We start from the raw sequence: 530,728 nt of genomic DNA, 5'->3' as shown, positions 1-530,728 counted from the left end.
AGAATTTGATAAAAACAAAGTTAAAGCATATATTCAAATTACAGTACACCAGGAAGTACATTCTTTGCAATGATTTCAAGTTAAGATATTATAAAACATTTTTAGATATCAATGTAAAATGTTCAAGGGGCCATATGTTTTTCAGACTTCATTCAGGATTACATATGCAAAGAGTTTTGAAGATCTGCACTTTAACCAACAACCACCTCAAGCAATTTAAACTCTTCATTAGGAAACACTGCTGTACATTAACTACAGCTATAATTAACTATGAAAAACATCCCCATTTAAAAGAAGGATATAAAAGAAGGTAACATCTTAGTAAGAATTCATACTTAACTAAGCTGACATTGTTCTTCTGTTGATTTAATTTTTTTACTCTTGAGTCTAATCAACTGTGGGTTTCTCCCAGTTATATATAGAATTTGGCCTGAGGGCATACTAAATCTTTCCATCTCGCCATCTTTCAGCCTTTTTATGCTGTAGGTGGGAAGTGGTTGGTGTTTAAACTCCATTTTCCCCATGTTTAAGCCTATGAAGTCTATATCTGTGCCCCCACAAGACCGAAACTTTCTGATCACAGTTCTCCTGATGGTGGTTTTCCCTCCTCCACTAAATATCAGTGAAGAAAAAGAGCCATTTTTCCAGACTCCAGTGGATCCCATGACTGTTTGGACCCCATGAAAAACAAAATTATAAAAGCACTACTAACTCTGACCTTTCTTCTACCGCATAGGAACTTTTACCACAATATGATGCAGAATTCATTACTGTGGTTTGATTCTATTAAATTGCCAGGCAGACTTACTGACCCAGAGCCAAAATGGTTTTTCTACTACCAAATTTTTCCTTCCTGTTTCTAATAATTGAAAAAGGTTGAAACATATAAAGAAGCTGTAAATCCTTAGCAGCACACTTTTCTGCACAAATATACCCTCTTACCCATTAATTAGCAGCAAGCTGGGAGCAACATCTAGCCAGGACAGAGAGACCCCTGACAGCAAGAGTGAAAAAGAAGAGGTGGCCACCAAGGGTAAAGGGAGCTGTTTGGAGAGTATGCCAGGGACAAACTTCCTGTTGTGCAAGCTTACCTCTGGCCAGCCCAGTCCCTGAGGACAAGGCCCTCTTTAAGCGCCACATTTAGCCTGGCATAACCTTGGTTTGGGGAGAAATAGTAAATTCTTGATATGCATTTGGAGTAGAGGGTTAATTTTAATTTCATTTTTATTTGTTTAATATTTATTTTGGATCTGGATTGTGGGCACAGCCCTTAAAATAACAAAGTGGCCCAACTCTATCTTTGGGTAAAGAAGAAAAAAAAAAAAGAAATCTAGCTTTCAAAAAAATACTATAGCTATAGATTCTGAAGGATTTCTCTTATTTTCACAGTATTTTCAATGTTATGGTTGTTGCATCCATATTTTGCATTTATATCCTGTAAAGATTTTTTCTATCCAATGTTTGGGGAGTAACAACTCCACCTTTTTTTTCTTTTTTAAAGAAAATAATCCCCAAAAGGTAACTATGTGTTCCCTATTGTGACAGGAACATTTTCTAGTCTCATCACCTGATACTGCAGAGCAAGATAAATAATTGTTAATGATGAAAAGTGAAAGTGTTAGTTGCTCAGTTGTGTTTGACTCTTTACAACCCTATAGATTGTAACCTGCTAGGCTCCTCTGTCTATGGAATTTTCCAGGCAAGAATACCAGAGTGGGTTGCCATTTCCTTCTCCAGGGCATCTTCTCGACCCAGGGACTGAACCCAGGTCTCCTGCACTGCAGGCAGATTCTTTACCATCTGAACCACCAGGGAAGTTGTGTTAATAATGAGAAGGTAATAAATAAGCAAAATCAAGATGTGAATTCATTATCCATAGATGATTGCAATGATAAGCTTGTTACCAAGAAGAAAAGACCTAATTATGTATGTAATATATTTTTAAGTGATAAACTAACCATTGATTTATAGAGTAACTCTTGGCCAGCTCAGATTAAATATAGATTTAACTGCAGGTAAGCACATGAACTAGAGAAGGCGATGGCACCCCACTCCAGTACTCTTGCCTAGAAAATCCCATGGATGGAGCAGCCTGGTAGGCTGCAGTCCATGGGGTTGTGAAGAGTTGGACACAACTGAGCGACTTCACTTTCACTGTTCACTTTCATGCGTTGGAGAAGGAAATGGCAACCCACTCCAGTGTTCTTGCCTGGAAAATCCCAGGGACAGGGAAGCCTGGTGGGCTGCCATCTATGGGGTCACACAGAGTCGGACACGACTGAAGCGACTTAGCAGCAGCAGCAGCAGCAAGCACATGCACAAGCTTCTCAGGTGGCGCTAGTGGTAAAGAACCTGCTGCCCAACGCAGGAGACATAAGAGACATGGGTTCCATCCCTGGGTCGGGACGATCCCCTGGAGGAGGGCATGGCAACCCATTCCAGTGTTCTTGCCTGGAGAATCCCATGGACAGAGGAGTCTGGCAGGCTATGGTCCATAGAGTCGCAAAGAGTGGTACACGACTGAAGTGGCTCAGCATGTATGCAAGCAAGCACATGCACATCCACGTGAGAAAAGAATCTTCTTTGAACCATCTCTTACTAATAACAACATTAAGATCACTGAGAATTCACGAAGACTTTGTCTACCCAAAGTCTCAAATTGGTCAGTTTTGAGACAATCCCTTACAAGTCTCTTTGCAGGAATAAACTTACATTTCAGTATCAACATGGACTATTGATAATTCTTTTGCAGCCTCCCTTCCCACCTCAAATTCCCTCAATTCCTCACTGAGTACTGCTGGATTGAAAACTTCTGGTTTCCCTAATCTTCTAAAGTTAAACTAAAGAATATTAAACTATATATGGTCTTTTTCAAAGCACAAAATCTAGGTTCTCTCTAAAGAGTAAGAGGATGCATCAGAAAACAAACTGCAAACCAGGGGACTGACAGAACGTTATTGTAGGATACAAGATGAATTATGGCCTGAGAAAGTAGAGGCAAGGAGATAACACACAAATGGGGAAGGTATTTATTTTGTTTGGAAACACAAATTTATTTGATGAACTTCTGATCAAGATCAGTGGAGGGAGTTCACTCAAAAGCAAAATCCTGCCCACCTAAACCACCTCCTGCCTCTGCAGCATAATAGACAGAATGTTTAAGAAATTACATTTAGAAGACACCTCCATGCTCCAAAATGAAATGGGTAATTTGGGAGATAAAATGATATATTTCTATGTGTGCATGGAGAAATAAGAAAAATTATAAAGTTAAATTTATATTTTTTGACTTGTAGAGAAGTTCATATAAGTCGTAATGTTTTGTAATAGGATTCAGTTTCATAGAAAACAAGCAAACTCAAAAATCACTCTCCTCTCTTTTCCCGCCTATGTGTGTGTGTCTGTGTGCTGAACAAATCACATAGGCTTGGTCCCACTACTGTATAATTTGTGAAAGATACATATCAATTTTATTTATTAAAAAAAATTTTTTTTGGCTGTGCCACTTGTGAGATCTTGGTTCCAAGACCAGGGGTTGAACCCCAGCCCTCAGCAGTGAGGACTCAGAGTCCTAACCACTGGACCTCCAGGGAATTCCCCATGTTAATCTTTTAACATGTTTACTTAGACAGATGGCAAGGATAGAATGGAGAGATCAAATTAGTTTTTCTTTATATAACTTTGTTTTGTTTCAGTTGTTAAACCAGCCTGGATAAATGCTGTAATTTGAAACGTCCCAAATTAAGGAAACTGCAAAAACCTACATGAGGCTGAGTTTCACATAGTTTCTAGATTGAATGGTAAATTTTATACTGGTTCATTTGTAAATTTTCTAAATTTTATCTACTTATAAAAGTAATCAATATTTATTTTAGGAAGATTGAAAAATGCAGAAAAACCATGCACACGATAAGAGAATAAATATAATCAATAATCCCAATTCCTAAAAAGAAACACTATGAATATTTCAGGATAATTATTTTTGGTCTTTTATTTCTATGTGTATTTTATGTGTTTGTGCATTTTTTAAGTTGCATATTGCACATATTCTACTTTAAAAAACCTATCAAAAGCACATTTTCCCATTAATCAAATATTCTTCCCTAGCAGTGATTTAGTGGCTACCCCATATAAGTGTCATTTAGAATTAGATTTGGCTCTAAAAAACTAATAGTGACTTAAACACAAAAGTAGGCAGATCACAGATGGTGAACTGGCTCCAAGAAGTCAAGGCTGGCTACACAATTGTGGGGCCCAGTTCAAATTGAGAATGTGGGTTCTCCTGTTTAAAAAGAAGAGAATTCTGAAATCATGCCCCATTCTGAAATCAGTTACCAGAAACTGGTGACTAACAGAAATTCTTGAGCTTGTCTTATAGAACAGCAGGTAAGGGAACAGCTTGTTAAAAATCCCTCTGCTTGTAACCTGCTTTACTGAACTGTTTTAATTAATTTTGACTCCTTAACCACTCTATAGATAACTCAGTGCTATTGTAACAGGGGATCAAGAAACTTAAGTTTTTCAGAAACTCGGAATCAACTCTTGTCCCATTTAAGCCAATGAGACTGGTTAACACCATCAACCCTAAAACTGGGCCTGCTGAAGTATCTGATAAATGACCATTGGATGTCAAAGGGCCCAAAACTCCACCCTGAAATCATGCTGAATATCCCATTTTCAAACATGTATCTCATGAAGAAGCATATAACTCGGATGTGGCTGCCCAAAATGCTGATTATCTCATCTTGTCCCTACATCCGGTCACCTTTCCCCACACATAAGACCACCCTGCTTCTTTACCCCTTAAATATCCCAAGCCCCTCGCTTTCAGGGAGGCAGATTTAAGATTCAGATTTGAGATTTGTTCTCTTGTCTCCTGACTTGGTTGCGTTATGAATAAGCCCTTTCTCTGCTACAAACCTCAAAGTCTCAGCATAAACTTGCTGCTCATTGGGCAAACATTAAAAGTACTAAAACACAGGGGGGACTTCCTGGCGGTCCAGTGGTTAAGACTCCTCTTTCCTCCCCATGAGGTATGGGTCTGATCCCTGGTTGGGAAACTAAGATCCTGCAAGCTTGGGATAAAGCCTCCTCCCATCCCCCAACAAAGATTGTTTCCTTATGAGATCTCTGTCTTGATTTCTTATGGAGTTTTTTATTTTCTATTTAAAGTCATCCTAAGTAACAAAAAGATTTTTAAAAATTAAGCTATTATTTGAACTGTGGTGTTGGAGAAGACTCTTGAGAGTCCCTTATACTGCAAGGAGATCCAACCAGTCCATTCTAAAGGAGATCAATCCTGGATCTTCATTGGAGGGACTGATGCTAAAGCTGAAACTGCAATACTTTGGCCACCTCATGCGACGAGTTGACTCACTGGAAAAGACTCTGATGCTGGGAAAGGTTGGAGGCGGGAGGAGAAGGGGACGACAGAGAATGAGATGGCTGGATGGCATCACCGACTCTGTGGACATGAGTTTGAGTGTACTCCGGGAGTTGGTGATGGACAGGGAGGCCTGGCGTGCTGTGGTTCATGGGGTCGCGGAGAGTCGGACACGACTGAGTGACTGAACTGAACTGATTCATTTTACCCTTCATCTTTATATTGCATAATGCCAACTTTAATGCAAATATAAGGGACTTCCCTGGTGGTCCACTGGTTAGGGCCCAGGTCCTCTGCCCTAGGCCCAGATTCCATCCCTGGTCTGGGAACTAAGACCCTGCAAGTTTCTTGCATGGTCAAAAGAAATATAAATATAAGAACATTTAAATTATTGCTCAAAGTGAAATCAATTGTTTTCATTACATTTCTTTTTTATATAATTTAATTTATTTATTTATTGTTGGTTGTGCTGGGTCTTCTTTGCTGTGTGGGTTTTTCTCCAGTTGCAGAGAGCAGGGGCTACTCTCTAGTTGTGGTATGGGGGCTTCTCATTGTGGGGGCTTCTCTTGTTTTAGAGCACAGGCTCAATAGTTGTGGCACACAGGCTTAGTTTCTCCACAGCATATGGGATCTTCCCAGATCAGGGATCAAATCCATGTGTGTTGGCAGGCAGATTCTTTACCACTGAGCCACCAGGGAAGTCCTTTATTACATTTCTTGATACACACACCTTCTACTAACACTCTACCTTCAGCTTACTGATGAGTACAAACTACTGAAAGGAAAAGGAACTTTGGGTTATCTTCCCTTTTTCTTCAGTGTCATTTTCAGGATAAGTTCTTGACTATCCACAACTTCAACATAACATGATTAAGGAATAATACAATAGGGACCCTTGGTTTTCTTGTTTCTAGGAAGCCAACACCTTCTTTTGAAGTAGCAAGTTCTGGTTCAAATCAAAAGTATAACCTCTAAGGGCTGTCAGGGCCCCGGCTTTATCTGTTGTAGATGTAACACGCTTTCTTTGGACTCACTGTGAGTCTTGCTGAATTCTAGCTCATTGTGAAACCACAGGATTTCTGAGTTCATGGGGCTCATGTAAATGGGGCAACAAGGACTAGCAACCAAGCATACTGCATGTAACCTTCTTCTCACACACATGCTCTGTCACTCTATCAGACCTTATTTACAAAGCACAAGTTCAAAAACACAATTATTAAGAATTTCAGGATAGCAACAATAGGAAATTAGCCAATGTAGAGTCCTTCTGAGCAAGGTCCTTTGTAACATCACAGCTTCCATGCCCATGAAGCCGGCGTGTGTGCATTCCAGTTTGCTTCAGTTGTGTCCGACTCTTTGCAATGCTATGGACTGTAGCTCGCCAGACTCCTCTGTCCACGGGATTCTCCAGGCAAGAATACTGGAGGGGGTTGCCATTTCCTTTTCCACATGAAGCTAGCATACTCCACCAAGTCTGCAAGATGTGGATTTCTTTTCTCTTTTTGCTCCTTCATCCTCTGTGTGGGGCCTACATACTCAATGTCACTTCATGATCCAAGTGAGCTGCTGGAGTCCAACACCAGAAGAAAGGAGAAAGGGAGAAGTGCAAAAGGATCAACTCTTCCTGAATCAGTGCTTTGAAGGAGTCTTTCAGAAGCCCAGCTCTGCTTCTACCTCGCTAATCAGGACTTAGTCACAAGGCTACATTTAACTCATAGGTCAGCTAGAAATAGAGATTTTTTTTTCCTGGGTGCATTACCACCCTGAATACCTGGAATGAAATCAGGTTGTTACTAAAAAAATAAATAAATAAAGGTTAAAGGACATGGGTGGACAACTAATTGCTCCTGCCATGGCAATTTAAAGATAATTTATTTAATCTAACCTTAATTTTTATTTATGTGGGTTGTTTCTGAATTTTCACTACTATCAACATTATTTTAAAACTTTTAAATTGCAATTTAAGTTTAAATTTTAAACTTACTCTAATTTTTAAAAAATACATTCCTCAACAACTAACAGGAGGGCCTTCCTTGATGGCTCAGTGGTGAAGAATCTGACTGCCAATGCAGGAGGTGTGGGTTCGATCCCTGGGCTGGAAGATCCTGTGGAGGAGGGCATGGCAACCCACTCTAGTATTCTTGCCTAGAGAATCCCATGGACAGAGGAGCCTGGCCGGGTACAGTCCATAGGACTGTGAAGAGTTGGACACGACTGAAGCGATGCAGTGCACACTCATGCAGATGACAAAAAGTAAAAACGATATAAGCAACTTCTGAAGACTGTTGACTTTATGAAGATCATTTCTACCTGAATCAATCTACTGTCATTATCTGGATACTTTGCATCATTTTGTGTTAATATTGTCTGTTTCTAATACTAACTCTCAGGATGCCTTCTATAATCTTGTCGCAATGTTATTGACTTTCTGGTATTGAGTATCTGGATGCATTGTGTCATCTTGAATTACTATAATCTATTTGAAGCTTGCCAGAATACAAAACCTAAGTGAGAGCTAGCTCTTGTTCATTTTCCCACTAGCATGTGCATAGCATGTAATCAAGCTGCTCTTTTGTTGGTGAAAGCTAGTTCTCTGTTCAGTGCTAGTAAGTCAAGACTAAAATAACTTGAATAGTCTTAGCTCATTTGTTTGTTACATCCTTGCCAAGTTTATCAAATTATTTCCATATGAAATTTAAAAAAAAAAGAAAGGTTTTACTAGCCTCCAAAACACTTATTTGGAGTAAATAATTGTGAAAAAAATTTATCGGCCAATTCTGAAATGACAGCTTGTAATTTATTAAAAAGAACAATGTATGTATATCCAGATTCTAATGTGAAGTTTTTCTGAATGAATTTGGGTGTAATTAAATTTCAGAATTGGAACCATTAAAATCTGAGTAATATGAGCAAACCAATATTTATAGAGTATAGTTCTACACTCTAACATTTTGTCCTCCCCGTATAAATATCTTGGTACATGCACCATCTGAGTGTATAAAATTAAACTACCTGAACACCTTTAAAAAATTAGAGTAAAATGTAAAAATGTCTATAAAAAGAAATTCATTAGAGATTTCAAAATATCCGTAAGTGCTAAATAAGGTTTCCAGAAATCAGTGATTATGCTGAAACGCGTCACAAGGGGAACTGTTAACAAGTGTTACTTTGCCAATGGTAGGAAGATTGCCAACCTTTAATTGGCTTTAAAGTTGGTGTTCTATCAATGGTGTATTGTAAAAAGCAATAATGCCCACATTTATGATTTAAGCTTGAAATGGGAACTCTAGATTTGACTAAATGTGGCAGTATGCACTAGTCCTTCTAATTAAATATATTCAAATGCTTGCCTTTTAAATTTGATTAGGATGTTTATTATCATGTTTCTATTAACAGCAACAACAAAAGATGTTTGTCTGCAATTTACAATGTACAATGACCAGTCAATCCCCCTCTTGCTGGGCTATGAATTAACTGTTCTGTTTTAATGGAAATACCGAGAATGGCTCCACTGAAGCTGCTGGGCAGATGGAATTCTACTGAGTTTTACAAAAATCTGGCGTGGCATCATTCTCTGGATTCTATAAGGGAAGGTGTCCACATTAATAAATGCCAATGAGATATCATATTATTATCTTTAATAACAGAGTATATTACGCTCTGTCCCTTGGCTTCTGGATTTCTAACTGAATTCCTAACTTACCTATGAAACTGATCCTCCAGCAGGGCACAAGAACTTGTGAATAAAAATATGTGAACAAACAAATAGAGAGTAAACTTCCAGACCAACCATTAAGAGGGGAAAATTCCAACAGAAAAGTCACTTTCAATATTCGTGAGGCTTCATAGAGTGGCAAAAAGATCCAGTAAGGATTTCCCAGGGAACACTCGGTATAGTATTTAGTATTCAATTTTCAGCCGATTGTGTGTGTGTGTGTGTGTGTGTGTGTGCGCACACGTGCGCACAGGCGCGCACACTTAATCATGTCTGACTCTGTGATCCAATGGATTGTAGCCCCCCAGGCTTCTCTGTCCTTGGACTTTTCTAGGCAAGAATATTGAAACAGGTTGCCATTTCCTACTCCAGGAGATCTTCCCAACCCAGGGATCGAACACTCGTCTCTTACATCTCCTGCATTGGCAGGTGGGCTCTTTACCACTGCCACCTGGAACTCCCATTCAGCTGATTACTCTGACTGATTTGTTCTACTGACTTGAGTGGGTTTGTGGATTAGGGAGAGTTTACAACTTTTCTGACTCTTGCAGTCTACCAATTCATCAGACGGCCTTTCTATGCCAGTGGTGTATTTTCCACTCTCCTCTTCCTCCTATTCCCTGTGACATCGCACACTCTGTATTTTAGCTCATTGGCCGTTAGAAACGAGCAAGACACATGCAGTGACCACAGCTATAAGCCCTCATAGCAGACGCTGTTGGCTGCCTTCCCAAAGTCAACTTCCTTTCCTTTGTCTTCCTGCCTGGCAGAACTGTCTCCCACAGCAGAGCAGAAAATACCAAGTACTTGCATTCTCAGCCTCTCTTACAACCTCAGTTCTGGCCTGTGATGTAAGGGAAAGTCTCCTGGGAATTTCTGGGAAAGAAGAAAAGAGAGAAAAGTTTCTCCCTGCTTCTCATCCCCAGTTTTTTTGTTTTTTAATGTGATTATGTAATGCTTGGTGCTCAGGAGACCAACTTGTGACAAGGAGGATAAAGATCAAGAAACTGCAGGAAAGTCAGCTTAGAGCTTTCTGGACTTCTGTTGTGTGATAAAAATAAGTTATTTTTAAAGACACTTTTAACTTTACTTCCACTTGGAAGCATCTTAACTAATATTTACTCAAAATCATATATAGTTTGCCAACACAAAGAGACTGGCTCTGAGATGATTCAAGTCGCCTTTCAGACAGTTTATAGTATCTACTTGGTTATTTCTCAGCCCAGTTTCTTTGATGCAACAGAAAAGCAGTCTTCAACCAAAAGTGGACATAAAAATATGTATATCAGAAAAGATACGTGTTTATTTTATCATTGTGGATAAAATAGCTTGTGGAATGCAAAATATGAAAAGATGAGATTCACAGCTATTAAGAACACCAAAAGTAATGATAAGAAATTTAAAAGAAAATAAGATTGACTTCCACATTTTGTTTATACAATTCACTCTCATATAATCACAAAAAACAAGAAATTAAATATAAATATTTAAACTTGGGGTTTTGAGTTGATCTCAGGAACGTTAGCAAATGGAATCTTTTGCATCTATTCTCAGCTAGAAAGAAAAACTGGCAAAAAACCACTACTGTTTCTCACAAGCATCACAATTATTTGTTTAGGCAGAAGAACAAAATATAGAAAGGATATTAAATGTTTTGGGGGGTTGACTTCAGAGATAGTTCCATCTATCCTGAGGCTGTTATTGAATTAATTTGGAGGGTAAATATAACACCTTGATTAAATCACCTTGTCTTATATTCTCTCTCTTCATAGCCTGTTCTTTAATATGGAAAATATCATTGGGAGTACTGAATCTCCCTTGTGAGCTTGGAAAATCTGAGTTAACCCCAAGCAATCTATATCAGTTATGCTTAGGCTCAGCTGTGGTTAACAGCTTCAGTTCAGTTCAGTTCAGTCGCTCAGTCGTGTCCGACTCTCCGCGACCCCATGAATCACAGCACGCCAGGCCTCCCTGTCCATCACCAAATCCCGGAGTTCACTCAAACTCATGTCCACAGAGTCGGTGATGCCATCCAGCCATCTCACTCTTGGTCGTCCCCTTCTTCTCCTGCCCCCAACCCTTCCCAGCATCAGAGTCTTTTCCAGTGAGTCAACTCATCGCATGAGGTGGCCAAAGTATTGCAGCTTCAGCTTTAGCATCAGTCCTTCCAATGAACACCCAGGATTGATCTCCCTTAGAATGGACTGGTTGGATCTCCTGGCTTAATAGGGGCTTAAACATATTCACTGTTCATCATCTCTCATAAAATAAGGTACAAAATAAGGTACTAAGTGAACACACTTGCAACTAGAAGATGAGTAAAGAGTCCACCATGACTGGCTGACTGAACAACAACAAGTTCTGGAGACCGAATGCATAGCATAGTGATTATAGTTAACAATACTATATTACGTACTTCAAAATTGCTAAGAGCCTATGTCTTAAATGTTCTCACCACAAAAAACAAATGATAATTATGTAACGAGATAGAGGTGTTGGCTCAAGGTATGGTAGTAATCATATTGCAATATATAAATTATCAAATTAATGCCCTTAAACACATTAAACTTACACAATGCTATGTTGTTGTATGTTAATTATTTTTAAAAGTCTAGACATGTCGATTTAGGGCTGGTGTAATGACTTAAAGTCATCAGGGATTCAAACACTGCCATCTGCTGAAAAGTCATTTTACAAGAGGAGATTGGGAGCTGGTGTCTACTTAGAAGGGCTTCTCAGAACCAGCAGATTTCATGTTGAAGGCAAAAGCTAATTGGTTCTTATGGATATCAGAATGATCTCCAGTGGCCTGCTCAGTCACCAGAATGATTAAGTAGGGAAAGAATGAACTCTTAGCTGTATATAAATGTGCCTTGCCTATTCCAGCCATGTTTAGGGCAGATGATGCCTTCACACATAAGGTCAGGTTATATAAATAAAGTGTTACTTGGCTATGTATTTTATTCATACTATTTTTCAATGTTGTGCAGGTGAGTTCCTAGAATACTTATTCATGGGCATATTAATTGCATTTCTAAAAACTTTGCAGATTTAAAACACAATTTATTAGTAAATACAGTCTACAACAACAAGCAATATCTTCCAACTGTGAACATATCAATTCATCATTCCTTGACACTTTCTCATCATACATTTCAGAAGTGCATTCTCAGTGTTTGGCTGGAAAAGCTTCAAGATACTGCTAAAATAAAATTATTGAGCATGAATGTGAGCTTCCTATTATAAAATATAAAATTCCACACGTAATGATAGCCCATTTACAGAGACAAACTAAAGTTTTATGTAGATAACTGAGAAATAAGTGATATCTCCACATATTATTTCTCTAGTGTTGAATACGTACTTTGTGACTGTATGCAGGCCTTCTGCTTATTAAGTAATAATCAATTTTCCACTAAAGACAATATATGGCTTTTATGCATCTAGGTGTTTTTTTGGTCATTTAAAGCTTATGTTTTACTTTTAGCTTTTGCATTCTGAACCACTGAAATGGTTTTATGAATTATGTCATAAATCTTTACAGCACTCCCTGGAGCTATACTGGAAATCATTCATAATCTTTGGGGAACATAAGGTTAATGTAATGTATTTATATTTATTAATGTAAATATTCGTGTGTTATGTGTAAAATATACACATACCCTGAGCATACTAAATTCTTAACATTTTTACATAGATATAGGTTAAGTAACAAAGCCAAATAAATGAGGATAATTTACGCAATTTTTGCCATTAGAGTCTCATGTTTAAAACTTCTTGTTTACGAAGGTCTAAAGACACTGATGATTAAATTTATATTAGACACGTGCACAAAACACCACTATATCTTTCTATGCATATAAATGAATAGAAATAATCTTGAAGAATGCATGCTTAATTAATAACAATGAATACTTCGTAGGACTGGGAGGGGAATGCAGATGGTTTTTTGAGAGGACCTGAACTTTATCTACAATGTATATATCATTTATAATTTTAATAATTAAAATAGTTTTTTACAATGAAAATGTTTAATGGAATTGATTTTCCTGTTTGCCAAACAAAACTGTTAACAGTTATTTGCCAGGAGCATCACCTGAGTCCCTGTAATCTTACATCAGTGCTTGTGACCCTAGTCAACCCAGTACATGATTTATGTAGACTTTTCCCACCACAAAGGAAAGGGTATTATAGAGATTTGTTCTACATTGGCTTGCCTACACATAGATAATGGCCAAGAAATAATAACTAACACATGCATCCCTTAAGGCTTTGTTTGCAGTTTTGTTATGAATAATAATCTGGGTTTAAGGGTTATGTATTTTATGACTGCTTCCTTTCCCTTATATTCATATTCTCTCCCTGGCCCTTTTCTATGTTTGTTCTTTTGGTACCTTAGGTTTCAGATTGGGAAAAGACTCCGGGGACCATCTAGTTCTTATCTGGTGTGTAAATTTTGAATGAACTTCTCAGCCTCTGGTATTACATGCAAATTCATCACAAAGACTCCCAATTGTTCTGCTTAAACCTTATTCTTTGTTCTTTCTTACCCTAGTTTCCAGTGTTAAATGCTGCTGCTGCTGCTGCTGCTAAGTCACAAGTGAAGTCACTCAGTCGTGTCCGACTCTTCACGACCCCATGGACTGCAGCCTACCAGGCTCCTCCGTCCATGGGATTTTCCAGGCAAGAGTACTGGAGTGGGGTGCCATTGCGCCAGTGTTACATAGAGCTAACTAAACCTCAAAGCCAGGTGAGTCAGATTCAGAAGTTCAATGCACTGCATCCCACTGGTATATTTTAAAGAGCCTTGGCCACACCTGCTATCCATGAACGATTCATTGTTCAGACAAGATGGCAACCTGAGGGGCATTTAGCCATCCTCTGCCTGTGGATTCACTTATTTAACAAATATTTCAGTTCCTACTATGCAGCAGAAATGGCTTTATTTTGCAGAAGGGACTTTGGCTGGAAACAAAGGGGGCTCCAGCTCTAATCCATGAATGTAAAATGTAAATCTATTAATAGTTGTTCAAATTATTTGCCCTTAACTGACAGGTTTCCAAGAATAATAAATGCAGGGAAACTCTGCTTAGTCATGTGACTGGAAATGGTAATAAAAATGGACCATAATTAGGAAACCAGGTCCATAAATGTGCCATTTGGACTGCTATCTAAAGTGAGTAGGAGGTTTATCAGGGTTCAGAGTAAACAGGTAGACCGATGAATCACAAGTTTGACAGCTACTGGTTTACAGAGTAGGTTCTACGTGGGTGAAATACTATGTAAAAGAAAGTCCCTTTTGATCTTTTGATATAAATTGTCCACTTAACTGATCATGTAAGGTAATTGTGATGATGCTGTCGGCCATTACTTATTGTGTCTGTGGTACTGTGGGTCAGTGAGTGTTTAACATTCATTTTCTTATTTAATCTTCAAAGACTGCTAGGGAGATTTCCTAATTATCATTCCATAAATAATGAACCAAAGCTTGGAAAGATTAAGCACTTGCTGTTAGTCATTTAGTACTGAAGTTTGAGCGTGGATCTTTCTGACACCTGGCTGGAGATGAGAAGGGTGTGGTTTACCTGCTCAAACATGAGCCATATGATCTGGGGGAAAGTGTGATGAGTGGCTGACTTTGATCAAGTCCACTACCTGGATTTTGGAAATGAAGATTTCCTTCAGAGAAGAGATGGGTGGAAATAGCTAATCCTGGGATGTAGTAATGTGTCCTCATACTAAGGTCTCACAGTCTAGATGCCAAGGTAGAACTTTAAGAAGCCCAGCTTCACCTGTGAGAGGATTGATAAGTTTGACCTGGTTTGTTCAAATTAGTAAGGCAACCTGTTAGATGCATTCAGGTATGAGGAAATAAACTTGGTCTCTCTGCGAGGGTAGAAGGTATATGAGAAAGAATGGAGAGAGGAAACATAAATATAGAGAAGGAAGACAATGATGATTGGTTTTGAAACTGCCCAGCATTGTTATCCTACACTGAATAATGGTAAAAAAAAAGCAAATGCTTTCTGAGTACTTACCATATGCAAGCATTTATGTGAGCACATCACAACTGTACCAGATATGTGCAATATAGATAGAAAAAATAAGGCTCAGAGAGGAGAAGGAATTCTCATAAAGTCACTCAGGTCTGTCTGACTCAAAAGCTAAGGAAGTGTACTATTTCTTAATCTATGTATGCATCCCCCGTTGTTCAACCAGGATGTATTTCAAACCCTCCTTTGACAAGGCATGAGGATAAAGGTCTGCAGAGAATGTCTGTGGATGATCTGAAGCAAATTTCTCTGGGCAGGACTCTGAGAGAGGGGGTGAGCACAGTGGTTGAAAGCCTGACACTGTCTAGCTGTTGTGGGTTTGGAAACCTGTAGTTTGTTAGCCTGACTATCAAGCTTTGTGTTTTCTGTGCTTATGTCTCTTTGTCTTTGGTCAGGTTCCTTTGGAAAATTCCAGCCTGTTTTGCAAAGCTGAGAGAAACAATGTTCTTTTGTTCAGTCCTGAGTCACAGAGTAGGGAACACCACTTCTCTGTCAGGGTGGAGGAAAGGATGGAATGGGATGGAGGCAGCATGGGGAGAATGGTGAATATCAAAGTGAGAGAAGCCTGAGAGGGAGCCCCACATGCACACGTGGAGTTCTGGGTCCTTTGCTCTTCTGTGTGTAGTGGCAAGAGGGAGAGAAGGGAGAGAAGGCAAATGGCCTTTTACTTACTTAAACTATTGTCCTCCCTTGACTGTGGCTGTACTGTTTGGAATAGGCATCCAGTGGAGCATATACAGGGGTTCTTTGGGGGGTCTCCATCACTGACCTCTCCACTGTTTATTCCTCTGACTTGGGATAAACTAGCCTGATGTATGTTGAAGTCCATCAATTCCTTCTTCTCTCCCATATGACCCTAAACTAGTAGCTGGTGTCCTCTTGCCCCACAAGGAGGCTTCTCGAGTAGGATGCTCACAGGATAGCTCTAGCCTGCCTATATTTTTAAGAACTATTTATTTATTTGGCTCCACTAGGTCTTAGTTGCAGCATGCAAGATCTTCAGTCTTCATTGTTGCATGAGGAATTTTTAGTTGAGGCACGTGGGATCTAGTTCCCTGACCAGGGATGGAGCCTGGGCCCCCTGCATCAGGAGCATGGAGTGTTAGTCACTGAGTGTGGAGACTTCCTCACTTATCAGGAAAGTCCCAAGCCTGATAGTCTTTTTCACTGTACGCTTGGTCAAAGAAAAATCCTACATCCTTGCCATGCCTGTTGGGAATCTGACTAGTTTAAAGGAAAAACAAAACTGTAGTTTAATTGATGCTATACTGGCTAAGTCTAAAACCATGCCATCTCTGAGTACATCGGCTGTACTACTTTAGTAAAGGAGCAGTTTACTCCTCAACTATCCATTCTGTCCTCCTTGTCATCACACCCAATGTCTTTTCCTCTGGTCAAACAGATACAGAGGGCAGGTTACTAATTCCAGGGCATAATCATAACTTCAGCTGAAAATCATCTCCCTTCTTTTTGCAGGCATTTCCCAAATGTATGAGTCTCCCTGTGGTTTTTTAGTGTCCTCCTCCCTTGGGTTGGGTGGGCTTCCCAGGTGACTCAGTGGTAAAGAATCCACCTGCCAATGCAGAAGCCATAGGAGATGCAGGTTCAATCCCTGGGTCAGGAAGATCCCCTGGAGAAGGAAATGGCAATCCACTCCAGTATTCTTGCCAGAGTAATCCCTAGGACAGGGATTTGCCTGGGGTTGCAAAAAGTCAGACACAACTGAGCATGTAGGCAGCACGCACCACTTGAGTTGGGTAGGGGATGGGCAAAGAGGAAGCAGAAAGAAAGCATGGTAGAGAGAAGGAACTCACAACCCTGATATTTCTTTTAGACTCTTTGGTGACAGGGTGATAGCTGGAGAAGCAATCTAACCCTTTTTTAGCAAGTTCATGGGCCCACATCTGAAGATTTTTTCAGAACTGAAGGTGGAAAGTACAAGCACTTATCTTCCTCACTTTTAGCACTGTTGTCAGCTTTGGGGTTTTCTCAGTGATCAGAGGCAGCAGGAAAAGTCTTATTAAAGGTTCAATGTGTTTTAATGCTTCAACAAGGGTGCAGAACTGTGCTTCTTGCAATCATAGGTCAATATGGAACTAAAATGAAATAGGGCTAACAGTCCAGCCCACAGTGGCTATTAAATCAGTGGTAGCCATTATAGCTCAACAACCCCAAATTTTAAACCTGTAGGGCCAATTCCAGAATTCATAAGATTTGGGGGTTTAAAATGGTAATTCTATGTATTATATAGCACCCCCAGGGTCTCTGGAGCAAAACCCTCTAATCAAGTACATTAATACTTCTGCAGTAAAACATATAAATAGTCACAGTAACAGGTTTACGTAAAGACTTTAAATAACTAAAGACTTTAAGTAACTTAATGTCAATGAAGGTGATGATTTGCCACTAAATGAATTCAGATCACTATAAGGTTTTGGCATCAAATGATTTGTGAACAAATTGTCAACTTTTAGAGTTCCTTAGATTTCAGTTTCTGATAAAAGGTTGTGGACTTGAATTAATAATACAAGGTCTTTGTCCTGGGAACTGAAAACCAAGTCACTAGACTCACTGCCTACTCCCAACAATGCATCAATGATCCGACCCTTTACAGAATAAACTGTACTTCATTTCACCAATTCGTGTTTTACCTAGCTAGCTGAAAACAATGCCCTTTCTAAGTGCGTCAATTGTTCTACTTCTCCCTGGCAAAAGTACTTGGTGTGTAGCAGACAGGCCTCTTGGATGACTATAACAGTACAGAAATTTATTAAATGGTGCCCTGCTGCTTAACAAGCACTAATACAACTCTGAAACATGCCTAATTATAACCATGGAGTGTCAGGCACAAGGCTGAGTTCGCTGGAAATTCTATCCACTTTAAGGAGCATAGAGTACACCCTTAGTTATTAGTCCTTTTAAAGTATTACATTCTGGCTACTGTTGCTTGATTATACACACTGCGGACTTTGACCAAGCTCCTTCTACTATTGAATGGCTGATTTAAAAAAAAAGTTTAAATAAAGGTAGAATAAAAACTATAAATTTAATCTAGAGTCTTCAGATTTCTTACATTTATTGCTGAACTTGAGATATTTACTATCAATTAATTGACTTATTTAAAATAATACACTGTAGAAATCTTCAAGTTAGGCTAAAAATATTTTTAGTATAACTTATTAGAGCAATAAGAGGTATTTTTAGCGCAATGTCAAAAATGCCCTAGAGCTTTAGAATTAAAAGTGTATGTTCATAACTTCTGCATGTTTGGCATGAAATGTAATTTTTAAGAAATACATGGGATGTGAAACACTTAACGCAGAACAGTGTTTATTCCTGTAGGAAAGGGAATGCCGTCTTCAAAAATTACATAGGCGCTTACACAGGTATTGATAAATAAAATTTTATTCTTTGAGCTGGATTAAAGGTAAGTGGGTATTTATTATTATTTATATTTTTGAATGCCTGAAATATTTCATGATAAATATACATGTACAGTTTGCATTAATTTTTCTAAACTAGGGCAAGATAAGCACAAAATATGCTTCTGTGTCAAATATCTTGAGAATGATGAACTATTTACTATTTAGCCAAACTTTTATGGATTTGCTTCTTGATGTTTCTTCATGCTCAGCATTCTTTGTAGAAATTAGTCAGCAGATAAAAGGGAAGGGCTGCAAATAAAGTGTCTGTGGAAAATGATTCCATTTTGAATATGAAGTGTGACACTTTATTCTTAGAGGGAGGTTGAAAGTCACTGTGATCACACTCCTGCCCCTTCGGTCACCTCTGGCATTTCCCCTCTAGCCTTACCTTTGTATGTTGCAGAAGTTGGTCATTTGTCTTGCTATCTGCCTTTTTGGTTCTGTGCTTCTTTCCTCATGGAAACTATTGAAAACAAGGCATCATTATTTCACAAAAGAGGCCTTTCCGAGAAAGCCAGTCTTTCTCCCATAAAAGTTTATATGCAAAAAAATCCAGAGTCCACATTAGTCAGCCTTAACAAGATGTTGGAACCTAATCATGGTTCTGTTTGGTATGCAGAAAAATCTTCTTGGAAGCAAATGCTAAACAAACATATATGAAAGTGCTTATTTAGCACTATTTACACAAACTTTTTACATTTAACATTCTCATATTAAAATTTGGGGGGAGGAATTGCACTTCCGCCATCTTTCCAGCCCTCAGTCAGTCGGGCGTGGAGACACTTCTGGAAGTAACATCGTGATGGCTGCCCAAGGAGAACCCCAAGTTCAGTTCCAACTTGTTTTGGTTGGTGATGGTGGTACTGGAAAACTACATTCGTGACGCTTCATCTTACTGGTGAATTTGAGAAGAAGTATGTAGCTACCTTGGGTGTTGAAGTCCATCCTCTTGTGTTCCATACCAACAGAGGACCTATTAAGTTCAATGTATGGGATACAGCTGGTCAGGAGAAATTTGGTGGACTGAGAGATGGCTGTTATATACAAGCTCAGTGTTCCATTATAATGTTTGACGTACCATCAAGAGTTATTTACAAGAATGTGCCTAACTGGCATAGAGATCTGGTACCAGTATGTGAGAATATCCCAATTGTGTTGTATGGCAACAAAGTGGATATTAAGAACAGAAAGGTTAAGGCAAAGTCAATTGTCTTCCACCAAAAGAAGAATCTTCAGTACTATGGCATTTCTGCTGAAAGAAACTACAACTTTGAAAAGCCCTTCCTCTGGCTTGCTAGAAAACTGATTGGAGACCCTAACTTGGAGTTTGTTGCCATGCGGGCTCGTGCCCCGCCAGAGGTGGTCATGGACCCAGCCTTGGCAGCACAGTACGAGCACGATTTAGAGGTTGCTCAGACAACTGATCTCCCAGATGAAGATGATGACCTGAGAGAAAGTGAAGCTGGGTCCCAGTGTTAGGAGTCTAGTTTTATAGGCAACTGTCCTGTGATGTCAGTGGTGCAGTGTGTTTGCCACTTTATTATATAGCTAAGCACAACGCAAGGAGATCCAACCAGTGCATTCTAAGGGAGATCGATCCTGGGTGTTCACTGGAAGGACTGATGCTAAAGCTGAAACTGCAATACTTTGGCCACCTCATGCGACGAGTTGACTCACTGGAAAAGACTCTGATGCTGGGAAAGGTTGGGGGCGGGAGGAGAAGGGGACGACCGAGAATGAGATGGCTGGATGGCATCACCGACTCTGTGGACATGAGTTTGAGTGAACTCCGGGAGTTGGTGATGGATAGGGAGGCCTGGCATGCTGTGATTCATGGGGTCGCGGAGAGTCGGACACGACTGAGCGACTGAACTGAACTGAACTGAAGCAGAACGCCGGCTCCGGCGGGGCAGATGCGAGACGCCGGCGCAACCCACCACACGTAGAAGTGTGGCCGAAAAGAGCTACCCGACGCCAGAGGTCAGGGGCGGCGGCCGAGAGGAGCTGTCCACGTCCAAGAGGCGGTGGCTGCGTGGGGCGCAGGAGGGCCGAGAGGAGCTACTCCATGTTCAAGGTCAGGAGGGGCGGCCTTGAGGAGATACCCCTTGTCCAAGGTAAGGTGCAGCTGCTGCGCTTTGCTGGAGCAGCTGTGAAGAGATATCCCAAGACAAAGGTAAGAGAAACCCAAATAAGACGGTAGGTATTGCGAGGGGGAATCAGAGGGCAGACACACTGAAATCTTATCACAGAAAACTACTCGATCTGATCACATGGACCACAGCCCTGTCTAACTCAATGAAACTAAGCCATGCCATGTGGGGCCACCCAAGACGGGCGGGTCATGGTGGAGAGGTCTGACCAAATGTGGTCCACTGGAGAAGGCAATGGCAAACCACTTCAGTATACTTGCCTTGAGAACCCTATGAACAGTATCAAAAGGCAAAATGATAGGATACTGAATGAGGAATTCTCCAGGTCGGTAGGTGCCCAGTATGCTGCTGGAGATCAGTGGAGAAATAACTCCAGGAAGAATGAAGGGATGGAGACAAAGCAAAACCAGTGGAAAAGCAAAAACAGTGGAAGTGAGAAATAGATTTAAGGGACTAGATCTGATACAGTGCCTGATGAACTATGGACGGAGGTTCATGACGTTGTACAGGAGACAGGGACTAAGACCATCCCCATGGAAAAGAAATGCAAAAAAGCAAAATGGCTGTCTGAGGAGGCCTTACAAATAGCTGTGAAAAGAAGAGAAGCAAAAAGCAAAGGAGAAAAGGAAAGATATAAGCATCTGAATGCAGAGTTCCAAAGAATAGCAAGGAGAGATAAGAAAGCCTTCTTCAGTGATCAATGCAAAGAAATAGAGGAAAACAACAGAATAGGGAAAACAACAGAATAGGAAAAACAAGAGATCTCTTCAAGAAAATTAGAGATACCAAGGGAATATTTCATGCAAACATGGGCTCGATAAAGGACAGAAATGGTATGGACCTAACAGAAGCAGAAGATATTAAGAAGAGGTGGCAAGAATACACAGAAGAACTGTACAAAAGAGATCTTCACGACCAAGATAAGCACGATGGTATGATCACTGACCTAGAGCCAGACATCTTGGAATGTGAAGTCAAATGGGCCTTAGAAACAAACAAAGCTAGTGGAGGTGATGGAATTCCAGTTGAGCTATTTCAAATCCTGAAAGATGATGCTGTGAAAGTGCTGCACTCAATATGCCAGCACATTTGGAAAACTCAGCAGTGGCCACAGGACTGGAAGAGGTCAGTCTTCATTCCAATCCCAAAGAAAGGCAATGCCAAAGAATGCTCAAACTACCGCACAATTGCACTCATCTCACACACTAGTAAAGTCATGCTCAAAATTCTCCAAGCCAGGCTTCAGCAATATGTGAACCGTGAACTTCCAGATGTTCAACCAGGTTTTAGAAAAGGCAGAGGCACCAGAGATCAAATTGCCAACATCCGCTGGATCATGGAGAAAGCAAGAGAGTTCCAGAAAAGCATCTATTTCTGCTTCATTGACTATGCCAAAGCCTTTGACTGTGTGGATCATAATAAACTGTGGAACATTCTGAAAGAGATGGGAATCCCAGACCACCTGACCTGCCTCTTGAGAAACCTGTGTGCAGGTCAGGAAGCAACAGTTAGAACTGGACATGGAACAACACACTGGTTCCAAATAGGAAAAGGTGTACGTCAAGGCTGTATATTGTCACCCTGCTTATTTAACTTCTATGCAGAGTACATCATGAGGAACGCTGGGCTGGAAGAAGCACAAGCTGGAATCAAGATTGCTGGGAGAAATATCAATAAACTCAGATATGCAGATGACACCACCCTTATGGCAGAAAGTGAAGAGGAACTCAAAAGCCTCTTGATGAAAGTGAAAGAGGAGAGTGAAAAGGTTGGCTTGAAGCTCAACATTCAGAAAACAAAGATCATGGCATCTGGTCCCATCACTTCATGGGAAATAGATGGGGAAACAGTGTCAGACTTTATTTTTTGGGGCTCCAAAATCACTATGGATGCTGATTGCAGCCATGAAATTAAAAGATGCTTACTCCTTGGAAGGAAAGTTATGACCAACCTAGATAGTATATTAAAAAGCAGAGACATTACTTTGCCAACAAAGGTCCGTCTAGTCAAGGCTATGGTTTTTCCCGTGGTCATGTATGGATGTGAGATTTGGACTGTGAAGAAAGCTGATCGCCGAAGAATGGATGCTTTTGAACTGTGGTAGTGAAGAAGACTCTTGAGAGTCGCTTGGACTGCAAGGAGATCCAACCAGTCCATTCTAAAGGAGATCAATCCTGGGTGTTCATTGGAAGGACTGATGCTAAAGCTGAAACTCCAATACTTTGGCCACTTCATGCAACGAGTTGACTCACTGGAAAAGAGTCTGATGTTGGGAGGGATTTGGGGCAGGAGGAGAAGGGGACGACAGAGAATGAGATGGCTGGATGGCATCACTGACTCGATGGACATGAGTTTGAGTGAACTCCGGGAGTTGGTGATGGACAGGGAGGCCTGGCGTGCTGTGATGCATGCGGTCGCAAAGAGTCAGACACAAATGAGCGACTGAACTGAACTGAAGCAGAACATCTGCTTAATCTTTGGATGCTGAAGGAGATGGATGGGCTTTGGAGTGAATGTGGCAGTTTAAAACAAAAGAGACCTTCATTTTTTGGACCTGCATATTTAGGTGTTTTGGAACACAGTTATTTCCTCCTTGAGTTTCAAATATAAGACTACTATAGTCACATGACAATATTGAGAGGTGGAATCTTGTTTGTTACTCTCATTCCTATTCCTTTTCGTTTAGAATCAGAATAAAGTTGTACTTCAAATATCTAAATAAATAAATAAAATTTGGGGGGAGTGGGAGGGAAGTTCAAGAGGGAGGGAATATGTGTACTTAATGACTGATTCATGTTGTTGTATGGCAGAAATCAACACAACATTTAAGGCAACTATCTTCCAATTAAAAAAATAAAATTTTGTTTTCCTTTTAGATACTGTCCCAATAGCTATATAACATTGTGTTATGAGTGTAGCTCAGATAAGAAAAGACTTTAATATCACGTACATATGGGTTGGGCTTCCCTGGTAGCTCAGCAGTAAAGAATTTGCCTGCCAAGGCAGGAGATGTGGGTTTGATCCCTGGGTCGGGAAGATTCTCTGGAGAAGGAAATGGCAACCTATTCCAGTATTGAAAACTCCATGGACAGAGGATCCTGGCATGCCTACAGTCTATGGGGTCGCAAAGAGTCGAATACAGCTTAGTGACTTAACAAAACAACAGTTATGTTTGCAATAAGATTGTTCTTAGAATCTTGGAAAAGTATGTTTATTTTTCCAAAGAGAAATATGCTAAACTGGAAATCCTCAAACAAGCTCATGCTTTTCAAAATCTGTTGCTTTGTGAAAAGGACATCTAGGTTCTGTTGCTGGCATTTACCCTCTGCCTGTGGGCTGGTCTTTGTGGAATGAACAGCTTTAAGGCCTGCTGACTTAGTAGTTATTTCTCCTCTCAACCTTAAAAGAGATGTGGAGAATACCAGGAGGGGAGCCAAGGAAGAACAAGAAGTCAAAGACTGCCAAGAGTGCCCGGAAGACACTGTTGTCACATTAAACAGGGCAAAGGGAACTAGGAGCATGGATCCTGCAAGTTCTCTGTGGTTTGGGAAATGAAGCCAGGACTCTGGTTTTCTCAGTTCTATAGACTGTAGCTGGGTCAGTTTCATATGAGTGTGCATGCCTAGTCCTGAGAAGCATGGGTTTACAGTTATCAGGAGCCGAGAGTAAATTCTACTCTTTATACTATTCTGCTCTAAATTCTGCTCTAAATACTGCTACTATAAAAGCAATCCAAAATTATGCTCTTCAAAGCATGGGGTGGTTACATTATCTCCAGGAAAAAGAGGTTCCATGTTCCATAGGAGAAAGCCCTTCTGAGGAAATGACATTTGAGCAGAGACTGGCATAAATCAAGGAAGTTTGTTATGTGACTGTCTAGAAGAACAACATTCCTGGCAGAGGTAACAGCACGTGTAAAGTATATTCTGAGACAGAAGTACATTTACCTCTTTTGTTTACTTTTTATTATGGAAAAATTTAAGCATATGCAAAAGTAAATAGAATTGCATAATGAACCCCATGTATAGAACCCTGCTTCTATACTTCCAATCAATTTACTAGTCTCCCCCACATATGGGATTATTTGAAAGCAAATCCAAGACATCAGATAAATATTCGGTATGGATTTATAAAGGTGCAAACACTTTACTTTGACTTGATGCTATATCATTACTGCACAAAAATTATCAACAATTCCTTAATATCATCCAATATTCACTAGTGTTCAATTTCCCCATACTGGCTCATGTATATTTTTACTAATTGGTTTGTTAAAGTCAATTTTTAAATGAGGTGATCTGGAATGTCTAAACAATAGCAAGGAGGATAGTGTAGCTGGAAAGAATAGAACCCAATAAATAGCAAGTCTCAGCCAATTAAAGTAAGTGAAAGAAGGTGAGCAGAGGTTAGTTGCCAGGAGAAAATTAACAGGCTGATCCTGGCTGGCAGGGGTGCACAGGCTTCTGTTTGCTTATGGGGAGTATTGCCCTGTTTGCCCAGTTCCAGAAGAAGCCAACTAGAAGATGAGATGCCCCACCCCTGAGGTCCTTGAATTCTTTGTTCTCAGACACTCTTCAAAGTGGCCATACTGGAGACAGCACCAACTTTTGTGCTCAGCACTAAACTGGGAACCTTTCTAAACCAGCTCTTAATTCTCACAATAACCCTGCAAGATACAATTCTTACTTGTAAAACATGAAACTAAGGCTCAGAGAGGTCAAGTGTCTGGTATGGTGTAGAGAATAGAATTGAGCACTGGCCCTGTGGCCCCAAAGTTGGTCTTTGCTTTCTGATATTATGGATTATATATGGATTTGTTTATTGTCTGTTTCCTCCCCAACCAGCATATAAGCTCCATAAGGACAAGGATCTTGTCTGTTTCATTCACTGTGATCTTCCTTGGCCTAGAGAAAGTACCTTGAGTATAGGAAAAATACCTGGCATGTAGGAGAGATTAAAAATATTAATTCAATGAGTAAAGTACATGTTATATACCTTGAGTCTCACAGGAAATGCTTTTACAAGGATCAACTCTACAAATTTCAGGGTCTTCGTGGTGCAATATGAAACTTTCCACTTTTTCTCTACTTCCTTCAGTTCTTGCTGCATCCACAGCGCTGGAATGTCTTGGAACGTCATCACGGGTGGGCAAGGTGAAAAAAGCTCTGAACTGATCCCAAATGCGATATTATTTTATACCTACTAGACTGGTAAAAAAGAAGGTCTGAAAATATCAAATGTTAGTGAGGATGTGGATTAACAGGAATTCTTATATGCCCCTGGTGAGAATATGAATTGATACAATCACTTTGAAAAAGTTTGGTGCTAGCCTCTAAAATTGAACTTGCTCATACTCTGAGACTCAACAGTTCCAACTCCCACCCCGGCACTCCCAGACCTTATTTTTAGAGAACCCGTAACTATTACCAATTGACACATTTACAGCAGCCTGATTCACAATGGCAAAAAAATAAATAAAATTTAAAACCCATTAAAAGAGTTCCGAAGAATAGCAAGGAGAGATAAGAAAGCCTTTCTCAATGATCAGTGCAAAGAAATAGAGGAAAACAACAGACTAGGAAAAACAAGAGATCTCTTCCAGAAAATTAGAGTTTCCAAGGGAACATTTCATGCAAACATGGGCTCGATAAAGGACAGAAATGGTATGGACCTAACAGAAGCAGAAGATATTAAGAAGAGGTGGCAAGAATACACAGAAGAACTGTACAAAAGAGATCTTCACGACCAAGATAAGCATGATGGTATGATCACTGACCTAGAGCCAGACATCTTGGAATGTGAAGTCAAATGGGCCTTAGAAACAAACAAAGCTAGTGGAGGTGATGGAATTCCAGTTGAGCTATTTCAAATCCTGAAAGATGATGCTGTGAAAGTGCTGCACTCAATATGCCAGCACATTTGGAAAACTCAGCAGTGGCCACAGGACTGGAAGAGGTCAGTCTTCATTCCAATCCCAAAGAAAGGCAATGCCAAAGAATGCTCAAACTACCGCACAATTGTACTCATCTTACATGGTAGTAAAATCATGCTCAAAATTCTCCAAGCCAGGCTTCAGCAATATGTGAACCGTGAACTCCCAGATGTTCAACCAGGTTTTAGAAAAGGCAGAGGCACCACAGATCAAATTGCCAACATCCGCTGGATCATGGAGAAAGCAAGAGAGTTCCAGAAAAGCATCTATTTCTGCTTCATTGACTATGCCAAAGCCTTTGACTGTGTGGATCATAATAAACTGTGGAACATTCTGAAAGAGATGGGAATCCCAGACCACCTGACCTGCCTCTTGAGAAACCTGTGTGCAGGTCAGGAAGCAACAGTTAGAACTGGACATGGAACAACACACTGGTTCCAAATAGGAAAAGGAGTACGTCAAGGTTGTATATTGTCACCCTGCTTATTTAACTTCTATGCAGAGTACATCATGAGGAACGCTGGGCTGGAAGAAGCACAAGCTGGAATCAAAATTGCTGGGAGAAATATCAATAACCTCAGATATGCAGATGACACCACCCTTATGGCAGAAAGTGAAGAGGAACTCAAAAGCCTCTTGATGAAAGTGAAAGAGGAGAGTGAAAAGGTTGGCTTGAAGCTCAACATTCAGAAAACAAAGATCATGGCATCTGGTCCCATCACTTCATGGGAAATAGATGGGGAAACAGTGTCAGACTTTATTTTTTGGGGCTCCAAAATCACTGCGGATGCTGATTGCAGCCATGAAATTAAAAGATGCTTACTCCTTGGAAGGAAAGTTATGACCAACCTAGATAGTATATTAAAAAGCAGAGACATTACTTTGCCAACAAAGGTCCGTCTAGTCAAGGCTCTGGTTTTTCCCGTGGTCATGTATGGATGTGAGAATTGAACTGTGAAGAAGGCTGATCGCCGAAGAATGGATGCTTTTGAACTGTGGTAGTGAAGAAGACTCTTGAGAGTCGCTTGGACTGCAAGGAGATCCAACCAGTCCATTCTAAAGGAGATCAATCCTGGGTGTTCATTGGAAGGACTGATGCTAAAGCTGAAACTCCAATACTTTGGCCACCTCATGCGACGAGTTGACTCACTGGAAAAGACTCTGATGCTGGGAGGGATTGGGGGTGGGAGGAGAAGGGGACGACAGAGAATGAGATGGCTGGATGGCATCACCGACTCGATGGACATGAGTTTGAGTGAACTCTGGGAGTTGGTGATGGACAGGGAGGCCTGGCATGCTGTGATTCATGGGGTCGCAAAGAGTCGGACATGACTGAGCGACTGAACTGAACTGAAGGAACCCAAATGTCCAAGGACTTTAGAATGAATTCATAAGCTTTGCTATCATCAAGTAACAATACAGATGGATCTTTGAAACACATTCTTGGGTTTATAAAAAAAAAGAAACAAATGAAGTTATAGAAGACTAATTTAATATGATATTTTAATAAAACACAAAATGAGAAAAAATGATATACAGTTTAAAGATACATGCATATGTACCACAGCTACTTTGTTGTTGTTTTACTTTATTTAAAAATTTTTTATTTTATATTGGCTGCTGTTGCTGCTAGGTTGCTTCAGTTGTGTCCGATTCTGTGCAACCCCATAGATGGCATCCCACCAGGCTCCTCTGTCCCTGGGATTCTCCACGCAAGAATACTGTAGTGGGTTGCCATTTCCTTCTCCAATTTTATATTGGAGTATAGCCAATTAACAATGTTGTAATAGTTTCAGGTGTACAGCAAAGCAACTCAGCCATACCACAACTACTTTTTAAGCATAGAAAAAATAAAACACAAAAATTGAAGATGGTGGCTATCTCTGAAGAGGAGACAGAGGAAAGAGGTTGGAGAGGAACATATGAGTAGGTGCAAAAAAAACCCACCCAATAATGTTCTAGTTCTTAAGTTTGCGTGGTGTGTTCAAAATCTTAGATATAAACTATGTGACTTCTTTTATATGTATTGGCTATCAAATAATTGCAAAATCAAGCCAGTCAGTCCAGGATGGAGCTGTGTGTGAAGGCACTATGTCTGTCATCCTCACAGCTATCTGCTGGCTGCTGTCAGGGGCGTACTTGGGGCATCTGGAAGCTGTTGTTTACTGCATCATGGGTGCCAAGAGGTGAGTTGAATCTCATAACTGACAAAGAGAACATTCACTCAAAATTGGAACTCTCAAGTACACATCCAGTAATTACGCACTGGAGAGAAGACTTCATTCAGAGAAAGCATAATTTATTTGTATTTAAACATTCCTTTACTGTTTGACAACGTGGTGATCCCACTGAGAGGTACCAGGAATTCAAATGTGTTCTTTTATAAACACTTTTCTTCATGCCCATTGTGTTGTATAAAGCTGCCAAAGATCACGCCTTTAGATTCACTTAGGCTCTTCTCCACATACAAGGAGGTACAAAAATGCTCAACAGCACATGTGGAATTAATGTGTCTGATAACACTTGGCCTCGTATGAGGAAAGTCACTAATTTCATCACTCTTTCTAGCAGTTTCAGGAGTCCTGGCAGCTCTTGCAATATATAAATGGGGTAAGTTCATTTATTCTAATTAAGTGTCAGAAATGAAAATCAAAAACACACATTAAGACTTTTCTTTTAATAAAGAATGTTAACAACATGTGACCTTAGCTGTGTGACAAAGACAGTACTTGTACTGCAGTCTGCGGTGTCAGACTCATGCGGAGAGTATTAAAAGTGCTCTTAAAAGGAAATTTCTTCATTATTTTTAATGATAAGTTTTAGACAAGAAAAATCTATAACTAGGCTTACTTTCTTCCTAATGAAGAGTTATAAATCACTCAGAAGATATAATCAATGTAAATAAGCTGGTCATTTAGACACTTTCGTTTTTTGGTTTATATTTATAATGAAAATGTCTTTATCACATGAGCCAGATAATTGCTAAATGTCTACCTTACTTTCATCTGATAAGACACAGTGTTAGTCTTTGCTCTAGGCTACAAGGCAATTTTCTTACAAAATTAAAAATAGCTTTTGATAAACCAATTAAATAAGGCTGTGTGTGTTTGTTAGTCACTCAGTCGTGTCCAACTCTTTGCGACCCCATGGACTGTAGCCCACCAGGCTCCTCTGTCCATGGAATTCTCCAGGCAAGAATACTGGAGTGGGTAGCCATTCCCTTCTCCAGAAATAAGGCTGTGTGTATATGTAGATTATACACACCACATATATGGACTTCCCAGTTGGTGATAAATTGCTGGACTTGTACAACCAGCCCTGCTCAGCTCTCTAACTTTATAATGTAGCTCTGAGCATCAGTTAAGTTCAGTCGCTCAGTCGTGTCCGGCTCTCCGCGACCCCATGAACCACAGCACGCCAGGCCTCCCTGTCCATCACCAACTCCCGGAGTTCACTCAAACTCATGTCCACAGAGTCGGTGATGCCATCCTGCCATCTCATTCTCTGTCGTCCCCTTCTCCTCCCGCCCCCAACCTTTCCCAGCATCGGAGTCTTTTCCAGTGAGTCAACTTGTCGCATGAGGTGGCCAAAGTATTGCAGTTTCAGCTTTAGCATCAGTCCTTCCAATGAACATCCAGGATTGATAGGAAATGATAAACTCTGACATCCCCTGTCTCTATCTATTCCTTAAGCTGGTTAAAACTGAGACCAACTACTTGCGTGCATTTGGAGAAACCCAAAGGGCCTGCATCTTTGAAGTTGGGGACATATTCATCCTGGTATGTTTAGCACCTCAGAACTTGGCCTCAGATTAGTGCTTAATTAGCAATAGTTCCTATATGTAACACCTCAATTATTAGGTAGAAACAAATAAAAGAAGGACCAAATCCCAGGTATTCATGTGCATTTTTAAAATTACATTTGAAAAAGCTGGACAGACATAATCAAATAAAACATATTGTATTGGAACTTGGCTTGAAAAAAAACAAAAAGAGGTAAAAAAAGGCATTCTCGGGATATTTGGGGAAATCTGAATGTGGCCAGATATATGAGGATACTGTGGAATTATTATTTTCCTAGGTGCTTAAAACTAACTTTCAAATATTCAGCAAAAAAATACAAAGACACACACACACAAAGCAAATATAACAAAATATTACTAACTGGTGAATCTGGGTGAATGGTATGCAAGTATTCATTTTAGTATTCTTTTAACTTTACTATGTTTGAAATTGTTCATAATAAAAAGTTGGGAAGTTTTTTAAATTTCAGAGGAATATTCCACCAACACCTGAAATTAATGCTGTGTCAACTATATCTCAATTAAAAAAAAATCACGCACACAAATACATCATCCGTCAGTGTTCTTGTTGTTCAATTGCTAAGTTGTGTCTGACTCTTGGCGACCCCAAGGACTGCAGCATGCCAGGCTTCTTTGTCCTTTACTATATTCCTGAGTTTGCTCACACCCATAGCCATTGAGTTGGTGATGCCATCCAACCATCTCATCATTATCTGTCACCCCCTTCTCCTCCTGCCCTCAATCTTTCCCAGCATCAGGGTCTTTTCCAATGAGTCAGCGCAAAGGTGGCCAAAGTAGTGGCGTTTCAGCTTCAGCGTCAGTCCTCCCAATGAGTATTCAGGGTTGATTTCTTTAGGATTGACTGATTTGACCTCTTGTATTCCAAGAGACTCTCAAGAGTCTTCTCCAGCACCACAGTTCAAAAGCATCAATTCCTCAGAGCTCTGCCTCCTTTATGGTTCAACTCTCAGATCCATACGTGACTACTGGAAAAACCATAGCTTTGACTATACAGACCTTAGTTTCTGGTAAAGGAAGCAACTCTGGCTAATTTAGGGAAAAGGTCTTTATGAAAAAGATAGTGGGTGGCTCACAGATTTTGGGATGGCTTGAAAATCATAGTGTCGCAGATGTCCTGTGAACTCCTCATTCTGTCCCCTTGGATCTCACAGCTGGTTCTGCCACTGATGATGCAATGGCTGCCTTGTCTTCCTTTGGAGACAGAATGTAGCTGCCACTAAGCTGCTGCCTCTGCTGCACCAGAATGGATTCTGTAAGTATCTGATTGGAGTAACCCATGCCCTGAGTACAAGGGAGTCTGAAAAAGCACAAATCTTCCATCTTAGTGTCTGTAGTGGAATGCTTGGACTGCTCCATTAGGTGAGGATTCTCCAGAAATAGTGAGTTGGTTCAGATATTGGTTTGTGAAGAACAATAACAAAAATCAACTGCTTCTGTAGCTGAAATAGAAGTCTATGTTATTAAAGGTGAAAGCTACACTGCTTCCCGGTGTGTTAGTCAGTTATGTCCAGCTTTTAGCAACCCCATGGACTGTAGCCCACCAGGCTTCTTTGTCCTGGGATTTCCCAGCCAAGAATACTTGAGTGGGTTGTCATTTCTTCCTCCTGGGAATCTTCATGATTCAGGGATCGGACCTGAGTCTCCTGCATTGCAAGCAGATTCTTTACCATCTGAACCACCAGGGAGGCTCACATTCCTTCCCAGAGGAAGTCACAATTTAATATATATGTAATAAGATCCCACATGCCCTGTGGAACAGCCAAAATGATAATAATATCAACCTCTTGAGACATCCCTCATGGTCCAATGGTTAAGAATCCATCTGCCAATTCGGGGGACATGGGTTTGATCCCTGGTCCAGGAAGATCCCACATGCCATGGAGCAACTAAGCCCTCGTGCCGCAATGACTGAAGCCCACACACCTAGAGCTTGTGCTCCACAATAAGAGAAGTGACTGCAGTGAGAAGCCTGAGCACAGCAACTAGAGAGTAGCTCATGCTCTCTGCAACTAGAGAAAAAGATCGCGCACAGCAACGAAGACCCAGCACAGACAAATAAATGTGTGCTCAGTCATTCAGTTGTGTCCAAATCTATGTGATCCCCATGGACTAGGCTGCCAGGCTCCTCTGTTCATGGAATTTTCCAGGCAAGAATACTGGAGTGGTTTGCCATATTCTACTCTAGGGTATCTTCTCAACCTAGGGATCGAACCTGTATCTATCTTACGTCTCCAACATTGGCAGGTGGATTTGTTACTACTAGCTTCACCTTGGAAACCCTGCCAAATAGATCAATACTAAAAAACCAAAAAACCTCTTAATCGAAAATATCTGAGAATTGAAAACTAAGCTGGGAAATCTTAGGATTATGGTGATCTTATCATGGGATCTTTCAGTGGACTGTTGGGGTTTAAGCATACTCTATGGTGTGAGGAATGAATGGTCAGTGAAGAAGTGGAGATGCAAGGTTAATGAACACGTACAGTATGAATATTAGCTCAAAACTCAAGTCTGTAAAAAAGGTGTTGATACATTCTACCAATTCAATTTCTATTTTGAACCTATCAATGCCAGTTTAGTCAGGATTTTGGAAGATTACTCAGTACTAAAATAGGGCAGGGGATATTTGGAGACTCAGGAAGGTTAGATGGGCTGGTGGTTTCATCCACCTAGATATACCCTTCCACATTTCTCCAGCCCACAGAAATCTATGTCTAGATTGGTGGAGGAAGATGCCACCTGCTCTTCTGCTGTTTTATTCCTCTGCTCCTTTTCAAGCCATTTTCTCCATGGCTTAAATTGTCTTTCCATCTGGAGGCTTGAGATTTTGAAAACAAATAGAAAAATTTTCTTTCTATATCCCTCCGCAAGGCAATAAAACTATAGATTTGATAGGAGGCAAGATTTGGGAAATTGGCAAGTTATAGAAGGAGAAAAATGGGTTTGAAAAATGGGTTTAAAAAATGGGCTAGCATCTCAAATATATTATCGTGTCATATAGATTGGCCTTTAAAGAAGTTAAGTTGGGAAGGGAAGAGAGAAAATAGGGTGACAGTTGGGAGAAGATAGGGATGAAAGAAGGTTCACCCGGAATGATTGTAACTGTGATTTTAAAAGCACAGGCGGGTCCCTTATCTAAAGAATCTTCCCCATAGATGCATAAAAACCTACTATAACATGCTCATTTCTTCATGCTCGAAAGTTTTGTTTTGAGAATTTCATACTTGGATTAAGTTTCATAGTCACAGAGATTAATTTATTGACAATCAGTTTCTTCTTTTTTCCCTGACTAGACTGTTGCCTGAGGGGTGGGGGTTGTTGAGTCTGGGAAGGGTACCTGAAAAGGTGGGGAAAGTATGGAAAAAGAAGGATTTAGGAAGGTGAATTTTGTTGACTATCAGTTTGTTAGAACTTGCTACATCACACAAACCAATCACAAAAATCAATTTTCACAATTTACTAATAAAATATAAATCCCTTTCTAAAGATGCTCAGCATAAATACTTAACAATAACTTCATTTTTTCCTTTTGTCCTCATGGCAGGATCAGTATGGCCGTGGTCTCTTCTGGGAATAATTTCTTTTGTCTAGGAAACCCAATGATAAATAGCAATAAATCATCATTAATTGGATTCTACAATCTAAACTATATGTTACAGAAGAAATTCTAACCTTTATGCATCATAATTAACATCAAGTAGCAGTCCAAAATTGCAGTATAACAAAGAGCTACATGGCAATAGTTGGTCAGAACTAAATTAACTCACTGAGGAAGTACTTCAGTTCAGTTCAGTTCAGTCGCTCAGTCGTGTCTGACTCTCCACGACCCCATGAATCACAGCACGCCAGTCCTCCCTGTCCATCATCAACTCCAAGAGTTCACTCAAACTCATGTCCACAGAGTCGGTGATGCCATCCAGCCATCTCATTCTCTGTCGTCCCCTTATCCTCCCGCCCCCAACCTTTCCCAGCATCAGACTCTTTTCCAGTGAGTCAACTCATCGCATGAGGTGGCCAAGTACTGGAGTTTCAGCTTTAGCATCAGTCCTTCCAATGAACACCCAGGATTGATCTCCTTTAGAATGGACTGGTTGGATCTCCTTGCAGTCCAAGGGACTCTCAAGAGTCTTCTCCAATACCACAGTTCAAAAGCATCAATTCTTCAGCGATCAGCTTTCTTCACAGTCCAACTCTCACATCCATACATGACCACGGGAAAAACCAGAGCCTTGACTAGACGGACCTTGGTTGGCCAAGTAATGTCTCTGCTTTTTAATATACTATCAAGGTTGGTCATAACTTTCCTTCCAAGGAGTAAGCATCTTTTAATTTCCTGGCTGCAATCAGCATCTGCAGTGATTTTGGAGCCCCAAAAAATAAAGTCTGACACCGTTTCCACTGTTTTTCCATCTATTTCCCATGAAGTGATGGGACCAGATGCCATGATCTTTGTTTTCTGAATGTTGAGCTTCAAGCCAACCCTTTCACTCTCCTTAGGGAGAAGGAAAAATAATCTAGGTCTATGAAACAAAAGGAAACGTTATAATGGTTGTATCAACCTGTATCCAATCAGTAGAGAGAAACCAGAAAGTGATTTGAATAGAGAAAGTTTATTGTAAATAATTATTAACTGTAACAGGACATGGTAGTAACTAAGCTAGTGAGGAGTAAGGAGAACTCTGAAGATGCTAGGAATAGCAGATACAAGGAGCAGACACTGTGTATGAGATACATGTTCCAGTAGGAGGACTTTCAGGGCTGAAACCCAGAGCTTGGAGAGGGCATGGCTATGGGTCACTGAATGAAGTCCCACAGAGAATCTCACAGAGAAGTCCCTGTGTTACTGAGGAGGTAGAACTTGCTGGAGATTCACCCTCTGGAACTTGCCAGAGATTTACCTTCTGGACATCTATGTCAAACTTGCTGAAAACCTGCCTTCTTCATCTTGCTGGAAATACGCCTTTTGGAACTTGCCAAAATCTGCCCTCTAGGATCAGGAGAAAGTTATTCATGAAGTATTTCACTGCAGGCACTCTACCTCTGAAGTGCCCAGATGGGAACGCTGGGTGCTGGATGCTACCAGCTTCCATGCATTGGATGAGTCAACTGACAAAACCCCCTGCACCACAGGAGCTGGACACTGGCAAAGTTGAGTGGGCTGCAGAAGCAGGACACTAAAGTCATATGATCGGAAAGAGCCTGCTGAGAGAGTATATGGGAACAAGGAAGCAGACTCCTTCCCTCCTGTAATTCCCCTCTAGAACTTCCAACTGGAAAAGCTCAAGTCATTCCAGCTGGGAATGGAAAAATATTGACAGGGCCTAATAAAACAGGCTGAGAAATAGCTGAGAAAATAAGAGAAGCTAAAGGCAAATGAGAAAAAGAAAGATATACCCATTTGAATGCAGAGTTCCAAAGAATAGCAAGGAGAGATAAGAAAGACTTCCTCAGGGATCAATGCAAAGAAATAGAGGAAAACAATAGAATGGGAAAGACTAGAGATCTCTTCCAGAAAATTAGAGATACCAAGGGAACATTTCATGCAAGGATGGGCGCAAAAAAGGACAGAAATAGTATGGACCTAACGGAAGCAGAAGATATTAAGAAGAGGTGGTAAGAATACACAGAAGAACTATACAAAAAAGATCTTTATGACCCAGATAATCAAGATGCTGTGATCACTCACCTAGAGCCAGACATCTTGGAATGTGAAGTCAAGTGGGCCTTAGGAAGCATTACTACGAACAAAGCTAGTGGAGGTGATGGAATTCCAGTTGAGGTATTTCAAATCCTAAAATATGATGTTATGAAAGTGTTGCACTCAATATGCCAGTAAATTTGGAAAACTCAGCAGTGGCCACAGGACTGGAAAAGGTCAGTTTTCATTCCAATCCCAAAGAAAGGCGGTGCCAAAGAATGCTCAAACTACTGCACAATTGCACTCATCTCACACGCTAGTAAGTGAAAGTGAAAGTCACACAGTCGTGTCCGACTCTTTGTGACCCCAGGGACTGTCCATGGAATTCTCTAGGCCAGAATACTGGAGTAGGTAGCCTTTCCCTTCTCCAGGGGATCTTCCCAACCCAGGGATCGAACCCAGGTCTCCTGCATTGCAGACAGATTCTTTACCAGCTAAGCCACAAGGGAAGCCACACTAGTAAAGTAATGCTCAAAAATTCTCCAAGCCAGGCTTCAGCAATATGTGAACCATGAACTTCCAGATGTTCAAGCTGGATTTAGAAAAGGCAGAAGAACCAGAAATCAAATTGCCAACATTTGTTGGATCATCGAAAAAGCAGGAGAGCTCCAGAAAAACATCTATTTCTGCTTTATTGACTATGCCAAAGCCTTTGACTGTGTGGATCACAATAAACTGTGGAAAATTCTGAAAGAGATGGGAATCCCAAACCACCTGACCTGCCTCCTAAGAAATCTGTATGCAGGTCGAGAAGCAACAGTTAGAACTGAACATGGAAAAACAGACTGGTTCCAAATAGGGAAAGGAGTACATCAAGGCTGTATATTGTCACTCTATTTAACTTATTATGCAGAGTACATCATAAAAATGCCAGGCTGGATGAAGCATAAGCTGGAATTAAAATTGCTGAGAGAAATATCAGTAATGTCAGATAAGCAGATGACACCACTCTTATGGCAGAAAGTGAAGAAGAACTAAACAGTCTCTTGGAGAAAGTGAAAGAGGAGAGTGAAAACCTGGCTTGTAGCTCAACATTCAGAAAACTAAGATCATGGCATTTGGTCCCATCACTTCATGGCAAAAAGATGGGGAAACAATGGAAACACTGACAAACTGTATTTTGGGGTGCTCCAAAATCACTGCAGATGGTGACTACAGCCATGAAATTAAAAGACACTTATTCCCTGGAAGAAAAGCTATGAGGAACCTAGATAGCATATTAAAAAGCATAGGCATTAGTTTGCCAACAAAAGTCTATATAGTCAAAGCTATGGTTTTTCCAATAGTCATGTATGGATGTGAGAATTGGAGTATAAGGAAAGCTGAGTGCCAAAGAACTGATGCTTTTGAACTTTGGGTAGGAGAAGACTCTTAAGAGTTCCTTGGACTGCAATGAGATCAAACCAGTCAATCATAAAGGAAATCAGTCCTGAATATTCATTGGAAGGACTGATGTTGAAGCTGAAACTCCAATACTTTGGCCACCTGATGAGAAGAACTAACTCAATGGAAAATGTTCTACCCTGATGCTGAGAAAGATTGAGAGGCAGGAGGAGAGGGGGACAACAGAGGATGAGTTGGTTGGATGGCATCACCCACTCAATGGACATGAGTTTGAGTAAGCTCTGGAATTGGTGATGGACAGGGGTGCCTGGGATGCTGTAGTCCATGGGTGGGCAAAGAGTTGGACATAACTGAGCAACTGAACTGAACTGAACTGAGTGAAACAGGAGGGAAGGGGGCAGGATACAACCTGTATAGAATGACATAGCCATAGGACATGATGAAAACTGATTAAAAACAAATTGGTTCAAGATGGTGTGAGGTTTGATTTCCAGTAAGACCTTGAGCCTCATTACATACTCATTGTCATACATTCAGTCCAATTCAGTTCAGTCGCTCAGTTGTGTCTGACTCTTTGTAACCCCATAAACCACAGCATGCCAGGCCTCCCTGTCCATCACCAACTTCCGAAGTTTACTCAAACTCATGACCATTGAGTTGGTGATGCCATCCAACCATCTCATCCTCTGTCATCCCCTTCTCCTCCTGCCCCCAATCCTTCCCAGCATCAGGGTCTTTTCCAATGAGTCAACTCTTCGCATGAGGTGGCCAAATTACTGGAGTTTCAGCTTCAACATCAGTCCTTCCAGTGAACACCCAGGACTGGTCTCCTTTAGGATGGACTGGTTGGATCTCCTTGCAGTCCAAGGGACTCTCAAGAGTCTTCTCCAACAGCACAGTTCAAAAGCATCGATTCTTTGGTCCTCAGTTTTCTTTATAGTCCAACTCTCACATCCATACATGACTACCAGGAAAACCATAGCCTTGACTTGATGGACCTTTGTTGACAAAGTAATGTCTCTGCTTTTTAATATGCTGTCTATGTTGGTCATAACTTTCCTTCCGAGGGGTAAGCATTTTTTTAATTTCATGGCTGCATTCATCATCTGCAGTGATTTTGGAGACGAAAAAAATAAAGTCAGCCACTTTTCCCACTGTTTCCCCATCTGTGGGAACAGATGCCATGATCTTAGTTTTCTGAATGTTGAGCTTTGAGCCAACTTTTTCACTCTCCTCTTTCACTTTCATTAAGAGGCTGTTTAGGTCTTCTTCACTTTCTGCCATAAGGGTGGTGTCATCTGCATATCTGAGGTTATTGATATTTCTCCCGGCAATCTTGATTCCAGCTTGTGCTTCATCCAGCCCAACATTTGTCATGATGTGCTCTCCATATAAGTTAAATGAGCAGGGGTACAATATATAGCCTTGACGTACTCCTTTCCCTATTTGGAACCAATCTGTTGTTCAATGTCCAGGTCTAACTGTTGCTTCCTGACCTGCATATAGGTTTCTCAAGAGGCAGGTCAGGTGGTCTGGTATTCCCATCTCTTGAAGAATGTTCCACAGTCTATTGTGATCCACACAGTCAAAGGCTTTGGCATAGTCAATAAAACAGAAGTAGATGTTTTTCTGGAACAGTCTTGCTTTTTACATGATCCAACGGATGTTGGCAATTTGATCTCTGTTTCCTCTGCCTTTTCTGAAACCTGCTTGAACATCTGGAAGTTCATGGTTCACGTATTGCTGAAGCCTGGCTTGTGGAATTTTGAGCATGACTTTACTAGTGTGTGAGATGAGTGCAATTGTGCTGTAGTTTGAGCATTCTTTGGTATTGCCTTTCTTTGGGATTGGAATGAAGACTGACCTTTTCCAGTCCTGTGGCCACTGCTAAGTTTTCCAAATAAGATGGTATATTGAGTGCAGCACTTTCACTGCATCATCTTTCAGGATTTGAAATAGCTCAACTGGAATTGTATCACCTCCCCTAGCTTTGATCTTAATGCATGGGGTGTGAGCAAACTCCAGGTTAGAATCCGTGGAACATGCATAAATATTATGGTGGACTTGCCTATCTGGAGCACATTGTGCACATTATGATGTTAATGCAACATTTTTTGGTGTGATGAAGCAGCATTCAGAACAAGTGGCGTATAGGATAGGTGGAAAATGATGGAGTTGCGTATAAACAGTTCTTTTTCGTGAAATGTTTGGCTGTGGAGGTGGACAAAAAGGCTGTAGTTGGAAGGCAATGTGAAGCTGGGGAATTAAAAACAATTTTCGAGGTGGCGCTAGTGGTAAATAACCTGCTTGCCAATGCAGGAGAGGTAAGAGATGCAGGTTCAATCCCTGGGTCAGGAAGATCCTTTGAAGGAGGGCATGGCAACCCATTCCAGTATTCTTGCCTGGAAAATCCCGCAGACAGAGGAGCCTGAAGGGCTACAGTCCATAGAGTCACAAAGAGTCAGAAAGAACTGAAGCGACTTAGAACGCACACACGCAGGTAAATTATAGAGCCTTGAGCAAGTGGAAAAGACAAGGGAAAAGATCCAGTGGAGATAGAGGGCTAGGTTATGGGAGAGATAAAGTTGAGTTCCTGAGAAGGCGGGAGGGGACAGGATCTGTGGAACTGAACACATTTCAGCCTAAAACTTTGATTTAGATTTTGTTTAAATTAAAATTTTAGAAGATAGTCTTAGTAACATTTTATTAGTAAATAACTAATAATTATTAAAATAACTTTATTGATTTTAATTATCATTGCTATGTAAAGTGACTCAAAAAATAAAGGTATGTGATGAAAAACACAGAGAAATGGACCTTGTTGACATGCGTTCCTTAAGAATTCAAAGTATTGTGCTGACAATTCCTTTTCTCAGTAAGATAAGGAAGAAAGGTTAGAGATTATTTACATACCAGTGACCTCTCATTGCACAGGGAACAAAGAATACTGTTAGGAGCCAGATGGGGCAAAGGTCTTACTAAAGTATAAACCTCTGCAGGCTCTGTTCTTTAATATCATAAATTACATAGTTTCTCAACATCATAAATTACATAGTTTCTCTTTTTGATAGTGCAAGAAACTTCTCAAAACACTCAATTTTAACTTCAAAGGTTTTGCTTAGTATTCCCAGACAAAACTTTTAGTGGTAAAGCATATGATGACCACAGAGTCTGTAAATGTGTTTGTTTGGGGAAATTGCTTTTAAATCTGCAAGATGAAAAATCAAGGGCATTTAGAGTATTGGAAAAAATGTTAATGAAATGATAGTCCATGGACTCTGAGTTGAATTATGAGGAAAGTATTAAAAGGAGAAAGAATAAAGAGATCCCGAGGTCTTTGAAAAATAGTTACAGTGGCTATATTTGTATAAACAAGTTAGAGGAATAAGAAGTTGTCATCAGAGAGCAGGATGCTTGATCATGAAGGTGAAAGAATGGGTGGTGATAAGGCCCAAGGTATGAGCATGGAAATAGGTATCTGGACTAGAGTGGAGGAGATGATTGGAGATGAGGGATTCAAGAAATTTTAAGGTCAAGATGTTACCCTTTTAATTTTAATGTCATCCAAATAAACACTGAGGGGCTTGGAATAGAAAGGGAGGCTGTGCTCTTGGTAACAATCTTCAGTGAATGAGGTAGAGTGACTTGGAGATCAGCATGAAACCGTTTGCAATTCTGAAGTGGTTTGCCATTCTCTTCTCCAGCGGACCACATTTTTTCAGAACTCTCCATCCATCTGTCTTGGGTGGCCCTACATGGCATGGCTCAGAGTTTCATTGAGTTAGACAAGGCTGTGGTCCATGTGATCAGATTGGTTAGTTTTCTGTGATTGTGGTTTTCAGTCTGTCTGCCCTCTGATGGAGAAGGATAAGAGGCTTATGGAAGCTTGCTGATGGGAGAGACTGACTGAGGGGGAAACTGGGTCTTGTTCTGATGGTGGGCCATGCTCAGTAAATATTTAATCCAATTTTCTACTGATAGGTGGAGCTGTATTCCCTCCCTGCTATTTACTGGGGCCAAACTATGGTGGAGGTAATGAAGATAATGGCAACCTCTTTCAAAAGATGACAGCATGTACTGCTACACTCACTGCCCCCAACCCTGCAGCAGGCCACCACCGATCCACCCCTCTGCTTGCCCTCCCAGGGAAGTCTGGGTCAATCTCTTGTGGGGTCACTTCTCCTTTCTCCTGGGTCCTGGTGAACACAGGGTTCTGTTTGTGCTGACCAAGAGTCTATTTCCCAGTCCTGTGTAAGTTCTGGAAGCTCTGTGGTGAGGTTAATGGTGACCTCCTCTAAGAGGGCTGATGCCATACCTAAGTCTGCTACACCCAAAGCTCCTGTCCTTGTGGCAGTCCACTGCTGACCTGTACCTCACAGGAGACGCTCAAACACAGTTCTGTCTCAGTCTCTGTGGGGTCCCTAGGTCCTGGTGCGCACAAGGTTTGTTTGAATCCTCTGGCCTCTCTGGTGGGAATGGGGTTTAATTCTAAAGGAGAATTCTCCCCTCCTACTGTCTTGCTGGGGCTTCCCCATTGCTCTTGGGGATGGGGTATCTCCTCACAGCAGCTCCAGTGAAGTGCAGCCATCACCCTAGTGCCTACCATATTCCTGGGGTTTCTCTGACCTTGGACGTGGGTATCTCATCACGGCTGCTCTAGTGCCACACAGCCACTGCTCCAGCTGTGAAAAGGAAAGAAACGAAGAGCAAAGGAGGAAAGGAAAGATATACCCTGTTGGATGCAGAGTTCCAAAGAATAGCAAGGAGAGATAAGAAAGCCTTCCTCAGTGATCAGTGCAAAGAAATAGAGGAAAACAATAGAATGGGAAAGACTAGAGATGTCTTCAAGAAAATTAGAGATACCAAGGGAACATTTCATGCAAGGATGGGCACAATAAACGACAGAAATGGTATGGACCTAATAGAAGCAGAAGATATTAAGAAGAGGTGGCAAAAATACACAGAAGAACTATACAAAAAAGATCTTTATGACCCAGATAATCACGATGCTGTGATCGCTCTCCTAGATCCGGACATCCTGGAACGTGAAGTCAAGTGGGCCTTAGGAAGCATCACTATCAAACAAAGCTAGTGGAGGTGATGGAATTCCAGTTGAGGTATTTCAAATCCTAAAAGATGATGCTGTCAAAGTGCTGCACTCAATATGCCAGCAAATATGGAAAACTCAGCAGTGGCCACAGGACTGGAAAAGGTCAGTTTTTATCCCAATCCCAAAGAAAGGCAGTGCCAAAGAATGCTCAAACTACCGCACAATTGCACTCATCTCACATGCTAGTAAAGTAATGCTCAAAATTCTCCAAGCCAGGCTTCAACAGTACGTGAACTGTGAACTTCCAGATGTTCAACCAGGTTTTAGAAAAGGCAGAGGCACCAGAGATGAAATTGCCAACATCCGCTGGATCATGGAGAAAGCAAGAGAGTTCCAGAAAAACATCTATTTCTGCTTTATTGACTATGCCAAAGCCTTTGACTGTGTGGATCACAACAAACTGTGGAAAATTCTGAAAGAGATGGGGATGCCAGACCACCTGACCTGCCTCCTGAGAAATCCGTATGCAGGTCAGGAAACAACAGTTAGAACTGGAAATGGAACAACAGACTGGATCCAAATAGGGAAAGGAGTACGTCAAGGCTGTATATTTTCTGCCTGCTTATTTAACTTATATGCAGAGTATATCATGACAAACTGCAGGATGGATGAAGCACAGACTGGAATCAAGATTGCCAGGAGAAATATCAATAACCTCAGATATGCAGATGACACCACCCTTATGGCAGAAAGTGAAGAAGAACTAAAGAGCCTCTTGATGAAAGTGAATGAGGAGAGTGAAAAAGTTGGCTTAAAGCTCAGCATTCAGAAAACTAAGATCATGGTATCCAGTCCCATCACTTCACGGCAAATAGATGGGGAAACAATGGAAACACTGACAGACTTTATTTTGGGGGGCTCAAAAATCACTGCAGTTGGTGACTGTAGTCATGAAATTAAAAGACGCTTACTCCTTGGAAGGAAGGTTATGACCAACCTAGACAGCATATTGAAAAGCAGAGACATTACTTTACCAACAAAGTTCCATCTAGTCAAGGCTATGGTTTTTTCAGTAGTCATATATGGATGTGAGAGTTGGAGTGTAAAGAAAGCTGAGTGCCAAAGTATTGATGCTTTTGAACTGTGATGTTGCAGAAGACTCTTGAGAGTCCCTTGGACTGCAAGGAGATCCAACCAGTCCATCCTAAAGGAGATCAGTCCTGAATATTCCTTGGAAGGACTGATGTTGAAGCTGAAACTCCAGTACTTTGGCCAGCAAAGAGCTGACTCATTGGAAAAGACCCTGATGCTGGGAAAGATTGAGGGCAGGAGGAGAAGGGGACGACAGAGGATGAGTTGGTTGGATGGCATCACTGACTCAATGGACATGAGTTTGAGTAGGCTCTGGGAGTTGGTGACAGACAGGGAAGCCTGGCGTGCTTCAGTCCATGGGGTCACAAAAAGTCGGACACGATTGAGCAAGTGAACTGAACTGAACTGATGAAACCGTTTACCTCAGATTGGGACTTGAACTAATGTGATACAACTGTGTGATAGTCACTCAGTAGTGTCCAACTCTATGTGACCCCATGGACTGTAGCCCGCCAGGCTCCTCTGTTGGTGGAATTCTCCAGGCAAGAATATTAGAATGGGTTGCTATTCCCTTCTCCAGGGGATTTTCCCAACCCATGGATTGAACCTGGGTCTCCTGCATTGCAGGCGTCTTCTTTACCATCTGAATCACCAGGACTGGGACCCAGACAAAAACCCTGCTTGGAAGTTGAACTCATGTGGCTGGAAGTTGAACCCAGTCAAAACCGAGTTCTTCCAACTCAGGTCTTCCAACTAAGATGATAGACCTTGTTTTAGGATCTAATGAAGCTCATGTTCTTGATGTTTCATTGCAGAAAGAATTCAATGAGAGACAAAGTATTAGGTAAGATATGGGTTTACTCACAGAGACATACACTCCACAGAGCTGGGCCATTGCAGAAGGCCAGTGCAGCCTCTACATGTGGTAGGGATAGCTTTTATAGGCTGGGTAATTTCATAGGCTAATGAGTAGGAGGATTTTTCCAAACATTTTCAGGAAGATGGGGAGATTTCCAGGAATTGAGTTACAGCCGACTTTTCGATCTTTGATGGTCAGTCTTGGAACTGTCATGGCACCTCTGGGTGTATCATTTAGCTTGCTGATGTGTTACAGTGAGCATATACTGAGAATCAAGGTCAGGTCGAAGTTAGCTTGTCTGTCATCTTGGACCCATTTGATTCTAATCAGTTTATGTTGTGTCCTTGGGCTATGTCATGCTTTCAGAGATTGTGCCTTGCCCCCTTCCCTCCTGTTTCAAGCAGACAACAGCAACAAGGGGAGAAGGGTTTGACTGGTTGGCATGCAACTCAAAGGAGCAAAGTTTTATACAGACATTTGGGAGAGTAATGATAGGCAAACTCTAAGGAGTGAGAGATATCAACTGTCTCCTAGCATAGCGTGAGAGGAAGTACACCAGTCTACTTTACAGTGTTTGAATTTTCTGTTTTTCCAAAATCTTCCATTGTTCAAATCTTGTCTTTAAAAGCACTTTTTTAAACAAAGGTTTACATATCTATTAGTTTTTTAAGGAAAGGATAAGTTAGTGAGTGAAGTCGCTCAGTCGTGTCCGACTCTTTGTGACCCCATGGACTGTAGCCTACCAGGCTCCTCTGTCCATGGGATTTTCCAGGCAATAGTACTGGAGTGGATTGCCATTTCCTTCTCCAGGAGATGCTCCCCACCCAGGGATCGAACCCCAGTCTCCCACATTGTAGACACACGCTTTACCATCTGAGCCACCTAATTGTTCCATTTGTTCCCGTTTTTAGATTTTAGAAAAGATTTACTTATTTATTTATTTTTGTGTCTGTGCTGGGTCTTTGTGGCTGTGCATTGGCTTTCTCTAGTTTCCCAGAGCTGGGTCTACTCTCTGGCTGCAGTGCACAGACCTCACATTGCTCTGGTTTCTCTTGTTGTGGAGCATGGACTCTGGGGTGCTTGGGTTACAGTAGTTATGGCACGTGGGCATGTGGAATCTTCCCGGATCAAACCCATGTCCCCTGCATTGGCAGGCAGATTCTTAACCACTGGATCACCAGAGAAGCTCATTTGTGCCCTTAAAATTATTCTCTCTACATAAGCCCTTTCAGATCCTGTTACTCTTTCAGAGCTTAGAGTCCAGTTTTTTAGCCAAATAATAGCAATAATAATAAAAATTACCAATCTTTCTTTCCACTTCCATTTCCACTTTCCATTTCCTACATATCTAACACTTCACTGTCCCAGCTTATAATATCTTGACTAGATTTAAAACAGCTTTAGGGAAGAAACTGTGGATTATTTTTAGCTTTCCTCAGAGTATGTAGTATTAACATAGCCAAGAGCACATAGTAAACGACCAGAAAGCACTTATCAAGAAGCATCCTGGCGTGGTGGGAAATACAGAAACTTTGGGAGTGACACATGTGAATTCAGGGTAAAAAGGGTTTGCCCTTTTGGGGATTATGGGCAAGGTATTTAACTTTTCTGAAACCATATTCCCCTGAAAAATGAGGATAAAAATTTACAGGGTTGCTGTGAGGAATGGAGACAACCTAAGGACCTATGCAGGGACTGGAAAGCACTATGTACCCCATAGAGGAATTATTATGATTTGTGAACAGTCCTCTCCCTACCCGACTCCTCTACCCAGGCTCTTATATCCTGACTTGAAGTTTTCTTCCATGTCTTCAACAAAACCGTACTTAATAGTCTAGGCCTATCTCTACCAGGAGCAGTGTATTGTTTACACAAGCCTCTAATGAGTTCTACCAACTCTGAGTTTCTTATTTTATTCTTTTTTATACTATATTTTATACTTTTGTCATCTACATTTTCATGGATTTATTTTCTTCCCTTTGCTGTCATAAGTTCTAATAGAGGAACAGTGTCTAGACATTTCCCAATCAAAACACAGGTTAGGTGGTTAGTGCTAGGTTAGCACAACTGCTTTAAAAGAGCTTGAAATTGTAATTGCTCCAGAAACATCACAGGGTGCTGAGGGAGTTTCTTTCCAATAGTTCTTTGAATAGGTTTACAATCCCTCATTCACTATTTTGTAATCCTTTTGGAAAGCTCTTTGCTTGGAAAATCAAATGTTTTCTTAACATTTGGTGGCAAAACCTATCCTGACCTGAATTCATTTGTCAATAAAACTTGACTTGAACTCATGATGGCAAAGTGGCAAAACCTGATCTGAAGACTATACATTCTATTTTCTTAGTGTTGTCATATTCATAATTTGTTCTGAAAAAAAAATCCCTTGATTATAGAACACTGCCCCACGCCTTATGGGATATTATGTAAGATAGGTACACTTCTCTAAAATCTGACAAATTCTGAACTCTGAACTCCATCTGGCCCAGACCCTTTCATGAAGAGATTGTGGATCCATATATCCCTTATATCCTTGTACACTGTTATACATACAACAGGCTAAGTTTTAAAAATCCAATTAAATACTGAAGGGACATATATTTATCCTGCTGGGAGAAACACTGTCTTAAAATTCATGGGATCATTATTAAAGGGATTAAAGCAAGTTAAAGTTGCTGAACTAATACCTTCAAGGGGAAAATAAGGTTTAAAAATTCAAAAAGTTATTAAAAATAACAAATTAAAAATACACAAAAAGTACTTTCCAATATGGCTTTTATTAAAGGTGGGCATACTGTTTCTGACTTCATTAACTGAAAATTGGCAGTAGTACATGCAAATAAGTCATGTGATTAAAAATATGAAGAGTGATACTTCTGAAAAATTACATTTATAAAGTTCACTGCTGTATTTACATCTCTTTAAAATTATTTTTTACATTTCTTAAGAGACACAGACTACTACTAGAAGGTTGCTACCAGTAATGCCAGTGAATACTGAAATTATCACATCATTTTCATCTGCAAAATGATACTGGTACTCATCTGTAAAGATTCTTCTGGAATCTGTGATCAAGTGTGATATACAGAACCATACCAAGTTCAAAGATTTCAATATATAGGAAACAAATCAGTCGGCAGATAATCAGACATTATCTTAAGTATGTGGAAGAAAAGTATACTGAAGAGGATTTTGTATCTTCTCAATTTAGGAGATGCTTCAACATTTGACTTGATCTCATTTACTATCCCTTCTTCACTGGAGACGGAGAAGGCAACGGCAAGCCACTCCAGTACTCTTGCCTAGAAAATCCCATGGACGGAGGAGCCTGGTAGGCTGCAGTCCATGCGGCCGCTACGAGTCAGACATGACTGAGCGACTTCACTTTCCCTTTTCACTTTCACACACTGGAGAAGGAAATGGCAACCCACTCCAGTGTTCTTGCCTGGAGAATCCCAGGGACGGGGGAGCCTGATGGGCTGCCGTCTATGGGGTCACACAGAGTCGGACACGACTGAAGTGACTTAGCAGCAGCAGCAGCTTCACTGGTGATGTTGCAAATTTTATCAAGAGCTTTACAGCAATGCAGGAATATAAGGAATTAGAACAGAATGCACTTGCTTCGGTGGAGTTAGGATTTAAACTGAATACTCAGGCGGTAAGCTATATAACAAAGTGACTTTAGAAACTACAACTGAACAGAGAATACAGGGCAACCTACATTCACGCACACAGAATAACAGGTAACAAGAGCAGTTAACTCAGAACTAGGTCACTGCTGGAACAAGAGGAAATAGAATCACAGAGCACTAGAACTGAAAATCGCCTAGGAGAAACCGAGATTTCACAGAGAACAAAATCCCTTAGTTAAGTAAGCACAGGACTGGTCTACCACCAGGAGTTGGGAAAGTGCCCAGAAGTGAGGGGTTGCAGCAGCCCCAGGCGCGTGGTCCTCCTTTGTTTCTACGATTGTCTACTTTCTGAGCCACAGAATAACTGGGTTCGCTTAGATTTATAAACATCCAGGCAATGACACGGCACCAGTCTCTATATTTCTGGGCGCCCCTTTCCACTTCACTTTTCAATTAAAATAATAATTAAAACGTCAAAAATGCATTATCTAAACGTATCCTGTTTGGTTGCCACAGGTATCTGATAGAAAGCGGCGAAGCGGAAGAAAGTGGAGGAATAGCCGAGCCCAGGGAACACGCCGGTTCGGGTTTGTAGAGTCCAGGAGCCTACTGTACGCAGCTAGGGTGGTTAACCGCCAGGTGCTACCAGGTTGGTATTTCAGCGGTTAGGCCCGACTGACTCCTCGCGACGTCGGCGGCGGAAGGGGCGGGTCCATGCGAGGAAGTGACGTGTCACCGGCTTTTGGCCGTGTGGGGAGGTGTAGCCGGTCGGTAGAGGGAGGCTGTGGTGGCGGAAGAGGTTCGGCGGCTGATGGCGGCTGAAGCTCGGAAACCTCTTTAACACCCCCCTCTCCCCGAGAGCTCCTCACTCGGTAAGCGCCTCCCCCAGCCCGCCCCAGCGCCTTGCATGGGGTGGACGTCCCCTGGAGCTCTGTCGCGGCTCGTGATACGCCCCTCATTTCTGGAGTCTAGGGGCCTGACTAGTCTCGGGAGTGGTCTCCGTGGTGACGATGCTGCCGAATGACGATGCTTTCCTTCCCGAGGACAAACCTTTCCTCCCGGACTGTGATTGTGACGGGAGTGTGGACAACTTTGGTTAGCAAAGGAGTTGGAAAAAGCGACGGGTGGCCGTCCCACACCGCGGGGAGGCCCTGGGATAGGCCTTGGTGATTTAGGGGAGCCGTGTGGGATGTGGGTCCTTTGGTTGGGGACGAGTAGCCAGAGACCCCCGGAAAAGAAAGTGCTTTGCCGGAGGCCCTACTCTAGGGTGAGTGCTTCGTGGGTAGCCTTTGGGCTGCTGGGGTAGGTAAGCTTAGGAAAACATCTAGGTCGTGTCGAAACGGGACACTCAGGTTTGCCCGTGCGGAGTGAAACCCGTGTTTTGGTTTGAGTCGCCCGTAGATTAGGAGGCGGGGACTCCGTGCGCCTCGGGCCGTGGGCGGAGTTAGCTGTTTGTGCTAGATCTCCAACGTCACCTGGGCTGTAAAGTTAGAGTTAGTGAACGTTTTTCTTGTCTGCTTATAAATAAATGACTGTCACGCCTTGTGCTCGAAGGGATCTTAAATCTTCCGAGGAGAGTCACGTTTGTCTTTGCTTAGGCAACTTGTCCTGATTTCACAACACTCCCTCCCAACACCCCGGAGGTCCGCAGGTTGTGGACAAGTCCCGACAGGCGCTCGTCATTTTGGGGATTCTTTGCCAAGAGATTAGTATGCGTGTGTGTGTGTTCTGATAAACATATTACCTTATTGGTAATCATTTTGTTTGAGAACGCCGTGACTTTTGATTTTCTACATATATTTTAGGTTTTACAAAGTAGGTATGAATCGCTTTTGTGTCAGGGACAGGAAAACTTAGAATAGCTGCATGCAGAAATTACTAATGGTAGTTTTGGAGCCCAATTCCAAAAGCGTTTGAAGAGATTGAGTAACATGTAAATCTAAAAATAAAGTGGGCTAATTACCCTTGGAGTGCTATTCGGATGTGGGACCTTCGTTTTGTTCTTATCAAGGATAAAGTTGATTTCTTGAAAGTACTCGATTACGTTTTCTAGTCATTCCATTGTTAAATTGCACACCCCTGTTTATACAATTATGGCTGCAGCTATTTGCGTAGAATTAACTGGTAAATATCCTTTGCTGCTGCTGCTAAGTCACTTCAGTCGTGTCCGACTCTGTGTGACCCCACCAGGCTCCCCCGTCCCTGGGATTCTCCAGGCAAGAACACTGGAGTGGGTTGCCATTTCCTTCTCCAATTTACTTAGCAAAATAACAGATATTTTGGAATTCTAAGTTTCAACCGTTTTTAATGATGTTAAATATTTTTGAAAGGTCTTAACCGTGTTCCCTTTTCTGCTTTGGGGGCATTGCCTCACATGTGAACTTTATTGGATTGCATTCCTTTGGAATTTCGATATTACTGAGTAAAATTTTGGCTATATCCACCTCTGGCCTTTTAAAGTTTAGTTTGTCTCAGACTCTTGCAGGAAGGTATATTCCATCCCCTCTAATATAATAAAAACTCAGTTTCACAGCTTTTTAGAAACCACCATTAAAAAAAAATTAAGTGGTGTGCATGACACCTGGCAAAGTGTAATGAGTAGTGGTACTCAGCTGTAAGAGTTCTGGAGATTGGGAGGACTGTTAAGTGTGTAAACTGACAAATTGGTGGATTTGCTTCTGCCTTCCAGAAAGATCGCTGATAATTCTTTTCTGGTGTGTAAGCCAGCTGATAGTCTTTGAGCTGAAATGTGAGTAATTGGAAACAATTAGAATATTAGGTGTAGTTTTTCCCTTCAGATACTCAGTTTCTTCCAGAACTGTTTGGAGATAAGTTTGAAAGTTCATATATAATTAACTGAAAATTAAAAAAAATTTTTTACTAGGTATTTCAACCACTGTGTGTAATGTGTTTCTATTGCATGAGGTCATATGTGAGTTGTTATTACTAGTCTTTATCTACTTTGGTTTTACTTTTATTATGGAAATTTTCAAAATACCCAAAAAGAGAAGAGTTTAAGGACTCACTCTTTTGCTAATCTTGGTTTATCACCCCTGGAGGTTTTTAGGGCAAATCCTGGACATCAGGATATTTCACCTATAATTTATCATCTTTAACTGGTAAGGACTTTGAAAAAAATACAATCACCATAATAATAGTATCACCTAGAATAAAATTATCTTATTTCTTTTTGAATTCTAAGTGTTAGAATTAGCAAATTATATAAAATATCCAAATTAGAAAGTTTAATTTTCTGTACATTTAATGCACAGAAGTTCTTAGTATGGTCAACTTCCTACTTTATTTGATTAAAGTTTACGCATTTTGGGCTAGTTAAGTAAAATGAGTATCAGAAGTCACTGGAAAAATGCTACCAGAAAAGCCAGATCAGGCTTGGGCTTGAAAAAGTTCCAAGAGGAAGAAATGAAGGTAACACTGAAATTCCCCCGCCCTCAATTTATTTTAGCTACTTACCTGAGGGCCCACTGCATGTTGTCTATTATTCCACAGATATTGATGAGTCCTCAAAAATAACAAAAATTGGATTTTAGACCAAAGACTTAACTCTTTAACCAAAGAGTTAAGTTTACAGCATAAGACTTAAAAGGAACCCTAGAGATGTTAGGGAATAAAGTAGAAAACAGGGAAGAGGGCACTGCAGACGGCATGTAAAAGTATTTCAGATTTTGTTTCCCAGCCAGATGTGTCATTTTCTTTTTTTTGAACTGTTCTTATGTGTTTTTATTTTTTACTTATGTAACTTTGGTTTATTACATCAGTTTCATGTGTATAACATATTTCTAATTCTGTATATGCTACAGCATGTTTACCACCAAAAATATAGTTTCCATCTGCCAGCAATACAGTTGATCCCCTTTGCTCTTTCCGTCCCCCTTACCCTTGTTCTTGGTAAGTCCGGTTTGGTTTGTTTGTTTATTTTTTGTTTGCCATGTTTCTAGAGGTGTACTTTATAGAGAATGGGAAACAAAATTTGATATGGTAAAGCTACTCCTTTTGTATTTCCTCTCTCCAGCTAAGGCTGAGTTTGTTCTTTTTCTCATGATGTCAGTGAAGCTACACTTCCCAAACACTACCACAAGGTGATGCAGTGACTTTGCACATTACTTCCCCACTAGATGGTGTGTGGGTCTGTGTGTGTGCCTGTGAATCATTATGATATATTAACATTCTCGTTAATTATTCAATGATTTTAAAAGATTTACCATCTTTTCACTCCGTTTCTTATCTGTGTGAAGAATGAAACATAAACTATATGGGAATTAGATATTTTACTGTTTAAAATGGGTTGATTCATGTTGTAGTTAGATTACATTTATCCTTGTTAACTTTTTTATGAGTAGAAGTTATATTGGAATTAATTAAAAAAGTAAGGAGAATGGAATGACTTTTGTAAAAATATTTCTGTAGTTACAGTCAGATTGAAATGTTTAAAAAGGTTAGTGTTGGAGAGAGATTAATGAAGGTTATTAATGGGATAATTGTAAATTATCTTACTCTAAAGATTTATAAGCATCATGAATATATTTAATATCTGATAGAGTTTTGTATTAAAAACTTGAATTTTGGGGAGAGGGTTTAAAAATGAAATTTCTTGTTAATGTGTTTATTTAAAATAATGAAAATAGTACATTAAGCTGGTAAAAATTCAGTCAATTGAGTTAAAAGTTGAAGTTTTAAGTCCTCTTTTCACACATAGCTCTCATGAGTAAAGACTGTAGTGTGTGCTTTTTAGTCCCTTTTGATACATTTATAAGCATATATACACATGTATATACATAAATACGTATGTGTATTGTTGTTTTAGTTGCTAAGTTGAGTCTGACTCTTGTGGTCCCATGGAATTTTACAGGCAAGAATACTGGAGTGGGTTGCCATTTCCTTCTCCAGGGGATCTTCCTGACCCAGGGATTGAACCGTATCTCCTGCTTTGGCGGGTGGATTCTTTACCACTGAGCCACCTGGGATGCCCACATAACATACCTTTATGTTATTTTATATCTTAAAACTTTTCAGTAAAGTAAAAGTCTAATTATTGATTTCTAAGCTCTTATAATTGAGGTTAAACAAAAGTTTAATTTCCACTACTTTGTTGTATAACATTTACTGCTTTGTTGATTTAGTTTACTTTGCTGCTACTGCTGCTAAGTAGCTTCAGTCGTGTCCAACTCTGTGCGACCCCATAGACGGAAACCCACCAGGCTCCCCCGTCCCTGGGATTCTCCAGACAAGAACACTGGAGTGGGTTGCCATTTCCTTCTCCAATGTGTGAAAGTGAAGTCACTTAGTCGTGTCCGACTCTTAGCGACCCCATGGATTGCAGCCTACCAGGCTCCTCCATCCATGGGATTTTCCAGGCAAGAGTACTGGAGTGGGGTGCCATTGCCTTCTCCTAGTTTACTTTAGGAAACATATTTAAGTTTTATGAAAAAAGTTTCATTCTTAAATGACTTTTAACGTACAGCATGGGAAACTCATCCTAAGCTAACTTTGTTTTCTTCTTGCTGAGTATCTTCCTCAGAGAAAGTTAAATACTCACTTTCTTCATAGAAAAACATTATTGACTCACTTGCCTCAGTTTTGGTAGTTGTACCTAAAAGAGTTTGGTTCAGTTACTTTAGCTATAGTCTTTCTGATGGGTTTTTTTAATAACAAGTAATGAACATTTTTTCAAAACTGGAATCAGGTGTTTTTTGTTTTTTTTTTTTAAGGAAGCCACTGAACTTGAAAGATTATCATTAGTGGTTTCATTAACATCATGACATCCCTTTGGGCCCAGATTTGCTCAGACTATTCAAAGAAACAAAGTAATGAACCCTTACTTTAGAAAGTTTCTAGTGTTGTGCTACCTTTTCATTTTCCTGAAGACTTTAGGTTGTGTCAGCTGGAGACTATTGACTGTTAAGTCTTTCTGTGAAGTAGGGTTATTGGTAATAAAGCCTTTTTGTTAGTGCAGAGATACAGGAAATTTACTGCTGATTGCATTCTCTTTACCTTAGAATCCTGGCAAACCTCAGGTGGGAGAGGCTGATAGACATCCAGCCTGATATTCTGCCACAGTGGCTTTCAGGTTCACGAATGACAATCTCTTTGTGGGATGTCCAGTATATTGTATATCCTATAAGTACAAAGCAGTATCTTGACCATAACAGAAGCAGAGAAGAGACAAAAGGAAAATTGGACCTTTTCTGAAGTGTTATTTCAGAATTTTAAAGATTAGCTTTAGTATTTCAGATCAACAAAAGAAACGTGGAAAAGCATATTGTCTTAGATCTTCCTAGAAATAAAGACTTCTTAGTAATTTTTAAAATTTGAGAATTCGCTGGTAGTCTACTGGTAAGGACTCTAATGCTTTCACTGCCTTGGCCCAGATTCAGTCCCTGGTCTGGGAACTAAGATCCTGCAAGCCTTGCAGTGTGGCCAGAAAAAAGCCAAATGTGATTAGTGTTACTTCTGTAGAAACTTCATGGATTTGTGAAGTAAATTAGAATAATTTGGTTAGCAAATGTCTTAACCCGGTTTTTCCCATTGTTACAGAGATTCTTGTTTTGATGACTCAGAAGCAAGTGCCATTGTGTCAGTGGCATTGTTTTGTACGTGGTACTGTAGAAACGATGACTGAAATGAGTCTGTGACACACTGTAGAGGTAGATTTTTTGAGTAAATTGTATCATTTTTCTCAAAAGTAGAGCAAATAATATGGAAAACATTTAGGTTTTGAAGATTTTTATAGGCCACTTTCACCATTCATCTGCTAGCTAGTGCTGTCAGTGAGCACTCACTAAATCTTTAATAGATTCTCAACAGTATGTATTTCATGTAAAAATACATGTTTTTTAATCTAACTGTGTGGAAAGGGTACAATAATGCTGGAATCAAGATAGAATGAAAGGGTAGAATTGGTATAGGTAGAGATGAACAAATAGGCTGAACTATTTCAAGTAGACCAACTGAGATTTTACATCATTTGAGAGATTTGAACAAGTGTGTACCAGAAGCCAAAGAAGACAGCCCAGGTCTGGGAATCTGTGAGAGCTGCTTATGGAGACATAAGTTGATGGTTTGAGTCATAGTCTAAATAGTATTTCTCTGTGCTGGCTGTATGCAGGATTAAGATTACTTTGGGAGGCTTAAAAAAAAATGTGTATACACACACTTGCATGTCGTGCCCAGGTCCCAAAAAGTCATTGTCTTTTTCTAAGACCCCCTAATGATTCTGATATGTATCGGGGTTCAGAAAAGCTGGGGATCATGAATGTGGGTCAAGAATGCATGACAGAGAAGTTGATTAGGCTCTAGGTTATAGGAGCCTCGAACCTAGTGTGGAGGGATGTAATAGGTCGGATTAGGGAGGAAAGTGATGCAAGTTCAGGGGTTCAGCATAGAAACACTGCTTTTGGTTTGCAAGAGAAGCAGAGGGCTAGGCTTTGCAGGAGAGGTGAAAGTTTGGTTTTTATGTTTTTTTAATTTGTTGAACTTTCTGAATCATTTTGTAAATGAATTACTTCCCAGTTTGTGTTTTTATATTTAATCATATCGAAAGGAGATCCAATCAGTCCATTCTAAAGGAGATCAATCCTGGGTGTTCATTGGAAGGACTGATGCTAAAGCTGAAACTCCAATACTTTGGCCACCTCATGCGACGAGTTGACTCACTGGAAAAGAGTCTGATGCTGGGAGGGATTGGGGGTGGGAGGAGACCAGGATGACAGAGAATGAGATGGCTGGCTGGCATCACCGACTCGATGGACATGAGTTTGAGTGAACTCTGGGAGTTGGTGATGGACAGGGAGGCCTGGCATGCTGTGATTGATGGGGTCGCAAGGAGTCAGACACGACTGAGCGACTGAACTGAAAGGAGTTACAGTATTTAAGAAGTATGTCTTTTTGATAATTTTCTGAGAATATCCTTGTAATTTACTTTTAAAGCTATATATTTTCTCAAGGTATGAGTTTTTTCTTAGTTGGTATCATTAAATATGTATAATTTACTTGTTTCAGATTCACAATGACATCCTTTCAAGAAGTTCCATTGCAGACTTCCAACTTTGCCCATGTCATCTTTCAAAATGTGGCCAAGAGTTATCTTCCTAATGCACACTTAGAATGTCATTATACTTTAACTCCATATATCCATCCACATCCAAAAGATTGGGTTGGTATATTCAAGGTAAGAGAACTTTCTGCATATTTCTTCCATGTAGCACTCTATTTTCTTCTTAAGAGGTTCACGATTAGTTTATACTTGTCTTAGCTCTCCGTTAAGGATTATTTTTGTAAAAGTCAAATGTAAAACATTATGTAAACTTGAAATATTTAATAGTGCAGGGTAGTGTACAACAAATGTTAGGAACTTTAGTTCACCAGACTTTCCTCTCTGTGATCAAACGGTTTGACTTAAAATTCTTTTTAAATTTTTTTTCTCCCGTTTTCTCCATTCCTTACCTTAAAAAAAGGGATCTTTTCCTTTGCGTTGCTATATCAATCTTGTCATTTGTAATTAATTTTGTACAGCTCTACAACTATGTTATTTTCTGTTGTCCCCCATTGTTAAAATATTCCTCATATTGTCCCGTGCTTTAATAAGAGTGTTCTGTTTTACATGACTAGTAAATTCGTTGATGGCAAGAGTCCCAGTTCTAATATTTTGCCATTATATGTTACATTTAGTTGAAAATTACACTGAGATGATCATTACAGTGGTGGAAGTTTTTTTGGCAGTTTCAAGTCTTCAGAATGTAATGGAGAACCAGAAAATAAGAATGTCCTTTGAGCAAAGTAATGCTGTAAATGTACAGGTAGTAAAACTTACTTTTCTCTTGGGTTATTCTAGATTCTCCCTCAGAAGCAATTTTTATTTTAGATATGATTTGTTAAAACCAAGACCATCAGATATTGAAATTTTGATTGTGTGGTCTGTATAAGTTAAATAGTAAAGTAGAAATAAAAGTAGCTGCTAGAATTAGGTACATCGAGAGTATCAAGTAGTGAAAATCTGGCCTAATAGAGTGAGGAGGGCAGAAAAACTGTATGGGACAAAAGAAAGTTCTGGCATTTAATGATATTTCAGTACCTATTTGAATCTCTCATCCCTTGGCGTTGCTGGATTGGTGAGTTATTTACTCTATTTTCTTTAGGCTAGTCAAAATCCAATATGAAGATACCTTCATTGTAGGCTTGTTATGAAATCAGTATCATTTTTAATTTTACGTAAGAGATGGATAACAAGTTAAAGACACTAAGAATTGGTATTTTCTTGAAGAGTGAGACAGAGAGGAAGAATAGAGCAGGGAAATGAGATTGAGGGAAGAAAAGGGCATTCCTGGCAGGAAAATGGCATAAGCAAAGGCACAGGGGTGAGAATGTTTATGAGAATGAGTTAGTGAAGTGGAGGGAGATGAAGTGTCAGTCTTTCCACGGAAGACCTTCAGTGTTAAAGCTAAGTAGTTTGCTGACTTTTCATTATGTGCAGTGAGAAGTCTGCATATGTCAGCTGATGTGTGATAAATTGTATTTCAGGATAAATCTTTACTTTTTTTTTTTTTTTCAGACTACTTATTTTTGTCTTCTGGTCCCCCCTCTCATTTTTTGTTAATAACCTATTGTTTACGCCAAAAGTTTATGACTGTCTCATCAGATCCAGCCAAACACAATTGTGTCAGTTTTACTGCCTATTTCCACATTTTTAATATCACTGCTGTAGTTCATGCCCTCCTTATCTCCTTCTAAGATGATTGCAATAGGTTTCCTGTTTTCCCTGTTTCATTCTTAATGCCGCTTCTCCATTTTATCTGTTCTTCAAAATGCTCTGTATATAATAGAAAGTGAAAATCTGAACATACCTTCCTCTTGTTTAAGTGGCTTTTCATCCTCTGTGGGATAATGCCAAGACCAAATAACTTAGGGTGCCAGATAGGGCTCCTTTATAAGACCTGATTTATAGCTTCCTTTATTTGCATTGCCTGCTTATTTTTGGCTTTCATAATGCTAATGTATTGTCTCTTGTGCACTTCAAGGACTGTTAACTCTTCTTTAAGCAGTAGTACTTACATAAATAATAAATAAATTTGAGTAGAATACCCTTTCTATCTTTTTGCCTGGATGATACTTAAAACTCAGTGGGAAGTTTAAGCATGTAGTAAAACTTCAAACTGTACAGGAAAACTCAGGAAAAAACATGTTTTAATACTATTACCTAGCAATAAGCATTGTTAACATATTGTATATATCTGTAATAATTATACTTTGTCTATAAAACGTATACACATATGCTGTTGATGCACTGTGAAATTCATGGAAATGTTTCTAAATATTTACTATTCAGTTCAGTTCAGTCGCTCAGTCGTGTCCGACTCTTTGCGACCCCATGAATCACAGCACGCCAGGCCTCCCTGTCCATCACCAACTCCCGGAGTTCACTCAAACTCATGTCCATCAAGATGGTGATGCCATCCAGCCATCTCATTCTCTGTCGTCCCCGTCTCCTCCCACCCAATCCCTCCTAGCATCAGACTCTTTAACAGTGCTTAATACAGACTGTATTTTTTTTTTTAATTTTGTGTCCATTTATTTCATAGGATAAGCTCTTGGAAAAGGAATTATGATGTTTATGGCATTGAATGTTTTTAAATACTTGATATGTACTGCATATTGCTCTCTAGAATGATTTTGATGGATATATTGACAAGGCAGGCAGGGAGAAAGTGCCCAGATAGTAACTATAAGGGGAAGGAATGAAGGGAAAGTGTATTGTGTGCTTCAGAAAATGTTAAAGAATTTAATTTTCCTGGGACAGGTACCAGTTTTAGAAAATGAATGGGAAAAGTTTGTTTGGATCATGTTGTCGATTGTTTTAATATTTAGCTGAGGAGTAACTTTTAAGCAGAGAGTAATAGAGTTTAGAGTGAACTTTAATAAGAGTTCATTTAATAGAGTGAACTTTAATCTTACAGTGCTGAATAAGATAAATTGGAATTAGAATGGAGGCACAGAGAATGTTTAGACCATCTTAATTTCTAGGTGAGATAATGCTGGCCTTTGAGAAGGGGATCAGTTGTGGGTAATAATCCATAGGAAGCATCTATAAGGTCTGTCAGCAATTAATGCACTGGGACTGAAACTCATTCATTAAATATACTCAGGAGCAGGGTCATGTGCTGAGTTGGGATGAGGAGTGGGGCTGGGGGTGGGGATCTTAAGTATGGGGAAGATTTGGTCTTGCTACTGTGGGAGAATGGGGATTGGAGTAGGTTAACCAGGAGATTGTTGAGCGGCTGTTTTGTGAGTTTGTCTAGAGATTGAGCACCTAGAATTGAGTGAATTCTAAAAGTGGGTATTATTCACACTGCAAATTTGGAAAGAGAAGTCAAGAGGGCAAAGGATACTAGCATGGTTTTAGGCGCATTACTGAAATGGTTAACTGACTATGAAGTCTAGGTTGGGTAGGGGAATGAGTGAAGCCAGACTTGGGATGTAGACGGGGTTGGAGATTTTCATTTTTTCCTTTCAGTTTTTCTCCCTCTTCTCTAGTGTTGGTTAAATTATAACTAAAACATATAGCATGTTTGTTTATACTTTGCAAAGATCTTTCATGAGAGCATTACACTCACCATTTTGCAGATGAGGTAACTGAGGTCCAGAAAGAAGTGTCTTGGTCACTCCAAATTAAACTTTGGAGCTAACGTTTGAACCACATGTAAATCACATGTAAAACTTCGAGAATTGGTCTCGGCAGTTTGGTTAAGTGAGAGATCTAGTTTTTCAAAGTTAACAACAGAATTCCTAAAAAGTTCTGTGTGCATTTTATGAGTGATAGGATTGAAGTAAAAAAAAAAAATACAGGAAAAGATTGAGAACTATACATGATGTCATATCTATTATCAAACCCAGTGTTAATTGCGATAGAATATTTAATATGTCCCATTATATTTGTTTTGTTATCAATTTGATTCAGTCTTGATTGTATAAGTATTTTTAAGAATTTATTTAGGCTATGCTTGGTACAAATTAAATTAACTTATAATTAAAATAATTTAAACTAAAGGTCCATGAGACTTTTTTTTTTAACTGTAAAGGAGTTATAACAATTCTCTAGTTGTGGAAATTGGGAGTGCGAAGTGATTATCATGTTGTCCAGAGTCATATAGGTAAAACCAACCTTCGCAGTAAGGTACTATTCTCACTGAATCCTTAATGACAACCAGATTAAAAAACTTTAATTTCCTGATATGAAAAGTGAAACTAAGCAGTGATTTTGTACTTGAATATCTTGTTTAAAGTTTTTTTTTCCCTTTTCTCTTTTCCTTTTCATATTTTTCTTCATTCTGCTTCTTCTGTCTTCCTGCCCTGTCTCCATTCCAGTCCTTTCTTATTTTTTAAAAAATATTCTCCTGTTGTAAAAAATTATAAGTTTAGAAAACTTGGAACAAAACAGGGGATGCAAAAGATAAAAATTTAAGAGACCAGCAGTCCCATCGCCCAACTGTGTGCATGTGCGCTAAGTTGCCTTAGTCCACGTTTGACACTGTAGCCCACCAGGCTTCTCTGCCCATGGGATTCTCCAGGCAAGAATACTGGAGTCTGTTGCCATGCCCTCCAGGGGGTCTTCCCAACCAGGGATCAGACCCTAATCTCCCTACCTATTAAGAGTCGTTACCATTATTAATGTCTTAAAAGTGTTTCCTTTCAGTCCTTTTTTTTTTTTTTAACTAAAGGAAGTCTTTAGTCTTTTTTGAATGCGTATGTTTTGAAAATAGTTGAAATAGTAGTATATGAAGTTTTTTATGTCCTGAATTTTTCGTTTATGATTGTAGCCGCTTTCTTAATAAGTAGCTCTGTAACATATTATCTCATGGAGGGACATTTATGTTGTTTATGATATATTTCTTAGAATCAGCATTTTATCTCTGTGTGTATCTAGGCATTTTTGCAGTTCTTTCCTTTTAAAAAGGAAGGACCTTTACTCTTGTAATGATTTTTGAAAATTACAGTATATACAAAAGAAAGAAATTTCATACTCTGACAAAGTGTACCCTCACCTTCCCCAGAAAACCTGTTGCTAAGTTTGGTGTATGTTTTTCTAGAATTTAAAAATTCATAGACTCATTTTCAAACTGTTTTTTAGGTTTTGTATTCATTTGTACATAATCATCAAACTTATTTCAGTGCCTTACCTGCTAAATGTACTGTGTCTGTCTCCATTTATATCTCCCCCAAAACCAATCCCTATTGTCTCTCTCTTTGCAAGTAATCTCTGTGTGCTCTCATTCCTAATGTTTCTCTTGAGGTTTCTCCAGAATTTATTAGTACCTGTATTTTTACTTGTTAAACTTGTCCTTCTGATCTTCTTTACATTTGCTTTCAGATTAATACCAACATGTTTTTCTAAAATGTTAATCCTATTTAAAGGGAACACACTTGCCGTTTTTTTCTTTCGTGTTATTCTTGTTTAATTTCCTTTTTTGCTCTTACTTTGCCAGTTGCATTAGTAACAGAAGAATGATGTCCAGTACTATTGTTAATTCCCCAAACTGGACTAAATAGTGAAATATCTGCTGTTTTGGTTCTCTCCTAAGCATAGATAGGCCCTGTTAACTGGATACAAGCGTAGCTCCTAAAAGGAATATGTTTTGACAGTTGTAGGTAACTTTGACTGTCCCATTGTTCTAAGTATCATCATATTCTCTCTGCCATTTATCAATGTTTTAAAATTTGCTGTTATCAATTCTAAATGTAATAATTTTCTTTATGCTTGCTGCTAAGGGACTAAAAGGCAAATTCCCTTGCATTTCAAGGATTGGACTCTGCACTCAAGAAATCTGATCAAGTTTACGAGATAACCAAGAAAATAGAAATAGTGTGTGCCTTGGACACTGTGGTGTGATTTTTCTAATTTGTTTACTGTTCTTACCATGAATGCCTGCATAATCTAGATGTCCAAATTCTGTTTCTTCCACTGTTGGTCCTTCTATTGTGTGTGGGAGTTTAGATGTTAGACATAACTATCCTAAAGGGATCTGTACTCTGTCTTTCCAGATTGAGAGACTTTTACCTTATTTTTTTCAAGTATTTGCTTGACATGCACCTCATGTAACTGTTGTTCAGTTTTTCCTTCCTCAAAAGGAATTTAAAGTATAGTCCTATGTTGCTGATTTTTATATTCAGATTGGGTTGCATCTTGCCCCAATTTCTTGGTTGGCTTAGCGTGGGATACCTGTGATGTTTTAGAGTTTGGTCTGCCACTCCCTTGAGTTGCCCAGATTTATGCAATAAAGGAAAGCAAAGTATAAGTTAGCATTGTAGTCAAACAGTAAGGAACAGCCTGAATTAATGTGATTCAGTTAGAACACAGCAAGGACCAAACCACTTAACATATCTCTTAAACATTTTTCTTATGTGGTAGAAGATCTCATTTCCCCATTAATGTTTTTCTTACCATGAAAGACAGCTAGAAACAGCATTTTCCACCTTTCCTTACTGTTTCTGTCTTTTGTCAACTGCATTTTATTTAGGAATAGTATAGTCATTAACTCAGTGTTGGAAGGAAGGAGGTGGAATTTCAGAAAGTATGAGAGTATATCCTACTAGAAGAAGAGTCAGTAGAGTCCTAGTGGTAAAGAGCTTGAACTTTAGGTTCAGAGCCTGACTTTGCCGTTTACTAATTTCTTTTTTCTTTTTCCCCTGTAAGTTCATTTACTGCTTTAAAGTTTTAACTGTTCAGCAGTTAACAGGAATTTTTTTTTTTAATCTGAAAGAAAAATATTTACATCTCAGATACAAAAGAAAAATTTAAAATTATTCTTGATTGATCTCTAAAACCCAAACACTTACAAGCCTTTTTTTTTTTTTTTATCCAACCCATTATTTCTATTCAAAATGTGCATCCTGTGTACTTACTAAACATTTACTTGCACTTGCATTTTTTGTGTCAGGTCTACTTTGATGCAGAGGTTCTTAAAAAGGCACTAAATGAATCTGTCCAGTGAAGTCTCATGTTTTTTGGGAAACCAATGCTCCACAGTTTCCAGATTGGCCTCCAAAGCTGAATGTGGGTGTGGGCAGCTCTTCAAAAAGTTCAAATCCTTCACCGAATTCATCCAGCACTCTTCCTTGGTAAAATTACATGAGGTTATTAGAAAAAAGCCTTTCACTTTCGACACTCTGGAGAGAGATTTCAAATATTACTTCCTCTTCTCAATTGCATTGTCAGGATTAAGGCTTATGGCATGAAATGTCCGTCCCTTTGTCAACACAAATGTAGAAACCCAGACAACTTTGTGGAAGGGTTCAAAAAGTCTTCTACCTTCAACTTAATGTTAGATAAACCTTCTTTCTCTATAATACTTCTAGAAAGTTGCATTGCAGAAGGAGAGTAATCAATTCCAGTTACATCAGAGAAATCAAATTTTGCAAGTTCAACCAGGAAAACACCAGTTCCAATATCAAGCACTGAAGCATCCAATGGAATCTTGTGTTTGTGCATCCACCTTATTAGTCGAGTCCTACTCTCTTCTCCAAACCAGATTTCTCCTGTATCTCCGTATTCTTGGAAAGTTTGCAGTTCTCTCTTTTAGACAGCATCCCAGTGCTCTCGGGTTCCCAGAGCAGATGGGACAAAGCCATCCCCTCCAGGACTGCCCCCGGGGGACTGCACCACGGCTGCAGCGCTGCCGTGATCGTCCATGCCCTCTACTAGTTTCTTAATTTGTAAGATAAGGGTAGTATTTTTAAAAAAACAATAAATGTGTTTATTACTGCTGTTCCCTGTGCCACTTGAATCAGATATATATAATTGTGATATTAGCAGTTCTGTGTGTCTGCCATTACAAATAATGTGGCTCACTAAGCATGTCTTCTAACCACCTGGTCCAGGTAGAGCCTCTTCAGTTAGGGAGATGTTTTCCAAAAAAGATGTAGCTCTAGAATAGTATTTCTTTCCAGACTAGCACATGGACCGGCATGGGGACAAAGAATGCATAGTATAACTTGTACCAGGTTTATCTTTTGGGGAATACTTCAGATGGGCCCTTTTTCAGGAGATGTTAGAAGCATTGGGAGATAGGGAATGAGGGACAGAACATCTTAGTTAAGATCACTGTCCCTAATAGGTTATGTGTCCTTGGGTATTAATGAATGGTAACATTTCATGGACATTCATGTGCCAGCTTTGTGCTAAATGTCTTTACAGGGCTTATCTCATTTGATACACATACAAGCCTTTGAGATTGTTATCTTCATTTTCTTTCTTTATTTTATGGCTGTGCTGGGTCTTGGTTGCTGCAAGGTTTTTCTCTAGTTGTGGAGAGCAGGGGCTACTCTGTAGTTGCGGTGCATGGGCTTCTCATTGTTGTGACTTCTCTTGTGGAGCACATGCCTTACGGTGTCTAGGCTTCAGTAGTTGTGGCTCCCTGGCTCTAGAGCACAGGCTCAATAGTTGTGGCACATGAGCTTAGTTGCTCTAAGGCATGTGGGATCTTCCCTGAAGCTGTGTCTCATGCATTGGCAGGTGTATTCTTTACCATTGAGCCACCAGGGAAGCCCTATTATCTCCATTTTAAAGAGGAGGCAACAAAAATAACTTGTCTGAAATCTTGTAACTAGTAAGTGATCTTTTTCAGCAATCTGACCTTACTTTCTCTGCTGTTAATCACTACAGCTTACAGTGCTTGCAGAAACTACCTTTTATGGTGTGCCCATCGTGGGTCAGGCACTCTGCCAAGTGCTGCTTTTATGTTTATTATCTAATTTAATCCTTCTGACAATTCTGAGAGAAAACTGAGCCTTAGGTCAGGGAAATCACTTACATGATGGTTTCCTTAAGCTTCTTTCAAATGTTTTTGACCATGACACAGAAAGAAATAAAAATTCTGTGATTTGACCCAACAGAGTTGTGCGCAAATACATATTGAAACAAATTTTCATCAAGCAATACTTAGCCTTCATGCACTCTGATGCTTTCTAATTCTTTCTAATTAAAAAATAAATGTGGGTATGAATTACTAAATTGAATCACCACTTTATTGGATTGTGACCTACAGTTTGAAAACACTCCTTTAGAGACTCAAGATAGTAATACAAGGTTCTTCCATCTTCAGTAATCTGGAATATCTAATTCTAGGTCAATCAGAATTATAGAACATATGTATAATCAAACTCTATAGATGATGCATAATTTCTCGCATGTGTACAGTCACGTTGGACTCTTTGTGACCCTTTGAACTGTAGCCCACCAGGTTCTGCTGTCCATGGGATTTTTCAAGCAATATTGGAGTCAGTTGCCATTTTCTTCTCCAAGGGGATCTTCTCGACCCAGGGATTGAACCTGAGTCTCTTGTGTCTCCTACATTGAAGGTGGATTCCTTACCCACTGAGCCATCATGGAAACCATGATATACTGGCAAATGTATATCTAGTATCTGTTTAAAACATATCTGATATTATTACCACAGTTCATCTGGAAAATAACAGACTGAGATATGTAATGTATATGTTCATGTTGTTAGTTGGAAATATTTTAGAGATTGATGGGATATAGGTTGTTATTTTGTATGTGTGAACACTTTAGGAATAAAAGTAAAAATAAGTTTTACAAAATTTACCATGCCTAAAGGCAAGACTTACTAAAGATGAGAGACTAGTGAAATTTAATCAGTGGATTTAAGGAAAAAGGAGAAATCTAAATTAAAAAAACACACTTAAATTTGAGGCATAAAATAACTTTTAAAAACAATGTTTAGCGAAATCAAATTTTAAATGAAACATGTTTTTATATTTTATCATATGTGTGCTAAGATTTTCCATGGGAAATTGGATATCAGATTGCATTTTAATACATAGTTCTACTGTTACAGGTTTTTATAGCAGTAGGTTATAGCTTAATAAAGAATTATAATAAAAATTTGATGTGCTTGTTAAAATGCCCATGATTTGTAAACATATTAATGCATGCTTTAACTTCAGGATGCAGTAAACAATATGCTATAAGATAATCACTCATATTAAGTCACTTACTTTATAATATGTACTTTTTGTTGTTCTCCTTTAGGTTGGATGGAGTACTGCTCGTGATTATTACACATTTTTATGGTCCCCTATGCCTGAACATTATGTAGAAGGATCAGCCGTCAATTGTGTGTTAGCATTTCAAGGTAAGAACTGAAAACAGAACTCGATGAAATTAGATATTTTATTGCCATTAAAAATGTTGTACCCTGTTGTAATTATCTGCTTAAGTGTGTTCAGTGACTAAAGTTGAATTAGTGTCTGTCTTTATCAAAAGTCATATGATACTTTATGTAGACAGTTAAACATTGTTTTCCTTATTTCTTTGAAGTCTTTTGATCACTTTTTTCAAATGAGAAAATAATGCTGTTACTGATGCTAGATAGTAAGACAGATTAAAGGTGAGAAAAATATTGTGTATGAAAATCACAAAGATGATTAATGGGATTTATGAGTAGAAATTCTATAGGGAAAGTTTCTTATAAAAATGGATGTGAATAATACAAAATTCATTTTGTCTTAGCTTGGTGTCATATACAGAGTTTAAAAAATATATTTGAAGAAGATAGACCTAGTATTGTCCATCCCCCCCACACTCCACCTTCACAAAGGTGATGGCTAGAGCTCTAGCATCCCTCCTGTGGCCATCAGGTAGAAGGCCAAGACAAGCACATATATGTTTAACATGCCTGAGCTCCCAAATCAAGGTCAGCTGGCAACTGCCTTCAGATTTCTTGTTATGTAAAAAAAAAAAAAAAAAACAACCACACACCCTGTTGCTTTATTTTAAAAACAAAACACAATTTTATTTAGAAATCTGTAACAATTTGCTGCAGAGTGATTTTTGCATTAAAATTGAACTGACTTCAGATTGTATTAAAGCTCTTTCTTAGTCTTATTTATATTGTGGACTTTTTTTGGTTGGAGAAGCTAATGGACTGTCTCAGTATAATATTTTAATACACATATCAGCTTATTCATTTGTTCGTCTATTAATATCTTGGTTGCTTCCAAGTTTGGCAGTTGTGAATAAAGCTGGTATAAGCATCCATACACAGGTTTTTGTGTGGATGTGTAAATTTTCAACTTATTTTATCTTATCAGAGTAAGATTGCTGGTATGGTAAGAATATATTTTAAAATATATTCTTCCCATGTAGTACTAGTGGTAAAGAGCCCACCTGCCAATGCAGGGGATGTAGAGAGACGTGTGTTTGATCCTGCGTTGGCAGGCAGGCTCTTAACCACTAGTGCTACATGGGAAGAGAAGCTTCTCTTTGTGAATTTCCCCTAGAGTAGGACATGGCAACCCACTCCAGTATTCTTGCCTGGAGAATCCCATGGACAGAGGAGCCTGATTGGCTACAGTCCATAGGGTCGCAAAGATTTGGACACGACTGAAGTGACTTAGCATGCATTGGTAAGAAACCATCAAACTTTTTCCAAAGTGGCAATATTTGCATTCCCAGTAGCAATGAGAGAGAGTTGTTGTGGATTACATCTTTGCCAGCATTGGGTGGTGGTAGTGTTTTGGCTTTTGGTGGTTTATGTTTTTAAAAAACTTAATGAGGTTTATCAGTTGGCAATGTGATCACATATAGCTTACGTATATATTAATAGAAAAAGTTTACTTATGTACTGTGACAGGAAACACATATTCAGAGGATAAAATTTGTACTTGTAATAAAGACAAAGATTTAGGTCCTCATAGATGTTTTATAGATTAAGAAATTTACAAATTATATATGTAGTTTATCTTTTAATTCATGGCCTTTTTTTAGATGATCAAATTCAAGTGTGTGTATTGGAACTGATTGTTATGAGATATTTGTTATTCAAAGTTGTGGCTTCATTTCCAGTAATTAGTTTTCTTAGAATAAGAAACTTAACAGAATTTGTTATAGTGACTAATGAATTTGCTTATTTATGACAGTAAAACGTTTAAAAGCACTTAAAAAAAAAGAAATGCATCTAGTTTATTTCTGTTTATACTGTAAAAGCATTTTCTTGGGAGCTGATTTACATGTTTTTGAAAATTCATCATAATTTTTACTTTGAAATTCAGAAAGAGAAGCTTCTGCTTTCCTAGGACTTGTTTGTTATATAGTGAACTCAAGACAGAATCATGAAAAACTTGGTTATATAATATTAGAGGTAGAAGGAATTTTAAGCATAATCCAAATAATTTTGTTCATTTTGTGGCATAGTGATGAGAATCCTGAAATGCAAAACTCAGAACAACTAATAAAATATGCATAGGTATAATTGTTTTCCTAAATGAACCCTTATTTATTTACTATCATTTGATTGCTAATGTTACAGGCTATAAGATTTGACTTGGAATTTGTTTTTACTTTTTCCTGTTTTCAGTGTTATTGATCTGATGAGATCTATTTCTAGGTAGCTTTAAATCTCAACTCTGAATAACTATATTTTGTGTCTTAAATGGTATTGAACCATTTTAAAATTTTTTCTGTACCGGTCTTCATTGTTTTGCGTGGGCTCTCTCTAGTTAGGTGAGCAGGGAGGGGCTATTCTTTGTTGCACTGTGCAGGCTTCCCATTGCGGTGGCTTCCCTTGTTGTGGGAGCACAGACACTCTTAGAGTGGGCTTCAGTAGTTGCAGCACGTGGTTCAGTAGTTGTAGCTTGAGGGCTCTAGAGCACAGGTTCAGTAATTGTGGCACATGGGCTTAGTTGCTCTGTGGTATGTGGAATCTTCCCATACTAGGGACTGAACCTGTGTCCACTGCACCACCAGAGACGTCCTGAGCTATTTTTTCTAGTGAGTTATTTTTGTGATATTAAAAAAAGCAGACCTTGAATATCTAGTCTGTAGAATTTCTAATGCCATGATACCAGAGCTGCTTGCTGCTGCAAGGTGCTTCAGTCATGTCCAACTCTGTGCAACCCCATAGATGGCAACTCCTGTCCCTGGGATTCTCCAGGCAAGAATACTGGAGTGGGTTGCCATTTCCTTCTCCAGTGCATGCACGCATGCTAAGTCGCTTCAGTCATGTCCAAACCAGAACTGCTTAGTCAAAATGTATTTTTTTTTTTTGTTTAAGCTTTTAAAGTTAATGTAGTGGCTGTTTGCAAAGTTACTCAGCCACGGATTAATAAATTTAGTAGAAGTTATTAAGAGGATGGAGTTTCTAAAAACTTCAAAAATTTATTGCTAGATAAATTTATTGTGGCTTGCAGTATGTTAGTTTCCCAACCAAAGGTGGAACCTGTGCCCCTTGCACTGGAAGTGCACAGTCCTAACCCCTGGATCCAGTGGGAATTCTCTTTTATTTTTAAAAATAACTTTGTATTTTGAAGTAAGTTTAGATGTACAGTTGCAAAAATAGTATACAGAATTTTCATCTACCCTTCAGCCAGCTTCCCTTAGTGTTGACACGTTATATAACTGTTTATTTTTAAAAGAACAGATTTAACATTGGTACAACACTGTTGACTGCAGTAGTTAGAACAGACTTTATTGGATTTCACTCGTGTTTCCAGCGGTTTTCCCGTTTTCTGTCCTGGATCGAGTCCATGTTTCCAGCGGTTTTCCCGTTTTCCGTCCTGGATCTAGTCCATGTTCCAGCGGTTTTCCCGTTTTCCGTCCTGGATCGAGTCCATGTTTCCAGCGGTTTTGCCGTTTTCCGTCCTGGATCGAGTCCATGTTTCCAGCGGTTTTGCCGTTTTCCGTCCTGGATCGAGTCCATGTTTCCAGCAGTTTTCCCGTTTTCTGTCCTGGATCTAGTCCATGTTTCCAGCGGTTTTCCCATTCTCCGTCCTGGATCGAGTCCATGTTTCCAGCGGTTTTCCCGTTCTCCGTCCTGGATCGAGTCCATGTTTCCAGCGGCTTTCCCGTTCTCCGTCCTGGATCGAGTGCATGTTTCCAGCGGCTTTCCCGTTCTCCGTCCTGGATCGAGTCCATGTTTCCAGCGGCTTTCCTGTTCTCCGTCCTGGATCGAGTCCATAATCCCTCATCGTATTTCGCTGTCACGTCATCTTCCTCGTCTCCTGTTTGTGATAGTGCCTCATTCTGTCTTTGTTTTTCATGACCTTTCATTTTTGAAGAGTGGTTTTCAGTTTTGTTTTGGTAGAACGTTCCTCATTTTGAGTTTTCTGATCATTTCTTGTGATTAGATTGAGGAGAAGGAAATGGCAGCCCACTCCAGTGTTCTTGCCTGGAGAATCCCAGGGACGGGGGAGCCTGGTGGGCTGCCGTCTATGGGGTTGCACAGAGTCGGACACGACTGAAGTGACTTAGCAGCATATTTTCAGAAAGATTACCATGAAAGTGATGTATTCTTTTCAGTGCATTGTACTGGAGATTACTTGATGTCTGAATGTCTTAATTTCTAGTAATGTTTTGATCACTTGGTTAAAGTGATGTCTGCTGGGTTTCTCTACATTAAAGTTAGTATTTTTCTCTTTGTAATTTAATGAATATTATAGGGAGCAACTTTGAGATGAGCAAATGTTGTTTCGCCTCAGACTTTGACCCATTAATTTTAGTAACCATCAGTGGATCTTACCTACAATTACCTGTTGTTGTGTTTGTCTGATGATGCCTTTTTATTCTCATTTCTTGTACATTATTGGAATTGTTACGTTAGGAAGAGTTGTCCTCTTCTCCATGGATTCATGGAAATTTATTTTCTTCTGTGGGATAAAGTCTAATGTAACCAATTTTTTGTTGATCAAATTGTTTTAGCTTTCTTTGGCTACTGGAAGCTCTATCAGATGGGCTCCCATGGTTTTTGACATCCCCCTCACCCAGTTTTTTTGAAAACTTCTTTCTTACTTTCAAGAACCACCAGATATTTCAGGCTAATACTATATTTTCTCTGCCTCCCCGTCCCCATGGACAAAGATCAGCTATTTTTTAAAGAGGGAAGCCAAGTGAAACCGATATCATAATAATAAAGGCTAAATTTTTCAAGATATGAAGTAGTAATAGGCATAGTGAATACTGATTTCTGGGTCAAAATCAATATTGAAGATAAGGTGAATAGATTGATCTATGTATTTCATTTCACTATCATTGAATGCTTTCTCTTTTCAAGTCATTGTGGGAGATTTCAGAATTTTGATATTTATTAATAATCTGCTCTCAGTGTTTCTGAGGTTTATGTGTATGTGCTCAGTTGTGTCCCACCTCTTTGCAACCTCATGGACAGTAGCCCACTAGGCTTCTCTGTGGGTTGCCATTTTTTTCCTCCAGGGATGGATGTTGCCTGTAAAGCATATATGTAATGGTAATGCAAAGCATACTGTGGAGTATTTTTTTAAAAATTTAATTCAATTTTTATTTATTTGGCTGCACCAGATCTTAGTTGCAAAACACTTTGTGTTTAGTTGTGGCATGTGGGATCTAGTTTCCGGACTAGGGATCTAAGCAAAGTCCCCTACATTGAGAGCTTGGAGTTTTAGCCATTGGATCACCTGGGAAGTCCTGATTTTTTTTTTTTCTTTTTTATCCCTTTTTACATGTAAAAATTACCATGGGAGCTTTGGAGAGGAGGTAAAGATTAATTTTGAGCTGTAATCCAGCAGAATTTAAGAGGGTAGCAGTTGAGCTAAAGAAGAAAGGAACAAATATTGAAAACATTTGTCAGATACTGGGCTAGATGGTATACATAATCCATGATACTTTGAAGCTTTGAGATAGCTGTCTTCACATCTCTTTTACAGATAAGAAATAGGCTCAGGGAGGTTAAATATATAATAATTAGTGGTAGAGCTGGGATTCCAGAATAAATATTTGTGGTTTCAAAGCTTATTTTTGTTCTGCACAAGTAGACCTCATCCTCTTTTTGCCCTTACACAATTCACATGTGTGGTATATTCCTTCTGTTACTGTCTCTCCTTTGCATTTAATTAATGTCCTTTGAGAGAACATTTCTTTAATTGATATATTTCTATCCCTAGTCCTCCTAGGAGAAGGAAATGGCAACCCACTCCAGTGTTCTTGCCTAGAGAATCCCAGGGACGGGGGAGCCTGGTGGGCTTCTGTCTATGGGGTCACACAGAGTCGGACACGACTGAAGTGACTGAGCAGCAGCAGCAGCAGTCCTCCTAGGTTTTTATGCTTACTCCTTCATTGCTCCTCCTCCAGCCTCTTTCTCACTGAAAACTACATACTTGACTCTTCCAGATGAATTGGTTTTATCCGAGTTAAAATACAGGGAAAGAATATTCTGAAAGTATAATCTTAGACCTAAGATAAGAAAAATATGGGCATATTTAGGGAAGAAAGAAGAGTCTGGTTTTGATAGATGATTTATGAAGGAGGAAAGAAAGACATCTTGAGTGTCTAGAAACAAGGTCAGGAATAAGAGGAGATGGCAAAATTTGTTAAATACAAATAATTTTATAACAATAAATAATGATTTTTTTGTTTATACTCCTTTTAGGATATTACCTTCCAAATGATGATGGAGAGTTTTATCAGTTCTGTTATGTTACCCATAAGGGTGAAATTCGTGGAGCAAGTACACCTTTTCAGTTTCGAGCTGCTTCTCCAGTTGAAGAGTTGCTCACTATGGAAGATGAAGGAAATTCTGATATGTTGGTGGTGACCACAAAAGCTGGCCTTCTTGAGGTAGGTACCTACAGTGACTGGAATATTGATAAATTTACATTATAAACTATATTTTTTGTTATGAACTGTGGCTTTAAAATAGTGAATGTTTTAAAGACAAATCAGTCATTGCTCAGTTAGAAATAGAGTTGTTGTTGGTTGGCATTTTAAGAATTTTCAGGTTGTCCAAGAGTATAACCTGAGAATTAAATGCTTTAACTAATGAACTTAAAGTATATTTTTTGTCACAATTATGTTACTGATTTCACTGTGGCAGGGACTGTCCCTAGGCTTATTAATATTTTGTGAATAGTATATAGATTGGCAATAAGTAATTACTGAGAGACTTTACACCTAAAACTTCTAATGTTCCCTTTCCCTAACCTTTCTCATTTATGGATCGCCTAATCTGTTGATTGTAGAATAGTACAGATGTGGGGGTGAAGCTGATGGGAAAGCAGTATAAAGCAATAATGTGTGTGTTAGTCACTTAGTCGTGTTTGACTCTTTGCGATCCCATGGACTGTAGCCCACCGGGCTCCTCTGTCCATGGAATTCTCCAGGCAAGAATACTGGAGTGGGTAGCCATTCCCTTCTCCAGGGGATCTTCCTGACCAAGGGATCGAACTAGGGTCTCCTGTATTGCAGGCAGATTCTTAACTGTCTGAACCACTAGGGAAGCCCTTGTAAAGCAGTAAGTCTAACTGTAATTGGATGTGAACCTTATTTCACTATACTCCAAGCATGCTCTATCCCAAATGTGACAGTGAACTATCCCGGTCTCTTAATTTAGGTTGAGCATTTTTAAAAAGATTTCTTTTCCTGATCAAATGAATAAGCTGGATTAACCATAATTTTTTTAAAAAGTGAAAGATCATCTTACTGTTTTTTATTTATTATTTTGGAGTCATTTCACCAAAGGAAATTTACTGTGTAGAGGTGTAAAAAATGCCACGTCTTAATTTTTAGAACTTATTGAAAAGGAAAAACTAGGACCTCATTCATATTTCAAGATATTTCTCAATGTTTTTACCCTCAACCTAGCAAATTAGAATGTTATTTTTGAGTTTCTGTGAAAAAATAATTGGTTCAATATACATTTTGATTAATTTATATTCCTATTTAGTCTACAGAAGTCATTACTTATTCTTTATACGCACATGGATTTTTATATGTAAATCTCTTTTATGTCTTTGATTTTATTTACCTTCAAAAACAAACTGCAGAAAAAAGACGAGATTATAGATACTGTACAGTTGAACTAAGAAAGTTAGAAGGAACCTATAACTTTTATTGTGAATTTTTTCATATATTCCCTTTCTCCTCTCAGAAATTCCTCTCTTATCTTAAATAAAGAAATGTAACTTTTATAGGGTGACTAAAACATTTTGTGGTGATGACTGCCTGATGATCAAGGTTTTTAGCCTGGTATTTGAATGCTAGTCAAAGATGCTGAAATAGGCCTAGCTCTTAAAAAGAATGCAGTGTTTATATTGGAGTTTTTTGAATACTTATTAGACCACCCTGATTTCAGAAGACCTGCAACAGAAAAGCAACAGGCATTTTGGCCTCTACCTCTCTTTTGTGCTCCCAAGTAAATTGGGATATTGCACAGTTTAGTTCTCTTTTTCCTACTCTTAAAATGTAATTTGTACTTTATAGAGAAAATTTAAATTTTTGTCTCTTAGGTAAATGTTTTTGAGATAAAGTATTTATAGTCTGAACAGTTTTTTGACAAATCTTTTAAATTTCCACATTCATGAAAATCTTAATGAGTTTACTAAAAATGCACCAAATTAGTACAAGTGTGAGACATTATTTAGGGCACTGTTGGCAATACAAATGATTGAGTAACAGTTCTTTAGTTTGTGAACCTTGATGGGCTCTTAGGTATTTAAAAAATAGATATTTTGGGAGTAGAGTGGGTTATTTTAAGTTTGGGCTACCCATTGTGTGTGAGAAAATTATTGTTAAATTTCTTAGCTATAATAATTGTAGTGGCTAAGTACGAGATTGTACTTATTAGGTGATAGCTTGCCCTGTGCACTTAGGAGGAGTGAAGTGTCTGCATTTATGTTTCAGATGCTTTATCAAAAAAAAAAAATTACGTAAACTTACGTATCTATGTATTTATAAAATAAACAGGGCAAAATAATAATTATTGAATTTAGATGATGGGTGAATGGAGGAGGTTCATTGTAAAATATTAACCATTTTGTATGCTTGAAAGATATCAAAGCACAAAGTTGGGGACAGGAATTGGACTTCTATACAATTTTATCTGCTGCTGCTAAGTCACTTCAGTCGTGTCCGACTCTGTTTGACCCCATAGATGGAAGCCCACCAGGCTCCCCTGTCCCTGGGATTCTCCAGGCAAGAACACTGGAGTGGGTTGCCATTTCCTTCTCCAATGTGTGAAAGTGAAAAGTGAAAGTGAAGTCGCTCAGTCGTGTCCGACTCTTAGCGATCCCACGGACTGCAGCCTACCAGGCTCCTCCATCCATGGGATTTTCTAGGCACGAGTACTGGAGTGGCTTGCCATTGCCTTCTCCGACAGTTTTATCTAATTTTAGTTAAAAATTTCTGCTTAAGAGTCAGTGAATTCTTTAGAAAGTATATGTCAATTAAATGAATCACTGGGAAATAGTAGTTCTTTCATGATGTTTCTGTCATACTGGGTCAAGGTGAATCTTTAAGCTGCCAGAAAGTTTAGAGCCAAAAATAATTTTTTAAAAAAATAGAGGAAAAAGAAATTCAGTGAATACTTAAACTTTTCTCTTTTGAGGGCATTTACTCTAGTCATTTTCATTTAGTTTAATGGAGGAGATAGATGGGGCATTTAAAAATTTTCCAGCTGTTTAACTTTTGTAAGAGCCATTTTACTGTTTAAATAATTAGAGTTAGTTTCTATGACCCTGGGAAATTGACTTGGGGTGTACTGGGGGAAAAACATTTTTATTTAGCTAAATGTATAATGCCTCTGTTGTGAGTCTCCATTCTTCTTCCCCTGTTAGAATCAGACAACTTGCTGAAAGAAAAATATTGACCATATTATTTATTTTCTATTTTAGGTCCCTTAATTTGGTAATTTTTAGAATACTGGAGTTCCTGAACTGAGTTAACTATTAGGGTTCATGTAAGAGTCAGTTATGTTGTTAAAGTCTGCATTTTTTCCCTAAAATTTGCATTTACTTATAAAATTTGTTTTAATTTACCTACACAGAGACTGTTTTGTACATACAGAAACTTATTTCTTAGTATCTTATTTAAATTTATTATTAATTGGAGGATGATTGCTTTACAGTATTGTGTTGGCTTCCACATATATTAGCATGAATCAGTCATAGGTATACATTTGTTCCCATCTCCTACCCCTGAGACCTTATTTAAAGAACCCAAACTTCATAGTAATCCTACAGGTGAAGGCCTTATGTAACACACAAGGAAGTTCTTAATTCAAGAATTTCCATTCAAGAAGAGGTACATATTTTTCTCATTGATTATTACCCAAGATAAGAAAAGCCCAGAATTGCCACTTTTCATAGATTTCCATTCAAGAAGAGGTACATACTTTTCTCCTTGATTTTTACCCAAAATAAGAAAAGCCCAGAATTGTCATTCATGAAACTAAATATGCCTTATTTTTAGTACTGATTTGAAAAGTGATTAGCAGGCAACTTCATAATAAAATTCATTACTTCTGCACCTACCTTCTTGTAATGTTTTCTTCTTTGCCTAATCAAAAATGGTTTCCATTTATGATTCATGAATTTTTTTTCTTTTTTTTTTAAATTTTAATTGAAGGCTAATTACTTAAAAATATTGTAGTGGTTTTTGCCATAATTTAACAGATTAATGAATTTTTAACTGACGACAAAGGAGTTTGATTCATATGAAGAAGATAGTTTGTAAAAGTTCTTTCTGCAAATTTCACTATTTTTTTGAAATGGAAAACTGAATTTGTATTGTATTGTAGGATTACAAACAATTTGAGTTTTCTGTTTTATAGTTGAAAATTGAGAAAACCATGAAAGAAAAAGAAGAACTGTTAAAGTTAATTGCTGTTCTGGAAAAGGAAACAACACAACTTCGAGAACAAGTTGGAAGAATGGAAAGAGAACTTAACCATGAGAAGGAAAGAGGTGATCAGTTGCAAGCAGAGCAAAAGGTTCGTTGTGTCCTGTGTAATGGATTAGAGTTATATTGTCTGAAATCTACTTTTTTCAGGAACTGAACCATAAAATGAGTGAAGATCCCATGTTGAAAAATGTATTTGGATAGATACTTGTACACGTATAGGTCAGATCCTGTCAACCTTTTGCCACAGCCTCTCTTATGTTGTGAATGGTTAAAATACTTTTGAGATTTTTGGTATCAGGCTTGTAACATAGTCCCTGACGACTGTTTCTAGAGCTTTACATCTAATTGTAGAATATGTGATTGATCTTGGGGAGATGGCTTAGAAATACAATTAGGAATGATAAACACTGAATAAAGGAAAGAGTAGAATTAAAGTAGTTAAAATTACTTTTTAAAAATCAGAATTCAGTGAAATAAGATGTAATACTATAATTTTGAAATCATTGATGTGAGAAATGCAATAAATTATCCTAAAAACCACCTAATTAAAAAAAATTGGCAGTCTTAAGCTAAGAAAAAACGTTTAAGTGTAGAACAGTGTAATTTAGAGATATAAATTGATTTAAGACAGTAGTCAAAAACAATGGAAAAAGCAGTCTCCTAGTAATTGACTTGTTTATTTAATATTTTCATAAGAAAATTTATTGACAAACTTGCACAGATTATGGTTATATATATATCACAGTCTCACTTAACGTTGTTACTAGTTGGAAATGCTTATGCTCATTGACAGGATTGACCTGGTGTTCCCTAAGGATGAGTCTGTTCTTTTTTAATTTTTATTGTAGTGTAGTTGATTCACAATGTTGTGTTAGTTTCACGTGTACAGCAAAGTCAGTTGGTTACACATATATCTACTTTTTCTTTTTTAGATTGTTTTCCCATGTAGGCCATTACATGGATATAGTAATGTATATGTCAGTCTCAACCTCTCAATTTATCCCTCTCCCCCAATTATTCTTTTGTGCAGCAAGACCTAGAACAGTTGCTTAATAATTGTTAATTGAGCCATTTTATACTCTAGTGGAGTGATTGTATATTGTACACTTGAGCAGAGGTGATATACAGATAGGGCTCAAACAAAAAAGATTACTTTAACCTTATTATGTTTGAGAATTGCTTGAGTTAGAGGGTAAACATAATATCAAGCAATGTGTTCAGTTGTTTATTTCCTTATGGATTAGTAGCTTAGTTGTGTCTGACTCTTTGTGACCCCATGGACTATAACCCACCAGGTTCCTCTGCCCATGGGATTCTCCAGGCAAGAATATTGGAGTGGGTTGCCATGTCCTCCTCCATGTCTCCTTATAAACATCTGTCAAGTCTTTTGTCCTTATTACTATTAGCCTTTTTACACAGTTATTCCCCCAATTTTATTCCTGGGGAATACTTGCAGTCCTACAGTAGGAGTATCCTACAGTAGGGGTACATACTGTATTTGGTTAAAGAACCATTTTTTGGGGGGGATGGAGAGGAGGGTCGTGTAACATGTGGAATCTTAGTTCCCTGACCAGTGATTGAATCTGTGCTTCTTTCAGTGGAAGCTCGGAGTCTTTCAACCACTGGACCTCCAGGGAATTCTAAGGAACCACTTTTTAAATTTGAATTTTTTAAGCAGGTATACCCAAGTCCATCCTAAAGGAGATCAGTCCTGGGTGTTCATTGGAAGGACTGATGCTAAAGCTGAAACTCCAATACTTTGGCCACCTCATGCGAAGAGTTGACTCACTGGAAAAGACTCTGATGCTGGGAGGGATTGGGGGCTGGAGGAGAAGGGGGCAACAGAGGTTGAGATGGCTGGATGGCATCACTGACTCGATGCATATGAGTTTGGGTGAATCTGGGAGTTGGTGATGGACAGGGAGGCCTGGCGTGCTGCAATTCATGGGGTCGCAGAGAGTCGGACACGACTGAGTGACTGAACTGAATTGAACCCGAGTATTATAAATGTTATAATAAAATCTCATTATATGTGCCTAGCTAGACTATTAGAACATCCAGGTAAATTTTTAATCCAATTGTTGTAACTCTCTTGCTGTCCTTTGTACAGTTCTAACCCTTTTCTTTCTGTTCTTCACACATTGCTCTTGCTGTTACCTGAATTTGGCAGTTTTCCAAAATAGCCCATTACAACCTGTACTTAGCCCATGAGGTCAAGAATACCCTGAAGTATGGCCTTTGATGTTAGACTGTTCACCTTGAAATCCAAAGGGAAGAATGGATGATATAGAGAGTAGAAATGGCAGAAAGAGAGGCCTTCAATTGTGTGAAATTATTCATGTACACCAGACCATTTCTCTGGTTCAGTTGAGTATTACCTGAAATTTAAACAGTCTTAGGTTCTCTCTGCTGTCCAGGTGACGGGTTAAGCACTATGATAAGAATGAAGATTATGCTGAGAGACTTGGGTTGAGAAAGTGGTAGACTGAGGTCAGGGGATTAATGAAGCAAAATTTGTAGGAAATTGTGGCTAAGATACCCAGAAGAGATCTTTGGAAGTTTATGGCAACTCATAAATCTTGATGACAGTCACTCATCATGAAGGGGACTTCTTCCTTGCCGCTATTCTTCCGTTGGAATATACAATCTGGGAAGATAAGATATGTGGAAGTGATATTTTTTTTTAAGTTATTCTATAGAAAATGGTGACAAAAAGACTTAGAATGATATTTGTTGCATAATAGATTCTCACTAACTTCAGCTAGTATTGTATTAATTTTCATAATCAAGAAATAAAATATGAATAATGTCATCCAAGGAGGAGTAAGAATCGATGTTTCCCCCAGATTCTAAAAACAATGTTTGTATATACAAACAATTCTGAGTTATATTTTGGCAGTTGCTTATTTCTGGGGATAAAATAATATGCTTGCTAGGAGAGCTACTTCCTCTTTGCTGCTAGTCATGGGGCTAGTTCTTCGTGAATTTGCTTTTTACTTCCACAGTGATAGTCTCCATCTTAATCAGGCAGGCCTGCTGGGCAGTTAAAATAGCTCAGAAACTTTTAAACCTGGGTTAGTTGAGTGACTTATAAAATCTGTGACATTTCTTGGCACCTGTTTAAAATCTGGTGTGAAATCTGGTTTAAAATCTGTGGTATGAATTCTAAAAAGCAGTCTTCGTATAACAGTTTTAAAGGGCTTCTCTTTGAAGTATGAGTGTATAAACTGCTGAATATCTGAAGGACTATTAAGATAGATCATTTATGCAATATACAAAATATGCACATCCATAGCAGCAGCATAGATATTTAGATTAGTGGTTGCCTGGAACTGGTGGGAAACAGTGACCATAAATAGGTACAAGGTTTCTTTTGGGGGTGATGAAAATGTTCTAAAACTAGGTTATGGTAATGGTTGCACAAGTCTGTAAATATATTCAGTTCAGTTCAGTCGCTCAGTCGTGTCCGACTCTCCGCGACCCCATGAATCACAGCATGCCAGGCCTCCCTGTCCATCACCAACCCCGGAGTACACTCAAACTCATGTCCACAGAGTCGGTGATGCCATCCAGCCATCTCATTCTCCGTCGTCCCCTTCTCCTCCCGCCCCCAACCTTTCCCAGCATCAGAGTCTTTTCCAGTGAGTCAACTCGTCGCATGAGGTGGCCAAAGTATTGCAGTTTCAGCTTTAGCATCAGTCCCTCCAATGAAGATCCAGGATTGATCTCCTTTAGAATGGACTGGTTGGATCTCCTTGCAGTATAAGGGACTCTCAAGAGTCTTCTCCAACACCACAGTTCAAAAGCATCGATTCTTCGGCGATCAGCTTTCTTCATAGTCCAACTCTCACATCCATACATGACTATGGGAAAAACCATTGCCTTGACTAGACAGACCTTGGTTGGCAAAGTAATGTCTCTGCTTTTTAATATACTATCAAGGTTGGTCATAACTTTCCTTCCAAGGAGCAAGCGTCTTTTAATTTCATGGCTGCAATCAGCATCTGCAGTGATTTTGGAGCCCAAAAAAATAAAGTCTGACACTGTTTCCACTGTTTCCCCATCTATTTCCCATGAAGTGATGGGACCAGATGCCATGATCTTTGTTTTCTGAATGTTGAGCTTCAAGCCAACCTTTTCACTCTCCTCTTTCACTTTCATCAAGAGGCTTTTGAGTTCCTCTTCACTTTCTGCCATAAGGGTGGTGTCAGATGAGGTAGGGTAAAAATCTTCCTGAAATGCAGGAGATGTGGGTTTGATCCCTGGGTCAGGAAGATTCCCTGGAGAAGGAAATGGCAATTCGCTACAGTCTATAGAGTCACAAAGAGTTAAACATGACTTAGTGAGTAAATAGCAAGGTATAGGGTACCTTGAGACGTTACCAGGCATTTGGGAGTTACCATAAGTATACGAGTGAGAGAACATGAAAGATCTCTCATATAATGGCTCTGTCTAGTGTGGACCTCTTCAACCATCTTTATATATTTGGCTTTCTTTATCCTTGCATTAGATACCTAATTTTGGACAGACGTAGTTTAAGGCTTTTAAACTGTTTAATGTATAGATTGCCCCAGTAGCTTTTTCGTATGTTATTATCTCCTAATGTGTAGAATTGCTAAAAACCAATTTTGAAGTTAGGATATCATTGAATTTCTAATTTTCTTTTCCCGATTTTTTATGGAGAAGAAAAGACACAAAGTCTTTTACTTTTAATGCATAATTTAAGCAATATATTTCTTTAAAGCCATTTACTTTAACTTTGTTCCTTATTTGTTATGTAATAGTTTCAGAAATTCATAATGTTTTGTTTCTAAAATAAATACTTTGAATTATCTCATATTCTTGTATAGATTAATACAGAGGTGTTACTTGGTGCATGTTTAATAGTTTGTTTCATACGACTTGTGTCATTGAGTATTTTCATTTTCATGTGTAATTAACAAAATTGTAAGATATTTAAAGTATACATCATGATGATTTGAATATGTATACATTGTGAAATAATTCCTCCCATCTAGTTAATTAACACATCCTTCGACTACATATTTATCCCGTTTTTTTGTTTCCCTTTGGCTGCACTGTGTGCCTTGTAGGATCTCAGTTCCCAGACCAGGGATCAAACCCCTGTGCACTCTGCAGTGGAAGCACAGCCTTAACCATGGACCACTGGAGAATTCCCCTATTTGTTGTTTCATGTGTGTGTGAGAACATTTAAATTTTGCTCTGTTAGCAGATTTCAGTTATACAATACAGTGTTGTTAACTTATAGTCACAATAATAAAGATAAGATCCTCAGGTTTTATTTATCTTATAGCTAAAACTTTATACTCTTTTATCAACCTCTCCCTCCCTGTCGCCCACCCCTCAGTCCCTGGTACCCACGTTTCTCTTCTTTTTTTATGAGTTTGACTTTTTTTTTTTTTTAGATTCTGCATGTAAGAAGATACCATGTAGTGTTTGTTTAGTGTATTTCACTTAACATAATGCTGTTAGGGTCCATCCATGTTCTTGCAAGTGGCAGGATTTTCTTCCCTGTCATGACTAAATAGTATTCCATTGTATTTATGTACCATATTTTCTGTATCCATGTAACCCACTTAAGTTGTTTCTTTATCTTGACCGTTGTGAATATGCAGCAGAACATGAGTGCTGATAAATTATCTTCCTTGTCCTGTTTTCATTTCCTTTGGGTGCATACCCAGAAGTGGGATTGCTGAATAGTTTATCTATTGCTGAATCATTTATCACTAAAATGATAGTTTTAGTTCCATTTGGTTTTCCATGGTGTCTGCACCAGTTTACATTACAAAAGTACACAACAGTACCTTTTTCTTCACATCTCACCGGTGTTTTGTTATCTCTGGTCTTCTTTATGACAGCCATTCTGATAGGTGTGAGCTGATACTCTTTGTAGTTTTGATTTGCATTTCCCTGACAGTGATTTTTGATCACCTTTTCTTGTGCCTGTTGGCCATTCATATGCTTTCTTCTGAACAAAATGTTTTCTCAGTTCCTCCACCAATTTTTAAATTGTGTGGGTTTTTTAGGGGGTTGCTATTAAGTTGTGTGAATTCTTTATAATTTTGAATATTTACCAGATAATTGAGTTGCAGATATTTTCCTCCAATTTTGAAGGTTGCTTTTTCATTTTATTGATAGTTTTCTTTGCTGTGCAAAAGCAAAAGCTTTTAACTTTGTAGTTCTGCTTGCTTATTTTTGCTTTTGGTATCAAATCGAATAATTCATCGTCAAGACCAGTGTCAAGGAGATTATTACCATCTGTGTTCTTCCCTCGTGGCTCAGAGGTTAAAGCATCTGCCCCCAGTGCGGGAGACCCGGGTTTGATGCCTGGGTCGGGAAGATCCCCTGGAGAAGGAAATGGTAGCCCACTCCAGTATTCTTGCCTGGAGAATCCCATGGATGGAGAAGCCTGGTAGGCTACAGTCCACAGGGTCGCAAAGAGTCGGACACGACTGAGCGACTGAACGGAACGGAACGTGTTCTCTCTTAGGAGTTTTACAGTTTCAGGTCTCAAATTTAAGTCTTTTATTCATTTTGAGTTGATTTTTTTTTTTTTGCATGGATTAAGACAGTGGTATAGTTTCATTCTTTTGCATATGGCTGTATAGTTTTCCCAGCACCACTTGAAGAGAGTACCCTCTTCCTGTTGCATATTCTTGGTTCCTTTGTTGTAAATTGATTGAACATATATGCATGGGTATATTGTTGTGTTGTCTGTTCCATTCCATTGGTCCAGTGTAACACATGTCGCATATGCACGTGTAATATAAATTGTTAGAATATACATAAGTCATTTGATTTTAATTAAAAAAGCAACTTAAATATAAGTAAAACTATGCTATCCTAAATTTTTTCTTTTTACTCCATGTCTCTTTAAAAATGTATATGAAACCCACCTTTAAGATTTACTTGTCTGTGAAATGTATACATGTTCAGGAAATAATTTAGACATTTATAGATATATTTGTAGCCTTTCTTCCCCATACTTTTTCTACTTCAAAAAAATTTAATCCTTTGGATTTGGTATTTTCTTGTAAAGGTCGTTGTCGTTCAGTCGCTCAGTCGTGTCTGACTCTTTGTGACATGATGGACTGCAGCACGTCAGGCTTCCCTGTCCCTCACAGTCTCCTGGAGTTTGCTCAAACTTCTGTCCATTGATGCCATCCAGCCACCTTATCCTCTGTTGTCCCCTTCTCTTCCTGCCTTCAGTCTTTCCCAGCATCAGAATTTTTTCCAATAAGTCAGGTGGCCAAAGTATTGGAGCTTCAACATCAGTCCTTCCAGTGAATATTAAGGGTTGATTTCCTTTAGGACACACTGATTTGATCTCCTCACAGTCCGAGGGACTCTCAAGAGTCTTATCCAACATGACAGTTCGAAAGCATCAATTCTTTGGTGCGCAGCCTTTTTTATGGTCCAGCTCTCATGTCCATACATGACTACTGGGAAAGGCATAGCTTTGACACTGCAGACCTTTGTTGGCAAAATGATGGCTCTGCTTTTTAATACGCTGTCTAGGTTTGTCATAGCTTTTCTTCCAAGGAGCAAGCATCTTTTAATTTCATGGCTGCAGTCACTGCAGTGATTTTGGAGCCCATGAAAATAAAGACAGTTACTGATTCTGTTTTCTCCATCTATTTGCCATGAAGTGATGGGACCAGAAGTCATGATCTTAGTTTGTTGAATGTTGAGTTTTAAGCCAGCTTTTTCATTCTCCTCTTTCACCTTCATCAATAGGCTTTTGAGTTCCTCTTCACTTTCTGCCATAAGGGTGGTGTCATCTGCATATCTGAGGTTATTGATATTTCTCCTGGCAGTCTTGATTCTAGTTTGTGCTTCTTCCAGCCCAGCGTTCCTCATGATGTACTCTGCATAGAAGTTAAATAAGCAAGGTGACAATACACAACCTTGATATATTGTTTTCCCAATTTTGAACAAGTGAGTTGTTCCATGTCCTGTTCTGCTGTTGCTTCTTAACCTGCATACAGGTTTCTCAGGAGGCAGGTAAGGTGGTCTGGTATTCCCATATCTTTAAGAATTTTCCATAGTTGTTGTGATCCATTCGAAGGCTTTAGTGTAAATGAAGCAGATGTTTTTCTGGGATTCTCTTGCTTTTTCTATGATCCAGTGGATGTTGGCCATTTGGTCTCTAATTCATCTGCCTTTTCTGAAATCCAGCTTTGTACATCTTGTACAGATAGAATTTTTAAACTTTATTTATATTTAATCTTTTTATTGAAGTATAGTTGGTTTTCTGTGTTGTGTTAACTTCAGGTAGTATAGCAGAGTGATTCAATTACACATACACATATATCCATTCTTTTCAGATTCTTTTCCCATATAAGTTATTATAGAATATTGAGTAGAGTTCGCTCTGCTATATATTAGGTCCTTATTGATTATCTGTTTTATAAATAGTAGTATGTATATGTTAATCCCAAATTCCTAATTTATCCCTCCTCCCACCATTTACCCTTTGGTAACCTTGAATTTGTTTTTGAAGTCTGAATCTTTTTGTTTTTTATGTTAATTTGTGTCATTTTTTTTCATTCCACATATAAATTATATTTCCTCTGTCTACTTACTTAGGATGATAATCTCTAAGTCCATCTATGTTGCTGCAAATGGCATTATTTCATTTTTTTTTTATAGCTACTGTTCCACTATATGTATGTATATGTATGCCACATCTTCTTTATCCGTCCTCTGTTGATGGACATTTAGGTTGCTTATAGTTTTCTCTGGATATATGCCCAGGAATGTGATTGGTGGATCATATGTTAGTTCTATTTTTAGTTTTTTTAGGAACCCTCATACTGTTTCTTCAGTCGAATTTGGTATTCTAGTTGATTTCAGAAAAAGAGTGTTTGAGAAAAGCCAGATTATATCAAATGAGTCAGATTTATTTTAAATTTCTTCTAGCAATTTCCATAAATGACATGATCCTTTTGCCAGTGACTTGCCATTAGAGTAGTCAGGTACTAATTTACTCAGATTTACTGTTGTATATGTTTGAATCCAGAAAATGATACTTTTTTCTAGATAATTGTCAGTGATACTGTGAAGACACAGTATCTTCACATGTATTTATCTGTAGTCAGAGTTAATTTTGTCCTTTTTAAACATGGGAATAAATGTGTTGTTACTTAAGATGTTTTTAGTGGGTGTTTAGCCACAGAATCACGTAAGTGATTAATAGTTTCACAGTCTTTTCGTTTGGTTGTTCATAATTGAGAATTGAGGGGAATTGGTAACAGTGGGTCATGGTGATGTGATCCTTCAGTATAGAAGAAATCTGCTGCATAAATCTGATATGCTCAAATCTCTACTCTCCTTTTGCCTCCTTTGTAGTTACTGTTCTTATCTTGGTGCATGGTGTAGCTGAGTTACTCTTCTCTTTAAGTTTTCTCTGTTTAAATATTAGGCTTATTGTGCTCTTTTGACATAATTTGCAAATGCTGACCAAATATTTATTTCAAATTTCAAGTGTTTTTGAAGACTGCGTTACAGATTTTAATCTTTTAAAAATATTTTGTATATGCATTTCTGTATAGTTTTTTAAAAAAAAGCATGGTTCTTAGTAATTTGTATGTACACTAAGGGCTTTGATGTCATTTTCATGCTAAGGAAGACTTAGACATATTGAAAGTGCTTATCCTTCATTCAGATATGAATGCTACATGCCTGCAGAATAATCCCCGCTTTGGTATTTTATGCCTTTTATAGTGCCCTTGGAAGCTAAGAAGCTCTTAAGTATTTTTAAAGGTACCACAAAAAGGTTTTGAGACTCTCAAGTTATAATTCGAATTAATTTGTGATTCACTATAGAGTCGGACGTGACTGAGCGACTGAACTGAACTGATAGAGTTAACTTGGAGAAGGAAATGGCAACCCACTCCAGTATTCTTGCCTGGAGAATCCCATGGGCAGAGGAGCCTGGTAGGCTGCAGTCCATGGGGTCGCAAAGAGTTGGACACGACTGAGTGACTTCACTTTCACTTTTCACTTTAATGCACTGGAGAAGGAAATGGCAACCCACTCCAGTATTCTTGCCTGGAGAATCCCAGCAATGGGGGAGCCTGGTGGGCTGCCGTCTATGGGGTCACATAGAGTCGGACACGACTGAAGCGACTCAGCAGCAGCAGCAGCAGCATAGAGTTAACTAGGGCCTCCCTTGTGGCTCAGCTGGTAAAGAATCCACCTGCAATGCGGGAGACCTGAGTTCAGTCCCTGGGTTGGGAAGATCCCCTGGAGAAGGGAAAGGCTACCCACTCCAGTATTCTGGTTCAGAGAATTTCCACTATATGGTCTGTATAGTCCATGGGGTCGCAAAGAGCGACTTTCACTTTCTATAGAGTTAACTGACTCATATTTGGATAAAGCACTTTTTGTGTTTTGCATGTAGTTGCTTTTGAATCTTTTCTAGTTATTCTCTTATACATTTTTTTTTTAAGAATGTTATTTACCCACTATAGACCTTCATTAATTAGAGAATCAGAAACTAGTTTTTGCCTCTGGACAACCTAATTTTCTTCCTAGGAAGAAATAACCTGGAGAAATTAAATACTTAATCTGTAGCCTGTTAGAGAGAGCATTTGATAAAAATAAAATGTAAGAAGCTGTTTAGAAACCTCTCCTTACAACTCAGCAAGACAAATACTGAAAATGTCAAATTTTAAAGAATCATTGGATAGTGACAACTGTTACCGCTGAGGGAGTAAATATTACCTGTTTTCTCTGGGATTACAGCATTGAAATCAGAATATCATTTAGTTTTTCATAACAGTCTTTGGTTTATGTTGCAAATTCAGTAAGGCAGGCAGTTTTGAGCAAAATTAAAACCAATAGAATGTATCTGACCTTTGTTGTGATAAGCTTCTTAATGAATTATGTTGTTCTTAGATGCAATAATGTAATTTTTGTATTCTAATAAGATAATTAAAATGATATTCTACCTGTAAGTAAAAAATTTTGTTGTTACTTGATGAAAATCAGTTAATTCTCATTAGCATATAGATATTATAGATAGCATATTTTCATTGGCATATAGATACTTCATAACATTTGATATATTTAAATTGGCAGAATGGTGATTTTCTTTAGTTTCTATTGTTGGGTTGATGGGTAGTACTTTCATTAATAGGAAATTTTAAAATTTTAATAAGCATAATTTGTCTTAATTTATTAGTTCTTTGTATAGTTTCCCATAACTGTGTGGAAACCTCCAGTGCACTGTATATTTGATTCTCATAATTTTTTGAACTTGGCAGTAAAGGCCTTATTATCTCCTTTTTGCACATTATAAAACAAGCCTAGGGAGAGGTTTGATCAAATTCTTGTAAGTTAGTTAATTGTCTTAATTGATGTGATAAGATTTTTCAGTCATCTGTTTAAGATGGTAAAGAATCTGCCTGCAAGGTGGGAGACCTGAGTTCCAGTGCCTAAGTCAGGAAGATTCTCTGGAGAAGGGAGTGACTTCCCACTCCGGTATTCTTTGCTGGAGAATTCCATGAACAGAGGATCCTGGTGGGCTATAGTCAATGGGGTTGCAAAGATTCAGACATGATTAAGCAGTTAACACTTTCACAGTACCCCTTGTACTTTCATAATTATCAGTGGTGCTTAGTGACTTATGCTAGAAGAAGTGGGTGTTAACCTTGGTTAATACCATGAAAACTGTTTTGTCATTAGAGTAACATTGGAAAGCAAGATGTTAAAAAAGAAAAAAAAAACCAAAGTGACTAATTTTCAAGTTTTTTCCTCACTTTCGTTGCCTGCCCTCTGGTGGAGAAATTTCTGAAATCAGCCCACAGAGTGTATGAAAAGTCCAGGAGAAGAGTTCAGTTCAGTTCAGTTGCTCAGTCATGTCCGACTCTTTGCGACCCCATGAATCACAGCATGCCAGGGCTCTCTGTCCATCACCAACTCCCGGAATTCACTCAAACTCATGTCCATTGAGTCGGTGATGCCATCCAGCCATCTCATTCACTGTCGTCCCCTTCTCCTCCCGCCCCCAATCCTTCCCAGCATCAGAGTCTTTTCCAGTGAGTCAACTCGTCGCATGAGGTGGCCAAAGTATTGGAGTTTCAGCTTTAACATCAGTCCTTCCAATGAACACCCAGGACTGATCTCCTTTAGAATGGACTGGTTGAATCTCCTTGACGTCCAAGAGACTCTCAAGAGTCTTCTCCAGCACCACAGTTCAAAAGCATCAATTCTTCGGCCATCAGCTTTCTTCACAGTCCAACTCTCACATCCATACATGACCACTGGAAAAACCATAGATTTCTTAGAAATATACAAATTTGTATTTCTAATTATGTTTCTGTTTCTCAAAATATTTTATTATTGTTTCTAAGGCTCTTACTGAAGTCTCACAAAGTTTAAAAATGGAAAATGAAGAATTTAAGAAGAGATACAATGATGCTACGTCCAAAGCTGTCCAGCTTGAGGAAGATATTGTGTCAGTGACTCATAAAGCAATTGAAAAAGAAACAGAATTAGACAGGTATTTCTAATGTTTTAAAAACATCTTCATGTTTTAAAAATATTTTAAGAAAGTTGTTTTTGTTTATGTTAATGTTATTTGACTTTAACTCAGTTTAAAGGACAAACTCAAAAAGGCACAGTGTGAAAGAGAACAACTTGAATGTCAGTTGAAGACAGAAAAGGATGAGAAGGAACTTTATAAGGTAATTTATTCCTTACATTTTTATTAGTTATCTTTTGCTGTGTAGCATATTGTCCCAAAACTTAGTGTTCAGGAATTTGGGAGCAATTTAGCTGAGTGGTTCTGGCTCAGAGTCTCTTGTGTAGTTGCAATCAAGATGTTGGCAAGGGCTGAAGTCAGCTAAAGGCCCAGTTAGAACTGGGGGATGTGCTTCAGAGTGGCTCACTTACATGACTTTTGGCAGGAGGCCCTTCAGTTTCTTGGAATGTTTCCTCTTCAGTGGCTGCTTGAATGTCCCCACAATATGGCAGTCAACTTCCCTGAGAGTGAGCCATTAGAGGGAGAGTGAAATCAATGCATTTTATAACCTGCAAGTTGTGCACTGATGCTTCTTCTTTATCTTACTAATTAGAAGCAAGTCACTCCAGCTACTGGAGAGGGGAATTAGGCTTCACCTCTTTAAGAGAGGAGAATCAAAGGAGGATATAGGGATATATTTTAAAACTACCTCATTGTGTGTAGTCCCTAAAAGTTTTCAGGAAGTTTAAGTTACTGGTGTTTGAGATATTTAGCAGGTAATGTATAAGAAGTCAGAGATTTTTAATGGTAATAAGATACCTGTTGATCAGGATTTGTGTAACTAATTTTCCCCTTTTAAGAATATATAAATGTTAGTGAAAGGATTAATTTATTTCAGTGATGATCATATTTTAGAGTTTGCCTTTTGGAATTATTTAAGAGACTTTCACTTTAAAAAAGGATTCTGTAGACAAATCTTCACCTTCTAGAGTTTTTTCTCCTTTCCTGTTTAAAGAACTCTAAAATAGGATAGTGAGCGTTAGTTGTCAATATTGTGGATACATATTGGGACTTACTTGTTTTAAGGGTTCTTATGCAGTTCCTGAAGGCAGTTCCAAATTAGGAATTTCAAGAACATTCTGAGTTACGTATTACTTGGGTAGATTTAATCTCTTTATTAATTAGAAGAGAACAGCACTCATTTATATTATTATGGTATATGTTAAAAATAAAGCATAATTTCATATATTCAGTATTTGAGAGTCTCATCTCAATTTGCACTAAAAATGTAGAATATGAGTTATTTATTGACAGTAGGTTTTTCCCTCCTTCTTTTTGAAAAATAACTATTATTTATATCTGTTGATAAGCTCAGTGCCATCATTGGGTACCCAAGTATGAAATTCCAAATCTTTTCTGAGAATCTCCTCTTTTTTCCTTTCATTTTTATTGAGATACCATTAACATACAGTACTGAAGTTTATGGCATAAGCATAATGGTGTATGTCATGGAATGATTACCACAATAAGTTTAGTGAACATTCATCATCTCATATAAAAGAATTTTTTCCCCTTGTGATGGGAACTCTAGGGATTTACTCTTAATGACTTTCATATATAACTTACAGTGGTGTTAATTTTAGTTACCGTGTGATATGTTATATCCCTAGTACTTACTTTAACTGGAAGTTAAAAACTGGAAGTTTTTACCTTTTGATTACTTTTATCTAATGCCCCCTCCCTTCACCCTCTGTCTCAGGTAACCACAAATCTGACCTGTTTTTTTTCCATGAGTTTGTTTTTGAAGTTTAATTTGACCCATACAAAACAATATTTAGTTCTGGGTGCAAAGCATTGTGATTTGGTATTTTTATACATTTCAAAATGATCACCACAATAAGTCTAGCTACCACCTGTCACCATACAAAGGTATTGCATAATTATTGACTATATTCCACATGCTATATATTTCATACCTGTGACTGATTCTGTTTTTATAACTGTGTACCTGTTAATCTTCCTCACCTGTTTCTCTAATCCCCCAGCCAGTAACCACTTGTTTGTTCTTTTCATCTGTCATTCTTTTTTATGTTCATTTGGTCTGTTTTTTAGATAACACACATAAATGAAGTAGTATGGTATTTGATTTATTTCACTTAGGTCCTTCCATGTTGTTGCAGATGGCAAAGTTTTTCTTTTTTTAATGGCTGAGTGATATACCTGTCTGTGTGTGTGTTCACATAGACACAGCATCTTCTTTATCCTTTCATCTATTGATGAGCACTTAGGTTGCTTTCATATCTTGGCTATTGTAGATAATACTGCAGTCAACATAGGGGTACTTATATCTTCTCAAATTAGTGTTTTGTTTTCTTCAGATAAATATCCAGGAGTGGAATTGCTGGATCATATGGTTCTACTTTTTAACTTTTTGAGGAATCTCCCTACTGTTTCTCCATAGTGACTGCACCAATTTACATTCCTACCAGCAGTGCAGAGGGGTTCCCTTTTCTCCACATTCTTGCCAATACTTGTTATTTGTTGTCTTTTTGTTAGTAGCCATTCTCAAGACTGAGGTGATGTATCATTGAGGTGGGGTGTTTGATTTGTATTTCCATGATAAATCTTGAACACGTTATCATTTGCCTGTTGATCTGGTATGTCTTCTTTGGAGAAATGTCTGTTCAGGTTCTCTGCCTGTTTTTTAATCGGGCTTGTTTTTCTGATATTGAGTTGTATGGACTCTTTGTATATTTTACATATTAACTCCGTGTTTTTGGATATATCACTTCAGATATCTTTTCCCATTCAGTAGGTGTCCTTTTCATTTTCTTGATAGTTTCCTTTGCTGGGGAAAGGCTTTTTAGTTTGATGTAGTACCATTTGTTTTGTTTTTGCCTTTGGTTCTCTTGCCTAAGGAGGCATATCCAAAATTTTTTGCTAAGACTGATATCAAACAATCTACTGCCTTTGTTTTCTTCTAGAATTTTTATGGTTTCAGGTTTTACATTTAAGTCTTTAATCCATTTTGAGTTTATTTTTACATATATGGTGTGAGAAAGTAGTTTGATTCTTTTGCACATAGCTGTCTAGTTTCCCCAACACTGTTTGTTGAAGAAATTTTCTTTTCCCTATTGTAATATTCTTGCCTCCTTTGTCATAGACTAATTGCTTATATAAGTGGGGTTCTGGGCTCGCTGTTCTATTGATCAGTGTGTCTGGTTTTGTCCGCTGCCATACTGTTTTGATTACTCTAGCTTTGTAGTATACAAAGTATAGTTAATGTGATATACCGCATTAAAACAATAAAGATTATATGATCATCTCAGTAGATGCAGGAAAAGCTATTTTCAGAATTCAACATATGTTTGTGATAAAACTTCTCAACAAAGTGGTTAAGAAAGAACATACCTCAACATAATAAAAGTCATATACTACAAGGCCACAGCTAACATCATAATGTACTCAGTGGCGAAAAGCTTGAGAAGTACTTCCTCCAAGATCAGGAACAAGACAAAAATACCCACTCTCATCACTTTTACTGAACATAGTATTGGAAGTCATAGCCATCGTGATCAGACAAAGAAAAGGAATTCAAATTGCAAAGGAAGTAGTAAAACTATCACTATTTGCAGATGACATTATACAGAAAATCCTAAAGATGCCACTGAAAACCTGCTGTTCATCAGTGGGTTTGGTCAGGTTGCAAGATACAAAAATAATATACAGAATAATAATAATCATCTGCATTTCTGTATACTAACAGCAAACTCTTAGAGAAATTAATAAAACAATCCCATTTACAGTCAAAAAGGATTAAATGTCTAGGAATAAATCTAATGTGTAAAAGCCCTGTAGTGAGAAAACACACACTGATGAAAAAAAATGAAGGTAACACATATGGATAGATAAACTGTGCTCATGGGTTGGACGAATTAACATTGTTAAAATGACCATACTACCCAAGGCGATCTACAGATTCAGTGCATTCCTATCAAAATATCAATGATATTTTTCACAGAACTAGAACAAATAATTCTAAAATCTGTATGGAAAAACAAAAGACGCTGTATAGTCAAAACAGTCTGGAGAAAAACAGCTGGAGGTATCAAGCTCCCTTACTTCAAACTATACCACAAAACCCCCTCTTATTTTGGGGGTTGGTTAATTCTTTTTTAATCTTTTAAAATTTTTGCTTTGAAAATTAAAAAAAAAATCGAGTCTACTCTGCACCTCATTGCAGAGCATAGAAATGTTTTGCATGTTTATGGGTTATACCCATTTTATTTCTTGGAACAACCATCTTCAGAACATGAGAGAGAGAGTGTGTGTGTGAGAGAGAGAGAGGAGAGAATAGGAGATAAAATAGTAAAGACTCACTGGTGGATGATTTTATGGTTTCACTCTTTAAGGAGTAGTGCCCAAATAGAATATTTGGTTTTCGAACAGATTTTGTGAAAAAGGGAAATATTAATGATACTGATATCTAAGGAAAGTTGAAGTTGCATACTGCAGTTGAAAGTTGTAGTATGCAGTTGCATACAGTATTTTTTTAAAAACTACTTTCAACTGCAGTTTAAATTTTAAAGATACTTGTACTCTTTATAATTTCAGTTATAGAATTTGATTTGCATATGTTTTATGAATAGCAGCAGCAAGAGTTCCTGAGAAAAATCAATATAGTTGGGTTAATTGTCAATACATATATTTTTAGGCACATAGGAAATAAATGACATAGTACTTTTTCCATAAGCAAAAAATTTAATTGCTTAAGGTATTGTTCTTGAATGTACTTTGTTTTTCTTGAATCTGGTCATGCCTTTATATATGAATATGCCTGTAATACGTTTCCCCAAAAGAACAACCAAATTCATTTGTAATTTTAAAGAGAACTAATGTAAAATTAGTAAAAGGGAAGATTTTAGAGATCAGGTAATGTTAGACCTTAGAATTAATCTCTGTGGAAAACTAAAACAAGAATAGCAAAACTCAGAAAAGTTGTGTTCTGCTTCCATATACTTGGGTAATCATTTGGCAAAATTTGCTTTCCTGACTCTTTGCTTAGTGAGTCTTTCCTTTCCTTGATCATATTTGGGTTAGAGATAAATAGTGATACATTATTGAGTAACTTAGGCTGTGGAGTTAGAAAGAATATTCTTGGCATTTTCAATCACTGTTTCAGGTACATTTGAAGAATACAGAAATAGAAAATACCAAGCTTGTGTCAGAAGTCCAGACTTTAAAGAATTTAGATGGGAGCAAAGAAAACATGATTACTCATTTCAAAGAAGAGATTAGCAGACTACAGTTCTCTTTGGCTGAAAAGGAGAATCTGCAAAGGACCTTCTTGCTTACAACCTCAAGTAAGGTAAGTACTTTCGCAATATGCATTTGAAGATTGTAAAATATTATCTCTGTTAAATGTATACAGTGTGGTTTTTATTTTTACTCTTTACCCCTCAACTTCTGTTTTGGGAAAAGTTCAAACTTACAGAAGAGTTGAAAGAACAGAAAAATGAATACATGTATCTTTCAGTATTTATGCCACCTTTATCTCCCCCATTTATATGCCCACCACAAGCCATTTGAAAGTCAGTTGTAGGCATTGACATTTCATCCTAAATATTTTTGAAAGTCTCTCTTATCAACAGTTACATTCTTCTGTAGATCCATAATACCTAAGAAATTTTATATTGATATGATAATAGTCATACTTGTACATGGGGCTTCCCAGGTGGTGCTAGTGGTAAAGAATCCATCTGCTAATGCAGGAGAGGTGAGACGTGGGTTTGATCCCTGGGTTGGGAAGATCCCCTAGAGTAGAGGAAATGGCAACCCATTCCAGTGTTCTTGCCTGGAAAAATTCCAGGTCCAGAGGATCTTGGTGGTCCATGGGGTCACAAAAGAGTTGGACACGACTGAGCATGCGTGCGCACATGCAGGCACACACATACATAGTTTTAGTCCACACTGGAATTGGTCCACTTATATTTTTGTATAACCTTTAAAATTTCTTGATCCTGGGTAGTCAGAAATCATACATTAATGATTATTGTTATATTCTTGGTCTGCTTTAATACAGAACAGTGTCCTTATACCTTTTGTCTGTGATGACGTTGATAGTTTTGAAGAATTCAGACTTGTCTGAGAGAGTGTTCTATATTCTAGTTTTGTCTATTGTTTCCTCATGACTAGATTTCAGTTAGATTTTTTTGGCAAGAAAAATGTTTTGTGTATTCTGTTGCAGTTACATCAGAAGTCATATAATACCAGTTCCTTTCTTTCTGATGTTAGGTTTAATCTGTTGTTTAAAGTAACGTCTGCTTATCTCTCCGTTACGTTGGTGTCTTTCCTTCTTTGTGATTTATTGAATAATCTGAGATAATACTTCAAGATCATGTGGACATCCTACTCCGCAATACTCTTTGACCAGTGTTCGATGATCCTAACCTGTATCAGTTATTACACTAATGATTGCAAAGTGGTGATTTAAAAAATTGTCATTCCCTCTATGTATATTAGTAGGTATTCTTTTATAATGAGGTGGTGTGGTTCCCTTTTGTTCTGTTCTATTTTTTTTAATCACTATAGACTTCCTTGATTATTTTTTGTTCAGTATATTATACATTATACATCATCATTCTTTTTTATATTCAAGTTGTCCTATAGCTGGGGGGAGCCTTTTCAGACCACATTTGTATTTTTCTGATATATTCCCCCTAATGCTTTGAATACTTCCTTATTTTGTGGTTAGAACTTTGTGTTCAGTTTTAATTTTAGGTTCAGACCTAAATCTGGTATTACCGGTTTCTCCAAAGAGCCTGATTTTTTTTTACATTCAAGAAAGGTATTTTGAAACCAAGAACTGAATCCTTTTGCTACTTTGTACTTTAATTAGATATTTTAAGTCTTAAATTTATATTGATATCTCCAGTTCAAATCCTGTACTTTCTAGGGGTCTTCTTTATCTTCCTTCTTTCCATCCTTATGTATACCTTCTTCCAGCTTCCAAAAATGAAAGTGAGAGTCACTTAGTTGTGTCCGACTCTTTGCGACCTGAGTCCATGGAATTCTCCAGGTCAGAATACTGGAGTGGGTAGTCTTTCCTTTCTCCACGGGATCTTCCCAACCCAGGGATGGAACCCAGGTCTCTTGCTTTGCAGGCAAATTCTTTACCAGCTGGGCACAAGGGAAGCCCAGGAATACTGGAGTGGGTAGCCTATCCCTTCTCCAGTGGATCCTCCTTACCCAGGAATTGAACCTGTATCTCCTGCATTGCAGGCGGATTCTTTACCAACTGAGCTATCAGGGAAGCCCCCGCAGCTTTCAAACATTATATTTATTCATGTTGTTTAACCAGCTTCCCTGATGGCTTGGATGATAATCTTCTTGCAATGCAGGAGACCTGGGTTTTGATCTCTGGGTTAGGAAAATCCCCTGAAGAAAGAAATGGCCACTCAACTTCAGTATTCTTGCCTGGAGGATCCCATGGACAGAGGAGCCTGGAGGGCTATACAGTCCATGGACCTGCAAAGAGTCGGACACAGTTGAGTGACTAACACTTTAACTTTTTCAACTAGCTGCACACACCAGTAGTTTCAGAATTATTATCTCAACACCATTTCCATCAATATCTCTGCTAAATAAAAACTAAGATCTTTCCAGATTTTATCTTAAAATACATTTCACTAAGGACGTAGAGAGTTTAGTCACTCAGTCATATCTGACTCTTTGCGACCCCATGGACATCAGCACGCCAGGCTTCCCTGTCCATCACCAACTCCCGGAGCTTGCTCAAACTCATGTCCATTGAGCTGATGATGCTATCCAACCTCTGTTGTCCCCTTCTCCTGCCTTCAATCTTGCACAGCATCAGGGTCTTTTCCAATGAGTCAGTTCTTCGCATCAGGTGGCTAAAGTATTGGAGTTTCAGCTTCAGCATCGGTCCTTCCAATGAATTCAGGACTGATTTCCTTTAGGATTGACTGGTTTGATCTTCCTTCAGTCCAAGGGACTCCCAAGAGTCTTCACCAACACCACAGTTCAAAAGCCTCAATTCTTCGGCGCTCAGCTTTCTTTATAGTCCAATTCTATATTGGCAAGGGCTCTGGGTGCAGCAGACTTGGGTCACACAGTGTGTGGCGTAAGGATGTGTACAGAGTACCAGGTTCACAAGTTACTTGAATTAATTTTTTTAAACATTTATGTTATGCATTTGTAATACAGTTCAGTTTTTTGTTTTTATTCTTGTAATCTTTTAATTTCTTGAATATGTAAAATATCTGTATCATTCAGAAGTCAAAATGAAATTAAAAGTTTACTTTTCCTTAAAAACCCTTTCTTGGGGTAGGAGGAAGGTTCAGGAGGGAGGCAACATATGTATACCTGTGACTGATTCATGTTGATGTATGGCAGAAACCAACACAATATTGTAATTATCCTCCAATTAAAAATAAATTATAAAAACCCATTCTTACCTGTTTCCATAGGTAAAACATTTTCATTAGTTTCCAGTATATTCTTGTTTCTTTTTGCAAAAATAAACTTGGTGCATGTGTGTGCATGCACATATCCTTCTCTGTCTCCTTTCTTTAAGTGAAAGTTGCTCAGTTGTGTCTGACTCTTGTGACCCCGTACACTATACAGTCCATGGAATTCTGCAGGCCAGAATACTGGAGTGGGTAGCCTTTCCCTTCTTCAGGGCATCTTCCCAACCCAGGGATCAAACCCAGGTCTTGAACATTGCAGATGGATTCTTTACCATCTGAGCCACAAGGGAAGCCCCCTTTCTTTAAAGGGGGATATTGTTTATACTCTTTCACTTTGCTTTTCTTCATTGAGCTATATATAGATGGGAAATCATTCCCTATCAGTTCATAGAGGTCTTCCCATTTAAAAATAAATGGGTATATAATACTTTGTTGTATATAATTGGAATAGTTTTATGTGGTTGTCAGTAGTTTGCTGTTGAATACACTCAGATATAGTTAATGTAATACCTAAAACATCAGATACGCATGACATTTAGGATTAATGGTTAAGACCCGAGTTACTTTTCGTTATTGAGTGTAGCAGCTTGCAAATGGAAATGTGAGAAGTATGTTCGATGGTTTTTATTTAATATTTGCTAAGATGCCACTTCCCTGGTGGCTCAGAGGTTAAAGCGTCTGCCTCCAATGCGGGAGACCCGGGTTCGATCCCTGGGTCAGGAAGATCCCCTGGAGAAGGAAACGGTAACCCACTCCAGTATTCTTGCCTGGAGAATCCCATGGACGGAGAAGCCTGGTAGGCTACAGTCCACGGGGTCGCAAAGAGTCGGACACGACTGAGCGACGGAACGGAACGGAACGGAACGGAAGATGCCACTTAAGCAAGATTCTGTGAGGAAAACAAGAGTAAAAATATGTGGAGAAAGTGACTCCTAATTGTTACAACTTTTTAAAAAAAGTATAAAAGCAATACAAAATCATGGTTATAAAAGAAATTCAAGTAGTATGTGAGAGTACAAGATAAAAGTAACTCTTATTTCCCAGATATATCACTAGAGAATTTTCTAATTTTCCTAGAAATCTTAATGTTTGTATACTATTTATACTTTAACAAAAATGTGACTACATATAGTGTTACAAAAACTTTAAAAATTGATAGACTGTCTGGACATCTTGCAGTATGAGTATACATGCAGATCTTCCTCATTCATTAGAACAGCTTAGTAGGGAATCCCCTAGTGGTCCAGTGGTTAGGACTCAACACTTCTCCACTGGCGGGAGCCCAGGTTTAATCCCTGGAACTCAGATCCTACAAGTTGCACGGACAGAAAAAAAAAAAAAGCACAACAGCTTTGTAATCTCTCTTTTTATTAAATACCTGTATAGTGTGTAATGTTTTTTAGTTGTGTACAATCCTTAGGTATTATAAAAGCATGATGCAGTAAACATTCTTGTACAGGTATCTAGGCACATGTATAAATCTGTGGAATAAATTGCTCAAAGTACAGTTCCCAGTTTGAGGTTTTAAATTTTCATAATTAATTCAAATGCCTTTCCAAAAAATTAATATATCAACAGTGTATGACATATACTACTGCTAGTAATGGCTGCATAAGTTTTCATTTTATGAAGGGTATATCATAGTTTATAACAAAATTCTCATATTGTTAGAGATTTTTTATTTTTAATAAGTTTTCATAATCTTAATATTTTACTTGATCCCTGCAAAAGTAACCCTGCCAAAACTTAAAGCTGTATTTAGGAACTCATGAAAATAAAATTGATCAAAAGCCATGTGTTTTTAAAAGGTGTTGACGAATGTTTCAAAAATCTTGATAACGGCTATATCACTTGCAGATAATAATGAGCCCACATATTTGCAGATGTGCTAATTTTCCTAAACCATCCAAATATTAGAGTTAATGGGTTTTCAGTCTTAGTTTGAAAGAAGAGGAATGGTATTTGTTTTACCTTCTTGGACTGTTGATGAGTTGAACATTTTTTTCTATGCATAATAGCTATTTAAAGAAATTCATACCTTTCTCCAAATTTCTTTTTTCTTTTGTTTAAAATATTTGCATTTTTTATTAGAAAATATTTTCAGTGCTTTTTCTCCTTTCTGGCATATAGAAACTGATAACATTTATATATTATCTTTATTAATGTTATACTAGAAAGATTTTCTTTACCCTGCTGCTGCTAAGTCACTTCAGTCGTGTCCAACTCTGTGCGACCCCATAGACGGCAGCCCACCAGGTTCCCCCGTCCCTGGGATTCTCCAGGCAAGAGGACTGGAGTGGGTTGCCATTTCCTTCTCCAATGTGTGAAAGTGAAGTTGCTTAGTCATGTCTGACTTGTAGCGACCCCATGGACTGCAGCCTACCAGGCTCCTCCATACATGGGATTTTCTAGGCAAGAGTACTGGAGTGGCTTGCCATTGCGTTCTCCGATACATTTCCTTCTCAGGAGCTAACAATTTAAAAACAGAATGGTTGCACTTTTTCTGAGTTTATTTCTGAAATAAAGAGGAATGTTGGAATAAGCTAGATTTATTGAGTTCATATTGTCTTGTTCATATTACAGAAAGTGGCAATTTTAACTTTTCAAAGGTAACTTTTAGGTTTGGTGAAAGGTGCTATAATTACAGGTTAGATCATAGGAAACATTTTTTAACCAGAATTTTTGGAGTTACAATGAAGTTTTTATAATTACTGTTATTAGTTATTATAAAAAATGAGGGTCAGCATTTCTAGCTGGAGAGATTCTGAGAGACAGAAGCCTCCATTTGAGTCTCTGTTTAGCCAAGACTGTAAGCATTGGTTATGTTGCTTGACTTCCTGTACTTCAGTGTCCCGAATAACACATATAGTGATAGTACTAATACCCAGTGCATAGGGTTGCTATATGGGGGTCTCTAAAACAAAGTCACACCTCAGACTTTTTATAGGCTTATACATGGAGAAGAGGGAGGCAGAGGATAAGATGGTTAGATAGCATCACTGACTCAGTGGACATGAAAGTGAGCAAACTATGGGAGATAGTGAACAACAGGGAAGTCTGGTGTGCTACAGTCCATAGGCTACAAAGAGCTGGACCCTACTTACAGCAACTGAACGAACAACAATACTTCATTTCAGTCATGAATAGAAAAGCAATATTTAAAATTTTAGATCTGTTGAAATAGAAATAAACATTGTTTCTGCTTCTGTTTTTTACTTGAATGGTTTAATTACAAATACATTTATCTGCTTTTCTTCAGGAAGATACATTTATTTTAAAGGAACAACTTCGTAAAGCCGAAGAACAGATTCAGGCAACTCGGCAAGAAGCTGTCTTTCTGGCTAAAGAACTTAGTGATGCTGTAAATGTGCGGGATAAAACAATGGCAGATCTGCATACTGCACGCTTGGAAAATGAGAAAGTAAAAAAGCAGTTAGCTGATGCACTGGCAGAGCTTAAACTAAGTGCTGTGAGTAAAGATCAGGTAAAGCCAGTTAATTTTGAATTTCCATTTTGGTCATTTATAAGCTTATGAAAGAGAATGACTTAACGCTCAAGTAATTGAGGTCAGATTCCTGGTCACAGAATTTTAAATTTCCATTCATTTTGTTTAGTCATTGTAACTTCTTCGGTTGAAACTAATGCAAGTTTTTAGAAAATTTTCTGTAAACAAATTCCTAATGGTTAGTAAAAACCACTTTGATAACAGGTATATATTACTTTGTATAGAATTTCTTATTTACTTGTAGCATAAAATGGTACTATGGTTATTTAACAGAATAATGCTTACTTCTCAGGAGGTAGATGATTCTTTTCTAGTTTTTTTCTTTAATAAACCTTAGTCCTTGGAATATAAACCTGAAATTATTAGGAGAGCTAATGTGACTCTGTCGCCAAAACTCCAAAACAAATAACATTGTCAAGAGAGAAAAAAGTGAAAATGAAGTTGGATTTACTACCACATTACGAAATATGAGATTTTTATGTTTCTTTTAGAGAAGAAGTTTATTTGTTTTTTAGGAAAAGACTGATACACTGGAACATGAACTGAGAAGAGAAGTTGAGGATCTGAAACTTCGTCTTCAGATGGCAGCAGATCATTATAAAGAAAAATTCAAGGAATGCCAAAGGCTCCAAAAACAAATAAATAAACTTTCAGACCAATCGGTAGGTATAATTCATCATAGTAAAATAATTCCTTCATCAATATTTTTGTTTGAAAATCAGACTTATTATGCCTTTTGAATATAATTCCTCTGTGCTTGATGTCACATATTGGCCCAATATCGTTGTGATACGTTTTTTTTTAAATTTGTAATTTTTATTTGTTGGAGAAATAAAATGTTCTCTTGTAACATTTAGTCAGTAAAGGGTTGGGTGTAACTTTTAGTCTTTGACTTAAGAAAGCAATAGCTTTGTGGACTTCCAGGATTTATTTATAAGATACATAGTTACTGAAGGAAGGATAGATATGCAACTCATTTAACAGTTGATTGTTAACAATTTTGAATAGGCTAATAGCAATAGTGTCTTCACAAAGAAAATTGGGAGTCAGCAGAAAGTGAATGATGCCTCAATAAACACAGACCCAGCTACAACTGCCTCTACTCTAGATGTAAAGCCACCGCCTTCTACAGGTAGAAATCGTTTAGACTTTTTGTATAAAGTGTTCTGCCTTGAAAAATAGTTATGCTTGTTTATACTGCCTGTTTTTAGGGAGCTTGTAAAAAATTCTTATAAGTCAGGGATTGAGGCAAAGGGAAAGTAAAGGTATAAAAGTCATCCATGTGGTGAATGTGCAAAATATGAGTGTAAACTCATGTTTATCTTTGTGAGCGTGTTCTCAAGTGTTAATTAAATGAGCTGGTGTTTTTAAGTGCAAATACTTATAGTATTTGGTCTGTAAGAAAAGAGCTAAGAATTGAAATTTTAATTTTAGCTAGCAAAATAGCAAATTTTAAAAATAATTAATTAATATTTCCCTAAATCTGTGGAATTTTGAACCATTTATGGCACTTTAATTGTACAGTTCTGTGGAGGGAAACTTAAAAATCTCTTTAGTTCTGTTCACATTTCTTTCTTGCCTTTGTTTTGTTTTGGCTGCTTCCGGTCATTAGAGTACTTTCCTTGTTAGTACACCTGTTGGTGGATAAGTTAAAATTTTTATTAGCTTATTAACTTTTAGAACGGATTAGAGAGACATAGTGAGTACATGAACAACGTGAAAATTTAAATTAACTCTAGGTTTTCACTTGTCCTAGTGTCTTTTTTTCACCTTATGTTAAAGGTGACACAATAACAAAATAAATGCTAGAGTATATAAAAGTATATTTAATTGTGTAATGTTTGGGGCAGTTGATGTTTTAGACTTAATAAATGTAGTGTAAGTTTTGTATACTATTAAATGTTTAGATTCAACTGCTGTGGAAATAGGATCCTGCCTTTCATTTCTGTACGGTATTAATAGAAGTACCGAGAAGGGTGTTATGTTGACTTAAGACTTACTGAATAGCATGAAGGATTAGAAAAATGGCTTAAAATCTTTTCTCAAAGAATGTGGCTTTCCTATATATCTTATATAATAAGTATATAAAGAACAATTTTTGTGGCATTTTAGAATATGTTTACCTAGCTAAAATCATTTTTTTCCTTTATTGAATGTGAACTTGGTTCTAGCCAAACTACAGTGAAATTCTCATCTAATGTTTATATTGTCCCTTCTTTGTTTACTTAGTTTTTGAATAAATGTTTTAAAATAGATGTTTCTCTTCTTTAGGATTACATTTATTTCACAGTATACTGATCTTCAAGTCAGGAAGCTAATTATACAGAGCAAAGTAATTTTTAGTAATCTTATTCTCTGCCTTGTTACAGCTGAGACAGATTTTGACAATCTAACTAAGGGACAAGTCTCTGAAATGACCAAAGAAATTGCTGACAAAACAGAAAAATATAATAAATGTAAACAACTCTTGCAGGTAAGCAAATTCCCTTGTAAGGAAGAGATTTATCAAATGTAATGGCTTAGCTTATCTTTATTGTTTTGATTGGGTATCCCAGAGTTTTGTTTCTTTCTCTTGTTTTTTTTTTTAGGGGGGTTGCGGGAGGTGGCTCTAGGACACACGGTCTTCAATAGTTGCAGCACATAAGCTCTGTAGTTGCAGCGCACGGGCTTAGTTGTTTTGAGAGCTTCCTGCACCAGGGATCAAACTGGTGTCTCCTGCATATGCAGGTGGATTCTTTACTACTGAGCCACCAGGGAAGCCCCCAGAGTTTCTTTACACTTGTATCCTGATCTTTAGTTTCAGTTTTGAAGTAGGGGGTGTTCTGTGTACCTGTTCATGTAGGCATGTGTGTAAAATCATGATCTAGGGAATATCCTGGTGGTCCAGTGGATTAGGTCTTGTGCTTTCACTGCTGTGGGCATGGGTTCGATCTGTGGTTGAGGTACTAAGATCCTGCAAACGTTGCATTGTGGGGTGAAAAATCGTGATTGTTTTCTGTTCGCCTAATCCCCTTCTCTTGATAATGGGCAAGGGATTAATTGAAGTTGGATGTTGTCTGTCTTCTAAGGATACATGAAAAATCTCTGAACTGCATAAAAGGAAAGCACTCTTTTTTTCTTCATGTACTGTAATAATAGCAAAGACTTTCACCACATCCTAAAGTGAGTAGATTTGTAAAGTAGAAAAATGGAATGTTAACCAAATGAATGGTTGCCTTTACTATTATTTATTTTGATTCTATTAAACTGTAATAGTAAAACATTTAAACTTTGCAATTGTCCTAGTAGCATTCACATTGGAGTATTTAAAGGACAAAGGGAAAATACTTCTCATTTGTATCTGATTTGGGGAAGGGAGGAAAAGGTGTTTTGTGCAGTATGTGGTTTTTGTTTGTTCAGTTAAATATTTTTTTCTGTGTTTGTTTCTCTGTACATGTGGAGAGGCGAGGGGTAATTTTGAGAGCCATGGAATGAAGTTCGTATTTTAGTCCAACGTTACTATAGTAATTGGGCTTCCCAGGTAGTAGCAGTAAAGAATCCACCTACCAATGCAGGAGATATAAGAGACACAGTTCAGTCCATTGGTCAGGAAAATCTCCTGAAGGGGAGGACTCGGCAACCCACTCCAGTATTCTTGCCTGGAGAATCCCATGGACAGAGGAGCCTGGTGGGCTACAATCCATAGGGTCACAGAGAGTCAGATGGGACTGAAATAACTTAACACACTATAGTAATTAATGTAAAGTATTTTATGTTACAGTCTTAATAATAGTTTAATATAATTCTTTAATAAGACTTTAAGCTGAGCATTTTTGTTGCTTCAGAAGATCCTTTTGTAGAGGATTGATTACCCTTGAGGTCAAAATAATTGTTTATAAGGGACTAAACTATTTTTCAGTAAGTGAGACAATTTTGGATGAATATTTAAAAAAACCTCATTATATTATCAAAAGGAAGATAGAATGTTTTTTCCAGCTAAAAACTTCCGTGTTGTAGTACAATTGAAATTCTTTTGCTGTATTTATAGTTGTGGAGCTATCACAATGTCATGCTAATGAACATTTCCACTACCTTCAAATCTTTTTTGTATCCTTTTGCAACTCATCGCTCCCTCTCTCCCCTTTCCTGGGAACCATTGGCTTGCTTTCTGCCACTGTAGATTAGCCTACCTTGTTCAGTTTCTATAAATGGAATCAATCGTATGTACGCTCTTCTTTTCCTGCCCCCTTTCATCACAGTTATTTTGAGATTTATTTATGTAGTTGCCTATTATTGGTAGTTTATTCCTTTTTATTGTGAGAGTTCATTTTTTTGCCGTTTAAAAAGTTGTTTTCATCTTATTATTGAGTTGTGTTCTTTATTCCAGATACAAATCTGATATGTGTGATTTTATCCCAGTTTGTGGTTTGCCTTTTTATTTCCTTAATGGTGTTTCTGGAGAAGGAAATGGCAGCCCACTCCAGTACTCTTGCCTGGAAAATTCCATGGATGGAGGAGCCGGGTAGGCTGCAGTCCATGGGGTCGCAAAGGGTCGGAAACATCCGAGTGACTTCACTTTCTTTCTGTAGTTCCTTTTGGAGAAGGAAATGGCAACCCACTCCAGTGTTCTTGCCTGGAGAATCCCATGGACAGAGGGGCCTGGTGGGCTATAGTCTATGGGGTTGCAAAGAGTCGGACACGACTAAGCAACTAACACACATACAGTGGTGTTTTTAGAAAAAGTTTTAGTTTTGCTAAAGTATAGATTCTTAATTTATTCTTTATGTATTCTTATTTTCTAAGAAAAAATTTACTAACTGAACTTGTAATGATTTTTTTTCTTGTCTTCTGTTAAGTTTTGTAGTCTTAGAGTCTTTTAATCCTGTTATTTGTGATTGGTGAGTTGTGGTACATATAGTAAGGATATTCAGTTGATATAGCATTATTTGTTGAAAAGACTTTTTCTCTATTCAATTGCTCAAAGCATAAAGCATATTTCTTTCTTTTTTAATTAAAAAAATTTTTTTTAATTGACTGTGCTGTGAGGCTTGTGGAATCTTAGTTCTCTTAGTAGGGATTGAACCATGCCCCTTGCAGTGGAAGCATGGAGCCCTAACCACTGGACCACTATGGAATTTCTAGCATAAAGCATATTTAAACATTTTTTTCCTTACACTAAACACTCAAAATGAAATTGGCCAAGTTACCTTTTCATCATGTTTTAAAACTCCTTTCCTTTAACATTCTAAGTTGTAGAGAAGAGCAGTGTTTAAGAAATCTACCTAGAGATTGTCTTGGTCAGGAAACCCCAATTAATATCTGGAAACAATGGCATTATAAATATGTGATTTTTATTACCTCCTGGGCTTCCCAGGTTGCACTAGTGGTAAAGAGCCCACCTACCAGTACAGGAGACATAAGAAATGCAGGTTCAATCCCTGGGTTGGCAAGATCCCCTGGAGGAGGGCATGGTAACCCACTTCAGTATTCTTGCCTTGGGAATCCTGTGGACAGAGGACTCTGGCGTGCTACAGTCCAGAGGGTCACAAAGAGTCAGGCACAACTGAAGCGACTTAGCAGGCATACGTGCTTGCTTTACCTCCTTTGCAAAAGTAATCTATGTTTATTGTGAAATCTTAGGCATTATGGAAATAAAGAATAACGATGGTGAAAAAATACCATTATGATCCTGATCCCCCGAAATAAGAGCTATTGATAATTTGGTTTATTGAATTCCCTGGCAGTCTATAGGACTCTGACCTTTCACTACTGAGGCGGGCCATGTTTTAATCCCTGGTCGGAGAACTAAGATTGTTCCCACAAGCTGCATGATGCAACCAAAAAAAATTTTTTTTTGTATATCTTTTTCTACATAGATATCATATAAAACTGTGTTAAACAACTTTTGAAGCAAAAATGGAATTATATACTGTATATTCTGTTTCGGAACTTGATCTTTTCAATTAACATATCTTGACATTTTCCCTTGTAATTTGTAGATCCGTTTGTTCTTTTTCAGTAAATACATTCTGTTCCATTATATGAATATAAAATGATTTATCTAGTCTTCCACTGATAGACATTTTGGTTATTTCAATTTTTATACCTTTACTATAGTGTTATAGTAAACATTCAGCACAAGTATGTTTGTATGGATATTGGCTATATATGGATTTAAAATCTTTTGGTAATTATACTAATTTCGTTTAGGATGAGAAAACAAAATGCAATAAATATGCTGATGAACTTGCAAAAATGGAGCTGAAATGGAAAGAACAAGTGAAAATTGCTGAAAACATAAAACTGGAACTAGCTGAAGTAGTAGACAATTACAAAGTAAGTTTAATATTTATATAACTTGATACTTCTGATCCTTCTGAAAAGTGCTGTCTATAATTTAGTCAGTCTAAAGTTTTAACATGTGTAACTGAGATAGCATTTTCATAATATAGCTAAGTATGTACTATGTAGTTATGTTGAATATAGTTCATTAACTGAACTGAGAAAGTGGTTACACATGCTTTGCGCTTGTGGCTTTCATTGTATCTCTTCATATAGACATGACTGAAGCAATTTAATACTAGCAACATGGCTATTAAAATTATATCTCTAAATCATGCTTAGATTTTAAGATGAAAAGTGATCATTTCATAATCCTTGTTCACTTAAAATGGTTTGTGAAATTATTCTAGAGCTTTGGTGTTTTTCTGGGAGTATAATAAGATATGATCAGTAATTTTAAAAATTTATGTAAAGGTTTGAAAATTTTTAACCAAAATGTGTTACTTCTGATCATTAATAATTATGCAGGCAGATTCTTTCCTGTCCGAGCCATCAGGAAAGCCCAAGCAATACAGTCTTAATTAAGAAGACTATTTTTGCTGAGGTAACATTAGGCAACAAACAGGATTGATTGGTAAATGATGTTTGTAAAAATGTTGGGAAAAAAATCAGTAGGCTGTCTAATTAATTAAGTAGAAAAAATATTTTCCCTCTAAATAATACAGTATAATCTTACATATTTTAAGGCCTGTGCATATGTGTATACTTTGCATTTTGTGGGTGTGTGATTAAAGGCCTAGAAGTTCTAAATGATTTAAATTTGTTCTGTCATAGCTAATTGTACCTGTAATCTAATTTTTAAATACAGCACTCTTGAAGACCAAAAATTACTTTGTTTGAGGTGGTACATTATAGGCTAAGGTAATTTTAATGGTGGTCAGTTTCTGTTTTTTAAATTTATTTATTTTTAATTGAAGGGTAATTGCTCTATACAGTATTGTGTTGGTTTCTGCCGTCCATCAGCATGAATCAGCCATAGGTATACTGGTGGTACTTTTTTATCTTCATCTGCTATCAGAATGAAAATTTGAAACTTCTTTCATAAGGTTGTTACTGTATATGGGATCGCTGTGGGTACCGTTTTTATTGCCTGGCAACTTCCCTTATTGTTAAAAAGTGAATACTGAATTTATGTGGAACAAAATTTTTTTGAAGATTGAGAAAATGATTTAGTAAATATTTATCAAAACCTGTTATATATAAAGCACTGTGTTAGTTGTTATGTGTTTGGTCTTGTCGTTCAGTTGATCAGTCGTATCTGACTCTTTGTGACTCCATGGACTGCAGCACGCCAGGCTTCCCTATCCTTCACTATCTCCTGGAGTTTGCTCAAACTCATGTCCATTGAGTGATGCCATCCAACCATCTCATCCTCTGTTGTCCTCTTCTCCTGCCTTCAGTCTTTCCCAGCATCAGGGTCTTTTCTAATGAGTCAGCTCTTCACATCAGGTGGCCAAAGTATTGAAGTTTCAGCTTCAGCATCAGTCCTTCCAATGAATATTCAGGAGTGATTTCCTTTAGGATTGACTGGTTTGATCTCCTGCAGTCCAAGGGACCTTCAGGAGTCTTCTCCAACACCACAGTTCAAAAGCATCAATTCTTCATCACTCAGCTTTGTTTATGGTCCAACTCTTACATCCATACATGACTACTGGAAAAACCATAGCTTTGACTATATGGACCTTTGTTAGCTAAGTAATGTCTCTGCTTTTTCATATGCTGTTTAGGTTTGTCATAGCTTTTCTTCCAAAGAGCAAGTGTCTTTTTAATTTCATGGCTGCAGTCACCATCTGCAGTGATTTTGGAGCCTAAGAAAATAGTCAGTCACTATTTCCATTGTTTCCCCATCTATTTGCCATGAAGTAATGTGGCTGGATGCCATGATCTTAATATTGTGAATGTTGAATTTTAAGCCAGCTTTTTAAATCTTCTCTGTCACCTTCATCAAGAGGCTCTTTAGTTCCTCTTCACTTTCTGCCAATAGGTATCATCTGCCTATCTGATGTTACTGATATTTCTCCCAGCAATCTTAATTCCAGCTTGTGCTTCATCCAGCCTGGTATTTCACATGATATACTCTGCATTATGTGGGTGATCGTATAAAAATGACACAATATTATGCTTATATAGAGTTTATAATCTAGTAGGGGTTGCTAGACGTGAAATTTCCTTGGAGAAGGAAATGGCAACCCACTCCAGTGTTCTTGCCTGGAGAATCCCAGGGATGGGGGAGCCTGGTGGGTTGCTGTCTATGGGGTCGCACAGAGTTGGACACGACTGAAGCGACTTAGCAGCAGCAGCAGACATGAAATGGTGATATGATTCTTTCACATTCATGACCTAGGTAATCATCTTTCAAACCCATGGGAAGCTAAATAATATTTCTATTTTATGAATAATAAATTAATGATAAAAATCAATGTTCTGATTACACATCATATTTATGGCTGTACAGCTGGTAAAGGTGCTTGATTTTTTTTGTTTTTGTTTAGTGCCCTGCCTATTATTTTGTGCCATATAGACATGAACATCCATGAGACAGGGCAAAGTGTGATGAAGTTCTACATAAACTACAAGTCTAAGTATTCTAGGGCTGTTTCCAATGGAATATTTAGGAGTTAGACATTATGGAGAAACTAGACCTGTGAATACACAGATGAACTGCACAAAAAAGGTTTTAATGGCCCAGGTAACCATGATGGTGTGATCTCACCTAGAGCCAGACATCCTGGAGTGTGAAGTTAAGTGGACCTTAGGAAGCATTACTACGGACAAAACTAGTGGAGGTGATGGAATTTCAGCTGAGTTATTTCAAATCTTAAAGATGATGCTGTTAAAGTGCTGCACTCATTATGCCACCAAATTTGGAAAACTCAACAGTGGCCACAGGACTGGAAAATGTCAGTTTTCATTCCAGTCCCAAAGAAGGGCAATGCCAAAGAATGTTCAAACTGCTGTGCAAATGCACTCATTTCACATGCTATCAAGGTAATGCTCAAAGTCCTTTAAGGTAGGCTTCAACAGTATGTGAATGGAGAACTTCCAGATTTGCAGGCTAGATTTAGAAAAGACAGAAGAACCAGAGATCAGATTGCCAAAATTCGTTGGATCATGCAGAAAGCAAGAAAGTTCCAGGAAAACATCTGCTTCACTGACTACGCTAAATCCTTTGACTGTGTGGATTACAACAAACTGTGGGAAATTCTTTAAGAGATGGGAATACGAGACCATCGATATATCTGACTGCTGAGAAACCTATATGCAGATCAAGAAGCAACAGAACCAGACATGAAACAACAGATTGGTTCAAAATTGGGAAAGGAGTACTTCAAGGCTGTACATTGCCGCCCTGCTTATTTAACTTCTGTGCAGAGTACATCATGGGAAATGCCAGACTGGATGAAGCTCAAGCTGAAATCAAGATTTCCAGGAGAAATATCAGTAACCTCAGATATGCAGATGACACCTCCCTATTGGCAGAAAGTGAAGAGGAACTAAAGGCCTCTTAATGAAGGTTAAAAAAGAGAGTGAAAGCTGGCTTAAAACCCAGTATTCAAAAAACTAGGGTCATGACATCCAGTCCCATCCCTTCATGGCAAACACATGGGGAAACAAAGGAAACCATGACAGATTTTATTTTCTTGGACTCCAAAATCACTGTGGACAGTGACTGAAGCTATGAAAATAAAAGATCCTTCTCTTTGGAAGAAAAGCTATGACAAATTTAGACTGTATTAAAAAGTGGAGACATCATTTTGCTGACAAAGGTCCATCTAGTCAAAGCTGTGATTTTTCCAGTAGTCATGTAAGGATGTGAGAATTGGACCATAAAGAAAGCTGAGTGCTGAAGAATTGATGCTTCCAAACTGGTGTTGGAGAAGCCTCTTGAGAGTCCTTTGGACATCAAACAAATCAATCCTAAGGGAAATCAACCCTGAATATTCATTGGAAGAACTGATGCTGAAGCTCCAATACTTTGGTCACCTGATGCGAAGAGCCAACTCATTTGAAAAGACCCTGATGCTGGGAAGGATTGAAGGCAGGAGGAGAAGGAGTGACAGAGGATCAGATGGTTGGATGGCGTAACTGACTCAATGGACATGAGTTTGAGCGAACTCCAGGAGATGGTGAAGGACAGGGAAGCCTGGCGTGCTGCAGTCCTCGGGGTTGCAAAGATTTGGACACAACTGACTGAACTACAACAACAATGACCTGTCAAAGACCGTACAGGAAGGGAGGATGATAACAGACGGACAAGAATTAATATAGGTTTGGAGGTCAGAAGTAGCATAATCTGGGCGCTGTAACAGTCTTTAATATCTGTAATATCTGATGGAGCCGATCATTGTGAAAGACAGGTTGAATCCAGATTTTAACTGTTTGGAATGTGGGTGCTATTTGCTGTTAAATATTTTATAGGAGAAAAAGAGACCCAACCAGAGTGGGTCTTAATGAAAATAATTTGGTAGCATGGAGAGGATTTACAGGTGGGAAGGATTTTTGAAGGTAAGAAAATTAGGTACAGATATGCTTAGAATGAATTGATAAAGGACCACCTCTTTTGGGTACCTTCCCCAGTCATCATCCATTGAGTTTATCAAGGAAAGCTTTGAATCTTGGGAAAGAATGCGTGTGGCACATAAGTTAGTATTTGTGATTTATTCATATGAGCATGATAGTTGAAGGCATAGAAGAAAGGGAGTTTTCCGAGAATGCAGAGAGAAGTCAAAGAAGAAACTACAGAGTACTTGTAATTGTGAAGAAGTGTATTTTAAAAAAGAGCATTAGAGGATGACAGTGTTGGTACCATTTCATAAAAGCCAGGAGAGAAGTTTTAAGAGTGAGGCATGTTTATAAAAAATGACAAGTAATTCAGGGACTTCCCTGACAGTCCAGTGGCTAGGACTCTGCATTACCACTGCAGGACATGCAGGTTCAAGACCCTGATCAAGGATCTAGGTTCCTGCATGCTGCAGAGTGGCAAAATAAGAATAATAAAATAATCTTGAAACACATCAGAAAAACAATAGTGACAAGTTCAGAGATATCAAAGAATAAGATCCAGGGAAAATACATGGATATGGTAATAGGGTTTGTTTTAATAGAAAGATGTAAACTAGCTCTTGAAGGAAGAGAGGGTAGATGATGAAAAATAATAATTTATGATCATTTTTCTCTCCTCAGCTTCAGTTGGCAGAGAAAGAAAAAGAGATAAGTGGTCTAACTTCATATTGGGAAAACCTCTCCAGGGAGAAGGTACTGAATAATGTCCTTGAAAAATTTCATACGACACTGAATGATAATACAGCTTTTTGAAGGGACATAACATTTTACAGTTATATGAGGATAATTTTTTCTTTTTAAGTTAAATGAAGAAAAGACAAACAGGTAGAAAATGTTTTTTAGTTTTATAATATTTTAAAAATATTTTGATAGAAAAATGCTTAAGTCGAAACTTTGACTTTTGTTACATAGTTTGGATTTAACAAATTTTAGTGTTCAAATTTATAACAGTAAACAAATTTAAAATTATACTTAATGTATTTATTTGGTTTTCTTTGTAATAGGAAACATTTTAGGAGCTGTTTAATGCGACGAGTTGACTCACTGGAAAAGACTGATGCTGGGAGGGATTGGGGGCGGGAGGAGAAGGGGATGACAGAGAATGAGATGGCTGGATGGCATCACCGACTCGATGGACATGAGTTTGAGTGAACTCCGGGGGTTGGTGATGGACAGGGAGGCCTGGCGTGCTGTGATTCATGGGGTCACAAAGAGTCGGACACGACTGAGCGACTGAACTGAATGCGTTCTTGCATAACCTGACCTTCAGACAGAGCATACATTTATAATATAAAATGTACTGTAATGCAACATTTCTCACAGTAGGGTCTAAAGGGTCTTGTTATGAATAATAAAAGATACTCCTATCACTGAGAAAATTCCAGAAGTTTTAGGAGGTCAGTGCCAGGAACTGGGGACAAGACCAAAAATATTTTTTATGTTACAGTATGCATTTATGCATGCATGTATGTATGTAGTTATGTATGTACAGTCTTCCCTCTGTGTCTTTGGGGTTGGTTTCTGGAGCCCCCTCTGAGGATGCCAGAATCCAAGGATGCTGAAGTCTCTTATGTGAAATGGTGTAGTACCACTGGCCCTGAGTATCCATGCATTCTGCATTGGCCGATTCGGAGGGCCAACTGTATTTTAAGTTTATATTTGGGTATCTGTGTTCATCTGTGTGTTTATCTAATCTGATGTCAATAGGTATCATTTTCCTACTTGGTACTCATCAATATGAGCTCATTTTAGTAGTGTGTTAAGAATTTTTTGCTGTTCACGTTGTCCCAGATTTGATCAGTGGGAACACCTTCAAACTGGTCCCTGATATGCCCCAATATCAAAAGGATGGTGTTGGTTTTTTGAGCACTTAATTTTTTTCTAGTGTTGCAAGATATTCTCATATGTTCCATTTCACCACGAATCTTTGGAGTTGGCCATTTTTTATAAGAAAGATTCTGAAATTAACTTCTCCAAGGAGTTCTGGTTGCTTATTATTAGGAAATGCTGTTTAGAACCCAGAATTCAGGCCCTATGTATCTTCATTATTCCTGGTGCCCATTGCTTCTGGATCCTTTCAGTGCCAGAGCTGAGAAAGGTTTGTATTTTAGATATTGTGAATTCTAGTCCAACTCAACTAGTTCTTCCTTGCCTTTTTTTTAAAGGCATTTTTAATAGTTATTGCAGTAATTTCATCTAGCTACAGAGAGATTATCAGAATGAGGATGTTGGTTGTGTTCTTGTGCTTGTTGTTTTGCCGTGCCATCTGGCTTGCAGGATCTTAGTTTCCCAATCAAGGATCAAACCCAGGCCCTGGCAGTGGAATGGTAGAATCTTAACCACTAGATTGCCAGGGAAATCCTCCTTGTCCTCCTAATTCCTGTTTGTACACCTTTTCCTCAGTGAGAATCCTGTGCCCAACGGTGTCAGCACATTTAATCTATTTGGTAGTTCCAGTATCTCACATAAAACAGTTTCAAAACTGCTAGAGCTATATCCACTAAGACAAAGAAACCTGTTATGAGTAGAATTCAGTTCAAAATTGTTTGCAATTCTTCCCTCTCCACCCCATCCCTGGGTTGTCAGTATATTGTGTTTGAATGTTACTTGCATTTGTTCTCTCTCTCTCACCCTCTCATCCTCCTCCCTACCTTCAGTATATGTAACAGAAAATGACAGGTGGGTTAAAAAGATTTCTGCAAATGAACAATGGGTTGCGCTGTGTGTGCTTAGTTGCTCAGTCATGTCCAACTCTCTGCAGACCCTTGAACTGTAGCCTGCCAGGCTCCTCTATGTTTTCCAGGCAAGAATACTGGAGTTGGGTTTCCTACTCCAGGGGATCTTCCCTACCTAGGGAGTGAACCCATGTCTCTTGTGTCTCCTACATTGGCAGGTGGATTCTTTACCACTAGTGCCACCTGGGAAGCCCTAAACGGTGGATTGAAGCAAATTAAAACAATAGGAGCACAAATGAAGAGTAAGAAAACAATTTTTTATTTCTGGTATGAGTTTTGGTCAAGTGTATTTCAAAGTTAAAGCAATGATGACCTAATTAGATTTGACAGGAAGTTGACAAAATATGTATTTCAAATGCTTAAGACCTCTTTGTGAAATATGAATTTACTTAAGTAATTTTTGGTAAGAAACCCAGCTCCTAAGTGTATTTTGTGCTTGGAGTTACTAGCTAATGTTGTAGAGAAGCAATCAAGATACTTTATTTTTATACATTTTACATATATAAAATATGTTTCATATATAAAAATATAACAGTTATATATTTATAGAATATATTTTATAATTTTGTAGTTTCATATATGATAGTGAAAGTGCTGAATGGTTATAACCATGTGTACATTTTGCTGAGTTACAGATGGCTCAAATCACAGAAAATAATATATAGTGACTTATTAATTATGCTGCAGTTTAAATAATCTTGCAAGACTGTAATCAGCCTGTTAGATGGGGCTCAGACATCTCAGTTCAAGACCTACTTCTGAGCTCACTTTGTTGCTGGGATTCAGTTCCCTGGGGGTTGTTCAATAAGGGCCATACTTCGTACTCTGCCATCTTCCAGTCTTCCATGAGGTCACTCCTCTCCTCTCTCTCTTTTTATTCCTCTTCCCTCTGCTCTGTGTTTGACAGAAGATTATTCAAACCACAGGCGGGTAACCTTTAAAAATGTTGATACTTTCCTTGCTTGAAGACCCTTATGGGTCTCCCATGTACTTGCGCATTTAAGATAAATGCCAAAATTCTTTTTTGTGCTGTGTGGCTTGCAGGATCTTAGTTCCCTGACCGGGGATTGAACCTACACCCTTGACAGTGAAACCATGGAGTCCTAACCACTGGACTACCAGGGAATCCCTCCAAAATCCTTAGTATAGATTATAATCTTTCATATGATTAGCCTCTCTCTCTAGACCCATTTTAAGCCACAGTTTGTTTGATTCTCCTCTATTGTAGAATTCCTCTCAGTAGTAGTTCTGAGTCTTAAGCTTGCATCAGAATCATCTGTATGATTTGTTAAAGCACAGCTTTCTGGGTTCTGTTCCCAGAGTTTCTGATTTGTAGGTCAGGGATGGGGCTTGAGATTTGCATTTAAGTTGCTGCTGATGGTGCTGGTCTGGGGACTGCACTTTGAGAACTGTTAGAGTCACTCCAGCCTTAAAACTCATGAATTGCTTTCTTGTTTCACGGCCCTTGTTCGTGTAGTTTGCCAAGAATATTCTTGCCTACAATTCTTTGGGTTAACTTTAAACTAGGGAAGTCCCGGAAGAATTTAAACATATATAAGAAGAGAATAATGTAATGAACTCTGCTGTATTTCTCACCCAGCAATCATCAGATGTTACTTTATGATTATCTTACCTGTTCAACCATTTCCCTTCTGTCTTAACCCAGTGGTATTTTTTTCAAGTATATTCCCAAATTTTTAAATATTTTCTTCTAAATATTTAAGTACTCCTACTACTCTTGACTTACGCTTTTAAGTCTCAGGTTAAATGACTCTTCTTCAGAGAGGCCTTCTTTGACCTCTCATTCTAAATTAGGTACCTCTATTAAACTTACATGTGGGAACTGTACTTTTATTTTACAGCGCTTACCATAATTACCATAACTAATACTTATTTCTGTATGTATTTCTCTTAATTAAAACTTGCTTTGCTTAATTATAAGATCCATGAAGAGAGGAATCATGTCTATTTTGTTCACCATTGTATTTGTAGTCTCTACTCCAGTATCCTGGCCTGGAGAATTCCATGGACTGTATAGTCCATGGGGTTGCAAAGAGTTGGACATGACTGAGTGACTTTCACTCATAGTGTTTGATATTTGAAGTTAAATATTTGTTGAATGACTAAACAAATTAATGTTAATGGGTCAAATTAATTTATAGCATTTGCTTATAAAAACATTTGGTAAAAGAAATGTATTGGCATCAGCAGTTTTATTATCAGTTAATACCCTACCGTGTCAGGAATGCAATAGAAATAGGCCAGTTTGCTTTCTACTTCCTGTCTTCTTGAGTTACTCTTAATATTTTCCTGCTAGTGACGCTGTAGTTTTATATTACTTTTAAAGTGCATTTATAAGAATTTCTGTTCACTATTTCAGCAACTTGCTTAATGTTTGTTTTTTCCCAGTGTTTTTTTAGAACCCTTGATCCCCTGGAGAAGGAAATGGCAACCCACTCCAGTACTCTTGCTTGGAAAATCCCATGGACAGAGGAGCCTCGTAGGCTAGAGTCCACAGGGTCGCAGAGAGTCGGACATGACTGAGTGACTTCACTTTCACTCCTCTATAAGGTTGGGATTAAATCCTTTTCCTTCAGCACTAAAACCTAGATCCAAACAGTGCCTGGGATAAACCAAATGATCATTAAGCGTTAGTTGAGTGAGTAAATGAAAAAAAAAAGATGAATTGTCATCTAACAGAATGTGTATTTTACTTATTTTGTTTCCTGTCCATCTTCCCTGCTGTAGATACCAACTTCACATGAGCAGGAATTTTTGTATGTTTTGGTTGTACCTGAATCTCTAGTGCCTGGAGAGCAGTGCCTGCCACATATTAGATACTCAATAAATATTTATTGAACATTGTTGTTCAGTTGCCCAGTTGTGTCAGACTTTGAGACCCCATGGACTGCAGCACGCCAGACCTCTCTTTCCCTCACCATCTCCCAGAGTTTGCCCAAGTTCATAGCATTGGCAGTGCCATCCAGCCATCTTATCCTCTGATGCCCTCTTCTCCTTCTGCCCTCAGTGTTTCCCAGCATCAGGGACTTTTCCAGTGAGTCAGCTGTTCATATCAGATGACCAAAATACTAGGGCTTCAACTTCAGCATCAGTCCTTCCAGTGAGTATTCAGGGTTGATTTCCCTTAAGATTGACTGGTTTGATCTTACTGTCAAGGGGACTCTCCAGCACCATGGTTTGAAGGCATCAGTTCTTTGGCGCTCTGCCTTCTTTACGGTCCAGCTCTCACAACCATACATTACCACTGGGAAGACCATAGCCTTGACTATGTGGACCTTGCTGGCAGAGCAATGTCTCTGTTTTTCATCATATTGTCTAAGTTTGTCATAGTTTTCTTGCCAAGAAGCAAACGTCTTCTGATTTCATGGCTGCAGTCACCATCTGCAGTGATTTGAGAGCACAAGAGGAAATCTGTCACTGCTTTCCCCTTTTCCCCATCTATTTGCCATGAAGTAATGGGGCTGGATGCCATGATCTTGGAGAAGGCAATGGCAACCCAATCCAGTACTCTTGCCTAGAAAATCCCATGGACGGAGGAGCCTGGTAGGCTGCAGTCCATGGGGTCACGAAGAATCAGACACGACTGAGCAACTTCACTTTCACTTTTCACTTTCATGCATTGGAGAAGGAAATGGCAACCCACTCCAGTGTTCTTGCCTGGAGAATCCCAGGGACAGAGGAACATGGTGGGCTGCCTATGGGGTTGTACAGAGTCAGACACAACTGAAGCGACTTAGCAGCAGCAGCCACAGCCATGATCTTCGTTTTTTAGTATTTGGTTTTAAGCCGACTCTTTCACTCTTCTCCTTCACCCTCATCAAGAGGCTCTTCAGTTTCTCTTCACTTTCTGCCACTAGAGTGGTATCATCTGCGTATCTGAGGTTATTGATGTTTCTCCTGCCTATCTTGATTCCAGCTTGTAACTCATCCAGCCTGGCATTTCTCATCATGTTCTCAGTGTATGGATTAAACGAACAGGGTAACAGCAGACAGCCCTGTTGTACTCCTTTCTCAACCGTGAATGAATCAGTTGTTCCATACAGGGTTCTAACTGTTGCTTCTTAACATGCATACGGGTTTCTCAGGAGACAGATGTTTTGATAGTCCCATCTCTTTAAGAGCTTTCAGCGGTTTATTATCATCTACACGGTCAAGGGCTTTGGCGTAGTTGATGAAACAGAGGTAGATGTCTTTTTGGAATTCCATGGCTTTCTCTATGATCCAGCGAATGTTGGCGATTTGACGTCTGGTTCCTCTTTCTCAATAACATAGTTATTGAACATACGTGTGAATAAAAATTCGTTATTATTTTTTAGAGTAACTTGCTCTCTAGTATCATAAAAATATATGTTTTAAAAGTAACTTTTAATAGTATGAAGTAATTTAGTATATCTTATTTAGAAACTCTACCAATTTAAATTTATTTAGAAATTTAATGTATCTTTAAATATCTTGCTGCTGCTGCTAAGTCGCATCAGTCATGTCTGACTCTGTGCGACCCCACGGACAGCAGCCCACCAGACTCCTCCGTCCCTGGGATTCTGCAGGCAAGAACACTGGAGCGGGTTGCCATTGCCCTCTCCAATGCGTGAAAGTGAAAAGTGAAAGTGAAGTTGCTCAGTCGTGTCCGACTCTGTGCGACTCCATGGACTGCAGCCTACTAGGCTCCTCTGTCCATGGGATTTTTTAGGCAAGAGTACTGGAGTCGGTTGCCATTGCCTTCTCTGCTTAAAATATCTTCAGTTCAGTTCAGTTGCTCAGTCGTGTCCGACTCTTTGCGACCTCATGAATCACAGCACGCCAGGCCTCCCTGTCCATCACCAACTCCCGGAGTTCACTCAAACTCATGTCCATCGAGTCGGTGATGCCATCCAGCCATCTCATTCTTTGTCGTCCCTTTCTCCTCCCGCCCCCAATCCTTCCCAGCATCAGAGTCTTTTCCAGTGAGTCAACTCGTCGCATGAGGTGGCCAAAGTATTGGAGTTTCAGCTTTAGCATCAGTCCTTATGTCATTCCAAAAATCACTGCTTAGAATCATTTACCATTTTCATACTATTTCAGATATTCTATATAACCCCTTTACTAGAAATTTGAAACGGAAAGAGAAAAGAAAATAATAAAGCAGAAAGCACAGTGGCAAACAATGATAAAAATGATGGTGGGAAGTATTTTATTAACTATTACCAGAGAAAAAATTAAAAATAGTTTTAAAGTAAAATTGTTTCAAAATGTTCTTTAAAATCAGGTACCTTCTAGGAGTTTTTCTGAATTTCATTTCATATTACCAGATGATTTGCTTCCTTTTTGAGAATGGAAGAGTAATACTTGTATGTAGCTATAAATGATTAATGGAAGTTGTCTCGAGTGTATATGTGATTTTTGTGGGTGACAAAGGCAGTGCAACTGCTGCTGTGTTTTTTGCCTGCATCCATAATTGAAGAAAATGATAAATTTAAGTTAGAAGTTAGTGAAAAGATGCAGTTTTTTTTTCCATCTAAGTTCATGGTTATCCTGAATTCTAAACGTAGATCCTTTGGAGGAGGGTGGGTGCATTGTTTATATAAGTTTAAGACTCTTCTCTAAGTTAACAGTTCAGTCTTCTGATTTGCCAAACAACCCAATCAGAACAGTTTTGTCCATGTTCCTTTATTTTGTTTAGCCTGCCTCCATTTTCCCCCATGAGGAATCAAAGCTGCTTATTACTCCTGTTCTTACCCTTATATTATTTGCAGAGGATTTATTGCATCTTTGATCATAAAGGAGTGGAGTATGAGCCTAGAGTAAACTCTTTATTGGGTTGAAATTCTCTATGATGTTTCTTGATGGTATTAGTGCATGTATAAATCTTTTGATGAAACCCTGACTTCATTTAAGTAGTTGATTATTTGCTTATAGAGAAATAGTCTTTTAAATTGAGTACTTTTGTAGAAGTATTTTCTCATGTCTAACTCTTTTGCTGCTTTCATGCCTTCCCCTCCCTCTTTTCTTGAATCATCTTTGAAATATTTTTAAAATTTACTCTCTCCCTTTTTCTCTGTTCACATTGTCACTTTCACATCCTGAATCACTACAGCAGTGTGAATGGGGTTTTTGATTGGCAGGAGGTGAGGGAACATCCATTGAGGGCCTGCTATGTTTTTAAACAGTCCCGTCATTTCTCAGTAGTCCTCTGAGGCCTGCAGGAGGTAAGTTCCTCGGGGTTATTTGTACGGGAGCTAACAAGCAAATTCTGGTCTGACTCCAGTCCACCATGTCATGCTGCCTCCCTAATTGTTTATACTTTCAAGTGTGCTTGCTATATAGTTTGCTAGATTAACCTTACTCAGAACTATTTCATGGTGGTGTGTTGCTGTTCAGGATCTGTTAGGCCCATTATAGTAAACAGTATAGGTCTTAAACTGTATGACAGATCTGGCATATAGCCCTTGAGCTATGTTTTTAGGTATATTTCTTCTACTCTTGAAATGAATCCTGTGTTCTAGGTAAGTCATTCACTTACCAGTCCTGCATTATGTTATATTTCTTATGCCTTCTCTACTCTTCTCATGTGCTTAGGAAGAACTTTTAATTCCCATTTCTCTTCTCAAGCCTAAATTGACTTTCATTTTTCATGTTTACCAATTTTGCTCTCAGGTCTTCCCTAGTAGCTCAGATGGTCAAGTATCTGCCTGCATTGTGCAAGACCTGGGTTCGATCCCTGCTCCAGGAAGATCCCCGGGAGCAGGAAATGGCAGTCCACTCCAGTATTCTTAACTGGAGAATTTGGAGGAACTTGGCGGGCTATAGTCCAAGGGGCTCACAAAGAGTCGGACATGACTGAGCAACTAACACACAAACTAGTTTTGCTCTCAGTGATAATGACTTATTTCATTTTAAGGCCACTTACCCTATTTTAAGGTCACTTTATAGGTAAAAATTTAACATAGAGTCTCATCTTGAGTACTCCCAAGGGATGACAGTCAGCAAAACCTGCTAAATTTTACTTTACAAATGAAAATTTTCATCCTTACATCCTTTGTTAATATTTTTGGTTGATTTTATTTTTTTAAAACGAGCAATTTACATATGATAAAATTCACCCATTTTAAGTGTAATGCAATGAATTTTGGCAAATATGTAGTTCTGTAACTATCATTACATTCAAACTATAGAATGTTTTATTGCTGCACATATTTGTGCTCATATGTACTCAGTTCCTCCAACTACCCCCAGTCCCAGACAACCACTGATGCGCTTTCTATTATTCTACAGTTTTTACTTTTTCTAACATTTCATAAAAATATTATTATACAGAATTTATTCACTCGTTGATTATGGACATTAATCCTTTTGCTAGCTTATGGACATTAATCCTTTTGCTAGCTGATGGATGTTCAAATTATTTCTCATGTTTTGGTTATGATTAAGACTGCTATGAACATTGTCTTACAAGTTTTTCTGTGGATATGGCTTTCGTTTTTCTTTTTTTTGAGTATATACTTAGGAAGGGAATTGCTGGCTTGTATGGTATGTGTATGTTTTTAAGAAACAGCCAGATTGTTTTCCAAAGAGGCTGTACCACTTTGCATTCCCACTGCAGTATATGAGCATTCCAGTCACTAGCCCTTGGTATCATCAGTTTTTAATTAGTCATTCTGTTGGCTATGTAGGGTTGCCTTATTACAATAGTTTAATTTCTCTGGACTAGGTTTTTTTTTAAGTATTATTGTTTCTTAATGTTAGCCTTAAAATTTTTTTTTAAATTGAAGTATAGTTGATTTACATTATTGTGTTAGTTTTTGGTGTACAGCATAGGGATTCAGTATTTTTGCAGATTTTATTCCATTATAGGCTATCACAAGATAATGGATACCCTTATGCCCCACAGTAAATCCTTGTTGTTTATTTTATATGTAGTAACTTGCATCTGTAATCTTGTCCTTTTCCTTTGGTAACCACAAGTTTTCTATATCTGTGAGTTTGTTTCTTTTTTGTATGTACAGTTATGCGTAGTTTTTAGATTCATGTGTATATAAGTGATACCATATAGTATTTATCTTTGACTTATTTCATCAAGTGCATGCATACACACATACACCACATCTTAGTCCAGTCATCTGTTGATGAGCCTTAGGTTATTTTCATGCATATCTTGGCTATTTTAAATAGTGCTGCTATGAATATTGGGGTGTATATATCTTTTAAGATAAGTTTGTTCGTTTTTTTTCCTGGATAGTCCTTGATGATTAACTGGTGATGCTCAGTATCTTTTCTTGTGCCTGCAGGCCATTCATATATATTCTTTTGTGAAATGTCTGTTATATCTTTTACCTAATTTTTAAAATTGGGTTATCATTTTTGGTTTTTAGTTTGGAATTTTAAAAAATATATTCCAGATCCAATTTCTTTTGTTAGATATTTTGGAAATACTTTATCCCAATTTGTGGCTCAACTTTTCATTTTTAAAAGAAACTAGCTTTTGAGGAGCAGCTGCTGCTGCTAAGTCTCTTCAGTAGTGTCCGACTCTGTGTGACCCCATAGACGGAAGCCCACCAGGCTCCCCCGTCCCTGGGATTCTCCAGGCAAGAACACTGGAGTGGGTTGCCATTTCCTTCTCCAGTGTGTGAAAGTGAAAAGTGAAAGTGAAGTCGCTCAGTCGTGTCCGACCCTTAGTGACCCCACGGACTGCAGCCTACCAGGCTCCTCCATCCATGGGATTTTCTAGGCAGTAGTACTGGAGTGGCTTGCAATTGCCTTCTCCGTTTTGAAGAGCAGAAGCTGCTAATTCTGAAGTAGTACAGTTCAGCAATATTTTTCTTAATGGTTCAGGCTGTATTTGTCCTATATGGAATTTTTGCCTAACCCAGAGTTACAAAGATTTTTCTCCTGTTTCTTCATCTAGGATATTTTCAGCTCTTATATTTAGATTTATGATTTATTTAAAATTAAGTTCTGTGTATGGAATGACAGTAAAAAATTTTTTTATTTATATGCAGATAACCAGGTTTTTTTTTTTTTAGCATCAGATGTCTAAAAGAATGTGTTTTCCTCCATTGAATTATATCTTCATCTTTGAAAATTAATTGGCAATGAGTATGAATATGTTTTTGGAATCTCTTCTGTTTTATTTATATTAGGGTCAACATACTAAAGTCTACATCTGAATTTGGCTTGTGGTCTGTTTTTGTAAATGATGTTTTATTAAAGCACATTGCCATATCCATTCATTTCTAGGTAATTGTGACTACAGCAGAGATTTGTGTAGCTGTGACAGACTGTGTTCTACAAAGCTGAAGATATCTACCATTAGGCTTTCTATGGAAAAAGTTTGCCTATGCCTGATCTATGTATTTATCCTTATGCCAAAACTACTCAGTTGATTACTGTGGCTTTTATAATAAGTTTTGAAATCAGGTTGTGTAAGTCTTGAAGTTCTGCTTTTTAAAAATGAGCTGTTCCAGCACTTTTGTGTTTCCATGTACATTTTAGAATCAAGTTTGTCAATCTATACAAAAATCTGCTGGAATTTTGAATCTGTGAATCAATTTGAGAGGAAATTAATAGTATAAAAATAGGTTTTCCAGCCCGTGAATGTGATATATTTCTCCATTTGTTGGGCCTCTCTTCGGTATCTCTCAGTAATGTTTGTGGTCTTTTATAGACCTTGTACATCTTTTGCTAAATTTATTCCTAAGTATTTAATTTTTATCTATTAATGCTTTTTGAAATAAAAAGAACTTGAAATTTCATTTTTCAGTTGCTTGTTGCTGACAATACAGTTGGTTGGTATCTTTTTTATATTGACCTTATATACTGCAGCCTTGCTAAATTAACTCATTCTCCTAGTTCTAGTAGATTCCTTAGGATTTTCCCACTTCTATGATCATGTCATCTGTGAATAAAGATGGTTTTACTTCTTCCTTTCCAATCTGTCTGCCTTAATCTTAACACTGTTTAGTACCTCCAGTATAATGTTGCATAGAAGTGGTTAGTAGACCTTCTTGCCTTAATATTTGATCTTAGATAGAATCACTTAATTTTTTACCATTAAGATTCACTGTTGGTTTTTGTTAACATCCCTTTATTTTTTTTAAACCATGAATGCATGCTGGATTTTGTAAAATGTTTCTTTGTAAACTTACTGAAATGATTATACAGTTTTTCCTTTAGTCTGTGAACATGGTGAATTGCGTCAATTTTGTATGTTAAACTAATTTTGCTTTCTTGTGATAAAATCCACTTGGTCATGATATATTATTTTTTAATATTGAATCTGATTTCTTGAGGATTTTTACATTAGTATTCATGAGGGTCTGCAGTTGCAGTCTTCAGTTTTCCTGTGATGTCAATGGTTTGGGTATCAGGATAATACTGGCCTTATAAAGTAAGCTGAGAAAGTGTTTTGGTAAGAGTTTATACAGGATTAATATATTTTTTAAAATGTTTGATAGAATTTACTAGGGAAGTAGTCTGGGTTGTTTTTTGCCTTATGATTTTTACTAATAGCTAAATTGTAAGAGATTCATAATTTCCCCTCAGCTCAGTGAAAAGGGTACTTGGCACAATTTGAAAATATATATTGGGCTTTGTCTTGCTTTCTAGTTTTGTTAAATGTGGAAGGGACATTTATGAGAAGTTGAGAACCAGCATTTCCAGCTGTATCCTTTAAATAGGGAAATCATTGTAATATTTTGGCTAAATGTTTAAGCTTTTCTTGTTATAGTCAATTGCTTTGCTCTTTCACCTTCTTTTTTGTTAATTTTAGGAACATAAAAGGAGTGTAGAAAATCAAGCAGAAAGGAAATTGGAAGGTCAGAATTCCCAAAGTCCTCATCACATCTCACAGTGTCTCAAAACAAGCTCAGAGAAAAGTGGTGATGTTCCTGCAGTGTCAAATACACAACCAGTTCTGCAGTATGGTAATCCTTATGCAACACCAGAAATAAGAGGTTATTAAAACTTTTTTTGTTGGGGTTAGCCAAATACGGAGGTTTTGTTTGTATCTTTGTGGGATTAGAGAACTGTTCTGTTGGTATAATCAACTCTAATAGAAATCCTGTTTTATAACTAGCAGTTTTAATGTTTAACACTTAACTGGCTTCATCTAGAAGCGATACACCATGAATGAGGAGTCTATTTGCTAATTACACGTAGTTTAAAGGTCATTTGGGTTAAAAACAAAAACATTTTTTAGATACACTAAAATGGTTCTTTTTATATTCTGTTCATCCTTGCTATAGACAGGGATTCTAATTCTAGGACCAGGTTTTACCCTACCTTTCCAAAATTTTTATTTCAGATGGAGCAGATGGTGCTTTTTACCCAGATGAAATCCAAAGGCCACCTGTGAGAGTACCCTCTTGGGGACTGGAGGATAATGTTGTCTGCAGCCAGCCTGCTCGAAACCTAAGCCGCCCTGATGGTTTAGAAGACCCTGAGGACAGTAAAGTAAATTGAATTTCCATTTTCTGAGCTTGTCCCTTTTATTTTTGTCCTGTGTAGAGAGTTACGTGTGTGTGGGAAGAGAGAATATGTGTGCTTGTGTGTACCCATGATTGCTTGCTTCATCTTTTTGAATAAGTTTCAGAAGGATATTTTAGGATTTATTTGGAGAATGATCTCAGCATATTGTAGTTATAAGATAGTTTAATCTTTTTCTAAAAATGATGTTCATTATAAATTTTCATTCTCCCAAGAATCATTTTTTATAATTTTATTTTTGTGCTGGGTCTTCGTTGATGTGAAGGCTTTTCTCAAAAAGTGGCACGCAGGTGCTGCTTGTTGTGATGCCCAGGCTTCTCATTGTGGTGACTTCTGTTGTTGTAGAACACGGATTCTAAGGTACTTGGGCTTCAGTAGTTGCAGCACTTGGACTCAGTACTCATGCTTTCTGCCATCTAGAGTACAGGCTCAATAGTTGTGATGCATGGACATAGTTTGTCCTGCAACATGTGGGATCTTCCTGGATCAAGGATTGAACCTGTGTCTCTTTCATTGGCTGATGGGTTCTATACCACTGAGCCACCAGGAAGCCCCCAAAGTAATTTCATCTTAAAATTTTTTTAAAAAGTTGAGCCGCAGTTGACCTGTGACATACTAGTTTCAGGTGTGCAACATAATGGTATTTGTGTATACTACAAAAGAAGTGTAGTTAATGTCCGTCTACAGTTATAATTTTTTCTTTGTGATGAGAAGATTTAAAGTCTGCTCTCTTAGCAACTTTCAAATATATAATACAGTATTAACTGTAGTCATAGATGGTTTAATCTTAATTATCAGAGTAATTTACTATATTCTTTTGATTATAGATGTTCTAGGTTGGAAGAAGCAAAGTGTTAATGATAATATTATTCTCTCGTGTGCATCTTTTCAGTTTTGCACTTACTGATATATCCCATTTTAAGTTATAAGGTGAACTCTTTAGCTGAGAAAGAGGAAGAAGTGTGTGTATCATAGTTTTTTAGAGAAATACTCTTGTAGACGTCGTTTGTATTTAATCTCGGCAGTTTGTATTCAATACTGATGGTAATTGAATCAGTTTATGTAGCATGACATTCTTTTTTTCATTTAGGAGATTTCTTTACCATTTAATAGATAGACCTTTTTCTTATAGCAGCTCTTGTTGGCTTTTCTGTGCATTAAGAATTTAAAAGAAATGCCTTATCGTGCTCTTTGCAAGTACAGTGGTATCATGACCTGTTTCTCATTTAATCTAGTTTGCTGCATTTAATTGCTATTAACCTTTGCAGAAACTGATCAGTGTTCAGACAGGCATGATTTTAGCCCTAGAGCTCAACACCCATAATGGAGAAAAATGTATTTCTCTCTCCTGCCTTTTGGCCTCCTGTGTCCATTACTGGGAATAATTAGGAAAACTGTCAGAACTTTTGTAGCCTATTTGAAGTCTACAGTATTATCTTACTGCTTTTTCACACCTTCACTTCACATTTTGCATATTTAATCTGATCATTCTTGGCACAGATGTTACATGTGACAAGCCCTTCTCTACTGTAGTCATCTGCTTCAGTTTAATTAGCAGAATGTTCTTTCTGATCTGTGTGCTTTGCCCTCCTGCAAACCCATGAGAAACAGTGTTAGAATCTTGTGCTCGTTTGCTGACATGCTTAAATTTGATAATGAGATGGAAGGGCTCTTAATAGGCACATTTTGGTAATTTTGCTATCAGAAAATTTTTCACATTAGACAAACTAATTTTCATATATATTCAGACCTGTTTTTTTTTTAATTCTTATCATTACAACAACAAAAATCACTTGCAAATTAAATATTTTAGTAGTTTTAGTTAGAATAAAGAAAGCAGATTTGAGTTGACCTATTCCTTTTCTCTGATTCTTTGCCCTTGGAAGTATTTAACAGCCATGGGACCCAGCACTTTTGAGTTGGGGCTGAAGTAGCTACACTTACAGGCCCCTCTAGTCATATTGCACCACATCCCCCATACTGCCATAATCCCCTCCCTTCTGCACCAAAAACTTTGTTTCTGTCAGATCAAAAAAGCCTTTAATGACTCACTCCCCTTTACCTAATGGTTATAATAGCAGTAACTGTAACACCGTAATTATGATAATGGTGATAGCTACAGATGTTTCTGTAGTTTTGACAGCCAATGCTTTAATATATTAACTCTCCATAGCTGTCCTATGAGGTAGGAACTGCTACTATTTCTATTTTAAAATGGAGGAAACAGAGATACGAACTGGCTTGCTTCAGCTTATACAGCTGGTAAGTGTACAGCCTCATTAGTTGGACTGTGGAAGCTGTGGTTTTACCACCTATCAATCTATCTAAACCAGAGGTTCCCAAACTTTCTCAGTTCATGGCACCTTCAGCATCTCAGTAAATTTTTTTTTCATAGAACCTCATAGGCCAAAAGAACTAATGATTTCCTAACAAATGTGTAGTAATTAACCATTTGAAAAAAAATACACATGAAAGAAAGTCATATTTTTCTTAAATAACCTGTTCCAAATGGGATATATGTGGCTGTTGACCACCAGATGACTTCTCAAACCTTGAAATCAGATTGGACAAGCCATTTTCATTTTCTATTTCAAATTGGTTTTCACTAGGCACCTGCTTCATATCTTAGCAACTGCCAAAATCTTAAGGGTAAGATGTTATTGAAAGGAACATAGCACTGTCTAATGTTGAAACTGTGAGCTGTCTTGAACTAGTTGTTTACATGGTATCTGACAATTAAAAAATTAAAAATAATCCATAGTACCTCTGTGAATTTGCTGTGGTGCCCTAGCTTTCTGCACACTTTTTGGAATCATGGTATAAACCCTTACTACCCAAAAATATTATTGGATCAACACCATTGTCATCTCCTGGGAACTTGTTAGAAATGAGGAATCTTTGCCTCCACTCCAGATCTGCAGAGAATCAGACAAAATCTTTTAGTGATCATATGCTTAATAAAGTTTGAGTACAATAGGATGTTTAGACCAAAGTCCATCAGGCAAGGCTGAATTACTTTCTTTAACACACATCTCACTTTCCAGTTGTTTTTATGTCTTTGTATAATGTGTTTCCCTTCCACCTGTACTAGCTTTACTTCCTTCTCCTCTATCTCTGAAAAACTGAGGCTCACACATTGTATTAATGTGTAGTTTGTTGACAGCTTTTTATATGAATCCTTCACTGTGAATCTAGTATGCAGTTTTGTTGGCAGGTATCATGCATCCTTCACTGTGAAAAATTTTGGTATATACATTTTTTTCTTGACGAGCTTTTTAGTTTTTGTTCTCAGAAGGATCTGTGATTTTCAAAGGGGCTATGTGAAATGGTGTATCATCGTGATTTTGATTTCCTTTTCCCTGATGACTGATAATGTTGAGCATCTTTAATATGCTTGTTGGCTGTTTGTATATTTTCTTTGGGAAAATACATATGTCTCTTGGCCATTTTAAAATAGAATTATTTGTCCCTTGCCAGATAAATGACTTAAAAGATCTTTCCTCCCATCTGTGTGTTGTGTTTTCATTCTTTTTGGTGGTATCTTTTGCAGCACAAAGTTTTACATTTTGATGAAGGCAAATTTACCTATCCTTTTTTTTTGCTTGCACTTTTGGTGCTGTATCTCAGAAACCATTGATTTATCTAAGGTAGCTCTAGCTTATGATTTAGGTCTTTGGTCCATTTTGAGTTAATTTTTGGATATGGAGAAAAGTAACATTTTTGCGGGGATTCTTTTCCATTATGGTTTATTAAAGGATATTGAATATCCCTGTACTATACAATAGCACTTTGTTGTTTATCCATTCTATATGTAATAGTTTGCATCTGTTAGTCCCAAACTCCCAATCCAGCTCCCCTCTCCATGCTATGGCAACAAGTCTGTTCTCTAAGTCTGTGGGTCTGTTTCTGTTTCATAGATGAGTTTTATTTGTGTCATGTTTTAGTATTTGTCTCTTTCTGACTTACTTCACTTAGTATGATAATATCTAGGTCCATCCGTGTAGCTGTAAATGGCCACTCTTTTTATGACTGGAAATTGCAACCCACTCCAGTCTTCTTGTCTGAAAACTTCCATGGATACAGGAACCTGCGGTCGCAGAGTGTCAAACTTGACTGGGCAACTGAGCACTACTACATATTCTGTTTGTGTGTGTGTACATATATAGTGTGTATATATACACTAGAATATTATATATAATGCATGTTTATAATATTTATTGTGTATATATATACATCACCTTTATCCATTCATCTGTCAGTGGACATTTAGGTTGTTTCCATGTCTTGTCTATTGTAAATAGTGCTTCTATAGGGGTGCATGTATCTGAGAAAAGTGACAATTGAAAAGTAATAGAGATCTTATAAAATTATTTTCCTTTTTAAAAATATCTTTATAGTTATAAATTCAGTTGATATTCCTTCATTGATATATTACAGGAAACGGATGTTTGTTGTTGTTCAGTCGCTAAGTTGTGTTCAACCCTATGGACTGCAGCACACCAGGCTTCCCTGTCCTTCACTGTCTCCCAGAGTTTGCTCAAACTCATGGATGTTTGGAGGAGTTTGAATAGTAACATCTCATGAAAAGAGGATGTTGACCAATATTAATAATACAGAGTTAAGAAGGATAAATATTTATATTTTATGTAATAGTTACCCAGAGTTATTGGTACTGTTCTTATGTGTTGGTTTTGGCCTTAGCAGATGTTTCTTAAAGGATTTTCTTGAGCTAAAGTAATAATTATCAACTTAGTAAAAGTTCTGTTAGGTGGTAGATCTTTATTGCTAGTTCCTTAATGGCTCAAGTGGTAAAGAATCCGCCTGCCACTGTAGGAGATACGGGTTTGATTCCTGGGTCAGAAAGGTCCCCTGGGGAAGGAAATGGCAACCCATTCTAGTATTCTTGCCAGGGAAATTCCATGAACAGAGGAGCCTTGTGGGCTATAGTCAATGGGGGTGGGAGGGGTGGGTGTTGCAAAGAGTTGGACATGACTAAGCACCTAAGCAACAAAAAATGATATCTAAATTATTTCACGGAGAAGGCAATGGCAAGCCACTCCAGTACTCTTGCCTAGAAAATCCCATGGATGGAGGAGCCTGGTAGGCTGCAGTCCATGGGGTCGCTAAGGGTCGGACACGACTGAGCGACTTCACTTTCACTTTTCACTTTCACACATTGGAGAAGGAAATGGCAACCCACTCCAGTGTTCTTGCCTGGAGAATCCCAGGGACGGGGGAGCCTGGTGGGCTTCCGTCTATGGGGTCACACAGAGTCGGACACGACTGAAGTGACTCAGCAACAAATTATTTCAATTAATAATTCCTGGCAAAGGTTGAGAAATGCTGATTAACTGAATCCTAATGATTCAAATGGTGTAACTGGGTGCATATTGATGGTTTGATCACGATTGCATTTTTTATTGTGGTTGAATACATTGTAAAATTTGCCATCTTAACTATTTTGTAATACATGGTTCTATAGCAGTAAGTACTGCTGCTGCTGCTAAGTCACTTCAGTCGTGTCCGACTCTGTGTGACCCCATAGACGGAAGCCCACCAGGCTCCCCCATCCCTGGGATTCTCTAGGCAAGAACACTGGAGTGGGTTGCCATTTCCTTCTCCAGTAAGTACAGATGACCCTTAAACAACGTGGAGGTAAATCTAGTATAACTTATCGGTCCCCTGTATCTACACTTTCTCCTATATCCATGGCTCCTCATTCAAGGATCCAGCCAATTGCAGATCATGTAGTATTGCAGTATTTACTACTGAAAAAGCCCCACATATAGGTGGATCGGCGCAGTTCAAATCCTCATTGTTCGGTGGTCAACTGTATATTCATACTGTTGTGCAACCAGTCTTGAGAACTCTTTTTATCTTGACAAAACAGAAACTCTCTATCTGTTAAATGGCAATTCCATTCTTCCCCCCGCATCAACCTGTCGGCTGTCAAATTTGATTATTCTAGTACCTAGGGCTTCCCTTGTAGCTCAGCTGGTAAAGAATTCACCTACAATGCAGGAGATACAGGTTGGATTCCTGAGTCAGGAAGATTCCCTCAAGAAGGGATAGGTTACCCATTCCAGTATTCTTGGGTTTCCCAGGTTTCTCAGATGGTAAAGAATCTGCCTGCAATGTGGGAGACCTGTGTTTGATCCCTCCGTTGGGAAGATCCCGTGGAGGGCATGGCAACCACTCCAGTAGCCTGGAGAATCCCCATGGACAGAGGTGCCTGGTGGGCTACAGTCCATGGGGTTGCAAAGAGTCGGACATGACAGAGTGACTAAGCACAGCACAACAGCAGATACCTCATATAAGGAGAATCATATATAGTGTTGATCTTTTTGTGATGGGATTATTTCATTTAACATGTCTTCAAGATTCATTTATGTTATAACGTGTCAGAATTTCCTTCCTTTTTAAGGCTAAGTAATGTATGTGTATACCATACATTGTATGTGTATGCCACATATTGTTAATCTACACATCCACTGGTAGACATTTGAATTGTTTACACCGTTAGGCTATTGTGAAAAATGTGGATATGACCATAAGTGTACCAATATATCTATTTGAGTTCCTGTTTTCAGTTCTTTTGGACATATACCCAGAAGTGTAATTGTTGTATCATGTGGTAATTATATTTTTATGGTCATGATTGTGTTTTGAATTTAGTATGATTAAATATATCATATTGTCTTAAGAGATTAAACTCATGATATGCTTTGATAAGGCAATGGCACCCTACTCAAGTACTCTTGCCTGGAAAATCCCATGGTTGGAGGAGCCTGGTGGGCTACAGTCCATGGGGTCACTAAGAGTCGGATACAACTGAGCGACTTCACTTTCATGCATTGGAGAAGGAAATGGCCACCCACTCCAGTGTTCTTGCCTGGAGTATCCCAGGGACGGGGGAGCCTGGTGGGCTGCCGTCTATGGGGTTGCACAGAGTCGGACACGACTGAAGTGACTTAGCAGCAGCAGCATGCATTGATAAAAAACAATATTTTTATACACTAGATTTTTAATTGAGCATCCTGTGAGAAGTTTTGGGTTTCAAGTAGGGCTTCAGTTTACTGTAATATATTTCCTTTGCTTAAAAACCAGTTTGCACTAGAAAGAGCATTATGCTGATGGGTCTAAAGGTATATGAACAAGTAGATGGCTTAAGCCTTTGCAGATTAAAATGCTGTTGAAAATATTTTAAGAAAAATTATTTGCAGTTGTTCATAAATATATTTCAGTGTGGTATTAAGCAGTTTTGCGAAAATACCTAGGTACTTATATTTTAAAACCTGCTATTCAGAATCCTTTTAAGTTGACAACTTTCAGTGAAAGCTTTCTAAAATAGAATACTAATAAATTTGAAGTTTATTAATTAAAAAATCAGTATTGAATGATGTCCTCACATTCTTTTAATGTATATAGTAAAGCTGTATGCTGCAGTGTTGAAATCCTGTTGGATGTTTTTGGTTCTTGCCTACCTTTCTCTTTTTTACCAGTAGCAACTTTTTGTTGCTGGCAGTGAGCCTGCCTTAATAGCCTCATTTCCCTGTCTAATTTGTTGTATATAAGCTAGTATGGTTTGGAAATAGCCAAGCTCAGTGAGTAAAATGGAGCAACTGTGAGTGAAAACTTGGTCCTTTTGCGTGACAAGACTACCAGGGACTATATTATATTAATTGACGCCTCAGATTTTATTACATACTTAACCTATTTTCTGAGTAGGTGGTTTCTTATTTCATGAACATCTCATTATTCTATCTAGAATTCTACTCGAGTCTCTCTCCCCTTTTATTCTGGTAGAAAATAGAGTAAGAGAGTTATCCTTACCAAATTATATATGGCTTATAAAATATAAATTGCTTTTTTTTTTATCCCCTTGTCCACATTTTATCAGTTGGGTTAACAGGTCTGATAGGTTAGTCTGAATCTAGCACCTTTGCATCAGACTCTCTGAGGCAATAAATTGGTATAAGCTGTTGCTGCTGCTGCTGCTAAGTCACTTCAGTCGTGTCCGACTCTGTGTGACCCCATAGACGGAAGCCCACCAGGCTCCCCCGTCCCTGGGATTCTCCAGGCAAGAACACTGGAGTGGGTTGCCATTTCCTTCTCCAATGTGTGAAAGTGAAAAGTGAAAGTGAAGTCGCTCAGTCGTGTCCGACCCTTAGCGACCCCATGGACTGCAGCCTACCAGGCTCCTCCATCCATGGGATTTTCTAGGCAATAGTACTGGAGTGGCTTGCCATTGCCTTCTCCGGGTATAAGCTGTTAGCTGTTATTAAAAAACAAAAAAACAAAGGTAGTTATGAGATTTTTGGCTCCAGTAATATATTTGGCACCAGAAGGTTGTATTTTATTATAAATATCTCTCTCCAAGAATTTCTAAATGTAGAATATGAAGAGACCTTTCATTATGTTTTCATTTTCTTAAATAGCACTTCAAAATTTAAAAAATTAATATATTTTATATATATGAGAAAATTTTGTTCACTATTTTATATGTAGTTGTTTAAGCCAGTTCATGTTTCAGGTATTGTTACTGGAAGGCCTAAATCTGGCAGCCAGAGTAATGTGGCACAGAATCACAATTTACCTGTCATACATATTAAGCTTAGCAGATTCAACTATGTATCATCTTCCCTCTTTGTGTGTTTAGATTTTAAAACTGGATTTTAGTTAAAGACTTTAATTTTTGAAGTGTATCAAGTACTTGTCCAATATTCCTCAGTTTCTCAATCTATTAGATTACTGATCCTGTTTTTCTTTTGCTCAAGTATAGCCTAAGGGAATCATTTGCCAACAGAAGTGTTTTCTCAGGTGATGCACATTGGCGGAGGAGAGTGGGGAGCCTTGTGTTACCCCACCCCCCGACCCCTTTCAGGAGGGGATAATTGTCAGAGCAGTAGCCATGTTATGCCATCCTCTCCGTTGTTGATGGAGCAGCAATGTGCAAGTTTGTAAAGTGACCACTGGGATGCAGGCATGGAAATCCAAACTAGCATTTTGTTTTTGATCCAAACTCAGATTTAAGGGTTTTCAGCAGGCTACCTTGATAATCTGTTCATCAGGTAGTTAAATATTTTAAAAAATTAATAGATTATTTTACAGCAGAGTTTTTGAGACCTGTAGTTTGGTGCATTGCTTTGCTTTTAACACGGTTTTCCAGTTGTATTTTCTCATGTATTTGCCAACAAAATACACATGCATACCTCATATATATTGCTAGTTTTCCTTGAATTTCTACGTATTGTGCAGTGGATGTATATTGTCAAAGATCCTGCCTGTCTTACACACTTAGGAGGTATTTAATGAGAATAATAGGAAAAGTAATATAGTCTTAAGATTTGTATGAAAGTGGCCAGTGTATGGATGATAAAAATGCGGTAAAGTTACCTACATATAGGTCAGAAGTCTATTGATCTTCCTCTGTTCACACACTCAGGTGTAGTACACTCTCCATTCCACTGAATACTGGTTTTTATTTCAAGGTAAGACTTAGTCCACAGTGAAATACTCTGTAAAAACAAATTACTTTCAGACTTCTGTTTACAGGAAAATCTAATGACAATAGAAATAAAGTTTTTTCAAGTATAATCTTACTTCCTTTATACAGTGCTTGATTAAATTGAGGGACTTCTGTTTGGTTTCACTTTTCTCAAAAGTTGCAAAAATTGTTCTTTGCCTAGGAAGATGAGAAAGTGCCCACTGCTCCTGATCCTCCAAGTCAGCATTTACGTGGGCATGGAACAGGCTTTTGCTTTGATCCCAGGTAACTTCTCTCTTTTCTGTGTAGAATTGGGATTACCAGTGGTTCTCAATGTATGGTCCTTGAAAGTTTGTTAGAAATGCATATGATCCAGGGTTGTAACTCAGATCTCCTGAACCCAAAATTCTTGTCATGGGGCCCAGCAATATGTATTTTAGTGTGCCCGTCCAGATGGTGCTGATACATGCAGTTCTTTGAGAGCCAATGCTGTAAACAACTTTAGTTGTTAAACTGAGTGAGTGCTGTTGGGAAATTACAAGTTCAGTTAATCTTTATAGTTTTACAAAAGGCATATTCTGTTAGTTAACAACTGAAGAATTCTTGTCACTGAGCCTCATTTCACGTAATGTGATTGTATTTTTTTTTGTTTTTTGTTATTTATTATTTTTTAATTTTACAATATTGGTTGGTTTTGCCATACATTGACATGATTTTGTCAATCTAGTCGTGAAATAAATTTAGAGGCTTTATAAGTGGTTTACACAATTGTCAATAGCAAGCTTTTAGGACCAAGAAAAAGAGGTTCCTGGAGTAATTGAAGAGTTTAAAGGTAAGTTAAGCTGATACTGATATTAACTAGATAAATGCAGTCTTGCCATATCTGAAGATTACTGCTGTTACATCTTATCAGACATGTGATTCTTTCATTTTATTTCCTCAAGCTTTGATGTTCAGAAGAAATGTCCACTCTGTGAATTAATGTTCCCTCCCAACTATGATCAGAGCAAATTTGAAGAACATGTTGAAAGTCACTGGAAGGTGTGTCCAATGTGCAGTGAGCAGTTCCCTCCTGACTATGACCAGCAGGTGTTTGAAAGGCACGTACAGACCCATTTTGATCAGAATGTTTTAAATTTTGACTAGTTACTTTTTTATTAGAACTTATAATACAGTTTAACAGTTGAAAAAAAGTCACCTCAAATAGAGCACTAAGGAGACCACAGGTGTCACTTTCATGTACCCTCTAGCGCACTTTTTGACCAAGAGCTACTTTGAGTTTGGTGTTACTGGGGTCAGGGTCAGTGTTTGGCTTATCACTATCAATAAATGTAATTTTAACCTCTGTTAATCTTACTTGCTTAGGAAATTCTTGTGTGTTTGTATATTTATTCCCCATTTTGCAAAATTATATGAATGAAGGAAATAGGGATTATTTTAGTGTTACCACAAAAAAAAATGTATAGTGTTATTTAGCAGAATATTTACAAGATTCTGTTGACCTTGTTGCTTAAGCATGACTATTAAAAATTATGTAGTAAAAAGAATTTACCATAGGTCTTGCAAAGAAATCCTTTGAATACAGAAACTTCATAATGTAGCCCATGAAAAAAATTTCTAACCCTCTTTAGAAAGGGAGCTGCATGTAGAATGATATCACATGTTTGCAAGATAGCAGTGATAGCAACTATCCTTTTATATTTGAGATGTTTGCTTTAGGAATTAATAGAAAGCATATTTTGCTAATTTTATGACTGAAAAACTTTAGAATACCTGAATAATTATTTTAAAGCCATCCTAAAGTTGTATTTCTGTCTGATGGGGAAATGGAACAAGATATGTTGGTGTAATTGTTTTATATTAAATGATCTACTGAACAGTGGTGGTTGTGGCATAAAAATCACAGAAAATGTATTTTTTTTTTCTCATTTTTCTGATAATATAACTTAATGTTCTCAGTAAGTGATTAAACATGTAATGCATAAACGCAAATCAAACTAATGTATTTTTTATGTCTTTGATGTGTATAGTATTGACATTAAAGTGGACACATTTTTAGAGGTATGTAATTTCAGTCAAATCTGTTTGATCATCTTGAATGTTTTTTTTTTGGTCCTGGGTCTTAAATGTTCTGAAATATAGTACTCTTTTAGAATATAAATGTGAAGAATTTAAAATACAGACTTTTTGATTTTTCCTTTTGTAGTTATTAAAATACTTAAGTTGTCTTAAGCATACTAGTTATCTAAGATATGAACTTAGTACAGTCGCATTTTGAAGTGCTATATGTAAATTGCATATACACCATCTGACTTGTATTTGTTTCTAAGAGCAGAATTTGTGTATCATTGAACTCCTTTAAAAGGTTTGAGTCTAGGGCAAAACAGTATTAGGCAGTCAGGTGCCAGATGTTAGGACATGGCAGATCTGGGATGCTGTTGTGAGGAATCCACGTTTTAAGCTTCACGGATAGGTTATAGGCTAAGCAGAATATATTCAGGTAAAATATGTTCAACAGTAGGAGCAGTTAATAATTGTGGACCATGCTACCTAAAAGTATACTTTGAATAGTATAGACTACTTACTACCAGTGAAATGAAATTGTTCATACTAACCTATTTTTAAGTAGCTTCTAGCCCCAGGCTTACAAGTAGTTTATTATTGATAGAAAATTCAGTGTGATCCATGCAAAAACATTGATGACATCTACATGTGTCAGCTGAATCCAAAAAATGAGCAGCCTAAGAACAAGGTGTACTGAATGGATATTCGTTTCTGTGGCAAACTGGATACTGGCCTTGATAATGGATGCTAATGAAAATAAAGAGCCATGTTTATTTTGGGTCAGAGGCAGTTTATTTTAAATGTGATTTCATTTACAAGCAGCTTTTCTTGACAGGAATTTTATTTAGTTGCCTTCAGTTCTAAAACAAACCTCTGTTGCTTTCAAACTTAATGTGCTCTGTCCCGAACAAAACATACGAAAATATAATTTAAAGCACAGTTTTCACAGACACAGTACAATACATTCACTATACACGGTATAACAAAATATTCCCATCCTTACCTGTTTAGTAATACTGTCACAATGAATAAGTAAATAGAAACTGGAATTTGTTTTATAGCTGAAAGAAATCTAACATGCACAATGACTAATGACTGTTTAGCAGTTGAACTACTGACCCAGCCTACAAGTTTCTTGCACTAGAAGGAGCAAAGCTAGATGATAATTGGTGGCCTAAAAAAATTTTGGTCAATTGTAGGTAGATATGAAATAGCCAAGTAGGGCCTTCTTATGCACCAACTAGTTGCTTCTCATGTCTGGATCACCCTTTAACACAAGGATAACACTGTACTTTCAGGACCAAGACTACTCTTAAGAGATCTGAGGAAATTTTTAGAGGGCAGTGTCTTTATAAATATTTTTAATTCCCTCATTATGAGGGACTCAACAACTTAAGGATATAGAAGCTTACCCATCTGGCTAACAGAATTGTCTTCCTTTCAGAACATCTGAAAAATTGAGGAGGGACACCTGCTTCCTCCCATCTCTAAGACTTTCAACAAATGGAAACATGGGAAGAAAGTTATAAGCATTTCGAGTTTGATTTTCACCAGTTTTGTGGGCAGTTAGCCATCTCAGAGCAATTTTTATTGCATAATTAGGCAATTGGTAAACTCATGTTTAAGGAATAGCACTTGGGAGAAATGAACACTCAAGGCATGATGGTATTGTTGGTAAGAAAAACTTCAGGAATGGTCCAGACATAGTTACACTCTTAACGGGTCACGTATTAGTCACTCTCTGACCACCTGCTGCAATAAGCACTTAATTGTCAATAAGGCTCAATTTCATATTTCAGCAAAATGTCTTATAAAGCTAAACAGACATTTCCAATGAGAATACAGACATCTACAGTGTGATGGACAAAAGTGCCTTTAAAAAAATTCTAAAAACACAATGAGCATGAAGAGGTGATAGGGGTCTTAATAAAATGTTCCGCTTTGAAACGTGCTTGGAATTTTCTTATTTGCAACCCACAGGTTGGTTGGGCAGTGGTTGCAAGAATTGGCAACACATAAAACATTAATCTGTTGGCAATAGAGAACTACAAAGTGCTTTAAAACTTCACCTAAAGATGAAGATAGAACTAAATTTTACACACAAAAAATTTGCACTTAAGTATTTCAAAGAGTTTCCTAACATTTCAGGGAAAAGAATTTAACTAAACTAGTATCTTGGTCCACAGATATCAATAGGCATAAATTGAATCCCTTGCACCCAGCAGGCACTCAATGAATGTTAAACTAATGAATGAACTGAATAAACTTTTGTACAAAAATGCTATTTTATAACTCTAAAATGACAAGTCAGATGGCAAGATTTTCAGCCTTTTAAAGGGCAAAAGGATTTGCACAATAATATAAAACAAAGCACACCCTTTATGTATGTTATTTAAATATGAAAATATTTTTAGCATATTATGTTAAACATTCTTATTTATATTTCCATTACCTAAAGTCTTTCTACTCACAAGTACTAACTCCATTATGTAAGGCATGGTAACCAGTTGGATAATGAAGGTATTATTTTGGTTTTGAACACAATGAGTTGATGTGTTGAAAACTTCAATCACATTATAATCTTGGGGGAAAAAAACCTCAGTGCTAGCCCCTCCTCCCCCCTCCCCAGTTGATATCACTGCAATACAACTAAACAATATGCAACATGCCCTCAATTGTAATCTTGTTTGGGGGAAAATGTGCTGAAGAACCTAGAGCTTTTTGTTTTGTTTAGCACCTTATATCAAAGTAATGAAAATGGATATGATGATTACATGTGCAAATGTACAAAATCATTAACTCTACAAAGATACATCATTCCAAAATTACAGAAAAAATTTAAAGCATGCATTTAATTCTTTAAAGGGTTGCTGAATGCTTCCCCTGAAAAAAGGTGGCTGTTTTCAAAATCAGCAACTGCTGGTGAGGATTTCTTGGCACAGTTACGACCAGCATGTTATTGCTGCATCTTCCTGATAATCTCAGCCGACACCGGGGGATGGAAATTGATTGTGTGATGCCGCAGGCCCTGAGCTGTCTTGTAACTCTTACCACAACGACATTTGAATGGTTTACGGACACGAATCTGTGTTCTGTGACCATTCTTAGCATGGTACTTTATGCCATTCACATTCTGTGGAGAAGACAAAAATATCATCTGTTAAATGGTGTCACCCAATTGTCTGATGGGGAAAAACCTTAGTATGGGTCTGACTGCAACTGGACATCTCTCAGATGGCAACTGTATACAGAATAGGCTTTCGTGAACTCCAGTTGTGATCAAAGCAGTCCAGTGCATTCACCGTGGGCTGTGCAGACAGGGTTATGCACACAGCTACCCCAAGGCCATTTCAGGTAGGCCTCAGTTACTCTGAAAGTACTGAGTTTGAGTTTTACATAAAATACATAGTTAAGATTCACGGACTGTAGAGGCATAGTTCCCTTTGAAGAATGTTGCCAGTGAACAATTATATAAATCTATCCAAGATAGCCAAAACAAAAAATCTAAAGAAAACAAAGGTTAGGGTAATAAAAGTTCAAGACTTATAAATCCTTGACTGGAAACTCAGCATGTCTTGCTCCCAGCCAATCATGATAATTCCTACCTACCTTAGAGGATTTTTGTTCTTTTTCTACTCTGCATTAAGCCTATATCTCTGCCCATTTAAATCCTGCCCCAGTACAGTTGTGTTACTAAGGACCTGTGGGCAGACAGGACGCTGCTTTTATTTATGTATTACATTCCAAACATACATTGAACTTCGAAAATATCAGTTTATGAAATTCTTAGCAACAGAAGACTTCCAAACTTCAAATTGGCATACAAATCCTAAATGATACATGAAGTATCAAAATGCTATCTGGGTTTCTGTTTGTTGGTTTTGCTAACTCACATGCACATTCTATTTAAGACTTCATGCCTAGAATCCCTCTAGATTTAACCAAGTTACTTTTCCTTTATCCCAATTAAATGGCAAGTAAACAAGACTCAGGGCATTTAGTAAACTGATGGAAGATTTATGGAAGACAATGGCAGAGGTGGTACTGGAACATAGATCTTAACGTCCAGGTCAGCTACTGTCAGGTTGAGCAGTAGGGGGAAAGAAGAAAAGGCTTGAGAGAGGAAGTTGTTGAGCATCAATCACTGGAAGAGTGGGCTATTTTTCAAAGTACTACCTGAGTGTAGGCTCACGGAGCCCAGTCCTATGCCCAACTAAAGGATTCCAACATAACCATTTTCATAGGATGCCCTTGTCGAGCTCCTAAAGAACAGGAACAAACTGTTGTTTAATGAGCATCAAGCACAGTGCCTGCCTGGCACATAGTAGATGCTCCACAAGTATCTGAGTGAATTTGTTAGGACATGCTTCATTCTGGAAGAAATTGAGAGATTTGCCATGAAACAAAATATGTTCAGTGGTTATCACTATATTTCCTTTTTGGAGACTCACCGTGTACATTAATTCTTTTTAAAAGTCCTATGGAAGAGAATCATTTTGACACTGTTGAGCCCAGGGGTGACAGACAGCAACCAGTTGTCTATTCTTAAAAGAATCTTGTAGGCTGTCTGGTGAGTTGAAGCTCAAGGACAGACAAAACTTCTTTCCTGAAGACCCAGCTGTCAGCCTTCTGCCCCTTCAGCCCTGTGGTTCTTGCATTAATCCCTGCATGCAGGGTGAGGAAGCCTTTCACTGGTCTTTTAGAGGCATGCTTGCATCTAGGTGATTGCTGTGGTAGGGTGTGGAGAGAGCAGTGACCATGCAGAATCCGACTCATTAAGAGACCAATCCCTTGCTGCTCCAGCCATCCCACCAGGAGCCCAGGCTCGTGGGTAAAGAAGCCGACCTGTGTATCTAGCCCCCAGCTAGTACCCCACTGAAGTGGCATGAGAGACCCAGGTGAGAGCCATCTAGCTGGGGCCAACACTCAGAGATAAGCATTGGTTTTATAAGGTGAAATAATTATACTAGAGAACACCACTGCCCTGCAGCCAGTAACTTCCCAGGAGAAAGAGTGAGACTAAAGTGTTGGGTAATATGACTACCTTTACCTCAAGCACCTGGTTAGGAGAAGCAGTTCTGCATTTGTTCCTGTCCCATGCACCATTACCTGGTATTCTGGCCCAGGAAAGGAAACCTCACACTTCCCTCATGGAAATCACGACCACTAATTGCCACCCATGTCATTTGCCAGTCTGAAACAGGCAGCCTCCATAGCCCAAGTTTCATGCAATTTTCTTTGGGCCTTAGAAGGAGAAAGAACACCCCCCCAAAGCCCTCACTGACCTAGATGCAAACAAACTGCAGGAAGGCAGAAACTACTGGAAATTCAAGAAAAATGGAAGCAAAAGAGTAATGACAAGAAAATAGAAATGACCAGGGGAAAAGGATGTAAAAACGCAATGAAGCCAGAGGTGGAAAAGAGAAGGCTTTCATCCTCTTTGGCCAGAATACAGGGTGTAGCTTACCTTCCTCTACCTCATTTTTTGTTTTCCAGTCAGTCGCAGTCTGGGTTATTGCTTTGCTCCCTCTTTAACTTAGCTGCCGTGTAAGACACCCCTAAAAGGCAGCAAGACAGTGGAGCACGGTGCCAGCTCCCAAGAAGCATGGAAGGCAGGTGCATCCGGGGGCAGGCGGGATACAAGAACAGTGTACAGCTTTCTCCATTTTCACATAGAGAAGAGAAACACTCTTTTGTGCATGCAGAGCTGTCCTCTGGACAAACTAGCTTCTTGAACAATCCCTTGGGCTCCTGGCTTTCTGAGGGAACCATTTCATTCTTTTCCTACACGCACCCCACTACCATGATGCCTTCTGACCCACAGGAATGTACGTGTGCGCTGGGGACACGGCACAGTGCATCGGGACACTCATGGGACCTCACATCTCCATCCTGGGGTTTCATCTGGACTTTCCATGATAAACATTTAACCGTGTTCAGAGTTGGTGAAACCCTGAGCCACTTACCTGTGATACATTTGTGTTTTATGCTTTAATATCAAGAGTAGGTATAAAAGTACTGAAATAAACTTGTGTGTGTGTTCAGAGACATACTGAAGAGGGAATAATACAGGAAGTGCTTATGCTATCATATTTTTAAGAAATAGTCAATCTGCTGAGCTTTGGGGAAATTAGCATCTCATCACAGGCACAGAATCTGTTTTTGATTTTTATTTTTTTCACAGTTGGATTTAAAGAGCTGCTAATGCTTCATGGGAAAGTTTGCAGATTTGTTTTCTTGAAATGTCCTCTGGACCCACACTTGAATGTGTGGGTGTTTTTTTTGGAGTTTTTCTCAATAGAGAATTTAGTGCCTCTGGCTCCCCTGACACCCAGAGTCAGGCCTGCAGAGACACAGGTTTCGTGCCGTCTACAGACACTTTGCTGAAGCTACAGCTGATGGTTAGGTGTGAAAAAGAGCAAAGGCTCCCTTTTTCCTCATCTCTTTCATGCCATTGGGGGGAAGAGGGCAAGGGCTTCCTCAGCTGGAAGAAAATACCCTACAACATTTTCCAAAAGAGCTCTGTGAACTGTCTGTAGGCTTTTAAGACTTCAAAGTGGTCTTCTGTGAGCCCCCTGCAGAGTCAGCCACTGGGAAAGATGTTTGGCAAACAAATAGGTGACACATTTGATATTCTGCCTGATTTGACATGAATTTGAAGAATATCAAAGACATGAACCTCCTACAACAACAAAATCTCCTGACCTATAGTTCCCAAACAGATCAGCAAAGGGGAAAACCCACCCAGAGACCAGAGCTAGCCCTGACCTGAGGGCGGCCACACACCCAGTCGGCTCCGCAGAGGGAAGCACCTCTCCCCAGGCCCGACTGACACAGGACTTGCCATTTTCCATCCGGTTATGCCAAGTGAGAGGGTATTTCTTTTACCTTGTATCTCTTTTTACATCCAGGAACCGGGCAGGCAAAAGGTTTCTCCTCCCCTCCGTTCATGCACATGGAGCTGAGGATGGCTTCAGAGCTGATGGCACTCTCTGTGGTCCAAGACTCGTCGCTATCTGACTCCTCATAATCCACCTCCTCCTCGTCGTACTCGCTGCCTGCGGGGCCAGAGCAGAAATGCAAGGAGCGTCAGGAGTGTCCCTGCAGGACAGGAGGCATGGCAGTGAGGGGATAGGCAGCTCTGACTGCCCTGGAAGAGGACATGCAGGGCACCAAGGGACTGCAAGGGCATCTAGTCCTGAGGACAGCCCTGAGGGGGAGGGTATCTGCTTTCCCATCAGAGAGACCAGGGTTCACGTAAGGAGTTAGCTGTGCAAGAACCTGAATGCAATTCTTCAGCAAAGGTGATTGCAAAGATGCTGAAACCAAATATAACCGACCACGACAGACAGAACCCTGCCCCAAAACACACACATGCACATACACACAGGATACACATGACACTTCAATGAACAGAATTCTGTCCCCTTAGTTTTCATGCTTCATCACCATAGTAAATATAAAAATCTGTGGGAGGGGGTTACATTTTACACTTATTAGGTATTTACACTTCAGTGGGAATTCATTTCAGATCTTTTTCTTTATAAGCTGAGCTGGGAAGACCACGAAGAAATGTGGCACTAAAGGGGGGTTACCTCAAGGTTGGGAGCAGGGGGCTGAAACACCCAGAGCTTTGAGGGCACAATGTCATCATCAGAATGCAGGTCCAGCTAGAGGAAAACCCAACAATTCTCTACCACACCTGTCCCCAGTGAATAGTGCCTGCCTTTCAGTACACACCACCTTTCCTGGGAGGGGGAGCTCAGACGCATGCCGGGATCCCCTTGTGCGCTGAGGTTAAGAGCTCTGCTCAGAACCGAATTAAAAATCTGCCTTACCAACTTCTGCTCAGCATGGAGGGGATGGAGAACCACTTCAACAAGCAATCCCCCCCTGCTTTTTTTTTAACGAGGTCTACAGACATTTATGTGGAGTTTTTGCACAATACAACCCTGAAGGACATAATTCTACAGATCATAAACAGTGTAAAATAATATGTTGACAAGTTCTAATGCATTTACAAGCCTCGTGGAATAAATAGGAATTATAGCACAACATTAATAAGAATTATATGGTAGCAATTACAGTTGTGAAATTCATCCCCCAGGTGTGAAGCTAAATTGCAGCAGGGGCCTGACTGGGTGCTCACCGCGGGCTCCCTCTGCTACATCAATTATTTCAACACCAAATATTAGCACTTTTATTGGGCTTCATTTTAATAGGCATTAATAAGATTGTTTGAAGAGCCAGTCAAGCCAGGAACAAGGACGCCAGCATGAGGTGAACACTTAAAAGGATCCAGGAAGGGAGGAAGGGATTAAGGTGAACGAGGGTCTCGTATGTTTTAGGCATGTTAGACGCATCATCTCATTTAACCCTCTGGTGACCCTGTGAGGTGAGGATGACTGTCACTCTCACACACAAAGAAACAGCACCGTGTGGTTCAAGAGCTTACACGTTCTCAATTAGCAATTAAGGGAGTCAGTTTTCCCCAGGTGACATTTTCTTGGCCTCCAATGCCAGCAGCTCTCTGGGGTTGGGGGTGGGGGGAGGGGGGTGTTTTTCAACCTCCACGTTGCTGGCCCTCCACTGTCTACCACTCAGAATTCAAAGCAGCCTGTTTAGAAACTTGGGTGGTGCAGAAAAAACAACCAGGCAAAAATGAGGCGTTGGCATTCAATGTGGGTTTCAGTAAGCCCCACTGTGTTTGGCTGGAGACCCCAGGGATCAAGACAGCACAGGAGTGCCACTCTGCCAAGGCCCTGAGTCGGTCTGTGAGCAAATCTCAAAATCTGTTTTTCAGTAGGGCACCGTTTAGGACATTTTACTCTTAAACAAATGGCACATGCCGGTGTCCTTTAAATTGCTTGTTAGAAAACTATAAATGCTGTTTCGCAAAGCTCTTCCAGTAGAGCTTGAGAAAGTGAGAATGACTAATTTACCCATCTAATTGGGCTAACTTGTTAAGCTGAATACCAAAAATTGCACAACATTTACAACTGGGGGCACGGGGGGTGGGAATGAAAGCCTCAGACCAACCGAGGGCTTAATGAAGCCCAGCAGAAGATAAAACTTCAAAACTCCTCGGGATCAAAAGGGGCCAGGCCCGAGGGATTGATCCTGTGGACACAGCTGCCTGGAAACCACGCGGCATCCAGTCCCAAGTGTTGCAGGAAGGGGGACCACATGAGTCACCATCCACATCAGGATGCCTTCGCGAGTATAGGGTGCTCACATACCACAGGGTCCTCTGGGTGCTTTGTGAAACTGCCTGCCTGGGATGGGGATCGAGAAGGACCTGTTTCTACTGAGTTCTGTCCTGTAACACTAGCTGAGTGGTGCACGGCCCTGGGTTCATGCCTTGGCTGGACAGTCAGCTGAGTGACTACCTGGCCTCTTCTTTCTCTTCTGTGAAATGGGGGAAAGACTCTTCCCTTCAGTTTAATTCAAGGGTTAAAATTAATGTTGATAAAGCACCTGGCACAGGAAGCCATAGAGAGTGCTCAAAAAAGAAGACAGGACCTCCCTGGTGGTACAATGGATGGGAGTCTGCCTGCCAGTGCAGGGGACACGGGTTCAATCCCTAGTCCGTGAGGATTCCACGTGCCACAGGGCAACTGAGCCGGTGTGCCACAACTGCTGAGCCAGAGAGCCTGGAGCCTGTGCCCTGCAGTGAGAGAAGCCCCTGCAGTAAGAAGCTTGTGCACTGCAACAAAGAAGCCCCTGCTAGTCCCCAGAGAAAGCTCTCGTGCGGCCAAAAAAAAGGACAGTACAATATCGCTTTTGTAATAACACTACCCTATAATATTACATGTAAAATACTATTTTTTAGAAAAGCCTGTTGTGAAACCAAACAAAAAATAAGAAAATTCAGATGAATTTTCAGTAGAATCTCCAGTAGAAAAACTACAAGAAGGATTCCATGTCACAAGAGAGGCATGGTGCTCACTGAGGACTGTTCATGAAGACACATCTACAGGGGCCAGGCCGGGAGCCCATGTGATCCCTGGTGCTGCCACAGATGAGCTGTGTGACCCCAGGCAAGTGATGTAACCTCTCTGAGCTTTAGATTGCTCATCTGTAAAACGGACTGATACTACTACTACCTCTGAAGGTGGTTGTGAGGACCAATTAAGTTCCTGCTTTTAAAAGGATTTATAACTGGCATATCATAAGCATTAAAAATGTACTTGGCAAATAAATAGGCAAAAGTTCACATGAAAAGTTTCATCCACTGTTCCCTCATGCTTTCTTGAGGGTACTCACTTTTTCTTTTTTTTAAACAGGAGGTAGGGGTAGGGAATCTGCTGTTCCTTGTATTCCTCTACTCCAAGTGCTATTGTTAAGTTGCTCAGTCGTATCCAACTCTTTGCAACCCCATGGACTGTAGCCCGCCAGGCTCCTCGGTCCATGGGATGTTCCAGGCAAGAAAACTGGAATGGGTTGCCTTGCCATTTCCTCCTGCAGGGGATCTTTCCAACTGAGGGATCAAACCCAAGTCTCCTGTGCTTTTCTGCATTGGCAGGCAGGTTCTTTACCACCGAGCCACCAGGGAGGAAGCCCACTCCAAGTGCTACCCTGTCATCAAACAAGAGGCATGTCCCCAGCCATGAGATGAGTCCTGCAATGACAGGGCCGCCTGCAGGTCGAGGGGCTGCTGTTCTAAAAATCAGACATACTCAGATGCTGGCATCTGCTTGGTGGTCACATCTAGAAAACTTGCCAGCAGGGCCCACAGTGTCTGCAGAAAACATCTGAGGGCCCCAAACCTATTGCTCTTAAGCTCTTTTCACACATCTTTGAACCCTAGGAAATGCTAACCCTAAATGGAAGTTACAGCTTTAGTTGAGAAGTATCTGGGCCAACCCTCTCTGCTTTACTTTACTCATTTGCTGATGTCTTTCCAAGGAGAAAAGTTCACTCCAACCTGGTTAGGTTTCAATCTGCTGTCTCAAAACAAACATCTGAATGAAGGGATTCCCGGCACTTGTCACCCTTTGCTAGAGAATCCTGCCATTCCCCACACCATCCCTCATTTCAGGAAAGCAGGATGGAGCAAGGCTGGCTCTCCTAGCAGTGGTCAAACAGCTCTTGGATCCTATATCCCAGCCAATAAAAAACTGTGGTCACTGCCTCCTGAAGGGGAGTGTGAGTGAATATACTGATTATAAATGACATACAGACCCTGATGCTGGAAAGATTGAAGGCAAGAGGAGAAGGAGGCTGAGAGAGGATGAGATGGTTGGATGGCATCACCAATTTGATGGACGTGAGTTTGAGCAAACTCTGGGAGTTGGTGATGGACAGGGAACCCTGGTGTGCTGCAGCCCATGGGGTCGCAAAGAGTCGGACATGACTGAGCGACTGAACAACAACATTTACTAATATAATACCGTGTAAAACAGATAGCAAATAAAAGGATGAGGATGAAATAGTTAAATCAGTTCAGTTCAGTCGCAGAGTCATGTCCAGCTCTTTGTGACCCCGTGGGCTGCAGCACACCAGGCTTCTCTGTCCATCACCAACTCCCGGAGCTTGCTCAAACTCATGTCCATCAAATTGGTGATGCCATCCAACCATCTCATCCTCTCTGGGCCCCCTTCTCCTCCTGCCTTCAGTCTTTTCCAGCATCAGGGTCTTTTCCAGTGAGTCAGTTCTTTGTATCAGGTGGCCAAAGTACTGGAGTTTCAGCTTCAGCATCAGTCCTTCCAATGAATATTCAGGACTGATTTCCTTTAGGATTGACTAGTTGGATCTCCTTGCAGTCCAAGGGACTCTCAAGAGTCTTCTCCAACACCACAGTTCAAAAGCCTCAATTCTTCGGCGATCAGATTTCTTCACAGTCCAACTCTCACATCCATACATGTTCAGTTCAGTTGCTCAGTCGTGTCCAACACTTTGCAACCCCATGAACCACAGCATGCCAGGCCTCCCTGTCCATCACCAACTCCCGGAGTCCACCCAAACCCGTGTCCATACATGACCACTGGAAAAACCATAGCTTTGACTAGACGGACCTTTGTTGACAAAGTAATGTCTCTGCTTTTTAATATGCTGTCTAGGTTGGTCATAACTTTCCTTCCAAGGAGCAAGTGTCCTTTAATTTCATGGCTGCAGTCACCATCTGCAGTGATTTTGGAGCCCAAGAAAATAAAATCTGTCACTGTTTCCATTGTTTCCCCATCTGTTTGCCATGGGGCTGGATTCCATGATCTTAGTTTTTTTTTTTTACACACTTCCGGAAGGAACGGCCTCTTAAATCCACAGAGTGTTGAGGTGGGGAGCCCCCAACCACGTCAGATTCATTTCACATATGATAATATACATGTTTCAATCCATTCTCCCAAAAGCCAGCTTTTTCACTCTCCTCTTTTACTTTCATCAAGAGGCTCTTTAGTTCTTCTTCGCTTTCTGCCACGAGGGTGGTGCCATCTGCGTATCTGAGCTTATTGATATTTCTCCTGGCAATCTTGATAGTTTAATAAATATACATAATAACATGAGAAATATTTTACTTAGTAACTGTAAAGATTCCATATCTCCTTCCTCCACCTTATAGACTGTCTTGTGTGCCCACTCTGGAGCCCACTGCCCTCAGGCCAGCTGGAGGGGTCAAACAGGCCCATCACTGCCAGTTTCGAGGCCATCACACTGAAGTGAGCTTTTGGATTGTTCCAGGGAAGCGGGATAGGGTGTTAAGGAATGCATATGCTCATTCATTAACCCTGATCTTGACTGAGCATGTGGTCCCAGAGGCACCTGTGAGCCCTGCCCTGTCAGTCTAGCAGAGAGGTTGCTGGGCTCCAGCCAGCAGAGGGAGGACCCAGAATCAAGTCAGGCTCTTGGTTCTGAGCCCTCATCACCCAGAAACCATAAAATGTTCATTTCTGCAGCATTTTCTAAGGAAAAAAATTATAAAGCAAATCCTCTGTGTAAAAGAGGAAAAAGATCCCCAACACCCATTCTTGTGGTTGGGAGTCATTGGGGCAGGTAGGTGTGAGGAAAGCATGCGAGTCACAAGAATTCACCCCCTGGGCCCAGAGCAGGTGTCTGGGGATGGACTGGCAGGTGTCCTCCCAGAAGCAGGGTTGGGGAACAATGAGTTGGTGAGTCGGAATTTTGCAACAAGAAGGAATTTGACAAGTCCTTGACTCCACCCTCAAGTTAATGTCGCAGAAGTGAGAAGTGTTAGTGGTTTATCTCACAGGTCTCTCTCTCCAGGGCTGCTGGCTGCGGACTCCAGCAGGGTAAGTCTATGCAGTGGTGCAAGCACTGGTTCATCTTCATCTCTCCACCCTTGCCCTTTCCTTTCCACAAGTCAGCTCTAAGCCTTGGCAATGTGAACTGAAAAAGACAAGTGCTTAAGCACAAAACAGAAAACCTGCCACAGGCCAGCAGCTCTCCCCACGCTGACTCTCTTGAAGGGTCCAGAAGACAGTATTCTCATGACCAAAGGGAAAGCCTGAAGGCCTTCAGTAAGAAAAGCAGATAAAAAACCCACAGCTGTGGCTTCTTTAGAGCGATGGTGGCTGTTCTTATGGAAGTGCCAACCTTTCCTCTGGGCTATTGCATCTGAGAAGGCTGACAGCACAGGGACAAGAACTGCAAAAACACCACCCTTGTATTTTAAAATAAAAAGCGACTGTGTAAGATTTCTGATTTGGGTGAACTTGGAGAAGGCAATGGCAAGCCACTCGAGTACTATTGCCTAGAAAATCCCATGGATGGAGGAGCCTGGTAGGCTGCAGTCCATGGGGTCGCTAAGGGTCGGACACGACTGAGCTACTTCACTTTCACTTTTCACTTTCACACATTGGAGAAGGAAATGGCAACCCACTCCAGTGTTCTTGCCTGGAGAATCCCAGGAACAGGGGACCCTGGTGGGCTTCTGTCTATGGGGTCACAGAGTCAGACACGACTGAAGTGACTTAGCAGCAGCAGCAGCAGCTCTCTTAGAAGAGAGAACACCCACAAAGATCTACATCCCAAGGACACAAAGGTCAGAGGGCTGGGATGCTGGGGGAACGTGCCAGGCAGGATTTACAGTGGGGATTCAGCCAAGCAATTATTCTGTTAGGATGATTACTGTTTTCACTGATGCTCTGGTTACAAAGTCCCATGGCTTTGAGGCTCTGCCCAACCCTAGTTCTCTCTTAAGCACTTTCACTGCACTAATGGGCACAATATGAAGCTTTGAGGGATGCACAAAGGCATGATAGCCAAAATACCTGTGCTTTTTTTTTTTTTAATTTGGCCTACTTTTGCTTTAAATCATCGGTTCCTTAACTTCTAGCATATACTTCCACACCTAAACTTACCTGTGCCTACTGGATTTCTTTTAATAAAAATTGTAGTTACCTAAGAAAGTGAAGAGGAATTCAAAAGCCTCTTGAGGAAAGTGAAAGAGGAGAGTGAAAAGTTTGGCTTGAAGCTCAACATTCAGAAAACGAAGATCATGGCATCTGGTCCCATCACTTCATGGGAAATGGATGGGGAAACAGTGGAAACTGTGTCAGACTTTATTTTTTTGGGCTCCAAAATCACTGCAGATGCTGATTGCAGCCAGGAAATTAAAAGATGCTTACTCCTTGGAAGGAAAGTTATGACCAACCTAGATAGCATATTAAAAAGCAGAGACATTACTTTGCCAACCAAGGTCCGTCTAGTCAAGGCTATGGTTTTTCCCGTGGTCATGTATGGATGTGAGAGTTGGACTGTGAAGAAAGCTGATCGCCGAAGAATTGATGCTTTTGAACTGTGGTGCTGGAGAAGACTCTTGAGAGTCCCTTGGACTGAAAGGAGATCCAACCAGTCCATTCTAGAGGAGATCAATCCTGGGTGTTCATTGGAAGGACTGATGCTAAAACTGAAGCTCCAATACTTTGGCCACCTCATGAGAAGAGTTGATTCACTGGAAAAGAGTCTGATGCTAGGAGGGATTGGGGGTGGGAGGAGACGGGGACAACAGAGAATGAGATGGCTAGATGGCATCACCGACTCTGTGGACATGAGTTTGAGTGAACTCCGGGAGTTGGTGATGGACAGGGAGGCCTGGCGTGCTGTGATTCATGGGGTCGCAAAGGGTCAGACATGACTGAGCGACTGAACTGAACTGAAGAATGGGCAAATTTTGCTTGACACTTGCATTCTGGAACTGGAAGGTGTTGGGAGATGCCTTTATTATTCAGGTGGTGGTGGTGCTGGTGGGGTGGCTCCTGTAAGCCTGGAGTGTGGAGACGTATTTTTCATGGAACCAACCTTTGTTTCTCCAGTTTTGCAAAGGGGAGAGTTGGGGTTCAGGAGGTGAGGGACCTGTCTAAGGTCACCCAGTTAGAAACAGGCAGGCTGGACTGGTACTTGCATCTTTGGTTTCAAAGTCTGTGCTTTTTAAATTTGAATGGAATATCCCTGATTGAGAGAAAGATGTGACACACAGAGCCAAGCCCTGGAAGCACTGGAGGGGAGGGGGAGGGAGTCCAGCATGGGGTGTGGGAAGCACAGGGCTTGTCTCATACACCTGAGGGTGGGGCCTGCCCTCCTGGGTGTTAGCATTCCAGTGTTCCAAAGAAAAGCCCCATGAGTTGATTTTTTTTCAGGCTTTTCTTATTTAGGCATCATTAAACAATTTACAAATGACTTTCACCAACGTTTGAGAATTTCTACAGGAAAATTAATTTCACCTGGCACAGTCACAGGCGGGAGTTGGCAGCCACGGGAGCTGGTGATGGACAGGGAGGCATGGCGTTCTGTGATTCATGGGGTCACAAAGAGTCGGACACGACTGAGCGACTGAACTGAACTGAACTGAATCTTTCTCAGCCATGAAATTAAAAGATGCTTACTCCTTAGAAGGAAAGTTATGACCAACCTAGATAGCATAAAAGCAGAGACATTACTTTGCCAACAAAGGTCCGTCTAGTCAAGGCTATGGTTTTTCCAGTGGTCATGTATGGATGTGAGAGTTGGACGGTGAAGAAAGCTGACTGCTTTTGAACTGTGGTGCTGGAGAAGACTCTTGAGAGTCCCTTGGACTGCAAGGAGATCCAACCAGTCCATTCTATAGGAGATCAGTCCTAGGTGTTCATTGGAAGGACTGGTGCTGAGGCTGAAACTCCAATAGTTTGGCCACCTCATGTGGAGTTGACTCACTGGAAAAGACTCTGATGCTGGGAGGGAGTGGGGGCAGGAGGAGAAGGGGACGACAGAGAATGAGATGGCTGGATGGCATCACCGACTTGACGGACATGAGTTTGAGTGAACTCCGGGAGTTGGTGATGGACAGGGAGGCCTGACACAGAGTCGGACACGACTGAGCGACTGAACTGAACTGAAGCTTTCTCAGGTTGAGTTTTCCAGTCATCCTCCATGGCTGCAGAGTCCCCACTGTGGGGGCCGGAGGTGGGCAGGACAGTGATTGACAGAAGTACCTTTGCGGGGTGGCCCCAAGAGCTCATGCCAGCATTTCATTTGGGGAAATGAGCAAACCTAGTGGACAGGATTTCAGAGGGCAACTATATCCTACAGGACTGCGGGAAGAGTCTGTCTGGGTGTCAGCCAAGGAAGTAAAAAGTTGCTTTCATGAGTCACATGAAAAGACAAGGGGGTCCAGAGTGCCTGTGCACACTTACACCCATATCCACCCACCTGGACGAGTCCCCTTCATGGCCCAGGAGCCAGCTGAGTGCCTCATTCACCACAAGGACCACCTTACATCTGTCTAGCCCACTTCCCTCCAGGCTCTGCCCACCGCTCACCTCTTTACTCTGTGATGACGGCCCCAAACCCACTCTAGCACCTGTAGTGTTCTTCTTCTTTGTATTCATAAACAGAGTGACACACAGATAAAATACAAGTCAACCTTTTCCGGAAATCCAATATGCCACAATTTTCTTCTAACTCAGATCATTAATATTCACGCACAAGTGATAACTGCAGTGACAGCAAACCAAAACTCTCTTGGGATGTCAAATTCTGGCAAATATATAAGCAAAGCGTTGCCTTTCTGCCTTATAGAATTATAATTAGCTTTAATTGTTGCTTCTGAGCTGAAGCAACAACAGTCTAAATGAACTGACAAGTGATTACAATGGAAGACACTTAGTGGCTGAAGGGACCATCGCCAAGTCTCAAAAATTCTTGACCTCCTTGGTCCACCATCATTGTCCTAAGGACAGCTGACCCTTATTGGGGGCACACCCATTTAAACCTCACAACGGCCCTATGAGGCTGATACCCACTACAATATCTTCATTTTATATACAATAAAGGCTCAGAGAGGCAGAGTGCCTTGTCTGAGGTCACAAAGCTCTTCCGTGGCAGAGCAAGGGTTCTACCCTAGCCGTCTTACTCTAGAGCTTGTCTTCCTAACCTGCCTATGGTCCCACTAATAACTTGAATTCACCCGAATGGAAATGCACATCTCCCAGTTAGTTCAAACCCATGTCACTGAACTCACGGTGGCCTTGAGAGTACCTGGCACACCCAAGTCCCACAGTATGTATTTGTTAAACACACAAATGAAAGGCAAAGATGAAACAGGCCTCCTGACACCAGGTCACTGCTTTCTAACCACATAACAGGGTTATATGTGGACACTGCAAGTGGTGAAGGCACTTGTGGAGACGCACACGCAGCTGTGTATCTGACATCCAGGGTCTGCCGCTTCAAGACAGATGAGATGCAGAAGTCCAATCCCCCGTCACCTTCCACTGTGTGGATTTTTGACAAAGTGAGAACCACGAGTTGATGATGTGGTCGCAGACCGCACTCCTGCTGGTACACTCATAACGAGGGGAACACGGAGGCCGCCACCCCCAAACTGGCCAGGACCGTGCAGCCCTGACTGCCGCCCAGCCACAACGTGACTGCCCTCACTGAAGGGCTGAGCAGTGCTCGGAGGCTGTGACCCTGCTCCTGAATCCTTCCTTGTCACTCTCTCTCCACAGCCCAGGATTGAATTAAGGTTAAAATCTATGGAATCTTATGCTCTATGGAAGTCTTAAGGTTAGGGCGATGGAAATCAGCTGCTTCTAAAAACTGGGTGTTCAGATTTTTAAAACAATTCCACCAAGCGAGAGTAAGAAATCCTCTATTTGAATAGGCACATTTCCAGAAAAAGATGTAAAGGGAAATCCAGCGCTTTCTTATTTTGCCTCCGTCCTCTTCTTTCTACTTGAGACTTCAGAGGAGCCTCTGTTCTTCTCTCAGCCGCTCAGTTTGGAGTCAAGCCCCTGCAGTTTGTTCCTGACTGAGTTTTGGTACCTAATTCCTCAGCTCTCCATCTTGGTGAGAGGAGAAACAAACTGCCCCCAAAGCACAAGAAAACGCCTTGTCTCCTTTACTGTTCTCATATTCTGGCTATTTTTCAGGGAAAACAAAATGAACAATAAGAAACAGGGACGTCCCTTCGGTGCTGCAAGCATCTCGGTGACATTGCCGTCCCACCTCCCACACCAGCTCTGCTATTTTACTTTTGGGGGAGATTAAAATGGCTCTTTCCCCTGAGCCTTCCAGTTGCTGCTCGAGATTCACTGAGATTTAACATGAAGGTTTCCTGTGGCAACAGGCAACTCTCAAGACCTATTTCCGATGCAGAGTCCCAGTGTTTTCAAATTGCGACTCCTAAGTGGGTCGTGAAGTCATTTTTGTGGGGCATAATTAGATTTTTTTAAAAAATGGACAGAATGGAATAGAAAGTATCAGAGTATAAGATGTGTTTGTAAAACTTGTTTCAGGTGTGTGTCTCAGTGTAAAGATTCTTCCAACTTCATGTCACAGTAAGAAAAGCACGATTATTACCATTTTTAACCACCAGTATATGGAGAAGGAAATGGCAACCCACTCCAGTGTTCTTGCCTAGAGAATCCTGTAGACAGAGGAGCCTGGTGGGCTGCTGTCTATGGGGTCGCACAGAGTCGGACACGACTGAAGCGACTGAGCAGCAGCAGCAACCACTAGTATAGAGCTTCTTTCTACAAGAACCAACATTCATTTCTGGGGGGAAAAACAATTTTAAACTGACATTTAAATAGGGTATAGAACGGCTTCATTAGAAGAGAAAGGTCGTTTTTGGTGCCTGCCACTAAGGCACTGTGTCAGCCAGCAGGAAACGAACAGGGGAGGGGGACTGTTGGCAAGTCGACCTCAGGCCCTCCAGGGGGCCACAGACAAGGTCTGACCATGAAAGTGACAGAGGTGTACCACGGAGAGAAAGTATGGAGACAGCTCTTCACTGTTTCAGGGGTCCTTCTGGACCGTGCCACTTTTCATTCTTTTTGAATATTCTCTAGGGAAGCCAATCTTTGTTTGCAGGGTGGGTGAAATCTGGTTCTAACAAATGGTCCCAAGTCACCCACTGGGCTCTTTTAAAAAGGGTCCTACAGGGCACCCTGGACACTCTTACCAGCTGTCATCAGGTTGCCAAATAGAATAGGTTCTCTGAGTTTCGAACCTTGCAGCTGAGCTAAGAAGGGCTGGCCAGCAAGCAGGTGCCTGTTGAGGGGTGAGTGTCCAGACTCAGAGAATCAGACCTGCTCAGTCCTGTGAAGGAGGTGCAGGGGAGCCTGGAAGGGGGTGTGTGGGTCTGTCCAAGGGTGACTGGCTTGTCCTGCCCATCACCCTCATGTGTCTCCTGGGAGACTGCTGTCAGACGGTGGGTTCCTCAAGGCTGGGCTGCTCTAACTGTCCCGACCCCAGTGCCCAGCAGGGTGTGCACCCTGAGCAGGGCTCCGCCAGTCCTTGTGGGATGAAGGCATCTACGGCAGAGGCCGTGAGCACTGGAAGGATGGAACCACGTGACACAACGCACACAGGGATCTGTATGTAAATACAGAATGTGTGCTTCGTAATTACGCCTATGTAATACACACTACAACTTGTATATAACAAAATAAGAGGAACAGTGAGAATGCCATTAGGGATCACAATCTGTATGATGCACGTACACAACAGCTCTATCTCCCATTAAACCTGATGACTACAACTACAGAAACCAGCTGGATCCCAGTCAGAGGCTGCGCTGGGGCAGGTAGTTCAGGGACTTGGCAGCAGGCTGCCTGTAGTAGGATCTGGCTCTGCTATTACCATCTGGTGCCCTCTACCAGACTCCTCAGTACGTGGGATTTTCAAGGCAAGAATACTGGAGCAGGTTGCCATTTCCTCCTCCTGGGATCTTCCCCACCCAGGGATCAAACCCGCATTTCTTGACTTTCCTGCATTGGCAGGCAGATTCTTTACCACTGTGCCACCCTCAGACTCAATATTCCACCTTCAACTCCTCATCTGTAAAATGGGAAAACACTCGAACTAACTTCATAGGGCTGTGGTGAAGATGGAGAAGGAAATGGTGGTCCACTCCAATATTCTTGCCTAGGAATCCCCATGGACAGAGGAGCCTGGCCTGCTACGGTCCATGGGCTCACAGGAGTTGGACAGTAGACTTAGCGACTACACCATCACCACTAATATGTATAAAGTGGTTACGTTACTTTGTGGCATACAGTTCTGTACTATATTAGCTCCAGATGGTATTATGGTTTTGGTCAGTAATTTAGAACTGTCTAAATTTGAAAGAAATGACCAGGTATGGACAAAGCCAGCGAGAAATCATCTGGTTAGAGTCAGCTGTCTAAAATGCATGGACAAAAATGCCTAAGATATAGTTTGCCTTTTTAATACAATGGATGAGAATACTGCTTTCTAATCCTGTTGGAAATAAACAAATGGCTGATTCAGGGTTATATGGCTGAACTTATTTTTCATTAATTCACCCACAGCCTGGAGACCTGGGGGTGAAAGAGACACGCAATCTCTCTGCCTTCAAGGTGCGCAGTGAGATGAGGGCCCCCCAGTGGCTCATTTCTACACTGTGGGTTCCTGCAGTGAGGGCATGCCCTGCTCTCAATAATGTCAATTCTGGAAACAATGGGAGCAGAGGACTGTTTTTTCTGAAACAAGTGCAGCCTTCTCTGTGGTACAGAGGCACTTGTCAGGGCTGGTTACAGGAATGGTGTTTTCCTTTCTAACTACAGATTTAACGTGTTATATGTACAGGCAGGGTGGATATTTTTATGCCAAGAGAAAGCTCAGAGGGTAGGGTTGGGAAAAGGAGGATGATGGACATCAAGAAGAATGATGCAATAATCAAAATAAGAAATAATTAGGGTCCAGTGGCAAAAACCAGTTTCTGCTGCGTCAGAGTAATCTTCTCTTTCAGACCCAGCCGAAGACGTGAAAACGCGCCACAGCAGAAAATTTGATGTGCTTCTCTGGGGAAGAATGTCGTGAAAAGTCACTGAAAGTTCACAGGAATCTCGGAGATCTCCCATAAAAGCTTTGTTTCACACTTTGTCCCATGTGGAAACTACAGCCTGGGCCGCATGAAAAACGAGTTTTATGAGAGCACTTCTGATTTTTAAGAAGGCTATTTGGCTTCATAACAGGGCAGCTTCCTGAGAGTCCGGGATGTCATTTTTACATACTGCACATCGCAGGCTGCCTCCATAATCATCAGGGCCACACTTAAACCTGGTGAAACGTTGCTTGAGTGACAAACCTCGACAAAAGCGATTGGGAGAAACTGCAGGGACTAGAACTTCCCGGTCAAAGAGGTTGTTTTAAGTGTGCTATAAAAAGGAGTGTGATTTTTTGCATGAGGGTAAGGGGTCAAGTGAGACGAGGACAGAGTGGCTTCTCCTGCTTCTGGCATTTTCTATTCCCTACACGATCATTACCCAGCTTCTCCTGGGCCCCAGTGTTGCAGCAGGCCTTGAAGTCCAAGGCTGCAGCGTGAGCATCCAGTGACCTTGATGATGCTTTCTCCTCTGTTTCTATTTTTCTGGCAATATCTCACATGACCACAAGCACACACTTTGGAGCCCAACAGCCTGGATCCCAGTGCCACCTCCTTCACCGACTGTTCACTGACCTTGGGCCACTCGCTCACATTTTCTTTGCCTAAGAACCCCTATCAGACAATTCAATGAATCAACACAGATGTAAGTGCTTAAACCAGCACCTTCCACTCAGCACTCTGTTAGTATTTTCAGAATACTAACTATGAAGTTGCCTGGTTTCCCCTGCCCACTGTCACTCCTGCGCCCATGGCTGGTTCCTGCCCCGTGGGTTCGTGACCCTCAGGCTCAGTTCCCATGTTTCACACGGGGCTGGTTCCTGCCCTCCTGCCTCTCCCCCAGCCTGCTCGAGCCTGTGTGTTGGCCACCTGCTCACTCTCCTCTTGATGCACCTTCCCTGTGTGCTGCTGTGGGTCAATCCCCCTGTACGCTCTCACTTTGGACAAGAATGTGGCCTGCCATGGCCTGGCTACTCTGTCCTCGTCCACGCTTCCATGTTCTGTGACAAAGACACGATGCCACATCCTTGGAAGGCTGGCTTCCTTTCGGTTGGTCAGAGCTGACTTCAGAAGTGGTCTTGAGTTCTCCCTGTTGCTGTGATGTCGTATGCATTAACTCTGGCTGCGAAGGGTTGCTTGGACTCAGAAGCCAAAATTCAGATCCTCTTTGTGGGATCCTAGGGAATGTACCAGTCTCCTTTAAGCCCTGTTACCCTACTTGAACAAAGAGGCCTGCAGCAGGATCAGCCTGACAGTGTGGTGAGGAAAGAGCTCACAGAAAAGGCTTCTCACGGTACCCAGCAGAGGACGAGCTCAGCACAGACCTGGTCACACGACCTCTTCCCTCCTTGTCCAAAACAGAGGTGGTGGGCTCCTTCCTTTGCTCCATCCTTGCCCCTCCCCGGGTCACTTCAGGGTTCCCTGGACACAGGCATTGTTGCATAGAAATCCTACACATGCAGAGTGCTTCCTCTCAATGTGTTTACAGTAAGTATGTCATGCTTAACCGAACGATGCCATATAAGTGCCACGTGGTGATAAACAAGATGTTTTCCCATGGCTGAGTAACAAGACAAGGGTTTATTATTAGACATCTATTGATAGCTGAAAACAGGAACAGTTCTGGCTTAATAAACCACACCTACTGGTCCCTGGACAGGCTGCAACAGAAGTAACAAAAGATCTGTCTGCTTCGCCAAAACTCACATAGAAATGTGATGGATGATCTATTTACAGTTTGGATTCCAAAATCATCAGGCGTTTGAATTCTATTGTGCCTGTTACTGCCTGTGACTGGTCTGGATGGGAAGTTTTAATATAATGCATGAGGATGGACCAGAGATTTCTGAGCCCCTAGACAGCTATATTTTGAAGGCACCAAAGTGGACATGCAGAACTGTGGCATAAACAGACTCCTCCCCTTCCCCTCTAGAGTCTCCAAGACGGACTATCAAACTGCAGCAGAGGCTTCTGTTTGGGTCGCTTCCTTGTGGGCAAATCCCATGGAGGGGGTGGGTGCTGAGGAACTGCTTCTGGCCCATTTTCCAAAATGATTCAGGACAGAGCAGGTCAGGAAGACGCCCCACCTGCCATTTTCATGTGGGAGGAAGAAGGCTTTGTCCATAAAAAACAAAAAATAGAAACCCAGTGACATAAGATACCATCTCACTGTCCTTTTGCCATTTATTTCATGTTTACAGTTAGGAAATGGTATTTCTGTACCAAGATCTGATCCTCTACACAAACAAAAGGAAGACTTTATTGTGGATTTCTGTATCTTGTCTTCTGAGGCCCCCCACAAGCTGGCCCCAGCCCTCTAGCCTCATTAAAAGAGCCCCCGACCCCAACCCCTCGTCAGCTTCTCTCCTCGGGAATGGCAGGAGGTGTTTTCACAGCCCTAACTCAGCATCTCCCTCAGCTCCTGCCCTACACCCTTTGCTCTGGTCTCTACCTGCTCCCTTCGTGAATGCCTTCCAGCTCTGCTTTAAGTTCCCAAAGAGCCTGGACTGTTTTGAGCTTCTCTCCTACACCTCTAAGTCCTGAGTGTACCATCTATACTTACTTTCCGACTGACTTTAAAACACCCACGCTTGACCTTTATAAGCTGTCAATGCTAGGTCATAGAAGGATACCTTGCAAGGATACCTGGAAAAGACCTCAGGTCTTTTGTGCCCATCTCCCCTGTTACGGGGACAGCACTGAGGACAGATGCACTGAGGCTGGGGGAGGTGACCTGTCCTTGGTCACATACTTAGGTCCAGGCAGGGACAAAACTCCAACAGCCAAGTCCTGGACTCCTCCCCCCACCTCCCCAAGCTGATGTCCTGTCACTGGCTTGCTTGAGTAAATATATGGAAAACCCAGCATTTGCAAGCCAGACAACAGAAACTTCCCTCATTTCACAGGCACCATTCATGATACTGAAAGAGCAAGTTCTGGAAACTATAGGTTGTTATTGATGCTTCTGAGGTAGTTTTGACAAATCCACATGAACCCCAGCCATGATCTGTATACACAGATGCAGAATCACAAATATTCAAGGAGTAGGAGGTTGACACACTTCTCTCTAAATGTCAGTCTAATGTCAAGGGAAAGATGAAGGTAAGAATGTTCAATTCTAAGTTCTCACGCCACTGAACAGCTTTACTGACCCATCCTCCTACTCCTCCGTTATTGAGTCTGATTTGTTCAGTTCAGTTCAGTCGCTCAGTCGTGTCCGACTCTCCGCGACCCCATGAATCACAGCATGCCAGGCCTCCCTGTCTATCACCAACTCCCGGAGTACACTCAAACTCATGTCCACAGAGTCGGTGATGCCATCCAGCCATCTCATTCTCCGTCATCCCCTTCTCCTCCCGCCCCCAACCTTTCCGAGCATCAGAGTCTTTTCCAGTGAGTCAACTCGTCGCATGAGGTGGCCAAAGTATTGCAGTTTCAGCTTTAGCATCAGTCCCTCCAATGAACACCCAGGATTGATCTCCTTGTGGCCGGCACTAAATCCAGATGATCCATTTTCAAATCCATCCTGGCCCAGAGGCATACGCATCGACTTTGGAGAGGCAGCCAGTGCTGTGTGCCAAAGGAGGGTGATGTTTGTAAATGTGATTATTACAACCCTAGCCAACCTACCATTTTTCAACTCAGGTCTACTAACTACTTCTTCCCTTGAATTGGTTTTCCTCCATCAGGAGGACGTTCCTTTTTATCCAAAGACAAACCAATGACCCTTTGCAAGTCCATAAGCCATATGTCATCCACAGATTTCCTAATGGGATAATCCACTTGTCACAGACTATAAAGGAAGCATTTTCCAGTGGCCTAAATGAGGATTAATGAACTAATAATATTCAGTGGACCTTTGGGGAGACACAAGAAAACCTCTGGCGTGAGCAACGTCATCAGAACGCAAGCAACCTGCATACTCTGCATTTATGAGAGGCCCTTTCAGAAAACTTCAGAGGCATAACTTTCAAGTTTTAGCATCCAGGAGAAACACATGGCTATGTTTTCTAAAAGGTGAAAATGGGGAATTCCTTGGTGGTTCAGTGATTACAACTCCATGTTTGCACTGCAGGGGGCCTGGGTTTGACCCCTGGTTGGGGAACTAAGATCCTAAAAGCTGTGCGGTGCTCCCTACACCCACTGCCAGTAAATCAAATAAAATACTGCTGCTGCTAAGTCACTTCAGTCGTGTCCGACTCTGTGTGACCCCATAGACAGAAGCCCACCAGGCTTCCCCATCCCTGGGATTCTCCAGGCAAGAACACTGGAGTGGGTTGCCATTTCCTTCTCCAAAATAAAATACTGGGTTGGCCAAAAAGTTTGTTTTCTACAACATCTCATAGAAAAACCCTAACAAACTTTTGGGCCTACCCAATACAAGGTGAAAGTTTAGAAAGCGAAACGACAAATGTAAATGATATGACGGTGCCAATCTTTTGGGGTAGGTTTCAGAATGAACACATGCAGTTGTGGTTCTGCCTCAGATGATCAAATGGAAACTCATCACAGGCACGTGCTCTGTCAGCAGGATGCACTTCAGAAAATGCAGCCGAAATCGGTACCTCTAGGGTCTAAAGCAAAGTGCTGTCAGATCAGGGCACTGGGTACTGCTGAGGCCTTCGAGTCAGAGTGCCGCAGACTCTGGAAGCCATTCTGCATTCTCATATAAATGTTCCCCCCACAACCACTGAGAGTTGCAGAAAAAGGTCTTTCAATAATGAACAACCGTCTGTTCCACAGAGCACAGGAAAAACATGATAAACCGAGTCACACAACCTTGGCTGTAAACATATTCTTACACGAGATTTCCACAACTCCATATAAAGAAAACACAGGCTCTTAACCACCCACAGAACTACAACAACAAGAAAATGCACAAAGTTTCCTGCAATTAAGCTGCAGTGTTTTACAGTGTAATTTTATTTATACCTGAAAGAGAGTCAATAAATAAATATATAAAAGGTCGCACAGACCCCTCCCGCCCAAGGCTTATTCTGCAAATTAACTTTGCAGTCATAAAACCTGTGCCAGCTGGACTCTTTCCCCTGGTTCTCTGTGGCACAGGCAGCCAAAGCAGGTATACAGCCGAGAAAGAAACAAAGTCGGGCATTTTCCACCCTCAGCCAGGGATGTTAATTGAACTTTGGCTCATGTTTAAAGATTTCTCTCTTCATGTTCAAGAAAGAATTAAAAACAGTCGAGCTGGGGGAAAATGAACATCTGTTACTGACTTACACTCACAACCACAATGAAAAACATTCATAATTAAAGCGATTTTGCATCCCTCCTCGTTAGAGCTGTAATGTTGGGTTAAAAATATAAACATGGAGGCTCCTCATTGTCTTTGGGGCTTGCTTCTTACGGCTGCTTGTAAAAAAGGTAGTTTATGCTGGGTTGGATTTTTTTTTTTCCGCTAGAATAACAATCTCAGGAAACAGATTTGCGTAGAAAGATAGGGGATGACAACAGAGAGCACCTACACAATTGAGCCCCTTTTATGAAGCTATGAAACAGTAGTCAAGAAGTGTTTTATATTTGGGAGTTAAATACACTTTACGGCTGTGTAAAAAACCAGAGCCATTTTGGGCCGAACATAAACATTCCAATGTCTGCGAGGTTTACTTCTGTTGAGCGAGTGGGCAGGTTTCTATCAACCGGGAGGGATTCATGGGTGACGCAGAACAGTGCTGGAAAGTCTTCCACATCAAGTCATTTCCCATCCAACATGCAGAAACTTCATCAAGAAAACCAAATCTATTTCCATACCCTCACCCTGGCTATTGAAAAAAACCTCCTCCCTGATAGATCGGTCCCCAGCCTCTTTGCCCTCCAAGTCATCTTCCTTCTGCTGCTTAGTTAACATTCCCCCAAAGAGCCTCATAATATCACTCTTGTTTGATAGCAAGAGTTGCCTCTCTTATTAAAAATGCTTTCCCATTGCCAAGTCTATTAAACACAAATTCCTTAACCTAGCATTTAAGGTTCTTATACCCAGATGTATGCTCTGTGGGTCCAATACACCAATCAAATTGGTGTGGAAACCAACACTGGTCCCCAAACCATCAGCTAGGTCTGGGATCTTGGAATACACACCCCCCCACCCTCTAACCCTTATCTGCACTCATCCTTAAACTCCTCGCTCCAAAGCGACTTTCCCCAGGTAATGAAATGCTAACTGAATTGTTGCCAAGTGAAAGTGACTTCTTTGACTACTATGAACGTTAATTTAAGGCTCTCAGGTTCAGGGTCTGATAGGAACTTTATTTGCACACTCATCTTCCTTTGCAACTAGATTTTTATCTCCCTGAAGGCAATGCTCTTTTTTCACTCATCTCTGCATCCCCTGCAGACCTCAGCACTGGATCTTCCAGTCATAGATTTTAGACCCAGCTCCCTGCTCATCTACCTTCTAGAGAGTTGGTATAACATTTTTAAATTCTTGTCTGATATACTGCTAAGGTATATGCAGATACTTTGGGTCAAGTATTATATGGACTAAAAATCAGTCATACTTGCCTTCCATCAACATAACATGTAATTTGGTCAAACAGATTTGCCAGGCGTGGGAATATAATTGGAATGGCCATCTTAGTTTGTCCCTTTTCTTGGTCAGGGTGAGAGGAAATGAAATGACATTATTTTGGAATAATCTGAAAACACAGTGTCAATGAGCTTATCTAAAAGTTCAGCATCACTTTGCCTGCTAAAGTCTAAGGCCACTGCTCGAGGGGATTGGCCCCATCTTGCAGTGTGTCTGTGGGCTCAAGCCAGCTCCCTCACCACAGAATCCAGCCCAGGAGAGGAGATGAGGCCAGGGAAACCCCAAGGGAGAGGGGTGGAGAGGGCAGAACACTGTTATATACTTAACAAAACATGGATCTTTTTCTGAGGTTTTGGAAAATAAGTCTGGACAGTCTTCTCTCAAAGTGGTACTGATTCAGCTCACCTTTCCCTTCCCTTGCCACCCCCTTAGGGATGAAAACCAGAAGTGCTGAGGGAGCTGTGATGTTATTCCTGGCCCCGATGTGCGGGAAGGGTCATAAATCTCTCAAGAAAGCCCAGGCTTGTGGGATTTCCAGAACCAACCCACAGATTTATGAGGACCAGACTATTCAGACAGATATCAGAGTCTTGGGTTCTTAGGAAAAACATGAATATACAGGAACATTTCCGTCATTTCGGGAAATACTACCCTTGCAAGGGTTCCCCACTTATTAGGATATGCCTGACATTGTGGGAACATCATCAAGACAGCACAACCTGAGTCAGGCCAGTCAGCAAACCTGTAGTTTGAGAATGACCTATCAGGGGAAGTGGCTTGTGATTCACTGGGGAAGGAGAGATGGGAGAGATGGTGTGGGCAACACAGGTTTTACATCCGGGCAGCAATATTGCTCAAATGGCCTTCAGATCATCACGACTGGCCCTGGCAACTATGAAAGGTTGCAAACGGAGCAGCGGTTCGCAAACGATGTCCCTGAACTAGCAGTGGGCTGGCAGTGCTAAAGTTACCTGGAAGCTGCTGAAAACTGTCAATTTCTGGCTCTATTTCTGGAATCTGGCTCAAGAAATCCAGGGAAGATACCAGGAATCCATATCTTTAAGATGCTTCAAGGTCACTGAGAAAGTCAGGGAACTCCTGAAATACAGCGTACCATGACAAAGGCGGTTGGTGGGTGATTTAAGGTCATGTTTTGATTCTAAGGGCTTCCCTAGTAGCTCAGATAGTAAAGAATCTGCTGGGTCGGGAAGATCCCTTGGAGAAGGAAATGGCAACCCATTCCAGTATTCTTGCCTGGAGAATTCCATGGACAGAGAAGCCTGGTCCATGGGGTCAAAAAGAGTCAGACATGACCAAGACACTTCATTTTCTTTTTTCTGATTCTAAAGGAGAATTCTTGCTTGTGCACCACCCTAGAAAACCTGCTCCTGTGCTCCAACCCCCAACCCAGGAAACGGTTCCACCATCCACTCAGCTGTTCCAGCAAAGAACCCAGGAGTCACGCCTCTCTTTCCTCCTCCGGATCCTCATGCAAGTCCTCCAGGCTCTCTTCCAATGCATCCCGAGTCCACCCATTACTGCCATCTCTCCTACTGCTTCAGTAGATATCCCCACCCCACATCCATTCATCTGTCAGAATGATCTTTTAAAAATACCCAACACTCATTCATCTCTCAGAATAATCTTTTACAAATATAAAGCCAACCACACAGTCTCCTGCTTAAAACCCTCCAACAGCTTCACATTACACAACTGGGCAAACTCTTGTCTTCTGGGCATTTTTCTCTCTCCCCACCCATTTGAACCAGTCAGCTGAATATACCCTCTTCTTTTTCTTTTTTTTTTACCTTGTGTATTATCTGCTTTATTCTCCTCCTCTTTTTTTTTTTTTAGGTAATTAATTTATTTTTTATTGGAGGCAAATTATTTTACAATATTATATTGGTTGGTTTTGCCATATATTGATATGAATTTGCCCCGGGTTTACATAAGTTCCCCCTCCTGAACCCCCCTCCCACCTCCCTCCTCCCTTTATCTTCCCTCTGGGTCATCCCCGCATGCTAGCCCCAAGCATCCTATAACATGCATTGACCCTGAACTAGTGATTCGTTTCACATATGACAACATACGTGTTTCAATGCCATTCTCCCAAATCATCCCACCCTCACCCTCTCCCATAGAGTCCCAAAGACTGTTCTATACATCTGTGTCTCTTTTGCTGTCTCGTATACAGGGTTATCATTTGCATCTTTCTAAATTCCATATATATGCGTTAGTATACTGTATTGGTGTTTTTCTTTCTGGCTTACTTCACTCTGTATAATAGGCTCCAGTTTCATCCACCTCATTAGAACCGATTCAAATGTATTCTTTTTAATGGATGAATAATACTCCATTGTGTATATGTACCAAAGCTTTCTTATCCATTCGTCTGCAGATGGACATCTAGGTTGCTTCCATGTCCTGGCTATTATAAACAGTGCTGCAGTGAACATTGGGGTACACGTGTCTCTTTCAATTCTGGTTTCCTCGGTGTGTATGCCCAGGAGTGCGATTGCTGGATCATATGGCAGTTCTATTTCCAATTTTTTGAGGAATCTCCACACTGTTCTCCATAGTGGCTGTACTAGTTTGCATTCCCACCAACAGTGTAAGCACCCTCTTCTTTTTCATCTGACTAGGAGGTACTCATTCCTAACACTCACATTGGCTATTCCCTCCAAAAAGCCTCCTGTGACTCCCTACCCCAAGGCTGTGTACACACCAAACTTGACTCTAACGGGCAACCTGGCATTCTGTGTGGATTTCATCATCTGTCTCCAGAAAAATAATAGTCTAGGAGCAAAGGAGGTCCTTAGCACTGCTGAAGGGCATGTACATGGATTACAGTCCTGTATCACATTGTCAGGAGTCAGAGAGAGGACAGCCCACAGGAGAGGGCTTTGGAGAAAGGCAGACCTGGGTTAAAATTCAGATACCTAATTTTACCATGTGCCCTCGGGTAAGTCAGTTAACATCTCTGAACTTCTGGTTTCCATTCATATATAAAATGGGAACGTGAATAACATGCTTGGCAAAGCAGCCAGGAGTCAGGAAGATCCCCTGGAGGAGGAAATGACAACCCACTCCAGTATTCATGGCTGGATAATCCCATGGCCAGAGGAGCCTGGTGGGCTACAGTCTGTTGGGTTGCACAGAGCTGGACATGACAGAGAAACTGAGCACGCACACGAAGCACGAGCCCATTCTAGGCGTCCTGATGCAGTGACTGACATCACATTCTTACTCCTCCAGGCGGGCACACAGAGCTAACTCTAATCCTCACCTAACCCTCAGCTAACCCTCACCAGGCTGGCGGAGACACCTGAGGAGCTCTCTTCTATCTGCTTCCGTAACTGACTTTTCTTTCCATAAATCGTATCTTTGAATTTGCTTTCCTCCTTAGGTAATCTGTTTTAACCCTGTTTCTGAAAAACCAACTGCACAGGATTCGATAGAGTTCAGTTACACCTAGGCTTAGGAGAGATCTGAGGGGGCTCAGGACACCCCCTGTCCGTTCTGCACCACCCCCTCCAAAGCATGTGTTTCCATTTTCTAGTCTCATCAATGCTGTTGTCGTAAGAGCTATCAACACTTGGCGAAGTCCTGAAAATGGTAGAGCACTGGATTTGAAGTCTGAATTCTTTTCATTGCTCTCTGGGTAAGTGACAGCAGCCTAGTTTCTTCAAATGCCAAGTATTAAAGTGCTTTTATACTAATTAATAATTAGCTTTGGCAAGTAAGAAACTAAAAGGCACAGCTGGACTGTTCTCAAAAACCAACTGCACAAATAAAAGCCAGGAGAGTGTCCTGGGTTTAAAATGTAAGGTGCGAGTAGATTCCAACACAGCAGAGATGCGGAGCGGGTGTCTTCCTGGGGATGATGGAGGCGGGGGGTGACCTTCCATCCCCCTTCTCAGATAGAGGTCTGTGCACTTGTGTGAAGGGCAGGTTTCCACAATGAGCACTCTATACTGAAAAACCCTCCAAGGCTAGAGGCAGGCTTTTCTATTACTGCTCTGTAGCTTGGAAATCCCAGCTAGCTGATGACTTTATGGGTTTGTACGGTCTAGACAAGAGGGTTACTCTTTGGCAAAATTGCTCCGGGGGGAGGCCCCTGTGAAAATTCCCATCCAGCTAATTACCATTCAGAGGGTAGGCTACCGGGAGGGCGCCAGCCTCTGGCAGAGGCTGTGGTTGGAAAGCCACACTCCTGGCTTTATCACTGGCTACGTTTACTTTCCTCCCTGTCAAAACAAGGACAGGAAATGGGAACAAGAGTGCTAGTGAGAGAGATCAACTTGGGGTGCTGGGGGAGAACAAAGAATGAAGCCTGCCCAGAGCTATGACTGAGAGAGCAGTACCTTCACTAAGGACAGGGAAACACTGGCCATCTGTCTGCTTTTACAGCAATCATTTCAGCTTTCTCAGCAACTTTGAATCTCTGGAAGTGAATGAGTAAAGACACAATGGTCTGAACTGGGTATGGGGTAAAATGCTTCCAAAAATACCAGAGATTCACAGTGCTAAAACCCAGAGGAGCTCACAACTATTTTCACCTCAGCTTTAATGGGACCCAGAGAGGTAGGTGGTGGTACCTGCTCCTGCAATACTTGGAAGACATCATTTTCACCTACCGCAGGAAGGGGCCAAGGGAAAACACCTGTCTAGAAACCCCTGGGTTCTGATTTAGCTGAAAAATAGGGACAGGAGAAAAGCGGAGGGGAGGGGGAATGGCCTTCTGTGAAGGGAGATCAAGCCTGCACTTGGCGAGGTTCTCATCCAAATGCAAAAGCGTCTCTGCTGGGAGGTCACCTTCAGAAGCCGTTCCAGACCACACCCTCTCGACAAAAGAGCCTGCTTTCCTGTCCACATTCTTCCTCACTCATATCTTCATTGTGACACAGTTTCTTCTCTTTTCCCCTCAAGTCCCTCAGGGTGTAGACTACGTCTCTTTCCACCTTTACTTCACTCTGAGTTACCTCATGATGGTGTCGCAGGCTGGGTGCTCAGTTACTGCCTAAGATGGATAACTGATCAAAGAGAAATCTCTACCCCCCCAAAAGCACACAGAAACATGGTTTTCCCCCCCTCTTTATGACTAAGCTCTAGTGAAGGACTTTGTGTTCTTTCTGAGGATGGCAAGTCTGGGAACATTCCATGATCTGCAGGCCCAGAAGAACCATATGGCTATGGTTTGATGAAATCTCATGAACAAAGAACTACGATTACAACACAGCAGATGATCAGAACACACTCGGTATTTTGCTGTGGCTGGAATGTGAGGAATAAGCACTGGACTGGAAATCAGGCAGGTTGGGTCATGGTACTTTTTTGATCCATTTGGCCACGTGACCTTGGACTTTACACTTGTTTGAAGTGGTGAATCTGGATAACTGGATTTCAAATTTTCTGACCATGATTCAGTAAAAACAAAGAAAAAAAACCACAACTCAGAAAATAACATACACTCACATACACACAAAACTAAAAGTTTCCTCAGACAGTATTTATCCTTACTAACTGTGCAGCACCCTATTTTCTATTTCTTTCTTTCCTTATATTAAAAAATGCTGGTCATAACTTACAAATTGCAATAGCCAAGATGACCTTGACACATATTTCTGGTTCTAAAATTCCACAGTGTTAAGATCTCATGCTATTTTATGCCATGTTTTTTCTCCATTGCTTCCTTTCATCAGGAAGTTTGGGGCAGTAAGCATCTCCTAAATTCAGGGGTGTTAAGGAACGACAACTGCGCACCACCCACTACTCTCCCAGGAATCCTCTGCCCTGAGGTGGAGGAGGGGCGGGAGTTGCTCTCTGACCATCACTTTAAGGGAAGCAGGAAGTGAAAGAGATCCCCTTCCATCCAAGTTACAGAATCTCTATCCTTTCTTGGCAACAACTATTAGAGTGGTTTGAGGCTTCACCAGTCTTAAGACATTTACTTTTACCAGTTCCTTTGTCAGTCTTCTTTTGGCTATTCTGAGGGCATTCGTACTGAACACAAAAGACTATGGAGATGAACATGTTAAAGCAATACTGTTGCTCTGACACTGAATAAACTGAGGCCATTCAGAGTACTTCACAGGCATACACTGTGAGGTTTTATTTTTAACACTGAAGTATACTTGATTTACAGTGTAATTTCTGCAGTACAGGAAAGTGACTCAGTTACATATACATTCTTTTTCATATTCTTTCCCATTATGTTTTATCACAGAATATTGAATACAGTTTCCTGTGTTATACAGTAGGACCTTGTTTATCTGAGTTGGTTTTTCTCATAATTATATTTTTACACTGACCTTGATCCCCCTGGGCCAAGCCAGAGGGAAAGGCAAATCTTTGGGAACCTGATTTGTCCTACATGAGTCTACCAGATCTCCACCATCTCTTTCCTGAGAGATTCGAAGGGCCTACGTTCAACTAGCCTCAAGGGCACAATTCAGGGCTCAAGGATGGAGCCAAGTGAATTGGCTCACAGAGGAATCAAACCCAGGACCTCAGATTGAATCCCAGGCTGCGGTCCTCTGAGCCAGCTCTAAGTCCTGGAGCTCCCACGGGTGAGGGAAGATGACTTACTACCAGTCTGCCAAGAACCGGCATGCAGGACTTATTTTGTTCACTATCTTGGTCTGTCAGCAACAACTATTAACCAGGCACAGGCACCTAAGTAACAATATGGCTTATTAGGTTAATAAATTCAGGCCACTCAGAGCACTTTACAGACAAGAATCTGAAATATCACTCAGAAGGAGCCACAAATTGCCATCTTCTAGATGACGAAAGAGGCAAAATGTTCTGAAAAAATATCCATTCACTTTTCAGCCCTGTCATCTTTCCAAAATGTACTATTATATAATAGAAAATACAGACTAAGTGAACAGAAATTCTAGGAGGCTGTGAGATGTTATTTTTAAAGAGGGACAGCTACCATGAAAATGAAGCTACTTTCCAGTTTATAACATAATTCATTTTCCAGTCTGTCCTCCTTGCTTGACAGAAAATGACAATGTCCATTACTATGCCACATTTATAGCTTTAGCTAAAGGGCTTTTACATGGCAAAGGAGAAGCTTTCTAGTCTTGGCAAATCTTCCTTTTTTTTGATGATGCCAGGAAATAGGTCTTTATTGTGAGCCCTCCCCCCCAAAAAAAAGAGAGAAAAAAAATCCTTTTTGGAATATTTATTATTCATTTTAGGAAACAGCCCTATAGATTATTTACAAATGTGTTAACTGGATTCTACTAAACTTTTAATTTGCAATTTACTTGCCAAGTACTACGTATTAGTTACCAATGGTATATTTATGTTTCTGCAATGCATGCTTATTATATAGTTATTCCAGAAACTCTGATTTATTAAAAAAATTTTTAAATCCCAATTTTTATATTTGCAGTTACTTCATAATTTTAATTTTATGGTTTTAGTTTCCAAAAAGGGCTTATTCATCTCCTAGGGGGAAGAAAAAACCCTCCAGGCTAAGGTGTGTTGTCCACAGGTGGTGCTGGGAACCCACCTAGCCTGTCACAAACATCCCCAGGCAGGCGCCCTCTGGCAGTTCACTCACAACTGAGCTGTAACATTTTAATTATATGCTTTTAAAGTTAGTCATTTGTCAAGTTTTGTTAGTCTTACAAAAACAATTTAGGTATAACATAGCATATTCTAAATTATATGCATGTATATTACTGAAACCAAGTGGCTTTAATTAAACATTTTTCAAAGCCTGTTTCCTTTTAATGGCAGTGAAATACTGTTGGTAGCAACGGCATGCTCTGCCAAAATGAACTTCATCAAGGTGAATTTTAGGGAGACTGTCAACACAATAATGGCCTAGAAGTTTATGCAAAGTTCTTAAATTAGAAAGTGGCCATTCAAGGGTGTCATTTGCAGGGGCCTGTTCAAGATATAGGATCATGACTGTGCTTCAAAAGCGTTATCCTAAACTGAATGCCTGGCACTGGTCCTGGTAATTGTTAGAGCCTTGGAGTAACACAGTACACTTCTGCCTGTCAGACAGAAACTGGAAAAGGATGGCCAACAGAAAAGTGTGTCGAGGTCCTTTCCAACCCTGAGTTTAAGATTCTAAGCAACTGTTTTCTTTCTTCTTTCCCTTTTTAAAAAAGAATTTATTTATTTTTTGGCTTTGGTGGGTCTCTGTTGCTGTGTGCGGGCTTTCTCTAGTTGCAGGGAGCAGAGGCTACTCTCTAGTTATGGTGCCCAACCTTCTGACTGTGGAGGCTTACGCTGTTGCAGAGCACAGGCTCCCGGTGAGCATGAGCCTCAGTAGTTGCAGCTCGTGGGCTCGAGAGCACAGACTCAGTAGTTGTGGCCCATGGGCTTAGTTGTTCTGCGGTGCCTGGGATCTGCCAGGAACAGGGATCAAACTGGTGTCCTTGTACTGCAAGGTGGATTTTTAACCACTGGACCACTGGGGAAGTCCCCTGTCCTTTTTTTTTTTTTTTACATTTAAAAAATTTTATTTTAAAAAGTTTTTTTTGGCTGTGCCCTGAGGCTTGCAGGATCTTAGCTTTGTGACCAGGTATCAAACTTGGGCTACCTTCTGTGGAAGCACGGAGTTTAAACACTGTGATAAGGATTTTCACTAGGATCCAGTTACAGAGCATAGAAAGAGCTCAAAATATCTTACATGGAAAGTACCATTTCCACTATTTGCTATAAGAGAAACCTGCTTTATACTTATTTTATCTTGTTACTTGAAAATATTTTAATTTTGAAAAATATATTTATTTGAAAACTAAAAGTCCTCCCAGACCCAGGCTTCAAAAAGATATATCTTAGTTGGAAGGCTATTGACAGACGCCCTGTAGCTATTTTACTCAAAACTATTTTGACGAGAGGAAAAACAATTTCCCTGAGAGTGACCTGTTTTGGGGTCTGTAAGCATCTGGAACACCTTGCCTACCGCTTTTATTTTTCTGCCTGTAGAAAATAATAATGATTGGGTATCTAGGTAGAAAACACAGCAAGCACATCATGATTAGATCTCAAATTCCTATACAGTGGTCTCCCAACCAACTTTAGTTTCTTGGGGTGATTTGTTATGTTTTATTCTTCCATACCAAAGAGAGCCTGAGTTGGCTAGGTTAAAAAGAAAATTCAGTCCAGTGGAGTATGAAACACATCTTTGATCTGATAAGATCAAGCCAACTTGTTGCTGCTTTGATAACTATAAATTAACACCAGCATCCCGTTTTCCAAGGAGTAACTCTCTGAGTTTGGTGGCAAGGGGCTCAAGGTGCACAGCCAGCATCCTTTCCTTGCCAGGTATCAGGCAGGTCCCAGCAGCTTGTTTCTCCCTTCCTGTCAGATACCACTTTCCTTTTAGTGCCATTCCAAGGACTGTGAACAAAGCCCTGAGACAGACGCAGGGAGATTCTGGATAGTCTTTTTAGCAAGAACAAATTAGCTTAAAGCATTCTCATTTTTTTTTTTTTTTTTCAGATTCTGTCTCTAATGCTGTGCAGCTGGGTGCGCCTGGGGATCCCTTTATTGTTAAAAGTAGACCCACATGGAAAAGACATTAAAATCAGTTTGCTGCTGTGATACCTACAAAGATGAAAGGGCTTCTCTGATTTTAATATGCTGTGTGTTAGATGGGAAGGAAAATGAAAAGGCTTCTTTGGAAACACACACATTTGGCTGGGCTACGAATTCATCAGGTGTTAAATCCCCGTCAGCTTCGCAGCAGAGGTGTGTGGCAGCACTGGGTGCTGCTTGTTTGTGTTTTCAGTGGAATCCGTGCCGTTTTCCATGCTTACAATATGTGGCTCTCTTTTACACTCCTATTTCGGTTCTGGTACTTGCTTCCAGAGGAAAATTAGTCAAAGTGTGTACTGATGGGAGCTGGCATACGAATGAGCTCTGGACCCTAGCTTAAAGAGGCTGCATTCTTTTGGGGCGCAGGGGGTGTGCCCTTGAAAATAACTTTATCTTTTGATATTTCTTGACATTTTTGGGCCAGTGCAGAGACCCCTGCTGGGACATAGAAAGAGCAACAATGACTGAGGGCCAAAACCACGCCATGAACTACATTTCTAGCACCAGGTGAAACATGCCTAAAGATGACGTAAAGACTGTCAAGATTTCTTGTGGGAATTCTAAACAGTGGACATATTATTTTTGTTGAATTTGATTAAGCAATAACACAGTTACAGTAGAGATGAAATTCAGGTTTATAATTAAATGTGAATGGTTAAGCATGGTATTGCTAAAATGGCAGGCTTCAAAAATAATGTCACTAGAAGATAAGTTATTGATGGCCGTTATGGCAAATTCTAAGTCTGAAGATAAGGTGTTATTAACTGGCTGCCCATTACAGAAATGGAGTTCATTTAGAGTTTCAGAGGACGTCCAGGGGCTGAAACTGGGCAGTGTTCATTTTTAATTTTTAAAAACTAAATTTAAATTAAAAATCAAATTTTTCTTTCTTGTAAAATTCTGTCTCATGGAAAGTAAAGTATTTTGGATATGGAAGATCCATATGCTATAATTTTCTATTAGAAACATTTTTAATCATCAGCTAATTCTAATTGTGTCCCAGTGTCTGGCAACTAGTTAATAAGTATAGCAATTGTTTTTACTTGACCACACTATTGTTTCTGTAGAGTTTGAAAGCTGAGAATAAAGGATTTCACTGTCTTTCTTCAATGGAGAGGAAATTCCAGAAATTTTCTTCTTCCAACTACTGCATGTATTTACTTCCCTTTTTCTTAAATGGCTTGTTTACAGCAGAGGAAATTCTCTCTGCTCTTTCAGGGAATGAGTGGAAGTTGTGGGCTCCTTTTCCACATTTCTGCCTGGGCCAACAATTTTTTTTTAACTGAGGTAAATACAATGCATAGATTTTAAGTGCCTAATTCAATGAATTTGATAAATGTACACCTTTGTGTAACCAACATCTCAGTCAAGATATGGACTATATCCATCAGTCCAGAAAGTTCTCTGGAAGGGAGAGAACTTTTTCTTCCTGTTCCCAGAGTTGACTGCTGTTCAGATTTCCATCGTTACAGATCAGCTATCTCTACTTGAATTTCAAATGTACTCTTTAGTGTCTGGTTCCTTTCACTCAGTATAATGTTTCTGAGACTCATTCATGGTTTGTTTTGTTTTCAATCACTAAATAGTATTCCATTGTACAGATAGATCACAAGTTGTACTTGGAGACAGACTTTCTCATACTCGGGGCTACTGCAAATAACGCTGTCCTGTACATCCTTGCATCTGTCTTTTGTGGACAAGTACTTCCATTCCTCTTGGGTAACTATGCAGTGTGGAACTGCTCAGCCAACATCACTTGTTTCTGAGGCCCTGGAGAACCTTTCTGAACCAGAGGTTTATGGTATTATTAACATAAGTAGCTGTTTCCATCCCTAACTTTACCTCATTAATCCTCATGGGAAGGTAGGCATTGTCTCCAATGCATACATGAGGAGACCAAGGCTTGCAAAGGTTTAAGATCATCTATTTCTCAAACTGAAGAATAAAATTTGAATCCAGATCCCTCTGATGCCAAAAGCTCTCATCACTTTACCTCTATGTTCTCCGAGTTTCAGAAGATGCTCCAGAAAACTGCGGGTTTCCATAACAACCCCCTCATCAACATACCTGGGTCTGCTTATGAATCCCCCAACAGTCTATAATGATCATGCTCTAAAATTGTTTGCCGCCAATCACTTACCCCTGATCTCACCTGATTCCAACTCTTTAGTAATTTACATTGACTTACAATTTCGAAGACATTTTGTGGATGTGAATATATTGCTTATAACTGCCTTAAAACAGTATGGAAAGAAAGGCCCTATGAGTACCTCTATCTTATCTAACCAATAATCCATGCTAGTAATTTTGTCCATCTGTGTGTATGTCATGTTCATTAAGTATTTGCTCCGCATGTGTATAACCTGCTTCTACTAAGAGACGTAGGGCTATACCTTCTGCTTTTTTGTACTCCCAGTACCTGGAACAGTGATTATAACAAAATAGATGCTCAGTAAATTACATGAACTGAGAAGATGCTCAGTCTTGGTGCTGTGCAAAACAGTGGCCACTCAACTGGGGATGAATGAACTTGGGCAAGGTTTCATTTAAATGAGCCTCAATTTCTTTTGTCTTTAAAGTGGGGTAAACAAATGGTGATTAAGTTTCTGTGAACTCTAAAGATAAAATCTACTATCAAAGATTGGCACTGATTTGATTTGCTTTCTTCAAGTCAAAAAAATGTTTTGTTTGGGAAGGTCTCTTGCAGGTGGTGTAGTTGAGAAAAATACTTGAAATTACTATCTTGTTGCTGCTATCCTACACTTCGAGTTGTAACCGATTATAAATAAGTAGCTGCATAAGACGGTGGGAAGGAAGCAAAATTAGTGACAAGACTGGACCATAACTCTCAGGAAGCAGGATGAAGATTTTACAAGTCAATCAATAAAAAAGATGAAAGGGCAATGATTGGAACAAAGCAGTATATAAACAAACAAGAAAACAAGTCATAGGCCAGGAAAGGGTGTGTTGGTGACCCTGAATATATTGTAAGCCAGACAGTAGAGCAACATGAAGTCATTCTCCAGCTTAAGTAAACACATTTATGTGAAAAGGGAAATATAAATCAAGGCTACTTTCTCAATGGGAAGAGTTTAGGGAATGTTTTTTAGGCATTGTCCAGATCTTCATCTCTTTAGGGCAGAATCCATTAGAAATACCAAATCCTGGCCTTAGGAATTTATTGTAAGTAGGTCACAAAATTCAATCAGGCTAAAATATTTAGCTTTTCTCCTTCTCCACTGTTAAACAGGACAGGATTTATCTCTCTGAGATTTTTCCTTCTGTTTCATTCTTTTCTTTGGGGTGGGTATGGGGGAATTATGTGAGTTTTAGACCTTACATTAGTTATCTTTTATTCCTTGAGATTTTCTTCCTTTAGTAAGGTTGTTTAGGTTTATTTTCTAAAAATAAAGGGATTGGGGGAAAGTTCACCTCAGCTCCATTCAGATGGAGCTTCTAAATGTTGAGCTAAATTTTGGCAGTTCTATCAGTTGTATGGCAGTAATTTCCATCCTGAGGGTAAAATCAGTAACTTTACTTTTTAAAATGACTTTGCTGTTTATTAGCAATTCCTGAGAACTGCGAAGTTATAATTTGAGTAACCTATTGCCAAAGCCATAAAGGAATGTTAAAGGTCTACTATCACACCAAATAGCAGGAGACACAGGAATATGAAACGAAATAACATAATGTACAATAGGAACTTAAATTACAGATTAACAGATATAATTTGCTACTTCATAGTCATTATAGGCTGCCGAAACAAGAAAACAAAAAAATTGGTTTAATTTCTTGGAGTACCTTTCTCTGGTTTAATACTTGAATTTTCCCCCCCAAATGGGCCAAAATATATATGCAAATATTTTCCAGGAGAGACTATGCAGTGCTATTATAACCAGAAATTCAGCCAACTCTTTCCATGGCTTCTCCATTAAGACATAAGCAAGCATCTGTTCAGTCCCATTGGACTCACGTTTGGAGGCTAAGCAAGTAGATTACAGTAACCTTTCTCCAAGCAAACTGGAAATAGGTTAACCTAGGCAAGAAAACACACAACTCTGACAAGATGGGACCCAGCATTTAAAAACAGTGGCTTCCCACCTCTGGCTGTAGGTTAGAATTATCTAGCAAGAGCTTTAAGAAAACTGTCAATGCCCAATCCATCAACTGAATAAGAGTCTCGGAGTGGAGCCCAGGCAAAGGGAGGTTTAAGACTCCCACCATGGCCAATTTCAGGCTGAGCTTTAACAACTGGTCTGCAAGCCTGAATAGTTAACAACTGACTGACTGGAGTCAGCTCCAACTCACCCTTGAGAAAAACCTTGAGTAAACTAAATCGATTAAGTTCTTCACGTTCTGACCCGCTATCTGAATGGTGGAGTGGGTTACAAGTGAGGGTTACTATAAATAAAGGTAAACCACAGTTCCAATAACTTAATGACTTTTTGTGTTAAGAAGTGTCAAGTTAGCAACTGAGGCAGCTGAAGGTCTAAAGAGTTTTTAAAAAGGTATTAATATATATATTACCATATGTAAATTACATAGTCAATGGGAGTTTGACACATGGCACCCAAAGTAGGTGCTCTATGACATCCTGGAGGGATGGGGTGGGCAGAAAGGTAGGAGGGGGTTCAGGATGGAGGGGACACAGGTATGCCTGTGGCCGACTCATATTGATGTATGGCAAAAACCATTACAACGTTGTAGAGCAATTATCTTCCAATTAAAATAAATTTTTAAAAGGTATTAATCTGTACATGGGAATTAATAATGTTGTTTCAGTGGGGCTGGTGCTAGGATTAAGTAATCATACATAAAGCATACAGTAAGCATACACAGTAAAAAATCTAGGTTGCCTTTCCTCAGTAATTATTACTACTTTTAAAGGAGAATGGTATGAACTGTTTTACACTTTATTTTCAGTGAATTCAACCACGTTTATCTTCACTTTTAATATATACGTTTTTAAGTATAGCTGATTTACAATGTTGTGATACTTGAATTTTTCCCCCCAAACGGGCCAAAATATATATGCAAATATTTTCCAGGAGAGACTCTGCAGTGCTATTATAATCAGAAATCCAGCCAACACTTTCCAGCGAAGTGATTCAGTGATATATATATATATATGCTGCTGCTGCTAAGTCACTTCAGTCGTGTCCGACTCTGTGTGACTCCGTAGACGGCAGCCCACCAGGCTCCCCCGTCCCTGGGATTCTCCAGGCAAGAACACTGGAGTGGGTTGCCATTTCCTTCTCCAGTGTGTGAAAGTGAAAAGTGAAAGTGAAGTCGCTCAGTCATGTCTGACTCGTAGCGACCCCATGGACTGCAGCCTACCGGGCTCCTCCGGCCATGGGATTTCCTAGGCAAGAGTATTGGAGTGGCTTGCCATTGCCTTCTCCGATATATATACACACAAATATGTATATATAGATCTTTCTTTATTTTCAGAGTCTTTTCGGTATACACAAATATGTATATATAGATCTTTATTTTCAGATTCTTTTCGGTATAGGCTATTACAAAACACTGAGTTTGCTTCCCTGTGCTACACAGTAGGTCCTTGTTGACTATATATTTTATACATAGTAATCACATATATCTTTAACTCTTTATCTCTATAATTCAAATCAGGGGTTGGCAAACTATGGCCTAAGGACCAAATCTGTAAATAAGGTTTCACAAAAACTTTCAGTTTTATAGGACACAGACGGTCCACTTGTTTGTGTAGTTCTATAGCTGCTTTTGGGCTTCCCTGGTGGCTCAGAGGTTAAACCGTCTGCCTCCAATGCGGGAGACCCGGGTTTGATCCCTGGGTTGGGAAGGTCCCCTGGAGAAGGAAATGGTAACCCACTCCAGTATTCTTGCCTGGAGAATCCCATGGACGGAGAAGCCTGGTAGGCTATAGTCCACGGGGTCGCAAAGAGTCAGACAAGACTAAGCGACTGAACAGACAGCTGCTTTTACTGCTATGGTGGCAGAGCTGAGGAGCTGAAACAGAGCGCCCTGTGCCTTCATAAAAAACAATGTTGACCCATGATTTAAACCATTCAAAGCTTTTTTTAAGTTAACACTAAAAAATCCATTAAAAAAGAATACAAAGCAAATAAAGACAGGAAATGAAAAAGCTGAGAAAAGAAAATTTCTCTAGTTTTAGAAATCACAAAATAAATCTTAATTCTAAGAATTCCTAAGATACTTGAAACTCTGTGATGCAACTGAGATCTGATTCTGTCTAGTCAAGATGGTATATTTTAAAGAATACTTTATAAATGAACTTTCCTGCAAGATGATTATTACTTCTGCACCAGGAATGCATCTTGAATATGAAACTTGGAAGAGTGAATTTAGGAGGTAGAAACATGGAAAATTATTTATAACCTGGCAATGAAAGTGACTGAAAGCACATTAGTCAGGCAAAATAAGCTGATCTCTCTAACTACAGGTAAAATAACATTTCAAACATTGAAAAATGTACACAATCAAAATTGTACAGGGTAGGGGTTTAAGAAACCATTTCCCCTGCTAATTTTTGATGTTTACATGGAATGTTCTTCAAGCAGCAAATAACTTACCAATGATCTTGACAGATTGAAAATGATACATCTTTACCACAACATAAATTAATTCTCTCAGTGGGAAACTGCTAAAATAGACAAGGTGTCAGAAAGATTTCTTTATGTCTGAAGGAGAGGAAATGATTCCATTTCTTCCAAACATTCTTACATGAAAAATAATAAACTCTCACTTTTAAACTGTCTTTATTTTCATGGGGTTCTAAAACTCCCATTACTAATTGGGGTAGGCATAGTTATCTGGTACTGGCCATGAGTCAATCCATATTAAGTCAGGTATAAAACATACCCAGGTATAAAACTGTCCCCATAATTCACATGACATATGAATAAATATTCATAGAAATACTCAGAAAAGTGAATCGAAGAATCACACTACATTCTCATGGCATTCCTTAGATTTACCAGTAAATGTTAGTAGAAATCCTGGAAAGTAAATCTTCACAGAAAGAAATGTAAGAGAAACATGGTGGTCTATCTCAGGGAAGGGAAAAATGCCCACACAAATGAACCCAATTCATCCTGTATAGAATGACCCCCAATTCTATTCCTGAAACAGCTAGTTGAAAACTGGACCACAGGGATGAACATTTACTGAATGTTTAATGCAAGCATACGCTATCACATTTAACTTTCACACAAAACCCTAAATAATGGGTATTACCAGTGATCTGTAGGGGCAAAGTTCAGGGAGGAACTCTGACTGCCTCCCACACCTATCCTGTGTTCAAAATGCCCAATCCTGATGGAACACAGGGTACCCTCTCAACCATGGGCCTACGGAGATGCCCCTAGAAAAAGAGCTCCTATAATCAGAGTGATGAGTCTGAAAGTTTTCTAAATCCTCCTCTTGGAGAATAACAATGTATTATATTAAAGCCCTGTATTGAATAAACCAGTTTACCTTTGTCTAACCTATCACACTTTCCCAAACTTATTAGGGAACCCTTTTCCTCAACTTCCATTTTGTGAAAGTCATAATCTGAAGCACACTTTGAGAAACAGGACTGCCGCCACCTCCCTTGATGGGAGCTGGATAAAGAGAAATACATTAACTCTAAGAGAAAATAAACATTTTCATCCACCATTAAGGGGCAATACTACTGAGGGGGTGATGGCATGATTCTGAATGGCTTCTTTCTGCTCTTAGCATGAACCAGAATCTTTAATAACACCCTCAGAGCCCTGGGCCCTGCAGACCTCCTGGACCTCATCTAAAAAACACCTCACCACCACTTGGTTGACCTTCAGTAACCTGGGACTTGCCAGGTTCCCCTTCGTGGAGCCTTTGAAAAATGCTGTCCCCTTGCCTGGATGCTCTTTCTCTCCCTCTCGGGGAAGTCTTTCCTAATTCTGACAAACCTCTCTCCTATCACTGAGTTACAATGCTATAGTTATTGGTGTATTTCTTTGATGAATGCCTGTCTATACCCCTTCAGGAGTGAGGGGAAATATAATCTGTTCTCAGAAGGGAAAAAGAAGAGGAGGGACTTTTCCAGCCTCTTTCTACCATCTTCTATCACTGACTAGTGGACCTCTGACTTGGGAGAAGATTCTGTGCTGCTCAGCTCCAAGCCTGGGCACACGCTGGTCTGCTCCTACACAGGCAAGCTTAGGAGGAATGTTCAGGAATAAGGTCAACTCAGGGAAGACAACCTAAGAAGTCAGTCGTTACAGATCCTAGCTCTATTCTGCAGTTTAGCCTTACGCAGTAATAAAGTTGATTTTACTTTTTACCTCTGAGTCTTATTTTTCAAAACACTTCCATTTGGGAAGTGAAGACAAGAAAGAGTGTTCTTGCTGGCCCCCTAGAATGCCAACATCTTCCATTAGGCCTCACCTCAGCGCATCAGAACGAACATGACTGATCTCCTTTGGTTCACTACTGTAACTCAGGCCTGGCGCTAAGAGGGCCTCAAGTTTTAAAAATTGATCATTCTATCACAGAAAACCTTTTAAACAAGCAAAACTAGGGAGAATGGTATGATGATAACTCCCTATGTATACATCACCCAGCTTCAACAGTAATCAACACATGGCAATAATCAACACGATCTTTTTGATCTATTTCTAGACTTGACTGAAGCAAACCCAAGACACTGCATCACTTTGTCCGTAACAAATAGTAAAGGCTTGAAAACATGTCTATAAAGCCATTATCACATGCACACTATAAATGATAACTTACTAACTACATCTTCAATAATAAATAGAGGAATGAATCAACAAAGGGTCAAAGAAGAAGTGGATCTCAAGCGAGATCTGTGCCCGGCCCCAGTACAGCACGCATGCGTGCACGCGTGCGCACACACCCCCCAAGGGCCAACCCACTCACCAGTCGGGGTGCTGCTGCGGAATGAGGAGGAGGGGGTGATGGGCGGGGTCACTGGGGGAGTAAGGCTTCCGCTGCTGTGGCGAGGCGGCGTGGACACATTCCCTCGAGACACGGAGCTGGACAAGGTCAGCGAGAGCTTTGGCTGGATCTTCTTCTTCAGAGACTCCTGCTCTCGGCGGGCAGCATCCGTCATGAATCTGTAAGTGGAAGAGACCATTTGTGAATAACCCATCTACAGAGCAGGAGGAATTATGACTGCTACCCTGAGAGTGACAGATGCTCCACCCTGGGGTAGGGACTTGTTCACAGGTCAGTCCCAACTTCAAAAACTCAGAACAGCTGCCCTGTTCCTACATGATAGAATTATCTTCTAGCTCCTGAAAGTTCCCTGGGACAAGCCTCTGTCCTCGCTGCAGTGCCTTCAACTATAGGACTGCCTAGAAGGTCCTCTCAGTCCTCAGAAAGCACACCTGCTCTCAAAGTTCCCCAACCACTGTCAACTGGAGAGGACTTCCTTCATCTGCAGGTTGGTAGTATTTATTGTTTGTGCCACTGAACATACATGGCTTCATGAGGACTTTGATTCTTTTTTGTACGCTGGATTCTCAAACAGGTATCTGGCTTTTTAACATTTTCTCGGCTGCTTAAAGGTCTTGTCTCCCCAGCTACTAGCTGAAAAGAAAGGACCAAAGTCCCTATAATCATTACTAGCCTGCTGCCAAGCACATCTTAGCAAACATTTATCAAATGACTGAACAATTCTGCCCAAGAAGATTCAATAAGAGGGAACAAGCACAGTAAAAGGAAGAAGATCACTGAGAAAAATCTGTTTACGTCATGATTTTATTACTCATAAAAGGGAAAGGTGACTTTTTTCGACAGTTACACTTGGGAAACTTCAAAGTTATACTCTTTCAACACTTCTCTTAAGTTAGTAATATTCAAGCTTTGTTCTTTTCTCCCTGTTTAATCTAGCATTTTATGAATTCATATAATGAGATTCAAAAACACTTATGAAATGGTATTTCCTCCCTAAACAGCAAATGTTGACTACATTTTTTGAAAATTGGGATGGAAAGTCTAGTGAATAGAGTTTATGAAAATATTTAGATAAATACAGCGTACACTCATGCCTACCACCTATGCTAAAAACCACATCATAACCATACCTCTCAAGTCCCCTCTGTACCCCACCCTCCCATCAACTGTGTTTTGACTATTTTAATACCATTCATCATAAACTAATACCATTGTGCTTAGACATGGTATTTTACCCAATACATTCCACATTCTGCTTACAGAATTCCTTTATATTCATCTTCATTGCACTATGGCATTTTAGAAGTCAACAGATAGTTCTCATGCCTGGTTAAAAGTTTCCAGTTGCTCAAACACCCAATGAAACAGTATTACAATAGTGTTAGCGTCTTAAAATGTCTACTTTTACACTTGGAACATGGATGGCATATTTCTTGAAGGGCTTTTGCAATATAATCTATACGTATAAACTGGATTTTATATGTTAAACCAAACTGTAATAAAGCCATATGCTTTGTCTCAAGCGCTTATGTTTTTGTGTTACAAGATGGTGTTGACTGAAAAGGAGGGATGACAATGCAAAACAGAATCGTCTGCACTCGGTAGCCAGGCATTCATTTATTTCCAGATATAAAGTTGGTTCTACTGCTCTTAAAACTGCTTTTTCCTCTCCTCATAAACCTCTACACTTAAAATATGGACTGTAAAGTAAAGAACTAGTGCTTTCTTTTATTATTTTAAGTACAACTGCTAACTGCATAATGCTGAGCTTCTTCAGGTGGGCATGCAGTGTGCCGGGGAGTGGGCAAAATCACAGGCTAAACATGTTGCTTGTTCCAGGAAGGCCAAATGTTCTTAGTAGGTAATTCATGTTAGTTTTTAAATAGTAAAAAAAATATATATATATAGATATGCTATGGAGTGGAATGAAAAATAAACATCTTGCCTCTTAGTTAAGAGCACGGGACTTGGAGTCAGGCAAGCCAGTCTTTAAATCCTGGCTGTGCTACTTACAAATGTGACTGAAGGCAAGTCGATGATCCTCTCTAAACCTCAGCTTTATTCTCTGTAAAATGGGACAAGAAAATGTGTAACAGCTAAAGGGCTAACATACCCATTTTTCCTTTCCGCAAGAGGTTTTGATTAACTCTGGTAACCTGCCAAGATGGTAAATCAAATATGCTACTGGGGCAACACTGCTTGTAAGACTGACCCCCTGACTGGTAAGTGGCGTCTAACCTGGGACGAGCTAGAAACCATCTATCCATAGCTGATAGGAAGCAGGAGCTTTCGGCTTCCAGAGTATGGTGATCCTGCACCTCATCATGGCCCCTGCAGGGAATGGGGGACGTGCCCAGGGAGTGTTATAAAAGCTTTGATTCCAGGGCAGCTCCCACCTCTGCCCAAGGGGCACCTTCTATCTGCATTTGGACAGACTGCCATCATGTACCAGCAAGAACTTCACAGAAGGCGTGACACAGCCCTGATAGTGGGCAGGCTCTACCTTTTGTCTCTCTGAAAAGACCCAGAAACCATGACAGTCCCGGATCATCTTGAGAGTCTGTTTATGGTCAAGGAAGGTCACTTGATGGTGGACAGGCCAACAACAGTGCTGACTTCTGAGGCTGTTGTGAGGATTAAACAAGGCGCAGTGCCTGTCATGGAGGAAATGACTGTTTTTGTTATAGAATGCTTCATAAGTGAGGTTTTTCCTGTATATTCCGTCTACCTTACTTCAAGTTTCTTGAGGATGCGCTGCATGTTTATGGCTCTGAAAGCACCAGGTTCGTGCCTCATGCATAGCTGACTGGGAATCAGGTCAGAGAGGGTCAGAAAGACAGTCTTGCCAGAGAGAGAGACACGCAGAGAGACAGAGGCTTAGCAGTGTCTTCTCTTACTCTGGTTAAAAAGTATCAATAGCTCATGGTTTTTATTGTAAAATAAATACTCTCCTACAGCTCAGATATAAAAACAACTATAAACAACCACAACAACGTGCACACACATATCCCTTGCCTTCACCCCCTCATGGGTTTGGTCAGCTACGGACAGCCATTTATTTTTGGCTTGTATCTGCTAAGTGCTTTCTAGAAGCGAGAACGAGGCACCATGTTAAAAGCATTAAACATGAAACTAATAAAACACTTCTGCCAATCCTCTCTCCCTCCACCCTCCCTCCTTCTCCCTTGGATTGGTGGTTATGAACTTGCAGCTATACCCATAAATCAAGGCAACCTTGCTATACCAAGATACACAGCTGCAGAATTTATTCCCGGTGACAACATACACATGCAGGGGCATAAAAATGCCTGTGGAACACTGGATAAAATTCACCAGTTTCTCCCTAGTGGTTTTGCACTGTTCCTCTTTCACTTATCACCCATGACTTTACCTATTTTTTGAACACTTATTTAAACCCTGAACTTTTCAAGCAGTGTTCCATCAGTACAGCTGTTTGTCAAAAGATGGGTGAATTCCCAATGGCAAAAGCCACTTGGGGAGACAAGTTAATAAAGGACCTGATGAGGCAGAGTGAATAAAGGTTGTCTGTGACTGTGGCCTAGACTAGAATCAAGTAAGTTGGCTCCAAGCATTTTCCACCTTCAGGGGCAGCTACACTGTGACATCCTTGAAGGACCACAGCCCAGACTGTTCCATCATCAGGGTTTGACACGCTCCGCTGTATTCCTAGAGGAGACAGAGTTCAGGCTTGGGAAGTCACACCACCCTGCAGGCTGATGAGTTTTTCCCAGTGGATTCTGACATGATTGGTGATCTTTCCCCATGCCCTGAGTAAATGCAGCCAACATGGGGTTTAGAGCAGGAAGGAAGCTGGGTGAGACAGATCACCTTGTCTAGGCCCCTCATTTTTCCTAGTAACTAGGAAATGAGCTGAAGGGGCCTGTGCAAGGGTCACTTTGCAAGCTGATGGCAAAGCTGGTATCTGAGAAGTCAAGCCTTGGGACTGAATCAAAAGCTCCTGCTCTGCCAGGCTGCCTCCTGCACATCAAAGAACTCTGAGCTTTCTTGTTTTTGCTGCAGAGTCATGGTTTTCAAAGCTGAAAGGGGTTCAAGAGCTGAAGCTTAGGGCCTGGGAAAATGCACGGGTTTACTTGTTGGAAGTGGGGCAACCATTAGAGTGGGGGTCTTTATTCTCCCAGAATCCAAGTTCTGCTGTGTTGCGCCCCTAAGTTCTTGGGGTCTTGGATTTGTAGCCTCACTGGGCTGTGTATGGGGAAGGCTGGCTGTGCCCAACTCCCTGAATTCTTTCTGCTTTGCAATGGGAACTGTTCTGGTCTTGTAGCAGTAGTGTGCTAGTGTGGGCTCATGCTGGCTTGTGAGAGCTGATCATTAAATTTTTAGGGATTTAGGCCATGTCCGACTCCATGCGACCCCATAGACAGGCTCCCCCGTCCCTGGGATTATCCAGGCAAGAACACTGGAGTGGGTTGCCATTTCCTTCTCCAATGCATGAAAGTGAAAAGTGAAAATGAAGTCGCTCAGTCATATCCGACTCTTCGCGACCCCATGGACTGTAGCCCACCAGGCTCCTCCATCCATGGGATTTTCCAGGCAAGAGTACTGGAGTGGGGTGCCATTTCCTTCTCCATTGTTAAATATACCCATTATCAAAAATTAAATCATGTGTAGTTAAAATTAAAACAAGTATATTAAAAACAAAGATAATACTACTCAAGATTTATTAGTTCTTATTATTTTCTTCCATTTTACTATTATCTATGCTATTGAGGTTATTTACATTAATAAATTTGCATCTGTTTGGTAGAATTACTATATGATGCTATACAACATGTTACTTCCCTACTCGGTGCAGAGATGTCATGTTGGTAGCCTGAAATTGGCCATGATGGAGTATTTACACCATGGAAATTGGCAAATATTACAAATTTGGGTTTTCCCCCCTATCCCAAGAGTCAACTGTTAAACAGTTACCAATATACCTACAGTTATTATTATTATTTTAATGTGGGGGAAAGCATTTGAACCAGGCTCCTCGCCTACCTACTAAAGGAGCTAATCAGGGAAGTGGTAAAAGATGGATAAGGAAAGTTTCTTTTCCTTTTTAAAAGTATAAAAATAAGACCTCTCATTAAAGAACACTTACATAAGATTTTTCATGGATTTGTCACTTGTGCTTAAAAACATTAAAAAAATCTGGTAGTACACACACAAATTGACTGTACATATTTTTAAGCACAGTTTAAGGAAGAATAAAATGACAATCCATGTACTTACTGCTCAGCTTATGAAAAAAAATTTTATCAGAACACTGGAAATTGCAGATACAACTACAGTTGATTTTTCAGGGTATTTTCCTTCTGGTATTACTTTTCTGCACATAAAGAGAACTGGATATTTCTTAAAGGAAAAAAAAAGCCACTTGAGGGTTCATTCACTGTTGACTAACAGCCTGGAAATCTGTGGTCAGGCAAAGTCATGTTTTCATTTTGAAACTGAAACTGCCATAAGATTAATTTTAACTCTCCTACAAATCAGAAATGCCCAAGTTACTTTAATTTAATATGGTCATTTGTAGTAATATTTGTTATTGCTTGGGGAAGTACATATTCCTTAAGTAAATTTTCAAGACTCCATTATAAATCTTTTAAATCCTTAGACCACAATGTTCATTCAGTCTGACATGTTAAACGTGGAAACATGAATGTAACACCACAGGGGGAATATGTCAAATTGCTGGTCCACGGAGACCAGTTTCAACCACAAACTCAGGAAATTTACAGAGTTGGCTGGATCCTGGGCAGGTCCCCTGCTGCACCTCACTCTCGGGCCAAACACCTGAGCCAAGTGTCTTGCTGGTGCAAAACCACCCGGCTTCCACTGGCTCTGGAGAACCCGGTGATAGAAGTGACCACTTGAAACTCGAGTCTCTCTCAGAAGAACCTGAAAAGGACCCAAGGTCTGAGATGCATGGTGGGTTTCATAGTTATTATAAGACGTTGGAGAGGGCGTGTGGTCCAGACGCCTCAAGATGTGTGTCAGCAGGCTCGCTCTGGGGTGAAGAAGTGGGTGACCTTCGGAAGCCCCAGTGCTCTCCTTGTTCTGGCCCTGATTTTCTTCTTGTTAAAACTGAGGAGTTTCAGTTTTATGGGTAAAAGGAATATATCACCTCTAGGTTCCTTCCCGGCTCCAACAGTCCATGATTCCAGCAGCAGCATCAGGCCGTGTTTCCCAAACTTTTCTTTGGCCTCAATCTAAGAAAGCCTGTACACACATATGTATAATTAGGTCCACAATCTGTAACTTTGAATTCTCCAGAGCTCTGAAAGTTGGGAAATTTCTAATGTTCGACAGCAAAATTCACGAGGAAACCAACCGTGATAAGAACTACATAAAAGCTATTCATATGCTTTATTTATTGGATTTAGTGTGAATATTCATATACTTCACTGCTGCTGCTGCTGCTGCTAAGTCACTTCAGTCGTGTCTGACTCTGTGTGACCCCATAGACGGAAGCCCACTGGGCTCCCCCTTCCCTGGGATTCTCCGGCGAGAACACTGGAGTGGCTTGCCATTTCCTTCTCCACTGAGTAAACATAAATGTGTTTGATTACATGGAGCTGCCCTGGGCCCTGTAGGGAGTTACCTAATAGGCAGTATTTGCACCATACTGTCTTTCTGAAATTAGAACAATTTTAACTTGTGAAACATGTCTGGGTGAAAAGCTAAAGAAATTTTATGTAAGCATCTGAAACAAAAATTTCATGAAATAATCCTTATGATATGTGATACACTCTGATATTTTTCTATTCTATTTCATTTTAAACAAATATCCTGGTCACGACCTCCACATTAATTTCTTGACTAACAGGTGGTAACTTGTAGATTAACAGGTGATAGACTACAGTTTGAAAATATTCATGTAGCAGAAAATATTAGTAGCAGTGGGCTTTAAGGGAGACTGTTCAGATGCTAATTTCTCCTCTATGTTCTCCAGCTGTGTGACCTTGGGCATGTTACCTACTCTCTGTGTGCCTCAGTTTTCTTACCCATAAATGCTAAAAATAATAAGAACTGCGTTACAAAATGCAAAGATGAATTAATACATGTAAAGCACTTGGAACAGAGCCTGGTACTCGGTATATGACAAACATCATGTGAATGACTCTTGTTCAGGAAACCCTAACTCACAAATCTTTCATCTCTCAAAGTAACATCACTGATTTACTGACGTTTTAATAGTTACTTCTGAGCTAAACTACTGAGTATTGTAGGATACGTATTGCCATCATGAGTTCTGCTGATTCTGAAAGCAATGAACCACCTTCACTGATTCTGGATGCATTGATGAAATTACTGCTTCCATCATAGGTGAATTTGAAAAAGGTGGTAACAGTAATCAGAATACAAACAGAAAGCTCCTCTCCTTTAAGGACAACATGCGGGAAGTGGGGGCATCTATAAAGCCACACGCCTCCTCTTCTTTACTTCTCCCTTTTAATTTCTTGAGAAGAATCCATTGTAGAAGGCCTTTCTAGCAGGGCAGGCAACGGCAGACACTGCTACTTGATGCAAAGACTTCTTTCTATGCAATGAAAGGCTGCCCTTTACTTGGGAGATTCATACAGCTACACCAGGCTCAGATGTGGTTCACAACCAGACCTCTGTACAAAGCACAACATCCAACTACGTCACTTGAAGTTCAAAAGCTTTGTTCCACATTTTCAATGGCCCTTTGGGTATTAACATTTTTCAGTGAAAACAAATTTGTGAAACCAAGAAGGCCTCTGAGGAAAGCCACGAGGAGCTGGCAGACAGACCACGATTCTAAGTGCTCTCCACTCTGCTAACTCATTGCTCCAGACAATGGGATCTCTGACCTGACAGGGACAACAATCAATCTTTCCAGTGAAGAGAACTAAGGGATTTTCCTTTTCTCCAACAACTACGATGCAAAATTTAGGATAAGGATGGACAGAAGCCAAATTTGGAAGCAGAATGATCCATGCTTGTGCTTAGTCACTCAGTCATTTGTGAACCCATGGATTGATTTCTGCCAGGCTGCTCTGTCCATGGAATTCTCCAGGCAAGAATACTGGAGTGGGTTGCCATTGCCTTCTCAAGGGGATCATCCCAACCCAGGAATTGAACCCAGGTCTCCTGTATTGCAGGCAGATTCTTTACCATCTGAGCCACTAGGGAAGTCCTGAATGATCTGTAAGGCATTCAAATAGAGGCTATGGGAATGATTGGTACATTTCAGCATGTGATCATGTGTGATCCACATGTCAGAGGATCTGGTTGTTCTAGGTTTCAAAGTAATGATGGGTTTCCAAACACACAGATGCTAATAAATTCGTGGGGCGGCTCTCATTTTAGCAACTTCAAGCCTCAGTGAGGTTGAGGGTGTTTCGTTAGAACAGCTGGCAAGTGAAACATGACCTGCTGGCATCAAGTGGAGTGACTGCTTGTCTGTGACCCTTGATTAAGAAAAAGACTTTTACTGGCGATTGGGGGAAATTAATAAATGTTCTTTTCAAAGACAAAAAACAATGTGGACTCCCAAATAACACTAATTTCAGAGAGTCCCTAGTAATGTTTCAAACAATCGTATGTTTCATTTCTCATCTCAGAGCTATTTCTGTCTTCACAATCTGAGGCCTATGGGGTGGATTCCGAAGCTTCATAAAATTTTTTGCAGTGTCACCAAAACTCAGAGCCTCTTTTAATATGCTGCTGTTAAAAATTTAGTGCAAAATAATAAAACTAAAAGTAGCACCACAAAGGAGATCCAACCAGTCCATTCTAAAGGAGATCAATCCTGGGTGTTCATTGGAAGGACTGATGCTAAAGCTGAAACTCCAATACTTTGGCCACCTCATGCGACGAGTTGACTCACTGGAAAAGACTCTGATGCTGGGAGGGATTGGGGGCGGGAGGAGACGGGGACGACAGAGAATGAGATGGATGGATGGCATCACCAACTCGATGGACATGAGTTTGAGTGAATTCTGGGAGTTGGTGATGGACAGGGAGGCCTGGCGTGCTGTGATTCATGGGGTCGCAAAGAGTCGGACACGACTGAGCGACTGAACTGAACTTGCTAAAATTCAGTTTCAAGGAATGCTGACTAAAATGGAACTATTAATACTAAATTTAGAAGGAATCATTTGCAATATGCTGGCACACTGAAAGAAACCAAATACAAGAGCATACAAATCCAGGAGCTTCTCCCTTCCAAGAGCTGGGAGAAAGGATACACAGCGGGGCTGGATGCCCCTGCTCCAGGGCCCCATACACCCTAGGCAACTTGGAAACTGCAGACCAACAGAAATACCCTTATGAACAGCGTCATTCAGAGACTAGTAAGCTGTCTCTGAATACTACTTAGGAATTATTATTATTATTATTTTAAACCAATAGTCTCTTTCCTGGAATTTTAGCACTCAAATGAATTTCATGCACCAAGGCTGAATAACTGCAAAAACGAACAAAATCTCATCCCTGAATACTACTACTTTTTATATGTCCAATAAATACTGGGTATTTTCTCACAACTAAAGAATAATATAATCTATTATTCCTTAATGAAAGCTCTGGTTCAGGTTCCAGCAGTCATGACCTAAAGTCACAGGTCAGCATAAATTATCAGTGAAGCAATTAATTTTGATTTACTTTAGCCTGAATAGAGTAAACCATGGTCTCTTTCATCGGCGATGCCAAGAATAAAAACCACTTCTGAAAATGATGCCCACAAATCTTTGGTTCAATAGCCAACTGGAATATCCCTCTCTTGGCAACTCTCTACCATCCTTTCCATTCCTTTCCTCTCCCATCGAATTGGAAATGACTATGGCTATTTCTTACACATGGTTTTCATTGCTAATTTGACATCCGTATAAAAACCAATGAACACAAAACAAAGAAGTTGCATTTTATGAGGTTTTATGGTACAAAACTACAAATAGCGTTTGAGTTTCCTTGTTGTGCCTCCTCTGGAAGTAAATTAAATGAGTTATGGGAGGTTTCCATGTAAACTGCTAATGAGATGATGAATAACTCTCCTCCTAAACTGAGAGAGGTTTAAAAACTAAAGAAAAAAAAAATTGATTTAGGGTCTCTGGAGTATTACTTCCAGTATCATTAACAGCTGTAAACTCAGCCTGGTTGAAAGTCTGGCTTCTGGGGGCAAACTCTTAATCTGATTTAGGGATTCAAGGGCAAATTATTTACCCTTGCTTGTCTTGGGATCCTCATTTATAAAACAAAAGTAAGCCTAATGCCTGGTGTCTTCCCCGATCGTTCAGCAGGCAAAGAATCTGCATGCGACACAGCAAACAACGGGTTTGATCCTTGGGTTGGGAAGATTTTCTGAAGGAGAAAAAGGGCAACCCACCCCAGTATTCTTACCTGGAAAATTCTATGGATAGAGCAGCCTGGCGGGCTACAGTTCATAGGATTACTAAGAGCTGGGAATGACAAAGTGACTATGCACGCATGTAAACCCTAATGCCTCATGGGGTTTATTGTCAAGATCTTGTTGGATAAAAACATGAAAAGCACTTGGCTCAATATCTTGTTGCACATATGTCAGGAGGCTGCTCAGAGTCCTGGTATTTCCATGGGTGTTGGCCATATGCCCCTGACTCTTACCCAGGAATTATGTTAAAAATGTAACAACCACCTAATTGGATAATTCCTTGGTAAGAAGTCATTTGTAGGGGGAATCTATGCAGTCCAGTCTATCTAAGATGGACTCAGGCAGATATCTAAGTCTGGGGTGAAAAGTCTGTCTCTGAAGAAAAGCAGTTCTCTGACCATCCACTTAGGTCACCTCTTCTGACAGCTGGGCTGGGTGACAGTCAGCATTTGGTTAAGACAAATGACTTGGAATGAATCTAGCTCCAGGGGATGGGTAAACTGGAGAGCTCTGGTTATGGAAACTTTGGGTTGAGAAAGAGGAGCATCTGAGATGAAGTGGACTCAAGGTCAGAGGAAATCTCACACAGTGAGGGTTTGTTTATGTCGAAGACGGCTCATACTGTGTCTCTGCTGCCATTTACAAGCCACTCAGGCCCTAAAAACCATTGCAACTCCATCTCAGTGCTTTTCCCTCTGCTGCTTATGGATTCAGCCTCACACTCTTTTCATCAGGTCCTAGGTTGCCACTCTGCCCTGATTATGGTGATATGTAAGCTGAAAGTCTGTGCCATCTCTGACTGACCTACTCCCCCCAATATCCACTGGTATTTCCACTAAGATCCTAGCCGAGGCATATCCAAACTCATTTGGTACATATATTATCCATCCTCAGAGAATCAGGAAGCAATGATGGCAGACAATAAACATAATAGCTGAGACAGAAAGCTGACTCTATCCAAGACAAAAGATGTCCCTAAGTGAGGAAAGGATATTAACCACACATTCAGATAACTGCATGCATTCATGAATACAATTACAGGGCCAACAGCTCACTCAAATTTATTTTCGTGTATATGTGACTCACTCAGAGTGTCAGATCAACACTGTTCAGGAACAGGGTGGAGTCATCAGCGTTTTCTTTAATGGATTAATTCACTTAGGCAATGAAACTATTTTGGAGGCAAATTCAGCTCTATACACGTGTTGTGCCTTTACAAGTATATGCCTGAGGACATCACACGCTTACAAGACTTCAAGTTTCATGGGCTGTGGAAGGTGATTTTTTTTCCAAGTGATTTTTCTTTCCTTTTGCTCCAAGAGTTGAGTTAAGCTGCTTCTGGACTAAAGGGTTTGGTGTTCCCTGTTTTCTAGGAGATTTGTACCCGACAGATGCATTTAGGTATTTGGTTCTTAGGTACACACACATTTGAGGACTGAATAATCATTTTAAAAACATCACAGGGATACGAACGTCTGTGTCTTTTCTTCCTGCTTGACTTAACCCAAGGAGTTTGTGAATGCTAAATATACTTGGTAAACTGTAAACTGTGAGTAAATGCTGGGGATGAAGAGGATGAAGATGACAGTTAAAATTTTTTTCATTAGAGATCATTTAAAAACACAAGAGTAGAGAGATTGGTATGACAAACTCCCATGTTACAACATTTTGCCATCTTGTTAAACTTTCTCCCTTCCCTCCCTTTTTAGGCCACGATTATAATCTTTCACGTATTTCTTATCCATGTTCATGTGATCACTTGAAAAATACATACAGATAAAATAACTGGAAGAAGAATAAAGCAGAAGGGAAGAGAAAGAAAAAAAAATTTCAACATGGTCCCTGGGCAATATCTAATGAAGATTCAAAATGAGTAAGATGGTTGGTGACATTAACTGCCATCTCTCTCTGACACAGACACAGCTAAACTAAAATGCTTGCAAAGTTTGAGCACTATTATACACAATATATATAATACACACTATTATACACACATATATACATATATATATATATGTTGAATGAAACACCAAAGCTTTATTAATATGCAAGGTCTGAGCCAATGGCTCCCAACTCTCGGCTACAGGGGACCTGTTTAGTGCTGAAAGGCGCGGTGCTTTGAATATCATAATAATACTTCTGGTGTCCTTTAAATTTGGGAGGGAGGAAAGAGAATAATGCAAAATTACTAGTCATCATTGTTTCAAAATTAATTTGTATTTTACAGGATCACCTAATCACTTTTCTCTCACATGATCCATCCCAAACACAGATTATTTGGGGGAAAAAATACAGGGTGTGTGTGTGGGGGGGTGTGTGTTTAAAATTTTCAAGAATGTCACTGTATTTAACTGCTAATGAAGTGTTTCTTGGAGGGGATTCCAGACCTTCTGTGGATTTACAATAAGCAGTCTTTATTTGCATGCCAAAAGCATGCACTAATCCATAGCATCAGCTGGTTCCCAGAAATACATGTGCCCCCACAATCCTGTTTATCCTGCTGGTTTATTTAGCAAAGCTTTTCTTCACAGAGAGCACAGGTCCTCATTTCAGGCTGGCCAACCTGATTATTCCAAATCCCTAATTAGTGTAATTAAAGCTTTAATGGATTGCAGCCAGGATATAAACCATGCAGCCCCCCTTTTAAACTCCTTGCTTGATGAGTGTGCAGGACTGCTCCATGGCAGAGGGCTTCCTGTGGAGGCACTGAGGCCTTGCTCTCGAGGAGGCCCTGGACACCTCTGCTTCCAACGCCCCGGCGATTTCTGATGCCCAGGGAGTCTCTTCGTCAGGTTCATACTCACAAACCGAACTTCTCCCCACTGCACCCCTCCAGGATTTACAAAAGTGAACCAGCATCTCTCTCAACGTTTCTACAGATGCTAGCCACTAACACAGGAGAACAAGTCTAACATTTTAACTAAAATACTTCCTGGCAACCTAGAAGAATCTTGTTACTAGTAGATCCTGCAGAGCACTCCTGTATTAAGCTGCTTTCAGGGTATTGCCCAGAACTTTTCCAATAACTGAACCCCAAAGGTCCACATCTTAAACCCACAGCACTTTTAGGTGTTTCCTACAGCGTGTAAACTGAACCATAATGGCTCTGGTGAGTTCACATCATCTCAGCTTCAGATGGATATTTGGACATTGATACTGGAGAAAAGAAAAGGATTTACAATAGAAAAAAAAAAAAGCCTTTTTCAGTATAAACTATGGTAGGTGCCTTGTAATTATTGGGTTGGCCAAAAAATTCGTTCCAGTTTTTCCATACGATGTGATGGAAACCCGAATGAACATTTTGTTCAACCCAACGATACTACTTACTGAATCCTCACAACCACCTTTTCAGGGATTATTAGTAGTCCCATTTTAAGATGACAAAATTGAGCTTCAGAGACCACAGAGCCAAATCATTGGAAAAGATGCTGATGTTGGGAAAAACTGAAGGCAGGAAGAGAAAGGGCTGACAGAGGATGAGACGGTTGGATGGCATCACTGACTCAATGGACATGAGTTTGAGCAAGCTCCAGGAGATGGTAAAGGACAGGAAGTCTGAAGGACAGGGCTGCATGAAGTCCACGCAGTCACAAAGAGTCAGACACAACTTAGCGACTGGACAACAACATCAGGTAGTTTTCCCAAGAACCCACAGCTAATAAAATGCTTAAGGGAAAATATAAATAAAAATGCTCAAGATCTGTGATGCCCAACCCAACAGCCATTAACCCTATGAGGCTACTGCTCACTTTAAATCTGGCTTGTGTGACTCAGAAGCTGAATTCCTGATTTGATTTTAGTTAACTTCAATGTAAACAGCCACAGGTGGCTAGTGGCAACCATATTGAATAGCATGGAAATAGAACGTTTCCATCATCACAGAAACTTCTGTAGGACAGTGCTGAAATAGCTGATAGAAGTTCAGTTCTACATATGCTGGGTTTGAAATGGTGGTGGAACATCCAAGGGGATAAACAAACAGGTAAGCAACCTAGACTTAGGAGCCATTCACCCAGGAAAGCAGGAGAGCTTGCAGGGATGCAGAGAAGGCACAAGGGTTGAGAAGAAAAACTGGCGGTAGGGGATGCCTACCATTTAAATGGCAGGAGGAAGAGGAATCTCCAAAGTCACTGAGGAATGGAGTTCTTATACCCTTTTCAGGTTTAATAATTTATTTCTCCTCTTACACTTTTAGATAAGCATTTGGACAACAAATATTTCTCTTAAGAATGAAGATCTGCCTTTTGTAATAGAAAAGTACATTTCTTTATTCACATGATGGTTTGATGCAAAGACGTCAGCCCTTTGAAAGATGCCCTCCAGCTCAGAGCCAGGTACACTATGTGCAGAAAAATGTAAGCCCAAGACACAGCACTCCATGGCTTTGATGCGACGGAGGAAGTGGCTCAAATTCAATTCCGAACTATACACAAACTTCTTGAATAATAAGATCCCAACAATTTGTTGAAATAAAAGCTCTGAAATTCCTTGCTGTGAAGGGACCTTCACCATGATTTTTACTTAAACCTCCCTTTCAGTTGCCTGGGGAAGTCTTCATGAAGTTATCTGATCCAGTACCTTTTATTACTGTGTAAGTCCCTTGTACTGCAAGGAGATCCAACCAGTCTATTCTAAAGGAGATCAATCCTGGGTGTTCATTGGAAGGACTGATGCTAAAGCTGAAACTACAATACTTTGGCCACCTCATGCAACGAGTTGACTCACTGGAAAAGACTCTGATGCTGGGAAAGGTTGGGGGCGGGAGGAGACGGGGACGACAGAGAATGAGATGGCTGGATGGCATCACCGACTCTGTGGACATAAGTTTGGGTGAACTCCGGGAGTTGGTGATGAAGAGGGAGGCCTGGCATGCTGTGATTCATGGGGTCGCGGAGAGTCGGACACGACTGAGCGACTGAACTGAATCAAATTTATCCACAGAATAAGTCTAATTTTTTTCCTTGTTGGGAATAAAAAGTCCATTCACAATGCCTTTCATAAGGAGTTTTACTTCAGTAAGATCTGAGACCAAACTTTCTTTTCCCTTGGAGAGAGGGTGAGACACACCTTGGGCCAGAATATCCCATATTTTTCATCCTATGAAATGATACCATTTGGAACCCCCACTTACTTCAAGACGGAATTTCTCACCCACCCCTGTAGTTGTGTGGCTTTCCTGGTAGCTCAGCTGGTAAAGAATCCGTCTGCAATGCAGGAGACCCCGGGTTGATTCCTGAGTCGGGAAGATCCGCTGGAGAAGGGATAGACTACCCACTGCAGTATTCCTGGGCTTCCCTTGTGGCTCAACACATAAAGAATCCGCCTGCAATGCAGGAGACCTGGCTTTGATCCCTGGGTTGGGAAGATCCCCTGGAGAAGGGAAAGGCTACCCACTCCAGTATTCTGGCCTGGAGAATTCCATGGCCTGTATAGTCCATGGGGTCGCAAAGAGTTGGACACGACTCAGCGACTTTCACTTTCATGTAGTTGGAGGTGGGTGATGCACAGCGGGTGGAAGGAGAGGAGGCAGTGAGAAAGGTACGAGCAAGGTCATAAAGGTGCCTGCTACCATTAAAGTTAAAATTAAAACAAACCCCCTGAAATTTAGAGTTCTGAAAAGCCCACTAAAACATTTCAAACTTTTCCCCCTGAATAATTTACAATGAGGCTTTGGTGACTCTTCACAGCGCCAAGTGACCCTAAAACACACAACACAGAATTGGAGAGAGAGGAGTTCTGGGGATTGAAACACAGGAAGCATACAAACAGAACGGCAGCGTGGCCTACTAAACGGGGGGAAAAAAACTGGAGGATGCCGAAAGGAAGCTCCCATCCTCCCCACCCTCACTCCTGATTGCTGTAGGTAGTGTTTGCAGTCACAGTGCTGAATTTACATACAGCTGGCTTCTGCCTTGTATATGCAATTAACCACGCTTTCTCTGTGTCTGCATCACTCCCTGGGAGAACATGAGGAGTTTGAGAGGAGATGGCCTCTCTTCCAGGATACCTGGGAGCCATTAAGTGGGAAATTCACCTAATGGAACCCAGTTTTACTTTGAAAGAGTTGATCCATTTTTTGAGGTTCCCCGAGAATGTGTTTTAGCAAGCCTAATGGGAGGTCATTACAGAGGGACGTATATGATTTTTTTTTTTTGTAACCAAATTGATTTTTCTGATTATTTTTAATTTTAAAATTTCCACCACCACAATGCTGCATTATTAAGAAACAAAAATTAGGATAAGGTCATGCCTTTTGGGCAAGAAGGACAGGTGAGGAGAGAGTGGTCATTTCTAAGGTCTGGCTTCTCTCGCTCTCTGCCTGTAGGCGGACAAGGGGCGTGAACAGGGAGACCCCCTCATGAACAGTGGGTGCGACCTGGGAGGCCTCCGAGGGGCACTGAGGGTGCTGGATGGTGGGTGCGCTTCCTGCACTAAAGATGGAAACCACTTGTTGTCCTCTTCAGACTGCATCAGGGTTCAGCTCAAACCCTTCCTTCCCCTCCATCTCCTGCCTGACTGAAAATTCCAGGTGCCCCATTCCTCTTATGAGTGAGCCAAGAGGTACTTCAGCCATTTTAATTCTGCCCTGCTCTCCTTTTTTGAAGCCTGATTTCTCTCATTCGTTCTTGGTGAGGTTCTGACTTGGCAGGAGCTGTGGTGCAGAAAGACCAAAGAGGGAACTGCAGACAAGATCTGCATCCAGCTCTGCCGCCTGCTAATCACATGCCTGTGATCAAATTCTTAATTTCTTTGGGTTCCAGTTCTCTTATCTGTGAACTGGAGGTATTACTCATTTATTCATCCCCTCCAGCTTTGGAAGAACAGAAGGTGGTTTCCTGGGATCCATAAAGAACAGCATAACATAATGATGGATACGAAGGGCAGCAGAGGTAGGGCAAGCACGCGGGCCGTGGCACAGGGTCAGGGATGCAGCTGAAAGAAACGGGGCTGAGGACACCCTCCGACATAGCCGCCAAGTGGGTTGACTGTTCCTGAAAATCTCTGCAAGTTGGAAAATTGTGAACAAATGTAGGAATTGCTCCCAACATTTTCAGCAGCTACTAAGCTCAGGACTACGTGCTGTGATTCTATTTAATAAGTGTCTATGGAGGTACACGGAGAAAGCAATGGCAAGCCACTCCAGTACTCTTGCCTAGAAAATCCCATGGATGGAGGAGCCTGGTGGGCTGCAGTCCGTGGGGTCGCTGGGGGTCGGATGCGACTGAGCGACTTCACTTTCACTTTCACACATTGGAGAAGGAAATGGCAACCCACTCCAGTGTTCTTGCCTGGAGAATCCCAGGGATGGGGGAGCCTGGTGGGCTTCCGTCTATGGGGTTGCACAGAGTCGGACACGACTGAAGTGACTCAGCAGCAGCAGCATGGAGGTACAAGTGCTGAGGGATACGTGGAGAGCAGGAAGCTGGATCCTGGCTCTCCAAGTCCCGCCAGCAGCCTGGTGGGGAGCGTCAAGGGGACAGCACAAGTGATGTCAGAGCTGAACGTGGGCAGCATGTCAGAGCAGGACGAGGCTTCAGGCAGAGGCCGTGGAAGGTGGGGTCAGGGTCTGGGGTACTGAGACGTGTGTGCAGGCCCCCTCAGTGTCTGCTTTTCAGATCTGTACAAATTCTGTGTATGTTCTGTTTTCAGTCTGAATCTCTGACTCTCAGGTGTTAATAAGTATGACTGCCAGGAAAGCAGACCTTCACATCTCTTACCAAAATGTAAAATCCTGCTCAAAAGCCAAGGATAAGAGCGGCATGGGGTCAACACTGACCTCGCCATTCTTACTCCATCTCCCATATAGATGTACCACTTCTCAAAAACAATCAGATGACCCTTTCCTTTTCACACAGGGTTCTCTGAGCATCTTTAATATACCTGTTCAACCCTGACTCTATCTCATGCTCAAGAGCCTCACAAAAAGCCTCTGCACTTTCTAAGACATGCACAGTGCTTGTCTTACTTTTAGAATCCCTCCTGCCCCCTAGGTGTTTTTTTTTTTTAAAATGAACCTATTTTATTTGGGGCAGTAACAAGAGTGCCGTTTACTTTAAGAATTTTAGCTGGTGAAGAAATGAGCCCTAGATCTTAAAAAGAAAGGATTAGACTAGCCTCAGTAACCAAGCAACCAATAAGATGGGCCACCACCAGTCATTTTACTTACAAACTGCTGTTAAGAGTTTACTATCAGGATGATCCCTTCAAGCAGGCCCTATTAAAAAAAAAAATCACCATCTGCTCGATTCCCTTTTTTATTAAACCGGTCATTAATTACTGGTCTAACAACTAATTTCGTCTGGGTTTTATTGAGTAATTACAAAATAAACAGGAGAGGGTATCAAGCTTCCTGCATTGCTGAGGGCAGGTATTCTTCAGAATGCTATGTTTCAAAGGGGGGCTGTAATAAACCAGCAAATTCCATTTAATATGTTAATTATAATTCTCAAAATTCATCCTTCCTGTGGTTAACGAGTGCCTTCTTTCAGCTTAGCTCAGCCTGACTTCAGCTTGGGTCATTAAATAGCAAACTAGTTTTCGCGCACTGGTAACAATAGATCTTTCATGGGTTATTGACTAATTAATTGAGGTGCATAATACAACTTTTTAAAAATTTCATATTTCAGGTATCATGTAACAATACTCTATTATTGTAGAGAAATTTAAAATGGTATGAATTTTAAGGTTTTGATTAGATCAGGTTTATGATCCTGGATAAGGTAAAGTGCAAAGTTTTACCAATGTTTTTCGACTAAAACATTTAGGTTAAAACATTTGCAACAAGTCATTAATTTAATAACGTGTTCATCCAAAACAAATCATAACTCATTTATTTTTACTGCAAAAGTAATTGAGTAATGAATAATGAAAATCACCCCACTGAAAAGGGCAGTAAATATGTTGACTTTATTATTAATACTCAATTTTGGTTAATAAGGCAGCTATTAAATTTGAAACATGATGGACTTGATTTATTGACTTATTCAAGATAATAGTGAAATACTATCTAGTAAATACCAAGGTTCTTGCCAGAGAAGATCTGATTGTGAAGCAAATGAATTCAACTGAAATTTCAGCTCCTTTTAAAAACTGTGCTGTGCTTAGTTGCTCAGTCATGTCTGACTCTTTGCAACCCCATGGACTGTTGCCCCTCACACTCCTCTGTCCACGGGGATTCTCCAGGCAAGAATACTAGAGTGGGTTGCCACGCCCTCCTCCAGAGGATCTTCCCAACCCAGGTCTCCTGCATTGCAGGCAGATTCTTTACCATCTGAGCCACCAGAGAAACCCTTTTGAAAACTATTCGATCTCAAACCTCTTATCCCTGTATCTCACATGTTCCTTCAGTTCAGTTCAGTCATTCAGTCGTGTCCGACTCTTTGCGACCCCATGAACCACAGCACGCCAGGCCTCCTTGTCCATCACCAACTCCCAGAGTTCACTCAAACTCATCTCTGTTGAGTCGGTGATGCCATCCAGCCATCTCATTCTCTGTCGTTCCCTTCTCCTCCTGCCCCCAATCCCTCCCAGCATCAGACTCTTTTCCAGTGAGTCAACTCTTCACATGAGGTGGTCAAAATATTGGAGTTTCAGCTTTAGCATCAGTCCTTCCAATGAACACCCAGGACTGATCTCCTTTAGAATGGACTGGTTGGATATCCTTGCAGTCCAACATGTTCCTTAAGAGTTTAAATTGTGTATGTACATACACACACGTGTACAGGTATGAGCAAGGTGGGGAGGGGTCCTAAGACAGCTTTCCAAATCACTCAGCAGCCCGCTGAACTGGAATTCTCTGCTGAACCAATATAGGTTAGGTCACTCTTAGACTTGACCCAAAAGGAGTTCATAATAAACTGCAATGAAGATATTCAGTCAGTTCAGTTGCTCAGTTGTGACCGACTCTTTCCGACCCCATGAATCACAGCACACCAGGCCTCCCGGTCCATCACCAATTCCCGGAGTTCACTCAAACTCATGTCCATCGAGTCGGTGATGCCATCCTGCCATCTCATTCTCTGTCTTCCCTTTCTCCTCCTACCCCCAATCCTTCCCAGCATCAGCGTCTTTTCCAGTGAGTCAACTCGTCGCATGAGGTGGCCAAAGTATTGGAGTTTCAGCTTCAGCATCAGTCATTCCAATGAACACCCAGAATTGATCTCCTTTAGAATGGACTGGCTGGATCTCCTTGCAGTCCAAGGGACTCCCAAGAGTCTTCTCCAGCACCACAGTTCAAAAGCATCAATTCTTCGGTGATCAGCTTTCTTCACAGTCCAACTCTCACATCCATACATGACTACTGGAAAAACCATAGCCTTGACTAGACGGACCTTTGTTGGCAAAGTAATCTCTCTGCTTTTTAATATACTATCTAGGTTGGTTATTACTTTCCTTCCAAGGAGTAAGCGTCTTTTAATTTCATGGCTGCAATCAGCATCCGCAGTGATTTTGGAGACCAAAAAAATAAAGTCTGACACTGTTTCCACTGTTTTTCCATCTATTTCCCATGAAGTGATGGGACTAGATGCCATCATCTTTGTTTTCTGAATGTTGAGCTTCAAGCCAACCTTTTCACTCTCCTCTTTCACTTTCATCAAGAGGCCTTTGAGTTCCTCTTCACTTTCTGCCATAAGGGTAGTGTCATCTGCATATCTGAGGTTATTGATATTTCTCCTGGCAATCCTGATTCCAGCTTGTGCTTCTTCCAGCCCACGTTCTTCATGAGGTACTCTGCATATAAGTTAAATAAGTAGGGTGACAATATACAACCTTGACATACTCCTTTTCCTATTTGGAACCAGTCTGTTGTTCTATGTCCAGTTCTAACTGTAGTTTCCTGAACTGCATACAGGTTTCTCAAGAGGCAGGTCAGGTGGTCTGGTATTAAGAAGATATTAGTTACACCTAAAAGATGGTCTGCAGCCTAATACTCAAACATAACACTTCAGTGATGGTTCAGGGGAATGAGAAAAACACCCACTCATTAAATGTAAAGGACACTAGAGGAATGTGTTTTTTAAACTCTTGTAAATATGATGATAGTTGATTCTTCAGTTATTCACAGCAGTTATGTTCTATAAAGTTCCTGCAAACATTGCATTAGTGAGTACAGAGCCATTGTGTTGCAAGTACTAATTCTGAGTTACAAAGAAACTTTAGTGAGTAGTTCAGTTCAGTTCAGTTCAGTCGCTCAGTCGTGTCCGACTCTTTGCGACCCCATGAATCACAGCACGCCAGGCCTCCCTGTCCATCACCAACTCCCGGAGTTCACTCAAACTCATGTCCATCAAGTCGGTGATGTCATCCCGCCATCTCATTCTCTGTCGTCCCCGTCTCCTCCCACCCCCAATCCCTCCCAGCATCAGACTCTTTTCCAGTGAGTCAACTCGACGCATGAGGTGGCCAAAGTATTGGAGTTTCAGCTTTAGCATCAGTCCTTCCAATGAACACCCAGGACTGATCTCCTTTAAAGTGGACTGGTTGGATCTCCTTGCAGACCAAGGGACTCCCAAGAGTCTTCTCCAGCACCACAGTTCAAAAGCATCAATTCTTTGGTGCTCAGCTTTCTTCACAGTCCAACTCTCACATCCATACATGACCACTGGAAAAACCATAGCCTTGACTAGATGGACCTTTGTTGGCAAAGTGATATCTCTGCTTTTTAATATGCTATCTAGGTTGGTCATAACTTTGCTTCCAAGGAGTAAGCGTCTTTTAATTTCATGGCTCTGGCATTACTGGGCCTGAATTCTTACACAGCAATGAACTGAGGCAGAGAAGCAACCTGGCCCCGACATATAGAACATGGGCTCTCAAATTCACTCCCTGTTTTTCTAGTACCCAGCTGGCTCCACTCACTTATACACATCATCCATTTGATATTCTTAAGTACCTCAACTTCCAACCCTTTGCCTACACAGGCAAAATTTCAACAACACTTATTTCACAACTATTTACTAAACAGTCTTGCTTTCTGGGCTTCCCAGGTGGCTCAGTGGTATAGAATCTGCCTGGGAATTCAGGAGATGTGGGTTCTATCCCCAGGTTGGGAAGATCACCTGGAGATGGGAATGGAAACCCACTCCAGTATTCTTGCCTAGAAGATCCCATGGATGCAGGAGCCTGGGTGGCTACAGTCCATGGGGTTGTAAAGAGTCAGACATGACTAAGCACACACAGCATGCTTGCTTTTTGAGACTAACCAGCTAAGTTTCCTTCCCATTTGGAGAAGTTGAACTGGTAGGAAAACCAAACAGACCAAAAAGTCACCAGTACATCCATGATTCTCAACAAGGGAAGGGAAGAGATGAAACTTTAAAATGTGCCAAGAGGAGTTTGGTTGGCAAGGGCCAACACAAATGGGATTCCTCTTTGTGGGTGCTGCACATGTGCGGGGACAGACGGAAGGTGAAGAGCTACAATACAAGATGGTATTTGTGGGATGTGCTGTCTATGAGGATAGTGCTTTAATTATCTGGAGAAAAGGAAGTGGATTCACTTTGGAAGGAGTTTTTCTTGTACTGTTAAAATAGTTGGGCAGAGAGGGCCTCTTCGTTACATGTCTTCTTTAAAAATATTAAGATCCTGTGATGGGATCTGAATGGCATTAAATAGTCCTTCAGGGCTCATCTACCCCTCTGAACATGTATAGATCTACCTGCAAGGGGGACAATTGGTATTAATGTCCTAGGTTTCACAGTTGGCTTGGTAGACACACTCTCAAGCCTGTTCTAAGGAGGGCCTGGCTATGCAGCGGTGTGAGCAGAGACTGACCTGCTGATGCTCTGGTGGACCACACATTTGAGCTTATGGGCTCTCGTTTTTTGAATCTGGAGATCTCCCTAACACTGAATTGATTGTGTAGAATGAAATAAGCAAATTTTGATATATGAATTGACATAGCTGGAGAATCAGTGAGTCAACAGGACTGCCTGCAAAGCCAAAGGGGATCTTAGACTAAAACAAAGTAGCAGGGGCAGTGATTCAGATTTCCCTGATCGCCAAAGAAGTTGCCTCCTGAGAGCTGTGGCAAAGCAGGGAGATCACTGCTGGGGAAATACAATGGAACTTTTCTTCTACAGCTAGGATGCTGTTTGCTGCAAGTCACCTCACTAATACAGAATTTATTATCTACAAAAATGTTGGCTAAAGGGCAGTTCCAGGTTGTTAGTTAATTCAGTAGCACTGAGGACTCGGTTTCCTCCTCTCTTTTTGTTTGATCATCCCTGGCATGTTGGATGCTCACCTCCTTGTTGGAAGAATGTTGCAGTATCTGCTATTATCACATCTTTTCCTGGAGACAGTCTTTTTTTTTTTTTTTTAATTGAATTAAAAAGTGTTTAAATTCTATAGCTCTTAACAATTTTCAAGTTTCACACATAATTTCAGATAATTCCATAATAACCCCCTTTCCCCCTACCCCAAATTGCTCCTCTCCAATTCCTTCTCCTCACCAGTAACCTCTAGTTTGTTCTCTATACTCGTGAGTCTGCTTCTTTTTCATTTCATTCACTAGTTCATTAGTTCACCAGTTCCAAGAATTTGCCTGCAATGAGGGAGACCTGGGTTTGATCCCTGGGTTGAGAAGATCCCCTGGAGAAGGGAAAGGCTACCCACTCCAGTATCCTGGCCTGGAGAATTACAGTCCATGGGGTTGCAAAGAGTCGGACACGACTGAGTGACTTTCACTTTCATGGACTGTAGCCTACCAGGCTCCTCTGCCCATGGGATTTTCCAGCCAAGAATACTGGAGTGCTTTGCCATTTCCATCTCCAAGAGATCTTTCCGACACAGGGATCATAAAGGAAACTTGAGTTTATCAAGCTATGATCAGCTTGCATACAAGAGGTTTACTTTTTTTTTTTAAGGCATCCACGTGTGCTAAGTTGCTTCAGTCATGCCCGGCTCTTTGTGACCCCATGGCCTGTAGCCCGCCAGGCTTCTCTGTCCATGAGATTCTCCAGGCAAGAATACTGGAGTGGGTTGCCATGCCCTCCTCCGGGGATCTTCCTGACCTAATGACCTAAGGATCGAACCTATGTCTCTTACTTCTCCTGCACTGGCAGGCAGGTTCTTTACCACTGGTGCCACCTGGGAAGTCCCCTTTCTTTATGGGTATACCAAGTGTTGTATTGTTCTAATGACTATACAGAAAGATGTGGCAGTCACGGACGTTGTTCCCTAACTATCTCTGGCTCTCTTGTTTCTGGCACATGATAAGGCATGGCCATATGACTTGATCTGGCCAGTGAAATAGGCATGGTAATGACAGTTCACAGCGACACTTCCTCTTGCTGTAGTAATTACAGAATGTGTGTCAAGATAAAGCTTTCCTAATGAGTCACAGTGGTTAAGTACGCTAAGCAAAAAATTAAACTCGTATTAAGTCACTAACATTTGGAGATTATTTGTTAAAACAGTATAGTGAAGCCCATCTTGATAAATACGAAGTACATACAAACTTTATACTGAATTTAAATTACTACTATTATTTTTAGCTTAAACATCCTTTCTTTAAAAACCCTAGCAAGGTATTCCCTGGTTTCCCAGTGGTTAGGACTTGGCACTTTCAGTGTGGTGGCCTGGGTTCAATTCCTGGTTGGGGAGCTAGGATCCCAGAAAGCCATGGCATAGCAAACAGATCAACACCCTAACTATCCTTCAAGCTTTGGCTCAAGTTACATTTTCATTTTGACTCCAGCCAACATTTATCTCACATGGATGCCAATCCCAACTATAAGAAAATCACCAAGTACTTGGCTATTTTATAACTACTCATATACATTAATGTCACTTAACTGATTAGAGTGGAGATTTTTGAGAGCAGAGATCATATCACAGACATCTTTACATCCTCTTGACCAAAGGAGGGAATTTAGCAGCTACAGATATAATGTAACTGAAGAACGGAGCTGTCACTAATTTACAGTATTTGAACTTTTCCATTATTTGCACATGATCAGGTAGTTTTTGAGCATGTTTTACGTAAAAACTTGTTTTCTTGTTGGAGTCACATTGGAAATTTAAGAGCAGAGTTGCAAACAACTACATGGTTGCTTATTACATGGTTAGACTTCTTACCACCTATGGAAATTTCCATTTTCTTTGAACAATTTGATTATATATTGGCCTGTTCACAGTATCTTCCCAAAAGATAGAACTTCCCAAACAAGCAGAAGAGAAAATAGCTGTGATAACCTAAGGGGAGAAACCAGCTCATGGGATTTAAAATTCAGTGAGCTCTAGTGTGGGAATGATGCTGATCACTGAAAAGGAATGCTTGAACAAGTTTTCAAGTTTAATTAATATTAATAATCTAAATTTGGGACTTTGCAAAGTCACCTGGCTCAGCCCTCTGTCTTCAGAGTTTTTTGGTTTCAAGAACACAAACTATTATAGTTCTTAAAAGTAGATGTTAAGAGGCTCACTGAAAGTTACCTGTTTAGTTAATGATGGAGGTAGTGAAATACAGATCCACTCAACATACGTGGCAAACTAGCTCATCAGGATGGAACATAATATTACAGTCTGCAGAATTACAACTTCTGAGCTCTAAGGAGAAAGAAGTATTTTGGACCTGGCCCCAAACTGTGAATAGGAACTAAAATGGGGAAATCTGGGGGACCAAACCAATGAAGAATAGAGATCATAAGTCAATCATGCTCAAATCTGCAGTGAGAGTTTAAAAAAATCTATCATTTAATTTTTCAAGGGTAAGTAGATTTAATAGGTCAGACGTGGCACCTAAGAATCTGCATTTTAACAAGTTTCCAGGCAATGCTGATGTTATCGGTTTGAGAATCATTGAGCTTAGACTATTGAGATGAAAGCATGCCAACAATGGCTTAATGCTCTTGCAGCAGCCTATTTTGTGGATAAAATGTAACTACTAGTGCTAGACAGAATAGAGCAAGCATGAGGATGCATTCTGTGGTAATACGGCAACAATGAAAAATACAGCTTTGCAAAAACACAAAAATAATAGCTTTATAGTAACTAAAATAATACCGAGTTTGCTGGAAAACACAATAGGTTTGGGCGAAGGCTTAGAAAGGAGGAGTAAGCTCACAAGAAGGAGTGAATTTGAACCAGCTGAACTGAGATGGAGGAACTTAAGAGTCTGTTATACAGAGTAAAGTGTTACGTCAGAAAGAAAATAAAATATCAAAAAAAGCAAAATGGCTGTCTGAGGAGGCCTTACAAATAGCTGTGAAAAGAAGGGAAGCAAAAAGCAAAGGAGAAAAGGAAAGATATACCCATTTGAATGCAGAGTTCCAAAGCTATAGCAAGGAGAGATAAGAAAGCCTTCCTCAGCAATCAATACAAAGAAATAGAGGAAAATAATAGAATGGGAAAGACTAGAGATCTCTTCAAGAAAATCCGAGATACCAACGGAGCATTTCATGCAAAGATGGGTTCAATAAAGGACAGAAATGGTAGGGACCTAACAGCAGCAGAAGATATTAAGAAGAGGTGGCAAGAATACACAGAAGAACTGTACAAAAAAGAGCTTCACAACCCAGATAATCACGATGGTGTGATCACTCACCTAGAGCCAGACATCCTGGAATGTGAAGTCAAGTGGGCCTTAGGAAGCATCACTATGAACAAAGCTAGTGGAGGTGATGGAATTCCAGTTGAGGTATTTCAAATCCTGAAAGATGATGCTGTGAAAGTGCTGCACTCAATATGCCAGCACATTTGGAAAACTCAGCAGTGGCCACACGACTAGAAAAGGTCACTTTTCATTCCAATCCCAAAGAAAGGCAATGCTAAAGAATGCTCAAACTACCGCACAATTGCACTCATCTCAGTTCAGTTCAGTTGCTCAGTTGTGTCCGACTCTTTGCGACCCCATGAATTGCTAGTAAAGTCATGCTTAAAATTTTCCAAGCCAGGCTTCAGCAATATGTGAACCATGAACTTCCAGATGTTCAAGCTGGTTTTAGAAAAGGCAGAGGAACCAGAGATCAAATTGCCAACATCTGCTGGATCATTGAAAAAGCAAGAGAGTTCCAGAAAAACATCTATTTCTGCTTTATTGACTATGCCAAAGCCTTTGACTGTGGATCACAATAAACTGCGGAAAATTCTTCAAGAGATGGGAACATCAGACCACCTGACCTGCGTCTTGAGAAACCTGTATGCAGGTTAGGCAGCAACAGTTAGAACTGGACATGGAACAACAGACTGGTTCCAAATAGGAAAAGGAGTACGTCAAGGCTGTATATTGTCACCCTGCTTATTTAACTTATATGCAGAGTACATCTTGAGAAATACTGGGCTGGAGGAAGCATAAGCTGGAATCAAGATTCCCGGGAGAAATATTAATAACCTCAGATATGCAGATGATACCACCCTTATATGGCAGAAAGTGAAGAAGAACTAAAGAGCCTCTTGATGAAAGTGAAAGAGGAGACTGAAAAAGTTGGCTTAAAGCTCAACATTCAGAAAACTAAGATGATGGCATCTGGTCCCATCACTTCATGGGAAATAGATGGGAAAACAATGGAAACAGTGGCTGACTTTATTTTTCTGGGCTCCAAAATCACTGCAGATCGTGATTGCAGCCATGAAATTAAAAGACACTTACTTCTTGCAAGGAAAGTTATGACCAACCTAGGTAGCATATTAAAATGCAGACATTACTTTGCCAACAAAGGTCCATCTGGTCAAGGCTATGGTTTTTCCAGTAGTCATGAGAATTGATGCGAGAGTTGGACTGTGAACAAAGCTGATTGCTGAAGAATTGATGATTTTGAACTGTGGTATTGGAGAAGACTCTTGAGAGTCCCATGGACTACAAGGAGATCCAAACAGTCCATCCTAAAGGAAATCAGTCCTGGGTGTTCATTGGAAGGACTGATGTTGAAGCTGAAACTCCAATACTTTGCCCACCTGACGCGAAGAGCTGACTCATTAGAAAAGAGTCAACATCTTTCCTGATGGTGGGAAAGATTGAGGGCAGGAGGAAAAGGGGATGACAGAGGATGAGATGGTTGGATGGCATCACCTACTCAATGGACATGAGTTTGGGTGGACTCTGGGAGTTGGTGATGGACAGAGAGGCCTGGCATGCTGTGGTTCATAGGGTCGCAAAGAGCTGGACACGACTGAGCGACTGAACTGAACTGAATGCATATATGGGATTCCCAGGTAGTGCAGTTGTAAAGAATCCACCTGCCAGTGCTAGAGACACAAGAGACTTGGGTTCAATCCCTGGGCTGGAAGATCCCCTGGAGTAGGAAACGGCAATCCACTCCAGTATTGTTGCTTGGAGAATTCAGCGGACAGAGAAGCCTGGCAGACTACAGGGTCACAAAGAATTGGACATGACTGAGCATGCACACACTTAACCTAAACACACACATATAGAATCTAGGAAGACAGTAGTGATGAACCTATTTACAGGGCAGGAATAGACACATAGACATGAGAACAGACTTGTAGACATAGCGGGGAAAGAAGAGGGTGGGATGAATTGACAAAGCAGCGTTGAAACATATATATACACTACCATAGGTAAAATACATAACTAGTGGGAAGTTGCTGTATAACACAGGAACTCAACCCGGTACTATGTGACATCTTAGGGCGTTGGGAGGGAGATTCAAGAGGGAGGGGATATAGGCATACTTACGGCTGATTCATACTGTTGTATGGCAGAAAACAACACAACATTGTCAAGCAATTATCCTCCAATTAAAAATAAATTAAAAAAGAAGGAATGGGCTCAGTTTGCTCCTGTTTGACTGTGGGGACTAAGACTCCAGAGAGTTTAAGAGGATTCAGGACTTCAGGAGTCAATTATACTTGTGTTGTGTGTTTGCTCAGTCTCGTCCAATTCTTTTAACACCACAGAGTGCAATCCACCAGGCTCCTCTGTCCATGGCATTTTCTAGGCCAGAATACTGGAGGGGGTTGCCATTTCCTTCTCCAGAGGATCTTCCTGACTCAGGGTAGATCCTGACCTACTTTGGTGGGTGGAGTCTTTACCACTGTGCCACCTGGGAAACCCTAATTTTACCTAAGACTCTTATTAAATAATTAAACACAGCTCATGCATTCAATAAATACAAGTCAGAAATAGGCTTTAACTTTAAACATCACTAATGACAATGTATATACAGGAAAACTCACTCCCTGTTTCCAATAGTTGAGTTTACTCCTAGTGGAAGTCGTATAATTGATGGCACCCTAGAATCCTCCTTGAATGCCACTCTTAAAATCCAAGCCAACTGACAGGATAAATGCCTTAAGGGAAGCACCTTTGGTGCCTGAGGAACTAAAAGACCTTGGCTCTGACCTAAAACTAGTCCACGGTATTGCAAATTATATCCAAGAGTGAAGACATTACGGTCATGTTTTCATACATTTTCATACACTTTCATACAGTGAGCTTTTTCAGAGCTTCAGCCTCATTTGGCAACTGATGCCTCTTGGGGAACAAAATTACTTCCATCATTAAAACTTCATCAAGTAATAATTTTATGACAGTTGTTAACAGAAATAATTGTAGTAAACAAGTAAAGTGTGATCGATTTGTTCTTGCTATCTCAAGAGAGTCATTATTTAGCTCTGATAGACCAAGTCAGGATAGTATTTAATGAATTGCAAACTGCATATCAACTATCCAGGCGGGTGTGTTTTAATTTGTTTTAGGTTTAGCACGTTCTGTAACTGTACTATATACGCAGGTCCGCTTCAAAAATGAGTTCTCACAGAACAGCCAAGTCTAAATGATGATGTGTCATATGGCATGTCAAATATTTTTCTGCTCTCCTCTGCTTCCCTTCCTGACACCAAGGGTGGGCGTGGGGCTGTTCTAATGAAACAGAAAGTGAAATTCTCTTACGATGGTAAAAAAGGAGTGGGTATCTGAATAAATACAAAGGCACCCCCTCTTTCAAAGTCAGCAGGAAGTCCCTTCAGCCCTGTTCGACCTGCTTCAGTAGCACAGGACAAACTTTCCATTAGATTAATACCCTCCCTGCCGCCTTCATTATTCTACCAACAACAGAATAAGACAGAGCCTGCTCAGGCAGATTAATATAATGATTGAAGGGAGAATATATGGTGTAATAGAGAGGTCTAAATACCTGTAAGTGGAAAAAAGCATAAATGACTATTTTAATTAATTTCCTAATGTAAAACACAGCTGCAGTAATGTTGGCAAGTCTCACCCGGCTGCTTTAAATTTGTGACATGAAATCATGCCACTTAATTAAGTCTTAATGCACAAAAATATATTTTATTTACTTTTTATGGAATATCAGCATTTAAAGCTTTCTATTTATTTGTGTAAACGCTTTATAAATTACTTGAAATACTGAAAAAAATCAGGCTATTAATCGGCAGTTACAATGTACCCAGTTTCGGTTTCAATAATGAAATGCCTTTTTGGTGGGCTCCTGCTGCTATGTGAACTAGCTCTAGGCTATTAAAGTAATGAGTCCGGACAGAGTCATCGGATCTCAGGCTTGGTATAAAACTCAAGGAAAAGGACTTTGCCCACAATTCCTAGTCTGTTTACCAGACTGACTTTGGAGCATTATAAAGTCTCTAGGCTTCCCCTTCCCCCTTCTGGAAAGTTTTTTTTTTTTTTTGCTTTTTTTCCAAGCCTGAGCTAGGAAAACATGGTATTATGGAGCCCTCTGCAGGTCAGAAGTTTTGTAGGCGCTTAATCGCAAGATTTTTCTTAAGAGTGGCAGTAAAGGGGAAACCATCCAAACTATGCAAATTGGAGCTCATTGAAAAGTTGTTCATCGGTCACGATGATGCTGACTCTTTCAAAAGGACACTTTTGTCAACTCATTTAAGGTATGGAGCCTTGACCGAAACATTTCTGCAGGCCCCTGAGAACATAACAACATACTGCAGAGTATTGGGGGCAGTATCATCCTCCTCATCATCACAGTTCTTAATGGTCATCCATGAAGAATATGGGGCTCTAAATAGTTCACTTGAAAAAACATAATTTCTAGCACATCTGGGTTTTTGAGGCCAGGGAGAAGAAACCAGGAGTTAGTTACACAGACAAACATCATGATTTCTTCAGCCAAGTTTTCATTTTAATGAATGAAATGTATACCTAGCAAAACTCAGTAAATTTCTCAAGTGTTTTAGGAAACTTAGTATAATTTTTTTTACAGGCATTTTATATTGTTTTAAACTTTTTGGATGGAGCAGATATAAATCACTACTCAAAGAAATCCATATGTAAAGATAAAATAAGAGGAAGTGCACTGAAGACAGAACAAAATAAAACAAGCTCTCGTTTTCATTGAGACAGTACTTCTCGAACCACATTTTATGTGGGTTATAAAATATTCTCCAAGTCAGCAAAATAAGCAACAACTTTTAATAGGAAATTTTTTCATAACATTTTCAAGTCACAAAAGTACAGACAACTTTTAATAGTGTTTTTTTTTTCCTCACAACGGTCAAGAGAGTATTAATTTAAATGAGGAAGCATTTAAACAAAATATTTCCTTCTACAGCATTTACTCTGTGCCAGGTAACTCATACACCTCCTGGAGAACCCAGGGATGCATGTTTCTAACAAGTTTCAAAGTAGGTGGAGCCGTCTCCTCACACCTTCTCTCCCTGGCAGGAAAACTACAATCTAAACTTGCCTGGGAGCTACGATAAGAGGAATGAATGGGGAATGATACGATGATGAAAAGAACCTGATATTCCATAAGTTAAAATGTCCTTCCTCAGGACTTGTAATTGGGTTAACAGATCTGTCTGAAAGACCTGTAGGGAGTTAAGAGAAGGCGGTACTCTGGGGCAAGGACTAAGGACCAAGGTCGCAGTTGTTTGCAGCAAACCTCTAGATGATTCTCAGAAGTTTCTGGGGGACTCTGAGGACAGTCTAACTAACCCATCATGTCTCTGGTCATCGGACTACCTGCGGCTGTTTCCAAGGATGCATACTCCTCACTGGAGGTTTCTCTCATCTCCTCTACTCAGTGGTATAGACAAGCTCAGTGAAAGATCATGTCAGCAAAGGTTTTGGTTCCAGTACAACAACTCTTCCAAACACAGACCCAAAATGAAAACGTTGGAGTTTCGAGCTTTGTTGAGTTCCGAAGCAAGTGCTCTCAGCATGAACTGTCAACAGCCTGAGTTAAAATAGGGCAGCTGCTGGCTCCTGTGGAACCATCTCCACACTCCCAGCCCAACCTCACAGAGCTGAATGTCAGACATGACTTTACCAGGCCTGGAATCCGGCTGCCAGGCTCAGCCTCCTTCCCTGGGCTTATCTCCCACCGGGAGGCTGTGGCTGACTTGATGGAACTGCACGCTCCTCAGCAGATGCTGGTCTGCCAGCAACAGGAGCAAGACCTGGCCTGGCGCCGCCGGCATTTACAGTCATGCCTCCTGCCCCTGCTCCCCGGCCCCGACCCCCCAGCACCGGCCTGCACGCAGAGTTGGCCCACTAGGAGAGGACAGGTGATGAGGATTAGGCCGAGCATATTTGCATATCCTCAGCGTGGGGAAGGAAATTAACACCACAGTCACATGATTTAGTGGGTGAACTTAAACCCGAGAAAGCCCGAGATCCCTTTTGGAACACCAGGAGGCTGAGTGAACGAGATGGGAAACGCTGCACATCTGGTGGGGATGGGCCAGCCCAGGGTTAATGGAAGAAACAGAAAGAACTGAACCAGCTTGGGTCCAAAGTGCTGCTTACAACTCACCCACAAATTATGAGTGGGCTTTATTCTCGAACACGAGAAATGACTCCTTCACCTCCTGCTTGTTGGCTGGGCGGGTGGGGGGATCATTTTTGATCATTATCACTATCTGTCCAGGTAGCTAGCTATGGTACAGCCTTGAGAGACCCTCAATCACACAGCCCACTGTTTGCCTGCAGCCAAAGTCAGAAATGGTCTGACGATTGGGTACTTTAGAAACTGAACATTTCATGGATTTTTTTTTCACTATACTAGGAGCATGGAGACATCTTAAAAGTTTCTCACGAAAGTCAGATTTTAAAAGAGAAAAAAATAAATTAGCACCTGCTAAGTGTATTTTCATTGTTCTAAGGCTTTTTCTTTGGGGAAGACCAAAAAAATGATTTTTTAAAATTACATAGACAACTGTGTCATCTGATAATGGAAGCAAGAAAGAAGGCAGCTAATGTTTTTTTAATTTGCTGCCCTATGAAGAAAAATGAATGCCACTAGAAGTTTCTCATTTCCATGAAGCCAATATGGTGCTAGGTGCATTCTTTGGGCAAATCAGCAAAAGTTGCTTTACCTTGTTCTTTTTTTCGCTAAGACAGCAGAGAGTTCAGAAAAAATTCAGAATTGCTCAGGACACAAACACCACGCCACCCACTGTGAACACAGAACTTGACCAACATGTGACGTCTAACCGCAAAGTAATCAGATTAAATTTAAGACAAATGCCAGAGCACATATAAAAAGATAAGGCACTCATCTTTAAAGCCACCACCCGAGGCGGCTGTATGTACATTTACCACTGTGCTGTCACTTCGCTATGCAAAAATACTTAAGACTTCCTCTTGAAGACAACCTTGGAAAATGCCTGGAATCCTGTGGAAGATTGCGGAGGGTGGGAACTCTGTACCAGAGGCCACCTGTAATCAAGTCTGGAGAATAAGGTGGCCCCCTAAGGCCTCAAGAATAAAACAAACAAGGCAGAACCCCCCCAAACTAGGTGTGGCTAAATACGCATCTAAACCTCATATGAGGATTGGAAATTGCCTTTGAAGGCCATTCTAAAAGAGCAGCTGCAAACATGTTTTAAGCCACAGGAGAATCATTGAAATACACCTGCCAATACGTCCCAGTGTGATGCTTCTCAAGGATGACACTTCTTTGAATATATACATTCTGGTGTGTGTGTGTCAGAGGGTAAGCAAAACAGCCATCAGAGGAGTCCTTAAAAATCACCGTGGTCTCTTCTACATCTATGAATCTCTACTGAGATTCCCGAGAGGCAGATCATCTTTCTTCTGGCAGACACTTGATTATCTTGATAACAGTGTATGTGTAAATACAACTTTAGCTACAAGGAGAGGTATACTAGAAACTTCAGAAACTGAAACCTGGGGAGGATATGAACTGCTGTGTGTGTGTCAGAAGACAGTCCCAAAGGGGAGTGATGTCACCATTAGGGCAGGAAGAGTGTGGACAGATGACCCAGGCTCAAGATGGAGATGGGGGCTGGTTTGAGTACTGCATGTGACTGGAAACACCTCTGTATCCAGCTTTCTGAGCAGTGCTTGGTTTGGTGGGAACAATGGCTGAGTCTGGGGTGATGAGGCTGGGCTACTGGCAGTGTCACATGGGGCTTTGCCTTGGTGTGGGCTGCACCTGGACCTGAGGGCTCACTAACAGCAGAAGACTCGTCCCTGGACAATCTGTGTATGTTAAGAACACACCTGACTTTCTGTGGGTGCTCTCCCAACTCACTGGAAAAATTGAGAGACGTCACCATTTCAGCACTCCAGCCTCACTGTTTTGTCATCTTCTGTCATTTGTAACCTTGCACGTATTAGGCATTCCACAAATATTTGTCCATACAGACCAAGACTTCACAATCCTCACAACGTCAGTGACATAACCAGGAAAAGTGTTGTAAGACCCATTTTTTATAGACAAGGAAACCGAAACACAGAACGGCTAAGAGGGTGGTGCTTTTGGACAAGGAGTTCAAGGATCCCTCTAGGCTGGTGCTCTTCCCAGTCCATTCTGCACTGGAGACAGGAGGCAGAGTGGCAGGATGTAACACAGAAGTAGGTTTTCCAGAAAGGTGGGGGGGCGTCTTCATTTTGGAATGGACATACTTCTCCATTTAATCTTTATAGTGTTGCCAGGGTCAAAGAGTTGGGTAGATTTTTCTGTGAACTGCTTCAGCTGGCCCTCAAGGTCTCCTAGAAGCTGAGGGAAGTGGGGGACTAACTAGGAGTCTTACTCCCTCCTCACCCTCCAAATATTCAAAAGTGCTGAATAGCAGAGGCTGCTCCAGCTCCTTCTTCACAGTTTCCCAAGGTTTCCCAGCGGCAATAGCTGCATCTTTTCTTCTGCTCAGTTGAGAATTCCTTGTGGAGTGCCCACTTCAGTGCTCTCCACTGAAATTCTATTTATAGCATTTAGTCTAGAAATGAATGATGAAGTTCATACTATTAAGAAGGTCCTTAAGAGGCATGTTAAATGAAGCATGGGCTCCATTCGGCTTTGATGAATCCCAGTTCATCTCCTCTTTGTGTGATGTTGGGCAAATTTCTTAACATCTCTATGCCACTTGTAAAACAGTGGGTAACAGTACCTTCCTTGTAGGACTATTGTAAGCATGAAATGATTTAACAGATGTAAAGTGCTTAGAAACAGTGGCATATGCATACACACACACAGACATTAATATATATATGTGCTCAAATGTATTACAGTATTTCTATGATCACAGAACCACATACTGCCTTCTTCAAGTGGTCGAATTTTAATGCCCCTTTTCTCTCTTTTTCCAACTATAGGTTTCCCTTCTATCTGAAAGTAGAGGTTCCTATGAACGAAAGCAGACATAGCATAAATCAAAGAAGAATGACCAAAGGGCACATTTTGCAAACGAATGCACAAGATAAACAGACAAAGCACAAACGCTCACAGACATGGTGCAAGGATATAGTGGCCTGCTGCTGAGGGGCTGAGTGCAGCTCTCAGGGAAGGAACTCGAGGGTAGTGCTCTCACTGCTTGGGTATGTACTGCCTCTGTTAGCAGTTGGCTGGGAAACACATGTTGAACCCTATTTTTGCTTTCCTCCCTTTTTCGTCACAGTGAAAATCCTTCTTAGATTTCTTTTGGTGAGTAAAAACAGGTACAGATGTAGATCTTTAATAAAAGTGAAGTGGTGCAAAGCAAACTCAAAAAGTGGGGGATACCTGTAAATTATAAGCCCACTGAGGGCAGGGACCATGGTGTTTTGTGCTTAGTCGCTCAGTTGTGTTTGACTCTTTGCAATCCCATCATCTGTAGCCTGCCAGGCTCCTCTGTTCATGGGGATTTCCCAGGCAAGAATACTGGAGTGGGTTGCCATGCCCTCCTCCAGGGGATCGTCCCAACCCAGGTCTCCCTCGTTGCAGGGGGATTCTTCACTGTTAGAGCAACCAGGGAAGCCCATGGTGTCTCACACAGAGTCATCAATCCATATTTCTGTCAGAATAACTCTCTCAAAACAGTACCTGTATTTTTAAAAAGAACTACAGAGAAAGGTCACAAAAACAGCATAATTCTTAATGGGGGATTTGGAAATACTATCTGGGTAGGGGTCCTCGGCATCCTTTAAATCACTCCAAATGCTAATTAGTATTCTACAAGAAAGTCAGAACCAATTCTGAAAGTAAGAAGTTTCTTCCCCAGAATCAATTTTTAGGGACCCTACAATGAAAATGTCTCACATATTACATATTATGTTACATATTATAGATAAAAATGAAATAATAATTGCATCTATGAGGCTCACATGCAACATGAAGTCATAAACTTCATGTCAACATTATCTGAATAGTTCATTTGTATTTATTTAATCATGTATTTACTGAAAAGCAACACAGACTTGTACCAAATTGTGTCAAATGGTATACGTGATTGCTATACTTAAAATGTTCAGATTATTTTGAACAGAGGGATTTATTTTCCTCTCATAGCTTTTGGAAGTCTGGACCTATCTGGTTTCAGTTAGGCAACAATCTTCGGCCAGCATTTTCTGGTACATTTGAAACTGTTGAACAATGAAAAGTAAAAACACGTAATTGCCAGCACAGCTTAAGCCTAATGCAGATATAAACACAGTTAAGAGCACTTTATTTAGGTTCTGCTTTATTATTCTTAACTTTCATAGTAATTTTGAATCACAATGCATTAACAATTTTTTATTAGGCTTCCCAGTGGAAAGCCAGTTGCAGGCAAGGACTTTTATGACTCTCACTAAAGAACGTCGGAATTGATTTTCGATTTACCTTTTAACACAGAAGAAAACAGCATTGGTAAAAGCTTGGTTTTGGACATTCTAATTTAGCGTGCTCTAAAGGACACTTAATTCCTTCCTGTGCTCTTTGCTAGCGCCCTCCCTAGTATGGCACGATTACTTTTCTTAACTATCTTTGAGCTGCAGCCTCCACAGAGCATGTGGCAGTTGGCAACAGGAGGGCAGGGATGGGGCTGGTCTGAAGTGCCCAAAACCAAGCAGGGGTGGGGGGATATATATGCAAGACTTGATTTAAACTGGCAGCCCAGTTTTCCTGCAACTGAAAAGTATTCTAAGCAACCTCTCCCTCTGGACTCTTCCTCAAAGCTCACAAACAAAGCGGTCTTCCAGAAGCTGACTCCTTTAGAGGAGCTGCTCCATTCTGTTTGATGATTTATGTAGTGCTTTGTATATTTCTCTGTGATTTAGGGTCGTGTGGCTCCAGTGGGCAGCCAGGCATTGCCCAGTGGCCTGTGGGATGACCAGCATATTGTGTGCTGTGGCCAGCACAGGGAGGGAACGGAAGTGACAGCCACCCTGGAAACTGTGGTGGCCCGAGGGCCAGGGAATGTCTCCGCGGCCATGTGGTGAAGATCCAGGCTCGTGGCAGGAAGTGAGGGGCATTCTGGAATCTTCAATGAAAACACTCACTACAGGGGGCAGTGCAGAAGAACCACTTTGACTAAATAGGACATTAACCACAAAGAAGTTCCTAAGCTTGCCATTTTCAAACACTGGCTTATTGACTATAAGAAGAAGTTTACGGGCAGGGGAATATAGTGTGCAAGAGAGAGTTTAAGCGTGGGCTATGTGACCATGGGCAAATGGGTTAGCCTCTTGCGTCTTAGTCTCTCAAAATGAGACTTATAATTCTTGTACACCAGAGGGATATGGTAAGGATTAAATGAGATTTCACGTATAAGGCTGTTAGCAAAGTGCATCGTCAAACCAAACAGTCGATAAATTATTTTTTTGGCCATACTGAGTAGCTTATGGGATCTTAGTTCCTTGACCAGGGATTGAACCCAGTCCCTCGGCAGTGAAAGCACAGGGTTCCAACTACGGGATCACCAGGGAGTTTCCTATAATCAGTTCAGTTCAGTTGCTCAGTCGTGTCCGACTCTTTGAGACCCCATGAATCACAGCACACCAGGCCTCCCTGTCCATCACCTATAGTAGTACTTTTTAAAAATTCACACAGTATATACAAAAGAAAGCCTGAAAAGACATAGGTCAAAATAGCAGCAGCAGTTATCTCAGGCTGGTGAGATTATAGAAAAATTTCCTTGTATGTGCTTTTTTTCTGTATTTTTCAATAATAAATATGTAATGCTTTTTGATTGGTACAAAGTTAATACAATACTGAAGCACGTCTTGCATAAAAAAAGAAATGATTACAAGAACAAAATAAGGAAACGTTATTGCAAGCCTGACATCTGTTCTCCCGGGCGGCCTTTGGAACACTGCAGTCTGGTTCTGTTTTCTCCCAAGAACTTATCTCAAGTGGTCACTCTGACGTTCACGCAACAGGGTGCTCTTTCAGGGACACCAAAATGTCAATACAACATATACATGTTCACTGTTTGACAATTCTGTTGGGCTTGAAATATATTTGATAACATTCACTGATAACATGTTCACTATTTGATAATTCTATTGGGTTTCTTTAAAGAAAAAGAAAAGGTCAAGCTTTACTTCATGAAAAAGGGAATTATTCAGTGGTTTTCTTCAGATGCTTTCATAAGAACTTGATATTGTAGATAGTTGCCCAAGCACCAAGAAAAGGTTCATAAAAATCTTTGTTCTGCATTTATTTAAGAAAACGTTTATATCTTACCACTGAATACAAACAGTCCATCTAATTTTCTCCTATAAACTGAAAGACGACTTTTTGAAAAAAACAAGGACATGTAAAGTGCTGAGAAGTATATGCTAACTGTGAACACAGTCATAACCAGGGCAGTGGCCTGACGTCCAACACCAGCATCTTGGATCCTCAAATACACATGAAGAGAAATCTGAAGTCTATCACTTTGTTCTCAGAAAAACAAAGCAGGTGTTAACAATCACATCTGTTCAGAATATGAAACCAGACCTAAGAGGATTAAATAACTTTGTCTACTGTTCCTTGGGCAAGTTGTGACAAAGCAGAATTTCTCAGTATAGCTCGAAATCTCCGTTTTCTGGATGGCCATCTACAATGAGATTAGATATAGGACATGGATCTGCAAACTTTCTCTATAAAGGGCCAGACAGTAAATATTTTAAGCTTTGTGGGCCAAATGATCTCTGTTTTAAGTACTTAAATCTGCTATGATGGTGTGGGAGTGGCAATGGTGGATTTGCAAATAAGTGGCTATAGCTACATTTCAATAAAACTTTATTTACCAAAACAGGGGGTGAGCCAGATATGCTTTACAAGCTTTAAGTGTGCTGGTCCCTGGTACACAAAGAGAAAAACTATTATAGAGTCATTATTTTAAATCATAGTCTAAAAGAAAAGCACACAAGACTATCATACTAGAAGAGTAAACTCTGCTCATGGGTCAAGACAGATTTGGGATTCTCTTGTACAACATATGTGTTTGCACATGATGGTGAAAATCACGTTTGGGTGATCTGCCTGGATGTGCTTAGGAAGAATTCTCTCTGACTCACCATAGGCTGAGTCCTGAGCAGAAATTCATCTGATACACAATAAGCATGGGCTCTGGTGACTTTTTAAGAAGCAGGTAAGGGAGCTTATGATAAGTCTAGGGAAAAGCGGGCAAGGACACAGAAGAGTTCCCTGGGTATGAAGATGAGGAAAGGAAGCAGTAGAGAAAAACAAGGTTTGGAAGAACATTTGGAGTTGGACGGGACCACAAAGTTAGTTACCTGAGGCCTTTTCTCTAATCATTCTCAAGTCCCACCCTGGATAAAATGATGCATGGATTGTGTCAGTCCATGGATAATTAGCATGCTGCTTATAGTAGCATAACCTTGGCTCTATGGCCAGTCACAGTTAAGAAAAGAATTGCTGTCTGACAGGCTGTATCATAATGTACTTTATGATGGTTACTGCTATGTAAGATCACAGATACCATCATCCATAACACAGGTGCAGGTGGGGAGAGGGCACCTGTTATGTTCTTATTCATCTTTTAATGTAGCCTGAAACACTAAATGAAACTCGTGATTTCCAACACGAAACGCAGACTGTTTTTAAAAAAGAAGAACTTTAAAAATGAAGGTTTTAGTCACACATGGTTTATTCAAAACCATTTTAATGTGTAGTGATTTACTGCAAACTCATCTTCTCTTTAAATAGCTACAGTGAGAGCTAAATCAAGACCAAAAATGAAAAATGAAGTCTTTCAGGATGTGAAAATGAAGATGTTAAATGATACATTTAACAAGTCTCCTTATACACTCTCTTGCAAGCCAAAAGCTTGAATGATTTTATGACCATTTCACCGTGTGGCCATCTGTTAAACTACTGAGAAACAAGTTTTTTTTTCCTTGTAGCTTTGAAGTTTACATGTGAATCTACATTAAATATTTATTATTCTTATTTATGCTTATCGTGTTTTTGATGTTCTAGGATAAAAATGAACAGGCTGAGCCAGAGATATGCAAATCTGAACTCAAAGACCTGGTAAAGATGGCTGATACTCATCGAGCATCTCACTAGGCAGGCCAGGTTACAAATGTTACCAAGACAGACACAATTCACAGCCCTGTGTTAAGTATATTATTATTTCTATTTTCAAATAAAAGAAAGTGGGCTCAGAGATGTCAAGATGCCCCGGGTGATCCAGATCCTATGTAATGATGTGGGACTCAACCCTGCGCCTGCTTCTGCCTCCAAAATCTGTTAAGCTACACTTCCTCCTACTGCACACGTGATAAATTCTAAAGTGAGCAAATACCAACCAAACAAAAAGATAGGCCATATCTTTTAGTAGAATGATTTTTTTCTAAATTCATAATACTGTATTCTTCACAGATAGACGCTTTAAAAAAAAAATCCCACACCCATTCTGGTGTAAGAATAAATGAACACCACAAAGGCCTTTGAAATCTTAGGAAGAAATGTCTTTATCCACATATCATCGAGGGATGATTAAAATCTTCCCTGTATTGTCTCTTATTCTTCACAGCTCAGATAACTTTTCTGGGGAGAGTCTTTTATTATTTTTTTTTTAATGCTTAGATTTATATCCTTATTATCCTTTTTCTCTTTTTTCCTCTTGCTTCCTACTTTGGACTATTCAGAATCTCTCTTCTTGTTCTTTTCCTTAATATCCCTAGAGTTTATTTTAAAATTTCCCACAAACATTTCCATTGACTTCCCTAATTAAAATCTTTTCAGACCATCAATAACGTTCAACATGAACTGCTTGTAGTCAAGTGCTCATTTTCTCATTAATCTGGTCTTCTTCATTGGTTTATCACGCGTGTATAAATTTCTGGCTCCATTATGGTTAGATGAGCTTTTGTACGCTAACCTGGGACCCTGGTCACCGTATTTAACACTTTCTATGGAAAGTGCATTATTTCCTAAGCAACAGATTTCTAGACAAACATTTGGGATCCAACCTATTTGTAAGTCAGGAGGTGCCAGTACATTGGAGGTACATAAAGTGGAAGGTGGCATTTTTTTCCTCCTGGGTTACCTTCTATGGTTATGCTCTTCAAAGCGTTCTCACACGGCCACATTCCCATGGGTTAACGAAGAGTTCCTCCCTGTTCCCATGTGTTAACGAAAAGCTCCTTCCAGTCCTGATCATGGGGAATGGTCAGCAAGCGGATTCACAGGCACAGAAGAAAGCCCAAGCCATGGTATGGGCCAAGAGAAACCCACACTTTCATTTGAACTTGGTAAAATGCAGGAATACAAAAGCAGAGACCAAATTATCACCTTTTAAAACAGACCATCGGAGAAGGCAATGGCAAGCCACTCCAGTACTCTTGCCTAGAAAATCCCATGGATGGAGGAGCCTGGTAGGCTGCAGTCCGTGGGGTCGCTAAGGGTCGGACACGACTGAGCGACTTCACTTTCACTTTTCACTTTCACACATTGGAGAAGGAAATGGCAACCCACTCCAGTGTTCTTGCCTGGAGAATCCCAGGGACGGAGGAGCCTGGTGGGCTTCCGTCTATGGGGTCACACAGAGTCGGACACGACTGAAGTGACTCAGCAGCAGCAGCAAAACAGACCATCCCTCAAAACCTGACCTTCTTTCCTTCACATCACACCTTAATTTCGACTAAGCGGTGGCAGCTGTCTGCTCTAATTCCCAAGAAGACACTGAGTTTGCAAAAGCATATACAATGAAAAATGCATCACATAAGTGCCTAAATAATATACTAAAAGGCATCATAATCTTATTTTGGCGCTTGTTTTTGGCTATTGCTTCTGCTCTAGGAGCTCCGAATGGAATTCAATTCCACAAACACGGACTCTGAGTCTTTATTTGGGGTAGCCTTGGGGTAGTCATAGATTAGACAGTAAAACAAATATCAGTCTCTCACCTCAAGGAGTATACAGTCCAATGGATGAGGAAAAATACAGAGAAAATATAATGTCAGGCATATATAAATACAGCAAGGTTCTTAAAGGCTCCTTTCAAACACTTTCATTTTTGAAATTTCACTGTTTTCAGTAAACATACTCAAATTCTCACTCAAATGATTTGTCTTTTACACATGGCTCAAAATGTTCTTGTTAAGAATAGGCCAAAGAAGATCAAATACTTATTAAAATGTTCTGAAAGCAGTGGTTGAGGGTGTAAATTAAATGTAAAGTGAAAGTGAAGTGAAAGTCACTCAGTTGTGTCCGACTCTTTGTGACCCCAGGGACTATACAGTCCGTAGAATTCTCCAGGCTAGGATACTGGAGTGGGTAGCCTTTCCCTTCTCCAGGGGATCTTCCCAACCCAGGAATCGAACCCAGGTCTCCTGCATTGTGGGCAGCTTTTTTACCAACTGAGCCACAAGGGAAGCACAAAATTAAATGTAAAGATAACATCAAATACATAGTCTAAGTAGACATGTGATGCAGCATAATAATTTTGAATTCAGAGAAGGCAAAAATAAGAAACACTCAATAGCTGCCCAATAACTATTAAACAGACGTTTCTCCAAAATAATATTCCAAGCACTAAGAAGGTTAAGAAGTGGCTGAAACGCAAAGTCCAGAAAACCAGCAGAGCAGCTTCTATAGTAGGAAATAACTTACATTAAAATCTCTGCCGGACCCTCTGTTGGGACTCTCCAGCTTATAAAAAAACACATGAATATTACAATGTTTTGTGTTTAGGAAAAGGTACCAAGCAAAACAAGTAGTCTGGCTATAGATACAGAAGAATCACATTTCCAACAGTAGAGTCATTCGAGCAAGCCATATTTAACTAAACATTCTTTATGACCTGGGTGCTTGTGGATAGACTGTATTTTTGCACACTTGTGGACAAGATGTTGGCTTCATTTTACAACCAACATCTTGTCCACATCAGGGGAGCTTTCTCACACAGACACGCATACCATGTGGGCTACCTGCTGAGTTCTGGCAAGCTTGGCAGACTGCAGAACATAATGGGAAGGCAGTTGAAGTGGAAAAAAAAACCTTCCTGGGAATTTTTTTAAGTGGCTAAAAAAAAAAGGCATACCGTTTCCTAATGTTCCACACTGTGAGTTGGCACAGGGAAGATAATCCAGGAAATGAGATGTAAAAACTGTACACAGGTTCCTTAACACAAGAGGCATTTTGCAAAGTCAATATGAAGAATGCATTTCTCTTTAGGAAATCAACCACTTGAAAGTTTAAATTTTTAATTAGCCACATGGAAGTTGAAAGAGCTGGAAATCGTCATTGATTCCACATGGAGATCTTAACAATTGCGTTCCCCGTTCTCAGAAGCCAGCATGCTCATTTGATGGGCCTTCATTCAAAGCAACCATGTTGGAGAAGTATATTCACTGGGCAATGTTTAAGAATTTCAGTCAGATAAGGAATATAAGGTAAATGTCATCTAAATGCAATATTTTAGCTTTCTATTGATACTTTGGTGTAATGCTTTCCTCCAGTAAATTATGCAGCAAACCAAAGCAGAAAGTAAATCCTCATAGCGCTTATGTTCAAAGTCAATCAGAAAGAAGAAGAAATGCAATAGCACCACCTAAAGGACATTTAACTCCAGTGAAAACTAAACAGGTTAGAAAAGCTGTAAGGACTTGTTCTGCCTGAAGGTACAATGGTAAGACTGCTATGACAAATGCAGTTTGACAAGTATGTTGTGAGGTAGTCTCTGCAGAAGTTATATTCTGGTTCTATATCACATATGAAAACTGGACAAAAAAAATCAGTGCAAGCCACAGAAAAGGTCATTTTGTAAAATTTAAAACTTGGTTGAAATAACTCAAATGGATGACAGAACTAAATATAAGAACTAAAATTATAAAACCTTAGAAGAAAACACAGGAAGAAACCCTCCTGATCTTGGGCTAGGTAATGATTCCTTACATATGACACCTTACAGGGAAAAATAGATAATTTGGCTTCATTAAAAACTAAAAACTTCTGTGTTGAAAATAGCACCATCAAAAAAGTGAAAAGACAATGCCCAGAATGTGAGGAAATATTGGCAAATCACATCACTGATAAGGGACTAGTATCTAGACTATATGAAGAACTCTACAGCTCAACAATAAAAAGACAAACCAATTTTCAAAATGGGCAAAGGATGCGAACAGACATTTCTCCAAAGAAGGTACACACATGGCCAACAGACATTTGAAAAACTGCCCAACATCATTTGTCATTAGGGAAATGTGAATCAAAACCAAAATGAGATTCCATTTCCATTTGCTAGGATGGCTATAATCAGACAGACAATAGCAAGAGTTGGCAAGGATACAGGGAAATTGGAATCCTCATACATGACTGGTGGGAAAGTGAAATGGTGGAGCTGTTTTGGAAAACAGTTTGGAAGATCCTCAAAAATGGCACTGTACTACAACTTATGAATGGATAAACAAAATGTGCTGTGTCCGTATACCAGAACATTATTTGGCACTAAAAACAAAGTGCTGATACATGCTGTAACGTGGATAAACCTTGTAAACATTTTGCTAAGTGAAAGCAGCCAGACACAAAAGGCTTATGACTTCAGTTCAGTTCAGTCCAGTCGATCAGGCGTGTCCGACTCTTTGCGACCCCATGAATCACCACGCCAGGCCTCCCAGTCTGTCACCAACCCCCGGAGTTCACTCAAACCCATGTCCATCGAGTCGGTGATGCCATCCAGCCATCTCATTCTCTGTCATTCACTTACATGCAATATTCAGAACAAGTAAATCTAGAGACAAAATAGAGATTGCCTTAGGCTGGGAAATTGGGGGGAATGAAGTAAAAATGAATGTGTATGTGGTTTCTTTAAGGGTGATGAAAATATTATAAAATTAGATTGTGGCAATGATCACACAATTCTGTGAATAAACTAAAACCACTGAATTGTATAAAGATATAAACTACATGATATGTGAATTACACCTCAATGAAGTTGTTGAAAAGATTCTGAGTTTTCAACTGCCACTCACAAGCAAAATGGAAGGTATTATTTATACAAAAACTGTCATGGCCTTTGTGATCGTGTAGTTTCCAAGCCCCTGTTAGCACGACAGAGGGGAAGACCCAGGTACAGGTGGTGTGGTCACTGCTGTCAGCAGAAATGGGGCTAGAACCTGGCCTTCCTTACTCCATTAGAACTGGGATGAGGGAGAGGTGGGGCGCCTGGGGCACAACATTCAAGGGGGTGCCACCCTCTGAGCCTCGTCTGCCTGGCCTTGCCCTGGTTCTGGATACACTCCTTTCACATCGCTTCCCTGGGAAATTCAAAATGAGAACATCTGTACATACGAATACTATTGTTCAAGCTTCAACGCTCATTCCTCATTTGTTTTTCCTACAAAAGTCATTAGAGAAAAACACAAGCTTTTTCTTTCCTTTTACTTTAGGGAAAAGAGAGATGACCCAAAGAACGAGAGGTTAGGCAGAGCTTGGAAGGAAAAACAAGTGAGAAAACTCACAGGCTTGCCAAGAGGACATGTTTACTCGGATGACTTGAGCAAAGAATACAGCTCGCTTTAGCCATTTCCTTTAGCACGGTCTGTGCAACACGTCTCCCACAGCCACCAGCTCAACAATAATCTGCCAACCACTTCCTCATGTCTACACCAGCAAGCTTCATTTTCATTGGTCGAGCTTCTCTGTGAGTGCAATGATAAAAGGTGTCCCATATGAAGAGTATGGCTTATCAGTGCATGTGGTCTAATTGTTACAGTGAAAATGTGGAGTTATTGCGGCTCAACAATCCCTTCTTTTTCATTTGCACATTCAGGTATTCTCTCTAACGCCAGCTCAGGACACACACTTTGCTTTACGCCTACTGCACAATGTATTCCTGAAAGAGTGTGTTAGGCGTGCCCAGTGCTTTACTTCTGTTGTAGCCACGCATTCCGGGAAACAAACTCACTCAGAAGGACAATGCAGATAGTGAAGTGCAGTTTATTACACCAGCGGGCCCAAGGCAGAGTCTCCTCTTAGCCAAGGACCCCTACTAGCATTTGTGAAAATCTTTTATACCCATGTGTACGTGTCTGAACCCACCACTCTAAATTCCTTGAGACTTACATAAACCAAGGAAAATACAATCCCAATAATCCCATCATTCACATGCTATGTGCTCATGTGCTGAAACAGTCAAACAATTAGCCAATAATCAATAAACCCGAGCTTTACACTCCGATAGATACAGAAAATTTATGGCCTATTGGGAGGAAGGGGTGATTAGTGTATGTTTTCTCTTAGGTGATGAGTAATTTAGATACGATCTTTAAGGTTCCCCTGTCTGGAGGGTGTCTTATCCTTCTGTTGTCGTTTTCATTGGCATTAACCACAGAGTTCAGAGTCCATTGGAAAGGTGGCCGAGCATGATCAGCATGAACAGGCCTAAGATGGCGTCCAGGCCCTGTGCATTCCTTCTTGACTTCTACCTTGATTCTGGTCACGGATGATGGGAGGAAGGGTGACAGTGCTCTCCCACGTCTATCCCGACTGTCTACCCTGCCTGTCGATGGCACAAAATGGCTCAGAAGGCTGGCCTTTCTATTTACATGTTCTTATGTATTGGCTGCTGCCCAAGATTCTCTGTTTATTACCCCCTCCAGAATGAACTGCAGGCTTCAGTTAAACATACTTTCACACCACTTCCCGCTTTAATCACAGCAAATATTTGAAATCACAGACAGGCTTGGTAACTCCAAGTACAAGGATCCCATTACACAGCAAGTTAAATAGATGCCCAGCTTTACTGTTCCAACATTTAGTTTTGCTTCATCTGTTCTCCCAGATGAGCATTTCACTCATTCCTAAGTCTTCACATAAGGGTCTGCCAACACTGCTAGGATGTCTTTGTGCACTTAAACTGCTTGGTAACAACGAGAGTTTGCTGAAGCCCTTGCCAACCGGACTTTCTGGGTATACCTCTCAGAGAGCAAAGCGATTTGGGCATTAGGAAGAAGGCTCGTGTACCTAAGCCATTTATTCCACAGAGAAGCAGTTAAGTTTAATGGTTCACAAGAACTACAGGGGACCTTCCCTGGTGGTCCAGTGGTTAAGAAGCTGCCTGCAAATGCAAGAGACATGGGTTAGATCCCTGGTCTGGAAAGATCCCACATGCCGCAAATAAGCCCCTGCACCACAACTCCTGAAGCTCACGCGCCTCGAGCCCGGGTTCCACAACGAGAGGAGTCACCGCGATGAGGAGCCTGTGCGCCGCAACTGGTGAGGAGCCTGCACGCAGCAGCCCCGACCCAGCGCAGCCATAAGCAAAGAAACACGCTCCAAAACCCAAAGACGAAACACTCACAGACCAGGTTTGAAACCCCACTCCGCCACTTACTGGCTCTGTGCACACTGCTTACCATGAGCTGCCTACTCTCCGTAACTAAAAAACACAGGCATCGATATAACACCCACTCTATCTGGTAGCTGTGAGGATTAAATAAGGTAAAGGCAGTGGCTACTTTTTGGTTGTTGAACTCTTGTCTTTAGGATGCTTCCATCACGTACTCTTGCTTTGGTTTGCTCAGACATAATCAAAATAGAATCCTTCTCTTTCAAGAGCATATAGACTACCTGGAAAATAAATTACTGACTTGAAAACACTAAAAAATCACTAGACTGACTTACTGCTTACAAATTTTAAAAATTAAGAATTTAATTTCTAAAAAAAATAAGAAAAAAATTAAGCAATAAGTGCTCTCTCTTGTTTTTATGGATATGTAACAATAGAATCAATATGCTATGAAAAAGGTTTATATCCCATTAGGAAATCTCATATACTTCACTGAATAGGACTGTACATTAAAACTGTCTTTTATAATCTCTTTATTTCTTTGGAATTCAAGGGCAACATGCTGCTGCTGCAGCTGCTACTAAGTTGCTTCAGTCATGTCCGACTCTGTGAGACCCCATAGACGGTAGCCCACCATGCTCCCCTTTCCCTGGGATTCTCCAGGCAAGAATACTGGAGTGGGTTGCCATTTCCTTCTCCCAAAGGCAACATATCTTGCCATAAACATTCAAACATCACAGAATTATCTTTAATGTAAAGAGGAAAAGTTCCCATAGTCCTATCCCAACCACTGTCAGTTGCTGGGAAACACTCCAGATTGCATTTTCCTGTGCATTTTCTTTACCAACTTAAAATATATATATATAAAAGATTGTTCAGTTCACTTCAGTTCAGTCGCTCAGTCGTGTCCAAATTGCCGCAACCCCATGAATCACAGCACGCCAGGCCTCCCTGTCCATCACCAACTCCCGGAGTTCACTCAAACTCATGTCCATCGAGTCGATGATGCCATCCAGCCATCTCATTCTCTGTCGTCCCTGTCTCCTCCCACCCCCAATCCCTCCCAGCATCAGACTCTTTTCCAGTGAGTCAACTCGTCGCATGAGGTGGCCAAAGTATTGGAGTTTCAGGGATTGTAGCACTTTGTAAATTTTTTTTTTTTTCCCAGTTGTTTTAAATTCAGCATCCTGGACATCCTTTTCCGTCAGTACATGTGGATCTACCCAATGGCTTTAAATAGGATTAAAAGCAAAAGTCTAGTGAAACTGAAAGTCTCTCAGTCGTGTCCAACTCTTTGCAATCCCAAGGACTACACAGTCCATGGAGTTCTCCAGGCCAGAATACTGGAGTGGGTAGCTGTTCCCTTCTCTAGGGGATCCTCCCAACCCAGGGATCGAACCCAGGTCTCCTGCATTGCAGGCGGATTCTCTACCAGCTGAGCCACCAGGGAAGCCCTTAAATAGGATGGACACACTCAATTGACTGAACCAATCTCATACTGAAGAGCATTTTTGGTTATTTTTAGGTGTTTCCATCACAAACACTTTCACTGCCAAATTCTTAGCAGATTCACAGCCTGAACTATTTTCTGGACATTTAAGAAAGTTTCTTCCAAATTTCATCATTATCCTCTGGAAAGGTCACATGCATCCTCAAGTGAACTTTGCTATTTTATGTCTTTCTCTCTTCAGGAAGTTTAGGTTACAGTGTCCATAGGAACATGGTTTGTTTTGTTCTAACTTTTCAACATTCACTCTCCTGTGAAATAAATACAAAAAACCAGGGCATCAGTATTTATGTTACAATGCTCTGAAAACCTGTCTCTCTGTCCTGGCCTTTTCATCCATTCAGTAGTTCTGTGCTCTGCGGCAGTTTCTGTGGAGGTTCAGCGCCTACTAAACTCAGCTTCGCCCCTCACTGGTGCTACAGCCTTGGCTAAGTTACTTTTCTCTGGACCTCAGATACTTCATCTCTGAAACGGAGATAATACATGAATTAACACAATGCACAGTGCTCTGAACAGTGCCTGGAGATAAGTGTTTTGTTAACAGTTGTGGCGTTGCTTTTAAAGGTTCTATTTTAAAGACCTGAAAATACCGATTTCTTCCCCTATGTGGGGAGCATTTCTCACTCGTGTTTTTGTAATAGCACTCTGCCTCTTTCATCTCCATGGTTGTTTAACTGGAACCCAGATGCTTGGGCTGTATCTCTCAAACACCCCTGGTGATGCAAAGCCAGGGAGCAGCTGGCCTTGCAATGAGGCTAGAGGAGCACAGAGCAGACCTTTCCACTCCAGAATAACTAATGAAATGCGACAGTTCGAGATTCATTACTTGGGGGCCTTGGGAGTTACTTGGTTATCAGGAATTCACTGCTTAAAATACTAAGATTCCTGGGATGAAGAACATCCTTTAGTTATCAGCTCTCAGCTTAGCCAAGATGAGCTGACAGGGAGCTAAGCCAAAACAGGTGGAAGTAATGACCCCAGGGATGGGGAAAGACAGAACCAGGAGAGAAACAGCCTAGAAGCCTGGGATGGGGGTGCGGAGCAGGACAGGAGAGAGAGCCTCAGCTCCATTCCAGGGTGCAACTCCCACGTTCTGCCTCAGCCTGCAACATGCTGAGAGCACCAAGCCAGGCTTAGGGGGCCCCTGGATCCAGACAGCAGGGGACAAATCTGGAATAAATAGCCCTGTGCCCTGTCCTGCCGGCCAGGTAATCATAGCCTCGGGCCTATTTCCTCCTCCTTCATAAGGCAATTTCAGTCCTGAGCAGCTTCAGACAAGAAATAAAGGTAGCCTTTTAAAGTGGGATGATCCTGCATGCAATGCCACAGGCTAAATGCCACCTTGCCATCAGCCACTCTGATATGTTTTCTTACATCTGGCCCTCATCAGAGCAGCCTGGGTTTACTTACTCACTGGCCAAGCTCCCAACTTCATGAGAAACTCAGTGATGATTCAGATCTGTGTTTATCCTTGGATTCCCATCACATGTCTATACACCATGTTTATTAAGATGGATAGATTGGAACTGGGGGCTCTGTTATTCTATATGTCTCTAATTAATCCTGTCACTTTCTAGCTAAGGTTGAAAGCCTGATCTGTGGCCACCATGGACAATGAGGAGGGTTTAAGGACGAAGGCTGATGGGAAGGTCTGAATGCAAGCGTGTTCGGGACCCCCACTGTGACAGCACCCAGCAGCTCCCAGTCTCCGGGGAAGAAGGAAGGCTGCCTTCTGCCACTTTACCCTCCTGTCCACCTGTGCTCTCATCTGTTTGCAACACCAGGCCTGAGAGTGTTATGCCTTCTCTGTGTCATTCAAAATGAACCCCGAACACAAGGTCCTCTTGAAGGTTTGTATTTGCTAAGTTTCTTAGGAAGGCTGGGAATAAGGCAACACCTCTTTGCCGTGGCTAACCAAACGCCCAAACACCTTCCACAGCGCCAGCTCTTCTGCTTCCCCTCCCAGCCAGCCTCCCTCTCGCTGCTCCTGATGTCTGGATATTGAAAACACCCTCAGCCTGGTTCCCTCACTCTTTTATGTGCCTTTTCTATGACCTGGGACCCACCTCAGCATCCTTGCCTCAGTCCAGTTCGCTGTATTTCTATAGCCTGTGTTTATAACACACAGCAGAGCACTGTCCGTAGCCCTGTCCTAGGCGTCAACCTTCATCCTTCTGCAGAGAATGACCGCAAGCACAAGTGAGCTTAACCTAAGATCTCTGATGATGGCGGTGGCTTGGCCGAAATCCCTCAAGTCTAACGGCAGCGCGGAGATGCCAACAACAGTCCATGGCAGCCACTGGCTGCTGGTCCTCAGGTGGGGGCAGGATCTCGCTAGGGCTGCCTCGGTCTAGAGTTTTCCACCAATGCAGCAACCCTTGAAATTAATTTTCTATTAAAATTTAAGCCTCTCAGTCTGATAAACAAACTGTACATTTGCTGTGGATTCTGTATCTGACCTTTTACACTGGTTTTGTCAACAAAATTTACTGTATTCATAAATACTAATGTTCTCATTTGGTTCCCTATCTTTAGTATACTGTAAATTATCAGCAAGTACATAAATGTCTTGGCCTGGTAATATAGTGGCCTGAAATGACTTCCTTTTTCCTTTAAAGATGTTGCATGTTTTAATGGTAGGTGTTTCTAATTAACTTGAAGTGCCATAAAATGCCCATGTATGAATCAAAGACAAGTGAGTTGCATTAAATTAAAAGTGCAGTATCTGACTAATGCTAACAAATTAGGCATGCCTTTGAGATGCACAATTTCTCTGTTTGGAGTTGCCACCTTATTAATGCAGGGATATCAAGGCTCCTAGAGCAGCCGTGCCAAACGAGCCTTTCGAAATTAATATCTTTGGCAATCAATTAGGAACACGGTTTCAAGCTTTAAAAAGACTTCCACTCAGGCATCTTCATAGAGCACCCTCTTTCTGCTTTCTTCATAAATGAGCTCGATTTGGGGATCTGATCTTTTTGCCAATATAAGTCCAAATGAGCACTGTAAATATTGAAATCAAATGTTACTACTTGGCCTAATTTTCTTTCAGCCTGCAGTTAATCTTTATTCAGCCTTAATGAGTATTTATTTTGTGACCCTGACAGCTTGCCACTGCTGTGATAAATTATCTGACTCAAGTCCGATTAAAAATGCAACCCTGAGTGCTAATTATCTCAACAGACCTGCTTAATAATAGCATTTCTTGTCAATTATGGAATCTCAGCATGGGTGTCAATAGGAACAAATGCCCAAGCCTACCTTCGATGCTGACTTCCCATAATGCCCTTTTACTTGCCATATGTAAATCAGAGCGCTTGTACCTGTGGTGACCCTTTATTAGCAAACTGTCAAAATGATAAAACTAGCCACAGCAAAACTCTCACCACCATACAATTAGGGGCTACAGTTTAGGACAACAGGAGGTCAATCAGACAGAGCTAATTATGATGCATCTTACTTACGGACTGTCCAGCAGGAAGAATTAGCTGTTTTTTGAAATTTATGCGAGGTTAAGCATGGGCCACAGGAGGGAAGCTATTGGAAAGTCGGGACTGGGGAGGTGGAGGCACAGAATTACACAATTTGTTTTCTACAGTTTTGCAGGGTGTCTGGAATTAAATCTGAGTTCAATTTCAGCTCTGTCACCTGCTGTGACTTGGAAGAAATCACTTCAACTGAAAAATGGAGCCTACACCATTGGGCATTTGTTCCTACACCTACCTCACTGACTGGGGGCTGGGGTAAGGATTAAGAGGTAACAAGCATAGAGACACCGAGCATGGTCCTATCACATACTGGGTGATGAATATTCATTTACTTTGTCTTGTTTGCTTTTCTTCCCATGACCAAGGTAACAGATAAGATGTCTTACATGTACCTGTCATTTAATCTTCCTCCTTCACCACAGTCAGAATTGAGTAGAATAATGGGGATGCAACATATGGTGTGGGGCATAGTCAAGAATATTGGGGGTAACTTGGGCTGACAGACTTGTGGGGAGATCATTTCACAGTGTGTACAATGTCACTTTCTTGTACACATGAAACTAATATTATATGTCAAACTTATGTTGATTAAAAAAGAAGAGCTGTGGCTATCCCCATGGATCATTTAGTACAGCCTCCTGTTTATAGGGACAAATGCCTTGAACTACTCAAAACTGAAGATGAGAGGCTCCCAAATATTATCTCAGACAAACACTTTCAACCTACCCTGGTTGAAAATCGGAGCAGCACCGACTGAACTGAGCATTTATTCCGGGTCAGTCACTGCGGAGAGTGCTGCCCTTTGTTTAATTCACACAATGCCCCTCTCATCAGCTTCCCTTTGGGGACTGGGAAACAGGGTAAGAGAGGTGAGATGACTTGCCCCATATCCCGGAACTGGCGGGTTTCAGAGCCCAGGTCTGAGCTGAGTCAAAGCCCCCACCTCCCCAAACAGGAGGAGCCCGGATGCAGTTTATGTTCCTCGACAAAGGCTTTCAGTAGAAAGGACGGGAGAGGCCGATACCAGCCTGGGCATGTTACACTACACCGTTATGTGGCAATTTAATTATAAGGAATAGTAAATAATATGTGCCTTTTTGGTTCTCTGCAGTGACAAACTGCAGAGTCGCAGGGCAGGGATCCTGTCCGGATCTCTTCAAGAGGGCAGGGGTGCTGGGGAGCAATGTGAGAGGAGTTACTGTTTCATCACATGACTTCAAGCATCTGCAGCCTCAGTCGGTAATTCTGGGGGTCACAAGCCTCCCCTCTCCTGGCTTTTATGACTCCAGGGAGGCTTGCTCTTTCGAGGAAAAAAGCCATCACTGTTCAATTCGCCACGTCACTGCCTTCTTGCCTTACCTGCCTGCCCTTCCCAGACTGACCTCCCAGGAGCCTGGAGCTGTGCAGGAGTTTCTGAGCATCACCCGAAACAACTTTCTTAAAATAGGCTCTGACATTCCCCACATTAGAAGGCACCATCAAGGCGAACCCCTGCTGAAATACAGATGCTCACGTTCCCTAAATCTGGACTGTCTGGTCTGTGTGGAGGAGACAGAGACCCTGCCCTGTTGTTCCGTGAGGGGCCGAGTGATGTCTCCCTGCGGCCACACCCAAGGCTGGCCTGCTGGGAGCGTCCAGGGCTGTGGGAAACAGTGCCGAGAAAGGAAGGCAGTGTCAGGCCTCACCGCGCCAGAGGCTGTGCGGCTGGCCGGCTAATGAGGCCCAGATGAGGGTTTCGGGGTGACAGATCCGGGGAGATGCAAGAAAGGAATGTGATCATTTCCTTCTGAAACGTGTTCCTTCTTCCCCAACACCTCGGCCCTGCTTCATTACTTCCTTCACAGATGATCTCAAATTAGGAAGCCAATCTTTCCCCTCGATAGGATGCCAAGTTAGTGCCATGAGGGCATAAATCAAGTGTTTCATCAATACCGTGTGGGTTAATTTTCTTTCCAGCTCTTGACACTAGCGTTCACTGTTTCCCCATAAAGTAAGCACGCCCACATTTTCTTTGATGAGTTGCAGCTAATTGTCATTTGGAGTGAGATACAAAGCTCTTCCTTTAGGGTGCTGGTTGAGGCTTAATACGTTCCACAGAGATACATGGGGGCCTCGTTTGCCACTTCCTAAAGCTTCTCATCATCCTGTTCTGTCCACGTAAATCCAATTTCAGTTACGAATAAAACCTCCTGGGGCTTAAGTTTGTCTCCTGATCGTCACATGTCCTATGATACCCACGACACCATGCAACGTTGATGCGGAAACTGGAGAAGGAAATGGCAACCCACTCCAGCATTCTTGCTGGGAAATCCCATGGACAGAGAAGCCTGGTGGGCTGTAGTCCCTGGGGTCGCAGTCAGACACGACTTAGTGACTAAACAACAACTATGACGCCATGCGAGGTTGATGTGGAAATTGCTGTGCACCGCTTCTCTCCGCGGGGTGTCCTTAACATCCATTCAAATTTCACACAAGGTTTTGCAGGAACTATGGAAACACATCCGCTGCAGACAAGTTTAGCATGAAAGTTACTGCCCCTGTGGGCAGAGTCCTATGCTCTGGTACCACTTAACCCCCTCTGAACACTCCAAAGAGAAGTAAATCTTTTCAAACACATTAGTAATAAGGAATGCAAGATATGCACCCAGTGTGTTCATAGAGTCCTACTTGCATCCTCTGCATTCCAAACTATTCTATGCATGAGTCTAGTTCAATAGGAAGTATGGCCCCGAAGGCCAAGTCCACAGTGCGTGAGGTTTAAACAGGCCTCTCCCTGCCTGCAGACCAATCCCTTAATCTTCTGGGTATCTGACCATTTGCCATTTGGCTTCTTATTTTGAAGGATATGCCTGTCGACACATTTCTACTGAAAAATCAAGTAATCTGACAAACAAACTGTGACTTACGTGGTGGACTCTCATTTGTTTTATATGTGGATGCCAGATTTGAGCTGCTATTATCAATTTTTTCATTTTATAATGATGGCCACATCTTAAAAATTAATTACGCCTGCTATTTGTTTCATAGTCCTGGTCTCAGGCCAACAATATAGTTCCTTGAATTTGCCTGAAACATATGGACGCAGGATTTCATTTATGGTTTTTGGTAAAGTCACGTTCTTCCAAAAATCGTGCATGGGTCACATGAGAACCTTGGGTGCTGTCATTTGCCCGAAGCTGTTTCCATTAGCAACGACATTCATAACAACACATGTCAGCAGTTAGCGCCCCAGCAGAGTGAATACAGCCAGCCCCAGGGAGCTTCATTTCTATTTTGGGGCCTCGCTGTCCTTCCAAGGGGCAGAAAAAGCTTTTGGAGAATTTGTATCCACAGGAAGAAACCTCTTGCCTAGTTTCTGTTTCTCCAAACCACACTCTTTTGGAGGGAACCCTATTGATAATTAGCTATGGGGTTATTACATTTTGGATTTCAAGAAATAATCTATGACACCTCCCCTTTTTGCATTATCACCTTAAAACTATCACAAGACCTAAAAGAAAACAGTCCTTCCATCTCAGATTTCGGGGGATGTGTTTGAGAATCCATTTTGGTACTTCTGGGGCACTGAGATATAAAATAAAAAAAGCCTTAAAAAAATCTTTTTGAATCAGAGCTTAAACACACAGCTGTTGGGCGTAGTGTTTGAAGACAAAGGAAAACAAGAAGATATTATTTCAAACAACTGAGTGTGTGGGCACTGGCTTTATACAAAATTATGATGGTGTTTGTACATAAATAGTGTTGAAGCCTAGTGTGTGAGCCACTCCTGCCACTCATTTTCTGGATTGTTAAGTGCTCTCCTGATTATCCCCACTGAGCTTCTATGCAGTGTCTCCCAACTTCTGGTTTTGAAGAATACCAGCAGGGCCCTCTGCATCTCCTCTCTCAGCCTTAGGGCTTGTGGTCCCTGTTCCGTTCAATCGCTCAGTCGTGTCCGACTCTATGCGACCCCGTGGACTGTGGCCTACCAGGCTTCTCCATCCTTGGGATTCTCCAGGCAAGAATACTGGAGTGGGTTACCGTTTCCTTCTCCAGGGGATCTTCCCGACCCAGGGATCGAACCTGGGTCTCCCTGTAAGTCAGACCTTTTCAGCAATTCTTTCTCCCCCTCTCAGAAATTACCATCATTTCCCCAACCAGGTCTGGTCACACCTGTCAGTTTTTTAATGGTTATTTTAGTCCCTCCAGACCAACACGTCTCAGATGCCTCGTCCATCACAGAGCCCTGGCTAGCAGTCCTCAGGATCAGCAGTGTCAGTATGGCCTGGACCCTTGTCGGAAATGGAGACTCTTGGACTCCAGGCCAGACCTATGTGGTATGCATGTAGTTTAGGTTTGATAAGCACTGGTCTGGAACTGATAGACCTTTCTGGAAAGTGACTTCTCAGACTTCACTACTCATCAAGGAATCTGGTGCAGTCCTCAAAATACCGGCAAATCCCACCTTTCAAAATCTCACAGGTGGCGTGTTCATTTTACTTGGTGAACAAGGAGCTATGTCTACATCTAAAGTAAAATTAGTCCTGTCCAGAAGGGAAGTTTTCTAGTTCCTATACACACCGAATAAGGATCAATATGCAACTACAAAGGCACTTTGGGATCCTGCAGCGACTCCCGTTCAGCATCGACTGGCAGGGAGCAGGAGGCAGCTGCCTGTTTTACTTGAAGCAGTTCTATTGGAAAGAAGAGGTGAAGAGTCTCCAGGGGTCACCGAACGACCAGCTAAGTCTCCTTGAGAAAGTGGAGTTCTCAATGTTTCCTAAAGCCAGCTAGGAAGACTGGAACACACATGCCTGGGCTGCACGTTATTCCTCTAGAACAAGGCCTCCTAAGGTCGGAACCTTGGATGTGTGCTCTGAGATCTCCCTAGATGACTCTGAGGGAGGGATGGGAGCCATCCCTCAGAGTGTTCTAGGCCACTGAGTGTCTCCAAAGGTGGCCTGAATGCTGTTGCCATTTAACCTCCATCACAAAGATTTAAGGGCTTTCCTGGTGGCTCAGATGGTAAAGAATCTACCTGCAACACAGGAGACCCGGGTTTAATCCCTGGGTCAGGAAGATCCCCTGGAGAAGGGAACGGCAACTCATTCCAGTATTTTTGCCTAGATTATTCCATGGAGAGAGAAGCCTGGATGGCTATATATAGTCCATGGGATTGCAAAGAGTCAAACATGGCTGAGCGACTAACACTAACACACACACACACAGATTTAGGTGAGGCTGAATTGTGATTCCAAAGGCAAGAAGGGTTTTGTCAGTCCTTGAGGTTGTACTATATGCTTAGTAAGCTATGTTGGTTTATTTATTACACCAGTAAGTGTAGACAGAATATCCCTTTAATTCATAAATATGTGCTACCAACAAGTGCCCCTAACCTAAGAGGGGAAAAAAGAATTCAGAATATGCTGGGTAGCCATGCTGTCTATGCCCACTGCATTTAATCAGAAATGGTTCTGCATCTTTTGCTTTCAGGAAAACTTGGTTAAACTCTACATCATTTGAGAGTGGAATCCCCAAACTGTTTTCACTCTCTGAGGTGAAAAGAAAAGCCTTATGTTGGTTACATGTGCTGTGTTACCTAATAAAGCAAGTGATATTATGCATTTTGATTATCTTTAGAGAGTCTACATTTTTCTTGCTTTCTAATAGGGTAGATTACTTCATCACTATGCCTGAGGATGAGCAAATGTCATACACTTGCAAAAATAGTTTCAGTTCAGTTCAGTCGCTCAGTTGTGTCCGACTCTTTGCGACCCCATGAATCGCAGCACGCTAGGCCTCCCTGTCCATCACCAACTCCCGAAGTTCACCCAAACTCATGTCCATCGAGTCGGTAATGCCATCTAGCCATCTCATTCTCTGTTGTCCCGGTCTCCTCCTGCCCCCAATCCCTACCAGCATCAGAATATTTTCCAGTGAGTCAACTCTTCGCATGAGGTGGCCAAAGTATTGGATTTTCAGCCTCAGCATCAGTCCTTCCAATGAACACCCAGGACTGATCTCCGTTAGGATGGACTGGTTGGATCTCCTTGCAGTACAAGGGACTCCCAAGAGTCTTCTCCAGCACCACAGTTCAAAAGCATCAATTCTTCGGTGATCAGCTTTCTTCACAGTCCAACTCTCACATCCATACATGACCACTGGAAAAACCATAGCCTTGACTAGACGGACCTTTGTTGGCAAAGTGATATCTCTGCTTTTTAATATGCTATCTAGGTTGGTCACAACTTTCCTTCCAAGGAGTAAGCGTCTTTTAATTTCATGGCTGCAATTTAAATGCTTTCAAATGCTTCCAAGATTAGAATAACTGTCTTGTGTTATTTTGCTCTCTGTTGACAGTTCGATTTCATTTCATCACAGGACGTACTCTTTCCATAATGAATTTATAACTGCTATATCATAGTAATCGCCCATAAAGAACACCACAATAGGAACAATTAGTTTCCTAAAAAATCTACCCCTTACAGTAACTGTTTTTTGTTTTTCATATTTGTGCCTCGTAAGAGCTTCTGCTCCTTTCATATGAATCTGTTTTAATACAGTATTGATTTCTCGACGTTTCATGTAACTTAGTCAAGCCCACACTTTGATCCTTTTGATCTGTGATGATCTTTAAAGCAATTAAAGAAAAAACTATAAAATTCTAAATGTAGCAAATCTACCCTCTTTTCTCCCAGCTCCTTCTATTTGGTTATTTACATCGCTGGTGACATATGGTAATAAATTGCCATTACCATCCACTCCTCACTGTGGATCAAAGCCTTGGAGGAATATTTGATGAAAATTTATTAGGCCTCTGCCCACTGATTCCCACCTGGCCACTCACAGTACCCATCGCCAGCGCTGCTTTGGGCTGGAGATGGAGGTTCTGATGACTAACAGCTGGGCATCTCAGCTGGCCAACCCTGTTTCCACCCTCCAGGGCTGACCTCCACTTGCCTTCCTATTTCTCTTTCCTCATCTTGCCTAAGCCAAACTGCAGCACAGGTTGCCAAGGATACCAAAAAGCCTGGGAGAATGTAGGGGGCGGGTATGGCTCACAGAGGCCTTCCTGCTGATAACAGTGACTGGTGCTGCTCTGCTGGTGGGCAACAGGCAGCTCACTGATGGAGGATCGTGGGCAACTGAGAGGACCTGGGGAGGCTGGGCAAAGAGAGGAACTCTCTGAGGGGCTTTACAGGGAAATTCATAAGATGTAGGAGTGTTGACGTCTGTACTCCATTTTGGGCATTTTACTTACTGCTTCTTGCCTTGACGCTTTAGCTTTTTACCACAAAGTGAAGTTGCTCAGCCGTGTCCGACTCTGTGTGACCCCACGGACTATAGCCCAACAGCCTTCTGCATCCATGGAATTTTCTAGGCAAGAGTACTGGAGTGGGTTGCCATTTCTTTCTCCAGGGGATTTTCCCAACCTAGGGATCGAACCCAGGTCTCCTGCATTGTGGGCAGATGCTTTTACCATCTCAGCCACCAGGGAATCCCAACAAAGACATCTTTTACCACAAAGATGGTCAAATAAAAACTACACGCTGGTTATTTGGTAAAATTTATACAGAAGGCAGCCGTTTCATTTTTTCCCCTCACAGAAGTCTCATCTAGTCAAACAAATTTGTCAATAAATATTACAATCTTCAAGGTGCAAATGAAGCACTTTTTTCTACATTAACTTTTCCCATGACATCACAAGGCCTATGGAAAAAGAACCCAAGCAGAACCTTAGTGAGAGTCTCTAATGACCTCTGGAGTGATGGCTTAGCATCTGCATATGATTGTATTGTCAAGGGGTTGGAATAAGCAAAAATGTCCCATTTAAAAAATATATTTATTTATTTGGCTATATCATGCAGATCTTCTGTTCTGGCACATGGACTCTCTTACTGTGGTGCATGGAGTTTTGGAGTGTGCGGGCTCAGTAGCTGTGACGCTTGGGCTTAGCTACCCCATGGTATGTTGGAGTTTAGTTCCCAGACCAGGGATCTGAACCTATGTCCCCCACATTGCATGGTCAATTCTTAACCACTGGACCAGTAGGCAAGTCCCCCAAATGTCCCATATTCTGAAGATAGGCTTCTGATAACGTCAGAGCATTTATGGCCAAGGAATACAGTGATGGTCTGTACATGCTGGTAATCTACAAGGGCTTGTAGACAGGTTCCTTTAACTTTCAAATTATGGAGGAATCTAGCTCTGTCTTATTTATCAATATAAATAAGATTACATTGATATTAATATTAACTAAGCTAGAGTCCTTCCTGCAAGCTATATCCCATCTTTTTGGTGATTACAAACAGTAAAGAGACTCCTGGATTTCAAATACCATACTTGAAGGTAGTGGTTGACTTTGGGACCTCTATTATTGAAGATTTCTCGCCTAAACACACACCGTCATTGTGTCAGTGTTCTACCCTAGGCCAGCAATGAGAAAATTTGGTGATGAACATCATTAACTACCTGCCCTTAGAAGACATCCATTTTCAGAATACCTGGGAGGCTATGACATATGCTAAAGGGTGCACCCACAGATTTACAAGGCTAGATAAGAGGCTGTGTTCAATGTCCCTGTTGTCATTTGCAAAATATCCCATGAAGGGTGCTCCCTCCATCAGTTACATCCTCTGATTCCTTATCTGGATTGTTACTCTTTGTTTCTCCCTCCCCACTGGAACTCTCCAACTCACAGTCAGGAAAATTCTTCAGAACATTATTCCATTAACAGGATTCTGGGAGGCTAGGGAGAACTGGGAAGGAAGGGGGTTTTTATAAGGCAACTCTCTACAGAAACATCCTGGCTGATCCTTGACTGCCATGATCTTTTGGCTACTTGTACGCACCTGCCACTGCAGATTTTTTTCTCCCTGCCCCTCGTTAATGGCTGAGGTCCCCCCACTGCTGGCTTTCAGAATGCATGGGAAGTCCCAGGATCCAAATTACACATGGGAAAATGCTACCGTGCTTTCAGTGGGAGGCCCACCTTTGCACATGGGTCTTGACCTATAAAATGGCTCTTGTGGTCGTTTTAACCTTCTACCTGCTTGCCAATGCCAGTCTTAAAGAAGCTCCACCTCACAGCTCTGCCAGCTTCATAGAATGTATGTCAGGAACCTCAAGTTTCCTCTTCGGATTCCGGCAAAACTCTTTCCCTATTGCCTCCTCCAATCCAACTTAGAAATATCCCAGAATTCTTGGTTGTAGGATCCCTTCCTGTTTACTGGGCACTCAGGGTCTGATGTATGTTAGAGACACTTCCCTGCTCTCTGAGACACTTCTGACACAGCCTCACCCCCTACTGGAACCCTCTTTGTTACACCAGAGTCCATTCGATTTTCAGACATCTGTTAACATTCTCAAGGCTCCAGCCTTCACGGTACCATCATGAGCATAGCGAATGAGATTATGTATACCAAAACGCTTTATAATCTGTCAAGTACTACAGGAGTGATTCCTTGGGTCAGCTGATCTCAGAATGTAAGACTTTTTTTTTTTTTTTGTAGAGTTGTTGAGCCTATCCAGTTTGAAGTCACAGTAGGACACCCAGACGCCACCCAAGACAAATGACAGTGAATCATCTGCAGAATCATATGCAAAGCTGCCTCAATTTCAAGATGGTCTAGTGTCTTTAACTGTTTGGAGCCATCTCCTTGGAACTCCATGCCTCCCAAGAGGGGCTGGGATTGTCCAGGAACCCCAACTAGTGCGGTGAAAAATACATTTATGCAAGACTGTCCACGAATGTCCACTACAGTGCTCATCGGAGATTTAAGTCTGCGTCGGCATGCTTTTTTACTAACAAACGGGCTTTTCATAATAACAGCCTCAACAATCATCAACCTACAGGAACTGAAAATTACAGGTCAAACACTGGGCTGGTGTTTATGAAGCCATTATAACTTCCAACCAAACTTAGTTAACAAAACTTGAATTCTATATTGTCCTACTGAGTACTCACTATGCGCTATGAACAATACTTCATTTAATCTGATCCTTGGCCTGCAAGACACTGCACAGAACTACACCCAGTAGTCATCACTGTGGTGGTAGCAGTTCAGTCACTAAGTCATGTCCAATTCTTGCAACCCCGTGGACTGTAGCCCGCCAGGCTCCTCTGTTCATGGGATTCTCCAGGCAAGAATACTGGAGCGGGTTGCCATTTCATTCTCCAGGGGATCTTCCTGACCCAGGGATAGAACCCAGGTCTCCCACATTGCAGGCAGATTCTTTACCAACTGAGCTATGAGGGAAGTCCATCCATTAATTATCCCAAGGTCAATGATGCTGCTGCTGCTAGGTCACTTCAGTCGTGTCCGACTCTGTGTGACCCCATAGACGGCAGCCCACCAGGCTCGCCCGTCCCTGGGATTCTCCAGGCAGGAACACTGGAGTGGGTTGCCATTTCCTTCTCCAATGATAGGATGAAAATAATTACAAAACCAATGGAATAAGGTTCTATTAAAAATACACTGTGGCATAAACAGTCTGAACTTCAATCATAGAAAAGATATATCTCTTGCATTCAAGATAACTCATCCTTTCTCTTCTAATTTTCTGCAAATGTAAAATTAGGCTACTACATTTTCCTTTAAAAATGGTATTTAAATTAATGTTTGTATGTGTTCTATAACCTTGCCCATTCTTTTATGACAGTAAGCTACCTAAACCAGACTATTTCCATTTATACATCTGACTCAGGAAGCTTGGCTCAGGGCCTGGTACACTGTAAGGGCTCAATAAACAGTTGTTTTTCTTAAGCGTATCTTCACTGTTTACATATGCTCTTTAATTTTAATCTGGATGTGATAACTTCTGTGTAAGAGTACTATTCTTGTTCACACTTTGGTGTCTTATAAGGGTCTTTACCCTGCATTCCTGACCTCTGCTAAGCCCTAAGAATACTATTACCCTAATACAATATCAAACTCTCTATTTAAAAGTGCAATTTTCCCCAGGTTCTAGAGCATTTGCTACCACAGTACATGAAAATAAATGCAAAAGCACAAATTCAAGACGCTAATGCATAAGCTTACTTTTCTGATTCTGGTCATCTTCTGTGGCAACCATGCTTGCTTTGTCTCTACAAAAATCTAAATGTGCCCATTCCTGCATAGTGAATTACTTCATTCTGCAAACATTCCAAATCCCAATACTCAAGTTTCTCAATAAATGCTCGTAGAATGAAAAACTGGGGAATAAGGAGGCAAGAGGGGTGGGCGTTCAAAGCAACTACATTGCCAGCAGTTCAACATAACAATGGGTTTGCAGCTCGGTTCTTGGTTCTTGCGGTATAACGATGAGTAAGAAAATAGCCTCTACCTTCAAGGAGCCGCAGGTCTAGTGAGGAAGGCAGGTAAACATAATCACTGTGCTCAGGAGGGAGGCAGCCCTTAGCACAGAGAAGTTGTAATCTGTAAGTGTGGGAGGGTTCAGTAAACTCTTTTGGGAGAAGGTGGGTTTTGAGAAATCAACTGGAGTTTATCAGACAGAAAGGGGGAATCAGGGCATTGATCTCGGCACCCAGTGAAATGGTTCCTATGCTTTACCTGTGTCACCAATCCAGGGAGGGGCCCCTTCCCACTTTCCATAAGATTAGGGTTTGCCAACACAGACATGACCGTGAGCACAGAATTACACTCTAATCCACTGATTCTCTGTTACATTCTTTCGCGGGTCCCATAAGTGAAACCAACAGCTGAAATCCAGATCTGGCTAAAAGAAATCAAATCCCCTTAGGCCTTCCCAAAGTGGCAGAGCTGGGAGTGGAGCTGTCTCTCTGGACTGTGAATCACCGAGGCAAAAGAACTAGAGTGAACTGTAAGCAGCCACGGGGCTGGGAGAGCTACATGACAAGCGTGTTCCTTTTTGATTAAAATCAGATGTATCAACTTCAGTCTGTTTTCTTCTCTTTATAAGCACGGATGCAGAAGTGTGTTTAAAGCATGTTTAAAACGTGTTCAGGAAAAAACACATTATGATATTCTTATTCTTATAAGAGTATAAGCATGGTAGGGATTTGAAGGCACCTGCTATTAATATTCAATATAAATCTTACCTATTTGATCCCTTAAATGTTACCAAATGGAACCACATCCTGATCAACAGAGGACTTCACAATATTAAACAAAATCATCTTTAGCACAGAGGAAAAAAAAAAGCACAGCTTCTTTTCGTGGGTCCGAAGGCAGTAGCATGGGATATTAGTTACAGTATTAGCACAATCCTGAGCTTACTTTATTTTAAAAGCATGGAACAAATATTTGATGATGCCTCAAGTTCTACCAAACTCAAGTTTTTCCAGCTGGCAAACCACAGTCTGCAAAGTTAAGTCATACAAGGCCATATAGCCCCATGGACTAAAATACTCCCTGCCAACGGGTCATTTTTCAAGCCCCTCTAATCCCACATGGAGGTGGATAAATTTTAAGCTTGAACAACATTTTCAGGTGTGGGCTTTGTGTTAACTTCAGCCAAGAGGTAAAAACTGTCCAAACCCAATTCTGGCATTAATTTGGAAGGTAACATTTGAGATTAAAATTTATGTGTATAAAAAGGATTTACAAACTCAAAGGTGAACCTAAAATGTGCTGTTTTAGTCACCAAGGCAAATGACAAATCCAGCCCTTTGACACTGCACTCAGCTGAAGTGCCTGCATTTTATTGCAAGCTCAGCTTTGAGGGTTGAGAGGGAAGGAGCAGGCTTCAAAAGCTTCTGTGGTTTGACTGGGGTGACTGACCTCAGAACTGACCTAACCAGAAGGGTCCAGATCCCAGGAATCTTTAAATAAGGCTCTAATTAGGTGACATGTACATACACATCCATGTTGCTGCTAGCTAGGAGAATGGGGAAGATTAAAAAAGATTGAACCTTAACTTGAAAAACTAGAAAACAAATAGACTGAAACTGATGTTTAAACCTCATTACAGATGAGACCAAAAATCTGTTAAAATGAAATCCCACAAAAACATCCATTTAAGTTATGGGCTGAATTTGTGAGAGGGCTTCCCAGGTGGCGCTAGTGGTAAAGAACCCGCCTGCCCATGCAGGAGACACAGGAGATGCGGGTTCCATCCCTGGATTCAGAGGATCCCCTAGAGGGGGGCATGGCAACCCGCTCCAGTATTCTTGCCTGGAGAATCCCATGGATGAAGAGCCTGGCGGGCTACAGTCCAAAGAGTCACAAAGAGTCGGACACAACTGAAGTAACTTAACATACACTCAGTGAAATGAATGCTGTTCCAGTGACCTGGGGAGATGACGGGACTATCCTGGATGATCACAACACACTCAGCTTCTCGCCAGAGATGTCACCAGGGAAGCTGCAGTGACAGTATTACTGCTGCCCCAGTGTGGCGAATAAGGTAGTGCCCCCTGATGCTAGCTGCTGCGGCTGGTGGCTCTCAGAACCTCTAAATTCTGCCCTGCCCTGGATCCTGCCAGGCCCCTATGGGCAGTGTGTGTGCTCACCCTCAACTGGCCCCTTCTCAGGCAAAGATGAGGCTTTAAATTTCTACCTGCTGACATCCTAGAAGCTCATGACAGACATTCTCTGTCCCTCTCTGTTAGGAGTCCAGCACAGGGGCCCACCCTTACAGCTCCTACTGGTAAACACATTGGTCTGTGGGTGCCAAGGTCTCTTCCCTGCTTCCCATCACTGACTTTGTACCCCAGCTACCCTGCACAGCCTGGCTGGGGGCAGGTGAGGTCCCAGTGATTAAAGGCAGTATTGACAAAGATATCCCTGGAGAAGCTCTCTGTAGAGGGATGCTGGTCATGGCATGGGGCATGGTGGGCAGCGAGCATGACCACTGAATCCAGGGAACGCTTCCTTAGGATGGTGGCTTTTATGGGTTCTCCTTGTCGACCTGCAGTATCAATCCTGTCCTCCACCCCGCACCTCCTACCCCAAGAAGTCCAGCTTAATGACTCCAGCAATCTTCTACTGTCGTGACTGGTCAGCCCAGATATGAGGGACAAATCCACTCAAAGAAAGGTGGTTTGGGGTGCTGAGCTGCCACGTATAAAAGTGACCACCATTTAGTGAACTGAACTGAACTGAAATGCATGAACTCGAGGCCCGAGGGTGGAGGACCAGACAGGCTCGGCTGCAATCTGTGAACAAGATCACTCTCTCAGCACCACTCTTGACTTTCTGGGCTCACACAGGACTCACTTAATTGACTTCTTCTAAATCCATGACAATTAAGGGGCTTGGCCAATAAATTCCTGTGGTTTGGCCTCCATACACTTCTTAAAACACATACTAGTCTTTTACATATTCAATGCCGGTCTCTGCCAGATTTGTGAAGTAATAGAAAAAAGCAGTAATAACTGAAACACATCCTTTGTAGCTCACATGAAAAGGAAGCCAATTGCGTTCCCTGAATTCAACATTTTTTTTTTTTTAAGAAAAAGAGGTGTAATTTATATCATTTCATTTATAATGGTGCTAAGTTAATGCTCTTGGCTGCTTTTGACAGAGACCTTTCCAATGGGCCTGGGATGATTTGTTTCCCTGAAACGCTTTCAGTACTCAAGGACTCTTAATTAGCTTGCTAGAGAGTGTTTTCCTGATGGACATTGCCTCCCCAAAGCCCTGCAAGTTTCCTGGCTTCTAAAAAAGAACAAGAAGGTGACTTGGATTCTTTGAGTTACAGGCTCTCTGTGGGTCAGGAACAAACTGTTGTTTTGTGAAACTGGGTGAGACTACATCGGACAGGCTTCCTTTTCTACTCTCCGCCTCCTCCCCCTGTTCCTGCTCAGTGATTTGACTGCATTTTTCATTTTACAAATGATTGTGAGGGTGTCACTAAAAGGCATGATTTTACATTAAAATGTCAGCCTGAAATGGTACTCACACTTGAAGCCACGACTAGGAATGATTTTGCCTTAATTTAGCACTCCCTGAAAGCATTCTATAGTCAAACATGTGGGAAGCCCCTAGGCTAACAAGGCTAATCAGGTATCTTTAATGAAAAAAATTCTCAGAGTTTTTAAATTTACCTTGTAAACCTTTCAAACTTGCATTATGAATAAATAACTACAACATACACCATTTTCCAAACTTGCTTGACCATAAAATCTTTCTTCTGAAGAGTATCTCATGGAATGAGTGAAGACCTCATTTCGGGACATGCTCGCCTATTTGGGGAACTAATGGAGCACTGGAAGAATGAGCAGAAGAACTTGTGTTCTGACGGGGCAAGTGCATGCAGTGTGGATGGACCAAGAAAGGCCTCGAATCAGATGCAGCAGATCTTAAAGGCACTGAGCAAGGATTAGAACCTTTATCTGGCTCTGAGAGCTGCCATGAAATCCAGTGTAGAAGGTACTCTACTGGCTAACATGGTCCCCATCTGGATCTACTCACTACCTTTGGCATTCCCTTTAGAGCACACAACCAGTAAATCATGCAAAACAAGGTGTCTCCCGACTCTATCATTTCTATCACTGATTCTGTCATGTGTCCCAAGATCCCTACCAAGATCAAGACCTTTGGGGTTATGATTCAGGCATTCAAAAAATATTTTAAAATGGGATTTCTATCAGGGTGGGTAACGTATTAATATGGCTGTGATTGTGCTCTTGTACCTTATGAGTTCAGTTCAGTTGCTCCGTTGTGTCCAACTTTTTGCGACCCCGTGGACTGCAGCATGCCAGGCCTCCCTGTCTATCACCCACTCCCGGAGTTTACTCAAACTCATGTCCCCTGAGTTGGTGATGCCTTTCAACCATCTCATCCTGTCGTCCCCTTCTCCTCCCACCCTCAATTTTTCCCAGCATCAGGGTCTTTTCAAATGAGCCAGTTCTTCGCATCAGGTGGCCAAAGTATTGGAGTTTCAGCGATAGCATCAATCCTTCCAATGAATATTCAGGACTGATTTCCTTTAGGATGGACTGGTTGGATTTCCTTGCAGTCCAGAGGAATTTCAAGAGTCTTCTCCAATACCACAGTTCAAAAGCATCAATTCTTCGGTGCTCAACTTTCTTTCCAGTCCAACTCTCACATCCATATGTGACTACTGGAAAAACCACAGCTTTGAATAGATGGACCTTTGCTGGCAGAGTAATGTCTCTGCTTTTTCACATGCTATCTAGGTTGGTCATAGCTTTTCTTCCAAGGAGCAAGCGTCTTTTAATTTCATGGCTGCAGTCACCATCTGCAGTGATTTTGGAGCCCCCCCCCCCAAATAAAGCCTCTCACTGTTTCCATTGTTTCCCCATCTATTTGCCATGAAGTGATGGGACCAGATGCCATGATCTTAGTTTTCTGAATGTTGAGTTTTAAACCAGCTTTATTTATCTGAGATCCCATAGAGTCAAGGTTGTACACGAACAATGGCAAATCTAGCTACTGAGGGAGTTGGTGATGGACAGGGAGACCTGGTGTATTGTGATTCATGGGGTCACAAAGAGTCGGACACGACTAAGCGACTGAACTGAACTGAAGCCATTTGTGGATGGGAAGTGTGTGCTGGTGATTCAGTTCTATTCTGTCCTGAGTCTGAATTTTCCCTCCCTGCCCATCTAGGTGTAAAGGTCTGCCTGCATCTGACACGCAAATCTCTGAATCTCCTGGGTAAGTGAACTGTATTTAAATCCTCAAGGCGCTCCTCCTGTGACCTTCAGGAACACTGGTTAGGACCTGAATCAGTTGGCCATATTTACTCCTAAAATTTTTAGATTTTGTATTCTCAATACTAGGCTTTACATGGCACTGTAGGAGTGGTGTTTAGTGCTTGCTTGTTTTATGTAAAAAATAAACCCATTTTGTGTTTTTTTATTTTCTAAGAAATGGTGACACAAGGAATGGTCTTGGAAGAAGCAACATCTTAGGCGTGTTTACAGGGATGCTTCTGCAGGATTTCAGGTCATGATGCTGCTATAAAGTGTTGTAAATTTCCAGAACATTGGATATAGTTGTATAAAAAATGGATGAATAAAAACTGACTCAACAATAAATGCAAATGGGGTGCTTCAGGTTATGTGGAGTACTATATTTTCTTCCCTAGCCCAACTCTATTGTTGTAATGTCCTACCATCTAGAAGAGCCTCATATTTTAAGACACTACCTTAAAAATACTCGTGCTCTATACCCAGACCATCACAATTATGCAGTAAGATTAATGAATTCACAGGCTGTTTCTAAGAATTTAATGGCTTCTTAATAGAATAGGGTGCACACACAGCTAGACTACTATGACAAATCATAAAAGCTTCTTAATAAGAAACCTCAATTAGTTAATTAAAATTTGCTAATTGAAAATTCTAAGAAAAGCATGTGAAATATTCCAGACCTCCAGATACAGCAATAAAACACGTATCTAACACACCCGCCAGACAAGTCCTACGTATCCGTGCAACAGGAGACCATGGTCAGTGAAATAAGGAATGAGAGAACAGGTCATCACACAGAAACCGTGAGAGTGGCCTAATATATCAGGATTGAGAACTGGAAATTATTATTATTTATCACACAGAGCAGCTGCAAGGAATGGGGGTCACCTTTATTAATCTGCTCATATGTATCTACTCCTCTTATTCTTTACAGATTCATTGCTCTGCAATGGCATATGGGCATATTTAAGAAGTAATGCATGAGTTTTACCAGTTTGATATACTTTCACATTTCTTAATGTTCTGAAAGGATGCATTTGATATTCAGGATAGTTCTACAAGAAAATGCCTAAAATACACATCAAGGTGGTTGATGCTTAGTTTCTGTTAAAAAGCAGCTCGAATGTTATTAGGGAAGACGTGCCATCTAAAGCAAGTAGATAAAAAACATTTTTTGAAATGCCATACAACCAGCTCCAAATCACGGATAAAGAAGGAAGAGTGACAACAGAGCTATCAGATACAACCACCATCAGCAGGTCAGCCCAGCGTGCATGCAGGGTGCCGTTCCACCACCCGGCAGGCTAGATCATATAGCTCATCTGGTGCCACCCTGCCAACAGCTCCAGTGGAACCCACAGCCCAGCCTAGGTTCTCCAGTACCCTCTTGTTGTGAACCTGAGGGTCCAGTTCCATGTGACCCATTTTTTATTCACCACAACTTGTGAATAATGTCAAATGTTTTTGATTTGACAGAATCTTAGAATTTGATTTTTCATTCCGGCCTGCATCAGACAGACCCACCCTGCTGTGTCTAAGTCAGGTCTCCTCACAACTGGGAGAGAAGGGGGAATGGAAGATGATAGGGTGGGTTGGGGGAGAGAACGGAGTTGCAACTTGCTACTGGAAATCAGTGTAGTGTTGACAGAAACAGGATTGTAAAAGCAGTAACAGGAAAAGTAAAAGAGTGGTGGCAGAATAGTGACAGTAGTAGTAATACAAATAACACCAGCAACATTTGGGGAGATGGCTTTTTAGTTTTTATTTATTATCCTCATGACACAGATGAGAAAATTGTGGCTCTGAGGTTATAATCTAACCTAACTGCCACAAACTAAACTGTAGAGTTAAGATTTAATTAAGATGTTTCTGATTCTTTGTAGTCATACTCAGGGTCTTCTGGACAAATCTCAGGAAATAACTCTGAGCCATTTATTCTTCCATTCCTTTTACATGGAATGTTAATCTCTTTCCTCACTAGCTAGCCAACTCCTATGAATACTGAAAAGCCCAACTTACTTCTCCCTCTTTCATGAAGCTTCACTGATTACTTCAGTTCCTTTGAAGTCATAGCACTGACCATTTGAGCTACTAGGCACAACGCCCTACTTTGCATTTTATTTAAGTTTCCATGGATGTCATCTTTCTTAAGCATATGGACCACATTTTCTATTTTTTGTCTCCCATAAAGTACTTAACATTTATAGGCATATATTATTTTTAATTTACAGATGATAAGGCCAGATGACTCCAATCAGTGCTGGAATGTAAGGAGGGTCCAAAGTGGGGTTGGAGTGAAAATACTGTAACCTCATCATCTACTTTACTCGGCTAAAAATGCATTTGAATTCCTCAATTCTTCTCTTCAGAAAAGGAATACATCTGTGAGCAACTTTCTAACAGGAAAAAAGAAAACAAATTTCAGAACCTAAATTAGGTTCATTAGATTCATATTTATTTAACTCAACAGCCTCTTCACTGGAGATTTTTATATAGTTAACAATCTATGCACCTCTTTTAAGCCACATGATTGAAAGCACCCCCAAAAGTCGAGCAGTGGCAATATACTTCTCTGGTTTTACATGCTAATTTTTAGCCTGCGTATTGCTCCTTTCTGGGCGGCGGTGGCGGGAGTGGGGGTGGGGGGGAAGGTTGCTGCACTCATCTTGCTTATGACATTTCTGTAGATTATAGTCATTTGGGGATAACCTATGATGAACAGCGTGAAAGTTGGAAGAGGCCCGGTATTAAATGTGACAAGGACTGGTGGGCAATGGTTTCAGGTGGGCTTTGCCGGTGTGGTCTGCAGCACACAAAGCAGTTATCCTGTGGCCTGAGGTGCACGTCAGCCTTGCTGTGCGCGCATCGTGGGCAGCAGAGAGAGCTGAGGCTGCTCTGGCTGTCCTAACAATTGTGGGTTGGCGTATCTGCAGAATGAATCTCTGAGGAGCCTGGCAGAAAGTACAGCTGCACGAGGGTGAACTCTAGGAGAAAGCTGGACTTCCAAAAGAGACCTGGGAGGCTGTCAGCACCTTTTCACCTCAGACTGTTCCCCCTGCTCACGACCTGGCAGAAAAGTCTGCTGGGAGGTGAGCACCGGCAGAAGGCGAGCGGAAAAGGAAGAAAGCGTAAGGGGTGAGTCCCTGGGAGGTCCTGAAGGCAGGAAGAACAGACAACAGGCACAGCTGAGAACCAGAATCACGAAGAAGGATGACAGGCCAAAGACAGCTGGAGAAAAAGTAGGGCACCACAGAGGGAGCATGAGAGAGAAGGCAATGGAGCAGTCAACTGTGTAGATAAAACCCCTTCATCAGAACAGAAACCTGGCATTGGAGGACTTTATTCTGGGAGAAACTGAGGAAAAAACGCCAACTATCAACCATATAGTGCTTACTGTTGACACATGCCAGGCACTGTTCTGGATGCTTCCATGCATTATCTATCAGCATTTACAACAGCCCACAGGAGAGCTATTATAATCCCTGTTTTACAGATGAGGAAAGCTAAGGCACGGAGAGGTTAAGTAACTTGACCAAGGCTACAAAGCATATTAGAGGGAGAGATGAAATCTGAAACCAAGTCTGTCCCCAGAGGTGTTCTCAGTCATTCAGCGTTACTGTCTCCCACAGAGAAATTCCATGTGATTTTAATACAGATGACGTGTATGTGTGATGTAACCAGCTGAGGCAGGGCTCTCCATTCTGACTGCGGTCCAAGGCCGCTATGTGAGAGTGAGCAGCACAGGAGTGACTTGGCCCCAATGACTGCCCTGAACCACCTCATAACTGAGAGAAACTGTTTTTAGTCTGTCACCAGACACATGCTCAGGAATGCTGGTGATGACATTAAACAGTTTATTTTTCAGGAAAATATTCCCTACAAAGAAAGCTGACTGTGAGAGCTCATGATGGCAGGAAAGATGGGTTTTGCATGATTAGAGAAGAATTCACTCTTGGATAAAAAGACTGGAATGCTGGCTTGGATCTTTGATATGGATGTGTCCATTAGACATTTTATATAAAACAAGGAAATGCTATTAAAACCCCAGTAGGAGCCTGAGCTGGGAGAATGCTGTACTTTGATCGTAAGCCTGGATGTTGTGATTTAAGAATCTAGGGATTCAGGATGCTTGCAGGATCTTTCCATCATGGGTACCAAAGATTTACTGTAATCACCAAGAAGCAGAATGCTGTGTTGGGTCGGTGTGAAAGACCCAAGTTCAAATCTCAGTTCACCACTGGTGAGTAACCTCTTTTCAGCTTCAGTTTCATTTATAAAATGAAGGTAGAATCTCAGCTGTAATGATAGAATATTTAAATAATAATTGTAAACCTTCCTGCTTTCCGCACATCAACTTCTGGTTGATATGAATTCCTGACAATCTTCAGGAATTCATGTCCCAAAACTTGATTTACAACAAAATGGACTGTCTCACTTATTGAGAATTTACCAGATATGAGACAAGTGGCATAGAAAAGGAAATACGTGGCAGTGTGTGTGTGCATGCTAAGTCACTTCAGTCGTGTCCAACTCTTTGTGATCCCATAGACTGTAGCCTGCCAGGCTCCTCTGTCCATGGAATTTTCCAGGCAAGAATACTGGAGTGGGTTGCCATTCCCTTCTCCATACATGGCAGTAAGAAATATTAAAGTTTTCTTGAATATTTTCTGATTGTGAATGTGCTTAACTTTGTTGACCCTATATTAGAAAAGGGTGAGAGTGTTCATGGAGGTATCTGGAGGATTACCATGAGGCCCAGAGCCTTACATGTTAAGAATCCAACTGGTTCTGACGACTGAGTGGTTCACAGCCTTCCCCAAACCAGAGTCAAGACTTGCTTTTCTAAAAACAGAAGGTTTTCATACTAATCCTGAAATCTCCAAGGGACAAGGGAAACCAAAGGGATCAGAACTGGTGGATACAAGTTATATTTGGAATCCCATCCTGCATGCAGAACTAACAAATCCATAGAAGAAGGCAGAAGGCTTTGCCAGGCCATAAATTAATTACCTTTAATGGCCAGGCTTAGGGTGAAAGCAAATAGACAAGCAAGCGCTTCCCTATCTGCTGTCTTCATTGTGACATTGAACACTAGAGTTAAAATCACTTTTAATCAGCCAGAAAGGCATTTGCTTTTTAAAACAGTAACAAGCTGAAGAGAGAATTTCCCCTAATATTGTACAGAATTTGAACTTTGGCCCTGGTTGTGGAATAATCCTACATATGCCTGTCTGGAATAAACTGCAAATCTTCTCCGTCCCCTTTAAACCAATAGGCTAAAGTTCCTCAAAGGTGAACATAAATGATTCTCTCCACCATCTTTTTTAAAACATCACTGTATAGGGTTAGCATTCACTTTTTAAATTTAATAAACTTAGCAAACTGAAGCATAGTGAAGTTTTCAGAACTGGGAATTCAAATTCCAAAGTACATCATGCTTTGAAGTGGGATTCTTTGGGGTTGAATTTTTGTAAATCACAGTGAACACAGTAGAGACTGCAATTTTCCTGGGGAATATATTCTCATACAAGAAAGGTCTTGATCTGGATAACCACACTAGAGCCAGACATCCTGGAGTGTGAAGTCAAGTGGGCCTTAGGAAGCATTTCTATGAACAAAGCTAATAGAAGTGAGGGTATTCCTGCTGAGCTATTTAAAATCCTAAAAGAATTCTCTCATGATTTTTCTTTTTGTCTTCTTCTTCTGGGATTCCTATGATTCGAATGTTGGAGCGTGAAACTGGAGCCTATTATACAGAGTGAAGTAAGCCAGAAAGAAAAACACCAATACAGTATACTAACACATATATATGGAATTTAGAAAGATGCAAATGATAACCCTGTATACGAGACAGCAAAAGAGACACAGATGTATAGAACAGTCTTTGGGACTCTGTGGGAGAGGGTGAGGGTGGGATGATTTGGGAGAATGGCATTGAAACACGTATGTTGTCATATGTGAAACGAATCACTAGTTCAGGGTCAATGCATGTTATAGGATGCTAGGGGCTGGCATGCGGGGATGACCCAGAGGGAGGATAAAGGGAGGAGGGAGGTGGGAGGGGGGTTCAGGAGGGGGAACTTATGTAAACCCGGGGCAAATTCATATCAATGTATGGCAAAACCAACCAATATAATATTGTAAAATAAAAAAAAAATCCGATTATAAAAAAAAATAAAAATAAAAATATTCTATGATCTATAAAAAAAAAATAAAAATAAAAAAAAATAAAATCCTAAAAGATGATGCTATTATAGTGCTGCACTCTATACATCACCAAATTTGGAAAACTCAGCAGTGGCCACAGAACTGGAAAAGGTTAGTTTTCATTTCAATCCCAAAGAAGGGCAATGCCAAAGAATGTTCAAATGACCATACAACTATGCTCATTTCACAGGCTAGTAAGGTTATGCTCAAAATCCTTCAAGCTAGGCTTTAGCAGCATGTGAACTGAGAACTTCCAGATGTATAAGCTGGCTTTAAAAAAGGTGGAGGAACCAGAGACTAAATTGCCAACATTCACTGGATCATAGGAAATGCAAGGGAGTTCCAGAAAAACATTTACTTCTACTTCACTGACTACGTTTTGACTGTGTGGACACAACAAACTGTGGCGCTTTCCTAGAAATGGGAATACCAGATCCTGAGAAACTTGTATGTGGGTCAAGACGAATAACAGTCAGAACCAGGCACGGAACAACAGACTGCTTCCAAATTGGGAAAGGTGTATGACAAGGCTGTATATTTGTCACTGCTTATTTAACTTATATTCAGAGTACATCATGTGAAATACTGGGCTGGATAAAGCACAAGCTGGAATCAAGAATGTTGGGAAAAATCAACAACCTCCGATATGCAGATGATATCACTCTAATGGCAGAAAGTGAAGAGGAACTAAACAGCCTCTTGATGATGGTGAAAGAGGAGAGTGAAAAAGTTAGCTTAAAACAATATAAAAAAAAAAAATCAAGATCATAGCATCCGGTCCCATCACGTCATGGCAAATAGAAGGGGGAAAAGTGGAAACAGTGATAGATTTTATTTTCTTGGGCTTTAAAATCACTGCAGAGGGTGACAGCAGTCATGAAATTAAAAGATCCCTGCTCCTTGGAAAGCTACGACAAATCTAGACAGTGTATTAAAAAGCAGAGACATCACTTAGTCAACAAAGGTAAGTATAGTCAAAGCTATGATTTTTCCAGTAGTCATGTACAGATGTGAGAGTTGGACCATAAAGAAGGCTGAGCACTGAAGAATTAATCCTTTCAAACTGTGGTGCTGGTCAAGACTCTTGAGAGTCCCTTGGACTGCAAGGAGATTAAACCAGTTTATTCTAAAGGAAATCAATCTGAATATTCATTGCAAGAACCGATGCTGATCCCGAAGCTCCAATACTCTGACCACCTGATTCAAAGCGCCAACTCATTCAAAAAGATCCTGATGCTGGGAAAGATTGAAGGCAAAAGGAGGAGTGGGTAGCAGAGGATGAGATGGTTAGACAGCATCACAGACATGAATTTGAGCAAACTCTGGGAAGTAGTGAAGGACAGAGGAGCCCATGGGGTCACAAAGAGTTGGACATGACTTAGCAACTGAACAACAACAAAATATTCTCAGATATGGCATTTTGCAAACTTAGTTTCTATTGGTTAAGTCAATGAGAATTTTAGGAGTATAAAAATAATCAACTTTCTATCACAGCTAAATTTCAATTAACCCCAAATTTGAAACACTACATCTTGGTGACTGTGTGCTTCTACCTATTAAGAGGATCGGAGCTCATTTTTGGAGGAGAAAACACTTGTTCTGTATTTCATTTTAAATTCTGAATTGCCTGTCCCTGGTTCCCTCAGTTACTCCTAATAAGTGAAAAGGGTGGCTTGTCAGTGGCTTTCAATCCTGGGATCTTGCACAGGTTTCAACGGTGTCATAAACAATCCTACAAGTGATAGCACATGGACTAGTGTTTGTAAATGACTCCATTTTTAACAAACTGAAGTAGGTTTAAGTTAGCCTCATGTGAACAGTACTTTCTTGTAAACATTGTTTAAGTGGAGAATAATGCCTACCCATGAATCCATTACTCATGTACACATAAAACAATGATGGCAAATGTGAATTTCTGTAGGGCTTCACCCAGAGCAGGGGACCCCAGCCTCTAGGATCTAATGCCTGATGGCCTGAGGTGGAGCTGATGTAATAATAATGCAGATAAAGTGCACAATAAATGTAACGTGCTTGACTCATCCCGAAACCATCCCCCTCCCTGGTCTGTGAAAAAACTGTCTTCCACACAACTAGTCCCTAGTGCCAAAAAAGGTTGCGGACCACTGACCTAGAGACTCCTCCATGAAATGTTTTGGGGTTTAGTAGAAATCTCAGTTTTCCCTTGGGAATGTGTGATGAACATAATCACGCAAATGTGCACACTGGGACACAAGTTGGAGACTCACTGGCAAACAGCATCCCCTTCTGAGGAAAGGTCATATGAAAATAATCTAAAAGGGAATACTGGCACAATGAAAGTCTGCTTCAACGTAATTTATAATAATGAGAGCTTGTAAGCAGTCCTCATGACAAAATGGATGGCATGTTTCTGTGAATTCTACCCTATGAAATATTACGTGATCATTAAAAAAATTAGTAATTTTGAAGATGAGGCAACACGGAAAAAATGCTCACAAAATAACACAGTTAAATGTGTGTCTTGATGACAACCTTTCATAAATGCCTATAAAATTAGAACGGGACACAAAACATGGAAAGAAATACACATCAAGTATTGTGCTAGAAAATAAATGATTCCACTCTCGTCCACTATTTTTAAAGATTACCCTGCTGCTGCTGCTGCTAAGTCACTTCAGTCGTGTCCGACTCTGTGTGACCCCATAGACGAAAGCCTACCAGGCTCCCCCATCCCTGGGATTCTCCAGGCAAGAACACTGGAGTGGGTTGCCATTTCCTTCTCCAATGTGTGAAAGTGAAAAGTGAAAGTGAAGTTGTTCAGTCATGTCCAACCCCTAGCAACCCCACGACTGCAGCCTACCAGGCTCATCCATCCATGGGATTCTCCAGGCAAGATTACCCTAGGATTTCCTTAATAACTGAGAAGTCCAGGTTTTCTTTAACGGTCTACACAGCTTACTAAAAAAAAAATTTTAAAGGAGCTAAGTAGGAGATGACTAAAGAAACCAAAGGAAAAAGGAACCAACCTCTTCTGGTGATCATGGATCCTGCTTACATGGCTGGTTGGGTCACAGTCAGATGCCAATGATGGTTAACTCATAAGTTTGTTAGTCCTTAAAATATTGGCTAAAATGTTGAAGCTAATCTCAAGAAAATTCATTAAAAAAAAAAAAAGAAGAGAGGGAGACTTTCCCAGTATATCTTGTGGTCTGGAATTTATCATGGTATCTGTCTGTGAGTGTGTGGACTATGTTCGCATGTGTTTCTTTTTCCTAACACTATCAGCATGAGAACGACAAGAAAGGCACTGTAGATTTTTCAGAAGAAGCCAAGACAGCTGTGACAGCTACAGGGTTTCATTTACAGGCCACTGACACTGCACATTTCAGAACATATCAGACTCAAAGGTTAAAATATGTACATACTGCTCTTCAGCATGAAATCCAGGCAAAGATCAAAACTCTTGACAGTACCAAAATGTTGCATTTCTTATTTTTTCACATTACTGTACACCTAAGATAACTTGGCTCTATGATTTTCTTTTATAACACAAATAAGTAAACAAAATGTCAGGCATCTAATAAAAACGCATCCGTTCTCTATGCAAAGTCTAAGATAAAGGAGAACTTGGTGACTGGCATTCAGGGAAGATCTGAACATGTTTATTCTTATCGCCAGTTGTCCCGCACAGCATAGATACATATGTTTTCCTTATAGCTAATGTTAATACACATAAATGCCTATCATAGAAGTCTTCTGACATCTCAAAACTACTGCTTAAGATGAATAAGGGCCATGAATCATCCTTAAATTTTCCCCAAATCTGACTACAGGAAGAAGAGGCAAGTGTATCTCTGTTTAAAAAACGTTATATTTTTAAGTGACACATCTTTTTAGAGTACTTGTGAGTATATTTAGTATATGCAGGCTGATTTAACCCTTCTTGATCTTTACTCCTGACAATAAAGCAAAGATCATTGTATTTTATAAATCATGAGCACATAAGAATTTGGTAAGTCTAAAGACTAATGAAAAAAGAAAGAGGAAAACAAAGCCAAAAATCATAAATCCTTCCTGACTAGAAGGCATTCCTCTCTTATCCCTAAAAGAAATTCATTCCCTCACATCTTGTTTGAATTTAACTTCTGAAGTTCGTCTTGTTCCATCTCTAGAACAAGTCAGGCGGCAGGGTATAAAGATATGACTGCATGAATAAAAACACATGACCAGTGCGGCCACTGCACACACCGCCACAAGATGGGACAGAAAAATACGAACTGTCAGGTGACATGTCGCTTGGACACATATGTTTCTGCAGTTTGTCATGTATTTTCAATTGGAAAGCTACTGGATGGATCTAAATTCTTCTTCCCCTGCAACTGAAAAACATGGAAATGTAATCAGGAAAAGCTAACGATTTACGAGCAGCATGCTGGCATCACTTTTCAGTTCTAGAAGATTGGCTAAAAGAAAAAGTATTCAACACATTAACACTATACAGTACACTCAGGAACTCTACATGGGAGGGTAAGACTCCTGCAAACACAATGCCAGGCTCTTCCAAGAAGGTACCATGTACAGATGCTGGGTTTGAGTTTAACTTGGGAAGAGAGTGTAATCCCCATTCACTCTTTCTTATAGCAGCCTTACATGATTTATAGTATTTTTATTGCAAATATAGTAATGAAACCTCACTTTCTGCAGATTGAAGTGGTGATGAGGGAATTGAGGTGGTTTGGCGATGGATGGAGGTGGAGAGTGAGATGCAAAATTCTATTCCTGTCACAAGTGAGAAAAACACAATTCAAGCTGACCCTGGACACAATTATGTTCGTGGGTGGCAGGGGGGTGGGTGGGGTGGGGGAGGAGGGAGGAAAGACTCCTGGAAGGCAAGGGCACCAATGACATATGGAATGTGGCCAGGCCTGTAATGAGATGAAATCCATAAAATGCATTATCCCTTCTCTGAGTCTCTGTAAATACAGAGAAGCAGCAGGATAAGAGTCTGCCACGATCGTTACTGGTGGCCAAATCTCTCTGGTGGGAAAGGCAGGTTTATTTTCACGCTTTTATACGAGTCGAAGCTTTTGAATAAACAAAATTCTTTGGAAACTCTCAAGGGATGATCCTGACTGTCTGACCTTCCCGTGGTACCCTGCCTGGAAAGTCCTCTCTTAATTCTTTTCGGGGTCTGGGATTCTGATCTCATATCTTGTGAAGCAATGCAAGCAGTGAAGATGAGGTAGCAGCTTAAACTTCCAGCTGCTTAAGTTCAGAGGAGACAAGAAAATGGGCTGGGACACCCAGGTTAACTGCAAGATGGTATAGATTTCACAATTCTAAGGAACTGGGCTAGTCAGGTTCTACGTCAATCCCCCAAAAAGAGATCTGAATAGGCCCAATTAACATTTACATGCTAGTAAAGTCTTGCTCAAAATTCTCCAAGCCAGGCTTCAGCAGTACATGAACCGTGAACTTCCAGATGTTCAAGCAGGTTTTAGAAAAGGCAGAGGCACCAGAGATCAAATTGCCAACATCCGCTGGATCATGGAGAAAGCAAGAGAGTTCCAGAAAAACATCTATTTCTGCTTCATTAACTATGCCAAAGCCTTTGACTGTATGGATCACAATAAACTGTGGAAAATTCTGAAAGAGATGGGAATCCCAGACCACCTGACCTGCCTCTTGAGAAACCTGTATGCAGGTCAGGAAGCAACAGTCAGAACTGTACATGGAACAACAGACTGGTTCCAAATAGGAAAAGGAGTACGTCAAGGTTGTACACATTGTCACCCTGCTTATTTAACTTCTATGCAGAGTACATCATGAGGAACGCTGGGCTGGAAGAAGCACAAGCTGGAATCAAGATTGCTGGGAGAAATATCAATAACCTCAGATATGCAGATGACACCACCCTTATGGCAGAAAGTGAAGAGGAACTCAAAGGCCTCTTGATGAAAGTGAAAGAGGAGAGTGAAAAGGTTGGCTTGAAGCTCAACATTCAGAAAACAAAGATCATGGCACCTGGTCCCATCACTTCATGGGAAATTGATGGGGAAACAGTGGAAACAGTGTCACACTTTATTTTTTTGGGCTCCAAAATCACTGAGGATGCTGATTGCAGCCATGAAATTAAAAGATGCTTACTCCTTGGAAGTTATGACCAACCTTGATAGTATATTAAAAAGCAGAGACATTACTTTGCCAACAAAGGTCCGTCTACTCAAGGCTATGGTTTTCCCAGTGGTCATGTATGGATGTGAGAGTTGGACTGTGAAGAAAGCTGACTGCCGAAGAATTGATGGTTTTGAACTGTGGTGCTGGAGAAGACTCTTGGGAGTCCCTTGGATTGCAAGGAGATCCAACCAGTCCATTCTAAAGGAGATCGATCCTAGGTGTTCATTGGAAAGACTGATCCTAAAGCTGAAACTCTAATACTTTGGCCACCTCATGCAACAAGTTGACTCACTGGAAAAGACTCTGATGCTGGGAGGGATTGGGGGCAGGAGGAGAAGGGGACGACAGAGAATGAGATGGCTGGATGGCATCACCGACTCGATGGACATGAGTTTGAGTGAACTCCGGGAGTTGGTGATGGACAGGGAGGCCTGGTGTGCTGCGATTCATAGGGTCGCAAAGAGTCGGACACAACTGAGCGACTGAAGTGAAATGAACTGAACATTTCTTATTTAGCCTCTCACGTTAGACTTCTGCTCTTTTTGAGAGGATGGGAGGGATGTGGGAAGCTGGTGGGAGAGAGAGGCTGTTGAAAAGACAGAGGGCCAGAAACCTGGCAGCATACTTATCTCCATTCTACCCTCTGGTTCCCTATTCTTCTAGAACCTGTGGGATTTTCAGACGGATCCCAAACAGTGAGAAAGAAGGAACAAATCTAAACACGGGAGGATCTTTACCCCTCAGGAACCATACAAACATGTATCCAGTCATTCAGTTTCAGTTCAGTTCAGTTCAGTTCAGTCACTCAGTCGTGCCCGACTCTCCGCGACCCCATGAATCACAGCACGCCAGGCCTCCCTGTCCATCACCAACTCCCGGAGTACACTCAAACTCATGTCCACAGAGTCAGTGATGCCATCCAGCCATCTCATTCTCCGTCATCCCCTTCTCCTCCCGCCCCCAACCTTGCCCAGCATCAGAGTCTTTTCCACTGAGTCAACTCGTCGCATGAGGTGGCCAAAGTATTCCAGTTTCAGCTTTAGCATCACTCCCTCCAATGAACATCCAGGATTGATCTCCTTTAGAATGGACTGGTTGGATCTCCTTGCAGTATAAGGGACTCTCAAGAGTCTTCTCCAACACCACAGTTCAAAAGCATCGATTCTTCGGCGATCAGCCTTCTTCACAGTCCAACTCTCACATCCATACATGACCACGGGAAAAACCATTCAGTTTCAGGGACTCTATAATGTATATGAATGATTTGATCATTGTTCAATGGGGTCTGGGGCTATAAATCTTGGCTTCCAAGCTGGATCTCGTATTCAGTAGCCTTTCGGAAGGGATTCCAGAAGACAACTTGGAAATTTTATACTTCCTTCATGTGTTGAAAAGACCCAGCCCTTTTCTGACTGTACCATGGCCCTATTACATGAAAAGCAGGGGGCTATCACACTAGTCATTCATCAATACCATCTGCCTTGTTTTCCTTAATATTAAATTGGCAGAAAATTTTTTTAATGATAATCCTTAATGCCAGCAAGGAAATAGTGAAACATTCTTGTTCACTACTGGTAAGGATCAAAATGACTATATCTTTTATGGAAATGATTTTATTGTAGTTTATTGATAATTAACTGTATCAGTAAACTGTAAAGTGTTCAGTCGTGAATCCCATTCTAGAAACAAGTCAGATGTAATCATGGCATCATTCACAGCACTGAAAAATATAAGACCATCCAGTGGTCCAACACAGGAAATGGAAATAAATTCTACGTAGTAGTGCTGCCAAATGATTGTTTGAAAAAATATTTAGAGACTAAAAAATGCCCAAAATAAACTTAAGTGGGACAAGTAGAGACACAATTCTATGTATGGTATGATTCTGGAAAAATACGCACAAGAAACAAAAACTGGAAGAAATTACCCAGAAATAATAACTGTGGTTAACTTTGGGTGAAGAAAGCTAAGGTTTATTATCTTGCTTATTTTACTAAGCTTCCAACAAGATGATAATTTTTTTTCTCTTTACAAAAGTATTATTTTATTAACATACTGAATCAAACATGAAAATTATAACAACAGAATATGCTTTTAGGTGGTTAAGCTTTTTAAGCTGGCAAAGATTTCATAAAAAATTCTAATTCCCATTGAAGATAAGGAAGGATAGAACAGATTCTTAGCCTCCTACGCTGGAACACATTTCAAGAGGAGGTTTTGCTGAAATTTATCAAAATTTCAGTTGTACACATCTTCAGACTCAGCAGTTCTCCTCATGGACATTCATCCTAAGGGAATAACTACAGTAGTGGGCAAAAGATGTAAATTCTGGCTGTTTATTGCTATACTGTTAATGCATTAACAAAAAAAAAAAAAAGAAAACTAACTAAATGTTGATTAATAAAGGCCTGGTTTACATAAATTTAGAGTAAACCTATATGTAGACTAATACATACCCACTTTAATGATAATCTATAGCTACATTTATTAATATATAAATATTTCTACAATGAAATTTATTTAAAAAGGGAAGAATATAGAAATGGAGTATAGAGCATGGTCCATTTATATATTACACTCTTTCTCTGTATGTGTGTACATGTACACACAAATTTCACTGTGGAAATATTTATACATTAATAAGTAGAACATACAAAATCCTGGAAGAACATGAGCCAAAATCCTTGATTGGTGTGGAATGCTGTGTATGGTCGGACAGGCAATGGCACCCCACTCCAGTACTCTTGCCTGGAGAATCCCAGGGACAGGGGAGCCTGGTGGGCTGTTGTCTATGGGGTTGCACAGAGTCGGACACGACTGAAGCGACTTAGCAGCAGCAGCTGTGTATGGTGGTGGAAATGTAAATGATATTTCACTTCTCTTTTATACCACTCATTGGTATGTAAATCATTAATAACAAGAATTTACTGACTTCAACATTAAGATTTCAAAATGGTTTAAAGAACACTGCAACAAAAACTGGTAAACACACCTCCAGTTTAAGAAATAAAATGCTACCAACCCAGATGAAGCCCCTTCTCTACTCCCTCCCATGGTAGCCCTGCCTCCAGAGATAACTGAGATCCTGGTTTTCATAGTTCCCTGTGCCATGCACATCTTTACACTTTTATTACGTACCTCTGTATACCTAGGCACACTGTTTTTACTCTCAGGAATAAAAAGCTATTCTCATGTTTTCAAAGAAAAACCTGACATAGTTGAGCCCTCCTGAAGCATGGCTTTGGGCAGTGGGTCAAAACCACTAGCAGAAGATGTATATGAGGCTCTGGGAGAGCAGTGGCGGAGACACTACAGGTTTCCTCGCACTGTCTGGCCACATCCCTCCCCAAAATATGGGCGGGAAGAGCTCAGAAACACCTAGAGGGTTCTCTGCTTGGGTCCAGGTGGAGAAGACAGAATACAGTGAGCCCCCTGTCATAGTTTTCTGACTGCTCGCCCCTTCTTGTAGTGGTAAAGGCAAGGATTCAACAGACTCTCACTTTTATTTATAAAGAGATGGACTAATGTCTTCTTTCCAGCCATTTTTGTGGATGCAAATCAGCCAGAGTGTTTTTAAAATACATTATTGCATAGCAATCTGGAAAAACATAAGTGACAAAACAAAATTTTAAAAAGAGTCGAATTTTTTGAACATATGGATAAACACTTGAAAGATAAAAGGAGTTTGTTGATGAAATCTAAGTGCTAGTCTATTTTTAATTCCTAATCTTATTTTAGCATTTTCATACACCAAAAATAAAGAGGTATCAGGGACCAAAGATAAGTTGCTCTCAGTACCACCAGACAACCAGAAGAATGACTAAAACTATAACTGATACGGTTTACAGTCCAGTATTGACAAGTAAACGAAGCAACTGAAGGCTCCTTCCTGGCCGGAAGGAGAGTGGTGTGATTCAACCGCCAGTAAAAACTGTGTGGCTGTTTCTAACAGCTGAATAATACATACATACACCAGGCATGGAAGGACAGATGCTAAAGCTGAAACTGCAATACTTGGGCCACCTCATGCGACAGGTTGACTCGCTAGAAAAGACTCTGATGCTGGGAAAGGTTGGGGGCGGGAGGAGAGGGGGGCGACAGAGAATGAGATGGCTGGATGGCATCACTGACTCTGTGGACATGAGTTTGAGTGAACTCCGGGAGTTGGTGATGGACAGGGAGGCCTGGCGTGCTGTGATTCATGGGGTCACGGAGAGTCGGACACGACTGAGCGATTGAACTGAACTGAGCTGAACACCATGCATCAGCAACTCCACTTCTAGAAATACATCAAAGAGAAATGAATGCTGTAACCACAAAAAGACTGGTATGAGAATGCTGACGGACTCTCTACTTGTAATAGCCAAAGACCATCAACAAGAGAATGGATAAGTTTAGTAATCCATAAAATGGAAGACGATGCAGGGAGCAAAAACAAAACACACACTAATTCATCCATTCATAGCAAGGATGAATCTCAAAAGTACAGGTTGAACAAAATAAACCAGATACGATTAAATGGGAATTTAATGGAAGTCCACATGAAATTCCTGATTAATCTGCATTACCATAAACAGTATTATTCTATACATAACAGAATAATTCCATAACTCACAGTTCATGTAATAAACTTATCAACGGATGGGAAGAGATGACAGCCATGGACAAAGCTCTTGTTATTTTGAAGGCGTATCAGGTGGAATTCTAGAAAGAGGACCTATCTTTTGTATTCAATATCTTTTAGGGGCTATAAGAATGCTGCATGACCTACGGGGAGAAATTGAAGGGCTTACAATAGTTTTTCAGCTAAAATTAAGATTGCTTTGACTTTGATATTATACATAAGTATGTGCATGCCCCTTTAAAACTCTAGAAAATAAGACTTCACACCTTAGTCCTAGAGAAATCTATGTCAAAGATCATAAAAATTTTTAAAGGGTAAATGAGCTAAGAGAGTAATGTGCCTTTGTTAATTAAAAGCATTCCAGCTTTGAGTTTTCAAAAATATGGCTGCCATCTAGCAAAGATGAATGTGATACAGAAACCAGCTTTCCATCATACTTGTTTGGCCCAAGAGAACTGTACATCACTGACTGTGGCTGGTGCTGAACACAATGATAAAATGGGCAATGAACGAAAGAGGCATGTTTGCATGGGCACAATGAAGAACAAGTCTAAGCAACTTGCCAGCTTATTTGTTCCAGATGAATCTGCCCTAATAACGACAATGAAAAGAATAAATCAACATTGCATCAACAATGGATTCTATTTTTCCTGGAAGACAAAAGCACAGAGGTATGTGCAGTTGACATACACTGCCAAAGAACACTGTGTGTTCTTTCTCTGGTTGTAGGGACAATGACACCAATTATCCTTTCCAGCTAACCTGAGTTTGGGCAAAAGACAAACTCGGATACTATCTGGCATAAAGGGATGGTCACGCAATTTGTTCTGGTGAGACTGTGCTTTTTCGAGAGGACTGAGTATTGACAGTTGCTAAGCTCTCAACCTGAAGTAAAAGTATTCAGTTGGCTAAGCCAGGCACAGTCAAGACAACATGTACAAGACACTGCTGAGAAGGCAGGGACAAATCCAGAAGCCTGGTTCAATTTGTGGTTGGCAAGAACTGATTGTACACTGGCCCCATCACCTGTAAATTAAATAGGCCCATGTTGTCACCTTAATGTGCATGGAAATTTCAGTGATCATGGAAAGGTGGAAGCTCAGGGAAGGCTTCTCTGAAAATCATTCTGCTTGTCGGACATCGCGTTTACGGCCCGAGCAATGGAACGGTGCTGAGTGAACTGACTGTCAAGCAAAAGGTACTAACTGGAATCAAGCAAGGGAGAAGAGTCCCTGGGACAGAACCAACAGGACTGCAATGACCAGAGATTAAATTACCACCTGCTTGGGGTAGAATGAAAATTCCTCCTTGCTTGTGGTTTGGATTTTACCAGCAACTGGAGAAAATGACATAAAATACAAGCAAGCATTTAAATTATTCAAGCCTGGTAACTGCACATGGTTTGCGTATCCAACTGAAGAACTCTATGTGAGTAAATTCTGAGCTGTAGGCTTTGTTGTTTTTTGAGCATTAAGTTTTTAGATGCAATGCATGTGAAGCAAGACAGTTGAAGATGAGGAGACATGGGCCTTATCCTGGAACTGCCTGAATCCCATGTGGTATTTTGAGAGAAACTGTCTGACATCTTTTTACCATGGTATCCAGGTAATCATGCAGAATGATAAGACTACAGGACAAAAAGGTCTGGGAGGTCAAACCCTGAGTCTGTCATGTACTAGCTGTGTGAATGTGGGCAAGTCATTGAAATTCTCTGACCCCTGTGAAAAATGAGGTCAGAGCAGCACCCCACTCCAGTACTCTTGCCTGGAAAATCCCATGGATGGTGGAGCCTGGTAGGCTGCAATCCATGGGGTCGCTAAGAGTCAGACACGACTGAGTGACTTCACTTTCACGTTTCACTTTCATGCATTGGAGAAGGAAATGGCAACCCACTCCAGTGTTCTTGCCTGGAGAATCCCAGGGACGGGGGAGCCTGGTGGGCTGCCGTCTATGGGGTCACACAGAGTCGGACACGACTGATGCGACTTAGCAGCAGCAGCAGCAATTTTCATAATAGAATCATGGCTCAATGGAGTAAATGTATGATTCCAGAAGAAATGAGACTACTTTGAATTACTTGTGGAAAGTTTTTTGTAAAAAAATTTCTATTACATTCATTTTAATTTTTATCGTTTGTGCCATGACCTACCCCACAGGGCAGTATGAGGAGTAAAATATATGACATTCTTTAGAAAAGCAAGGTAATAGTATTGGGGTTGGCACCACGATGTACAAGAAAAAGCACACTTTGGAAGTGCATCATTTTGGGTGCAAGCTCGCCTCTAAAAGCTACTTAGGAACAGTAACAACTACCTGAGATGTTCTTAACCTGGGGTCGGTGGACCTAAAGGAGCCACAGATAGAACTCAGGAGATCTTGGATAAAAAGAGTATGATTCACTAACTTAACTGAAACACAGCACTTCTTTCCATTATGAACAGAAGTGACTAATCATAGTATCTTTGCAAAATCTATGATTTTATATCCAAAGAAGTCCAGGATATTTTTACATCACAGTATAATTGTAACACATATCTCAAAATACAGTTTATACTCATCACTAACTTGACATTAGGTAAACTAGTCACCCAGTGCCTAAGCTCTCTTCAGTCAGTGAGTTAGTTAGTGCAGTCGCTAAGTTGGGTCTGACTCTTTGCGACCCCATGGACTGCAGCATGCCAGGCCTCCCTGTCCATCACCAACTCCCGGAGTTTACTCAAACTCATGTCCATTGAGTCAGTGATGCCATCCAACCATTTCATTCTGTATCGTCCCCTTCTCCACCTGCCTTCAATCTTTCCTAGCATCAGGGTCTTTTCAAATGAGTCGGCTTTTCCCATCAGGTGGCCAAAGTATTGGAGTTTCACCTTTAGCATCAGTCTTTCAAATGAATAGTCAGGACGGATTTCCTTTAGGATGGACTGGTTGGATCTCCTTGCAGTCCAAGGGACTCTCAAGAGTCTTCTCCAACACCACAGTTCAAAAGCATCAATTCTTCAGAGCTGAGCTTTCTTTCTAGTCCAACTCTCACATCGATACATGACTAATGGAAAAACCATAGCCTTGACTAGACAGACCTTTGCTGGCAAAGTAAGGTCTCAGCTTTTTAACATGCTGTCTAAGTTGGTCATAACTTTCCTTCCAAGGAGTAAGCGTCTTTTTATTTCATAGCTGTAATCACCATCTGCAGTGATTTTGGAGCCCCCCAAAATAAAGTTTATCACTGTTTCCACTGTTTCCCCATCTATTTGCCATGAATTGATGGGACTGGATGCCATGATCTTAGTTTTCTGAATGTTGAGCTTTAAGCCAACTTTTTCAGTCTCCTCTTTCACTTTCATCAAGAGGTTCTTTAGTTCTTCTTCACTTTTTGCCATAAAGGTGTTATCCTCTGCATATATGAGGTTATCAATATTTCTCCCAGCAATCTTGATTCCAGCCTGTGCTTCTTCCAGCCCAGCACTTCGCATGATGTACTCTGCATATAAGTTAAATAAGCAGGGTGACAATATACAGCCTTGACGTACTCCTTTTCTTATTTGGAACCAGTCTGTTGTTGCAAGTCCAGTTCTAACTGTTGCTTCCTGACCTGCATATACATTTCTCTCGAGGCAAGCTTTCTTATTTGAGGCCTTAAGAAGCACAAGTTACCATATCACAAGTTCATCATTTTAATATTTTGACAACTGCATTTGAATATAATTGGTTTTCTCTGCAATATTATATATTTTAACTTATGAACTTAAAAACACAACTTTGGGAAATAGTCCATCAGCTTTGCCAGCTAATTAGAGGAGTCCAAGGCACTAAAAATTGCCACAGCCTCCCTAAGAATTCATTTTCCTAGGGGTAAAAGGGAGAGCAGAGCTATGAGGCAAGGTCATTGTGAGATTACAAATGTCAGAATAAAGTGCAATGCCCTGTGCCCTGTACACAATTGTTGCCCAACTATGAGAAGCTAATCTATGCTAAAAATGATGAGCCAAGGGAAGTAATTTCCTGTGTTGCACATTTCATTCTTCCTTAACACAATAATTTCAATAAAATTAGCTTTGGTCTTTTAAGGACATAGGCTGATGCTTTCTCATGATTTGTCTGTCTTCTCTTATTCAGGATGGATGGTCCTTTTTGGTGTTTAGGGGCCCGGCTGTATGGCTCTCCTCTCTTAAGTCTGCATTGCTATTGCTGGAAACAACCTCTGCATGGACCAGAGCTGGGTGTCCACTCTGTGAGGATGGCAAGGTCTTCCTGGGGACGTGGGGCTGACCCAGCTGCACTACAGTGAGCCAGCAGGCAAGGTCTTGGCCATGGCAGCAGAAATGAGAACAAGTTATTTAGAAACTGGGAACATGAAGCTATTTTAAAGCTTGCCAGTGAAGGGGCCTTCAAAGGCAAGACTAGTCTTTAGGCTCAGCATAATGAACTTCAATGTGAGAAAATTAAGTAATGTTTCAACTTGAGTCCCAAATCAACAGTCTCAGCAATATGACAGCATCCAGCAAAGGGGAGTGCGCGAGAGCAATGGAGGGAAGATTCATGGCTTTCTTAATTAACTCCGAGGTGCTGCACATAAGGGGAAAACGATAAATCAAGTAGATTACTGCCAGCGATCTGAATTTCCAAATGAAATAAGAGAGGTGTAGTGCCTTGAGTCATTTTGTAAATGTGTATGGCAGCGGGTGGAGGGGTGTCTCCAAGGTCATCCCTTATGTTAAAAATTCACCACCATGCACAACAGTCCCTTGATCTCATCTCATACCATAGGCAAAGAACCTGCCATGTAGTCAGGTGTGAAGAGGCAAGAAACAGATGAATAAAGCACATACTGGGAGGACAATGTAAGATACACACATTAAAACTATGGCTGTTAGACACACTTATTCAAGACACATTCACTGAACACCTATGATGTCCAGTTCAGTGCAGTTCAGTCACTCAGTCGTGTCCGACTCTCTGCGACCCCATGAATCACAGCACACCAGGCCTCCCTGTCCATCACCAACTCCTGGAGTTCACCCAAACTCATGTCCACAGAGTCGGTGATGCCATCCAGCCATCTCATTCTCGGTCGTCCCCTTCTCCTCCTGCCCCCAACCTTTCCCAGCATCAGAGTCTTTTCCAGTGAGTCAACTCGTCGCATGAGGTGGCCCAAGTATTGGAGTTTCAGCTTTAGCATCAGTCCTTCCAATGAACACCCAGGACTGATCTCCTCTAGAATGGACTGGCTGGATCTCCTTGTGGTCCAAGGAACAGGTCGTATTCCAGAAGCTGAGGACAAAGTGATGACCAAGACAAAGTCCCTGCCTCCCATTCTCCAGGGGAGGCAGGTGCCAACAACGAAGCAACTCCTTAAACTGTGATTTGAGGTGGTGGCAAGTGACACGAAGAACAAGAAAGCAGAGTAAGGGCACAGGGATAGGCGGACAGGGAACTATTTCAGTTGGTGGTCAGGGAAGGCCTGCCGTACAGCTGTTATCTGACCAGACACCTGAAGGGGGAGGCCGGGTAAGAACTGTGTGACGTTCTGAAGGGAGGGAGTGTGTCCCAGGAGAGGGGCCAATAGGGACAAGAGCTGGGGGCAGGACGATCTCACGGAGCAGGAGCTGTGCTGGTGAGGGGTGAGGTTGAGAGGTGGGGAGTACTCCATCACAGAGCCCTTGGAGCCACAGTGAGGAGTTTCATTTTTACTCCATATGTGACAGGAAGCCACTTGCAGCAGAGACAGGCAATCCAACTTAGGTTCTAACGAAGAAATACAAGCAAAGACTTCTTGGCATGTAGAATAAACAGGGATTAATCCATGTGGCAGCACTGTTGTTAGTGGCCAAAACACAAACACAGGCAAACAAATCTGGACGCTAGCTGAATGTCCACCAATCAGTAGTGGAAGAGTTGAACTGTTACACATCCATATCTTAGAATTTTATGGAGGTATTAAAAGAATAAGTTGGAGCTATCTCTAACTTTGACCCGGAAAGATGTTAAATGGAAAATCAAAAAGAGACGTGGGCAATTTATATAATTTATTAATTTCAGGCTTTCATTTAAAAAAATATTTATTGATTTATTTTATTTGGCTGCACTGGGTCTTCGTTGCAGCATGTGGGATCTAGTCCCTGACTAGGGATCAAACCTGGGACCCCTGCATTGGGAGCATGGCGTCTTAGGACCACCAGGGAAGTCCTCAGGCTTCTGTGTTTTATAAAAACAAATGTTACCAACAACCAATCCCCTGCATACACGTCTGCACCTCAGTACAAATGTGATGGATACCCTCTATGACATTAACATTAGTTACTTGGGAGTAGGAGGACTGGTGGGGAGTTAGGGAGAGAAACGAGAAGCTACTGATCTTAAATACATTTGTACACAAATTTAAACTTCATGAGTCAAGATTCACAGCAAAGAATGTTGATGCTACGATTTTGGAAATGCACCTTAAAGAGTTCAACAATTCTTTCTGGAGCGTGGGGAACTTTCATAAGATAGGTAGCATTAGAAGTCAGCCTTGAAGAGGACAACTGTCACAGCCAGGAAACAGTGGAGAAAGAGCAGAGTGCAGCAAGCTGAGGCCGAGGCACGGGACGCTTCTGCGCATGACGCTGATGACTGATACTTCTGACCCATCTTCTGATGGCAGCTGGTACTCAGGGTGGAGGCAGGCAGGGAGAACAGTGAGTTCTTAGGATAATCCAAAACACGGAGTTAAGAGTTTCATGTAAGGACAGTAGCAGGGGAACTGTTCAAAAAGGTCATGAGGATGCAGATGGCACAGATCCGGCGCCCGGTTATTTGGAAATGGGAGTCAGGGAAACTGATGGGTGGAAAATAATAAACTTTAAGCTTCCCAGGGGTGTGTGTGGTGGGGGCGCTCAGTTGTGTCTGATTCTTTGCGACTCCATGCACTGTAGCTCACCAGGTTCCTCTGTTCACAGAATACTCCAACATTGGAGTGGGCTGCCATTCCCTTCTCCAGGGGATCAAACCCAGGTCTCGCGCATTGCGGGCACATTCTTTACCATCTGAGCCACCATGGGAGCCCAATGAATGAATAGGTATCATGAAAGAACATTCAGTCAGTTCAGTCGCTCAGTCGTGTCTGACTCTCTGCGACCCCATGAATCACAGCACGCCAGGTCTCCCTGTACATCACCAACTCCCAGAGTTCACTCAAACTCATGTCCATAGAGTCGGTGATGCCATCCAGCCATCGCATAACACAACATTACTAACCTAAAAAAGAGAAGCCATTTTGGAGGGAGTTGTGAAACGATGTGTCCAGCACTGGATGAGTTGAACCTGCACTAAACACTCATGTACCAACAGGCGGGTACAAATGAGAACTGGAGGAGACCTAAGATTAGGGGGTCAGAAGTCCTTTCTGCAGAGGTGAGAGCTAAACTGTAGGAATGGAGTGAATACCAATGGAAAAGCCAAGTACAAGGGACGAAACTTAGGGAGAAATCTGTCTGTGTGGCAAAGAGGCAGGAAAAGAACCAGGACAGAACAAGTTAATGGGCACAAGGAGGAAAGGGTTTCAGAAACAGAAAGTGGACAAGGGCACCAAACTCGGTAGGCCAAATGGGGGAAGGTCTCAGGGAAGATGCCATATTATCCATGAAAAGAAAATAGAAATGAACAGGGAGTGCTTAGGATAGACCAGATCTTAGGATACATGAAGTGTGACTAAATGAAGCCAGACATTAAGAGGTCTGAGGCCACAGAGATGAGAGACAGATGTGGAGTATAGGCTGTGGTGCCAGCTTTGCACGAGGAAGAAAGATTGAACAGAACGTGGATGAAAAATCCAGATGAATGTGGAGATGGAAAAGAGAAGTTGGAACAGGATGCAGAAACGGTCTGCATCTTCTCAGTACAGGAACTAAGATCATCTGCTAAGGAGGGGGCTGGGAATTCCTTTAGGAATGCTGGTACAGTGGGAAACACGTGAAACCGACTGTAGTTGAGTTGTTCACTCACTCAGTCGTCTGACTCTTTGCAACCCCATTTACTGCAGCATGCCAGGCTTCCCTGTCCTTCACTATCTGCCATAACTCACTCAAATTCATGTCCAGTGGGTCGATAATGCCACGTTTACCAAGATGATGTTAAGTTTAGCAAGGTTTTAACTTGGGCTGAAAGCATTACAGGACTGTCTTGAGGGTCCAGCTGAAGTTAGAAAGGTTGTGTCTGTGGTGGGACACATCGTGCTGCAAGGCACGTTAGTGATTCTCAGCAGTGAGCCTGGGTAGCAAGGCTGAGACTGGAAATAATGAGTGGGCAAGGTCCCTGGAAGGAGGGAATTCAACTCAACTAGTAAATTTGAAGCTGATATCCAGCAACCAGTCCAAATATGAAGATAGGTAAGAAAGGAAAGGCTGAGATTCTAGAGTTCTCCAGGTAAATGTGGTACCAGGAAGAGGGCACAAAGCGGGGGCACTAGAGACCCTGACCACAGGGATATATCACAGCTGGAGATACTGAAAACATCTTGCTTAGGAAAAAGTCCAGGAAATGAATTTCTACAAATGGGGGAAAAAGAGGAAATCTAAGACTATTCTAGATGGTTTCAATTATCATTCAATCTCTTTCAATCAGTAAGTCTGAAGATTTTGAAAAAAATGTAATGCTGCTTTGAAATGGACTTAAAAGATGCACAAAAAGAACAGTCGCAAATACTGACAGGTAGACATATGAAAGACTAAAAAATGCCCTGGTATGATTTGAGTTATATAAGCAGTCAGTTTTAAAATACTGATTGCTTTACCTGTAGATGACAAGTAAGTTATACAGGGAGATCCGGTACGTAAGAAGAGAATCATATCGCCCAGTTCTACCAAGACTCACCTCTTCTACCATGTGTTTTATGCCAGTAGCACAAGCTAATTCTGTTGGAGCAAGCCAAAATGTCACATAAAGGCTCTTTCCGGCTTCCCAATGTCTCCTGAGAGTACACGCTTCTTGCAAAACACAGTGAGCAAGGCATATCAGATTAGAGATATTACAAGGGAAATTTGGCAGGCAGCCATCATGGCTTTGTTTCAACTGATGTTCATAAAAACCTAGGCTAAGAAAATGGTAGCACAATGTCTGGTGTTTGAGATCTGACAGCATGCAACATGTTTACAGCATGCATTAGGCCACGAACTTCAGTCTGGGGCCAGGGCATGCAGCAGAACCTCAGATTTGGTGGACAAAGGAGGGAAATGGGAAAGCATGTCTTGTACTGTAATAAATATGATTGCTCTCAGAAGACCACAAACAGGTGGTTTCTCACACACACACACACACACACACAAAACCACTGCTTTCAGAAAGATTAAAAAAAAGTCAAATGTTTCAGGCTTGTTTGTATAGAATAAATACAAGGGCAGTACACAGTTGGCCAATTACAACATTTTTTATGAGGTTATGACTGACTATAATCTGGCAGAAACGAGTCCAACTATAACAGTAAGAGTGAGGGTTTGGGGGAATTAGGTGAGGTTTTGGAGTGGGAATGAAAGTGAGAAGAGGAAGAAAGCTTTCATTAAGCAGTTCAGAATCTGGTAGGAGAATTTCTTAAAAAAAAAAAAAAGCAGACTAATTTTGTTTTCATTCAAAACAACCTCTTATTTAGTATATTTTTCCTTTACATTCTTGAACACATTTATAATGACTGCTTTTATGTCTTTGTTTCCTAAATCCAACATCTGAGCCATCTCAGGGAGGGTGTCTATTGACTGCTTTTTTGTTTTTTTTTCCTTGTCTAAGGGTAAGATTTTCCTATGATTTTCATGTCTATATTCTAGTAATTTTTTATTCTATATTAGACATTATGTATCTGCTTAATTTCTATGAAGACTATTGATTTTTATTCTAGCAGGTAGTTCAGTTTCAGGCTGATCATGCTGAACTTGTGCAGGCCTACACGTCCGCTTTAACAGGGCCATGGAAAGTCCAAAGTGTTCTTTTAACTTTTCAGGACTTACCTCCAAACTGTCTCCTCTGAAGAGCTTATGGAGTCTTGATTTTAGGAGCAGTTAGGGTGTCTCCAGGGCTGGTCATACTCTAGGACAAAGTCCTTATTTCTAATGTGAGTCTTTCTGATGCCTCAGTTAAAAGACCAGGGGGTTAACAGGTTGCTGTTTCCATGCTGGCTAGAATGCAATGACTGCTTGACCTCTGGTGTGGACGTTCCATTCTCATTCCTGGAGCTGCTGTCCTTTGGAACGACACAGTCTTACCCTGAACATAACCACCCTTGGTCGTGGACTCACGAAGGACCCTCATCCAGACTTCTGTGGCCCCTTTCTGCATTGATACCTCATCTCCAGGCCCCTGTACTACAGGTTCCAGCAGCTCAAGTTGTCCCAACTCTGTTCTCACTCTTTGGGTTATAAGTCACTCAACTGCAGTACGGACACTGTCTGGCAGTGAGCCAGATGACCATAGGGATCACCTCAGCAATCAACTTTGTACTGCCTATCGTCCTGTCTATTGTCCTCAATGTTCTATTGAGCCTGAAAACCATCATCTCATCCATCAGTTCAGTTGTTTATGGTGGAAGAACTAGCGACTGCCAACGTTTAGCATACTTTATGCTGTACTCCATATGGATGCTGAATACAAGTCTTCCTCCACTCCATTTTTATCACATAGCCCTCTCAATGCAGGTGGGAAGTAGAGCTTCCTGGTGTCTCATAGAAGTGTCTCTAGAATCAGTGATTTATTCACTCTCTCATTCCTTACACAAATTCATACTCATTCATTTAATAAACATTTACTGAGAGTCTACTATGAGCCAGACACTGTTCTGGGAGCTGGGGACATGGCTGTGGGAGATGGAAAGTATCCCTGTCCTTGTGGAGCGTATTTCCTGGTGGGGACTGTGCTGGCCCTGCTAAAACAATGCTTCCTCTGCAGCTGTTCCTCTACTTACTGATGATAGGAAAAAGGGAAACTCAGCATGGGCAGAATATAAAGAATAATAAAAAGACCTATTACTTACACAACACTTCCTATGTCCCAGGCCCGGCTATATGTGCTTTGTCCATACTGATTTCACACTCACAGTTAGGAAGGTGTTATTAGGAGTTAAGGACACAGCGGCTGAGACTTGCCAACCTGTTCACATAGCTCATGCAAGGCAGAGACAGCATTTAAACCTAATCTGTCTCACTCTTGTTCACACATTCTTCACCACTACATTGTTCTATTTCTGAAAGAGAGAGGAGAATGACATTGGAGATGGGGGTGGGGAGAAACAGGGATTGTTTTCAAACAAAAAAAAATCTTCATCTTTAATAGAAGCCACCTAGATGTCTGGGAAGACTGAGAGAAGCAAATAGATCACTATTCAAATAGGCACAAAGTAGAAGTTGATGGAGCTGGCACAGAGGTGCAGGATTTTGACCTCCTTTTCCCCAGCTGATCATAAGGGAAGTGGCAATGTCCTGCGTTTTGAATCAGAAAAAAAACGGCAGGCTGTTCTGAAAGGCTTCCTGGTTCCCTGGGGAAGCTGCTGATATAGGTGGAAGTGACTGAACTCTAGGAATCCCCACACAGCAGAACTAGTCCCATCAGATGCTTCAAGAAAAAGTACTCTGGGATCAGGTACCATCCCTCCTGGAAATTAAAATGCAGCTCAGCGTAGGAGAGGATCTGATTAAAGCCTGTGGTAAAGAAATCTATGTTATTTAACTTAGGATTTCCCCAGATGAATTGACAGAACCCTTTTGTGAGTAAATGAGCTTTGTCTGTGAGAGAAAGGGAGCGGGACAGAGGGAGGAGCTGGCTAACATCCATTGGAATTACTGATCTAGATCCCTATTTTAGAATTTGCTGTTTAATAGCAAACACTATGCTAAAGAAAAATTAATTTTTTAGAGGAGGTCAAACCTAACTACTACTGTGCCAAACAGTGCAGGGAGTCTTAACAAAGAGAATTAGAGTAGCGCTGTAGTTCAGGAACGAGAGACTATTACATTTTTATTAGGTAGTAAATGACAAGCACTGAGGGCAACAAGGTACCCATTTGTGCCTAGGCATAGCATTCCTTTACAGTTTATACCAAAATTATATACACATTTTAAAAATTAAGTTTATTTGGAGACTTCAAGTATTTTAATCAAACTTTCTGGGGAGAAAATAGTGTAATTAACAGTCATGGCCTTGTTCATTATTACATCTTTAAGTCATCCCAGTCACCCATTTCTGGAAAGTCACAAATTGTTAATAAGCTATCTTGTCACCTCAAGGCAGTTACCTGATCTATGTCACAATGACCTGAAGGAAACACCCAGATGCAGCCCAGGGCTTCTCATCAACCTTTGTAAGGAGATCCCTGACTTTACCCTGAGGCTCACCTATCGCCTGCCTACTGGTGAGAGGAGGTAGAGGACAGTTTCCTGTGCCCTCATGGGGCTCTGCCCTTTCTGTTCTCCCAAGCTAAGATGCGAAAGCATCCTTTCCCACTCCAGCTGAAGCCTGCTAGGGCAGCATGTGCCCTGCACACTCGAGCCAGGTTCTTGGTAACAATACATCCCTTAGGAGTCCCTAGTCACTTCTCTCACACCACTTTTTTGGATTTTTCTGTCTCCTACTGTTTTTATTTGATTAGGCTGTTACCAACCTATTGTCTACAGCACAGAAATTACTCTTATCTTTATGTCTTTCTGCATTCCCTCTGCTCAGCTGTCCTATGTGATTCTGTTTCATCATCAGTTTTCCAAATTCTCCTCTTAGTGTTCTAAGCTAGTATCTTCCTCTCTGATATTTCAACACGGAAGATTGTAGAACCATTAGGAACACAGGTTCTGGAGCCTAACTGTGCAGGTCTGAACCCAACACTCCATTTCCTACCATCTGGGGACCTAGGACAAGTTACTTAACATTTGAGTTTCAACCCGTGAACCTGTAAAATGAAGAGCATCACAGTATCTTCATGTGGTCACTGTGAAGATTAAATGAAACATGCAACGTGAAAAATGCTTAGCATAGACCTCAAGGCATAAAAAGTTACGTTTGCTCTTTCTAGTATTATTTCTTCTATATTGTCTCATATCCAAAATTTAGCTTTTCTTCTTGCCTTTTTTCCCCCAAGTGTATAAATATTATACAGACGAAGCAATTGGATTTCCTATAACATGAACTTGTCATTGTTTCTCATGCCACAAAATTAATAAAACTTCTTGTCTTTAAAACTCATATCCATCTCCTCCTCCGACCCCCCACCAGCACTACTCTTACAACCCTAATTCATTTCATTTTCCTCTTTCTCATTAAACTTTTTTTTATTTTAAAATTTGCTCAGGGGTTATAATAGACCAGCTTTTAAAAGAATTAAAGTTATGTTCAACACATTATGTTCAAATGAGTAAAGCAATTTAAAATAGGTATAAACAAAGGCTCTCCAATTTCTACTCAGTTATCCTTTTTTAATACAAAAAGCTAGCTCCATTTTAGCAACCCTAACTCTGCAATTTCAGTCAATGTCATTGCCAAAGAAAGTTTCAACTCAATTTTAATGTGCCCCAAAGAATATTAGAGTTGCATAAACAGATATATGAGCAGAAAAATATTAATTCTTTATCTGTTTTCACTGCATAGCAAAATTAACATTTCCCCCTGAGGTAAAGGGGAAAAAAACTCATTTGCTCACTTGTTCAGTATTCTGCACTATTCAGTATATTGCCATCAAACTGATGTTCTTTATATTCCTAACCCTTATTAGCCTCTTGAATCTCTCCTGACTTCATGTGAATTTCAGTAGGTTTCCCTTTTGTATCGAAAGCCCTTAAGACTCCTCCCCAAGTTCAATATTTAAAAAACTGGAATACAGTTGATTTTTGATTTACAAAGTTGTGTTAGTTTCAACTGAACAGCAAGTGATTCAGTTACACATACATACGATATATATATATATACTTTTTTAGATTCTTTTCCATTATAGGTTATTGTAAGATATTAAATATAGTTTCCTGTGCTATACAGTAGGTCCTTGTTTATTTTATATATTATTACATATAATATTTTATATATAATACTGTTAATCTCAAACTCCTAATTTATCCCTGTCCCCCTCCCCCCAATTTTCCCTTTGGTAATCTTAAGTTTGTTTTCTATGTCTGTGGGCCTCTTTCATAAATAAGTTGATTCATATCATTTAAAAATTTTTTAATTGGAGGATAACTGCTTCTCAATATTGTGCGAAGGTTCACTGTACAAAGATTTTCACATTTAAGCAATATCATATGATATTTGTCCTTGTCTAACTTACTTTACTTAATATGATAATCTCAAGGTTAATCTTTATCGCTACAAATAGCATTATTTTTTATGGCTAATATTATGAGTAACAATTGAGGGACATTTAGGTTGCTTCCATGTCTTGGCTATTATAAACAGTGGTGCTATGAGAGTTAGACTGTGAAGAAGGGTGATCGCCGAAGAACTGATGCTTTTGAACTGTGGTGTTGGAGAAGACTCTTGAGAGTCCCTTGGACTGCAAGGAGATCCAACCAGTCCATTCTAAGGGAGATCGATCCTGGCTGTTCATTGGAGGGACTGAGGCTGAAGCTGAAACTGCAATACTTTGGCCACCTCATGCGACGAGTTGACTCACTGGGAAAGACTCTGATGCTGGGAAAGGTTGGGGGCGGGAGAAGAAGGGGAGGACTGAGAATGAGATGGCTGGATGGCATCACCGACTCTGTGGACATGAGTTTGAGTGAGCTCTGGGAGTTGGTTATGGACAGGGAGGCCTGGCGTGCTGTGATTCATGGGGTCGCGGAGAGTCGGACACGACTGAGCGACTGAACTGAACTGAACTGATGAGCACTGGGGTTTATCTTTTTAAATTAGAGTTTTCTCCAAATATATGTCCAGGAGTGGAACTGCTGGATCATGTGGCACCTCTATTTTTGGGTTTTAGGGAACCTCTATACAGTTTTCCACAGTGGGTGCACCAATTTACATTATCACCAACAGTGTAGGAGGGTTCCCATTTCTCCACACCCTCTCCAACACTTACTATTTATAGACTTTTGATGATGGCCATTCTGACTAGTGTGAGGTAATACCTCACGGCAGTTTTGATTTGCATCCCTCTAATAATTAGCATCTATTTCTGCTTTATTGACTATGTCAAAGCCTTTGACTGTGTGGATCACAATAAACTGTGGAACATTCTGAAAGAGATGGGAATACCAGACCACCTGACCTGCCTCTTGAGAAACCTGTATGCAGGTCAGGAAGCAAAAGTTAGAACAGGACATGGAACAACAGACTGGTTCCAAATAGGAAAAGGAGTACATCAAGGCTGTATATTGTCACCCTGCTTATTTAACTTATATGCAGAGTACATCATGAGAAACGCTGGGCTGGAAGAAGCACAAGCTGGAATCAAGATTGCCAGGAGAAATATCAATAATCTCAGATATGCAGATGACACCACCCTTATGGCAGAAAGTGAAGAGGAACTCAAAAGCCTCTTGATGAAAGTGAAAGAGGAGAGTGAAAATGTTGGCTTAAAGCTCAACGTTCAGAAAACTAAGATCATGGCATCTGGTCCCATCACTTCATGGGAAATAGATGGGGAAACAGTGGAACAGTGTCAGACTTAAGTTTTTGGGGCTTCAAAATCAATGCAGATGGTGATTGCAGCCATGAAATTAAAAGACGTTTACTCCTTGGAAGGAAAGATATCACCAACCTAGACAGCATATTAAAAAGCAGAGACATTACTTTGCCAACAAAGGTCCGTCTAGTCAAGGCTATGGTTTTTCCAGTGGTCATGTATGGATGTGAGAGTTGGACTGTGAAGAAAGCAGAGTGCCGAAGAATTCATGCTTTTGAACTGTGGTGCTGGAGAAGACTCTCGGGAGTCCCTTGGACTGCGAGGAGATCCAACCAGTCCATTCTGGAGGAGATCAATCCTGGGTGTTCATTGGAAGGACTGATGCTAAAGCTGAAACTCCAATACTTTGGTCACCTCATGCGAAGAGTTGACTCACTGGAAAAGACTCTGATGCTGGGAAGGATTGGGGGCAGGAGGAGAAGGGGACGACAGAGAATGAGATGGCTGGATGGCATCACCGACTCGATGGACATGAGTTTGAGTGAACTCCGTGAGTTGGTGATGGACGGGGAGGCCTGGCGTGCTGCGATTCATGGAGTCGCAAGGAGTCGGACATGACTGAGTAATTGAACTGACTGATTGACTAACTAGCAATACTGAGCATTTTTTCATGTGCCTGTAGACCATGTGGACATGAGTTTGAGTGAACTCCGGGAGTTGGTGATGGACGGGGAGGCCTGGCGTGCTGTGATTCATGGGGTCGCAGAGAGTTGGACATGACTGAACTGAACTGAGACCATCTGTATGTCTTTTTTGGAGAGATGTTTATTTAGATCTTCTGCCCATTTTCTGATTGTGTTGTTTGGCTTTTTGATATTAAGCTGTATGAGCTGTTTGTATATTTTGGAAATTAATCCCGTGTAGGTCACATCATTGGCAAATATATTCTCCCATTCCATACGTTGTCTTTTCATTTTGTTTATGGTATCTTTTGCTGTGCAAAGCTGTGCAAAAGCTTTTAAGTTTAATTAGGTCTCAGTTTTTATTTTTGTTTTTATTTCCATTACTCTTAGAGACGGATCTAAAAAAATATTATTGCAATTCATGTCACGGAGTGTTCTGCCTATGTTTTCCTCTAGGAATTTTAGAGTATCTGGTCCCCTTAAGGGTCCTTTTAGCATATTTTTCCCCCAAGGTCAGACTTGCCTTCCTTCTTGCAGCTCTCCTTTGCTCAGTTCTCTTTTCCCACCTACCAGGTTTTTATTTATCACCTACAAACCAATATCTAGAGTGTCTACCATGTATTCAGTCCTATCTAATGTATGTGGCACTGTCTGCAAAGGAATCCCAGTGAGAAGGGTTGTTACTAACCTGGGCAACCTTCCGTACACAGTCTTCTCTTGACTTAAAGATCACGAGTAAATGTCTCAGTCTCCTTCCTATGTCTGCTTCTCTGCCAGCAAGGACACAATATGGTGAATTCTCTGTTGTATCAGATCTCTAAATACAACGATATGTCCAGTTTGACACATCCTCTCCAGATCTAACTTTCAGCTTATAATAAATACAGGAAACAGAGGAACCTGCCAAATGGCCTCATGGAGACAATCTAAAGGAAACCCTGAAGGTGGCTCATCTCATCAAAAAGTCACTGTACCAGATTAAAAGAAACTTGTGGGGACAAAACATCCAAGTGTGATGTGATGTGCTGGACTGGACACTGGGTCAGATAAACTACAGTAATGGGCTTGCTTAGATCATCTGGCGAAAACTGCATATGATCTGGCTATTAGACTAGATGCAAATGTACTGAAAAAGTAGAGGTCAGTGACAAAACTAAGCAGACTGCAAAAGAGTGAGTACAGCTTTTAGTTAAAAATCATACGTTTACTTATGCATTTATTTTTATTAAAGTATAGATGCTATTATGTAGTATTTTTAAAAAGCGATCTGAAAAATGTGTTCTAAGGTGTAACCACTAGTGATTAGTTGAGTGGTGGGAATGTGATATTTTAATAAATTTTTTTGTTTGCTTACATTTTCTAATTTTCTACAATGCCTCCATATGGCTATAATTATAAAAGGTTATTTAATGGTTGAGATTTTTTAAAAAAAGTTTTTATGTTGTATTGGGATATGATGCTTTTGAACTGTGGTGTTGGGAAAGGCTCTTGAGAGTCCCTTGGATTGCAAGGAGATCCAACCAGTCAGTCCTAAAGGAAATCAACCCTGAATATTCATTGGAAGGACTAATGATGAAGCTGAAGCTCCAATACTTTGGCCACCTGATTCGAAGAGCCAACTCATTAGAAAAGACCCTGGGAAAGACTGAAGGCAGGAGAAGAGGGGACAACAGAGGACGAGATGGCTGGATGGCATCACTGACTCAATGGACATGAGTTTGAGCAAGCTCCAGAAGATGGTGAAGGACAGGGAAACCTGTGGTGCTGCAGTCCATGGGGTCGCAAAGAGTTGGACATGACTGAGCAACTGAACAACAGCAAAACTGGCGTATAGCTGATTAACAATACCATGACAGTTTCAGATGAACAGGGAAGTGACTCAGCCATACTTTACATGTATCCATTCTCCCCCAAACTGCCCTCTCATCCAGGCTGCTACATAACACTGAGCAGAGTTACCTGTGCTATACAGCAGGTACTTGCTGATTATCCATTTTAAATATAGCAGTGTGTATATGCCCAGCCCAAACCTATCATTCTCCATGCCCCCACCCCTACAACTGTAAGTTCAATTTCTAAGTTTGTGAGTCTCTTTCTGTCCTATGAGTTCATTTGTATCATTTCTTTTTAGATTCCACATATAAGGGATGTCATACACTATTTCTCCTCTGACTTACTTCACTCAGTATGACACTCTTTAGGTCCATCCATGTTGCTGCAAATGGTATTATTTCATTCTATTTAATGGCTGAGTAATATTCCATTGTATATATGTATAAAGGGGTTTGTTTGTTTGTTTTTAATGACTCATTTTCTCCCAGAAGACTCATCTCAGAAAGTTCACACCCACTGATTACATCCTGGCTCTCTCAGATTTAAGCACATTCTACTGCACAGTTAATGAATGCTCAACTATCATACTCGATTCAAATTCTCTGGTGGATTTTTTGTCTGAAGCCCTTGTTCCTGCTCTTCACCTTCACTGAAATCACACCCAGCAGAGTATTTATTCCTTTAGTGAGTATAACACCTGTGTGATCAGCAGATCCCCGCTGCCAACCTGGCTGATGATATAAACAGGAAGAATTAATGTGAAAATCTCATAGACTCTCATTAGAATAAGGCTTAGTAGCACACACCTTTGTACATACATAGATAACATATTTTACCCAAAACACAATAGCCATGCTATTAAAAAATCCTACTCAATACCATAATTAACTTATTAACTTATAAGACTATCCTGTTCCTCAATATTACCAGGCTTTTTCACATACATTCCAGTCCCATAATTCTAATGTTCACTTTAGAATTTAGAAACTAAAGTCGTTTCAAAACCTATGTTAACCTAAGGAAACACAGATTTGTGAGAAATCCAGAAAAGCACATACATCTTTATATATTTGAATCTAATGTGACTTTGAAGGTGTTCCACTTAAAACATCCCCAAAGTTATGGGTACTGAAAAACCGTAGCTATTTTATCTCAGTTTCAGAACAGACTGATAAGTAGGAAACCCCAAGAGGACATGCAAATAGATGTTTACATTAATGAATTCTTTAGAAAGCATGCTTCATAAAAGAACTTTAAAGTGAGCACAGCGACCCCAATTCAAAGCCCTCTCCAGACAACGTTTAAGTAATTAATTTACTAAAAAGGCATTAAAATGAAGCAGTACAGATAATTCATTCCCAGCTTTCTACCTCAAATCCTGAACCAAGGATCTGGCACCAACCTCTGGCACCAAGAAACCAGAAACACTCTGCCTTATATAAAAAAGGGACAGTCAATAGATATTCAAGCACTGAATTATAGGCAGAGATTTTTTTCATTCTTCTTAAAAATTCACTTCAATGCTAAGTTTACTTTGCCTTTTTCTCTTGGGAGGTTGGGCAGGGGGGAGTTGTCTTAACATAAAATGATTTCAGGTTCTCTTCAAAAATCCCTGTCTCCTTAATTATTTGAGTTGGCTGAAACACGGAGTCCTCTTTTAGACCCGAAATATAAGTTTTAATAGTTCTCCGAGGTCGTGCTCACATGTTCAGTTTCAGTAAAAACTCATATATGACTGGACACAGAGGAGTCAGCTGAAAATGTTTTTCCTAAAAGGAGTCGCTACTATGTAACTTTGATATTAAGTTATTTCAATTATTTATATCCTGATATATTCTGATATTCCAACAATGTTCTGAATTCATACAGCACCTCTTTACCCCAGGTTTTAAAGTTTCACTCACATAAATCCATTAATCTCCCAAACTGCCTTATGAAGTCAAAAGAGCGTACTCTAACTCTGCATACAAAATACTTTCAGAATGAGCTTATAAATCAGTCATGTTTTCCGCCACATGAACAGAGAACTACAACCTGCCTCTCCCCAACAGAGAAACAAGAAAATTCCATATAGAGGTTGATTTTAAATAATCTCCTGTAAATATTTGAAGACTGAAAACATTTTTCCTACCCTGTTAAAAAGATACCTTTGAAAAATAAATGTGGCAGATATGAGGTTGCTATAAATTCTGAAAATGGCTTACCTATTAATGTAACTGAGGGCAACATAGGTTGGCTGCTGTAATTCTTGTTTTTCTAAAACACGTGGATCTGTATCTGAAATAAAAACACAATTATGATTTTTCAGCTTTCGCATCAGAATATATGAGGCTACCTAACCTAACGTAACACAGGCTAAATGGAGAAAAAGATTAATTTAGTAGACTACTTTTTAAAGAAACCTCAGTCAGCAAAACATAATCATTTGTTCATTCATTCATAAATAACAAGATATTGCATTACTTTTCAAGAGAATTCCAAACATCAACAGTGATAAAATGTCCATCTGTCACACAAACTCCTGCACAATCCCCCTCATAAATATTGGTTTTCACTGCTTACAGTTACAATGTTGGCATGGTTTTTGGCGGTTAATCGGCCTAAGAAAGAAAGTCTCTGTTAATTATGCTCACTTCAATGCTGGAACAAATTAGTTGCCGTTGGAGAGCTCCGTCAATTTGAAAATCTACTGAGTATTGTTCATATTCCCCGAACACTTTTCTAGGTTTGGGTTCACATTCTAGAGGACAATGCTTCTCCTTCTTAATTGTATAATGAGTTTATTATAAGTTTTCTAGACTCTTGATCAGAAATTCTCATGCTGGTTCAGAATCCAAAAGCGTCACATTCATCAGAGGGTTTTTTTCCTCCTTGAAGAGACAGAATTCAAAACCATGGCAACCTTCTCTATGTGTTTCTCCAACACAACATAAAAATGCACTTTTACAACTATAAATATATTCTCAAGTTTCTCATGTAAAGAACTGACTGAGCTAAATATACACAAAAACAATGTTTCTATAGTAAAACTATAAAGAAACTGAACACATTTTTGTTTTCTTAGAAAAACGTTCAGACATTTCACACAGATTTCCTTTCATTACAACCTTGCTTAAAACCATCTCATTATTAGAACTCTTCCAGCTGCATTCAGCAATAACACCTTCTTTGATGTAATGACAGATGCTGTTTCCAGCACCTTTGTACAGCAAGTGTTTACTGCACGTGGTGGCTGTAAGATACACATGCCAACTTCAAAGTGTGGTAACAGGTGATTAGGGTAGAGGATGCAGACACAGTGGCACAGAGCAAGGGTGGCAAAAATGACAGCATAAAAACCAATTTACAAATGCTTGCCACTCCCAGACTAAAGCCAGACAGCAGTGGCAATTTTATTCTTGGTGTTAAAGTTAAGAATCTCATGTTCACTTTATTGTTTTTCCTAAGCCAAGAAATTTCAGAGACATACTATTCAGAAATCCTGCTTCCTGGGTCTCTGCCATGGCAAGTCCATGAAAGCCAAATTCTGAAACAAGAGACAAAGGTTCTCTGAATGGCTCCATCAAGTCGGGTCTTAAGGTTTTTGGCAGCGCAAGTGAGAACAGATCAGTAATTCAGCATTTCCTCTGCCTCCTACGATGATTACATATGCAACTGAGGCTGTCCGGAGATCATTGGACCTACAGAAATACTGTCTTATGAGCTTATTCCACTATCTTCCAAAACCTCAGGCTAGATGTATGCTCACATAGCCTCAAATTATGAGTGGTGAAAAAAAAAAGGGACATCCAGAAGCTTCCAAATACCTCTCCATTGTCTCCCTAGGCAACCTATAGGACATCCATGAAATCTTCACATTCTTAAAACGAAATTAGGTACTTGGTGCCCACAGTCAGTAGAAGTCTGCATGCATGCCACTGGAGGAAAAGCATCAGGGGCCAGTCGAGAATAAACATCAGCTCCTTCACCTGCTTCCTGGCTGACTGGTGTGTGGTGATCATGACTCACCATTTTATGGATTTAATTACACCAGGGAGCCTTCCACATTCAGTAAAAGTATAATAGCTGCCTTTATTATTTCTCCCTCCCTGACAGAAAAGGAACTGTCTAATGCTGAAAACTCTCCACAGGAGGGTTAGAGTGACAAGGGCATAGGGTGTTCAGAGCAGGATGACGATGTCTTCCTCGCGAAGACAGGACGTCATTTAGCAGAATGACCCGGAGCAGAGTAACTCGAGCCACTGGAGATGACGACTGACTATACCAAGAACATCCTTAAGCCATGTGCCACACTGACGCGATTTTTTTTGCCTAAGTTGCTACAACAAGAAATGTGATACGAACTGCAGTGGCTACAACTGCAGATATTCTCCCAGATATTTCTCTGGCTTGCTTATGGTACCGATGAAAATGTGATCCTTGAACACTGGCTGTCACTTGTCACTGCCCAGAGGTGAAGTCCACCTCAGTAAATGGCCTGCGGGACAGGAATACTTGAATTTTTCATGGCTACACAATAAACCACTAAGGGATGACTTTTCTGTCTCATATCATCCCAGCACAGTCACAGATTTCAAGCAGATTGAAGGCTAGGAGAATTCAAATATGAAAATGTACTTTGAAATACCCAAGCGTTAAAACCTAATGACTTACTTCAAAGTCTCTAAAACACAGTATCCTCTGAAGTGGACAGCACGTGCCTCCTGTGCCACTCCTCTTTCGGGGTAACAGCTTGAACACACTGCTCCACAGTTAAGGACGAGACACAAAGTGGAGCTTGCCGTAGCTCATGTGACCTACTGTCCTGTGGCTTTACAGATTCAATTAGATGCCAAGAGGCCGGATGGCACAGCACCAACTGCCAGGACATCTCAAGCGGCAGAGAAAAAAACCAGGCAGATGGCAGGAGTAAGGAAAGGACACCCTTCAGACCCCTCTGGATAGATCTAGAGTCCCACATGATGAAAGAAGGGACAAGAGCACACCCTGTTCAGTGATGGAAGCGTGTGTTCATCACGGCTGTCCCTGGGGTTGGGAACCATGGTGACCAACTGCCGGGATGTGGGGCCCGTGTTGAATCTTTGGGAGCGTTACCTTCAAAGTTCCAGGAAAACTCAAGGTTGTTTCCTGAGTTAGTGGAGGCTAACTGATGAGCTCAAGGGCTCTGGCTGTGCTTCAGCTAGTCTGCATTGTTGGGATTTTATGTGCCTCTGGAATTATTTCCAACGTAAGAAAGTAAAAACTGTCTCTCAGCAAGACTAACAAAGCCTCTCCCGGCAATGAGCTACTTGTAGGCTGGGAGGCAGGAGTGAGGAGGAGACAGGATAGCACACCCCCAAGAAGGCCTTCCTCAAATTCTATATCCTCGAAACACTGAGCTCTGTGCTCGGTGTGGAGGGCAACAGTGGGAGGCCTGAGACGACGTGGGTGGGAAGGCAGTCCCCGAAGATAAGACCCTGGAGAGGCAAAGGCCCACCCAGCCAGATGAGGGATACCGAAGGTCTGGGATGAAAACACCACTGTTCTGTGGACTCACTTGGTAACAATTAATGGGCACAGTCTGTTCTCAGTCTTCCCCCTAACAGCTGAACTCACAAAGCTGCAGAGCCGTCCACAACATCCCTGGCTGAGCACTGCACGCCTCCGCCCTGCTCTGCACCAGCTCATCCCCAGCACTGCCCTTGTTCTGTGCCACCACACCACAGACTCTGGCCCTACCCTTTCCGCTTCCCACGCTTCTCAGAGGTGAACCACCTCACCTTCTTTGCTCTCTCCAGCACTCAGCTCAGGGCCAGGCATGTAGGAGATGATGCATAATCATTATTAAGTGGACATACTAATTTTATGATGTGAAAAATTGAAGACTTTTGGTCAAACATGGCAAGTAGATCAAAGGCATCTGTTTCCCTCACCATCCAAGGTCTCGGGCATGCGTGTTCAGTCATGTTCAACTCTTTGTGACCCCATGGACTATATAGCCCTCCAAGCTCCTCTGCCATTTTCCAGGAAAGAACACTGAAGTGGGTTACCATTTCCTACTCTAGGGGATCTTCCCGACCCAGGGATTGAACCTACATTTTCTGCATTGACAGGCAGACTCTTTACTACTGGCACCACCTGGGAAACCCATGTCCAAAGCCCCACTAAGGAGGAAATAAAGGAATTACAAATTCTCCAGGGATAGAAAAAAAAATGAGGTAATGTCAGCAGACAAATGATTTCAACGAGTGTTTTGAAAGATGTAAAGCTCATACAGGAGTGCGAGTGACCTAGGGAGGACAGAGGAAGCCACGGTCTCAAGTGCCCGCAGCAGGCGAGACACATGGGCCAGGAGGGGAGCCCCCTGTAGAAGCCCGAGGCACCCTAGACTTGGAGGTGCCAGGTGCCGCCAACGGCAAAGAAGGAGTTCAGGGCTGAAAACAGGAGAACTGTTTAAAAGGCTGCTTATCTACAGACACTGAACCAGGAAACCAAGCACAGAGGAGGAGTGGGGAGAACACAAGGCTGAAAATAAGGAGATTAAAGTAGAGATATACCTACTTCACTGGCCTTCAGAACACTGGCAGCCAAGCAGGAGGGTTCCTCCCTTGATTAAGCTAAGTGGGTGCAGAGATGAGATGGCCAGATGCTGACATCTGGCGATTCCCTGATTAAGTGATTTCCCTGCAGATAAGTCAACAAGCTTCATCCACGCCTCTATCCAGAGCCTCCCATCAGCTTTTTATTGCCTTGATGTCTTAAATAGGAGCCAACAGCAGTCAAGAAAGGGTCATTAGACATCGGAGTTTAAGTCTTGAACATGAATGGGAGATACCAAAATAAATAAATGGTGGGAGACAGGAGCAAAGGAGCAGACAAATTGAGACTTGGAAAGTTAAGTGACATGCCTATTTACACAAACTCAGTTAACAGCACGGCTAGGACCAGAAGCCCTGCATCCTCAGAACCATTAGGCCAGTACTCTGATCATTTTAAAGGCTGCTCATCCTCTGAAGTCAACTCGTTGCTACCATCCCGTTGTAACACTGGCCTCCATACAATCTTTATAGCTTTCTTAAAAGCCCGGCAAAGTTGTGTTGCAACTTTTCGATACACTTTTAGGACTGAATTTTGATGAACCAACAATTTACAAAGACCAACATTTAATTCACAGCTAGTTTACTTCAGCTGCCGAAATAAATATTTCTTGCTGGCAATAGTCCTTCCAAAAATAAAAATAAAATAATCCTACAATTGCCCACAACCAGGCTTTGAATGGATCAACTTTTCTTTTGTTTATAGACACGTCATTTGAAACTTTTCCCAAGCCATAATTTCCATTACAGGGCAGTCAGTGCAAATTACAGTGAGATTCTTGCGTTTCCAAATTCAATGTGAAATCCAGATGCAGTTAAGTGTTGCTGTAAACTTTATGAGTTAAATATCTCAAAGTCAGGGACATTGTGCAGTATAATAACACCATCTATTAAAAAAGCATCCATGTTCCCATTTGTAGCCTGAGTTTTCCTCCACAAGTGAATGAATAAACATTATTCAATCAAGACCTGTTTGGACAATGCTCCAGGAGCCTGATTTATAAACAAACACAGCATACTGCAGACTTTCCAGTTTCCGACATGGCCAGAGGGCTAAAGTTATTAGAAATAGACCGTTGGGACCAGAGTGCTTTCTAACTCTTCACCAACCCATCGAATTCCTATTGATGACTGCTTCAGAGTGGTAGCTATTTTTCCTGAGTAAAAGATGTGGAGCCTTATATGTATGACACTATCAAATCCACACTCTTCAACCAAATTCTCCACCTTGTTACCTGGGACAAGAGGGACTGCCAGAGTCCACCACGGCTGCCAGGAATGCTTAGGTAGCCCACAACCTGTACATCTCTATATAGCAGCCCTGAAGACGGGTGCTGGGGTTACACAACAGTAAAATTCTTCTATACAGGAGTAAGACCAAAACTTACTCTCGTTTGATCTTACACGCTTGTATGCTTTTACACACAAATGGACGTGTCTGCTTTCCCCAAAAGTGAACTTGATGATGGATGCAAGTAACACGTCATACAAAAGACCATAAAAGAGCTTCTATGTCATTTGTGCCTATGGGAAGAGCCTATAAGCAGATATGTGAAAGAGAAGGCAGCTGCTGGTGGCTGAGGCTAAGTGACAAATGATAAGGCAGGGAAAATGATGCTCTTGAAATCCTCTCTTGAAGGGTGGAAGGAAAATGGCTGTTCATAAAGAGACCTTCCACTCCTTCTGCCTAAAATTCTTTGCCCAAGAAAGTCCTACTCATCCTCTAAGGTGTTGACCTATATACTATCTCTACCATGCACTGTGTTATACGCATCTGCAAATCTGTCTTAGCACCCCAGCAAAACAAAAGCTCCTTAAGGGACCAGATTTTACAGGTCACAAACCCTAAGTCCAGTGCTCTGTAAATAGAACATATGCTGAACAAACGAATGCCCCACACATGTGTAACACACAAGACACAAAGGTCAGCATCCAGCTCAGTCTGTTCCATATGGAGTTAGAGGGACAGGAAAGGAAAACAGACTCAAGCGTAAGTGACTGTCCAGTATAGAGAGATATTGACATGATAAAAACATACCAGTAAACACAGATGTACAGAGGGAAAGAAAATAATGCAAAATTCAGAATAATGGAGGGCAGGTATAAAGAGCTAATTTGGGAAGGATTCACTGATGAATAGGAACTGAGTTGGGTTTTAAAAGAAAGGGAGCTAGGCATAGGGAGTGGTTCATATGTTAGATTAGGGGATCCAAAAATGGCATGAAGTTTGAAGCAAAAAGCACAGGTGAGAAGTCTGTGGGTATTATGGAAAGGTAGTAGGACGGAAGAGCCAATATTCATTAGTTATAAAATATTTATAGAGATACTTTAAAACAGAGGTTTTGAACTGTGGGCAATTTCCCCCACCCCCCACCTCACCCCCCTCAGGATGTCTGGCAAGGTCTAGAGACAACTGGGGGGAGGTATCTAGTGGGCAGAGGCCAAGGACACTGCTAAACATCCTGACGACGCACACAGGACAGCACTCCCCTCCCCCAGCAGAGAGTTACCTGGCCGGAAACACCAGTAGCCCTGTGTTAGAGCTCTATGATTGTGATGATGATGGAGCTCTTGCTTCCAGACTTTTTTCTCTTTTCTGTGGTCTAAAGCAAAAGGTTAGGAGGCTACAAAAGATACAAGAGGTTGTTTGGACTTACAAGAGCTCAGACTTTCCTCACAAAGAACCTGAATTCATTTCAAGAAAGACATACTGACCTCTTGTCATGCACTATCTACACAAGCAAAGTTCTAAGTCAGTAGATTCACAACTGAGCAGCAAAGACCACACAATTCACAGTCAACAATAATCCAAGAAAGACTGGGATTCTGTGCCAACCTAGAGGATTATACTAACTGCTGGAGAAACAAAACAGGATTCCCAGGGAGCATCAGAGAAACTTCTTGCAAGGAAATTTTACACAAGTCTTGAACTAAATATACAGTCAGAAAAGGTGAGAAAATGGTGAATCAGAAAATGGTCTGAGCAGAAGCAGAAAGGAGCAGAGATGGGGGCAAGGTGTGGCTAGAACTCTGCACGAACAGTCTTGCAATTCACATCAGGCCCATGTTCTGGAAGGTTTAAAATGTTCTCTAAAAGTCTGCACTTAATCCTGTGAACAATAGAGAGCCTTAGAAGGAGTAAACTGATACGTTCCATATTTTAGAAAAATAACTGGGGGGTGGTGTGGAAAATGGGGAATAACCTGGAAGAAAGAAGTATAAGGTTTAGTGAAAGCAGAAATGGAAATACACAATTTTTTTTTTCTTGTGTACAGAGCTGACGGCTTCATTACCGAAAGGAAGTAACTAGAAAATGAAAAGGGTTTGACAGGCAAGAAAAGAAGGTCTGCTTCTGATGTGTGGGCAGACATTTTGCAGAAGCAAGACGACTCAAAGGAAGAAGAGATAAAGGGCTCAGGACACAGATAGGGGCTGGAGCACTGGAGATTCCCACCAAGACGCCACATTCCAGCAGGCACTGGAAGCAGACCATGTACCACAAACCAAACGATGATACACAGCAAAGACCTGGCCATCCCGAGACAAAACTTGGTTATTACATGAACTCAGCCAATTCATCAGAAAGTACTGACCGAGGAGGAAAAAAAAAGTACTGACTGAGGACCTAGTATACCTACTAGAATTCTGCCAGGGATAAAGAAAAGCCGGAGGCTGCACTGCATCTGAAACCAAATAACTGCTAAACTTCACAAGGGAGCAAATATGAAAGATTGGGACAAAAAGAAACCTGAGTCCAAACAGTCAGTTTAGTGTTTTAAATGATTTGCTACCCAAGTCTCTTAAGGCTCACTACTGTAATTATCCTCCCATGGGAATCCCTGCTCCCACTTCTTAGTGTTGCCAAGGATTATAATGCAACTCCCCCACACAAGTCAAAATGCCGCCTTTCAATATTAGCTGCATAGCCTATTTAAGTCTTAGTTTTTTTCATCTACAATTTTGATAAGGATAGTACTTTTGCATGAGGGTTGAAATGAGTATTAAATAAGCAATGTGTCAGGTGTAGCTACTAGTTGGTTCTTTAGCCCAGAGAATATTTTGAAATCAAACTCTGCAGTGTTGTGGATTATCTCCATTTTATAGTCAGTGGTATTGTGATACACAGAAAATCTGAGAGCTCATCATTCATATAATGTAGAGGGCTTCCCTGGTGGCAAGATTGCTGGGAGAAATATCAATAACCTCAGATATGCAGATGACACTACCCTTATGGCAGAAAGTGAAGAGGAACTCAAAAGCCTCTTGATGAAAGTGAAAGAGGAGAGTGAAAAGGTTGGTTTGAAGCTCAACATTCAGAAAACAAAGATCATGGCATCTGGTCCCATCACTTCATGGGAAATAGATGGAAAAACAGTGGAAACAGTGTCAGACTTTGTTTTTTTGGGCTCCAAAATCACTGCAGACGCTGATTGCAGCCATGAAATTAAAAGACGCTTGCTCCTTGGAAGGAAAGTTATGACCAACCTTGATAATATATTAAAAAGCAGAGACATTACTTTGCCAACCAAGGTCCGTCTAGTCAAGGCAATGGTTTTTCCCGTGGTCATGTATGGTTGTGAGAGTTGGACTGTGAAGAAGGCTGATCGCCGAAGAATCGATGCTTTTGAACTGTGGTGTTGGAGAAGACTCTTGAGAGTCCCTTATACTGCAAGGAGATCCAACCAGTCCATTCTAAAGGAGATCAATCCTGGATGTTCATTGGAGGGACTGATGCTAAAGCTGAAACTGCAATACTTTGGCCACCTCATGCGACGAGTTGACTCACTGGAAAAGACTCTGATGCTGGGAAAGGTTGGGGGCTGGAGGAGAAGGGGACGACCGAGAATGAGATGGCTGGATGGCATCACCGACTCTGTGGACATGAGTTTGAGTGTACTCCGGGAGTTGGTGATGGACAGGGAGGCCTGGCGTGCTGTGATTCATGGGGTCGCGGAGAGTCGGACACGACTGAGCGACTGAACTGAACTGAACTGAACTGAGAGGGCTTCCCTGGTGGCTTAGAGGTTAAAGCATCTGCCTGCAATGAGGGAGACTTGGGTTCGATCCCTGGGTTGGGAAGATCCCCTGGAGAAGGAAATGGCAACCCACTCCAGTATTCTTGCCTGGAGAATCCCATGGACGGAGGAGCCTGGTGGGCTACAGTCCATGGGGTTGCAAAGAGTCGGACAGGACTGAGTGACTTCACTTTCACTTTCTTTTTCATCAAGTAGTCATTTCCCCCTTTTTCATTCATGAAAAAAGGGAAAGTGTTAGTCACTCAGTCTTGTCTGACTCTCTGCGACCCCATGGACTGTAGCCTAGTAGGCTCCTCTGTCCATGGAATTCACCAGACAAGAATACTGGAATGGGTAGCTATTCCCTTCTCCAGGGTATCTTTCCCACCCAGGGATCTTCCCCAGGTTTTCTGTATTGCAGGTAGATTCTTCATCATCTGAGCCCACCAGAGAAGCCCCTTCTTCCTTCATAATGCTTAGGAACATGGCTGACTGGTATAAAGACTACATTTCCCAGCATTCCTTGAGCCAGGTGCAGCTCCATGACTAAGGCCTTGTCCAATAGGATTTAAGCCTTCTGGGAAGCCCCTTTAAAGTTATGAGCCTTTCTTTGCGGTATTTTCCCCTCCTGCATCTAATCTGGAGATGAAATAATTTGAGGAATAGAAGTCATACATGGCTAAGCAACACAATAGGAGCCTGGAACCCTAATCCCATGAGGCCCACCACCACTCTGACCCTCTCCAGACTTCCTGAAAGTGAAAGAAAGAAACTCTTCCACTTAAGGCACTGCTATGTAGGGTTTTCCAGTTACATGAAGCCAAACCAAATCTGAACAAAATAGCTAGAATCCTGGTTTATTTTGTTGGACTCAAAGTTCTAATCTGAACTATGTAATATTTTATGTCTTGCCTTTTTTTTTTTAAGATTCTTAAAAAATTCTCTTTAAAAATTAACATACCAGCCGATGAAAACAAAATCAGAGTAAAATCACACTCATATCATCACACCATCTGTGGCTCACTCTTAACCTGGGATAATTAAAAGAATGGGAAAAAGAAGGGAAAACCATCATGTCAAATGGCTCTTCTGGTGGCTTTAGGACTTCCTCTAGAATTGGTTATTAGTGGGCAATAATGAAGCAAATTGCACATGCATATTACTTCTCAGTTATGAACAATGCAACCAGCAGTAACCTTTGAAGCTGTCAGGATCTTTTCAGGCAAGCAATTAAAGTGAAAAATTAGAGTGTGCACAACTTCCATCACCCAATACTACATGTAGTAACATCACCTACAAACACTGACTTAAGAGTGTGACTTGGTCTGAATACTTATTAATGCAGATCTGTTCCCATTTGTTCCTTTTTTCCCCTGTAACCCATTCCACTCCCACCTGCCAAATTTTTTTCCACTTCTTTAAAGGGCAGCTCTGACATCATGAATCACATTTACCTGAAACCTACATGCACTATGACATCCCTCAGGAAGGTTCCTTCCTGATCCCCTGACCAAAATACAAATTTAGGCAAGCTTGGATTCCAGAGAAGAAAAAGTAGACAAGGAAGTAAGCTCTGATTAGGAAAACAAAAAATCAAGATTATAATAATTAACATTTAGTTCAGTTCAGTTGCTCAGTCGTGTCCGACTCTTTGCGACCCCATGAATCACAGCACGCCAGGCCTCCCTGTCCATCACCAACTCCCGGAGTTCACTCAAACTCATGTCCACAGAGTCGGTGATGCCATCCAGCCATCTCATTCTCGGTCGTCCCCTTCTCCTCCAGCCCCCAACCTTTCCCAGCATCAGAGTCTTTTCCAGTGAGTCAACTCGCGGCATGAGGTGGCCAAAGTATTGGAGTTTCAGCTTTAGCATCAGTCCTTCCAATGAACACCCAGGATTGATCTCCTTTAGAAGGGACTGGTTGATCTCCTTGCAGTACAAGGGACTCTCAAGTCTTCTCCAACAACACAGTTCAAAAGCATCAATTCTTTGGCGATCAGCTTTCTTCACAAACAACTGATATTTACATGAGGCCAAATATCTGTCAAGTATTGCATGCTAGGCACTGACGGACCTTCAGTCACCTATCAAGGTCCCAGTTCTCAAGTAGACCAGACTCTGGAGGATGACTTACACTGATCTATAATAAAAGTGGGCTGATGTTAAAAACAAAAAACAAACAAAAAAAACCCCCGACTTTCTGCTGAGGTGTAGAAATCACTTCTTGCTTACATTTGTTTCATGATTTAAATAGTTGGAAGGACTTCGAGAAAAGGCAGGAATAAACAGAGGTGAGCCACTTGGAATAGGTTTTTCCAAGCAGAGAAGAAAGCCTTGTGCTGAGTCTAAAGATGGGAGGCTTACAGGTCCCATAAGCAAGTTTGTCTCATGTTTTCAGTCATTTCTATGCCACCAAGTACCTAGAGACCAGTGATTCTTTCTCAACTAGAACTGTTCACTACTATCACCTGGGTAGCTTTCAAAAATTTTGATGCCTAAAACCAATCTCCAAAAATTCTAGCATGCAATCAGAAAAGAGATGACGATCTGGTTTAGAAAGTCATTTAATCAGTTTGCATTTTACCCCCAAGCTAAAAAGACAAACTGTAAAACTGTAAATGATTTATTGAAAATAATTTAAAAGTTTTATAAATAAATCCAAGTCTGTAAATTCAGACTTGACTTAAGTCTCAGGTCTTTACCACCCCCACCCCAATCTTTAAATTTTATAAAGATAGTGCTGAGCTTAATGATTATGTCGACTATTAGTATCATGTATCTTTAAAAGCAAATCACAACCAACCAAACACCAACAATCCTTGAACTGTGAGTGATTTTCATCTACTTAATAAGAGCATTCTGGCAAGCCCTCTTACTGGGAACTGCCCCATCCCCTCCTCCACAACCTTTTATTTTTGGTCACTGATTTTCTTCACAGTATGTTCCTAAAATAGTAAGACTGCATTCCTTGAAGTATTCTATGGCTCAGAATTTTCTGTCATTCACATTGGCCCCAACCAGTGCAGTTTTCCTTGCTGTTATTATTCACCTCACTTAGAAATCAGGTCATAACCAAGCATAATCGTTGTGCATTTTGGAAGCCAGTTAAGGACTGGCAAAAGGAATCACCCTCATTACTTCTCATCTCCCAGGGAGGCAGAGACAGAATCACTGCTTTTGGAAAAAAAAAAAAAAAGCACAGAGAGAAACAATTGAACATCTGGACTTGGAGTAACCTGGCTGTTCTGCCTGAAAGCCATCAAACGTAAGAGCCCACATCAGTTACAGTTCACTGGGGTGGATGGCTGATCCGCAAAGATCTGCCTGGCAGGCTCCGGGATCCCTCACGGCATCTCTGTGCCCAGATAGCAGCCAGGACAGGGTGTGCAGGCTCCAGGGCCACAAAGGTCGTACAGATGTCAGGGATTCATTCCTCCCCGATCTGCGTGGGTTGTACACTCCTTCTACTTACTAATGAGGAGGGGCACATGCTGGGCTGTCCACAGATCAGTCTTGCTGATGGTGTGAATCTGGGCCTGGAAGGCCCTGGCACATGGCAGATGACCCCTGGAATTCTTGGCTTCTGTGGAAGAACGTCTGGGAAGCAACTCCAGACTTCCTGTTGCTCTTTTTTTTTTTCTCCAAGACTTTCACGTCTGTAGCCAGGCAATATAATAATTATGGGCACAGTCGGCTCCTTAACTCTGTGACCTGAGCAAGTTTCTCAGTCTAAGTCTCAGTTTTCTGACATGAAAGGCAGTGATTCATAGTTCCTACACATTATGAGATTATTATGAGGATTAAGAGACAAGCAGCACAGAGCTCGTAGTGACTGCTACATGGTAAATACTTAACAAACTATACCTGCTATTATTGCAGGTAGTCAGATCTGAAAGCATTTAGTGTTTACACCATTGGACTACATTTGTGAACGATCAATTGTTCTTAAGTAGCAGTGAGAACTTATCTGGTGCCATTAGTGGTGAAAGCAGAGAAGACAATGGCAACCCACTCCAGTACTCTTGCCTGGAGAATCCCCAAGGACAGAGGAGCCTGGCAGGCTATAGTCCACAAGGTTGCAAAGAGTCAGACACAACTGAAGCAACCTAGCATGCATGTACAGAAATGATAACTGATAGTTAAGACGATTATCATTGCTGAGTGCCTACTATGAGTCCATGAAGAATGAGCTCCTTTCTCTGTGCAATCCTCATGAAAACCCTGCAGGGGAGGTACACCTCCTACCCCTTTCCCAAAGGAAGATATAAGACTTAGAAAAGGTCCAGATCACACAGCTCGGAGATAAGACTTTAGATCCAGGTGTGACTTCCAAGTGTAGCTACTTGACCCTGACCACCACCTAGTTCTGGAGAAAGGTACTGGCACCCACTCCAGTATTCTTGCCTGGAGAACTCCATGGACAGAGCAGCCTGGCAGGCTAGAGTTCATGGGGTCGCAAAGAGTCGGACCACCTCGTTCTGTCACAACATTCAACAGCAATGTTCTCAAATTGCCGACTGGGCTTTTCTTGATTTTTTTTTTTTTTCTCACTAAAATACTGGAATTCTTTGGAAGCACTGGAATGAAAAACACAAACTGTGATGAAAGCCAGAATCTGCAACAGAGGCTTGAACAGTAACTCACCTTCACCTCCTATTCAGTTTCTCCTCTGGATGACTGATCTTAAAAGAACATAAGATCTGGATCCAGAAGAGCTGGATTCTAGTCCTCCTTCTAACCAGTTATTCTTGTTTAGCTACTAAGTCATGTCTCTTTTGTGACCACATGGACTGTAGTCCACCAGGCTCCTCTGTCCATGGAGATTTCCCAGGTAAGAATAATGGAGTGTTTTGAAAAGAAAAATGGAGAATAAGCCATTTCCTCCTCCAGGGGGATCTTCCCTGACTCAGGGGTCAAATCTGCATCTTTTATATTGGCAGGCGGATTCTTTACCACTGAGCACCCGGGAAACCAGCTCATTCTAACTTATGCCTTTAAGCAAATTAGTTTTGTTTCCTGTGAAATTATGGTTCACACTGCCGTCACAAGCTTGAGATAAGAATCACCTGTGAATTGAGCGATTCCAGTATAAATGCTAAGGCCCCACGTCCGGTTGCCAACCTAAGGTGGCCTTGCAGGTATTATCTCCCCAATAAGAATAACTCGATGCAACATTACTTACTTGTTAGTATCTTAAACAAATACTATGTGGGGAGGAGAAGGCTTCAATTATACACTGAAATAGTGACATGAGTTCTTTGTACAAAGGGCTTAGACGTCATCTGCCTTCATTCCTGAAGCTTAAAGCATGTGCTTATGCGCCAGCATCGCTCTTCTCCTTCAAGAGTAAGGACCTTCATCAGAAAGCTCTCCAACTGCGCTTCCAAAGAGTCACGGGTCTTGTCAGTGGAGACAGAAAACTTTTTGGCTAGTTTTCAACTGTGTTTATTAAGCCACTCTAACTAGAAACAGTGTGATCAATTAACATGCTTTAGAGATAAAAGGAAAGCCTTCCAATTTATAAACCAAAACACACTGAAATAATTTTATCACACATTCAAACCAAATGCAAAACTCCCCATAATGCTTAAGTAAAACAAGCATTATCAAAGTAATCGCAAGACATTGGATTCCTCAGAGAGGTTCAGGAGACTTCAGGGATTTGGTAAACATTACTATCAGCTGAGTTCCAGAAAATGGAACACAGGGAGGCTGATGGATTTTCTCAGCTTACTGGAGATGAGATTTAATACTCTAGACATGGATTCAATATCATAAAGATATTAAAAAAGGAATGCACAGATAACATACACTTTTAAAATAGATATGTTCTTTGCTGACTGTCTACAGCCACGCTGCCTGTCATTCTCTTCCCCCTTCAATTCACTCTAGCCAAGGATCTAGCGTAGGGTGTTCTCAACATTTCAACAGTGCTATATATATTTTAAATTGTAACCAGTACATCTCCCCCACAGAAATATACAGAAGGCTCACAAAACATTACTCAACTTCACTGTATGCAACCAAGATATTATTTCATTTTTTAAAATGTTGGGACAACCCACTAAATTGATTTTATGAACCATTCATGAGTCCCAAATAGTGATATTTTAAAAAAATGTAACTCTTGCTCAATTACAAGTCAATAATAGCATGCATTAAGCCCACCCCACACTCGACTATTGTTTATAAGACAAAATACTTAGGTAACTCCCAATTGGCTCCAAACTCATCTTCCCAAGTTCTCTTCATAGAGCTCCTAGCTTCATCTCGTTCTCTGCACACATCTCGTTCACACTCCATACCTTATGTTCTGATGATCCTGTTTGCCTCCCCAGGTTCACTGCCTGCCTTTCTCTGCCTTGAGCTAGTCTACCCAGGCTCTCTGGCCAGGATTAGCCAATGAAAAGCACCAGTAGGAAATCAGAGGGTGAAAGAGAGATGTATTCTGCTGATAAGCCTTTGTAACATAGGCGGCTTCCCCAACTTTGAACACTTGCTCCCAACATCTCCATAGCCATGCTTGGATTCATCCTCCCAAGTCTACTATATGGGGTACCGCCCCTCCAAAGCACTCCAGAACCTACTTAATAGAATTCACCTTAGTACACACCTCTGTTAAAAGACTGAATTACACTTAAATTATCTACATCCCAACAGACTCAGCTTCTCCAGAGCCACCATCCATTTCCCTTTGTCCCCAGCCACTAGTACAGAGGCGGGCACGTAACTGTGATCACTGAAAGGATCAACAAATGAGTGAAAGGTAAAAGAATTGTTAATTATCAAATGACATCACAATTATATGCCAGGAAGGAGTATTTTCTAACAACGGTGTCTACAGAGCTACTTCGAAATTACCACTCTGGGGTGACATAGTCTCATACTCGTGCTCAGTTGGGTCTGACTCCTTGCAACCCCATGGACTGTAGCCTGCCAGGTTCCTCTGTCCATGGAGTTTTCCAGGTAAGAACACTGGAGTGGGTGGCCATTTCCTCCTCCAGGGGGATCTTCTCAACCCAAGGATCAAACACACGTCTCTTACATTTCCTGCCTTGACAGGCATATTCTTTATCACTGAGCCACCTAGGATGCTCGGGGTGACCTAGTCTGTATTTTCTAAATGTAACTGCTGGAAGTCAGCTCCAGAAAACTGCTGCTAACTGTGTGGTACACCAACTATCTCTGGCGGTAACTAACTAGCTCCTTCACAATCCCACATTACCTAGCAGGGTGTTTTCTGCTTATTATGCTAATTACATTTTACTTGAAAGATGTAATTATTGCTGCAACCCGAAGAAATAATTAATGGCCAATTTTAGTGGGCAAAATATTCATTAATCAAGTCAACAGACAACAGACCTGCATAGTTTAAGAAAGGTCCTTAGAGAAGAGAAAAAAGATAATCACCTGGAGACTCCTCCGTTCCATAAATATAGGTTGCTGCCGCTGCTGTTGCTAAGTCGCTTCAGTCGTGTCTGACTCTGTGCGACCCGATAGACAGCAGCCCACCAGGCTCTGCCATCCCCGGGATTTTCCAGGCAAGAACACTGGAGTGGGTTGCCATTTCCTTCTCCAATGCATGAAAATGAAAAGTGAAAGTGAAGTCGCTCAGTCGTGGCCGACTCGCAACCCCATGGACTGTAGCCTACCAGGCTGCTTCGTCCAAGGGATTTTCCAGGTAAGAGTACTGGAGTGGGTTAAATCTATTCAATTACAGTCTCCTGAAAGTTTACCTTTCAGATTTACTCCAAAGACTCTTACTGAAGTCTCAGTTTAAACTTCTGGGTTCTAAAATGTATTACCCAACAGAATTGTATTGCCTGAAAAGCTGTGATACGGAGGAGAGATACATTTCATACCGGGTCTCTTGAAAATGTTGATTTGCTTAAGGGTTCCTCAGCTCAAAAACCAGCCTCGGTTTTCTTTCATGAAAGGCAGGGAGAGAGGTGTCATAATGAGAACACTATTCTGTTTGCTGGATTTTTACACCACCTTTGTCTCTTATAAACACTCAGCCTTTTAAACGTGAGGGAGAGAGGATATTTAAAATTCTTCTAACACGCTAGTAATAAGAGCCCAGGGAAGTATTTGTCAATGGAAAACAACACAGTGACCAGGGATCAGATCAAACTCTGCTTACTATTAAAAGATACTTCAATCCCCAAGACAACTGTCCCTCACACAAAACGATAAACCCATCGCCCTGTTTCCTATAGTTCTTCTCTTCAATGCCCTTTTATAATACTTATATGCTCAGATTTATGTCAACTGTATATTTACTAGACATGTTCCCCCATTACAAGGGGCTTAAGGGACCAGGAGAGATGGGTCACAGAAGGCAGTATACAATAATTGACAGTCAAGTTTATTTTTTACACCAAAAAATATTTCCATGTTTTCATTTAATTTTAAATGCTAACAACCATATTCTAGCCTCCACATGCTCATAAAGCTGTTTAACAGTCCAGAAAGAAAAAAATAATAATAATTTTGTTTAAAATAATGTTCACCATCCACATCTTAATAGTCTGGACACTGAAGCATTTTTCATTTAGAGTAATGATCTCCAGGAGTAAAAATAATATAATTATAACTGAACTACTTGGTCAGCTAAATCACAACCAGAAATGCGCTGGTATGTATTTCATTCACTGTGTCAAAAAATCTTCATTCTGGACCATCAACATAGCACTAAATTTTGATCTGTCATTGAAAACAGGTCGCTTCTATTTCTGGCTTACAGCAGGGTAACAGGGTACAGCAATTGGCAAAGACAGCTAATATTTCATATTAAATCTCCCCACCTGACCTTCTGAATCAAAAGTAGAGAGACTCGTGAATAAGGAATTATTTATTATATAAACATCTCCTTTACGTCTTAAAAATAAAAAACCTTTTAAAGCATGGAAAGAAAGATCAAAATCCTTGGGAAGAAAGCTGGTTGTCTATGGGACGGCCACTGAAGACCCCTGAAGGCTATGGGCTATACTCCTCAGCTGCCTCCTCTTACAAACAGGACTGTGTGGGGAGCCCTCGCATTTGAGCGGACCATGAGACAAAGCCAGGATAAGAGTTTCCAGAGAAGGAATTCTGATGAAAGGGCATGCTGGCCGCTCGAGGTGTGGCCCTTGGTGGCCCTTTGCCGCTGCCAGGCAGGGAGCATGAGTTACACGCACTGTAGGAGGAAGCAACTCTCCGCAACTCCTCTACGATTCATTCTGAAATCACACGTGGATTCACCTTTAAACCACGTTTTAACCTTTCTTTACATAAAAACTTTGCGAAAAACTTTGCAGATATATCCCCGCCTTTACTACCTCCACCCCAGCCTAGGTAAAGTGACCCTCCAGTCACCCCAACTTCACAGTCACCACAAGCTCTGCAGCCACCCAACTAGCGTTCTCTCCCACAAGGCCAGAGTTTCTCATGGTGGGGTGGGGGGAGCTTTATAAACTAGTTTACACTTGGGTACTCCTCGTGTGATTCTGACTTAATTGATCTGAGATGGAAGATCCACTAAATGAAGGCACTTGGAGTTTTAAAAGCTCCCCAGGTGACTCTAATGTGCAGCCACGACTGAGAACCACTGCTGACTTCAGCTCCCCGAGGACATGCCCCGTGGCTGGCTCAACCTCGACCCACTCCGACCACCCCCCACCCCCACCTAGCCCCACCCTGGCACTCAGCACAGTGCCTGCTCCCTGAGTATTAACTGAATGAATATAAAATGTTGTCCAGTGATCGCAGAGTGAGGGTAAAGCCAGGAAGGGCACGGGGTATACACCAACAGTGCTCTTCAAACTGGATGTGCATCCAGTCAGGTGGAGGGCCTGTTACATCTCAGCCTGCCGGGCCCCACCTCTGAGAACATGCAATTGCAACAGGTTCCCAGGTGACACAAATACTTCCAGAACCATCGCACTATAAAGGAACGAAGCTGCCTAATAATCTTAAATTCAGCTACACATGGTAACACGTGACAGCTGGGGCTGTGTGGCGAAGGGAAGCAGTACTGTGGGGAATGTCACAGGGAGGGACTGCTGGCCAAAGGCCAGGGCCAAGGACACCACCCCTCTGGACTCCCAGCTCCCCCAGGGAATCTCTCATTTTCATGGCTTGAGTATCTGAATCATCTGTCAGGTGCTCAAGCCAAGGATTAAGGTGTGGCCAGCAAGAACAATAGACAGCATCAACGTGTAAGTAAAAATTACAGAACACTTTCCTAGAAATATAGACCCAAGATCATATTTTTCCAGAGCACCAGTGGCAGACTCTAGCCAGAAAAACCCACGGCTGCTTGTTAAATCAACTCAAGCACTAGATTCTACAGCTGTAAAAATACAGTGGTTTAAAATCCAAGCTTCTAATAGCCACCCAACTAGATGCTGTATTAGAATTACTTAGGGGTTAAAAAAAAATGCAAGTTTTCTTCAACTGCTCTCAGTTAAGAGATTTCTTTCCTAGGAGACAAAGGTAAGGAAGAAGGAAAATGCCCAGTGCATCAGGTTTTCCCACGAGTGTACTGGTTACTGGTTCCCAGGAACGGGAAGGAGGAATGCTCGCTGGCCCTTCCCACTGCCCTCCAATCACACAAGCCACTGAACAGCGGCACAAATGGAGTCGTGACAGTGACCTGGGCAGGGCTGTTCTCTCCCATGGCTAGTTACTGGTCCTCTGGATTCTAGCCAGCAGTGATAAATCTGGATGTCTGAAAACTAAATACTCTTGGGTTGTGAAAAAGCTAATCTGCAAGGAGTTTCTGAAGCAGAAGTAAACAGGAAACTGTGGCTTCTGAAAAAGACCTCTGTTATCAGGAGAGGGGCATGAAGGTGGAGGACTCACCTACACAACGATGATAAAGCCTCACAGTTACATTCAGCCATAGTGACATCATGGCTCTAGAAACTGTCATAATGGCTAAATATAATGTGATGTCCTGGACAGGATTCCACAACAGAAAAAGGACAATAGGTTAAAAACTAAGGAAATCTGAATCAACTATGAACTTAACTATCAGTTTGGTTCATAATTGTGACAAGCATACTATACTAAGGGCTTCCCTGGTGGTGCAGAGGTAAAGAATCCACCAGAAATGTGGGAGATGTGGGTTCAATCCCCGGGTCAGGAAGATCCCTGGAGGAGTCTATGGCAACCCACTCCAGCCTTCTTGCCTGGAGAATCCCATGGACAGAGGAGCCAAGTGGGCTGCAGTCCGCAAGTTCGCAGAGTCAGAAACGACCGAGCATGCATGAACACTATACTAAAGTAAGATGTTCACTAAGAGGGGGAAACTGGGTGTGAGAACACCTAACTCTGTGCTGTCTGCAATTTTCCTGTCAATCTCAAATTATTCTCCAATAAGAGGCTGTTTAGAAAAATTAGGACACTCTGAGACATTTGTTAAAGCAAGGTGGTAGACATACGGGTAGGTATCTGTTGCATTATTTTCTGTATGCTTAAAATGTTTCTGAAATATTTCCTAATTCAAAATGTAATTCGAAACTAAGAAAACTACACATATACATGCATCTCCAACCCCCATCCCACAAAAGGGCTGGTGTTTGTTTCCATGACGATGCCATGCTGAAAGCAGGCCTGAAACACACCCTCAGCCACCAACTCCCTTGGATCCCCTTTTGTCTGAGCCTCCTTGGACTGTTCGTTCTGTACCGTGGAGGGGACACCCTCCCCCATCTCACGAGTGCCCTTGGAGGAAAGCTGTAAAGGATGTAAACTTGGTCCCACCTGCTCCGCAGGCTCCCAGCCTCTGCCTCTCCCCTCACATCCACCAGAGCCTTCCACGTTTGATCTCACACTCCCACGGAGTCTGAAACCCAGCTGGACCCCTTCATGTGTTACCTGCCAGCAGCCTCAGGATGTGGCTCTCCAAAGAGCAGAGGCTTGCTAACAATGACAGAAGAGTGTCTGAGCCCACAGGAGGGAACTGAAAGGTGGAACTTCAAGGCACTGGGACAGACACAGGGCCACCTGCATCTTACAAGTCCTGCCCAGATTCCTTCTTGGCTTCAGAGTGGACCGCATCTGGGCAGAGCTAAAAGTCCATTCCCTGTGCTCCAGTGGCCTAACTCAGCGATGATTCCTGAAGCTGTTAAAATCAACACACTGATTTCTTACATTGTTCAACCTCCAAAGGACTTAAAAACAGGTGGTGGACCTCCTAGAATGGGAGGGTAGGATAAGAGGGGCTAAGAGGCCAAGACAACTTGTAAACTGGAATCTAATCCCTGCAATAGTGGGGCGTTCACGGCTGCCCACGCGTTCCCGAGGAGGGCTATTTTCGCTCAGCTGTCTGAACGCCAATACCAAGGAATGTGTGTGGCGGCCAGCCTTCTCCTGACACCTCCGCCTTGGGTCTCACCCAGACCAAGTGAGTGAGGATGAGGGGAGGGAGGCCCAGGAGACGTCACTTGGGAGTTGAAAAAGTAAAACTGAGAGCTTGCTGGTTTGATTTCTAGACCAACAGTGTGTGTCTACTTGGTTCCTCCTTGTCCTGATCTGTGCTAGAACCTTATTTCCTCCACCTCTCGGAGTCAAATCCAGACCTCCCCAAGGGGCCCGTGAAAGCCCGAAATGCAGCCAGGGGTTTTCTGCTTGCTTTTACCTCATTCATCCTTTCACTCCACAAATACCGAATGAACACCCTACTATGTGTGGGTACTACTCTAGGCACTGGAAATACAGCAGCGAGTGCAATAGAGAAAAACCCCTTCTGCTCTGGACTTTACCCTCTAGATAGGGAAAGGGTCAATAAGGAAAGAAGTGAATATACACTAATCTGCCCACAGTATGGGAGACCTGGGTTCGATCCTTGGGTGGAGAAGATCCTCTGGAGGAGGGCATGGCAACCCACTTCAGTATTCTTGCCCGGAGAATTCCCATGGACAAAGGAGCCTGGTGGGCTACAGGCCATGGGGTTGCAAAGAAGCAGACATGCCTGAGAGACATGTAGACTGTGCATCTACATGTATATGACATCAGGAAGAACGCGGGGAAGAACAGCAGGGCAGCTGGGGAAGGTTCTGGTCCCTTCATCGGCACAGGTAGCACTATTACTATTCAACCTGGTGAGTGTTTCTGTGCTGTCTCTTCAGCCAGATACCCTACATCCAATAAGGACAGGGGTTTCAGGCTTCTCTGAACACAGGTTTGTACACCTAACAGGTAATCAATTCTGTCGAACAAAAGAATTTATATGATGCAGCCAAGTCCTTAGAACCTGAGACCTTCTGGGCATGGAGGCAAGTCAGGACAGTGATGAGTGGATGTGGAGACATGTCCGAATCACATCCCTGTCTCCGGGGCATCATCCACGATGAGACACAGTGAAGCAGCCAGACATGATTCCAGCATGCAGGATGTGTACATTTTAGTGGAAAAGACAGTCAACAGGAAATAATTTCAACCTGTGACCACTTCCTTGAAGGAACAAGCCGGGAGGTAAAAAGGAGAATCTCAGCAAGAAGGTTAGGGAAAGCCTTTCTGAGAAGGTGATGTTTTAGCTGAGATGTAAAGGATGAAAGAAGCCAGCTGGGTAAAGGTCAGGACAGGGATGGAGGAGGAGGGGTTCAGGGATTAGGGGAGGGGGTGGGGTGCAGGGATGAGGCTGGGGGGCACGGTGCAAGGATGAGGCTGGGAGAGGACAAGGTGCACGGGAGGGCACAGGGGTGCAGGGATGAGGCTGGGAGGAAGGTAGAAGAGTCTAAGCAGGAGAGCACATGAAATTTATATTCGAAGGTTACTCTAACAAGATAATCCCAGGATCAGGGTAACCACATATCAGTTCGTTGGGACAATATCATTTATGCCTAATGCCTCAGGATGCTATTAATAGCACCCTATTTCACTCTCCAAAGTGTTACAGATTCAAAGAAAAATGATATAGTCATCCTCTCCAGACCCATTATTATAACAAACATGATCCATTGTTATATGAAACCAGATATGCTCCAGGTCGATCATGTCCCTCTCAAACCAAGAACAGAAGTCGATACAACAGATTCTAGAATATCAAGTCAAGCCTGCCTTCCAGCACCATAATTAATAAAAGGTTTTACCGAATCTTTTAACAGGGAAAAAATAAATTCTATCAACTTCTTTCCATGACATATTCCGTGTTCACAGCAGCCACAGAGGGCAGACTTTTTCATGGATCAAATCAACAATTTTTGTGGCTCAGCTGGAGCTGTCCTCACTCTGTATGGACAAACAGGGTCAGTCCCTGCTCTCTGGGCTGAGATACTGCGAGCCCTGTTCTAGAAGAAGTCTGCCAAAGTCGCCGCCGAGGAGCTCCAGGTTACATAACCTGTTTCTCTAACCTCTCCTCTCAGGTCTTATTTTTCAAATGTCCAGTCATCCTTGTGGCTCCTCTGTTCCTTCTTGCCAAGTTCTTCACATGGACACAGTACTTCTAAAGTTGTACGCCAAAAGCACTCTGCTATTTCCCCTACCAAATTTTTCCAGAAGCTTCAAGTCTGTTCTCCACATCTGAGCTGTGGGTTGGGAAACTGAAAACAGCTCTGCCACACCGAACCATGCCTCCTGTCTTGCTTTCACCTGTCCTTGGACCAGACCACCTAAAGAGAGGATTAAGTGTAATCTTACCACGTCTAGGTTACAAAGGCATGCATGGGTGGCAACCTCTGGCTGCTTGGATTAGCCCCCCTTCTCATATTCCATCTTAGAACCACAGTCAAGGTAGAGGCCACCTCAGTAATACTCTTTTCATTTAGCAGATTTATTTCAGGCTGATATAATAAAGAGCACATAGAAGGGCTGGAATTAGTGCTGGACCATGGCACTGCCCTCTGCTTTGCCCTCCATCAATCCAAGGAAATGCCACTGCCCTCTAATGGTTTTCTACTGACCTACATGCCCATGTCTTTTTTCATCCCTCTCCTTAACTCTATTTTGCTTCTTGAGGGCAGAGAATGTATTTAATAGGTCTTGATATTATTCGCAACATGGGGCCTTCCATGTATCCAGGACTCAACAGATATTTGCTGACCAGTGTGGGCACAGGTTCTTCAGGCCCCTCCTCATTTTCTTATGATGCAGACAGTCGAACAAGAGCAGTATTACCAACCATAACTATGAATGGAGTATGCCTTTTAAAAATAATGAATCACTATGTTGTATAATTGAAACTTATGTAATATAGTAACTCAATAAAATGAAAATTTTTGAAAGTAATGTTACCAGGCTTTGGGAAGGCAAAAGCTCATAGACCCAGGTTCAAATTCAGGCTCTGGCACTTGGTTACTAGTTAATTGACCCTGGGAAGGATATTTCATCTTCCTTCATCAGAAAAATGGCCATCACACACCTCCTTCTTTGTGAAGGCTGCAGGAATGCAGTGCTCCCACACATCTCTGATCTTCCCTGAGCACTACTTTCCCTCCTTTGGATCATTTGCACAGTTAACACAAGATCCTATTTTTTTCTCTTGAGGTTAAGTTTTTGTCAAAAAATAAAGAGAGGCTGAGAAAGAAAAAAAAAAAAAAAAAAACCCTAACAGTACCATGACTAGAGATACTACTCCCCCCATCCTTAACTACTTAAAAACACCATCCTGAGAAAGACAGAAAACTATGCTGTTACTTATATCTTTTAGCAAACTTTTTAAAGTGCTGAGATGACACCAAAATGGGGGTAACTTCTGAGGTTATTCGTGCATAAGTAGGAGGTAGGAAAGTATTTACATTTAGAGAGAGAACTAAGAAAAGCCTCCTGATGAGGTGTGAACCAATGGAAAACTGCACAGGGAAAACTCATAGGAAAGGCAGTCTGTGGACTAACACCACAGCCCAAGGAAATGGGCAAGGCGAGCCAAGCTCCTGGACTGTGTCTTCCTCTTTGGACTTAAATGCTTAGGGCGGCAGTTTTCACGCAGACACCCAGGACTGATACCACACTGACATCTTGTGGCTACAAGCATCATAACGCATAGATGGAGCCAGAGCAAAACGGACCTGCTGACTGATATTGCCACCATCTGTCATTCCGCAGCATTTAAAGAACTGCAATGTTTTCAAACCACAAACTCACTGTTTTCATACCATGGAAGCACAAGTGAGGAAAGGAAGCAGCTGCTGCATCAAGGAACATATATGCTGGCTGGCAGTTTAATTGTGATATTGGCATTTGTACTCCAATGTATCAGTTCTAATACTTCTGATGAATGTCACCATTTTCAAGTATCTGAAATGCTGAGGGTGAAGCAGGTGCAGAGATGGGTAGGGAGGCCACTGTCACCTGGTTACACCAGGAGCACGTGATCATATGATGGACAAGGACATGAGTGGGGGGTGGGTGGGAGAACAGAGGTCACTGGGCACCAGGCTGAGGCATCTTGCCCACTTCTTGCTTCCTCCGTGCTCCCAAAGTATCCCTGAATCTTCATCACTTTGTTTTTTAACTCTTTACATCCCCCTTCTTGAGAGGTCTGTTCGGCTTCTTGGCGGCATGGGAAGCACCATAGTGCACCCAGGAGAGGGCGGCGTGCATGGCAGACACTCCGTAAGCATTTGGGTTTGGCTTCCCTGATCGAGCTTCCCTGGTGTCTCAGATGGGAAAAGCGTCTGCCTGCAATTCGGGAGACCTGGGTTCGATCCCTGGGTTGGGAAGATCTCCAGGGGAAGGAAATGGCAACCCACTCCAGTACTCTTGCCTGGAGAATCCCACGGACGGAGGAGCCTGGTAGGCTGCAGTCCATGGGGTCGCAAAGAGTTGGACACGACTGAGACTCCCTGATATCTCAGTTGGTAAAGAATCCGCCTGCAATGCAGGGTCGGCAAGATCTGCTGGAGAAGGGATAGGCTACCCACTCCAGTATTCTTGGGCTTCCCTGGTGGCTCAGCTGGTAAAGATTCTGCCTGCAATGTGGAAGACCTAAGTTCGATCCCTGGGTTGGGAAGGTTCCCTGGAGAAGTGACAGGCTACCCACTCCAGTATTCTGGCCTGAAGAATTCAATGGTATGTATAGTCCATGGGGTCTCAAAGAGTGAGACACAACTCAGCAACTTCACTTTTACTTTCTTTGACTTGGCCCCTTACTGAGTTGGGTCGCTTTTGGCAAGTTGGTTCCTAATCTGAATAAATAATAATCTGTGCCTCGTTTGGTGGCAGAGAAGATGAAATGAGATAATGCAAGTGACCCATGACATGGGACAGACTGGGCTATCAGAACCACACTTGCTAACCACTTATCTTCTATGAAATCCAGTCTCGAAGACCTATGGATATGCTTTGGGTAAATCAGAGGGGACTGCATGATAGCACCGCAAAAATATTTCTGAGGAATTTGTTAAGAAAACTGGGTTATCATCTTAGTTTCTCAGCATTATGTAACTTCTCAGTTCTTAGGCATAGTGCCGAATACACACCACAGCAGCACTGTCCTTAACTGCTTTTCCAGACAAAATCTTTTCACATTTCCACCCCCAAAATTCAGTCGGCACCACCTCATTCTGATCATCCTAACAAATGGGTGAATTATGCCGCAGTAAGATGGTTTAATTCCAACATCTGCTCCTACCTGCCATAGCTTCTAACACTAAACAGAGCAGGGAAGTCTTCTTTTAAAAAATAACATCTGTGGGGTTTTGTTCATAATAAAAAATGATGGTTATAGAAAAAGTGGAAAAATCTAGAAAATTATGGAAGCTATCCACCATCAACTACTGAAATATAGTCCAACTTATGCTGTTGCTGTATTTCCTTTCAGTCTTCTTTGCATATATTTTTAAAATTTAAAATCAGTCTTCATTTTTCACTTATTATAATCTAAACATTTTAATATCTTGCCTTTCATTAAAAAAATAACTGAGTACAAATTTAGAACATAAAGCTGCCTGAGACACTAAGAAGTACTAAAAGATACCGAGGCACAAGAGAACATCAGCTGGTGATAAACAGTAAGTAGTTAATGGACACTGTACAGGGAGGGGCAAGATGAATCCTGCATCACTGGACACGTACTGCTAATACGGTGGAGACAGTGCTCTGGGTGGGGAGGGGTCTAGAGCGGGGGTCAGAGAGGCCTGTTAGGAAGTGGTGATGGAATCTTTACCCAGCTTCCAAGAGAGATTAAAGGGCTCTCTTTCTTTCATCTGACATTCAAGGTCCTGAATCTACAACTTGAGGGATTACGTGGCAGATAAAACAGAATCTTTGTCCTTAAGGAATTTATCATCTACAAGGCCAACACCATATCAGGGCACCAGAAGCACTCTGCAGCCCTTGGCAGAGATTCCACAGTCCAATTACTTTATCTAAAGAACTGTGCTCAACTGAATCATAACTTGGTTTCCTCCTTATAAGATGGCCAAGCATCTGTAGGCAAAGAAAGCCTAGGCCATAGAGAAAGTGACTGCAGCTACAGCCTTGTACTTCTCTGGGTGTGACAATCTGGGGACGACAGGTTCAACCCCTCACATCCTCCGATAGCCCTGCTGTCCTGACTGCTAACAGTGGCCACTCAAGACCGTGACTGCCCAGGCCTATTCTTCATCACCTCTGCTGAAAAAAAAATGCCACTCATGAGTGATAGTTTTTTCCAAGATATTCCGTTTCTATTCTTAACATTACTCCAGCCAACCTCTTATTCCCTTTCCCTGGAAGTTCTGAGTAAGGAAGAGAAAGGAAATTAAACTTTCAGGGTAGATACACAGGCTCTGTACAGCAACATCACATCTAAATCCTTACAACCACCAGCATGAGAAAAAGATAAAGTTGTCCTCACAAAGCAGATGACAAAACAGGGAAAGGTATACTGTCCTGCTTGAATTTACGCACATGGCTAATCAGAGTACAAGTAGGCTTCAAGCCCCATTGTGACACCAACCCCAGCCTCATTCTGTCATTTTAATTACACAGAAAGAAAAACAGGTCAGTATATTTGAAAATATACTGTCTTTCTCAAGTTGGAAGATATTGTGTGTGTTACAGAAGTCTGGTCAAGGGCCTAATTTGGGGTTTAAGATTCTACTTTGATCTCATACCCTCAACTCCTAAACCTTCATTTCTGGTTTGGTGGTGCATTTAGTCTTGTCAGCACGGCTCTCACAGTACCAGAAGCTCGACTGATGTGAAATGGATTGATTTTTGTCTAGGTTTGGGGAAACCTAAATTCTAGGCCAGCCTTCCATAGTGGCCGCGGCTTAATGAGAGATGGTGTGGGGCTGGGATGACTCCAGCCACACACACGATGTTATTAGTTGGAGCTTTGGCACTGAAATTCACCGTGGTTCTGCTAAGACACAGTGGGTTATGTATGAGTGAGTGATTCACAAGTAGGGTGATCATATAACTTACTGTCCAAATCGTCATGACCCCTCTGAGAGTGGAAGGGGACACAATGCAGAATCCAGGTTGGGCCAGGGCGAAGTAGAACTTCTGTTCCCCCTGGTCAGAAGGAGCTCTCTTAGCCTCTAGCTTAAGGCCTAGATTATAGCAAGTCTAGAGGCCTGGCTGGTCTGGTCTTCAGGCTTACAAACTCATCCTGTTGCCAACAGCAGCAGTGGCTTCTAAAGAGGAAGCTTCAAGGGGGAAAAAACGAAAACTACAAAAAGCATTCTTCTCTAAAGCCCAGAGCTAGCTTAAACCAAGCCTTGGAGGCAGGCTGTTTTCTTACTGTATCTAGACCTCGGGCAAAGAGAATATCCTCCCCAGAGAGAGATATGAAAATAAGACAAGGTGAGCGTAGCACAGACACGGAACTTTTAATGTTTCTGAGCACTTGTGGCCAACCCTGCTCTAGAACACCTATCAGCTCCTTGTCCCCTCAAGTCCCAGACTGGAATGCGTCTAACGTACACACAAGATGTATGCTGAATAATGAACCCCCCGAGAATGTACAGGTGATGAGACATCTTCGGTGTAGTGGAATCCTGTTGACAGCACTCATGTTGTTAGCGTAGTGACATAAAGTGCCAATGCAAACGCTATTTCTTTCAAGTCTATTGATGCAAATGTAAAATGGATTTCATAACTTGTATATTTATAAAAAGAATAATTACAATGGAGGCCTAGTACCCTACCCCTAACACAGTTCTCTATACCTAGTAGTCACTTAGTTAAATGTTCTCTTGACTGAACAGAAACGAAATGGAGCAAAGGGCCTCTCAATGCTGAGTGATTGGAAAGAGATGTCCATGGAGTGGCTGAAGTCTCAGAAGCCACATACATCCCTTACCTCGGGTTTCCAATGCATCAGTCAGAACTGATTTGATTTGCCGCCCCAAGTGGGCTTTACACCTTCCTCCCTATTCACCACTGTGTGTTTTTCCATTACCCATGTTTAAAAACAGACACTAACTTATGGGCATGTAGGGCTGAGGAAAGTCTCCGAACCCAAGGCTCACCAGTCAGTCCCCTAGATGGGAACAGCAGAGCAGGCTTGCCGGGGGTGGTGGCCTATCTCCTGTCCTGGATGCACGGCCTGAATGGACAGGTCTCCTGACCCATCCCCATGACAGTCTCAAAGGATGCTGCCACAGGGGCTCACTTGGCAGGTAAAGCTGTTCCCATAGTGAAGAAGGAAATAATTTTTCTTGGTGTCAGGCATTAGGAAAAAGTGCTTCCGAAATGCTGGGCTCTAGACTGTTTCTGACATCTGATGAGAGATGAAGCAATGATGAGGACAGTGCTTACTTACTGTGTATTCTCTCTCTGGGTTATAAAAACATCCCATCGTTTGTGAAATGATGTTGACAGTAGATATCACTATTTTTTTGGTACATTTTCAATTGGCAAAAAAAAGCATCATTATTGATGAAGTTTTTTGGTAAAATTTTGCTTACCCACAAAAGGCAGAAGTCTAGGAAACATGGCCCAAGACTCCATTCCAGGCCTTCTGAACAGCAGAGAAACAGCCATGCAGGTAGAGGCAGGGAGAAGACCTCTTTTAGAACTTTGGTCTGTTCAGTGCAGGATAACATGGCCCTAAGTTAATACAAGAAGCAGAAGGCAGCACAGATGTCCTCAGACCTACTGTACAACAGGCTCCATGCTGACTCCATCTCATATCATCCTCATAACTGCTCTGTCAAACAGATATGACATTTCCCATATTACAGCTAAGGACACAAAGGCAGGGGCGTTGGTGCAAAGGACTCATGGAAGTGACACCAAGTACTTGATGGAGGGCTGGGCTCCAGTGCCAAAGATTGCTTTCTCTCCCTGCAGTGGCGTCAGGCCTGGAATGAACAAGCACAACAAAGCTTCCAAGTTAATTGCTGATTGTGCAGGGAGCCTATTTCTATTGAAACTCAGTGATCACAAGCAGGTTACAGTGGAATTTTGTTTACTCTCTGTATTTGCTATCAGTTTATTTGAATACTTTATCTCTGGAAATGACCTTTATCAAAATAGGTTCAATATGAAACATCCATCTAACCTCACGTTACTCTTCAAAGTAATATTATTCAGGCAAATCTAAATTACCTAAGCAACTGCCGCCCTCATTTTCTTTGTGTTACTTGCTCAGTTGAGTCCAACTCTTTGCAACCCCATGGACTGTTGCCCGCCTGGCTCCTCTGTCCATGGGATTCTCCAGGCAAGAATACTGGAGTGGGTTGCATTCCCTTCTCCAGGGGATCTTCCCAACCCAGGGATCAAACTAGGTTCTCCTGCATTGCAGACAGATTGTTTAACCATCTGAACCCAAGCTGCTTGTCACCATTTCTAAAAATGGTTATGATAGACTAAAATAATTGTTCCTTAGAACTATCAAGAGTGGAAGTGGAAAGATTTTTAAAAATATGAGGACCAAAGAGTTGATTTGAGTATTATCTGCGGATGTAACTGTTATTGTTACTTTCCAAAATGCCATACACCACACTATCGCTGTATTCTTAAGGGAACACAGCATTTAGTATTAGTATACTAATATTAGTGTATATAACTGTTGTGAATAATAGTAGGATTGTACACCTCATGTGAAATGTCTCCTTTGTCATAATAACTCTGTTAAGTGTTGGGAATAATATTAGGCAATCGATCATTCAACAAATATGCACTGGTTGTCTATTAAATGCGAGCCACTGTTCAGGGTGATAGGGACACAGAAGTGAAGTAAAACATATACAGACAAAACCCCCAGCCATTAGGGACTTTACATTCTGGTTGGGAGTAGACTGGTGATATATAGTAAACAACTTTACTTCTTAAAAGTATAATGGAAAAAAATTTTTATTGAAGGATAATTGCTTTACAGAATTTTGTTGTTTTCTGTCAAACTCAGCATGAATCAGCCATAGGTATACATATATCCCCTCCCTTTTGAACCTCCCTCTCAACTCCCTCCCTATCCTACCTAGGCTGATACAGAGCCCCTGTTTGAGTTTCCTGAGCCATACAGTAAATTCCCGTTCACTATCTATTTTACACAGGGTAATGTATGTTTCCATGTTAGTCTTTCCATACATCTCACCCTCTCCTCCCCCCTCCCCATGTCCAGTAGTCTATTCTCTATGTTTGCTTCCCCATTGTTGCCCTGTAAATTAATTCTTCAGGACCATTTTTCTATATTCTGTATACGTGGATTAGAATACGATATTTATCTTTCTCTTTCTGACTCACTTCACTCTGTATAATAGGTTCTAGGTTCATCTGCCTCATTAGAACTGACCCAAATGTGTTCCTTTTTATGGCTGAGTAATATTCCATTGTATATATATACCACAACTTCTTTATCCATTCATCTGTCTATGGGCGTCTAGGTTGCTTCCATGTTCTAGCTATTGTAAATAGTGCTGCAATGAACAGTGGGATACATGTGTCTTTTTCAACCCTGGTTTCCTCAGGGTACATGCCTAGGAGTGGTATTGCTGGGTCATATGGTGGTCTTATTCCTAGTTTTTAAAGGAATCTCCATACCATCTGCCATAGTGGCTGTATCAATTTACATTCCCAACAACAGTGCAACAGCGTTCCCTTTTCTCCACACCCTCTCCAGCATTTATTGTTTGTAGACTTTTTGATGATGGCTATTCTGACCGGTGTGAGGTGCTATCTCATAATGGTTTTCATTTGCATTTCCCTAATAATGAGCGATGTTGAGCATTTTCTCAAGTGTTTGTTAGCTATCTGTATGTCTTCTTTGGAGAAATGTCTGTTTAGGTCTTTTTCCCACTTTTTGATTGGGTTGTTCGTTTTTCTAGTATTGAGTTGTGTGAGCTGCCTGTATATTCTGGAAATTAATCCTTTGTCAGTTGTTTCATTTGCTAGTATTTTCTCCCCTTCTGAGGGTTGTCTTTTCACCTTACTTACAGTTTCCTTTGCTGTGCAAAAGCTTTTAAGCTTAATCAGGTCCCACTTGTTTACTTTTGTTTTTATTTCTTATAATGGAAAACTTTAATTAAAAATATTTTCACTTTTGGACAGCTTTCATGATACATAGAAACCCATATGAATTGCTTAAATTTATTTTAGTATTTATTTTATACTAAGGGAATTATTTTGCAAAAATTTTAAACAATATATTTAACTTGAAGTAAAATCACAGACATCTTTTGTTAATATCCATGTTCCTGAAAGATCTTGGTTTTTTTTTTTTTTTTTTTCTTACTTCTGGGGATTGGGGTGATTCAAGAGACCATGCTGAATTCTTTTTAGAGGATTTTCCCCTGGAGGAAAATGGTTCCCAACAACAGGATTTATCCTAGCATCTCCTGCCAAGTCAGAGTTAATTCCTATAAAGCCAACAATTCATTTTTTATGCCACACCATTAAATAATGAGGCAATGTTTTATTCAGAAAACTTTGGCAGAAGCTTATAAAGTATCTTAAGAATGAAGGCAAAAGAGTCAGGATGAGGCAATGCAATCAATAGTGAGGATCTTAGGTATCACACTTGTTTTCTGTAGAGGAATTGCTAACAGATGAAAAGACAGTCCTTTAAACATCCCCCCTTGAATAATCAGCTATCAAATACTAACATGCAACAGAACATACTGGAATCATGTGGGAAGTTACTACAAAGGCAACTGCTAACTTTGATTAGCCCAAATGGATGCACAGTAGATAAAAATGACTACAAAACAAGACTTAAGTAAAGAATGAAAGGCTACAATGGAAAAACCTACGAAATTCCATGGAAATAATTTGCTATATAAAATGAAAACCATTTAAAAATTTCAAACTGAGATATAAAATGTTTTTTCAACTTGTGTTCAGAGGTTTTCTTACATTTTACAAGCTAATTATTTGCTGTAGTTGTTGTTCAGTTGCTAAGTCATGTCTGACTCTTTGTGACCCCATGAACTGCAGCACTCCAGACTTCCCTGTCCTTCACCATCTCCCAGAGTTTGCTCAAACTCATGTCCGTTGAGTCGGTGATGCCATCCAACCATCTCATCCTCTGTCACCTCCTCTTCTTGCCCTCAATCTTTCCCAGCATGAGGGTCTTTTTCTGTGAGTCAACTCCTCGCATCAGGTGGCCAAAGTACTGGAGCTTCAGCTTCACCATCAGTCGTTCCAGTGAATTTCAGGGTTGATTTCCTATAGGATTGACTGGTTTCATCTCCTTGCTGTCCAAGAGACTCTAAAGAGTCTTCTCCAACACTACAATTCTAAAGCATCAATTCTTCAGTACTCAGCCTTCTTTATGATCAACTCTCACATCCATACACAACTACTGGAAAAACCATAACTTTGACTGTACAGACCTTTGTTGGCAAAGTGATGTCTCTCTCTTTTTTATTATGCTATCTAGGTTGTCATAGCTTTTGTTCCAAGAAGCAAGTGTATTTTAATTTCATGGCTGTAGTCATCGTTCAGTGATTTTGGAGCCCTAGAAAATAAAATCTGTCACTTTCCACTTTTTCCCCATTTATTTGCCTGAAGTGGGACCGAATGCCATGATCTTAGTTTTCTGAACGCTGAGTTTTAAGCCAGCTTTTTCACTCTCCTTTTTCACCCTCATCAAGAGACAGGTTCTTTAGTTCCTCTTCGCTTTCTGTCATTAAAGTGGTATCATCTGCATATCTGAGGTAGTTGATATTTTTCCCGGCAATCTTAATTCCAACCTTTGAGTCATCCAGCCCAGCATTCCACAGATGTAATCTGCACAGAAGTTAAATAAGCAGGGTGACAATATACAGCCTTGTACTCCTTTCCCAATTTTGAACAGTCTGTTGTTCCACATCCAATTCTAACTATTGCTTCTTGTCCTGCATACAGGTTTCTCAGGAGACAAGTAATGTGGTCTGGTATTCTCATCTCTTTAAGAATTTTTCACAGTTTCTTGTGATCTACACAGTTAAAGAAGGCTTGTAGGCAATTCAACAGAATTACAAAGCTTTTAAAAAAGAAATCAGTATTAACTTCTGTTATTTTCATTTAAAGTAATCAGAACCAAGCAAGCTAGCAAGGTAAAGACTACATATTCACCTCAGTAATAACTGCAGTTCATTTCTAAGTGAAAAGCAAATCACAGGAATAAGGTGCAAGGTTCAAACTAAGTAATACTCAGACATATTCCCTGAAACTTAGATGTCTGCAATCAAACACAGCCTTCCTGGTCAAAGCACCAACCTCAGGTTCTACATAGTTTAGAGCACTCTCACTTTTAACTTGAAAAATAGCAGGAATTAATAATATAACTTGACCATGAAAGTATCAGGGTATAAAAGCATGAGAGCTGATGAATTCAGAGAACAAGAACAAGGACTCTGGAGGTTCTGCATCTCAGATTCAGATCTAAGCAAACCAGAAGGAGCAAGATAGCCCTTTAAGCAGTTGGCACAGGGTGGATAAGGTTTTTAAAGAACTGAAAAGGAGTGTTCAGTTTAAATATACAGATATAGAATGCAGCCTCAGGCCTGACTGTAGTGCAGTCGACATTTTATAGGCTTGTGGAAGGCAGGCATGGAATACAAACAAATCAATGTGGAGAGGAGTAAGAGAGAAACAGTTTTAAATGTCGTGTACAACTAAGATGTTTCTGTAGGCACATTCACTGCCAAAAGGGGAGACTTGGAAAATTGCAGCCTGGCTACTCCAATTATAGGGCTTTATGAAACCATGGAAGATATAGCAGTGCCCTTCTGAGAAAGGCTACGATGCTTTTGTGCAGGTAAATCTCCAAGCTGAGTGTGGCTTCTTGTGGACAACACTGTATAAAAGCAAGCGTTGTTAATCCTTTCAAGTTTTGGCTTTCCTACTTTTTGGAAGGGAAAAGGGAAGATCTTGTCTATTTTACATTATCTGTCAGATTGAGACTTGAGCCATTAAATAAAAAGTGCACGAGTTACTATGAACCTTTCTACTATTTATATTGTGAAGCACAGGTCGTCAGTTACCATCTTGACTTTAAAATAGTTTTTATTTATCTTTGTGTTGGTTTAAAACTTAAACTTTAAATAATGTCACTCTTTTGGTTTAGGGGGAAAAGATAATAAAAGTTTTGATTTCTATTTTGGTCTTGACCAAAAGGATTTCATAAACATTTACGAAGAAGGTTGCCAAGTGTGAACTAAACTGCTCCCATAATGAAGATACAAATTTTCTTATGATATATCCACATGAGGATTTCATTCTTGTGTTGTGATTCATGCCAAGAAGGGCACAGTTATCCTTAAAAGTAGTCAGAGTTCACAGAGGTACCCAAGGTACCTTCTTGGCAAAGTCTGATTGTTCTCCATGAAATGTATTTACATTGAGTGAGTCCATAAACATTTCCTAGAATCCCTCCAATGGGAAAGGTGTGGAGCCTTCTAGAGCTATAAAGACATCCATCCCAGGCCTACCTTTCCTTTGCAGCCTTTCTCTATGGATGGCATCTTCATTCATTAGATCCTGAAAAAGAGGCCACACTTTGTGAACAAGAGTCTTCAGAAGATAATGGGCAAGAGGGGTCCGGGTAGGACCTCTGTGATGGCCATCTCCGCTTGCGCATCCACAGAGTGACTGTTCACAGAAAGCAAACACTGACATCTGGGGGAGGATGGATGCTAAGCCGTTGCTGGAAAGAAGAAAGACAAGGCATTTTGTGGGAAGACCCCCTACTCCCAACTCCCTACCCCTCAGCCCAGACTGCTTGCTTCTGAGTATGGGAAGCAGAGAGCAGGATGAATAGCTAGTGACCTACCAAGACCTTACGCAGGTTACAAGCGCCATTCTGTCAGGTCAGGTCAATTGCTTAGTCATGTCCGACTCTTTGCGACCCCATGAATCACAGCACGCCAGGCCTCCCTGTCCATCACCAACTCCCGGAGTTCACTCAAACTCATGTCCATCGAGTCAGTGATGCCATCCAGTCATCTCATCCTCTGTCGTCCCCTTCTCCTCCTGCCCCCAATCCCTCCCAGCAGTCTTTTCTAATGAGTGTAGAGTCCATCATTTGTATGTTTATGTCTGTACGTATAATTTTTCACTTAGAAATTGGGCTTCTTCTCTCTGGTAAAGATCCCCTCGGGAGAGGCAGTTGTCTGCAAGCTTTGCTACCAGAGGCACGTGCAATGACAAAGAATCAAGATTTCTGCCTCCGTGTGGGGGCTCTTCTCCTGCAACACTCTGGAGTGTCTCATATTCAGAAATGTAGCCTGAGGGCTGGTTCTCTAATCTACAACAAATCTAAAGTAAGTTCTGGGTTTGGCCTCTGCAAGAGTTTATCCTGGGTATGTGGAACCAAACTACACAAAACACATCGTTCACAACATGATTTCTCTTTCTTTCACATTTACCTTCTCTTTTTCCCTCTTAACCTGCTCATGGGCACTGTGAACTTTCTAAAGAAAATCAATAAACAGTCTCCACATTCTGGATAAAAGCCAGAGACAGGCAATATGTATTCTTTGAGAGAATTGATAAGAATGAAACAAACAGGCCTGTAATTTGGCAATTAAAAATAATGTTATTGGGCAATCTTTGTAAGAGTCACAAACAATACATGTATCTTTAAAGTTTGGGAATTAAAGAGAAAGGAAATATGTAGTTCTGCTTGCCTTGCTGAAGGCCTTCTCTGCACTAGCATGTTTGTAAACAGCATATTTAATTTTGCTAGTGAGTGTCAGCTTGAGAGAATCAAACCCACTACCCCATTCACTGGATCTGGCTGTCTCTTCCATCTGTGATAAGTGAAACCTTATCCTCACTTTAACGAGAATCTGTCCAGTATGTTTAGAATATGAGTCAGGGCTTTCCCTGAAGCAACAGAACTGTCTCTGTGCTTCATGCATTTCAAGCTAGGTCTAAAAGTCAACACAAAGAGATGGAATGTTTTAAATACTTAGGTTTGGATAACTGTGATCAAGGAGAGACCCCATGACCAGCTAAGGAGGGACATCATCACTAAGGGCTTCTTCTTTGACTATCAGCATTCTAAACAGACATTCTACTATCTCCCTTTGTGTCTCTGCCTTCCCACCCCACGCCCAGCTCTTCTCAGCTTCCCACATGATGCTGAGCATCCTAAGACATTTCCTTTGGTCCCTGATTCCTCCCCATCTCTACCTTCTAAAGCTGTGACTGTGGCGTCTTACCAGCTGCATTTAGCCCAGGACCTACCTAAGTTATATTGGATTAGACTAAAATCACTTAAGCACACCAAGTGGCAAACTCCTAGCTCATCTTTTTCATTTTTATCCCTAGAGCAAAGGAAAGCTCTTAGTACTTAGTTGACTGGAGAAAAAATAAGCAGACTGTTGGGCATTGGCACAGAACTTCTACTTTGGGATCAAAAGTTCACAAAAGTGAAAACATTTCCAAAGAGTTGAAGAGGAAGACTGGGCATGTGGAATGTGGAGCCTAGTATGGGGCAATAATGAGAGACTGTGAGAGAGAGAGGATAGTGGGACAGGCTGGGGATGGCAGGGGGCAGAAGAGGAACAGACAGTGGCTCTGATCCAGGAGACAGCCCAGGACGCAGAACTGGCTGGGCCTTGGAGATGCTGAGGCTGCATGTGTAAGCCCCTCCAGCCACTCACAAAGTATTTAGGGACCACGACTCCTGGAAAAGAGAGGATACTCTACAAGTGAGCCCTTGGTGGCATGTGGATATCTGAGGGAATTACTGTAATGTGACCACAGGGTACACCCCCTCCCCAACCTTGCCCAAGCTGATGAAGTCAAGAATATATTAGCCACAGGATTAATTCTATCCTAAGGGTTAGAATTCTTTTGAATGCCACACTGCAATAATTTACCATTTCTAACACAACACTGTAATTCAGCTATACTTCAATGAAAAACAAATTTTAAAGAGTAATTTACCATTTCCTTTGTAATTCTGAAATAGCCCTGAACTTACAATTATGGTCCCTCTTCAAGGACTTTTAACCCTTCTTAAAATCAGCTAGTCTTGATGTATAAAGAACATCAATCTCTCTCCCCACAAAAGGATTCTCTTTCACTCGTCTTTCTGAAATCAACCATGACAATACATAATAATTCAAATTATTTTGTGCTCTATGCTTTAAGGCAAAACACACAAACCGTACAAAGTTTATACACATCTTTTAAAAATGACTGACTCACTGATTTTGAGAAAATGCAATTCTGTTCTTACCAAAAAGTGTCTAAAGCCAAGCCCACCCTGGAGTCATACTGATGAGTTCTCACTGGGTTAAGGTAGGTTTTTGTTCCCTTCAGCCAAGACCTAGGTGACTCTGACCACCAGGGTCCCACTGCCGTTAGAACAAACAGCAGAGGGGAGAATATTTTTGAAACACAGCCTTTCAATTTCTTTTGTGCCCGAATAAGTCTATCTCACGACTTGCTATTTTGAGAATTAGTAGCAGCCTCCGAGGGTGGTCAGTGACAACTTACAATCAAATGTGAAAGAAGATAACTAACATATACACGCTGATTTACAGTTTATGTAACATTGCATTGAATGTTCACAACATCCTTGTATGGAAGATAGTCTTATTATACTAAGGCTGCCTCATTCCAAAGAGGATTTACAAAAGAGACAGACTTCTTGTCTTTAATTCGCAGACGAAAAAAATAAAGGCTGAACTGCCAAAGTGACTGGCCTGGGCTCACAGACCCAGGTGTGTGGCCAAGCTGGGATCTGAACTCAGGTCTTCTGAATTCAAATGCCATGAACTTTTCTAGGATGACAAGGAAATGACACCATCATCCACCCCCACCCCCTAACAGAAACACGGGGCTGGAAGAAATATCACAAGAGAAACCCTTCTTCTCTTTTCACTCAGAAAGGAATTTGTTACTGAGGAAAAGGTAAACATGCCACGGCCTCTGCAAACAAAGGGTGATTTTTTTACTAGCCTGTGTATTAATGAAATATCATCACAGCCAGTGAGACAGAGGAGCTTGCAACACGAAGCAGAGGACATAAAGCTTGAACAATGACCATCCTCAAACTGCAATATTATATACATATATAAAAAAGAGACAGCCCCAATTTATCTGTTGAACAGTTGAAAAAGATCAGGATGGCATTAATCTCAAGCACAGTTAAAAAAAAAGGCAAAAAAAGAGAAACTTATGGGATTAAGAAGCACATCATTGAAAATAACTTTTTCAGAATATATTTCCTGAGAGAATAAACTCTGAAAGTAAACGAGCTACCCCATTAAGGCATAGAACTCTTCCTCCTCGTTGCTGATTTTGTTTTTTGTTATATTTGGGGAATGAAGGGGCCAGGAAGAATAAACTAGAGGGTAAGGTTTAGAAAGAAAAATTATGACATGCTTAGAGATTGTTAGCCTGTGCTCATGAGAGAGTACACAGAATGACAAAATGTAAACCAAAAAATATATAAACCAATACATTTTCCTTCTGGGGTTCCAAAACCCACCAAAGCTTTCAACTATTATCCTGGCCAATTCTCAGTTTCAACTCTAACAGCAACCGGAATTCTTAAAAACAGACCACAGGCATGCACGACAATAAACACATCCAAATAAAGAAAGAAGAAAAAACTAAAAGTACCTGTCAAATGTAATATCTTCAGCTGAGTGAAGGTGTACTGTATTTGTGACAATTCAGCAAGATGACCATCTTTTTTTGAACTATGTAACATAAAAAGTCAAATCAAGTCCCTTTAGCCCCTTTATAAGTAAATGTATGAGAGATGTTCATTAAGGACCTTTGCAGTTTTTCTCAGTAAATTACAATCATGTCTTTGTCTTGATGCATTAGTGTGTAAAAACTATGGGAGGGGGGAGCAAATCAAATCTTCCCCAAACCAGTCAATTCAACATGTCACTGTTTGTAATAACTATGATTCTATTATATACTAAAGTCTACTGGGAAAGCAGCCCAGCCTGGAATGAACTACAGGTTACAGCCTATTTGATAAATATTTATTAACAAACCAGACATAGTAACAATCTAAAACGTATCTAACCTTCTGCAGTTTAATACTGTTTTTAGGGATACCCATACTATTCCAGACTATTAGTAAAACAAAGTTCTCCTTGCTCCATCTTGATCTGGTGTCATTGTCCTGGTTTATCTTTTGGGAACCACCAGGATGCAATCTAAATGCAATGTCACTCTGCAGGCAGCTTTGGACTCAGAGGACATCTTGACAAAAACTCCATAGCTTCGAGGAGGCAGGATCATCTCAGGAGGGCACTGGGGCTTCCACCTAGTAAGTACATTATTTGGGGGTCTGCCCAGACAGAAGAAGGAAGGGAAACCACCTTCCTGACATGGAAGTGGCATTTATCTCCCTTTATTAGATGCCCAGAGATTTCTGACTCTGCTTTTGTAGTCTAGGGTGTGGACTGTCAGGGGTAAGGCTATGCTCTTGGAGAGGACAGGGCAGTACAGTCAGGGAGCAAGTGAAGCGTATATGGAAAGAATATACACAGTTACACAGAACATGAGAGTTGGACCACTAAGAAGGCGGAGTGCTGAAGAACTGACGCTTTCGAACTGTGGGGCTGGAAAAGGCCCTTGAGAGTCCCCTGGACTGTAAGGCGATCAAACCAGTCAATCCTAAAAGAAATCAACCCTGAATGTCCACTGGAAAGACTGATATTGAAGCTAAAGTTCCAATACTTTGGCCACCTGATGCAAACAGCTGACTCACTGGAAAAGACCCTGATGCTGGGAAAGATTGACAGCAAGAGGAGAAGGGGCCGACAAAGGATGAGGTGGTTGGATGGCATCACCAATTCGATGGACATGAACTTGGGAAAACTCTGGGAGATGGTGAGGGACAGAGAAGGCTTGTGTGCTGCAGTCCATGGGGTCGCAAAGAGCTGGACGTGACTTGGCGACTGAACAATAACAACAGGATTCTGTCTGTGGAATTCTCCAGGCCACAGTACTGGAGTGGGTAGCCATTCCCTTCTCCAGCGGATCTTCCCAACTCAGGAATCAAACCAGAGTCTCCTGCATTGCAGCAGATTCTTTACTGTCTGAGCCCCCAGGAAGCCCTGAGGCTAAGGTCAGGTTCATATTTTTACATCATTTTATTAGGTTCAAATTTTTATTTATTTACTTTTTGCAGTACTTGTAGACAAATGACCTATGTTCTTTTGGTTTTCTACGGAAGGTGTCCCTGAGGCTGGGCTCTTTCTGGATGGCACCCCAGGAAAGGATGGGGGTCCTCAGGAGGCACTTCTTGCCAAATGCAGATCAGGGTGAGCGTGCTGACCAGTGTGGCATTTCTCTCACAACGGGCTCTGTTTTCTGCTCTTTGTGAACTTTCTAGGGACATCCAAACCTTTGTATAAATGTGCAACATCTTGCTAGAGCTTTTATTTGGGAATAAAGAATACATTAATTGTTTAAAAATGCAACTTTTACTCAGCTTAATTCAACTCTTACAGGTCAACTCTAAACCATTCAGTACGCCTCCAGCAACGTGGGATCTTCTGCTAGGTCACTCACTCCATTTTTGCGCAGCACTAGTGATCACATCTGTCTCCTGACAATATGCCTCCAGTAACTTCTACCCATCACTCAGTCTTCTTTTAGGCACACACGCATCTAAATTTCTTTACTAGGAATGAACAGGGAGATTTTGGGATTTTCACTTGCCATGTCACAATGTCACCATTTTCATTTGGAAAGAGCTTGAAACTCACTTGATAATTCTTACAACTGGCACTAAACAAAGGAGAGGGGGGGAAATCAGAACTGATACAGCAGGTCAACACCAGACAAAGAGCAGGCAGAAACAGAATTTTCCATGCAAAGAAGATTGCGCAGATAAATCATTTAAGGCCACAATCATTTTTTACCCCCAAGGTTACATGTTGATGTTATCTTTCAACTGAATTACTCTAATACTGTCTGTGTCCACGATTCATTTACCAAGCCAAAAATAGGCCACCAATGAGTGCTGCAGCTTTTCTCTTAAACACTAGATCAACAGGCTGAATTTAAATAAGAACACTGGCTACACAATGCCGAGCAAATAACCATGTGCTCCTATTAATATAAGAGATTTATGCTCATTTTCAGGGCTTTCACAGTTCTAATAATACAAATCTACACAGATTTAAATGTTTTGCAAATGATTCATATAATTTTATTTGCATAAAAGGACTAGATAAAGGAAGGAAAAGAGGAAAAGATGAAAATGCTACTATTGTATTTGCTATTTTCTTTCAAACATTTATAAACAGTGGAGAATATTTGTTAAAAACAAAAGAACTTCACATGGTTTTTATAATATTGTTATTTCTTGTGAATATTCTGTATTTGAAATGCTTGTTCCCCAGAATTACTTCAAAATATCAAATAACTATAATTTCAAAAAAAGCAACGTGTACACTTCCTAACACCAGTAAGTTCTTGACTAACTAAAAGCTGGAACCCAACCAAACAGAATTCAAATTACCTGGAACTTATCCTTTTCACATGACTTTTATAAGAAAGTCAGTTCAGTTCAGTTCAGTTCAGTCGCTCAGTCATCTCCGACTCTTTGTGACCCCATGAATCACAGCATGCCAGGCCTCCCTGTCCATCACCAACTCCCAGAGTTCACTCAAACTCATGTCCATCGAGTCGGTGATGCCATCCAGCCATCTCATTCTCTGTCGTCCCCGACTCCTCCTGCCCCCAATCCCTCCCAGCATCAGAGTCTTTTCCAGTAAGAAAGCAGGAAACGACAAAAAAAACAGGTACCTATTTAAAGCAAAAGACTTGCCGACCACATTTAGAAGTCAGTACATATCTAGCTTGTCTGTATTTGGTTTCCAAAGTATTACACAAGAAAAACAAATGTTCACAATGAACATTCATCTCTACCTCAAACCATTCTGTGGAACAAAGTAGAATGTAAATAGAGAGTATCTTTTATCTCTGAAACTCTACTGCTTGGCACCTTGATTATAATTTCATACTGAAATATTTGTGTTAGCAAATTAATAAACAGTGGTAAGTTGGAGGCAAAAAGATTAAATTTTTATAGATTCATGATGGTGCAGTACATGGAATCACAGTACAGTAAGATCATAGACTCTTAAGGTTTAAAGACTCTGGAGATCTGTCTAGCTCTCCTCAGTATAGGAATCCTCTAAGAACATTCTCATATTTAAAAACAAATAATTTAGTATCAAGTACTATACTGGACACATACAAACAATCATCTCATGATGTCATAATATTCTTGCGAGATAGACATATTAATCATTAATCCTGAAAACAAGGAAGGAAACAGGGGTTCAGAAAGTGAAGCAGGGACAGTGAGGAAGAAGAAAAAGAAAGAAATTTCACAAGTTGTTGCCAATTCTATTCTATGGACTGAGATCCAAGGATAAACAAGAAATAAATCAGAAAAGATGAAAATAAGTCTCCCCTCCTCCAAGTCCAATGCACACTCCATTCCCAAATTAATTTACTGAGATATATGCAATAAGCCAAGCCAGTCCCTGGACCACCACACACACAAAGGCTGGTTTCCTCTCTTCTCTGTAGGTTATAGCATTGCTGCAACAGACAAAGATATTTGGGATCTCTTCCCAACTCTGAAAGTTCAGGAATCATCACATAACTAGAGTTAGGAGGAATGCTAAAAGCCATTCCCCTAAGAAAATCTAGTATAACTGTGTCTTTCATTTTAATTTAAAATTCAGTAAGTATGTTTCCTTTCCCCAAGGAGATAAATAACTGAAACGACTGAATATAGCACAAAACACAGACAAGGGAAAAGGATGGCAGTTTTAACTTTGAAATTCACCATTCTTGTCAGGTGAAGTCAGACCTAAAGCATTAATTTATTCTGAAACATTAATTAACTGGAGCTTTTTTTGCATTTAATTTTCTCTGGCATTTTAGAATCTATTCTAAGCCCTGTGGAAATGGCAGGTCTGATGTTATTAAAGTTAGCCTTTCAGAAAGTCCTCGAACTGAAGACTCCAACATATTAAAAAATGCTGAGAGTCCAGATAATGCAAATCTAAGTTATTATTAAAGGGTATTCTTTACACATGAAAAAAATCCTTGATTTTATTAACACTGAATTCAACTTTTAGAAAGGCTTCCATTTTGTACACGAGTTGGGCTCTTCAGACTCCTTCTATGAAACATCTAAAGCTCATTTCATTTCACTCATTCCATTCATTCTTTCAAGTATCTATTGTGTGCCAATTACAAGACAGGCAGGTATTGTTCTGAGCAGGGCAAGCAAAGTCCTGTTCTTGTGCAGCTTACAGCTTAGATTAGAAAATGACGAACAACAGACAGACAAGAAAATATCTATGAGTGAAGAGAACAGTAAAGAAAACAAAAGGATAACTGAGCAAGAGTGATTGGGAAGAACTCTCTAAGGAGGAGCGTTTATGTCAAGCCTTAAAGGATGAGAAGCGGGGCACACACATGATCTAGAGATAAGCGCTTCAGAGGGATTGGAAGGTATCACTGGGAAAGGGTGAGGCTGAGCTCAGCAGGTTTGAAAGCAGGAACGTCACAGTGACTGAGCCACAAGGCAGGGGATGGTGTCCCCTGGCCCGAGACAGAAATACCTGGGTGAGGAACCAGGGGAGTGTGTGTGTCTGTTGGGGGGTGGGGTGTGGGGATCAAGAGCTCGATTTCAGACGTGTGCAGACATGTGATGCCCACTTAGAAGAATAGTTCAAATAAGAAAAACAAATTATAGCAATTATATGATCACCCAACATTAAGCAAGGAATTCGGAATGGATGGTGCTAGCCATATTGGGTAGAAAACCTTAGTTCTCTAGCCAGCTTTATTCCAGACCATGGGTCACTTCAGATACTCTATGTACTTAAGCAATATTTAATGTCATATACCTCAAATTCGATATAGTAAGCAAGTTATAAAACATCTATTAAGGAAAGAAAGTCCTTCTGGAAACCAAAACAGATGATTTCTGTTTTACAGCTATTGTGTGCTCTCAAACATACAAATTCTTTCATAGAATGCAAACCAACAGGTGCCCTAGACATATGTGACACATTTTTTAAAAATTAAAATACATGCACTAGAAGTTGTGCAACAGAAATTCAGAGCAAAAGACTTCGTTGTGGCTCCCAACGCAAAGAACTGTTGCTTGGCCGTGAATGTCTGCTTGTATGTATGTTTGCCTGGAGCAGAAGAGATGCTGGCTGGCAGGAGGGAAGGAGACCCCACCGCCTCTCCAAGTCACTGCCCCGAATGATTGTACTTCCTTACTTGGGATTCTTTCAGCTCAAATTTAGATGGATTTGGTATCCTTTTTTTCTTTTTAAGGTGACACAGACGTGGGAAAAATGAATCTAGACATATCACTCAAGTGAAAAATTATGAGGCAGCACAAAATTCTATGACGGCATCTACTTCCCAAGCCTTGGTATCTGAAGCCAAGAAAATATCATTGCATCTTGTGTTTCTTCACTTTCCAAGACATTTTTGTGTCTGACCTTCATCAGCCTGAGGGCAAGAGAGACCTACATACTTCAGATTATTTGAATTTATGGATTATGACTATAATACACACAAGGGCCAAGAGTTTTGAATCTTGAGTATCCTTGCCAACATTTAGGAAAGGGCCGCTTTCCTCTTTATTAACATCTTGAGGGAAGAGAATTCCTCTGTAATTAGCTGTCTGGCAGTACATAGGACTTAAAAACACATCTTGAGAACCTCAGAAACTGTATTTCTCATACCTACAAATGCTAGTAAGGACCATGTTTCCTGAGAAACTGCCAAGGAATACTACTAACTGTCGGAGTTTGAACGAATGGCTCCTCTCATCCTACAGGAGGAGAGGACGTCTCGCTGACTGGGTGCCAGAATCTAGATCATCCTGTGAAGTGCAGCCTTCAAACTTGTTCAGTAGTCCAATCTAAGATGATGTATCCCCACAAGAAAGTAACGCCTTGGGTGCCTGAAAGAGACAGTCCTCATGGGGAGAGGTAAACAATTATAACCATGAGGAAGAATGTGTTGAAGTCTCACAGGATGGGTTTTGAAGGATGAACAGGAGTTAGTCAGGTTAAGAGGGCAGGGAGACAGACAACATTTCAAAGAAGCAGTCAGTGGTGTGAGGATACTGAGGCAAGACAGCAGGGTGATGTCTGGGGAAATGCATATCCACCGGATCAGAGTACAGGATCAGGGGGCGGGGAGGAGACTATAGAAGAGGTGGATGCCAGCGCCACACAGAAGGGCCCTGGGGGTATGGTGATGACCCTGAAGGAATAAAGGTGCACTGCAGAATTCTGAGTTCGGGGTGTGTTGGGAGTGGGGCTCCTGACATGATTAACTCTGCACTTTAGAAACAGCACTGGCAGCAGCTGGAAAATGGGGTGGGGTCAGGCTGGGAGCTCGGAGGTGCATCAGGCCTCGTAAGATCAAGTAACAGAGATAATAATAACCAGCCTTTCACTTACCAGGCTTCCCTGGTGGCCAGTGGTAAAGAATCTGCCTGCCAGTGCAGGAGAAGCAGGAGACATTGGTTTGATCCCTGGGTTGGGAAGATCTCCTGGAGGAGGAAATGGCAACCCACTCCAGTATTCTGGCCTGGAGAATCTCACGCACGGAGGAGCCTGGCAGGTTACAGTCCACGGGGTCGCGGAATCAGACACGACTGAGCAACTGAGCACAGCCACCTTTCACCGACCAGATGGTAGGAGGGGGGCTTTGTTAACACTGTCTTCCTGTTGTTTCATGTGTATTACAGCATATTCTACAATTAACTGTGTGTATTTTCTTTGTCCATCTAGCAGACAGAGGCCTCTGGGGTGCTATGATCCTGCAAAAATATAAGGAGGGTAGGAAAATGCGGCGAAAGATCTGAGTTTCACTAGAAGTATACTGGACTATTTAGAGTGGTTTCACATTAAGAAGCAGAGCTAAGTCAGTACCAGAGGCAATGAGAAGCGAGGAAACCAACATTCTGGCTTGCAGGTAGCCTTCCATAATGATGGCTACCCGTTAATGGTGGACCATTAGCTCTCTCCATCCAAAAGATGTGCTCTCTGCATGCAAGAATCCCAAGTATTTTAAGTCCATCTCTTCCTATGTGATCTCTAGCCTTGACAAGTGCCACAGCCAAGCCAGAGTTTGACATGTCCTCCTTAAGCCCAGCACCTCCCACCTTCACCATGTCAACCCTAACTATTTCTTCTCCTTGAGAATCTTTGCCTATGAATGGGGCTGCTTTATATTCATCTTTGCTCTCAAGGCCTGGCACATAACTCAGTGTTTGTTTTAAGAAACACTGCCAGTTAAACACTGCTTTAAAAATATCACACAGCTACTGTGAAAAAGAGCCTGGTAGGTCCTTAAGAAGTTACCCATAGGAATTATCATATAACTGGCAAATCTATTACTAGGTATATACCCAAGAGACTCGAAAACAGGTATTCAAACAAAGACGTGTACACAAATGTTCAAAGCAGCATTATTCGTAATAGCTAACAAGTAGAAACAACCCAGATATCCACTGACGGATGAGTAAAGAAAATGTGATTTACTTATACAATGGAGCATTACTCTGCCATAAAAAGGAATGAAGTTCCGATACATGCTGCAACATGAATGAACCTTTGAGAACATTATGTTAAGTGAAAGGAGCCAGTCATAAAGACAAGATATAGGATTCAACGTACATGAAATATTTAGAATAGGCAAACCCACAGAGGTGGGAAACTGATTGGTGATTTCCAGGGGCCACAGGGAAGGAGGAAGAGTGAATGGCTTCTTAGTGGGTATAGAGGTTCTTTTTGGAGTGAGGAAAAAGTTCTGGAATCAGATATGCTGACAGGTATACAACACCATGAATGCACTAAAAGTCACTGAACTGTACACTTTAAAGTGGTTAAGATGGTGAATTTTATGTTACATGATTTTACCTTAATTGAAAAATACCTTTGTGAATCTAATCTCACCAAAGACCCAAGTAAGAAAATCCTCTTTGTCTGTGTGTGTGCTCAGTCGCTCAGTCATGTCTGACTCTTTGCAGCTCCGTGGACTACAGCCCGCCAGGCTCCCCTGTCCGTGGAATTCTCCAGGCAAGAATACTGAAGTGGGTTGCCATTTCCTCCTCCAGGGGATCTTCCCAACCCAGGGGTCTAATCTGTGTCTCTTGGGTCCCCTGCATTGGCAGGAGGATTCTTTACCATTAGTGCCACCTGGGAAGCCCTCTTAGCCTATACAAGTGCCCATCTGCCCTTCCTTCCTCCCTTTTTTCTCCATTCCCAGCTTGCTAGGAACCTGGGACAAAGTCAAGCAAACCCGTCAGTCCTCAATTTCATCTGCAAAATGGGAGCTGCACTAAGATGATCATCTTATAACTTTTCTACTCTAACGTTTGACAGATGATTTATTGGGATGATGTAAATCCTACTCATGGACACCCCCTAGCAGAGAGTTGGAACACGGATAAGAGTTTCTCTTCTTCCAAAGTGCCTGCGGCGTGCCAGCTGATGAGGTGATCTGCCAAAGAATTTTAAGAGTCTGTCTACATTCTTGGAAAGTTCAGCAAGATAGCAAGAGTTAGAAAGAAAGCTAATAACCTATTCTTCTAAGGGGAAAAAAACCCCACAAAATGTATTTTTCTTTGGTTTTTAATTAAAATTGACCTTTCTGAATCCATGGCTGAAGGCAGCTATAGTAATGAAAAACGATGTCATTTGCTGGTGATACTAAGAGTGTGGCAGTACAATGAGAAAGGTTAGAATCATCACAGAATTCCGAGGTCTCTCCACACCACCCAATTGTCGGGGAGGGGAGCAGGCGAGGAAAACACAGATGAAAAGACATTACCATCACACTTGAGCAAAAGACTGACCCAACCTTATTTGAAACTCATTTGGAGTATTGGGTATCTTGGGAACTTAGTCTCAGGTTTTCGTTTAATGTTTCCAATAGCTAGAAAAACAAGTAACTTTCAAAAAGAGTCTAAAAGATGAAATTTTGACTGCAGGGCTCATCAGCCTCTTAAATTCTGAATGAGGTGAGGCCAATCCCTAATCTAAGGAATATGAAGGAAGGAAGGAAAAAGGCTAGGAAAAGGAAGACAAAGGAGAGAATTACAGAGACCTAAAAGAAAAGAAATTGCTTTGCTTCTTCAAAGAAGGTGGGGGCAGGATGTAGGGGTAGGGGTGGTGGAGGCAGAAGTGCGTCCGTTGAAAAGCTGCTGAATAGCTAAGGGCCTCACTCAGAGCCCATTTCCCTAAAATCCAAAATTTCTTCTTCTCACTCTTATTTCAGCTACATCCTTTCTTCCTCAGGCAAGTCAACCCACGCGGAATAACAAAAGCTGCCAGGAAAGGAAACACCTTCAAAGGGACAGTTAAAGAAAAGAATCATTGAACTGAGATTAAACAGTTTCTTTACTACTATTCCTGTGTTCTGGATTATTCAAAACTCAGAGGTGTGGGAATAAGAAAGACCTACTGGTTTACCCAATATACTAAACTGCTCAATCAGAATGAAAGCAGGGATGGTGGGGAGATTGATGCTGGTAGAAATACCCCACAGCAGCGGTGGTGGGATATTTTAAACCATTTTATTAGCTTTCAAAATTACAAAATAGCATTTGCTGATTTTTTAAAAATGGAAGAACCATGAAATAATTAGAAATCACACAGATGTGTGAAGTTAAGAAATGAATATCCCTAAACTCCCCCCTAGGTTAATTACTACAAGCAGGGTGATTGATAGGGACCTTCTTTGACTTTGTCAATACATAGGCAACTTTGTAGCTGCTGTGTCACATTTTATATCCACTTTTTACAGCTGTCTCCAGCTCGATGCATGGAGATCCCATTTAATTCACACAGAGCTTTAGGGAGCAAGCACTATAAACAGTCCCACTTTTCCAGGTGGGTAAAGTAACACTTAGAGAAGTAACATGCTCAAGGGTACCCAGCTTGTGGATGACAACTCTGTTTCAGACCAGGGCTCTCAACTGACATCTAGCATCTATCCATGTCAAATTTTACAAAATCAGCTTATTATTCTTTTCAATGACTGCATGGTATAACAGATAAAGAATATTCCAAATTTATTTAATTTTTTCCATTCTAAGGGACATTTAAGGTGTCCGCAAGTTTTGTTCTTTTTTTAATATTGCTACGATGAATTTCTATGCTATGGTAATAGAACGCTAGGTCAGAAGTAGGTTTTTACGTTTGGCTTAGATGAAATCCTTGTAAATAGGCTACGTAAATCCAGATTTATAGTAAGGCTGTGTAAGTGTCCCCTTCTCACCACACCTTCCCAACTACTAGACATTATCAGTCATTGTAATTTTGGGGCAATGTGACAGATGAAAACTGAATCCAATAGCCGTTTTCTTTGATCATAAAGGAAGGTGACAGCATTTTGATATGTTTATTAGCCATTTGTATTTCTTAGGCAACTGTTCGTATCAGCCTCACACTTTTCTATTCCATTGTCTTTCCATACTGATTTGTGGGAGCTTTCTATAAATTCTGAATATTAACCCTTTATCTGTTACACAGTTTCATGTGTTTTCTCCCAGTTGTCTATTCACTTAATCCTGTTTATTACAGTCTTTCACCATAATTTCAAAAAATTGAATTTGTTAGTTTTCTTTTTAAGACTTCAGAGATATCTGTCATGCTTTTAAACGCTTTCTCCACAACTATAAATATATATTGCTTTATTTTCTTCTAGGGTTTTATAGATTTGAAATACAGTGTGTGGCATGAAATAGGTATCTAGATATGTATTTTCCCAAAGAAACTGCCAGTTGACTTAATACTATGTATTAACTAGTTCATCCTTTCCTGCTGCTGCTGCTGCTAAGTCACTTCAGTCATGTCCGACTCTGTGCGACCCCATAGACGGCAGCCCACCAAGCTCCCCCGTCCCTGGGATTCTCCAGGCAAGAACACTGGAGTGGGTTGCCATTTCCTTCTCCAACACTGATATGAAAATTTTACCTTTATCATGTATTAAACTCTAATGTACACATGGATCTATTTATAGATTTTCCACAGCATGTCTTAAAATCTAGGTGGGCAAACTCCCAACAATTACTACTTTTTAAATACATTTTGGGGCCATTTTTCCTTATTTATTATTTTGTATGAACTTGAGAAGCAATTTGTCAAGCTTTAAAAAAAATTCTATTAGGATTTTATTGGATCTGCATGTGTTAAATTAATCTGGAGAAAACGTTCTTTGTAGCACTGAGGCCAGGAGTTAGATGCATCTGTTTATCAACATCTCATCGCTTCAGTAAAAGTTCTACTGTTTGTCTCATATACATTTTCTGCTAAGTTCAGTCACATTTTTATAGATTGGGATACAAATGTGAGAGGTATCTTTCCCCCCACAATACTGTACATGTGATTAATACTATCATATGGTAAAAGACTCATTTTTGTTGATTAATAATCTAATGATGAATCAATTTTATTGAAGCTTTAGTGCTTTTAACTGACTGCTTCTAATATTTATCATATATGGAGATGATCATATGAATGTTGAAAAGCTGTTTTAAAACTCAACATTCAAAAAACTAAGATCATGACATCTGGCCCCATCACTTTACTGCAAATAGATGAGAAACAATGGAAACAGTGACAGACTTTATTTTCTTGGGCTCCAAAATTACTGCAGATGGTGGCTGCAGCCATGAAATTAAAAGACGCTTACTCCTTGGAAGAAAAGCTATGACCAACCTAGACAGCATATTAAAAAGCAGAGACATGTCTCTGCTGACAAAGGTCCGTCTAGTCAAAGCTATGGTTTTTCCAGTAGTATATATAGGTTTGAGAGTTGGACCATATTGATGCTCTTGAACTGTGGTGTTAGAGAAGACTCTTGAGAGTCCCTTGGACTGCAAGGAGATCCAACCAGTCTATCCTAAAGGAAATCAGTACTGAATAGTCATTGGAAAGACTGATGCTGAAGCTCCAATACTTTGGCTACTTGATGCGAAGAACTGATTCACTGGAAAAGACCCTGATGCTGGGAAAGACTGAAGGCAGGAGAAGAAGGGGATGACAAAGGATGAGATGGTTGGATGACATCAACAACTTGATGGACATGAGTTTGAGCAAGCTCTGGGAATAAGTGATGGACAGGGAAGCCTGGCATGCTGCAGTCCGTGTGGTCACAAAGAGTCGGACATGACTGAACAACTGACCTGAACATATGAATGTTAGTATTTTATCCTATTAACTTAGTGAATTAGATTGGTTTCCTAATATTATACTACCCTTATCCTCCTAGATTAGATTAAGCTTATAACACTGCTGTGTATTATTCTTTTGGTATTTTTCTGTACTTGGCTTGAATCTGTATTGATAAGTGAGATGGTTCCACATTTTCTTGGTCACATTCTTGTTTGGTTTGGGTAAAACAGCTTAAGCAGGTTTGTAGTATAAACTGTGTTTGCTTCCTGTCTTTATCAACACTTTAAAGGTATATAAATTGCCAGGACAAAAGTCTGTATGTGGTATTTAGGAGGGAGGAAACTGGCTACTTTTCAAAAAGAATTAGACGGCTGGTTGGGATGGAAATGGAAGGATGAATGGTTGGATGGACGGATAATGGAAAAGTAATTTTCTTCTATGGTTATTTTCTATTCACATGTACTTCCTAGTCAATTTTGCTAATTTATAGTTGTTTAAAATTTCTACTTCATTACTAAAAAGATAGGTGCATAGAAAATGCTTGTAAACCTTTGGTAATCAAGGTTTACAAGAAAGGCTTGTAAACCCTTTCTTTTCCAATTAAGCTTCCTAGAGGTGTTCCTATTTTATCAATGTTTTCAAAGAAGTGTTTTTTCAATTTTATTGATAAAGTCTGTAAGGATTTTTCTTTTTATCTTATTTTATATAATTTATGGGAAAAAACAGAGTTGTTACTCATGTTATTTTACTTTGGATAATTTTATTATTCTTTTCTCAAATATTGATTTGAATACTTGATTTACTTATTTTCAGCAATTTTAAGTTTTTAAAAAAATATCTTTTAAGACTATAATTTGTACTTTGAGAACCGCTTTGGCCAGAGCATATGGATTTCTGTATGGGGCATTCTCATCTTCAGTAATTTCTAAATAGCCTGCCATTCTGATTATGACTATCTTCTTTAACTCAAGAATTTAAAAAATGAACACACAAAAAACTGTACATGAATGTTCACAGAATCATTATTCATATAAGCCAAAAGGTGGAAATAACCCAAATGGCTACTGATAGATGAATGGGGAAGGGAAGATGGCATGATCAAACTAGGAACATTATCAAGCTATATAGAAAGGAATCATGTACTGATTCATGTTACAACAGGTATGACCCCTGAAAAGAAGCCAAGTAACAGAAGCCAGATAGAAAAGAATACATAGTTTATGCTTCTATATTCCATGTGTATGAAATCTTCGGAGTTGGCAGATAAAGAAAGAAAAGAAGCCAGTTAGTGGTTGCCAAGAGTTGAGGAGAGAGGTGAAGGAGAAGTGATTACTAACAGGAACAGGGGTTCTTCTGGAGGGGATGAAAATGTCCTGAAATTAACAGTGTTTGTGGTGGCATAACTCTGTGAATATACTAAAGACCACCAAACTGAACACTTTCAAAGGGTATATTTTATGGTATGTGAATTGTATCTCAAACAACAAATACAACAGTTATAAAGAATAGTATTTTCAAATGTCCAATAGTATTTTCAAATGTCTTGGAAGCCTTAGAAGGCTGATCTGACATCTAGTATTATCACAGCTTGTTTGAAGAACGGACGCTGCATATGGGGACTTCCCTGGCTTAGATGGTAAAGAATCTGCCTGCAATGCAGGAGACCCGGGTTCATCCCTGGGTTGGGAAGATCCCCTGGAGAAGGAAATGGCTACCCACTCCAGTATTGTTGCCTGGAGAATTCCACGGACAGAGGAGCTTGGTGGGCTACAGCCCATGGGGTCAGAAAGAGTGGGACACGACTGAGTGATTAACACTTCCACTTTTCTTCACACTTCATATGGGGTCTAACTTTTGAAACGCACAGAGATTTTCTCTGTGGTTTGGTCTGACCTCAATTTTTGTGTTAAGCATTTGAATATGTGTTTTCTCTTTGTTGAATATTAATGCTCCCATTAAATAAAGAATTATTAATATTTTCTATATGTTTTCTTTTGTTATTAATTCTCTGGACAATTTCTGAGAGAAACATTATGATTATGCTTTTTTAAAAACTGTTAAATTTTAAATTTAACAGTAACTTACTATAATATCTTTATTATAAAACTTACTATAATACCTCTAACCTAGTAAAATTTTGTATTTTCTCCTATGAATTGGCTTCTGAATACTAAGTTTTCTAGTTCCTTTTGGACACTCTTCATCTGTTTTATAACTAACAAATCTCCCTAACAATCCCCCTTCATCCTAAAGAGCTGAAAAAATGCCCTGGGATTCATATGTATAAACACTCACAAAGGTCAATGCCACAAAAGAGAGTTGTAAATGACACAGGCCATCAATATTTAAAGCCTGCAAATAAGAACAATTAAAATCAACTAGTAACTGAGCAAAACAACAATCATGAGGAAAGAAATCACACCTAAAATCGATCTAGAAGGGTATTAGAAAACCTACCATGTGATTGAGTGACAGAAACTAAACACTCTAGTGTGGCCCAGTGGAAAAGAAAAAACTACTGTCATTTTTTTTTTTTTTTCTGTTTAGGAGCTAATGCACTGAATCTTTTAAATGGCAGGTTCACTCTGAGGGCAGGCCTCATGTGATGTTTAAAGGAGGGAAAAATTAACCTTGTGCACACCTCCTATATTCAAGATCATTAATGAAAAGCCAAAATGTTTAATTTGCTCTGATGTTTCTGCTTTCTGTCATTTTTGTATAGTTAAGGGGATCATAATTTAAGTAAGTCACACATTGTAAATAACCTGGCTACATTATTCTCTCCTCCTTGATAATTAGACCACCTTTTGTTGCAAAGAATCCTATAAACCATTTAACCATGAGGGGCTGTAAACTGCTCGTATTAAAAATTGGGTGCTTCCCCTCCTAAGTTGAACTGCACCAAGGAAACTACATACCTTTTCATCCCTACTTCATTTTCATTTTATTTGAGTCTGGAATCAATTTCATAATACGACAATTGAAATACAGGCATACAATTTCACTTTAAAAACTTCTGGGAGAAAGCAATCCCAGTGGGCACTGTCACTTAACATTAAGTACATCAGGGGACATGAATGTTGCATCCAGATGTGTAATCTACTCTCTAAGCCCTCACCTATAAATGGGTGAGGCTAAATAAATCTTTAGCCTTGTCTGAAATTGATGAAGCCGTTTGGCACATCACGAACTGTGAAAGTATTTTAAAAATTATGAAACAGCAAATCATCATCATCTTTCCAGTTTCACAAGAAGGGCAAAGCAACATGCAAGCTATGTGTTTCTTGAGCTCACATGAAATGCTACCAGTCAGGATGTTAAAATCAAACCTGCAAAAATCACCCTGACTTGCAGTCTTAGAAAAACGGACACTCAGAAACAGGAGAAATCATTTCGCTCAAAGAAACAGGGACAAGCATGAAGACTATTTTCTTTGTATTGTAGTAAAAAAATACATAACATTAAATTTATCATCTTAAGCATTTTTAAGTGTACAGTTCAGTGAGTTAGATACATTCACACTGTTGGGCAACAGATCTGTAGAACATTTTCACCTTGCAAAACTGAAACCCAGGATCCACGAAACTCTGTTTAGTCTCTGCCCATTTTTTAACTGAGTTTGTTTTGTTGTTGTTGACTTGTAGAAGTTCCTTATACATTCTGGATATTAACTCTGTTATCGGATATATAATTTGCACTTTATTCCATTCCATAGCTTGCTTTCTCACTCTCTCGATTGTTTCCGTTAATGTACAGAAGATTTTTTAAATTAGATGTGTCAGGTAGGAAGTTAGGCAGGAGCAAGGAGCAAGTTAGGCCTCGCAGAAAAGGATGCGCAAGCTGATCTCTAAATCCATCGCAGACATGCCCAGAAGAGGTCAGAGATAAGCTGCAAAAATAACCACAGAGACTTTTCCAACTCCTGCACATGTGCCCTAGGCACACAGTAGATACCAACTAACCATAGGGGCTTCCTCAAGAAACCTCAGGCAGCTAGGAGTCCATGAAGGGTTCATGAACATTCTAACATACACACACCTAATTATAACAGACTGGATTATGGGAAGACATGCACAAGAACTGGAGTGAGCTGGGAAGACCTGGGCTGAATCTATTCAGATCTGGGAAGATTTTTCGGGACCCTTCCCCGCTCGCCTTTCCCACCTCAATCCTCATCCGCAGCACCTCAGAATTAATTTTTTATCTGATGACTACAGCAAAAATAAAGAGGAAAAAGGAAAACCACTAATCTTCAAGCTCCTCCCAGTGTTAAAATTCAGTTCGGTAGGAATCAATGCAATTCTTTGTCTGTTTCTTCTGACTTTCCATTCATGCCTTCCCAAAGATACATTTCCAAGTCCATTTGGAAAAGTAAACTTTTATGACATGAACCAATTAGGGAAAACAAAAGCTTCAAATTCCATTTGCCACAGAGTATATATTCCTGCATACACTTAAACATACAAAACACTACTTCAATGCTCAATCAATACCTTTTATCTAGAAAGCATTGCCCATTTGCCTTGCTATAAAACTGACCACACAATAGTTACAGAAGTTGAATAAATACAACTTAGAGAATCTACCCTCTTATATTTGACTAATCCTAGTGGTCTTTTACAACAACTGATACACACATATTTAACTATTATATGGCAATGCAGTTACCAGCATTGGAATAAAAATGGATCCCTGCCTGTGCATAGAGAGAACACTGTACAATTACTTGAAGAAGGAGACAGCAAACTGCACTGACCTGGGCCCTCAGCTCCCTAGTCACACCCGAGACCCAGCGACCCCCTACGCTTGTGCACGGGCTGACAGGATCTCTATTTGTGGTTTGTTTAGGTAGGTCCTGGCCACACTAAAGCTACTTGTAAATATTTCTACTGTTTCCCTTTAGGAAACCCAGGACTTGGTATAAAATGTGATTCTCTCATGTTTGGGGCCATTAGGGTAAATGTGCTTCGTGTATCCCACTTAAAAAGTTAACTCAGGAAGAGGTGCAGACTCTGGGACACACAGTCTGCCTTTCTTCCTGCTGTCTGGTTAATGTAGCAGCTGGCTGCTCAGGGAGGAAGGGGAGGGAGATGGACTGGAGAGCTGACAAGAGGCGGGCTAGGTGGGATTTACCCGTGGGCTTGCCCATGATCCTGAAACCGCAGGGTGGGCCACTGCGAATAGTGCCCACCCTGCCCTCTGAGTTCAAAGTCCCCAATACAGGCATCGGTAATATTTTCTATCTCAATCCAGATGGTGTTCACATGAGGATGTATATAATATATATTTATAAAAATAAGCTGGGTACACTTAGGATTTCAGTATTTTGTATCAATAAAACTTTGAAACATTAAGTTTCAAAAGTTCTTGTACAGACTTAATAAATAACAGGGGGTTAGCTCCAAATCATTCCTTTTTGGGGTTTTTTTTTTTTTCACTAAACTTTTGCAATTGACCTGAGCTTTCCAACTTCCAGTCTCTCTCCCTTCCAATTTCCTTTATAAGTCAAACATGAAAATTTCCTAAAATCCAGATCTGGCCAAATCACACCCAAGGGTAAATATCCCCAGTGGCTCACACAGCTTATCACTGTCTAGAAACCCCTGGTCTGGCACTAATGGCCCTTGTGCCAGATCAGCCACCCACACTGGCCCAACCCACCCCTCGGCTGTTGTCCCTGAGCCCATCCTGCGCAGACATCCCACTCCATGCTTTAATTCATGTTATTCCTTCTCCCCGACCTCCCCCTCCACATTTCCTTCTCAGACTGTCTTTTCATATTCTTCTAGATGGATAATGCAATGGTAACAGCAGGAAACACTTGTTCATGATGAGTTTGTTAATAATGTTCTAATATAATTGTTCACATAAAATATAAGCTCCACAAAGGCAGGGCTCCTTCTTGTATTCACTGATGTACCCATGGGGTTGAAACAGTGCCTGGCCCCCTGTAGGTGCACAATTATTTGCTCAGTTGATAATAACTTTCATGAATGAGAGCCTGTTTCCCACACACTGTGCTGCACACGTATCATTTCTCAAAATATCATTTCTTCACACGTATCATATTCCTCAAAATATCCTTGCAGTACGTCTAAACACAAGCCCCACAGTCTAGATGAGGGAATTAAAGCTCAGAGGTGTCATTAACTTGTCCAAGGCCTCCAGCTAAGGAGTCAGGACTCGGTGTCCTCTGCCTCTGAACTGTCAGAAAACATTGCAGCACCACCATGACTGATCTTCGGACACCGCGGTTATGGAATACACTGTCCTCTCTTCATGGTTTCCATTCTTTTTTTCTTAGTACAGGGATGGGGAATGGTTTCTTTTTAACTTTTTATTTTGTATTGGGGGTAGAGCCGATTATCAGTGTTGTGATAGTTTCAGGTGAATAGCGAAGGGATTCAGTCATGTATATACATGTATCCATTCACACCCCCAAACTCCCCCTGGTTTGCATTCCTGACAAGCAGAGAGAGAGAGAAATTCCATCTTCTCAAACACCCAGCTTAGAACTTCTCAAAGCAGGGGCTCCATGAATATCCAGTGAGATACTGAAGGGTAGATGATGCAGGGGCAGAGGCAGTGTGATGCAGAATCTCTCTAAGACAAGCAAACCTGCAGTGCGCCGCGACACGGAGCGAGCACTAATGAGGAAGGGAGGCAGTTCACACCGCGCGCAGGGCAGTCGGGAACAGCGCCGCGCTAGATGGGACTCCCGGAGCGCGAGTCTTTAACACACGAGAGTTAACTACAGGGCTTAAAGGGCAGCAATATGTTGAAGGCAGCTTCATTTCTTGTATTATTTTGGAAAAAAATATAAAGGATCTTTTTAGGCTGGACTGAATGTATAATGTGAATGTGAGCATGAAGTTTCACAGAAGAAATCATTCCAAGCATTTTACTCTGTAAGAATCACATCCACCGTATCACAAGTGCTAAACTAGTGGCTTAAACTAAAAGCAAGCACAGCTTATGAAATCAGAGAGATTTCTCCAGCTTTATCCTCAGATGAGGCTCAGAATACTACATGGCACTGATAACCAGAGTGACTGAGCGTTACTGTTTTCTCTTTTGTCTTTCTTATTCTAATAGTTCCCAGTACACTTTCTTATCCCCCTACTCCTAAAACCCTTCCCCAAGTCTGTAGTCCCTTATCTCCGTGTCTCCATAAATAACTTATGATGACAATTCAGAACACATGCATCTCTAATTTGGAGACTACCTATGCCATCGTTTATTAATTAATGCCTATAACAATTTGGGGGCCTTGAAGGGATAGGAGTTTGAACTGTTATTCTAGAATAGGTTAAAATGTTAAGTCACTAAATTTGTTCTTTAACACTTGGAAAAAAAAACACCTCACACTAATTTGGCCATTTTTCTCAATTTCTCAACAATCCAAAGTAAGACTAAAGTCGGTTTCTAGGGAATCGTCAAGCTGTGACCTCATCATTGACACACTCAAAGTCCAGTGGTTGCTGTACACACCAAAGACTGGAATAGACTGAATTTTACTTGTGACCCATGTCTTAGCTAAAAAAAAAAAAAGCTAAATAAATGAATGGTAATAATAGAAGGAAGATTTCATCCTCATTATTATAAAAATACATAGAAAAAATGTCTTCATGATCTAACCTACGTGGACTCCATTACTACCAACAAAGCTACTGGAGGTAATGGAATTCCAGCTAAACTATTTAAAATCCTAAAAGGCTCTGCTGTTAAAGTGCTGCACTCAACATATCAGCAAATTTGGGAAACTCAGCAATGGCCACAGGGCTGGAAATGGTCAGTTTTCATTACAATCTCAAAGAAGGGCAATGCTAAAGAATGTTCAAACTACCATACAATTGCACTCATTTCACATGCTTAGTAAAGGTTATGTTCAAGATTCTTCAGCAGTATATGAACTGAGAACTTCTGGATGTACAAGCTGGGTTTAGAAAAGGCAGAGGAACCACAGATCAAATTGCCAACATTCGATGGGTCACAGAAAAAGCAGGGGAATCCCAGCAAAACATCTACCTCTGTTTCACTGACTACGCTAAAGCCTTTGACTGTGTGGATCACAACAAACTGTTGAAAATTCTTAAAGAGATGGTAATAACAGACCACCCTACCTGCCTCCTGAGCAATCTGTATGTGGGTCACGAAGCAACAGTTAGAACCTTACATGGAACAACGGACTGGTTCAAAATTGGGAAAGGAGGACGACAAGGCTGTACATTGTCACCCTGCCTATTTGACTTCTATGCAGAGTACACCATGTGAAATGCTAGGCTGTATTGCAAATTGCTGAATCACAAATTGGAATCACGACTGTGGGGAGAAATATCAATAACCTCAGATATGCAGCTGATCCCACTCTAATTGCAGAAAGTGAAGAGGAACTAAAGAGCTTCTTGATGAGAGTGAAAGAGCAGAGTGAAAAGGCTGACTTAAAATTCAACATTCAAAGAACTAAGATCATAGCATCTGGTCCCATCAGTTCGTGGCAAATAGAAGAGGGAAAAGTGGAAGCTGTTGACAGATTTTATTTTCTTGGGCTCCAAAATCACTGTGGATGGTGACTGTAGCCACAAAATCAAAAGACACTTGCTCCTTGAAAGAGAAGCTATGACAAACCTAGACAGCATATTAGAAAGCAGAGACATCATTTTGTTGACAAAGGTCCATATAGTCAAAGCTATGGTTTTTCCAGTAGTCATGTATGGATGTGAGAGTTGGACCATAAAGAAGGCTGAGCACTGAAGAATCGATGCTTCCAAATTCTGGTGCTGGAGAAGACTCTTGAGAGTCCCTTGGAGAGCAAGGAGATCAAACCAGTCAATCCTAATGGAAATCAACCCTAAATATTCACTGGAAGGACTGATGCTGAAGATCCAATACTTTGGCCAACTAACGTGACGATCTGACTCACTGGAAAAGACCCTGATGCTGGGAAAGATTGAAGGCAAAAGGAGAAGAGGGCAGCACAGGATCGGATGGTTAGACAGCATCACTGATTCAATGGACATGAATTTAAGCAAACTCTGGGAGATAGTGAGGGTCAGGGGAGCCTGGTGTGCGGCAGTCTATGGGGTGGCAAAAAATTGGACATGACTTAGGGACTGAACAACAATATCTGGGTTTTCATGAGAATTAAATGTGAATTGATTCATGTGAATCACTGAGAACATGCCTGGCTATAGCCAGCACTCCAAAAAAAATGTTTTCATTATTATTACTCTTAAATGGTGGTGCCACAATGAGACCTTACAATGCAGATGTTGACTTTCTGTTCCATAATATTGGTCCTTTGTATTACCATTGTGTAATTCAAACTCTACCAATTAACATTTCTGTCCATGTGTTTTTAGGAAGATTCTATTTAAGAAAGTACACAGTACACATAAATATATGCATAACACTGAATGGTAGAAACACTTCATACAACACTCCAACTTATTCACTTTTGCCATTTAGGACCAAAGAGGAACACAATTAAATTAGAAGACATAAATTTTAAAAAGACCCCAAGAGTAATTTTGATGATGTCGAATGGAGGGAGCCAGCTACTACCATCAAATGTAAAGGTGAGCAATCACATAGCATGGTGACGGGAGACTGGGCTGGAGTTTGTTAAGTATGATCATCCCTTGCTCTTACTACTTATGAGATACAGATACACAAATAAGAGGCATAAGGGTTTTCAGGCCCAGTGTAGACATGTTTAGAAAGGCAAAAAGCCAATATATTACAAATAAGGTAAAAAGGCTTATCCTATGCATATCTTTAATCTTTTAATAATCAGAAACATGAGTTTTGTAAAACAAGCATTTTTTGATTTCTTGATGTGCCCCTTTTAAAAATAAAACATCAAAATGAATCTATCATGAACTCAATTTTTACACTGTCAGCACTGATGGATTCTTCAAAGTGGAGAGTGAGGCTTCAAAGGGAAATCACTCCTTTGATTTGTTAATCACTTTTCTTAACAGCAACAAAACAGAACACCTTCAGCTCAACTGGAATTTGGGACTATGATAGATAACAGTTTCTTGTGGCTCAACTCCCAATTCACTCTTTAACAGCCTCTCCGTGATATAACTTGACTCTAAGCACTCCTTACAGTGAGTACAATGTTGAGCTTTGTCAGTAGAGGGCGCTGCAGGGACACTGCAGTGGTTCCAGCACATCGTTTTTGCATCATTTTTAGTCTCAGTGTTGCAAACACACCAGAACATCTGCTGTGTTCTCTCTGCTCCAGCCAGAAGAACAGAGCACACAGTCCTTCAGGGACCACACAGCAGTGTCCTGGGCCTACTAACCACCTAACACCTAACAAAGCCCTACGGAACAGACCCTGTGTGCTGCAGTTCTTACACCCATCAGCACCAGCTTGCCTGTGCTGAGAGCCAGTTTACTGCTAGTCCAGCAACTGTGGACTGTCTCAGCCAGGGGTAGCCCAGACAACCTGGCAAACTTCCTGCATCACAGTGGGCTGCATCCCCTCTGTCTAAGGAGATAGGAACCTCAGCCTGGTGCAGGGGCCCCCTTTTAAGTCTGTCCTTCTTTGGGTTCACTTCTTCGGCTCCAGAGGACCATTAGAGTTTTCTTTATATCTTACGGTTACTTTCCTATCTTAATTTAATCATTCTTTATTTTAAACTTCCCCTATTTGAATGACTGTGGTTTATCATCACCCGGTTTGACCCAGACTGATACAGTGGTTGACTCTGCATTTTTGAATTCGCATAGCCATGCAGGTACTCTTTCCGAATCACAGACCCCTCACCCTAGTGGTTAAAAAAAAAAAAAAAAGATGGTCTTTTAATAATGTACATCGCCATTGAAATGTTGGGTCAACCATGCTTCTCACATGTTTTGAAAATCCTTGAAAGATGCCAGGGAATATCTTCCAAGTTTATTATTTTCTTGTATCATATAAAAGAATTCTAAGCTCAGTACCTCATCTCCACAAGGATTTCAAGTCAAATGAATTATTTCATTCTCTTTTCACACCTTGTTTTTTCTTTCTTTCATGATGAGGAGACAGCCTTTTGTTCATAATATCAAAATAATGAATAGAAGATTTCCTTATGCCTTATTCTGTGTGTGCTCAGTTGAAAGTTGTGTCCAACTCTTTGTGACCTTATGGACTGACTGCAGCCTGCCAGGCTCTTCCGTCTGTGGAATGTTCCAGGCAAGAATACTGAAGTGGGTTGCCATTTCCTCCTCCAGGGGATCTTCCTGACCCAGGGATCAAACTCACATTTCCTGCGTCTTCTGCATTGGCAGGCAGATTATTTTCCACTGAGCCACCTGGGAAGCCCAGGAATTTTAAGATTCTAATTACTTCCAGGGTAACAACTTGCATCTAAGATACTCAAAGCGCATTTGAAAATATAGATTGTTTGTTCACTTATTCAACCTTCTTTGAGAACCCAGTACTAGACCGATCCTGGCTAGTGGCTACGATCCTAGTAGATTAGCTGCTATGGCATAAAAAGATAAATGAAGCATCCTCCCTTCTCTTCACCGGGATAGGCCAGAAGCAGATGAAAAAAAGGAAAAAGAAGGGACACTTAGTAGCAAATGAGAAAAACTCCCCAGGCCCCAGATTACCCTTGGAATCAGTAATAAACATTATTAAATACCTCTGAAGTATTACTAAACACCCGTATATTCAGGGGAAAAAAGAATCAAATATCTTCAAGAATAAAAATGTAAACATTTCATACCAATCTATTTGGACTTGAGTTCTTAAATGAAGAAACTGAGTTAAATTTAAAAATAAAACTACCTACAACATAGCAGCACTTTCTATACAAAAAGAGTTGGAGGGGGAGAATATAAGGAATGCTTCATTTGCAATATTTCCTGCTATTCCTTGGTAATGGAAACAAGCAAATATCGGGGATTACAAAATTTTTTAGACATCCAACTCACCAAAATGCAAATAACTTGACATTTTACAACTGTATTTTCAGTAACATTTGAGATTTCCTGAGTAAATAGTTTCCAATCTATACGCGTCTCTCTGACATGTGAGGGAGGCCTCAAGAAATGTCACCATCTGAAAGTTATCACAATGGAATTTCAAATGTAATGAGCTACATCTCATGTCTGTGTACAGAGCTTCAACAAGACTGCAAAAAATGTTCTATTCTTTCTCCCCCCAAATAATTCTAAAAGGTCACACCAGTCTAATAGTGATAGGAAACTGCCAAGAATTTTTTTTTAAATTAGGCAACTTATAAATTATAATTTTTCTAAAATAGAAATGACTGAGACAGGCAAAATTTATATGCATCGAGGAAAAAAAAGAAATTTTCTAAAATCCCCTCAATGACCAGAAAAATCTAGCCATATGTTCACTTATTTCCATTTTTTAATTTTAAGTTAACTTCCCACAAAAATATATTTCAACCCTCAGCATTTTCTACTTTAACCAGCCAGCAGGAAACTGACATAAAATTTAAAAAGAAACTATGTGAAAATATTATATTAAGCAAATGCTTTTCCTGTTCACCACATGAGCAGGAAACAACATTTCTGGAAATGGATTATTAACTAGAAAAGAATGAAGAGACTGCCTGCTCATCACCACTCAGCAAAGAACTAGTTTTTAAAATTAGAAAACTAAAGCAAGGTATTTCAAAAGTGGTTGCAAAAGAAATTCTGTAAAGTTTCAAACTAACCCAGTGACAGTTGAGAAAACAAACTGTCACCAGTACTCAAGCCATTCAGCAGAGCTCCCCATATTTTGTTTGCCAAACAAAATATCATGAATGTGGGGAAACACAGGAAGAGATCTTATCACGTAGCTCAGGCTCCTCTAACAGATTACGAAATCGAAGACCAGAGAAGTTTCTTTTCTTTAAAAACTGGCGGGTCCTATGAACAGGTGGGACAAATAGGGTGCAATTTCTTGGGCAGCCTAAAGGCTACCTGGAATCATGTCATTAGACTTATTCTACTGGACTGTGCATTATATCTAAGAATCTGAAGTTGGAAAGGCATTTATACATCATTAGCCCAGATACTCATTCAAAGTGCCCATATGAATTACACGTAGGTTACGATCTCTTACAGAAACAACTGGGTGTCTATAACCCCAGAGCCTGGCAGATGGTAATATTGCAAATTAATTGTAGTGCTGGTGAAAATGGCCAAAAAATCAGACAACTCAGATAAGTGCTGATACAGACTCCTTTGGGAATAAGACTTAGAAGAGGTAAGTTTTGAATAAGAGGAGGGACCAGAAGGGAACCAGGTTTGGGTCACAGACACTTGGAGTTTGGAGTTCTTGACAAATATAAGCAGAGTAAAAGCTCAGGGCAGGGGAGTGCGCTGAGGGAAGGGGGGAAGAGCCTCAAGAGAGCTTTCTGGAGGTGAAATGAGGGAATGGAAGAAACACGCTTTGTTTATTGCAGTTTCACAGACCCTCCCTGGCCAACTAGCAGACCGTAAATGTCACAATCCTATCTCAACATGTGTTAAAGTCAGTGCAAGATGACTTACAAAGTTTGCAACTATTTTGAAAAATTACCAAAAAGTTTTAATTCTTAAAATCTTGTTAGCTAGGTTAGTAAAATCACAACAGTTAGATGTGATAGCTAGGGGGAAAAAAATCACCAAGCCATATTATAACTTTTTCTCCCTCTCCCAGGAAATTGTAAGTTATGTAGGTCCTATATTTGTCCTTCTTTTAAATGGGAAAAAGCAGAGAAAATAAAACTGACATGTTTTATTTTTGTGTTAGCTATTCAGCCTGGGGCTATTTTCCTTTCCTTTCCCAAACAACGTACATTTTAGATCTGACACAAAAGATGGAAGGACAAAAATAAAAAGGAAAGTCGAGCTCCATCAAGCAAATTTTTACTTGTGACAAAGAAATACTGGACCAGATGGACTACAGACTTGCCAAGAGCACACAGTTAAATGTTCGCAGGAGGATTGCTAACATAAGCACGGGACTTGCTAGTTCTTCTATCTCTGTTTTTGTTTTTATTCCAAGAACCAAGGGCTAAGAAACGCCGAGGAAATGATCCCAGGCAGATGCAGTCTTTTGCTTCGCACATTACCTAAGTGTTAACACCTTAGATGCACTGGATTCTAAGACAAACAACTACAGAACTAAATCTCCAAGGCTCTGGAGCTTCGCCAGAGGTATTTCAGAAATTGCTGGATACTTAACACCGCAAAGGCTCTGACACAGTCTGGGTCAGGGGTGGGAGGAGAGCATCAACAGCGAATGATGGAAAACATCAGCCCGGCAATGATGCTGCGCTGAAGTACCACACGATCTCTGTGCAGAACAGAGCTACCTGTGCCCTTCAGCCTTTACGACACAACAACACTCCCCAGAGGGCTGCTGCTCTTGCTGGTTTTGTTCTTGTTGTTTTAAGACTCTAATTGGGAAAACCAGTGTGTGATTCTGTTTTATGACCTAGAGATGAATGGCCTTTTTAAGAAAGGTTTCTACCAAAAAATAAACCTACAAAATCCATCCAAAGATGGCCCCCACTCCTTTAGAGCCAAGAGAAGCAGCAAGTACCTCCGGAATCTTGGCCCAGGGCCAGAACCCATTCGGGATGGATGCTCCCGCCAGCCAGTTAACTCCTTTGCACCTGCCTTGCTCTTGAACACGAGGCTCTCTGCCATCCACCTCAGCTATGAAACCACCTGGATGACAACCAAAGAGGGCACTGCCGGAATCTGTGTCCACTTCAGCAAACGAAGTGGAGTTTTGTCATTTCCTAGGCCCACAGGAGATGGAGGTAGGAAGGGCTGGGCACAGAAAAAATTGAATTGGAAGACCCATACACTCACTGAAAATGTTTCCCTGCCACTTCAGTGTTAAGGAGGGGAGGCTTCCAGGGAATGATAGCGTGGGTGCCCGTAGGGCTGATTTCTGCTGGTGCTGGCAGTTTAAGAAAGTGGAGTATTGCTCTCTCAGCTGGCAAATGCCCCTGTGCCCATATCCCCAAAGGAATCCTTTGCGGCTCTGCCCTTCCTCCCTGGGACCACCTCAGGCCTCCTCACCATCCACCAACTAAAGGAGCATCAACATCAAGGCTCTGGTCAGCATCTCATCAGGAGCTGCCCCTTCCAGGTCCACTGTTAGGTGATCTGATGATTGCCCCTGGGACACTGTGGGGGACAGGTGATGGAGAATGGGTTGGGCAAATCTTTTCTTGTTTTCTGCCCAGTCTAATAAAAAAAAAATAAGGAGGACGGGCTTTGGCCACTTTGAAAGATTTAATGATGTGGAACCAAGTTATGGGGATCAGTTTGAATTAGTAAAATTTCAGTGTTAGAAAAGACTGGAAGGGGGCCCTCAGCAGGTGCTCTCCTCAGTCTCCAAGCTCAGCAGTCCCCAACCTTTTGGGCACCCATTTCATGGAAGACAATTTTTCCAGGGACCAGGGTGGTGGTGGGGGGCCTGGTTTCAGGATGATTCAAGCACATTACAATTACTGCGCACTTTTTTTCTATTACTATTACATCAGCTCCACCTCAGATCAGCAGGCATTAGATCCTGGAGGCTGGAGACCCCTGTCACAAGCTTTACAGAAAGATTAAAAGACTCAGAGTCACTTGCTGGTCAGTGCTTTGGCCTTAAGTCTCTCCCCTGGCTCACTCTGCTTCTCTTGAATTTTTTTTTTTTTTAAAGGACAAACCATTTGTGTTACATTCAAGGGTATCAGAAATTGGGCTAGGAGGTGAACAACATGAAATGTTTTTCCCTTAAAATACAAGAAGATCTCTAATTGGCAAGTAATTGATCAGTCAACACTTAGAACTTCCTGATGTATACAAAATGAATTGGTTCCTTTAGGCTGAACATTCCCCTTGTCATATTAATTACACTACTCATCTAATTAATAAAATGGCTCCTAAACTACATGCAGACAAACTTCCCTACAGACCTTGCCAAGGACTGCTGTGCCCAACTGTTGCAATGCCATTAATTAATGAGATCTGACCACTGAAAAATTAAAATTTTAACCAAGGCCACAGGAAAATCTCATGAGCCAGGTAAGTACAGAAAATATAGAGGTTAAGTTTCAGGTTTCAAGATTCATCTCCACATATACAATATAGAATGGGAAAATAACAGGTCAAGGAAATGTCATTAAAAAAAAAAAAAACCAAGGAAGAGAAAAGAAAAAGAAAACATGAGTCACAAACAATCTGTTGACAAGTTTGTTTAAGACTATACTAAGTATTTTGGGGTATTAACAATTGCCTGTATTTCCCCGTGGAAGCACAGAAAAGCTGGCTCTGATAGCAAAGACAGATGGCCCCAGCCCTTAACTGAGTCATCCCTGGGTATGGTTTCAACACACGGCCTGACATCATGGCAGCTGCACTGAACGAATGTCCTACAAAATGTGATCAAGGCCTCCACTGGGAAAGTCCCATGGGATCCACTCCGCTTCTAAGATGTTCCCAAGGGCTCTGGAAATCAGGAAATCCTCTGCTGTGTCCTCAGTTCAGATTCTCAGAGCGGTGGGGGGCAGGCGGGCAGGGTCTTCCACATCATCCACCTGCCTCATTTATCAAGACAGACGGGGGAGGCAGAGCCCCAGTGATTGAATCAGGGTAACAGTTAAAGGCAGAGCTGGGAACAGCACCCGGGTATTTGCACTCCTGCCTCAGTGCCCCTTCCTGCTTATGTCACTGCCTCATCTTCCTGGTGTTATTGCAAACTGAAATTTTCTCACCACCCAGTTGTTTTTACAAGGAGATTCATGCTTCATGACTGTTACTTCTTAATCCAGAAATCTCAATAGCAGACATAAATGTAATATTTGTGTCCCATGGATTTTTCCTTGCTTTAAGATGGACATGAAAAATGGCAGGGACTGACTTCCCTGGTGGTTCAGCGGCTACGACTCCCTATGCAGGGGGTCCAGGTTTGATCCCTGGTCAGGAAACTAGATTCCACATGCCGCAACTAAGAGTTTGCACGGTGCAACTAAACAACCTGCATGCCACAACCAAGACCCGGCGCAGCCAAATAAACAAATAAAATAAAAAATGTTAAGAAAGAGGAAAGAAAAAAGGCAGATCCTATACTTTCCACATCACTGAAGATGGCCTTAGGGAAGGGAAAAATGTCTCAGCCTCCCTAAGCATCTCCTTCTGGCCTGATAACTAGCATGCCAGCACAAAAGCAAGGTGAGCTGCGTCTGAGCAAACCTGAGTCATGCAGCTAAAGTGAGATGTATCAACGAGAAGCCCAGTTTCATGGTACTGTGTCACATTCAAAATATCCCCAAAGCTTCTCCCGATGCCCAAACTGGAACCATGGAGGAAATAAAACTGTGCCTCCATGTACCCTATTGGGGTTTATGAAGACTGTGAAGGGGTCCGCCCACCTTGCAGATGACTCACTATTAGCCTTTGCTGCTGCCACCATGGAGGGGGACGAAATCCAGGGCACCTGGATCATATCTAAACTCAACTCCATTAGGGGAACCACAGTTACACGCTCTTATGATTAAGTTCTAATTTAGATCGCTGGAGTCTTTTCTCAGTCATTGTTTTCATCTTTGATGTATGACTATACAAACAGAGTGGGGGTGGAGGGAATGAACTTATTTTCAACTCAGCTGGTTCACTGAGACGCAGGGGCCCATAAGGCTGGATTCAGGCACGGCTTTCTCCCAGAGGCTCTGGGGTGTCCTGGGATGCTCAGCTCACAGGACTCCCAGTTCTAAGAGTGGAGGAGTTTGCACCCGACCTCACACCCTACCAAGTTTTTAAGGAACTCATACCCAAAGCCCCGCCAGTTGAGCCTGTCCGCACATCTACCCTTGAGGCCTGCAGGCCTGGAATAAAGCCGGAAGCCAGGCTCCTCACCTTCGGGTGCCCCGGCACCCCCTCCCCAGATGTCTCGCCCTCCCCGCACACAGGGAAGCACGCCTGGGGAAGAGGCAGAGAGCAGAGAGGTCTGGCAGGCGTCCTGGGAAAGGGGAGCTTTTCTGCTGCTCTGTCCTCGACTGCTCCTCACCCTCCAACAGCTGTGAACCCTTCTTCCCCTCATTTATTTTCAAGCAATTAAAACTGCAGCTTGATATCATTACTGTAATCTCTCCACACTGCATTTGGGGACTTTTTCATCACTGAAGACTTCGCGTATCCATCCAAAAGAGAGCGAGCAGTCTAGAGGCACCGCATACCCTCAGCAGTCGCTCGATTGGTTCTCATGCCTGAAGAAAGCCGAGCCGTTGGAAATTAGAAGTTAAAAACATACGTGTGGCCACATTCTCCCCTCTCCTTTGCTTCCGTGTCCACATGGAAAAGAAGAAAACCCATAGATATTTGCAAAGGTTTTATGAAATATGAGCTTTGGCTACGCAAATGTTTTTGAAAATATTTGGACCATCCAAATAGAACAGATGTTTTTGCAAAATTTTCCACCGTCCGGTTGCTGCAGTGCTTTGTGATCCTGCCTGCTGTCCAGCCCCCAGGCAGGCTGTCAGTGGTCAGCAGAGAGAGCCAAGTCATCCAGACCCTCTGATCCTTTAGAAGAAGTTTTTGTTTTTTTTTCTCCCCCTACCCCATTTTTTTTCTACCTGCTAAAAGGTGTCTCTGGCATTTGAACAGCATGGAGGGCCAGGAGCGGAGTGTGAAGGCAGTGGCAAGGTACCAAATTCCCTCCATAACATTCATTGACAGAGCCTAAATTTCACAAGAACAAGACTTATTTCTTACTACGTCCTGAAGCATGAGAGTCATCTAAAATCCCCTATTAAAATGTGAGCTCCTGGAGGGCACAGACTTGTGTGTTTATTCATCTTTGTCTGCCCAGCATTCAGCATATTGCACACACAGAGCAGACACTCAATAAACTGACTAACTGGAATTAAAAGCTACAAATACCTTTGTGGGAATAGGGCCATGACCAGCAGGCATCTTAACTGGAGCTGGGTGCCAGGTAAAAGCAAGATAAACAGACTAAGCCTCCAGGGTGAATGCGGCTGCCTTACAGGGCATGGGGTTGGTTTTCCCACCGAATGAAAAGCCAGTCTCCCTGATGTAGAGAAGCATCTGAAATGTCAGTGGGTTATGTGATGTGGTAAAAAGGGTCCCACACTAGATGCAGCTCAGAGCTAGTGAACAGGGTTTTATATGGTGCAGGAAAGCCCCCCAAAATGTTCAGAGAAGAGTTTAGATCACAGCATGTTTCTCTGCAGCTTTTATCCACCTGCATGAAAATATAATACACCTTTAGCTGGGACACCTCCATCAATCACAACAGGAAGGTGTTACAATTTAATTGCTAAACTCAGATTCTTCTGAAAAATCCTGCCTCAACTGTCCTCTAAAACATCTTTAACCCTCTTCCCAAACAAACGTTTACCATGAAACTTTCACTTCTTTTCTTTCTTATGGGACCATTTAGAAAGGCTTTGATTTTCCAATAAATATATTAATATACAAGTGTTACTGCTTTGCGTAAAAGTATTTTTAACCCAACTCCTAATCTGCCAATATTTCTGCTGAAACTTTCACTTACCGTTTGCCACCCACATACAGACCCACCGATGGACCTTTCATCCAGTGACAACACTTAGAGCTGATTAAAGGGTTCGGAGGTGATGACAAAAATACGCTTGGTTTACAAAAACGGGCAACATGGAAGGGCACATCTGTGACAAGAAAAGGCAGAAATTCGCAGAGGAAGCTGCTTTCAATTTGCAGTCTGAGTGCCCGAGCTCAGAAAGAAAGAAGATGGCCAGTCCAGATGCTCACATGGCACAGTGTCCTAAGGGAACCCATACTTAATATCTAAGTAGTCTTTCTAACTTCAAAAATATGGAACAAAACTACTACTAATGGAAAGGAGCTGATTTTGACTTTTTTTTTTTAAATCAGAAGATGAAAAATGTTTAAGAAGAAACTAGTGATCCTACAGGTTTAACATGGCCGTCTGAAATCTATGACAGTTTTTGCATTAAACTTATCTTCCATTTCACTTTTCACTTCCACTCTATAATCCGCCAAAATGAAGAACTTCCAAGAAGATGCATGAAGCAAATACATGTTTCTTGTATAAACCAGATCCCACCACAAACAGGGTGGATATACTTCAAACACAGTTTGCACCTTAACCCTGCATCTGTTAGAACTGCCCTGGAGCACTAGCCCAGCTCTTTCATTTCAGTGAGAAAGTGTGATAATGTTGTCAGCCCAGGGTGTAAAACTGACTTGAAACAAACTGCTATAATCAACTTTTCCCAGACCAACTGAACTGTACGCATGGTAGTATGTAATAAATAATTAATGCAATTAAAGAAATGGCATGAGTGTACTACAGAATTTAATCTGTTCAAGCTGAAGAATCAAGTTCATTTAAAATAATGGTTACCATATTTACATACAGATATGACTATATTCAATTCCATTCCTAAATATCACAAAATAATTCCTCAAATTGGATCTTATTGTAAATTAGCATTGCTTCATCTTTGAAAATAAATATCCCAAGACATACAAATTCTTGTATAAAAATTTTTATTAAAAATAGCCCAGAAATAATTGTAGAAATTAGAAAAAAAAGAAAAAGAAAATAGAAACCACCCACAATTTAGCTCCCTCTACCACTCAAAAACCCTGTGTTTCACAATTTAGAAGTAAAGATATAAACAATAGGGGCTGTTTCAAAAGGTTGGGATGGGGTTAAGGGATCAGGGGAGGATGAATTTATCATTTAAAAATTTTTATCATGTGCATGTATTATGATTTTAATTTTTAAAAACTAGTTTATACGCATGTACATACTTCTCCAGATTTGTCTCTAGGTACATATTTTTTTTAAAGCTAAAATTGAGAATATATTGTGTGAATCACAAAAAATATATATATTTAGGAAAAACAGAAAGACAACTTCTCTCACCTTATTCCCCCTCCTTCCTAACCTGAGCTCTGTCCCAGTATAGAGATATGTAACTTTTATAATCAGCACTATTTTTGGTATGAGCAGGGGGGGTAAAATGTGACCTGTAATCTTTCTTTCATGTGAAATACAAGACTACTCATTTCTAGATTTCATTCACTAGAATGAGAGAAGATCTACGAAATCTGCTAAGTTTTTAAATGAGCAACCAATGACTAGAACAGTTACATATGCAGAGCTCGCACGTCCAGACCTGGCTGGAGAGCTGGTCCCCGACTTCCCACCCACCCCAGCCAAGGCTGTTCTCACAGGGCTGTTTCATATCTGCAGTTGCACTGCCCTGTCCTCGGACCTGTCCCTCGGGGTGGTGACTTCAGACTGCCCAGAGCCCCCTCTCCCCAACACAGGAACGCTCACAGTTGGCAAATTGAGTCAAGACCACATTCTCCCCACCAGACTTTTTGCATCTTGCTCTATTTCCATTTTAAATCAAAGCAATTGTTCTCTTAATGGTTTGACCTAAAGCAGTTTCCCCTTTGCCACCACAATTCTGCCAGATGCATGTAAAACTACAAGGTATCCTTCCTTTTGAAGAAAACTGAACTCTCACCCGCTTCACGTAGAAGCTACCTGTTTAAGTCTCTGACTTCATGTCTGCATCCTGCTCCCTGCCTGGGCGAGGCTGGCTGTCACCCCTAGGAGGATAACCACCATCTCGTGGCTGGTTTGAAAGGAACTAATCTTCCACTCACAGAAGGCCTTGGATTTGTGAATTCTTCTTTGAGGCAAAGGGAGACCAGGTTCAAAGATGACTGCATGGCAAAATGGGCTGATAGGAGGCAAAATATAATAAAATAGTCATAATTGGAAAGAAACTGTATATGAAAAAGGAACCCGAAAGCCACATAAATACCATCATTTGCTGGAATAGATGCTGAAAAAAATAGTTTTCTTCAGTTAAAATGTCAGAAATGATGCTTTCCCTATCTAATATCTTCTACCCTTTCGCTACACTTTATAAAGATATATCTAACAGCATTATACAGGAGTTGCTCCAAAATTTCAAAATGCCTCACATTCACCCATGCAGTGCTGTTTTGTTTTTTTCCCCAGTCTTCTGGGGGATGATATTTAAACTATTTAGCCCAAATACACTACTTTGCCCCAGATAAGTTTACAAGTCAGTGTCATAATGTCAGAAGAAGGAGAATTAAACATTCGTTCAGGCCACTGAATGAGGTGTACTTGTGGCTAAATTTAGTAAATTTTTCTCTGATTTTTAAACTGTGGTAAACCACATATAACAAAATTTTCCATCTTAACCATTTTTAAGTGTACAGTTCAGTGGTATTAATTACATTCACAATATTGTACAACCGTCACCACCATCTCCAGAACTCTTTTCATTTTGTAAACTGAAACTCTATAGCTATTAAATAATAACTCCCCCGACCCACCCCAGCGCCGGGCAGCTGCTGGTCTACTTTCTGTCTCTGAGTAATTATTTCTTTCATAGGAATAATTCTAAAGTTTGAGTCATGGAATAAAGCTGAAACTTGAAATGGGATTTAAATATTATGCATAACACGCCAACAGGAAAGGAGTATTTCATATAAAGCAGAAATCTGAGCTAAAGAAGATCCAAAAAACAAAGAAATTTGTTGGGCTTAAAAAAACAGAAATGCATATATGAGTCTCTCTCTCTCTGTGTATACACAGTGAGAAAGATATTTCTAGTTTATAGAATAAGCTTCATATTTTTATGGAAAAAGATTCATGGCCTATCAAGTAATAAACATGGGAGAAGAAACTAGTTGTATAAGTAAGCTACTGTTCAGCAATGAGGAGGTTATAAAAGAATATTTTCATAATTACTGTGCACTTTAAAATTTGCATACTAGTTTTATCAATGAGAGCAACCCTCACCTTCCCCACTGTGTGTGAAATTATTTTTCAACTGAAACTGAACTGACATTTTTATACACAGCCTCATTTGGGGACAAAGGCTGGTCCACTCACTGGAGGACCCACTGTGAATCCCACGGGCCCAGATTGAGACTTTTTAATGACTGGTAGAGTCGTTTATAAGAAATGTCACTAATAATAATAACAACTACTCCTGAATTTAATCCTCATTTTCTGGCAAAGAAATCCAGGGTGAAAGGATAATGTAAAGCCTGAAAGTAAAATCTGATTTTAAAAGAAATCTACTCAGACACCAAGCAGGGAGGAGAGGAGGGTTAAGGCCATACTCTTTGGAGCTGATCTGGGTTCAAATCCTGATACCTCACTTCAAACTTGTGACCTGGTAAATCACTGAATCTCTTCAAACCTGTGTATCCTTGGGTGTTCGTATCTGTGGAGTGAGGCTTTTGGAAGGCTTATCTGAAATGGCATATGGAAAGCTATCCCTTGGTGGGAAACTTCTCTCATTACTATATCCCAGCATCTCTGGCAGTAACAGAATCAAGGCTTCCTCCCTACTCCTCCTGTTCCCTAGAAGTCATTGATTTTCTTGCAATAAGTCATTAGCTTAAGAGTGAGCTGATCTATCCCAAGAATATAAAAAAATTACTGGTTAAGTGAGGAAATAATTTTAAAACACACATACATTTAAAGTAAAAAGCCTACTCTCTCTACCCGATTTACCCCACACACACACACCTTTTTTACCATTAACCTTTGATGTGTGTTATTCCAAACCTCTTCTACACACTTATAAGTGTATATATTGTAGTTGGTTGGTCTTCTCCCTCAAAACAGGATCATACTGTACATTGCTAGTCTGCAAATGACTTGCTTTACTCAACAATATATAATAGAAAATATTACCTTTAGTCATTGCCTAAAGTAAATATACTTTAAGCATTCCCCATATTAATGGATATTTAGATGGATCCATTTTTTTTTTTGCTAGAAAAAAAGTTGAGCTAAGTGGTCTTGATTGATTTGAAACTTAATTCAACACTAGCTATCTTGATCACAGTGACATCAGATCATAAATAAGATCACAATAACAAGAGAGATGGGAGGGAAAGAGAACTTTCATTGGCATCTGAAGTGCTTTTTCTCTCTGACTCAAAAGGGATCTATCCTGGAGGCATGCCTTCTCCCATTCTCAGGGCAGAGACAAAGCTCACATGCTTAAAAGTAAGTGTTTAGGATTCTAGACTTAGTTTCACTCAAGTGGCCTTGATTGGATGGGGTCCCTCCACAGTATTAAAACTGCTCTAATTGCATTCTTCAAGCCAGCTGAAGGCTGACAGCTTCCGCTCCCCAGCTCATTATCAGGGCACTTCAAGGGGCTCCATTATGAGCAGAGCACCTGGTCCAAATTTATTTCAACGGCCCAGGGCAAAATGGGAAGGTGCTTAATGTTCAACCACAATGGTGACATTTTTACGAGATATCCAAGGTTCAGAAACAAATAAATGAAAGGTTTGAAAGGAGCACGAACAGAAACTGTGACAATAAAAATTCAACATTAATATATCAATTTTAAACCATATACCACCCATACACTTGGGGTGGCCAAAGGTTCAATGCAGGCTAAACAGAAAGAAAAAAAAGAGGATAAAAAAAGCCAATACCCAACCCCTCCCCTGACAGATCAAATGTTTTACTTCAGGATAAAAGAACGAGAGGTAGATATTGAATGCTGGTTAGGATAACAGAAAATTCAGCCAGAATTTGGAGTGTTAGTTTTAAATGCACTTCGTCCACACCTTTTCTCTAGTTTGCCTGCACCACTGCTGTCTTTCTGCCTTTTAAAAATCCCCTTTTGGAAACAAGATGCCTTATACAGATGTTTCTATGAGGAAAGACTGGACAAATACATATTTAGAGCTTTTTAATAGATGTATAATAGGAAAAATTTCCCAGGTAGATCAGAGCAGATCCAAAGTAAACATTACAACCTAGTGAATAAATCCATATCTAGAAACTTCTTGTCAAGTGGGATTTTGCTCTCTGTGGTTGAGTATTTGCAGAGGACTTAGTATGCAGACAACAACCAATTTTAAAACCCGAAACCCAGCTGCAGAGTATTAGTGAGCTCTACCCTCCACCGAGAATCTGTTTAAAGAAACCTTTAAAATAAATATTTGTATTATTTTACTAAACACAACAATGACACCAATATTGGAATATAAGAAAATGATGAATGAAAAATTATCACACAGGCATTTTACAATGGGAATGCTGACTAAACTGGAACTATACAGATTTACTAAATGTTTAGTCTCTTAAGAGAAAAAGAGGAGGCTAATTAATCAATTGCACTCGGAAATTTTTTCAACTATTAGTTGCATTTAGTATTGTAATTTTATCTTTCCCATGCATTTTCCTTATTAAGCCAACCATACAGATATGCAAACATTAATTGGCCACACTATAAAGGCTTTAATTATTTTACTGATTTAAAAAGGCAATTAGGTAACACCGATTTTTCACATATTGATTGTACCTACTCTGGTTTTCAATCTGAATTCATGAATCATCAGGCAACTGGTATAACCACAGGCTGTACTCGAGCCTTTTATTCTGTTCTTTCCAAGAACAGAAAAAAAGCACTTAAAATTAATTACCTGATAGAATTGCCCTAATTACGAAGAAACTTGTTAAACAAACAAACAAACAAAAAAAGGGTTGCAAAATCCCTTTAGAATAAATTCTGTATGTAAGTCATCCGGCAAAGAAATCACTTCTGTGACAGTCGGCAGGCCCTCCAGTGCTAGGACTTGACATTTGGGAATCTGACCTGGGTGTTCAATAGTGGGTTTTTGGTTCAGTTCTGATTCAGTCTTGCTCATGCCATTACTGTGCTCTGTAGTCTCCTTCAAAACTGCTTAGAGCAGAGGTCTGGGAGTCCACAGGGAATTTCCAAGTTCACCAAGGAAACTGAAGTAGACATTTGGATTCTGTACATCCAGGCCCAGTTTCTCCTTCACCTCACCCTCTCTCATTATCCTCCCCTCTTCCTATCCATTTTAGGCCCACTACAAAATAGTATATAATAGTAAAATAAACAGATATCACAATGATGCTGTTCATCGTGGTACTTACGAGGCAAAACATCCCCAGCCTTTCCCATCCTTCTACAACAGAAGGACATGGCAGGGTCTGGAAGGCTGTAACACATGAAAAAATTTAAGAACTGTTGCCATAGAACAGATGGTTTTTTAGCTTTTGTACACCCTCCTAGCTCGACTTTAGGAGCTCACTGGATTCATGATAATGCACCACCACGGGCAGGGTGATGTGGTAGGAAGACATGACTGGATCCAACCACAGATGGCGTTATTAGCTGTGCCACACAAGTCATCTTTAAGCCTTTTTAGCTTTAGTTTCTCCACCTCAAGTAAAAGTCCCTCAGTCATGTCTGACTCTTTGTGACCCCATGGACTATATAGTCCATGGAATCCTCCAGGCCAGAATACTGGAATAGGCAGTCTTTCCCTTCTCCAGGGGATCTTCCCAACCCAGGAATTGAACCCAGGTCTCTCTCACTGCAGGCGGATTCTTTACCAGCTGAGCCACAGGGAAGTCCACCTAAAAATGTGAATAATTATGCCTGTTTTACCTATAACAGAGAACTGCTGAAAACATCACACATGTATACGCAAACACTCTGTAAATTGGAAACTAGTGTCACAAAGGACAAACATTATTTCTGCAGAAGCCATTTCCTTCATTCAATCATCTGTGCTGCCCTCTTGTGGTGAGCAAGCTGCAATGCTACTCAAAAAATCAAGTTATTTCGTGAACTGATGATTCCATCACTACCGGATTAATTTTATGTAACTAATACGATTGCTAGCCCAGTAGAGAAAGGAACACCTGACATGGAATACATAATGAAAAGGACCTAACTGGATTTTTTTTTACCTTGATAACACAGCAGAACCTGAATTTCAGTGACATAGAACAGAAAGGAAGTTTAAGGAAAGAATCCTAAATCTGAACAGTGACTCCAGACATATACTACGTCACATTTTTCTGTCCCACTGGACGATGATAGAAAACTTTCTGGGAAGTGTAAAGTACCAGAAGAGAAGAGAACTTGTCTCTGGGGATCAGCTGAGTCATGGTGGTGAGTCGCCCTCCCTCCCTAATCTGAACTTAGATATTCAAGCCAGTGGAATTACTGACCAACTGGAGGAACAAAAAGCCATCAACAGATTTGTCTCTAGAACTAGGACAACAGACTTTCAGAACTGGCAGGGACCTATATACCATGTCGTTCCATTTCCTTTCTTTATAGTTAAGAAATCTAAGACGTGGATAATTGAAAGGACTGCTGAATTATCCAGGCCAGAATAGTGGAATGGGTAGCCTTTCCCTTCTCGAAGGGATCTTCCCAACTCAGGTCTTCCCAAGACCAGATATCAAACCCAGGTCTCACGCATTACAGGCAGATTCTTTACCAGCTGAGCCACCAGGGAAGCCCAAGAAACTGGAGTGGGTAGCCTATCCCTTCTCCAGCGGATCTTCCCACTCCCAAGAATCGAACCGGGGTCTCCTGCATTGCAGGCAGATTCATTACCAGCTGAGCTACCAGGGAAGCCCGAATCTCATCACAGAACACACCATCACACCAGACAGCCTCCTGCTTCCGTTCTCATCATGCCTGAACTCACAGCTCAAACTACATCTTCATCTTCATATCTCTCTGACACTTGTATACAGCAATGAGAAATACTGAAAGCTACTGAAAAGCTAAAGGGAACAAAATAAAATACTGATATTATCATCAGGAGAAATTATGGAAGCAGCAAGTCTCCAAAAAATAACTTGAGAGTTTATCCCTGGGTTGGCAAATATTAACATAACACCAACAACAGTCAGTTCACAAGCAAATCAATAAAGGTTTGTTGATGAACTGTGTAAAGAAGCACTCAAGAACTTGGCTCCTTTCTAAAATGTTTAAATAAGAAATATTTAGTTGTACTCACTATGCAGCCAGCTCTGTTTTAAATTCTTTATTTCTTATAACCTCATCATGACACCCAGAATGCTGCTAACAACCTTTATTAACTACATCAGTTTATAAACCACAGTGAGCACCATGGATCAGACAAGTGATCTGTTAATGAGGGGAGCTTACCAAGGTTCCTTAGAAGGAATTGAGTAGGTTGGTAAATCTGGGGAAAGGGCAAGAAAACCCAGTGGAGAACAGCACATGGAGAAGCTGCTGGCCAAGCGAGAGCATGCTTTGCATTCCTCTGCCCTTAAGGCAGCATGGATCACAGTTGGAACGTGACCAAGTAGGGGTAAGGTTTCTGGGACTTACTGTTCCCACTCTGTAGTAGGGCTAGAACAGAGTGCTCCCCTCTTATGATAATAACATTATGATGATACAAAACACATGTAGACAAATGGTACCTGGAAGACAGAGCAAGCCTGTTCCGCTCCAATCTGCGGAAAGTGGGGAAAAGCAGGGAAGGGGTCTACATCCACAGAGGATGAGCATGAGGGGAAGAGTCAAGAGCCTCTGAGTACCAGAAGTTTGCAGTTTCATCATAACCAGTGCCAATAAAGCTGGCTTAAAACTCAACATTCAAAAAACTAAGATTATGGCATCCAGTCTCATCACTTCATGGCAAATAGATGGGGAAACAGTGAGAAACTTTATTTTCTTGGGCTTCAAAATCACTGTGGACAGGGACTGCACCCATGAAATTAAAAGACGCTTGCTCCTTGGAAGAAAAGCAATGACAAACCTAGACAGCATATTAAAAAGCAGAGACATCACTTTGCTGACAAAGGTCCACATAGTCAAAGCTATGGTTTTCTTCAGTAGTCATGTATGGATGTAAAAGTTGGACCATAAAGAAAGCTGAGCACTGAAGAATTGATGCTTCCGAACTGCGGTGCTGAAGAAGACTCTTGAGAGTTCCCTGGACAGCAAGGAGACCAAACCAGTCAATCCTAAAGGAAATCAACCCTGAATATTCATCGGAAGGACTGATGCTGAAGCTCCAAAACTTTGGCCACCTTATGCGAAAAGCCAACTCGCTGGAAAAGATCCTGATGCTGGGAAAGATTGAAGGCAGAAGAGAAGGAGACGACAGAGGATGAGATGGTTGGATGACATCACCGACTCAATGGACATGAGTTTGAGCAAACTCTGGGAGATAGTGAAGGACAGGGAAGAATGGCATGCTGCAGTCCGTGGGGTCACAAAGAGTTGGACGTGACTGAGTGAATGAACAAGTGCCAAAGAGGCAAGTAATTGCCACATCCACTAGCTTGTTCTACCCATTTACTCTGGCTTAGGGCAGTTGGTCTCAGAGACTTAAAAGTGACCGGAAGGCAGTGCCCAGGTTCCTGGGTGAGCTGGGGGGCCCTTGAACACTTGTAGTGGCCTCTGCTTGGCTCCAGAGCCTGAGTTCCAAGCCTGACTCTCCCTAGAGAAGGATGTGGGACAAGAGATGAGGCAATGATGACAGCAGGAACTTAGTGAAACATAAAGGCAAACAAACTTGAAGTGCTCAAAATCTCATGAAGAATTACTCAATATGCCTGTGTTTTTTGCTTCCATCTTCCCAAATAGGAAAAAAAATTAACACACATTGAACTTCTATTTCTATATATTCACATAATATGACACTTTCTAACAAAACTCTGTACTCTCATACTCTCTTGATAAGATCAATAAAGTAAAGGTCTATTAATCTACATACCTGACTGATGACAGGGTTGAAGAAGTGTTTCCTGAAGAAATCAATGACGATATTAAGGGGCTAGATAAGTTCATCTCAAAAGTTACTTTCAACCTAAAAATGGTACGTTTTGAAATAGCAATTATGTTTATTATTGAAAAGTCCCTACGCTATTTTATTTTTTTAAGTAATTAATTTATTTTTTATTGGAGGCAAATTATTTTACAATATTATATTGGTTGGTTTTGCCATACATTGACATGAATTCACCCCGGGTTTACATAAGTTCCCCCTCCTGAACCCCCCTTCCACCTCCCTCCTCCCTTTATCCTCCCTCTGGGTCACCCCCGCACACCAGCCCCGAGCATCCTATAACATGCATAGACCATGAACTGGTGATTCGTTTCACATATGACAGCATACGTGTTTCAATGCCATTCTCCCAAATCATCCCACCCTCACCCTCTCCCACAGAGTCCCAAAGACTGTTCTATACATCTGTGTCTCTTTTGCTGTCTCGTATACAGGGTTATCATTTGCATCTTTCTAAATTCCATATATATGCGTTAGTATACTGTATTGGTGTTTTTCTTTCTGGCTTACTTCACTCTGTATAATAGGCTCCAGTTTCATCCACCTCATTAGAACTGATTCAAATGTATTCTTTTTAATGGCTGAATAATACTCCATTGTGTATATGTACCAAAGCTTTCTTATCCATTCATCTGCAGATGGACATCTAGGTTGCTTCCATGTCCTGGCTATTGTCAACAGTGCTGCAATGAACATTGGAGTACATGTGTCTCTTTCAATTCTGGTTTCCTCGGTGTGTATGCCCAGGAGTCCGATTGCTGGATCATATGGCAGTTCTATTTCTAGTTTTTTGAGGAATCTCCACACTGTTCTCCATAGTGGCTGTACTAGTTTTTAGAATAATGTTTGATCATTATGAGAAAGTATAAAACTTTAAGGATGGCTGAAGAATTCCTTAGACGGGTGACCTCTGACAAAAGGAAGTGAGATTTGATAGAATTTTTCAGAAAAAATCATGCCAAAGGATCACCTCCCAGTGTCGCCTGGGGGGAGGGAGGCAGGTGTCCCTGCAAACTTGGCTTCTCTGCAGCACTCAATTGCCCTGACCAGCCTACCTCATGAAACCCCGCTCCTGGCTTCATTTGTCTTCAGCCCATTCAGGCTGCTCCAACAAAACACCATGAACCTGGTGACTTATGAACAATAGGAATTTGTTTCTCGTGGCTCTGAAGGCTGGAAAGTCCAAGATGAAGATGTCGGCAGATCTGGTGTCTGATGAGAACCTGATTGCTGGTTCATAGATGGCCCTCTCTGTGGGCCTCTATGACCCAATCACCTCCTAAGTAATACCCTTCTCTTTGGGGCTGGGATTTCAACATATGAATTTCGGGCAAAAATAAGCATTCAGACTGTAGCATCATGGCTGTCCCACCCGTGACTGTTCCTTTGCTCTTACGCAGGCTCCCTTTCCGTCTAACTCTGGAGTGCCCTTGTCCTCGACGACCTTCCTGTGTGCTCTCCTCACTCCACAGTTCTTTCCTCCCTCAAGGTCTTCATTAATATGTGGACAGTAATGGCCCTTGAATCTCTTTCTCCGGCTTCACCTGCCCATCAGACGTTTATACCTGGTGACTCCCCAGGTTCCAGCATGTTCAAGATGGGAAGCATCACTCACTCCTTCCTCTGCCCCTGGTCACCGTCCTCTGGTCCTCTCCTGGTGAAAGGTACCGCTGTCCACCCAGCCAACCACTGCAGCTCCTCCCTGAGCCTCACCCCTCACATCCCCAATCACAGAGGAACCCCAGCATCCCTTCTGGCTTCCAGGCACAGCAACTATGCCTGGAACTTTGGCTCCGGTCCCCCCAGGTCTACTCCCTGCTCCACAAGGCAGCCCGGGCCAGCTTCTTAAATGCTAACGTGATAACCTCTTCGCAGCTCAAAACCCTCTAATGCCTTCCATGGCCCTGAACTCCTTAAACTTAGTTCAAAGGCCCCCCAGTATAACGGAAAAAAAATAAACAAAGTTCTTTCATGTTTGTTTAAAAAAAAAAAAAAAGGCCCCCGGGTCCCGACCAGTGCCCAGGCCTCCAACCTCTCCCAACTTCAATACCCTTCTCCCCTACTTTGCATCTGCTGTACTCCCAGGTTAAAATGCATTCCCTTATCCATTAGCATCACCCCACCCCAATAATCTCTTCCACCAAAGGCTATCCCCTCCTTCAGCTTTTCAGCTTCTGGAAAGTTTTGCCTGAACCCTTAAATCTAGATCAAGCAGCCTGTCCAGGTGCTCCCTTTGGGTCTCTTCATGTCCCTCACGTCAACCCTTATGTCTAGCCTGCAATTTCCTATTTACTTCCTGCTGCTGCTGCTAAGTTGCTTCAGTCATGTCTGATTCTGTGTGACCCCATAGACGGCAACCCACCAGGCTCCTCAGAATACTGGAGTGAGTTGCCATCTCCTTCTCCAATGCATGCATGCATGCTAAGTCGCTTCAGTCGTGTCCGACTCTGTGCGACCCCACAGACAACATCCAACCAGGCTCCTCTGTCCACGGGATTCTCCAGGCAAGAATACTGGAGTGGGTTGCCAATTCCTTCTCTAGCACTCCCACTGCATTTGTTTGTAAACTCTTGAAGGCTGTAAATTTTCAAAGGCTGTTTAGTTCATATTGTGAAATAAACAAAGATGGAACCTAACAAAGATGTATCGCATAACAGGTGTTCAATAAATGTTACTGATGACATAAAACTTATTATTATCTTACCCATGAGCACTCGAGCTCTGAGTTGTTAATACAAAGTGGGTTCTAACACCATGGGTTTTATAATAAGACAGGCCTGGGTTCCTATCCAGCCCCACAGCTCACAAGCTATGTAATCTGTAAGGAAGCCTTCTAAATAAAGCTCAGTATCCAAAGCTGCGAGGCCAAATAAACCATTTACTACACAGGCTTATTGTGAGGATTTAAATACATAGGACACAAAATACCAATGTACGCTGTATTATTTTTCATTTTTCAAAATTCAGTGCTATGAACTTGTTTACTGCAGTGCCAATTAATGCTATTGCTGCCTTAACCTTTAGGCCACTGGGGAGGTTTCTGAAGTTTTTTTATGTGAGCAGTTATTCCAAGAAATAAGGCTTGACCACTGACCCAATCCCTTCATTCAGGGCCCAGCATTATTACTCAAGCCAATTGGTCCATCTAATGCCTGTCATGAAGAGGGCAATGACAACCCACACCAGTGTTCTTGCCTGGAAAATCCCATGAACACGACTGAGCGACTTCACTTTCACTTTTATGCACTGGAGAAGGAAATGGCAACCCACACCAGTGTTCTTGCCTGGAGAATCCCAGGGACGGGGGAGCCTGGTGGGCTGCCGTCTATGGGGTCGCACAGACTCAACTGAAGCGACTTAGCAGCAGCAATGCCTGTCAACCCAAGAATTAAAGGCATTGCTTCTGCAATGTACATTTTATGATAACAAGTCTAACAATATAAAGAAAATAGTTTGTTCTTTCCCAGGATGATCGAAAGAGGGCAGAAAACAATTGAGAGTGTATTTCGATAAATATTTTGGTACAAAGAGTAGTGAAATATATGCCAGGCTTGTATCATACTGCAACCCTTCCTGCTGCCTGTAGAAGATTCTGGACAAGCTCTCCCACTTTTTTTTTTTCCTTTTAAAAGTTTATTACTACCTTTAAGGGAATATTCTATTTTCCAATGGAATCAAAGTAGGGAGAGATGGTTAGAGAAACGGAGGGAGCAAAGGAAGATGAGGAGATGGGAGAAAAGGAAGAAAACCTAAAATCTGCCCAGCATTGTGGATTACATGCTTTACGGATTTTACAGCACAACCAAGCCTCCTCATCTTTTCAAAGGACAAAAAAACTGTTAAACACACACACATACTACAAAAAAAACACAAAATCCCTTTTGGTCAGGCTAACTAGTGGCTTTGGAACCAATTACAAAACATTGTGAGATGACTTTTAATTAAAACTCTTAGGTTATCCAACAAGTCAAGTAAATTGTGGCAGCTTCAATACCCACTTCAAAAGTCTGGGTTGTGACCACAGCCTCCCATCCAGCCCCTCACAAATTCCAACAGAGTTCATCCTGGCTTCCTGGCCTTTGTGCTCACAAACTCTAAGTACTGTACCCTGAAAACTGTCCTTTAGTCCTTCCCTGACATAAAATCTCCAAACTGTAGGCTTACTCCATCTCCAGGCCCCCACGATGTCGGGTCAGCATCATATTATGAGAGTCATGCCTCACGAAGTGGAAAAGGGCTGGCCTCTCACTACAAAATGAGAAAAATCTATGTTCTAATTCAGAGAAGATGTCAGGCCTCTTACGGTGGCCCACTCATATTATACTTTTCAAGGTTGCACATTTCAAGATCTGTCCTAGAACTCTTATGGATTTTGACCTAAAACATGAATTTATAAGGCTAACTGGCATAAGATCCCAAACATATTAATACTGAGTGATTTTTTTTTTTAATGTCTTCTGATACGTACCACAGGCACAACCACATTTAAAATGTTGCCCTCTGGCTTAAAACAGATGCTCCAATGTCTAAGTACAGACTACTGCCTTAGGAAAAAACTGCTAAGAAACCCTCTGTATTATTTAAATATTTATCTTTAAAGTACATACAATTTGAATTTATTTGTAAGCAGTTTAGGTCTATCCAGAACTACAAATAGGTAAATGGAACACTTAAATCTATTCTTTTAGATATCTTCATCCCCCAGAACTAAAACCTCATATTCAAAATGCCATCCTGAGTGACTTTTTATGACCAAGTTATAAACCCCTCCAAAAACAGAGTTTACAATGGAAGTGTTGACATCATGTTAAATATTGCTCTGCAAACAGGGCCCAGTAATCAAGGCACGTTATATTTATGAGGCAGGTAAAAGTCTGTGTCCATTCATCACAGAGTCATAGGGACAGACACTAAGGTTCGAGGTCCAGCCAAATTAACGCACCCTATTTCTCCCATCACTGAGACCAAGAAGAAAATTTGCAGGCATTTATATAATTGCAAGGCTTTGACTTTTTTTTTTCCTCCAGAAATCAAGGAAACAACCTTGCTAAAACATTTATTTACACTTGCTAGGGTTTGCCTCTGCACATCTGCAAGGTACTACAGATTTTTCTTTCCCATAGATAATTCATGAGAATGACATGCATTTGCACAAACACAGCCTTTGGTGGAGGTCCATTACAATCATGAATTCCATGTAGCCACTCACCTAACCTACACTGAGACTGCACCAAATTGTGATTAATTACCAAAGGAATATTCCTCTCCTAAATTATAATTCAACATTCCTATATAAAACAATCTAAAATGTCAGCACTCTAGCTTTATGATATCATGCCATCCCAATAACACTGTTTTACAAGTAAATTCCTATTATATATTAATAAGGGCTGTTGGTGGCTAAACATCTTGCCTCCCTAGTAATGACTTGGTTGAAGGCAATTAGGGAAGCCAGGTGCAGCTGAGCTGGGTACTCATAAAAGTTTTTAAATTTTACTGTTTCCGTTTGATTTTAAGGGAGTGCATTCCACTCTGTCCAAATTAAAGAGGAAGCTATGTCCGTGTTTCAGCTGTTGTGTGTTCTGACCATTACCGATAACCCCCTTTAATATTTGTTTGCTCCTTAGAAGCCAGTGATCTGAGGAGTTCAAGTTTCACCCTGAACATCAATATTTCACAGCCTGTCAGTGGTTACACACACACACCCACACCCCTCCCCACCCCCACACACCCCCACAGTCCCAGGGTAACAGAGCAGCACCTTCATTTAAGACTTTCTGGGGCAGCTCTGAGTAGTAAAATTGATGCATGAAAGAAAGAACTTTACTCACTTTGTTAACATGTTTTTGTTGTAATTAGCTTGGGTCAGTGGAGGAGACATCAAATTAAAGTTTTATGTCATAATAGGAGCGATGATTTTCCCATTACAAGAAAATCAATTTCCTTCTACAAACTACAAACACTACATAAAAGAATTAATAAGTGTAAAGACTTAACACATCTGAAGCAAGAGAAAAGGTTACCTCTGATGATGACAAATATCCTTTAGAAGTAGAATTTTAAAAAGAGTTAACAACTTACCCACAGTAGTATTAGAAGGACGATATATTCTGGGAAATTTTCCTACCAGAATGACATGCAGAAAACACAGATTCCTTTATTTAACCTACTGTTTTTCTTCTCTTTACTCTGTAACTTAGTTAGTTTAATTCCTTTTTAAAAAATAGATGCATGCTATAAACAGTTATATGATATCAAATGACTGATTTAAATAAAATTTTGTGTTCTGTTTTTTTAACAAGTTATATAGACATTCTATATATCAGAGATCAGACAGACAAAAGTATGTGCCAACTGCTAATTCAAGGACCAACATTATTCCAAAAAGCTACATAAACCCTGTCATTCATAATGAGTCAGGATCTTACTTTGATTTTAAAAACAAATGAGCTAGAACTATCCTAGGAAGTAAACCAGGAGAGGTGACTTGGTCCAAAGCACCTTTCCAAAGTGAAAAATCATATTCCATTTAATTTTGGAGGGTAAAATAAATATGATCACATCTGAATGAGAACAGTTTTCAAAGTGATTCCTGTTTTTGTCTTGGCTGTTTGGGGAGCTTTTCTTTTATTTCTTTTTATTTTTTAAGAAAAACCTATATCTACAAGAACAGGATATAAAGACAGAGTGTTGCAATACTCCTTCAGAAAATAACACGGTTTGGAAATGCACCATTAATGTGCATTAACAACTCGTCTCCGCAGTTTCTGAGGAAAAAGTCACGTAAAATGAAGCGCCTTTACACACAGTCAACCACTGCTTGCTTCTTAAAGAAAATGTTACTGAGGACTGGATTACTTAGAATATTAAGCTTCAGAACATAACCATTTTACATGTGGTTTTTCAAATTTACCAAGAGAGAAGAGGCCATGTGTTTATATGAAACAAGGAATATGAAAATCTAATCTTGTCTTTGTCAAATTTCCTTTTCTTTTCCTTCATGAATGACTGCTCTCTTTTTGTTGCTGTTTGGTCGCTGGTCATGCCTGACTCTTTGTGACCCCCATGGGCTGTAGCACGCTAGGCTTCCCTGTCCTTCACTACCTCCTGGAATTTGTTCAAACTCACGTCCACTGAGTTGATGATGCTATCCAACCATCTCATTCTCTGTCTCCCCCTTCTCCTGCCTTCAATCTTTCCAGCATCAGGGTCTTTCCCAATGAGTCAGCTTTCTGACTGCTCTCCTAAGGAAGCACTTTTAAAAGGAAAAAAAATGATCACCATTAGTATGCTCATATACTGCCTTTTTCCTCCCCAATTTGTTCCTAGTGGGAATGAAGGAGGTAAAGAGAGGGGTTTGACAAAGGGTCTTTATTTCTTCCCAAGCAATGACCAGGACAAGCCCATTTCCCAGTGGCTATCTCTTTGTCAATATCAGAACTACATCCAGAGGCTCATGCAGATTAGAAGGCCAACCGTGACAGAGACTTGAAACACAAGGTAGGGGGGTGGCCTGAAGACACATCCCCCGACAGAGCTTAAGGGCCATGCAGGGTTAACAGCCACTTGGCTACAACCTGCTGGGAAAGGGGCAATAATACAGGAGCGTGGCAGCCAAGAGCACTTCCGACTGAAAGGGTGCTCCAAAAGCTTCACCAGTTCTTATGGTTCAGTTCTTCATTTTTCTACGAATTTCTCTCCCATATTACTAAATCATTTTGTTGCTACTGTTGACTCAGAGATGTTTTCTTATCAGGAGCTAGCTTCCCAACAGGTTCCCAGTGTCTTATAAAGAATAAATGTTGTCAGTGGCTCACTTCTTACCATCAGGGTACAACTAAGTTGCAGGAAATTAGACCTCGAGGCTCCACGGTAGAACACATTTTCCTATTTCCTAATTATAGGAGAAAATCTCAGTTCATTCCCATTTTAAGAGGGGTGCTTCCTGCCAGGGAGATCAAAGTCAGAGGTAAGTGTGATAAAGTCTGGCCAGATTTAAGGAACATCACCTCTTCCTTTCCTTCCAAACCCTGCCCTACCATTCCCCAAAAGGAAGGGGGCCTGTCTCCATTTCTGGGGAGCAGTCCTCTGATACTCCTCTGCTGGCATACTGTTACTCTCACCTGCCAAACCATCATTATTCCACTAACTCACTATCTGCATTTTGTTGCCTCGTGCATTTCTTTTTTTATTGGAGATGGGTATACATATGTGAGTTTATTTAATCTCTCCAAGAACACATTCACTCTTAAACTACTAAAGGACTTGATTTCCAAGTTAATTTCTTCTTCCTAGGTCATCTGACTTTATCATCTCTGAGGTAGGAAACTTGTCAAATTATTAGCACTGCATGTAGTCATCATATTGTCAACTACCATCAATTTTCAACAAGAAGGAAAATGCTGACATGGTCCCCACTTGGATACACCTCATCATCCGATTATACTCCAGTGAGCAAGAGAGACTAAAGCAAAAATAGCATTGGACATCTAGGGAAACAAAATAAATTTAGACAGTTACAGGTTCTTCCTTACACATATAACACAATTTGTCAAAACTGTGCTTCTGTAATAAAAAAAAAGAAGAGGTAAGAAAACAAGAAATTCAGTGGTGGAATTATACTATTCAGACTGAAAAAGTTGTGTTACATTTAGGTCCCCAAGAATATAACCCCAAGCAACCCTTTATCCGTCGTATGCCAATGTCCATCAAGAGTAGGGATCCAGAGCCAACCTGCCGGGACTCTGACCCAACGTCCTCTAAGAACACTGGGCAATTACTTCACCTCTCTAAAATGAAGTTTCCTCAGTGGTCAGTCCGTTTAATGACCCTTTCTCATGGGCACACAGTTAGATTATTTTAGGCTTACAATGCTTAAATGTTTTCTATTTTGTCTGAACAAAGAGTTAATAGCTAACTCATTATATATTTGAATCCTCTCATTTGAGCAACACATCATTCACTCTCTGAAACAGGTATTATCAATTATCACTCCCATTTCATAAAGGAGAAGAATGAGGCTTAGCTGCTTACAAGGCCACAAGACTAACAACTGATGGAACCCAGATTGAAGTTTTCTGACTTTTAACCAGGCCTCTTCATCCCGTTTGTCTTCTTCTTTTCCCATTCAAATCACTCTTTTCCCTATTCCATAATTTTTTTTTGTTTTATCAATAACTATTTTATTTAAAAATAACTAATCACTTTTCTAATTCTATCAAGTGAAATATTATTTTTATATAATTTTGAGTTGCACTTTACCCTATCACCTTGAACTTCAATTTTTCAATCTGTCTCAAATAGAAGTCTATATTTTCTTGAATATTTAATATTTCCTTCTAACAATCACAATTATTTTTTGGTTATTAAAAACTTCAGATGTTAAATTAGGTATTTATAAGGCATTTTCTCTTGCTCTCAATGTGCTACCTAACAATTTTCACCACTAAGAACAGTATTAAAATAGTTTAGATTTTTAAATTTAGGTATTACACCCATTTAATCTACCTTTACAGAAAACAGAATAAGGTTTTAGTTTCTTATGTTCTCTTAAAATCAACTTAATTTGAAAAAAATGAATCCTGAATGAAGATCTCACTGTAAATTTACACATTTAAGATCAAAGGAAAATTCATTGATATAAAATTTATTTTTGATTTTAAAGTTCAGAAATATACTTCAATATTCATATTGCCATCAGAATAGTCAGTGTGTGGTCCAGTCAAGAAGATCTTCTTTTACTTTAAATTACATATAAGGTCCTTAAATCCCATTGACGGAACTTAAAGGACTCAGCTTTTATCCTAGCATGCCCATAGGTCAAAACCTTGTAAAATCAATTTACAGCAACATTTCATGCAGTTCAAGTGTTGTTACTCCAAGAAAAAATTTTGTGCTGGAATGGCTTAATTACACAAATACACAGCAACATTCAACTTCCAGTTAAAAGTTAAGGTTTCGGAAACCTTGGTGATATTTTGTCGTCTCCTTTGGGGCGTATCTGGAGTATTATACATGACCTTGTGTATGTAAGTAAACATTATATTCACATATATTTAAAGGGTTCCCAATGGGCAGGAGTTAATATTTAAACTATCAACTTTAATTAGTTTCAAATTACTTTTTTTAATCTGGCAGTAATAATCTAACTTTTAACATTCCTCTTTAGGGAAAAGAAACAGAGTCATACCAACCACTGCCAAAGTAGAAAAGGAAGAAAATAAAAAGATCTCATTTTCAGAAATGACACAGCCTTCATTTTGGCTTTCACTCTTCCATTGTGGCTCAACTAGTAAAGAATCTGCCCGCAATATGGGAGACCCCGGGTTCGATCCCTGGGTTGGGAAGATCCCCTGGAGAAGGGAAAGGCTACCCACTCCAGTATTCTGGCCTGGAGAATTCCACAGTCCATGGGGTCGCAAAGAGTCAGACACAACTGAGCGACTTTCACTTCACTTCACTGATGATTGTTTAGTTAATATACAGAGCTAGACTCATCCTTGCTTGTATACCATGTGTTCAGAAATTGCTAAAGAAAATTGTTAAGAGGGGACACTTTAAACTACTTCACAAATCTGCTTCTAGAAATTTTTACCTGGAAATTTCCATTCATAGGCAAATAATCAGTAAGTTCATATTATTTTAATCCCTTTATTAAAACATGTCCCTTGAACATTTTCTACATGGCATTCTAGTTACCATGTATATCTGAAGTTCATCAAAGGCCACATCTTTTTAAAAACATTTTCAGTTGTGATGTTTCAATCTCTAACTTAACACTGCCATCACCCATCATTACTTGCAATAAATGAATTTGGTATGACAAGCAAAAAAGTGCTGACTGAATAATTTCAAACTTATTTTCCTGAAAAACTAGAGTCTTGATCTATCACTGCTTAGATCTCTCCATTTCAATCTGCTAAAAATTTCTCCTTATATGAATGATCATTTCATGGGGCTAAAATCACAGGACGTGGGCTCCCTGGGTTGTTTTGTTAAGCTGCTGAGTCAGGACACATTCCGGCTGACAGGCGCTGCGCCTTTCTTTTCAGGTGCTGTAGCGCCCCCCTGTGGCAATGCCTACAAACACACAGATAACATGCCTTTCAGACAGAAAAAGAAGAGTAGGGGATGAATTCAGGCTTCCCTGGTGGCTCAGATGGTAATACAGGAGACCTGGGTTTGATCCCTGGGTTGGGAAGATCCCCTGGAGGAAGGCATGGCAACCCACTCCAGTATACTTGCCTGGAAAATCCCCATGGACAGAGGAGCTTGGCCAGCTACAGACCCAAGGGGTCACAAAAAGTTGGACACGACTGAGCAACTAAAGCACAGCACAGAGAATGAATTCAGTGCTCAGTAAAAGTTGCAACTTCCCTTTCACTCCTCCATACCTCCACTCACAAATATTTATCAAGTGCCACAGTTCAGTTCAGTTCAGTCGCTCAGTCGTGTCCGACTCTCTGCAACCCCATGAATCACAGCACGCCAGGCCTCCCTGTCCATCACCAACTCCCGGAGTTCACTCAAACTCAAGTGCCACAAGCACATCACAAATGTAGAAACACCTGTGAGAGACCACGATTCTGGTGCTCATGGAACTTCTATTCCTGTACAGTGAAAACAAGAGACAGATAGGAATCATGTAAACACAGAGATAAGGTCATGTTCAGTTCAGTTCAGTCACTCAGTCGTGTCCGACTCTTTGCGACCCCATGAATCACAGCACGCCAGGCCTCCCTGTCCATCACCAACTACCAGAGTTCACTCAAACTCATGTCCACAGAGTCGGTGATGCCATCCAGCCATCTCATTCTCTGTCGTCCCCATCTCCTCCCACCCCCAATCCCTCCCAGCATCAGACTCTTTTCCAGTGAGTCAACTCGTCGCATGAGGTGGCCAAAGTATTAAAAGCAGAGACATTACTTTGCCAACCAAGGTCTGTCTAGTCAAGGCTATGGTTTTTCCAGTGGTCATGTATGGATGTGAGAGTTGGACTGTGAAGAAGGCTGATCGCCGAAGAATTGATGCTTTTGAACTGTGGTGCTGGAGAAGACTCTCGAGAGTCCCTTGGACTGCAAGGAGATCCAACCAGTCCATTCTAAAGGAGATCAATCCTGGGTGTTCATTGGAAGGACTGATGCTAAAGCTGAAACTCTAATACTTTGGCCACCTCAGTAGACAGGGATAAATGCCTCCAGGTCTCAGAAGTGGGAAAAAGCGTTAAGTGTCCAAAATATGGTAAATAGGACAATATACAAAAGTCAGCAATTTAATCTTTGAAACAGAAGTCAAACTTCTCTTTGCAGCAACAGATACATTTGTATTTTGTACTTTTTTAATTAAGAAGGAAACTAAAAACAAAATATCTGCCAAACCAACACCCATCCTTCCCTATCTTCCATTAACACACATCCCTAACGTTCACCCCAAATAAAGACTACATGTGTCAACCCAACACCCATTCCTCCCTATCTTCCATTAACACACATCCCTAATGTTCACCCCAAATAAAGACTATTGTGTCAGCCTCCAGGGTCTACAGCCGGCAAATGGAAGGGCAGAAACTGAAGAACCAGCTTGCCCAACATCAGAGGTCACCATTTTTCCAGGCCCCATCTCTCAGGGCTGCCCCTGCCTATCATCTAAAAGCCAATGGGAAGCAGCTTGCAAGGCCTGCAGAGGCTCAGTCTGGCCTGGGCTTCTGTCTTAGAAACAGAAACTACTGTGTTTGTGACCCCACACACATCAGTAAGGTCTGTTTTTACATTCTGTGTCTGTGTGCTGTCGCTTGGTAGTGTCCGACACTTTGTGACCCCATGGACTATAGCCCAAGCAAGCTCCTCTGTCCATGGGATTCTCCAGGCAAGAATACTAGAGTGGGTTGCCATTTCCTCTTTCAGGGGGATCTTCCCGACCCAGGGATGGAAACTTTGTCTCTTGTATGTCCTGCATTGGCAGGTAGACTCTTTACTACTGAGCCACCTGGGAAGCCATTTATTTTCAAATGCTAAAAAGCAGCCACGTGTCTTATAGAAACGTCACCAGGGAAGAATGAACCATTAGGCAGAGAGTATTTGGAAATTTTTGGAAGAAGGAAATAGGGACAAATAGACCCAAAGTCTGCTCTATCCCCACTTTCCTCATGTTTCTCCTCATAGCCTTTAACAATGCCCTCTTTCCTCCAAGGCCCTGGGCTTTCCAATCAAAATACCTCAGTAAGGCAGAAGAGAACCAATACCAGAAATGTATCTGAAGCCCCATTCGGAGAGAAGCCTTGCCCAGAAAAACTGGCACCCCACAGAGGTGCACAGTCCTTATCCTGTGGTTAGGCTTACCCCCAACATCCACGTGTTCCCAAGAGTCTGGCACTCCGCCTTGGAGAAGCTGCCCGCAGCATCGAGGCCAAACTAATCAGACTAATTTTCAAGGCTTCACCAAGTTTACCCCATCCTTCCCCGTAACTCCTCATTTTTGTCCAAGTCCATCTCTTCATGCTCTGTCAAACGTACTAGTCATTTCGTGCACTCACATTCCTCCAGACCTCCTAGGTCAGACTCCCCACTTCTGCTCAGTCTCAACCTATCTGGCCTCCAGCAGACTCTCTGCGGCTTTGGAGTATGCAATAATGGTCCCTTCTCTGAACCTTGGCTTTTCACTGATACTAACAGGATGTCTTAGTTCCTGCTGTCATGACAAAATACCACAGACTGGGTGCCCTGAGCAGCAGACATGTATATTCTCACAGTTCTGGAGGCGGAAAGTCCCAGATCAAGGGGCCGGCCAGTTCAGATCCTGCTGAGAGCCCTCTGCCTGGCTGGCAGACGGTCACCTTCCCCCGCGTCCTCACATGGCCGAAGACAGCATCTCTTCCTTCTTTAAGGGCATCAACCCTAATGGATTAGGTTCCCACCCTTACGGTCTCATTTAACCTTAACACCTCCTCACAAGTCCTATCTCCAGGTACAGTCACACTGGGGGTTAGGGCTCCAACATAAGAATTGCTGGGGGTGGGGACACACAAATATTCAGTCCATCAGAGAGGGAGTGTGGCGTGAAAGACAAGACACAGGAGGGAGAGGAGCAGAGAACTTGTAGAGAGGCTGCTTCAGAGAGAAGAAAGAAGGTAGGCACCGCGTCTGCTTCTGTTGGGTAAAATACTAGGAAGGAGAACGAGAGAGCCATGGGGTAGGGTTTGCTGAGAGGTTTTGCGATGAGGAAAAACTTACATGTACAAACCAACCATGTTCTTTAATGAGCACGACAATACATAACGAAAGGCAGTCCTTGGTGTTCCTCTCTGAGGGTCACTGACACTTGACTGGACTGCATAATTTGGAAATCATCTTTACTCCCTTTTCATAAAAACAACGGAAATCCCTCATAGACATGTTACTGAAAACCATTAGTAGCCACTAAATGAGGAAAAACATCTCTCATCAAATTAAATACTATGTCTTCTAAGGGCATTAATGAAAAAAATTTACAGGACTGTGTTTTTCACACAGTCATGAGTTTTGGTTGAAGGAGAAATCGGGGGAAAAATCAGTTCATAAAAGTGCAACTCCATAAAAGTTATGGAAATTTTATTTTCTTACTAGAGGACAGTCAACAAAAGATTTTCAAAACTTTCTTACTGTCAGTTTTTTTTTTTTTTTTTAATTCTCAGATCACATCTCTCAAACACACTTAGAACATTCTAGCTTTCCTCTGTGGAAATCCAGTGGTGGAAAGTCGATTATCAACAAAACCCTGACTTACACTGCCCTCTGCTGGTTCACTGGCCACATGTCAAGTTCCTTAGTTTACAAAGTTGCCAAAGACAAGTCCAGTATTTTGAACCAGCAAATTCAAGCCTAATTACTAAAAACAGGTTGTGGAAAATATTACTAAGTGGCTTAAATACCATCTGCACCACATCAGGCACACATTCCTAATGAAAAGGGCACATGTGCGGGAAGAGGTGGTGCCAGCTCACATCTGCTAACCTAATAGAAAAGGTTTTTTAACTAACTTTAAAATATGCTTTAAATTCACAATAACGCCTTTAAATTGCCCCCTTTCACACCTAACCCCTGCCATGCCAACCAAGTTTTCAGAAAACAAAAAAAGTAAAAAAAAAATTAAGTCTTGGTTTTACCACTGCATTTCAGCCTCTGCTTAAATCAGTTTGGCAATAAATAACTGCATATTACTGCAGTTTACAAAATTTATTTTTGAAGCATAGTCATTTTTTAAATTTAGAAGCTGCTAATTTGCCAGAATTTTAGTGGAAAATATGCCATTTGTTTCAACATACACAACATCAGCGTCCGTTAAAGCATCATTCAAAAGTCTAAAGCATTTATTACATGCTCCATCCCGTCTGACTCTTTTGCGACCCCATTGCGGCCAGTCAGGCTCCCCTGGGATTTTCCAGGCAGGAATACTGGAGTGGTTGTCATTTCTGACTCCAGGGGATCTTCCTGACCCATGGATCCAACCTGCGTCTCTTGCTTTGGCACTTCTTCACCACTTCTTCACCTGGAAAGCCCAAAATATTTACTAGGTGTCTTCAGTTCCACAGAGCATTTTCCTAAGCCCAGCAAAAGTGAGTTAAACCAAATCCTCACCTCCAAGCTTGTTTCCTTCAACAGATGAAATAACACACAAACTGACACAATGGATTATGTTACAAGCACAAGTATGTTAACTTACATGAATGTACCTGTAGTTTGCTCTGGTAAACAGAGCTGAGCAAGAGATGAGCAAAAAGCTCATTCCCTATGAGCTGGATGGTTACAAAGGGCAGGGTGGGAAGAAGTCAAGGTCATCTAAAATTTGAATAAGGATGCCTCTGGAAAGAGATGGGCTTCCAGGCAGCTAAATGAAGGGGGGAGGCTTGGGAAGCCCAGAACAGAGGGGCAACCACGGGCTGGGAGGTCTCCCTGCACAGAGGAATGGGACAACTACGAGAAAAAAGTAAGTCTCAGAAATTCCATGACTCCCAAAGGCCACAAAGGAACCTTCCCGACTGAAGTCCAGGACACCATGTGCCTCTGCACAGGCATGACGGGCTCAGACGCATTCAAAGGGCTCCACACATAGGTGCAAAGTCAGCTCCATGCCATGACCAACCTGCTTTCCGGGTCACCTTTGAGGGCTTAAATCTTCCTTCATGCAGACGGGCAATACCTGAAGTTGTCCCACAGTTCTTCGGTACATTTATTCATTTTAATCAACAGATATCTAACCATAACCCAAACCTCTTTACAAATATTAACACATTAAATTCTCATAACCATTCCATGTTTAACACAGGTAGTATTATTCCAGTCTCAATTTAACATATGAAGAAACTGAGGCACACAGAAAACAACACTTTACCCAAGTTCACACAAGTAGTATGTGGCAGAGATGGGAATCAAGCTGAAGCATTCAGAGTATGTGTTCTTAACTGCTATGCTGTGTCCAAAAAGACCATAATGCATGTTATAATATCCAGGAAGAAAAAAAGACCACAGTATAGTCAGGACAGGATAAGTTTTGCTGAGGAAACAAACAACCCCCAAATCCTCAAGATTTGTTTCTTGCTCACACTGCTTGTCCATTGAGAGCTGTCAGTCACCATGTAACAGGGAAAAGGGGACTCCAGACAATCTCATATCAGCAATTACAATGCTCTTGCCTCAAATGCTGCGTCATTCATTTCCTACTTGGGACACGCTGGTTGGAACCAATCAAAGGGACCAGCCAATTTGGTTTACCAATCATATAACTCAGCCCCAGCCAAGGGTCTGGGAAGTGTCCTTCCTCTGTGCCCAGAAGGTGGCAGAAGTGGATATATTGGGCAAACCACCACGAAAGACTACCAGGAAACAATATAGTGACAATTACAATAGTAATGTCACATTTTTGGTTAACAAAGATGACATCATTGATCCACTCACAGTAATGGATTTGCATGGAGTCAGGCATCCAACCTAGCAGCACCTGTTCATTTATGTATTCACTCATCCAAAGCACTTACTAAATAGCACCTTTCAAACTAGGTGGGGAAGCCCACACACCTCCATGTGCAACAACAACAAAAACCGCAATATGACATGATACCACCTAAGGGGCGGGAATGGGAACCTGTGGAAACAAGAAGATGTCCTAAAAGGGCACAATTCACAGGGGTACACTGGCAAACACTTATACCCTCATGCATACCTCGTCTCTAGGTGGGCACCAGGTCTGCTGCCTGAAACATTTCCTCTATAGTATATGACACTCCACCCTTTACATTCTGAATAGGTGATGGCAGGCGACAATTCTTACAGGAGTATTTCAGAATCTCCAGGGGAGATGGGCCAGTAGTTTTAAAAAGCATTTTCAATAAATCTGGATTTTTCTATTTGTTATGATTTGAATTATATAAATGAAAGAAAAGTAAGGTTTAGTAATATCTTATTGGCTGATAAGAACCTTGGTGTTTCAAAGGGCTGACACGTCAACCAACTCTACCTTAGTACAAAACAGTTCCATTGGACTGCCTTCTTCCTAGTAACACTGCCCACGTCTCCCCTGCTGCCCGTTCCTTCCCATTTCCAGGCAGCAGATGTTAGCAACCAGTCCTTCTCTCAAACATCTGACTTCATCAACTCTCCTCATTTTCAGGAGATGACTAACCTTGCCTCCCACTACTGTAAAGAATAAGCCTCTAGATCACAATTCTTCATCTCGTTGCCCCCTAACCCTGCCATTTACAGCTCTGTGACTGGGCAAGTTTCTGGCTTTTGGTTTCCTCATCTGTCCAGTGAAAATATCATCAGTTTATAGAAACTACCTTTGGAGGATGAGATCAGTTAATATTAAGGAAGCACTCAGAGCAGTGGCTGGCACAGTAAGTGCTGTGTTGGGTAGACGATCCCTTTGTGGTTGTCATGCTCATCAATCATCACCATCTGGTCCAGGCCCTCATCACCTCTTGCTTGGGTGACGCAACCCCTTTCTAACTGGCCTCCCTGCTGCCATTTTGCCTCTCTCTAGACTCCACAGCATGTGCAAAGTGACCTTTCTGAAGTGCAAACCTAATCATACCTCTCCCCTGCTTCCGGCTGTGTCCTGTCCCTTCTCCTCTCCAAGGCTTGCATGCTCCTGCCCTCCCTCCGCTCCCCACACCTGACCTTGCACTCCAGCCACAATGAGGTCCTTCAGGGTCCTCTAGGGCACCATGCTCTCTCCACTGCAGGCCAGTCCTCCTCCTGCCTGGCTGCTGGAATATTCCACTGTTACTCCTTCTCCCTCCTTCAGGTCCCAGCTGAAAAGCCCCTTTCCCCAGCAAACTCTCCCTGAGCCTCCCAGTCTGGGTCAAACGCCCACAGTAGGCACCAAAGAGAACCCTGTGCCCTGCAGTTATTCAGCCACTGCAACTGCCTCTCGACCCATCTCTACTCCCAAGAAAACAGTCTCTGGGCACAGGGGCCATTTTTATGTATTCAGCACCCAGCCAAGTGCCTGGCTCAGAAAAGATGCTCAGTAACTACCAAACATTAGTAAATAACTCCTGCTCAACCACAGCCTCCCTAATGAGAATGTAAATCCTGGTTTGTTATGGAACAGGGTTCACTTTTCATTTCAGGGTCCCTCCCCTTTAACTAAAGCACACCTAGATTCTAGCTTTGTTGAACACGGGGATGCCTTGAAGTGTGTCCCATCAGGGATAAGAGGATATTAGGATTCTCCAATCAGCATTCGATGGCAGCAGGTGGTTAAAAATAATGGCGAGAATGGGCAACAGCTAACACTCCCTGGACGCTTGCAGTGTGTCAGGCCCCACAGTGAGGATACCACACACCACAGTTGTCTCACCGTCCACTCCAAGGACAGCACCGGATCCAAAAGATCCCAAAAGATAAGTCCAACAAGGCTAAATGTTCCTAACTAAATGCCACCCGCCACCCCATGCCACTCCCCCTGCATCTGGCATGGTACAGCCATGAGCTACTCTAACTTTTCCTAATGAGCAAAAGAGCAAAGTTAGGACCATGACTGAGGGCTGCCAGCCCATTATTCCTGACTTTCCGTTATTTCTGACAACTTGGCCAACGTGATCTAGAACAATGTGGCAAATATTCACATTCGTGGAACTGAAACTTGTCTCTTTAAAGAGTGCTCTGTCCAGATGTCCAGTGTCTTCCCTTATCCTACATTCAGTCAACAAAGTCCCATCTCCAAATTCATTGCTAAAGGGACTGGGACTTTTTTAACTTGCATTCAGACTGACTGAAAAAAAAAAAAATTCTATGAAATTTTCACTGTCTATTCACAACTTCCAGTAAGGCTAAAAGGCATTTTTTACAGCTAATAAATTCCAGTTTAGAAAGGTTAAATCTTCCAGGCTTTGGAACCTCACCAAAATGGAGGGAGAGGGAGTGTATATAACGTGGCTCAGTTTGTTAACGTATTCTCAAAAGCTGCCCGGTGGCAAAACCAGAACCGCTGAACAAGCAGAGGGTCTTCACTTTCCTACGAAGAGATGTGGCCTTTTTTGCCTCTAAGATTTTGGTGCTCAGAGCTACGCTTGGCCGGCCTCAGTCCCAGGAACAGCCAAGAGAAGTTTCTGTGCTTGCTGAGGAGGAGCGGCACACTGACATCTGTTCTTTTTAATCGTTCTGATGATGTATATCCAAGTACTTAAAGTCAGAGTTCTGAAAGATGCTTGCTTTCTTCTGTTAATTAGTTTGAAACCCAATGTTGGAAGGAAGAGAAATGAACAGTGTGTTCCACACTGCCGATTTATTAAAAAGGACAGACAATTTCTGAAGAGGGGATGAGAGGAGAAGCCCATCGGCTTTAGCAAATGAGAGGCAGACTTCTGTTCATAAATCATGTACAGAACAAACTATAAACCGGGATTTAGAAAACAACACAGAAGAGCATTTCTATAAACCACAATCCTTATACGAACTCTGGGATTCAGATGAGCATCTCAGGGCTTGCCTAAGACTTCTGCAAAGTAAACCTCTACCAAGCCACATGAAAAAATGGCTTCTTTCTGAAACTACTGACTGTTTGGGTAGAACTTATGTAGACATAACTAATGAGACAAAACTCTGTGAATGAGGAGGCTTCCAGCTTATGAACAGGAATGGGTGCCTTCAGAGGCATGGATGTGGCGTCTCAGACAGCACCCAAATGCTAAGGATGACCCCGCAAGTTTAATTTACTGTCCTGCTTTTCAGAGACAGCAATGTAGAGGTCCATAAGCAGCATGACTGGTTTCTCAGGAAAGAGTTCATCTGAACTTAACTCATCACAGAAGTGCCTTTCTTTTGACTCTACATGGAACACTAAAGGAGGATGAGGATGGTAAAGAAAACAGAGTCACAACCTCCTGCCAATATTCTGAACAGCAAAAGTCTCCCTGGAAGAGCAGGTTCTGAGAACAGCTAGACCAAGGAGGTGGAAAGTGATCGCAGGACCACTGTAAAGCAGGTTTGGAGCATCTGTGTGGAAACACTGTGTTCTCTATTGGGCTAAAAACCTTAAGCACCACTTATCTAACTTTTGGATGAAGATAAGCCTTTTACTTAATCTAACACTGATCTGGTGGTAGTAGTGAGAGATTATAGAATCTGAGCTCTTAGAGCTTCCCTGGAGGCTCAGTGGTAAAGAACGCACTTGCCAAGCAGGAGACATAGCTTCAATCCCTGGATCGGGAAGATCTTCTGGAGAAGGAAATAGCAACCCACTCCAGTATTCTTGCTTGGGAAATCCCACGGACAGCAGAGCTTGGCAGGATACAGTCTACGGGGTCACAAAGAGTTGGACATGACTTAGTGACTGAACAACAACAAATCTGAGCCCCTAGAAGGAGAGTAATACTGAAGTGATCTGTATGAAGTGTGCACTTTCAGTATTGCTTTAAAGCATGGTGTTTAGCGACTTAATGAGGAAAACAGTCAATTCCAACAGCTTTACAGGTAACAACAGGGGCATCATATCAATAATGAGTTCCCTTTTTATTCTCATTGTGCCACATTCATTTTGCAAATACCACCACTATGATTTCAAACGTAATTCATCTGATACACCTACCACTCTAGCTCGTCAACATTTGAACGACTGCTACGTGCTATATCAAAGCACTTCTCTAGCATAGATACCCAGCTGGATGCTATATACTATGCACTGTTTACAGTACGACACATTACATATGTGTTTATTCTGCCCTGAGAATACCTAACAAAACTAAGATGCACAAGACAGTTTGAAAAAGGAATTGCAAAAGGAACCAACAGTTAAAAGTTTAAGCCCATTCAAGGTGTATGTCTAGTGTACTTGAGAATCTGTTGTTGCCTTTTTTTTAAAAAAAGCATATTTAACTAATGGGTTGAAATGTCACTTGTTTTAAGCCTGAAGGGATTAATATGACTAGGGATTCTTTTAGATGTAAAACTGTTTTCATCAGAGTAAACCTCAAGCAATAAAAACCCAATTCATCTACACGAACCACAGACGAATAAACGGCACCTCATCAAACATGTCTCAGTGACTGGGTGAGGAGGGACGCAGCACAAGCTCTCAGCCACAGTCCCGCACACCCAGAGCCCCCACGAAGGCAGGCAGCAGAGGGGACAGTGCGGAGTCAAATACGAAGGCACAGCGAGAGGCAGGAGCAGGACGCTGGGGAATGCGGTGGGCCTGGCTGGAGCCGGACTGACTGGGTCTAAGTCCACCCCAGCTCCAGTCCTGGCTGCACCGTAACGATGAGCAGGTGCCCTTGTTTTTATCTCTTGGGGTCTCAGCTGGGGACATGTACCTATCTCACAGGGTTGTTGGGAGAATTAAATGACATACTACAAATAAAATGCTTGGCAACAGTGCCTGGCACATAGTAGGGCTGAATGAACATAGACTTTTCCCACTATTATCACTGCTATTTCTTGGTTAATTCCCATAGGTGATCCCTAGATTACTTATTACCATGATCTTGGCAAACTGTACTATGGGCAGTCAGACACTGTTTTCTTTTAAGACATAAAACAATATGTACACCATGATGGACACTCATTGTTCTTGGTACAAAAGGTTATGAAAAGGTTATATTATACAACTATTATATATTTAGTACAGAATCTTTTGCAAAGAATATGTCCACATATATGGCTGGAAAAAAACTAGGACATATAACTACCGATCTGTGAGCATGGTCATCTCTGAGTAATGCAATTAATATTAATTATTTTACCTTTCTTTTCCTTTTGCTCCTCTGTTTTTCTAATCTTCTTTTTTTACAAAGAACACACATTCCATATTTATACCAAAAAATGAGAGACCAAAATTCTCATACAAACTAAACAAAAGCATAGGACACTGCTGCGAAAACTGTGAAAGTGTGCAGACATGTGCCATACCACCTCTGATGCCAAAAGCATGTGATGACATAAAAGGGCACACAAAGGTCAAGTGCGGCCAGAGCATGCTCCTGGCAGAAAGAAAGTGAACTTGGCTTTGGGCCCTTATTCAGCTACTCCCCAGTCATGGACCCTGGTGAGTCATTTATCATGGCCTCAGTTTATGACCTACTGATAGACTCAGTTTTGACCAATCACAACAAGACAGGGAAGGCCATTCCCTCCTACGGGAGAACTGAGATTTGGCTTTCAGCCCACACCCATCCCAGCTCTCCTCCGATCTCTGTCTCTGTCTCCTTTGCTGGTTCCTCTCTGTCTCCGAGCTGCTCATCATCCCAGGGCCCAGGGGTCAACCCTTAACGCGTGTTCCAGTCTGTCCACTCTCATCCAGTCTCTGACTTCAGTACCACTGATGACCTAATGATTCCTCAGTGTCTGCTGTACTGACCTCTGCCCTGAATAACCAAAACTACCCACTGGAGATAATCATCTGGAGGTCTGGCAGGCATCTCAAACTCAACATGCCCCAAACTGCGAGTGTAACTTCCCTCCAGCCCTCAAAATATGCTCTACCCTCATTACAGCTGATGACGACACAATCCTTGTCCCTCAGGCCAAGAGTTCTGGAGTCATCCTGGGCTTCTTTCTTTCCCTCATGCCCTAAATGCAAACCTGTTAACTGTACCTCTAAAATACACCTAGAACCCTACCACTTCATACCACCTTCAAAGCCACCCCTCTGGTCCAGGACTATCCTTTCAGTCCAGGATTATTGCAGGAGCCCCCTAACCAGTCTCTCTGCTCCCACCCATGCCCCCTGCAGTCTCTTCTGAGCACAGCAGCCAGACTGATACTATTAAAGTGTCAATCCATCATGCAGGATCTTCTGTACGACCTCTCAAAGGTTCTCCATCTCCCAGAGATAAAATGTCAAACTCCTTGTGTTGGCCTGCGGGTGCACCATCACCCCCAACTCCCACTACCCTCTTCTTCCCTCCCGCCAGCCCCAACTGGCCTTCTGTTGAACTACTGAATAATCTGACACTTAGATCAATATGTGGATGCTATTATGTCATTACTATTATATTGAAGATATGTCCCAAATCTTGCTAGATATGGCCTGAATTAGTCATGCTTGAAGTATGATTCTCTACCTCCCTTGTAACTTAGCTGTTTTAGTACAAAGGTTGGTAATGGGAAATTCCCACAGCATTAGTATTCTGGGAAAGATGAGGCTCACAGATCCACTCAATGTCTAACCCTACAAATGATTATCTTAACCACACTTAGTCTTCCCTTGGAGAAGAACATGACAAGAGAGAAGGTGAGATTAAACGATTACATGTGGTCACTTAAGAGTCCAGAGAGTGACTGATCCCCATTCACTGTGTGTAAGAACCCTAATGATACAACCATGTCTCACCCAGGGTGGACTTCCGTGCACACTCTCAGTGTACAGAAACTTGGGTTGTGTTCAGTGATCTCCATGTGGAAACCAAGAGCATACAGAACACTCCATTAACTCCAGGAGATACAGAAAATAGCATGCTTTATGATGATATACCCCAAATTACTTTCAGAGGCACCAAACAGGAATGACAAAGAGTTACAACCCTCTTTTCAACACAGATGCCTCGCAGCCAGTAGAAAACTCAGTTGGGAGACAGATTTACTAACCTATATTCCATCTTGGCTAGAATGACTGTTCTCCTCTTTATGAGTTCCAAAGAAACCATAGCCCTTCAGAGGCCACTAATAGTAGATCTTACTTGCAAAAGTAACATTTACTTACTGCAGCTAAACTGCAGAGCATTGTGAATCCTGGAAAGCAAGGTAATTAATCTAATTGAGCTGAACAGATAAGGGTTTTCAAGTGGATAAAACTGCATCCTGGGACACCTGAGCCCAGCAGCAGTGCCTGCTCCATTTAGGGAACCGGCAGAGGTGAGAGCAGGCCAGTCTTACCAAGCTCAGCCTTGAGTTTTCCAAGAGGATTCCCTCATCAGACCCTCTGGTGCCTTTAGAAAAAAAGCAATTTATAAAATTATATCCTATTAAAGACCTTAACATCAAAGACAGAAAACTGACCGACTTAAGACTTAATCAGCTTAATTGTGAGGTTCTCCTTGTCAGCGACATACCAAGCTTGTCTTGTTCCTTTCACATCATGACATTGAGGCTTCATTACCCAAGAAGTGGGAGGAAGGAGAGAATCAATCAGAAAGAACTACACAAGTTGCTACAGAGAAAAAGTTTTCACATTATTTGAGTGACTCACTCCTTGAGAATATTGCAATTCATCCTGGTCAAACTTGGCTTCTTGTTCCTTCATTAAAAATAAAACAAACAACAACAGAATAATCCCAATTATTTTGCATCTGGACTCTCTTCCAGAAGTAACAACACAGTCCCAAGAAGGATCAGATGCAAGGGAAACTGTTTTGAGGATGACACACAAGCACGTTCATGATTCATTCTGCCAAACTGAGCACACGTGGAGGTTTTCGGCAGGTTTCAAGAATAATCTTCCCTGTGGATGGGGTCTAACATCTTACACTTCACTTCAGTGCATGACATCTTTATGTATTCTAGAGAAATGAGAGAAAAATAAATGAAACCATACTCAGGATTACAAATACAGAAATTCCCTAGTATTGCTGACATGACATTTTTTTCTTTTAAAGTGCTCTTTTTTCTTTTTCACTTACTCTTAACTCCACACTGGATTTGATATTTTCAGCACACACAAGTTAGAAAATCTGGAGTTAATGTTCCAAAAGGCACTCCTACCGTCAGCCTCTCACAAAGCCTTGCACCTGGCTTGGTGTGCATCAATGCCCCCATAATGGCATGTCATCATTTCAATAAATAGAACTCAAGTGTTACAAGATAACACCGGATTCTTGGGAGACAGAGTTCTGACACATGTGAATATCTCATCATACATCCAGGCCTTCTGCCAAGCAGAAGGAACAGAGGGATCACCTTCTAAACATAAATATTATAGGTCTCTCTTGCTCCAAGGAGCAAGTCCTTTGTTCACCACATGGGTCATTTTCCCTCCACTGTAAAGAAGATTCAGTGAATTAAAGCTATGTTAGTACAGCATGATGCCTGAGAATTTTATACAAACCAGTGAAGCAAATCATTTATGGTTTTCATACCAAGCATACCTCCAACTGGCTCCATATAAATATCCCTTTCAGCTCAGAACTCCATACATTCCACTATGAAATATTGTACCCCATATGAGCAGAGACAAAATCCCACTGACTCAGGAAATACAGGTTCACAGGCTCACATGTTCATCTTCCACACAGGCCCCTTGATTCTGGGGCTAGCACACAGGCTTGGGACTGGAGAAATCTGAGGGTTTACAGAACTTTCTCAGCTGCTGACAGGTTTCCAGTTTGAGAAAGTTATTTAAATTATATCCCAGTTGCTTTATCTCAGAAAAGAGGGAACAGAGGTGACTACCAATTTTAACTACAGCAGAAACAGCTAAACTTTAAGCAATTCCAAATGACTCAAACTACAAACATCAAATTAATCTGTCACCTAAATCTCCCAGTCCTACAGGTGTGTTTTATATGTGTCCCTAAAATATCAACCAACCCACATACCATAGAGTAAGTTTCCAGTTCTTATTGAGTAAAGCATCTTGAGGCATTTCTCATCCTGTGCAGAATTCTACAGCCAGTCTCTTAAAGCACTTCTGTATATTTAAAAACCAAACCCATACGAGGCAAAGGGCAAGCCACAGAGCAACTAAGCCAAGTTGCCTACAGAGAACAGAAGCAGGAGTCATGCTCCTCCTTGTATGCTAGGTGACCTACAGTAAAGAAAAGAGCTTTGGAGGGCAAAGAATCTTCTTATACCTATGGTCACTGTGCTGTGCACACCACAGTGATGAAACCTCAGCTGGGGATGTGTTTTATGACATGCAGCATGAAACAGTCAGGGATACAGGCTCTAATGTTCCAATTGTCCTCTTAAACCAAAATTACACTGCAGCCATGAAAGTCAGAAACCACCACCACCCACAGCAGAGCAGCAGAGATGAGAAAAGATTCAAGATTAAGGGAAAATGTCATCAAGGTATAAACCAAAGAGGAATAAAGGACATAGTGACCCCCACAGGTTACAATATTATCAGAACAAAATGTCTTTCTAGAGTGGTTCAAAGGATAGACTGCACAGTCACCATTACCACTCCTAGACACACACATATAACTAGTTTACTGTCAAAGAATGCAAACAAAGCTCTACTTTCCAGATCCTAAAATAGAACTAAAACAATTTCATAGGGATAATTTATTAAACTAGCAGTGATCTTAATATTAAAACGCAGGAGACATAAGACTAAAGGCTTTTTTACATGACATCTCACCAGGCCAATCTCACTTTCCTTCACTAGACAAACACATGCTCTCTGGGGGGAGGGGTTAAATGCCCTTCTCCCCAGGCTACGGGGGTTCACTTGGGCAGGATGAAGCGACTCTCTTCTTCAGAGAACAGGCTTTTTCAAGGCAGAGGGATAGTTAACCTGAGGATGCAGCTCACTTCTCCAACTAGTTCTTTACAGCATCTCTACTGTATCCACTTATCCATTCAAAAAACATTCATCTAGCACCTACTCCACACCAAGGTCCTGTGCTCTCAGCACTGCTTCTTCCTAGCAGAGAGAGCTGTATCCAAGCCCAATTAATGTCCTGATTGGATTAACTTTCCAAACTCTATACTCATGTTTACCTTACCAGTGATGCCAAATTCATTCAGTCCCCAAGGGCGCCAGCATCCTAGTTTCAAACGAGGAGCCTCTTCATGATGATCCTATAATTACACCTTGATGGCAAGAGGATCCCCACCCTTGCTTTCCAAACTTCTCTCTCTAGAAATTCTAACCAGTTCCTGTTCTGTCTTCCCTCTTCCCTGCCAGTTCTATCCTTTCCTGAAACATTCACTTACTCAGTATCTCATCAATCTAATCATCCCATGATGAGGTGCCTTGATCGATAAGAGCTCATCCCTTCCCTTATTCAGGCAACTCCTACCTTTCCTACTGAATTCATGTGAAAATAATCTAAGCACCCTCTCTATGTGTATCAGTCACCTCCCCATGACAAAGTGTCCATAGTGACAGCACTGACCGCTCTATAAAACACTTCCAATTACACCATCTCAATCGAGCCTCACCGTCACTGTGAAATAGTTCTTAACTCATTTCACACAGAAGGAAACCGAATAATGCCGAGAGAAGCAGTCAAGACCAAAGAGACAGGAATCTGAGGCCTGGAATCTTAACGGCCTAAGTGAATTTAAGAGTAGGATCTAGCAAGCAGTTGTCAGGAAAAAGCCTGGAACACACAAAGCTACAAAGGTTCAATGACAGAGTATGCGAGGAACACTTGCACACCTCATATGTTCATCAGTTAAAGGGGAAACATCCATCTGGTTCTTGAAGAGTTAGAATCTTAAAAGCAACATGATCAAGAGGGGGAAAAACTGACTACAAAGATTATAAAGTTAAAAAAAAAGAGAGCAAGGATTCCAGGATTCTCAGACAAAGAAAGTGGGATTTTGTCAACAAGATGAGAAAGGAACTTGTCTTCTGCCCAATGTCCCAAAAGAGTAAGATATGGTGACGTGCCCACATGCCAACCACACAGCTGTCCAACCTCTCAGTTATCTGGACTCACCCTCTCACCCATGAGCCTCACCTAGCAGGACCTTTCCATTCCACCCAAAAGGTTTCTCCTTGTTAGAAGAACAGGAGAAAACACAATCCATAGAAAAAAATTTTTAAAGAACAGAATGGGAAAATTGCTTATGATCTACTTGACGAGGTGGACCAATGCTCTGATTCTCTTGTCTATAGCTTCCTGAAGGACCCCCTCCACCCAACCCTGCCCTCCCTGCAGTGGACAACTACATCTGATTAAAGAAAGTAGGGAACTGATGGTCAAACTCAGTCTAGTTTCTGTTAGATAACGATCTATACCAAAGTATTAATAGATAAAGGGATATTCTGCTATTTTCCTATTTAGATAAAAAATGCTATGTTTTCACTACCCGACTACTGGAGCTATTTCTCTTCAAGGTTTCACTGTGTCAGAATTTTACTTGTTTGTTTCTTCATTTGTCTGTTTATTCATTCATTAAGCTTTTCACTGAGTAGAGTGTGCCACACAGGATTATCTTACATGCAATGCAGGTTTTGTGATACAACATCAAACTAAGCCTTTAGAAAACACCATTGCTTCCTAACAGGTAACAGCTATACATCTTTGAGTCATAGTACTTCTTGGAAGAGGTTCCTTTTAACTATCCAAGAGGGATAATAGTTAAGTGGTTTTCTGAAAGCCAAAACAAATGATGAACCTGAAAGTACGTTGTAAGTGTTACAGTGTGGATCAAAAATGTATACCTATGGCTGATTCACGCTGAGGTTTGATAGAAAACAACAAAATTCTGTAAAGCAATTATCCTTCAATAAAAAAAAAATTAAAAAGAAGAAAATAAGTGTATTTACCTTTAGGAAACTTCCCAGGAGCATGTTGTGTGAATGTACATATGTGTTATTAGCAGCTGTGGCAGGAATGGCTTTGTGTCCTCCAAGTAGCATCACCATTACCCAGGTACAATTCTCTCTTTGCAAGCATCAAAGTTCCAGGTAGAAACAAAATTTGGGGACAGCTGCCTAGACACCTGATCCCAAATAGTATGGATAGTATGCTGCTGCCATGCCAACATCTAATTTTCTATCACTCCAACTCTAGGCCTCTTTTTTCACTTTGCCCTTGCTCCAAGAGCTTCAATAGTAAAGATACCTGAAATATCCCAAACCCCATGATTTTGGGATCGGGGCAGGGGTATCATCAACTCTACCTTCCTGGTGACCAAAAAGTAGTTGAGAGTCCCTTGGAACAAAGAAAGAACGTTCTGAAAGAAACCCCAGTGGCCTCCATTCTGGCAACTGAAAGGAGCCCAAAGTGAAGGAGAAGTCACATAACAACCAAAGGCAGTTTTATGAGCCTCACTCAATGGAGCAAAACGTGGACCAAAAAACTCATTATTCAAACCAGATGCTGATTTTGTAACATTCACTTCAATGATGAACTGTTTCAATTTTCTTTTATTTCAAATATGTAATATAAAGCAGGCAAATTACTACACTAATAAAGGCACACTGGAAATATATAAAGTCAGTTGAAAAAGAACTGAACGTAGGAAACCTGCTTTCAAAAGTTCATTGCCAAGAGCATTTTCTTTTTTAGTCATGTGACAAAAGAACTGCCATAGTGGGTCTAAGACAAGATCAATTATGGGCAGCAATGCAATTGCCCTTTAATGATGATTAGCCCCAAATCCTGATTGCTGCCAGTTCAAATTCTTTGGTCACGAGGCACACAAAGCGCTGTGTTCCTCCATCTCAAACAAGAATGAAGAATGGGCCCTCAAGCTGAACAGTCACATAAGACAAGGAGGCAGAGGAGGTCGACCACACAGACCCCGAGTGTCTAAGAGAAAGCAAAATGTTCATACAATGTTTACTAAGCACGAAAGTTACTTTTAAAAAAGGTCTGATGATGTCCCTCTTAAAAATGATGCTTCTCTGTCTCTTGTCTGAAGAATGAAGAGGAAAACAGATTTCAACTCCAGAAAAACAGTGAGCAACTCTGGCGAGAGATACAGCCGAGTAGTTCCTAGGAGAATGTGGAAGCAGACCGTGGGGAGCCCAGAAAGGAGACTTTGGCCTCAGGATGTAACCCCAGAGGGAAAGGAGGACAATCCTGAGATTCAGGGCTATTCAGAGTTGATAGACCACAGCTGTGCAGCTTCCAGGTTCTCAAAGTCAGGCTCAGTGAACGGCTACCCTACAAACAATGCAGCCTAACCACCAGGGGCCACTTCCACTGCTTTCTGTAGATATAACTAGAGCATTTTAGAGATGGAAAAGATCAACACCTTCATTTCACAAATGAAGAGACTCAGGACCAAGGAGGTAGAATGAATTCTCATGAGACTAACTAACAGTAAAGCCAGTTCTCCAACCACATGTCCTGATCCTTAGCCCCCTGCTCCCCCTTCAGATGATGGTGAGGCTCTGAGGAGCAGTTTCTGCTACTGTCCAGCAATCACTGCAGTCCATCGCAACTAGGATAGGACACACTCCTCTTCTTCCTTGGGTGTGCTCATTTGGTGATTCAACACCAGACAGCTGCAGTGGAAAATCTACATTCTCATTGGAGCCATAAATCCAATTTAACAAAACCTACCGTGGGCCAGGTGCCATATTAGGACCAGCATTCACTCTCTACAATACTCACAATCCAGGAAGTGTTTATAACCTCATTTTACTGAAAAAATGAGGCTTAGAGAGGTGATATAACTTGATATTGCTCACAGCGCTAGGTAAGTAGCAATCCTGGCTTCAGACCAGTTTCTCTAGCCCCTCAAAAACACTGTGCTTCCTACTACACCACCAGTCACCCAAGTTTTGCAAAAGGAAGTAGTCCCATTCAGCTGATTATGACAGCAACACAAGAAGCTCAGCCTAGTGAAAATGTCTGAATTTTTTTAATCCAAGAAAACAAATGGATTCTGAACAAAGGTAAGAAAACTTCTAAAATCTGGGTGTAAACATGAGCCTTTTGGTTACTTAGCTAAGGAGAGAAATTTCCTGCAAAATTCCAATTTGTTTTCATCCTAAAATCATTTCACAGATCCTATTCTGTTTATTCTTATTTTCTCTTTCAAGAAGAAGCTTAAGATCCCACAGCAGAAGAGAAGGGACAATAGGAATCTTAAAAAGCAGCAAAGACAGTCACCAAAGAGCCGATCGACAAGACCACAGAATAAGAGAACTTCATTATTATTTCAGTTCCCAGCCTTCGTGTGGCCAGCCAACCACCACCCACGCTTCCACCTTCTGGCAACCACCTGCCACCTTCACCTTCTGGAAGCATGGGCACTTGGCCAGCCAGGAGATTTCTGCTCTCTGACTAAACAAACACCTCCTATCTTCCAGTCTGAACACAACCCTGAAACAAGGACTCACGGTGGGTGTGGTGCTATGGTAGGTTTGCAGTCTTCTGCCTGTAGGGAGGCTGGCCTGTTTAAAGCAAGAACATTCCAAAGAGGGCTATTTTTTTTTTTTAATTGAAGTATAGTTGATTTAGGATAGGGCTTCCCTGGTGGCTCAGAGGTTAAAGCGTCTGCCTGCAATGCAGGAGACCAGGGTTGGATCCCAGGGTCGGGAAGATCCCCTGGAGAAGGAAATGGCAACCCACTCCAGTTGATTTACAAATCAAAGTTGTGTTAGTTTCAGGTGTATAGCAAAGTGATACAGTTATACATATGTTTAACTGATCAATCCCTCTTTCCACTCTGGTAACTATAAGTTTGTTTTCTATGCAAAGAGGTCTATTTTCAAGCAAGGGAAGACCTGCTAGGTTTAAATCTGATTTCCTCAATACACAGACCAGACAAATAGGACTGTCAGCCAGGTAAATGGGCATGGTGTTCTCTCAACAAAACATAACCAAACTCATTTTCCTAGTGACTTTCTGGAATTTATTTACTGGAAGTTTCAGGTTATGGAAATACAAAAAGGATGAGTTCTGCCTTCCAGGAGCTAATAGTGTGGCGAGGTTAACAATAGCTTTGAAAGGATGAACAGTGAAATCAAATGCTGAGCGTGAGAACATGAAGGTATGCCAAATACTGTAAGGAAATACAACAGAAGAACCAGGGAAGCATCATCAAAATGAGGCCACATGAATTGGGTTTATAAGATGAGTAAGTACTCAGTCGTGTCCAACGTTTTGCAACCCCATGGACTGTAGCCTGCCAGGCTCCTCTGTCCATGGGATTCTCCAGGCAAGGATATAGGAGTAGGTTGCCTTTTCCTACTGCAGGGGATCTTCCAGACCCAGGGACTGAACCCACATTTCCTGCGGCCCCTGCATTGGCAGGTCGATTTAATAAACAATATCTTGAAGAACTTTCCATATCACTGCATAAAAAGTTTCCATGTTCTCTTTAAATGCTACACAATATTCAATTGTATGGATGATTCAGTTTATTTCACCAGTCTCCTACTAATGGATATTTGAATTGTTTCCAATCTTTTCTATTACAAACAATGATCTAATGAAAAACCTGCCTCTATAAGCATTCAGAGGTACCTGCAGGGAAAAAGTACCAGAGCTAGATCACTGGGTCAAAGGGTAACTGCATTTTTAATCTAGATATAGCCAAGTTGGCCTTCATAAGGGTTGTGCAATTGTTGTACTCTTTTGCACTCGCGAGAAGCACAGTGACATTTTTTCCATATCTGATCAACAATGTATGTATGATTATCACACTTCAGAACTTTTGCCAATCCTATGAAATAAAAAGTGCTACATAATTTAAATTTGCATTTCTCTTACTACGTCTGAGTCTGAAGATCTTTTATTTGGTTTAAAGACAATCTGTATTTCTTGTTCTGTGAATAATCTGTTTGTGTTCTTTGCATATTTTTTATTGGTTTGCCAGTCATTTTCTTATTCGTTTATAGAAGTTCTCTAGATAAAGATTAGCCCTTGACCACTGTAAACTTCTTCCCTCAACTGCTACTTGTCTTTTGAATTTGATTACTGGTTTTTTTTTTTTTAACCAGGTAAAATTTTTAAATCTGAATTTACTCAAATTTATCAATCTTTTTCTTTTATGATTTCTGAATTTTGAGTCATAGTTTATTTAAGAGGTTTAACTATTTACTTCAAAGTTAAAAGGAATTTACACATATTTCTTCCAGTCCTTTTACTTTAAGCAGATATGTATACTCATTTTTTTGAAATGCTAGTTAAAAATATCATTTCTCCACTTTTTCCAAATGAAGTAGACCATTTTAAGAACGCCTTCCTGATTTCTCCCTTCTTTCTTTTCATACTTCTTTTGAATATCACACTGATCATCATATAAATTGAAATGTTAAGATTGAATTTATTTGAATGGTATGAGAATAGAACCAAGTTCATCTTTCTCTGGATAGCTACTGAGAAAGGAAATATTTCCTGCCATATCAACAAAGATGTCACAGTAATCAGCGATTGCAGCTTTCCAATATGGGCTGGTGAGCCCTAAGGGCACTCAGGAAGGAGAAGAATACAGGTCATCAGACTGCAGCCATCCCCTATGGTGAGCCTCAAGGAAGTTCAGGATGTGAAAAATACAGGATATCTGAGGATAGCCCAGGATAGCTGAGATGCCTATGAAAGGAATGATTTCAGTGAGCCCAGACACTAGAATCTTCCCATACATAGAAAAGCGCTGAATTCCTTAACTTGGGATATCTGTCTTTCCTTAATTAACAACAATCTTTTGGCTTTCAGACTAACCTACCCTTTGTTGCACAACTTCTATATAACCTGGCTCCTCTCCTCACCTCCTTGAAGAGGTTTTCACAAGGTTACTTGACCTGCTGTCTGCCAGGTTTGAAGTCCTAAAAATTCCCACAGAATAAAACATAACTCTCAAGAATCTGCCTGCAATGCAGGAGACCAGGGTTCGATTCCTGGGTCAGGAAGATCCCCTGGAGAAAGGCATGGCAATCCACTCCAGTATTCTTGCCTAAAGAATCCCATGGACAAAGGAGCCTGGCAGACTACAGTCTATGGGGTCATAAAGAGTTGGATACAACTGAGCGACTAACACTTGACTCAACTTTTAGGTTGTGAATATTTTTTTAAGTCAATACTACCCACTTGGCCCAAGACCACATACTAAAAATGTCGTTACCCTCATTGGAAACATAATTTTTAAATACTTTTGTATTTGTATAGATAGCAATCTGGATTTTTATAAACTCATGTTTCTTATTCTCTAGACATTACAGAGGTAAATACAAGTTATGTTCCTCAATTATTTATGGGAACTGCCACGTTTTGTTAAACTGCATTCATACAGCAGGATCTTTCCTCCCACATCATCAATATCTTTTCAGTGGATTCTTGACTTGAAGAGATAATTTTTCAGACTTCAAGCCCAGGAGACCAGTATCTCAAGTGACCCCAAGAGAACTGTTCTGAGGAGGTGAGGGAAGGAGCCAGGTTATATGGAAGTTTTGCAACAAAGAGCAGGTAGTCTGAACATCAAGAGATGGTTGTTAATTAAGAAAGACTAAAAAAAAAAAAAAAGACCAGATATCCCAAGTTAAGGAATTTAGCAGTTTTCTATGTATGGGAAGATGTAAGAGTCTGGGCTCACTGAAATCACTCCTTTTATATGCATCTCACCTATCCTGGGCCAGCATCCTGTATTTTTTCACATCCTGAGTTCCCATGGAGCTCACCACAGGCAGTGGCTGCAGTGCTGGGGGCTGTTAGATCACAGGTATCCTTCTTCCTGAGTGCCTTAGGATTCAGGAACTCACATTAGAGGGCTGCAACCACAGATGACTGTGACATCCTTGTTTACTGATATAGCCAGAAATACTCCATTTCTCAGCAGTCTTAAATCATGTCACTGATCATTTCATTCATTTAATTAATATTTGCTGAGTACCCACAGGGGGCAAGACACTATTCTAGGAATCTGGGACACAGTAATAAACAAAATTAAAAAAATATCCCTGCTCAATTTTGTCCGAGTCTGTTTTCTCCCTGCCCTTCACTGTACTTGTCCCCAAGACAGCTGTAAACATTACCTATAAATATTTATAGAAGTTATATGCTGATATATTTATATATTCAATGAAATCTAACACTTTAAGTCTGAGATCCAGGAGTGAACAAGACAGATGCTTTTCCATGTGTCCCTCTCTGGCCTTCCCTCACCTTCCTGCTCCAAAGGCCTTCTCCTTTCCTTGCCTTCTAAACCCTACCCATCCTGAAAAACACACTTTGTACCTTCAAACTCCATAAAGACTCCCCTGAGCACCCCAGCCAGTGGCAGGGGCCATCAGCTCCTTTCTGTCCTACAACATCATTGACCATAAGTGTGAAAGTATTTATGATTTTTTATGCTGTTTTGTTTTACTTTTCTGAGTTTAATGAAACTCCCAAATCGGGCAGAGGTCTCTGAGGACCACATGCATCTTTCTTAGCAGAATTCTGCAATCATACAACATGACAATGAAGGGAACACTCTGACTTCCAGTTCACCAACCCATCTTGCTGCTTGAGCAACCTCAGGCAGAGAGAGGTTAAGTCATAGTATCAAGTGCTATAAAAAAATGAATAAATATGAATGGCAGACTGGCAGGCATCCTGATTTTTGCTCCACAGGGAGAAGAAGATATCTGAACTGATAGCTGCAAGCAGTTCCTTTCCCCTGGAATCCATGCATCTGTTTCCAAGATATCTGAGAATTTGCTGAGAGCCACTGCTAACCCAGAAAAGCTACCCCAACTTATGGATTTGCCCCATTCTGCACTGTTACCCTCTTTCCAATTCCTTACTGCCTGAAGACTGCTGGAGACCTCAATGATGCTAAACAACTAAACTCTAAGGCATAGATTTTCCAGATGCCAGACTGCTCGCCCCTCACTGTGCCCCCCGCACCAATGAAATACAGGGCTTCCCTATCTTGCCGTGTCAAGGCTACACTCTCTGCTCAGCCAGGGAGCTGCCCCTGCAGGAAGCCCAACAGTGGTCTGAAGGAGGTGGCTGGTTACCAGCAGGAGAACCTAGGCACAGGTAAAATGGAAACACAGTTTAAAATATCTACAAGTTCAAAATAAGAAGCCTGGAATAAGTATTATTTGGAACACACTGGTAGAGTCCAGACGTCATCTACAAACCCATGAGATGTAACATGATGTACAAATGCCAAGATCTTAATCATAAGTTCTATGTCTGTTTCCTCATTATTCATTAGGAAACTCAAGGTGGGGGGCAGAACACATGATGTTTTCATCCCACTCCTTGTGCCTACTGAAATGGCAATGGGTTCTCAATAATGTCTCCTGAACCTCCTCAAAGTAAAACACCAGTTAATTCATCGCGTGAGCTGAAAAAAGTCAAATTTGACAGAAGCACAGTCATGCACATGTGGCCAGGGTAGATAAGAGCGTCTCCTGTTTGTACATTTCTCTGAGGTGCCCTGAAGAACTGATAGTCTTAACTGGCCACAGATTATAAAGCACATGTTCATCAAATTAGACTGGAGGTAATTGCCCTTCAGATGTTATTTTAGACAGCTGGTCCATTATTCACAAGTAAATCTGTGCCCTCAATTTACAATAATCCTTCGATGTCATCGTCTTTTGGTATAACTGAATCCCATGACCTTGGAAGCCATCATTAGTTCTCTCTCAGGCCACTTCTAAGGACTGTGAGGTGGCCATAATCACATGGGAAGGAAAATCCTGGCTTTCAAAATCAAAGAATACTCCTTACATTTATGAAAACCTTTGAAACAGATTTCCTACCAAACAGCAGCTAGCATGTGGCCTTGTTTATGTCTATTTAAGTAAATGACTTATTAAAAGCAGAAAAAAAACATCTTAAGCTCCACTTTTAAATCTTCTTTTACCTGATTTTAGTTTCTTTGGGGAAAGAAACAAAGATTCATGCCTGAGCCAAAACCAAATGTCATATCAGTTCTTCTGTCAGCGGCACAGGTGCCAGTCTCCTCTGAGGTGCTCCCAACATTCTGCTCCAGTTTCTCTTCCATCCCTCCCTGCAGGCAGGACCTCTTCCACCCGGTCTGGACTCTGACCATGTCTGGAACATGCTCTGCAGCTCAGCTTCTGTGACTATCTGAACCTCACTCCCAAGAACTGGGCCACCGTGACCTAGGTCAGCCTAACAGTAACTGCTGACCCAGACCATGGGCTCCAGTTCTGTCTAGTCTCTCCTTCCTGGAGCTGGGATTGGTTCAGGCAACTAGGGTAAGACTAGGCCAGCAAGCAGAATTTAAGGGGCCATCCCAGAACTGCGGAGGAGGAAATAGGGTGGGGGACAGCTGGCCTGAGATGTCAATGCAGCCTGCCTTCCGTTAGCCTACTGGACCTGAACAGATGGATCAGTAAACTATTACTGCTTTTAAGGTCAGGTCTACTCTGGAGCACCATCCACCAATGACAGCCATTCAGTAACTGCACACATCTGTTCACTAGTTTGTTCATTTGTTCATTCACTCATTCTCTATTTAAATGAGCCTCTGCATAGTCCGGTTAGGCAGACACATCTCAATTCGGCAAATCTACTACACTCCTAGTTAGCTTGAACACACTCAAGTATGAACTTCCACTAACTGGAACAACAAGATTCTTTCATAAAAGGATACTTCAGCCATAACAAAAACACCAAGTTATGACATTCTATCTAAAATTGCTTCTCCCCTTTCTCTATTAGAAGAAATCAGTTATATTTATACTTAAAAATGTCTAGTCAAGGCTATGATTTTTCCAGTAGTCATGTATGGATGTGAGAGTTGGATTGTGAAGAAAGCTGAGTGCCGAAGAATTGATGCTTTTGAACTGTGGTGCTGGAAAAGACTCTTGAGAGTCCCTTGGACTGCAAGGAGATCCAACCAGTCCATCCTAAAGGAAATCAGTCCTGAATATTCATTGGAAGGACTGATGCTGAAGCTGAAACTCCAATACTTTGGCCACCTCATGCGAAGAGCTGACTCTCATTTGAAAAGACCCTGATGCTGGGAAAGATTGAAGGTGGGAGGAGAAGGGGACAACAGAGGATGAGATGGTTAGATGGCATCACCCAATCAATGGACATGAGTTTGAGTTAACTCTGGGAGTTGGTGATGGACAGGGAGGCCTGGCGTGCTGCAGTCCATAGGGTCTCAAAGAGTCGGACACGAATGAGCGACTGAACGGAACTGAAAAATACAGATGTCACTTCTCTAGGAAGTCTTTTCCAACTTCCCCAGTTTTCCTAGAAGGCTTTCTAGCTGTGTCTCCCACTCCACCCTCCTTTAGTCTCTCCCTTAGTCACACTGGCCTTTACTCAGCCCCTGCCTTTCCTTGAAGCTGCTTTCTGCCTCAGGCCCTTTGTACAGAGAGTCTGTGCTCCTGAAGTGTTCTTGCTCACATCCTTACTATGACCACCCCCAGCACCACAGTCCCTACTGCTCACCCCTTCATCGAGAAGCCTCACCATCTGTCAGATCTTAGCTGAACCAAAAGGCCATCCCTGATCCTCACCATTTTTCACCCTCAGCATCACCTGCCTTTCCTCCCCTGTGCTTATCAGAGGTACTCTGTTAAGATTGTCATGCTATTTGATTAAAGTCCATTCACCCACTAGACTGTCAGCTCTTTAAGGGCAGGGACCGTGACTATTTTTATCATTGTAACCAGTGCTATAGAGTAGGCACTCAGTAGCTGAACGAATGAATGACTGTCTCCAGTATCTGTGTCACTAAATTCCAATTGCCCAATAGTGTACTGGCCCCAAAGCCTGACTTCTGCCCACCTCTCCAAGGCCAAACACTTTTCCACAATTCATTTAAAAAGGAAATGGATAATTCACCCCTATTGCCTTGTATATCCAGATATAGTAACAATGATGGATAAATATAAGGATCTTATGCGTCTAGGGCTGATGATCCTCACGTATTACTAAGGTCAGGCAGAAGTAACATTAGAATATATCCCAAAAGATAGAAATAAGAACTAAAAACAAAGGGGCAGTTAGTATCACTCAGTGTTTCTGATCAACCCTGACCTAAACAGAAAAGTCATAACCAAAGAACCCCACTTCCTGCCTCTTCGGCTCACTTTCAGTTATTCTGACCACTGAGGAGGACCCACGTCAAGTGAAGACAGCAGTGTGCCAAGTGCAGTTTCCCAGTTAGTGTCCTTTTGTGGCTTAATTGTGTCCCCCCTGAAATCCGTATGCTGAAGCCCTGACCCCTAGGACCTCAGGACTTGACTGCATTTGGAAATGGGGCCTTTAAGATGTGATTCAATGAAAATGGGGTCTCAAGATGAGCTGTAAGCCAACGTGACCAGACACATGGAGGGAAGAGCACGTGAAGATCCTGGGAGAAGATGGCCACCTGGAGCCCAGGAGAGAGACCTCAGAGGAAGCCAGCCCTGCTGGCACCTTGAGCTGGGACTTCTGGCCTCCAGAGCCGTGGGAAAATAAGTGTCTGTTGTTTAAGCCTCTGGGTCTGGGGTGCTTTGTGATGGCAGCCCTAGCAAACTAATGCAAGGCCCAAGCAGCTCTTGCAGAAAAGGAAAGGGATATCTGCCAAGTACCCCCTGCCTGCCCTGATCTCTACAGTCCGAGCTGTCATCTTTTCCCAGGGCTGTCCTCCCTTCTTTATTAACAAATGAGAGCTCTGAGACACAGAGCCACAGAAGGGGCTGAGCCAGAATCGCACTCCAGGGCTGCTTCCCAATTCCATGTTCTCCTTTGCACTAGACTTTCAGATCCTACAGACCCAAATCAAGTAAAAAATGTGAAAGCAGATTCTAACGTGCTTTATTTTGTCCTTAGAAAATGGGCAAGATAACCATTTTAAGAACCAGATGCATTTATATGCATCACCCAAATAAAGTGACCGAAATCCTGTGAAACAGATGTGAATAGGAGTTAATTTTGCTTTTTAATGAGCATTCTGACCAGATCAATACTACAAAATGCTAAACTGCAAAATGTCATTACAATTTCAATGCAACTGTCCAGGTGATTGGTTCAAAGAGGCACTTATGGTAGCTAAGACTGTATTTTCTCTTCATAAGAACAGGAGTCTATTATGTAAAATAAAGTCATGAAAATTTTAATTGCACCACTAAAGGACAGAACCTGGCCTAGCCCACAAACCATGGCAAACATGAGAAACAAAATGCAGTTGAATGCTTAATCAGCTGTCTGTCACTTTCTGAATAGTGACTAATATTCTAATTATTAGTCACCACACTGAGAAGGTGCAATTATAGAACAGGGATGATGGCTTTTTTTTGTTGTTAACCCACAATTTGTGAGGCCTTTGTAAAAATATGATTTAAGTCCCCTTAAACTACAGAGGAGAAAAAATGATTAACAGTTAAAATTTGCCCCCCCCTTCACCGAAGCATTGGGAAAAAAAAAAAAAAAAGCTTTGCAGTTGTATTGACAGATATGACTAACAACTGTAATCACAGAAATAAATTTAGTAAAACGATAATTTATCTGTCACAATTTACCAAGGGGAAGAAGTGCAGTACAAGCAGCTGAATTGTGAAGTTAAATGAAAGCAAAGATAGAACCCAGTTTTTTAATGAAATGTAGAGCATTATTAATTGGTTTCCTAGCAACAGCCAGGCTAAAATTACTTAACATGTCTGCTCAATCATATGCAAATATGTGTTATCTCTTAAATGTTGATTTTAGTTGGTCTTTTCAGATGCAAATCCAATGTGTAAAATGAATGTAAATGTTGACAATGATGATACAAACCCACCCCTCCACCCCTCTCCCCATCGCTGTCCCCCCATCCCATTAAAGGCATTCTGATGTTCAAAGCACCAGAGCTGGGGATCTTCCCTTCGGAAGGACTGATTGCAAGCTGCCTGCCACCTTCCTTAGGCTGTCCTCCCTGTCTTCCCTCACCACTGCCCGCCCCTCAAGGCAAGCATTAGAGATAAATAACAAAATGGTATTGCTGGGCCTCACTGAATTGCACTACAATTATTTCTCATTAAATGATGGATTTAGTTTTCAGCTTAAAGTTCAATCAGATGATGCAAGGGGCTTGCCAACCCAAGACCAAGGTTGGTCTCAAGTTTGATTTTGCATTTAAAACCAAGCCTTTAGATGACTCCATCAAAGCCCAAGTAGACAAATTCCCTTCAAAACGGTCAGATAAGGCACTCTTCTTCAACTCTACCCAGTTTCATCCAGCAGTTTAAGAGCAGCCAGAGAACAACCATGTTCCATAGGCAAAAGAGACACCAAGAAGGGGTAGAAAGCCCTTATAATCATCAATGGGCTCCAAAGCCACCCTAATAACACCCACTCCAAGGAAAAGCAACGTGCTTGCTATGCTTTCACTTACTCATGCAACAAATACTTAATGCATATTTACAATCTGTTAGGCAATGATCAACCCACTCCAGTGTTCTTGCCTGGAGAATCCCAGGGACGGGGGAGCCTGGTGGGCCTGCGTCTATGGGGTCACACAGAGTCGGACACGACTGAAGTGACTTAACAGCAGCAGCAGCAGACAATGATCTGGGTGCTGGAGAAACAGCAGTGAATAAGAAAAAAAATCCCTGTCTTCAACTGTTTTAGTGCAAAAGAGAGACAAATAAATCGAGAAACACATACACAATAAAATTTCAGGTAGTGATAAAAAATAGGAAGAGGAAAAGTAGCCTAAAGAGGAGAGGAAGATAGGCAGGGCTGGGTGAACCACAGTAGATGAGGTCTCTCATAAGGGTGTCTTTTGAACAGATTAATAAAACAGAAACTAAGAAGCCAAGCACAGGTGGGAGTGGGGCATTAAGCATGATGAGGAACAGGATGGGGAGGTGATATGAGACGTGCTGCTCTGAGCCAAGTTTCCAGACCACCTGGTAACAAAACGGCACCCCTAAGCCCCTGCCTTACAGTATTTTAGGGACACTGCTGTGTCCAGCAGCACCTTAGGACTACACTTCAGGACTAAAGATGGAGGATAAATCTGACACATGTGGAAGAAAAAGGGGAGAGGCAGTCTTATTAAACCCTAAAAGTTCTTCCCTTTCTTGGTCAAGGCTCAGTCCCTTCCTGACCCCTGACAGTCTTCTGAGCCAACTGAAAAGGACATTGTTAGACCACTCCCCACCCCCCGCCCCAAACCTCCGGAGGAGGTGGAGTGAGCATTTCTGGCCAAAGTCCCTTGCCTAAAGCCTCCAAGGGATGGAGATTAGACAAACAGTTTGTTCCACACACCCCATCAAGGCTCCAGGATATTTCAGGCAATGATCATCAGCTCAGAACATATATTCCAAGAAGTTCTGATGCTTGTTTATGAAAAGAAGTGATAAAGATTCTGTGGACAGCTCCATACTAGGCCAAGGATCTCCAGACTAACCTTATTGAGTACTGGGCCAAGGGAAATTTGGATAGATTCTTCTTCTAAACATCACTCTCCAGCCATGGAATTCATGCCTTAAGTCTCTGAAGGCTTCAGAAGTTAACACAAATGCCCTTAAAAGAAACACATGAAACCTTATGTGTAGCCCATCTGGTGCTGGGGTGAGGCTGGGGGCTTAGCCTGGAGCATATAAATACAAGTGCCATGGGACCTAATCTAATTGGTTGGCCTGGAATGAAGCTATTTCAGGAATGGCACAGTTTGCAGAGCAGTTGTCATACTTGTCTGGATGATACAAATATTTCGCCAGGCTTACCTTAATGCATGTTAACCTAACTCAATTAAATAGAGGATAACCCTCTATTCGCAGCATCTTATCACAGTTCAAGGAGACTACACTGCATTCTCAGTTAAAAATCAAACAGAGTGTACATGTTACCCCAGTCCTGGTCACTGATATGTTTTGTTTAGGCCAGTGTTTCTCAAAGCAGCATCAGCAGTACCTGATGGGCTTATTAGAAACGCATCTTCAGAAAGCTGGGGCCCACATTTATTGAATTAGAAATCTGGCAGTGGGCCCAGAAATCAGTTTAACAAGCCCTCCAGGTGATTCTGTGCACACTAAATTTGAGAGCCTTCCAAGGCCAGTTTAGCAAGATGGTGAACCTCCGAGTTTATACTTAACACTAACTTGCTGCAAATTATTTCAATCAACAGGAAACCAAGGATAGTTGCTCTGTACCTTCGGCACAATGGCACACATTCAAAATAAACACACTAATTGTGTGAATTCCTGACACAGTAACTTTTTCCAAAGAATGCACCACTCAGAACACAAGATGCTGATTTACTGATTTCTTAAGATAACCAATTGTTCTGACAGAGAAATGAAAAGCAAAGTCAGTCATTCCTTAGGAAGCTCGAGTTTAGTGTAGCCTTCTGAGAGAACGTTAAGAACTAGTGAGTTCTCTAGGGCTATCCTCTCCTGCTGGACCCATTCCAGCACTGACAGGGCTCCCTTCTGAGCAACAGGCACTCCTCAAGGTAGACAGAGGTCCTAGCAGCACTCACTGTAAATAGCCTAAAACCCTTGCCAAATGAATCGACTCCCCCACTTCTTACATTTTAGAGAGAACATTCAATCTTCAGTGTCCCCAACAATAAAATGGATGTTATGTGGGCATGCATTCATTAAAAACTTTGATGATGAAAAAAAGCAATCTAGAAGATGCTTTAATCACTGTAAGATAAATATACATGAGGAACCCTGCAATCAGATGGGGGAATCAAAGACTGGATTGTGCATGAGAAACACCTGTGGTGTGTGTTAAAAATGCATGCTTCTGGGCCCCATTACCAGACATTCTGATTCACATGACTTGGGGGCCAGCATTTTGCCTTTTATGTAAGCATGCCCAGGTGATTTTGATGCAGGGGTTTGTATTTAAACTACCAACATGGTCATTTCTCTAATTTTCAAGGGATATTAATAATAAGAGGTTTTTTACATAAGAAAATAAGCAATCCTATAGCAAAAGAACTACAAGTTCCTTTTTCTCCACCTGGTGCTCAAGCTGGAGTTGAAAGAAAGTTAGGGGAAAGTTTATACATATCTTAAACTTTTTAATAAGTAATTTTTTTCTGATTACCAAAGTTCTACATGTTCATTGCAGAAAAAAAAGAAAGAAAAGCAAAAGGGATAAAGCAAAAATACCCATAATCTCACAATCTGAGTTAACGTGGTACATTATATTCTTCAGATGACTTGCAGGGTCTTTACACAGACATACACACACTTTTAAAAATAGTGGGATCCAAGTACATGTAGTTGTTCTGGTATGTGTGTGGTTTTTTTTTTTTACAACTAATAATAGTGTCAACATCTTTTTACCAGTCCTTGATTCTTCTAGATATAAAAGACAGAATGTCTAAACATCAATTCTCTGTTGCTAAGAGTTTTTTTTTTAAATCAAGGAATTAAAATTCTATTTATGTGGCCAGCACATAAATACAAATATTTGTGTCATTTGTACAAGCATGCTAAAAATCTCATTATTGTTTTTATTAAGTAATTTAGCATTGATACAGAGTTTATTACTAATTTTTATTAGTTCATTAGTTCATTTTAATGAATGTGTGCCCAATACTTAAAGGCTTCTAGACATATGTATGATATATAAATACTACAAGTATTCACTTTAATGAAACTTATTAGACCAAGGTTTTTCTCATTAATTCAAAAGGAGTCAAAAGGCTCTACTGGAACAAAATTGAGACACACAAAAAATTTTTAACATGCATGCCCCTACTATAAACTTTAATTCTATTCAACCAGGAAGTGGTCAAAACATAAATGCATTTCACAGAACACACTCCTCATAACTTGAAAGGTAAATTCTTGCATGTTTTATAAATGGGGCAGAAAGAATATGAGTTTCTATGACTATGCCACATTCACACTGCCCTGCTCCCAAGTATCAGAGAGCTTGCAAGGGCTTCAACACTTAGCAGTCAAGTGAAATTAAGCAAGCCTTATGTCTTCTATGCTTCGGTTTTCCCACCTGGAAAATGAGGAGTGCTAATGAAGTATGTCTGTGTAACTGAGTTCCCAAGAGTTTTCTGAGGGCCAAGTGGGATGATACACATTAAGTTCTAAAGTACTGCTGCAGTGTTATCCAGAGCCTGTATCTGGATAGGCTCTCTGAAATAGGGCCGACTCACCATTTCTTAGTCTACGCCCTCCCACCATAACCCACAATCTCTCAACACAACAACAGATTGGACAAAACTGTTAGACCAAAGAACAAGGAATAACTTAACCTTTCAATACTTGGTCTAATAACTGCTTTACAACTTAATTAGACCCAAGGATCTCTGATTATGGTCATCAAAAGTCACAGTGATGTATTCTGGGCAGTTCTTCATTAATAACAGTTCTCTGGGAGTGACAGGCAGGGACCCACAGCAGGCTGATCAGCACACTACCTGGGCAGCTTGTAAGAAACAAAGATTCCCAGACCCCACATCAGAGATTCTGGTAAGCTTTTAGTGTAACCACATAGGAAATTTTCTGATGCCTGACCTGTCACAGTAGTTTCTAAGCCAAATTATTCTTGACATTAAAAATTGTTCATTAGTTTCTATAAGGTTCAGAACCCTAAAAACAACACGATTGAAGAGCATGTCATGATTTATAAATATATTCACAAAGACAGAGGCCCTCACAAAACTGCTCTCTAGTCACCTCAACGAAAACATCCATATAAAGGACTAAGGAAATGGCAACCCACTCCAGTGTTCTTGCCTGGAGAATCCCAGGGACGGGGGAGCCTGGTGGGCTGCCGTCTATGGGGTCACACAGAGTCGGACACGACTGAAGTGACTTAGCAGCAGCAGCACATGCACAATGAGCTTCCCCCTTAGTACCAAGGTTGGGGAAATAACAAAGACTGCCACTTCCCTTCCAAAGCATTTTTTTATTTCACCACAGCCTTCTCTGCTTACATAAATAATACCACAGTGTGCACTAGATGATTATAAATGGTTTAAAATATCCTCAAAATCATAATTATCATCTATTTTTCCTTCTCTTTTTCCCATAAGCAACAAGCCAAAAGGACAGACATTTGGCCCCTACCACCTGCTCTCTGCACATGCTGACAAAGCTCTGGACACAACATTCTTTTATTCATTCAACAAATGACCAAAATAAGCATTTCTCAGCACCAACCACAAATCCACAGAGCATATCCTATAATTTGCATAGGAGTTCTGCTACCACTCTTTTAGTGAGTCAAACATTGCCTGATTTTTCTAACTTCAGGGTTGGAAAACTGGGCTGTCCCTTTGCCATGGGCATTCTGTCTCAAAACTTCCCTCTACTGTGGGAAAAAAAAGAGCACAGTTTTCAAAATGAAATACCATTAAGTACCATTCTTGAAATCTGATGAAATAAAAAACATGTCAACATATAAACTTCCAAATTTATTGTACTGAGCAATTTCACCTGGAACATATGGGTCAGAGACTGACTACCTAAAATATTGATTAAAAAAAAAAAGAAATCTCTTGGATCCTACTGCCCTCATGATCAGATATTGCTTGGCTAAAACATTCTTAGTTGGAATCCCAAGGAGAAGGTCATTATATATAATTTTCCTACAACTGATGAGCTGGAATGTAATAAGCGCTCATTTTTAAAAGATGTGAGTTACTGGTCACTTGGTTACCATTAGAGAATACTAACTAGGGTAAACAGTGTGTGGCAGCCTTGGCCTGAAAGACAGTGAGCAATGAATTCACTAGGGAGAAGAAGGATCAGCAAGGCTCAGTTAATTCATAATATTGACCACAACATGAAATCAAGTTGTGTTCCAGAACCAGAACTCATTAGAAGTGTGTGGGAGGGTGGTTAAAGGGAGCAAAGACTGTTTTGCTTACAAGCTTGAAGACTTCTGGGAACAAAGGATCAGGATACTCATAGTTTAGGGGAAACCAGGGCTGCCCGTAAAGATTTCAAAAGAGCGAACTTCAAGGACGAGGCAGGATTCTTAAGGGTGGTAAGAGAGGATTAAATAGAAGTTATAAAGTGAAGTTACTGTGAAGGCAATTTGAACTACACATAAGGAAGCAATTTCCAGCCATAATTTTAATTAGAAGCCCAGAATGATCTTCTGCGTAATGATGGCCCTTCATCATTACCATTATTCAGAATTACCCTGCATCCACATGCATAAACATTGAACAAAAATGAAACATAGATGTGGAAGAAAGGTCAACCATAATCAAATTTTTTTTAATCCTCCAACTGCAGGTGAAAATTTCCCAATAAAACACCCGAATACAGTTAGCTCCCAATTTATAATCAATTTACAATCAATCGGGGCTTCCCTGGTGGCTCAGATGGTAAACAATCTGCCTGTAATGCAGGAGACCCGGGTTCAAACCCTGGTTAGGAAGTTTCCTTGGAGAAGGAATGGCTAACCACTCCAGCAGTCTTGCCTGGAGAATTCCACAGACAGGCTACAGTCCACGGGATCACAAAGAGTTAGATATGCCTGAGAGACAACACTTTACAAACTGACGAACTCGGAGGCCACCACTCTCTCCCACCCTCACCCCCAACCCATCTCTGACCCTCCACACTACTCCCAAACCTGAAACTTCCTGCTACAAAAGAATCTTCATGGATAGGCATGGAAGTCTTGAAGGAATCTGAGTGGAGGGAAGGAAGAAGCCACACAAAGCAGACACTTTTAACCACTGAGGTAAATTCCAAACAAGCAAGGCTGGGTGTCATCTGTTCAGAAAAGGTTATCCTCAAAGCCTCTCCAATAGTTTATTCCTCTTTATTTTACCATCTTATTCATTAAAACAGATGATTCATTTGGCTTAACCAACACTCTTTTAAACATGCAAATAATTTTATAAGCAGATTAAACCCTATCAGTTATATATACCATGAACCACGCCTGCTTTCTATCAGCTATAATCGGTTGCTGTGAAGAAATGAGTTCTGATTGAGCACCGTCAAAAGGGGAAGTAAGGCAAAATTAAGTTTAGAAAATAAAGTGCTGCAGGGATAGAAGGGAAGGGGTATCACAGTGGGGAAATCAAGTTAGATTAACACCTGCTGCCTGGATAAAGGTATACAGACAGAGATGATGACACAGACAAAATGCAAATTGTGTTTACTGTTTAAAATTCTGCCGGGAGGACCCAGGAAAGGAAATAGAAAAATTTTCTTTTTTTCCTCATTTTGTTACCTAGCAGCAACTTGCTCTTAAGACCCAGAATTCAGCCTAGTATGAACAGCACTGGAGTTCGACTTCAGCTTAAGATAAATGGAATTTTGTGCACTAGCCTTGAAACCAACCTGCTATAACATCTCCTTACTGTGACCTCCCAGGACCCCACCTCGCCATTCAACCTCACTCACAATGTTCCAGCTGCACCACGCTTCCTCCTGTTCCCTGAAAAGGCCAACTTGTTCCAATCCCAGGGTCCTGGCACTTATTGCTCCCTCTATCTTCCCTCTGCTCCTTCTATCTCCCTCTCTAGTCTTCCAGAGAGTCTTTCACATCACTCTGGCCTCAGAATTAAATTTCACCTCTTCAGATGGGCCTTCCCTAACCCTAGCCAATGTTGTCCCACCTGCCACCCACAAAACTCAAATGTACCTGTCCATTTTTATTGGTCCTATGGCCTATTTTATCTCGTTCCTAGCATATAGGCCTATCAGAAACGTTGTTCATTTATTTGTTTACTTTGTGGATCACCTGTCTTCCTCACTAAAAGCCAAATTTTCACCAAAGCAGGAGTGCAATTTCTTGCTCACTATTCTCTAATCTGTGCAATGGCATGCAGTAAGCACTTCACGAATACTGGCTGTCTCAAAAAGAACTTTAACAGTCATATGAGACATGACAGTTTTTTTTTATATTAGAGATTTCACCATTATATAAAGCATCAAAGGCATACGCAATGACAGTCTCTAACTAAACATTTACGAGTTTAACATCCAGAGTTGGGTCTCTACAGTTGGTTTAAAATTTACCAGTTTTTGTCTTTTACTGAAGACACAGAACATGACCTTGTTTTGGAGAAGCACCGATCAGGGTCCAATCTAGAAGTGATTTTTTAAAATACCCATATGAGGTCATTCTAGTCAGTTTCAAAACAGGATCCTATAGTGACAATACAAGTTTCAGGGTAGGGGACTTCCCAGGGATATGAGAACAGAGGATAGAAAAGTGTGTGTGTGTGTGTCTGTGTGTGTCTGTGTGTGTGTGTTTATAACTCCTACAATATATTGTCCAATCCTTTTTTATGCTGTCATTTATCATCTTCTATTTTGTATTAGAGTTATATATTTGTATTCTCTCTTCTGGACTGTAAGCCCATTTAGGGATGGGATTCATACCTGATTCCTTCTACCTCCCAAATGCCTAGCATTGTGCTTCATAAACTATAGGCGCTCAATAAACAGATATATGGATGATATTCCATAACTATTCAAAATGAAGCAAACTATGAGCTATCTTATCTGCAAAGTAGCTATTTTCCTAAGTGATCACTGAGTAAGTGGGGGAATTAATATTTCCCTTCTACAATAACACCGTCAATTACTACTGAGAGACACAGACTACTTGAAACACAAACCTGCACTACACTGCATACACACAGACACAGGTTTGAGTGAACATTAAATGTGGAAAGTTCTAGGCTCAATGTTTCTGCTCCCCTAAGCGAAAAACCCCTTTCTCCTCAACAGGCTGTATGCCTAACAACAGAACTGTGTTGCTACTACAAACGTGAACCAAAAAGCAGACGTTAGACAGAGCTTTCACCACGTGGCACAAAACACAGAGTTTAAGATGTAGGGGTTGCTGCATGTTACAAGTTTTACAACTGTCCTTATGTCAGCTAATTGCTTATAAGAGCAAACAGCACCCTGCACGTGCTCATAACCACATGTTCTGTGGCTGTTTTAATAAGAACTGGCTTGGATTTACAGCAAAATAACTTTACTTGAAACTTTGAGCCAAAACCTTATCTGATAAACACCCCCACACATGGACATCTGGGGACGGGATTGTGAGGCACTGCTCTGAGAGAACACAGAGGAGGTGTTTTCAAGGGCAAAAGAGAGCTTCAAAAAAAGCAATTACTTTTCAAGTCTGATCAATAGCATAGAGCATGAACTGTAAAATGCCTCTTAAAAGGCTCATTTCAGGCTGAGGTGAAGTGACATTTACAGCAACACCAAGAACAAAATACTTATAAACAAGCTGGTGGTATTCTGGCTAGGTAGGTGGTACCAACATAAAATTCTGTTTGTAGCTCCGTATCTAGGTAGAAGGAGGTTATCAGCAGAGCCATCTCTATCCTCTTCCTGTATTAACGTCTTGTGCTATTGTACTGGGTCTCTTATTTTAAGCAACTCCATGTAATGAAGTTTCTGCAAGCGGCTGAGATTGGCAATGGGACAAATACCTTTTTCTATGCTCTGTTTTACCTCAGGCAAAAACAGTCATTCTTCCAAAATGTATGGAGAGCATCACCAATCTACAATGCTGCTATGGAAACTATAAACACAACTGTGATCATAATCAGAGCAGGTTCCAACCATTAAAGTTCACTAGGTGTCAGGTCCTGTGTTGAATGGTTTGCATTTATCATCACACGTAACCCTCACAACACCATGAAGAAGCTATACTCTTCCTAGTTACAGATGAAAGCGCTGAACTCGGAAAGGTACTTGTCTGAGGTAGCCCAGCTAAAAATAAACGGTACAACTGGGATTCAAACCCAGTCTTCCAAACTCTAAACCCAAGCCCTTATCCACATCACACTTTTTCTTGCTCTTGTGACCTCTTGACTAGGAAGTCAGTCCCTCTTGAGAAGGGGGAAGAAAAAAGGAAATCACCTGGATGCATGCAAGAATATAACCTGTGCCCCTCCAGCAAGGATGAGTCTAGAAACTGTCATGTGTTTACAACGGAGATAGAAACAACACTTGTGAGGTGGGTCTAGGTTGGGGAGCCTTAAGCATGGAGATGTGTGTGTGGTGTGCTCTGATTGGGTGGTTCAAATCCACCAATGTTTAGACAGCACCTGTCATACACTGGCCACTTCAATCCCCAGAATTTCAGTCCTTGCCTCCATGGATTTGCAGTTTAGTTGGGGAAGAGAGACCCATAGCAGTAATAACTAAAAACTGCACAATAAGACCCAATACTGACATCAGTACCACTTGCTCAGGCACAGGGCTATGCTAGGTGAGGCGGACAGAGGGACTGCTAGGAGGGCTTCCCAGGGGTGCTGGATCCTGAGATGAGCTATGAGGGAGCCAGCAGAGCAAGGGGAGCAGCCCAGCCAAGGGCAGGAGGGTGGGCTGGGCCGTCTACACCACACATCTGCAGGAGATGAGGCTGGGGGCCAGAAAATAATGATTAATGTTGCTTACTTACTCTGTGTCAGGCCCTGTGCAAAAGCACTCTGCCGCCTAACAACCCACTGAGCTAGGCACTCTGATGCCCTCTTAGGGGTGAGGCTGAGACACAGAGGGGGACAGTGACCAGCATGAAGTTGCACAGCAAAGTGGTGAGGCTGGGCGCGCTAAGGCGCAAGTCATCCCATCCCAAAGCCCACAGGAAGCTCTGTGCTGTGTGGCCTCATGGGCTCAGCAAGCTCCCAAGGTCAAGAAGGGGTTTACATGAGGAACTGGCAGGATAGAAAAACTTCCGGCTATAGGAAAAGTAAGGGGAAAGGGGTAGGTTCGGGACATGAGGCCCATCAACTGCTAAGATGCAGTGGTTTCTCTGTAGACTTTCCCACCTCATTGGTGGTTCCTCTGTTCTGCTCCAAGTCACCCTTCACAAGCTTGTGGCATTCCAAGGCACGAGAGTGAAATCTACTTGGGATAGGTAATCCACAAACAACCAGAAATACCTTTCTCCACCACTCCTCCCGGCTCCTCAACAGTATTTATCATGAGAGTCAGAAGTAGTTCTTTGCGAGTCCTTTTTGCCTGGCGAATGGTGAAATTTCAGACAAATTATGCACAATTCATCTTTGCGAATCCCCAAAACATGGATGGCAATGCTTTCTGAATGATGCCTCCATGTCTTCACCAATGTTGTTTCTGAATAGTCATCACGTGTAGTGTCTGGAATGGAGCCAGGAGCTCAGGTGGCCAACTTAGATCCTTTCAGACCATTTGGGTGATGGAAAGACTTGGTGACAAGCAAGAGAATATTATGTCACCACCTTGGGAATGAAGAGCAATGAAGGACCTACAGGGATACTGTTAGTCATGTTAACCAATATTTATTGGTTCTGAGAACACACTGGACATTCTTCTAAGAACTTTATAGGTAGGAATTCATTTAATTGTCATGACAATCCTATAGTGTAGATGTACTTATTACCCATGTTCCTGATGGGGAGACTGATGCACAGGCAGGTTATACACCTTGCCAAAGGGCACAGAATCAGTAAGTAGTAGAGCCAGAATTCAATTCTAGGTTATCTCACTTAGAGTCCAGAGTCTTCATCACTTTCTACTAATTGCCTCCTGGGGGCTTCCCAGGGTGGCTCAGTGGTAAAGAACCCTCCTGCCAATGCAGGAGATGCAGGTTTGATCCCTGTGACAGGAAGATCCCCAGGAGAAGGAAATGGCAATCCACTCCAGTATTCTCGCCTGGAGAATTCCATGGACAGAGGAGCCTGGTGGGCTACAGCCTATGGGGTCACAAAAGATAGGACATGACTTAGGGACTAAACAACAACAACAACAAATTGCCTCTTAGGAGAAAAACTAAACCACACTGTGGAACCACAGCTATCACGTGCTACAAGGCAAGGTGATGTAACCTCTCTGTAGGACTCAGGTGTTCATTACAAGAAGGGAGTAAAAACTAGATAGAATAGCATATGTTTTCAAAATCCTGATGCTGGTGGAAGTTACAACAGAAATAAGAACCAGAAGCTACTTTCATTTCTGAGAACAAACCCATCCAAGTAAGAAAGGCACAGAGAACAAGTTAATAATGGCCTAAATATAAAGGCACAGCTTCAAATCCAACCTACTATTAATTAATTTATGTATTGTCACTAGGGAGGAGGCGGTTAGTATTAAGTTAGATTAAATTATGGAGAAGCTTCAGCATTGCTGTGACTATTTCAACAGTAATTATTAAGTTGCTACGCCTTCCCTCCCTAATAAAAACCCTTCATTCTCATTTTCCGAATGCTTTGCTATTCACCTGTTGTGAGCTTCTTTTGACAGGCATGACAAGCTTTTCTTATTAAAGACACTTTTCAAAGACAGCAAGGAAATCTGATTTGTAAATCCTAGTAGGCTTTTGATCCAAACTGGTGCTCTAAAGAATATCTGTCTCCAGCTTTCTCTGAAGGGTCCTGGGTCTCACTGCTGAGCTGAGAGAGCACTTGCCGAGACCAACAGGCCCTGAAGAAACTATGGACACTGGAAACAGGGAAAGGGGCACTGAATTAGAAGTCCAGAGGCCTGGGCTCACTCCCAGACTCACCACTTCAGGAGCTGTGTGGATCTGCCTTCAGCTTTCCTATCTATAAAATAGATGCCCCAGCTAACTACCCTCCCGGGGTTGGCAGGAGGCACAAATATACACTGAAGTTGTCTGAAAACTGCAAACCACACAAATGTGAATTGATTAGATAACTAGTTAACTGATGAGTTAATTAATTAATTACTTGGCTAATTAATTCACTAATTTATTCATTGGTTAGGTGATTCACTGGGTTATAGTAGACCTAAAATGGAAGGGCTGAGTTACTGCCCTGAGGGCCCAGCTCTAATGACCTCTTGCCCTACTATTCCTGCTTCGGATTGGAAACAAACTTCCCCACTCCCTCTAATGAGCCATATCTTGGTTCAGATCCTGCCATAATACACTGCTTTCGTGTGCTCCCATCAGTGCCTGAGGACCTGAAGAGCTTCCAAGCCTGAAATGGTCCAACCTTTCAAGGAAAAGACCAAAGGGAACTCTCAGCAAGGTCCACTCATTCCCTTGCCTCCGCACCAATCAGGACCAGGGAATACTTAGTACTTGCTTCTCCAGTTTCTCTGCCCTGAGTAATTCATTCATCCACTGTACTGTGTTTACTGAGGGTGCATCGTGTGACTAGGCTCTGTGTGAGGAAGAACAAGGAAAACGTCCTGCCCTCAAGGAGCTCAGAGTGGAGCAGGAGGCAGTAGCCCTGTGGATAAAGTGGTCAGGAAGGTCTGCCGAGAACACGCTGCGGGTAGGCAGATAGAGGCCACACTCTTTCACGAAAGAGAAGGAAGTGGGGAGGAGGAAAGGAAAGGCTAAAGAGCTCGCACGGAGGTTGAATGAAGTCACTGCAACTCCCAAGTGCCAAGTTCCAGATTCACTTGCAGTGAAGTCACTGCAGGTCCCTGACAGACAGCAAAGTGACTGAGGTATTAAAACTGTTATTGTTTAGTCGCCAAGTCAAAATAAAGGAGAACTGACAGAGATAGAAACACTCATGATGGTGTGTTTACTCCTCCCTCAACCCAAACCCCATGGAGATTCTGATTCAGTAGGTCTGGGGCACATGTATGTACTGAGAAAGTTCTACAGGATATAGTATCTGGCCTGCAATGTTTTCTGTTGGTGCCTCCAACATTTTTCACATCATGGGAGAACACAGTAAATGATAGTATTTCAACACACTGAATTAACATATAGATGATCTGGCAACACGTATAGAGACTGGTGGGGGAAAAAATCAATTTTCTTTCTTTGTATTACATTCAGTTCAGTTCAGTCGCTCAGTCGTGTCCAACTCTTTGCGACCCCATGAATCACAGCACACCAGGCCTCCCTGTCCATCACCAACTCCCGGAGTTCACTCAAAACTCATGTCCATCGAGTTGGTGATGCCATCCAGCCATCTCATTCTCTGTCGTCCCCGTCTCCTCCCGCCCCCCAATCACTCCCAGCATCAGAGTCTTTTCCAGTGAGTCAACTCGTCGCATGAGGTGGAATATTGGAGTTTCAGCTTTAGCATCAGTCCTTCCAATGAACACCCAGGAGTGATCTCCTTTAGAATGGACTGGTTGTATTACATTATTATGATAAGAAAAACAAAACGCTAGGAAAAACACTGAACAGTGGATTTTTATAAATATTCCAAATATAACCTTTTGATATCACTAAATTCAAGAAGTTTACAAGGGCAGCCCTACAAATGATGTTCAAATGTAATTTGAACGGTTATAACTTTTTGAATGTTTGTAGGAAATATTAAATTTTAACACAGTAAGAAATTTACAACCATGAATATGTGGTGACATGTGAAACCCATTCGTGGCTCGTAGTTTTAGGAAGCTCTCAGTTACGTTATATTATCCCAGCTTTCAATTCAGGACAGAACAAAAATTCATAGGCTCAAAAGACGCAGCCACAGCCTGTACCCTGTTCCAGTGAAATCTTAAGCCAAATGTTAAATAGAAAGCCGATCTAGACACAACTCAAAGAGACATGTGACTTCTAGAAAGTTAACAAACAAACTGAACACACAGCTCCTGTGTAGAAACCCTGAAAGTCAGAAGAAACGGTTTAAGAAAAGGATTTTTTTAAAGGCTCAGTTTTCTGAGCTTCAGAAGTGAAGTCAAAGAACTTGCCCTATGTTCTTTAGGTACACAGTGATAGAATGCCAGAAAATTCCTGTAAGGTGTTGGTAAGGGGCCAGCAACTACTCAAACCAAGCCAGTTCCCTCTGTAAAAAAGGCTGTATTTAGAGTAACATCAAGTGAATGCCAACAAGACTCTCAATTCAACTTTTATGTTCCTATATTATCTACAGTTTCAAGATCAAACTAGACGTTTTCAATAAAGCATGCCTTAAGAACTGGAAGGCTTCATTATTATCGGGCATAGACTAAACTAATCACAATTTTTTCAAAGTCCTGGTTTTGGTATAAATGTTCATATAAGTTCAGCTGTTACTATGAACTTACCCTCAGAAAGATAACAGCAAGTTTCTGATGTTGGGTGCTTGAGAGATAATTTAAATATTTATAGTTCTCTTAATCTATGGTTTTCAGACTTCTGACTACAGCCTACACTAAGAAATAACTATTAATATTTCAACCACATGGAAAACTGAAAAAAAAAGTTTCATGAATATTCTTTTCTAACTTTTTTCATTTTAAAAATAATACTTAAAAATTCAAGTAAAATTTGAATTTTGAATTTGATTATAGTTAAAAATTTGAATTTGATTATAGTTAAAAAACGCTACAGTCAGAAAAATACTAGTTAGTTAAATTATAGTGTGTCTGCAGATTGAAATACTACGCAGCCATTTAGGTAATGAGGCAGTTCTACTACTGATATGGAATAATTTCCAAGACAGGTTATTAAATGACAGAAACTTAACTTTCAAATGTTAGGGCTAAATTCCTAATGATGTTCAAACATTTTCCCCCTCTTCTTTGTCAGCAAGACAGTAAAAAAAAAAAAATCACCAGAAAAAAGAATGTCTCAGATGTCACCACCCATAAAAATTATCTGGGGAGTTAGTGAAATTCCTGGGCCTCATCTCCGGAGATGCTGGTAAGTTCAGAGTATGGCTCAGACACCTGAGTTTCTCCTGTGTAGCGCCCCTCGAATGTACACATGTGCAACAATTCCTACACAGGTTCTCTGAGAACACACTGTGAGAACCACTTGTGAAGTCTCCATGACAGGCGCCAGACCACAACTATAGGCCAGAAGCTTTGCCGTCTCTGAGAGCCAGGTGAGCAGGAGCATACTTCCTGCGGCTCACAGAGAGCCTGCCACTCAGGGAGCACCAATCTCCCAACATCAGAAATCAGTTCTGGGCTTCCCTGGTGACTCAGTGGTAAAGAATTTGCCTGCCAACACAGGATATACGGGTTTGATCCCTATTCTGGGAAGAACTCACATCCCAAGGGGCAACAAAGCCTGTGCGCCACAACCACTGAACCAGCGCTCCGCAGTAAGTGAAACTATCACAGGGAGAAGCCCACGCACCACAGGCAGAGAGGAGCCCGGGCCTGCCGCAGCTAAAGGAAAGCCCACGCGGCAATGGAGACCGGCACAGCCAAAAATAAATAAATAGAATTATTTTCAAAATGTTTAAAAATACAGAAAGGTGAGAGGGAGAGGACATCTGTATACCCATGGCTGATTCACGTTGATGTATGGCAAAAACCAGCACAACACTGCAAAGCAATTATCCTCTAATTAAAAATAAATAAATGTTTTAAAAGAGAAAGCTGAATATGGCAGCTATGAGTCAAAAAAGAAATCAGTTCCGAGGGCAGTGGAGGATGCCCTTAGACTCCAGACGTCCCTGTCAAATACTCAAGGCCTATCTACTGTGGGCATCTTTCCTTATGTCCCTTCCTCCCACCCCCATCTTTAGCTCCTAGCATAGACTAAGGCCAAATAGAGAGGAAAGCCCTGGTGTTGGAATGACAACGCTTTCGTTTCTGAATTCGCCCCTTCAAGCCGGGGTAACTGAGGGCGCTGCCAGCTCATGTGGCCCTGTCGGGGACTTCAGAGAAGTGCCTCTTCCTCTCGCGGTGGGGAGTGGAGATAAGTCTGCACTGGATGCAGAGTATGGCCAGCAGAGACCACTCTGGGTTTCAGCAAGCCTAATCCCTCCCAGGCAACCATATCCAACACAATTCACTGTACTGGTCAACCCTGGCCTAGGACTTGTTCTGGGTTCCAGTGATAAAAGTCCCAGGCACTGCACTGGGAGCCAGGAGAGCTTTCAGTGTCAATTCTGCCTCCAACCAGCTACGTGACTGGGACAGTCAGGGGCCACTCTGGTCTGCAGTCTCCTTACAGACAGAGTGAAGAGTTTTACCTCACCCGAGGTCTAACACGCTGGGTACAGCCTTTTTTTTGCACAGCTCCACACTTCCTTTTCCATACCCCAGCTCGACTGAGACCCTTCTGCCAGAATCGCCAGGCTTTGATCTCTGGCACGTCTGGCCTTTGTTGTGTTGTACAATTGTTCCCTGCTTGGAGAGTCCCTCCTGACAGTTGTACACTGCCAACTTGTCCATGTCCTTCAAGTTCTAGTTTAAGGCTATCTGTATCTCTGATAAAGACTTCCCTGACTCCCTCAGGTTCCACTGTCTTGAATGTACATCCCTTCCTTAAAGCAGTGTCTTACTGAGTTGTAATTCTTGGCTGATGTGTGTATCTCCCCATTACAGGTAGGAACCACATTCTTTGACGAGGATGTTCCTCTGACCACCCAGTACAAGTGTATACCATGTTCAGTATTTGCTGGAAGAATTAATGAGTAGAAAAACTATCCTTCTACCCTCTAGCAATTACTGAAGTGTCCTCCTATATCGAGGAGAAGGGACATTACCCATGCTCGGCCTTTAGAACTACAGATAGATGGATCTTTTAAATATAAGAAGAAAATGATAACTATCCATTAAAGGAATCTATGATATATTCTCATCAATGCAGTCAGAGTAGCGCTTTAAAAACAAAAGCCATGTCTTATTTATTATCTGTCTTTCCTACTAAAATGTAACCTCTGGAAAGGAAGAGTCAGTTTCATTCACTGCTGAATTCCTAGCACCCAAAGCAGTGTGGGTGCGACCTAGCATGTACTCTGTCCAAAAAAAAGTGTTGAATGAAGAAATGAATGGGCTAACAAATGAACCTGTGCAGATTAAAGTTGTTAGGTGGGTGGATTCGGAGAAGAGAATGAACTTGGAAAGATTTTGCACTGCTAAGCATGTTTACAAATTGCTTTATAATCACTAATTAGCTTTAGTAAACCATAAACCACATCCCCTCAGACACAGGCACTGCTATCCTCCCAATTATAAGATAAGGAAATTCAAACCCAAGGTCATCCAGCAAATCAGCTTCAGTCCATGCTTAGCCCCTAGCTGGTAATGAGAATAAGATTAAAGATACTGCTGATCTGTAAGGGGTTGAAATATTAGAAAAAATAAAAGAGTTGAAGGCATGGGGACCAGAAAAGCTTTGTACATATTCTTAGAACACTGCATCGAAAGAAAAACAGACTGTTCTGTCTGGAATGGTAAGTTCTCAGTGTGTGTACACTACATTATTCACTCATCAGTTTCCAAAGCGCAGAGTGGCAGACATTTGCATGGAACAATGGGAGCTGCAGGGTTGTTCCAGTCTCAGGCCCGGGATGCCAATCAACAGTGACAGCACTCTGTCACCACGAGACTGGGGCGTGCTCACCATCAGGCTCTGCACAGGCTCTTTATACAGAGGATGCAGCAGGTAGAAAGAGAAGAGAAGAAAACAACAACTTAAAAAAGAAAGGAAAGCATTAAATCAAATAAACAATAGGCTGACATAATATATATATATATATATATAAAATCACAGTTTAATCACAGTACAATCATCGAGCAGCAAATAGGCTCATTTATATTACAAATTACAACCCCCAATATGAAGGAAAATGGACAGATGGGAAAGAGTCCTCATTTTTCTATTTCAGTTTTTTTTTTAATTAAAATTTAATTTGCTGAAAAACTGACCTTGGTTTCCTAGCATTATGACTCATATAATCCAAGAAGGGAGAGTAAAATGTAAATTTTGATGAAACTTAGAAATTAATTTTGGTTGGTCTTTTTCAATTTACTTTTAATTCATTTAAAATGAGATCTCTCTTCTGTTTAAGAAATTATTTTCCACTGAAACATAAAAACATCCATTCAATACTCTGGGAAGGAAAGAGATCATAGTGAATTTGCCCTGACTAATGGTGAATGAAGCAACCAAGAGCACCAGCAAAAAAGAAAGCCCCCACCCTTGATCCCCTGTAGCTGGACCTATATTTATATCAGTGGAAGGTCCAAGGAAAAGGTAACTAAAATGTCTAGGGCCCTGAAGGGTCTCCAAACCAAGGCTCAAGTGCACAATCTCTGCTTCTCCAGGGCCTGAGGGTATGATACCATGAGGTCATGTCTTCCAAAATACCAGAAGCAAATGTCAAAACACATCTGAGCACACTTTAAGATGGAGACAAGGAAAATCCAAAGCTGGAAGTGAATTATATCCTGGTCCTGCAGCTTAATCAATCACTTATTTAAACACCACTCTGAGTAAAGTCAGATGAGGCACTTTTAAACTTTTAGGATGGTAGTTTATTGTAGGCATCCAACAAGCCATGACAATACTGAAAATAGTCTGGCAATAATTCACCCTCAAAGAAGCACGAAAAGTGATTTAAAGTTTTCTCCACATCAGCTTATTTTTAACAGCTTTACAAAGTTTATATAAAATTCATCCATTCTAAGTGTACAATTTAATGAATTTTGGCAAATGTATACAGTTGTCTAAGCACCACCACAGTAAAAAAAAAAAAAAAAGTGTTTGCATCACCCCCCAAAAGTACCCTGGTACCTCTTTGTAGGCAAGCCCCTTCCTCCATCCCAGTCCTAGGCAACCTGATCTGGTTTCTGCCACTGTAGTTACGCCTTTTCTAGAATTTCATATGAATAGAATCATACAGTATGTAGCCTTCTGTGTCTGGCTACTTTCACTTAGATTGGTAGTCTGGAGAGTTACGCATTTTGCTGTGCGGATTGAGAGCCTATTCCTTTTCACTGCTGTATAAGTACTCCATGTTTTCCTATCACCTTCCTAGAAGCCCTAAAAATAAGCCTGGTGCAAACATCCCAAAGCTATTTCTTAATTTTCCTTGATTTACTCCCTCAAAGAAATGTCCACATGACGTTGGTCACTTGGCCAGTTACAAAAACAACTGCCTAGATGGCAATGTTATACAAGACAAGAAGAATTTATGCTCAAGAAATTGAAAATGACTAGACATGCTGAAGTAAAGAACGAGAAGATGGGAAGCCAACGCCCTGGTGAAATCTCTTGATGAAAGAGGAGAATAGCACATTAGGAAACACCATTTCCCCACTGACTGATCAGTATGTTGTGTTACAAAAAAACAGTGAAACACCTGACAGCTGCCACCTGTCCACTGTGAGGGGTACATGAACGACCCCACAGCACTGAAGATTCATGACCTTCAGCTGTTTCACGTGAGTGAATTTTCAGATAACTGAAAAGTTTAGTTAGTTCCTTTAAGTACTAATCAAGTACTAATAGTACTAATTCCACACCTTATTAAACAGAGTCTACTGAACATAATTAAATATTTGATGATACACAATCATCATTATAAACAGTCTGACTGCTGTGCTAAGTTCCTGAACAGAGATGTTCTCAGGGGCTACCAAGTTTGGCAGACCTGGATCTCCCTATTTCAAAAAGCCCAAGACTATCCCCATGTTTAAACAGAAGATTCCGCCTTCCTATGTTACTTTGCACTCTTGATGCTATTGCTGTGTCCTCCTGCCAACCTATCACTATTTTCCTGTTAAAAAGTTAATCAAAATAGTTCCAGGATACAAAAAAAGTCTAGAGGATAAGTATTGGAGTGCTTAACCTTCCAAGACTTAAAAACTGTTCACAATTGATATATTTGTTTTAGATCATTTTCCCCCATTAGCAAAGAAGAAAAGGTTTTTCTCACATCATAAAAGTAGTTCAGACACTTTCCAAGGCATTTGGAAAACAGAGAAAAGAAATCATTCATAACCTACTATTTGAACGACCACTATTCATATTTTGGTAAACTTCCTTCTTTTTTCCCAGTACATCTATCTGGGTTTCCCAAATATTTGTGGCATTTTGGAATGCCACTTTCATGACAACACTTTGTCAAGCACGTTTCTTTAGGTTGCTGCATAGCCATCATTTTTATCGAGGCTGCACAGTAGAGCAAGTAAACATTCTAGTTACGGAACCAATCCCATGTCATCATTACTCATTCAGGATATTTCCAACTCTTTGCTCTTGTGCACAGACTTTGCGGAATATCTTTCTGCACTTAATCTAATCTCCTGACTTTTAGTCTACTCAGAAAGCATATCTGAGTATTATTGGGCTTGGGAGTGACTCCTCGGTATCATCAGAGTGAGGTCCAGGAAATGATTTCCCTCATTAATTCATCCATCCATCTAAGCAGTCATTCAAAAAAAAAAAAAAAAAACTTGCCAAGTTCCTAGGTGACATTAGAAGTCTTTAGCAAAATAAATTAAAAGGGGTAAAACATGGTCCCTGCCCTCTATAAGCTCATAAACTAGCTTGCCACACTTGAAGCAATCAGAGAGCAACAAAGGATTCACTGCTAAGTCACATCCACTGCCCTGATGACACGTGCAGCTCAGCATGTGTGGGAGGAAAGTCCCCGTGCCTGATGTAGTCAGACACAGATGGGTGAGGGGTCTTAGGACAGGTAAGGCTGTCCCACCCACTATTCTGCTCTGACACTAACAAAGAGGTGGCATCCAAACTTTTCCTACTAATCCAAAACGAAACACAGAAACAGTATATCTTTTTCTTTCCTGGGATGAAGCACTGTCACTGCCATTTCTGGTGAATCTAGACCTTTCTTGTGATATCAGGGAGCGTTTACACATGAGCAGGGCTGTATGGTAATAAACAACCTCCTATCCTCAGACAGCTCAAGCTCAGATTTTCACAGTCGGAACCAGACAATCTCCCTGTAATCAAATGTCTATACAGATACATGCATTTTAAACAAATACCAGGTTTAAAATCTATTGCTTGTGCGGGAATGTAGTTGAAGCCAGGGGTTCGGGCTAACGTTGCTTATTTCCACGCTCTTACTAGCGGGATGCTTCCCCCAATTTCTGACACTGAGCAATTCACCAGTGAGGGAGGACCTGCTCGGCCCATGGAGCCAAGGCCCCATATGTTAAAGAGACGGAGGGAGAGGGCAACATACCTCTCTGGCACTATTTCCAGTCTGATGGGCATTAAGGAGAAAGAAAAAAAAGGTTTTCATGCATTTGTTGACAGAACGAGAAAGGGGGTATGATTGTCTGGTTCTGATTGTGAAAATCTGACCTTGAACTGTCTGAGGAGAGGAGGCAATTCATTGCCCACCCATCTGGGGTCTTCCCAGGTGGCATTAGTGGTAAAGAACCCACCTGCCAAAGCAGGAGACATATGAGATGCAGGTTCGATCCCTAGGTCAGGAAGATCCTCTGGAGGAGGGCACAGCAACCCACTTCAGTATTCTTGCCTGGAGAATCCCCACGGACATAGGAGCCTGGCGGGCTACAGTTTATAGGGTCGAAAAGAGTCGGACACAACTGAAGCAACTTAGCATACACATACACAAACGTGTGATATGACAATGAGCTAAATAATTACTAATTAATTTGCCTGTCTTAACAGTCATATCATTTTCTTCACATTGTCCATTTTCTCATTCCACTCTCTTTCCCACAGTTTCCTCCTCTGATGACATAAACACATGGTTTGTAAAAGTCTTAAAACACTGACTGGAAAGGCACCTTCTGACAGCAACCTCAGCAGTAAAGTCAAGACTGCCCATGTAGCCATGAGAGGCCTGGAAGGTTGGCCTTTCCCTGTGCCCAGAGCCTGTCCCCAGTCAACTTTTGGTCCTCGGGACAGGACTCGGTCCTCAAGGAGCATTTAGACTCTTCAGGGAATTGAGGAAGCAGGATGAGTATGACACAAGGGGGAGCTGCTCGTTCTACCTGGTGAAGAGGCAGGTCTGGAAAGCTTGGAGGCTCTGCTTGAGGGGCCCAGACAGACTTTCTGTCCTGGCAAAGGGTGGAGACAGGTATCCAGGAAGAGCAAGCAAGGTGAGCAAAGACGTGCAGGGAACAGACAGGGAAACGCCAACAGCTGGCCTGTGACCGGGCTGCTCGCAAATGGGGATTCCACAAAGCAGGGCTATAAAGACAAGTGACCGGCCAAGGATGCCTGTGTACCACTACCATCTTCCTCTTGTAAAAGAAACAACAGCCCAGTGTACACTCACCCAAGGGTCTCGTCTCAGCATAAGGGAGGCAAAGGATGCACTTAACCTGAAGAAATGCTCACACCATGGCTCTGTCATTTTTGCTCATTTTGCTGCAGACCAGTGGACATGATGTCCTGAGCTGGTCCAGGTCTGCATCTTTGGGCAGGATGGGGCTTTTCTTCTAAGAGGCAAAAATGTTTGTCAATGTCCTCAGTGGTGAGGGGTTAGGAAGCATTCAGGTAGGATCTGAAGGCAGGTCCGAGTGGCTGCCACATGCACGAGGCCACCAGTTCCCCTGCAGTGGACTGACAGCTGAAAGAGCAGCCCCTGAGGTCTGAAATTCCACCAGGTCTACTGGGGCCTCTAGGTTGAATGTGAAGTATACTTAGGAACTATTTTAAATTACAGTGTGTGAAGTCAATCTAAGTAAGTGAAGTCGCTCAGTCGTGTCTGACTCTTTGCGACCCCATGGACTGTAGCCTACCCGGGCTCCTCTGTCCGTGGGATTTTGCCTCTTCCTTCTCCAGAGGATCTTCCCAACACAGGGATCAAACCTAGGTCTCCCGCATTGTAGACAGACGCTTTACCACCTGAGCCACCAGGGAAATCCGAAGTCAATCTAAGGAGCCATTAGAAGTTCCTGGACAAAGAATCTATACTAGAAGGAAGAAATGATTAAGTTACAAGATTAACGGAAAAAGCATGATGTAAATTATATATAATAATTAATGAATCACGTAAACACAAAGAGAGACTGAAATGCATCCAGATATTAATAGCACTGGCCCTGGGAGGGGGGATTATCAATGCACTTTATGTTCTTATATGTTTTCTAAATTTTCTATAATTTATGTTTCCATTTTTATGTAATTTTTTCATTTTCTACAATTCATTTAAAACCTGAGGATAAAATATTTTTTTCAGTCCTTGAGGTTTGAAATTAAATTTTTTAAAGTATTTCATTTTCAAGCTGTTATAAACGGCCACAATTTAGTAATGTTAGTTGCTCAGTCATGTTCGACTCTTTGAGACTCCATGGTCTGTAGCCCACCAAGCTCCTCTTCCACGGGATTCTCCAGGCAAGAATACTGGAGTGAATCACCATTCCCTTCTCCAGGGGATCCTCCCAACCCAGAGATTGAACCCAGGTCTCTTGCATTGCAGATTCTTTATTGTCTGAGCCATCAGGGAAGCCCACAATTCAGTAAAAGTTTGCAAAAATACTCTTTACTAGTTAAAAAAAACAACTCACTTGTGGCTCATATTGACATATACTTATTACTTTCCTTTCTGCTTTAGGACATCTATCACAGAGTTATTTTTCTTATAGATTTTTCAAAACAAATCATCAGGCTCATGTCTTCAAGTAGTTTCAGGTTGATGTGATGAAGTAGGAATTTCTATTTGACTTGATTATTTCACTACAAACAGGTGAAATTCAGCCAGATCTATTGATTAATCAGATCATCTCTTATACTTTAAAAAAGGGCTACAGGTCAGCTAACGATAGGCAGGTTTAAAAGGACATGAATTACATTTGATGGATTCATGACAGGGTTGCCAACCCTCTGTACAAGATTTTCCCATATTTGAGCACATCACTCCAACAATTTTACTAAGATTCATCTGAATACCTAAAAGTCTTACATTGAGCATAAAGTCCTAACAGTATGAACCCCCAAATTGGCTTGCTTTATTACTCATGAAACCTTGAGTCTAGTTCCTGGTATAAGTAAGTTGGTCCTCCGACCCTCAGTTACCTTATCCATTTACCCCACTATGGTAGCCACCCTTTAGCACATTATTTTCTCTCAAACTTTGCCGAATTTCTTCTAATTTTACTTAAATGCTTAACTTCTGCAAGATACTTTATTAGTTTATTCTATTTCCCACTGACTCAGAGAGAGGGGGAAAATCAAAGGCCATAGACGTAAAAAATAAGTCGTGGTTTAGTCTTCCTTTGTAAAAGAGAAAGGCAAAAATATAAAATTCTACTGAAGAGTGAATGTCATGCTGATGTATGGTAGAAACTGACACACTATTGTAAAGCAATTATCCTTCAATTTTAAAAAAAGTAAACGTGGCACAATAATGATGAATAATGGATGGAAAAGCAGGGGTGGGAGAGTTAGAGATAGAGGAAGAGGGCAGTAGTGTGAAAAGGGGGAAAAATGATAAAGAGTAAGAAAGCACAGAAAAGATGCACAGATAAGTATTGGGATATAAAGATTATTGGAATAGAAAAGGTTTCAGAAGTATTATGACTACATGCTTTTAAAAAATCTGTGCAAATCTGTGTTTCATTTTCACAACAGACACAGCACTATTGTAGTTCCATAGTTTCTAGGAAGAATTGTTAAAATTATAAATCATATAAATGGTTTGTTGAGCTCTCTGGCTAAGTTCCAACTTCCAGAGGCCAATTCCCCATTTATGACAATTTTTCTTTTGATCCAGAAGCAAAGGTGGAGAGAAATGTTTGTGTACAAAACAGCTTGGGACTGTCTCCAACTAAACTATACAGCCCCCAGCCCAACATAACAAAAGAGAAGGAAGACCAACCTACCATGCAAGCCCCGGCACGCTTCTATCCTTCTCTCTACCGTGTTGGCTTGGTCTCGTGCAGCACTAGTCCCTGGGAGCTAAGAGCTGCTGTCTGCTCTTTCCACACCCCATGCCTTTGCACACAGAGTGAGCAGTGTGGAAACATCTGCCCTTCTCTACCATCTGACTCCTCCTCCTAGATCCTGCTCAAAGGTCACCCTTAAATTTGCTTTTTTCCCACTGACTTCCCCTCACCCAGCACCTCACTCATCTCCACTGCAGCCCTATAAGCAGTGTGGGGTCACCAGAAACCAGTCCCCCCCACTCCCCCACCCCAGGAGACCCAAGTATGTTCACCTATGAGCACACAGTTCCAAGCACAGTATCAGCCAGGGAGTAGGCTCCTAGAAAATGTTTCACTGAAATTGACTGCATAGCAGCAGGCAGCTTTTTGCACAGGTTGACCAAGAGCATCCATTTTACACTAAAAAAATGGTAACAATGTTTTTAAAAAATCTTTTTTCCTAAAGTCTGCATTCAAATCAGGATTTTTTTTTTTTTTTTAAAAAAGGACTTTAACTCTTCTATTGGGGAAATTTTCATGATTAATATCCAGATTGCAGTTTTTTCCCCATCAACAATAAAAAGGCAGGGATCAAAAGAAGAGGGTTTGGTCAGTTCTAGATGAAGATACCAGGAAACTCTGAGGCAAACCTGGCCTGCCATGATCTCTGTTTTTCCTCTCCCCGCCTTCACTGGTCACCCGTCACAGCAGTCTCCCCAACTTCACTCTCTGCAGTCACTGAGCTCATCTGTTCCCTCTTCTTGACAGACCTCCTCACATTGGGAACTATGTTCTCCTCACCAAGCTCAGCATGCCACACTCTCCTCTTTTCCTCAGTACAGGGTTCCAGAGCCTTCATTTCTTTTTGCTTAATTGAATCTTAAATCATTTTTAAAACTATAGTTCATTTATAATGTTGTGTCAGTTTCGGGTATAGAGCAAGATGATTTTTATATATGTGGGTATATATATAAAAAGAATATTATATATATAATATATATAAAGAATATTTATATATATTCCTTTTCAGATTCTTTTCAATTATAGGTTATTACTAGATATTGAATATAGTTCTTTGTGTTATACAGTAGGTCCTTGTTGTTTATCTATTTTATATATTTTTTACATTTATTTTTTATTTATATATATTTTGTATATAGCAGTATGTATATGTTAATACCAAACTCCTAATGTATCTCTCTCCTGCCTCTTCATCCCACTATCCCCTTTGGAAGCCCTAAGTTTGTTTTCTAAGTGTGTGAGTCTATTTCTGTTTTCCACATATAAGTGGAATATAATACATATAATAATAATAATTATAATTATATAATAATTGCATTTTCCTGTGTTAGTATGATAATCTCTAGGTCCATCCATATTGCTGCAATTATTTCATTCTTCTTATGACTGAGTAATATTCCATTGTGAGTATGTGTGTGTGTATACACACCATATTTTCTTTATCCATTCTTTGTTGAGAGCCTTCATTTCTTGACAATCTTTCTTTGGAGACCTAGTTCATTCAATGTGACAAGCAGAATTGATGAGGATCTAGGAACAACCAGTAGTCATGTACAGATGTGAGAGTTGGACCATAAAAGAATGCTGAGCACTGAAGAACTGATGCTTTTGAACAGTGGTTCTGGAAAAGACTCTTGAGAGTCTCTTGGACAACAAGGAGATCAAACCAGTCAATTCTAAAGGAAATCAACCCTGAACATTCATTGGAAGGACTGATGCTGAAGCTGAAGCTCCAATACTTTGGCCACCTGATGTGAAGAGCTGACTAAAGGAAAAAGACCCTGATACTGGGAAAGATTGAGGGCAGGAGGAGAAGGGGATGACAGAGGATGAGACGGTTGGGTGGCATCACCAAATCGATGGACTAACTCCCTTTTTGAGCAAACTCCAGGAGATAATGAAGGACAGGATAGCCTGGCGTGCTGCGGTCCATGGGACTGCAGAGTCAGGGATGACATAGTGACTGAATGACAACAAGCAATGATCTTTGTGGGGCGACCACTCACCACAGGGGGAATGCAACACCTCTACTAAGGGCACTTCGGGAGGCCTGCAACAATGTGGGCTTATACTGAATTTGTGAGGAACCCAGAAAAAGCCCAGAATCTTTTTCCATACCATAGAACCTCTCCTGCCTCCCAAATACCCTCCCCCCGTCTTCTCCTAGAACAATCATTCAGTTCAGTTCAGTTCAGTTGCTCAGTCATGTCAGCCTCTTTGTGACCCCATGAACCGCAGCACGCCAGGCCTCTCTGTCCATCACCAACTTCTGGTCTCCACCCAAACCCATGTCCATTGAGTCGGTGATGCTATCCAACCATCGCATCCTCTGTCGTCCCCTTCTCCTCCTGCCCTCAATCTTTTCCAGCATCAGGGTCTTTTCAAATGAGTCAGCTCTTTGCATCAGGTGGCCAAAGTACTGGAGTTTCAGCTTCAACATCAGTCTTTCCAATAAACACCCAGGATTGATCTCCTTTAGAATGGACTGGTTGGATCTCCTTGCAGTCCAAGGGACTCTCAAAAGTCTTCTCCAACACCACAGTTCAAAAGCATCAATTCTTCAGCGCTCACCTTTCTTTATAGTCCATCTCACATCCATACATGACCACTGGAAAAATCATAGTCTTGACTAGACGGACCTTTGTTAGCAAAGTAATGTCTCTGCTTTTTAATATGCTATCTAGGTTGGTTATAACTTTCCTTCCAAGGAGTAAGCGTCTTTTAATTTCATGGCTGCAGTCACCATCTGCAGTGATTGTGGAGCCCAGAAAAATAAAGTCAGCCACTGTTTCCCCATCTATTTGCCATGAAGTAATGGGACTGGATGCCATGATCTTAGTTTTCTAAATGTTGAGCTTTAAGCCAACTTCTTCAGTCTCCTCTTTCACTTTCATCAAGAGGCTCTTTAGTTCTTTTTCACTTTCTGCCATAAGGGTGGTGTCATCTGCACATCTGAGGTTATTGATATTTCTCCTGGCAATCTTGATTCCAGCTTGTGCTTCCTCCAGCCCAACATTTCTCATGATGTACTCTGCATATAAGTTAAATAAGTAGGGTAACAATATACAGCCCTGACGTACTCCTTTTCCTATTTGGAACCAGTCTGTTGTTCCATGTCCACTTCTAACTGTTGCTTCCTGAACAAGCATTATAGGAATCTAAAAGAAGTTCCCATTAAAACTTCACTATGGAAAATTCAGAGAGAATGCTGGGAAATCCTGAAAATTCTCAGTGCTAGGTCTTTTCAAAATGCAATGAAGGAAGTATATACATGCAGCCCCTAATACAGTCTTCCCAAAATTTTTGGAAATACTGTCTTGCTTGACTTCCCTCTACCCATGAGGATATCTGGCCATATAAGGGAGAATCTGCAAAGCACAAATGAGCTTTTGCTACAGTCCCACAGTCAGAGCTGTCCAACAACAGAATGGACCAGAAAAGGGTTGACGTGCCCTTAATCATTACAATGGTTAAGCATGGCAGTGGGCCATTTGTTAGGACTGCTATAGACGAAATCTTGTGTGGGGCAGCTAGGTAAGTCTGAGACCTCTAATGACCCTTCCAGTGCTTACGATTTGATAATCATACAACCCCTTCAAGATCCCTGGGCAAACTTAATCTTATTTTCAAAACTCTGGTGCCCTGGAGTGAGTGCAAGATTCAAATATTCACTCAACAATCAACCAACTAACCAAATCACATTCATCAACTATCTCCCAGATGCCTGCTCTTGTATGTACAGGTGAAAACTGAATCCCATTCACATTCCCTATCTAACTGCATTCTTTATTATTCTACTTGTACCTTATTAATCTGAGAAACTTTAGGATATTGATCACAATTAATATTAGGTCATTATTTATGAATCCCTATGCCTATCTATGCAAAGAAATAGAGGAAAACAACAGAATAGGAAAAACAAGAGATCTCTTCAAGAAAATTAGAGATTCCAAGGGAACTTTTCATGCAAAGATGGGCTCGATAAAGGACAGAAATGGTATGGACCTAACAGAAGCAGAAGATATTAAAATGAGGTGGCAAGAATACACAGAAGAGCTGTACAAAAAAGATCTTCACGACCAAGATAATCACGATAACGTGATCACTGACCTAGAGCCAGACATCTTGGAATGTGAAGTCAAATGGGCCTTAAAAAGCATCACTACGAACAAACCTAGTGGAGGTGATAGAATTCCAGTTGAGCTATTTCAAATCTTCAAAGATGATGCTGTGAAAGTGCTACACTCAATATGCCAGCGAATTTGGAAAACTCAGCAGTGGCCACAGGACTGGAAAAGGTCAGTCTTCATTCCAATCCCAAAGAAAGGCAATGCCAAAGAATGCTCAAACTACTGCACAATTGCACTCATCTCACACGCTAGTAAAGTCATGCTCAAAATTCTCCAAGCCAGGCTTCAGCAATATGTGAACCGTGAACTCCCAGATGTTCAAGCAGGTTTTAGAAAAGGCAGAGGCATCAAATTGCCAACATCCGCTGGATCATGGAGAAAGCAATAGAGTTCCAGAAAAACATCTATTTCTGTTTCATTGACTATGCCAAAGCCTTTGATTGTGTGGATCACAATAAACTGTGGAAAAATTCTGAAAGAAATGGGAATATCAGACCACCTGACCTGCCTCTTGAGAAACCTGTATGCAGGTCAGGAAGCAACAGTCAGAACTGGACATGGAACAACAGACTGGTTCCAAATAGGAAAAGGAGTACGTCAAGGTTGTATATTGTCACCCTGCTTATTTAACTTATATGCAGAATACATCATGAGGAACGCTGGGCTGGAAGAAGCACGAGCTGGAATCAAGATTGCCGGGAGAAATATCAATAACCTCAGATATGCAGATGACACCACCGTTATGGCAGAAAGTGAAGAGGAACTAAAAAGCCTCTTGATAAAAGAGAAAGAGGAGACTGAAGAAGTTGGCTTGAAGCTCAACATTCAGAAAACAAAGATCATGGCATCTGGTCCCATCACTTCATGGGAAATAGATGGAAAAACAGTGGAAACAGTGTCAGACTTTATATTTTTGGGCTCCAAAATCACTGTGGATACTGACTGCAGCCATGAAATTAAAAGACGCTTACTCCTTGGAAGGAAAGTTATGACCAACCTAGATAGTATATTGAAAAGCAGAGACATTACTTTGCCAACAAAGGTCCGTCTAGTCAACTACGGTTTTTCCAGTGGTCATGTATGGATGTGAGAGTTGGACTGTGAAGAAACCTGATCGCCGAAGAACTGATGCTTTTGAACTGTGGTGCTGGAGAAGACTCTTCAGAGTCCCTTGGACTGCAAGAAGATCCAAGCAGTCCACCCTAAAGGAGATCAGTCCTGGGTGTTCATTGGAAGGACTGATGCTAAAGCTGAAACTCAAATACTTTGGCCAGCTCATGTGACGAGCTGACTCACTGTAAAAGAAACTGATGCTGGGAAGGATTAGGGGCAGGAGGAGAAGGGGACGACAAAGAATGAGATGGCTGGATGGCATCACCGACTTGATGGACATGAGTTTGAGTGAACTCCGGGATTTGGTGATGGACAGGGAGGCCTGGCGTGCTGTGATTCATGGGGTCGCAAAGAGTCAGACACGACTGAGCGACTGAACTGACTGATGCCTATCTATCTTTTTTTTTTTTTTAATGCCAAAGACATTTATTTTTCAAGCATGGTAGTGCCCTCTAAGCTCCACAGATGACAGACATACAAACTCTTGATCACTGAGCCTCTTTGAAGCCTCAGTTTCTACATTGGAGTCCTCCCACTGGAGTAAATGTAGCTTCCATGCAGAATAATACAAAAATCCCAGTACCAGAAAAAGGCAGAGGGCAGCAGATTGGGTACGAATATCAAGAGTCCCATCTTCACATGATCCACAATTTCCTACATGACCACAGCAGGAAGGGAGGCAGGGGGGAGGCGGCGCCCGGGACGACGCGGGCGGGAAGGTGGGGGCGACGGCTTAGGCGGGGGCGGCAGCCGCGGGGGACCCGGGCGGGCCGCCTGGGCGCCGCCATAGTGGGCTATCTATCATTTATTAATTATTGTTGTTGTTATTGTTTAGTCGCTAAGTCGTATCCGACTCTTTTGTGAGCCCGTGTACTGCAGCCTGCCAGATTCCTCTGTCCATGGAATTCTCCAGGCAAGAAGATTGGAGTGGGATGCCATTTCCTTCTCCAGAGGATCATCCCGACCCAGGGATCAAAACCACATCTCTTGCCTTGGCAGGTGGATTCTTTACCTCTGAACCACCAGGGAAGCCCTTATTAATTACGGTACATAATAATTTCTCAGTTTCAACATTTCTATAGCATCAATGACTATAAACACATCCTTTTTTTAACTAAGGTGAAGTCTACATATTGAAATAAAAAATGGGGTTTCTATGATAGAAAAAATTTCTTTCTCCTCAAAGAAAACATATATTCAGAATAGACAAAACATACTAGGGAGAGCAAGAGCCAAAACATTTTTAAAAAGTGAATGTTTAGAAGCAGATGCAGTAATCTATTTGCAACTGCTATCTGCCCTTGTTCAGTAAAACTAAAAATAAAATTGGCCTGTGGTTTACTAAATTTGGTTGCAAGTGCTTTTCCCACCAAAAAACTCTGCAATCACATCAATCACTAATAAAAATGATTGGAAGGGGGATGGAAGAAAGGTTGTAGTAAAAATATACTGTATATTTTCTGGAATGAAGGATGAAACAGAAGGTTTCACTTCTTGTTTCAACTATTTTAGCACCTTCTCATCTTACTCAATTTCAGGTCCATTAAAGGGACTGCGCAGTTGGGCCAAATACAAGAACTCATTTTGAAAGAAGATTAAGACCCACTTCAGTAATAAACTGTCTTCAGTTACTGCACACATCAGTCAAAGTGAATCATTCACTCTGGGTTTAACTCATTCTGCAGGACTCTGGAATAACGCACTCCTCATCTGATTAAGAGGCATGTCCATTTACCAAAACATGGTGCCACAGAGCCATATGCCTGTCATCCTTCCCCTATAAAGCGTGTTTTAGTTTTGAGGCAAGAAAAGCAATTCAGATGGGAAATGAGTAATCTGGGAACCTCTTACAGCTCTCTGACCCACAGTAAGTAATCCTTTCCTCCCCTTTCAGAGTCAGTCAGCAAAGGGACTGAATGCTGAAAGCAGGGCCGGATTGCTCAGGGCCATGCAACACACAGAACCGCCACCTAAATTTTGAATTCTCATGCTAAGAAATGATGAATGCCAAAAAGGCCAGGAGAAACCGCCACAGCCAGGCTGTGACGAGTCAGAATGTGTGTGCATGTGTTTGTGTAACCAGAGAAGTACAAACACAAGCACCACTCTTAGAGGTTGTGCTACACGGCAGTCAAGAAGATGGTCTGTAGGACCTGAATACCTGGGTTCAAATTCTCATCCTCCCTCTTACTGGGGTGGACGACCTTGTGCACATCGACCTTATAATGGCTCAGCTTTCTATCTGTAAGGTGATCATAAGGGTACCTAACTCGTAAGGTGACTGTGAAGGCTGTTCAGGCTAATACAGGTAATGTCCCAAGTACAGTACCAAGCATATACAGACACACCCCTGACAGACACAGTATTCATTCAACCCAGACTGCTGCACGCTCCAGCAAACTGGTGTCATGTGGCTGCCAAGAGCTATGCAATGATATACTAAAACACCAAATCACCTAAAGCTTTCAGCTGGAGCCATGGCTCCTAACCCACTCCTTACTTGTGAAAGGGTCTCTTGGCCCTGTTTACTTTGGATGTGCATCGAGCATCTGTTTTCTTCAGAATCTGAAAGTCACTGGGTCAAGGCTGTCAAGGCCCCTTTTCACACAGAGAAGTGAGTCAAGAACTAAGAATGCTCTGTGCGGCGGTGGTGGTGGTGGAGGTGGTGGTCTCCTGGCCAGTTTCAAGGGGAGTCACTTTGTGGCTTTGGCAGAGTCTGCCACTGTCTGCTGGAATAAGCTCAGAGCCAAATTATGATTTGTCTATTTTGACTTGTGTACATTTTCCGAGTACAAGAGACTATTGATAAGGAAACTAGAGAAGAGGAGAAAATGTTTGTTGATTTCCCCTGAAAGCACAAAATGCTCATTCAGTGAAGGGGATGGACATTCACTCATTATAATTATGGATTAAGGCTACATCTTCTATAGCAGTGATCCCCAAATACACATCAGAATTGCCTGGGAGCTTGTTAAAACATAAATTACTGGGTCCCACTCCCAAAGTTTCTGGTCTAGTCTGGGGCAAGAGAATTTGCATTTCTAATACAGTCCCTTAGATACTGCTGCTGCTGCTCTGGGAACCACACTTTGAGAACCACTGTTCTATATAACAAGAATACCTCCCTAGCTGTAAGAAAGTCAAGTTCAGATCCTAGGACAGAACACACAGGCGTGCTAAGTCACTTCAGTCTTGTCAGACTCTACATGACCCTACGTAGACCCAGGCTCCTCTGTCTACGGGATTCTCCAGGCAAGAATACTGGAATGGGTTGCCATTCCCTTCTCCAGGGTATCTTCCCGACCCAGGGATTGAACCTGCATCTCCTGTGGCTCTGGCATTGCAGGTGGATTCTTTACCACTGAGCTATGGGGGAAGCCCAGGACACAGCTTACTAGCAAGCAAAAAAAAGAGAGTAATCATTCTCATTAGATACTTGTTGAATGAACATACAAGTGAGCAAGTCTTCCTCCATCAAAACTACAGTTCCTATACTACCAAACACTGTATATGAATCAAGATGACCTTCAATATCCTTCAACCAACCACGACGGATTTTTAAAACAGAAAAAAAAGTCTGTAGCATACACATACCCCTGTGATGGTCGGATAAATGGACCCAACATCTAAACCCTCCTTCTTTCTTCTAATAATATAATTTCCAGAGTTTTAGCTTGACAAAAGCTGGCCCGGTTGCAAACTTCATTTCTCTATCTCCCTGCAGATATGTGTGCCAAATAACAAGTTCCACTTCCCATAGTTTGAAGAATAGATGAGGGGAGAAGAAGGTGGCTTCAGCCATGAAGTCTAGGACCACAGTCTGGATCAGACATTGGCAAACTTCTGTAGAGGGCCAGACAGTAATGTTCTGGCACTGTGGTCTCTGTCGCAACTATTCAACTCTGCCAGTGTAGCACAAAATCAAGCACAAACAATATGAAAATAGGTGGGCATGGCTGTGTTCCAATAAAGCTTTATTTATGGGCATGAAATTTGAGTTGCATATAAATTTCCATCAGAAAACATTTTTCCAACCTTTCAAAAATGTAAAAACCATTCTCAGTATGTGGTCCATAGAGAAACATGGAACAGGCCAAATTTGGCCCATGGGCCATTATTGGCCAACCATGCCCTAGAGAATGATGAAGCAACAAAAGAGAAGGGAGATGTCCTGAGAGAGCCTCATGGAGCAGAGCTACTACCCATCCAAACAACAGTCTACTTCTGTTAACAATAGAGAAAGAGGCTTCTAGCTTGTTCGAGTAATTGCATTTCGGGGTCCTTGTTAAAAAAGTTCAGTGTGCACCAACAGACCATGCATCTACATATATAAAATCACATTTTGGTAGGACAGAAATATTAGGACTATTCAAAATGAACAAAAAATTAAAGGAATGGGAGAGTCTTTTTTTCAAAGCCCTGATGTAAGCTTAAATTCCATGTTTCCTTATAACTTTCCACAGTGGTGGAACTGATAGGCGTAAACATCTATCTTGGAGGCTGCAGCAGAGATTGCCCAATGTCTACTCTTCCCTTATTCCTTCACAACAGAACCCTGGATGATTTATTCTGCAGAAGAATTACACTACTCCACCTCCCCAAGCTCAGCTCGAAACAGGGACTGTGGGCCTAAGGAGAAAGGAAGCCACATTAAATGCACACACTCTCACACACACATAATATCCAGACGATTTCCAGAACTCTCTCCAAACTATAGCTCACAAGGGACCAAGAGGAGGTAAATAGGCCCCTCCCTCCCATTAAGACAGCGGTGGCCAATGTAATATAAGCACTAGCTGTTGGGTATGCTTCCCAGAAAGCCCCTTTGGCCATCCTGGAAGCCTGGAAATCAGGAACATTAACTTGGGACCATGAGACAAAGAGGAAGAAAATGAGCAAGATCTCAGATGGTACAAACATCCTGGGCCACCGAAGAACAATAAGCTAAATCTAGAATTCTTCAGTGCTCAGATGTCTGTTACCAGCAGTCAAGTGGGCGACAGAAGATGAGAGAGGTGAGATGGTTGGATGGCATCACTGACTCAATGGACATGAGTTTGAGCAAACTCTGGGAGATAGTGAAGGACAGGGAAGCCTGGCATGCTACAGTCCATGGGGCTGCAGAGAGTCAGACACGACTTAATAGCTGAACAACAACAAATGTGATTCTAACTCACATAGGCCTCAAATTAGGTCCTATTTGTACAAATGAGCAAAGACAATACCCACATCCACAGAGTGCACAGCTCAGAGACAGAGAATTCTCAGATATATGAGAGCAACCATACACAGGGTTGAGCGATGTCTTCCAGGGTGGTTCTGGGAAGGTCAGCTTGCCTGAGGGTCCTGTCACCATCAGTTTACTCTGATCCTAAATCACCTCCTGACTGGTCCCCTGCAGCTGAGAATTCAGTCTGACGTGGACACGGACTGGGCCTAGTGACATCCATCGTTCGAATGGGTGTCAAGGAACCTAGCTCCTCATTTTGGCTCTCCACTAATGGCTTTCGGTCCTGGACCAGCCGTCGCTGGCTGAAAGCCAGCCAGCTGGTCACACATCCCTAGGTGCCAGGCACTGCTCTGGGCCCTGGGAAACAACAGTGTGCTTGGCTGTGCGTCCCCACCCTCCATGAGCTCACATGCTGGTAAAGGGAGCCAGTGAATAAGCAAATACATAATAATTCCAGTAGAGGTAAGTTCTACACAAAATTGAACTGGGTAATGTGATAGAAGGAGGAGGATGTGCAGGTTGCTATGCTATCTGAGATGGAGAAAGCCTCGGAACAGCTGTAACTTGAATGATAAGGAGACAGGGATGGGGCAATCTAGAGAAGTAACTATGGGCAGGGTCAAGGGGAATTCTGTACTACCATCACACAATTTTTCTGTAAATCTAAAGTGGCTATAAAAATCACGATGCAATTTTTTAAAAAACCTAAAGAGAAACATAGGTAGAAGGAGCAAAAGCAAAGAGCTTGAGGCACGAAGGACACTGGTGTGCTGAAAGGAGGGGATGTGAGCATGGTTGCAGCGTGGTTAGCACACAGGAGGGAAGGACACGGGATCTGAGAAGCAGCAGGTGTAGGACGTGGTGAGACTTGTAAGCATCATAAGGCATTTGGATATTCTCCTGTTGGAAAGGGGATGCTGATAAGAAAGGGGGCTTGATATGACTGACACTTTTGAAAGATCATGCTTGTTGCTGCGGAGGACAAGCTTTAGGGGGCAGAAGAACCGACACGGAGGCAAGGAGACCAGTTAGGAGTCTGCAGCACTGGATGACGGTGACCTGAAGTCTCTGCTGTCAGGCTGCACCCTGAATGCAGTAAAGAATCAGTTACACTTAATGAATCTCATCCTTCCTAGTGTGTATGGAAGAAAAGTGAAAGTGTTAGTTGCTCGGTCATGCCCAACTCTCTGTGACCCCATGGACTGCAGCCTGCCAGGCTCCTCTGTCCATGGAATTCTTCAGGCAAGAATACTGGAGTGAGTTGCCATTTCCTCCTCCATGGGATCTTCCAAATCCAGGGATCGAACCCGGATCTCTTGCACTGCAGGCAGACTCTTTACTGTCTGAGCCACCAGGGAAGCCCACTTAATGAATCGCATCCTTCATGGTGTACATAGAGCCTACTATACTATATAATACATAAAAACTGGGAGTCTTGAATCTTAGACTTCACTTCTAATGCCTAAACAAGTAAAAAAAAAAAATTTACCTACAGCCCTGATACTTCTTATATATAAAACATCATTAGGAAATAAAGTCCTTTGACTTTAGAAGCTCTTTTAGCTTAGATTGTGATCTTTTAAAAGCAGCTACTTCAGATTTGTTTACAATGGCAGAAAACAGAATTTAAGAGAACAATGGGGTGATACTGCCCCCAAGGTGGTGAAAATGGGATCTCCAGTAGGGTTGAGGAACCTCCCTCTATATATAAAGCACACATAAACATACAGTACAGAAACAAAGATACAGCATACTCATGCTATTAAAATTCACGGGTGAAAAGAATAGGAGACAATATCAAAAATAGTTCTGAGAAGGGGCTTCATGAAAAAGGGGCTGAGAAACACTGATTCACATGGACAGCTCATCCAGAACAAAATTCAGACCAAACCCCCATGATCACTCTCTATCCCCTCCCCCTGCTTTCCTTCCCAGCACTTACCGCTACCTAACATGACACATACCATCTATCTGGGTCTCCCAAACAGAATGTAGGGTCCAAGAGAGCACAGGCTCTGTTCATGGCTGTGTCCACAGCACTTTAGAACAGGCACATGGGAGATGGGGTTGAAAGCAGACTGGTGGATCAGATGTTCCCAAAGGTTCCCTCTCCTGTAATGTTCTCTGATTCTAAGATGCCTTTAATAGCACTGTTGGCCACAAAGCATCATTTTTTGATCCATCCCAGGAGGCCATTCCATGCATACCAAAATCACCTCATAAGAATGTGGTCCCCTTTATGACCCCCTCTGCCCAGGACCAGCTGTGTTTTAGAAAGTCATCGGTATATTTATCAAAGCAGCTCCTTGGTCAGAAACATCAATGTAACAGAACCTCCCGCTGCATCAGGTGATGATGAACAGATGACAGGCTTTCTGAAATTATCAGCAAGATATGGACCTTTATGGCTCACATTCAGCCTCTACTTGTCAAAAGAGAGATCTTGAATTGTCTAGGAGTCTTTCTCGGAGAAGGAAAAGTTCTTGAGCTATCTATATACCACAATAGGCATAGAACCAAAGCATTTTTTGAACTGGGAGAAACCTCAGAAATTATCCACTCCTGCTGTAGAATACAGTTTCAGTTCTCAAAGTCCAAGTTGAAACTCTGGTTACTTTCTAGTGAGTGACAATGGACAGGTTTTTAACCACCCTGTGGCTCAGCTTCTTCATCTATTAACTGGCAACAACAGGTGCATGCCACAGGTGAATTAATTCATGAACACACTCAGAACAGCAGCAATGCGTAGGGCCCTATAGCAATCAACAAATATTATCCATTCTCACTATAATCAACTTTGTGATTTTCACTTTTGTTAAAACTAAAAAAAAAAAATCCTTTAAAGAAAGATTTACCCAAAAGTTCTAATATGTAGGGGAGCAAAACCACTTGAGAGTTCTACAGAAATTTGAGAGCCCCAAGTAGCACTCCGAGTAGGCCAGTGATTAAGCCTAACATACTTATTTTACTCCCCAATAAATAGAGACTCAAAGTTGAAGTGACTGGTCAAAGTCACAGTAGGAACCCCATCTCAACTACTGGCCCTCTTGCCCAACGTCAGCAGGTGCCTCCTCCTTTTGCAGAAAGGCCAGAATGTGTGTGACAATGGAACCGAACTACTGTCACAGGAATGAGGGTCACAGGTGACATGCAGAAACCAGAGCGCATGACTTTCACAGACAATCAAGGATGTTCACCATGTCCTGCAGCGCAAAGCAGAATCTCCCCGTGGAATCCCTAATGGAGGGTTACACAGCCCCTGCTAGACTATTTCCAGAGAATCCTTTGCTTTTCCTGGTAGCCTTTGCTACTGATTAGCTCCAAAAGCCAGAATTAGAAGCAATATGCAGCTATCCTTTATCCTTGAGGACTCTCACCATTCCTAAGACAGGCAGATGAAGACTTTGGAGTCAACTTGACAAGGTCAACCTTACTTAAGCTTCAGTAATAATAATAATAATAAAACCGCCCTCACATCCTTTCTGAGAGGGTCAAAAGAGATAAAGCTTTCGATTGTGTTTAACAGTCCCCAGCACACAGGTGGGCTCAATAAATTGTAAATCCTATTAATAATTATTATAACTACCCACTCATTAAACCACTGGACTACATGTCAGCTATTCAATGGAAAGGCAAAATTCTCAAAAGCAGATTTACTTGCTGACCTAGGGCAGGTACCAGAGAGTTGTCCACCCAAATTAGGGTGGACATAGTAATAGAACTGTAATACTTAGGTCCTGCTGGGGGCTACATGTGCCAGCATTTCTGCAGCGACAGGGAGACATGCAATCAAGTTCACACCGATGGAACAGAGTGGAAGACAGGTTACCCTTGGAGCCCTGAACCATACTCTTTTCCTTTCCTCCAACATGAACACAAAGGGTCATTTTCAGGGAAGGATTCCAGGGAACCCAACGTGTACCATAAAAAAGGGGAATAGATGTGGGAGAGCAGAGAAATAAGATGGAAGGAACACAATGCCCTGAATGACTATATGGAACTGAGCAGCCTGCAGGTCTACCCTTGAATCCTTATGTGAAAAAGAAGCTTCTTGGACCCTAATTTATGCAATGTTGGGCCGTTTTTTATAATGGCTGAGTCTTTATTCTAAGTGACCCCTCACTGGGAACGAAGGCTCAGCTGAAAATTTACAATTACTTTCGATCAGGCTGAAGGGTTTCCCAGGTAGTCCAGTGGTTAAGCATCTGAGCTCCCAATGTAGGGGGCAAGGTTTCCGTCCCTGGCCAGGTAACTAAGATCCTGCAACGACCTCACAAGCTGCACACTGCGGCCAAAATAAATAAATTTTAAAAAAATAAAAAAAGATCACAGCCAGCATCTGAGAAGCAACTCAAAGGACAGGAGTTAGAAGAATATTAGGAAAAAAAATCTTTAAATTTCTATGGCTTCAAAAGTCTTTATTTCAAGGCAAAATGTGAAAGGGAAAAAAGAATGACTGTTTTTAGTAACATTTAATCTGGTCCTCAGCGATCAACAATAGAATGGGAAAGACTAGAGATCTCTTCAAGAAAATTAGAGATACCAAGGGAACATTTCATGCAAAGATGGGCTCAATAAAGGACAGAAATGGTAGGGACCTAACAGAAGCAGAAGATATTAAGAAGAGGTGGCAAGAATACACAGAACTGTACAAAAAAGATCTTCACGACCCAGATGATCACGATAGTGTGATCACTCACCTAGAGCCAGACATCTTGGAATGTGAAGTCAAGTGGGCCTTAGAAAGCATCTCTATGAACAAAGCTAGTGGAGGTGATGGAATTCCAGTTGAGCTATTTCAAATCCTGAAAGATGATGCTGTGAAAGTGCTGCACTCAATATGCCAGCATATTTGGAAAACTCAGCAGTGGCCATAGGACTGGAAAAGGTCAGTTTTCATTCCAATCCCAAAGAAAGGCAATGCCAAAGATTGCTCAAGCTACCGCACAACTGCACTCATCTCACAGACTAGTAAAGTCATGCTCAAAATTCTCCAAGCCAGGCTTCAGCAATATGTGAACCACGAACTTCCAGATGTTCAAGCTGGTTTTAGAAAAGGCAGAGGCACCAGAGATCAAATTGGCAACATCCGCTGGATCATCGAAAAAGCAAGAGAGTTACAGAAAAACACCTATTTCTGCTTTATTGACTACGCCAAAGCCTTTGACTGTGTGGATTGTAATAAACTGTGGAAAATTCTGAAAGAGATGGGCATACCAGACCACCTGACCTGCCTCTTGAGAAACCTGCATGCAAGTCAGGAAGCAACAGTTAGAACTGGACATGGAACAATAGACTGGTTCCAAATAGGAAAAGGAGTACGTCAGGGCTGTATATTGTCACCCTTTTGTTTAACTTCTATGCAGAGCACATCATGAGGAACACTGGGCTGGAGGAAGCACAAGCTGGAATCAAGATTGCTGGGAGAAATATCAATAACCTCAGATATGCAGATGATACCACCCTTATGGCAGAAAGTGAAGAGGAACTCAAAAGCCTCTTGATGAAAGTGAAAGAGGAGAGTGAAAAAGTTGTCTTAAAACTCAACATTCAGAAAACAAAGATCATGGCATCTGTCCCATCACTTCATGGCAAATAGATGGGGAAACAGTGGAAACAGTGGCTGACTTTATTTTTCTAGGCTCCAAAATCACTGCAGATCGTGACTGCAGCCATGAAATTAAAAGATGCTTACTCCTTGGAAGTAAAATTATGACCAACCTAGACAGCATATTAAAAAGCAGAGACATTACTTTGCCAACAAAGGTCCGTCTAGTCAAGGCTATGGTTTTTCCAGTGGTCATGTATGGATGTGAGAGTTGGACTATAAAGAAAGCTGAGTGCCAAAGAATTGATGCTTTTGAACTGTGGTGTTGGAGAAGACTCTTGAGAGTCCCTTGGACTGCAAGGAGATCCAACCAGTCCACCTTAAAGGGGATCAGTCCTGGGTGTTCATTGGAAGGACTGATGTTCAAGCTGAAACTCCAGTACTTTGGCCACCTCATGTGACGAGTTGACTAATGGGAAAAGACCCTGATGCTGGGAAAGACTGAAGGCAGGAGGAGAAGGGGACAACAGAGGATGAGATGGTTGGATGGCATCACCGACTCGATGGACATGGGTTTGGGTAGACTCCGGGAGCTGGTGATGGACAGGGAGGCCTGGCGTGCTGCGGTTCATGGGTTTGCAAAGAGTCAGACACGACTGAGCAACTGAACTGAACTGAATCTGGTCCTTGGAGTTAAAGGCTTCATGGTAGAGACACATGTCTGGATACAATTGAGTGGATATCGGTTTGAGTTCCTACGTCATAAACTTAGTGACGCTGCAGAGAAGGGACCAGAAATGAAAGCATGCCTTTTGGAGGCGGAGGCTTTAGTGAGGAGAAATGGAAACACTAGAGTAACAATAATGGAACGCTGTCTGCAGCGCCTGTCATGGCAGACAATAATAAAAGCAGTATCAGCTCGTATTTATCAAACATTTAACATTTCCAGACCCTGTGCTAGGACTTGTCACTTACTTAACCTTCACGACAGCCCAACACGGTAGATGTCACCTTTCCCACTTTGCAAATGAGAAACACACACATTAGTAAGTTGCCCCAAATCAAAGAGCAGTCCAATCAGAACCTGAGGTGTCCACTACCAGTGACCACTACCAGTGACCACTCCCGCAGCCACCAGAAGGTGTGATGCACAGTGGGAGCATGGGGAAAGCAGGCTCTGGACTAGCAGGCCAGCCCTTTTCCATCCTCTGTGATGCTAACTCAGAACCAGGGGAAGAGAAGGAACACCAGACCCATTCCACAACGCAGTCCCAAAGCTTTTCTAAAGCTCTGTGTGCTGGCAAAGGGCATCACAGGAAGTGTTCTCAACCTTCGGATCCTTGCCAAACAGCTCAGGAACTCAAGATAAGCACAGAACATTGGGCCACCCAAATTGAAGCCTTTGGATTAAGTTACCTTCAGAATGGAAATGGGGTCATCCCTAATCAGGAAAGTAGATTCCCCATTCTTCGTTAAAAATCATTTAACTGCATCTAAGTATTAATTTCTCCATGTGGCACACTTATTCCTTCCTCACTTGGGAGTCCCAATGTATGTCTCCTATGGCCTCTGGGAGCAACTTCCTATACCATATTATTTTATAATAATAATAATATTTAATTATTATAATCATTATTAATTATTATATTTAATTATAAATTTTATATTAAATTATTTTAAATTATTTAAATAATTATATTTAACTATTATATTAACTGAATTAATATATTGATTATTGTATTAATAGTAATTATATTATATTGATTATTATATTAAATTATATTGATTATATTGATTATTTAAATTAATATATTTAATTATAAACTATATGTTTTATTAATTGACATAATTATCATTATGTTATTATTTTATACTGTATTACAATCATTTTGGGCTTCCCTAGTGGCTCAGATGGTAAAGAATCTGCCTGCAGTGCAGGAGACCTGAGTTCAATCCCTGGGTTGGGAAGATCCCCTGGAGAAGGGAATGGCAACCCACTCCACTGTTCTTGCCTGGAGAATTCCATGGACAGAGCTACATGCAAAGAGCTGGACATGACTGAGCGAATAACACTTTTCTTTCACGTGATCATTTTAGGGAAAATTTATATACCTCTCTATACTAAATGTCAAATGCTTTTGGATATTTTCTATTTCTGATAAAAGACATCTGCAATAATGGATCACTGTTCACTCACATCTACCCTCCTCCCCTTAGGGAGGAATAAATTTCCTTTCCTATCAGCTCTGTGCCTGGCCATGTGACTTGATTTGACAGTGAAATGTTTACACTAGTATTTCCCCATAAGATGAAGAAGAAAAAAAAGTAAAAAATATCTATTTTTTCATGGTAGAGCTACATAAAATACTACCTTTCAGAATAAAAAAAAAAGGAACTGATGGTGAAATAATATCTTCAGGCTCATGGTCCATATAATCTCCCTCAGTAATTTTTTGTCCTTCTGTCAATGTTTTAAGTTACTGCTGTCAAGACCATTCTCTCCTCTCTTTACCCCATACCCCTCTTTCTGCCATATCCACTAAAATCTATGCAAGATTTCACAAAGCTCCAGAAGAAAAATTTTTTTAAATCCATAGGTCCCCAAAGTTTGAAAACTACACCAAAGATTATTATTTTTTTACTGCATCATGATTACTGATAATCCTTATACTCACTTCCACTCCAAAATAGCAAACATTAAATGAATTTTACTAGTCAAAAATTTTATTTCAACACAGATTGCAAAATGTAAATAGAACTTTTAAGTTTAAACAAAAAATAAACTAGATCTGAAGAGCTCTAGAAGCCAATTAGGGTTTCCTAATCTCTACAGGGTTTTGTAAGTGGAAATGGGATCCTTGAGCTATTTGGATATTACAAAAAGCATAGTGGAAACTATAATTGTAATAAAGCTACACAACATTCCACATCATCTTTGCGGGCTGGAATTATTTTAACTCCTTCAGGTGACACTGGTTGACATAGGTCAGCATGCTAAGTCCCCTGACAACCGCTCTTTTCCCACCTTCACTCTCTTCCCCCAGACACCCAGACACCCCCTACTCCATTCAGGTCCCTTCCCACATGCCCCCCCATCTCAAACAGGCCTCTCAGCCTCTCTCTCCAGACTCACTGTATTTCTTCACAGCATTATGACTGTTTGAAATTATCTTATGTAAGTGTTTTGTCTAAAGCTGAAACTCCAATACTTTGGCCACCTCATGCGACGAGTTGACTCACTGGAAAAGACTCTGATGCTGGGAAAGGTTGGGGGCGGGAGGAGAAGGGGACGACGGAGAATGAGATGGCTGGATGGCATCACCGACTCTGTGGACATGAGTTTGAGTGTACTCCGGGAGTTGGTGATGGACAGGGAGGCCTGGCGTGCTGTGATTCATGGGGTCGCGGAGAGTCGGACACGACTGAGCGACTGAACTGAACTGAACTGAACTGAAGTGTTTTGTCTGCTTCTCCAGTGAGCACGGACTTTAATTGTGTCATACTCACATAGCTGCTACTCATAAATATGTATCAAATACAAAAATTGAGAGTTTTAGCTGCTGCTGCATGAAAATGCAAAAAAAAACAAAGCATTTAATTACTTACTAAGTCAGGTTGACTGTTGAACAAAAATCTTTCAAGACTTGGAATTCTCAGGGGAGGGAGAAGGAAAGTAACAAAAGAGACCCTCAGTAATAAAAGAGTTGCAAACCACTTTTAAATTCAATTATTGATAAGTCTCACAAGCCTGGACCAGCTGCTTAACTGTATCAGACCCCAGCATACGCTTCAAAGGGGAAACCCGGTGGAAATATATGCTACAGGACTGAAAAAGATTTCAGTCATTGTCAGATACCATTTAGGAATCAAGTATTTTAAATGTCTTCTGCAATCAGTAAACAACTCAACTATTGCCACTCAAGCCTCTAAAACAAGGCCTATCCTGGGACTTTCCTGAGAAGCTTCCAGTATTTGCATATGTGAAATTTCAAGAACTATTATTAAAGAGATGCACAGCCACTTAACAAGAACATGGCATTTTGTTAGTCCTACAGTCATGTTCTTGGATTTCTTCATAAAAGCCCTACAAATCCCCTTTCAAATCATTCACAATAAACCATCACAAAAAATACATTCAAAGCCATCTCTTGTTTTTCTATTGCTTACTTAGTACAACATGAAAAAATTATGTTTTCTGTTTACATACTTTAAATCTCTCTAGCCTCCCAAATTGCCTTTTCTCCCAAACAGAAAATTGTATTTATCAAATATGGAAGTCATTTTTCTAATCACATGATCTAACGTTTCAAAAACTTAGATCCAGACAAACAATACTAAATTAAGGCTGGTATATTTTGAAACAGCAAGAATTTGTGCATGGAATGTTTTAACAGCTCATGGATTCCGACGACCATTCAGTATGACTTATTCAAACACAAACTGAAACTCTACCAGGGAAATCGAATCTCATCAAATATCTCAAAGTGAAAATGCTTAACAGAGAACAGAAATGGATAAGGTTATTTGAATTCATCTTCTTTCACTGTATTATGAAAAAAGAGGACACTAGGATCTGAGGATAGTGGCACTGGGAGCATGATCATGTATATAAGAAAATGGTACAATCCTATAAGTATTAACATTTATGGAGGGCTTCCTGGTTGCCAGGCCCCTCGAATGCACGTTTTTATTTAATCCTCATAACAACACTCTGAGATAAATACTAATTTTCCTCATTTCACAGAAGCTGAGGTCTAGAGAAACTGAATAATTTGGCTAAGGTCACAGAGGTAGTGGGACTGCAGGCAGCACCCTGACTGCCCTACAGTAACGCCTCCACACAGCTCCCCCTAGAGACAATGAAGGGAACTCACTGGAGAGCTTTCTTTTCAGAATTCTGCAGAGTTCCAACAGCTACCATATATGTGTAGTACCTCACTGGTTCTTGGCTGCTAAATCGCTTCAGTCGTGTCTGATTCTTTGTGACTTCAGGGACTGCGGGCCACCAGGCTCCTCTGTCCATGGGGATTCTCCAGGCAAAAAATACTGGAATGGGTTGCCATGCCCTCCTCTAGGGAATCTTCCTGACCCAGGAATTGAACCCTTGTCTCTTATGTTTCTTGCATTGGTAGGTTCTTTACCGCTAGTGCCACCTCATTACACTTTGAGATACATACTATTACTCCATTTTAGAGACAAAGAAAATAAGGTACAGAGAGATTATATACACTAATACACCTTCAGGATGAAAGCTCATTTTTTTAGAATTTGGTATAAAAGAAAAATTTTAAATCACATTAGAAAAACAGTCAACCATTTCACACTTCCTTGCTGGAAAGAATGGTCTTCGAAGTTTACTCTGCATCACAGCATTCAAATGTACTCCATTATAACACAGGGCCCATCATTACCATCTCTGTGCAATGCTGTAGTTTTCTTGCACAATGTTTTAAAATTCATCTATATCAGTTACAAACATTCAAAGGTAAATTTCATATAAAAATCTTAATTCCTAATTTCTAAATGCAGCAGTAACAATAATAATAGAACCTGTTGAAAAAGGGCCTGCACTCCAATATGGTAGCACTTGGCTGCAGGTCAGTAGCAGCTGCTCTTTTAAGTGAAGCAAGATCATGGCATCCAGTTCCATCACTTCATGGCAAATAGATGGGGAAACAGTGGCTGACTTTATTTTTGGGGGCTCCAAAATCACTGCAGATGGTGACTGCAGCCATGAAATTAAAAGACACTTACTCCTTGGAAGGAAAGTTTTGACCAATCTAGACAGCATATTAAAAAGCAGAAACATTACTTTGTCAACAAGGGTCTGTCTAATCAAAGCTACGGTTTTTCCAGTAGTAATGTATGGATGTGAGCGTTGGACTATAAAGAGAGCTGAGCGCCAAAGAATTGATGCTTTTGAACTGTGGTATTGGAGAAAACTCTTGAGAGTCCCTCGGACTGCAAGGAGATCCAGTCAGTCCATCCTAAAGGAGATCAGTCCTGGGTGTTCATTGGAAGGACTGATGTTGAAGCTGAAACTCTAATACTTTGGCCACCTGATGCAAAGAGCTGACTCATTTGAAAAGACCCTGATGTTGGGAAAGATTGAGGGCGTGAGGAGAAGGGGACGACAGAGGATGAGATGGCTGGATGGCATCACCGACTCAATGGACATGAGTCTGGGTAAACTCCAGGAGTTGGTGATGGAGAGGGATGCCTGGCGTGCTGCAGTTCATGGGGTCACAAAGAGTTAGACATGACTGAGCGACTGAAATGAACTGAACTGAAGGACTCTCCAGTCTGCCAGAGTTGCCCCTACTCCAAGTGACACTGAACTTGGTCAGTTCACTCATATGTATATTGCATTCTGAGGGCATCTGAGTTTTAGACTCTTAGGCTCCCTAGTTTGAGCATGTCTGCACTACCTACATACCTGAGTTGGTATGATGTCTTCATATTGGCCTATATTAAATGCCTGCCTCCAGTAAAACTAAAAAGTACATTAAAAAAATTACATCTATTTGAATGAACCCCCCCAAATTTACAGTTCTTTAAAAGTCTGATTCCTTTCTCACACTCCCTAACCCTCACAATGTTATTATTTCAAAAGCCAAGGGGTTCCCAACCTTGGCAACATATGAGAATCAACTTTTTGAAGCTCAAACCCAGACCACCTCTGGTCAAGCACACCAGAAGGTCTTGGAGTGGAGCCCAGGCATCCTTATTTTTTCCAGGGTCATGCAAGTGATTCTGCTCCCGTTGAGCACTGCATACTTAAACACTACTGCTATACAGGCGTGACTTATAAATCAATAAGACTGATTTCCACAGGTGAGAATCACTCTCATCACTTTACATGACAACATGACATAAATATTTACGATGCTATCATCTTGTCCGGAGCGCTCCAGTCCATGGGGTCGCAGAGAGTCAGACACGACTGAGTGACTGAACTGAACAGTTTTCCCAGGTTTTGACAAAATATCATTTCTTTATTCTAACATCCAAAGTGAAAGGTACATATGACTTAACATCTCTTGACCAAAATTTTTCGTCTGATATTTGCATACTTTTCCAGCAGACCTTTTGGTGTGGGTCCCTGAAAATGCTAAAGTGAAGCCAAGATATAAATGGGAGTTTCCAGCCCTAGCAGAACACTGAACCATCTTAACGTAAATCACACACTGTCAACCACTGGGTTGAGTTGGTGCCAAACCCCAGACATCTCGGGTCAAAAATATTCTATCAAAAGATCTATTTGCTCAAGATCTAAAATCTAAACTAGCTACAGATTACATGGGGCCATGAAACACCTGTGTGACTCCTGCTGGGAGTCCTGAAGAGTCTCAGCCCGTAGACACACCAGCCTGTCAGATGCCCCAATAAGAGATGAGCTCAACACAGTCAGAGGCCTAGAGAAGTTCATCTGCAACTTCAGAAGCGATGGTTTCCCATAATATATATTTTTGTTTGATACCAGAGGGAATATGGGCATAATTTACGCTTATTATCATGATATTCAATTTGCTTAACAGTAAGCTGTACAAATATGTCTCTACAGATTCCCCTGCTTTAGACATTTCTTATATAATTATGCCATACATTGAGAATCAGGCAGTTAAATTAGCATTCGAGAAACTTTTCACTCAATGTTAGGCAAGAAAAGAGGGTCTTCCATTGGCTCAGATATACTCCTGCACCAGCCATCTGAGGTACGGTGACACAGTAATGTGACCTACAGTGTGCCCTCTCTGTAAATGCCACCAGCGAATGTCCAGCAGGGAGGGCTGGACACACATGCCAAGAGGCCAGGGTTCCGGCTCTTAATTCACAATATTCATACAGCTAGGTCTGGTTAAGTATCATTGGTCCAAACAAACTTTTAAAATAATTAACATGAACATAATGACAGCATTTTAATTTTGAAAATCTAAAGTAAAAGAGATGTTAATAAGTGTTAATAGTGTTAAATGGTGTTTGAAAAGAGTCTTTTACCCCCAGATAAAAAGTATCAGTAAAGGAGAGAAAACTGGTTAGTATCTTTAGACAATTCAGTAATTATAATCATTTTAGAATTGCCAAGTCATTGTTTTCACTGTTGTTACTGGGATGCTCATGGATCCTCCTAACATTTTCTTAGAAGCCTCAAAACATTTCTGTTTCTACCAAAAGCAGTATTTCCCCAGCCACCCAAACATTTCCCTTTAGAAATGCAGCCATTCTGAATGTTAAGACACTTAGGTACACAAAAGCCTTCTATTAAAATGCAAGTATTTTATAAAAATTCAGTTTATAAAGAGCAAGTACTAAGGGATATGCAGACACCAGAAAGCAAAGCTTGCCCCTCCCTCCCCTGAGCATTTTACTGGCTGTGTATAATCTTGTGTCTTGCATCAAATGGGACTAATACTTAACTTCTAGACAATGCACATAAAGCAGCTAACCAGTGCCTCACTCATGGGGTGCTTAATTCTAGTAGATTATTGTCACTATTTTATGTAAATAAGATGGTCGGAACTGTCCAAGTGGATTCAGGATTCAAAATCCAGTTCTGTCCAGCTTCACAGTCCCAGCTTCCCCCCCAAAACCCCACCTCCTTTATACTAAACCTCTCAGGCAAAGACGTGGGAGGGATGCAAGATATACTTTTGTCCTAGCATTGTTTTAGTCCTAGAATGTTCTAGGCAACCAAATATTGTAGGTAAAGCAAACAATGATACAACTAAACTTCACAATATCCTCAACCTGGAAAAAGACTAACCAAGTTCAATATCCAAGTGTAAAAATAAAGAAATGGATTTTCTCTTCCAATTTCCCTAATATAAATTATCCTAGACTAACTGCATAACTGGTGTGTATCATAAACATATACACATAAACAAATAAATATGTAAGCCCTCACAAATGCACCCTTCCAGAGATGACAGTCTTCAAAAATGTTTTTCACCGCCAAAGTTACCTTTGAAACTTATTATTTCTATAGTGCAAGACGTTTCTCGATTGCTGTTTTCTGAAAACACTTGTTGAAGAAGCTAGAATAGCAAAGCCCAGTCCTCCAGAAAAGGACTGAGTTTCTGGGGGAGGCAAAGTACACAGGTGGTTATCACCAAGTATGGTGCACATAATTCTATACGCTTACTGTAGGTAGCGACATGAGCCCACACTACAGCACAAAGAAGAAAGGACCAATTATAAAGATTCTATTTACTAAGGAAAATGTTTATCTTTTAATCTTATCAAAATAAGCATTCTAGTCATATTTCACCAGTTAAGGTAATCAGCTAATATGGTAGTATACTTAATTCCCAATTAGAAGGTAGCACTTCTAGGAAGAAATGTCTAATTCATAGCTTGCTACAACGGTGAATTAGACATTCTATGAAAATTGTTTAGAACAGTAATGATTCTCTATCTGGTACCAAGAAACGTAGCCAAGTTTTATGGAACCTACAGATTTAGACTCTGTTTATGAAAAAAATGCAACATCACAAATACAAAATGCTTAGAAAAGTGATTAGATTAAAAAGTTACAACAAAACCCAAAATTTTAAAGCTGACCTTACCAAAACATCACAAAACCAAGATCCAGAAAAAGAATCCACTATGTGAATCTGAAACACGGAAACACTGCTGTAAATACTTCTTTTGGGCTGCACACTCTGATTACTTCTCATATGACAATGATTTATATTAATATCATTTCTATAAAGCACAAACCACACACATTCGTGATCAAAATGTATTTTTAATTATTGATAATTCAGAAAAGTTACTTTCAGCCTCATAGGTCCGTTTTAAATGCCATATAAATTTTTAGGATTATTGTCAAATTTGTAAACACCTATTTCTTTCACATGTGAGCCTAAAGAATTCAGGGCATTCCACATTTTCTAGTGCATTGACTAAGTTTAAATATTTTTTGTTTTGATAACACTCAGTAATGCTTGTTGTCACTGATGTGTGTGTGTGTATGAGTGTGTGTGTTCAACTGAACAAGAAACAAACACAGAATTCTCATTAAAAAACATGGCGTATTTATGAATGTGTATTTGCATTATTGGGTACATTCTTAACAGAAAGAGCTTCCATATCAAATATACTTAAATAAGAGCTGAATCTTTTACTTACAGTTTTATACATCTAATAAGTAGAAGAATTTTTCAGACTTGCTTCTGGCTCCATACCATATTCAAACCATGTTTCCACTAGCAGATGTCATGGTATAGACTCATACTGCAGTACTAACTCACCCCTCTCGTGTGGACAGACCCCAGGTGAGCTGGAACACTGGATGGCATTCCCGGGCAGTGAGTCTTACCCTAGGATGGCTAGGAATAACTTAACTAAAGAAAACTGTGAGCTGAATAAATACATTCCACTCAACCCAAACTAAAAGTGTCTGCAATTCAAATCTTCCTTAGCTGTATCTCAGAAACACTCTAAACTCCAGTGTCACCAAAGGCAAGAAGAAATGTCATAGAAAGGAAGTCTAAGAGTGGAAAAGGGTGTTACCTGCAATTAAAATTTTATGCCTTACAAATTATGATGCTATCCATGAATGCATGCCTGTGTACACTAGTAGAGGGTCCCTCCAGGCCCTTGGAAAGGTCTAGGTGGACCCAAGCAATGTATGCAGAAATGGTAAAACATGTATTGTACAAGTGAGGGGCCCTGGCTCTTACAATTCATGAGCTTCACAATGAATCAGTCTCTGTGGTCCCCTTTATCGTTCATCATTTATCTCAGTCTGTATATGTCTGATCTCTCCAAATAAATTTCAATTCATTGGAAACAGGAAGTACAGTCTTAAGTACTATAGACAGAAAATACTCAAAAATGTATGTGGTAATCCTCACTATCCACAGTGCTCTAGAATGAATATATTATATACACACATATAAATACACATATGTATATATGTACACATATGTGTGGTGTATATATACATACATGTAAAAACATATGTATCATTTATATATGCATCTGTATAATGTTTTATATATACAGCATTTATCTATACATTATGTATATACATTAATTCTATATATGCATAATATCAGAGAAAGAGTGAGTCTTTTCAAGTTAACAACATGGTATCCAGATCTTGTGCCTTCAAGGAGGTCTAGCTCAGAATAAAGTCACCATTAGAGCCTGGCAGACAAAGAACAGGGCTTCCTTGAGGAGGCCAATGGGTGAGCCAGGCCATCAAGAGACTTTCAATGCTCTCTGGTCTTGGACAGAGAGAGTCTGTAGTTACTGACCCAAAAGAGGCACTTTGACTCCTGCCAAAGTAGAAAGAAAGTTACTGGGAAGACTTCACTCTTAAAGAGAACATCCATTAATCTGTTCCGTGCTTGCAGCCAGACTTTAAAAAAAAAAAAAAAAGGTGAAAACTACTGCAAGATTACAGTGCTTAGTGCAAGGGGAAAACATAATTTTCTTTCAACTGATTTAGCATATTAAAGGAAAGCCTTTTTAAAAACAAACTAACTTCTGACATTTGAAGTTTGATTTTCAAATTCTAAATAAAACAATGTTTGCTATTCCACTCTTTAGCCAGATCAATATGGCTAACGGAACAAATCTATTATCCTGTCATGAAACGAAATGTATTATCTGCAATCCAGCAAGTATTTCTTCAGTCGTACCCAGGCCATGTCTGCACTGTTAAGATCTGAGGGTAAGGGTAAAGATGTGGTGGGAAGAGAAACTTAACGACATGTAGCCTGCCAGGCTCCTCTGTCCATGGAATTCTCCAGGCAAAAATACTGCAGTGGGTTGCCATTCCCTTCCCCAGGGGATCTTTCCAACCCAGGGATAGAACCCAGGTCTCGTGATTCTGAGCCACCAGAGAAGCCCAGGGTATGGTTCTTGTCTTTAAGACAAAAACTGGAAGAAAGAGAGGATTTTTAAGGGCTTCAACAGCATTATGTCCTGTCTCTGGGACCTCAGTCTAAATCTCAAGGCTTTTGGCTTCCAGACAGTCCTAGGAAAGCCCCTCTCAAGTGTCACCAGCCTTCTCCAGTCTGGAGGCTTCTTTCCTGTCATCAACGAAAGAATTGGTTTTTCTGAAAACAGCTTCCAGTTTGCACTTCTAGAAGTGTCATGGTGGCAGATGTCACCAAAATATATGCACTGTAAAGGAAACTAGTTTCCAAAGAATATGGGAGCTTCTGTACAGTTAGTAGGTGGTAGGCAGAGTTTTTCTGTCTGTACATTTCAGTCACATATCAGAAAAGGACACTACAAGAAACAATCAGAAGCTTGTGAAACTTACGAGTCAGTGTGTCCCCTAGCAATGTTTTATAAAGGGTGATTTGACTGTTTTCAGGAGACAAGTGGGCAAATGGAAAAGCCACTGAAGACAGTGCTTTGGAGAATGCCATGAAGCTTCACAGTGAGGGGTCCCCCACCGTGTGGTCTGTGCACATGGGTATATGCACCCACTTGTGCACACACACGCACTTAAAACTCCCCCCAACTATCTACGTGGGACCTTCTGGTGAACCATAGAGGAAATAACAGGGCACCTTGCCGCCAAGCTACAGGGTGCAGGCAAAGAGCAGGGCAGGCAGTGACAAGCCTCTCACTCCTTCATTTATTCACTCAGTCACTCCTCCTCCCCACAGGAAATGCCCTCGCGGAAATGTGCCCACGGGCCCAGGCACAGTGCCTCTTTCTAGTCTAGTTTTGTTCAAATAAGTGCAGGCCACAAGGAAAGGCAATGTTAGAAGCCGCTGGCCTTGACACCACTTCCCAGTCCATAGCGGCAACTTTTGCCAGCATCTAAAGTACCTCTGGCCACACAGAAGCAAAAAATGGCCAGAAGCCGCAACCCCAATGCTGGACTGTGGAAGGATGTCCCATTTCCCATTCTCAGTCTGTCCTAGGATGAGTCTAGTGATTTTACATAGTTGTAGGTAGACACAACCCATGTCCTACTAAACTCTAATGCACACCTTCATCGGATTCCAACATACTTATTTGGCAAACACACAAAATGGCAAGAAACTGGATGACGTATATAACTGAATACTACTTAAGAAAATGAGTACTTTACACAAATTAGCTCATGTAATCCTCAACAGCTACTCCCTGGGGTAGATGCTGTTACTACCTTCATTAGACAGCAGAGAAAACTGAAGCTCAGTGTGGTAAAGTCATTTGTTCACAGTCAAATAGCTGATAAGTGGCAGAAGACCATATTCAAAACCAAACAAGCTGGGTTCACTATGGGGCCCTCATATAATCTTCATCTCAAGGGTTCAGAGTTACTTTCTACGGAGGAAACAAACCACTTTGGTCTGGAGGGACAGTAGGGCCAGTACGGTCTAGTTCTTCACCTGTTTGGCAGTTTGGCACAAGGCCAGCTCTGCATACCTGTCTGAAATTCAGATTTCTGTTCATATTTACCAGTCATGGAAATTTAGGCAAATTAAGTAATTTTTCTATGCCTCAGTTTACTCACCTATAAAATAGGGATAAGGGCTTGTTGCCTGATCTATTTAATATACAACAGTGCTGCTTTAAGAGAATGCAAATTTTTACCAAACTGTCTGAGGAGTCAAATTCTATATTGTTGATAATAACTACCTTATTTTTCTTTCCAGAGATTTTGATATTTATTAATTATATGGTCTATGAATCTATCCTATGAAATGAAGCAGCATGGATTTATTACCCAGGTTTTGGAGATGAGGAAACTAACAAGTAGAAACTCACAACGAGAAACCTGCTGACATTCAGGGTCGAGATCCACCAAATCATAGCTACGGCAAGCCACTATTAGTCAATGATACCCCATCTCCTTATGGAGCCCTAACAGGAAAATCCCAATCAACAATGGCAAAGCTGAAGTCCCTAACATCTGTAGAAGGTTCTAAATAACCTGCTAGTTTAGTACTATCACAAGAGTAACTGAATCCAGTAAAATCTGTGTTTCAGTTTAAGATGTGCAGGCTACCTGGGAGCCTTTGCACTATCTGTTCCCTCTGCCTGGACATCAGTGTTCCTTGGTTGTCCTCATGGCTAACTCCTTCATTTCTGTGAAGATTGTGAATCACCTATCAGCTTCACAGAAAGGCCTATCCTGACCAACCAATTAAAAATTCCAACATTTCATCTCCCAATCCACCTCAGCCTGCTGTAACAGGACTCTTTCCATACCACTAACCAGGATACTACATAATTTATATTTTATGCTATTTATTGTCTATCTCCCACCACTACAACACAAATTCCCCAAAGGTTGGGAAATTTGTTCACCAAAATATACCAAGCGCCTAGAACTACACCTATTACAAATTAGGTGCTTGATATATATTAATACATAAAAAATATAGAGGTACTTTTACAAATGTACCAAATAATCACATCTAGTAAGAATGATTTCTTTCTGAGGCCAAAAGACTTCACAGCGTTGGGGCACTGGGATGCGCGGACCAAGCGAAGTCCCATGAGTCTGTGACAAGACATTCAAAGCTAAATTTAGTCCTCTCGGTTTTTCTTTGATTTCTAGTTACCAACTCAACTTCACCCACCTAGGATGTGCGTGTCAAAAGTGTTTCTACAAACTCAAGTATCTACTTAACAGTAAGAAGCAAACAAATCTTGATCAGCTTTTTCCATCTCCAGGAAACAGAGCCAAGGTATGAATGAATTAATAGCGAAGCTGACATAGAAACACTTCACAGGTGCAGGGCTGTGAAATTTCTAGGCAATTTAGGTTGGGAGGAGGGTTTTAGTCGGGGTACTCGGCTTGTACATGGAGACAGGTGCTCCAGGACTAGACCAGCAATGAAACACAAGACAACGGGACCTCAGGTGAGGCATTCCTCCAGGAGAAAGGAGGAGAGCTAAAACAGAGGAAGGGGAAATCATACTTTCTTCAGCTCTACAGCCCCAAATCCTGGCTAATGGGTGTGTGCAATTGGTTAACAAAAAGAGTTGAGTATTTATCTGTAACAGCTACTTTCAACTTAATGCACTTAATCTGAACCAAACAATACAGTTATTATGAAAACTATGGGCCTTGAACACTAAAGGCCTTGAAAAATCTCTCATGCAAGATATATGCCATATTCCCATCCATAAACCTTCATCTCATTACTGCTTAAGGATTCTGACTAGTGGTTAAATGGCAGTAACTCAGAAAGGTCCTCAAGATGGACCTGCCATTAGGCACACCTCTAACGCTCCTGTGATTTCTAAATAACATGCTACTTGAAAAAATTACAGGTAATATTATATCTTTTGATAATCTTTTCATGCATCTTTTTACTGTGGCCACTTGATGACAAGAATATAGAACTGGTAAATCAGTCATTAAATATAACCATCTCTCTCCAAAAATATACAGACAACCACAAACAATAAATTCCACTTAATAATACCTGTAGTATAGAACTTTCACCAAATGCTTTGTCTGATGTATTTTCACTCATGTCTCTTCATTGGAAGTGTATTTATATGATACTTCCTACTAAAACCAGATTGTATTTATTCTTCTTTAAATCAGTTCTTCTTTTTGCATACTGGGCTGTCTTTCAAAGTGAGGGGCTTCTCCTCACTTTAAGGTACAGAATATAGTTTCAGTTGGTCTCTTCACCCAGGGAATTTTAAGTGTTTGTTCATTTTAACATTTACTTTCCATAAAGTTTTCTGGTTTCAAACTAATTTCAAAGTATAGTAATTGTTAGCAGTGCCCCAAAATTCACTTAAGTCACAGCTATTGTTGTACATTTAACTGTTCAATATTTTCACAAGAGAAAAATACTAGCCCTTTGGAAGTGACCATCACTTAAAATTTAAATTTATAAAATTTATAGAATCTTAAAACCCTCTTAAAAATGTTTGCACAACGCTAAAGACAATCTCTGCAAACTTAACTGGTGATCCACCAAGAGTTAGTTTCAAAATTATCTGGTTACAAACTTAAACCCTCAAATAGATAACTGTCTTTAACACATTTTAATAAATATAATTTATATTTCCTTTTAACTAGCTAGTCCAAGCAGGCAGGCAATGTGGAGAAATTATTACTTACATTATAGTTTATTCTAAAATAAAATTGCTAGTGAATGAATGGGATATGCAATGGCATCCCTCCCTAGGTTAGGAAATGTTATTTATATATTTACATTATATATATATATTACTTTCTACTTATCATTGAAAGTAAGAGAAGCGACTTGAACTAACAAAACTTCCATTGTAACTTTGTATTACGGGACTTTTAAGTATTATTTTAAACTACTCATCATGAAAAATCTGATTTATTCCTTAAGCACCTTGAGTTATGCCTATTCAATAATCATGATGATGAATCAGCAAATATGCTACTCCATTAAACTCCTGCTTTTACGACTACCAAAACTTGCCTAGCTTTTCTGTCACACCTTTATCAGAGGAGATGGCGAAAGCTATTACACGGATGTTTCAGAACTTTGTAAGTTTCAAAATCTGGACAATTACTCATCCAGATTATCTTTTGAAAGACGTTCTGCAGACATTTTCAATGAGTATTTCCCATTCTGGACGTCCCATCATATACCCATTCTCAAGCAGCATTCAACACTTATTAAGCACGCACTGTGTGCACAGAAAGCATTATACTCAGAGAAGGCGCATAAGGCTCGGCCTCATTTTATTCGTGCATAAATAGACAGCAGTAGTGATTTATTCTCTCAACTTTGTAGAAACGTGAGCAGCATCGACATGGGTGAATCCACAGCATTCACTGGGAAGTGATTTTCTGGGGGCAATTCACAGGTTCTCTGGATTAGACAGCCCCGTTAGGGCACCACGCGGTCCCTTCACCATCCAGCCCACAGAGGACAACTCGTGGGCGCCGGCCACACCTTCCGCAGGTGGATGGATCGGCCGAGCCACACGAACCAGACTCATCTCTCCTCGGAGGGGCTGCGGATAGGAGCGTGTAAATGTGTGCAAGCTCGTGTGCGAATTAAGGACTTGTTGAAAGGCCTCGGGCTCTTGGGAAGGAAGAGAAAGTCGCAGCCCCGCAGGGCGCCCCCTCCCCCGCGGCCACGAAGTCCCCCGCGCCCCGGGCGCTGCGCAGGCCGCCGCTGCGGATCCTCGGCGCAGCCGACGCACCTCGGGCCTAGCACCATTTGAAAGGCAAATCTCACAGCCGGGGCGCATTTAAATGCCCGACCCCGGGTCCCCGGGGGATGGCTCTCCAGCAGACGCAGCCGCAGGGACCTCCGGGGCGGCGCGGCCCTGGGTGCTGGGCGCGGCCCGCGGGCGCACCCGGGACCTCTGCCCGCAGCGCCCGGGCATCCGCGCCAGGCCCGGGCAGAGGCGGGCGCCCCCAGGCCAGAGAGCCCTGCGGCCGCCGTGGAGAGGGAGAGCGCCGGTCCTCCGCCCGCGGCCTCGGCTCCGGGCCCCCTCCCGGCGCACCACACCTAGCAACCGGCGCTGACAGGACGCAGTGGCGGCGGCGGCGGGAGGAGGAAGCGGAATGGCTGCCGCGGTGGAGCCACCCCCGCCCCCCCGCTCCCACCTCCCAGCGGCTGCAGCCGCCGCCGAGCCCTGACAGCTCGAGCCCGGGCGGAAGCGGCGGGCGGCATGCAGCTCCCGCCCCCCGCCGCCCCTGGCCGCCCCGACCACCGGGGCCAACTAACTCCGCGCCGCTGCCCAGCGCCGGCCGGCCGGCCCCGCCGCGCCCTCAGCCCCGCGCCCGGCCCCGCCGCCGCATCTCCCCGCCGCCGCGTCCCTCCTCCCGCCGCCCCCGCCGCAGCGCAGCCCCACTCCCAAGCACTTCGCCGCCGGCGCGCGCGCCCCGCGGAATCCCCCAGCCCGCCCGCCGCACCTCGGGGCGCCCGCCCCCTCCCCCACCCTGCTCCCCGCCGCCCCCCGGCACCTCGCGCCTCCGCATCCCGCCACCCCCATGCCCCGGGCTCGAACACACCCTCCCCGCCCCGCCGCCGCCTTCCTCGCTCCTAACCAGCCCTGGCCATTCTGGGGTTCTCGCCGGGGCAGGAGTTTCCGCACGCCGGGCACCCCCGCCCACCCCCGGGCCATTTACCGATGTGGTTGTCCTCGATGTGCTCGATGAGGTCGGCCAGGGTGGGGAAGTGGAGTCCGCAGCCCCCGAACCGGCAGGTATTGGAGAAGAAGGAGGCGGCGGCGATGCCTGTCATGGTGCTACATCGAGAGCCCCCCTGGTGTCGGCTCAGCGAGCGCCGGGCAGGCGGGCGGAGGGAGGGAGGCAGGCAGGGTGGGGTGAGGAGAGGAGGGGCTGGGGGAGGGGGAGAGAGGCGGGGTGAGGGGAGCGGAGAGGACGGGACAGAGGGAGAGGGGGCGAGAGCGATGGCAGGACTGCGAGGAGAGACCGGGAGGCGGAGGGGAGGCGGCGGCGGCGTTGGGAGCGGCGGGGGGAGGGTGGGGGTGGGGGTGAAGCCGCCGCAGCTGGGAGGAGGGACCAGGGCGCGCGGCAACAGCTGTGCGGCCCCAACCTCCGCCCCTGGACTGAGGCCTCACCTGGGAGCGCCTGCCACCAACTTTATCTCCCTCGGCCTGCCCTTCACAGTTGGTAATACATGCAATCAGTTTGGCGCCTCCTTGGTTATGTATATTACATTCCTGGTATATATACATCCATTGCTGCTACTGCTAAGTCACTTCAGTCGTGTCCGACTCTGTGTGACCCCATAGACGGAAGCCCACCAGGCTCCCCCGTCCCTGGGATTCTCCAGGCAAGAGCACTGGAGTGGGTTGCCGTTTCCTTCTCCAATATACATCCATTAATTACACTTATATCCCTTCAATGAGAACTTAGGGAGTTACCCAGGCCCCTGTCGAGGACGTTTGTTTGCACCTAGCCACCTGCTAGGTTTGATACTGACATTCACAAAGGATCCAGGAAAGGTAATTGTGTGCACCTTACTCTTTAAACCTTAAAAAAAAAAAGAGCCCATTTCCTCTGGAGGATTGTACTAATTGATTTTAATGAAGTTTCCCTCTAGGCCAGAAGAAAATCTTAGCTTTATTTAAATTTCAAAATAGAGTGCTTGATTGTCAAGTGCATTTGCCTGTGTTTTACAAGTGTACCACGTTTCTAATATTCCCTGCTCCTTTTGGGAAAACAAAAACTAAAATAATTTCATTTCCCCAAATTACAATACCCCACTGCCCCAACTCAGATCTGCAGATTAACCCATGTGGCTTCCAGGGAGCAAAACTATCATAGAAAGGATACAGAATTAGTTAAGGCTAAAAGGAGTAGAAAGAGAATCAAGGGACATATTTTCACCTAAAAGAGAAGAGGTTCTTCCAATCAGTCTACACCATTCTGTGAGTATTTAATCCATAATGTGGACCAGTTAAGCACTTAAAGTTGCATCAGGTAGCTTATCTGAAACCTCATTTTGCTAAGAATCAATTACCTCCTTGTCCCCACAATTTTACTGATATTTTTACTTTTAAATCTTCTGTTTTTTGATAGCACTTTTACAGGTGCCTACATATTATCAGCAGTTTATGATCTCATAGTGCATTTTTTCATTATAGAAGTATACTGAATATAGCATTTTTCTTTAAGACAAATTTCACTTATCCTCTGGTGCAGATACACAGAGAAATAGTATTTCCCTCTCCATAAAATAAACTATATTCATTTCTAGTGTTTTTTCTAGTAGGATTCTTGATTCTTTTCATTTGAGAATTTAGAGAGAAGGCACCACAAAACGTTTTACAACCTGAGAGTCACAGTGATTGAGGGTGATGAGTGCCCTCACCCGTGGCATTTCCTCTTTTCTGGCCCCTCTCTTGTCTGCCAGCTCACAGGGTAACAAACTTTTGTTGAGATGAGAGTTGGGTTGAATGAGGTTGGGGCAGTTATGTGGTTAAAGTTCAGTTTGGTGCCAAGAATGATTTCCTGGGCCCACTTGGGGGTGGAGACAGGGCCCTGGTGGGCCTGATAACGAGCCAGGGACCCAGTTGGTGGGAGACTGGAGCGAGGGCCAGACAGGGGTCTAAAGAGCAGAATTAGAATTTTGGCAGCTGTGCAGTGCATTCAGCTGCCCAATCTGGGAAGGCCTTTAGCTACAGCAGGCAGAATACACACCACACCAAGTACCACCAACAGGGCAATGCAATGCAAATCCTTCAGCCAAAGCATGCCAAAACAGCTTCCCTCTAGAGATGAGTGTTTGGTACTCCCACCATGAGGCAGCATTTAGGAAGCACTGAGAGCTTTGGAGAAGTAGCATCTCTGTCCTCTGGAGGAAAAACTGTCCATGCAGAATTATTAACTCTAGAGAGAGTGTGGAGAGGCACAGAGGTAGTTCAGACAAGAGACCTCAGAGATGGAAAGTGCCAGAAATGTGCAGGTAAAAGATGAAGTAGGGAGACTGGGTTTCATGAATGTTTAAGCCTCCACTGTTTCAGTATTCCTAAAATAAAAACTGCATAGGCCAAATTTAATAAATAGAGTTTTTAAAATGGAACAAGCCAAAATAACCTATAAAATGAATAAAAATGTTAATTTTTAAGATTAAAATTTTCTTTATCTATGGACAATCATTAATATTTTGTAAGAACTCAGTTTATTTTGAATAAAATAACCTACCCTAATTCTTCATGTATGAATTGAAGCTCTGCTTATATAACATACTTCCCATTCTATTTTTTAAAAGTCTGCACACTCTAGGCATTTCTGGCCTTCATCTTAGATACATAATCATAGTCTTTTAGATCTGGAAGATGCTCTGGCCAGCAGACTCACTGATTTTGTAGATGTGATAAACTGAGGTCAGAGGTGTAGAGTGAATTCTTCCCAAATACACACAGCCAACTTTCTGTGTTCTTAATGCATTCAGTAAGACAAAGATATGGTAATACAAACATTTTAAAAAATGCCTTACAATGGCATGCTCACCCTTATGTATTAGTTTGGCCAAAAAGTTCATTCAGTTAATGATTACATTAACTGGGTGAAAATGAACGTTCTTGGTGAAAATGAAAACTGCTTCTTTTATTTTTACTGAAAAACAACAGACTTTCTGGCCAATCCAGTATTAGGATTTATAAAAATGTTTGTTTCAAGGGTGTCCTTTCACATAAAGTCAGCCTAAATGTATAAGAATATACAGAAAAAACATTTCAACCTGTTGGGTCCCAGAGAAAATGATGACTGATACTGACAAAAATATTTGTCTACCTGATTTCAGTAGTGAAGACAGTCAAATGAAAGGGACAGTGAGAGAACTGAGGAGACAGAAAAAGATGATGGTGATTGCAGACTAGAAGTGCTCTCTGGCTTAAGATCCCTTTCTTGGAAACCATTTGCCTCTCCCCAGATCTCTGTGCCTTCTGAAGTGAAGGCCCACACAAAATGCAGGCCTCCAGTGGCCCCATAGCTTGGTGCTTAGCATTACAAATGCTTTGGGATCCAGTAGCAAGCTCCAAAATCCAGCATGGCCATTGCCCACAGGATGGGGGCAGCTGCCAAGAAGGTATGAATCCGTTGGTCTAACGTAGCCAGCCGAAGCCCCCAAAAGATTAGGTTAATTTAGGGATACACTGATCATCAAAAGTGTGCACTTCCTGTGTCCTGCATGGACATCTGTTAGCACTACAAGAGTATGTCTATGAGCATTAGATCCTATTAACTCTCCATACTGCCTTCAACTCTTAAGTTTTCTGGATCATTCTTCTAAGTTCCACTTAAGGAGCTTTTCAGGTTTACTGGACATAAACTGGCCCTTAAGGCCTTGAGACACTCCCAGTACTGCCAGCAGTATGTAGACTGAGTAGATCATGAACCCAGGTAGGTCTTCTTCAGCTTATGCCAGTTTGGCCACTTCTAAGGATGTATGATGCTCTTCGAAGACTCAGGCTTCCAATTCTGCCAACAACCACCTTTGCCTCAACAGGATGTTTTCTTGCTGTTCCCACCTTCTTCCAGGGAGGACAATGTCTCTTCCAGGTTTTCTTGTTTAATACCCATGCAACTAAGTTTTCAAATTCTTTATACTGCTTGTATTCCAGCTCAGAAATGAATCAGCTTTATCTGCTTTTGGGTGATTAATTGTCATTTTGGCCCCTACCTTGTATCTCCCTACCCTGTGCTTCTGCCACACTGACTGTATACAGAGTTATGGCATTACAGTTCTAGTTTTTTGTAAGATTTCTGCAGAATAAGGTGATAAAATACCCAGCCATTGACTGTCATTCTAACTGAGCTCCTGGATTTCGCCCCCTACTGCAGTCTGCCACATGCACCCAAATAATAGCTCCACAGTCAACCCTGGTGGGATTTGGCCAGCCCAGTCTGAGGTTTAAATACAGTCATGAAAGCAGCCAGCCAATCATTATTTTATTCATTCCTGACATCTTGATCAAAAATCTATGCCAGGCTGTTGTTGTACAACTCCCAAAGGAATATTTATAGAAGAACTGCCTGGATGGTGACTTCAAGATTTGTAAACCCTGGAGCCTGATCTGCCATGCAGCACATGGGCAAGGCAATTTGAGTAAGTACAGCCTCTTTCTTTGAGGGAACGCCAAAGACTTTGCAAGTCCTCCTGAACTGGTTCCTAAAGCCTGCCTAGGGCGGCTCAGTGGACTCCACATATGTCCTCTTGGTTGCCCCAGTGTCTGCCATTTCCCTCCTTTCCAGCTCTGGCCACTCAGGTGGTAACTCTTGTTGCTCTTGACTATATTGGAGCCACTGAAGCACTAATGCTTGCATGAGACTGCACAGCCTTTTTGCCCAGAGATGCATTTTAGGCACCAGTGATGCCTATCAGCAGTGCCCAGGATTGAAGATTTTCTATCCCTTCAAAGGCTTCTACCACCTTTTTTGTCCTAGCCTTTTGAGGTTTCGTCAGCTTCCATAAGGACAGTGCTCTTCCTTTAGGACTCGGACAAGTATCGCTGGAGAATGGATGAGGGGATCAAGTTGGGAATACTGCTCCATGATCTCCTCTCCCCTGCTGGAATCCTTCAGCACAAGCCTGCACCATGAGACTAAGCTTTCTATTCAATGACCTTTAATAACTGGATCTCTGCAGAAGTCTCCCACCCTTACCTCCTGTAGTTCCCTCTTTACACTAACAGTCCAAGATGGATCAGATTATTTGTTTTCAAAATGCATTCACTGTACACACACAAGCCACCTTGCCTTTGTATGTGTTTTGTAGTCTGCCTGAAACAGCCTTCCCTCTTTCCCTCTCCCCTCACCAAACACATTGCAGCAGCTTATCCTGTCACCTCCTCCAGGAAGCCTTCCCTGCATCCTATCTCCTCTTTCTTCCCTGCTGAGCTACATGCTTATCATCTTTGCTCCACCTAAGCTCCCTCTGCATTAATTTTGACTGTTGGCTTACTGGTCTTCCTTCTCCTCTAGACCAGTCATTCCAAAATTTTTTAAATCAAGAAACCCACCAATAAAAGAAAAAATGTGATCACACGACCATTCATGTCTTTATAAATTATATATAGATACTACTACTCAAATATAGTATGTATATTATAAAGTAAGTCAGATGCTTTCAGAAGATCCTTTTAAAAAACAGAAATGCAAGGTCTAATATCTTCATCCCACACCCCAGAGTATTGTCTGGCCCACATCCTGGGTTGAATGCATTCCACCTTGGAGGTGACTGATCCTAGTCTCCATGAAAAAGAAGGCTGTCTCTCACTGTGCCTGTACACAGGGCTCGGTACAAGTTGTATCGTGTATAACTGAGCGCTGTGATAAAGCAGTGCACTAAGACCTCAGTTTTAATGCTGAAGCAATTTCCAACATTCTGTTACTGTTCTCTTATGCTCCATCGATGAAAATATTCAGTCATCTCTCACCTTGGGTAGATTACAACAGCTATACCCCAACAGTTATATCCCATGATCATGGCCCAACCTTTGGTGAGACCTCTTTTCAGGTCTAGCACAGTGTCACTGCCCTGTGCCCCTAACAGGCACTTATAAAATGCTTGTCTCATTGGTTTTGATGGCACTTGTTTCCTAGGCTCTGCTAATGCAGACAAAGCTGCTCAGTTGGACAGAGATAAGCAGGGAAGCATTGAGCCATGACATGAGATCTGACACTAGCTCTCCTTTTATTTCACTGACTAGGACCCCTTTCCCTTTCACAGATGTTCAGGTTTATTATGATGATTATTTTACATAACAATTACCACCATTCATCCAGTGCCTACTGTTGGGTCAGGCACTGTTGGACTAGATGTCTTAACACAGATCTGTTTTTAAACCTTATGAGATAGATAAATACATTAAGCCCAGATTATGGATGAGAAAAAAAAAAAAAAAAAACAAGACCCAGGGAAATGAGGTAACTTACTGAGGTCCATAAAGCTAATAAGTGTTGGAACTAAGTTTTGAACTTCAGTCTGTCTGACTCCAGCATCTTAGCTCGTAACATGATGTTCCTACTTGAATTTGGGTGTTTTTGAACATTTTCCTCCTCTCCCCTTGAATCTGGGGAGAAGCTGGGTTCTTGGCCACAGGCAGGATTAGGCTCACATACATTAAAACACTAAGACTGAGGGGCAAAATTGTCATACTTTACTAACCGTACTTAGGATTGGGTCCTGGGTGTCAGGACAGGGTATTGATGATGGAACCTCCAACAGGTATTGAGAAACTTGGCTTGTCTTTTCCATTTCTGTCTCCTTTGAAAGGTCCTTTCAGTGCTGTTGCCAAGCTCATTTACTGGTCTTAAGTACCTGATTTTAAAATTGAACTTTATAGGGAAGTAAGACTTTGAAAAGATACCCTTGTTTTGTTCTTCAGCCAGTTCCTGACTTATGCATTCGTTGTGTACCTTCCTACTGTTGATTTTGGGGCTGGGTAGGGGAACACAGAAGTCACCTATCGTGTGGTAAGGTAACTCTTTTTGCGTTTGTCATGCTCTTTGCCTTTGTCTCCAGTCTGTAATAACTCTAATTAGGTTGCTTTTCATCCAATTGTTTGGTGTAACTGTATTTTCTGTTGCAGTTGTAATTTCCCAAGTCATAGAACAGACTGCCTGCTGAACACCATCTCAAAGGGCTCTAGAGTGAATGGGCTCAGTAGCTATGGTACACAGCACCTGGGATCCCAGCTCCCCAACCCGGGATAACCAGCATCCAGCACTGCAATGTGGATTCTTCACCACTGGACCACCAGGGAAGTACCCTTCCCAATCTTTGAGTCTTCCCACACCTGGGTTCCCACTTCAGGGTCACATTGCCTTGAAGGCATTAGTTCTCTTTAAAAATGTACTAAATAATCTAAACATTTTATATTATAGTTAATCTTTGTTGTCAGAGCCAACTCGTGATTTCAGTTTTCTTTCTCTTTTCTCTTCCTTATGCCATCCCCCTTTCTCACACTGCTTCCCAATTTTATAAAACTCCCACCATCCCCCACCTTGTCCCCTTACATCCACCCCGGGATTCCTTTTCAGGACTGATTCTTGAATAAGGCCTGTGCATGAAAAGTGTTTGGTTCTGTATTTAAGAAAGTTGTACCAGAGAAGAGAATTTTCGAAAGAAACACAATAAAAAGGTAATTGGGAAAGAAAAACCAAAAAAGGGTAAAAGCAGAGGTTGAAAAGTTCTTTTCTGTCTTCTCTCTCATGTACACCAAAGTCCTGCAGCAGAGGAATCCTCCTTTCAGACAACCCCTCCTCAGCCTCATACAATCAAATTTACATCTGGCTTATCTTTTTCACTCTGTGCCCTGGTCTAAAAGACTAATCAGAGGAAAGGTCCCCACCAAAGTTTAACATCAAAAAGAAATGCCAGCTCTGTCACTATACAGGCTGTTGACCTTGGCTAAGTCAGTCATTCAATCTCTATGAGATTTCCTTATCTACAAGCTGGATATAACAGTACAGAGTGTACCCAGCTCCAAGGGATAAAATGAGATACTGCATGGGAAAACACTAGAAACTGTAAAATATTAATCAAAGATGAAACCTTATTGTTACTATTATCCTGTGTCCAGTGCTGCAGATGCTGTGGCCTGAGGTCATCCCTTTTCACCAAATGTCCTTGGAATTCTTAGAGAACAGGGTGGTACCATCTGGTGTAGCAGAGAGGCAGAACTTTATGTTTTAGAAAGGAAGTTGGTATTTTAAATTGTTGACTTTTTATCAATAGTTATGTAGGCATGTTAAGATCAGGCACTCATTACTCTGGGAAAAGTTGCAGTAGGAGTCATTTTTTGTTTGTTCTGTTTGCTTAAAAGGCTTGGGGCTTCAACTCTGCAGGCAGATGGGGGTCTTGCTATTAAAATGACTGGTTCATGGGGTGGACCCAAAAGATCTCAAGAGCTGTGCTTAGATCAGTGATTATCTGGATAAAGACCTCCTCTCTCCTCATCTGAACAAGCATGTTACACAGTTGATGCCAGCAGACCTCTATGACCATGAGGAACTTCTGCCCAAGGATAAAACCAACCTGACAGAACAGAGTTAAGATATTTCCAAGAAATTGAACAAGAGCTCTGATATAACTGTGCCTGAAGCCCACATTGGTCTTTGCATTTATACAAACCAGTGACTCAACTTTATTGTCTAAGTCAGTTTGTGTTGGGCTTTATAGATACCAAAAGAGAAGTCATCCTAAATTGCACAAAGTTGGAAGGTTTCCAGAGAAGGGGTGGAAATGTCACATAGGGTTCAAGGATTTTACTGAGAGTAAAGCTACCCAAGTCTCCTAATCTTGCCTGCATCGGTTCACAGTTGTGAGCTTGCCTCTGATGGGCTGAGGCAGTCTGCCTAAGATTAAACTGATGGTTAGAGCACCACTGGAGTGGATGTCAACACCAAGGCCTGCGTTGTCATAGGAAAAAGAAGACTGGAGTTATCTTAAAATGGAGGGATGGATAAAGCTGTGTCAGTAAGTTGGTGGTCAGGAGTATGGTCCATGAATATGCCTATGTTCAGTTTTAGTAGATGCTGCCAAACCATTTTCCAAAGTGGATTTACCAATTTGTATACTCACCATCAATGTTTGAGAGTTCCCAGAGCCTCTTACTTTGACTTTGACCACAGGCTAATAAATGAGATGTTCTGGCTTTACCAGAGCACACCCATTTACAAATAGCAAATTAAAAGGTTGCCGCTAGAATAAGACACACCAAAAAATAGTATACACACCCACACAGTCACACAAAAGCATACAAATTCAAGTAGCATAGTAATTTGCAGTGGTGATTTAGAGGTAAATACATTTTAATTATCTTAATTAAGTTATTTTAAAAAATGCAAGTATAACCCAAGTGCCTGACTACCCACTGGATTAAAATTGTCCAAGGATAAATCAGCACTGTGTCACTGTGTCAAAATTTCCCTTCCTTATATTTAGTTGTGGTTGTGGTGTGTGTGTATGTGTGTGTGTGTGTGGCAAGTGAACAGGTGAAGAATGATAAGAAAAACTGTTTTCTGCACAAGAGGCAGACAGTCAAAAATGTTCCGTTACATTAAATTATTCAATGTATGTTGATGAAACAGGCAGTAAGATATCATACAGTGTCCGCTAATACTTGGAAGTTTTTGCTAATTGTTGCTTAAAATAGCATTTCAGTTATCTAAAAGATTCATCAACTTAGGCTTAGTTAACCAGTGGCGATAGCTTATTAAGCATGAAAGATTTACCTGAAAATGGTGAAGAGTTGACATAAATTTAACTGGCATATATTCTCATTTAAATATGTTTTTACTGAAAATAAGTAAACATGCAAACCAACAAAACTGTACAGATTCATTCAACTAGCACCTAATATATTCTTATGTTACCTTTCATCCTTGAAGTAAGGAGTGGTAACCCCATGAATTGATTTCTTTGTTCCCAAATGCAATGTCCTTCCGTATAGACTTGTCATATATGCTAGATTAGTGGCATGAGGAATCAGTGAATTAAAATGGACTGGAATGGGTGAATTTAACTCAGATGACCATTATATCTACTACTGTGGGCAGGAATCCATTAGAAGAAATGGAGTAGCCATCATGGTCAACAAAAGAGTCCGAAATGCAATACTTGGATGCAATCTTAAAAATGACAGAATGATTTCTGTTCGTTTCCAAGGCAAACCATTCAATATTACAGTAATCCAAGTCTATGCCCCAACCAGTAACACTGAAGAAGCCGAAGTTGAACGGTTCTATGAAGACCTACAAGACCTTTTAGAACTAACACCCAAAAAAGATGTCCTTTTCATTATAGGGGACTGGAAAGCAAAAGTAGGAAGTCAGGAAACACCTGGAGTAACAGGCAAATTTGGCCTTGGAGCACGGAATGAAGCAGGGCAAAGGCTAATAGAGTTTTGTCAAGAGAACGCACTGGTCATAGCGAACACCCTCTTCCAACAACACAAGAGAAGACTACACATGGACATCACCAGATAGTCAACACCGACATCAGATTGATTATATTCTTTGCAGCCAAAGATGGAGAAGCTCTATACAGTTAGCAAAAACAAGACCAGGAACTGACTGTGGCTCAGATCATGAACTCCTTATTGCCAAATTCAGACTTAAATTGAAGAAAGTAGGGAAAACCACTAGACCATTCAGATATGACCTAAATCAAATCCCTTACGATTATACAGTGGAAGTGAGAAATAGATTTAAGGGACTAGATCTGATAGATAGAGTGCCTGATGAACTCTGGACGGAGGTTCGTGACATTGTACAGGAGACAGGGACCAAGACCATCCCTATGGAAAAGAAATGCAGAAGAGCGAAATGGCTGTCTGAGGAGGCCTTACAAATAGCTGTGAAAAGAAGAGAAGCGAAAAGCAAACGAGAAAAGGAAAGATATAAGCATCTGAATGCAGAGTTCCAAAGAATAGCAAGGAGAGATAAGAAAGCCTTAAAGAATAGCAAGAAGAGATAAGAAAGCCTTCCTCAGCGATCAATGCAAAGAAATAGAGGAAAACAACATAACAGGAAAAACAAGAGATCTCTTCAAGAAAATTAGAGAGTCCAAGGGAACTTTTCATGCAAAGATGGGCTCGATAAAGGACAGAAATGGTATGGACCTAACAGAAGCAGAAGATATTAAAAAGAGGTGGCAAGAATACACAGAAGAACTGTACAAAAAAGATCTTCACGACCAAGATAGTCACGATAATGTGATCACTGACCTAGAGCCAGACATCTTGGAATGTTAAGTCAAGTGGGCCTTAGAAAGCATCACTACGAACAAAGCTAGTGGAGGTGATAGAATTCCAGTTGAACTATTTCAAATCTTGACAGATGATGCTGTGAAAATGCTGCACTTAATATGCCAGCAAATTTGGAAAACTCAGCAGTGGCCACAGGACTGGAAAAGGTCAGTCTTCATTCCAATCCCAAAGAAAGGCAATGCCAAAGAATGCTCAAACTACCGCAAATTGCACTCATCTCACACGCTAGTGAAGTCATGCTCAAAATTCTCCAAGCCAGGCTTCAGCAATATGTGAACCGTGAACTCCCAGATGTTCAAGCAGGTTTTAGAAAAGGCAGAGGCACCAGAGATCAAATTGCCAACATCCACTGGATCATGGAGAAAGCAAGATAATTCCAGAAAAACATCTATTTCTGCTTCATTGACTATGCCAAAGCCTTTGACTGTGTCGATCACAATAAACTGTGGAACATTCTGAAAGAGATGGGAATACCAGACCACCTGACCTGCCTCTTGAGAAACCTGTATGCAGGTCAGGAAGCAACAGTTAGAACTGGACATGGAACAACAGACTGGTTCCAAATAGGAAAAGGAGTACGTCAAGGCTGTATATTGTCACCTTGCTTATTTAACTTATATGCAGAGTACATCATGAGGAACGCTGGGCTGGAAGAAGCACGAGCTGGAATCAAGATTGGTGGGAGAAATATCAAAAACCTCAGATATGCAGATGACACTACCCTTATGGCAGAAAGTGAAGAGGAAATAAAAAGCCACTTGATGAAAGTGAAAGAGGAGAGTGAAAAGGTTGGCTTGAAGCTCAACATTCAGAAAACAAAGATCATGGCATCTGGTCCCATCACTTCATGGGAAATAGATGGAAAAACAGTGGAAACAGTGTCAGACTTTATTTTTGGGGCTCCAAAATCACTGCAGATACTGATTGCAGCCATGAAATTAAAAGACGCTTATTCCTTGGAAAGAAAGTTATGACCAACCTTGATAGTATATTAAAAAGCAGAGACATTACTTTGCCAACAAAGGTCCGTCTAGTCAAGGCTATGTTTTTTCCCGTGATCATGTATGGATGTGAGAGTTGGACTGTAAAGAAAGCTGATTGCCGAAGAATTAATGCTTTTGAACTGTGGTGTTGGAAAAGACTCTTGAGAGTCCCTTGGACTGCAAGGAGATCCAACCCGTCCGTTCTAAAGGAGATCAATCCTGGGTTCATTGGAAGGACTGATGCTAAAGCTGAAACTCCAATACTTTGGCCACCTCACGCGACCAGTTGACTCACTGGAAAAGACTGATGCTAGGAAAGGTTGGGGGTGGGAGGAGAAGGGGACGACAGAGAATGAGATGGCTAGATGACATGACCGACTCTGTGGACATGAGTTTGGGTGAACTCCAGGAGTTGGTGATGGACAGGGAGGCCTGGCGTGCTGTGATTCATGGGGTCGCGGAGAGTCAGACACGACTGAGCAACTGAACTGAACTGAACTATCTGCTAGCCTTTGGGAGCTAATGAACAGACCTCAGAAAATCCTGGCTTCTTCCATGGCCTCATTCTTACCACCTCATTTTTGGTCATTTTCAGCAACTCACATTTTCATTCATTAACTGTCATCTCACCATAGAGACTTTTAGGTGCCTAGCCAATAGCCATCTTCTCCTTGCTCCTTAGTAACAGATTTTGTCAAGGGAAACAATGTGTTCAGATTAAGCCCAACATTCCCCAGCCTCCCTTGCAGATAGGGGTAGCCATATGACTAAATTTTGGCCACTGAGATATAAGTGAATATTGTTGGATGGGGATTCTGGGAAGGCTTTGATCCTGCACAGGGCCCTGGGTTGCTCCTGGGCACAAGGTCTTTCTGTGTCCCCCATTTCTTTGATTATAGGAAACGGCATTCATTCAGCCTTCAGTCCTTCCCTGAATTACAATGGACAGATTCAAGCAGTTGTTAATTAGGGAAGGGAGGGATTGCAAGGCCAGGGGGAACAAACTGTCAAGAGCAGGCCTGGGGCAAGGTCTTGATCCCCCATCAACGGATACACAATATCTTTAAGCTATTTTGACGATATTGAAAACCCCTCTAGGTGGGAGAAGTTGATGATTAATGATGTATGCTGCCCACAAGCATATAGACCCCAGACCAGTTGGACCCGAAGGTTGATGATGTTGACTCCTACTTACCTCACCACCAACCCATCAAAATAATATCCATAGGCAATCACACCCTCTTTGAACAATTACTATAAACCTTCTATCTTCCCCAAGCTGGGACACGTGGTTTTGAGGGCATTAGCCTACTTTTTCCTGGCAAAGCACTAAAGCTATTCTTTTCTACTTCATCCCAAATTCTGTCTCCAAGATTCGATTTGGCAGTGGAGTACAGAGAAGCTGAGCTTTCGGCATCAGCTTCTTAAAAATCATACAGAATCAACTGCTAGGCACCATTTTCACTTGGTCTTCCTTTTCACTTCCAAGAAGAACATGATGTGATAGCTGGAGTTCTAGCAGCTCTCTCATGAATGTGAGGATAAGGGCATTCTAGGGGGATGATCTAGAACTGCCACATTAGCCATGGATGCCTACTTCTGGAATTCTCATTTTGTGAGAAAAATTAATTCTTGTCTTATTTAAACCACTGCTTCTCTGATTTCTATTACTCATAGTCAAATGCAACTCTGGTATTCAAACTATTCATTTAGTGCAATCCTCCATTTGATTTGTTCAACATTTTATAACCGTCTTTGAACAGAAGCCATACACAACAGAAATGTGTACAGCTCATTCAGGTTCCTGGCCTGGATCATGAAAAATTAAACTTTAAAGGCCCCACCATGCTTATTTATCCACTATGAAACCAGGGACTAGATGGCAGGGCAAGTCCTTCTGCTCTGGGGCAATACTGGAAAGTCCACAAGGCAGAATCAAAAGCTGAGTTCTGAGAGTTATCATAACAGAGCTCTCAGCCTATTGTCATGGCAGCAAAGATATATCCATGGCAATATGTGAGAACAGATATGAGACTTCCTCCTGTCTTTACATTGAGCCTTGTCGGCCTTCTTGTTTAATCAGGCCCCCTGAATGTAAATGTCAAGATCTTCTGGGAGGTATACAATAATTCTATAACAAGCCCATGGACACCTCACTGCATCTGCCTTTGCCTTCCTTCACCTGCCCTTGGACTAGCGGTGTTTCTCCAGCCCCCACCCCTACCCCAATAACACCACTGGTGGAAATGTTCCTGCAGTCAGCAATGAACCTGACGACTGGGGCCAGAATCATTTCTACTCAATCTCTATTCCTCACTCCCTCCTTTTTCATTTTGTTTCCCTAAATCATCATTTGATTAAGAAAAACCAAAATGTTTGCCTATAGAAAATGTTTACAGAAACCAACAAAAAAGGTCAATAGTATACTGAAACATTTCTGTAAAGTACAACTTCCAAAAAGCAATTTATAGAGGCACAAAGCTAAAGCAAATTGAAGACTAAGGCAGGAAAAGAAAGAGAAGAAGAAATGTGTTCAGATTTAAACCTATAGTGGTACCAGAGGTGCGTGAGGGAGGGGAACTGCAGAAAGGTTTTCTAAAGGTACAAACCCAGTTTTAATATAAGTTCTGGGGATGCCTATGGTGAATAATACTGTTATTTAAAAGTTTCTAAAGGAATAGATCTTAAAAGTTCTTATCATAAGGGAAAAAGAATCTTTGGAATTCTGTCAGGTGATGGATATTAACTATACCTATTGTACTGATCATTTCACAGTATCGAGTCATTATGTCATACCCCTTAAATTTATACAACATGTATATCAATTACTTCTCAATAAAACTGGGAAAACAAACAAAAGCAAGCCTGACCTACCAGCCTGGCAAATAAATGAGCCCATTTCCAAAATAAGGACATTTTCTACATCCTGTCGGTTATGAAATTAATTACCTGAGCCCTCTCCCTTAATACTACAGTTATGTTAGTAATAGTGTAGCTTTAAACTTTTCAGTCCCCAGTGGTTTCTAAAGCTGAGCCAGAGATAAACTTTGCAAATTACATTTAACTCAAAGACCACCTTAATGCGAATGAACTTTAAGGGGAGCTTTAGTAGCTATATCCCAGACCGCCAAGGTAGGTGTAGAGGCAAAGTACTGATGAGGAACGGAGCTCGTGCTCTGAGTCTGCCCCCATATAGGTCTTCTCCTCCTGACCAGACTGAGACGGGGAGTCGCTGAAGGCCTAGAACATCTTCCATTCCCACCAGCGTCAATGTCAATGTCTGCTCCTGGCAGCCTTCCCTGCAGTCCTGTGGCTTTTGTACGGTCTCTCTGCTACCACAGTGCCACTTTACTCTGGCCTAAGCCTGGAGCCACACCAGGCCCATCAAGGCCCCTTCACCCTGGGAACATCAGCGAGGGTGGGGACTGGGATGGGGGTGGGGGTGGGGAGTCCCAAAAGCACAGGGCACCTCATACTGCCCCAGGAACTGTCCCCTCTCCAGATGTGCTTGCTGCTGCTGCTGCTGCTAAGTCACTTCAGTTGTGTCCGACTCTGTGTGACCCCATAGACAGAAGCCCACCAGGCTCCCCCGTCCCTGGGATTCTCCAGGCAAGAACACTGGAGTGGGTTGCTATTTCCTTCTCCAATGTGTGAAAGTGAAAAGTGAAAGTGAAGTCGCTCAGTCGTGTCCGACCCATAGCGACCCCACGGACTGCAGCCTACCAGGCTCCTCCATCCATGGGATTTTCTAGGCAAGAGTACTGGAGTGGCTTGCCATTGCCTTCTCCGCCAGATGTGCTTAGGCAGTCCCTTTTCTCTGGCTCTCACCAGCCCTCACAGCTTCACAGGAGCTGTCACTGGGGCAGGTGGCTCTGGATCCCCTTGGTGGGGGCAGCTGAGCCCCTGACATAAGATCTCAAAAACACAGCTACTTAACATTTGAGTTACCCGCTCCTCCTTAACTTCAGTTCAGCTGCTAAGATGGGAATCATGGTGCCTTTGCTGCTCACAGCCATTATATCACTACAACTCCAACTCCGTTTTTCCCCATTACCTACAAGAGGTGTATGACCTGCAATGTCAGACTGGCTAGAGTTAAATCCTGCCTCTACTACTGAATCCCTGGGTAAATATGGCACTTGAGTGCTTTGCACCTCAGTTTCTTCATCTGTAAAATGGGGACAACAAGTCTTCCATACAGGACTGCTATGGAAATTAAGGGAGCTAACAATGCACTGTGTACATTAACATAGTGAGTGTAACTGAGTTTTCCCAATGTGGTGACAAGCTTTGTTAACCCTCCCCAGGGAAGTAGTAGTGTTAGTCGCTCGCCATGTCCGACTCTTTGCAATCCCATGGACCATAGCCTGCCAGGATTCTCTGTCCATGGAATTCTCTAGGCAATACTGGAGTGGGTAGCCATTCCCTTCTCCAGTAGGTCTTCCCGACCCAGGGGTCAAACCTGGGTCTCTTGCACTGCGACAGATTCTTTACCATCCGAGCCACCAGGGAAGCCATAGAAGTACTATCTGACAGATAAATAAACTGTGATTTAGAAGGATTAAATAATTCAAGTGTTAAGTAACTGTGCATTTGAGGACCTTAGGGGTTTCTCTCCTTTTCTCCCTTGCTCTGAGAAGCCTTAGATCCCACAGCCTGGAGAAATGTTGGTAACCTTTCTTCCCCAACTAATATCAGGGCTTTCAAGTCGTTTCTCCACACTTCAAACTTCAACTGCAGATCCATTCGTTAGCCTTTTCCTAAAGCTAACTCCCTGCATCCTCTCCCCGTCAGGCTCCTTCTCTCTCCCAGGTCCCCCAAGGCTTCGCGGTGAAAACCTCCGGGGGATGGAACGTGCCTCCCCGCAGAGGGAGGAGCGCAGCGCCGGCTAATAGCCGGCGGGACCCTCTGCGCGCTTGTTCCTTTGTTCAGCAATGCGGATGTTAGGTGGTGACCGCACCTGTTTGCAGGAGTGTCGGTTTCTTCTCTTCTGCAATTCACACTTAATAATGAGCTGTAGCCTCACCACCTTCTTGGGTTTCCAGTTCGGTTTTCCGGGCTCACAGAACTCAAATCCTCCTCTGACTTAGCACACCTCTGGGAAAGTATCACAATCTCCTACTTCTGATGGTCTTATTCTGGACATGGAATTAGTGTCTATTTTTTCCACACTGACCTTGGAGCTTTTTCTCTTCCCTTCCATTTGACCGTCAAGTTTGGCTGCTCAGGAGCACACATTAGCAGTTCTCACACCCAGCAGCTAATTGCTCATGTCAGAAAATATTATTTACCTACTCTTCCCTGAGGTTCAGAGTCACCCACCTGCAAAAGACCCAGAGAGCTTCGTGTGGTTTCTTTATGTTATCTGCCAAAGAATTTGGTGTGAAAATTGATTTTTTTCACAATATATTATGGTTTTGATAAGCACACTGTGGAAAGCAAGTCTCTCTTCTAATTCTGACCACCCCTTCCCCAGCTTGCCCTTTCCCAGAGGAAGTTGCTATCACCAAATTTTTGTTTTGTGTTCCAGAAATACATAGGACTTAGTGTACCCTTTATAACTGAGGGGTACCATGATATACACAATGTTTTGGACCTTAATTTTTTTTTCACTTAGTAATATGTCTTGGTGATCTTTCCATATGAAAACATATAGGTGTTCTTCATTCTTTTTAAAGGTTGCACAGTATTCCACTGTGTGTGAAGATACCTGCCTTAGTTTCTGCTGCTATAACAAATTATCAACATTTAGTGGCTTAAAACAACACAAATTAATTTCCTTACAGTTTTGGAGGTCAGCAGTCCAAAACTGGCCTTACTGGCTAAAGTCAAGGTGTTGTCAGGGCTGTGCTCCATTTGGAGCTCCAGGCAGAATCTGTTTTGTGTCTTTTTCATCTTCTAGAGGCCACCCCATTCCTTGGCTTGTGGGCCCAGTCAGCAACTGTGTCTGTCATTACGTCTTGTTCTCTCTGACTCTGACCCTTCTGCCTTCTTGTGTTAGGACTTGTGGTTACATTAGGCCCGTCTGGGTAATCCAGGATACTCTCCTCATCTCAAAACGCTTAGCTAAATTACATCTGAAAAGCCCCTTTTGCCACGTAAAGTCACATGTTCACAGATTCCAGGGATTAGGGTGTGGACATCTTTGGAGGGCCATTATTCTACTTGCATGTGTGCTAAGTTGCTTCAGTCGTGTCCAACTCTTTGCGACCCCATGGACTAGAGCCCGCCAGGCTCCTTTGTCCATGGGATTCTCCAGGCAAGAATACTGGAGTGAGTTGCCATGCCCTCCTCCAGAGGATCTTCCCGATGCAGGGATCAAGCCCTTGTTTCTTATGTCTCCTGCCTTGGCAGGCAGGTTTCTTTACTACTAACACCACCTGCTTACCTCCATGTAATTTGCTTCCTACATATGGAATTTTAGATTGTCTTTTGCTGTTATTACAAGCAGTAACTTAATGCCTATCCTTGTACATGTGCCTTACACTGTGTGTAAGAATAGAAGGAACTCCTTGAAGATGAGTTACATATTCAAAGGGGATGTGCATTTGAAATTTTGATATATCTTTGTCACTGTTGCTAAAAATTACTCGAGATACTTCTGAAGGCACAACTGTCGTAAAATCATTTAGAAGATAATATAATTTCACCCTCTCTGGCTTCATATCTATGATGGCTAGGACTGGGTTCTTGCCTTTAACAAAGGCTATGAATCTTAGGCAACAACTTCAGAAATAGAGACTCAAATTAATGTGTTTGGCTAAACACCTAATATACAAAGCTGTAGCTATTTAAATGTAAAGTTAATCAGAATTAAGAACAATTAAATATTTAGTTCCTCGGTCACACACTGGTCATATTTCAAGTGCCCAACAGTCACATGTGGCTTGAGGCTAGCACATCAGACAGTGCAGATATAGACCATTTTCTTCATTGCAGAAGGTTCCACTGGACATTAGTACTACAGAGTGATCCTTTGATCGTCTATCAAATTGGAACCAACCCACTAAACCACACGTAACTCAATTTCATTAATTCAGTGAACATTAATTGAAAGTCTACCTTGTGCAAAGCATAAGATGATGATTTTTTAAGTAATATTTATTTTTATTTATTTGGCTTCTGGGTCTTAGTTGTGGCACACAGGATCTTCAATCTTTGTTGCAGCACAAGGAGTCTTTAGTTGCAGCATGAAAACTCTTAGTTGCAGCATCTGGGATCTAGTTCCCTGACCAAGGATTGAACCCAGGCACCCTGCATTGGGAGCTCAGAGTCTAAGCCACTGGATCACCAGGGAAGTCCAAGATTATTTTTCTTTTTTAAGTCCCTGTCTCAAAAACAAAAGTGTTTATTGGACTAGGCCCAGGAATACCAACTAACTATAACTGAGAAAATAACAATTACTACAACAAGTTCCAAAGCAATTTAGGGGCACAAAAGAAGAACATACAGTGTGTGAGTGATCCTGAAGACAATAATTTAAAAGCTATTCTCCTAAAAATAGCTTGCTCATTGTCCATTTTTTCTAATGCTATTGAAATGTTGGACTGTTTTTTGGTATTTTATTTGTAAATAACAAAATGAAACATTTTAAAACCTCTTAATAAGGCATTATGGAGAAAAGATGATAGCACAGGCTCTGCAGCCATGGGATTCAAATCCAGACTTCACTATTTACCAGCAGTGTGATCTTGGACATATTACTTAACCCCTCTGGGCCTCAATTTTCTCATCCCTTAAATTAGTATATACGTCATAACATTATTGGGAGGATTACATGAGTTAATGTCTTTAAGTGTTTAGGACAGGATCTGGCACTTACTGAGTACTTAGTGCCAATCATTATTATTATTATGTAAACGTGAATAACTGTAATGCTGGAATTTCATATACCTGGAAAGAATCTAAATGTTTCAGTTGGTTCCGGACAGACCATGCAGGAGTTCAGTGGTTTTCAGGAATCTATCCAGGTCTGACCAGTCAGTGAGACAGATGTGACATGCCCTGGTTCAGGGCCCCAGCCTCCCTCCCTGAACTCCCTGGATAGGACAGTGGCAGTGAGGGAATGTGTAGTCAGACAGCCTGGATTTCCTCTCTGACATGGACAGAATTTTATACTCTCACAGTAGTTAGCCACAGCTTGGTCATTCATAAATTTGCCCAAATCCACTTCACATATTTGGCCAAGTACAACTTCTTTCTGCTCCGTGTGCTTACTTGTAAGTGAGACAAGCAATATGTGCTTTTATCGATTCTGATGCTCTCCCTTTCAAATTCTGAAAGATTCTTCCTCTTCACCAGCAAGAAATGTAGACTTTCATGATGGTTACAATTGCAGCCATTCCAGTCATGCCTTCATTTGTATTTTTCCCATTCTCCTGCTCCCGAGTCTGTCCTATGACATTCCCCTCTTCCTACCTCTGCCTTTTTTTTTGGTAACCTCTTCCTCTTCTCCCCATCTTTGAAATGATACTAATACTAGGACTGGCCTCCCCAGATCATTAAAAGAAATAATTAAAGGAACATTCAGCAGATACAAAGTGCTATATAAACATGAAATAATAATGCTTTGAACTATAAAAATGTACATTTCATTGCTTTTATTGCGGTACAGGTTACCTGACTCATTTGTATCCATGAAGTCTACTGCTTCAGTACTAAATGCATCATACAACATTTGGAAATACATTTTATCAAAGCCATTTGGTGTTCTAACTTAGCACCTGCTTTTCAGTGTCTAGGACTGTTGTTTATCTTTCTGCAACTGTCAGCTTCGATCTTAAAGCCAAGCTGCAGGACTTTAGATTGTTTTCAGCAAATAAAATGTTAAAAAATATATATGAGTAAGAGAATAAAACACACCATACTGCTCATAGTTTCCTTAGTGCAAATTGACTACAGTGTCCTTCACAAAAGCAGGAAGGATGAACCGATTTGTAGGTGGTCCTACTGCACTCAGTACCCGCTCTGCTCTGAGGCAGGGGCACCCTAAAGCTTCCGTTTCAGGACCCTGGAACTTACATGGGTCTCTACCAAGTCCCTGTGTCTGACTAAATGCAGTATTCTTAAAGAGCTCCCCCTCCCACCCGTATAAGCATCAAGCTCCACAAAACCTAATATGCCTTGCTGGTGTCATAGTAATTATCATACACAGTCATTGGCACCGGGCACCTGCACTGTGTTCTGTGTTGAGTGATGATCTCTGTCTTGCTGGGGTTTGTGTACCATTTGGTCCAGTTGTTCATGGACTTCCTGACCCAGGGTGCAGGACACCATTTCCACCTCTGTTGGGCAGGATTGTGGGCTGAAAAATCATTTCCTGAACTCCACTCTAAACTTGTTCTTTAAAACCCTTCAGATCTGAGAAGAGTGGCTCAGGCACCAATGAGAAAAGAGATCAGTTTTGGAAGCCATTCCTGTAATCCAAGGCACCTCGGTCTCAGCACTATTGACACTTTGTGCCAGATAGTTCTCTGATGGAGGGTGATTGGAGGCTGTCCTGTTTATTTTATGATGTTTACCAGCATCCCTGGTTTCTATGTACAATGCTAGTATTATCACCACACCCCCACCCCAATCAAGTTGTGAAGACCAAAAATGTCTTTAGACATTGCCAAATGTTCCCTGGGGCAAAATCTCCTCTCAGGAACAGCTGTTTAATCAAACATTCCAGCAAAACCCTACGATGAAAATTTTTCTTCTGTCTTGAATAACAAAATAGGCATTTTGCTGCTTATTGGCAAGCCTTCCTGGACTCCAGTGCAGGCAGGACTTTTGACTGGCAAATTTAACATTTAAAAGTCAATTGTTTATTCACAGATGACATGATCTCATACACAGAAAATCTTAAGGAATTCACACACACTCATATCTATTAGTACTAATAAATGAGTTCAGCAAGGTTGCAGGACACAAGATCAATATACAAAAATCAATTGTATTTCTGTATACTAGCAATGAATAATTAACACTGAAATTAAGAAAACAATTCCATTTGCAATGGCATCAAAAAAGAATGAAATACTTAGTAATAAATTTAACAAAAGAATTACAAGGTGTGGACATGGGAAACTGTGTTGAAAGAAATAAAATATTATTGAAAGAAGTTAAGATATAACTAAATGATTAAGACATCTCACTGGAAGACAATATTGTTAAGATAACAATACTCCTCAAAATCATCTATAATAATACAACCCAAACTTATCAGCTTAATTCCTAACAAAATCCCAGCTGCCATTTTCTTTTTTTTTGGAATTTACAAGCTGATCCTAAAGATCATATGGAAATTCAAAAAATCTAGAGCAGTCAAAACAACCTTGAAAAAGAAGAAGAAAGTTGGAGGACCGATGCTTCTTAATTCCAAAACTGACTACAAATCTACACTAATTAACCCAGTGTGGTACTGGCTTAAGTATAGACACATAGATCAATGGAATAGAATTGACAGGGTAGAAATAAACTCCTACATTTATGGTCAAGTGATTTTCAACAATGGTGCCAAAAGACAACCCACTGAATGAGATAATAGATGTTTCAACAAATGGTACTGGGACAAGTAACAATACCACATGAAAGAATGAAGTAGACCTATATCACACCATATGCAAACATTAACTCAAAAATAATTAAAGACCTACATATAAAAAAAAATTCATAGATGAAAACATCAATGTATGCCTTAGTTTAAGTAAGAAACTAAGTAAATAAAAAGAAATGAAGTACATGCCACAACAATAAACCTTGAAAACATTAAATAAAAGAAGTCAATCATAAATGACCACATATAGTATGATTCCATTATTATTAAATGTCCATAGTAAGCAAATCTATAGAGACAGAAAGTAGATTAAAGGTTGTCAGGGACTGAGCCTGGGGAAGCAGGGAAGAAGGCAATGGGCTAGTGGTTAGGGGGTTTCTTTGGGGGATGATGTCCAATAGAGAGTGGTGATGGTTGAATAACTTTGTGAATATACTAAAATATTACTAATATTATTAGCATAATATTATGCTAAAGGTACTATGAACTGAGAGGAAGTTTGGAAACTTCTGTACTATTTTGTTATCCACTTGTATGTCTGGTTACCCCCTCTAGACCATAAGCTCTTGAAGGCAGCCTGGCACTCAATAGGTACATCAAAAATGTTTGTGGAATCAATGAATAGTTAGAATAGAAGTAAAGGGGAGATGTATACATGACCCAGAGCCAAGATCTAAGTAGCATGGACAACAGAGAGAAGTAATGGTAGAAGCGGTACAACATTTGGGAAGCAGGAATTATGTGGGGAACACAACATCAACAAGGCAGTATGTATAGTGAAGTAGTTAAAGCATATGTTCTGTTCTTTGAAGCCAGGCTACCTGGCTTTGAATCCTACCTCTGCCACATACTAGCTCTGGGATCCCAGGCAAGTTCCTTAACTTATCCAGGCCTCAGTTTTCTCATCCCTGAAGTGGAGTTAAAATTATTATGACAGGTTAAATGAGTCTGCATGAATGGATTGCCTAGAATAGTGTCTAGCATGTGGTGACTATTACATACGTGCTGTTTGGTATTATTACTATTTTAGTTCTATTCAACCAGGTTTATGTTTTCATGAAGTTATCTGGGCTCCCAGAGGAAACAAGAGCCTAGCTAGTGGCAGCTAGTATGACCAATCGCTGCAATTTGCCTGAGACAAAGAGGTTTCCCTAGGGATGAGACTTCCAGTGCGAAATCTGGGAGAGTCCTGGGCAAGCTGGGATGAGTTGGCCACTCTAGTGGCAGCTCATCTCTCCCTCCCTGCAGGGAATCTGATTGCAGGCTTGTTCCTGACTCAGGAGGGGTCGCTTCCTTGGCAGGTCCAGGGGAGGCAAGAGTGAAAGATTCAGGTTGTTTCGTGGATGAGTGGCAGGTGACAGGAAGTGTGTAATTTAAGGCAGAGAGGCAGATATGGTTGAGATGTATGTAGCAGAATAAGAACAGAGAGGATTCCTTACCACCTACCTCTGCAAGGCACTGTGTTGCTCAGAATGCCTATGACTTTAAGAGTTTTCAGAGAAGGAGAATAAATAGCTTTAAAGGAATTTATAGGTAAGTCACATACTCAAACATTATTGAATCATGTAAATATATATACTAGTAAGCCTTCATTCCTGTCCTCTAGCTAGTTAGCATCCAACAAACAGAGGCCATCCGCTCAGTTTCTTCAGCTACACACAAGAACATTTAAATATACATGCTTATTTCACCTTCATTCTGGTAGTATCAGATGACTTTAAAAGTGGATGCAAGCATTCTGGTCACTGGAGAATCTATACTTGAATAAATGGGCAACTGAGAGCCTAGGTCAAAAAGACCTGTTCGCTTTGGGTCCACTGACAAATTGTAGTCTGGGACCTGCAGAATTGAGGCTAAGACCTGAGAGGTGGTAACAAGAGCATGGGCCAGCCACCTCTGAGGGTGCAGTGACATGCCAGCCAGACAGCACAGATGACATCTTCATCTCTTTCCTCTCTCATTTCCAGATGAGGACGACAACTTTTTAACTTACTCTTTGGCAAGATTCACAACCACTTTTACATAGGTTAGCCCCACTATTTTCAGTGTTGTTGCTGGTGTTCATTTCATTTTTATTCCCTTTGTCCGTATCATCAGTTCAGGATGTTTGACAATCACCCCTTTCCTTGCCTACAAATTAACGTCACTGTCTCCTGTTATCTTAGTTTTTAACTGGTGGTTTTAGTTTTGTTATGACTAATTCTAAATTTAGGCACTTGTCAATTCCGCTCCAAAAGTTGTGAGGGACCAAGAAAGAAGATGCTGTAGACATGGGCTGAGTTTACCCAAAGACTTTGTCCACCTCTCATGTTTTATCCCCCTATGTTATCACCCCTTTTCCACATTTCTGCTTGACTTTCTTACCTCCTCTCTCTTTTTCTTATGGTTAACTCCTTCCTACATCTCAAACCTTGCATCTGAGTTCACTTACATTCTGACTGCAGTAACCTTTCGAATTTCTTTGAATGAAGGTCAGCTAGTAATAAGTTATCTGCTTTTGTTTTTTACAAAGGTTTTTATTGCTCTCACTATTGAAAGTTATTTTCACTAGGAAATAAATAAAATTCTACACTGGTAGCTATATTTTTTCAGCACACAGAAAATATCATTTTTATTGAATGTATATTAGATCTTATTGATCTCCGGGTGAGTTAGATCCCCTGGAGGAGGGCATGGCAACCCACTCCAGTATTCTTACCTGGAGAATCCCATGGACAGAGGAGCCTGGCAGGCTACAGTCCACAGGATCGCACAGAGTTGGAGACAACTAAAGCGACTTGACATATACAGACCTTATCACTCTGTGTTCTATGCCTTTTCATCTCTCTTCCATTTTCCCCCTATTTTCCGCCTCTTGCTATGTTCCAGATAATTTTGTCTAATACAGCTATTAACCCCATCTATAAAGTTTTCAATTTGAGTTACTAGTTTCAAGACATTCAATTTAGTTCTTTTTCAAATATGCTAGATCCCTTGTGTTTTTTTTTTCATATCTGTCACTTGTGCTTAATAATTCCTTGACCTCAGTTATTTGTGGGTCTGTTTCTATTTTCTGTTGTTTCTGCTGTTCTCATATATGATGCCTAACTTCCTTGGGTGTTTGGTTACCTTGACAATGTGCTTCTCACTGCCTTTGAAAAATTATATATGGGGGTTCTTTGAGGCCAAGAATAAAGATGCTGCTTCTAGAAAGAAGTTGCCTTTGTTGTTGCCATATGAATAACTATCGTCTGTCTGGGTTTACTTCAAATTAAACCCATTGTGTGAGGTTCTTTTGGACCACCCACAGGATGTAAATTTGAGGTAAAATTCTTTGTGAGGGCTATTTTGTGGTTAAAAAACAATTTCAGGATGGGATTCCCCCCTGCTCAGCCCAGCTTGAAGGCAATTTCCTTGCCTCCCCTGGGGTTGGAATGTGTTGGTTTTACTTCCAGTTAGGTCTTACCATGTTGTTCCTTCTTATTGTGGGGGTTTTCTGTTATATTCTCAGCGTGGGGTGGGATTGAGACTTAGCTTTTTCTCCTTTCTTTCATCACAACAAAGACAATTTCAAAGTTGCTATGAGTGACGAACAATCTCAGGGTACAAGAAGCTGCTTCACTCATTTCTCTCTTGCTTTCTGATTTTTGCTTATATATATATATATATATACATACATATTTTGTTTGATAGATCTTTCTTGTCCTAAGGGATATGGTTTACCTATTTAGTTTTAACAATTGCATACTTTCCTGATATACAAATATACCAGAGCAATTTAATCACTTTCTTATGAGGGACTTTTTTCCTAATCTTTTGGTCTTATAAATCTGCAACAATCAAATTTCCACCTCTACCATTGATATATATAATATATGTATAATGTATGTGTGTGTATATATATATATTTCTGTAGCATAAATGCTCAGAAATGGATATCAGGACCAGCATGTATCATAAAATTTTACTTTTGATAGTTACCATCCAGTTACACACCAATGTACTAACAATGTATGATAATTTCATCATTACCATCCTAAGTGTTATAATACTTTTTGAACTTGGAGGAAGGCAGCTCTTAAAACTATGTTCTCAAATGCTGTCTAAGCTTGTCTAGAAGTTGTGGCCATGAGATTGTTATCAAGGTGGGACCTACTAAGGGTGGACCACGACTGCTCTTACAACCCACCTTAGAATTAATATTGAGTATTTAATCATATCCTTGTGCCCTGTAGTGTCTTGACTTAAACAAAAACTATAAGGCCATGAAGGACAGAGATGAAGTTGGAATTTAATAATACTGCTCATTTCCCAAAGGTCTAGTGCAGAGTAACCTGAGCCAGCTCTGAATTGGGGGCTAGGAAATGTGATTTTTCCAACACTGAATTTGTCCAAATGGCTGTGAAAATTTTCTAGAAACTCATCATGGGATGAACTTTATCTCTTCTGAAAAGGTGTGCATATTACTGATAAAAGTCTGAATCCAGGCAACAGCAACAAATCTTAAGCAACACTTAGTATCATGGACTGAACTGTGTCCCACCTCCTGCCCCTATTCCTTTGTTGAAGTCCTAATCCCCATTATCTCAGAATGTATTTGGAGATATGCCTTTCAAGAGGTACTTAAAGTTAAATGAGGTCATTAGGATGAAACTTAAATCTTCTGGTGTACTTATAAGAAGAGATTAGACACCACGAACATGCACAGAAGGAACACCTTGTAAAGAAACAGGGAGGAGATGGCCACCTGCAAACCAAGGAGAGAGATCACAGAAGAAAGCAGCTCTGCTGACACCTTGGTCTTAGACTTCTAGCCTCCAGAATCATGAGAAAATACATTTCTCTTGTTCACCCCACACTGTCTGTGGTACTTTGTTGTGGCCACCTTAGCATATAAACACAGCTAGAGATGGTCAAGGAATTGTGTATCATGCCTGATTTTATATCACAGCTTTGAGATCAAGAAAATACCATGAGTGGAAACTTATTTGATAACTTGTCAATACTTGCCTTGTCTCTACTCTACTTAATATACTTCTTGAGGAGTCCACAAAGTCATTCAAGTTTGAGATAAATCAAAATTTTTGTGAAACTTTCAGAACTACGATATTTTCTTATGTTTGCTTTTTATGAAAGCAGCATGATATGAAATGGCATAACATATATTGATAACTAGAACTTTTCAACATGGTTGCAAGTCAGACTTACAGTTCTTTTTGTACTGTGTTGGCCATAATGGAATAAAGAGTCCAGGTTGGTCCTGGACAGGTCCTGGACAGGGTCCCTGGCACAGGTAGACATTGAATACAGATGCCTCACTGGGTGACTGGGTGATAGAGTGGATAGACTGCACGCACTTCTGTGGATGAAGGCAATCTGAGGCTCGCTCAAAGACCAACCCCTAGATATTAGGTCAAGATTTTGAATGCCCTGTTGTGTCTGCTTCAGTAGTTGGGGGTATAATTTGGCTCAGCAGGTGTCAGGAGAGGCATGCTGGGATTATCAACAGGATACCTGCTTACTAGCAAGGTGAAGCGCAGCCTTTGGGGGCACAATTTGTAAACTATTTAATATAGGTTTATTGAGATAGAAAAAATAACTTTTATTTGCTTAATAAATTTTCCTATTGTTTATTTTACAGAGTGCTTATGATAAAACATAATATTTTACATTTTTGAAGAGGATTTTTAAAAATTCTTCATTTGATATTCTTCTGGCCAAAGAAATTTACTTATGTTAAGCATAGCTGCTGCTGCTCCTGCTGCTAAGTCACTTCAGTTGTGTCCGACTCTGTGTGACCCCATAGACGGAAGCCCACCAGGCTCCCCCGTCCCTGGGATTCTCCAGGCAAGAACACTGGAGTGGGTTGCCATTTCCTTCTCCAGTGTGTGAAAGTGAAAAGTGAAAGTGAAGTCGCTCAGTCGTGTCCGACCCTTAGCGACTCCACGGACTGCAGCCTACCAGGCTCCTCCATCCATGGGATTTTCTAGGCAATAGTGCTGGAGTGGCTTGCCATTGCCTTCTCTGTGTTAAGCATAGAGAAAGGGCTTAATGCTTACAGTCTGTTTTTCTTTTATATTTTGAATTTAAATATACACAACATTGTAAAATATAGGACACGTCAGTCATATTCTGTTGACATATGCTCTGTTCTGGATATCCATTCAAATTGCTAAAGACCTAGATGAAAATAGTTTCTTCATAAATCCTTTGTATTATATACTCGCCTAACTGCCATATCTGCATTTCTCTAGAATCCATTATAATTCTGAAAGCATTAGAGATTTGAAAACTTAACTGTAGAAGACAAACTTACAAAAATAAAGACCCCTAACTTAAGGTACTTTATTTAAAAACAAACAAACAAAAAAGATAAAACACAGTATAGCTGAACCAAACAATTTAAACTTTCTCTCAAACTTCCCACATCTTTTCACTTTATAATGTAAACCTGAATAGGAAGTCTATGAAAGTATTTCACATTGCAATAATACTAATACTTTTTAGTTTTGAAATAATTGCAAAAGCACAGTAAAGGTGTAGGAATTAAGACCTCCTACCTATCCATCAATCAGAGACCCTAGTCATGTTTCACATGTATCCTGGGTAGTGTCCTTCATAGTAAAATGATCCAATACAGCATCATCTTTGTCTTAAGCTGTCAACACACTTCAGTCTCTCTCAATCCAGAACAATTCCACAAGTCCTTCCTTGGCTTTCAGAACTAAAACATTTTTACAAACAAGCAAGTTATTTTATAGAATGCTCCTCGATTTAGGGTGATTTCCTTACACTTAGATTCAGGTTACGTGTGCTTTCTGGCAGGAATATTATAAAAACAATGCTAAATTCTCCATGCATCTTGTTAGGTGGCACATGATTTCAATCTGGTGATGTTACATTTAATGTTACACTTGAGTAAGGTAGTGTCTGCTGCTATTTTTAATTCAGTGGAAGGCTACTTTTTCCACTTACTTTTAAAGTCTTTTATGGGGAGATACGTTGAGGCTATGTAAATATTCTATTTGTCATATTTTACCCATGAATTGCAGCATCTATTGATATTTCTTGCCTGAATTGATTATTGCTAAGATCGTTGCATAACCATGATTTTTTTTTTTATTCCTCTTACATTTAATACTTCTCTGGTGGCTCAGTGGTAAAGAATCTGCTTCCCAATGCAGGAGACACAGGTTCAACCCCTGAGTCAAGAAGGGTCCCTGGAGAAGGAAATGGCAACCCACTCCAGTATTTTTGCCTGGGAAATCCCACGGACAGAGGAGCCTGGCCAGGCTAGAGTCCATGGGGTCGAAAAAAGAGTCAGACACAACTTAACTAAACAGCAACAATAATCTACTAAATAGAAGAGCTTTTTCTTCTCCCATTTATTCGTTTGTTTAAACCTGCATAAGCTAAAAGGATAGTTTATTCAGTGGAGTATAATCCATTCCTATCACTGTTGATTTTGACCTCATAATGTCCCAGGTTTGCCCAGTGGCTGACTCTTCAAAGTGGCTCCTGTGTACTTTTGACATGCCCCTTTCATTTTTGTGTACTTCATTACTTCATTACTTGTGGAGAAGGCAATGGCAACCCACTCCAATACTCTTGCCTGGAAAATCCCATTAAATTAACTTTCATACTCATCTTGTTCTTTTTCTGCTCTAGTTTTGAAATCAGTCATTTTCTCTCAGACCTCCTCATCTAATTCCTTTGTCAGTGGAAAATGGTTTCTAAAAATCAAGATTCTGCATGCTGAGTATGTTTATTGCTATGGGCTATTGCAGTTTCCAGGAACTCTTGATAGACAGAACTACAACTGAACAGAGATACCTCTGTATTCATATTTCTATCTATCTAAAATGAATTCACAGGAGTATTTCCGTGTGTACGTCCATGCGTAGTTGCTTCAGTCGTGTCCATCTCTTTGCGACCCTATGGATCATAGCACGCCAGGCTTCTTTGTCCATAGAATTCTCTAGGCAAGAATACTGGAGTGGGTTGCCAAGAGTATTTTAAGTTCAATTCAAACACAGTACTTCAGGGTTCATTATCCTTCTCCCTTTTAATACTTATAATTCCCTTTTCTGCCAACAAGAAATCTGGTTCCATGATCCTCAACATATTTACTTATTTGCTCAATCCACCTATATGCAACAAAGCCTGTAACCTGCTGGGCCACCATTAATTCAACTGCTTTCTTGCTGTCCTTCTTGCTTGGGCCTCCCTAATGAGTTTTTAAATTAACTACTAAGTAGGGAAAAAAGGTGGAGAAGGCAATGGCAACCCACTCCAATACTCTTGCCTGGAAAATCCCATGGACTGAGGAGCCTGGTAGGCTGCAGTCCATTGGGTCGCTAAGAGTCGGACACGACTGAGCGACTTCACTTTCACTTTTCACTTTCATGCATTGGAGTAGGAAATGGCAACCCACTCCAGTGTTCTTGCCTGGAGAATCCCAGGGATGGGGAGCCTGGTGGGTTGCCATCTATGGGGTAGCACAGAGTTGGACACGACTGAAGCAACTTAGCAGCAGCAGCAGGGAAAGAAGGAAGGGGGAAAGGATGGAAGAGAGGAAGGAGTGACATATTAATTATAATACTGATTATGCATAAGTATAATATATGAATAGAAAGTCTATGAATCAGAGAAAGAAAATACAACAATTGGGATCCACCTGATTGAGAAGGTAGTATAAGTCAGGTGAGGCTAGGTTATGCTGCAGTGATAAACAACCCTGACATCTTAACCCTTTATAACAAACATTTATTTCTTCAGCAAACATTATTTCTTGTGTGGCTCTGAAGATGACTGCTCTTTTTTCAGTAACTCTGATTTAACCTCATTGTCCCTCCATCTTCTGATGTTCTTGTATCAACACTAGCCTTCAGGGACCTCCGAAGCAAGGAAAGAGCAGAGTTGACCAACTCTGAAGCACTTTGTTATGGAATGGACACATGTCAGTTCTTCTCACTATTTATTGATTAAAGAAAGTCACATGACCACTCATTATTTCAAGGGCAAATAATGATCCTCCACATTGCCTCTGAGAGGAAAGTAGAAAATACTGGTAAACATGAAGGTAACTACCACAAAGCATTTTCTCCCCACTGTAAGGAAAAGCTAGCAATAGTCAGACTATTCAGATTCACTGTTTTGGTAAAGAAATTTATTATCTCCTTGTAGCCACAAATAGCCACTCCAGTACTCTTGCCTAGAAAATCCCATGGATGGAGGAGCCTGGTAGGCTGCAGTCTGTGGGGTCGCTAAGGGTCAGACATGACTGAGCGACTTCACTTTCACTTTTCACTTTCACACATTGGAGAAGGAAATGGCAACCCACTCCAGTGTTCTTGCCTGGAGAATCCCAGGGACGGGGGAGCCTGGTGGGCTTCCATCTATGGGGTCACACAGAGTCGGATACGACTGAAGTGACTTAGCAGCAGCAGCAGCAGCCACAAATATTTTTGAACTCCAAGATAATGAAGATAAAGGTCACATATAGCAACTAAGAAAATCATTTTTAAATGATTTACTTCTGAATTTACATGGGACTTAAATCTGAATTTAGAGATGGGTCACATAGTTTTCACTTTGGAAAACTTTTTAGTAACTGTGTAAGTCAGTCATTTTCAATCCTCTGGGGAGGTTTATAAGGATCATTGCCTGGTCGTCACTCACAGAGATTCAGGTTGAATTGGGATGGGTGGGGTCTGGATAGCAGTAGTTTAAAAAATTCCTTAGGTGAGTCTAATGCCAGGATTGAAATCCCTGCATCCAGTCCTGACATCCTTGTAGTTCCTGGGCATTCAAACTTTACAGCACTTCCCAGGGCACCTTCCCATCCTCTCGTTCTAGGTTGTGTCGTCTTATGCCCCTCTCTATTTTCCCTATGATATTCTTTATTACACAACACTGTATTTGCCTGTAATCTTTCCCATATGTAGCTGACTGTAAGATCTATAAAGATAGAGCCTATCATCTTCATTTATTGGATGCCCTACTCCTGACATGGGGCCTAACACATAATAGGTGCTCATTTAATGTGTGTTGAATATATTAGTAAATTAAAACATAAAGCTTGACTTAAACCATCTGTCATACTGCTTTCTGTTTTAGTATGAAACTTAAGAGAAGAGTTGACATACTAGGAAATAGACTGTATCCTTTGTGAATGACTGCTTGGACCACTTGCTGCTGCTGCTAAGTCACTTCAGTCATGTCTGACTCTGTGTGACCCCATAGACGGCAGCCCACCAGGCTCCCCCATTGCTGGGATTCTCCAGGCAAGAATACTGGAGTGGGTTACCATTTCCTTCTCCATGGACCACTTGCTCCTGCTCCTAATTGTACAATGAACATTTGTAAAACTGGCAAGTAAAATATTTGATGCTTATTGTGATTATCTGAACTTATTTGAAAGTTAGGCATACTCAGGAACTTTTCGTAGGAGAATCAGAAATGGCTAATCCATTTGTCCAAGCATATCTATAAGCATTTGGGTGAGATAACATAATTAGTCATATTACCTGTAGGATAAAGTATAAACTTCTCTGCTGTTCAAAGACCTTCACAACCTCTCCCCAGCCTGGCTTTCTAACTTCTCCCAGTATCAGTGGAAAGAGGGGTTATGCATTTTGAATCCATAAATATCAGAGTCAAATCGCTGTACCACGATATTCTTTCTGTCTGAGAATCTTGGGTTGGTTTCTTAATTTCTCTGGGCCCCAGTGTCCCTATATGTAAAATGGGTTTATTGAGGGGTAAGTAAGATATTGCATGTGACAGTGCCTCGTACACTGGAAAATCCTAGGAATGCTACCTGTTTTTAGACACCCAGAAGAGCTACTGCTAAGAGTCATTTAAAGTTTCTCAACTTGGTGGCTTCCTCAGCCTAGAGGGCTCTTTCTTCATACTTCTCTCTTTTGAGTTCTTATGCTCAGTAATCATTAGTCTCCTTCCCTTTCCTCTTAAATCGTTATTTCTAAATCAGTATGGGCAATGGAACCAAACAGTGAAGAAGGAAAGATGTAACTTGGATGACTATTTTCTGTACTGTAGTCATTAGAGAACAATAGGGTGGAAAGAGTAATGAAAATTTGCTCACTAATTTCAAATGTGCCACTCAATTTTAATTATTATTTTAGTACTTCAAAGCATATTCTGTGAAATTACTAAAGCCTGAGTAACTTGAAACCTCTCCCATTTCACTTGCCAATACATCGTTGCTGAGAAATGCAGTCAGTGGAATCCTGAGAGAATGATTTGATCTTTGGGTCAGGGACAGAAGGATTACTGAGGATTTTTATATGTTCTTAGAATGCCTTTCTATTTCAGGAGGAAAATAATACAAATTCATTTCACAGAAGCAAGTTGAATTAGACCAGAGAATTACAGATTTAGTAAAGCAGTGAATTTTTACTCCAAACCACACTCATGATGTTTACAGATCTTAGGTATAGAATGAAAAGAATTTGGAAAGCAAAACGTTTGTGATGGAAATTTTAAAAAGGGATGCAGGCATGTAATTGGAAATATATTTCAACTGTGTGAAGGCCTGGATTAATTTTTATTTAATAATGTTTGGGTTTCCTGTTGAGATTAGAGACTTATACCAGCATTTACCAGCATAATGTCATGGAAGACTGATTTGGCCCGGTGCTCGGTGATGAAAGGTTTTAAGATTAAACCAGTTTGGTAAACCATGTGTGCTCTTATGCTGCTCTTGGAGATTCACATTGCATGTCAGCCTACTAAAACTCTGAGCAACAATAAAGATCCTGTTTAAGTTTATTTAACTCTGTCATTCCCAAATTGCTTTGACTATGGAAACTTTCAAAAATTAATTATTATACCTGTTAACAGGAGTGGACTGCCATTTCCTTCTCCAGGGGATCTTCCTGACCCAGGGATTGAATCTGGATCTCCTGCATTGCAGGCAGTGCAGGCAGGCAGATTCTTTTGCTTACTGAGCTGCGAGGGAAGCCTATATGTGGAGATATATATATATATATCTGTAAGATGTGTGTATCCATTCATCTGTTGATAGATAAGTTGCTTCTTTGTCTTGGCTATTGTTCATAGAGCTGCTATGAACACTGAGGTGATGTATCTTTTTGAATTAAGAGTTTTCTTTTGATATATACCAAGGAGCGACTGAACTGAACTGAACTGAAGGAGTGGGACTGCTGAATCATGTTAGTTCTATTTTCAGATTTTTAAGGAATTTCCATACTATTCTTCATAGTCGCTGTACCAATTTACAATTCTACCTCAGTGAAGGAGGATTCCCTCTTCTCCATGTCCTCTCCAGCATTTATTATTTATAGACTTTTTGATGATGGCAACTTTGACTGGTGTGAGGTGATACCTCACTGTAGTTTTGATTTGCATTTCTCTGATAATTAGTGACACTGAGCATCTTTTCATGTACCTGTTTGCTATTTGTATGTCTTCTCTGGAGAAATGTTTAGGTCTTCTGCCCATTTTTGATTGGGTGGTTTGCTTTTTTGAAATTAAGCTGTATGAGCTGTTAACCTATTTTGGAAATTAATATCTGTTGGTCACATCATTTGCAGTCATTTTCTCCCACTATGTAGGCTGTCTTTCACTTTGTATATGGTTTCCATGGCTGTGCAAAAGCTTCTAAGATTAATTAGGTCCCATTTATTTTTGCTTTTGTTTCCCTCACTCTAGGAGACAGATCCAAAAAAATTGTTACTTTGATTATTCAGGATCTTTTATATTTCCATGAAAGTGAAAGTGAAGTCGTGTTCGACTCTTTGCAAACCCATGGACTACAGCCTATGAGTTTCCTCCATCCATGAAATTTTCCAGTCAAGAGTACTGGAGTGGGTTGCCATTTCCTTCTCCAGGGCATCTTCCTGACCCAGGTATCAAACCTGGGTCTCTGGCATTGCAAGCAGACCCTTTTACCATCTGAGCCATCAGGGAAGCTCCCCCATATATTTCCATACAAATTTAAAAATTCTGTTTTAATTCTGAGGAAAATGTCATGGATAATTTGAAAGGGGTTGCATTGCCTTGGGTAATATGGCCATTTTAGCAATATTGATTCTTCTAGTCCAAGAACATGGTATATTTTTCTGATTGTGTCATCTTCAGTTTCTTTCATCAGCATTTTATAGTTTTTACAGTACAGGTCTTTTGCCTTAGGTAGTTTATTCCAGGTATTTTATTTTATTTTTTGTTTCAATGGTAAATGGAATTGTTTGCTTAATTTCTCTTCCTGATATTTCGTTTTTACATAAAGAATAATGTGATTTAAAAGTAGCCATAAAGGATTTTTTGCTTTTTTTTAATAATAGCTTTCTTGAAATAGAATGCACATACTATACAAATCACTCATCTAAAGTGTATAATTCAGTGGATTTTGGATATTCAGAGTTGTGCAAACATCACCATAGTCAATCTTAGAATACTTTCAACATCTCAAAAAGAAATCTATTCCTTTAGCTAACTCTCCTTCGTTCCATTCCACCCTCACTCCAGTCCTAAGTAATCATGAATACACTTAATATTTCTATAGATTGCCTATTCTAGATATTTCATAGAAAAGAAATCATATAACATATGACTTTTTAAAACCTGGTTTCTTTCACTCCACCTAATGTTTTCAAAGTTCATTCATGTATTAACAGAATGTGTCAGCATTTCATTCCTTTAATAATAAAGTAATGAAGATGGACAGAAGACCAGGAAAGTAAGAAAGTAAATGAAGGACAGGATTGTCGAGCTGTCATGCCCAGAACTTTTTACTGGTGGGTGCCACAGTGAGAAAGTGTCCTGGTCCTCGATTTCAGAGTAGTGAGGGCCCGGCTAAGACAGTAAATGCACTGCCAGGGAGAGGAAAGCCATATTTTTTCATCTTTCCCAACTTCTCATGCTTTTGGCTCCAAAATTTCCCCACATATTGAATTTACCTCCTCTGTAAAATCTGCTTCCTTAAAATTTTGTGTGGATCAAAACTGACACTGTCCTTTGATATGCATCTTGCACCTGTGTTTCAGAATGAATATCTGAAGTCAGAGATGCTGGTAGCTATTTCCAGTTTATTCACAGACTTTAGGAGGGAATTTCCAGGGGGACTGCAAGGAGCTTTAGTTAAACCTTTTAAAATGTAAAAATAGTCAAGAGAGAGATTGCTGCTTTACTCCTGAGGCATCTACTAGTATCTCTATAGCGATATTATATTTGCTAAAGGCTCTCACAGCAATTTGAAGTAATTAGCTCCTAAGAGCTATGGAGGTGAGAAGAGCTTGTTTTATTTTTTATTTTTTTAACAAAGCAGGTAAAGCAGGACCTGGGTGCAGAATTTATACCCTCTGTCAGACTCTCCGCAAGAAGAGAAAGAAAAGTGGCAAAAAAAGAAAGAAAGGGAATTTTAATCTTCCCTGGCATCTGGGATTTAAGTCGATTTTTTACCAGGTTGGCTCTGTTTTGCCATGTTGTGACTTCCACTTGCATCCATTGCTTACTGTTTATTATTGATGGTTGAACATTTTGACCCTTCTTTTAGGCTGTAGAATTCAAGAACCCTGAAACAGCTATACGGGATGTTTTGGAGGCTTTTCTGGCACAGGCTTGAGGAGATCCTAATATGGTCTGATTGGTCACTTTCACATAAAACAGTGGCCTGTATGTGGTCTGGGTTACATTCAGGGACATATTGGTTCTGAAGCACTGGGGCCATGGAACTTACACACTCTTATTCATTCATTCAGCCATTATCCCTTGACAACAGGTTGAGTTCAGTTCAGTCATTCAGTCGTGTCCGACTCTTTGTGACCCCATGAATCACAGCATGCCAGGCCTCCTTGTCCATCACCAACTCCCGGAGTTCACTCAAATTCATGTCCGTCGAGTCGGTGATGCCATCCAGCCATCTCGTTCTCTGTCGTCCCCTTCTCCTCCTGCCCCCAATCCCTCCCAGCATCAAAGTCTTTTCCAGTGAGTCAACTCTTTGCATGAGGCGGCCAAAGTACTGGAGTTTCAGCTTTAGCATCAGTCCTTCCAATGAACACCCAGGACTGATCTCCTTTAGAATGGACTGGTTGGATCTCCTTGCGGTCCAAAGGACGCTCGAGAGTCTTCTCCAACAGGTAAATAAGATAGTCCCTGTCCTCATGGAATTTAAAATCCTGTTCAAGTTCTTCTAGATCATAGTTGTCTCATGTCTTCTGTGGGCTCCATGAAATACCCAAGGATGTCTCAAATTAACTAATTTCTGAACAGAGCTCTCTAGAGAGACCCCAAATGCTATGTGTCAGCTACTCTGTCTGCTTAACATGTCTCAGCTCCTTTCATCTTCTTAGCTAGCCTGCTGGTAGGTCTTGTTATGATCCTTTGACTCAAGAAGCTGAGGCTCAGCAAGGTTTATTAAGAGACAGAGTAAGGATTGACTGTAAGATTGTCTGACTGCAGGTCCCATTCTCTTTCAATAAATCAGAGCTGCTCCAAGAGACTGGGAAACTTTGGCATTGACCCCAAGTTCAATGGATGCTTAAAGGAATACTAATAGATGATTACTAAGAGTATGCTAAATAATGACAGAGACATTTTTGTGCCTTGAATCCTGCAATGTAGTGAAAAGAGAAGGGAGAATTAGATTAGTCTCAGAATAATTGAATTCCAAGAACAGCGGCTTAAAAATTAGAAGTATATTTATTTTACATTTAGAAAATGGTAGGAAACGCATTGGTTTTTCAGGGTCGGGGGGGTCCTTCCAGCTTTCTGTCTCTTTTTTCTCATTGTCCAAGGTGGTTGCTAGAGTTCCAGATACCACATCCTAACTCCAGGCATCAGGATTAAAGGAGGGCTAAAAAACTGTGTGGCCCTTTTCCTTTGGGAACACTTCAGTTGTTTTACGTAGTATTTCTATTTCAGTTGAAGTCAGATCTTAGTCACATGGCCAATTAATACAAGGGAGAGTGGGAAGTGTGTTCATCTAGCTGGATGGCAGTGTGCCCAAATGTGAATTAAGGTTCTGTTACTAAGAAGAGGAGTCTGGATATCAGGAGAGAGTTAACACTATTTGCTCTAATATAGTCTATGCTTCTTTATTACATTGTACACTCTTAGCCTATCAACTAAATTGATTGAATTTTTTCATTCATTTGACAAATACAGGTTGATGCCTAACACTATGTTAAGTGCTTGGGATATAAAGATAAATAAGACACAATTTGAACTGGACTTCATCAAAATTTTTAAAAATCATGCACCAAAGGATGCCATTAAGAAAGTTACTCCCACAAAACAAGAGAAAGTTTTTTCAAATGGCACACCTGCTGAAGGAATAGTATCCAAAATATATAGAGAACTCTTACAACTCACTAATAATAAAAAGACAGATAACCAAATTAAAAGTTGGGTAAAGGATCAGAATAGACATTTTTCCAGAGAAGTTATACAAATGACCAATAAGTAAAACTTAAATGCTCAACATTATTAATCACTGCTGCTGCTGCTAAGTCACTTCAGTTGTGTCCAACTCTGTGTGACCCCATAGATGGAAGCCCACCAGGCTCCCCCATCCCTGGGATTCTCCAGGCAAGAACACTGGAGTGGGTTGCCATTTCCTTCTCCACTATGTGAAAGTGAAAAGTGAAAGTGAAGTCGCTCTGTCGTATCCGACCCTTAGTGACCCCACGGACTGCAGCCTACCAGGCTCCTCCATCTACGGGATTTTCTAGGCAAGAGTACTGGAGTGGCTTGCCATTGCCTTCTCCGTTATTAATCACTAAGAAAATGTCAATCACAACTACAATAAGATACCACTTCACACCCATTAGCATTGCTCTACTCGAAAAGATAAGGGTTGGTGAGTATATGGAGGAAGACACTGCTGCTGGGAAGGTAACTCAGTGTAACAGCTTTGGGAAACGGTCTGACAGTCCCTCTGTCAGAAATTTCTGACAGAAATTCCACTCCGAGGAATTGCCCAAGAGAAATGAAAACATAAGTCCACACAAACTTGTTTAAAAGTTGTACACAGATGTTCAGAGCTGCATTATTTGTAATAGCCCCAACATGAGAACAACCCAAATGTCCATCAACTGACAAATGGAGAAATAGAATGGGTATCCATACAATAGAATATAGCTCAGCAGTGAAAAGAAATGAAGTACTGATTCATGCCATAATAGGATGAACCTTGAAAACATTATGCTAAGTGAAAGATGCTAATCTCAAAGGACCACATATTGTGTGATTCCAATTGTATGAAATGTCTAGAAAAGGTGAATCTAAAAAGACGGAGACAGAGATAGTTTAATGTTGCTTAGGGCTGGGTAGGGGATAGTGGAAATTGGGGGTGATGGCTGAGGGATGTGGGGTTTCTTTTATAATTCTAAAATTGTGCTAATGGATGCACAATTCTGTGACTATACTAAACGTTATTGAATTGTATACTTCAGAGGGTGAATTGTATGGTATGTGTACTACATCTCAATAAAGCTATTTTAAAAAGGAAACAATTCGTGTCCAGATTATGAAGGACCTTTTATGCTGGTGCGTAGGGGTTTGGGGTCAGTGTGGAGAAGGAATAGAGCAGTGATTCTCAAAGTGTGACCTTGGACCAGCAGTATCAGCCTCATTCGAGAAGTTGTTACAAATGCACATTTTCAAGCTTTACTCCACATTTGCTGAATCAGAAACATTGGGAGTGGGACCCAGCAATCTGTGTTTGAACAAGCCTGCTAGGTAATCCTGATGCACACTAGAATTTGAGGGCCAGTGGATTAGAAAACATGAAAGGACTGAGGGAAAGCATTTAGGATGCTATTTTAAAAATCCAGGTGAGAAATGATAGTGGGGATAGGTGGTTTGAAGTAAAGTGATAGAAATGGGGATAAAGAGATAGGTGGGGATTGACTGGATTGAGGGAGGGGAGTAAAGGTAATTCCCTCCCTCATCTCAAATGATCATGCTCTTAAAATTATTTTTATCAGCTGTATCTGGAAACACTTCTAAAACAGCCCTAGTATACTTGTTTATCTTAGCTATCAAAGCAGTGAGTCAGGAGGTAATGGTTAAAGTTAACATGAAAATCTTGAAAATTTGTTTAAATAGATACCCAAGTAACTTATACAAAGAATTAAAGAAGTAGTCATCAACATTTTCGAAGGGAGAAAAGAATAATGAAAATGAATTAAGTCTCCATCCCTTTTTGGCAGTCTCTTGAATGATTTTGAATCTTTTGAATGATAGTCTCTTAAAATGATGGAAGTTTTGGAAAGAAACATAAGCTTATTATGTAAAAATAACCAAACCCAGAAATAATTAGAAGAAATTTACTCTGACGAGATGGTCAGGGTGGAACTTTTAACTAAACACTTTTCTGTACTTGAAAAAAATACTGGAAATTCCCTGGTGGTCCACAGGTTAGTACTCCATGCTTTCATTACCAAGGGTCTGGGTTTGATACCTGATCAGAGAACTAAGATCCCACAGGTTTCACAGTGTGACAACAAACAAAGAAACAAACAAAATAAAGTGTTTATTTTTAAAAAAATCAACAGCCTTCTTATGAAGCAATTTATAGTCTCTATTAATCTTGCTTTTTTATCTCACTAATTTGATCCCTCTTAAAGTATCAGCTTTGTGATACTTTACTGTGAAGAAAGCTGATCGCCGAAGAATTGATGCTTTTGAACTGTGGTGCTGGAGAAGACTCTTGAGAGTCCCTTGGACTGCAAGGAGATCCAACCAGTCCATTCTAGATTTGTTTCACTTGGTCAACCCAAATCAATAACACCTATGAGTTCCTTCAGTCCTCTAACTTCTGTGTTTTTCCACTTCACAGTGACGACCAGGCATCCCAGGAAGCTTGAGTCACATTCCAATCAGACTGTCAGCCTCATCACCGTCCAAAACCCACCTCTTCAAGTCTTAATGACCTTTGGGTTTCCAGCCTCAATGGTCAATTCATGGTGCACACCTGTGCAACCTAGCAACCCCAGCTGATCATTGACTCATTCACCATCTCCCCTTGGCTCCCAGGACCCCACCACCTTGATTTTCAGACTTTGCTGATTGTTTCTTTTCAGTTCTCTTTTTGGTTCCACCTCTAAACAACAGAAGCCTCAGGGATCAGTTCTCAAACTTCCTCTCCTCTCTAGCTACACTCACCTACTCATTCTGGAAATGATCTGATCCAAGGCTCATGACTTCACATGACTGATAACATTCAACTTTATCTGAACTGCTGACTTGTACTTTCAGCTGCCTACAAAGTTCTCTACTTGCCTGATGAATAAATAGTCATTTCAAATTTGACACATTCCAAAACACTTTCCCTGACAACCCCTTTTGCAGGCTTTCCTAATTCAATAAATGGAAACACTCTTAGTTGCCTAGTCCAAAGCACATGGATTTACCCTGGTTCCTCTCCCACCCCTGCTGCAATCCATCAGCAACAGTGCAGTTCTCCTTTTGGGTATATTCAGAAGACCACTTCTCCATATCTCTATTACCAAAACCCTGGACCAAGCAGCCAGCATTTTGGCCTGGATTATTTGCAATACATGGTCTCCCATCCCACCCAGAGAAAAAAGGCAAAGTCTTCATATTTTCTCCCAGGTATGACCTTATACAGCAAATGACACCATGATTCTCTTTCTTTTACCAGGGTTTGTTTCACTCTGTTTTGCATGAATTCTTTTCCTGCAGCTAGCTCTCTTGAAAATATTGGCCACTGAACACAGAAAATATTAACCGAGAGTTAAGTGGCTGAATCAGAGTATTTCTATTTGCTAAAAACAAACAGAAAATAAAGCAGAAAAAAGAATAGTGTGATGATGCTCCAGTAATGAATGTATAGATAAGTAACAATGTGTCTTATAAAACCAGGTGTTCCAGGGATGTACTCTATTTCCTATGACTTAATTTGTATCTTTAGTATCATGGCTGGATGGCATCACCGACTCGATGGTCATGAGTTTGAGTGAACTCTGGGAGTTGGTGATGGACAGGGAGGCCTGTTGCGCTGATTCATGGGGTCGCAAAGAGTTGGACACGACTGAGCGACTGAACTGAACTGAACTGAATTTATATCTAGAGCAGTGCTGTCCCACAGAACTTTCTGAGATGATGGACATGTGGTATATTGCCACTATCAAGTATAGTAGCCATCTGCCGTCTTAAACAGCACAGACCCAGAGCTCCTATGCTTCCCAGACATTGAAAACATAATCAGTGTTGGCCAAACTTAGTCAAAGTCAGGATTTCTCAGTCAGTTCAATGAAGCCCTATCCTCTCTTTATCCCATCAGTTTCATCTAAGCTTGACAAGGCTCCTTGAGGGTCTCTGGTTCTCAGTCTTCCAACTGTCATTTGCTGAGATGTCTGAGTTCTTTCTTGGTCTCTGGTCATTGGTCTCTTAGTTGACTGTGCTGGTTGAGCCCAGAAGTATTATTTGTGACCTTGTGGTGTGTGTGGGTATGTGTGTAATGTGTGAATATGCATTTGCTCTAACATTTGAGAATATTTAATTCTGTTGCAGAAAAAGAAATGGGATAACACTGTATTTAAATGTGTTAAACACAGATAACTATGTTAGTAGCTTGTGAGACATGTTAAACATAGATAAAGTGAGGTTTATGTGTACTGAAAACAGATGAGAAGAAAGGCAAGAACCAAGATATGCCTAATTGTCATGAAACAGTCGATATACGTGGGGCAGCAGTATCACCTAATCTTCACAACGTGCTACATACACAGGAGGTATGAAGCACTTGATATTCATGTAACACCCGTTCTGGCCCCAGCTGTCCTCTGCCAGATAAAACCCACAGCTGCTCATCAGGCTAATTGGTGAGCCACAGCTTCGGCCAGGTCTACACACCTTTGTGTCTCTTTTACAAACTAGTGTCTATGTGAGTCCCAGGCATCTTCTGTCTCTTGGATCTCTTTGCTCAAACCTCATCTTTGGTCCTTGTAGCCACACCATCAGCAGCAGCAAAGGCTGAAGGGACAGGGAGAGGGGTCCAATGAGTATTGTATAATCCAGGTTTTAGGTAAGGTGGTCCTTCCATCTTGATCACGCTCTTTGCTAAGTATTCTACCTGATCCCACCTCTTTCTCTTTGTTTCTTGTTGTGTAGTTTAAATTGGTTTAATAAATTGTGTGATTTGCACATCCTAATGTGGTCTCTGAGTCTTTCTAATCCAGCACTGGTGGGGGAACTTTCTTGTTGGTATAGTTAGAGGCTCCCATGGCAGCAAGGTAATTTCCCTCATGATTTTAGGGGTAAATCAAAGACTTGCAAATACTCTCCTGAATGACTTGGAGAGTGAGGGTGCCTAAGGTTCTCTTTGCCTAGACAGATTGTGCTTTGTCTACTGCTGCTGTCCTACTCTGCCAGTGTGGGAGATCACAGCAGGATTTGCTGTTTCATTGCTGCCCAGCTAAGGAGTGAGACACAGCCATTGATTGCTCTCAGATCCCCACATTCATCAGTAGGCTCTCCCTATTTGACTCCTTTGTGATACCCATCAGTGTCTAAATAGCTTTATTCTTCCTCTTCTCTCAGCTTGAAAAGTCTGTATCTCCTTTGGAAAAGGGTTTTTCCCCAAATTTGTGAATAATAGGATAAACTTTATGCCTATAGTCCTTAAGGATCATGGTATTGATTCTGATAATCCAGGTTTTTAAAACTCAAAAATGCTTTATCTCAAACTGTTGTCTCTAGTTTCAAAAGTCCATTTTGAAAGTTAGCATCTCTTTGCTATCTCTTTGCGTTTCTGTTAATGGCAACCCTACTCTGAGGGCATGAGTGTGCACGCACACACACACACACATATGGGCATGCACATATACATACCCTCTGCTGCCTGAATTGGGGGAAGGGTGGGGATAGCTTGGGAAATCAGGAAAAGCAAGAGCATCAGTTAGTATTTCAAAATTTGACTCATCCCTATTTGTGAAGATCACACATAGCTATAGCTGGAGCTCTAGTAAATGAAGTCCAAGGGATGTCCGAACCCAGGGCTTGGATGATTTCTCAGGCTGCTCCTCTCTGTACCATAGTCCACTCTTCTACTTGTCTTTCTGCAACAGTAAGATAGATACTAGCTGGCAGTTCCATAACAATGTTGTCAGTAGAATTCAGTAGCGTTCAAAGGATGCCCCTGGAGAAGGAAATGGCAACTCCAGTATTTTTGCCTGAGAAATTCCATGGAAAGAGGACTCTGGTGGGCTACAGTCCATGTGGTCGCAAAGAGTTGGCATGACTTAGCAACCGAGTAGAAAACATCTTTTTCTGGTCCTCTAATCTTGCTTTTAAAGTCTCATAAATTTGGTTCTTCAAGGGAATGGAGATAACATTTACTGATTACCTTCCACAAACTAGGCATTGCTTTCCAAGTGTTCCATTTTTAAAATGTAAATTCCCGTTGGCAAGGAAAACCCCTTAAGTCCTCATTATCTAACCCCTAGAATTAACTTATCAGAACCATTTCCATCTGTCATAGCCAGCTGTGGTCAAGGCCATGAGAGACGAGTTGGGATAACCTTCCTGGGGAGGGCCCTGAGTAATGAGCCCTGAGAAGGAAGAGAGAGCAACAAAGTGGGTGACAGGGGTGGATTTCCAAATCAAAGTTTGCCTGCCCCGCAAAATTTGCCCCATGGTAGCAGTGAAGTAATTGATGTGCTAATTAAAATCCCCATGGATTCATTAAAGTAGTCCTGAGAAGAAATCTCTGCTTTGCACTAAGGGAAGTTAGTAGTTTAGGTGTAAATATGAAAGTAATGAAACATTGTTAAAAAACTTCTCTCCTTTTGACTTTTTCTATCAGTACAAATTATAGAGTTTTATTGATCATCAGATGAGAGAAGAAATGTAGGTCATATAAGCTGGCTGGCTCGTGGTTTACAATTTCTATGATACAGACAGATCACAAAGGATCAATCAGCATGCACAAATTAAAATGAGCTATTCATACAATGGGATACTATTCAGCAATAGAAAGGAAGGAATTACTGATATATGCAGCCACGTGAATGAATCTTAAAAACTCTCAAAATCTACTGAGTAAATAAGCTAGACACAGGTTATATATCATATGATTCCATTTATACAATGTTTTTGAACAGGTAAAATTCATCTAAGATGAATGCTGGTTACCTTGGCAGAGGTAAGAGGGGAGGAAGGGGACATGAGGGAGCTTTGGGGGATGATAGAAATGTCTATCTTGGCCTTTTACCTCGTTGCGGCCGAGAAAGCAACACGGGTCACCAGCAGCTCTACTGGAGCCATCCGAGAAAATTCGGCCAGGGTTCTCGCTCTTGCCGGGTCTGCTCAAACCGGCACGGTCTGATCCGGAAATACGGCCTCAATATGTGCCGCCAGTGTTCCCGCCAGTATGCGAAGGACATCGGCTTCATTAAGTTGGACTAACCGAACTTCCTTAGATGGCTTATCCAGCACATCAACCTTAGGCGAGGCGGAAATACTAACTCTTTGTATATAAAATAAAAGTTTTCAAAACTTCAAAAAAAAAAAAAAGGAAATGTCTATCTTGTTTTGGGTGTAATTCACCTGGACACACACACATTTGTCAAACTCCTAGAATTATTCAATTCATATATGTGCATTTTACCATCTATAAAATATACCACAATGAAAACAAATTAAAAAACACTTCCCGGTGTCCTGATGGGCTATCTTTCCTCATTTAGCAGCATTGGCTGGCTGGCTGGCTGGCTGAGGTGACTGACAATGCAGGTAGTTCTTGTGAGGAGGCCGAAGAGCAAACTGCTATTTGTTGCAGTGCTATACATTTAGGGTTGCCTACATGCCATGTTATTAATCACTTTACTATGTGATCAGTTCAGTTCAGTTCAGTTCAGTCGCTCAGACGTGTCCGACTCTCCGCGATCCCATGAATCACAGCACGCCAGGCCTCCCTGTCCATCACCAACTCCCGGAGTTCACTCAAACTCATGTCCATCGAGTCGGTGATGCCATCCAGCCATCTCATTCTCTGTCGTCCCCTTCTCCTCCTGCCCCCAATCCCTCCCAGCATCAGAGTCTTTTTCAGTGAGTCAACACTTTGCATGAGGTGGCCAAAGTATTGGAGTTTCAGCTTTAGCATCAGTCCTTCCAATGAACACCCAGGACTGAGCTCCTCTAGAATGGACTGGTTGGATCTCCTTGCAGTCCAAGGGACTCTCAAGAGTCTTCTCCAACACCACAGTTCAAAAGCATCAATTCTTCGGCGATCAGCTTTCTTCACAGTCCAACTCTCACATCCATACATGACCACGGGAAAAACCATAGCCTTGACTAGACGGACCTTTGTTGGCAAAGTAATGTCTCTGCTTTTTAATATACTATCAAGGTTGGTCATAACTTTCCTTCCAAGGAGCAAGCGTCTTTTAATTTCATGGCTGCAATCAGCATCTGCAGTGATTTTACTTGGCTCTAAAATACAGATGACTCAAAAGTACATTGTATCAATAATTGTTTTGGGTATTTTCTTCCTCCAGAACATTTTTTAACAGGAAAAGTTCAGGCCAAATTAATCCCTGCTTCATTTAAACAGTCTTCAAATGGATTACTCTTCTTTGTCCTACTCCTCATGAATTCCTTTTGTTCCAGAAAAGAGTAAATTTAAAAATACAGTAGCTGAGCTCTGCGCCTGTGTGTACTTACATATAGCTATGCATTTCTTTCAAATACATAATAGTAAATCAAACTGTTAAGGTGACTTCATTAGGCTTGCCTCCAATCCCCACCTCCTTCATGCTTGTGGTGGTCTGTGGTGTGGGAGGAGCCACCTCCTGGAAAAACTGATGACTCCTGGAAAACTGTGCTGAAGTAGTTTTTTTTTTTTTTTAATGCAGCAATAATTCTGAAAGATCTATAACACACTTTCTCATCCTAATGTTCTATTTTTATTGAGAATAGGAATTATGATTATTGTCATTATTCATTCTCTCCTGTTGTTTATTCCTTTCCTGAAGTCACAGTCTTCTCCTTGAGACAGCTCAGTTGGTTGCTATGGAAATGATTATTTTGCTACAAACAGAAAATTATGACATACAGTAAAGAATAAGCAACAGAAGCAGAAGAACTCTTGGAGAAAGACTTAAGTCCTGTTAAAGCCAAAAATAGCTGAAAACTGTTAAAATTGTTAGTGAAGCTGTCCAAAGTTGTTCATGAGGCAATAATTTACCTTGACATTTTCTCAAATGATAATCAGATCCGTGGATGAAGAATTTATGGTTTGAACACACTCATGGGCACTAACACTTGCATAAATAAAAGTCTATCCAAAATTTTAAACTTAAAAGTTTAAAGCAATCAATGACTCGATATTAGCAAGAATCATTTTTTTCTACCTGTCATCTCCCCAATATATTTCTATAACTCTACTTCAAACTCAGCCATTTAAATTCCTGTGCAATCATACTGACTATATAATATGTACATACATATATACATACGTAATTTGTTAGCTTCCCAGGTGGCCCTACTGGTAAAGAACCCACCTAGTGGTAAAGAACAGGTAGCCATAAGAGACGTGGGTTTAATCCCTGGGTCGGGAAGATCCCCTGGAGGAGGGCACAGTAACCCACTCCAGTATTCTTGCCTGGAGAAACCAATGGACAGAGGAGCCTGGCAGACTGTAGTCCATAGGATTACACACAGTCAGACACAATTAAAGCGACTTAGCATGCATGTACACATATATAATATTTATATATGTATGTAAACAATATAGTTTTGCTTTTTGTTTTTACTATGCATATTGTTTTTGTCTCTAAAATTACATTTGAGAGACTACTTATCCTGGTTCCCTATAGTTGAATATTTGTGCTGTATCAAAATTTTCTGCCATTATAAATGAAACTGTTATAAAGTTGTTTTTCTTTCAAGTAAGTCTTGAAAGGAATTCTCAGAATTAACTCAGGGAAGCTGGGTTTTAGGGTAAAGAGTATGAAGATTTTAACATCCCACATGGCCCTACATGCACATCGCCATAGAATGTTTGTTAAATGGTGACACTCAGCATCCACACTTACTTTACGGCAGGTAATACATATGGCTTCTACAAGTCAGGGAAGGGGACAAGAGAAAGTTCCAAAGAATTTGAGGAAGAAAGAAAATCTTCCATACACTGTGGTCCAGGAAAGTTAAGCCACTTGACTGACAGCTCGCTTGAGAGAAGGGTATGTTAAGAAACTGGTCTTCCTTTCCCCATTAAATTCTTTTCATTGCACTGAACGGAGCATCTCAGGGAACTCCCCGAGTCTTAGAACTCAGTGTGTTCCTGACTCTGTTTAGTTTGTTGATTTTTGTGTCCTTTCTCTTCCAAAGGTGATTTCAGGCAGATTATACACAGAGACATAAAATACAGTACAATAATGCCAAAATAAAAAGATAATCAGATCGAAGAGAAACTATAAGCAAGCAAAATATATACCTTCCAAAAATATAAGCTTTAAGATCAGATGGAGTTGGGAAAGTTGTGCCATGAATTACACTCTCAGGAAAGAGGGAAATATAAACCAGAACCAGATAACCAGTTGCTCAGGAAAAGAGCAGTTCTCTGCCACTGAATTCTCTCAGCATCTCTCAAACTCCAAGACATTGCTTAGCCACACTTTCATTTCAGCTATGTAGCTTCTAAACTTCTCCATTGTGACCATTGCTGCCACAGACATAGGCTAGATTTATGAAGTCTAGAACCCCAGGTGCCTTGTACTTTATGACTGAATTTTGAAGACTGCCATCTGGTGGGAGTGATACAGGCTTGAGGGGAGAGAACTTAGGCATAAGTACCTGAGCGCCTAAAACTGCCCCATTTGAATTTGATTTTAAATACTTCTTTTCTGATTATAGAAGTAATATAAAACATAGCTTTATTTTAGAAAGTGGAAAAATTACAAGGAAGAAAATAAATGTCACTATAAATCTACTACACCTAGACTTTTTAAACCTTTAGATGTATTTCTTTTCATAGTTATGATTTGATGTGTATGTATACACACATTTTTGTGTGTGCACACATATATGTGTGTACTATATATATATATATATATAGTACACACACACCTAGAAACTACAGACAAAACAAATAGGAAAGAGGCAAACTGAAGATTGTCTGAAGCCCTACACGGTAACTATTGGGGGTTTAAAAGAATCCCTGACCCTATCATAGGTGGAAAGGGAATTAGGCTAAGGATTCCAAGTCCTTCACATGGTAGTCCCTCCATTTTTCTAAGACTCATATCCCTCAGAAAATTTGGCAGCTCTTGATATATGGGTCCCATATATTTATTGTTGGGGTTAATACAATTATATGTGTGTGTGTTTACACTGCAGACAAAAATATTTGTCCTAATGTTATATATCCCCCTTACCATTTTTAACCTCTACAAGAATGGTTGATAATTGCACACTAGAATGGGATAATTATAGAATAATAATGTTAGAAAAGACTTCAAAAGCTCATAAGGCATGGGCCTTGTTGATACACATATTATGGGCTAAGCAATATGATAAAAAGTCCTAAAAAATGTATGCCTTCTGACCCAGTAAGTATACTTCAAGAAATTTATCAGAATGTGTATAAAGATATATATATATATATATATATATATATACAAATAGGTACATCATATCTCTATTTATAATGACATGAAATTGGAAACACCCTATGCAACAGTGGAAGATTATGGAAGTCTCAGTGATTCTTGTAGGATAAGCATAAACCATGATAATTAAACAGATTGCTTATGACTTTACATCTGATAAAGAATCTGCCTGCAATGCAGAAGACCCGGATTTGATCCCTGAGTCAGGAAGATCCCCTGGAGAAAGTAATGGCAAACTATTCCAGTATTCTTGCCTGGTGAATTCCATGGACAGATCATGGAGTCACAAAGGGTTGGACGTAGCTGAGTGACTAACACACTTCAAAAACAAAACAAAGTCATTTTAAAAGTTATACCTATATAAAGAAGTAATATATTTTCCATGTTTATGATCCTTAGGAACAAACTTGGAGCAACCTAAAGATTGATTATTTTTAGATTTTAAAATTTAAGTAGGACATTCCTATAGCTGCTATTAATCATCAGTTTTAAACATGCTATTCTAGCATGTCTTTAGACTTAAGAAGGCTTTGTCTATAAATCTATCCTACGTAACTCTTTTATTTGGAAGAGAGCATAATGCAGATGACAAATGATTCATTGTTCCTAGAGCCAAGTAATATCATTCTGGAACAAAAGGAAAGAGAAAAATAGTAACAAACATTGTTGTGATTTTAAAATTTGGATTGATTTGATTTTTCAACACTGTTCAAATCTATCATACTTTCTGTTTTATTCCATTTCTCTAGCTGGATCTTTAATAACAAAAAGGAATGTTTGAAATCTTACATACGGGCTCAGTTATTTAAACAACTCAAGACATTGTTACTGCATTCAATTCTATTGCTCTGTAAGAGATTAGAAAATACAAAAATCACTGTAACAAAGCCAACATAGGATTTTCTGAAAGGCTTCAAATACAACATTCATCACAAATGTTTACTGAGCACCTTCTCTGGTCTCGTTGCAGGGCTAGGTGCCAGCAAACCAGACAGAGCCTTTCCTGAACTCACAGAACTTGTAACCAAAAACCATCCTCTAATGGAAAGAATGAAATTAAGAAGCAAATGACCAGACTTCTACAGGATCTTTTCCTCTTTCCATTGTCTTCTTAGATGCTAAGCCACCTTTTTCAGTTCACTTCCTTTCCGGAAAATAGGGGTGGGGATGGGTACTGGCCTAACTTTTAGAGAAAATCTCTTAAAAGTGATTTGGCAGGTTGATCATGCTCCCAATGCACCCTTTTAATAACAGAGATAAACAGAAGGAGCATGAATAACAAACATACTTATTTTAGTTGATATCAACTGTAATCTTAGTCTCTGCTTAGGAGGTTAACACCCCCACCCCCCGCCATCATACATATACAGAAATCCTTTGACAAGCTTCATTATTGTCATAATAGGACCATCCTCAGCGACCAAGGACCTTAAGAGATCAGGCTTTCAGGACACGAAGGTCCTGGGTAAAACTGTGAGCATAATAGCCGCTGATCATTGGTGCCCTCTCCTTGATGATGTCACAGGCTTCCTTCCCACTCTCTGCATCCAACCTCTTAGACTTACTTCTACCCTTTGCTTTCCAATGGTTTTTCAATTACTAATCTGATATTGGGCTTCCCTGGTGGCTCAGAGGTTAAAGCGTCTGCCGCCAATGCAGGAGACCAGGGTTCGATCCCTGGGTGGGGAAGATCCCCTGGAGAAGGAAACGGTAACCCACTCCAGTATTCTTGCCTGGAGAATCCCATGGACGGAGAAGCTTGGTAGGCTACAGTCCACGGGGTCGCATAGAGTCGGACACAAGTGAGCGACGGAACGGGAATCTGATATTAATGCCCAGAGAGTAATAAAATGAAAACTTCAGCAGAAAACAAAGCTTTAAGTTAAAGGGCTAACTCTAAATAAGCAATTGAAGGCACTGGTGAGCATATAGAATATATTTGGGCAAAACAAATAGGAGAAACCTTGAGGTGGGCGCAGGCATCAGACCACAGACAGAAAACACCTGGGTTCAAATTCTTTCTGTCAGTTTCTTCAAGTACAAAATGGAAATAATGGCATCTATTTTGTAAGATTTTATCTTTTTATAGTGTGGATTACACATGATAATGTCTGTAAAGTACTGTGGATCCACTGAGTGCTTGATAAATACTGGCTGTTGTCACTATGCCTCTGAAGTCAGACGCCTTTGAAGCTGTGATTTCTGTACAACAGCATATCCTCAATTCTCTTTTCCTATCTGTAAAGTGGAATACAAGAGGGTTCTTGAGCTGCGTCTGAACTCTAATAATTTGGAATGAATGGAAAAACATTGAAGGGAGGGTGTTTAGAATAGACTAAACTTTTTAAACTGCAGTTTAGTTTTCTAGAGAAAGCAGAGGTTCTTATGCTTCAGTTTGCAATAGAAGCACTGAGAAAACTTTGCCCCCTTTCTGTTAATTTATTCAGCACATATTAACTCCAAACATACTTGAGACACATATATTCTTTCCTCAGGAAATTTGTTTTTAAATGCAATGTCTGGGGCCCTTTCCTAAGAAATTTTGATGGAGAAGACCTTGGAATCCAGACCTAGGTGTATTTTTAAAAAGCACCCTGGTTGTTCTGAGGCAAAGCAGCCATGGACAAACTGAGAAACATGGCTGCTGGAGAAAGTGTGCCTTGATTTTCACACTGAGAATACACTATTTTGGGAAAGTCTCTTTAATGAGCCTTTTGGTAATTCTAAGGGAAAATGAAAAATTCAAAGGAAAAACTCAGAAGTGGAAAGATTTAAGACAATGAAACCTAAATAGATGAGCAAAGTAAAATAAAAGGCTGTCTTCATTGTGAGTGAGATGCAGAATTTTGGCAGATTGTTTTTTGTAGGAAGTGATTGTTCTTAATGCAGATTTAGACTGCTATGAATCTGGACTATTTTACTTCCCAAAGAATTATCGAATAGTTTCACTAGGAGAACTGGAGCAGAGTTGAACAGGATCAGGAGGAAAGAAAGTCTAGATTGTTTTTGCAGGTGTGAAGCCTGCAAAGAGTGGGAGTAGGACTAAAAATGGCAAAGTCCAACACCTTTAGTTTTGTGCATGACTCCCTTTGGTGTTACTGTAGACAAAATGTCCCAAACTTTGGAAAATGTACCCTGTCAGGTTGGATCCTGATTCATCGTCCTGTTGGCAATAAGAGCGAGGTCTTCCTGAAGGTCAGGGCTTCTTGGATAGTTAGCCATTCCAGTAGGTAGAAGATCTTCAACTGCAAAATTCTCATGCAAGCACTGGTTGAGGCCTGGGCTCCAGCAGAAGAAAACTGGTCTAGGATGTCCATTCTGGGGAAGGCACCAGCCGTTGCAAGATGGTGCTTCAGGCCAGGGATAAAAGAGATAGAGCTAGCATGTAACTCCTATTTGGAGGGACTATTTTTTATGACTCAGGTTTTTTTGGTTATTTCCAATCCTTCAGTAAAAGTGAGTACATTCAGCAGACTTTTCAACTCCTAAATGTTGAGTCAACACCATGTTCTAAGGTACAACAATGAACTTAGCATCCTACTTCTATGATTCTTTCTAACGTTAGCCTTGAGGTCTGAAGAGAATTAAGGAATACGTTGGTGTCCAAATTGGACCAAGCTATATGAGGGGGTTTATGTGAAAAACCAGCACTCTTTCTGAGCACCTGGTAGAATCTGCTTTGGGCCTAGAAAGATTTGAGTTTTTAATCCCTCTTAAGGCTACAACTGATGGTCTGTTCCCCTTCCCCCTATAGAAAATCTTTTCTTAATGTGGACTTACTCAGTGCAGATTTTTCACTAATGCTCTTGAAGAGCTTATGTGAGCAGTTTGAACTTTAAAATATTATAAACAAAATTCCATTCTTTCCAGCTAAAAACATTGGCTTCTGCTAGAAGTATAAGTAGAAACTGACTGATTAGTTTTGATGAAAATGAGAATTGTGTGTAATTAGCAGTTAGTTTTTTGGCATCCAAACAGCAATCTATTTGCTGTCTTTAAGCAAGCTCACCATCTTTTTTTAATTTAAGAAAAAAATTTTCCATTACAGATGTCATACCTGCTCTTATTGAAAATTTAAAAATAGAAGGATAAAGTATTGGTAGTCTCACATACAAATACTTTGTGATGTATATTCCTTTCCATGTATATATCTTTACATAATTGCAACCACATGGTATATAAAAATTTACATATGCTAGTTTCTTAAAAACCTGTTTTAAAAATATCTGCTAACTACTTAAGTGTGCATCAACAGATGAATGGATAAAGAAGTGTGATAAAATCCAGAATATTACTCAGCCATGAAAAAGAATGAAATATTATCATTTGCAGCAGATTATCATAGTAAGTCAGACACAGACAAGTATTATATGACATCACTTATATGTAGAATCTAAGAAAATGATACAAATGAATTTATTTATAAAACAAACAGACTCATGGACATAGAAGACAAATTTTGCAGGTGACACTAGTGGTAAAGAACCCACCTGCCAAGGCAGGAGACATAAGAGATGCAGTTTCGATCTGTGGGTCAGGAAGATCCCCTGGAGAAGGAAATAGCAACCCACTTCAGTGTTCTTGCCTAGCACGCACAAAGGAGAAAGGAGAAGAGAGGGATAAATTAGGAGTTTGGGATTAACATATACACACTGTTCCGTTCCGTCACTCAGTCGTGTCTGACTCTATGCGACCCCGTGGACTGTAGCCTACCAGGCTTCTCCGTCCATGGGATTCTCCAGGCAAGAATACTGGAGTGGGTTACCGTTTCCTTCTCCAGGGGATCTTCCCGACCCAGGGATCGAACCCGGGTCTCCCGCACTGGGGACAGACGCTTTAACCTCTGAGCCACCAGGGAAGCCCACTACTATATATAAAATAGATAAACAGCAAGGATTTGCTGAATAGCACAGGGAACTATATTAAATATCTTGTCATAACCTATAATAGAACAATAATCTGAAAAATAGTACATATGTATAGATACACACACACATATAAAACTTTGCAGTATACCTGAAACTAACACAATATTGTAAATCAATTACACTTCAATTTTTAAAAAAAGCCACCATAAAGGTCAATTATGCAGAAAAAAATCTGCTAACTATATAAAGCAGGAAAAAAATCCCTTCGAAGTTCACTGCCCAGACTTACTTTGGGTGCCTTTCCTTGCAATTCCTTCACCATACATTTCCCCTCCAGATGATTGCAATTTTGTTGGATTAAAGATCTGTTAATTCAGGAACATGTGTAGATCCTGTAGGAAAGGGTGTGAAGAGGTTCAGTGACATAGGAGATCTGTTATTTAGTGGTTTAGTAGTCTTTCCCAATCAAACCTCAATGACTCAGGACTCTCTGTATGACTTTGAAAGGTACAGAAATTCATCATTCATGTTCCATGGGAGAAAAAAAAGTGGCCATTATGATACACTATGTCATTCTGCTTTTGTGCAGAGAAATCACCTTTAAAATGTCAGTCTTCTGGTTCAGTTTCTTAACAGTGACCAGTGTAGCCATGCTTAGCAAGTGCTGGGAGAGAACATGGTCCATTACTGCTGTCCGTGACCACTAAGTTTGCAGAAGATTTCCTCTGATCTGAAAGTTGGAGGATATGGCTCAATGAACCCATTTCCTGGCACTGGAAAGTGGAGGATGTCACAGGAGAGGTCGTGTTGAAGGAAGCAGAGTTGGGCCAAGCTTTGCCTCTGCACTCGGACCCCCTGCTGGAGCTCCTGATTTCAGGTTTGACCTGAGTCGATGAAGGAGCTTCTGAACTTTCAGTTATAACTTCCTCTTTTTGGAATTCTTAATTTTTGTTGATACCTTGGTCATCTGAATACATCTTCTAGAAATCTCCTCAAGTTAAATATAG

At 41.0% G+C, this 530,728-nt stretch overlaps 2 protein-coding genes and 3 pseudogenes across 3 annotated transcripts; 3 read left to right on the top strand and 2 right to left on the bottom strand.

The window, feature by feature from the left end:
* The first annotated feature begins 19,372 nt into the window (after positions 1-19,372).
* LOC129551949 (GTP-binding nuclear protein Ran pseudogene) lies at positions 19,373-20,055 on the top strand (annotated as a pseudogene).
* A 28,833-nt stretch (positions 20,056-48,888) lies between these two features.
* Positions 48,889-138,752, top strand: TAX1BP1 (Tax1 binding protein 1). 2 transcript variants are annotated; one of them, XM_055420964.2, is made up of 18 exons: positions 48,889-49,025; positions 56,173-56,341; positions 66,215-66,317; positions 72,582-72,769; positions 76,758-76,916; positions 89,209-89,357; positions 89,451-89,541; positions 94,501-94,686; positions 101,067-101,291; positions 101,828-101,974; positions 102,321-102,444; positions 103,682-103,785; positions 107,502-107,627; positions 112,818-112,889; positions 125,697-125,880; positions 126,231-126,379; positions 136,102-136,184; positions 136,844-138,752. In XM_055420964.2, the coding sequence occupies exons 2-18, from the start codon at positions 56,180-56,182 to the stop codon at positions 137,043-137,045; spliced, it is 2,454 nt and encodes an 817-aa protein (XP_055276939.1). In that variant the 5' UTR covers positions 48,889-49,025; positions 56,173-56,179; the 3' UTR covers positions 137,046-138,752. The 2 variants fall into 2 exon arrangements, with proteins under 2 accessions (XP_055276939.1, XP_055276940.1); XM_055420965.2 differs by lacking the exon at positions 112,818-112,889.
* Positions 63,160-63,627, bottom strand: LOC148778359 (EEF1A lysine methyltransferase 2 pseudogene; annotated as a pseudogene).
* A 140-nt stretch (positions 138,753-138,892) lies between the features above and the next one.
* On the bottom strand, positions 138,893-474,906 carry JAZF1 (JAZF zinc finger 1). Its single transcript, XM_055420966.2, has 5 exons — positions 474,612-474,906; positions 291,544-291,616; positions 184,337-184,533; positions 144,852-145,021; positions 138,893-141,096 (listed from the first exon to the last, which is right to left on the bottom strand). Exons 1-5 carry the CDS (start codon positions 474,724-474,726, stop codon positions 140,920-140,922), a joined length of 732 nt encoding a protein of 243 aa, XP_055276941.1. The 5' UTR covers positions 474,727-474,906; the 3' UTR covers positions 138,893-140,919.
* Positions 474,907-520,360: 45,454 nt separating this feature from the next.
* LOC148778358 (small ribosomal subunit protein uS14 pseudogene) lies at positions 520,361-520,761 on the top strand (annotated as a pseudogene).
* Positions 520,762-530,728: the final 9,967 nt, after the last annotated feature.

The sequence above is a fragment of the Moschus berezovskii genome, chromosome 3 (assembly GCF_049115385.1).
Source record: "Moschus berezovskii isolate FMDL1 chromosome 3, NW_MosBer_1.0, whole genome shotgun sequence".
Taxonomy (NCBI): domain Eukaryota; kingdom Metazoa; phylum Chordata; class Mammalia; order Artiodactyla; family Moschidae; genus Moschus; species Moschus berezovskii.
This window is presented reverse-complemented; position numbering and strand designations above follow the sequence as displayed.

Bases quoted from the DNA above. Each gene is read 5' to 3' on its own strand.
- JAZF1 (XM_055420966.2), bottom strand. From the start codon at position 474,726: ATGACAGGCATCGCCGCCGCCTCCTTCTTCTCCAATACCTGCCGGTTC. The intron at 184,534-291,543 runs GTAAGCCATTTT...TTCCACTTACAG, and splicing joins GCCCTCAGTTACATTAATAG to ATTCATGACGGATGCTGCCC. The intron at 145,022-184,336 runs GTGAGTGGGTTG...CTGGCCCCGCAG, and splicing joins CCGCAGCAGCACCCCGACTG to GCAGCGAGTACGACGAGGAG.
- TAX1BP1 (XM_055420964.2), top strand. From the start codon at position 56,180: ATGACATCCTTTCAAGAAGTTCCATTGCAGACTTCCAACTTTGCCCAT. The intron at 56,342-66,214 runs GTAAGAGAACTT...GTTCTCCTTTAG, and splicing joins ATTGGGTTGGTATATTCAAG to GTTGGATGGAGTACTGCTCG. The intron at 94,687-101,066 runs GTAAGTACTTTC...GCTTTTCTTCAG, and splicing joins TGCTTACAACCTCAAGTAAG to GAAGATACATTTATTTTAAA.